This window comes from Bombyx mori, chromosome 16, assembly GCF_030269925.1.
Source record: "Bombyx mori chromosome 16, ASM3026992v2".
Taxonomy (NCBI): Eukaryota; Metazoa; Arthropoda; class Insecta; order Lepidoptera; family Bombycidae; genus Bombyx; species Bombyx mori.
In genome coordinates this window covers 12,205,301-12,687,717 of record NC_085122.1, presented here as the reverse complement: position 1 = coordinate 12,687,717, position 482,417 = coordinate 12,205,301, and the positions used below count along the sequence as shown (strand labels likewise).

The window sequence follows — 482,417 nt, the reverse complement described above, 5'->3', positions numbered from 1 at the left end:
AAAATATAGAACAGTTACGCTTTGTTCCTGATTCGAACTTCACAGCGACAATCGTGTGCTACACATTATTAGTTCCGCTTCCTTTACAACAAAGGCTCCTGTCTTTTAATCTGAAAACGATTTATTGGCCGGTTAAAACCTTGTAACTTCTAACAGAATCAACATATTAAATAATAACGCTCATAAATAATACTTACAGCACTATTCTGCCTTCCCGATTCATTGGCACAAATTAAGAAGTGTGTATATATTATTTTTTAATCCCAATAATGCCCATGTATTACAAATTATTATTGGTAAAACTATCATTCGTTTTTCAGTTACGAGTAATGAAACGTAACGCATTTCTTAATGTTTTATTTCAACTAAATCTTCTTATTCCAAATACCGCAGTGTTTAAAAACGAAAGTCTCTGACCAGTGGGTGTTGCTAGTGATGATATACGGCTGTGAGACTTGGTCGGTGGTAATGGGATATTTTTTTTATTTATTGCTTAGACGGGTGGACGAGCTCACAGCCCACCTGGTATTAAATGGTTACTGGAGCCCATAGACATCCACAACGCGCCACCCACCTTGAGATATAAGTTCTAAGGTCTCAAGTTTAGTTACAACTGCTGCCCCGCCCTTCAAACCGAAACGCATTACTGTTTCACGGCAGAAATATGCAGGGTGGTGGTACCTACCCGCGCAGACTCACAAGAGGTCCTAGCACCAGTAATTACGCAAATTATAATTTGAAGGCTCAAAGTCACTCAATCAAGGGAGAGGGCTATGCTCGGAGTTTCCCTGCGAAATCGAATCAGGAACGAGGAGATTCACAGAAGAACCACAGTAACTGACATAACTCTGAGGATTCCAAGGTTGAATAGGGCAAGACACGGATCGTTTGGAACCTCTGGGTCTGCGGAGGCACTTCGGTTCCTTCTGTATGTTCGAGATGATACCGGTATCTCGTTTTTACCATCGCACCACCCGCCGCCGGAGTAGAGTTCATTCATACTACCTGGAGCCACTGCGCTCATCCACAGTGCGTTTCCAGAGGTCTTTTTTGCCACGTACCATCCGGCTATGGAATGAGCTCCCCTCCACAGTGTTTCCCGAGCGCTATGACATGTCCTTTATCAAACGAGGCTTGTTGACAGTATTAAGCGGTAGGCAGCGGCTTGGCTCTGCCCCTGGCATTGCTGAAGTCCATGGGCGACGGTAACCACTCACCATCAGGTGGGCCGTATGCTCGTCTGCCTACAAGGACAATAAAAAAAATAAAATCATATTGCTCACAGGTGGCCACTGGTGTCAAAAAAGCTCTCGAACGGCGACCGCGCACCTGTAAGCGCAGTGTTGGTAGACTTCCCACGCGGTAGTCCGGCGACCTGTTAATAGATGGAAAAAAAAACAGCGAAGGTTTGTTTACCTACCTAGCCCTATTACGACGCTGTTTGCGTTTTCGTGTATACAACGTTTTGCAAAATATCCCGTAAAAATGTATATATTAAATACATGAAGCAAAAACTTTGTCCCCCTTTTTACGAAAATGGCGCGGACAGAGGAGTATAAAATTTCCTACACAGAATATAGAGAAGGAGTGCAGAATGTTAATATTTTTTTTTAATTATGCATTAATAACAGATTAAATCAAAAACTTCAGAGGTGTCAAGGGACACCTGGATGGAACGAAGTTCCTTTCGATTAATTAGTGAAGGAATTGTAATTTTTTTTTTTAAGTTATAATAATAAATTACGGCATTATGAAGAAGAAAAAAACAATACTATGAACTAAATTACTATTGTTGAAACGCTATCTCGAGAAACTGTACTCATTACGCGGACCAATCGGATACGAGCAATGTCACGCGATAAGCGCCTACACGTTGATTGGTCAGAATGACGGATCTAAAAAGTGTCGTGACAACTTTTCGTAAGAAGAATTTCCGTCTAGCCCCCTTTCACAACGCGCGATAAGGAACTTCGTTCCAATAAAAAACATTACACACACTACCATGTATTTGACACACACACGCACGCATACTATTTGTTTATTGTCAAAATTTTCTTATTGCTTATAGTCTGTAGTCAAATTGAGAATAGATTAAATATTGTTTGTCTTTATTAATATTAAGTTTATCTAAAGTGTAGTCTTGGGAAAATTTGTGAGCTCCTAGTAAGCTGTCATGTGAGGGAACTACATTATATAACAGAAAGGCCTACGTACCTATTTCACTTAATAATTGTCTCCTTTCATAGTTTTTCTATTTTTGAAGTGAAAACTTCTTTAGAATCGTTGTGATTTCAAACCGGATGCAACGGAAAAAACGACAGGTAAGAGACACAAATACAAAAATGTGTAGGATGAAGCCAGCAAAGAATGAGAAAAATGTCTGCCTACAAGGGCAATAAAAAAAAAAAAAAAAAAAAAAAAAATGAGACAGAAATATACATACTATTTAATACAGCGTCATCTGTGAGATTTTTTAATACTAACGTGTGTATGAAAGCTCTTGTAGTGAATTTTAATTTAGGATTATACGTGAAATTAAAATATCAATTCACAGAGGGCGCTACCTTACAATTATTTACTAATGACAAAATTTTACATATACTTAAGACGTTTAGGATAATTGTATTTTAATTTTGGAAGGTTTCACTTCTACCACGTGTGAATTGCACACATTTTGTTTTTTTATTCATAAATGTTTGTTACCTCATTACAAGGACGTCATTAAACTCAACAAGTATTGGCTTCAAAACATGTCAAGTTGGAAAAAAAAATGTATGTTGTCAATCTCAAATCTTCTAATCGATATCCTACAACTGTTTAGAGTTTTTTTTTCAAATGTAGGGACATTCTGCGTAGTTTAATCTTTAATTTTACTGAAATAGGGTTTGCACATCAGTGATTTTTTTATTTTTTGTTGGGATATTTTATATAGCGTTACTACGATTCTTAAATAATGTGAATGAACTCGTTATAAGGCCTCATTTAATCTCCTATCGGATTTACGGGTAGTTTTGTAACACCCTGTATATAGCACGGTAAAATTCATTTTTGTTTTAGATTATTTAAGCAAGCCGATATTTTCATCATCATCATCATCATCTCAGCCTGTCCACTGTCCGCTGCTGAGCATAGCCCCCTCCAATTGATCTCCAGAGCGGCCGGTCTGTTACCACCCGCATCCAACGTGACCCAGCGATTCTAACTAGGTCGTCGGTCCATATGGTAGGTGACCGTCCCACACTGCGCTTGCCAGTACGTGGTCTCCACACGAGGATCTTTCTGCCCCATCTGCCGTCCGATCTTCACGCTATGTGGCCTGCCCACTGCCCCTTCAAATTGCCAATCCTGATATTTAAATGCACCAATTTTAATTTGTAGATCAAAATTTTTTTGGTCGATACGCAAATAATCAAAACAAAACGTAAATATGTCTGACAATTGATATTTGAACTATCGAAAATTTATCTACGCGCTTCGGTCATCACTATTTATTTAATAAATGGATCGAGAAATCATCGACGCCTCTTATAATAAAAAAAAGAAACCTGTGGACTCCCTTTCCCGGCACTTCATACAAGAAAACAGTAAAAAGTACGTTAATGTATTATAATATATTTCTACAATACAATTACGTTTCTTTGCACACAGAAAGAACTGTCAGTTCCTTGAGGTTTTTACTATTCGTTCGACTAATAATAGCTTGAAAATTAAACCCTAAATCGGACAATATTAAGTTTATGATGTACCTATTGAACCATGAAAAGTGCAATTTATTCGAGACGACGGTAAAGAAAAATTAGTATAAATAGTATATTTAAATATGTACATATCATTAGATACCTATCTATTCTATCGATTTATCTATTTGCATCAAGTTGTCAACCATGAGTAAGTACTGCTGACGTCACAATAAGGTCACAGCTGAACGTATAGATTGCATTGTAAGAGTCATAAATATTTATTGATTACAATTTCCGACATTAATATTGTGTAATTGTCATTAGATCAATCGACATTAATTAATTTGAAAAAGCGTTTTTTTGGTTATGGATTCGCGAGTTTCTTTGTTGAAGATGATTTAAAAGAATATTTGTTTTATTTTGTTGTCCCCTGTCGAATTCTTCATTTAATTGTTATTAAAACAAAATTTGAACTAAAAACTGAAAATAAATAAAAGGAGAACATTATCAATATATGTATATACATATATATATATATATATATATCAATTAAATTTGCATTATCAACGATAAATCAAAAACTATTGGTCAGAAATTGATAAGTACAAATATTTTTCTACATAAGAAGCACTTCGTACAGCGTTCGTGATCGTCATTCGGTACCATTGCTTTCCTCCTCTTCCTTGCGTGGTCCTCCTCATTACTGAGGGTCGTGACTCCCTGCATCAACCTCTCTTGTACCAACGTCCTCCATCTGCTGCGTTCTCCTTCCTTGGCCTCGTTATCATTGCTGTGGGCAGATGCTATGCGCCTAACGAGCAATCGCCACTTCTCCCGTATGTGTGGTGTGGTGTACACTGATGCAAACAACCGCCAATTGTCGACTAAAAAATAAAAAATAATTATTAAATTCAAAATTACAAAGAAAGTAATAGGTTGGGGAAAAAATTTCTTCGCATTTTTTAAGAAAATTCACAATATTTTTTAATATTCTTTATTTACATTTAACTAAAGTATGTAGATACCATTTTGTTCGATAACTTTTTGCCATCTTGTAGGTAGGCACATGATCCCATTGCTATAGAAATTTTGGGGCTTCTGATCAAAATACCGCGACAATTGGTTTTGGCAGTCCTGCCGCTTTCTCTCAACTTCTTGCTTTAATCTCATCAGTTATTCGCAGTAGAGCTCAGAATCGATGGTCCTGCCTAGTAGTAACACCTCATAATGAATTAATGAATTAAAATATAATGAATTATTATCAATCCGTAAACCTAGAAAAAAGTTCGGAGGTAATATAAGTACTAAAAGCAGTTGAATTGATTATCTCCTGTTTTTTCATAACGTTTAATAATGATTTTCATTCAACTTAAAAACAATCTTTACAAAAGTGTTACAACATATTTTTAAAAATTTCATCATCATTCAAACGTACGAATTGGGTATCCTTAAACACATATGTGTCGCAAACCTCTAAATCGACATACCTACATTGAGTTGTGTAATAAATAGTACATGAGTTTTTTATAAATTAATCAATTTGAATTTCGTAGCTATGTTGCCAAATAAAGCATTTACTCGTTACGTAGATGGACCACATGCAGCTAACGCTAGGCTTCTACTTTCCCACAGCCATTATCGGGGATGTCCGATACTCAATCTAGCATCAATGGCCCTGGCCTTGCCAGGCTTCACAGCGAAGACCACGAGAAAAGCCTCGACGATTAGGTTAGGCACGTATCCCAAAGGTTATTTGACTTGGATCCCCAAAAATTCAGAAAACGAAACCATAGGAGTTCCGCTTCCGACTTCGTTACCCTTAAAACGGGAGACAGTTAAAGCTGAATGTAAACATAGCCAGAGCCAATGCAGAGAAGCAGAGAAGCTCAACTACCAAGCACCATGGACCATGTCAAAACACCGCATGCCGACTGGAGTCGGGGCTACCACGTCGCTCCCAGCCACGTAGTCCAATAATTTCTTTTTTTCAGAGGCAGAAAGAGAGAGAGAGAGACAGAGAGAGAGAGACAGAGAGAGAGAGACAGAGAGAGAGAGAGAGAGAGAGAGACAGATAATATACTTGATTGCACACCAAAATACAATTAACATTCAAAAACTGTCAACAGTCAATAATGCTATGTTGCGATGTACTTTTAGTAACAGTAAATAGAGTGGTGTATTAAGATAGTTTTTTTTTATGGTTTGACTAAATCACCTTTTTGTTCCTACCTATGCTGATAGCTTTGAGAGGCTACTTCAGCTTTACCTACTTTAGAGGCTAGTTTGTAGGTGAGCATTCCGGGCTCAAATCGTAGGTGGTGCTAACATTGGCCCTAGCAAGAGCATTACGTTGGAGCCATAATTGCATCGCATAGCAATCATCACACTCTTCAAATCGGAACTATTTACTTCGCCTATAAAAGCCAGAGGGGTGGTCTTGGCTTGTACAGACCCAACACTAGTAATCACCCCAATTTCTAGACTTCGCCCGACTATAATATATTGTTACAGATTACTTCTTCATCTTGGAATGTTGTCTGTTTGTTCAATACTTAACCTACAGTCAATACTTTTAGCATATTTGGCGTCGTGGCATAAAGGATAATACGTCTGGTGCAATCGTATCTAGCGATGCAACGGTGTTAGAATCCCGCTGACAGGTACCATTTTTTCTAATGAAATATGTACTTAACAAACTTCACAATTGACTATCACGGTGAAGGAATAACATCGTGTGATAAAAATCAAACCCACCTGATTATAATTTGCGTAATTACTGGTGGTAGGACTTCTTGTGAGTCCGCACGGGTAGGTACCACCACCCCGTCTATTTCAGCCGTGAAGCGGTAATGCGTTTCGGTTTGAAGGGCGGGTCAGCCGCTGTAACTATACTGAGACCTTAGAACTTATATCTCAAGGTGGGTAGCGCATTTACGTTGTAGATGTCTACGGGTTCCAGTAACCACTTAACACCAGGTGGGCTGTGAGCTCGTCCACCCATCTAAGCAATAAACATGAAAAATAAAAATATTATTATTATTATAAAAAATAGTTGACCGTATTTGGTATCTAAAATAAATATTCAACTATTCAACTTTTTACGAGCTATTAAAGATCTAGAAACTAGCTAGAGACTAGTTAGTCCTTTGATGTCAATGAAAATGCAATATCCGACATTAGCCTCAACCATTCGCGTTATGCTAATCGAGTAATGAAGCCTGTAATTGTAGAACTAAATTATAATATCTCGTAAGCATTAAACACATAACCTGCTACAGATTAGCTGCACAAGGAAAATGAGAATAGATAGAAAACTGAAGCTCTTCAACCTTAGACGGTCCTTAGAGAGTTCAGAGTCCGTCTGAAGTTCATGAAGAAGTTCTTTGAAACACTAAGAAAAAAGAACTGTTATAATATTGGACCCAAGTTGAATTGGACTGTCTTACCATTCAGATCAAAATACTCTTTTTTTTGTAGTTCATATGTGTTAAGTAAATTTTTGATTAGACTAATTGAGGCCTATAAAATCACAGGCAGCTAAACGCCATAATATCGTAAAATGTATTAACAATGGCTCTATCTTGTTTAGTTAGTTGAACATGCTTTAATGTTTTCATGTTATAACAAATGCAGCTAAATCTCTAACAAATTCAGTTCAAAAAATTTAAGTTTACTCTGTATTAAGTACTAATAAACGAAGTTTTATCATTTAAAATTCAGATTATTAGTAATATTCTCATTCTTTATAAATCTCTTTTAAAATAAAGAATATCGTGGCTATACGAACAAACTTATTTCAGATTCTCAAACCGGGAGTGTTGCCATCACTGGCCCTAGCAAGAGCAGTACTTCGATGGATCGGGAGGATCCGCAATGACGTGCTTAGGGCTGATTTTTGTAGTTTACCTGAATATTTGACAGACTTGGATACAGCTGCCTTTGATTTTATAGGCCTCAATTGGTGAATGTCTGCGAGATTTGGACAATAGCATATAGCCGCATAAAAACAAAAGGGGATCGATGGAGACAGCTAGTGACGGAATCGGACGGAGTCACGATCCTCAGCAGTGAGGGACCGATTGAAGAGAGAGAGAGAGAGATAGCCGCATAATTTAACCCACAGAATAGATAAATAAGGTACCTTATTTATCTATTCCGTGATTTAACCCGACCTCAAACATTATTTGTATAGCTACACTTGCTCCCTATTTCTTCTAATTATGAACATCATAGCGTATTGATTTAAAAAAACATATGCCAATATTCTTTTTGTATAAAAATGATTTCACGCACAAGAAATCGCAAATTCCTCTAGTGCACACAATATAAAGGCCGTATTTCTTTCACTTCCTAGTTTTTTTTCGTTTTAATCAATTACATAATTCATTTGGTCTCGGAATAGATGGAATAACGAATACCAACCAAGGTCAGGACTTCGAAGCGGCTCAGAATGATTTTGCATCTTATTATTTTATCTACATAGTGTAACGTTATTTCATACCTCACTATAGCTTGTGGCCAGGAATTTAATCTGCTTTAGGCAAATACCAAATTGTATTTTTGTTAAATTTGCCTTATTGCCCAATACCATTACTATGTTCTCTATTTATTTTAACCACTTAAAGCGGATATTATCTAGTAATTTTGTTGAGATTGATAAATTCGGGCATCTTTTGTCCGATTGAATTTATCTTTTTTACGGTTATTGTTGAAGCTTCACAGATTTTTTTGACATGATGCCAGCAAGTGGAACGCGAGCTCAAACATTAAGGTATTTAGGTTTAACTCCTCCTTTTCAATAGCTAAATTTTTTCTTAAGAATCGTGATACTTTTGTTACACTTTTTTGACTGTCTCCGTCGATTTCCGACGCAGACCTAATAGGAGTTTTTATTGAATGATGTTTCTACTTATTCTGATTCCTGATCCATCGATCTGATAGATATTCTTAATGTAGGTACCTAAAATTGCAACGTAAGGTGCATAGCGTAATGCAGGATAATTAAGTTGGCCATAGATCACGCATTTTATTTCTAATCGCGCTCCCAGTAACACATGCCCCAATTAATGTCAATTGTCAGTTCCAAATATTTTAATTACTAGATTTGAACAAAAGTTCTTTTTAAAAAAAGTTCCGTTTTAATAAATCCTCGTAACAGATCGCTTAGGACGTATTCTTCTAGATTGTTCATCCTCATTGTAGCCCTCAGGGCTTCTATGTGAAAATCATCGAAATATTCACGAAATATTTTATGTGACCTGGTACCTGCAATGACCTCTAAACCAAGGCCAATCAAAAGAACAGAAGTAGGAACGAAAAGCGCACCTTCTTTACATTTAAAACCGTCAGCGCAAAAGTGGCCTAAGCTTACCATACTTGGTATGGAGATAATGAGGTTCAAATTTACCTTTTCAATACTTCTTAGGCAAAAAAATACGCGCCAAAATGATGTTTACAAAGGAATCTGTTATCTATAGATGAAACTAGGGATGGGCCGATTTTGCACCAAAATTTATTATGTTTTAAATAAATTGCAATACATAGGCACGAATGCGAATTGTAGGTTAGGCCACTTTTGCGCTGAAAAAATCCAAATTTTCGATATTCTCTCATTTATTGATCACTGCCCATTTAATTATTGATTAAAAAAATCCAAATTTTCGATATTCTCTCATTTATTGATCACTGCCCATTTAATTATTGATTAAAAAAATCTGCATTACACTTTTCGTGTTTATTTCCGGTATGTCAATTAAAATAAAGTACATTTAAATACAAACGTGTACCTATAATAAGTGACTGTTTCTGCTCGAGTTTATGCTCTATGCCCCTCCTGAGTCAATCATTTGCGTGTTTTAATTTTGATGTTGTTTTGTTAGTATCTTACTGTTGATACTTGAGTCGTCTATTATCAAAGGTGGCAATCTGTGCATTTGGACAAAAAATGTTATTGATATGTCAATACAGATTGATTTGAATATAATCGTCTCCTTCAAAGAATACGGTTCAAAACCTGCATTAAATAAAGGTTAATACTTAACCTGTTATTTATCTAAGATGTCGTTCAGAAGAGTTTTGTGACTGCCAATGGAATACAAAGTCAATAATTCGTTTTTCTGATTTACCAATAATTGTCCAAAAGTCACATTGCCGGCTTTGATAATAGTCGACTCACTTAAGGACGGTATCTATCATAGTACCTATCGACATAAAATAGGTGCAGTTTCAATATATTTAAGGATATTAACGGCGGAGCGTGGTCAGGTATGAGTGGTATTGAAAAAATATAACACGAGAAAACATTACGGAAGTGCGAAGTTGTGTTACCCTGACTTCCGGAAGTCGTAATCAGTACTACAATCGAAATTAAATAGTGATTGAAACCGGTATTTCGGTGTAACAACTGTTAATAAACAAAATTATAAAAACATAATAATGGAACTAAAAATAATAAAGAAACAAGTAAATAAAGTAATTATGTAATTCACTACCTACTGGTGGTAGGCCCTCTTGTAAGTTTTTTTTTTTTTTTTTTTTTTTATTGCCCTTGTAGGCAGACGAGCATACGGCCCACCTGATGGTGAGTGGTTACCGTCGCCCATGGACTTCAGCAATGCCAGGGGCAGAGCCAAGCCGCTGCCTACCGTTTAATACTCTCCACAAGCCTCGTTTGAAGAAGGACATGTCATAGCGCTCGGGAAACACCGTGGAGGGGAGCTCATTCCATAGCCGGATGGTACGTGGCAAAAAAGACCTCTGGAAACGCACTGTGGATGACCGCAGTGGCTCCAGGTAGTATGGATGAACTCTACTCCGGTGGCGGGCGGTGCGATGGTAAAAACGAGATGCCGGTATCATCTCGAACAATTCCTCAGAGCACTCCCCATGGAACATACGGTACAAAATGCAGAGGGAACCGAAGTCCCTCCGCAGACCCAGAGGCTCCAAACGATCCGTGAGAATGGGATTATCGACAATCCGAACGGCCCTCCTCTGTATGGAGTCAAATGGAAGAAGCTGGTACTTGGGAGCCCCGGCCCAGAGATGGGAGCAGTACTCCACGCGAGGCCGGACTTGTGCTTTATAAAGCAAAAGCCTTTGTCCAGGCGTGAAGTACCGCTTCGCTCTGTTGAGGACTCCCAGCATTTTGGACGCCAACTTGGCTTTGCCTTCCAGATGACTCCGAAACTGGACATCGCTCGAAATCTCGACCCCAAGTATCCCAATACTCTCGGAAGGTTTCAGGGATACTCCTTGGAATTGCGGCGCCATGACAAAGGGGTCCTTCTTCGCAGTGAACGCGCAAACTTGTGTCTTTATCGGGTTGAATTGAACCAAGTTCAATTCACCCCATTCGGAGACTCGCCCCAGAGAGTTCTCCACTTCAGACACAAGTTTAGATCGTCTCTCTTGCACCGCGCTCCGAGAGAGACTCTGATGGCCGATATATCGCGCATCCCCCGTGCTGTCATCCGCATAGCAATGCATGCCATCAATAGACAGCATGTCATTGATATACAGGATGAAAAGCGTGGGGGAGAGCACCGAACCTTGTGGAACGCCAGCGTTAATGGTCATGGTATCAGAACAATCACCGTCTACAACGACCGTGATGTTCCGCCCATCCAAAAAGCTAGCGATCCACTTGCAGAGACCCTCGGGGATTCCGTAAGATGGTAACTTCGACAGAAGTGCCCTATGCCAGACCCTGTCGAAGGCCTTCGCGATATCAAGGCTCACAGCAAGAGCCTCGCCCTTGCTCTCCAAGGCTTCAGCCCACCTGTGAGTAAGGTATACGAGAAGATCGCCAGCTGAGCGACCGTGACGGAAACCGTACTGTCGGTCACTGATCAGCTGGCGATCTTCAAGATACTTCAGGAGTTGTATATTTATTATTCGCTCCATCACCTTGGAAAGCAAGGAAGTTATCGCGATAGGCCTATAGCTCGATGGGTCCGACCGGTCACCCTTCTTGGGGATAGGGTGGACGTGGGCGGTCTTCCATGAAGACGGAACCCTGTTAGCGCAATAAGAGAGGCGATACAGACGCGTTAGCGCAGGCGTCAGCTCAGGGGCGCACGTTTTCAGAACCACTGCGGGGATGCCGTCTGGCCCACTCGACTTATGGACGTCCAGGAGTCGGAGTTCCCGCCTGACTGCACACTGTGTAAAGCAGATCTCCGGCAGGGAACTATCACACCGGGGGATGTTCGGTGGTGTGGCACCCCCGTCGTCCACGGTCGAGTTCGAGGCGAAGAGTTTGACCAGAAGGTCAGCCTTCTCTTTCGCACTATGGGCCAGACTGTCATCGGACTTTCGCAGTGGTGGGAGACTAGACCTGCAAAAGTTTCCTTCTGCGGCTTTGGCGAGCGACCAAAAAGCACGGCTCCCAGAGGGATAGCTCTTTAGTCGCTCGCCAACTCTAGCAACGTGCTCCGACTTCGCCTTGGCAATAACCTTCTCGTAGGACCTGGAAGCGGCGTTATATTTCCGCCTTTCCTCTGAGATGTTAGGGTCCTGACGTCTCCTGGCATTATCCCATGCCACGTATGCGGACCGCTTGAGGTGTGCAGCATCCCTGCTGGCATTGTTATACCAGGGTCTGCTGCGACCCCCAACGGGCACTTCAGAGGAGGGAATAAACAATTCCATCCCCTGGAGCACCACGTCTTTAAGACGGTCCGCACAGACGTCAGGATCAGCAGAGGAAAAGCAGAACCGCCCCCATGGGTAGGATGCGTAAAATTCACGCAATCCATCCCAATCTGCTGACAAATACTGCCAAACTCTTCGATACCTGGTCGTCGTTCGACGACTAGGACGAGAGAGTGGTGTGGCAGCACGGATAAGGCAGTGATCAGACGATCCAAGCGGAGCGTTGACCACTACACTGTATCCGGCTGGATCGGTGGTCAGCAGAAGGTCCAACAGAGAAGGCTCGTGCCCCTCAATATCTGGGACACGGGTGGGCTGTGTCACCAGCTGGGAGAGGCCGTAGGCCAGGGCGAAATCGTAGGCAGCCCGACCCGGGAGGTCAGTGGTTCTGGACCCCAACCACTCTTGGTGGTGAGCGTTAAAATCTCCAAGAACCACCACCTCCGCAGATGGGTACTGCTCAAGCACGCGGCTAGTCCCCTCTTGCACATGCTCTATCAGAGCTGAACCTGCATCACTGCTCTGGGACCTGTACAGGCACGCGTAGACTCGGGTACAACCCCCATGGTCTACGCGCAGCCACAAGAGGGACAGGTCCCGTTGTTCGAGGCCTCGTAGACGGCGACAACAGACATCAGCCCGGACGAATACACACACCCCGGCTTTACGCAGGAAGTTGTGCTCCAATACGTAGCCGGGGTATTCAAGGTACGAAGTATCATCCGGAGCAGATATCTGCGTCTCCGACAGAAAAAGGAGGGCAGGCTGCGCCGTCTCAAGATGGTGGTGTACGGCGTCGAGGTTGCTGTGTAGGCCCCTTACATTGCTGAAATCCACATTAAATGTGGAATGGGGCTTCGCCGACAAAACCCTTTTCCTTTTTTGTACTGTCATGTTTGATTTTTTTTTGTTTGGAGAGTGGGAATGGGTGGGGTAGGAAGTTCGAAGCGAAATCATGACGACACCTGAATAAAGCGCGGAACACAGTACGTGCTCGACCACGGGTTGCGTGAGAGACTGACGCAGGGCATGGAAGGGCCCCCAGTCCACCCTGCGTGCGATCGCCGGGATCCACTCCGGTCTCCGACTCCGGCACGACGACCGCACGGCAGGATTTGACACCGGTTGGCGGGACAGCTTCCCGGGGCGGAGTTTAGTAGAGACACCCGGGTTCAGGTCCCCAACTGACCGGCGGGCGGCGGCGAACACCGTTTCACTGGGTCTCCCTATACCCCCGTCAAACAATCACGTCCCGCGAGCTCGCACGCACGTCTGCTCCGCATGTTCCAGGCATCATCAAGATTCACCCCGAACAAGGAAGAGGAAAGGGAAGGAATAAAACTGGCTCTCCAACCCACACGCCGGAACACAGCTAGGCTATTTGGCGGCGGACTCTAGTTGGAGGGTGGTCGCCAGCCAGTCGGACAAGTCCTACCACCGATTATGTGTTCGGCTCCCGTTTTGCACCACCCAGGGGTCACTTGTAGGGAATCGCGGGTTAAACCTACGGAAGCGGGAAGCAATCAACCCCCAAAACCTTTCCTTTCCTTTACTTTACTTTTCCTTACAAACTTTACCTTTCCTTACATAGATCTTGTTCATTTGATGGTTGCCTGGAAGGGATCGCTCTTAGCGATAAAATCGTCAACCGCCATATTATATCGGTGTACCAAAAACATACTCTATCTATCTATCTTACTGGTGGTAGGACCTCTTGAGAGTCCACACAGGTAGGTACCATCACCCTGCCTATTTCTGCCGTGAAGCAGTAATGCGTTTCGGTTTGAAGTTTGGGGCAGCCGTTGTAACTATGAGTATACTGAGGCCTTAGAACTCTTATCTCAAGATGGGTGGTGGCGTTTACGTTGTAGATGTCTATGGGCTCCGGTAACCACTTTACACCAGGTGGGCCGTGAGCTCGTCCACCGATATAAGAAAAAACAACAGTCTCATTTGGCAACGGATATCTAAGAACATTGCGAAGCAAATTTTTTTCGCAGCTTTAGATAGGCAAATGACTTCAGAGCTTATCGGAGGCTATTGGCATCAAGATGAGAACATCTCCGTCTATCTATAGACTTGTAGTAAAGCTTGTTCAGTCCAAAGAAAACACGAATCCGACTTCAATTCTATCGTTTACAAACTGTTACCGTGACTTAATCAGAAATAGGCAGAGTGATGGTATCAGCTTGTTCGAACTCACCGTATGTGATATCAACCTTGACTCCCTCTTGATTTTAAATCCACTGAAGTACAAGCTAAGCCCGGGGGCTTTCAATGCTACGTAATAATAAAATGTTAATATGATTTGTACTAGTTCCTTACGACATTACAACTTCCGGTGTCGAAGCGAAACTAGTTTTAAAACAACGCAAATGATATTCTATTCTAACATAACTGTTTCAAATCAATTGAATTTCTTCTACACTGCAATTCTATAAAGAAATTTTAAACTATATATTTCATATTTCTTAGACGTAGATAGATACAGTATGCTATTGTAATAGTTATGTTTCAAATCGATTGAATTTCTTTTACACTTCATTCGATAATATTCAGGAAAAGTTTTAATATGTTTTTCGTCCTTCTTAGAGGTAGATATATATTATTATTTTTATTGCTTGGATGGGTGGACGAGCTCACAGCCCACCTAGTATTAAGTGGTTACTGGAGCCCATCTACAACGTAAATGCGCCACCCACCCTGAGATATAAGTTCTAAGGTCTCAGTATAGTTACAACGGCTGCCCCACCCTTCAAACCGAAACGCATTACTGCTTCACGGCAGAAATAGGCAGGGCGGTGGTACCCACCCGCGCGGACTCTCAAGAGGTCCTACCACCAGTAAGATAGATAGATAGAGTATGTTTTTTGGTACACCGATATAATATGGCGGTTGACGATTTTATCGCTAAGAGCGATCCCTTCCAGGCAACCATCAAATGAACAAGATCTATGTAAGGAAAGGTACATTATTATGTATATATACATTCTTTTTGAATCGATAAGTACACCGCGGATGTTGACCGGTGCCTGTAGTGCCTAAAATTACTGAGAGTAAATCGGGAGGATTCGAAATGTGACAACAGTGGCTGTGTGTTTTCCGATCCTCGTATAATTTATAACATATAGCGACTTCGATAAGAGCGCTTTTTCGAAGATATCAAATTATAACGGCATACTGACAGTATTCAATTAAATTTTTTTTCTTAACTTATTTACTGATAACCTAAGGGGCTATGCTACGCCTGGATGGGTAGATGAGCTCACGGGCTCAACCTGAGAGAATTTGCTAACACTAGCCCCCTAGCAAGAGCAGTGCTTCACTGAGTCTACCACCGTACCGGAATCACGACCCACTGAGAAGATCCCGCGAGAAACTCAGTAGGCTGTGTCTATGGTTTTTTTTTTTATTAAATCTGAATCTCTATGTACAGAGATGTTACAAAAAAAAATGAATAAAAACTTTACATATGTTTTGTTTTTTTGTTAACAGGAAATAAAATATCGAAGATGAACTCTGAAGGAAAACAAGTTAATTTATAAAGAAAAAAAATTATGTTAAATAATTTAATCGGCTACCATTTCGGTGTGTATTTACATACGCCTAGCTATTTATATGGTAAATTAATTTTGTGTAACAAATTCGGTAACAGGGTTCGACCTTTTGTCTCAAGGCTAGGGGGCCGAGTTCACGCTGTGATGACCATGGGCACCCGTAACTATGTTTATAAAACCAGAAGGACTGTTAGCTTGTCGCTAATTTGTTGATATCAATTATTTTTTAAGCGTTTTTTTTTTATTGCTTAAGATGGTTGGACGGGCTCACAGCCCACCTGGTGTTAAAAGGTTACTGGAGCCCATAGACATCTACAACGTAAATGCGCCATCCACCTTGAGATTTAAGGTCTAAGGTAAGTTCTAAGGTCTCAAGTATAGTTACAACGGCTGCCCTACCCTTCAAGCCGAAACGCATTACTGCTTCACGGCAGAAATAGGCAGGGTGGTGGTGCCTACCCGCGCGGACTCACAAGAGGTCCTACTACCAGTAAATTTTTGGATTAAAAATTATTAGTAATTTTCTTATCCACTCTACGGTCTTTTCTGTACTAAGTTATGAAATTTCGTTTTGTAAGCCTAGTAATATAAAGTCTAGCGTGTAAAATATGAGTCGTCTATTATCAAAGGTGGCAATCTGTGCATTTGGACAAAAGTTTTTTATTGATATGTCAATACAGATTGATTTGAATATAATCGTCTCCTTCAAAGAATACGGTTCAAAACCTGCATTAAATAAAGGTTAATACTTAACCTGTTATTTATCTAAGATGTCGTTCCGAAGAGTTTTGTGACTGCCAATGGAATAAAAAGTCAATAATTCGTTTTTCTGATTTACCAATCATTGTCCAAAAGTCAGATTGCCGGCTTTGATAATAGTCGACTCATATACCACATTGGATTACGTCAACAGTGGAAGCACGGCGTATTCATAGATGAACCCGTTTTGTTGCAGATGTAATACAGATTAATTTACGGTCTAATTAAAAAGGCTGTTTTAATCATGAAAGTTTAATCGTAATTATTATAACCCTGTCGGTAATCCTTAAATAAATAAATAAATAAATTATAGAATAAAACATATATAACAGATCCTTGAATCGCGCTAACGACATTTTCAAGATATGTTTGTATATAAATGTAACCTCTATACGATTAATCTTAAAAGAGGTTAATATGTTATAAAGATGACATAAATAGAATTTCGAATATTGAAACATTATAAGAAGGAACATTAGAAATATAAAAGCATCTTGAAATATTGAAATATAAAAAACGTTTAAATGTTGTTTCTCTTTATAGAGCAACTCAATTTGTGCTTTAGTTTTACTAAGCTAAACTGTATTTTGGTCTAAATAAAATAATACATTATATATATATATATATACAAGATCCAAACAACTTTACTTGGGTCCTTGTGCGAGTTATTTCACCTGCTTGGTGGAAGTCCAACTTCTCCCACCAGTCTCCCGTTGTCGGTGCCACGGAATAGATGAATAAGGTTTTAGGAACCTTATTTAAGGAAGGACCTTATTTATCTATTCCGTGGTCGGTGCCATCAAAAAGCACAGTCCAAGTTTTAGTGGTGGTTGGGCATCTTGTATTGGCTACACGGGTAGGTACCACCGCCCTGTCAGACTATTTCTGCCACGAGAATGATGGCTGTATCATCATTGAACAATTGTTACGTAGACCTCACATTTCAAGGCGGCGTTAACTGCTTAACAGCCAGTGATCCTCACTCTTATACCCGTCGTCTACGCAATAAGATATAAAAAAGCACACTTCAAGACCACGACCGCGATTTTAATGACTCGAAAACATATTGAATCATTGTAAATATCGATCAGACAAAGCCGTGAACTCAAACACTAATTTATTTCCAAGAAAAATTATCATAATTTGACGCATATTTTTTTTTGTATATTCCTACGGAAGATTCCGGTTTTTCTCTTTGTAATTATTCAAAGATATAATCAAGTCGAGAACAGGTCTCCTGTTATTGAAGCCTAAAGGCTTTTCCGAGGCCGCGAGTTTAATATGACCCACAAATTATATCATAATGTGGGACGTAGATCAGATGTTACTATGCTAACATCATAGACAGGTCTTTACCTACGAAATTGCCGATTTCACTGACTCGATGGACTATATATCGTAATAAAAATCAAACTCGCAAAATTATAATTAGAATTATATTTAGAAGTCGTCGTGGCCTAAAGGATAAGACGTCCGGTGCATTCGGATTTAGCGATGCACCGGTGTTCGAATCTCGCAGGCGGGTACCAACTTTTTTTAATGAAATACGTACTTGACAATTGTTCACGATAGACTTCCACGGTGAAGGAATAACATCGTGTAATAAAAATCAAACCCGCAAAATTATAATTTGCGTAATTACTGGTGGTAGGACATCTTGTGAGTCCGCACGGATAGGTACCACCGCCTTGCCTATATCTACCGTGAAGCAGTACTGCGTTTCGGTTTGCAGGATGGGGCAGCCGTTGTAACTATACTGAGACCTTAGAACTTATATCTCAAGGTGGGTGGCGCATTTACGTTGCAGATGTCTATGGGCTCCAGTTACCACTTAACACGAGGTGGGCTGTGAGCTCGTCCATCCATCTAAGCAATAAAAAAAAAGATGTTGCTATGCTAACATAATAAATAGGTCTTTACCTAAGAAGTTGCCGTTTTGACTGAGTCAATGGTGCAGTGATTAGCGTCCCTGACCGTTGCGCCAAGGGTCGTGGATTCGATTACCACATCGGGTAAGCATTCGTGTGATGGACATGTTTGTTAGCTCTTCGACTAGGTATATTGTATAAGTAGCTGTGTATTTCAATTTCTAGTACCCATAACAAACGGAGACTAAATTGTTCCCAAAAAACAAAGCATTTTCTCAGTCTTGTCTACTAAAATACTGGTCATTTGAAAAATTATTTATATATGGCTGCCAATAAATTCTAAATTGAAATTAATTTTATTTTAGATATATTATTATGGAATTATCTTTTCCAATTCAGTCATTTATTTCACTAATCAAATTAGTGTTTTATTTTCACTCCACATACACAGTGACTGTAGCTTCTCCACCAATATGGACACGATAGAAATATAAGTATTGAGTAATTATGGAAAACAAGTTCCTTTACGGCAGTTTGCCTTCGGAAATTTCGTGGACACAAACTAAATATACAAAAAAAACACCTAGATTTTGAAGCATTTGTGCTCTATTTCCTACCTATCTTATTACCAGTAAGTATCCCCCAGGGGCTATTCTGAATTCGCCTTGTTTGGCGGCGGACGAGTTTTCGGGGCTCAGCTTGAGATACTGCTAACTCTAGCCCTAGCAAGAGCAGTGCTTCACAAAATCTACCAACGGATCGGAATCGCGACCCACTGAGAAGAACCCGCCAGAAACTCAGCTGGCTTTGTTCTCTAAATAGACTATTGACCTTATATAGACATGTGAGGGTGCCATGTTATGATCCTGTGAGTATCCAAAACAGCTGACCTTTTTTTATTGCTTAGATGGTTGATCGAGCTCATCGCCCACCTGTTGTTAAGTGGTCACCGGGGCCGGGGATGACAGGCGGTAAATATTAGTCTGTAACGCCACCTTGCCTATTATTGCAACAAACATTATTACAACGGAATACAAGTACAATAACTCATCTATATCAATAACAAAACAATTAATAAATTAAAGAAAAACCATTTAAATGAATGCATGGATCCGTCGGAACAATAGATGTATACTTCCTACATTCGGTATCCGGCTATTTCAAACCCAACATGCACTGTAATAATGTGTAACGAGTGATCTGGATCAATTAATATCAACTAATAAAACATTATTTTATTGCAAGACCATTTGCGGTGAACAGATGAATACGTGGAGTAGTATGCGAATTTTTTATTTTATTGCGTCGACTGAAGAACGCGTTTATGCTTCATCTGGTGTTAAGCGGTGGTGATATGGAAGTCTCAATTGTATTGTATAATGACTGCCCCGGTCCTCAAATTGGAACTCATGGCTGGTTCGCATCAGAAACATGTGGACTGTCAGAGTGGGAATTAATCTATACTAATATATAAATCTAGAGTTTTTTTATTTATTGCCTTTGTAGGCAGACGAGCATGCGGCCCACCTGATGGTAAGTGGTCACCGTCGCTCATGGACGTCAGCAATTCCAGGGGCAGAAATCGACCTCATGCCTCAAGGCACCTGACGGCAATCGCATTGTGATGTCAGCATGTAAGCCCGTCCGTGTAATCTATACTAATATATAAATCTACAGTGGTTTTACGGATGTTCCGTTATAACTACTGAACCATGCATCCGATTGACTTGAAACTTGGTACCCATGTAGAAAATACATGTACTTAATGGATAGGCTTATATTTATATGAGTGTTAGACTCCCTACACCAGTTGCGGAGGCGTTAATGATGAGAAACTTTGTGGGGGTGAGAAATAATAATGTTAATTTTAAACGCCCAGCGCAGCGGACGAGTACGGCTTGTAACTTAAAAAAATTAATATTAATTATGTTCTCTAAGACTCGAACCACTGTTAACCGCAGCCGGACACTGAAATTTCACAGAACAGTTGACACGCTAACTTTCAAATGATATTTTTATTTATTTTAAACCACACTTTAATTGGTTTGATTAATTAGTTTCAAGATCCACTCCACGGTTTCCCCTGTCTCACCGAATGGAGTGACACCGGCAGTAGTTATTGTCATAGTCGACCACCGCGCGCTACGATTCCAAGTATTTATTGCTTATTACACTTGTATGGGTTTTTCTTTCTTCGCCGACTACGGAATAAAATATAGAGTGAATGACGTCATTATTTGGAAGTAGTTACTATTGTTATTCTTACTTCGTGGTATATATAGAAGGAAGGTATCACTATGCATATGATACTGAATTGTAAACATAATCTACAGTCAATCACAAAGCGAATACTCCATTGTTGGTCTCCTCAAGCCATTTCCTAGGGTAGTCCGGCCGCTGAAAGAACCTTTTCGTGCCAGAACCGACGAATTCATTTATTTTTACGATAATCATTTTTAATTGTGTAATTTAATTCGTGTAATAAAAATCAAACCCGCAAAATTATAATTTGCGTAATTACTGGTGGTAGGACGTCTTGTGAGTCCGCACGGGTAGGTACCACCGCCCTGCCCATTTCTGCCGCGAAGCAGTAATGCGTTTCGGTTTGAAGGATGGAGCAGCCGTTGTAACTATACTGACACCTTAGAACATATACATCAAGGCGGGTGGCGCATTTACGTTGTAGATGTCTATGGGCTCCAGTAACCACTTAACATCAGATGGGCTGTGAGCTCGTCCACTCATCTGAGGAATAAAACATTAAAAAAATTCAAAAATTGATCGGGCCTGTTAAATATATAAAAGAAATGTTGCAATTTTGCACTTCTCAAATTAAGTTGATCGCGTTTTCTCGTTGGCCGGATAATAATAGTTCCTTATCTTTCATTCACAGTAATATTGTATCTTCGGCTGATTTCTTATCTATCACTATGCTTCTTTACTTCAAGTTCAAATTGGATGTGTCGGAGGTATTTTCCAATATCGGATGGATGTGTTCCAACATCGTGCATATTTCATTTTTGAACCATTCTTTCGCTAACCTAAAAGGCGGCAATTATTCCTATGTAACTTAAACTCCAACCTAACATCTCCAGGTAGACAGCGGTATTCAACCTGTAGTGGGTTGTGATGTTATAGGCCCATCGTTACTGGTGGTAGGACGCCTTGTGAGTCTGCACGGTTAGCTACCCACCCTGCCTATTTCTGCCGTGATGCAGTAATGCTTTTCGGTTTGAAAGGCGGGGCAGCCGTTGTACCGTTAAAAGTAAGATCTTAGAACTTACGTTTCAAGGTGGGTGGCGGCACGTACGTTGTGGATGTCTATGGGCTCCGGCAACCACTTAACAACAGGTGGGCCGTAAGCTAATCCACCCATCTAAGCAATAAAAAGAACGACTCAGATTTCAAATTGATAAAAAAAGAAAGTGCACTCATTTAAAATATGTGTAGTTTAAAGTTGTTCTGATCAGGTATTTAAGGTATTTCAGATCGATACCGTCATGATCATCATCATATCAGCCTGTCCACTATCCACTGCTGAACATAGGCCTCTCCAATTGACGTCCAGTGCGGCCGGTCCGTTGTCACCTGCAACCAACGCGACACAGTGATTCTCACTAGGTCGTCGGTCCATATGGTAGGTGGCCATCCCACACTGCGCTTGCCGGTACGTGGTCTCCACTCGAGGATCTTTCTGCCCCATCGGCCGTCCGATCTTCGCGCTATGTAACCTGCCCACTGCCACTTCGCTTGCTAATCCTACGGGCTATGTCGGCAACTTTGGTTCTTCTACAGATCTCCCCATTACTGATTAGGTCTCGTAAAGAAATACCAAGCATAGCAATCTCCATAGCTCGCTGTGCAACACTAAGGTTCCTAAAAAGATCTTTTTTGAAGCATCAAGATCGATACAGCAGGACTCATCCGCGAAGCAGCTGCTCTCGAGTAGTTGGGTCTCCCTCGGAGGCCCTCGGGCTACTGTTAGCTAATCCCACCCCTCTTGGCTGAGCCTTTGCTCACCCATCTGTGCTGGTGAAACTGGAAAGGCCTCCGGACCAACGGTAAACCTTCAAATTACAAAATATATGTAGGATTTCTAAGAACGGAACGTATGAAAAGAGCGTGGAACGGAGCGTTAAGATATGAGTGAGAGAAAACGGAAAGAAAGGGAAAAGAGAATGACAGACAGAATGACAGCAAATAGAAAGATGGCGAAGACGGTAAAAAATTGAGCAAGGCGTAATAAAAGTGGTCATTAATTTTTAATTATTATTATAACAGAAGATTTTGGAACAGTGGAAGTTTTATTTTATGCGCTTCGATCCCTATTCTACATATATATATACAATAGGAAATATGAATAATAAGTTTATCAATGCACTTTTTTGTTGTACTGGGTGCAGATACAAAAAAATCGCAAGACGTAGGGTAATTTAGTTGATTTACTTACTACTCTAGTCTAAAGCGAGACAGTGTAATCACATCCCTTCAATAAAGTCTAGCGATCTAGTTATGGTTAGTATTTATTTTAGAAGGGCGGACGGGGCTTTCAGTAGCTTTCAAGGTTGGCAAGAAACGAAGCGCAATTAGTAGCCGACGCGAAACAAAGCCAGGCGCACGCGCCTACAACGTTACCGCTACAACCTTTTTGGTGACATAGAGGTTGTATAGGTACATGAAAAAAAAAAATTAAGAAAATTAATTTTTAAATTACAAAGCCAAAGTTCTTTTTTTAAACTTATAAAAAAAAAACGCGCGCTTTTCGTAGTGTTGCTATTATTTAAATTTTCTTATCGACGTCCTAGAAGCACATTGTGGTAAGTTTTTTTCTTGTTACTACATTATATTCTACACCAAACGATTCTAAATATAAATAAATTTATTCGAAATTGTAAAAGAGAAATTATTCCGAAACATCCAACATCAAATTATTTGGCCATCATCTCTTGCGAAGTGTATAATAAACATCAGCTGGAGAACATAATATTTTTTATGAGTCTACACATTGATTATAGAGAGAGTGAACAATCGTGAAAGTAATTTCGTATTTTCTTGTTTCATCTTTTTTTATTGCTTATATGTGTGAACGAGCTCACACTCCACCTGGTGTTAACTCGTTACTAGAGCCCATAGACATCTATAACGTAAATGCCGCCACCCATCTTGAGATATAAGTTCTAAGGTCTCAGTATAGTTACAATGGCTGCCCCACCCTTCAAAACGAAACGCATTACTGTTTCACGGCAGAAATAGGCAGGGTGATGGTACCTACCCGTGCGGACTCACAAGAAGTCCTACCATCAGTAATTACGTGAATTATTATTTTGCGGGTTTGATTTTTATTACACGATGTTATTCCTTCAGCGTGAAAGTCAATTGTGATGATTTTTGAGTACGTATTTCATTAGAAAAATTGGTGCTCGCCTGCGGGATTCGAACACCGGTGCATCGCTAGATACGAATGCACCGGACGTCTTATCCTTTAGGCCACGACGACTTGTAAAACTGGATACTGGTCTTCCAAAACTGAACCAGCAGAACCGCAATTATGCAACTTGAGACTCAATTTCCTGTCTCATGCTGTGCGCCGGCTTTGACGTGACCTCGTGTCTGTCTCACGAAAGTAATAAATCTCTATATATTAATACGTGAAGCAAAAACTTTGTACCACTTTTTACGAAAATTACGAGAACGGATGAGTATGAAATTTCCCACACTTATAGAGAAGGAGTGCAGAATGCTAATAATTTTTTTAAAGATACATTAAAAATACATTGAATCAGTAATAAAAAATATTACACACAATGTATTTGACACAACAGATCTATAGCATATACTTATTGTTATTTTCAAACTTTTGTTATTGTTTAAAGTCTGTGGTCGAACTGAGAATATTGTTTGTCTTTAATATTATTTGTCTATAGTGTATACTCTTTGCGCAATATGTGAAGAAGTATAATAAATAGTCTTTGTCAATAGAACCATAATCATGTTCAAACTTGTGATTAATTACAATTAATTATAGTCGAATTTCGACTACCGGGGGACTACTGGTAAAAATTACTGTGTCGCTTTCCGTGATGTATTGAGGTTAACTTTTACTCATAAGGATTCCATTCAAACTTTATTAAAGGAAATGTCTTAAAAAAAACTCCTTGAAAGAAGCTCTTTACCAAGTCGAACGGAATGTCAGATCTCTGAAAAAAGATATCAATAGAATTAAAAAGATAATTGCTCGCTATACACGTGTGTATTGCAAAAAAAAAAACTATACCCGATCGTTATAATGAACAAAAATTAAATATGGTTTCAAAAATTAATTAAAAATACGCCAAATTAGTGTCGATACATACATTAGTTAGTTCTATTTAACACGTTCACTGCGGCAAGTGAAATCATAATTCTTCATCTGGTGCAGCGACGGGCCAAAATGCGCCTCCAATGATATTTCCGCCAGAGCGTGGCAGGTCTTTCTAGACCCACCAGCGCTAAGATAGATTAAAAATTGCCATAAATTCGTCGAAACATAATGTATACATTTTTTTATATTGTAAGAATTACAAGCGCCGAGGATGGTAAGAGGGCGTCCTTTTTTGCCGTCGCCTAAAAAAATCAGATTTAATATTGTATACGAAGTCGGGCCCAAAATTTTAAAAACTTGTTTAATAATAACTAAAAAATAAATAAAATAAAAAATAAGAAAGTCTCATGGTTCCATGCATTAACAAAAACAATTTAACAATATTGAATTTCAAATCACATGCTTGATTATGTTCCTTTGAAATATTACAGAATAAAGATTAAAAGAAAAAATTATCAATTCGGTTATTTGTATCTAATATAAAAAATGGTATAATCAAGTACAACATATTATAGGTAAATTATTATTATTTTTAGGGTATTCATGTTATTATTTTAATAATAGCAATGGGTTAATACTCGTAGTTACTAAGAGACTGGATTAGGTTCAAATAAGCCTTAGTACTTGGATGTACAGTTCCTTCAGCCTACAGAGGAGCATAGCGGCAGACATTTATTTTTATTGCTTAAATGGGTGGACGAGCTCACAGCCTACCTGGTGTTAAGTGTTTACTGGAGCCCATAGACATCTACAACGTAAACGCGCCACCCACCTTGAGATATACTTTCTAAGGTCTCAGTATAGTTACAACGGCTGCCCCACCCTTCAAACCTAAACGCGTTACTGCTTCACGGCAGAAATAGCCAGGGCGGAGGTACCTACCCGTGCGGACTCACAAGAGGTCCTACCATTAGTAATATCGAAAATTATAATTTTGAGGGTTTAAATTAGGAAATCAAAACTACTAAATCCTAAATCACTAAGCCGCCAATCATGACCCTCCCTATGGTCCTAGCACCAGTACCAAGCGAGGTCGTTGTGAAAGGACAATGGCGACCTTAGTTACAAATCAATGTCACGCACATTGATAGAATCGATTAAAAAAAATCACACCTTCGATGACTTAGGTGATTTCGCACACACAGAATATGTAATTACGAAGGTTCTCTAGTCCGGCCTTCGGATTATTACAAATAGTCAGGCTTCTTAAACTAAAACTTTAATTTTTCTGTCTGGTACATATGAGGTCGTTAGCGCAAAAATGGCCTAGGCTTATCATAGTTAGTATGAAGGTAATGAGGTTTGAATACACTGCTTCGTAAGCAATAATAATACGCGCAAAAATAATGTTTACAATCTCTTATTAATTATAGGTGAAACTGGGGATAGGTCGGTTTTCCATCAACATATATTATTATGTACAATATACAAGTACACTGGCAACACACACTGGTCAAAGACTTTCGTCTTGAGACACTGTGGTTTTTGTGATGAGAAGATTTTACGTAGCTTTCCGAACAGTGATGACATATGGCACTGAGACGTGGTCGCTCACAATGGGCCTTATGAGAAGGCTCAAGGTCACCCAAAGAGCAATGGAGAGGGCTATGCTCGGAGTTTCCCTGCGAGATCAAGTCAGAAATGAGGAGATTCGCAGGAAAACCATGGTAATCGACATAGCCCAAAGGATTGCGACACTGAAGTGGCAGTGGGCAGGACACATTGCTCGCGGAACGGATGGCCGTTGGGGCCAGAAGGTTCTTGAGTGGCGACCGCGTACTGGAAGACGTAGCGTGGGTAGGCCTCCCACAAGGTGGGCCGACGACCTATTGAGGTTCGCGGGGATCCGCTGGATGCAGGCAGCGCAGGACCGGTCTTTGTGGCGAGGCTTGGGGGAGGCCTATGTCCATCAGTGGACGTCCATGGGCTGATAGAATAGAATAGAAAATATAAGTACGAAAATGAAAAATTATTGTGAGTTAAGCCAGCTAATGCCAGAAAAAGACCTATAACTGTAGAAGAAGCTATACGAGAGAAGGGTGCGAGTATAGGGATGACGTATGTCACGGCCTGAATGGAAAAAGGAATCATGCTACGCCAACACCACATAGCGGGAAAAAGGCAAAAGGCCCGAAAATTTTTAATTTAAATTTTTGTTTAATCATATATTCTACATATAAATCACATAATAAATTCGCTTCTTATTCATTTATGCATGCATTCGTCAATGTTTGTATTTTGATAATTTTGTTTATTTTTATTTGGTCATTTGTTTGGGTCAATAACATTAGCGTTGTGCGGAGATGAATGGCTTTATGCAAAACAGGAACAAATCTAATATAAAAAATACAGTTTTCCAAAGCGTTCTATGAATATTTTATTATATAATGTATTTTCTAGGACGATATATCGCAAAGACCATATCTTAGATTAGATACCTTCCAAGCAATTTATTTTTGAAATGATGCAGTTAAATGTGCCCCCTATTCTATACAGATCGCGGAATTTCGGCTTAATCTACTTTTCTGTATGAGGTTTTACGTGAATACCTATCGGAATTCTTTTTTTTTATTGCTTAAATTTGTGGACGAGCTCACAGCCCACCTGGTGTTAAGTGGTTACTGTGGAGCCCATAGACATCTACAACGTAAAATGCGCCACACACCTTGAGATATAGTTCTAAGGTCTCAGTATAGTCACAACGGCTGCCCCACCCTTCAGACCGAAACGCATTACTGCTTCACGGCAGAAATAGGCGGGGCGGTGGAATCTACCCGTGCGGACTCACCAGTAATTACGCAAATTATAATTTTGCGGGTTCACGCAAAACATAATCAATCGTAATCAATTTCAAAATGTTATTTTATCAAGCGAGCCCCTTTTAAAACATGACTTTTCCAATACTTCGTATTTTTTCCTTGCAGACGTCATGATTAATAAACGAAATGAATGCGATTATACGTGTAAACTTGGTATGTAATGTCATCGAGGTAGCTTGTCGTGAATCCAAGAGAACTAGACCTTCTCAATTAACAAATGCCATTCATATAACAGAAGTAGCTGCCCGTGGCCCAAAGCCGCCAGCTAACTTGAGACATGAGCTTTAAATGTAATCAACGGCTTTCGGGCACTTCGAACCGAAACGCATTCCTTTTTTTTATAGGTGGGTGGACGAGCTCACAGTCCACCTGGTGTTAAGTGGTTACTGGAGCCCATAGACATCTACAACGTAAATGCGCCACCCACTTTAGATATAAGTTCTAAGATCTCAGTATAGTGCTACCCCACTCTTCAAACCGAAACGCATTACTGCTTCACAGCAGAAATAGACAGAGTAGTGCTACCTACCCATCCAGACTCACAAGACGTCCTGCCATCACTAATCCTCGTTCTTCTTTTGAAGGCGGTTGAAAAGACACTAGACGCCTTATCGTCGGCAAAACTGCCGTCGCTTCTCTTGGTTGAAAGGCTCCGCGTAGATTACATAAGACAGATTATCCGCTAGCTTTCTAAAAAAAAATTCGTTCGTCTAACGAATGTAATTACCATTATTTTGAACTCCAAACAAACGTACGTAATAGAATGCAAGCATGTAAATTCTCCGGAAAAGAATGCTATTAAACTTTTTTGCGTGTGTGATTTATGTTTTTTATTTACGTGTTTATGATGTTTTTGTGTAGTATCGAACATTAAATTATTTTGTCAGCAATCTTATGTTCTTTTTAAGTAAACAGCAGTTAAAACTATTAAAGCAGTTGCACACGCTATTCTGCGTGAACTGGATTTATCTCGAGGTCAAGTTCATATGCTGACAGTCACGGTATCACGGCGTGCCATAGTTCATACGTAATACAGCCAGTCAGTTCCGCATCGACCCTGTGTCGATCAAGATTTAGTTAAAAACCACAATTTGTCAATACAATTTTTTGGTTGAAACAAATCAATATGAATCCTCCTCGTAACTCAGCTGATCTTAAATTAAGATATAGCACGCCAAAAAACCACATGCAGTAGCACGGAAGGGTTATATTTTATTCTCTTACCATTCGAAAAATTGCGAAAATATTATAACTACCGTCTAAAAACCCGTTCTAGTATATAGCACCACCTTGTCAGTTTCTACCACGAAGCAGTAATGCATTTCGGTTCGAAGTGTGAGGCAGCCGTTGTCCTATAGAGCTGAGACTAAGATAAGATGTCTCAAGATGAGTCCCGGCATTTACGTTTTTGATGTCTTTAGGTTCCGGTAACCGTTTGTATTTAAGACCTTTTGTGCTAAGTGATAGGTCTGCTTTTATTTTGGAGTCTAGTTTATCGTTACATAGTATACAATAATCCGGTAACAAATTGGTTCTTACCATGACCTTGATTGTGTCAGTGTGCGAATAATCGGGTAACAAACTAGTCTATACTATGACGTCAGCATACGCTTTTTCTGGTAGAACAAAATGGCAACCACATTTATATGTATTAACTAGCTGACCCGGCAGACTTCGTAGTGCCTCAATCGATAAATAAAAGACCGACGGGGGGGGGGACATCAAAGGAAAAACAAAAATGTTATTTTTATTTAATTCCGAGCATTTTTCATATTTATCTACCTTTTAAACCTTCTCTGGACTTCCACAAAGACTAAAATAAGCCAAATCCGTTCAGCCGTTCTCGACTTTTAGCGAGACTAACGAACAGCAATTCATTTTTATATATAGAGATTACGCACCAATATATCATATTCTTTTTCGCGATTCGTAAACATAATTAAAATTAATCTTACGGTTATACTCTAGCTTTTTTTATCGTAATTATATTTTTTACTTCGTTTCTCACCGTTAATTATAGCATAATATCGTTACATTCATCACACCGGATACAGTTTTGTTGGCCTATGATTTTTTTGCTTGTAACTTAACTAGTTTAATTGAACGTCGAATTAGTAAGCCAACTGTGAACTCTCGAGAATAAATTCCAAATGAATATCAGAAAATAGTTCGATTCTCAAAATAAGCTTTATATATTATTTTATTTCTTTTATACGTAAAAATCAATTAAGCTTGGTCGGGATGCGGTCGTCTGATATTCTAATATGCGTCAATTATTTTAACATTTTTCTTTATCGTCAACCTTGACATTTTAATACACAGACGGAAAAATATTATTTTTGTAGCTTTTAGATATAAACGGACATGCTTGATGCAATTTTTAATAAATAATTTTATTTAATTTTTTAAGCAATATTTATAGGTTCCATTTATTTCTTTTAAACAGAAAACCCGGATTATAGCTATTCCTGTTGAAACATATAGCCGTGTCTTTTGAATTCAGTGACGAAAATCCAGCTACCAGTTACAATGAACACTCCTTTTTCTAGACTCGAAATTTAGACGACTTATTACCAAAATTATAGTGTCTCTAGAAAAGTTGCGATTTCACTAAAAATATTCGGTGTTATTGTGTAAAAACAATCGCAAAACACTAGTGAGTAAGCAGTAATCACTACTCGCATAACAGCTTTGATAGTAACCAATCTATTTAATAAGACTGTACATATTTTACTAAAATTCATAGTTAGGTAACAAATACCATAAAAATCCTTTTTAATATAACGAACTACATCATTCAAATTAACGTAAATGAAACATAAAATATTCAATTTTATTTTAATAAAAATACAACAACTTTGAAAGGCAGTTTTGTTCATTAATGTTAGTTCTTTTAAAGGCCAATGGAAATATACCATCGATTATTTAAATGTCCAATGCTTACATAATATATATAACGTTTAATCCTGCTACAGATAATACCTATTTCAATAATATTCTCACACCTAGCTGTTTAAGGAAATAAAGAGATTCGTGCATGAAGGAACTACATATTCACGAACTCTGTAGTTATTAACTAACCCTGTAATATCTGAATTAGGAAGACGCTCTACAGTATCACGTTTGCATAACAATGCATTTTTGAGTATTGCCTTATTTCCTTAGTTGCCGATTACTTTGTAACTAGCAATACTAAATACGTCAATTTGAGTAATTTCATTGAAGTAAGGATAACATTTGTCGACTTCACGAAATACATTTTTTTTTATTTGTATTTCTTTATAAACTTTGAATCGGTCGTAAATTAACAGCTAACCTAAAAAACTTTGGACTCGTGATGATGAATAGCAGTACGCACGAGGAGTAGTGCTGTCCTGCTCATTTCTGCCGCAAAGCATCGCTGCGAAGGCTCGACCAGCTTTTTTTACAAGCTCATGTTCCAAGGCGACGTCCAATATTTATTTCTTTCTTTTGTTTTATCGACTGCTAAAACTTTTTATCACTCGCATCGTGTTAAATACTTATCATCGACATTGTGACCGCCGCAACTCAACAAGAGGTATCTCGTATCTCTCTCAAAACTAGGGTCAAGCCTCAATTGCATACCATAACGGTCTTCCTAACAAACGGGAGGAGGTAACAGCTTCGCGACAGAAATACAATAAGTTATGGTACCTACCCGTAATTTAACCAATAGTTTATAGAATCGACGAAGACCCAGTTAGTGTGTAGTGGTTTCGTGGAACTAATCAGTAAGTAAGAAGTCAGATTATCCGTTTAAAAAATCACACGTACAAATTAATTACAAAATTCAACATTAAAAATAATAAATGCAAATTTGGTAAACGCACCGCATTATTTTTACACTATGTTCATTAGGAAGTCAAATCATGTACATTAATATTTATCGGTCGCATATCGTACCGGATTTGCAGTGATGTATGTGTTAATGACGTCTACCCAGCGATACTAGTTTCGTGATCTTGAATTTAATTTTTAGGCGTATAATTCGAATCCTGCGTAATTTTGAAGGTTGGAGCTTGGTAATATTGTATAATGTTGCGACACAAATTTGTTGCTCTTGATATTTACCTAATAACATTATATTATGTTGACCTGTTTTCTTATTAATTACATTTAAAAGTTCTTTATGATCTTATATCTATCTCTATATATAAAAATGAATTGCTGTTCGTTAGTCTCGCTAAAACTCGAGAGTGACTGGACCGATTTGGCTCATTTTGGTCTTGAATTATTTGTGGAAGTCCAGAGAAGGTTCAAAAGGTAGATAAATATGAAAATGCTCGGAATTAAAATATAAAATTAACTATTTGGTTTTTCCTTTGATGTGTTCCCCGTCCGTCGGATTCCTTTTGTTTGTTTTAAGTTTATTTTATACAAAAATTTAGGTCTTTTATTTATCGATAGAGGCACTATGAAGTCTGCCGGGTCAGCTAGTAATTCATAAATTAATTCAAATATACCAACATAAGCATTGTGAAGTCGTCGTGGCCTAGAGGATAAGATGCCCGGTGTACTTATATCGAGCAATTTAACGGTACCAGTGTTCAAATCCCGCAATCAATTATTAAATCTCCTAATGATACACGTGCTTTAATCCGCCGAGTTTCACGCCGGATCTTCTCAGTGGGTCGCGATTCCGATCTGGTAGTAGATTCAACGAAGCACTGCTCTTACTAGGGCTAGTTTTAGCAATTCTCTCAGGTTAAGCCCGTTATCTCACTTACTGGTCCGCGCGAAGTTGGAATAGGCCCTTAGGCTACCAACGGTTATGTAGGGGGGAAAAATGCTCCCGAATCACTTCCACGTTCAATGGATAACACTGTACAATAAAAATCAAACTCACAAACATAAATCACTTAAGAATTGGTAGAAGGAGCAGTACAGCGAAGGAGCTGCAGTCCCACCCCATAGATCCATAGCGATAAATTCCTTCATAAATGAACTATCAAATTACGCGCAAAAGGTTTGCCCCTAGTCCAGAGTAGTTAAGGATCCTATCCACAGCATTTGCCTCTAGTCTGTAGTCACAAAGGACCAGCCGCGATGCCCGTCATCATCATCATCTCAGACTGTCTACTGTCCACTGCTTTTTTTTTTTTTTTTTTTTTTTTTTTTTATGATTGAAAGTTTACTGGTGGCCCGAAGGCCTTTCCAGTTTCACCAGGACAGGTGGGCGAGCAAAGGCTCAGCCAAGAGGGGTGGGATTTGCTAACAACTGCCCGAGCGCCTCCGAAGGAGACCTAACAACTCAAGAGCAATTGTTTCGCGAATGAATCTACTACCGGATCGGAATCGCGACCCGCTGAGAAGATCCGGCGAGAAACTCAGCGGGCTGATGCATGGGTTAGGTTGCACGTCGACCTCTTTGTCGAGTTCGACGAGTACGGTTACCGGGGTCCCTAAGCCTGCCCCTAGTATTAGAGCTGAAGGCATCTAATGCAAAGGTTATTGGATCTGATGGATCCGTAAGGACGTGTCTAGGGCGTCGACGGTGACTGGCTCCTGCATGATCAGGATTCGGGGAGTAGTCAGCGGCGGCAACGATAAGGCGATTATCATGACGCATAGCCTTATCGAAGTATCGTTCCGACGTTGACTTCATGTATTTCCGGATTGATTCGAGGCCCAGGTCGTCGTGTAGGTCAACGTTCCTCACGAACCACGGAGCCCCGACAGCTAACCTGCAAAAGCGGGATTGTAGGGATTGGAGGGTGTCTATGTGTGTGCGGGCCGCGTGAGCGAACACCACACTCGCGTAAGTCATGACGGGCCTTATGCAAGTTTTGTAAAGTGTCACCTTGTTCCGAAGGGACATTTTACTCCGCTTACAGATCATGGGGTAGAGTCTACCGAGAATAAACGCGGCACGGTCACGGACTGATTTTATATGCGGGCGGAATGTCATCGATGCATCCAGGGTAACGCCCAGGTACTTGACCTTCCTGGCCCAGGGTATGGGTTGTCTAAAGAGAGTAATCGGGGGTGTGAGATTCCTCCTCCTAATCCGGGAGGAAATCCGTGTGGAGCTTCCCCTCTGAAATAGCACCGCAGTACTTTTCGCTGGGTTGATGTCTATGCGCCATTTTCGGAACCACTGTCCTAGGGCTAGGGCTGCGCTCTGAAGCTTCTTCGCGATTAGGGACTTATTTCTACTAGAATAGTAAACAGTCGTGTCGTCGGCGAATAAAGCTAAATGGGTTGGCGGCGACCGGGGAATATCGTTGACGAATAAGCTAAATAGGAGGGGTGAGAGGACAGAGCCTTGCGGGACTCCAGCTGTGAGAGGTCGTGGGGAGGAGCGGGTTCCCTCGACTCGATATCGAAAAGAGCGGTTCGACAAGAAGTCCCGTATGATGAGCACGAGACTATCCGGCACGCCCATGTTGAATAGTTTGAAAATCAAACCATTGTGCCAGACTTTGTCGAACGCTTTTGCGACGTCGAAGAAGAGAGCTCCCGTGTATAACGGTTTTGGTCGATTAAGCCCCACAAGAATGTGCTCCGTGAGGCGGTGCACCTGTTGAACGCATGAGTGATTTGTACGGAATCCGAATTGTTCATCGATAAGAATGCCCTTGGATGAGACGAAGTCTCTGAGGCGTTTGTAGAGCAGACGCTCATACAGTTTGCCTAGAGACATGAGGAGGCTAATCGGGCGGTAGCTCGTCGGATGATTTTTTGGTTTACCGGGTTTATGTATGCCGATAACGTCCGCTTCTTTCCACACCGCGGGAAAGATACAGTTCGCCATAGCGGCATTGAAAATAGATGCCAACATCACGATGAGTTGGACGGGTAGAAGTTTAATAACGCGGTTGGATATACCGTCGGAACCGGGAGCCTTGCGAGGACGTAGGTCTTTGATCAAGTCTTTAACTTCCATCGGGGTGACGGGTGGTAACGCATCAGAGGGTGGCAAGGAGGCTCTGCGTTCTACCTCACTGTCTACTAATTCTACATGAACAGGGTCCACGGATTGAGTGCTGGGCGTGCACTGGGTTTGCAATGTATCGGCCAGCAGCTCTGCTTTTTCGTCATCATCGAACGCCGCGAGTCGGCCTGAGGGGCCTACGAGGGGGGGCATAGTTACTACCGTATCCGATTTGAGAGTACGAGCTAAGCGGTAGTAAGACCTTTGAGAGGGCGCGAGTCCTTCTAAGAAATCAGACCATCTGGCATCTCGGACTTTGGTGATGCGAGACTTTACGTCGCGTTGTAGGGCACGCATTCGAATACGATTTTCCGCGGTAGGATACCTATCGTACGCACGGATCGAGGCGTTCTTAGCTCTAAGGAGTTCCCTAATATCGTCGGGCAATTTGAAGCGGTGAAGGAAGTCCTCCGCTACAACTTGCTTCGATGACCTATCTAATGTCGAGGTGATGTGTGACGTTACGATGTCTATGGCTTCAGCGGTATCCTGAGGAGACGGGATAGAGTCCGGACTAAACGGAAGCGATGGTGGATCAGATTCAGCCAGGCTGATGCCCAGCGTGTGCCAATCCACCACAGTCCTCGTGACGGGAACGGAATCGGGAGCGCGACCGAGCTTCATAACGACGGGACGGTGGTCTGAATCTAACTCTGAAACTACTTCGATCGAGTGTAAGTGCAGAGTTACGTTTTTTAATAACGCTATGTCGAGTATATCCGGGCGATGCGCGATATTTAGCGGGTAGTGAGTCGGGGTTAGCGGAGCGACGATATCGAAGGCGAGATCATCGACTAACGCGTCAAGCCGCCTGCCATTCGGGGTTGTGGTGTGTGAGTTCCACCTGATGTGTTTACAATTTAGGTCGCCCGCCAGAATGACAGAGCTCCCCATACCGAGCAGCGCCTCGATATCACTGCTTAGAACGATCTTATCCGGTGGAAGATAAACGGACGCGATAACGGTCGGCGCGTGTCCCGTCAGTGAGATTCGGCACACTGATGCTTCGATATTAGCGAGCGCGGGAGGATCGAGCGGGACGCAATGCAGGGCTCTTCTATAGTAAATGACGGTACCACCACCACGGGCAGAGAGCCTGTCGTTCCTGACCATGTTATAGTTCGCGATTTTAGGGTCACGGCGCGCGGGCTTAAGTAGGGTCTCCTGCACTAAAAAGATATCAATTTGGTGGTCACGCAAAAAGTCAGAAACCTGATCACGTTGATTTGCGAGACCGTAAGCGTTAAAAATCCTATCGTTACGGATAGGGGCTTTATTCTACTTATATACGCCATTGATTACCGGCGGAGTGAGGGGAGGACGTACGTATTTAATGACGCGTATACGTCGGCGTATTCCTGCACAACGGCGATAAAGTGTTGTGCAGTGGAGGCAGCGCGAATGGCGTCGCCCAAAGCGTTAACGCGCTCAAAGTTGATCGACTGAAAGAAGTCGATCGCTAAAGCGAGATTGTCGGACGCGGTCGGAGGGCAAGTCGCGGGAGAGGGACGAGTCGCGGGGGCGGGACGAATCGCGGAGGAGGGAGTTGTAGCCGTGTTCGTGTACGGCAGCGGTTTTGCCCAGGCCGAGACACTGGGCACCGCCGCCGGAACGAACGCTGGCTTAGCTTGCGACGCAGAGGGTGCCGAGGCTTTGATGTCTGGGCCGGAAGCTCGGAGGCGGTTTTGGCGGGCGACGCGGCGATTTATTTTAGGGGCTCGGGGGCAACCACGGTAATTCGCGGGGTGACCCTGTGTTCGACACAGGACGCAGCTAGGCGGTTCCGTCGCGGTTTTTTGGTCGCGAGCGCAGAGGGCCGTGGCGTGATCGCCCAAACACTTAACACATCGGGGGCGCGCGTGACAGTTACGGGAAGAGTGCCCGTACAATTGACAGTTATGGCACTGGCTAGGAGTGCCTTTTTTATGGGGGGCTTCGACAGCGATACCAGAGAGCCTACAGACGGTCTGTGTGTTAAAGATTTTCTTACCCTCGGGGGTAGGCTGGAGAGCGACTAGAACCATATTATATGGCTCCCTACCGCGACCGGTGTGCATACGGTGCACAGAATTCACTGGTAGGCCTTGTTCTAACAGGTCGGCTTTTACGAGCTCTACATCTAACTCTTTAGGGATTCCGCGTATTACAACGCGGAGTTCGCGCTCCTCCTGGAGCGTATACGTATGGAAACTTATACGCTCCTTACGGAGGTAAGAAGAGAGGGCCCTATGGTCGTCGGGTGTTTGAACCTTAATTTGAATGCCGTTCGCGAGGTTACGGGCATTCGTGAAATTTATATTTTTGGCCTTAAGGGCCAGGCAAACTCGATCCCAAGCTGCCTTCTCCTGAAGGATAACCGGGGGAGGGGTCTGGGTTTTATTTTGTGCCACCGGACGCGGCGACGGAGTGGCACGGGCTGGGGGCGCAACGGGAGTCTGAGGGCGGGGGCGCGACGCGTTCACGGCTTTGCTAATTTTAGCGGCCGCGGGAGCTCGAGACTCCGCGGCACGCTTCTTACCCTTCTGTACCAGGGTGAATCCATCCGTCGATGAGGCGGGGGCGAGGTCGACCTCCATGTCCGAGTCAGAGTCGGAGCACGAGGAGGCGGGTGCAGGCGACCTACGAGCAAGTGTAGGTGTTTTAGAGGGCGCGACGGAGGCCGCGGATGATCGCTCAGCTGAAACGATGGTCACGGCGGACGACGCAGCAGCTTTTCTCGCCAGTATAGGCGACACGGGAGCGGCAGGCACGACAGAGGCTGCGGTGCTCAATGCAGAAGCTCTGCACGCAGGTACAGGCGACGCAGGAGCAGCGAGCGCGGCGGAGTCCTCGAGAGGGCTCGCAGTGTGATTGGCCTTGAAGGCCAAAAACTCCGAGGCGAGCTGTGGGTGGCGAAGTCGGAGGAATTCCGCGAATACAGCGTCCATGATCGCTGAGTACCCAGGTGGGGCGGCCCCGGGTCTTGAAAACACTCGCCTTGCGGCGAGGCCCCAACTTCTCGGACCTGAGCGGTTCTATTGAACACAGGTGGCAATGCGGCGCGATTACTACAGGACAAAGAAAAAGCACAACAAAACAGAAATTACGAAAAGAAACAAAACAAATAAATACTTGCAGGAAACCACTTTGTCGGCAGATGTACCACGAACACAGAAACAACAAAAGGAAACAAAACAAATAAAAACTTCCAGAAAGAGCACTTAGTCGGCAGATGTACCACAAACACAGGCCGCGCGAACAATGGCCGGGCTAACAAAAGCCGGGCGAACAAAGACCGGGCGATCGAGTGGACGATGAGCACGTCCGCACGTGACGGGTGCCTCTATCGGAATCTGTCCACTGCTGAACATAGGCCTCTCTAACTGATGTCCAGTGCGGCCGGTCCGTTGCCACCTGCATCCAACGTGACCCAGCAATGTTCACCAGGTCGTCGGTCCATCTGGTAGGTGGCCGACCCACACTGCATTTGCCAGTACGTGGTCTCCATTCGAGGATCTTTCTGCCCCATCGGCCGTCCGATCTTCGCGCTATGTGACCTGCGCACTGCCACTTCAACTTGCTAATCCTACGGGCTATGTCAGCAACTTTGGTTTTTTTACGAATCTCCTCATTACTGATTCGATCTCGTAGAGAAATACTAAGCATAGCCCTCTCCATAGCTCGCTGCGTGACACTAATCTTCCTAAAAAGATCCCTTGTCAAGCACCACGTCTCGGAACCGTAAGTCATCACTGGCCACACGTATTTCCGTCCAGCCCGTCAGCCCGTCATCAGCTCACACATTATGAACCAGAAGTCACATGGTTGACTGCTTTCACAATTAAAGTTACACAAGACAATGAATGACTTCCTCGTACAGGGAGGTCACACGGCAACTTTACTTTACGAATGTGTCAACTTCTAAAATTATAGTCATTACACACACATCACACATTTGACTATTTCACACATCTGAAACAAGGCTGAGTTAGATAGACATTTTGTTTGCATCGTAAAGCCGTTGTCGACGACAGTTCCGTTGCTCTGTGTGCTTAGTGCGAGTTTTTTAACGTTCTCGATAGCGTTAAAGTTAACTCAAAATCTGTATGGAGTTGGAACAGCACCCCTAGCCGCAAACGTTCTAACTCCATTAAAATTTGAGTTAGCTTTAACGCTATCCAGAACGTTAAAAACTCGCAATTAGGACACTGGTATCCTTGAGATTAGCGTGCATGGTATACTTATAGTAGTAAGCGCAGTCGCCCCTCTAGTCCCAGGATCGATATCCAAATGGGACTCAGACAAAGACTACTTTACTGGTGGTAGGACCTCTTGTGAGTCCGCGCGGGTAGGTACCACCACCCTGCATATTTCTGCCGTGAAGTAGTAATGCGTTTCGGTTTGAAGGGTAGGGCAGCCGTTGTAACTATACTTGAGACCTTAGAACTTATATCTCAAGGTGGATGGCGCATTTACGTTGTAGATGTCTATGGGCTCCAGTAACTCCACTGAACACCAGGTGGGCTGTGAGATCGTCCACCAATCTAAGAAAAAGAAAAAAGAGGCAACAGGTTTGGCTGAGGCCCACTCACGAATCGTCCATAAAGAATGCATTAACCTTAAATTATTTAAAATGAATCTGTTAAATTTTATGTATTTTTTTTTCTTTCAGGATAACAAAGCAAATAATGTAAATAAGCATTGCAAAGATTAATTAACGATTACTTTTAACAAAGGAACTCAGGCTTGTTAATTAAAAACCTGATTGTTCATACAAATATTAATGCATGCTTGTTGCGTCTATTTCTTAGATGTATATTGAGGTGGCCAAATGAATAAATGCGTTTACTTCTTCAAATACTCATTATATTGTTTTTAATTATTTTACAAATACGAAATTGAAATGCGCGTCCATCTTTTTTCTTCGTGTTAAAAAAATTAAATTTTGACAATTGGTGCCACTGTTGCGTTTCCTGTTTTGTGATTGGTTCGTGCGATATGACGTCATCGTTGGCCAATCACAGCCATCAATGTATGACGCGACGTTGATTCGTTAAATACGTAAACAATAAGCAAAGAGAAACAACAGGGAGTTCAGTTTATAATGTTTTTTTTTTTTAATTTTATTGCTTAGGTGAGTGTACGAGCTCACAGCCCACCTGGTGTTAAGTGCTTACTGGAGCCCATAGACATCCACAGCGTAAATGCGCCACCCACCTTGAGATATACGTTCTAAGGTCTCAGTATAGTTACGACGGCTGCCCCACCCTTCAAACCGAAACGCATTACTGCTTCACGGCAGAAATAGGTAGGGTGATGGTACCTACCCGTGCGGACTCACAAGAGGTCCTACCACCAGTGATTACGCAAATTATAATTTTGTGGGTTTGATTTTTATTACACGACGTTATTCCTTCACCGTGGAAGTCAATCGTGAACATTTATTGAGTACGTGTTTCATTAGAAAAATTGGTACCCGCCTGCGGGATTCGAACACCGTCGCATCGCATGTTTTAGGCATAGACCTATATAGTAGGGACACGACATATTGTTCTATACGTACAATTGCTTATATAAATAGCACCCATTTTGCAGGCACATACATAAACATATATCTATCTCGTTCTTACTCAGCACTTTAACTCGCAGGAAAACAATATAACAGTATTTCAGTGCGTACATAAAATGGAACATGAATATACGTAAATATCTCCGTCTCCGTCTAATGAGGCCGAAAATCCGCCATGCTTAGCGCGCCAAATGTCATTGTCACGTCAGTTCGGCCGTCTGTTTTGGGCATAGACCTATATAGTAGGGACACGACATATTGTTCTATACGTACAATTGCTTATATAAATAGCACCCATTTTGAAAGCACACACATAAACATATATCTATCTCGTTTTTACTCAGCACTTTAACTCGCAGGAAAACAATATAACAGTATTTCAGTGCGTACATAAAATGAAACATGAATATACGTAAATATCTCCGTCTCCGTCTAATGAGGCCGAAAATCCGCCATGTTGAGCGCACCAAATGTCATTGTCACGTCAGTTCGGCCGTCTGTTTTGGGTTGTACATTAATTATTGACTTTGATATCGATTTAATATGATAGCTTAAATAAAATTTCATAATTTATCATGCTTAGAACATAAAAAATAATAATTAAAACGTATTTTATAGGATCTTAAGAAAGTCGATGCCCCAAAACTATTATCTATATATATTTAAATTCATTATGGAGCCCTCATCCGAAAAATCGGACACCATTTTTCGGTCGGAATCTATTGATCATGACACTAATCATAAATTCCTCTTTAAAATATGTCATCAAAACATATTTAGACATTCTGTTTAGATATTTTGGGAAAAAGGCTACTGACAAAATCTCTTCGGAACTATTTAAATAAAATAGTTTTATTCCGCAGTAAGTAAAACACTATTGTAAATTCGTTAAATATTTAATAATTAAGTGATTTTAGAGAGGAAGTCACAAGGAATGACATTTTTAATAATGAATAAATGTTCTGTAGGTGTTTTTTTTTTCACGCGGTCCCATGATAAGTTTAAAATTTGAATCACTCTCAAGTGAAAGTGATTCAAATGGTGCGGCGCACCTTCCTTGGGGTGCGCTGCGGTAGTGTGTTACGGACTTTAGAGTCAGCAAAACAATTAAAATAGATTGTAATAGTCTAAGAACAACACGTACTCAAAATACGATAACATTTAGCATGTAGTGACGCAGGTGAGCGTCACCTTAAACGTGAGCTGATGAGCTGAAAGGGAGCAAATGAACTCTGCGGAGAATAAGCGGGCACGAAAGGGTAGGTAGGAAAACGGGACTTACTTGGAGGCTGATGCTGGCACTATCACGGTCGTAGTGGTGTTCCTCTGCGATGGGTGGCACATACACCCTTTCACCGGTTCACACTCAACCTTTTACTTAGTATCGAAAGGCGCGCGCGCACAATTTACTCAATATCGAACGAGCGTATCTCCGCGTGCCGTCATGTACCGCACTGTTATGAGAGGTGCGGGGTGCGTACGGGCGACGGCACCCGAGTTGAGCCGAACATTTACAAACGTCGCGCTGTCGCGCGAACAGCATGCTAGAAATGGGCAGATGGCTTACTACTACTACGCCATATCTTTATGTTTTGCGATAAACGACAACTTTATAAAATCAGTGTAGCAACTTTTAAAAATCATCATATCGTTTACTTGGCAAATTCGAAGGACGAACTTGTCTTAGATTTCACCCATCTAAATCATATCATATTTGCACATAGCAATATACCTACTTACTTCCCATTAAAGTATAAATTCTACAAATACATTCATACTCAACAATATTTAAAATAAAATGAGCCAAGAACGTTTATCGATAAAACCTACTAACATTAAAATCTTCTGGGCAGCACTAAAACCGCCATGTTTTGTGGCCAGATGACGTCACAGTGGCACGAATTTTTTGTTGACGTTTCATTTCCATAGGTTTCCTACTTCAGTGGTTTTGGGTTGTACATTATTTATTGACTTTGATATCGATTTAATATGATTGATTATATAAAATTTCATAATTTATCATGCTTAAAACATACAAAAATAATAATTAAAACGTATTTTATAGGATCTCAAGAAAGTCGATGCCCTAAAACTATTATCTATATGTATTTAAATTCATTATGGAGCCCTCATCCGAAAAATCCATTTTTCGGTCGGAATCTATTGATCATGACACTAATCATAAATACCACTTTAAAATATGTCATCAAAACATATTTAGACATTCTGTTTAGATATTTCGGGAAAAAGGCTACCGACAAAATTTCTTCGGAACTATTTAAATAAAATAGTTTTATTCCGCAGTGAGTAAAACACTATTGTAAATTTGTTAAATATTTAATAATTAAGTGATTTTAGAGAGGAAGTCACAAGGAATGACGTTTGTAATTAATGAATAAATGTTCTGTAGGTGTTTTTTTTTTCACGCGGTCCCTTGATAAGTTTAAAATTTGAGTCACTCTCAAGCGAAAGTGATTCAAATGGTGCGGCACCTTCCTTGGGGTGCGCTGCGGTAGTATGTTACGGACTTTAGAGTCAGCAAAACAATTAAAATAGATTGTAATAGTCTAAGAAAAACACGTACTCAAAATACGATAACATTTAGCATGCTAGAAATGGGCTGATGGCTTTGAACTACGCCATATCTTTATGTTTTGCGACAAACGACAACTTTATAAAATCAGTGTAGCAACTTTTAAAAATCATCATATCGTTTACTTGGCAAATTCGGAGGACGAACTTGTCTTAGATTTCACCCATTTAAATCATATCATATTTGCACATAACAATATAACTACTTACTTCCCATTAAAGTATAAATTCTACAAATAAATAATACTCAACAATATTTAAAATAAAATGAGCCAAGAACGTTTATCGATAAAACCTGATAACATTGAAATCTTTTGTACAGCACTAAAGCCGCCATGTTTTGTGGCCAGATGACGTCACACTGGCACGAAATTTTGGTTGACGTTTCATTTCCATAGGTTTCCTACTTCATTGGTTTTAGGCCACGACGACTTCGAGACTAGTGTCTAGTTTATTTTTTGTTTAAAGGTAAGTACATACGTGAGCACTGTAACAGATTCTGTAATATAAACTTGAACCTATTTATGAGTTGGATACCAGTTTAGAAAAGGTTTTTGTTAATCCTCGCAATTGCTATGGGAAGATTGTTGATGACGTTATTCAGTCGATGCCAAATGGACCTCATAGTGAACAACCGTACGATTAATATTTAAAAGATTTTATAGATTTCAAGCCGCTTCTTAAGTTTAAATCATAATGATGTTTTTTTTTCCATTGCTTTTGAAGTAAGGAATTATTTTATAATTGTATACAGGGTTTAAGTGCTTGACTAGAAATAAAAATTTTAGTTAAATTTTACTGTTTGCCTATCGATTTATTTGTCTGTTGTTGATGTCCACAACTGCTTCCCATTAGGTGAACTATACGCTACTTCTAATGATAATAAAAAATAAAGCTACAGTTTTTCTAGACGTACCTATAATACTTTAAGTGCTCAATAAAATTTTAATGCAGTGAAGTGTGACTGAAAATTAATTGGACTGTGACCGATACTAATGTTTGTCGTGAATTGTAAAAAAATAATGGATATGCCATCAATATAATGGTTCTAATGTTTAATTCGAAATCACATTATTGATATATTTATTCAATCATCAATTACGTTGTATAAGACACTTGAAGGTTTTTTTTTTATTTGTGCCGCACTTCTCACGCGAGTTAGCATTTCTAGGTATTGAGAATAATCATGGTGTAGGTATATTGATAATAAGGTACAGAACTCAATGTAACCTTTTAACTAGAACGTAAGGATAGTTAAGCTACAATTTTTTTTATGAAGGAAGGGTCACTGGTGGCCCGAACGCCTTTCCAGTTTCACTAGGCCAGGTGGGCAAACAAAAGCTAAGTCAGGAGGATGGGATTTGCTAAGAGCTCCCCAAGGGCCTCAAAAGGAGACCTAACAACTCAAGAGCAATGGCTTCGCGAATGAATCTACTACCGGGTCGAAATCGCGACCCGCTGAGAAGATCCGACGAGAAACTCAGCAGGTTAGGTTCCATATCGAACTCTTTGCTGAGTTCGTCGAGTACAAATACCGGGGTCCCTAAGCCTGCTCCTATTGTTAGGGCTGAAGGTGCACTAAGCTTAATGGGTCTGATGGATCCCTGAGTACGTGTTGAGCTATAGTCCCTCCAAGCGTTATTTATGTATCTTCTTCTTGTACTTTTCTCATATTCCCATGGTGTCTCTTCGTCCTCTTCTATCCCATCAATAATAATTTCAATACTTAATGTTTTATTTGATCATGTGTATCAACAAATCGCATTTATCTTTTGTTCGTATCCATCATATTTGTATACTAACAGTCTCCCACAACTCAACAAGACAGATCTTGGTTACACAACACCAAGCACTTACAATGTCTAGCTTGATTTATATCTAGAACCTAGACAGAGTTGGTCACGACATACGCCAGTTTAATATTCAACAGCTGTGTTAATAATCTCAATTAAGAGATAATGAAAAAAATAAATTAAAATTGTGATACTTTTTGTTAAACGGATTTAATTATTGGAGGTTTTTTTTTTGTTGTTGGTTATTTCACTGACGTAAATTATCAAACGAGAATAAGTGTCGCTTGATTGTGATTGATCATTATGGTTCATGAGATTAGCGATTTCAGAGGTGTGGCCAAGCCGTTGTCTAAAGTTCAAGTCCCTTAGGACCTCATTTATAGAACTACATAGGGGCGTCTTATAGCGGCCAAGAAAAAATAGGTAAGACAGTCTAATCCCGAACTAGACTGACATCTGGAAACAGGCTGTGTTTGAACTTTGGCTTCAGTAGACATGATCTCTGCGATGGCGGGTGATGTGATAGTAAAAAAAATCCTCAAAACACTCCTGCTGGAACATAAGGTACCGAAAACAAATAACAACCAAAGAGTCTCCATAGACAAATTCTAAAGAGGTATCCAAACATTCCCGTAGACAGACAATACATATGAGCCATGACATTGAAGCTTCAAATTATATTTGAATATCTGAATACAGTTGCTTTAGCTTTCGAACCAGCTCCTACTATCAATCCGAGCTTACTCCAAACACCATTACGTGCAATTACAGTTACTGCATTATAGAAATCAAATTGATTATCGCATCATAGATAAAAAACCTAGAGCAATATCTTGAACCCTAAGCACATATGATTACGGCGTAATTTAGTTACCTAATGACGTATGGTTACCAATGGAGAAGGTCGCGATGATGGCAACGGTCAGCCGACCTTGACACAGATGCTATGATATAACATGATTATCATGTCCTGTTCATTACTTATTTCATTCAGAAAAAAGATTGATAGTACGCTGGGCCAGCAAAATGTTGTTCTTTTTTTTATTTTATTTTTTATTGCTTAGATGGGTGGACGAGCTCACAGCCCACCTGGTGTTAAGTGGTTACTGGAGCCCATAGACATCTACAAAGTAAATGCGCCACGCACCTTGAGATATAAGTTCTAAATTCTCAGTACAGTTACAACGGCTGCCCCACCCTTCAAACCGAAACGCATTACTGCTTCACGGCTGAAATAGGCAAGGAGGTGGTACCTACCCGTGCGGACTCACGAGAGGTCCTACCACCAGTAACAGTCTTTAATGAGTAAGGCTGATGATGGAATGACTTCTTAAAAAATTAACGCTGATGATGACTCATTTAAAGTCCCGGTCGATATTATGATTCCGAATGACGATGGCGTAGCTGATGAGCTGCAAAAAGACCCTTGAGATTTTGAAAAATCGATTATCTTTTTTTTTATTGCCTTTGGAGGCAGACGAGCACACGGCCCACCTGCTGGTGAGTGGTTACCGTCGCCCATGGACTTCAGCAATGCCAGGGGCAAAGTCAAGCCGTTGCCTACCGTATCTGTGCCACTAGTACACATGACATGACTATGCGATTAGTAATAACCCAAATTTCATTTACTCTTAACATTGCCAATGTCGGTGATATCAGCTACTACTCTTAATTCGCAAATAAAAAAATAATCAAATCATCTTCTATTAAATTGTCAATTATGTGAACAAAAAAATCATGCAATACAAAAAAAAAACTCTTGATTTTATCCGCGACTAATTCGGTATTTATCGAGCTACGTATAAACTCAAGGACTCAAATTGTCTTCGATGACTTTCGCTTTTTTTCGACAAAAACTAATTAATTGCAAAAAAAAATATCATTAAGCACTCGAGAAAATTGAATATAACTATTTTTAGCACGATGACAACGATAGAGCAAAAACGTGGTAATTTAATTGATCAATTCCATAATTACTAAAACATGACATTGTTTTATTATTAAATCATAGTATTTCGTAGAAACTTATTAATGGTTTATCTTATTCTTCTTATTAATACAATCATAAAAGGCGTTCTTTGGACCTAAGTAACGTGATGAAGGGATATGCACTTCGTACTAAATGCGACATATTTCAAAAAATCCACTTAAAAACCACCACTCTTTTAAAATACACATAGATGGGGATGATCTCATTAGGATCTTTATCAAAATCGATGTTTCGAATTGCGTATGTCATCTATCTATATAATCTATATATATAAATTAATTGCTGTTCGTTAGTCTCGCTAAAACTCGAGAACGAGGGGCCGATAAGGCTAATTTTTGTCTTGAATTATTTGTGGAAGTCCAGAGAAGGTTTAAAAGGTAGATAAATATGAAAACGCTCGGAATTAAATAAAAACAACAATTTTGTTTTCCCTTCGCTGTGTCCCCCGTCGGACGGATTCCTTTTGTTTGTTTTAAGTTTGTTTTATACAAAAGTTTAGGTCTTTTATTTATCGACTGAGACACTACGAAATCTGCTGGGTCAGCTACCTAGTTAAAAATATAAATTTCAAACACACCATAAATTCATCTTGTTTCATAACTTATTATTGACATGTAAGGTTTCTTCTCTACTTCTCTACAATAACACGTTTTGTTATAACATATATAACATAGCCAACATCCTTATTTTAATCTACACAGCACACATATACACATATATGTTACAACATGCTATAAATTTATATGTTTATTGCCTGTAGGCATAGTTTTTGTAAGACTAATCTTGTGTTTGTAAAACCATATGTCTTGTGGGTGTATTTTATAATTTCCTGATTCCAATTTGGTGTCTTATATTGATTTTTATTATTCACATCTAATACGAGCTAGCTAGGTAGTTTTTGACCACAAGATCCACTTTTTAAATATCTTTGTTATCAGTGAATTTGTCAATTTGATTTTGGTATATAAATGAAGATGACGCAAAAGGTGTCACAAGACATGATATTTTACGAAAGGAGTAGAGACACGGGGACATTTAAAGTGAGGATCAATAAAAAAGCGAGAAATTACCGAAGTTGTTATGGACATGTAATATGACGGAATGTTTTTATATTTTTTATTGCTTAGATAGATGAACGAGCTCACGGCCCGCCTGGTGTTGTGTGGTTACTGGAGCCCATAGATTTGGACAACGTTAATACCGTCACCCACCTTGAGACGTGAATGCTATGTCTCAGTTTTATAGTTGGTTACCTCACCTTACAAACCGATACGTATTAGTGGTTCGCGACAGAAATAGGCAGGGTGGTGGCACGGGCTTCCAAGACCCGACCAGGACTGAAGCACTTAGATACGACAGGAAGATGAATTGGACAAGAACTATTCACTGGCGGTAGGAGCTCTTGTGAGTCCGCACGAGTAGCTACCACCGCCTTGCCTATTTTTGCCGTGAAGCAGTAATGCATTTCTGTTTCAAAGGTTGGGTAACCGCTATACTGAGACCTTAGAACTCGTATCTCAATGTGAATGGCGGCATTTACGTTGTAGATGTCTATAGGCCTCGGTACTTAACACCAGTTGGGCTGTGAGCTAATCAATAAAATATCCAAGCAATAAAATAAAATAAAAAACTACATGGCAAAAATTATGTTACGTCAGATACAATGCGAAATCGCAATGAGTGTCATAAAGGATCATCACGGTCGATAAGAGGGGAACAAGCCAGTATTAATTTTTAAATACACATTTTTGTCATTTCAAATCTCACGTTCTAGTTACTAAGCTTGGTATATTAATAAACGAAGCCTTTTTGGTCATTGCAGCATGACTGACGCTGCCCACTCTAACATTTGACATCGAATACCAAATATGGTATCGTAACTGCTAACATGACCCGATTACAAAGGTGAATATTTTTAAAGAAATTTAAGTCTTTTAGTCTTGAAATTAAACTGCATATTTCAGTACCAAGGGATTTTCTTTATGACCTTCGCGTCGGAATGCTATGATGATCACCCAAACTAACTAAACAACCCCGCCTAGACAAATTCCCTGCAGTCTCGCGCTTTCTGCACCCGATTCTCCCTCGAGACAGCAACCAGAAGAGATAGCAGGGTTACCGTGTTGAACAGTGTGCTTAGTGCGAGTTTTTTAACGCTCTCAATAGCGTAAAAGTTAACTCAAATTTGTATGCAGTTGGAACAGCGCCCCTAGCGGCAAACGTAGGCGAATTTGAGTTAACTCTTACGCTATCGAGAACGTTAAAAAACTCGCACTAAGCACCGCTGATGCGCAACTCACCCTAGGGACGCCTGCGGTGGCTTTACAAGCTGGCCCAATGTTTTAGAAAACCCGCAAACTTATATCTATTTATGTTGCCACCCCTAAAAACCCTGTCGCGACTAAATTACAAATCACAAAATTATGTTAATCGTTGATTCAATTTACACTAAAAAAAAATGTTTGAACAATGCGGAACTATAAAAATTTATTGCTTTATTTAAATGTTCGATGACTCGCAACGTAATTAACGGAGCGAGTGTAAGGTCATCCATAGTAAGCGCTTTGTTTTTCAAGTACCTATAGCTCTACTTATTTACAAACCGGTGGTAGGACCTCTTGTGAGTCCGCGCGGGTGGGTACCACCACCGTGCCTATTTCTACCCTGAAGCAGTAATGCGTTTCGGTTTGAAGTGTGGGGCAGCCGTTGTAACTATACTTGAGACCTTAGAACTTATATCTCAAGGTGGGTGGCGCATTTACGGTGTAGATGTCTATGGGCTCCAATAACCACTTAACACCAGGTGGGCTGTGAGCTCGTCCACCCATGTAAGCAATAAAAAAAAAAAGACACCATACTGATATATTTGTAGGATATATTTAGGATATATTTGATATATTGATTTTCTATTTTTGTACATTTGAAATAAAGCTGTTGTATTCTTTGTACAAGGAGCACTGCTGCTTGAGATAGAGGTTTTATCAGCTAGTTCAAGCACAGATGCAAATTATGATTGTGTTTCTACTTCTATGTTAACAATAAATAAATAAAGAAATTTACAATATTATCATAATATAGTGTTCTCGAAGCGAAAAACTGGTGTTACCTACTACCCCGAAGTACATAAAAAACAATATTTGTTAATTAGATAAGCTCACGCGTCATGTCAGTACGCAATGTATTTATGTTTTCTTTTAGATCACACGAATCAATAGACTTTTGTCTAGGTTACATTGCTTGCCATGAAAAACCAATTATTTATTTATTAATACGTGAAGCAAAAACTAGGTATCCCTTTTTACGAAAATTGCGCGAACGGAGGAGTATGAAATTTTCCAAGCTTATAGAGAATATAGTAAAGAAGTGCATAATGCTAATATTTTTTTAAAATAATGCATAAAAGATACATTAAATCAATAAAGAAAACATTACACACACTACATACCATGTATTTGACGCACACACGCATGCATACTATTTATTGTCAAACTTTTGTTCTTGACGTCTGTTGTCAAATTGAGAATAGAATAAATATTTTTTGTCTTTGTTAATATTTTTTATAATGTAGTCTTGGTGAAATTTGTGATCATAGAAGAATAAAATACAATCATAATAGTATACAAACTTACAATTCCAATTAATTATAGTCGAATTTCGACTACTGCGGGACCTCTAGTTTATTTAATTAGCTGTTTTTTTTTCGTGTTGCCTATCTTGTTAGAAATCATAGTCGACTGCTTATTGCGAACTATTTGAAGACACTGTATCCATATATACAGGGTGGTATACAGATATGTTTGATGTTCGTGTGATTTCGACAACTAACTTAAGCCAGTGTATTGTTTAAAAGTGAGAATATAGTCATGCATCACTTAACGTAACAACGCCATTGACGTAACATTAAAGATCTTATGCTCACCTGAAATCGCAAACTAGAAAAAACCATGACCTACATCCTCTTTATTAACATCAAATAATCGCTCTCCTATTCACTTGTAATATACATTCAAATACATCAACAAACCGTAACAAATCATCCATCCATAAAAACAATAACTCGAATACAGTGTAAGGGTAACCATGCGTTATGTGAAGGACGTTAAAGCTTAAATTAAATTAGAACAAAAAAATACGTTACGACGATCAGGTCCAATAAATATCGATAATAGTATTATCGTTGTTAACACTGGATGGTACAGATGTCAGGGTCTACCTTTTGTCGTAATTATTGAATGAGCCTTGAAGTTTTTTTTTTAATTTTATTTATCTCCGTTACAATTGTAATCTTGGTCACACTAGTTTCATCACATCTATTACTATGGTCCTATTTACACGGGATCTGTTTCACATGATATCGCTTTTACAAAGCATTAAACATACATTAAAGAAATTAGAAATTTGTATAAAAAAAATGTATGTATGGTTGTACATTCGCTTATAGTTAAAGTCATTTTTGGATTTCATTCAATTGGCAATACGTAGGACTCCCATGTTGTGTACTACACATACATTTACCTTAACCCTACAGGTTGAGCTTTTGTTCGGCCACCCGACCTGGAATGGCCTCCGTACCATCAGTATCCACTCTGTCACAAAAAAAAAAAAAACATTTATCGAGACGGATCCGACAAATTTAACTACTATTATCTCATCTGTCAACCGACTTAAATTTTTTTGATTAATGAAGTCGTCGTGGCCTAAAGGATAAGTCCGATGCATTCGTGTTGAAGCGATGCAGTTGAAGCAGTGCGTGTTCGAATCCCAGGCGGAGGTACCAATTTTTCTAATGAAATAAATAATACGTACTCAACAAATGTTCACGATTGACTTCCACGGTGAAGAAATAGCATCGTGTAATAAAAATCAAACCCGAAAAATTATGATTTGCGTAATTACTGGTGATAGGACTTCTTGTGAGTCCGCGCGGGTAGGTACCACCACCCTGCCTATTTCTGTCGTGAAACAGTAATGCGTTTCGGTTTGAAGGGTAGGGCAGCCGTTGTAACTATACTTGAGACCTTAGAACTTATATCTCAAGGTGGGTGGCGCGTTTACGTTGTAGATGTCTATGGGCTCCAGTAACCACTTAACACCAGGTGGGCTGTGAGCTCGTCCACCCACCGACGCAATAATTTTTTTTATTATTTATTTTTGGAAATGTCCTGTCATCGTCAAAATGTATTTTATAAAACATAGTAAGAATCATTAGGATTCAGAAATTATGATCGAATTTTGATAAGTCGGCGAACAATAATTTTTATTATCACTCTAGTATTCTTCATCGCGTTTTAATCTTAGGATGCTAGACCGATATAATTTTTTTTTATCATTTGACATTTCGTTTTTATAGCACCTTTCTTTATGATCGCTCACTTCGAATCATTCCATTCATTAGCACAGTACAAACATTATTAATCCGTATAACAAGCCTTTGGACGGTCGTATTCTTTACTTCAATTAGCTGTGATGAAGCCGAATCAGACAATACAATGGGACGTGCACGCGAAGGGTACATAAAATCGCATCACATAACTAGGTCATTGCTCATAAATATGCTATTAACTATGTTCGCAATTGTAGATTATAGCAATGCGTGGGACAGAATTTATTTGGAGATATTAATGTTAGTTCCAATTCCTTCCTAGTTCAAATATAAATTGGATGCTGAATGAATTGCATAGTTAAAATTCTACATGAGGACGGATAGGTATAATCTGACTGTCTATTTCTGCTACGAACCATAATAATTTCCGCATTTTTTTTTTTATTGCTTAGATGAGTGGACGAGCTCACAGCCCACCTAGTGTTAAGTGGTTACTGGAGCCTATAGACATCTACAACGTAAATGCGCCACCCACCTTGGCTTTGAAGGGTACGACTTGCGTTTTTTTTTCTATCATTGCCTAAGTCCATGGGCGACGGTGACCACTCACCATCAGGTAGGACGTATGCTCGTCTGCCTACAAGGGCAATAAATAAATAAATAATAATAATAAAAAAATATGCGATATAGTTGAGATTTCAAACTCATGTGGAAAAATATATGGTGATTACGTACGTATGATTATGACGTAAACATGTATCAATACCTAATACCCAAGAAAAATACATCTTTCGTCCCCACCTCCAGCTTCCCATGGCTTAAGGCAGTCTCTCGTGTCCACCTCCATCCTTGTATTTCTTTCGATGTTCAACCATCTAATCACATATTCGATTTTCGTGTACTGTTAGATATGTGTAGAGGGACCAAAGATTATTATTGAGGTTTATTTACGAATGCGACAAGTGATAGCCCTGCCAAGCTCATACCGACTCTCGTTACACTACTGATATTAAAAAAAACCTATCTCCAGGAATTTGCTTAAATTAGGAACATTGAAACTTTGCGCAGATGTTGGCCAATCAACTTAAGATAAGTGGCGCATCATCATCACCATCATAGTCGGTTACTCTTGGTAGAGCAGTCGTGGTCATGTGGAATCCTTGTTTATTAAAGCCTTGACAGCTATTCTCCAAAATTCCATAAGTAGCACAATTCTGCCTATTCGAAGCGTGCCTAGGCATCAAGAGTAGTGACTGAAGTAATGACTGAAATAATGATGAAGTAATGATGAAGTAATGACTGAAGTAATGACTGAAGTAATGACTGAAGTAATGACTGAAGTAATGACTGAAGTAATGACTGAAGTAATGACTGAAGAAAAGACTGAAGTAATGACTGAAGTAATGACTGAAGAAGGTAAAGTTTCTGATTAATTTATTTTTGTCGCCAGAATAAATCAAGATGTTCCGCAGCGGTCTACTGGGTAAGCTGGGCGACTTCTACAAATGGTACGTCCTCGGTCTTGTCTCCGTCGGCTACATATTGGGAGAACTTGGACATTATCTCATAGGTAAGTTCTATCTAATAAATAAATAACTGGGAACAAATCACGCACGGTTATCCGGCCCCAAATTACCCTGTGTTATGGTTACCAGTGCGCTTAGTGAGAGTTTTTTAACGCTCTCGATAACGTAAAAGTAATTTGTATGGAATTGGAACGCTTGCTTACGTTTGCCGCTAGAGGCGCTGTTTCAACTCCATATAAATTTGAGTTAACTTTTACGCTATCGAGAACGTTAATAAGCTAAGCACGTAGAGACGGACCTACATACTTATATACATTTAGATGTATACATATATAAATAATAAACACCCAGGCAAAGAGTAAATAAATCACATCACACGGATGTTACGGGAATAGAACCCTCCACAATCCTGGGCGCAACAATCCAAGGCTCTAAGAAGCCTTGCTTGCTTTGAAGCGACATTAAAAATAAACACTCACATGTATCGTATATGGATTACAAAAACCGTAACCCTCCGTAGACCACATCGGTACATTGTCTTTGTGAAACTCTTAATAAAGCATACAAAAATAATTGTTCCTTTTACGCACGTAAAAAAACTCAATTAACAAAAGAATAAGTTTTTAGATGTAGCCTATCGACTGAGTGTCCCACATACGATAGGGCGACCTTCGCCGATCCAACTCAAGCCGCAAATGTCATTGTACAGGCTATATGCACTCGCTTGTACAGGGTTGTCAATATTGTCGTCGAGGGTTGTCAATAGGAAGTTCTTTCAAGGCTCCTTCATATGGTATCTTATGACAAGTTTTTTTAAATAAAAAGAGTCTTATTCTCACGGCTCGTTACGAGTTGTTCTTTTCGACCTTTCAAACCACAACGCCTGACTGGTTCGCAACACAAATAAGCAGCGTAGTAGTGCGTACGTGATCTTACAATACACTATACCAACAGAAACATAGGCCCTATCATCAGAATAGTACATTGGCAAACACGCTGGAGGAAATGTCCAACTTTTCTCCCGCGGTGCACATACTATTTTTTCTCATACCAGGCCGAAAGTTCGTGGAGTACTGAGCTAAGGTCCAGGGGCGAAGTCCCGGTGGGGTCCAGGGGCGAAGCCATGGCCGGGGGTGGGGGGGGGGCGCACTCTTCAAAAAACAATTTAACTGATTTTTAATTTTTAAATAAACTACTACTTATTGAAAAAGAACTGACTGATGAACTCATCTTTGTTTAATACTTCACTATTAAATGTTATTGCCTTTTGTTTATTTCACTTTTACACTAAACACAATATTTCAAATTACCCGAGCAGAACAATGGCGGAGAATTTTAGGTGCGTGAGAGCAGACGTAGACACTAACACGCATGCGCACTTGTACCCAGAGAGAAAAAGTTACACTTTCTTCCCTGTACAGCGGGAGGAAAACCGAACTTTCGGCGTCGGTAGGAGAAAAATTACATTTATTATTAAACTGATTTAATTGTTCTTTGAACTCTAATTTAAAAAAAAAATTAGGCTTGTAATTACAAATCATAATAAAGGAAATAAATAAAAAATGAGCATTTTGTGGGCACTCGCGTTAAAAAGACTTTGGATGGACTGTGATATGCGAGAGAAGAGTGTGGGTGCAGTAATGATATACTTAACGGTAGGCAGCAGCTTGATTCTGTCCCTGGCTTTGCTGACGTCCGGGCGATGGTAACCACTCACCATCAGGCCGTATGATCGTTTACCTACAAGAAAAAAAAGATGTGTGGTGTCGTGGGACACCGGATAGGAACGAAATTCCTTATTATAAAAATATTAATTTTAAGTTCTATTCGAGGTATAAAGAAAATAAAACTGGAGGTTTCGCAACAACCCACGGTCACTCGGCAACGTGCAAACTTATTGTGGTACACTTCATTCACGGTTGTTTGAATAAGACTTAGTATATTGCGCAAACGAACGTTCTAAGATTGTGGTCAATGAATGATAAAAAAATATGTTATTTTTTTGTACGTTAATACAAAGATAAGTCGTACACTGTGTGCATTACTAACAATCTTACGTTACGGACGTTTTTTCCCGGTTAGGGTACCCCTCCGCGTCGTCCCATAAGGAACTTCGTTCCAATAAAACAAACTCAATACCTCTCATTAGGTTTAGGGACATCAACATAATTTAGACAAGAGTTTCTGTAAAACTGTTTCTTTGTGGCTCCACCAGGTACGACATCAAAAGTCACAGCGGAAGACCTTCATTACGGCGACAAGTCTTGCATGCTGAATGCCACACATCTGTCGCTTAGCCAACTTCCAGTTGTCTGTGAGAAGGTTAATTCCTCTGAAATGTAAGTTCATTGTGTTTTTATTATATAACTAATATATATGACTACGTATTTAATATTTTTGTACTCACGTGTGCTCGTCACTGAAGTATGTCTAATAAACGGCTCGATCGGTTTGATTGGAATTTATTGTGTGTGCTTGAGTGGTTTAGATATAAAATTGGAGCCAGTGTGTGGCGCTACAATAGTTTTTTTTAAAGATTAGACATAACTACATGTGTCAGTCCCGCTAGAACCTTAATACATATTTTAGCAAGCTCTTGACCATTAAAAAAACATTGATAATGCACAACATTGAACACTAGGCGGATCGAAAATACGACTGTTAATCACTACATATTATAAAACAAAGTCGCTTTCTATGACCCTATATCTGTCTGTCCCTATTTATGCTTAAATCTTTAAAACTACACAACGGATTTTGATGCGTTTTTTTTTAATAGATAGAGTGATTGAAGAGGGAGGTTTATATGTATAATAACATCCATTAAATAGTGGAGAAATCAATAATAAATTACAGTTTCCGAAGCGAAGCGAGGACGGGTCGCTAGCTTATAATATAGGATAAATATTATAAATATACTACGAATACCGTGGACTGCCATGAGACCTAACGAGTCCATTCTAAGGAAGCTAAACATCCGAAAAAGGCTCTCTTCCATCTGCCGGGAACGTGCTATGAGCTTCTTCGGACACATCATGCGGTCTCCCAGACATGAATTAGAGAAGCTCATAATTGCGGGTCGCATAGAGGGCAAGCGCGCCGTGGGCAGAACACTAGCCAGATGGTCAGATCTAGCAAGAGAAGCACTCGGTGGTAGTCTGTACCATGCGGTCCATGCCACCGATGATCGAACACTGTGGGAGAACGTCACATGTGGTCGCGACCCTCAGTAGTGAGGGAACGATTTAGAAGAGATAAGTACTTCATAAGAAGACAACAACGCCGCGATCGGTGCTCAACAAAGAGACAATTAAAATTAGTCTTCAACGACCAACATGACTCGGCTCCGATGTAATAAACTAGGAGTGTTATTAATGATGTTTTAATTGACGGTTAAAATACATTTAACCCATTCACGGCTCGGTAAGAGTGATACTGCAGCCTCATGAATAGTCACGTTCTAATCCGGTAGTTCAGAAGGCATTCTCAAGTTCTCACCTGAAGAAGTTCTCACCGAATCTTCTCAATGGGTCGCGAGTCCGAGTCGGCAGTAGATTCTGCGAAGCTCTACTCTTGCTAGGGCCAGTGTTAGCAAATTCTCTAAGGTTGAGCCCGTGAGCTCACCTACCCGTCGGTGCGTAGCTAGTTAATAAAAAATATATAAGTACTAAAACGGTTTTTTTTAATGCTTAGATGGGTGGACGAACTCACAGTCCACATGGTGTTAAGTGGTTACTGGAGCCCATAGACATCTACAACATAAATGCGCCATCTACCTTGAGATATAAATTCTAAGATCTCAAGTATAGTTACAACGGCTGCCTCACCCTTCAAACCGAAACGCATTACTGCTTCACGGCAGAAATAGGCGGGGTGATGGTACCTACCCGCGCGGACTCACAAGAGGTCCTACCACCAGTAATTACGCAAATTATAATTTTGCGGGTTTGATTTTTATTACACAATGTTATTCCTTTACCGTTGAAGTCAATCGTGAACATTTGTTGAGTACGTATTTCATTAGAAAAATTGGTACCCGCCTTAGATTCGAACACCGGTGCATCGCTCAACACGAATGCACCGGACGTCTTATCCGACGACTTCATATTACTAGGGTGTTACCCTAAGTATTTATATTCGAACAAAAACAGATTATCTTTAAATTTATTGAGTTTAATTAACCCAGTCGTCTCATTCTATGGATTACGGTTACTGCTTAACATCAAACGGACCGTGAACTGGTCTGGTCATCTTAATCAATTAAAAGAGTCTTATTTTGTATTGTATTAGTAGTCGCTATTTCCGGGATCTAATTAAACTTTTCTGCATTCGCTGGTACTTAGTTTTTCGTGGGTACTTAGTTGTATAACAACAGGTAATTTTTTTTACCCATAAGTGTCATCGCTGGATACGATGCCGAGTTAGTTATTAAGAAAAGTTTCATATATCAATCAAATTAAATAATTAAATAAATAATAAAACTTCTCGTTAAATATGTCAAAATAAAATTAATTAATACTTTTTTTGGTCAGCCCTATCGCGAAGGTCACCGTGCGTGTCAATTGTAGTCAATCAGGAAATATGCGTGGCTTATTAAAATATACGTAGAAAAACCACTCAATTTAAATACGTAGTTTTTTCATATTATTATTGTAATGATTTATGATTCCAATAATCAAATTTATTCAGTAGCTTATGTTTTAGGAATTACATTTAACGATACTATAATATAGTGTTGACAGTGAGTCGGTAGGAATTGAATCGAAAAGGCTTAAAATTCTTGTTGTTGAAATTTTATTGAAGGCATGCCGACTGCTTATACATTGGCGAATCAATTTGGATCACTTTATTGTGCACTCGAGGCCAAACCTAAAAATGATCATGAACTATCTTTCGGTAATCAACTTCTATTATACCTAGTATACCTATGCCTATTATAGACACAAGACGTCCTAACACCAGTAATTACGCAAACTATAATTTTGAGGGTTTGATTTTTATCACACGATGTTATTCCTTCACCGCGGAAGTCAATCGTGAACAATTGTTAAGTACGTATTTCATCAGAAAAATTAGTACCAGTCTGGGATTCGAACACGGTTGCATCGCTACATACGAATGCACCGAACGTCTTATCTTGTACGCCACAACGACTTCATTCATTTTGGCTACAAGCCGCTTAGTTTATTACTTCTATACAATTGAGACTTTTATGTGGCACTGCAAAGAACACGTCTAATCTGTGAACGGTATTCGCAAAAAAAATCTTAATACCTATCTGAAAATTAAGTGTCGCACAAACATGTGCAGTTTTTCCAATCGGCAAATGGCAAAAACCTGAAAAAAAAATCAATACAGACTTACAGGCAGAGCAAAAACACATTAATAATGTCTCTTGCCGGGAGTTTTTGCGTTGAGCTCGCGGAAGTCTACTGGAATGTAGGATCGATTCTTTGTGCCGCGTATTTTTTTTTTATTCATTTATTTATTTGTCCTTTCAATGATCTTGTGCTGTCTCTGTGTCCTTATTTTGATAGTTTTCTTAGTGTTGTTGTACTATACGTTGTGTGTGTGTTGTATGTTCCTTTATTGCTGATTATGGATATCGGTATTGTTTTTTTTTTATTGCTTTTGTGACTGGACGATCTCACGGCCCACCTGATGTTAAGTGGTTGGAGCCCATAGACATCTACAACGTAAATGCCGCTACCTACCTTGAGATATTAGTTCTAAGATCTCAGATTTTACAGTACAACGGCTACTCCACCCTTCAAACCGGAACGCATTACTGCTTTACGCCAGAAATAGGCAGGGTGATGGTACCTACCTGTGCGGACTCATAAAACGTCCTACCACCAGTAAATGAGTAAGTTAGGGGCCAAATAGATTTTTTGAGCTTCGCGCTTCGTTGCTTCCTAACCGCGTCCTCCACCGAGTTAATTTGCCACCATCTCGGGTAGTAAGAGCAGAGCCTTCATGTTGGATGCGTAGAAAGAGCAGTTTTGTTAAATTGACATATTTAAATTTGTTACAGATGCGAGTCCTTAACTCTGAACGGTACACGGTACTGCGAATGGGGCTACAATGGCCTCGGCATCGACTATCAAGTCCTGGCTGGACCTGCCTTCATGGCGGTCTTCACCGTTGTCGGAGTTATACTTGGAGTGGTCGCGGACAAGTAAGTGCTTACACTGTAGCCTGTTTCTAGATTATCATGTTCTTCCATTTAGAAATATAGCGTTTATCTATACAATAAATACAGCACTGCTTGTATTTATTTAAACCACCCTACTCCTAGTGGTAGGTATATAGGTAGGTAGTGGTAGGTAATAATTGACGCCGCGGTATTTAGATTCAATTCATGTATTACTCTTTCTCATTTGTTGTGTACATTATATTTTTTCTTTTTAATGGTAGGAAAAACAGTTCACGTCATTCTATTGATTGCATTAAAATTAATAAAAAAGAAAACAACTTAACAAACATTGATGGATTGACCATAAAGAAATATTCAGGGTCTTTATGTTTGACAAAGTCAATCGATAAAGTATTGTCATAGAGTTAGTATTTTAATATTTTAGTTGTAGGCTACGAATAAATAGACTTATTATTTATTCGTAGGTTGTAGGTACTTATTAACTCCATGGGTATTGAAGTGTGAATGTTAAATGTGTTTATTTAAAAATAGAGTTTCATTATTATTGTAATCAGAACTACTTGTGTTGTCACAATAAATATTGGCCACATCAATAACACTAATATTATAAATAACTGTAGTAAAGGATTATCTTTAACAAAATAATTAAACGGGTAGGTAGCGGCTTCACCCTGATATTGATGTCCATGGACATATATATATATATATATAAATGAATTGCGTTCGTTAGTCTCGCTAAAACTCGAGAACGGCACGACCGATTTGGCTAATTTTGGTTTTGAATTATTTGTGGAAGTCCAGAGAAGATTTAAAAGGTAGATAAATATGAAGATTAAATAAAAATAACAATTTTGTTCTTCCATTGATGTGTCCCCCGTCGGACGGATTCCTTTTGTTTGTTTTAAGTTTACTAGACGATGACCAAGCTTTACTCGGTTTTTTTTTGATAACGCCATCTTGTTGTGTCTTTAAAGCGGTTAGTTGCCCTCAATTAAGAAAAATAGTATTATTATTCGACAATAGATGTCGGGAAGAGTTGATTATTGAAAACACGAATAAAACATTTTCTGAAAATAAATCGTAGCTAGATCGATTTATCGCCCCCGAAATCCCCTGTAGACTAAATTTTATGAAAATGGTTGGAGCCGTTTCCGAGATTCAGATTATATACATATATATTAATATACAAGAATTGCTCGTTTAAAGTTATAAGATTTTATACAAAAGTTTAGGTCTTTTATTTATAGATTGAGGTACTAAGAAAGTCTGCCGGGTCAGCTAGTCAGCAATAAAAAAAATTTGCAATCGTACCTAATTATTAAAAACTCCAAGAAACTATAATTATTAAGCAATACATATTATGTTTCAAATTAACTTAAAATGTTCTTCATATGAAAGATTATATCTTTTACGCGTATGATAGATTCAAATTAACTTAATCAATATGTTTTTATCGATATCAGATCTTTTACGCGTTTAAGGAAACCCATAAAAGTAAATTATTTAGTGAAACAAAATACCCGACATTAAAAAGATTTACTAAAGGGCGAAAAATACAAGCTATATTATTAAATGCATTAGGTACAAGCGGAGACAAGCTAATCGTTCAATCCGTGGTGTTGACATACCTACAAACCTTTAAATTAACCACGATCAATAATAATAATACTGCTTGAATTACTTTTAACCGGCTCGGTGAATTACCTTAGAGGCAAAGTACAGAAGTAATAATATGATTTGTAAATTGAATAGCTTAAAATCTAAGTGCTTTGTGGTATCTTATTTGTATTAATGCATCCATTCAGTTCTTTGTTAAATCTTAACTAGATGAAGAGAGATTTTTTTTGATAACGCCATCTTGTTGTCTTTAAAGCGGTTAGTTGCCCTCAATTAAGAAAAATAGTATTATTATTCGCCAATAGATGTCGGGAAGAGTTGATTATTGAAAACACGAATAAAACAACATTTTCTGAAAATAAATCGTAGCTAGGTCGATTTATCGCCCCCGAAATCCCCTGTATACTAAATTTTATGAAAATCGTTGGAGCCGTTTCCGAGATTCAGATTATATACATACAAGAATTGCTCGTTTAAAGGTATAAGATATAATAATAATACTTTTAAAGAATTCTTCTGTCTGTGTTTATGTTAGTGAACTCCTCCGAAACGGCTGGACCGATTTTCATGAAATTTTCCGTGAATGTGAATTCGAGAATTGTTACGATTAACAATTCGCTTCATCGGAAAATGTTTTCTCAGTTGTATGTTTTATAAAAAAAAGTTTGAAATTTTTGGATTTAAGACGCGTGCAGAACAAAGTTTGTTGGATCTACTAGTTTATTATAAAGTAATTAATAATTTGTTTACAGATATAATAGGGCACGCATTCTCTCGATTTGCACTCTGGTTTTCGTTGTCGCGATTCTCCTCATGGGCACGGTGACAGAATACTGGCATCTCGTAGTACTCCGTATGGTCATGGCGGCAGGGGAATCAGGCTGCAATCCCTTGGCGACAGGAATCCTGACAGATCTGTTCGCGGAGCATCAGAGAGCCTTGGTTTTGTCCATCTTCAACTGGGGTATTTATGGGGGATACGGTATAGCTTTCCCGGTTGGAAGGTACATCCCTGACTTGAATATTTGGGGTCTGGTGAGTAACAGTGCCGTGTTATGGATAATTCAAAAAGTATTCGATTATGTTTTTCAAGCGGGAAATCTTTGAGGGAATTGCTTCAGCAGTTCGTTAGTAACATGGAATGGCATAAGCCGTATGCTTGACTTTCCTTCTTTGTGTCTTTTTTGATGAGCATACGGCCCACCTGTTGGTGAGTGGTTACCGTCGCCCATGGACTTCAGCAATGCCAGGGGCAGAGCCAAGTCACTGCTTACCGCTTAATACACTCCATTTTTTTTTTTAAATGTCGAACCGTAATTGCGGAATTTTTATATTCGTTGCTGGCAGCGGCTCCGAAAAACTCACCACTACACGTGTTGTTGATTGTTAATAGTAGATATAAAAATATAAATATAATATAAACAACGCTTTTTTGACAATATTTATTAGAAAAATACTGGTGATACCAAAAGATTCCGCATATTAACAAAATTTCGAATATTTTTGGAAATTGTACACTTTTAATGCGAAAAGACGAATTATGAAATAACTAATTGTTTGGACATACTCTCCAACAGCGCGGTATTTAGGCTCTAGAAACAATCTCAATCAAAGTCCACACTATGATTATTTTTAATTCCCACAGAACTGGCGCTTGTGCTACTACGGAGCTGGAGTCGTGGGTCTGGTGATCGCTGCCCTGACGTTCCTCACGCTTAAGGAGCCTGAACGTACCACCATCGGTGAAGAAGGTACGTCGGACATAATCCAACATTCCAGATTAGGTGTTAGCCGTTTCAAGGGAAATTGTATTATAAACCTTATGGCTTTCTCTTGGTCATAGATCTTAATTAGAATCATGTTATATATAAAAATGAATTGCTGTTCGTTAGTCTCGCTAAAATTCGAGAAAGGCTGGACCGATTTGGCTGATTTTGGTCTTGAATTATTTGTGGAAGTCCAGAGAAGGTTTAAAAGATAGATAAATATGAAAATGCTCGGAAATAAATAAATAAAAACAATTTTGTTTTTCCTTTGATATGTCTCCCGTCACCGGATTCCTTTTGTTTGTTATAAGTTTATTTTATACAAAAGTTTAGGTCTTTTATTTATCTATGGAGGCACTACGAAGTCTGCCGGGTCAGCTAGTAAATGATAATAATCATAAGCTCCAGAGACCTTTCCAGGCGAAGCCTGTATCAGTATTAGAGAATATTAAATTTGGAACTAGTTGTACTTTATGTATTTCTGATAATCTATGACACAGTGGAAAATATTATCTTAGACATGAGGGCCGTCGGAAATTCAAATTCAATTCGCGCACCTACTAGGGAATCTCACAACACTGGCAATTGCGTTCTTCCTCAAGCTCAGAATCCTCAAATTTTCCCAGGTAATACGAAAAGCAACGACGCAACTCTGGAGTCTGGTAAAAAGGTGCCGCAGGTCACAATCTGGCACGTCATCTCCCAGCCCAGGATACTGCTCCTCTGCTTAGCTGCTTCGATCAGACATTGTGGTGAGTCTAAAGATATACTCTTGATTCTGACAACGAAGAGGAATCATGTTATACGCGACTAAAAACCAGACTGCATATAATCTTCATTGTTATGAAAGGATTTTTTATTGCCCTTGTAGGCAGACGAGCATACGGCTCACCTGATGGTGAGTGGTTACCGTCGCCCATGGACTTCAGCAATGCCAAACGGTTCAAGGTGTTTCAGTTTTTTATTACATTAACAGCGGGTTGGATTTGTTATTGATGTTATTGATTGTTTATTTTTTACTGGTGTTAGGACCTCTTGTGAGTCCGCGCGGGTAGGTACCACCACCCCGCCTATTTCTGCCGTGAAGCAGTAATGCGTTTCGGTTTGAAGGGTGAGGCAGCCGTCGTAACTATACTTGAGACCTTAGAACTTATATCTCAAGGTGGGTGGGGCATTTACGTCGTAGATGTCTATGGGCTCCAGTAACCACTTAACACCAGGTGGGCTGTGAGCTCGTCCACCCATCTAAGCAATAAAAAAAACTATTGAGGCTTCATGACTCAAAGTGGAGAGTCACAATCGCCTTAACGTGCCTAAAGATTCCAATGACAACTTGCAAACCACCGCGCTATAGTTACGTATAGATACAATTGCAAAAACCACTGCGCATAAGTTAAATACTTGAAATTCTCCAAACAAAGGCTTTGATATAATTCTTGTACAACAATAAAATGCAAGGTCCATAGGATATTGTGATTTGTAACAGACAGGGACAAATTAAATTATTACTAAGAGCGCGATAAAGCTGGATACACAAATGTACGTTTTCATACGATTTTTATATTAAACTAGCTCAGCCGGCAGACTTCATAGTGCCTCAATCGATAAATAAAACACCTAAACTTTTGTAAAAAATAAACTCTAATTTATAATGTAAATAAATAATTTTACTCACAACATACATTAAGCAATATGTTACTTACAATATGTTACTTTATGTTACTTATGAAGACGCTTGCAGCTGAGAGTAAGTATTGTACTTTTTGACGAAGCATGTTGCTGATAAATCTATTTCTGTAATCAAGTAAACTGTTAAAATATAATGTAATGTTAAAATATAAATACGATTTTGTTATCTTTGGCTGTCTTGTGTGTTTGTTTTGTCTGTTCGGAAAAATATACTTGTATAACTTCCCGATAAAGAATAAACTTGCAATTTCAAAAATAGCCCAGGACCTCATAGATTTCCCACACTTTATAATATGTATCAAAAAGCATCTAAAACTATAATCTAATATAATATCTCATCTGGTTATAAAAATGTCGGGCAGGCAATGGCAAAGTGAGGAATGAAAGAAATAACTTAGATGACAATAAAAGTGTTTTTGAACATTAAGCAATTACACTACCTAATCTAACTATTAACATAGAGGATGCCTTTGAACATTTTTATGAACGTCACTAATCTACAAGTAAAAATATCCAGCTCAGTGTGTTTAGTGCGAGTTTATTAACGTGCTCGATAGCGTAAAAGTTAGCTCATCTTTTTATGGAATGGCATCGTTTGCGTACGTTTGCCGCTAGGGGCGCTGTTCCAACTGCATACAAAATTGGGTTAACTTTTACGCTATCGAAAACGTTAAAAAACTCGCACTAAGCACACAGTTAACGACTTTGCCAGTTCGTTATAGATTTTAATATGATATATTGTTTTTGTAAATTAAATAATGCAAACGCATTGTTTTTGTTAACGCTACGAGCCACGTTTATTGCTTAAACGCTCATTAAAAAAATAATAGCTGAAATGCAATCGTTACTTCAAGCTTTAAGTCGAGTCGTATGTATTCACCGCTTAATCCAGTGTACAAATTAATATGCACATAATTAGAAAAATATCCTTCATAAATTTACAAAACGGAAATCACACTTCATAACATAATAAAATTACTTAGCGCATTATAAAAACAAATGATTTGAATTCTGACACTTTAATTCGTCTAAGGACGTTATCTAATAATCAAAACTCAAATCGCTGCATTGAAAACAAATCGAAAATTAGAATTAAGAGGCTAATTAAAATTGAAAGACAAATAAAAATGCTCACTCTAATTACGTATAATTGAGTAGTACTATTATTACTTTGAAAGTAAACTTCGATCGGATGTCGTTATTATAAAATCCAAATATTAGTTTGGTTATAAATATTAGCCCACTGAGTTTCTCGCCGGATCTTCTGAGTGGGTCGCGTTTCCGATCTGGTGGTAGATTCTGCGAAGCACTGCTCTTGCTAGGGTCAGTGTTAGCATCACTCCGGTTTGAGCCCCATGATCTCAACTACTAGCTAAGGTTACGCTGAAATAGCCTCTCAAGGCTATCTGCTTAGGTAGGAGAAAAAATATATAAACATGACTGCGTGTACAACTGCCTTAAGTAGCAACTGCTGTCATAAAGTCACGCATGCATAGTTTTAAGTGAAGGAAACGTTAGCATAATTTCTTGATTGCAAACTAACACCGGTCACTCACATTCGCACGAATACGCAAACCCGCAAGTGTACGACGACATTTGCAAATGATTATGCAAAGATTTCGCTGCATTCGTGGTTTTCCAAGCTGTGCCGGTTTTTTAACAGACATCAAAGCGCGCGAACCGCGTTCCCTCGCGTAGTCTCCCACACATTCGTGTGACCAGTTGCGCCCAGGATTGCGAAGGCAACGGACTTTTCGCTATTTTCATAGATCGTGACGTCTACTGTGTAACGTATCTTCATCAAAAGAAATCCCCTTAAAACAGCATGGCTGTTAATGATGTCTGGGAAAGAATTCAAAACTCTTTTTCTCTTCAATGTTCTATTGACGAATTAAAAAAGAAGAGAAATTCGTGAGACATTCGTAAACAAGTGTAGGAGGAAGCGCAAACGGGTTCGCAAATTGAGTACCGAACCCATTTGCACAGCCGCTTAGTTTGCGAATGAATGTTTGACGGCCCTTCTAAGACTTGAACGTCAAAAATGCGCAGCTGATTAGTTGACTGGGACTGTACACCGTCAGCTTACGTCTGTACGTCACGTTTAAAAGGACAACAACGCAAAACTGATAGTGATTGTCACCCAGTTTGATCATAACCTTACCAAATGTCCTGCCAGTCACGACATACGCTTAAAGAGGTTGACAACAAACGAACCTCAAGGTCGAATTCAAATGCCTTTTTGTAAGCACCTAGATAATAAACATGGGCGTTGCGAGTGGTTTAAAACGAAGCAGGCCGTTTGTCGAAGAACCGTTTGAACTATTAATCTTTCGCTCGAATGCGGTGGGGGGTTATAAACTCAGTCGTCACTGCGACCCACGTGGATCTGTTGTGATTGTACCTAATATTATAACCTTAAATAATACACATAAATTAGATTATAACTACCTGTTTGCTTAGTGCGAGTTTTTTAACGTTCTCGATAGCGTAAAAGTTAACACAAATTTGTATGTAGTTAGAACAGCGCCCCTAGCGGCAAACGTAGGTAAGAATTCCAACTACATACAAATTTGAGTTAACTTTTACGTTATCGAGAACGTTAAAAAACTCGCACTAAGCACATTGATTAGTACATAATCTTTTTTATGACATCCATAATTAGATCGCATTCTAAATTATTATAAATTTATATGAATGCTACACATAATTGGTTGTGTATTAGAAATGAGAATGAGAATGATAGAATAACAACCGTGAACTTAACCATGCGTTTCGATTTAAAGGTTCGACAGGCGCACAACGTATTATTATGGCGGGCTATTATTCCATTAACGATTTCTATAGGTTTAGGTAACAGTGCGATAATCTGAGAGACATAGGAACAGTTTAGGCAAAATACCCTTTATCTTTCTGGTTACATCCCCCAATCGGTACGTAATTGCACTGGTATTATTACTAACTAATTAAATCATTATAGAAACGCCGATAAAATCCACTCCTTGTCACTAGTGTGTACTAACAATAAAACAACCTACATTTTTTTACTTTATTACTTACGAATGCAAAATTGGGATGGAGAACCCAAAAAGCCCGTTTTCGTTCTTAATTTTTCCACGTGGTTTTATAAAATTGTTTTTAAAAATTTTGTCTTACCACACGCATATTTATTCATAATCGGTTGTCCTGTTTTAGACTTAGAAGATAAATTAATGTAACAAGGCTATTTAGTTACGAAACTTGTGCCTTTGTTCTGCTTTAGGAATGTGAAAGTGTGTTACGAAATTATTGTCGCGTTTTTTTTTTTGGGTGAATTTGTGTATTTTTCGAGAAGTTTATCATATCCATTAATGTTTAATTTAAATCGTTTTTCAAAAGAAGATTTATTTGGCACTGTAGCACCGCCGAAAATGAAAATAAGGCACTAAAAAGTGTTAAACGTGTACATTGGTAGGATTTTGCATGCGAGGGAATAAAACAAAACACTTCTGATATTAATTTTTTTCCACAATTCATTTGTTCACATAAAATGTTTAAATTAGATAAGTCATTATTATAATAGCTTTACTGCAGATACAAATTACGAAGTTTTTTAAAAAGCGAAATGTAATTTTGATGACCTAAAGAGTAAAAGACTTTTTTCTACGGTACGTGAGCTCACGGGCTCAACCGGAGAGAATTTGCTAACACTGGCCCTTGCAAGAGCAGTGCTTCGCAAAATCTACTAGCAGATCGAAATCGCGACCCAATGAGAAGATCCGGCGAGAAACTCAGTGCGTCAGTGAAAGACAAATAGAGGATCCTTTACCGAGCGGTTTCGTCGCGCGGTTGTCAGTAAATCGACTTCACCATCTCTGTTAGAGTTATCGCAACGTTAGATACCTCAAACCGAAGAATTAACATAGAAAGAAAAACATAGTAATAAATGCACTATTATACGATAAATAGTACGCTATTATATCTTACAATGTATCCTATCATTAGGTATATCTTATTTGTTTAACGAGCAAAATCCATCAAAGGCATTATTAATCAACTTACGATTTAATCTACACGTAATGTTTAATTCAATCGTTTTACAAATTACTTAATTTAGAACACAATATTAATGTAGTAAATAAATTCTTGAATGAATGGATGTGCCACAAGTCTCAGCTCCCTCAGAAAACGATCAATAGATCTTCTTAACCACCAGGTGGTATGTGCTTCGCCTACAATGCCGATCTGTACTACCGTGACTACTTCCCCGACGTCGATCTCGGCTGGTGGCTGTTCGCTGTCACGGTCGGCATTGGATCCGTTGGTGTTGTCGCCGGCGGAATTATATCGGACAAGTAAGTATTGACATTGACGTTAAACATCATATTTTGACAGAAATTTTAGCGGGAACTAGCAAGAATAACAAATACCTGAGGAGAAAATGAATATCTGTTCAAGAAAAGCAGTTCAGCAGATGCTTTCTTCGAGTTCAGTTATAAAAAATTAATACGTAGCAAATAAGAACAGTTGATTTATTATGATTCCCTTGAGAATTGTTTGAGTCACTCTGAGGATTTTTTTAAATCTATAATACTTTTTACCATCACGCCGTCCACCGAGTAATCATCCACAATACTTTTCTATACATAATTTTCTCTATAGCCAGCACGATCCAAAATAAACTTCCGTCCTGAGCACTAAGAAATGTAATTGTTCGAAGAAGGTTTAAGAAAAAAAAATCATCGGTGATGAATCGCTTGGCTATAACTCTAGTGTTGCCAATCTTCAAGAGCGGGGACGTCGCATTAACACGACCACATCACACCCTGCCACCATCGTTCTCCTGCCCTTCTCCCAGTCACCTGGGGTCGGCGCAGCATGTTTTCTCCTTCCATACTCCTCTGTCATATACCATTTCTACGCTCACTCTCCTCTTAGACATATCGTCTTTCACGCAATCCATCCATTACATCTTTCTCTTCTACGACGTACCACCATTATGTAATATATGACCAATATTTTCAGATACGTAGCGAAAATGGGGATTAGGTCCCGAGTGCTTGTGCTCGCGTTGTCCCAGCTGATAGCTACCTTACCTTCGTTCGGGTCCGTCGTCTTCGGCCCGCTTTGGGCTATGATCACACTGGCCTTCGCATATTTCTTTGGTAAGTTCCTGCGGTCGCGTTTATTCAATCTTAACTAATGACGTACTCAAACATATCACACATTTACAATTAAATCGGAGTTATTAAAGTGTTTTAAAAAATAACGAAAATAAAAATAGTATTTACGCGGTAGTAAAGTAATACTAGCCTTGAATGTTACGCCAAAGTCGCGGGTTCGATTCCCGGCCTCGGGCAAATATTTTTGTGATAAACAGGTTTGTTTGCTCTTTGTCAAGATGCTTACTATATCTGTATCAATTAAAATGTTTACAAGTATGTATGTCAGTATCTGGTACCCATAGCACAGGGAAACCTAATTTGGGGCCAGATGACCGTGGGTGATTTGTTCCATTTTTATTAATATATTAGTTAATCGATTATAGCAAAAACCTGACACAATGTCAATGACGCAATTTTTTTTATTGCTTAGATGGGTGGACGAGCTCACAGCCCACCGGGTGTTAAGTTTGTTAAGTTGTTACTGGAGCCCATAGACATCTACAACGTAAATGCGCCACCCACCTTGAGATATAAGTTCTAAGGTCTCAAGTATAGTTACAGCGGCTGCCCCACCCTTCAAACCGAAACGCATTACTGCTTCACGGCAAAAAATAGGCAAGGTGGTGGTACCTACCTGCGCAGAATCACAAGAGGTCCTACCACCAGTAATTACGCAAATTATAATTTTGCGGGTTTCATTTTTATTACACGATGTCTTATTCCTTCACTGCGGAAGTCAATCGTGAACATTTGTTAGTACGTATTTAATTAGAAAAATTGGTACACACCCGCCTGCGGGATTCGAACACCGGTGCATCGCTCGACACGAATGCACCGGACGTCTTATCCTTTAGGCCACGATTACTTAAGGGATTCCGTTTTCGTTTTCAGCCGAGATGTGGTTCGGCATTGTGTTCGCGGTATTGGTGGAGATCGTGCCCTTGTCCGTGCGTTCCACAACCGTCGGCGTCTTCCTCTTTGTTATGAACAACATCGGAGGAAATCTGCCAATTCTGGTCGACCCCGTTTCCAAGGCCATCGGTTATAGAGAAGCCATCATGATTTTCTATGCCGGATTTTATGGCATCAGTAAGTTTAATTTTATTTCATTAATCGTTTAAGAATTTGCAAGTAGACATACTGACGCCCTACACGAGTATTCACTGAGTATTAGAAGCGTCCCAGATATTTATACCTGTTTCGCGGATTCTGAGGATGTCTGGTTTGTAACCTCTTTGCATTCAACAGAATACGAACAAATAAAGATCAGCAAGTGCTATTGGCGTTTTGATAAGCCCCAATCAAAAGTTCGATTACGTCAAACATAAAATAACTGTAAAGTGATACTCACTATACAATATAGCTGTTCATTTTGATTTCAGAAATAGTCTAGATTCATATTAACAAAAAAAAAAAAAAATACATTTGTGCAATTCACACGTGGTAGAAGTGAAACCTTCCAAAATTAAAATACAATTATCCTAAACGTCTTAAGTATAATATGTAAAATTTTGTCATTAGTAAATAATTGTAAGGTAGCGCCCTCTGTGAATTGATATTTTAATTTCACGTATAATCCTAAATTAAAATTCACTACAAGAGCTTTCATACACACGTTAGTATTAAAAAATCTCACAGATGGCGCTGTATTAAATAGTATGTATATTTCTGTCTCATTCTTTGCTGGCTTCATCCTACACATTTTTGTATTTGTGTCTCTTACCTGTCGTTTTTTCCGTTGCATCCGGTTTGAAATCTCAACGATTCTAAAGAAGTTTTCACTTCAAAAAAAAAACTAAGGCGCTGGAAATAAAAAACCTTTTACATGACTTTAATTATTCAACCAACAGGCAGCATTCTGTTCTTCTTGACAATGTTCCTGATGGACGGACCGGTTGAGAAACAGGAAGAAACCACGACACCCACAGGATTGGACAACAGAGCTTACAGCCACGACGAGCTCAGGCAAACGAGAGCATTACCTAACTCACCTAACAGTAGATTATAATCATAAAGAGCCACGCCTTCAATTTTTATAGTAGAACGGCAATAAGGCTATTGTTTTGTGTAATGGTAACCCAGTGCTTGGAAAGTGATGTGCTTGAAAAATATACATACAGTACGATACATATTTTGGTGATTACTGTGAACCTCAAACCATTTATTTTCAAACTTAGTACTTTGATATCACAGTGTTAAATAAGTTTTTGTGCTGCAAATTACAGGGTGTTATTTCGAATGTTGTACGTAATTGTAGTCCTTGATACTTACAAATAACATTATACATTTAACTTGTTGTCAAATTTAACTGAAACCGCCTTTGTTTAGTTAAAATTAAGATTTAAATGACTTAATATTATAATCATCTTTCAAGTTAGGCCCTATCTAGTACTAAATGGGGTCTAAAACACTTGAGCCAAAAAGTTATTCAATTGAAACAAAAAAAAAAGATACCAATGAGAAAATGTTCAAGATCTTCAGAAATAATACTGTTAAGATTTTTAGATGTAAATTTACAATAGGAATTTAGTTTTAGTAATTAGTTGTTATAATTTATTTGTTTGAAGTACAACAATAGCTTTGATCGTCTTTTATATTTCGTTTATAACCTCCAACGCGGCAACTTCCTGACAATTCCACGCGAGCATTTTCTTTATGAAATTTAAAATTCGAGAAAGGGCACCACTGTATTTTCAGTTTTTTCTGAAAGTTTTATGTAGGTAGGTACCTATTTACGCTAAAGTTTAGACCCAAAAACTGCTCGCCGTTGTAAGAAAACATTTTGTAATGTATTCAATGTTGTATTTTTCTACATATTTATTTGTTAGCAATACTGTAAATAAAAAGTTGTTTTAAATTCTTGAACTTTACTTTTCCTTTTCTTCACCTCTTCCAACGTATCCCAACCGGCAGGGAAACAAATCACATCCTTTTAAAATTGCCGCGCAATTTTACCAAAGACAACGTAATCTTCATGTCATGATTGGGTTTTAGTTTAGTTTAATTTAGTTTGGCTTATCTTAACGTTGGGTTTAGTTTTTAATCTAATTCACAAAAATATTGATTGAATAATCATTTCACATTGTTGTTGTTGAATTCCGTAACGAGTGGCCTAGAGCCTATCATAAAGATACAACTTAAATTGATACTTGATAAGTACATTTTGTTTTATAAAGAATACCGACGGCCTTTTTTTAATTAAAATATTTCGAAAGAATGTTAATTTAAATAAACTTATAATCACTTAATATTAAGTATTTAGAACTTAATTTTCTTTCGCGCCTTTAATAGATGTGAGTTGATAGTTGTTCATAGAACCTCAGAACATTCAACGAATTTAAAAAGAACTTCAAAACATCACATTAGTTTTAAAAAATCCCCGCGTATCAAAGACCCTTGACAATTTACTGGTTTTATTATTTTAGACTACTATCCTATTAATATGTAGTACTATGCTAATTATCTATATGTATAAAAATGAATTGCGGTTCGTTAATCTCGTTAAAACTCGAGAACGGCTGGACCGATTTGCCTAATTTTGGTCTTGAATTATTCGTGGAAGTCGTGGAAGAGAAGGTTTAAAAGGTGATAAAATATGAAAATGCTCGGAATTAAATAAAAATAACAATTTTGTTTTTCCATTGATGTGTCCGCCGTCGGACGGATTCCTTCTGTTGTTTTTAAGTTTATTTTATACAAAAATTTTGGTCTTTTATTTATCGATTTAGGCACTACGAAATCTGTCGGGTCAGCTAGTAATAAATAAAAAATCTTTTTATTTCGGTTTGCTGTCAAAAGCGGATTTCTCCATTTCATTTTCTATTCCGATTCGGCTGCCATCGAATCAACCAATCACTGCTCTTACTAGGGCAGATGTTACTAAGCAAGTCTCCAAGGCTGAGCCCCTTTATTTATATTTTCCTACCTAAGCTGATAGCCTTAAGAGGCTATATCAGCGGAACCTTAACTAGTAGGTGAGCTCACGGGGCTCAAACCTGACGACGTTGCTAACACGAACCCTAGCAAGAGCCGTGTTTCGCAGAATCTACCACCGGATCGGAAACGAGACCCACTGAGAAGATTCGGCGAGAAACTCAGTCGGCTGTGTCTAAGGGTTAATTTACTCGTGGATCGGGAGGATCCGAAATGACGTGGCTGAGCCCCGTGAACTCAGCTACACATCTGGTGAAGGTAGCATAACCCCTTGAGATTACTAGCAACAGGTACGAAAAACAACAAAATTTACTTTCTTTTTTGTAGCTAAACTTCTTGTAATAACAGCGAATAGAAAAAAGTGACATTTGAATTTTTACAAAATTCTTCTTACAAACTTTTTTCTGCCTTTACCCCACATTATTTGAAGTTGTTGTAAAATGAACTCTTATCAAAGTGTAGAGATTGGCCGTGACTTTTACGACCGACGGCCTGCCTGAAGTGAACCCTCATCGGGTTATACCATAGTACAATGATTCTCAACCTTTTTTTTGTTGCGGCACATATTTAACGATTTCAAAATTTGGCGGCACACAAAGAAAAAGATAAAAATTATTTACTTACTACCGAATCACATACATTTGCCAATTTTAACGAAAGAAAAGGTGCAGTAACTACTATGCAACACCATGTGAATCCCAACTATCACTAAAACAACACGTTTTGTACGCAGAAGTGGCAAGTGTGCGCCGACTTGAGACATATTCCTATTACTATGCATGCCGCTTCATCATAATTTGGCACTAAGAAAAACTGCGTTGCAAAGCAAATAATAAAATAATTTTTTTTTTATGGATTTAAATATTTTAAAATTTTTCATGTTAAAAATATTTTTCTTTTTAAATGATATAATTTAATAATATTAACATTATTATATATTTGCAAAATTTGGCGGCACACTTTTGAAATTTGGCGGCACACAAAAGTGCCGCGGAAGTGGTTGAGAATCACTGCCATAGTACCTATTTTCATTGCAACATATGAATGACCGGATCCTTCTGTAATGATACAGAAGGATCCGGTCACCGTTCTCGTCGAACCCGTCGCTTGCGACGAAGGGCTCTGTTGGATGGTTAAATTTTGAGGGATTGGGTTCTTTAGGTTGATGAGGGGCTATTTAAAAACACAACTGCTTCATTATAATTATATTCCAGATTGCTTGAACACTTTTACACCATTATACAATTATTATCTTTATATTTTTTATAAAACTATTACATGTTTTTCATGCCGTGTCTAGATGAGAAGTACTCATTTTCTTACGAGAATACAATGATCTGTTTTTTTAAAACATTTAAAATAATTCCAATATTCGAAATCTAATCAAGTGTCAAGTGTTGCCTGCCATTACATTTAATATACAAACTCCAACAGGCTCGACGAGTAAATTAACTCTCAGACACAGCCCACTGAGTTTCTCGCCGGATCTCTCAGTGGGTCGCGTTTCCGATCCGGTGGTAGATTCTGCGAAGCACGGCTCTTGCTAGGGTTCGTGTTAGCAACGTCATCAGGTTTGAGCCCCGTGAGCTCACCTACAAACGTTAGGGTTACGCTGAAATAGCCTCTCAAAGCTCTCAGCTTAGGTAGGAAAAAAAAAACAGAAGGATTTTTTCAGTTAAAATTATTCTTTAACATAATATTAACAATTTCAAATCACATGGGGCATGACAAATTTCAATATTAGTTTTTTTTTGTTATTGCTTAGTTGGGTGGACGAGCTCATAGCCGACCTGGTGTTAAGTGGTTACTGGAGCCCATAGACATCTACAACGTAAATGAGCCATCCACCTTGAGATATAAGTTGTAAGGTCTCAAGTATAGTTACAATTATGTAATATCTAGTGGGAAAAACTCTTTACAATGTTCACCACGGCGGTGCGCTGGTTCAATATTTTTGAAAGGAAGCTTTTGCGGGGGCGAGTATCGCTAAAGATGCACAAAAAGAGGCCGAGGCTGATGAGGATGAGGAGTAGACGTACCTGCCAACCTGTCGCTAGCTTCTTAGAGGCTGCAGAATTCAACGTCACTGCTGGACGACTCGTAATGGCGGCGGCTGGCCTGACGACTTGACACGGCACTCTTCTAAATTATTTGTCCATAAACCACTCGCAACGACGAGTGTGATCGTCAGTAAAAGTTCGTATTATAATTTAATAGAAAATTAATAAGAGTCCAAAAATATATAGGTGACAAAAGAAGCGGTGCGGTGAAAAGAAAAGGTGCGGTGCGGTCGGCGATAGTCTTCTTTTTTATTTTGACTTTTGCTTTTATGATCTTTTTTATAATTGGCCATGCGATATGTTTTATGTTTACTCTCATTAAAAAAGAACCATTATCTGTAACTGTATCCGTGGCTTTTTTTTTTTTGTTAGTTCTATGTGTTTACGTCATGTTGTTTATTCTGTAGAGTTGAAGCTAAGTAGTAGCTGTCGGCGATTGAGTACCATCATTTTACAATATACAGAGTATCAGCTGTTTCAACAAATAGGTTTATTTCCTTTCTTCGAAGGCAGACTAGCACAAGGTCTATCAGTTACCAATAAAACTAAATAAATTTGATTTTTTTTAGTGAAAACAAGTTTATTCTAAAGCTACTAAAACATCACTATTTTGTGACACCTTGTATTTATATAATTTCTCTTTTCTTCTAGATTTCCAACATTTGATTTCTTCTTTTGATAGTACATATTCTCCACTGACTGTAACTGCATGTAGTTTCTCTGTAAATACATTATTTATTTTCGTTATTGCCTAGTTAATTTGTACAAGCCAAACATGCATCCAACCTAATAAAAATATAGGCACTGCCTTTATCAGAAATGTGAAGAAAACCAACATCTGGAAGCCCTGGGAATGGGTAGTTTAATCAACGCATCATATTGACTTAGCTGATATTCATGATGAAGAAAATTTGAAATGTTTTGAGTTATTTGAAAGAATGATGATTGAAAACATAAAGCTAAGTTACTCGCAGGCATCTGTGGCGTGTAGCCATCATACAATACAAGATATATGGCAGATGCCCGAATCTCGCTTACGACATTTTTAAGATAAGCTTGCATATCGATGCCTCCAATGAACACTACGCTAACTCCAAATTTGGTAGATTTGCAGGAAGAGCGTTTAAACGAAAAAAGTTAATAAAATCTTTATTATTGCAGATATATTTATGGTTTTTTTGTGTAACTAGCTGATTTACTTTTGCTCCGAACCCCATCAATAATGATTAATTATAATACTTTTAACATAATGAAGCGATTTGCGTGAAAAACGAAAATTTCAAAATTTTGAGTTAGAGTAGTGTTCATTGGAGGCATCGATATATACAATTTCCGAATGACAACATTCGGACCGTCGATCTACGGAGCAATATCACCCGCTCGGTGAAAGATCTTTCTTTTATCGTTTAAGCCTCCTACACTAGTGACCCCAACGTGATTTGAACACGCAACCTCCCACACATCCAATCAAGTGGTTTCATCTAAACATAAGTATGTGTTCACTGTTTCTCGCTTCTATTTTTAAGATGATCTAGATTGATTGGGGTCACCATGAGAAAAACCAACTGTCACTTGTTCAATCTGCTCTTTCATGAAATGTTTAGAGATAATGCTTCTTTAAAGCAGAACTACTCCACAGCAGATTTAGATATTTCTGTAGTGATGATTGTAGAATAATTTGGATAGCATTTTCTAATAATATTGAATTAACTTCATCCTCCAAAAAAAACAGAATTTGCAAGTTTTTTTTTTTATTGCTTGTGGGTGGACGAGCTCACAGCCCACCTGGTGTTAAGTGGTTACTGGAGCCCATAGACATCATCTACGACGTAAATGCGCCACCCACCTTGAGATATAAGTTCTAAGGTCTCAATATAGTTACAGCGGCTGCCCCACCCTTCAAACCGAAACTCATTACTGCTTCACGGCAGAAATAGGTGGGGTGGTGGTACCTACCCGTGCGGACTCACAAGAAGTCCTACCACCAGTAAACTTTCCTAACTCACCTATGTCATCTGAGTCAGGACCAACTTTACTATACTTTAACAGTTTCGCTTCACAATTATGTTTCTCAGTGGATATGTCCTTAATGTCATCACAAGATAAAAATCCATTTGAATTCTTGAACAATTTTACACCTCCCTTTATTTTGCGTTTTCTGTAATAAATATACACAAATTTGGTGAATCTTCAAAAAAGTTCCATCACAATTAATAAACTTTTGTATATAGTTAAAATTGTTTTAACTGTGTAACCTGTGATTTATAAGATAATAAAGTCAAATAAAAAAATATAAAAAAATAATGCTTCAATGAGTGAACAATCTCGCAGCCCTGTTGTCATAACTGATACAGATCATTTTTTCATACTTAAGAGCAGAGTATGTGCTTCACAACCAAAGTAAACAACATGGTAGTTGCCAACTCATGTGGGCCTAAAATACATTCAACTACCAGTCATTACCAGAATTTATATCTTTCCAGGTTTAATATTTATTATACAATGCTATTGCTTTATTGTGGAAGTCATTAATAAACATGAACTATGAATCTGCAGGATTTCAACACCAGCATAGTGACATAGCTTAGTATTGTGTACACCAGGTGTGTTATATGTAGACCATAATGACTTCAATTTGATATAATGTATACAATTTTGTGGAGCAATTGCTCCAGTTCCAGCTACTGGTTTGCTGATTTTAGGAGTATACAGTAAAATACAAATAATCTAACAAAAGTTTGCCAGTAGTAAATAATATTTCAACTCGTAAAGACCAATTTTAATAATACCAACATTACACTTTTGTGTATCATTTATGTTTGTAATCTGAGTTACTGGTCTCTAAGAAAGTATACCCTCGATAAAAATATTCTTAAAATGTCCAGATGATAAATGATAAAAGTTCACATTAATGCGTAGTTCCAGTATCATAAGCACTATCATCTTTTGCGGTGAAAATAAACATTTACTTTGGTTGAACAGGGTCCACATCTACAAATCTTGTATTTTTCTGTATGACAGCTGATAATTTAGCACCAATTCTTTTTTGCATTTCTTCTGGAACCTTCACATCATTGTAGTGGCTTGATATTTCTAAGTAACGTTGGGAGACGGGCTTTTCTTCAATGCCTTGAATAAAAAAAAAGGTTTGTAAGTGTAACTATACATATTATTTATTTAATTAAAAATGAATGTTTCTCTCGAATACTTAATTTGCATTTCATTAAAAGATGGAAATATATAATAATAGCATTATAATAATAAACATAATAAGCAAATAATTTATTTTACTATTCTTTCATATTTAATCATTGCTATTTACTTTATGCAGATGCCATAGTTTCTAACCTACTAGGTAAAAAGAGTAGAAGGATAATTATCGGTGTATACACATGTTTACGCATTAAATGTTTAACGGAGGGCTCGTATGTATACTACTTTAAATAATATAAGTACCTTGAATTGTTTTAGATCCTGTAACACGAGTTTGGGATAGAGATTTAACGAAAGAGTTGTCGACGACGTCTTTGAAACGCGATAGGTCTTCATCTTCAGATGAATCTGACATAGCTAACCACTGATTATAATAAAAAATGTATAATATGATAAGGAATAACTAACCACAACATTGCTGAAATAAAATATTTTTGTTTTGTTTTTTATAAATTATTTTTAATAGCCTGGATTCTGGTCTTTTAGCCAAATCTTCATTACTTTCTTAACAGACCTTGTCCTCAAAAAGCAGATTAGAGCGAAACGGAATGAAGTTGGTTTATTTGAAATTATATAAGTAGTTCCATCAAAATTATGGAGGTTTACTGGTATTTGAAGCACATTTTTGAAGAACAAGAGCCAGGTCCAGCTATTTTGTACCGTACTTTTCCGTCAAAGCGAAACTGCCTATTGAATTAATCATTTACGTCAAGTGTCAGATACCAGCTGTTTTTAGGTTACTTTTAAAAGTTTTAAGCTCTATTAGGTACCTAGGTCCCTACTTAAATACTAGTGAATAAACTTTAGTTACCTGCATTTAATATTTAAACCTTAATGTCAACACATAGCGATAAGTATGGGTGAATACCGGAGACCACCTCCAGACCAAAATTTAGTGAACTTTACCCAAAATAGTGATTATGATTCGCTTGCAAAATATTTGATAGGCAACAACTACAGATTTCGTGAAAATATCATTATACCAAGAATTCTTGGACCTGTTATAATTAAAACCAATGAGGAGAAGATGATCGAGGCAACGGTTGAGAGCTGTCCCTTTAAATCATTGACTAGTTGTATAATTGGTAAGTTAAGTGCTTACAGTAATATTGTATCTTCGGCTAATTTTTATTTTTTATTGCTTAGATATGTGGAAGAACTCACAGCCCATCTAGTGTTAAGTGGTTACTGGGGGCTAACGCCACCCACCTTGAGATATAAGTTCTAAGATCTCATTTGAGTTACAACGGCTGCTGTATACCCTTCAAACCGAAACGCATTACTGCTTCACGGCAAAAATAGGCAGGGCGGTGGTACCTACCCGCGTGGACTCACAAGAGGTCCTATCACTAGTAATTATGCAAATTATAATTTTGCAGGTTTGATTTTTGTTACACATTGTTATTCCTTCACTGTGGCTCAACACCAATACACCGAACGTCTTATCCTTTAGGCCACGAGATCTTCGAAATACAAACACCAATGCAGTGAAGCATTGATCGGGATTTAAGAGTTCAAACTTTCCCCCACATTATTCTGCACCAGCCCTACCTAATTGCATAGATTGCATAAAACGCCCACATTGATATCCACATGGTTTCTTTAGTCTGCCTTTGGGTATCTTCAGAACTATGCCTAAATGATGCTCATCTGTGCTCACAAACACTACACTATTTTGTTTTTACTGTTAAAACTAACCAAATAAAAAAGGTGTACTTTTCATATTCTATAATTGGTATTGTGTGAAAAGATTAACATTTTGCCAAAAATGCTTACTTTTTTTTTTAACTTAACAATGAAAGTTTTACTGTTACCTATAACTAATAGCTAACAGGGTACAAAAACATTTTTTTATTACAGGATATGGTCTCGGAGCAGCAGTGGGTCTATTCACATCTTCCCTGATGCCTAACGTAACAGATACTACTGCCCAACAAAATCAAACGGCTAGAGAGATTTTACGGGAAATGAAAAACTCCATGTTGAGTTATGGAAAAAACTTTGCGATACTTGGTGCTGTGTTTTCTGGGGTCGAGTGTTGTATCGAAACAGCAAGGGGGAAGTCCGACTGGAAGAACGGTACTTATGCTGGAGGAATTACAGGAGGATTAATTGGATTAAGAGGTATGGTGCATTTTAATCATTTTTAAAGTAATGTATTGTCTAGTCTATTTCTCTTCTTTGGATTGTAGTTGTTTGCTACCAAATATTTATCAATCGGAGTTCTATAGAAAATTCTTAGTAGTAGAGATTGATTTCTCCTTTTACCATTATTGTTGAGCTTGGCTTGGTTTCCATTTAATGTTATGCACTCTAAATAAATAATATAATAAAATAGTATCAAATATCTGTTGTCATGTATTGTGTCAACCATAATATAACTAATATAGTATAGTATAGTAATATAGTAATAGTACTCACTCACTTCTCAAAATTAAATATTTTTAGATATTGATTCTCAAGACGTAAACCATTACCTCAAGATTAGAATTCACATACATATATTTTAGTTATCAACATTTTGAAAAAAAAAAAGGTATCTACCTATTCAAAAATATTTTATTGAAGTCTGCCTTAAGTAAAGACTGTAAAAACAAAACATAAATATCAAAAAATTGGAGGAGAAAATGTTAAAGTATGTTATTGTTACCACATCCATGGGCTATGATTTCCGTTTTATATTTAGCTATATAATTCTATGTATATATTTAGTGAAATATAATTTTTTTTTATCAACAACTAAACTTCTCCAAATTAAACATTCTGAAAAATTGCAAATTAAGCACTAAAATCTTGGAAAAATTCTTATTACAGGTGGATTAAAAGCTGGCATGTTTGGAGCGATGGGATTTGCAGCCTTTTCCACGATCATTGACTACTATATGCATCAACGGGCTTAAATAATAATTTAGTTTATTTTATCAATAAAATGTTAGTAATGTTATTTTTTTTATATATTTCTACTACGCAAGATAACTTATTTATTGTCCATAAATATGACAAAACTGTTTTTTTAACCTTATTTGAAAAATGACTTACGTATTATGCATGCATAATGATTTCAGAAATTCAGGACACCGAATAGTCAGTCAAGCTAATCAGAGATAAGGGGTACAGTCTGTGGTGAACATTAACTTACAACCTTCCCATTACTTCATCTGTGGTTGCAGTATTTTCTCTTCACTTTCACAAATCTACTAGAACGTTGACTACTGCCCCGAGCAAACAGGATCTCATTGAAGACTGCGATAGACTTATCATAGTGATGATGAGAATTCCACCCTATTCACCGTAGGCACTCAAACAGCATGGAAGTTGTGATGTCGCAAAATTTTGGTAACCATATATTGAATGGGTGGGGGTACTAGAACTATGGACCGTGTGGACCATCCACTGCTAGGTGCTTAGGCTGTCTCCCAGACTGGCGGTACTGATTTAAAATACAATACGCCTATCTACCATTCTCTTTGTCGTGGAAGTTTATGATTCCTAAGAAAATTTGGTATTTGACAATGTGATTTTAACGCTTTTTTTTTTATTGTTTAGATGAGTGGACGAGCTTACATCTACAACGTAAATGCGCCACCCACCTCGAGATATAAGTTCTAAGGTCTCAGTATAGTTGAGCTGGGCTGCCCCACCCTTCAAACCGAAACGCATTACTCCTTCACGGCAGAAATAGGCGGGGTGGTGATACCTACCCGTGCGGACTCACAAGAGGTCCTACCACCAGTAAATAGCATAGCACAGCTTGTTCGTGTACAATGATCATTTTCTCTCACGCCAACTAGTTCAACATACTGGCGTGACACGATAACCTTATCGTGGCCGCTAATTACATATTCGACCCAGTCGACAGGGCAACGTAAAGCCCTCCTTTTTTTTATTACCCTTGTAAGCAGACGAGCATACGGCCCATCTGATGGTGAGTAGTTACCGTCGCCCATGGACTTCAGCAATGAGAGGGGCAGAGCCAAGCTGCTGTCTACCGCTTAATACTCTCCACAACCCTCGTTGCCCGAAACATGTTTAAGCGAATCCCCCCGATGCACTCTCGGTGCTTTTAGGCTCTTCAAACACTGGTCACCATCCTCGTCAAACTCAATTACGAGTTCCACGAGGACGACCGATGCGAGAGAGAGATCTGTCACGATTCCGATCCGGTGGTAGGCTCTGCAAGACGCTGCTCTTGGTATGGATAGTGTTTGAAAATTCTCTCAGGTTGAGCCGGTAACCTCACCTACCCATCCGCGCCTAGCTGAAATAATCTCAAGCTACCAGCGAATAGGTAGGGGGAAAGGAAAGGAAGGAAAAGAGGATTACTGATATAAACTTCCGTAGAAATATAGAAAAAATATGTGTCCAGTTAACTGGTGAACTGTGTAAAAGGACACAGTGTGTAATGGAATAGTTCTTAAAAATGTACATAGCAAATAGGTAGTGTTAGCTCCTTAAAAATATGAAGCAGCGCCAGAACGCTATTTCGCGCCAGCGACGTGTTACGATAGTCGATAACCTTCTCATCATGGCCGCAGCTTACACAACAGCTAGGCGCTATTGAATCCATAGACAGTTTCATATGGGTCTGCTTGATTGTATTTTTGAACGATTCTACTTCTAATGCAAGCAGCAGCTATAGTGCAATGTGCTTAATGAGAGTTTTTTAACGTTCTCGATAGCGTAAAAGTTATATCAAATTTGTAGGTATGCTGTTGGAACAGCGCCCCTAGCGGCAAACGCTCTAACTTCATCGAAAACGTTAAAAACTCGCACTAAGCACACAGGCCACTGTACTCGTGCCAATTGAAGAGTTGAACGTGATATAGCTTAAAAGCCCGCTGAGTTCCTCGCCGGATCATTTCAGCGAGTCGCGTTTCCGATCTTGTTGTAGATGCACTCGCGAAGGAACTGGCCTTGAACTGAAAGTGTCGTTTAGAGGCACTCGAGAAATTGTTAGCAAACTCAACCCAAAATAGTGTTTGTTCAGGTGTCCTAATGAAGCTTGATAGGTCGCCGGACCGCCAGTCTGTCTTAAAAAAACTGTTTGTCTAACGCTGCAACATTTTTAATTGCGGACCATTGTTTGCAATGTAACACAATTCAAAAAGGTAAGGCAGTTTGAACGGTCGAGAGGAGTTGCGGGAGCTTATTTTAAGCTGTACAAACAATACTTTTCAAAAATTTGACTAAATCCATCGTAAACCTGTTATATGTTCATACTGTTTGTTTTTGAAGCGACCGAATGAGCGATCCGTTCAGTTTCTGTTACGAGTTTGTGAGGTATGCGAGCTGTACCCATACGATAAATGCCGAATAACCAATACTTGCCGGAACAGATCATAGATACTAGACCAGACCGACTTTTTTATGATTGAAGGATTACTGGTGGCCCGGAGGCCTTTCCAGTTTCACCAGGACAGGTGGGCGAGCAAAGGCTCAGCCAAGAGGGGTGGGATTTGGTAACAGCTACCCGAGCGCCTCCGAAGGAGACCTAACAGCTCAAGAGTAGCTGCTTCGCGAATGAATCTACTACCGGATCGGAATCGCGACCCGCTGAGAAGATCCGGCGAGAAACTCAGCGAGCTGATTCATGGGTTAGGTTGCACGGCGAACACTTTGTCGAGTTCGACGAGTACGGTTACCAAGGTCCCTAAGCCTGCTCCTAGTGTTAGAGCTGAAGGCGTCTAATGCAAAGGTTATTGGATCTGATGGATCCGTAAGGACGTGTGCCAGACCGACTTGCTTCGCGCACTGAATTATGGTTTGGCTCCCAGGCTAAATGTCATTGTCATTGACTTATTTCATGACCATCTCTACTAATCTGTGCTCTATGACGTGTTTCCGTTAAAAAAATCAACAAAACCAACGGACGTTTTGGCTTGATTGATTTTTTTGTGGAAACTGGTGAAAATGTATTGATAGTATTTTTTATACAACAACCGTAGAACGTAGTGATTAGATTTTTTAATACGTAGATTTATTAGCGTATTAATATATAAAATGAAGGATCCATTCGTGAAAGACAGTATCGATTCGCCGGCTCACGGTAGTCTAAGAAATGTCGAGGGATGTTACAATAAAAATATATTTAAGAACGCTTCGTTCGTCAATTCACGTCGTGCCTTGCAGTCGGGAGCGGATAAAATAACCAGGACATTTCGTAGCGTCAGAAATACCTTTGGGAATTTGTCACAGGTGTGTAATTATTTAACTTGTTTTAACTTAAAATCAAAAATTAACAAGCCTTTAGGCGTAAAATTAAATTAAGTAAATTACATATCGGAAAATATCGTTGGTAGTAAAATTAAAAAAAAAAAAAGAACACGCAGCCATTAACGTTGAGAACAAATCTTGTCGGCATGCACATCTATTGAATGAAGTTTTAAATTTAATCGCGGCTTTCGTGTGTACAGCATCTCCGCTTTGGTGGAAGACGTCGTCATCGACTAGCGGAGGCAGGGTCTCCTTGTCGAACGCCATCCACGCCAGTTATGAAGAAAAAACAGGTAACTTTATTCACATACTCAATCAAATAAATTACTCTTTTCTGACACCTGGGAAGAATGGTAAAGGGTGAAAGTGACTGAAATCTGACAAGAATACATAATTTTCTTGTATACTATAAATTATCTGTGAACTGTTCGGGCTGCTGATAGCTGTAGATAGCTAGGCCAATGGACAGAAATAACCAGGATTCCTAGATTTTAATGTTTAAAGATCCCTTGAACAAACCTCTTTTTTTATTGCCTCTGCAGGCAGCATATATAGCTGATGGTCAGTGGTTATTGTTGTTGATGGATGCAATGCCAGGGATAGAGCCAAACTGCTGTCTGTCGCTGACTATTATATGCACACCTCATTTGACATGAGTGCCCTCAGAAAACACTGAGCAGGGAAGCTTATTCCAAATCCAGATTATATGTTGTAGAAAAGAGCCTGGTAATGCACTGTGGCTGAATGCAGTGTTTCTTGACAATGCAATAATCTCAAACAATACTTCTAAACTTCCTTATGGAAAAGGTGGAAAATACAGAACTGAAGTCCCTCTATAGACTCAAAGTTTCCAAACAATCTGAGATAATTTGTAACGACAATATTGTTATGTTGTAAACATTCACACAGTGTAGCCATTTTCTTCTAGCTATTTTAGTTTAGCATTCATACAAACCATTTTGAAGAGTTGTATGGGCACCATCAGTCTTAACTTCTCCAGTTTGTGCGCGATTATTGCCCGATACCTTACCAGTATATTTTAATAGTTATTGTAATTGGATAATCATAGATAAATGAAATCAGATATATTTGGGAGGGAAAATATTCACTACCCATTTACTTTTAAACCCTTCTACAAAATCATCATCATCACATGAGTTTTTTTTAAAACAATAATTGATACTAAGATTGTGACTTAGAAGCACAATAAACCGTTTTGGAATTAAACAATCTTCAGCTAAACCAAATAAAAAAAAAATTACAGTTACTTGGAAGAAGTCCCACGAAACTGTATAGTCCATTTGGTATAGAAACACCACAAGGACGAGAATTTAGGATGTCGCCGTATATGCCTGACACACCAGATCACGGGTAAGCAGTTGAAATACCCAATCTCCTAAACCTAGTATATTGTGTAAGTAAATTATTATTATTTAATTATTAGTTTCAGGTGGTACAATATATTGTGGCTGTGATTTTGTCTTTGTGACCTGAATTAATGCATTAAAAAGCTTTATATGAAATGACTTTTCTGAGATAAGGTTTTTCAGATAATTGCCTCACAATTTGTCCTAATTAATATTTTATATATTCATTTTATATCATAATTTAATATTAATTTCAGATTATCACCAAAACGTCGTAAAGGTTTGACACACTCATGGCACATTCTAGCCAAGAAGAGGCCACGAGCGTTGTTCCAATGAACCATCCGTTTGTAAACTACCTGCACAATTTGCATTCCCACCGCTTATGTAAGACTGCCTTTTTCGTAGTATAATCTTAACGTACGCTAAATAATTGTTATTCGAATTTCGGTAAAGATTACAAAACAAATTGTGAGTAAATTTTTTTTTAATGAAATTAATTGTATATTTTTTTAATGATTTTAACATCATTGTAATTTAAAGATGGCGGCTGGGCAAATATTATAGGCCAATCACTGGCTGGCATTCGAGTGTGCCTGTCTTTAAGTTAAAACCATGCACTGTGTAGATTTAACTGGCGATTAATCACTGGTGTTTAAACGTAATGTACCATAGCATCATCGATACAAATGTTCACAAACGCCATACGTGCTCACTAGCTACTTATATTACGTTATAAAACATGTATGTCAGTCGCCAATCACTTGGAGAGAGAGTCAGATCGTTTAAGACACCAAGCTCGTCACCTAATATCTATCAGATTAAGTAGAGTTCGTTTGTTTTGTCATTTAACAATTCAAGATAATGCATCACACCAAAATGTTTGTATTACATCCTGTAAAATTTGATGAGGGTGAATGAAATATATCTCAACTAGCGACCCACCCTCCCTTCGCTTCGGAAACTTTAATTTATTATTGATTTCTCCACTATTGAATGGATGTTATATACATATAAACCTTCCTCTTCAATCACTCTATCTATTAAAAAAACCGCATCAAAATCCGTTGCGTAGTTTAAAAGATTTAAGCATACATAGGGGCAGAGAAAGCGACTTTGTTTTGTTTTCTACTATGTAGTGATACTACAATTGTCATCACAAGTGTAGCTGGAAATAGATCTTTGTTTCATAGTTGATAAGTTTCATAAGTGGTCTTTACCGAAATAATAATTTGCTAAGTGTGAAATGAGTTCAATATTCACTATATTTTGGTTACATTTTGTACCCAAAAAAAAAATGAGAGGCTTGTTGGTCATTTTGACATTTAATAATTTTCATTGATCTGCAAACTGAATGTTAGCTTTAAATATATTATTATTTAACAAAACGCAAGTTATGTTAATACTAGAAATTGATAATCTTGCTGGTGATAACAGTTATTCGAGATGTTTGTTGGCTACCTGATGCAGTTTATAAAAAAAAACCAGCAAAACAGCTCTGAACTCTGTGTTGGCAACGCCTTACTTTTATATTGTTATTTAGGCAATCCCTAAAATATCAATGATTCATGATTCTTCTGATTTCAAGCACAAAACTTTTTTTGCATTTGCAACATTTTGTTGTCTATAAAGTGTTTTTTCTTTTAAATTAATGTTACGTGAAATTCATGGTGATAACCTAAGAAAAATGTACTTAAATTCAGTATTAAAAATGCCAAAAAAAAAACTCGCTGAAGTATTATTGGAATGTTTAGAACGTTGGTTGATTAGGTTAAGGTCATATACTTTTTATTCAATACAGAACAGTGGAGTTAAATGGTATGTAATACTATACCTGTGGACTAGGATATTCATGAGATAATCTCAATCTGAAACTGTACTTCAGAAGATATCACAAAAATTATGCTTTGAAACAAAAAATACTAAAGTTATATCACCATTTGACTCCATATATTCGTAAATAAAAAAAATACGCTTTGCTGTGACAATATGTAGTTGGCTAATTAATGTACTTAATTAATATATAAATATATATTATAAGGAATTTTTACACCACGAATACTATAATTTGTTTTATTTCAGTAAAATTTTAATCATAGTTACTAGTTATGTGAATTTTTTATGAGCCTCAGCTAAAACTGGTATTTGAATACCAACAAGACATAAGGTTGACAAAGTGTCAGATCTTCGAAATCGCATGACCAAAAAAATAATGTGTTAAAATTTTCTGATAAACAAAATTGAAAGCGTACCTAATTGAGTTTACATACAGCATGATGAATTTAAACGGTACGTATATTTAATCGTGGGCCAGCGTTTCGTAGTTTTGTAATGCAAAAGATGGGCAGTATCAAAAAGAAAATCGATATTTTTGTCGTATCGATATTTCGAATCGTTTACTTTTGTATGGAAACGATTACTTGAATCGATACTTTTATACTATTCTACTCGTTAGCACAAATAAAATACAATAATGGAGGGTAGAGGTAATGACAACCGTCTCTGTGTGTGAAAAGTGTCCGTTCAAATCTGATAAAAAAGGGTGGCGCTACAGTAGCTACCGGGTAAATTTAAAAAAAGAAATAAAAAAGGAGGAACTACAAAATCATAAAAAGTATTTATTTAAAACTGATAAGAAAATGCAATCGATGTCTTCACGTTTCAGCACAGCAATAATTTTAGGTTATATTGACGAAATTAGTTTGGACTACGTAAACATGTGAGGTCTTTTATATTACGCTGTCACTAACTACTCTAGTCATTAAATATATTAAGTTTCCTAACTCAGCGTACTTCAATCAGTTAACAACTGCTCAATTCATATTATACCCTGTGCCTATACTAGCGTAATTCTGGAGGATTTTTGAACTGTTATTTAGTGCTGAAAGTGGGACACTTTTTCAAGCTTCTCCCATATGAGTTTCTCATCTTCTCATCATTCTCCTTACCTCTACCCTCCATAAATACAATATAGTTTCGACACCCCTATTATCTTTAATGAGTGTCATCCACAAAGCTCACAGCTGACAACAATGTGTTAGCAATGTCTTTGATGTTGTCAATGACAGGACGCCGAAAGTTGAAAACCGTTCGTCTCTCAGCATATTAAAATAATGTTTTTCTTCATACAATTTTACATTCCACTTAATATTTGAATCGTTTAGATTATTTCGAACAAAATTAATGTAATGTATGATATTATTATGTGTATTAATGTCTATATTACAACTAGTTTCAACTTATGTTGCAGAACTGCTAATGTGCGCTTAAACATCGTCTGATTGAAATATGAATAAATGTTTCTTTTTTTGTAATAAGTTTTTTTTATTTTATCAAGTGTTGGTAGCTAATTCATGGAGCATGGCAATCTTGTCTTTGAACTTCGAGGATGGGACTACCGCTATGTGATACTTGTGATTTGACCTCAGGTCAGCTGGGTGGAGGAATTCACATTATGTTACCAAAATATTCCAGTAACCATTTAAAACCAGTATCCTAATTTGTGAGCGCTTCCTCTAATCATGATTGGCACTGGCAAATTGTTCCAAATCACCATTTTATTATTAAAGGAGCATCGCTAGTCAAAGTTGACTAATCCATTGATCATCACACCAAATATTCATCACTTCTGCCTGCGAGATTCGAACACCGTTGCATCGATAGATACGAATGCACCGAGCCTCTTATCCTTTAGGTCACGACGACGTCCAGAAAGCGTGAACTACAATTTTGACCTCAGACTTGTATATTAGTATATCTTCTTCCTAGTCGTACACTCTTGACAGTGGTCGTGGTTTAAAGATTAAAATAAAGTAAAACACACATTTATTCTCCTATTCTATTCTACATAGCAGTTGCAACGGAATTGACTTGTTTCTCCTTAAGAACACTCTCTTCAACTTGACGTACCGTATCCATCAGCGGTTGGTCTCTTGTCTCCGGCGTCAGGATGATAAGTAACCCTGACATTACTGCAGCGCAACCGAAGAATATTGAAGGAATCGACGGTGAAAAGGTCATCTGAAAGTGCATAGCGCGAATTAAAGCTCACAAGACACAACGCAACGCCTCACTAGAAATTTAAATATTGTCCTAGTTAGTTAGGTAAAATATGTTGTATACATCAATGATGTTATAGTAAAAAGAGGTAGATAAGTTACTTGAGTTCGTAAAGTGGCGCCGTAAAACTGAGCTAATTAGCGCACTCAAGCTTAGTCTCGTGAAAGCATTGGTAACGTTGACTGTGTTTTTTGTTCCGCGAAATTTCTTTAAAATGCCGTCTTGTGATATGCGACACTGTAGAAACTATACAAATAAGACTCCCAAAAGTCTAGGGATGACATGTCATGCGTAAATATTAATTTTAAATTGATTTGCTTTTATATTGTTTAAGAAATCCAAAATATTAGCTTAAATTTATTAAAAAAGGCTCGAGTGCGACGGCATATACTCCGGTCACCGAGTGTAAGAGAGATGTCTGTCAAGATTAAAAACAGTAATGTAACAGACAGGACATTTCCATGATATTGCCTACACATTAGCTCACAACAACCGAGAAATGAATTAACAAATTTGATTTTATTTTTAAAGGTTTTCGGCAAATGAATTAAGGTGTAACCAATGCCGTATATTGTACGTAGACAAAGACATGAAGAGGATTGGCGGCCAAATAATAATGAACTAAATGAAAATAAAAAAGTGTGTGTGTCCGCTCCGACGCACGACTGGAGTTTACTGGATATAAAAAATTAAACGAAACAATACGAGAAATAGTTCTATATTACGACAACACGATACACTACAGATTATTAACAAATTAACGAGACACAAAACAAACGACTAACAAATATATGAAAATAGAATAATGAGAGAAACGCGCGATCAGTACGAGGCTTTGTGGCGGACTGCCGGCGCAGCAGCCCGGCGTCACCTGCGATAACGCGGCCGCGCGTTGGCTCCTGATTGGCGCGCGCACGCATCACGCAATCAGGAGCCAATCAGGCGCATAACGCATTTCGTGTGACATGCTAGTACGATTTTGGTCCCCATAATTTTCATACCCCGGGCCTATATATGTAAATCGATTCTAAAGGAGTAAACTCCAAAAATAAAAATATTTGTCCTTCGCTGTTTTATTTCTTAAAAGAATAGTCAGGAGTTCATTTTAAATATATCAATTCTGCTTACTAAACCGTAGGCATCAAACAATTTTATGTTCGTTCTGTGACATTTTAATTGTTAATCTATGAAGTAAGTCGTGACATCGCAACGACACTGCGTAATATATATCCGTCTTGTTTACGGTCTTGCTAGTTAGCATGCTATCTTTTTCACACATTACAACCTTGTCAAGTTAACTCTGCTCACGCGGCTATATGATATTATCATCAACTAATCGTCCATTTAATTCGTCCGCATAATATCGTATAGTTTAGTGTGTTTATAAATATATATAGGTACATACGCCGCGGACAAGCTTGACTTCGTATTAGTACTAATATAACGTATCTACCTCTTTTTACTATAACATCATTGGTATACATTGACACTGTTAAAAAAATTATAACATCTAAAATTTTCGACGCAACAAAATTTTTTGAAGTTAGGCGCGTTATGAAAAATTGATGAGAGTGAAATTTTACGATGCGCGCGCACCGTGACACAAAATTAACAGAATGAAGTTGCCCACTAAATCGCTTATTAAGTTGAGGAAATAATTCTACCAACTTCTCACTGGTGGTAGGACCTCTTATGAGTCCGCACGGGTAGGTACCACCGTCCTGCCTATTTTCTGCCGTGAAGCAGTAATGCGTTTCGGTTTGAAGGGTGAGGTAGCCGTTGTAACTATACTGGGACCTTAGAACTTATATCTCAAGGTGGGTGTTAGATACGAGGGATACACGAGTGAAACACTTGCCTGCTGTTAACACACTGACCTATATTTGTTGAAATACCCCGTATGCGTAGGCACACGCACACATACTTAACATTCCTCCCCTTAGCTTAGATATAATATGTACATAACTACTCTAAACAAAACAAAAGATTATACTAAACTTAAAAAGAAACTTATACTAAAAAAACTGCTTATAGTTAACCCTAGGCCGATTGCGTTTATTCCGTGATGTAAACTCAGGTCTGCTGGCGTTTTGTCGTGCGGGTATGCCATCAGAGCCTTCTTCGACAGACGGGTCTGGTAGGGCCTCAAGAAATTCATCCTCCTCTTCTGCTAACTCGACACCTTGCCGCTGCGGCGACGGTGACGTGATGAGAGGTACTTCGACCGGTAAACTACTATCATCACAAGCATTAGAATTGGTAGCTTCCCCCCTTTCTGAGCTGCCCTCCATCCCAGACCTGTCCTCTTCCTCGTCCCCTGTGTCTATCGGAGTCACTTCATTCGAGGATGATTGTTCTTCTGCTGACAAATTGCCTCTCCTTGAAACCGGTTCTACATCCACATCTTTGTATTCGTGAATACTGCAATCGGTACCCTTATAAGGTATTAGTTGATTTTGGTGTTTTTTAAATAACAAGGAAGACTTACAGTCTTTGACTAAGTACAACACCTTCCCAATTGTCTTTTCAATGAAGCCTTTGCACCAAATAACTTTCCGTTGACCGTATGCTTTTTATATAGAATAAAATCTCCCTTGATAAAACGTTGTTTTTTATTTACTTTGGTCTTATTTTGCGAACACTGTTTAAATTTAACGACATCAGCAAGAGCTGTGGATGAGGGCGATGACGACTCAGGTATAATTTGATCCAGACGCATTCTGAGTTTTCTACCGTAAACAAGCTCTGCGGGCGAAACCCCAGTCAGAGTGTGTACGGAATTCCTGTAATCAAATAAATATTTTAGTAGTTTTTTACTAAATAGACTCGCTCCACTTCCACTAAGCAAGGTCGTTTTTATACCCTTTTTAATAATTTTGACGAAGCTTTCAGCCTGTCCGTTGCTAGCGGGATGATAAGCCGGTGACTTCAAATGTGAAATTCCGTTCAATGTACAAAAATTTTCAAACTCATGTGATGTGAACGATGTACCATTGTCACTAACTAAAGTATGAGGAATACCAAACCTAGACATAAACTCACATAATCTTTCAATCGTGGCTGAAGCAGATGTACTGGATTTCATATTGTAAACCTCCACCCACTTAGTATAAGCATCTACTATTATCAAAAAGGTTTGACCGTTTATCGGTCCCAAGAAATCCATGTGCACTCTGTAAAACGGTTGTGGGGGGTGTTCCCAATGCGCGATCGGGCCCCGTGCTGGAGTCGGTCGCATTTGAATACATACGTCACACGAAGCTATCATGCGCTCGAGCGCGGCGTCGATCCCGGGAAACCAGAACCGTGAACGTGCTTCAGCTTTAGTTTTAACAATTCCCAAGTGAGACTGATGTAACTCTGATAAAATATCCTTTTGTAATGACTCCGGAATTACAACCTTGTGTCCCCGCATCAGACAACCGTTTTCATAAGATAATTGCAACCTACACATATGATATGGCTTTAACCGTTCATCAGACAATTTTTTTGGCCATCCATTTAAGACATATAGAATAACTTTACGTAAAATTAAATCCTTATTTGTTTCGTCTTGTAATTTGACTAACGATACAGGTAAATTACCTTCCACAACAAAATTTATATAAGAAGCTCTATCCAAATCGGGTATCATAGCATCTACACTGTCCCTGCCCTCCGCGGCTGTCCCCGCCTCTCCTAGGCTGGCGCGCGATAAGAAGTCTGCGGTGTTGTCTGTGCTACGAACATATTCAATTCTATAATTACAGCTACTTAAAAACATCGCATACCTCTGAAGTCTGTTCGCAGAAACTTCTGGTATACCTCGACAAGGGCCAAAAATCGATAAGAGTGGCTTATGGTCTGTGCGTAAGATAAAGGGAACCGCCCTGCCATATAGGTACTGGTGGTAACGCCTAACTCCAAAAATAATGGCGGTGGCTTCCTTTTGGATCTGAGAATAACGTTTCTCAGCAGCATTTAGGGTTCGCGACGCAAACGAGACCGGTCGCTCAGACCCGTTTGGTTCTATCTGAGATAAAATGGCCGAAAGACCTGACGGCGAAGCATCGACAGTTAAAATGATGGTCGCGTTATGATTAAAATGAGCTAATACTTGATCCGACGCCAAACATTTTTTAATCGCGTTAAAAGCGTCCTCATGTTCATGTCCCCAGTACCATTTATTTCCTTTTTTTAAAAGCTCATATAACGGCTTTAAAATTGCAGACGCATTAGGAACAAAACTTCTGTAATAATTAATTAACCCTAAAAATGATTGCAACTGCTTAACATTAGTCGGAACCGGCGCATCAGTCATCGCCCTAATTTTCTCTGGCGACTTATGAAGGCCATCTTTATTGATTACATACCCTAAGTAATTAATATCGTCCTTGAAAAATTCACACTTTTCCCTTTGAAGGGTCAAACCCGCGTCTTGTAATCTCTGCAGTACTTGATGTAATCGTAGCAAATGTTCAGTTTTATTTTTCCCGGTTATTAAAATATCGTCTAACAGGCACAACGTGCCGGGCACGCCAGCCAGCACGCATTCGATAGCGCGTTGAAAAATAGCCGGTGAACTGGCCAAGCCAAAGCAAAGGCGGGTATGCTTGTAAACTCCCCTGTGAGTATTTATACAAGTTAATTCCTGTGATTCCTCATCTAACACGAGTTGATTGTACGCACTAGATAAATCCAGTTTACTAAACTGTTGTCCACCATACAACCTAGTAAAAAGTTCAGTTATCGTCGGCAAAGGGTACTGGTCAACAACTAACTGTTTGTTTACGCCCGTCGAATAATCTGCACAAATACGTACGGAACCATTCCGCTTTAATACCGGTACGATTGGTGACGCATACCGCGCGTGGTCAACTTGTTTTAATACTCCGGCCGCCACCAAACGATCTATTTCCTTATCTACTTTGTCTTTTAAAGCGAAAGCTAATGGTCGCGCTCTAATAAAAACCGGTTTTGCATCTTCCTTTAAATGTAATTTAACTTTAAATTTGTTAAACGAACCTAATTTATCGGAAAAAACCATAGGATAACGAGATTGCAACGCGTTAATTATATTGTTTTCATCTACTTGTTTACAATATTGTATCGGCAATAATTCTAACTTAAACTTAGAAATGAAATCGCAACCGAGAATTGGCGGCCCTCCGTCTCGTATGACGCAAACATATAGTAAATGTGATTCATTCGCATAACTGACCTGTAATTGTACTACTCCAATACAAATAATACTATTACCCGTATATGAAAATAATCGTTTTTTTGTTTTAGACAATGGTACATTGTTAAAATATTTTCTGTATGTCTGTTCAGAAATCGCAGTAACGGCCGACCCGCTATCTATTTCGAATTTTAATTCGACCCCCGAAATCGTCACCGTCTCTGTCATGGCTTCCCCTTTAACAGACCTAATATTAAAACATTCACCATCGTCATCGCCGTCATCCACCACATTTGCCTCCAGGTAATTAATTTTTTTGCACATCCTACGTAGGTGCCCCGTGACATTGCACTTTTTGCATTTTAATTTAGCGAACCGACACTGAGACGTATCATGATTACGATAACCGCACACTTGACACTGCACTTTATTGCCGCCATCCTTCAGCCGAAGCGCCCCCGACCGGCCTGCCGCCGTCGATTGCGTCATCTTGAACAGCTGATCGTGTGTTGCGACCTGTACTGCTGCAGTGGTTGCTCCAACTCGCGCGCTGCGCACGCTTTCTGCCATTTCAACCGCCTTAGCCAGCGATAGGGCCGTTAGATCCTGTGCAAATAACTTTTCTCGTTCAGGTCCTGGTAACATCCCCATAACGAATCGGTCTCTGAGAGCTTCCTCCACGTTGGCAAACCCACAATGCCCGGTCAGCCCGCGCAACCTGGCCGCCCATTGAGGGTAGGTCTCGTCTTCTTGTTGTACCGCCACGTAAAATTTATAACGTTCGCCGAAACCACAACGCTTGGGAGTAAAATGATCGTCCAATAGTCGGAGTATGTCTTCATATGGAACATCGGTCAACGTCTTCGGCACCGCGAGGTCCGCTGCTAATTTGTACGTGGCGTCCGTGAGTGCGCTCAGCAATATCGCTCGTCTTTTTATCCCTGCAGGATCACTTGTTCTGCTAATGTCGTTAGCTACGAACCACTGAGAAATTCTGCATTTGTACGTTTCCCATGACTGCAGATTGTGGTCAAAACTGGATAATAATCCGAACATTGCACCGGACATTTTTTGTTAATTTGTACAAAACGGGGTAGGTTCGTATTTCGTCGCCACTGTTAGATACGAGGGATACACGAGTGAAACACTTGCCTGCTGTTAACACACTGACCTATATTTGTTGAAATACCCCGTATGCGTAGGCACACGCACACATACTTAACAGTGGGTGGCGCATTTACATTGTAGATGTCTATGGGCTCCAGTAACCACTTAACACCAGGTGGGCTGTGAGCTCGTCCACCCATCTAAGCAATAAAAAAAAAGAAGAACAAAACAGAAATAGAACCTCTGTTAGTGGCGCATGTTGGCACGCACGCCGCCTTGGTTCACTGTGTATTTATATTTATAATATTTATCCACATGCTTTGAGTTTCTACATTTAAAACACGTGTTTTCATTTTGTTTTCATTATACAAGTGCGAATTTTATATGTGCGTCTGAATTATAATCAGAAATGATTTAAATTGAATATTTAAATCAATACTAATTAATATTAGAAAATATTTGTGAAAAAACTCTGCTCATCAACCTTCCTAAGTGCTCCAATACAATTGAGGTTAACTATCCGTATGTATTATTTAGTAATATAAATGACAAAATTATTATTTAATATAATTCATATTATTAAATTATTAACGTTAAATATTTATTATTAATTATTAAATACTTAAAAAAAAAGAAATAAATTTAATAAAAATAAAGAATAACTTCTTACGCGCGTACATAAGTACACGCACCCTTTTTTTATTGCTTTCATGGGTGGATGAGGTCACAGCCCACCTGGTGTTAAGTGGTCACTGGACCCTATAGACATCTACAACGTAAATGCGCCACCCACCTTGAGATATTATAAGTTCTAAGGTATCAGTATAGTTACAACGGCTACCCCACCCTTCAAACCGAAACGCATTACGTCTTCACGGTAGTAATAGTAAGTAAGTGTTGGGATTGATTGACTTGGACAAAGTGATTGTGACGGGCAAAGTAAAAGGAAAGAGACCCCGCGGCCGATTACCTAGCCGTTGGTGTGATCAAGTAACCGCTCTAACTGGGTTGCAACCGCCATTCGAGCAGCTGAGGACCGGACGAGATGGAAACAGCTCACGAGACAGGCAACGGTCAAGTTTCAGGGACACGACTTTCAGCAATGAAGAAAGTGACGAAGAAGAAGAAGAATTTGGGATTGACATACAAAGCAGACAACATTGCAGCAAAATTGGAAGTTAGAATTTACGGGACGACCATTAAAGTGATCGTTCGCTACAGACATTAGTAAAAGAAACGCTAAAATCCTACGTTACTTTACTTCGTGATTAAAGACAAATTTAGTGGAATTAAAATTGCTTACATTGCTCCAATTATGAAAGTCGCCGTGGCCTAAAGGATAAGACGTCCGGTTCATTCGTGTTGAGCGATGCACCGGTGTTCGAATCCCGCAGGCGGATACCAATTTTTAAAATGAATTACGTATTCAACAAATGTTCACAATTGACTTCCACGGTGAAGGAATAACATCGTGTAATAAATATCAAACCCGCTAAATTAATATATAATTTGCGCAATTACTGATTGTAGGACCTCTTGTGAATCCGCACGGGAAGGTACCACCATCCCGCCTATTTCTGCCGTGAAGCACTAATTAATGCGTTTCGGTTTGAAGGGTGGGGCAACTGTTGTAAAACTATACTTGAGATCTTAGAACTTATATCTCAAGGTGGGTGGCGCATTTACATTGTAGATGGTCTATGGGCTCCAGTAACCACTTAACACCAGGTGGGCTGTGAGCTCGTCTACCCATCCGAAATTATAAACAATCTGTTAGTATCATAAAAACAAATGTCAATGAACTTGTACTACACGTCATCACATCACAACTTTACACATACATTACATTATTATTATGTATCATTTAATTAAAACCATTAAAAATATGACGAATCGAAATGCTGCGGAAACTTTCTAGCAAACGATACTGATACAGTAAATTAAAAATGCATAGAGGCACCTATAATTTTTTTTTCTCCTACCTACGCCGAAAGTTCGGTTTTCCTCCCGCTGTAACAGGGAAGGAAGTCTAACTTTTCCTCCCGCTGTACAGGGAAAAAAGTGTAACTTTTCCTCCCTGTGTACTGACTGACAAGTGCGCATGCGCGTTAGTGTCTACGTATGCTCTCACGCACCTAAAATTCTCCGCCATTGTTCTGCTCGGGTAATTTGCAATATTGTGTTAAGTGTAAAAGTGAAATAAATAAAAGGCAATAAAATTTAATAGTGAAGTATTAAACAAAGATGAGTTCATCAGACAATTCTTATTCAATTAGTAGTAGTTTATTTAAAAATAAAAAAACTGGTAAATTGTTTTTTTATGAGTATGGGGGGGGCTCCGCCCCCCTACCGACGGCCAGGGCTTCGCCCCTGGACCCCGACTCGATACTCCACGAACTTTCGGCCTGGTAGGAGAAAAAATAGTATGTGCATCGCGTGTTTGCTACCTACTTTTCTCCCTTGGTGCACAATGTACTATTTCTAAGATTTTCGCGAATATTGTTCATTTGATTTTGAATATACTAGGTATACTTACCAACATCGGTGTAAGAGGTGCCATCATATTCCCGATCCTAGACGTGAGCGCGCCAAGACCAAGTAATAACCCTCGTACACTAGTCGGAAATAGCTCCATAGAGTATGTTATGATCCCAGTGAAACAACCGGATATCAACATTTTACCGACGAGGAATAACGATATTTTGGTCCATAAATACGCTGCAAAGAATTATTATACGTACGCTTAATTATTATAAATATGAATGAAAACAGGAGTCGTATTATATATATTAAGTAATAATAATTAATTCCGGGAAAAACTGTTTTCATATAACAACTTAAAGTTGCAGTGAATTTTCTTTGGTCGTAATGTTTGTATCTGGCTGGCCCTGACACAATTAAATTGATGACATTTAAAAAGCTAGAAACAGAACAAAATAAAAAGTAGAAATAGTTTACTCGACATTTTTCTATATTTCTTCTTTTTGTCAAAATGAGTGAATCCAATATTTTTTGAGATTTTATGGCCTGATGAGCGAATTTAAGGAAGGTGTTCGATACATATTTAATGTTTTATTGTAATGGGTATACAATATATTGGACAGATGCTTGAATCTCGATAAAGACATTTCTTCCCGATCCACTAGGGATGCTTTTAGGAACCGTTCTCGTCGAGCCCGTCGCCTGCGACGAAGGGTTCGGCGAGCAAATGAACCATCAGACGCAGCAGACTGAGTTTCTCGCCGGATCTTCTCAGTGGATCGCGCTCCGATCCGGTGGTAGATTCTGCGAAGCACTGCTTCTGCTAGGGATCGTGTTAGCAACGCCTCCAGAGCCCCGTGAGCTCACCTACTCGGCCAGTTACGCTGACATAACGCTCTAGGTTACCAACATAGGTGGATTGGCTCTCGATAGGCAGCGGCTTGGCTCTGCCCCTGGCATTGCTGAAGCCCATGGGCGACGGTAACCACTCACCATCAGGTGGGCCGTGCGCTCGTCTACCTACAAGGGCCATAAAAAAAAAAGACACGAGTTCCGAACAATAACTTTTGGACCGTCGTTCACCGGACGTCGATTTACCGAGCAGTTACGCCTGCTCGGTGAAAGATCTTTGTTTTAGTCGTTACCTCCAAAAAAAAAAAGAGAAAAATCTGAAATCATGTCGCGAAAAAAAAATGTGTGCTTCAAAAACTTCACACAATGTCATAATGTTTTCGAATCAGTTCGGGAACTTTAATATAAAGATGAAGCTCGCTCTGGCCGATCCGTTAAGGATAAAGTTGATGGCATATGTAAAACAGTGGAACAAGACCGACACAGTAGTACCCAATTAAGACAAGGTCAAAAAAAAACTAGAGGTTGACCCAAAAACAAATTTGATCCTCTTGAAGAAGTTTGGAAATAGAAATAGATTGCTTTACCCATCACACGAGCTATGCTGAAAAAAACGATATGAATCGTGTACTTGTTTGTGATTCTCTATCGAAAGAATCCGAAAACATAATGAAAAGATTAACCACTGGCGATGAAAAATGGGTTACCTAAGACAAGGACGCGTGAAGACGATCAAAGGACAGGTTGTAGGGTTGGAAGGGCATTATTCATTATGACCCTTTACCGCCGGGCCATTTCTCTATACGGAGCCAAGATCTGGACCCTTAAAGCGGCTGATCGCAAACGCGTTGATGCTTTTCAGATGTGGTGCTGGAGAAGAATGCTGCAGATACCTTGGATAGCGAAGAGAACCAACGCGTCTATCTTAGACCAACTGCAGATCAAGACGAAACTGGCCACACTCTGCCTTTGCCGAGAACTCGAATACTTCGGTCATATTGCTCAGAAAACACCTGACAGCTTGGAGAGACTATTCGTGACAGGGACGATCGAAGGAAAGAGACCGCGCGGGCACAGTCCGACAAGGTGGTTCGATAAAATCCGCACCATACTAGAGATCCCATTCCACGAAGCGCTTCATGCGGCCAGTGGTCGGAAGCGCTAGAGAGATACTACAAGGAGTAAAATCCTGTCGAAATATTATGGTCACGAGCTTTAGCAGTGAGGAAATGACGCGAGGAAGAGGACCGCCGGTCAAAATCATCAGTTCGGTTCTCTGTCGCCAACAGAGTACTGGTGGTAGGACCTCTTGTGTCCGCACGGGTAGGTACTACCACCCCGCCTTTTTCTGCCGTGAAGCAGTAATGCATTTCGGTTTGAAGGGTGGGGCAGCCGTTGTAACTATACTGAGACCTTAGAATTTATATCTCAAGGTGGGTGGCGCATTTACGTTGTAGATGTCTATGGACTCCAGTAACCACTTAACACCAGGTGGGCTGTGAGCTCGTCCACCCATCTAAGCAATAAAAAAAAGATGATAAGAATCAAACGAGACATAAAAGAAAAACGGCTTGGTTTTTCATCACGATAACGCCAGATCACACACAATCGTAGCCACCCAACAAATATTGAGAGAGCTTGGTCATCACCCGCCCTGACCTTGCACCCTCAGGTTTTGACGTTTTGACCTCTTCAGAGTTCTTTAGGTAACGTTAGGTTAACAACAAGAGAGGACAGGAAAACTACTTGTCGCAGTATTTTGATCAGAAGCACCAAAATATCTACCTACAGAATGTAACATTTATATTACAATTAAATGCTAATGAACTATGATAAAAATTAAATAGGATTTTTAAATAAAATACGAAAAAACTTTACCTAAGTAAGCCCCGACTTACAATATGTAATAATATCTAAATAAATAAACTATGATAAAAATTATCTCAAACTTGTATGTAAAATACGACAACTTTTTCTCTAGGTAGGTACATACCTATTATCTTTCTGTTAATACTTACTTGTTTTATAAATAAATACATTTTATGTTGAATTTGTAATCGATATGTCTTATTGTCTGTGCTGTGCACTGTGTTTTAATAATAAACCGTTTTATTTCCAACGATCTTAAAAAGCAGGTTTTTCTTAAAAATTATAGCCCCGGGGTATAGGGCTAATATTGTGATATAATTATGGTTACCTAAATTAAGCAAATCTGTTCTTTCCAAAGAAGTCGGTCCACGGCCCTCTCTTTTGGAGCATCGGTTATAGAGTGCTCTTCCGGGCCTACGCGTAGTTTTTTCTTTGCATTGATGTGTGGACGAGCTCACAGCCCACCTGGTGTTAAATGGTTACCGGAGCCCATAGATATCTACAACGTAAATGCGCCACCCACCTTGAGATATGAGTTCTAAGGTCTCAGTATAGTTAAAACCGCTGCCCCGCCCTTCAAACCGAAACGCATTACTGCTTCACGGCTGAAGCAGGGCGGTGGTACCTACCCGCGCGGACTCGCAAGAGGTCCTACCCACCAGTAATAAACTAATACCTAAAAACTAACACCAGTAATAACAGTAGTCTACTACGCTGACGATACGTACCATACAAAAGATTCCGCTACTTAGGTACCTACCTAGATACAAACGAGACCAATAAAAGCTTGTTAAAATTAATAATGGTTCTCGTAATATTTGAAGTATACGCAAAATGAAAATATCTAAATATCTTATCGTCTATCAGATTAACTATTTCCTAATAAAGACTCATAAAACTTACTCTCGGGCACTTGAGCGGAGCAGAAACACAACGCTGCGGTCAAAATAAATCCAATAATTAAAGACAATTTCCTTCCAATGTTTTTCATGAAATACAAGGAGATTAATTCTCCTGGATATGACATTATGGTTATTAGTAAAAAATTAATGTATTTATCACCGGGAAGCCAAACAGAATTCAACATTAGACCGTAATACACGAAGCTTGCTGAAAATCTACAAAAACACGCCACAAAAACCCTCTTTAAAATCTCTGGAGATTTGAAAATAACATGGAAACCTTCTTTTTCATTTTCTTTTATATCAAACTTTTGTCTCAAGCCCACTCCATCAATGTTAGACAGTTCGTTCATATCCATATTGATTATTTGTTTTCGCCATCAAAATCATTGTATTTTTGGCTTCTTCTGTTTTACCCTTGACTATCTGCCACCTAGGACTCTCTGTGATAAGCCAAATGAAGGATAAGAATAATATTAATGGACTGTATATAATCAGAATCATAGTCTTCCAATAAGGGATCACCATGGCCATACAAGCGAATAGTGTTTCTCCAAAATATATAAAATAGGAAAATAGAACGCCCGCTAGTAAACGTTTGTCCTTTCCGCAGATTTCTAACACTGGAAGTAAAGGAGAAATATTTTAGAAACGAAAATTAATGATTAATTAACGGGCTCACCCCTCGTCTGGTGTTATGGTTAATGGTTAATCTATATCTATATATATATATATATATACCTAGTCAGGTCATAAGTACTGTCACACAGTAAAAACTTTTCTTTTAGAATGCTGGCCACAAAAAAGTTTATTGAATTCGAATTTCGAATTGTTCATGAAAATAAAAAATGTATACTTTTAGAATTTTACTCATTTTTAAATATGGAGTGGACGCTTAAAGAAGACCGTGTTGCAGTTATTGCGTTGCATCGTTGCGGTTACGCGCCAATTCAAATTTTTAACATACTGAAAAATTTGAATATAACCAAAAGATTCGTTTATCATACCATCAAACGATACAATGAAGACTCTAGTGTAGATGACAGGTCAAGAAGTGGTCGCCCTCGGTCTGTTAGGACTCCAGCAGTGATAAAAGCTGTGAAGGCGCGAATTCAAAGAAATCCCAAACGTAAGCAGAAACTGTTGGCCCTTCAGATGAGGTTAAGCAGAACCACGGTGAAAAGGGTGTTAAATGAAGACTTAGGGCTTCGGGCATATCGAAGAAAAATAGGACATCGTTTGAATTCTCGTCTAATGGACCTGAGACTGAAGAGATGCCGCGCTTTGTTGAAGCGATACGCGGGAAAAAAATATCGGGAAATTCATTTTTCGGATGAAAAATTTTTTACCGCAGAAGAGAGCTACAACAAACAGAATGATAAGGTGTACGCACACAGTAGTGAAGAAGCGAGCAACCGTATTCCGCGTGTCCCACGAGGTCATTTTCCATCCTCGCTCATGGTATGGTTGGGAGTTTCTTATTGGGGCTTAACAGAGGTACATTTTTGTGAGAAAGGTGTAAAAACGAATGCAGTTGTGTATCAAAATACAGTCCTGACGAACCTTGTGGAACCTGTTTCTCATACCATGTTCAATAACAGGCACTGGGTATTCCAACAAGATTCGGCGCCAGCTCATAGAGCGAAGAGCACACAAGACTGGCTGGCGGCGCGTGAAATCGACTTCATCCGGCACGAAGACTGGCCCTCCTCCAGTTCAGATTTGAATCCGTTAGATTACAAGATATGGCAACACTTGGAGGAAAAGGCGTGCTCAAAGCCTCATCCCAATTTGGAGTCACTCAAGACATCCTTGATTAAGGCAGCCGCCGATATTGACATGGACCTCGTTCGTGCTGCGATAGACGACTGGCCGCGCAGATTGAAGGCCTGTATTCAAAACCACGGAGGTCATTTTGAATAAACTTTAGTGTCATAAGAATCTATGTTTTGTTAAGTTCATTTTGGTATATGAATAGTTACATAATGAATAAACTAGTTTCAATTATTTTACATTAAACATGTGACAGAATTTATGACCTGACTAGGTATATATAAAAATGAATTGCTGTTCGTTAGTCTCGCTAAAACTCGAGAACGGCTGGGCCGATTTGGCTAATTTTGGTCTTGAATTATTTGTAGAAGTCCAGAGAAGGTTTAAATGGTAGTTAATATCAAAATTCCTTTTGTTTGTTTTAAGTTTATTTTATACAAAAGTTTAGGTCTTTTATTTATCGATTGAGGCACTACGAAGTCTGCTGGGTCAGCTAGTGGTTAATAAAATCTGTTGACATCATAACGTGAAGGCCCTCACTTGTCGCATGAGGTTGAAGATTTAGTTATGTCGCTGTTCTGCCCTTTATGTAGGAATGCATGAACTATTTATTCTGGAAGGAGGGGTGGTGATGGTTCGTATCAGTACGAGCGAGCCCCTACCAATATTTATAAGTAAGTTGAAAAGTAAGTTGATTTTGATTTATTAGTTAGGACTCTTCGTGTAATACGTTAGTGTACAAGTATTAGATTCCTTAAAAACATTGAAATTTGGCAGTTGATTTTGTAAATCGGCATATTCGCATTGCTCAATTCGAGTACACCGAGCTTTTGGCCATAAAGTTTTTTTTAAATTTGGTAAAATTGTTGTTAGCATTTAGCGAAAGTTACACTAGAATGTACACCTAAAGAATCAATTATTACATAAAGCTAGGCTGAGGCACTGTTGATGATACTACGGCTTTTAATGAAATGATTTAGTTCCACACCGGATTCGCGAGCACTTCTTATCAGTCCACAGACGTCCACTGCTGGACATAGGCCTCCCCCAAGTCTCGTCACAAAGACCGGTCCTGCGCTGCCTGCATCCAGCGGACCCCCGCGAGCCTCAATAGGCCATCGGACCACCTTGTGGGAGGCCTACTCACGCTATGTCTTTCGGTACGCGGTCGCCACTGAAGAACTTTCCGGCCTCAACGGCCATCCGTTCTACGAGCATGTGTCCTGCCCACTGCCACTTCAACGACGCAATTTTTGGGCTATGTCGGTTACCATGATTTTCCTGCGAATCTCCGAATCTCTTCGATCCTCCTCAGCTAAACTTTACAAAGGCTTACCTACGTAACTACGTAAAAATTTGAAAACTTTTATGAGACTTACTGAGCACCATACCCGAAGTGTATGTACCGCCAGACATGCAGGCCTCTAGGAATTCGACCATTACGTAAATATACCAGTTCTTGACTAGGACTTTTAAAACCCCCACAGCGCTGCCGACGATACATATTACAAGCGCCGGCTTACGACCCCAGCTGGAAGACATGTTATTGATTTATGAAAACAATTAATTCACTTAGCCTTAACATGAAAACGTACATAGTAAGTTTCTGAACACATTAAACCAAATATCGATGATAACAGTCGATAACTCTGACGTGTTTTTTCTCCATCATGTTTACGAATTGCTGACTAAAACAATCCATTACTGTGGCTCTAGTGAACAAGCAGTGTACAGGCCGAGAAAACTCTAGAAGATATATACAGAGCTAGATTGAGATGATTTGAGTAAGACCTGAATCGCGCTATAAATAATTTCAAAATAAACAAGTTCATTCGGATCCCTCCTGGCTAAGTAGTGGTGGAAGGGCCCATCCGTCCTAGCTGGGTTGGAGAGGACTCCGGACCAACCTTACCGTTTAATCCCAAAAAAAAATCCCTTCTATGATTGTTTTTTTTTATGCCTGAGTGATTACTGGTGGCCCGGAGGCCTTTCCAGTTTTACTAGGGCAGGTGGGCGAGCAAGAGCTCAGCCAGGAGGGGTGTGATTTGCTAACAACTGCCCGAGCGCCTCCAAAGTAGACCAAACAACTCAAGGGTAGCTGCTTCGCATATGAAACTATTATCGGATCGGAATCGCGACCCGCTGAGAAGATCCGGCGAGAAACTCAGCGGGCTTCAACGATTGCAGAAAGTGCCGAAGTAGCCCTGAATTTGCGATAATGAAGACCGTGTGTAATCGCCGCACGATCACAAAAAAAAAATATCTCTATAAAAATATATAAAATAAGCATAACTCTCCGTTAAATTTGAATTTAAAATTGTTTCTATATTTTTCCGCGATTTTAAATTTTTTGTATTCGGAAACAGTGTACCAACTACCAACTGTGTTTTCATAGACTGATTGAAGTCTGTATTCGTTGTGTACTCACACGTCGTAAATCCACCCGGTGACGAACATTGAAGTCATCATGCCGAAGCTGTGTATGGTACCAATTAGATTAGATCTCCACGGTTGACATCCCAAGTTCAACTGTAATTTTCAAATCGTTGATACATTTTATGATCATCAGTAATCATTGATACTATTCTATCACATAATCTCGTTTTTGCAGGATAGCCGCCGGAGCCGCATGGTTCATCCGAAATGTGGACATGGACCTAGAGTCCAGCAAGTACCTATAGTCAGCTTCAGTGCGCCACTTCGAGAAAGCGGCACGACACGAGCACGTGGCCACCGGTAATTACATTCCCGATCCTACGGACCAGTCTGGTAAGCACTCTAAAGAATAGTAAACAGTCGACGTCGCCAAAAACACCTCATTTCGTATCCTCCCGATCCGCTAACGGCGCTTTTAGGTACCTCAAGCACCGGCGAACAAAGGAACCCACAGACAATACCGCCTTTACCATAAGGGCACACGGAGCCCGTGCCGAAGGCCTCCATTCTCAGGGGGCCCCGAAGGACCGACAATTTGGTTACCAATTGTAGTCGAGAGCGGTCATTTTCGCAGCTTAAGAGAATAAAAAATGAATTGCGAACAACAATGTTACAAGAACGGCTGAGTAATTTGTCAATTATGGGCATAGAAAGTGATATCCTTCAAAAAATTAACTTTAAAGATATAATGGAATATTTTGCTGAACAGAAATCCCGAAAGAAACCATTATCGTAATCGTAACCAAAAAACCAGCAGCATTCTAATATAATTAATATTATTATTTCATACTGTATTTGATTACCTATAATAAATGGTCATACTCAGTAAAAAAATGTTATTACAATTCGCTTTTTTACTTTCCAAAAGGGCCTCAAATTCTTGTGTGCCCAAGGGCCCCAGCCTAGTTTAAGACGTCCCTGCACAGACACAGTGCTTTACTGAATACTCTACCACCGGATCGGACTCACAAAACACTGCAATGATCCGTTGAGAAACTCAGTGAGTCATGTCTTTAAGTTAAGTTGCAAAAGGCGACCGGTGCCTGGAAAGCCTAAAAGCATCGAGAGTTCCGGATTAACTCTTCCGACAAGTCATTTTTGGGCAACGACGGCTGTCGTCAGAAACGCTTGTAGCGAGCGCACTTTTTTTAATTTCACAGACAAACGTAATGACGAATATTTCGTAAATTTGAACAGCTTGAATTTAGAGATTTTATTTATCGTGCTAATATTGAAACAACGCATGTGTAATTTTAAAACCATACTAAAGGCGCAGGGAGACGGTAGTTCAACGCAACATGACCGTCTCAGCGAATGACAATAAAGTCCACCTTGCCTCAGCAACTACAGTGTTGTTACTCTCGTATATCCACTCGGTGCACTGGACTAGGCTGTCAGTGAAACTACTGCTGTTGCAAGTCCCATAGTCGTCTTTGAGGACGGGTCTGTAACAACGATCAATCATCTTGTTCGGCCACCATGTAGGGTTCTCCGCTGTCGACATGTTGTTCTCGCATTCCGACACTTTGCATCTGAAATTTATTACTGTACATCCTTAAGCTGACAATGCGTTCGTTTACGATGCAAAGCAGTTTAGGCGGTTACAAAGTCCACCGCTGCGTCTAGGTATGAGCATTTCAACCGATTTTGAAGAACCTACAAAAGGGTTGACAAAAAAAAGAAAAGAAAAAAGAATGGGAGATGACAGTGACAGAAGAAGAAAGTAAGAGAATGTAAGTGTTGGTAAGAGTGTTAACTATGAATGTGGAAGGCTATAGAGGAGGAGGTAGACCTAAAAAAAAGGATGGATTGTGTGAAAGACGACATGTGTAAGAAAGGAGTGAACGAAGAAATGGTATATGATAGAGGAGTTTGGAACAAGAAAACATGTTGCGCCGACCCCAGGTGACTGGGAGAAGGACAGGTGAATGAAATGATGAATGACAGAAGAAGAAAGATAAGAAAAAAAAATAGAGGCTTTTATAAAAGCCGTATTGAGATATGGACATAAAACACGTACACAAGCGTGCTTTATTAAAGAGAATCTAGATGAAAGGTCTCTCACGCGTTTCGGTTTCAGGAATTAAGTAGTCGGTATGCATCGTTGCCTCGACCTCATCAAGCTTGGAGGGGGCATTTACGTTCTGATATCCAAGGACTACGAAAAAACTTAATATAGGGGGGCGAACCAATCTCACAAGGACATCGTATTTGTAGCGAGTCTGAGTGCGGCCCTGCGCTGAGTACGGCCCTGCGCTGGAGCATCGCACTTTATATAATATTCGTCGGTACTCGCAAAATGTTTTCATTCGGTTGAGTTCGAGACAAAACATACGCTGGTGCTTCTCTATTAACATTTGTATTATTTGATCGCTATTTAATTAAATATAAAATTATAATTAGTGGTATCATTTCACTGCAACAAAACTATAGTTGGTACCACAATTGGTGACCCCGACGTGATTTGAACACGCAACCTTCTGATAGTTGGTACCACATATTGATCAAATTGACTCGCCCCGGCGTTCTGGAGTTAAATTGTACTACGGGATGTGAGTAGAGCGTTTTAGATGCGTTCTCGAACATGATGAGAAGTTGAGGATGGAGGAGGAGGAAGCCGTGTTCAAGTTCATAAAAACGACTCACCTGTATTTCAGATCGCCAGAAACAAAAATAAAATTAATATCTATTAGTGTCAGGAAAACAATAGTTATGCCTATGTAAGCGTATTGTACAATTTGATATTTACCGAAAACATCAAATATTTGCAATAAACTGTATTGAGTCGACGACGCCCCACTCATATTTAATTTTATTTGAACGGGCGTCCGTCTCGTTGCGTTCGTTCTTACTGAATGGACGCGGTAGTTTATCCTCAAAACAAAAGGTTTACAACGAATTGTTTTAATTTAATCTTTAAACGACAAAAAGTCACATGTATTTCGAATTTATTTTATTATTTATTTATTACTACTATCTTACATAATTGAGGACGTCAGCGCAAAAGTGACCTAAGCTTATAGTATTGAGTTAATAAGGTTCGAATTTACCTTTACAATACTTCGTAGGCAATAAAATACGCGCTAAAATGATGTTTATAAAGACTGTTGTTATTATCTATGGATGAAACTAGGGATAGGCCGATTTTGCATCAAAATTTATTATGTTTTAAATAAGTTGCATTACATAAGCACGAATATGAATTTTTTTTAAATTTGAAAATTTAGGGTCCCTGTGTTATGCGTAGGGTAGCGAGGGGGAATGGCGCGGCGTTCACTTAAGGCAATGGTGTATATTTTGAAATATTTATTAAAAATCAAAATTAAGAAATGTAACAAAGTCTTAAACTATTGCGTAATCAACAATTCAACAACAAAAGCATATATCTTTGACCTACTAGTAACGGGAAAACCTTTTAAAAAAAACAGGGTTGAGCGGCATTGCCCCTGACTTTGGGTAATGCCGCTCAGGGTTAGGGGTAATGACGTTCTAACATGTTTTCTTTAGAATGTAATGAGTAAGATACATTTTAATAAAAAATATTATTGAGGTCAACCATAAACAATAAAATTTATGTCTACAATCACAAATTAGCATCAATTATTTGTAGGTATGATTAGCCTGTTTCAATTCAACGAATGCCTATAATAAAGCCTTAGATGTAAAATCAACTTAAATTATTATAATCAGAGGCCAGACGAATTAAAAGTAACTAGAGGTCCCGCAGTAGTCGAAATTCGACAATAATTATTTGGAATTGTAAGTTTGTACACTATTATGATTGTATATTATACTTCTATAATCAAAAAATTCGCCAAGACTACACTATAAAAAATATTAACAAAGACAAACAATATAATAATATAATCTATTCTCAATTTGACAACAGACGTCAAGAACTAAAGTTTGACAATAAATAGTATGCATGCGTGTGTGCGTCAAATATATGGTATGTAGTGTGTGTAATGTTTTTTTATTGATTTAATGTATCTTTTATGCATTATTTAAAAAAAATATTAGCATTGTGCACTTCTTCTCTATATTCTCTATGAGTGTGGAAAATTTCATACTCCTCCGTCCGCGCAATTTTCGTAAAAAGGGATACAAAGTATTTGCTTCACGTATTAATATATAGATATATTATTATTGAACTTAAAAATAACAGATGTATGCGTTTGGCGAATCCCACCCTGAACATAATATAGCATGAGCCCACAGTCCACAGATAGTTCAGGGATACCATTCGTTATTTTTTCCGAATTCCTCGCAAATAATTATAATTTTGTTATCTATATAAATGAATTGCTGTTCGTTAGTCTCGCTAAAACTCGAGAACGGCTGGACCGATTTGGCTAATTTTGGTCTTGAATTATTCGTGGAAGTCCAGAGAAGGTTTAAAAGGTGAGAAAATATAAAAAAAGCTCGGAATTACATGTGTCCCCTTGATGTGTCTTTTATTTATCGATTGAGGCACTACGAAGTCTGCCGGGTCAGCTAGTAATTTTATATAATTTGTTATAATTTTTATCGTCTACATGCATCATACATCATCACTGTCATCATCGCAAAGGTGCTTCTTCGTCTTCACTCTCTGAAGAAATGTCTCGTAAATTTTTTCGCTTGTAAGTTTTTTGTTTCTTCTTCTTCTTTTCTTCGTCAACTTGCTTTGGTTTTGATTCTTGACATACCTCCTACAATCGCAGTTTTGGCAGACAGAAAGCTTTCTTCGGTCAAGCTGCTTTAACGGTGGTCCTTTGACGATTTCTTGGCATATCGACAACAATAAAAAAAAAGAAGTCACTACGGGGTAATGGCGTTCAGCTGAGCGATATAACCCCGAACGTTCGTTTTGTAAATAATTTAAAAATAAAGAAAAAAAAAACGCACTTTGTTAATATTTTAAAATACAATAATTTAAAAATAAAGAAAAAAAAACCTTGAAAATTGTTTTCATTATCACAAAATTAAATAGTTTTACTGTCAGAAAGTAAAACTAAAACTAAATAACAGTCATAGCTTAGCTAAAAACTAACTAACTTTTTTTTTTTTTTTTTTTTTTTCGGGCCGGGGGCCGAACCTCCTACGAGGTCCCCGCGCCTAGGGGGCGCGCGGGGTATGTGAGACTCAACGATCTGCAGGTGTTGAGAGCAGATCGCGGGCCCAAGGATTTTAGGGCCCACCCACTAAACGACTCCCCTGCACTCTTACACCCGACGTCCGATCTCCGTCCGGGGTCAGAACCCGTTCAGAGTAGGGGGGTTCCCGCGGTCAACACTACAACCAGACACGCGGCGCCACCCCGAGGACGCCAGACCGACGGGTCGTCGAGGCGATAGTCGACGACCAACGACGTCGGTCTCCGCGGTACGGCGGCCCTACCAGGCCGCCCGGGCGGTGCCGCTGGTGTTCCGGGATACCCCGCTGGGCCAGAACCAGCCTGCCGGGTCGGAACGCGATACACCGCCGACCGGGTTGCTCTTCAACAGTATGTTCGGCGACGACAGCGACGACGAAAATGCGGACCGCATCGCAGTCCGCAGCCGCCGACGCGCCGTCCCGTCCTCCTGGTGCCAGCGCGCTAGAGTGACGGTAGCGTGCGGCGCAGCCTCAACCCCCTTAGGTCGCCCCGTGACCATCACCGGGAGGAGACTGCCTCCTCATAGGGGCTGGAGCTGGACAAACGCCCTCCTCCGAACCCCGGCTCGACGGCGGCGGCACGGCGCCGAGAGGGAAGAAGAGCTCTCCCTCTCCCGTTCCGCCGCCTCCTTCTGCGAGATGGTGGACTCGCAGAAGTCGAGCATCGCCTGCCAGGACTCGTCGCTGCCGAGCATCGTAGCCACGACGGTCGGAAGCGACAAGTCCGGTCCTATTTTTGCAACGAGGACGCGGCGCTGCTCCGCGAAAGCGGTGCAGTACGCGAGCGTGTGCTCCGCCGTGTCCTCGTTGCAGCCACTGCAGTGGTGGCACTTCGGCGTCGGCTCCCTCCGGGCGACGAGGTGCAGGTAGCGACCGAAACAGCCGTGTCCCGTGAGCACCTGCGTCGCTCGGAAGGTGAGACGTCCTCGGTCGCGATTCACCCAGTCCGAGAGGACCGGGCGGATCGCCTCGACAGTCCGTCGCCCGTAGGTGGGGTCCGCCAGGCGGCGAGACCACGCCTCGAGCACGGCACGCCGAGATTGAAGTTTCCGCGCTCGAACTTCCGCCGCGCCGGGACGCGGCTCCCCCCTGGAGCGGAGATCGCATCGCCACGCGTAATCCGCAGCGAGCGCCTCCGCTTCTAGGTCCCAGGGAGGCGTCCCAGCTAGCACGCACGCCGCCTCAAACGAGACGGTGCGGTATCCACGAACCGCCCTGACCGCAATCGCGCGCTGCGGACGTCGCAACGCCGCAACGTTGTCACGGGTCAGGGCGTGGCACCACACGGGAGCCCCGTACAGTGCCATCGACCGCACCACCCCCGTGTAGAGGCGACGCACTACCACGTCAGGCCCCCCGACGTTCGGCAACAGCCGACTCAGCGAGCCGGCAGCCGCCATCAGTCGGGGACCTAATCTTTCAAAGTGAGCGCGGAAGCTCCAACGACCGTCCAGTACGAGTACGAGTAAAACTAACTAACTAACTTAACTAAAAAGACCACGTAACCAAAAATTATAACTACGCGGCCGCAAACAAAGAAATACACTTCACTGTCGCACTGTCTATCACAGGCCCCCTACCCGCATGTCTCACACGGCGTTTCGTTTTGCTACGTTAAATTTTGCCAGAGTTACAGAGGTGAACGCCATTACCCAGCGAGCGTCATTCCCCCTCTTTACCCTACCAGAGACTGGCAAATATACTTTTATAACTTTACTGGTATGATAGGACCTCCTGTGAGTCCGCGCGGGTAGGCACCACAACCCTACCTATTTCTGTCGTGAAGCAGTAATGCGTTTCGGTCTGAAGAGTAGGGCAGCCGTTGTAACTATACTGAGATCTTAGAACTTATATCTCAAGGTGGGTGACGCATTTACGTTGTAGATGTCTATGGGCTCCAGTAACCACTTAACACCAGGTAGGGGCTGTGAGCTCGCTCGAACATCTAAGCTATTAAAAAAAATTAAAAAAAATAATACACACTTTATATACTCATGACAATAATAAAACTTCTAAGGATAATATGACACTTTCAAATAAAACAAACAGGTCATAAGTGAGTCGTCTATTATCAAAGGTGGCAATCTGTGCATTTGGAAAAAAAAATGTTATTGATATGTCAATACAGATTGATTTGAATATAATCGTCTCCTTCAAAGAATACGGTTCAAAACCTGCATTAAATAAAGGTTAATAGTTAACCTGTTATTTATCTAAGATGTCGTTCCGAAGAGTTTTGTGACTGCCACTGGAATACAAAGTCAATAATTCATTTTTCTGATTTACCAATAATTGTCCAAAAGTCAGATTGTCGGCTTTGATAATAGTCGACTCAAGTAAAACCATATTTTGAAGTTTGAAGTATTCATGGTCTGGACTCTGCCCATTAAAATCTCGAGATATAATCGGCTTCACTACGACACCTTTGTATGGTATGTTACGTACTTAAGTTATGATACACAAACAGGAAATTACGATACGAATAAATCGATCGCTTTTCTCACACTAATACATCTATCCTTTATTTGATATTGCATTTTTGTCTCGATCACCATGTCTGCAACCTCTATGAACCTCTAACAATACATCGGAATATTCTTTCAACGGTATTACACGAACGGTTAGACTATCAGGGCTATCCCTTTTAAAATAAGGTAGTCCAATTCACTGATGCTCATGACCTCGTATTTTCTTGACCAGTAGTACTCTGCAGGAGTCCTCCGCGAACCAGATTCTGTGGCCACCTTAGCATTTTTAGGTGGCGAATAACCTCAAAAATCTTACTATTTGTCCAAGGCTTTGTCACAGCTTCCGTTTGAGAATTGTATAATTTTTTTAATATACCTTTAAAATCAGAATTCTTTCCTGAAATGTCTTCTCCGCACGATTTGCACTGTTTTCAGTTATTTTTTGACGCCGTTGTTATTATTTTGTACAACAGTGACGCGCGTGGTAAAAAATTGAACTAAATATTTCAATTTGTCGCGGCATTATGAAAACGGCGCTTGAATTGTCGAGGCTATGTTGTGGCATATTATAAAGTGACACGGCAATTTACATTTTGCCTTCGGCATTTTACATAACGGCGAGCGTTTTTAAAACGACGACGCTGTTTGTAACCGGCGATATCATACAAATTGCCCGCGACATATACAAACACCCAGACAAAGAGCAAACCAACCTGTTCATCACGCGAATGTTTGCCCGATGTGGGAAACGAACTCACGACCCTCGGCGCAATAGTTAGGGGCGCTAATTACTGCACTACCGAGTTATTCAGTTGTATTGTAAGCAATAGCTATGGCCAAAGCGTATCGTATCAAGTCTGCCAGCTGACTGATGATGTAGTGTTACCAGCTTAGGAGCAACGACAAAGGGAAGTTCTTCCACCGAGCAGGTTACTGTTTAACGGCCGTCTGGTGTAGTGGTAAGTGACAGAAGGGGGTCGCGGGTTTGAATCCCGCCAAGGGAAGATATTTGTATGATAAATATAAAATTTCTTTTCCAGGGTTATGGATGTATATTATATATATGTATGAATGTATATAATAAAAATCTTACATTTGTTTCCGTTATCTGGTACCTGTAACACAAGTTCGTTACGAACTTAGCACGGGACCAGTTAACGTGGCGTGATTGTTAGTAAATATTTATTTATTTATTTATTATTACCAGAATCCACAGCGGCGCCAACACTAAGGCCTGAACGATGAGGTTCGGGCAATCTGACGGTAACGCTAATTTGTCATGAATCCCGCAAATAACTCAATCAGAATACAATAGAAGTTATTAAAATTGATTAATTGCTACTCCCAAGAATACTATAACCGTGACCTGATAATTATTCTAATGGTTGAACGGTCGCTTGACTGAAGATAGAAAACAGAAATAAAACTATTTAACCCATTGCTATTTAAATTGTTATCGAGAATAGCAAAATTATATACCTACATGTAGGTAAACCTATTCACAACAATATTATCTTTTTTTTTTTTTTTTCCTACCTATGCTGATAGCCTTGAGAGGCTATTTCAGCTTCACCCTAACGTTTGTAGGTGAGCTCGCGGGGCTCAACCGGAGAGTTGCTAACACTGACCCTAGCAAGAGCAGTGCTTCGTAGAATCTACCACCGGATCGGAAACGCGACCCACTGAGAAGATCCGGCGAGAAACTCAGTGGGCTGTGTCTATGGGTTAGTTCGCTCGTCGAGCCCTTCGTCGCAAGCGACGGGTTCGACGAGGTCGGTGACCGGTGCTTGTGGTGCCTAAAAGCACCGTTAATGGAGCAGGAGGATCCGTAATGACGTGCTTTGGGCGACGTCGACGGTTTACCATTCGGTCTACTGGGTCGGGTATGTAATTTCCAGCGGCTACGATGAGAGGGTTCTCATGTCGTGCCGCCTTCTCAAAATGGCGCACAATATTATCAAGCATTACGGTATCAACTAAGTTATACTGAACCACACGGTGAGTAACATTTTCCGAATCCTAATTAAATTCGTCTGCGTGCACACGAAATAAATAAATCTAGTTTTATTGGAACTGTTACTCCAGAAGAGTTTTCCGATATCAAATAAACCATTCTTTATATGTAAACATATTGAATAAGAGAGAATAACAAATATAAAACTAACTAAGAATTTAGATGATTTTTATAATAGTAAAGATTAACTAAAGATTCACCACAATACTTCGTTGTCCATCTTCTGATAGCAATACTTTTGGGGAGAAAAGCATTTCTTTGAAGCAACTCATCAACTCAACATCACTAGAATGTGTCTAAAGTAAGTCGATTAATGAAAACTGTCTCTCATTACGTATGAGGAGATTTGTGATTACTTAGAACCTAAGCTTAGCTTCACGTCGCTTGCGACGAAGGACTCGACGAGTAAATTAACCATCAGACACAGCCCACTGCGTTTCTCGCCGGATCTTCTCCGTGGGTCGCGTTTCTGATTCGGTGGTAGATTCTGCGAAGCACGGCTCTTGCTAGGGTTTGCGTGAGCAACGTCGTCAGGTTTGAGCCCCGTGAGCTCACCTACTTTGTTAAGGTTACGCTAAAATAGCCTATCAAGGCTATCAGCTTAGGCTCACAGCCGGCGTCTTGGCCAAAATCTAAGTTCTCAACTTAGATTTTGGCCAAGCTTACTCAACAACTCAACAAACTAGAATATCTATGAACAAAGCGATTCGAAAATTAACAATAGGAAAACAAAAAATGAAATACATATATAAATAAATAAATAAAAACACAATTAAAAAATATATTTTTTATTATACAAAAAGTAACACTCAAAATTATCAAAAAAAACAAAATTGGAACTTAGCTTATTTGACCTTCTTCATAAACATATTCTTAACGTCAACAAACTTAAGATTATAACGATTCACTTAATTAAGATACGTAGAAATAAAGGTTTGATCACAAATTGTTTCTTTAGTGCCCACGATTGATACACTGACGATCTCAGCCGATGTTAAGTGATAAGAGGAGTTTGTAGACATCACAAAGGGATAGCCGTCATTTATATTGAGGCAGAGTGAGAGAATAGTATATGGCCCTCTTGCTCTCCAGATCAGAATATTGTAGCAGAAATAGATTCCAATTGGTGCAGGCTAACAGTATATCCCCTGCCACCGGGTTTAATTGGCAAATTATAATTCACTCCGTATTAATCATAATAAAAACTCCTAGTATGGCACAACGAAATAACACCACGTTTTTTTTAGGCAAAGGAGAACTAGTTTTGACATTTAGCTGTCAAATTAACTTTACCCGCGTAAATAAAAGATTGATATTTAACAAAAAAAAATCTGTTTTTTTAAACAATAAAATTGGTTTGGAAAAGGTCAAAAGCATGGACTGACGATCGAATAGTTATAGTTGGGACAGGCTATTATTATCATTTAACATGAACTTCTCTCCACGGTGTTTCCCGAGCGCTATGACATGTCTGAATGTCTGTCTTCAAACGAGGCTTGTGGAGAGTACTTAACGGTAGGCAGAGACTTATCTGTTCCTCTGCCTACCTCTCTAAAAAATAATAATAGAGATACTTCAAAATCATTAGGTTCGGCGTCAGCTCGACAAACCCAACGCCAGAAGAACGAATCCGTCGTCAGACAACGATACTTCGTCTTTATAATTAATATGATTTAATAAGAACCAAAAGACGACTCCGTGTAATGAACATACCTTTGTTATATTGTTTGTTCCCGTCAAGATATATCAATGGCAAAGATATAACAACACCAAACAATAATTTTTTTTATCATGCGCCTTACCGTGAAGATTCAAAGTATATTATACAATTTCTAACAAAACGTTCAACTTAAGAAACATGTATTTGTACTCTATTCAACGTGTAATAGGCAAAGTAAATTTATGCGTATATCGACTAATGCTTTTATTATTTACATATTTACAAGAAAAATACACGAAAATAATCATAACGCTATTCACTATTTTACATTTTCACATTCATATTTAGAATTCCGTCAATTCAGAGCCATAAGGTCGTACTGTAAAACAGATACTTCGCAGTGGATACCTAAATCTAAATGATTGTCGTTGAAAAAAATGCTCTATCTAAAGTTTAAAAGCTTTTAATTTATTTAAAAGCCGAATGGGGTCGAAGGGCCTCTTCAGAAATGACCCCAGCGTGCGCTATAAGCCGTCTAAGCCAATAACAATGACAACTGACAGATTTGAAACGGCATTGATTTAATCACGAATCAACTATTTTAATTTTACAATACCGATATATTCTTTTTTTTATGTTTGGATGGGCAGACGAGCTCACAGCCCACCTGATGTTAATTGGTTACCGGAGCCCATAGACATCTACAAAGTAAATGCGCCACCCACCTCGAGATATAAGTTCTAAGGTCTCAAGTATAGTTACAACGGCTGCCCCTATCATTCATACTGAAACGCATTACTGCTTCACGACAAAAATAGGCAGGGCGGTGGTAGGTAACCTACCCGTGCGGACTCACAAGACGTCCTACCACCAGTAATTACGCAAATTATAATTTTGCGGGTTTGAATTTTAGTAACACGATGTTATTCCTTCACCGTAGAAGTCAATCGTGAACATTTGTGTCATGTCACCTCATTGCAATGTCTATGGGTTGTGGTAACCAGAGATTGAAGACCTTGAGGCAGTCCACCTGAAAATTTTTTTGTTAGATAGACTTTTAAGTTTTACTTATCACCATCAGCCGCCTTCTCTTTATATTTAACTTCACATTTACTTTCATTGTAATTGCCGAAGTAATGTCGATTATACTCAAATCGCCGGACTTGGAACAGTGTGTTTTTTAACGCTCTCGATAGCGTAAAAGTTAGCTCATATTTGTATGGAATGGGATCATTTGCGTACGTTTGCCGCTAGGGGCGCTGTTCCAACTGCATACAAAATTGGGCTAACTTTTACGCTATCGACAACGTCAAAAAACTCGCACTAAGCACACAGAAGTCTCAACATTAGGAATAAATAAATAAAAAATAATAATACTGGAATAATAGCTGCCTACCCTCTCACCGGAATGTGATTGCTATGATGCAATACGCCAAGCACGTAACTCTATCGAGTTCGTAATATAAATATATCGAGTCCTCGATACGAAAACGGATCATTACATTGGACGGTAGTACTCGATAGCCAGCCAGCCTTCGAGATTTACGTTACCGTATGTCAAAACAACTATCGTGCTCTCGATTATAAGTTTCGAGTTTGGAAAACGTGAAGATTCGATCGCAAAACGAAAGTAAATTCATTCGTGCCGCTGTAATTAATTCTTTTTACGGACGGTAGGGGCGCTGTTTAAATCCTATACATTTTTTTCTCGTGATTTCTCGATAGTGATACGAATACTTTTTCGATATTCATTCGTGCTCGCCCCTCAGTGTTCTTAGTGCGAGTTTTTTAACGTTCTCGATAGCGTAAAAGTTAAGTCAAATTTGTATGCAGTTCGAACAGCGCCCCTAGCGGCAAACGTTCCAACTGCATACAAATCTGAGTTAACTTTTACGCTATCGAGAACGTTAAAAAACTCGCATTAAGAACACAGAACGCGACCAACCCTGGAGGTCTCACTTGCCCACTGAGTTTCTCGCCGGATCTTCTCAGTGGGTCGCGTTTCCGATCCGGTGGTAGATTCTGCGAAGCACTGCTCTTGCTAGGGCCAGTGTTAGCAGCACCCCGGATTGAGCCCCGCGAGCTCACCTACATGTTAGGGTGAAGCTGAAATAGCCTCTCAAGGCTATCAGCAGGGGGAAAAAAGAGGTCTCACTACGCGAACTGCCAGTTTTAATTGTAATGTATTATTTTAATTAACTCCACAGTGCAACCTTATGTTTCTGTTAATAGTAACCTGTAGATTGTAGTTAAAGATTTAGTTAAAGTTCTTTTTTTTTTAAACTCCAAAAATATATTCTTCTGAACCATTTAAATAATAGTACAATAGTAGCATATAACAGAGTGAGTATTTAATTACGTTAACAATTTGTTATCATTAACTTGGATTATATCCCTCTGAATAAATCCCCTGGATCACTTGACTCCGGACATAAATACACTTATCTTTAGGATTCAAAATGGCCGACATGGAAAATTTAATTCAAAATGGCCGAATGGAAAATTTAATTCAAAAAAAGATTCAAAGAACTTTCCACGTCAGTTACACTAAATGAACTATATAAAATATATATACCTACATAAAATAAAAATAAATTGTGATACGAATTTCGAGATTCCTCTTTTAATTTTAAAAATAAATTTCGATTCGATAGGTGCTTGTAGAATTGTATTTTATAAGTTACCCAATTATTAAAGCTACCATTCTTACTATACTTTTTTTTTTGGTAATTTCCGGCAAAAGTCTCCAGAGATGAAAATCCTTAACCAACAAAAATATTTTTATAGAATGTCGTTCAGACGAAAGATACAGTCCTACGAAGCCAAGGTGATCTCGACATCATCTCACATCGTCAACTAGATTTCGACGAAAACTTACACTACATCGCCGCGAGTTATACTTTTGTAAATATATTTACAGATTACAAACTATAACGTCAAAAACATATTAGACTTTGGTTACTATTCCGACTGAAAAAAACTTCGAGACTCTTAAACGTGGTCCAGAAATAAAACGCGTCTTTAAGTCGTAACGACGCCGCCATCGTCAATGACATTACCAATGTCATTACCAAACGAATTCCTAAATAGACACTTTAAAAATTGAAGAAACGCGCTACGCATTACAAACGTAAATTTTAAACTGAGAAAATATTGATACATACTCAAATTATTAATTATCAACGAATTGTCCAATATTAAAGTAATATCGATGCGAAGGCGTCTATTTTGAAAGTTTTTTTTTGTTCGTCAGGATCACTTCAGGATACGAAAATCGTGATCACGAAATCTCATGCAAAATTTTTCATTTAAAAATTATGGTAATTCGGAACAAATCTTATGTAACAGTCATTTCATAATTTACATTTTGGCGCAATTTACAAAAGCGACTTAAGTCGAAATAAAATTATTTGGTGGTATGGATTGACATCGGTGACGTCATACAACTATCTGATTTCCTCCTTACCAACCTCCTGCCGTTTTTGAAGTAGGTTAAAAATTGACACTTTAAAAACGTAAACAATCTTAACAAATAACGCGTGATTGTGTACAATCAATTTGAGACGTATCGAAAACTAATGACGCCGCGAGAAACAATGTATTTTAAACATAATCAGAGACTCCATAGACAATGAATATAAAAAAAAACTTTGTATTCTCATTAAAGTCGAAAGTTAACGTCAAGACAAAAAATCCTTCAAGACTTGCACTTATTTATTGTTCTAGACTATTTAGACGGAATTAGTTTTTAAACAAAACAAAAAATATATTGGTGAGTGCTAAAAAATACCTAAACGGAAAATATCAGAAATCTCTCGCGCATCGTCGTTGGTAACTCTGAAACAAATAATGGTCGTTAGAAAACATAGACATAGCCAATTAAAGAAATGAATTGATACAATGAAAAAAATATGCATCAGGTTAAGAATCTCTTACCTTTTAAAAAAAAAATCTATCAATGAATAAAGATTTAGGAGCCATTTTGCTCAATTGAGTAAAAAAAAATTGCAAGTCGACGTAAACGTCATGTGTCAAACGTCAAATTTGAACTACGTTAATGTCAGATCAGTTTTTGTCATGGCACAAGCCTCGCCATTTCGTACCTACCTACCTACTTAAAGCAAAAATACTTTTTTTTTAAACTAATATGATCTAACGCTTATAATTAGTCTAGCACAACGGGTTCGGTATATTTGGTTTTTATTTTACGCGTCGTTTCACGTCATATCGCCATTATCAAAACAATATCTGCATTTCGTCTTACTAGTTCACTAACGAAAGTTTACAGAAGTTATACTTTTTGCTATATAGCCGATATTGATTTGACAACGACGGTATAATATCGAAGGACCTATTTTTATCGACCTACGAATTTTTGTTGGTTTATGTTGTCTTTGCGACCTCTGTAAGTAAATAAAGTACACTAATTACATCGATATAATTGCGCCACGTAAGCCAGTGCTATTTGCTGGTTCTACTGTATGTAATCGTGCATTTGTGAAACTACAACGCGAGCTCAGCAAAACAAAACAGCAGAGGACTTTTGCGGGGAAAATATTGAAAACCTTAAATACATACAGGGTGGTGAGGTCTAGTCGGGGGGCGGTACATGACCTGCCGCCGGGGGGGCCGTACCAGTGGTCGTACTGGGGCATTGAACAAAGACATCAGCGGCGGTGGTGCTCTGGGAGAGGGGCGCCCCCACTTCTGGAAGTGTTTCGGCCACTCTCCCACGCTAGAGTTTCGACTAGAAGAATATTGATTGAATCTTGGATAATTCGAATCCGTAGGAGCTGTGACGGCTGGCTCTAGGCTGTTTAGCTGGAAAAAAATTTTTAGACGATTATAAAACTTTAAGGAAAATGCTTTTTATATATTGACTGTAATGGCAGTAGCAAAAATAATAATTGAGGCCTATAAAATCAAAGGCAGCTAAACGCCTTAATGTCGTAAAATGGATTAACAATAGCGCTATCTTGTTTAGTTAGTTGGACACGCTTTAGTGTTTTCATGTTATAACAAGTGCAGCTAAATCTCTAACAAATTCAGTTCAAAAATTTTATTTTTACTCTGTACTAAGTACTAATAAACGAAGTTTTATCATTTAAAATTCAGATTATTAGTAATATTCTCATTCTTTATAAATCTGCTTTAAAATAAAGAATATCGTAGCTATCCGAACAAAGTTATTTCAGATTCTCAAACCGGGAGTGTTGCTACACTGGCCCTAGCAAGAGCAGTACTTCGATGGATCGGTAGGATCCGTAATGACGTGTTTAGGACCGATTTTTGTAGTTTACCTGAATATTTGACAAACTTGGATTTAGCTGCCTTTGATTTCATAGGCCTCAATTGTAACTTTTACAAATGAAAGCGATTCACCATTTCATCCTCTGTGTATTTTGTTCATTTTTATTCTTTCTTATTTTATCAGGCGTCACACAAAAACAATTGAATAATTGATAAGTCCCAGGTTTCTTTGCTATACTTATTTTTGAATCATCACATCTTTATTAATACAGCTTTGTAATGTATTATGCACTCAAAATACGTCTTCAGTTTTCCGACTTTGCCAATAATAGCAAAACCTTAATACTCCAAAGTGGAAATTACGTTCTGCCATCTAGGGACTTCAGTAAACTCTTAATATTGCATCGACCATGAGCTCAAGGACACGTCTAAGTAATAAATGCAACAAAGTCCCAGAGGTACACGGTGTAAATATCGCTCATTTGGCCTAAAGGATAAGACGTCCGGTGCATTCGTATCTAGCGATGCACCGGTGTTCGAATCCCGCAGGCGGGTACCAATTTTTGTAATGAAATACGTACTTAACAAATGTTCACGATTGACTTCCACGTTGAAGGAATAACATCGTGTAATAAAACTCAAACCCGCAAAATTATAATTTGCGTAATTACTGATGGTAGCACCTCTTGTGAGTACGCACGGGTAGGTACCACCACCCTGCCTATTTCTGCCGTGAAGCAGTAATGCGTTTCGGTTCGAAGGACGGGGCAGCCGTTGTAACTATACTGAGAACTTAGAACTCATATCTCAAGGTGGATGGCGGCATTTACGTTGTATATGTCTATGGGCTCCTTTAAATAATTGATACTAGGTGTGCTGTGAGCTCGTCCACCCATCTATACAATTAAAAAAATGTAAATACAAATAAACGCACCTTTGTCTCGACGTTGGTCGTGTCGGGCGATGTATCTGACCTGGGACACATCACGGTTAGAGATTCCATCCCGCGGTCAAACTGCGCGACCTGCCTCGAACCAGCCCGCGTTCTAGCAGATAAGTACTCTTCTAGCAAATTCTTATTGAACGCCCCTAACTGCTTCTCGAACTGGGCCGCCATGTTGCTCTGGAAGATTGAGGCGTCCGTGCGCTTGAGGATGTCCAGCACCGCCCGACTCAACGGATCCTCGTTGGGCAGGATACAAACCCTCTCGAGCACGTGATTCGCAACCTCCTCCCCAAAACCCATATCGTTGGCGACCATGAAACTAGTTAAATTCAGGAAAACCGGTTTGAACCTGGAGAAGTTCTGCGTGGTCGCGATGGTGAGCATTAGCACGTCGCAGAGTTGGACTGACGGCGCGACCTTGCACTTGAGAAGATCCCCGTAACCTTCAAGGTCTACGTGATTCAAGTACATGAGAACATATTCGAGCACCGATAGTTTGAGATCGGAATCGTCTTTGTTGCCGTGCGTCGCTTTCGTGATAAAGTCGATCGCCATCTCGACGAGGGTCCTGGTCAATTGCCGTTTCCGACACTCCTCCACGAAACAAAACCCGTATTTGCGGCGCAGATTCGAGTAATCCCGGAGAATCATGTATTCTCTGATGAAGATGCTCTCGTGCAACGTTGCCAGTAGGCGTTTGACGTCAAGAACGTCAGGGATTACGTGGGGGAAGCGGCACATCAAGTTCTTACAGTGGCCAAGTGTATTGTAGAAGCAAACGTTTTTGAACAAGACGCTGTTCCTAGCGTGCATCGGCTTATTCTTTGAGGCCATGAGAGAAAGAGTATCTCGATTTTTCACGAATTTCGCCGGTCCTCTGAAAGGTTCCATGTCTTTGGCAGACTCCTGGTAGTCGTCTTCGAAGTTGGCCATCGCAGTCTCCGCTAGAGCGTCATAGAAATCCTTGCCGACCGATGTAGAATCTGCGTTATGCCTTTCGCAGATCGTCTTTTTTGAGGTCTCAGCTTGACCATTCGTTATCTTGGTGGGGAAGTACGTGAACTTATCAGGTGACTCATTCTCGGAGATAGGACGAGGAATGTATTCTTCCTCGTTGTCCACTGTACCGTTGACCGCTATGGAGCTATTGAATTGGGATAGTTCCATACCACTTATGCTTTCGGCGAACAGTGATATTGCATCGTCGTCTTCATAGTTATAACCCCCTACAGACAACCTCACGTTGTCCTCATTTGAACTCTGCATCGGTTTAGAGACGAGCGGTGGACTCAGTGCCGAGTTTTGATTCAACATACAATTTCCACTTTTGTTCGACAGATTCCTCCTAGTACTTTCTAGATCGTCAGGTACTTTTCTAGAAACATCTGCGGGCCTCACGAAATCGACTTCGTCATTGTGCTTTGAGCCGTCACCTTGTCTATCCAAAGTTTCCTCTGTATCATTCGTGACACCTCTCAAATGATTTTTAATGCACCGACAATTATTAAGAACGTCGCTTTCTTCCTTCAATACCTTCAATATTTTATTCTGAAAACTGACTTTCGTATCGTCACTCGTATGTCCAATCCATTTCATGATTTCTATATCGAATTTCTTTAAACTAGACGACAATTTATCGAAGGCTTTACGCAGTTCATCTCTAACTTCCGTCTTTTTAGCTTCATTGTCGTTTTTATCAGCTGCCTCCTCGGCAATAGTGGAATCTGAGGTCATACTCAAATTCAGATCATTAGCTACATCAATTTTACTTTCGTCCGTTGACGAACTAGTAGATGAGGTCGCGTCACTATCGCACTTCTCTTGTTTGATGCCGTCACCTAATTTCGTTAGCCTCACGATCGGCATCTTGTTATCTATACGCACGATGTCGTCGATCCGGGCCGATATCGTCGTGTTGGAGCTGGACACGTCCTTGGTCCAGGACAGGTTGGATGAGCTGGCCACTGATACCTTTCTGGTTTCGACGACGCTTGGCGCTTGAGGTTCGACAGCGGACTGGACCGCTTCACCGCCCGCCTCTGCATGATCGCTAACGACTTTAGATATAACGTCTTCCTTACCTACGTTGTTTTTCTTCGTTATCGTCAACTGTAGGTAGCGCGTTATGTTATTGTTACGTGCTATTTTCGGTCTGTCTGCCGTCTTCTTGACTATATTACGTTTCGGGGTTGGCCGTTTTGGTTCCGGCGGACGTTTCTTTGGTGCTGTAACAAGGAATGAATAGAAACAACTTGACCACACATAGGGACCAACCCACGGGTAGAACTAAACCTTTGACCTAATTAAACATTTGGAAATGGTTGGAAAAGGACATGTCATATGCTGTTGATTTATTTCAGGTAATGCACTGTCAATTAATGAATAACTGTTTCCCCAATTCCTTTTCACATCTTGGATTTTTGTTAAAAACAAGGTCGATTCCGATCCGGTAGTAGATTCATTCACAAAGTAGCTGCCTTTGAGATGTTAGGTCTCCTTTGGAGGCGCTCGGGCAGCTATTAGCAAATCCCACCCCTCCTAGCTGAGGCTTTGCTCGCCCACCTGTCCTGGTGAAACTGGAGGCGTCCGGGCCACCAGTAATCCCATAAACAAAAAAACAAAACAAGTAAGTATGTTTTAAATTATATTTTAAAGACACATTTATTAATTTTATCATATTAATTTAATTGAAGTTTCTAAATCAAACAGCCATGTAAATGTACACATATTAGTTACATAACAGTTCATTGCCTAGTTTGCGCTTAAGGATCGAACCAAGACACCGTTATAGGAGCCTACACCGAGCGTCTTACCTATTAAGCCCCGGACGATTGTCTAAGCTCGCTGTGGATGTGGATAACAACGAAGGCACATTACCCACATGATTCGTATAAGTATCGATATTTACCAGGTTTTTTTTCAGTAAGCCCATCGGTTGTTTTAACTGTTTTCGGTGCTATTCCGTTGACAGCCGGTTTTTTATCTGCAACAATTTGTTTTTTGTTCTTTTCAAGAGCCCATCAATTCTCTTTACTGTGCCAGAGGGTCTTAAGTAATAATTATTCCGCAATTGCGGCCTCAAACTAGGGTGCTCTAAATGCCGGATCTCCTCAGTGAACCCATTGCTTCTCCCTGAGTGCGCTCTGAACCCAGGCTCTGAGTATAAAATGCTTTAAATGCAGATCCTGACTCCAACTGGCAATGGTACACTTACCAAATGGTAACTAACCATTGTTACTTGTGGTAATTGTCTAGTGCTATTTGGTAGGATTTAGTGCTCAGACTATCTTCAACTGATATTTGATACTGATTTTCCAGTTCAAGTCAGTTCAATGGATGACAACTTTCATGCTGTGATGTCTAGGGCTACAATAAGCACCTAACTAAGCAATTAAAATAGAAAAAAAAAACACTTTATATACCACATATCATGTGTGTCAGCAACTCCCAAAGGGGTCAGGTCTGGGGGATAACTTAACCAACCTCAAAATTGTGATTTATTCATAACAAGTAAACAACTGAACAACTGGTATATTACCTATATAGAAAGCTTAAATTTAAACTGGATAAATTTAAACTTACTGGCACTAGGATCTCTTGTGAATCAGCACGGGTAGGTACCACCGCCCTGCCTATTTCTACCGTGACGCAATAATGCGTTTCAATTTGAAGGGTAGGGCAGCCGTTGTAACTATACTGAGGCCTAAGAACTTATATCTTAAGGTGGGTGGCGCATTTACGTTATAGATGTCTATGGGTTCCAGTAACCACTTAACACCAGGTGGGCTGTGAGTTCGACCCATCTAAGCAATAAAAAATAAATAAGAAAAGTATATACTACAGAACTGAACAAACAATATATCATAAAAATATTTTTACAAACATTACCATTTGATTCAGCTTCAGGCTCTAAGCTTGGCATACCCCTTTTTGATTTTCTGTTAGTATTGACCTGGCGCGGGGCAGGCTTATTGACTGGTTCTATTTTGATGTCATTTTTAAACGAAACTACTATTGAATTTTTCTTAGTCAACTGTAATTTTGCAACTGTAAACAAATTTATGGTAGAAATTAATAGAATTTGTGCTCAGGTAAAATGCATTGAAGATGGACGAATTGTGTATTCCTACTGTAAGACAGTAACATGAACCCAGTCTTGGGACCTTACAATTTTATTGATATGAATGTTCTATTTCTGCAAAGCATTCGTACCCTGCAGAGCACAATTGTATTGCAGTATTAATGAGACTTCAACTTCTCATTGTTGGTGGGTATACAGGCAGTAGGTTGGTCAGTATCCGCTTTTTATGTATTTTTCTGTCAACTCTACACACAATGTCATTGTTTTGGTGATTTAAACTGTGACTTCGACTTGAAAGCCTCATCTCATCTAGTCATGTTGCTCAGTGCGTCAAACACGAAAATCTATCGAATTCGTAATATAAATGTATCGAGTCCTCGATACGAAAACGGATTATTACATTACATATTATGAGTATAAGTATAAGTTTTGAAGTCGTCGTGACCTAACGGATAAGACGTCCGGTGCATTCGTGTTGAGTGATGCACCGGTGTTCGAATCTCAGGCGGGTACCAATTTTTCTAATAAAATACGTACTTAACAATTGTTCACTATTGACTTCCACGGTGAAGGAATAACATCGTGTAATAAAAATGAAACCCGCTAAATTATAATTTGCGTAATTACCTGGTAGGTACCATGGTAGGACCTATTGTGAGTCCGCGCGGGTGGGTACCGCCACCCCGCCTATTTCTGCCGTGAAGCAGTAATGCGTTTCGGCTTGAAGTGTGGGGCAGCCGTTGTAACTATACTCGAGACTTTAGAACTTATATCTCAAGGTGGGTGGCGCATTTACGTTGCGGATGTCTATGGACTCCAGTAACCACTTAACACCAGGTGGGCTGTGAGCTCGTCCACCTATCTAAGCAATAAAAAAAATAAAAAAGGTTTCGAGAACGTAAAGATTCGATTGCGAAACAAAAGTAAGTAAAAATTCATTCATGTTGCTCAAATTCATTCTATTTATGGACGGTACGGATGCTGTTTAAATGTTGTTCGTTTTTCTCGATAAGGATATGAATACTTTTTCAAGTCATTTGTGCTCGACCCTCTGATGATTCTTGTAGTTACTTGTAATACTCAGTAGGATACTAGATCACTCAGCACCAGGCAAGCTATGAGATAGTCGGGCAACTACATCAATAAAAAACAACATATATCAAATTACCTTCATTAGCCAATTCTATATTTCGTTCAAAGTTTATTGATTTCTTTGTTGTTCTCTTCCTTACTTGTCGTTCTGTAGGCAAAAACTCTGGTTGGTTATAAATTTCTTTTTCTAATATACTAGCTTAGAAGAGAATGGACTGAACCATAATTTTTGTGAGGCTCTTTTTTGCACTTTATGGTTCTCAAAGCTTATATTGTAAGTGAGTGGTATTAATTGGTTATTGGAGCCCTTGTACATTTAAATGTGAATGCCATAATTTGTGACAATCAGATAATTGGTTAAGACAAGAAAACTTAAACAAACTAATTTCACATGTATCATAAATTAGTAGTTAGTATGGATTGGGATACAAATGAATAAAGAATAGGATAAAAGTATGATTTTGTCAGAATAAAAAGTAGCATTATTCTGTCAATCCCACAACTGACATTCAATAATGTTTAAGACACAAAAATATATTAGGATCAAATTTCAGACTTTCATGCTACCACTATATACTACTAATTAGTAAATTGTCCGAATGGTGATAATTCATTTGCATTACTTGTTTGCTGGAAGAAAACTTAAGAATATGTTATGCTCCTTATTATGCATACTATTTAGGTTTATGATTGCTCTTATATATTATAAACTTGCAGTAAAGTATAATTAGAATGAAAACTTTAATGTAGCTAGCAGAGCAATAATCTAACAAAAGTTTTGATTTCGCTTGGCTTGATTAAAGAGTGGAAAGATATATAAAAATTAAATAAAAAAAAGTCTATAAACAGCATTCACTTCTATTAGCAATACATTAAATATCTTAACAGTGAGATGATTTAAATATATAAAAATATTGACTTAAAAGCGACAAATTAGTAAAATGTAAGTCATTCTGGATGCACAGAACAATGTTCTGGAAAATACACTGAACAATAAACTTCTTTGAGACCATAAATGTGAAACTTAGAATTTCTATACAATGTACGGAATAAGGTTGCGTTTTGCAAAACAAAAAATAACGAAGTTAGCCAAATTATATAGTGGTGCTGCCTCAGCAAGTTTCAGGTGACAGGGAACAAATTTGTTAAGTATAATATTTATTGTAATATTGTATTAGACATATTTTTTAATCTTTCATGTACGATTAAACAGTTTTATTAAACAGTTGTAATAAGGTATATAATTTAAATTGCAAATAATAAATGCAGTTAAGCTGTTTCAAACTTTCACTAACTTCGTAACTCACCTACGGGTTTTTGAGGCGGTTTTTTTACTGTGCCAACAGCAGGATTCTTCCTGTTAATTTTCTTTATCTGCTTCTGAGCTTTAGGAGTGGTTGCAGCGTTGGTGTTTTCAACATTATTTGGTTTTTTTCTTGGAGCCATTGCAAAATTCTGTGGTTATCTTACTAATAATAAAGGTTCAGTGGCATATTTAGTACCGAAACATGCATTCTTTCATTAAGTTTGATTATTTTGGATATGTTTATGAAACAAAATTATTAGCTTTAGTAACTATCGCAAACCGCTTCACATGAAAAATGAAAAACAATGTTTCTCTATTTTATATTTTTAAATGAGATTTTATAACCTGGTAACTAAGACCTTTAGGTCAAAATTCTCTATTTTATACTTGTGATTATGATAGGGATAGACAAAATGATTAAATAAGGTTTCAAAAGTATCGATTAGATTAAAATCAAACCCAGACATAACGTCGAGAAAGATCAGTTATGATTCTAGACAATTAATAGGTCTACTACAGTCACTCAATACTACTGTTTCTTTATAGATGAAGAAGAAGTTAGTTTTAAATTTTGTATATTTGAATTTTTTATTCATTTATAGACTCTAGAGAGATTTCGAAGCACTTGGAGCCAAATTTCACACATCTTGACATGATCTTTTTTTTTTTTTTTTTAAGAGATTTTATGACCTGGTAACTAAGACCTTTAAGTCATGTCTTATTTTACTTTATATTCTTAATTTTATGAAAAATGATAATATGGAGTGAAATGAAATGAAAATGATTAATTTGAGACATTAATCAACTGAGATGAAATTTAATGAAATGAAATGATATGGGATGAAATATAATCGCAGTAAAATGGTGGTCATTTACTGAGATTTTTTCAGTGGACTTTTTGGAGGAACCCGAGAAGTTACGTCAAGCAGCTTTGTTTCATTTTCCCACATTTGTGCACTTTCACAGATATTAAACAGTTAATAAACCACCATTATTACACATTTAAACCTGAAGAAACACTAAATAGACAAAATAAAACAAATCACACAACTTCACTCCTCGCGTTCCCGCCAAAAAGTCCTTGACATGATCTTTTTTTTTTTTTAAGGGATTTTATGACCTGGTAACTGAGACCTTTAAGTCATGTCTTATTTTAATGTATATTCATATTTTTATGAAAAATGATATTATGGAGTGAAATGAAATGAAAATGATTAATTTGAGACATTAATCAACTGGGATGAAATTAAATGAGATGATATGAGATGAAATATAATCTCAGTAAAATGGTGGTCATTTACTAAGATTTTTCAGTGGACTTTTTGGAGGATCCCGAGAAGTTACGTTCAGCGGCTTTGTTTCATTTTCCCACATTTGTGCACTTTCACAGATATTAAACGGTTAATAAACCACCATTATTACACATTTAAACCCGAAGAAACACTAAATAGACAAAATAAAACAAATCACACAACTTCACTCCTCGCGTTCCCGCCAAAAAGTCCCTTGACATGATCTTGACCTAGAAGTTCACAGATTATATCGAAAAATTTGTTAGATTGAAGGTCAAAAAGGTTATTTACGTCAAAGAGAAAATACCGAGGTTTTTCATCGGTGCTATCAGTAATTTGTAGCCGGTACGAAATTTATCTATCAAACAAAATGCCTGCAAAGTATAAGATTGTTATGATTCGTCATGGCGAATCCGAATGGAACCAGAAGAATCTCTTCTGTGGATGGTTCGACGCTGACCTCAGCGACAAAGGTGAATTCTCAATTCATAATTTAAAAATATACCTCATAAACTCCTTTCACATATTTAATATCCATTTCATCCAAAAAATCTAATCAATTCATGGCAGCTTCCCAATAAATACAATTTAATTTTAAAATATCTGTTATTCGTATTTTACAATGAAAAATAAAATTTTAATGTTTTATTTCAGGTCGTCAAGAAGCTGTTGCTGCCGGTAAGGCTTTAAAAGCTGAAGGCTATCAGTTTGACATTGCTCACACGTCTGTTCTAAAACGTGCCCAGATTACACTGAACTCTATCTTAAAGGAGATCGGTCAGCCAGATATACCTGTTGAGAAAACTTGGAGATTGAACGAGAGGCATTATGGTGGCCTCACTGGACTGAACAAGGCTGAGACAGCTGCCAAATACGGGGAGGCTCAGGTATTTTAAATGTCACTAGTGGACCCGACAGACATCATGTGAATGCATACACAAAAATTCATTTAAATCGATCCAGCTGTTTAGTTGCAATATAGATAAATAACCTAGATACCGACTGCAGCGCCATCTGCCGGGATGATTTGTGAGTGGAAACCAGGAGGAGTTCAGTGACATACACACATACAGCAGAATTATATATATAAATATATTGAACCATGGAGCTAAATTTACTAACATAAGAAGCGATGAAAATATCTAAAGTAGTCACGAAACTGATTTCATTGAGTTCAAATACCATCATTATATTTTAAAAATCAGATTTTCTTATCAAGAATCCTGTTGGTTTTATAAAAACAGAAAGTCATTTCTCATTACCATTTCAATATCAGCCACTACACTGTAGGAAAGATTTCAGTCATCATATCACCAATACATTACGGGGGGCTCTTGAGTTATAGTTTTGAAAAATTAAATAATTAACAATTGTCACAGTGGAGTGTGGCCAGGTTTCACTGTGGCTCAATACAATAACGGACTCTTTGCATTTTAAGCAATGTACGTATGTAATGTAGTTAAAATCTGTACAATATTTCCACAGGTTCAAATCTGGCGCCGCAGCTTCGACGTTCCTCCACCGGCCATGGAAAAAGATCACCCATACTATGACACCATTGTTAACGACCCCAGATATGCTGCTGACCCGAAACCTGAAGAGTTCCCTATGTACGAGAGCCTGAAACTCACTATTGAAAGAACCCTGCCTTACTGGAACAATGTTATTGTGCCTCAGGTCTGGAATAAGTAAATCTTTTATTTACATTACTAAGAATCAACTATAACCTAGTGTTAATGTTGTTAGTGTTGCTTATCACAAAGGGAATCCCAAAAACCACCTATAAACATAAACTCTAAATGCATTTCTGACTTTGGATCTCTAGATACATTGATTAACACTGAGTATCTTTCAATTATATCTATAGTTCAAAACCTTTGCTTCTCTTGTTTAAGAATATTTCGACAGTCCTTAAGTATAAAGTGATGTCAAAATGGTCAGGTTTCTATGATATGTATATTTATAGACATCTATAAAATACATTTTTTTCAATCAACAGTTGTTCTTTAATATGATTACAATGCTTAGTAAACCAAATAATTATTTAAAAAAATTAATTAAATAAGGTTATGAACAGAAAATAAGCCATAATACATTTTTGACACGTCTTCTTGTACATAGGGACCATGGAATTGTTTAAACTGTATTTCTATTGCAGATCAAAGAAGGCAAGAAGATCATTATTGCTGCCCATGGCAACAGTCTAAGGGGTATTGTGAAACACTTAGATGGTAAGAATATTTTAATCATGTACTTTTTATTAGAACTCAAAATAACATGAAACATTTGTAGTTTATTCTATTTCTTTGTACATCATCTATGCGTTGATGCGAGTTTTATCCTTTAATTTGAAACTGGATAGATTTTGCCAGCATACAAGTTAAAAAACAACAGATGGCGCCCTCCCACTATGTGACATTTAATTCTGACAAAATGTAACTCATAACATTTGCGTAATTTCAGATCTAAGCGATGCAGCAATCATGGAATTGAATCTGCCGACAGGCATCCCCTTCGTATATGAACTTGATGAGAATTTAAAACCTGTAGATTCCATGGTGTTCCTTGGTGATGAAGAAACTGTCAAAAAAGCTATGGCTGCTGTCGCTGCCCAGGGCAAGGCCAAGTGATTTTTTTTGTTTCCAAGTGTTTTAGATATGGTTACTCTTTGAACACCATCGGGAAAATAGATTAGCCGGCCTTCAATGCCAAGCTGTAAATTCAATACATATACCAAATATGTTTGATACAAATAAGAATTTTTAATACTATGCAATAGATTTATTTAAAAAAGCTGTATGCTTTGCTTTTGTTGCTTTTTTTATTAAGAGTAGCCATAATAATATTCAAATATTAAGAAGTTGCAGTTGCAAATTGTAATCCTAAAAATTAATTTATTATACAAGTATAACTGCAAATTATTGAAATATTTTGTTTATAAAGATTGTTTTTTGAAATGTATCTGAATATGATTCAAATAACCCTGCACTTAGACCCTCTTTTACGAACCAATAGCTACTACTACAATGCAATCTTAAAGTAATTAAATATATAATTTCGGACTTCAATTTTCAAACATAAAAAGTTACCAAAATAGGCTACAAAATGGTAAATTTAAATAACTTTTTTATTTATTATAACTTCAATAGTATGAGGATTATTTAGGGACTGGCCTATTTATCTGAGATACAAATAGTATTATTATTAATTATTACATGTTATGATGTAAAATGCTTAATGGACATAGACCATAGACTATGACAATAAGGCCTAAGTCTCAAATTCTCCAATCGGAATGCATTACTTCTTTCTGGCAGAAATATTCAGAATCATGGTGCACACATGTAACATTACGAAACACGTTTCTGTCAAAAAATTCTAATTTGATATTGAAGGTCCTAATTAGGTTTTCAATGTTGTTAATAAAAGTCGTAACTAAAAAAAAGCATTTATTGATTTTATTGAATTGTAAAAGGAATGCCATCATTTTCTTTTATGAGAGGATTATTCATTTCGGTAAACTATCTTTCAAATCCTCCATAGAACAGTCCATATTTGTTTCATCCCTCGATTTCTTGTCGCTTGTGAATTTCTTTCCTGCATATTTATTTTTGCTAAACGTCTTCTGTTTGCTATTGTTCAAATGGAATTTATTGGACTTAGCCTCGTCTACGTCCATAGCGTTAGGCATTTTGTTTTTATCCTTTTTTTGTCTTTCAAAACGAAAATCTTTGGGTATCCTGTGCTCTCGGACGCAGTGGTCTAATCTGTCGGCGGTGTTGTTGAATTTCTGTTTACATTCTTCTATGTAGCAGCAATACTGAGAACGATATTAACAGCATTATTATTACTACCTTCTTCTTCTACTACTATTACTACTACTACTACTACTACTACTACTACTACTACCACCACCACTAATACTACTACTACTACTACTACTACCACCACTAATACTACTACTACTAATACTACTATTACTACTACTATTAATACTTCAAATAGTAGTCGTCCCTTAGTTCACCCGTTTACGCTGCTATCCATTTAACGTTGAGAATTTAACATAAACCAGTGGATTGTTGGACATTAAGTAGTTTATTTTTTATTGCTTAGGTGGGTGGACGAGCTCACGGCCCACCTGATGTTAAGTGGTTACCGGAGCCCATAGACATCTAAACCGTAAATGCCGACACCTACCTTGATATATAAGTTCTAAGGTCTCAGTATAGTTACGACGGCTGTCCCACCCTTCAAACCGAAACGCATTATTGCTTCACGGCAGAAATATTTAGGGTAGCGGTACTTACCCGTGCAAGACGTCCTACCACCAGTAATATGATATAAGGAGTATATAAGGGGGATATATATAAATAACGGATATAAGGAAGTTGGATTTTGGCAAAAGTAAAGTGCGTCACTTTCAGTCAAGGCAGGGTAACTTTTTTTATTCACACAGAGCTCCGAACTCGGTACATCAGGTTTCCGTGGGTAGGGTATGTGTCTTGACGGACCGCAGATGTTGGGAGCGGACTACAGGCCCAAGGATGTCTTTAGGGCCCTACCAACCAAACCATTCCCCTTGCACTCTGTCATCCGATGTCCTATCTTCGCTCGGGGTCCGAACCCAGGCAGAGTAGGGGATCAATACTACAACTAGACTTGCGGCGGCACTTTGGAGATGTCGAACCGACGGGTGATCAAAGGCATCCTTGACGACCAACGACTCCGCGGTAATTAACCAAAACCTATCACTTCATTACCATCTTCCGAACCTTGATACAAATTGAGGCAAATCGCTTCTCGCGGTTCGCATTAGTCGCCGTCTATTCCCAGGAGACGTTGTTATTAGTCTACGTCATTAGAAATGACATTTAGTGGAATTATGTAATTGACCCCTTCGCAACTTATAGCACGAGTAATTTCATAAAATGGAAAATATAGCCAATGCCTTTTTGTTTTTTTTTTGTATACAGCCTTCAAACGTTCGCTTTTACATTACACTACATTACACATAGATGGATCGATTTATTGTCATATCTTCGTCTTAGTACTGTAGTTAAGCATAGTTTTTTGATAGCCTAAGAAAGGAATATTTAAACTCATTCGAAATTCAGCTTCCGAGCACACTCACCGAAGGTTTCTTTTCGGCCATCACAGCAAAATACGAATCGTGGTTCTCCTGTATGTGCAGGTCTAAGAAATGCGGCGAAGGCAGAACCTTCTTGCATTGAGCGCACGAGTACCTGTGCGTCGCGTTGTAATGGTTTTCGTAATCTAACAGTGTATCAGCTATGTGTTTACATCCTGGTATGCTGCACGGAGTTTGTTTACTGGAAGCATAATTTATTGATCAGGATGAACTAGCTCACGAATCCGAATCACCTGGTGTTAAGTGGTTGAAACCTGAAGTCCAAGTACCTTTGGATTAAGCTTGGAATTAGCTCCCATCTTTTGTTTCCCGAGCGCTATGAAGTTTCCTTCAAAGAAGGCTTGTCGAGAGTAGGTATTTTAGGTTACTTACGGTAGGCAGCAGGTTGTCTGCCTCTGGTATTGCTGAAGTCCATGGGCGATAGTAACCACTCACCATCAAGTGGGCCGTGTGACCGTCTGCCTACAGAGGAAATTAAGAAAAAAACCTTATGCCGGCTCATAATACGACCTACCATTTGCGATAACGTAAATTAAACGGTGGAAAAAAAACTACAGTGTTATTCCTTCGTCAGAGACAGACATTGATGAATAGGTATTATGAAAGGTATCTGCTGAGAGGTACCAGAAAGTCTATAGAAATTTGTACCAATCAAGTCATTTAAAACAGACATTAGTGACGTCAATATTTTTGGTGCTTTTTTAAATGCACATAGCACAATGTTTCTGGAGCTAAGTGACAACTTACGCAATTAAGCAAGGCAGGATTATTAATCACCACAATTAGTGTTTAAGTAACAGATATAAAACATGACAATAACATTGATAGACAAATTACAATTGGGTGTTATAATTTCCATCGTCCACATCGTAAATTCCAAGTCTAGTTGGTTGTTTATCATGTATAAACAGAACATCATCAAGCATCCGTTTTCCTACTCCATATTCTTTAAGCTTCTCCAATAGAGATTTTGCATTCATTTTTTTTGGTTGTCAGCCTTTTTGGAATCAGCTGAAAAAGGAAAAGTTTATTACCATTATTGTATTATTTTTTTTAGCTTAAAAGACCTGTTGCGTATGTAATTTAACACTATAGGTAGTGTTAGAATATCTATATTTGATAACAATGACAAAAAACAAACAAATTTAAAAACTATAAGGCATGTTTAATTAACAATCGCGACTATTTGCATTAATTTATCATGGCCTATATTTGAAATTACAAAATAAAATAATTCTCTTAATTTCTCTTGTATTATATATATATATATTAATAGACCTAACCGCGGTTTCGCCCGCGTTAACTTTGTAATATGATTTTTTTTTATTGCCTAGATTTGTGGACGAGCTCACAGCCCACCTGGTGTTAAGTGGTTACTGGAACCCATAGACATCTACAACGTGAATGCGCCACACACCTTGAGATATAAGTTCTAATGTCTCAGTATAGTTAAAACGGCTGCCCCACCCTTCAAGCCGAAACACATTACTGCTTCACAGCAGAAATAGGCGGGGCGGTGGTACCTACCCGTGCGGTCGCAAGAGGTGCTACCACCAGTAATTACGCAAGAAAGAAAGAAAGAATGAAACGGTTTCTCGATATTAAGTTTCTTGCACTGTGGTTTATAAACTAATAGTTGATAAAAAAAACCAGTGGTACGTATATATAAAACATTTCAAATCTAATAAAATTAAGTACAGTGAATATATATTTAATTTATACTAATATTATAAATGTGAAAATGCAGTCTTCCATTTTTTTTATTACAAAAGTAACGCGGTTGAAACTGTTCGTCAATATTTTATTATATATTACTAGCTGACCCGGCAAACGTTGTGTTGCCTTAAATAAGATTTCTAGGGAATTCTAGTGTAGAAAAAAAAAACCTCATTCAACCACATAATACCTCATTATAAACAAAAAAAATTATCCAAAAAATAAAAATAAATGTTTGGGCTGGACAACCCTTATCACTTAGGGGTATGAAAAATAGATAGTAGCCGATTCTCAGACCTACTGAACATACTATTGATACACAAATAAAACCAAAAAAACATGGCTGAAAAATGTATAGTGAGTAAGACAGGAGACCGGCTTTGTCCTCATCCTTACTACGTGATGTTTGCTGGATGAGTGGTGACACCTGGCAGGGATAACTGATCGATTGATAGTTGATCAGTAGTCGACCGGCGAGGGCGGGAGATCAAATAGAATTAAAAAAAAAACATAATTAAAGGAACTTGAAATTATAAACTCTGAATAAAAATTTATCGTACTACAATTATATTTGATTGCCATCTTGCAACCACTTTGCGGATCTGTGCATTGAATAAAAAAAATCGGGATGGAAAAATAGGGGTTGATCGTATAAGAGTGAAAATTGAGAGTAAGTAATATGAAATTTTTATTTTAAGTCATGACAAAATAAATAAAAATTCTTGCCAAAAAAATTTAAGTTTATAATTAACAAATAAAAAATAGGGGTTGATCATAGAGGGATGAAAAATTGAGAGTAACATCAGATTTTTTATTTTAATTCATGACAAAATAAAAATAAAAATGAAAATCTTGCCAAAAAAATTAAAGTTTATAATTAACAAATAAAAAATAGCGGTTGATCGTAGAGGGGTGAAAAATTTAGAGTAATATATTTTTTTTTATTCTAAGTCATGACAAAATAAAAACATAATTCTTGCAAAAAAAAATTAAAGTTTTTAATTAACAAATAAAAAATAAGGGTTGATCGTAGAGGGGTGAAAATTTATGGTTGTATGTATTTTTGTATGCTGAATCATATATAAATAAAAACAAAAATTTTTGTCTAAAAAATAAATAAATAAATTTAGGGGTGGACCTTAATATTTAGGGGGATGAAAAATAGATGTTGTTCGATTCTTCACCCTGGCCAATATGCACGCTAAGATTCACGAAAATCGGTCGAGCCGTTTCGGAGGAGTTCAATCACGCACACCGTGACACGAGAATTTTATATATTAGATATTGTATGCACAACACCTATCGCATTGTCAAATAGCCCACTGAGTTTCTCGCCGGATCTTCCCAGTGGGTCGCGTTTCCGACCCGGTGGTAGATTCTGTGAACCACTGCTCTTTCTAGGACCAGTGTTAGGTCTTGGTTTAAGCCCCGAGAGCTCACCTACACGCTAGGGTAACGCTGATATAGTACCTCAAGGCTATCAGCATAGATTGGCTGAAAAATTTGACAAATTAGGTACCTATCGGAATGCAGTCCTATGTAGCCAATCTTTGTGGATTAATAATCTATATTTATGAACGAAATGAATACACAACAGACCGAATTGAGACCGACTTCTCTTAAAATTGGTTAAAAGTTCCAGACTGCGGTTTATTGTTGAGCTAGGGCTCAAGATAAAACAGTTTAAACCAACGACACGTTTATTAAAACTTCTTCAAATTAAAATTACAGACGATATCGCAATTTCAACGGTAGAAACGCCTACAATATCACCTAAAATGTAATCTATTTAAAATTTATAGTCATCATTATTCAGCTCTTACGTTATTATTATGTAAAAATAGATAAAATATGCGAGTCATTGAATCAATGAAACTGACATTCAATTGAAAATACTGTTCAAGTGAATAGTTTAGACGCGACGCGACTACGCGTTGTCTAGGTGCTTTAAGTAATAAATCGCAATAGTTATTTAATAAGTTATAAAATTAATGGTTCAATTCAATTGGCAGGATATCAATTTCAAACATCATTCCGTGCGAATGCTTCTTCACAATTCTAGATAATTCTAGATAATTCAAAACTCAACAAGTGATATATTAATACGTGTCTGTAAATTAAATAAACCTTTAATTTAATATTAGTTGTTTTGAAAGACTAAGTTTTTAAGTGATTCAGTTGTGTTACTAATGGTTTAAGTAGTATCCCTCAATTATTTTGATTATTAAAAAAATATCTTAAAAACATGGAAATTCGTCAAAGAAAGGTAAGTAAATAATATGTGAGGTTATGTTGTGTAAAGGTACACAAATCTATTAGATTCTAATTGTTATAATAATAATCTCTACGTGTTTTTAACAATAACATCCGGAAGACCGACAAGAAAAGGTAGGTACCTCAATTTCCGCAGAAGACAATGGTTAACTGGGATAGGTACGGACTAACTGGGAACATGACATAATCTATGGCATTAAAGTCTTAGTAACGTGTTTCTTGCGGCATCTAATTTTCCCGGTTTTTCTTTAAAACGGGATTTTTAGAATAACTACATATGTAGTGATCAGTAATTCGGATAAATGCTGTTAGGTAACACACAATAGAATACTAATATGGAACACCCCTCAAAAATGATCGTAATTCCATAATACTTAGTAATTTTATAAAATTGTAGCATTATAATCTAATTTTATTCCGAATTTATAAAAAAAAAACATAATTGTGATTATGTATGGATGCTCATACACATCTTTCACAAAGACGGAGAATTAACCACGATCACATGGTACAGCTGATAATAGTCAGGGTCATTCGTAGGAATAATCCGGCAAATTCTTAGAGATGTACATCAGTTTTCAGTCAACTTATATTTTTGCTTTTCAAGTCGGTAGGGTTTATGTTACTAATTGGTATTGTTAAACTTTGATATCCAAGCCATCTCATTGAAAAAAAAACAAGCAAAGTGCTCTATAAGCTATGGGGGTATCTAAGTAAATTTTATTAATTTTATACCACAAACCTGTCTTTTTCCCTATAATATTTAGTGTTTCTCTAAGGGTCCATGGTAATATATTGCAGATTGTTTAAATCTTGTAAACTATTATTAGGAACTATTATTTAGGATCACTGCAAAAATCCAACATAGGTACGTCACTAATGACTTTTCTTCATGAGAATTTAACTTTTTGTATCTATAAATGGAAATTTAACTTTTTGTATCTATATAGAGCTAAGTTGAGGTAGGGATGCGATTCTTCACGAAAAAGATCGATTTTTAAATCGATTTGAATCGTAATCTAATAAAGGTGCTAATAATGTAATCTAAAACTGGTGGTAGGACCTTTTATGAGTCCGCACGGGTAGGTACCACCACCCCGCCTATTTCTGCCGTGAAGCAGTAATGCGTTTCGGTTTGAAGGGTGGGGTAGCCGTTGTAACTATATTTGAGACCTTAGAACTTATATCTCAAGGTGGGTGGCGCATTTACATTGTAGATGTCTATGAGCTCCAGTAATCACTTAACACCAGGTCGGCTGTGAGCTCGTCCACACATCTAAGCAATAGAAAAAAAAAATCGATTCACAAGAAAATCGAGGTCCAAAAGATCGATTCCTTAAAAATCGTTTTTTTTCAAGTTTGCATTTACAAGATTTTTTTTTGGCTCGAGAAATCGGTTATTCGATTAATCGATTTCAAATTGGCATCCCTAAGTTCAATGCGCTTAGTACGAGTTTTTATCGTTCTCGATAGCGTAAAAGTTAGCTCATATTTGTATGGAATGAGATCGTTTGCCTACGTTTGCCGCTAGGGGCGCTGTTCCAACTGCATACAAAATTGGGCTAGCTTTTATGGGGCTCAGTGAATTTGGCCCCCCTTTTTTGATATTCGGTTTTTTTTATTTTTATTATTTGTTCGTCGATGTTCGAATGTAAAAATTGTTTGTTCGTGTTTTATTTATTTATAACTAATTAAGCAAATGATCACCCTTAAGTTGCCCCACCTTACTAGATATCTTTATTTTTATCGCTTAGATTAAATAATTTTGATCAATCATCGTTCGTTCGGCGACTATTGATGATTGATCGATCATAAAAACAATTAAATTTAAAAAAACGAAGGCTTGTAATATATATCAACCAAGATACTTCTCGATAATAATAATTAAGTTAATATAGACGTAAATAATTTTTTTTTAAATAAAATCCTGTTTATAGAGGTTATATATATACTAAGTTTATTCTTCCATATTAAATGAATTTCTACTAAATGTCCCTGTAATATATTTCTTGAACTTATAAATAATTATCATTTCAACGAAAACAGATTTTGTGTGCATTACATTTACGTTTTTTGAGCGTAATGAAGTTAGGAATTATTAATTTTATTATAAAATAAAAGTATCATAACTATCTCCTATTGCATGGTAATGAATAGTATCATTTTAACAAGAAAAATGTACTCCTAAAATATTCTTAAAATAATTAGAAATCACTGAAATTTCTATGTGCTTGTTAATATTCAATATCATTAAAAATAACTGAATTTATTATAACCGCGCTAATCGTACTTTAACGACTAATTGGCCGTCTTCACTGACTTTTTTTGTTGAAGTATTGTTTAAGTTTGTTGAAGTTTTCAATATATTTTTGATCTACATAAGAAATAATTGGACAGTTTAAACGCACTTGTTAACAAAACGCTAGTAAATACGGCCATTGCCAGCTGACTGACAAAACCAGCGTATGCGCAATGTAGGCGTGATGTGGTGGTTTGCTATAAAATAAGAAGATATAAAATAATTAATAATTGGGAATTTAATTGTTTTTATGATCGAACAATCACCAATAGTCGTCGAACAAACGATCAAATAAATGATCAAAATTAATTAATCTGAGCGATAAAAATAAAGATATCTAGTAAGGGGAGCCCACTTAACGGTGATCGTTTGTTTAATTAATTATAAATAAATAAAAGACGAACAAACAATTTTTAAATTCGAACATTAACGAACAAATAATAATAAAAAAATCATAAAATAAAAAAAAGGGGCCAAATTCGTTTCATTTTCCCACATTTGTGCACTTTCACAGATATTAAACAGTCAATAAACCACCGTTACTACACATTTAAACCTGAAGAAACACTAAATAGACAAAATAAACAAATCACACACTTCACTCCTCGCGTTCCTGCCAAAAAGTTTTAGTATCTCTATATAGTCTGCATAGATCATAGATACTACATTTAATATTTAAGAGTAGTCTGTGCCGTATATTTTCACGACTGAGACGTGCTCAAAGTTTAATTTAAATTAATTGTATACACGCAGTGTGTTACTTTATAAATGAATTGTGTTTCACACACTAAATCTGCCTTGGCAGTAGAATTAGAACGGCACTGTCTGTAATGTTTATTTCAATTAGATATGGGGAAATTCAGCAATTATCGATACTTAGAGGTGAGTTATTTGTATTTAAATATTAATAACTATACTTTTTTAATGAATACATTTTTTTTATTGCTAAAGAAAATATTGTAATAAATAATGCTTTCTAAAATTTATAAAATTACCTAAATTTCGTAACGAACTTTAAAGAAACTTCTAAAGAAAAAATATGTACAATTTGGAAACAAATATTCAATGGGCAATGTTGGAGTCCTTTTCCAGGTTCCCCTTTTATTACATTTTAATTAGGTATACGGTATTTCATATTAAATATTTATACTATATAATGTGTAACCCTTATGTAAACAAAGGGGAAAATGAAAAGGGCTTACACAACTTTTGTCACCTCCTCTTGATTTTCCTCCATATAGGCTGAAATTACTTTAACTAGTTAGCCGCAACACTATCACACTAATCCAAAGTAATAGTTGCAAATTTGCATTTGGTGCACGCCCAGTGCATTAGTATCTAGTGAAGGAACTGTGCTAGTGTTCGAATCCTGCAAGCAGGTAACAATATTTCAAAAGAAATAGATTCTTAACAAATGTTCACGAATTACTTCCATGATGACGAAATAATATTGTGGAATCAAAATGAAACCTGTAAAAATAATAATTTGCATAAATATATGGCAAGGTGTCTTATGAGCCTGAGTAGTGAGTAGGTATCACCACCCTGCCTATTACAGCCGTGATGCAGTAATGCGTATCAGTTTGATGGTACTTCAGTATATAATAATATGTATTATATATATACAAAATCTAAAATATACAAGCTCATTTTGAAGGCACCTGTTATGCTATACCATTCAGACAAGACGAGAGAGAGAGAGAGAGAAGTGAAGAAATCAAAGTTGGCTTATTTTATTTGTTACTAGCGGACTCGGCAGATTTCGTAGTGCCTCAATTGATAAAGAAAAGACCTAAACTTTTGTATAAAATAAACTTAAAACAAACAAAAGGAATCGTCCGACGGGGAACACATCAAAGGAAAAACAAAACTGTTATTTTTATTTAATTCTGAGTCTTTTCATATTTATCTATCTTTTAAACCTTCTCTGAATTTCCACAAATAATTCGAGTTTTAGCGAGACTAACGAACAGCAATTAATTTTTATATATATAGATATCGTAACTGTGTGATTCTGAATTAAAATGTTTATAAAAATAGGGAAATAAAAAATGCTTTATTTATTTCAGTTAAAAGATGATGTCCCCTCAACCCAAACTCATATTCGAAGCAGAGGTATAAAACAGCCAAGGCGTCTGAAGAAAGTATTCATTCTTTTGATTGTTTTGGCACTAGTCATAACATATTTATTGGGTGAGTCTAAACACATCAACTTAAATGTTATGAAAGCTAATGTGCGATTGGGTGTTCTAAAAAGACTTTGATAGACTCTGTGAAAGAGGACTTGCATGAGAAGGGTGTGAATGCAGAGATAATGTATGATAGGCCTGAATGGGAAAAAGAGGACATGCTGCCCCAACCCCAAGTAATGGGATACAGGCAAATAAAATAAGAAAAATGGTAAATAGTCTTGTTTCTTCAGAGGAGCAAAATGACAGCAGCATTAAAACCTAAACCAATAAGTAATCAAAGCAACATTATTTAATGCAACCTCTATGTAACTCGATGGAATAATAAAAAAAGGCCCAGAGGACCGCCATTAGAAACTAAGTGCAAACATTACAACTTTTTTCCGGGCCGGGGGCCGAACCTCGACGAGGTCCCCGCGTCTAGCGGGCGCTCGGGGTATGTGGGACTTGACGATCTGCAGGTGTTGGGAGTAGATCGCGGGCCCAAGGACGTCTTAGGGCCCAACCGCACTAAACGACTCCCCTGCACTCCTACACCCAACGTCCGATTTCCGCCCGGGGTCAGAACCCGGTCAGAGTAGGGGGGTTCTCACGGTCAACACTACAACCAGACACGCGGCACCACAAGGGAAACCTTACCTGCCCCAACTAATGAAAAGCACAAAGCGCACGCATATGCACCATAAGAGATGTGATTTTCTGGTTAAAGTTGAGCATGTCATGTATCAATGTGATAAGTAAAGGTGGCCTAAGGGGTTATTCCGACTACGCTCGGACGAGTAGGTGAGCTCACGGGCTCAACTTGAGAGTTTGCTAACATTGGCCTTTAGCCAGAGCAGTACTATCTACTGCCAGATCGGAATCGTGACCTGTTATGAAGATCTGGCGAGAAACTCAGTGGATTAATTAAAATATTAATCTACGCTACGTGGTTCAGAAGGGCGCATTGTGTTAAAAATAGAATTGCGATATTTGTACGCATTGAAAGTGAGGAAGACTTTTCCTATATCCTTGATATCTATTTACTTAATTAAAAAAAAACATGTTTTTGACACAAGAAATTTCACAAGTGTTTACCGCGGTAACCCCCCTACCTCATCCGGGTTCTGATGGAGGGGATCGGACGTCGGGTATAAGAGTGCAGGGGAGTCGTTTAGTGGGTGGGCCCTAAAATCCTTGGGCTCGCGGTCTGCTCACAACACCATGCAGATCGTTGAGTCTCACATACCCCGTGCGCCCCTTTTGCGCGGGGACCTCGTAGGAAGTTCGGCACCCTACCCGAAAAAAAAATTTACTAAATATTCCTAACACATCCGCCCCCTGATCACGTAAAAATTTGCGACAGCCACAATTTTGCAGATGTTGTGCAGACGCGTCGCGACCGATCGCAAAACGTCAAATTATTTCGTATCACGTACCGCGATTGTTCGCTTACCGCTTACTGCAGTTTTCTGTCATACAACTAGCGCCAGTCGCAATCGGGTAGCAATAATTGGCACTAAAAAGCCACATTACTTTTTTTTTTTTTGCTGAACAAACTGGCAAATGAATTTATAAAAGCGCGTTACATATAAACATTTCAAAATGTTTAAGTGGAATTCACGTTTGAAACGCCAAGTGAGAGCTGCTAATTCTGTTCTTTTCGATGAAGCGTTACTAAAAATAAGTGATCTAATAATAATTTTTGCTTTATTTTGAATAATAGCTATAAAAATGTAATTGTGTCGTCAAACACAGGTAAAATTTTTTTTGTAATCGTTTGATAATTTGTAATCAGATAGTTGTTTACGTTACGAACCTATTTTAAAAAAGAATGGATCCAAATTATAGCCTAATTTATTAATTTCATTATCAATTAAGTAAGTACATAAGCTCACAACCCATCTAGTGTTAAGTGGTATAGACCTCACAACGTGAATGCCGCCCCCATTTTTAGAAACGAGGTCTGAGTTTTAACTCTATACCAAAACGGCTGCCCCATTCTTCAAATTGCAACGCATTACTGCTTCGTGGTAGAAATGGGCGGAATGGTGGTCTTGCGGGTTAATCAAACGCCCTACCACCAACGATTTCAGAATATTTGCTAATTTGATTTTAAATAAAAGATGAATGAATCCTTAATCATGGAAGTCTTCCATGTATACCTATATGTCAAATACATGTTTCATTGGATTTATTGATATCTGCCTGCGGGATTCTAGCACTGGTTCAGTAAGATTTCAAATTAAATAGTAAATTCTAGAATAAATGAGTTAGTTTTATGGTTTTATCAATAATAAAGTGTACAACAGATCCATCTTACGCCGACATGAGGCCGACAACGCTAGAACAACCAGTCGATGATATTCTAGGCGAGATGCTGCTATTCTTTATCAAGTAATAGATAGTGGATTTGTTTGACTTGGCAAGAGTAGGCTTTGATTTGAATACCAGAAATATAGTGCAGTCTTTCACAGCTTGAAGGGAAATAAAAGCTGTGCAGACTATTCATAATAATGTTCACCCAAGGTCATGGGCAATATGACGTGAATAGGAAACTGCATTTCAGACATTAACTTAATGTTCTATATTATTTTTAAACAAATGAATCTAATATTTTAAGACAATAAATAAATATTTATTTTTATAATTAGCCCAGTTTTTCGTCGACGAAGCCATCTTAAGAGAAGCTTCATTGCAAATATCAGGCCGATATTTAGTAAGTTATTTTTATTCATTAACCAGGTACTCTTTGCACTCACTCACTGCAGTAAGAATGTTAATCAATCATTATATTATCTAGACTATAGCGGACAACAAACAAGAGTAGACACATCGTGAGCTGTAGTTGTAGAAAGAGGAGAAAATGGAAACTAAGGCGAACCACTGGCTCATGCAGCTTTCATTTCAGCAGAGGCTGCTCGTACGCAGGCAGAGGCCGCGCATCTTCCAGCTGAGATATATAAAAAAATTCAAGGAATTGACCAATATCGGCAAAAACCTTGTTTAAAATAATAAGTTCAATTTTGTTTTAATTTTAGCAGAGTCCATAATAGTTTATATTACCATAAAAACGAAATAGCGCTTGTTACAATAGTCAAGCAAATCCAAATAATAATATATACGTTTTACTTTAGGCTGGTACTACACTAATTTTATGACACTAATGAGTATATTTTACGCTAATAAAACTACTCTCAACTTAGCATTTCAAAATGACTATTTATTTTTTTATTGCTAAGATGGGTGGACGAGCTTACAGCCCACCTGGTGTTAAGTGGTTACTGGAGCCCATAGCCATCTACAACGTAAATGCGCCACCCACATTGAGATATAAGTTCTAAGGTCTCAGTATAGTTACAACGGCTGCCCCACCCTTCAAACCGAAACGCATTACTGCTTCACGGCAGAAATAGGCGGGGCGGTGGTACCTACTCGTGCGGACTCACAAGTGGTCCTACCACCAGTAGAATACCAGTATTTAGCTTCATTGTATATTTTGTACTCACAGTATTTGGCATGTTCTGCTTCTAGTCTATAGGGTTATAGAGCTATCACCTTGCTATCATCCTACTTACCTCGGCCCCAAGTTCAGTTATATTTCTTTGAAGTTATCGGCAGTCGCTATTATATTTCAATTGTGGCTTCAATTTCATGCGGCGAGAAGTTGGACATGTATTACAAACAAACTACGATTTCCTAATTTAAGAATTATTATTCAAATAAAACAAAATTACACAAAAATAATAATTATCAAACTTATCTAACGGCCGTCTGGTGTAGTGGTAAGTGCAATACAAGCTAACAATTATGGTCTTGGCCATCATAATATGATGATCATAATGCAGTACTCTATGTACCAACAAGCATCTCCAACTGGCTTTCAATACTCACAATGGTCAACAGTGTTCCTGGTATGACAATAAACATTACTATAGTACTATATATTAACTGCCTTCCCAGTTTTAAATATACTTTTAGATTGAGTATTATTTTGTAGTCAGGTTACTGAGACAGAGCTCATGATGTTTTACTTGCCTAAAAACCAAACTTTTTCACTATTATGGTGCAGGTCCTGCATAGGCATATTCAGTTGTGATAAGCCGGACAAATGTATCATGAAATGTTGCATCAATACTAAAAATGTTAAGATCACTATCACATATCTGAAAAATTTAATTCTTTAGATAAGTACTATCAAATGTTTGTTATTGTGAATGATAGGCTTCAGCAAAATACTTACTATTTGCACATTCTTGAAATGATAATGCTTGCGGTTCTAAAACCTTTCTTCATATACAGAAGATCTGATAAGTGCAAATGAGTGCCATCTATACACCCCGAAACCCCAGGAAAGCCAAATTTATTGTAAAACCTATAATGAAGGAAATTTATTTACTATTATGTTATGTTTTCAATCACAAAATTATTATTGTTCAAATATCTATGTACTATAAAAATACGACAAATTTTGAATTAAAAAAAAATTATGTAGGAAAGATTAATGGTGGCCTGAAGGCCTTTCCAGTTTCACCAGGACTTAACATTTCTCAGAACTCTGTTTAAAATATAGCTATATATAGCTAAATATAGCTATAGTTATAAAGCTTCAAGAATATAACTGATATATTATTATATGATTGACTCGTGGAAATTGTAAAATCAGTGGAACTCTTGTGCTCTATACTATAAGATAATTATTTAACTTACCCATTTATAATAACTTGTGACCCATTGTACTGTTTGCAGAAACTTTAAATGTTTCAATAAAACTGGAAGATTGTTTAATGCCATAGCCACTTCCCTAATGGCATTGGATTTACTAGTTTAACTCAAAATGCAAAAAGCTCATTCCCACAGGTTTCTGGTATGAAATTTTGCAATGCTGTTAACACCTGTATAAAAAAGTTATTTAAAACATTTAGTTAAGAATAAATCTGAAATCAAAAAAACAATGCTACTTTTGAAGACAAGATTTTGTGAATCTTTTATTTTCTTCATTATTTACACATAATTTAATATAATGTTAAATTGAATATATATAAGTACCTTGCATTTTACTTTCTATTCTTATTCGTCTTGATGATCTAGGTTATTAACGGCTTTAATTCAGAGCACAATTGTAAATATTGATGTTTCGAAATTCTGTAATGTGTTCTGAACAAACTTTCCGATAGATTAAGGGGTCAGGCTTGATCCCGAAGACAGCGTCGCAAACGCACTGATTCGTATGTATCCCACCTAATTTCCTTAGACTCCAAAGCCCCATTATTTGAGCTCTGTCCATACATACCTAGAAGAAATATTAATTTGTAAAAAATAAACTTTATAACCTCAACATTATTAATGTACTTAAATACCACGCTGGGCAATTTAATGTTAATACTATGGAAAACACAAACACAATTAAAGATCTAAACCAATTACACTTACCTAAATCAAGTTAAAATAATTTAATTTCACAAATTTTACACTTGCAGATAGTTAGCAACAATTCAGCACCAGATACAAAAGGTGTCGCAAATTTGACAAACGAAATTGCTAAATATCTGTTGTTGTGTGGCAGACAAAAGCATCCGTAATACCGACTTTAAGCCAGTTGTTGTTAGTTGTATGGAAAAGAATGCACTAAAGTTTCACAAATCGCTCTGCAGAGGCAGCACTAGTGATGGTCCGCGATCTGCTTTTTTGTTGTAAGTCCGTAATACGAAATGGACAGTTGACAGCAATATTTGCACAATATTTGTCTTCTGCTAATTGTCTGCGAAATACGTGATACAGCTGCCGATCGTTTTCGTGATTAAGACCCCAATTGTTTATACTTACATGCTAAATCGCAACCCAACGCTTAAACAAACGTTTGAATCGATTGATTCATTATCATTTAATGAAACCTTGTAAATTAATGGAAAAAAATCCAAATCGCTTATTGTACTTAAAAAGAAAAAGAAATTATAAACCAAAAGTAAGAACTTTTATGTGTATTTTTATCGTTGCGATAGTGATTTTACAACATCCTAAAATTACACGCAGAATTGCCTTATCGTCGAAGCGATCTTAAGTTTTTTGGAGTGCAGAATTATGTTTTTTTTTTTTTTGTTTGGTATCGGGAATGGGTTGCCTTTAATTAATATGTCATCAAGGTAGAAGTTATCTTTTTTATGTCGTTAGCCTGAGCAGGTAGAGAAGCCGGCTTTGGCTTGTTTGCAATACTTTTTCGTGCGAACCAAATACACCATTTTATTTTAAAGATTAGCTGTTTTTTAAATTGTCTATAATATAACGAAATATTGTTCTAATCTTGTGTTGAATCTATACTACAATCAAATATCAACTTTATACATTCAAATTCGATTTCCTAAATAGTCCTAAATAGAAAGTCCTGTTGCAAGTTCACTTTTGAATCTCGATAGAATTGTTAGAGCAAAAGACTTTTGATTTTTGTACTTGGAGCTTTATAACTCCGATTTATTAGCTCATATTGAGATAAGTCCTGTTGCAAGTTCACTTTTGAATCTCGATAAAATTATTAGAGCAAAAGACTTGATTTTTGTACTTGGAGCTTTATAACTCCGATACAAGTAGATCGTTTTCTTGGATTCAATTTGATGTCTTCTTGTTGTTTTTGACAACTGAAATACAAAATGATTTTGTCAAGAAATGGTTCTCGAATGCTTTTTTTATTTGATTCAGAAAAACTCAATTTAGCTTGAATGTAACATACTTTCTTGACATAAATGTAGAGAAAACTAGTCTCGTAAGAATCCATAGGTTATTGTACTCGAACAGAACAAAAAAGAGTCTTGTCAAGGGTATATACTTTCATGTTTTTCATTGTTCGTTGCGACCGCGACAGTTCAAAAGCGTCCCAACGAATCAGTTGGCTCTTTGTTAGGTCTTGGTCGAACGTGCTGGGATACCTACCAGTATTTCGGTGGTTTCAAGAGCATCGATAAATCTATGTGAAGTGGCAATGGATTATCATTAAATTATTGAACTACAGTTTGTGAGTTTCGCGGAGTGCTTCAAAATGAATAATACAATTCCTATCCTGTTTGTGGGTATGTTTTTTTTTTAAATATTTTTTTTAATTCATTTGCTCCGATGAAAATCTGTCGTGATCATTATTCGGACGAGCGTCTTTGCTAATTACGTGAATTACTTGAATAACAACAACAAGCTCTACGAAGTAAACAAGTTCACGGCTTAAAAACAATGTGTCGTGGCAGTGTTTAAAGGTAATTGCCAGTCAATAGTCAATGCCAGGGGCACAATCAAGTTTGTTTAAAACGATGTCCATCTCGTGAGTGAGAGGTCACTCTTTAGTATTACTCAAACCACAAAACTACAAATTCCTTTTGAAATCATAATTCGATAAAAAAATTGGACTTTTTTTTTGCGACTAGGCTTACACTGTATTTTTATTCCTTTATTGGTTCGGAACAGCAGACGGGCTCATGGTCTAATTAGTGATCAAATATCAAACATGAATGTTGTCACTCATCTTCGAGAAGAAGTCTTAATATCGCTGTGCATTTTTTTTTATCCTACCTAAGCTGATGGTCTAGAGATACCATATCAGCGTAACCTTAACTAGTAGGTGAGCTCACGGGGCTCAACCTGACGACGTTGCTAACACGAACCCTAGCAAGAGCCGTGCTTCGCAGAATCTACCACCGGATCGGAAACGCGACCCACTGAGACGATCCGGCGAAAAACTCAGTGGGCTGTGTCTGTGGGTTGATTTACGCACCGAACCTTTTGTAGTAAGCGACGGGTTCGACGTAAACGGTAACCGGTGCTTGAGGTACCTAAAAGCACCGTTAGTGGATCGGGAGAATCCGAAATGACGTGTTTTGGTTGGTTATGTAGTTCCCGGCGGCCACGATGAGAGCATTCTCGTGTCGTGCCGCTTTATCGAAGTGGTGTGTATTCATAATAGCAGTATATTGGGCCATAAATCGGAACAGCTTCGCTGCAGTAATAGGGCAAAATGATAGAGCCCAATAACAAAAGGAACTGTTAAAGATAGTTCAAAAACTTGTACGCGCGTTTTCTTAACTTTAAAAATTCTGGTTGATCTTAGGCTAGAAAAGACAATTTTTTGTTTTTTTTATTGTTGCTTATTATTAGGCTAGTGCTAACAATTTCTCTTAGGTTGAGCCCGTGAGCTCACCTACCCATATGGGCTTAGCTGGTATAGCCCTCTTGACTACTAGTGAATAGGCAGGGAAAAAAAAAGAACCCAGAAGAGTTGCCTCACGACTACTATACAATTTCTTTTATATTCCGTTTCTGAGACCAACGAATTTGATGGAACGAAGGAACTGTTTGCAGTTCCGGTATTAGTACCGTTATCTCTTCACGGATAAGTTAAAGGCTTGTTGCCATCGTTAAAATAGGCAGGTATTTGCCTATTCCTCCTGAAACTTTCTAGGCAGCTCAATAAAAAAAAAAATCGCAATCAGTTGTGTTTTGTGACCGGAATGGAAGGATGAATGTGTGAGAATGTAAGGATAACTTGAACACCAACTGTGTTTGAGACTCGGACTTCATTTATCAAGGTGTCGCGACATACGTCACCAACGTGACGTGGTAACTATCATAAGGTTTTTTGCGACAGGTCTGTTCGCCGGCCAATCACAATGGCTCGATAGCATCGCCAAGACCCTCGGCTACCAGAGCGAGTACCATTACGCTGTGATAATCGACGCTGGTTCGTCGGGAAGTCGGGTACTCGCTTATAAATTCAGAGTTCCTTTTACAGGTGAGTTGTTTTGTAACGATTGTTGATTTCACGAGGACCTAATACGTTATTAATACCGCGATCTTATTGACGGTAACCTTAACCCTTTGCCTGCCGTGTAGGTCACCGGTGTCTTACGTGACGCACTGAAGTTATCACGTCGATTTCTGTTACTGATCGCCTGGATAGGCCTAACTTTGCCTTCTTTCGTTTGTTAATATCCTCAAGTTAATGTCCTGGATCCTCAAGTTCTTCGGGCACATCACTCGTAATGAGGACTCCATTGAGCGGTTGATGATGCTAGGGAAAGTCGAGGGCAAAAGATCTCGCCGACGATCTCCAAACGATGCACCGACCTCATAAAATCTGTGATTCACTCCAACATAAACGATTGCTCTCATTCTGCGAAACACCGTGCCACATGGCGTCGCATCGCGAGAGCATCGGTATCGCAGGATCCGACTGATGCATGACCACGACCACTCTGTCAAGAGCGTACGACTAGGAAGAAGTTTCATTACTGGTGGTAGGACCTCTTGTGAGTCCGCGCCGGTAGGTACCACCACCCTGCCTATTTCTGCCGTGAAGCAGTAATGCGTTTCGGTTTGAAGGGTGGGTCAGCCGTTATACTGAGATCTTAGAACTTATATCTCAAGGTGGGTGGCGCATTTACGTTGTAGATGTCTATGGGCTCCAGTAACCACTTAACACCAGGTGGACTGTGAGCTCGTCCACCCATCAAAGCAATAAAAAAATTATTAATAATTTTAGAATGTTTTTTTTTCCAGTATTCAGTCAAGCCAACCTAGACTTAGTTCAAGAGCACTTTGAGCAGTCCAAACCTGGGCTGTCATCGTTTGCTGATGATCCAGCAAAGGTGAGTCTGAATAGTCGTGATTGTGGACGTTTTACTGTTATGAAGAGATCAGAGTTTTGTTGTATAGTAGACCTAAAAGACAAATTAAATTTAAATCTTACGGTGTTAATAATTAGGGTCGGGTTTAGATCATTTGCCTAATGCAGTAACTTTTATAATTGTTTTCTTAGGCTTTGGATCTATTGTCTATAATGTTTAGGACACATTATTAATGTCTACATTGTTGCCAGGGGGCAGAGACAATAGTGCAATTAATAAAAAAGGCGGAATACTTGATACCGTTGGAGAAGAGGAAATCGACCCCCCTCATAGTACGAGCCACGGCCGGCCTGAGGCTGTTGCCTGCGGACCGCGCCGAGCAGCTCCTCGCACACGTCAAGAAGGCCATTTCCGTGTAAGTCAACCTTTTTTTTTATTGCTTAGATGGACGGACGAGCTCACAGCCCACCTGGTGTTAAATGGTTACTGGAGCCCATAGACATCTACAACGTAAATGCCGCCACCCTCTTTGAGATATGAGTTCTAAGGTCTCAGTATAGTTACAACGGCTGCCCCACCCTTCAAACCGAAACGCTTACTGCTTTACGACAGAAATAGGCAGGGGCGGTGGTACCTACCCGCGCGGACTCACAAGACGTCCTACCACCTGTGTCTCAATTTTAGGCTATTCTTGCTAGGGCCAATGTTAGCAATACTCCCGGCTTGAGCCCCGTGAGCTCACCTACACGTTAGGGCGAAGCTGAAATAGTCTCTCAAAGCTATCAGCATAGGTAGAAAAAAATATACTGATGTGTATGATTGTGTTCCCAGTCTGGGCTACGATGTTGGTCCGAACAGCGTGGACATCATGGACGGCGCGGACGAGGGCATCTACATATGGTACACGGTCAACTTGCTGCATAGTGAGTATACGAACGCTTTGTATGAATGAATCGTTACTGGAGGCGAAGACAAAAGTTTGAGAACCGATTGAAAAATGACACTTACTCGAACAGCAATGGACGCGCTGGTTCAATGACCCGACAGTTTCGCGATCTTGCTTTAGATTGCGGGCTAACGAAATATCAGAACTATTTGTTTCTTTTGCAACTGGTTTTTATTTTTAAATTATGTGAAGGTAGTTATCTACATACTAATTTTTGTTGTTGCGGGTTGCGGGAAGGGTGATTTTATATCCGCCATAATATTTAATATAATTAAAAAATGTATGTAGAGAGAAGAATATATTGTTTACAAGGATCATATCGTAACATAAAATAAAGAATAAATTTTAATAGTGTTGTGTTAATAACAGTTTTAGTATCTGTGGAAGTGATTAAGTGAAGGCAAATGTAATAAAAATAGCATGGGATAGTTTGTGGGTACTTGCAAAAAGTGATAAATTAAAATCAGTTAATCGTTTCACTTTCATGACTAATTGAATATGCAATTTCGAAAAGGGCACATGTCGCATATTTTGTCAAATACGTTTTTTCATATACATGTAGTTTTGAGGCTTACCTACACCCATTTTATAATAATGCCAGTAATTTTCAATTGCTAATTAACACAATATTTTAAATTTTACACCGCCTTAGAAAATAATCAGTTTTTTTATTTCCTGAACATTTTAGATTGTCAGAGATGTGCCCTTTTCGAAATTTCATATTCAATTGAATACGAAAGTAGGCTTAAAACACGAGTTGCCGATGGCCGTGAACCGATATGCGTTTATTTAAAACAATAAAACAGGAAATGTTATTGCTTGTCCAGATCTTATCGAGGGCGAGACGATGGCAGCCCTGGACCTGGGCGGCGGCTCCACGCAGATCACGTTCCAGCTGGCGGAGGGCGAGCGGGCGCGCTACCCGCCGCGCGACCTGCACGTGGTGCCCGCGGGCAGCAACATCACGCTCTACACGCACAGGTCAGCCGCCACACGCCCCGCTAGCCGGCCACGAGCAGGGCCGAATTTAGGCGAGGCCTTTTAGGGACCTCCACTAGCGGAGGGCTCCCACGATAGAGATTTTGGAAAAAAAAAATCTAATTCCGACAAGTAAACACTAGTAAACAGCTGTTTTACTTTACGTTAACGTTAACACTACAATTAAATTTCAGATAATTCTTGTATCCGATTATATATATATATATATATGTTTGTTAAATACTAAGAGAATGTACGTAGTTTCACATTATATTTTTTTATTGCTTAGATGGATGGACGAGCTCACAGCCGACCCGGTGTTAAGTGATTACTGGAGCCCATAGACATCTACGACGTAAATGCGCCACCCACCTTGAGATATAAGCTCTAAGGTCTCAAATATAGTTACAACGGCTGCCCCGCCCTTCAAACCAATAAATAAATTATTTATTGGAAAACTCGACTGAAAAAAATTGTTCATTTTATTTGGAAAACTATTTGGGGCCAGAGGGCCTCCGTTCCTCTGTTGCCCCGAGGCCTCCAGACCTCTAAATCTGGCCCTGCCCACGAGCATTGTATGTCAACCTTTGGAGAGAGACAGACTGAGCCGGGCTTCGTAGCGCGTTGTCTCTGTCGCACTTGAACAACGACAAACGTCACTTGGGTGGTTATGTCACTCGACCAATAAATAGGTCCGAATCTAATGAGTTAACAGTCAGTCGTTTGTTGATGTGTCTAGATAATGCGTCCATGGACCTATCGACGCGTGACTTTAGTTACATTTTAAAGAATCGACTTGAACGCCTTCGATATCGCCAATCGTATTTACTACGTAATGACGTCACTACGTCCATCTTCTAACCTCTTTAATCTAAATTTATTTAGTTTGATACAAGCCCGTACCGATACCACCGGGTATTTGTAGCTGCCATGATGCATCAAACCGAATATTAGGTCGGAATATTATTTAGATATGAAATTAAGATAAGACCGATGACAAATCGGTCCTTGATACGAGGTTCATCGGACGTCTTGGAGTCTATGAAAATGGTATGGTTTAACGATAGGCAGCGACTTGGCACTGCCCCTGGTATTGCCGATGTCCATGATCGACGGCTACCACTCACCATCAGGTATGCTCGTCTGCCAACAAGGGAAATTAACCCATAGACACAGCCCACTGAGTTTCTCGCCGGATCTTCTCAGTGGGTCGCGTTTCCGATCCGGTGGTAGATTCTGCGAAGCACGGCTCTTGCTAGGACCAGTGTTAGCAACAATCCGGTTTGAGCCCCGTGAGCTCACGTACATGTTACGGTGAAGCTGAAATAGCCTCTCAAGGCTATCAGCATAGGTAGGAAAAAAAGGGGAAATAAAAATTACGTTCAAAGATTCCGTTACATAGATAAATCGATGCAGGTCACGACAGCAAAAGCGTGTTGAAACTGGCCCCATCTGATTTGACCGTGGGCTTAACCAAGTGACCGGTGTGGCGTGTTCCAGCTACCTGGGTCTGGGGCTGCTGGCGGCTCGCTACGGGGTCCTGCTGCAGGAGGCCGGGGGGAACGACACGGGAGAGTTCAGCTCCGTCTGCGTGGAGCCCATCATCAAGGACGAGCCCTGGGTCTACGCCAACAAGCAGTACCGCGTCAGGTGATTATTAATGGTTATTACTGGTGGTAGGACCTCTTGTGAGTCCGCACGGGTAGGTACCACCGCCCTGCCTATTTCTGCCGCGAAGCAGTAATGCGTTTCGGTTTGATGGGTGAGACAGCCGTTGTAACTATACTGAGACCTTAGAACTTATATCTCAAGGTGGGTGGCGCATTTACGTCGTGGATGTCTATGGGCTCCAGTAAACACTTAACACCAGTTGGGCTGCGAGCTTGTCTACGCATCTAAGCAATAAAAATAAAATAAAAAGGTGAGTGGATACAGGGGTGGTCCAAGATGCAAGAGGTCTAATACACTACCCGCAGTTCAGCTCGTTAGGATCAATGTCTTATATTGCTTAGGTGGTTGGACGAGCTCACAGCCCACCTGGAATTAAGTGGTTACCGGAGCCCATAGACATGTACAACGTAAACACCACCACCTACTTTCTAAGGTCTCAGTATAGTTACAACGGCTGCCGCACCCTACAAACTGAAATTCATTACTGCTTCACGGCGGGCAGTACCCACCAGTAATAATGTCTATACGGCAATTTAAAAAAAAACATTTCAAATATAATTTCAATTTTTTTTTTTTTTTTTTTATGGCTCGAGTCTCTTCTTTTACGAATGACTGCCAATGTCAGGTAGATAGAATATCAGTGATATAGATAGTTTGTAGCAGATGAGATGAATTTCAATTTAAAATTCAAACAAGCGCTTTTTGCAATCACAAATTGAATGGCTCTATCTAATGAAATAGTGAAATAGTCGATTGTTAGACCAGTAGTAAGAGTTTTGTGTTACATTGCGCGCTGAGTCTATGGTCACTAAATTGTTAGATAAAAATTTTGATTTGCTAGACGTAGTTGTTTCTCTTTAATATTGTTGCATTATTAATACAATACCGCGTACCGGAAGACGTAGCGCGGATAGGTCTTCCACAAGATGGCCGACGACCTACTGAGGCTCGCGGGGATCCGCTGGATGCAGGCAGCGCAGGACCGGTTTTTGTGGTGAGTCTTGGGGAAGGCCTATGTCCAGCAGTAGACATCTGTGGACTGATAAGAAGAAGAAGATTAAACAATTTTATGCTGGTGGTAGGACCTCTTGTGAGTCCGCACGGGTAGGTACCACCACCCCGCCTATTTCTGTCGTGAAGCAGTAATGCGTTTCGGTTTGAAGGGTGGGGCAGCCGTTGTAACTATACTGAGATCTTAGAACTTATATATCAAGGTGGGTGGCGCATTAACGTTGTAGATGTCTATGGGCTCCAGTAACCATTTAACACTAGGTGGGATGTGAGCTCGTCCACCCATCTCAGCAATAAAAAAAATATATTTTGCTTCGATGTTGTGTTTACAACGGAGGCAACGTGAATAAGGGGTTATTGTACTGTTTATCCAGCGGAGCGCCCCGCAAGCCGGGCACGAAGCGCAAGGCGGCGTTCGAGGCGTGCCTGGAGGCGGTGAAGCAGTACCTGGACGGCGCGCTGGGCGGCGGCGGCGCGCCGGGCCCGCGCGGCAGCCTGGCCGCCATGAGCTTCTTCTACGACGTCGCCGCCGACGCCGGGATCATTGGTAATTCAGGATGTGATATGTCATAAGACGCGCCTAGCGTTTTCAGCTGCGTTCAATTTGAGATTCACAAAATAATGACTCATATTAACGGCCGTCTGGTGTAGTGGTAAGTGACATGGTCACTACACAAGGGGGTCGCGGGTTCGAATCCCGCCAAGGGAAGATATTTGTATGATAAATATAAATGTCTTTTTCAGAGTTATAGATGTATATTAAATATATGTATAATAAAAATCTTACATTTATTTCTGTTATCTGGTACCTGTAACACAAGTTCTTTACGAACTTAGCACGGGATCAGTTAACGTGGCGTGATTGTTAGTAAATATTTATTTATTAAAAAAAAAATACATTTTACCGGGATGAAAAGTTAGTTCCTTCACTCTTCTACTCATACGACCTTTCATCTTAGTCGTATTTGCCACAGCAGACGCTCCCAGCGCTGGCCGGACCAAAATGTCCAAGCCACCAGATTTGTACGAAATTTCATGCAAAAAAAAATTTTTATTGCCTTATATGGTGAGCTCATGGACATCGGCAATGCCAGGAGCACAGGCCGCTGCCTACCGTTAATACTCTTCACAAAGCTCGTTTGAAGAAGGCCATGTCAGTTTGCGTGGTGGAGTGTGTAAGTGAGCCCCCGGTCGGCTGCAGACGTGGCGCGCGGCGGCACGGGCAGCGTGGCGCAGTACTCGCGCGCGGCGCAGCGGGCGTGCTCGGCGCACAACGTGGAGCAGCCCTGGGCGTGCCTGGACCTGGTGTACGTGCTGGCGCTGCTGCACCACGCCTACAGGGTGCCGACCGAACAGCCAGTATATGTACGTATGCACATTATATAGCTCCGTCTATTTATAATTTTTTCCTACCTATGCTGATAGATCCACGTTTATAAAAATGTTAAAGGGCATTCATTATTTTATTCATTCATTCATTCATTCATTCATTCATTCATTCATTCATTCATTCATTCATCCTCCAAGTTAGTGATAGGTTAGTAGTGTAATTGTTTAATTGTATATTGTGTTTTTTTTATTGCTTATGTGGGTGGACGAGCTCACAGCCCACCTGGTGTTAAGTGGTTACTGGAGCCCATAGATATCTACAACGTAAATGCGCCACCCACTTTGAAATATAAGCTATAAGGTCTCAAGTATAGTTACAGCGACTACCCCGCCCCTCAAACCGAAACGCATTACTGCTTCACGGCAGAAATAGGCAGGGTGGTACCTACCCGCGCGGACTCTCAACAGGTCCTCACTAGTAAATTCAAAATAATTTTAATAGAGATTTTCTATATTAATTTAGTGCGATTGCCCTCCTTAATTATCAAATTGCCCCCTTGGGGGCGTGGGCCTATGTTGGGAAACACCGGTCTAAAGGATTCTAATGAAAACTATTTTTTTTATTTTTGTTCGCAGCTGTTCAAGAAAGTGAACGGCCACGAAGTATCCTGGGCCCTCGGCTTGGCGTACTCCACGGTGATGAACAGAATAACTACAAAATAACTTAGATATATACATGGTCACTGGGCAAATAAGGATTAACACCAAAATAGTACATGTTCAGTATGAAAAGGTTAATAAAAAAAAAAACTCAGGAATCGGCCCGAGTTTAAAGGCCAAATGATGCTATTGCAATAAATAAAGTTGATGATAAAATTAAAACCATGTAATATTTAGTTTAAAAAAAATTCAAAGTGTTCTTACTGAACATTTACTATCTTGATATTAGCCCGAACGATTAGCACGATTTAATATTTGAATATTACAAAGAAATAATTTTAATTTTTGACGCCACTGTCATTTTTGTAGAGTCGAGATTTTAATATCGTGACGTCAGAGTCAGCTGTTGTCTATTGTCATTCCAATGGCTGTCGGTCTGGGGTCAATGACCCCTTCCCTGTGTGACGCGTCGACCCGCCTAGTTACTCTTAATTAAAGTCGTGGCTTCGTAATGTATAAAATATCCATTCTGAATAAGATTTGCACACAATCCGTTCTTTAGGAACTCGGACATCTTAATAGAAGGAATTTATTTATAGGACATACAGTTTCGAAGATCTTGCGACGATTAAGTAGTGTGTTCGGCTTAAAAATTTAATTACTGTGGCACTCATAAATTGTACTTTCAGTATTCCGAGTATACGTGATGTTATTAGTATGAAATCTATGCGTTATGCAAATCTGTAATTAGTTAATTTTAAATTTTGACAAACATCACAATAGAACCGTTTATTTCGGATTCAAATTTTCGAACGCAAATCGAAATGGTGACGTCATTTGTGGCCAAAAAAAATGGACTTATCAAGAAATAACTAAATGTATCATTACATTTGATTTATGGATATAAAATATTAGATTGACGATTTTTTTATGTTTCTTTTTTCGATTCTTATTACAAGGGTCATCACAGTTCGTTATTGTTTAGTCATTAAAGGTCTAATTCGTCGGCTTATTGCAAGAAGTCATTATGTGACATATTCAATATTTTGGGAAAACGGCATTTTAGTTGGAATTAGTTAGTGGTTATGTTGATTAGCCCATATTATCCTTCATACATAATTACTGTGAGAAAAATTGAATGTTTTGGATTGCTTAATATATATATTAATTAAAACAAGTGAGAGTCGGTAGTTATATAACATTATATATTATTTATAAACTAAAACTAAAAGTTAATGACTTCTTGCTACCGTAAGTCGGTTTTATATGTGAATTAATTATTTCTTAAATTAAAATAAAACAACAAAATACTTATCAAACCTTATTGAAATAAACAAAAACGAATAATAACATAATAATCAAAAACATTTTTTTCATAACAGTTGACGTAAGAACTTGCAATAGCTAATATTGCCAAGTACTCACGACAACTTCGCAGTCTCAAAAGTTTTTCATAATATTATTTTATTTTATTGCTCAGATGGGTGTACGAGTTCACAGCCCACCTGGTGTTAAGTGGTCACTGGAGCCCATAGACATCTACAACGTAAATGCGCCACCCACCTTGAGATATAAGTTCTAAGGTATCAGTATGGTCACAACGGCTGCCCCACCCTTGAAGCCGAAACGTATTACTGCTTCTCGGCCGAAATAGGCGGGGTTGTGGTACCCACCCGTACGGACTCACTAGAGGTGTTACCACCAGTAATTACGCAAATTATAATTATGCGAGTTTGATTTTTATTACACGATATTATTCCTTCACCGTGGAAGTAGATCGTAAACATATTTTGTTAAGTACGCATTTCATCAGAAAAATTGGTACCCGCCTGCTGGATTCGAACACCGATGCATCGCTAGATACGAATGCATCGGACGTCTTATCTTTTAGGCCAGGATGACTTCAATAATAAACTAAAAATTATTTTCTTCTCCCTGTTAGTCAATCAATCATGTATTCATTCAATCATGTATTTTTTAATGAAAATTAGGAACTGAGGTTAAACACCATACAAAAACATAAAACAAATAAAAAAGAGCTAGGTTAAAAAAACTGTATCAGAGGTTTCTTCTTCATTAAGATAATTTGGACCTTCTTTATCAGGTATATTATTATACCAATGCTGTAGCTCTGCAGGCTAGGTCCTTAAAATTGGAAACGTAGTCATACCTATATTGAACAATGTTAGGCCGGTTTGACTTATTATACATTAATTTGTTTCTCAACTCTTTTAGGTTCAAGATATCAGAGTGGCTCATAGGTTCATACGGCTTCTTTGCTGTTTTTTTCTTGTTTAGCTTTCTGTTCGATCTAGTCAATCTTAAAACATTACAGAGGTCTATCATAGAAAAAATTGGCATAAGACGCATTTGATTCTCGATAGAACTATGCATATTATCGACCTCCATATTATTATTCTGTGTATGGCCCAATTCTAAATACTTATGTTCAATCACCTCAAGGTGGGTAACTTGAACTAAGTATAGCATTAAGCATAACAGAAACTGATTACGTTTTTGCATCAGCTCGCTGAGTTTCTCGCCGGATCTTCTCAGCGGGTCGCGATTCCGATCTTGAGTTGTTAGGTCTTTTTCGGAGGCGCACGGACAGCTGTTAGCAAATCCCACCCCTCTTAGCTGGGCCTTTGATAGCCCACATGTCCTGGTGAATCTGGAAAGGCCTCCGGGCCACCAGTAATCCTTCAATCCTAAAAATATATAAAAAAGCCTGTCTGGTGTTACAGTGATGACTGCAGCTCATAGAGATCTCAACGTGAATGCCACCACCCATATTGAGACCCGAAATCTAAATCTAAATTGTTCCGTATGCTGCTTCGCTTCGATGGTGGTACCAACTTGTACGGGCTTTCCGTACGCCATACCAACCATCCTATCAGTAAATACAAGTTGGCAAACGTAGTCCATTGGTATGATTCTCAGAGAACAATGTTGCCCGTTCTCCAGTGTATAATTTAACGTCTTCTACACTCGTGGAAAGAATGATGCTATTGTAGGTCAGGTGTTTGCTTGCTAGGTTTTTTATTTATTGCTTAGATGTGTGGATGGCCTTGCAGCCCACCTGGTGTTAAGTGGTTACTGGAGCACATAGACATCTACAACGCAAATGCGCCACACACCTTGAGATACAAGTTCTAAGGTCTCAGTATAGTCACAACGGCTGCCCCACCCTTCAAACCGAAACGCATTACTGCTTCACGGCAGAAATAGGCGAGGCGGTGGTACCTTCCCGTGCGGACTCACAAGAGGTCCTACCACCAGTAATAGGTTGTTCGGAACTTCAATTGCTCCAACATCTTGCTTCCTCGTCCTTGTTTGAAACATTTATTTCGTTGCATTTTTTTCAGAAATCATTAACTTCTATAACAGGCGTGGTAATCAACGTATCTCGCCGCAAACTGAGCAAGCGAGGCAGTACTCTTTCGTCCCGCGTAAACCCACCCTCACCCGCGTTCGTCGGGTTCGTCTTATGCCCCGTGTTCCCTAGACAAGCTGTTTTGTCGCATTTCACCAAACCCTAAATTATAACTCACTAAACTACAACCGAGGTACCACGTAGCCTGCAAGAAGTTACTATGTTCTTTTAATCGATGTTAACTTATTAAAATCATACCATCAACAAAATGGAAAAAATAATGAAAAAGAATAAATGATTTTATGGAAATCTTATTATTATGATTTATATTATATTAATATCGATAAAAATCATTAAGATTACTTATTGTGCATTTCTGATGAAATGATTCATTACAGAAACTAACTAAATGTAAATAATGAATTTTATCGAAATACAATTTTAAGTTATATTATACTACATTGTTATGATAAAATTAATTAGATGCTGAAAATGAGTTCTGTAATGTAATGTATGCTGTTTTCAAATAATTATCCATTTAATAAAAATAACTAGTGCTGCTTAGTGAATCTTTGTAAATGGCTGACTTCCAAAGTTGCAATTATCAATTTTCTACCAAAGACGTAACGGCTAAAATTGGCCAGCTAGAAATTAGCGTGTTTTTGCATTTTGTAGAATATGCAAAAATGAGCCCATTATAGATAAAAACGCATTTAGTGATTTTTTGCAGTTAATGAGTTCTTGCAATAAGCCGACGAATTAGAAGTGATTCCTCCAGGTGGGTAGCGGCTACGTCTCTCGTGTGCTTAGTGCGAGTTTTTTAACGTTCTCGATAACGTAAAAGTTAACTCAGATTTGTATGGAGTTGGAACGTTTGCCTACGTTTGCCGCTAGGGGCGCTGTTCGAGAACGTAATCCATTACTTAAGTAATCATTTTAAGGTCCCCTTTTATCTGAAACCACCGCCGCCAGATATGAAAGGTTTCTCATTAATCGACAGTGCTTAGAATTATTTGAATGGATGAAAAATTATTGTTTATTTGTTGAAAAACACTAAATTCTGTCAAACTTCGCTTTATTTCGACATTTCAACTAGCTTTGAAAGAAACAAAGTTTTTTTTTTACCAGTAAGAAGGGTAGTTTTATAAAAACGTATTCTATTGAAACAGGTGACGGGTTGTTTTTTGTTTTTTTTTGTTTTTCTATTCATAATTATATGAAGTGTTTGAAAATTGGGCAGTGATTTAAGGTAACTTATTGGTATGTACTAATACTATATAATATAATCTTAATATTATATAGGTAATGTTTTTTTATGTGAAGTTAACTTGATTTAATCAGACAGATCTAACAGGTCCTTTAGCCAAATCTAAAAATTAATTATCATATCTACTTAATTATTATTTATTGAAATTGATAAATCTCGATATTAGAAGGAAATTGAACAATTCGAATTGTAATTGTTTTAAATGTATTGCAAGAATTTAAATGCGATCGTATTGCAAAATTGATACACCCAGTAAGTGTTGAGGCAATAGTGTTGAGGTCGAGGTCCCGAGAGAAAGAGAAAGAAACCATACGTGCGTGGATATTAAAGTTATTTTTGCTAAAAACGCATAGTGTATTTTATAGCTTCCGATGACGTCACCGAGGCAGAGTGAGATGCAAGACGTTTTAATTAACTGATGTTGATTTTTGTGATCGTTGTGACTTGTATATCCGTATGCAAAGGTTGTTTATAAAATAATAATTATTTTTATACATTACGTATATAATGTGTTCGATTATGTAGATTTACAATTTTTATTGTATCGACGAAATTAAATGATTACGATTATTTTTTACAATCGATAATTTTTTTGTATTTTTTTTTTAATGAGTTATGCATAATACAATTTGTAATGTAATTTATATTTGACACTCGATACAGTATATCGCACAATAAAACTTGTAATTATTGTTGCTTTTTATTTATCTATATATTAATACGTGAAGCAAAAACTTTGTATCCCTTTTTACGAAAATTGCGCGGACGGAGGAGTATGAAATTTTCACACTTATAGAGAATATAGAGAAAAAGTGCACAATGCTAATATTTTTTTTAAATAATGCATAAAAGATACATTAAATCAATAAAAAAACATTACACACACTACATACCGCACGTATTTGACGCACACACGCATGCATACTATTTATTGTCAAACTTTTGTTCTTGACGTCTGTTGTCAAATTGAGAATAGATTAAATATTGTTTGTCTTTGTTAATATTTTTTATAGTGTGGTCTTGGCGATATTTGTGATTATAGAAGTATAAAATACAATCATAATAATTTACAAACTTACAATTCCAGTTAATTATAGTCGAATTTCGACTACTGCGGTACCTCTAGTTCAATATTAACGTTCATTGTTGTGTAAATTCATTGCGGGATGTAGTCGACTGTCGGAGGCCATAATCATCACGATGTATAAGGGTCCGTTCACACGGACCGGCTCTGAGAGAAGAGCAGATTTTTATGACGGGGGAAACACGAGTTTTGACTAATTGTAGTAAAGTTTATTTTTGCTTGTGCACTTTTTTTTTATTAATGTGAAATATTATGAGGAGCCGACTGACTCAGATTGTACGCTTTTTAAGGTTCCCGCGCACTAGGCAGACTGGCTGCGGCAACCGAAATCTTTGAGCAGGTAGTTATAGCAGTCAATTGACGCCTATTTATGATCCTTTCGTCGAGCGTTTTTTTTTCTTTTTATTGCTTAGATGGGCGGACGAGCTTACAGCTCACCTGGTGTTAAGTGGTTACTGGAGCCCATAGACATCTACAACGTAAATGCGCCACCCACCTTGAGATATAAGTTCTAAGGTCTCAGTATAGTTACAACGGCTGCTTTACCCTTCAAACCGAAACGCATTACTGCTTCACGGCAGAAATAGGCGGGGTGGTGGTACCTACCCGTGCGGACTCACAAGAGGTCCTACCACCAGTAATTACGCAAATTATAATTTTGCGGGTTTGATTTTTATTGCACGATGTTATTATTCCTTCACCGTGGAAGTCAATCGTGAACATTTGTTGAGTACGTATTTCATTAGACAAATTGGTACCCGCCCGCGGGATTCGAACACCGGTGCATCGCTCAAAACGTATCCACCGGACGTCTTATCCTTTAGGCCACGACGACTTCCAAAAATAGATTATTTACGACATCACATTAGAAACCTCAAAAATAACAGTATTTCTCCAATATTTAATAGATGTTATTATACATATAAAACTTCCTCTTCAATCACTCTATCTATTAAAAAAAACCTCATCAAAATCCGTTGCGTAGTTTTAAAGATTTAAGCATACATAGGGGTAGTTTTCCAATTACAGAGCATAATGCGACTCAGTGACGCACAATGCCGAATTATGCTGAAGCTTAATTGGAACGTGAATTAGTTTTCAAATGCATCAGCAGAGTGCGCTAAGTTAGCACAGTTTTAATTAACATTGATTATTTCTAAGAAACTACGACGAAACGAAAGCCTTACAATTTTTTTCAACATTAAATAATATTACCTAGTCAGGTCATAAATTCTGTCACATGTAAAATAATTGAAACAAGTTTATTCATTATGTAATCATTCATATACCAAAATGAATTTAACAAACAAAACATAGATTCTTATGACACTAAAGTTTATTCAAAATGACCTCCGTGATTTTGAGTACAGGCCTTCAATCTGCGCGGCCAGTCGTCTATCGCAGCACGAATGAGGTCCATGTCAATATCGGCGGCTGCCTTAATCAAGGATGTCTTGAGTGACTCCAAATTGGGATGAGGCTTTGAGCACGCCTTTTCCTCCAAGTGTTGCCATATCTTGTAATCTAACGGATTCAAATCTGGACTGGAGGAGGGCCAGTCTTCGTGCCGGATGAAGTCGATTTCACGCGCCGCCAGCCAGTCTTGTGTGCTCTTCGCTCTATGAGCTGGCGCCGAATCTTGTTGGAATACCCAGTGCCTGTTATTGAACGTGGTATGAGAAACAGGTTCCACAAGGTTCGTCAGGACTGTATTTTGATACACAACTGCATTCGTTTTTACACCTTTCTCACAAAAATGTACCTCTAGTAAGCCCCAATAAGAAACTCCCAACCATACCATGAGCGAGGATGGAAAATGACCTCGTTGGACACGCGGAATACGGTTGCTCGCTTCTTCACTACTGTGTGCGTACACCTTATCATTTTGTTTGTTGTAGTTCTCTTCTACGGTAAAATTTTTTTCATCCCAAAAAAGGATTTCCTGATATTTTTTTTCCGCGTACCGCTTCAACAAAGCGCGGCATCTCTTCAGTCTCAGGTCCATTAGGCGAGCATTCAAACGATGTCCTGTTTTTCTTCGATATGCCCGAAGCCCTAAGTCTTCATTTAACACCCTTTTCACCGTGGTTCTGCTTAACCCCATCTGAAGGCCAACAGTTTCTGCTTACGTTTGGGATTTCTTTGAATTCGCGCCTTCACAGCTTTTATCACTGCTGGAGTCCTAACAGACCGAGGGCGACCACTTCTTGACCTGTCATCTACACTAGAGTCTTCATTGTATCGTTTGATGGTACGATAAACGAATCTTTTGGGTTATATTCAAATTTTTCAGTATGTTAAAAATTTGAATTGGCGCGTAACCGCAACGATGCAACGCAATAACTGCAACACGGTCTTCTTTAAGCGTCCACTCCATATTTAAAAATGTGTAAAATTCTAAAAGTATACATTTTTATTTTCATGAACAATTCGAAATTCGAATCCAATAAACTTTTTTGTGGTTAGTATTCTAAAAGAAAAGTTTTTACTGTGTGACAATACTTATGACCTGACTAGTTACAAACGATAATATAAACAAAATTTCGATCAATGCCAACTTAAAGAAAAAACACTTGTCAATTTTCTGTCACTGAGTCGGTATCGATTGCGAGTATCACGCGAGTGCTCGATTGTGCAAAGCGTTGCTATAGTTGGAACATTCAACGTTGAGCATTATGCCGAATAATGCGCTCTTGTGCTGTAATTGGAAAACTACCAGGATATAGGGACAGAGAAAGCGACTTTGTTTTATACTATGTACTATGATATAGATTTACTAAATTCAAAACAACTAATTATTATTTTTAATAATTTATTAAGAATCATTCATCAAATTACATCGAATTGCTATTTTAAGATAGCGAGTCGGTCGCTCAGTCTCGTACTAAAGAATTTAATAGTACTTTAATTACATTCCAGATAACATCTTGCCTACGAACGACAACTTCATTTTGAGTTAGTGAAAGTAACGTTAGCATCCAAATTACGTATGTTTGTTTTACGGAATTAAAGTTTTTGGCTAAACGTTTATAAGTCGGTGTGCTTAGTGCCAGTTTTTTAACGTTCTCGATAGCGTAAAAGTTAACTCACATCTGTTAGGAGTTGGAACGTTTGCCTACGTTTGCCGCTGGAAGCGCTGTTCCAAATGCATACAAATCTGAGTTAACTTTTACGCTATCGAGAACGTTAATAAACTCGCACGAAGCACACTATAATTAATAGGTTTGGTTCATGAATACTTTAACCCATTTACCTGTCTCACAATCTTTACGTGACAAAGAACCGATAATTGAATCATTAAAATACATTATTATTTAATTTTCAATTCGAAAGCGGTTATTTTTGTTTAGCGGTAGCCTGGCTGTGTTACAGCATTACCAGTGTCCACCAGCGACGATGAGCACTTAGCATCAGGTGGGTTCTTTCTTCGGCTGTTATCGAGATAGTAAAATGCTGCCTAGAAGTCCTCTTATAGGCAACTTTTTTTAAAATTATGTTTCAACACAGAAACATAATTTACCAAAATAAAATATTGTCATTAAGAGTTTCATAACAGTTTCCTTAGTGAATCAACTTATATTAGGTATATTACAAATAAAAGACAATCTTACGCTTCCTTTCACTAACGCAAATCTAAACCAGAAAAATGTCTAAAGAACTAACATGTACTGATCTTAACAGCTAATATAAATGTTGGAATGAGATATACCTAGCAGTGCAGTCAATATCATGTTACTTTACCTTTAGTAAATACTTATAAGTATTGCAACGAATATATTTTACTTAAACACAACCAACAGCGGTGAAGTTATAACGATTTAAAAGTACTTGAACAAGAAACTTTATGTTTTGATATTAATAAATGTGAAATAAAAACTTCAGAGGTGTCAAGGGACACCCGGATGGAACGAAGTTCCTTTCGATTAATTAGTGAAGGAATTGTAATTTTTTTTTAAAGTTATTATAATAAATTACGGCATTATGAACAAGAAAAAAACAATACTATGAACTAAATTACTATTGTTGAAACGCTATCTCGAGAAACTGTACTCATTACGCGGACCAATCGGATACGAGCAATGTCACGCGATAAGCGCCTACACGTTGATTGGTCAGAATGACGGATCTAAAAAGTGTCGTGACAACTTTTCGTAAGAATTTTTTCCGTCTAGCCCCCTTTCACAACGCGCGATAAGGAACTTCGTTCCAATAAAACTTTCCTAATAAATATAAAAACGTATGTGCTGTTTTCAAATTGCAACAAAATTAAAAAAGAAAAGACTAGATAATGGTTGTGAGCTATTTCATCTGTTCCCTCAATATACTAGGGCTTAGGTACTGTATTGGGTTAAATCAGGTATTTCCCGTCCGGCCGTAACTTTTAAGCTATCTGCGAATAGGTAGAATACAAAATCAGGTATTCAATGCGACCTTCTGAGTCATAGGGCCTATTTTTGCGTAGGTACTAAGGCTAATCCATTTTAAATAACATTATTTGTTTATTAGCAATAGCTGACATATTTCTCGTAGTTGCCAAAATAATCCTTACTATTCACTACGATAGTGTTGCTAGAATCGTGTCAAGCGAGAGCTCTTATTAATTTGTAAAATAACATTGAGTATTGGTTGCCGTTAACGTTTAGAATGCTATTTTATAATAACGTTTAAATGTTATAATAACAATGCTAATTATATTTAAGTAAACAAGAACTAATCTTATAGAGTTTGATAGGAAAAGTATTTGTGTAAAATAACGTGTCTTGCTCAGCTTATTGAATAATGAAATGATCTCTCAAATTCATAATTCGTTTTTGAATGAATGATTGTGTTTTATTTTTAGAAATATCAAACTATAGCAAAGAAAATACAATGCTAAGAGATTATTTCGTTCTTATTCGTATTACTGTTATCACCGATTGTCGTGGGAAAACTAAAAGATTTAATTATTTTAAAAGTTTCGGAATGCAAAAATAGCATAAGTGACACAAACGAGATGATAATATGATCCAAACATCTCGTTTTTACCAACGTACCGCCTGCGATCCGTTCCTAATAGTCGTTTAAATATCATATGACACATTATTTTAAACAAATCACTGCGACAGTAAAAAATGTATGTACATATATAGTTTTTGATGGTGAAGTGAAATCTTTGGTATGTCGTAGGTGAGTTATCGATTACATATGGCTAATTACTATCACATGTTGTACAGAATCCGGTAAAAGAAAATGATCGAGAGATTACTTGGAGCCTCTGGGTCTGCGGAGGGACTTCGGTTCCCTCTGTAATTTGTACCGCATGTTCCATGGGGAGTGCTCTGAGGAATTGTTCGAGATGATACCGACATCTCGTTTTTACCATCGCACCGCCCGCCACCGGAGTAGAGTTCATCCATACTACCTGGAGCCACTGCGGTCATCCACGGTGCGTTTCCAGAGGTCTTTTTTGCCACATACCATCCGGCTATGGAATGAGCTCCCCTCCACGGTGTTTCCCGAGCGCTATGACATGTCCTTCTTCAAACGAGGCTTGTGGAGAGTATTAAGCGGTAGGCAACGGCTTGGCTCTGCCCTTGGCATTGCTGAAGTCCATGGGCGACGGTAACCACTCACCATCAGGTGGGCCGTATGCTCGTCTGCCTACAAAGGCAATAAAAAAAAACTTATAAAATTAAGAAAGTGAATCTTTTGTTTTTTTTATTTGTCGATTTCTCCACGTCGGTCCGGCCTGATTCGGACGTGTATTAATAGAAGATAGTTTTTCGCATGCATTTTTAATTACACACAACAAATACGTCGGAATTTTCACTAAGAATTCTTCCTTTCCTTATACTCTCTTTATAAATAGCTAAAAAAACTTCCAAGATTTGCGTGAGATTATACATTGCGTGTTCTCATTTTTTGTATGATTTTAGTTTTCTTTATGACTGAGGGATGACTAATGGCTCAGAGGCCTTTCCAAGTTTTTAGTGTGTTTTACTGTAATCTATTGTTATAAAAATTTAATTTCGTTACGAGCATTGTTTAAGCTTTACTAAGCCATTCATCTGACTCTGATAAGTTGGTACCAGTACTTAACGAACTTAATTAACAAATGTTATATGACGTAAACTGCTCGGTTTCAAGAAATCTATGTCTTTAATACGATTAGTAATTACTATATAGTCACAACGGAGCGTGATTAGGTTTCGCTCGTAAGTAAATTAACAAAAATACAACGCTTTCAGTTGATATTTAAATATGGTTGATATAGAATGTTGTTTTTAAAGATAATATTCAATTTTTTTTTTCATATTCACATATAAAAAATTTCATGTCGCATAGAGTACTCACGTTATCGACCAAAGTTTCTAGAGCATTCCAATCAAGACAATACCCTTAAACTGAAGTACTAAGCTACTAATTTAAATAAATACCCGACCAGGCAAATAGGTATACCGGACTCTGTACTGCATGTTTACATAGGATATTCCATTGATTATTTTAATATAACGTTTAATTTATAAAGAATGTATTTCCAAAAGTGATTTTCAGCTCGGGATTAGGTAAGCGGGTTTAAGTTAATTGAATAGTTTTCAGGTAACTCACAGTCTTAGAAGTCTCAGCCTGGTTTTAACTCTAATGATACTCGGGCGTATAGCCAGCATAGGTACTGTAGGCGCGCGAGTTCATGTCCATCCTGACGAATGCGGTAGTGCTGTGACCTATTTAATTATGGTAATGTCGATAATAACTACCGATTTAGTCATCAGCTGTCAATTTGGTTTAATGTAACTTAAGGTAATTTTGCAATTTATGAAATAAAATAAATGTGATAAGTAATTACTTGTTTATTTCTAATAGAGAAAAATATTCTTTAAGTTCCAATTCAATCACTATCAAATGAAAAGACAACCGATAGATCAGAGTCGGAATTAGTATCTATCGTTTTTCAGTAGGTTTTTTTCTATCTGAACTTGTTGGAAGCGGAGTAGTCATGGTTAAATAACACAATAGCGTTAGCTTAAATTATGATATTGATAAGCGCGCGTCACAACCGTCAGATGTCAGTCGAATGCGGGGAGGCGGGCGAAGGTGGGGCGAGCTGCCCCCCGCGCTCTGGCCCCGATGGACATGAACTCGCGCGCATACAGTAATTACTCTATCTATTACTACTGCAAAACAGTATAGCATTCTTGGTCGAATTCAGACTTTGACCACATGATTTCGCTTTTTCCTATTACCAGTGCTGAACTTACAATGTGGTATTATTATTGGTAAAGTACTGAAAATTCACTCTTTGAAAATACAGATATAAAATACAAGTTAACATTACTATATATAGGTTTTTAATTAGCAGAAATGTTCAATTCAATTTGTGCGCTAAGATCATGTATTTTACGACTACAATTAACTGGTGTCGGAGATATTTTAACTTTGTAATATTAAAATCATAAAATAATGTAATATAATAGAGAGAGGGGTCGCGTTATTTTGATTTTTATTAACACTGTCAATCCACGGCTTGCATTTTACGGGAGCATAACGGATTGTCACATCTGGTGTTAAGTGGTTACTAGAGCCAATAGACATCTACAACGTAAATGCGTCACCCACCTTGAGATATAAGTTCTAAGGTCTCAAGTACGCAATAACTTTCAACCGAGACGAAATGGTATGCAGTAATAATTTACCATTTCGAATTCAGTGTGAGTCCATCCAGTCTAGCTACCTCCGACCGTGGCTGGCCACCCCATAATTCTCTCTAATTAATACTAAAAATCATCGAATCTGAAAATTGTAAAGTCTTTATTATTTTGCTACATATAGGTAACGATAAAATATGAATTTTAGTTCTCGTGTTAGCCACACTACAAAATTACACTTATAAGAACTAGATGAAGATGCTGACCAGAAATTAATAAGATGCGCTGGTGAAAAACAATGTTACCAACTTTAAAACAGATGAAGTAATACAAATTATTTAATTAAGGAACACTATAAGATTTTAGTATAAAAATGAATTCTAATTTCGAAACAGTTCTAAGGTTCAGATAGTTTTAAGGTAAACTCTAAAGTACACAGTTTATCGTCTCATCTCTGCTGTTGTTCTTCACCTTTTCATCAAGAGATGACAACAATTACATTTCGTTTACAGCTTCTTGTACCAGAACAGGTAATGCTCTCCGTCTTCCACCAGCAGATCGTCAACACCTGGAGAAGAGAGAATAAATACACTTTATTGTATACCAAAACACAATTTGCATTCAAAAAACAGTCAAAAAGCAGATACATTTGTACAATAGGCGGTCTTATCGCTAAAAGCGATCTCTTCCAAACAACCTTTTAATTTACAGAAATTCTGGAAAATATAAAAATATAGTAGGTATGTTGCGGTGTAATATTGGCAATAAATTATTATAGAAAATATATACATACAATAAACAGATATATACCGTTTACATATAATATATAACAATATACATACTTACATACAATACATACTAATATACTTACACACACATAATAAATCAACAGTATGGAAATGATAAATGATAATGATGCAACAAACAGCACTAAGCAGATAAGTAGTGTTCCTTCACCATTCTTTTAAAACAGTTTAAAGTTGAAGATTTATCGTTTATTAAATTAGTGACAAAATCTTGACACCTAAAGTTCAAATTTCGGTCAATGATAATGCTGATGATTTTAGGAGTTGTGGGTAAAAGTCTCTGAATAGTTTGTTGACAATGTCTGAATCTCGAGGCTACGGAGTTCACCACTGCCTGTTGTTAAGGTAGGCCCGCCTGTTGTTAACGTAGGTCCACCTGTTGTTAAGTGGTTACCGGAGCCCATAAACATCAACAACGTAAATGCCAAAACCCACCTTGAGACATGAGCTCTTCTTTTTCTCCACCTTGTCCCACTAGATGGGGTCGGCATAGCTAATTTTTCTCTTCCATCCTCTTCTATCAGCCGTCATCTCAACACTCAGTCCTCTCTCTCTCTCTCTTATATCGTCATTCACACACTCCATCCCTGTCTTCTTCTGAGAACTGTTTTTTTTTATTATTGCTTAGATGGGTGGACGAGGTCACAGCTCACCTGGTGTTAAGTGATTACTGGAGCTCATAGACATCTACAACCGTAAATGCGCCACCCACCTTGAGATATAAGTTCTAAGGTCTCAGTATAGTTACAACGGCTAAATCGTTATAACTGTTATAATTTTCTATTATACTAACCAACAGGAGCGACCAGTTGGTTTCCGGGGGGGCTGGTGGGGTCCGGGGCATCGGGGAGACGGTACAGCAACCAGTAGTGGTAGCCCATTGGCTCCTCCTTGTGCCCGGCTAGAGTGTGCACGTAGTGACCGTTCGGCCATTCGCTGGCTTCGAACTTGAATTTCGGGTTCTGTTCAGCGGCCATTTGCATCACGCGGTAGAAGGACACGTTCCTGAGGACGAGAAGCACTCATTAACCTTAAAAATCGTGACCTTAATTATTGCAAGCACAGAATGGTGGGACTATAAACTAGAGATGAAAAGAGTGGTTTGGCAGGATGCCGAATATTCGGCAAGCTGCAAGGCCGGAGCGCCGGATATTCTGCCCTTTCAGAAATATTCGTGCGAGTTCGGGTGTTGTCGCACGCGAGCGGAGATCGCGACGACTCGGTACGACGACGATTTGGTATTAATTCACCACAATTTGCCACTTGTTAATTTTGAGTATTAAACAAACTAATTAATCAAACAATCACATTTGACGTGCGATTATAAAAATAAAAGTTGTCCAATAACCTATTGTGGTATTATTTGCCATTTGTATCAACATGAGATTTTCTTAAATTTTACTATACGAAATCCGGTCGGATACCGATTTATTATCCGGTATCCGGCCGGATAGTGAAAACATGGCCGGATATCGGATAGTTACCGGATATCCGTTTCATCTCTACTATAAACAATCATTGCAATCTATTGTTACTACATCAGGGTATTGAATATTTGTCCAGTCCTCCTGTCCTCAGTGCGAGTGTTTAACTTTCTTGATAGCGTGAAACTTAACTCAAATTTGTATGGAGTTGGAACGTTTGCTTATGTTTGCCGCTAGGGGCGCTGTTCCAACTACATACAATAGTTAACTTTTACGCTATCGAGAACGTTAAAAGACTCGCACTAAGTACCCTGGTACTGTGCTCTTTGTCACAGTGAGGAGTTTTTGCTTATAGTACCTGCAAACTGGTATATTTAATAATTTATTAAATTATCGAAAATGCAATGTTTATTTTTCGGTTCGAAGGGTAAGACATCTTTTATGAAATACATTTGAAACGTTTGGCTCTTCGTGTGTAACAGGATCTACATTGGTGACAATGTTGCCACTAAAAACCATTTTACATTTAGTCTGCAGCGAACCAGGTCCGTTTGAAGACGTACTAATTAAAGAAAGGCATTGGGTGCTGGATTCAAAACCGTTACCTCGGAGCGACCATTTGCAAAGTGAAGTTCTCAGTAACGTTAGTGCCGAGCCACAGGGTGTAGGTGAAGGAGACGTTGCGAGCTTCGGATTCGTTAATCGCCTGTCCGGATTGATAAGCCAACTTCAGGATTCCGTCGCCACCGTTGTTATCTGCGAAGAAAGCAGGTATGATTGCGTATTGAGAACTGTCACTGTAATTGTGTCGGTATGGCGACAGTGGTAGGGTCTTGGGTGCGTTGTAAATCCACGTGTGTTCGTACCGACTTCTGTTTTTGCAGTAAAATAAAGTATTTAAGTATATTGGTATATAAATATTTATTATATATTTCATATGATATGTAAACGGTATTTCCTTGGTTTTTTTTGTATATAATAATATGTTATATAATAATGTATTATCAATATTACACCGCAATATACCTGTTATATTTTTATAGTTTCTAGAATTTATGTAAATTAAACGGTCGTCCGGAAGAGATCGCTTTTAGCGATAAGACCGCCTATTGTACGAATGTATCTGCTTTTTTTTATTGTTTTTTGAATGTAAATTGTGTTTTGGTGTGCAATAAAGTGTATTTTCTCTCTCTCTCTCTCTCTCTCTCTCTCACAGCGATTAGGCTGTGCTCTTGACACTTCTGATTTTCGTGAGATACCAGAGACTTGGTCATATTATCTGCTGGGGACTGTAGGCAAGAGACGGAAAAGAATGGACTGAATGTGAAGAGACCTACACTCAGCATTGAGTGGACATGGAATGAAGCAGAGAGCGTTAACTGCCTGTCTATTTCTGCTGTGAAGCAGTAATGCATTTCGGTTTGAAGGGTGGGGCAGCCATTGTAACTATACTGAGATCTTCTCAGTGGGTCCCGATTTCGGTCCGATCGTAGAATCTGCAAAGCACTTCTCTTGCTAAGGCTGGTGTAAACAGATTCTCCAAGGTTGAGCCCGTGAGCTTACCTACGTGGTCGTGCAAACTGAAGTAGCCCCTAAAGCAACCAGAGAATTGGTAGAAAAAAAATACATACTTTATATACAACTGAGTAAGTAGAAACTTATAAAGCTGTTCAGAGAATGTTACTGTAACAGTACTATAAACCTAACATAGATGTTAAGCTACGAACTCTGTTAGTTAATTCATATTATGTCGTTTGTCAGTTGTTTTTCATTTGCGGACTGTTGATGTTTAGTGCGACAGTGTTTTTATTTTTTATTTCTTAGATGGGTGGACGAGCTCACAGCCCACCTGGTGTTAAGTGGTTACTGAAGCCCATAGACATCCACAACGTAAATGCGCCACCCACCTTGAGATATGAGTTCTAAGGTCTCAGCAGGCTAGATGTAAGAGACAAACCTAAAGGCTCGTGACGACTATCCATGAGCTTGTCGCTGCAATGCGGAGGTCGGACTGCAGCCAGCGAGGCGGGAGTCAGCGCAGCCACCGCAGCGGCCGTCACTGACACGTCGCCCCACCCGCCGTCCGCCGCCTGACGCTCCAGCAACCACTTGCGAGCCGCCGGAAGACTCCAGTGCTGGTGGGCGCCGGGACCGCTATCAGAGTCCTCTAGTGCCTGAAGATAATTGTATATATGTATGTATGTATATATGTATATGTATGTTTGTATGTATGTATGTATGTATGTGTATGTGCATGTGTATGTGTATGTGTATGTGTATGTATATGTATATGTATGTATGTATGTATGTATGTATGTATGTATATATGTACGTAACTTCATATAAATTTCATTGCACCTACCACTATTCATTCTGCACTACCTTTAGTTGACTGGTAGAGAATGCCTTAGGCATTAACTCCGCCAATGTAAATTTTACATGAAGTGTAATAAATAAATAAATAATTATGTCAGAGAAGAGTAAGCAACGGCTTTTTTCCTACCCATCCGCTGGTGGCCTAAAAGGCTATTCTAGCTACGCCTGGACCTCACGGAATCAACCAGAGAAAATTAGCTAACACTAGCCCTAGCAAAAGCAGTGCTACGCAGAGTCTACCACCGCATTGGCATCGCGACTTACTGTAAACATTCCGCGAGAAACTCAATAAGCTAACGGCTGTGTCTCTAGCATCATTAATTAATGAAGATTTGAAAGTACTTCTTCATCAGTTTTATATGTAACGTATCTTTATTGCACTAGACGAGTAGTCCTCAAATGGTTTCAGAATTGGCAGATAATTTCAACACGACTTAATGAGGCATTGGTATGAGAAAGGTATAGGCATGAGGAGATGATAAAATGAACGCTGTTCCGAACAACAACAGGTCCGGCGAGATACGATCTCGAGACTTGGGGAAAAAATCATTACTTGTATAGCTAGTGCGGTGGTGGTCAGGGTTCCGAAGCTCCCGTCAGGATGTTGTTGCCGCGCCAGTCCCGCCATGGGGCGTCTCACGAAATGGATGAGGCTGCGGTGGCGATGGTCCTGGACCACGCAGCGCAGAGCCAGGATAACCATTGAAATCGTATCTGAAAAGGCAAGTTGGTGTGATATCTCGAAGATTCGTCAAAATGCGATGTTTTGTATTTTATATCTGAAAGTTTTGTGTCTATTTATAAATATACCTACTAGCGGCCCGCTCCGGCTCCGCTCGGGTCGTTTTATTTTTTATATAAAAGAAAACTTATTGCGGCATAACTATAATAGTTAGACATATGCTGTCACGGCATTTTTTGTAAATAATAATGTGTTCTACAAAGTCGTAGTATATTATTTTATTCTAACATCAATAGTTTTTGCAGGGCACGCGATGTAAAGAATATTTTAGGTATTTTCTTACACCTTGGGTACCATTATTGGAGTTTTAGTAAGGATCCCAATTTTTTTTCAAAAAACATCATAGCCTATGTCACTCGGGAATAGTGTAGCTTCCAAACAGTGAAATAATTTTTCAAATCGGTTCATTAGTTTCGGAGCCTATTCAATACTAACAAACAATCAAATCTTTCCTCTTTATAATATTAAGTATAGATATATAACAATATTGTAAATCAAATCAAATCAAATCAAATCAAAAATTTTTTATTCAACATAAATGAAAGTACATACTTGTTGAACGTCAAAAGAACTACCGCCAATTCACAAGAACTAGCCTCCGTCCTGAGAAGAATTGGCAAGAAACTCAGCGGGCATGTTTTTTTTTTTTTTTTTAATAAGCAATTATTATTTATTAATTTTTTAATATTACATTTTTTTTTATAATATGAGTTTTTTACAATGAGTATTATAACGTAACAATTACTACAATATTGAAATGCCCGGAGCGAGCAACTCATTCCCACTTTGTGCAATCTTCTAGATAATCATTGACTTTATAGTAAGCTTTATTGCACAGATGTTCTTTAACAGTTTTCTTAAACCTATGTATATGTAGGTTCTGAACATCTTGTGGGATTTTGTTGTACAGGCGCACAGACAAACACCCGAATGAATTTCGTATCTTATGTAACCTACTCATCGGCACAACAAGCTTGTGTTTGTTCCTAGTATTTCTATTATGTATGTCCGACTGTTTAGGAAACTCCTCAATATGTTTACGAACATACATCAAATTTTCAAAAATGTACTGGGATGGCATAGTGAGAACTTTAATTTCTTTAAATTTCTCCCTCAGGGATTCCCTTGAGTGCATGTTATAAATAGCGCGTATAGCTCTTTTCTGCAGAATAAATATCGTTTCTACATCGGCCGCATTGCCCCATAGCAAAATGCCATAGGACATGACACTGTGGAAGTAACTAAAGTAAACTAAACGAGCCGTGTCCGCGTTTGTTAACATTCTAATTTTTTTTACTGCGTATGCTGCAGAGCTGAGCTTACTCGCCAATTTATGAATATGAGGTCCCCATTGCAGTTTGGAGTCCACTGTTATACCAAGAAATACGGTTGACTCAACAAGCTCCAATGATTCCTCAGAAACAATTATATCACTTTCCACTTGTCTCACATTTAAAGATGGTTTAATACATTTTAAAGTAAATTTAATACATTTAGTTTTCTTACTATTCAATAATAGGTTATTGATACGGAACCAATGAACCACACACGAAATCGCATCATTCACTTCGTCATAGACTTGTAATTGTCGTTTAATTTTAAATAATAAAGATGTATCATCTGCGAATAATACGACCTCGTGTCGGGACTCAATAAAACTAGGTAAATCGTTTATATATATTAGAAATAAAAAAGGACCCAAAATGGAACCCTGAGGTACACCCATTTTCAACAAGGTACCTGAGGATCTATTACCTTTCACATCTACTGTTTGTATCCGTCCTGTCAGTCATTCAGTCTCCATTCACACTGAATATCACGGAGAGCAAGATCTGAACAAAGTTGATATTCAACAGGATAATAATGACCCGAACATACGACGCCTTCAGGCTTTGACTTACTTTTTATCAAATAAAAGAAGAAATATATACTGAAATCGTATCGTCTTCTGCTTTTGTTGATTATAAATAGAGGAAAAATTCGTACCGTTGAATTAATCGTTACAATTGATATGTAAATATATATTTTTTACGGTCTCACGTTTATGTCAAAGGATGTTTTAAACACATTTTTACTGCATATTGTTGCCACTTACCACTAGACAAAAACACAGTTCACACGAAAATTATTTCTCGACCAATATTTTATTTATTTATTTTTTATACGAGTTCACAGCTCACCTGGTTTTAAGTGGTTACTGGAGCCCATAGACATCTACATCGTAAATGCGCCACCCACATTAAGATATAAGTTCTAAGGTCTCAGTATACCTATAGTTACAACGGCTGCCCCACCCTTCAAACCGAAACGCATTACTGCTTCACGGCAGAAATAGGACCCGTGCGTACTCACAAAAGGTCCTACCACCAGTACTTACGCAAATTAACATTTTGCGGGTTTGATTTTTATTACACGATGTTATTCCTTCACCGTGGAAGTCAATCGTGAGCATTTGTCAAGTACGTATTTCATTGGAAAAATTGGTACCCGCCTGGTATTCGAACACCGGTGCGTCGCCAGATACGATTGCACCGGACGCCTTATCCTTTAGGCCACGACTAATTCAAATATAGCCTACATTGACGCGTATACAGATTGGTCACTCACATAACTAAGAGCGGCGCGCAGTCATACTTTGCAACAACTATAGTTTAATTGAGCTAATTCTTTAAACAGCATACATTTAAATTTATAAAAAAAAAAACATAATATTCCTAACCTAAAAGTACATATTATTATCCGCAACATGCTTCGTCAAAAAGTACAATACTTACTTTCAGCTGCAAGCGTCGTCATAAGTAACATATAGGTCCAGGAGTTTAATTTATGTTTAATCTTACCAAGACTGTGGTCCGATGCGGCATTAGCGATGTCTAGCAGTCTTCGGATATGCCGCCGGCGGACGTGAGCTGCCGATGAGCAGGCGGCAAGGGTCGCGTACGCGAACTCCAGGTCCTGAGGAGGCTCGCGATGGAGGAGCGCGGCCACCAGGTCCCGACCGTGGAAAGAACGAGGGTCCTTGCAGAGTGCGCCGAGAGCGAGGGTGTAGGCAGCGAGACGACCCAGCGGCGGCGGAGACTCGTGGTGCCTAAGGAAAACGATGAGCTTATTTTTATTGAATTAATTGGGAGAAAAACTTTAAGTAGCTATGACAGGGTTTCATTACTAATTGTTAAACAATACGATGTACTTATTAGCCGTTAAAATATTAAATTAGGTATTCAGAGTAATTTATATGTTTTTACTCAGAACTATGCCAGTTTGGTTGTATACATTTAAAAAAAAGGTGCCACTAATTTCATTTTTACTAATTTTATTATTATGCAAATTTTGAGGCAAATAAAGCTGCGGGGTATCCTCTTTTTCTTATAAGTCATTAAGTATTCTTGATATCTTTATGAAACTTATTTGGCATACGACGTCTGTGTATACTTGTCCTTATTGTCAATCACAGGACAATACTGCTTTGATGCAAAAATCGTTTTATGACACGACCATCAACAACTAAGATCACGACAAAGAAGATTGCTTACTTCGACATCATGAGCAAAACCTCGATCTCCATTTGCTTGGCAGACAGCTGCATCTCCAGTCCTTGCTGTTCGATCTCCTTGCCAGTGTTATTAGCCAGCTGAAATTAATATTTAATTTAACTATGTAACTTAAACTCGAAACCCAAGATTTACTTTCGCTCTAATTCCATCATTGGAAATTGTAAAATGACTCTAGTGCTTTTACAAACGAAAAAATGTTTTGTGTCTCGGAATATTTTTATTTCAGACCAAAAGTGCGTTTACGAATCTTTCAAATTAGGGTCACAATTTCCATTGAATACCAATGATAGTGAAGTCTGCAAGTACTGAAACCGTTCAATTAGGCTTCAAAACTTCTTTGTTTATAAAACAAGTTAATATGAAGAAAATCTATATTAAGGTCGCTGCTTTAAAATTATATTCTACTAGCCGTATTCGCCCGCTTCCCTGGGCATTAAAAATTAACATTATTATTTATCGTCATTATTATTAGGAAGTCCAACACTCATATAAATATTAGCCTATCCATTGAGTACATGTATTTTCTACATGGATACCAAGTTTCAAATCAATCGGATGCATGGTTCAGTAATTATAACGGAATATCCGTAAAAACCACTGTAGATTTATATGCTACGGTAAGAGTGAATAATTGAAGATTATTAATAATTATCTATTATTATTAACAATTACCGAAAGTCGAGGTTAAAGTGATAAATTAATCACATTTACACATCACACAATAAACGGTTTTTATTAATAATTTAACCCTAGTAGTGATAAATGTAATAAGTCTCAAGGATCTGTCGAGAGAGCAAATCAAGACAGTGAAACAATGTTAGCTACTTAGCTGGAAACCAACAAAACAAGACATTGGTCAGAAGGTCTAAGATTCATACAGTTTATGAAAAACAAAGCTTTCCATTCAGGAATAAATACGAGTCCTTATGAAGCTATGTTTGGTTGTAAACCAAAAATTGGGTTAAAAACTTTTCTGCCCGCTGTTGATATTTCACATATTACAAGCGAAGAAGATTTAGAAAGACTTCAAGACCCTCAACATGCTGATACTGACGACTGTAACTCCTTGGATCATACTACGGACGTGCACTCAGTTGATATCCATTCTCAACAAATTGAACCTACTTCGAATATTTATCGGTTGATGCCCATTCTGTGCAAATTGAACCTGAATTGCAGAGTGAGCTCGAAATTAACTCAAATCAGGAAAATCCCAAAGAAATTGCTGTTAACAATGCAAATAAGGAAGAAACGATTATCAATTCGGAAAATCAAAATATAGATAAAGAGCTTGTCTCAATCATCCCCACTACTTCCACTAAAATTCAAGAAGTTCGAGATTCTGCGAGAGAGTCTCTCCAAAAGCAAGCTGAAAAAATGTTAAAACTATCCAAAACAAAATTTCCAGTTGGAAAAATAGGGGACAGCGTTAGGATACGCGTGCCAGAAGTCGATCAAGCCAAGGCAGATAGCTTAACCATAATCGGCGTTATTATGTCAGTTACTGATCATAACCTATACAAGCTGGGGACAAAGTATGGCGTTCTAAATCAAGTGTATTCACGAAATGAGTTTACAGTTTGCAAGGAAAAGTTTGTCAGTATTGATGAGGTTCCTAATACAATTTGCAGTCTGCGAGAATGTGCCCGCAAGGACTCAAATTTGGGGGGGCAAGGCTTTCAACACTGCAACTGTACTGGCGAATGCAACTCTAATCGCTGCAAATGCAAAAAAATGCACGTTCTTTGCAATTCTAAGTGCCATAAAAGTCTTTCTTGCAAAAATAAATAATATTTTTAGTTTCTTTTTTTATGAGTCTTTAATTGTTTTATTTTGATGTTATTTTTATTGCAATTTAAATAGCAATATATTTTACTTGCACAACAAATATTTGTTGAATTCTATGATAATACTTATAAAAATTTAATTTGTTGCATTTATAAGTGCTACAGAAGATTTACAGGCAAACCAAATATGATTGTTAATGATTGCTTTTAGGATTCGTGTTGATTTTATTAATGAAACAATAATTGCTTAATTTTATTTTTTTACAATTTTATGTACCACGAAAGACTTTCTTGCTTTGTTGTTTGCTTAGTTTGCAAGTACAAGTAACCTTGTTTGTGTGATCTCTAATTAATATAATTGTAAGACTGTGTTTAATATTATAAATAAATACTTGCTGGTCAAAAAACATTGTGTTTTTATTTATTTTATAACTTTTACCAATATGTGTCGTGAATTATTAATAATTACTACTAAAAGTAATAAATTTCGATCGTTTATTCACATTTACCAAAACATGTGGTTATTATTAATAATTTTGTAAAATTATTAATAATTTTCAATTAATCAGATTTACCGTAACATATATATTAGTATAGATTATAATATAAGAGCAGGTATAGTTTATAGTTGTACCGGTAGTATGCTATAGTGGATTAGTGGTTTCACCTGAAGTGTGAGCATCACGTTGTGAGTATCGTTGCCCCAGCCCCAGTCCGCTTGCCGATGGTTCAGGAGGTACTGCAGCGCCTTCTGAATGGCCTGACCTTCGTTCAAGGTCTCTGCTTCCCAAGTCACGCTGGTAGGGGGAGAGGCGGTCGTAGAAGATTTGGTCGTGGCTGTGGTCGGTGGCTCGGTCTCTGTGGAGTACAGTTGAGCGTACAGCATCTCCTTCGTCGTTAATTTCTTTTATATCTTCAATGAGATTTTAATAGCTCGTTATTCTAGAGTTTAGTGACAATGGAGTTAATGTTTTTTTTTTCTATACTTCAGAAGACTTCAGTTTAATGTATATGTATAAAAACCTCTTTGTCCAAAATAGACAACTGTACGTATGTAACGTAATAAGTTAACCCAACAAAAAATACGACATAATGTAACAATTTACATTATTTTTTTGTTGCTTATGTGTCTAGACGAGCTCACAGCTCACCTGGTGTTATCTGGTTACCGGAGCCTATAGACATCTACAACCTAAATGCGCCACCCAACTTGAGATATAAGTTCTAATGTCTCAGTATAGTTACAACGGCTGCCCCACCCTTAAAACCGAAACGCATTACTTCACGGCAGAAATAGGCAGGGTGGTGGTACCTTCCCTTGCGGACTCACAAGACGTCCTACCATCAGTAATAACGCAAATTATAATTTTGCTGGTTTGATTTTTATTACACGATGCTATTCCTTCTTGAAGATTCGTCATTCGTATTTTATTAGAAAAATTGGTACCCGCCGGCGGGATTCGAACACCGGGTGCATCGCTCGACACGAATTTACCGGATTCGATGCCTTATTCTGTAGGCCACGACGACTTCAATCATACATGCTACTTTCTTAAGATATTAATAAAACAACAAGCACTAAGAAGACCTTTTTAAAGACGAGAAAACCAATTTTAACCTACCAGTTTGTCCGTAGACCGTATGGAGGAAGATCAGAATACAAAACGCCCAATAAGCCATGTTGATGATCTGAAACAAAGAAATAGAATTACAATATAATTACGGTAGTTGGCATAATATTCAAATGACGACGACACTTCGGTCGCATGTGACCGCGAAAACCGTAAAGTTTCGACACGTTATTGAGATATGATATCTATTGTCTCCAGTATTGACTTAGTATCAGATGGGCCGTGAGCTCGGCTGCTAGCTCGTTCACTCATGGAATTTAGTAGAGTATTATAATTTATTATAATTTGCGTAGTTACTGGTGGTAGGACCTCTGTTGAGCCCACGCAGGTAGGTACCACCGCCCTGCCTATTTCTGCCCTGAAGCAGTAATGCGTTTCGGTGTGAAGGGTGGGGCAGCCGTTGTAATGTAAAAGAAAGTAAAAGAAGTTGTAAAATATGTCTATGAACTCCAGTAACCACTTAGCACCAGGTGGGTTGTGAGCTCGTACACCCATCCAAGCAATAAAATAAAAATTAATGAATTTGGATTTAAGATTGTTGTGCCATTTTAACAAGTTCAGGGAATTCTCTTTTCACAAGGTATCTTAGATAAATATTCAAATGTTCACGACCTCTGTACGACAGGGAAGTCTGGATAAATATCTAGAAAGATCTAGGAAGTCCTAAACAAAGGGAGATACGGACGAGCCATATTAGATCTCGCTTCGCGTGGATTTAAGATAAGTCACGGTGTTAAAATTGTGAGTTAGCTGATTAGCAAATCAATATGTGCCAGTTTAACATCTTACATATCGTTTCCCCACTCCTAAGGGTCGCGACCACATGTGATGTTCTTCCACTATGCTCGATCATGGGTGGCATGGTCCGCATGGTATAGACTACCACCGAGAGCTTCTCTTGCTAGATCTGACCATCTGGCTGGTGTTCTGCCCACGGCGCGCTTGCCCTCTATGCGACCCGCAATTATATATACAGTCAAAACCGTTTACTGCGACATCGTTTAATACAACATGCCGGTTATAATAACCAAGAACAAAGGTCCCGGCTGAATGCTATATGACCGCCTTATTAAAAATATTGCTTTCTACGACATTGGTAATAACGACATACCTCATAAAACGACCACATTTAACTAATATTTCGGAGAATTAGATCTGTTAGAACGACCGGCTAAGCTGTATTGTAAACAATTTCAATAGGTGTCCACATTTGTCTTCAATGGCTTTTAAAATCAGGAAAGAAAACAATAGGATTTAGTTCAGTTTAGGGTATTTTCTAATTCTTAGAAACAAAACACGTGCATGCGGTAGTCATAGCCCACTTCTTCATATCTCTTCAGTTAGTTTGTTACTTATCTATACATAAGACGCACCAAAACTTTGTGGAGTTATTCGTGAAACTTTCAAAATCTCGCAAAGAAAAAAAAAACAAATTAATATTGAAGAAAAATCGCGTATTATGTAAATATAGTTTTCCAATAATTCCCTATCGATTTGTTTATACTTGCACGATACACATTAAGCATCACCGGTTGTTACGACTATCGGTTTTTACGACTGAATATGAGCAGTCCCTTCGATGTCGTTATAACAGATTTTGACTGTATTTGTATTTGTTCTTATCCCGCAAATATATTTAAACATTATACAGCACTACACACGTGAAAGCATTAATTAATTTTTGTCAATTAGGATAATATGTTAACTCAATATTCAGTGTCCAAGTTTACTCCTACTAATATTATAAATGCGAAAGTTTACGAGGACGGATGTTGGTTACGCTCTCATGCAAAAACTACTGAATAGATTATGGGGAAACTTTACCGTCTAATGGTTAATATATTAGAATGGCAATTAAACTATAATATAGGACGATCAGCGTGCCATAAGTGACACGCTATGATTAATAAATGGTTTTCAATAAGTCGGCGACATTCACAGCGGAACGAGATATCATTGGTAATCTTATACATTATGAATACACACGTGAACTTCTTATTTATGTAGATTCCCACCCGTAATACGTGTATAAGAGGCTGACACATCAAAATTTATAATAACACTAGCGATCCGCCCTCGCTTCGCTTCGGGAACATTTAGTTTTATTATTGATAGTTAGGTCCTGCGATGTTACCCGCGGTTATTGTCGTACCGCAGGTGACGCCGCGGGGCGAAGCTAGTCTAAAAAAGTAGCTTAAGTTATTCCTTATATCATCAGACACCTATCAGTGAAAGTCTCGTCAAAATCGGTCAAGCCGTTCCAGAGATTAGCCGGAACAAACAGACAGACAGACAAAAATTGTAAAAATGTTATTTTGGTGTATGTACCGTATATAACTAGTCAGGTCATAAGTATTGTCACACAGTAAAAACTTTTCTTTTAGAATGCTGGCCACAAAAAAGTTTATTGAATTCGAATTTCGAATTGTTCATGAAAATAAAAATGTATACTTTTAGAATTTTACTCATTTTTAAATATGGAGTGGACGCTTAAAGAAGACCGTGTTGCGTTGCATCATTGCGGTTACGCGCCAATTCAAATTTTTAACATACTGAAAAATTTGAATATAACCAAAAGATTCGTTTATCGTACCATCAAACGATACAACGAAGACTCTAGTGTAGATGACAGGTCAAGAAGTGGTCGCCCTCGGTCTGTTAGGACTCCAGCAGTGATAAAAGCTGTGAAGGCGCGAATTCAAAGAAATCCCAAACGTAAGCAGACACTGTTGGCCCTTGAAAAGGGTGTTAAATGAAGACTTAGGGCTTCGGGCATATCGAAGAAAAACAGGACATCGTTTGAATGCTCGTCTAATGGACCTGAGACTGAAGAGATGCCGCGCTTTGTTGAAGCGGTACGCGGGAAAAAAATATCGGGAAATTGTTTTTTCGGATGAAAAAATTTTTACCGTAGAAGAGAGCTACAACAAACAAAATGATAAGGTGTACGCACACAGTAGTGAAGAAGCGAGCAACCGTATTCCGCGTGTCCAACGAGGTCATTTTCCATGCTCGCTCATGGTATGGTTGGGAGTTTCTTATTGGGGCTTAACAGAGGTACATTTTTGTGAGAAAGGTGTAAAAACGAATGCAGTTGTGTATCAAAATACAGTCCTGACGAACCTTGTAGAACCTGTTTCTCATACCATGTTCAATAACAGGCACTGGGTATTCCAACAAGATTCGGCGCCAGCTCATAGAGCGAAGAGCACACAAGACTGGCTGGCGGCGCGTGAAATCGACTTCATCCGGCACGAAGACTGGCCCTCCTCCAGTCCAGATTTGAATCCGTTAGATTACAAGATATGGCAACACTTGGAGCAAAGGCGTGCTCAAAGCCTCATCCCAATTTGGAGTCACTCAAGACATCCTTGATTAAGGCAGCCGCCGATATTGACATGGACCTCGTTCGTGCTGCGATAGACGACTGCCGCGCAGATTGAAGGCCTGTATTCAAAATCACGGAGGTCATTTTGAATAAACTTTAGTGTCATAAGAATCTATGTTTTGTTAAGTTTATTTTGGTATATGAATGGTTACATAATGAATAAACTTGTTTCAATTATTTTACATTAAACATGTGACAGAATTTATGACCTGACTAGGTATAATCATATGCATGTAGTAAAAAGCGATTATTTGAATATTATTATATTATTCAATATTCTTACTGTTAGTAGGACGTCTTGTGAGTCCGCACGGGTAGGTACCACCGCCCCGCCTATTTCTGCCGTGAAGTAGTAATGCGTTTCGGTTTGAAGGGTGGGGCATCCGTTGTAACTATACTGAGATCTTAGAACTTAAAGGTGTGTGGCGCATTTACATTGCAGATGTCTATGGGTTCCAGTAACCACATAATAAGAGGTGGGCTGTGAGCTCGTCCACATATCTAGGCAATAAAAAAATATTTACAAACACACTCCAATTTTATTTATACGTATAGATTGTGTGGGCGTTTCAGTCAAATATACAGTTTATATCATGATACAAGCGCGCGAGACGCGGCTCTCCGTCGATCGCGTCTCTGAATATGTATAATGTTACGTCTGCTCTGTTCTCGTGGGGCCATAGTATCAGCGGCGTTTATAATATTTGTTCTTTAATATCGTGGATAGTTTGTTTTGCTACGATGTTCAGCTGCTATACGACCTTAATTATTTATTTATTTTAATGTCCGTCTGGTGTAGTGGTAAGTGACACGGTCACTACACAAGGGGATCGCGGGTTCGAATCCCGCCAAGGGAAGATATTTGTATGATAAATATAAAATGTCTTTTCCAGGGATATTCTTACTGGAAAAATCTTACATTTATTTCCGTTATCTGGTACCTGTAACACAAGTTCTTTACGAACTTAGCACGGGACTAGTTAACGTGGCGTGACTGTTAGTAAATATTTATTTATTTATTATTTATTTTTATTGCCCTTGTAGACAGACGGGGATACAGCCCGATATTAAATGCTTACCGTCGCCCATAGACATTAGCAATGCCAGGGGCACAGTCAAACCGCAGCCTACTAAATTCACTAGTTATCGTCACTAAAACGCGCCGTGTCTACAGAGAGTCTCTCTGTGTTTTATATCGTATTGAAGAGAATTTGGTCCGACCATCTGATTGGGCTGCTGACCCTCTCACTTACAGCACCAAAAGCAGCTACCAATCCAGTCTGCAAATTCCTAAGCAAGGTTAACTTAAAAAAAAAACATGTGTGCAATTCACACGTGGTAGAAGTGAAACCTTCCAAAAATTAAAATACAATCATCCTAAACGTCTTAAGTATATGTAAAATTTTGTCATAAGTAAATAATTGTAAGGTAGCGCCCTCTGTGAATTAATATTTTAATTTCACGTATAATCCTAAATTAAAATTCACTACAAGAGCTTTCATACACACGTTAGTAAAAAATCTCACAGATGGCGCTGTATTAAATAGTATGTATATTTCTGTCTCATTCTTTGCTGGCTTCATCCTACACATTTTTGTATTTGTGTCTCTTCCCTGTCGTTTTTTCCGTTGCATCCGGTTTGAAATCACAACGATTCTAAAGAAGTTTTCACTTCAATAAGCGGCCGGTTGTAAAACCACAAGCTAAATGAAATATGTACTCAGTCTAGATATCTACAGGGAAAATGGTCCTGCACTTTATCATTCCAGTTATTTGTTACGGGATACGGGTATGCGGCGTCCCTGGTCACTTGCAATTACCTACTGCCATTACACACAACACAAAAATGATATCCTTCAGTTTGTTTCAAAGTCTATACCATACTACAATCCTACATATTTATGTCTAGATGAATGGCGTGACCATAATCCAGTACTATTAGGACTTCCAAAAATCGGTGGGTGATGATTTCAGGTCACTATGTCTATGGATAACAAACAACAGCAGTGAGTTTTGTGGTTTCTCACTCAAATACAAAAGCACACCTTTTGATACCTAGTATAGACTACCTGGTATCACGGAACAGATCGGAAAGTATCACGAAAACAATTTGAAAGACAAGATTGTCATAATCTTCGTCTCGTTAAGTCGTATCTCATAGAAAATAAAGGTATCAAATCTACCGAAGGCATATTGATTTTATATAGTACACGCCGTTAGCTCCTGTTACACTCGGTGAAGCCGAAAAGAAATGTAATAAAAATCACTTTATCCCTGCGTCTGTTTTATGGCCCAATATAAATGTAAGTCGTTTGATATTCGATTTCGATGAGAAAGACAATTTATGCGGCGTATCACACGAGACGATCCGTGTTCGATTTGACGCGTGTTAGATGAAGCTCTTCAGGTATTCTGCGAACCTGGTACTTCGTGAACAAACACGTTGAGCATGTACTACTCACACGCTCGCAAATATTATTTTATGTACGAAAGCGTGTGGCGCAATGTATAATGAAAAAATATATGGGACGTAATCGAATAAAATTTTGTCATCTGAGTGAGCACTTCTGAAAAAAAAACAATGTATAAATAATGTGGAAAGATTATTTATTTAAAAATTTGATTCATAGGTTATGTGAAGAAAAATACTAACGTAATTTAAGCTCCTCGTTTATATGTGACCTTAGTACTTGTGGACACATAGCACAACGCACTCTGCACACATTTTATTTACTATGGTATGTTTGCAAAATTAGCTCTTACCTAAACATAAATAATAGCCCATTTGACATTTCTCAGCGGAAGGTACCACCACTCTTTTGCCTGATTCTCCTAAACATAATCGTGTATAATGAAGTCCAACCTATTATTACAAGGTAAGCGAGCCCATAGAAGTGAACACGGCCACTCCAGATCCGAGGTCTGAGCATAGGACTATTTCGCAGACTATTTCGCTAATCTATTAAAACTGCCGTAAAGCTAACTATTACGAGAGGGAGTAAGATTCTTTAATAATACCACACCGAACATACACGATGTTACGATACATCGCGTAAAACACACGAAGCTCGACAGGTAAACGGTTAATAGGACGTATTTTCACGGCTGACTGCGCGGACACCTTTCCAATTAGTGCACTAGACGGAAAATTACAGAACGCCACTTGCTGTAGGCAGCTGTATAAGGCCGATGGTAATTACGCAAGTGACGAGGCTATAATCTTATTAAAGCTTTGATGGAGTTAGGTTCTGTACCGTGATAGACGTTTAAAATTTACAGCCAGCCTAAATGAACAATTTACTCGTTTTTTTTTTGACTACCTATACGCTGATAGCCTAAGGGGCTACTCCAGATTCTCGCGGACGGGTAGATGAGCTCTCGGGGCTCAAATGGGAGTGTTTCTAACTCTGGCCCTAGCTAGAGAAGTGCTTCGCAGAATATACCACCGGATCGGAAACGCGATCCACTGAGAAGATCCGGCGAGAAACTCAGTGGGCTGTTCAACAGCCCTTCGTTGCAAGCGACGGGTTCAGCGAGGACGGTGACCGGTGCTTGTGGTACCTAAAGGCACCGATAATGGATCGGGCGGATCCGTAATGACGTGTTCCGTATTATTCGTATGTGTGACTCTTTTTGATGAATTTCATGTTAAAGGCAACTGTTTCTTTTTCATAAGTAACATAGACGAAGTTAATGATCACCGTGAATTAAATAGTCACAAGACCCGTCCATATATGTACCTCGCATTGAGACAACTTTGTTTTTAAATAAAATGAAATATTTAATTTTCGTTTTTAGAAAACAATGGAGTGAATTGTGTCAGCAACTTTTAAATCGCACGTAATCACTCACAGCCTTACGTAATAATATCAAGACTTGTACCTCAAATCTCAATCCGGGTAGGGGCATGCACATAGTGATGCCTATGGGTTTCAGTAACCAATCAAAGCACTAAATAAATAAAAGTGGAAATAACTTCGTTTCACACATACATTTGTCATTCTCTCAACAGACATGTTTTTTAACTTCCAAAACTTATTTAGTTAGGCGCTCGCATAAAACATTCGCTCCGCAAAAAAACAGTACGTGCAGATCTGAGCTATCAATCAGGCCGCGCTGGCGACGCGCGACATTCCAAAAGATAAATTACATAGTTCTTTTACCCGTATTCATACGATTAATGTGGCGTTTCATCGCGTTGCTACAGTGTGTTGAATAACATGCGATATGTTGCGCGAGAGAGTTATACGACGGAAGAGAACATTTATCATTTACTACTACTACACTGAAAGTTGACTAATCGGGTTAAAGGTTGTTTCCAAATTAGGGGACCGAAAGCGAGTTATTTGATTTAATTCTCATAACCTTAATGTTACCGTAATTATAAGTACAGTTTTGTTGTCACGACAACACTGTTAAATTAGAAGTTATACATTATAAGCAACCCCAAATCTCATTCGTATCACTGGTTCGAAATATAAATTTTAGCTTATTTGATATTTTTCCAGTAATGCGTGTTGAAATGCGGCAATTTTGTTTTTTTTATATTTTTTTTATTGCTTAGATGGATGGACGAGCTCACAGCCCACCTGGTGTTAAGTGGTTGCTGGAGCCCATAGACATCTACAACGTAAATGCGCCACCCACCTCGAGATATAAGTTCTAAGGTCTCAGTATAGTTACAACGGCTACCCCACCCTTCAAACCGAAACGCATTACTGCTTCACGGCAGAAATAGGCGGGGCGGTGGTACCTACCCGTGCGGACTCCCAAGAGGTCCTACCTCCAGTGATTACGCAAATTATAATTTTGCGGGTTTGATTTTTATTACTCGATGTTATTCCTTCACCGTGTAAGTCAATCGTGAACATTTGTTGACCCAATTTGAAAAAAAAAAACGTGCTCAATTTTATGTTGGTTTTCTTGATTTTTCTCTTAAATTTTGCTGATTAGTTTTTATTTAAGTACAGGAAAGTATTTAGGAAGTTCAGTAATTTGGAAATAATAAATTACGTAAAATAAAAAAAAATCGTAAATCAAATTATCAATTAAAATAACAAAATATGTCTCTTTATTTTTGTTTGACAACATAAAATTACATAGAAATAGAAATAATTACAAAATAGAGAGAGAAGAGATGAGAGACCATCTAAGCAATAAAAAAAAAAGAGAACGAAAAGAAAGAAGGAAAAAGAGAAAGGTATTATACACTACTCGCTTGTGTATACGACTGTCGCGCCTGCGCACGTCTCATTTAACGGTTTTATTCTACGGACTTTTTCTTACGGTTTTATTATCACATTTTTTTAGTTCGGTCGCGCAGCTAAATCCCTATCTCCTCCAAGCCTGCCATAAGGAACTTCGTTCCAATATGTTTGTGATGTGGGAATCGAACCCACAACCCACGGCGCAATGTCAGGGATACTAAGTACTGTACCACTGAGTCAGTCACAACCCGCTGAGTTTCTCACCGCATTTTCTAAGTGGGTCGCGATTCCGATTGTAGATTCAGCGAAGCTCTACTCTTGCTAGGGCTATTCACTCAGGTTGAGCCGGTGAGCTCACCTACTGTTCCGGGCGAACTTAGAATCTAATAGCCTCTTAAACTTTTTTTTAATGATTTTAATTTTACTGGTGGCCCGAGGGCTTTTCCAGTTTCACCAGGACAGGTGAGCGAGCAAAGGCTCAGCCAGGAGGGGTGGGATTTGCTAACAACTGCCCGAGCGCCTCCGACGGAGACCTAACAACTCAAGAGCAATTGCTTCGCGAATGAATCTACTACCGGAACGGAATCGCGACCCGCTGAGAAGATCCGGCGAGAAACTCAGCGGGCTGATGCACGGGTTAGGTTGCACGTCGACCTCTTTGTCGAATTCGACGAGTACGGTTACCGAGGTCCCTAAGCCTGCTCCTAGTATTAGAGCTGAAGGCGTCTAATGCAAAGGTTATTGGATCTGATGGATCTGTAAGGACGTGAATCCCTCTTAGACTACCAATGATTAGGTAGGAGGAAAAAGAGTCAATCATGACTTAATTCTCCTTTCAACTGTCAAACATAGCTGTCATATTCAAATAAAGTTTCGTTAATACACAATGCGCCCTACTGTAAGGCTTTTCATCAATTTTTATTACCCCACTTTGGCAAGCGAACGAACGGATGCGACAGTGATATAAAACAAGGCATACAATATAAATAATGTCGATACATTGTTGTTAATGGATCGCCAACTATGAAACCAAAGTGCCGTAGACAATATGCTTACATTGTATTATATAACGGATGCGATTCATGTCACAAACTATACATCAGAAAAATGAAATATTATTTATACTTTATGAACCATATACGAGATAGAGTATTTCTACGCTAATCTATACTAATATATAAATCTACAGTGGTTTTTACGGATGTCCCGTTATAACTACTGAACCGTGCATCCGATTGACTTGAAACTTGGTATCCATGTAGAAAATACATGTACTTAATGGATAGGCTAATATTTATATGAGCGTTGGACTCCCTACACCAGTTGCGGGGGCGTTAATGATAAGAATGTTTGTGGGGGTGAGAGATAATAATGTTAATTTTAAATGCCCAGCGAAGCTCACGGGTACATCTAGTAACGTATAAAACGCTTAATGTATTGCTTGTTCAGCTATTAGCTGTAGTTTTTATAGACAAGCATATTATGGTCTACCTGATGAAGAGTTACTGTCACTTGTAGAGTCGCGAAAATACTTTTTAAGCTGAGGATTGAAACGTGATATATAAGCATAGTGTTCAGTAAAGACCGTGGAGGAAAGTTCGTATTAAAACCAAGGGATATGTGGCCAAAATTTCATTTTATAGTAAAGATTTGGCATTGCTGGCATTGCTGAAGTCCACGGGCGACGGTAACCACTCACCATCAGGTGGGCCGTGTGCTCGACTGCCTACAAGGGCAATATAAAAAAAAAGAGAGATGACCTCAAATCCTCAGAACATCATCGAGCAGATGCAGTTCGGTAGCAGTCAATGATACTCACCAAGCAATTCCTTAATTACCTCATCTCAAGCTTTCACTCCCATCAGTTGAGAGCCAAACGTTACGGCGATACAGCGGTCCAATAATAAAAACTGATTGCCCTACATCTATAGACGAAATCGCTACATTAATTTTATGTTTATGAAGAACCACGTTGTTCCTCGTTAGGAAATGTTCGTGAAATATGCAACACAATAAGGCCGCAGGTAAGAATTTCTAATAGACGAAACAAATATTAAAAAGACCCCTACTAAGGTTCCTCAACTCGCTAGTTGTCAATCACGCCAAATAGAAATGAGTTAGGAGATGCATCCAACGAGAGAGATTTTGGTACATAACATAAACATTTCCAAGGGCATATTTCATTTCACCGGTAATTCATTGTTTTAAAAAACAGTTTGTCGCTCTTGGACATTGGCAGTGCAAGAGACACAGGTTAACTGCTACCTATTAACGGTCATACCCAACCTAACCGGCGCCATCTAGGCGAACTTCGGACAGTCTGCCGACCGAGAGGGCTGGTGGTCGTGGCGCTGACGACCGCCAGTCCGGCGTCCCGAGGGGGAGGGTGATGGGAGAGATGTGCTCCGCACTAAGCGCTTCACTTTCCCCCCTTTGCCTTTTCATGAGTTCTGTCTCATGCGAGGTTTGGACGCTGGTTGTTGAGCGACAGGAGGTTTTAGTCAGTTCGACTCCGACATACCCCGGCCAGTATCCCCAGAGAAGGGCGGAAGTCCGGCGATTTCCGCCTGACCAAAAAAAAACAACCTATTAACGGTCATGGACTACATTTTTCATTTTTTTATTGCTTAGAAGGTTGGACGAGCTCACAGCCCACCTGGTGTTAAGTGGTTACCTGAGTCCATAGACATCTACAACGTAAATGCACCACCCACTTTGAGATATAAGATTTTAAGCATTCTCCTCTTTTCAAACACTTCACGGAACAAAAAGGGGGTTAATTCAAAGATAGAGGGTACTTGGCAAAAATTGTGAGTAACAGAATGTTTCCTGTATACTTATGAGATCTGAACGGCAATATCGGTCACGTTTGATGCGAGAGGAAATTTCGTAGCTCTTGTTTTAGTCTTCGGAAGGGTAGATTTGATTGTCAAAACCGAACATCCAAATTAAGAGTATTTTGAATTAACAAATATGTCGTAAGTAAATTTTTTTGGGAGACATCGTTATTTCTTGACTCAGTAATCGTGCCTTTAAATCAAGAAATCATAGGGTTGAGATTCGAAATGAAGCATTATATTTCCAGTAGTCATGTGCGATAAGTTGACGGCTCAACTGATACGAAGTGCACACTAGGGCTCAAGACACATAATAAAAACGCCACCTTAGCTGTATCGCTTCATAGGAATACACGCTAACAATGAAAAATTATAAGACGTCCATTTAATATATAATCGAGATCCATTAGTAGAAAAATTGATGTTTATAGAGAGAATTATGTCTGGTACAACACCCCGGGGAAATAAAGACGGGGCGGGGGTGACCCGGGCGATGACCTGTCCGACTGGCTAGTTATAGAGGGGGACTTGCGCTATGTTAGTCCTTTTAGTCTTTTTTATAGTTTCCCTGGTTCTATTCATTATTTTAAATTGGGTCTTTAACCACAGACGTGATATTGGTGTTTTATATCAAACTGTTGACGATCGTTTTGCCTTAGTATAAATTGATTTCAAAAAATGTTATTATGGAAGGTTTTACCGATAATGTTTTTAATTTGGTTACTTCTAGGGTGGCCAAATTTGTACACGTATCAATGACGATATGGTTTTTTTTTTTTTTTTTGTCAGGAGGAAATCGCCAGACTCCCACCCTCCACTGGGGATGGAGGGTGGGGCATGTCGGAGTCGAACCGACTAAAACCTCCTGTCGCTCAACAACCAACGTCCAACCCTCGCATGAGACAGAACTCATGAAAAGGCAAGGGGAGGAGAGTGAAGCGTTTAGTGCGGAGCACATCTCTCCCATCACCCTCCCCCTCGGGACGCCGGGCCAGCGATCGTCGGCGCCACGACCACCAGCCCTCTCGGTCGGCAGGCTGTCCGAAGCCCGCCTAGATGGCGCCGGTTTGAATAGGTTATCCTACGAAATACCCCGCTGGGTCAGAACCAGCGTGGGTCGAGGATAGCCGGCCTTCCATCACCCGGATGCTCTTGCGTAAAACGCGTGCAGAGCAGCTTGCACGTCGTCTTCTTAGGCCCCCTTCGCCGGGCCCCAGAGCGACATATGAGGGGGACCCGAAACACTTAGAGGGCCAGGGCTAGGGCGAGATCCGCCTCCCTGGCCCCCGCTCGACGGCGACGGGCTTGTGCGTCTCTCACGCGCCCCGCCGCCTCCTTCTGCGAGATGGTGCACTCGCAGAAGTCGAGCATCGCCTTCCACGACTCGTCGTCACCGAGCATCGATGCCACAACACTCGGCAACGACAAGTCGTTTCCTATTTTTGCGACAAGGACACGGCGCCACCCCTCCCATGCGGGGCAGGCAATGAGCGTGTGCTCCGCCGTGTCCAAGTCGCAACCACAATGGTAACACTCTGCCGTCGGCTCGGCTCCGATCCGGTGCAGGAACTCACCGAAGCAACCATGCCCAGTGAGCACCTGCGTGAGCCGGAAAGTGAGGCGTCCTCTGTCACGATTCACCCAATCCACAAGAATCGGGCGAATCGCCTCGACGGTCCTACGACCAGCCGAAGGATCGGCCAGCCGCCTGGACCATGACTCCAGCACGGACCGCCGAGATTGGGCCCTCCGCGCTCTGACCACACTGGGGCTGGGACGCGCCACGCCCCGGGCACGAAGGTTAGCCCGCCACTGATAGTCAGCAGCGAGCGCCTCCGCCTCCAGGACCCAAGGCGGCGTCCCAGCCAGTACACACGCCGCCTCAAAAGAGATGGTGCGATAACCACGGATGACCCTGACCGCGATGGTGCGTTGCGGCCGTTGCAGCAACTTCGCTACCCCCACGGCCAGGGACTGGCCCCACACGGGTGCCCCGTATAAGGCCATTGACCGCACCACCCCCGTATAGAGACGGCGCGTCACCTGGTCAGGCCCCCCGATGTTGGGAAGAAGCCGGCTTAACGCGCCGGCCACCCCCAACAAACGAGGGACCAGGTGCTGAAAGTGAGCACGGAAGGTCCAACGACTGTCCAGAATGAGGCCGAGGTACTTTAACTGCACCCCGACCCCGATCCGGACGCCTCCAACCACGATATGGGCATCGACAGGTGGCACTCTCCGGGGCCTGTGGAACCACATGGCCTCGGATTTACTGAGCGCCACGTCGAGGCCCAATCTCCTGATTTTGCCGACGACATGCGCTACCCCAGCGGTGGCAAGACGAGCAGACTCAGCATGACGATATGGTAAGCCATATTATTATGGCCTAATATCCAGACAGGAAAGCCCTAGGCACAAAATATTTGTTTTTCCTCACTTTTTAAGGTAATACATAAATTATGTTACTGTTTAGTGTTTTAGGTAGGTACATACATATGTACGAGATTAACATTTTTTCTTTCAAGTACTTGTTTCACTTGAAGAAACCGAATGCGACGAAGAGCTCGACCCAACCTAACCCACAGATATAACCCCCTGACTTTTACATCAGATCTTTTCAGTTTGTCGCGATTCTGATTCAGTAGTAGATTCAGAGAAGCACTGCTCTTGCTAGGGCTGGTGTTAACAAAGTCAGGCTGAGCCTCGTTAGCTCGCCTACCAGTTAGGTGCAGCCGGAATAGCCTCTTGAAGCTACTGGTTATTAGGTAGAAATACAACATTTCGCAAAACTCCTGGGATTTTCGCAACCTTTTAGGGCCATTTTAAAACGAGTTGCCGCGCGTTATTCCCGTGATTCAGACTGGTTTCCAAGTCACTTTCGCCTCGGAAGGTACTACGGTAAACAGCAAGAACAACTTTACTGGTGGTAGGACTTCTTGTGTGTCCGCGCGAGTAAGTACCACCGCCCTGCCTATTTCTGCCGTGAAGCAGTAATGCGTTTCGGTTTGAAGAGTAGGGCAGCCGTTGTAACTATACTGAGATCTTAGAACTTATATCTCAAGGTGGGTGGCGCATTTACGTTTTAGATGTCTATGGGCTCCAGTAAACATATTAACACCCATATTAACACCAGGTCTGGTGGGCTGTGAGATCGTCCACCCAACTAAGCAATAAAAAAAAATAAAAAAAAAACGAGCGATTGGATCTAGCTTCATTAGTTGAGAACGATCTTAACATTGACAGCAAGCACCTCAAGATACTATACTGCTAAAAGTATCTTTACGTAGCGTTTAGTTGAAATTTAGTACTAAACAAACAAACGATCACGCTACTGCCGCTACTCACGCTACTGCCTTATAATTTAGCTAGCCGTACTCGCCAGCTTCGCTGGGCATTTAAAATTAACATTATTATTTATTGCCATTATTATTAGGGAGTCCAACACTCATATAAATATTAGCCTATCCAATAAGTATATGTATATGGGCGCAAACGCCACTATTGGCAATAATTAACATAATAATATATAGTTTAGTTTATTCTATGATAATATTCATTTATTATTAGCAAGATGGAACTGTTTTTCTAGCATATTTAATATTTAGCAGACACTATTTTGATGTGAAAATATTCAGAATATGTTTAATGTTTATATTATTGTTTAAAAACACAAATGACTGTATAAATAATTAAATATGAATAAAGCATAAATATTGATAATAATTCATATTATAATTAACAGTAATAATTAAGTATTTTATTTGTTATGCAATGATGTTGTTGGCGCCATCTATTATTAGGCTGGATAATAACAATGTTAGTTAATCTCACTTAAAAGTAATTCATGAAAATAAATTAAATGTCAGTTATGTAAAAATCACTAAAATATGTATTGTGAATATTAAGCTATATTTTGTGAATTGTTTCGCAGTAATTACATTTGTTTGTATAAAAGAAGTTGTAGTTGCTATAACCATCACAAAATGGCTAATTGTGTAAGAACCACTGAATAACTAAGGCGTTGCTTTTTGTTGTAAACAAGTAATGTTAAAGTTTTATAGAATTGTATTGTATTTTCATTGTAAAATAACTTATGTGTGAAAACCCTGGTTTAACGCCGACATGTACATTCTACATGGATACCAAGTTTCAAGTCATTCGGATACATGTTTATAACGGAACGGAAGTAGTTATAACGGAACACCAGCAAAACCTCTGCAGATTTATATATTAGTATATTAGTATTAGTATAGATTTAATGTTGCTTTTACTAAGAACATATATGTAATTAGGAATTTTAGAGGTTTTCTTGAATCGTAGACATGATATTACGATTTAATCTTGGGTTTTTTATTGTTAAGCCTTTGAATGCGATGTAGGTCACCGGTGCCCTACGTGGCGCACTGAAGTAATTATATCGATTACTCGAAGAGATATCGATTTTAAATATTGTACAGTTGAGAGTATCTTAGGGAAGGTTTTTCTCGTAGTAGGAACATAGGAAGGGTGACGCGTGAGTAGATTAAACAAATCATTATTTTCTATCCAAACAACAGACTCAGTACAGTTCCAACAGTACTTACTCGATTATCGAAATAGGGAATTTTTTTCTTCTTATTGAGCAACCAAATTGAAATAAGTTGCGTTGTATTTGAAGATGGCCGTTGATAATAAATGTCCTTGTAAATTATTGCAAATCTTAATATTATACTCCATGTCTTTTACTAAGCTTTCACGAGCCATGAATTTCATTTGTCGGCTGGGCGTTTTACTGACGCGTTGTATGTAGGCATGGAGCCAATTCCATGTCGACAAGGAACTCATTTTGGCGCGTTCCTGGACTTGTCGCGTATTACTAGAACGTGTTGCCTTGAATTAAACAGACCGCTGGCGAAGTTAGTGGCCATATTACATAAGTGAACACATTTTGGATAGCGTCATAAAAATGTCGCGGGAAATTTAAATTTGGAATAGTAATTTTTTTTGTTTATATACCAGGAATACAACGGCCATGGTTAGAAGTTAGGGTTGAGAACTTTTTGTTTGATCTGGTAATTTGATGTTTGTGTTTGACATGTTGGATGTTTTTAATATTTTCATAAAACGTTAAATGCAGTCGTTGTTGGACTATGAAATATTTGAGGCATAATGGAACCGTAAAAATCGAATTATTTGGATAATAATTCTAATTTCTAATAATTCTTATATAAATATGTTTTAGGAAATTGTTATTGTTATTGGATACGAAATATAACATCTGGTTTCGATTTTCGGAAAACGAAACTTATTGGAACTGAATTTTGAAACTTTATATTTTTAATTTATTATCTATTTTTATTGCTTGGTTGGTTGGGTGAGCTCACGGTCCACCTGGTGTTAAGAGGTTACCGGAGCCCATAGACACCTATGATGTAAATGCCGCCACCTACCTCGAGACATAAATTCTAGATCTCAGTTTTAACAGTACAACGGCTGCCCTACCCTTCAAATCGAAATAGGCAGGGTGGTGATACCTACCCGTGCGGACTCAAGATGTCTTACCACCAGTAAACGAATTACGAAATTTCAAATTGCGAATTTGAGAAAACCAGATTGATGTTCGATCTGATTTAAATGGTAAAAAAAGAGGTTATAATGTTATAAAACTACCTATAAGACCTTTGCGGGCTAATCTCGCGGAAGCTGCGGACCCCATCTCGGCTGTAACGAGATAAAACACGCGAGACTACGCGCACGGGCTGAGTTGATGCCTTATCACATTCTCCGCATCGAAGGAAACGAGTTACTTTGTAAAATGAGATGAAATTTTGGAAAAAAAAAGGCCCGTCATGCTTATACCTTTGAAATATATCAAGTATGGCGCATTAATAATACGATGCTGTAAATAATTGAATCTTATAATGCTTTAATAGAGGTAGGGTCTATATGCGTTCAGATTTGAATTATGGAACAACCGTTTCACATTGAAATTGAGACTTCAATCTCTTGTCTTTTGAGACATACTTTGGGGTGTGGCGACATTCGCGTCGTGATGTCTGTCAAGAATCATCATTATCATCGAAAAAAAGAGCTCAGTGGCGTGGATTGATAGAGCTCAATCCACACCACTGAGCCCTTTCTTGTAGCTATTTTTTTTATTGCTTAGATAGGTGGACGAACTCACAGCCCACCTGGTGTTAAGTGGTTACTGGAGCCCATAGATATCTACAAGGCAAATGCGCCACCCACCTTGAGATATAAGTTCTAAGGTCTCAGTATAGTTACAACGGCTTTCCCGCCCTTCAAACCGAAACGCATTACTGCTTCACGCTAGAAATAGGCAGGGTGGTGGTACCTACCCGCGCGGACTCACAAGAGGTCCTACCACCAGTAATGACGCAAATTATAATTTATGCGGATTTGATTTTTATTACCTACACGATGTTATTCCTTCACCGTGGAAGTCAATCGGGAACATTTGTTGAGTACGTATTTCATTAGAAAAATTGGTACCCGCCTGCGGGATTCGAACACCGGTGCATCGCTCGACACGTGCACGGCCTCCTTTTGATTCTTCAATTATTAAGAAAACCACTAGCGCATTTAGTTTGTACAGGTAATTTGTAATGTTACAAAGCTGAGTAACAATAACAGGGCTTAACGAATTACAATGGAATTACTCTACAATTCATTTATTAACAGGTTTGTTTGCTCTTTGTCTGGGTGCTTATTATCAGTATTAAAACATTTAGGGCCTGTGCACACCGCGTTTTTTAAACGCGCCGTCGACACGCGTTTGTAGCTATACAGACGCGATACGCACGCAAGTCGGACGCAGCCTGTAGACCTTTGCACCCCTGTAAATTCAAATACGCGTTTGAATCGATACAGACGCGCGTGTGTATCGATACAAACGCGCTGGTATTTTGCGTTTTTAAGCAGAACCTTGTAAACCGTAGCAGTCGGTCGAGACAAAATTGATTGCATGCGCTTTGTTATTTATTAAAAAAAAAAGGAAGAACAAAAATTACCGACTTTTTTGGGTACACCCACTTACAAGCGAGGTAATATTGTGTGGACATTATACAAGGTTTAGAAAATTAATAGGACACGACAAAAATATTGCAAATTGTTAGCGAATGTCGTATTCATCATTTCAAGAACTTCATGAGATTCTTAGACCGGAATTAACTCGCCAAAATACATTGCTATGATCATGTATATCGGTGGAAGAACGATTACTTAAAACAATTTTTTTTTTTTTTATTGCCTTTGTAGGCAGACGGGCATACGGCCCACCTGATGGTGAGTGGTTACCGTCGCCCATGGACTTCAGCAATGCCAGGGGCAGAGCCAAGCCGCTGCCTACCGCTTAATACTCTCCATAAGCCTCGTTTGAAGAAGGACATGTCATAGCGCTCGGGAAACACCGTGGAGGGGAGCTCATTCCATAGCCGGATGGTACGTGGCAAAAAAGACCTCTGGAAACGCACTGTGGATGACCGCAGTGGCTCCAGGTAGTATGGATGAACTCTACTCCGGTTGTGGGCGGTGCGATGGTAAGAGAGACATCTTGTCGCGCTTTCTGCGTCGAAAGGCTCCATTTTTTTTTCCAAAGACATACGGTGCATCAAATTACTCGATTGATACTAGCATAGATTCACATTTCCCTCGTTGCGAGGAAAACGCCACCCGTAGGTAAGGCGCACGCGCTAGCGGTCGCATCGGTGTCGCGCGTTTGAATCAATACAAACGCGATGCTAACGCGCGTTTGTATCGATACAAACGTCACCAAACTGCTCTGTAGGATAAAAACGCGCCGTCGACGCGCGTTTCTAAACGCGTTGTGTGCACAGTCCCTTATATGTCGGAGAAACCACAAATATTAACATCATCGTCAGACATCATAGAAGCGAATGGGGTAATCGAGCTAAGCGAAATATTGAGTTACGTTTGTTGTCTTAGAACTATTTAGAAATCCTCTCTTGACGCTAGTAAACGAAAACGAATGACATTTCTTAGGACAGAGACACCGCTCTTCAAGAAGGCTGGTTGGTAAGCGTGATGGCGTCTACGCGCCTCCATCGGCTAGGCTCTGTCGTAGCACGAAGTTAGCAGAGCTCCGACGACACCGCGATCGTGCTGCCATCTTTCGGGAATCGTGCTGCGCTTCGTTGCTACCAAACTAATGACGGTCTCCGACATATTTTTAGTAATTACATTTTGATTTACTTTGCGTTTAGAATACTCTACAGTTTCCATGGTCAAGCCTTAGTCGCCTGTGACGTAAAAGTAAGTTTAATTTTAAATGAAAAGCAATGCAATGCAAAGCAAAGCGCCGACATAGCGCGCTGTAGAACAAAGCTGAATTCAAACAACAGAGCTATATGTTATAGTTGTTATATTGCCTTTGTAATCCTCCTTTCATCCAGCCCGTTTGTTCCTGGTTAGCCTCAGCAGTTAAACAAAAATATCTCGAAACAAAAAGTTTTTGTGGCAAAGAGGTTTAATGTATTAAAATAAAAAAAGGATTAAGCCACATAATATTAAAGGCTAGTTTGTGTTATTGTTATATTTAAAATATTCGTGTATCTGGTTTGGCCTCTTCGATCTACAGATTTTTCATCATCCGTTTGTAGTGCTGTTCTCATCTTATATCCTAACTATTCCAAACCTTCTAATTTATATCTCAACTGCTTGTGTTAAGGTGTATTATCAGGTTAACACGAATTTGTATGCCTTGCTTGTCTGTTCCTGGTTAGCCTCAGCAGTTAAACAAAAATATCTTGAAACAAAAAGTTTTCGTGGCAAAGAGGTTTAATGCAATATATAAAGTATTATACCACATAATATTAAAGGCTAGTTTGTCTTGTAGTTATTCATATGGGATTTTGGGATTTTTAAAATATTCGTGTATCTGGTTTGGCCTCTTCGAACTACAGATTTTTCATCATCCATTCGTAGTACTGTTCTCATATCATGTCCTGACTATTCCAAACCCTCTAATTTATATCTTAACTGGTTGTGTTAAGGTGTATTGTGAGGTTAACACGAATTTGTATGCCTCGTCCTTGTCTGTTTCAGTCGTGATCCAACTCAAAGTTGATGAACTACAAATTCAACGTAACTTTTCTTTCTTTCTTCTTATCTTTTTTCTTTCTTTTCTTAACCATTCGTACCTAATGCTGCTGTGCATTGAATTACGTTAGTAATTGGTCCCACTTGACACGCCTATTCCGGAACTACATCCACGATGAAGGGACAGTATCGGGTAATATCATCAAACTGGATAAAAAATTGATAGTTGCCGGTACCTTTGTTTGGGGTTGCGAAAAATGTCGTCCATAAAATCCTGTCGCCAGTTAGACCGACGGTCTGAACGCTGACATTTGTGACTTATTTTTGTTATACTTGATCTTATAAATGTTGTTAGCGCGTTTAGGTTTTCGATAGGTTTCTTCTGTAGCTATATAAATGCATCAGCCTCTGAATGTTCGTGTCAGCGTCGTATGGTCTTTCTTATTCAGCAACTAGCTGACCCGGCAGACTTTATAGTGCCTTAATCGATAAATAAAAGACCTAAGGTTTTGTATAAAATAAACTTAAAACAAACAAAAGGAATCCGTCCGACGGGGGACACATCAAAGGAAAAACAAAATTGTTATTTTTGTTAAATTCCGAGCATTTTCATGTTTTTTCACCTTTTAAACCTTCTCTGGACTTTCACGAATAATTCAAGACCAAAATTAGCCAAATCGGTCCAGCCGTTCTCGAGTTTTAGCGAGACTAACGAACAGCAATTAATTTTTATATAATAATATAGAGATAGCCCTGCTGTGTGAAATATAAAATGGTATTTATATAGTGATATTCAGAGAATTCCGTCATGTTGTGTGATCGGTTTTGGTGCTATAATACTAACGTACCAAGAACAAGTGGACTCTCAGCTTATCAGACGGCGATAAAAACATTAGCACCACTAAAGGACCCGTGTTCGAGATTTCTTCAAGCTGTAAACAAAAATCGAGAGGATTTCCGTCCAAAATACAAGGGAGCCCCTTTCCGAGCGAGCGTGTTTGCCAACAATAACTACTTCGAGCCGAAAAAGGGGATGTTTTGATTACATTTCAAAAGAAAGTTTTTCCTGTTTTTTTTTTTTCGTAACTTGAGCGCCCCGACGCGCCGCCTAATGTCTTTTGCCTTGTTTTATTTTCCGTTTAATTTTGAAGAATTCAATTAGTTGTAAAGTTTGGTTATTGAGATTCTGTATGGGTTTTTCCTTTCGCGAAAACTCTCTGAAAACTAATCAATGGTGGTCGTCAAGGAATTTCTGACTGAGATGATGAGATTTATGGTTTTCTTGTTGATTTGTATTTTATAAAAAAATCTCTTATTTTGTTTAATGTTGTTGCTTTATTTGTTAGTCATATTAGTGCGGTGAATTACTATTGTATCATATATTAGTGTTTGACTATTAGTGTTTGACATATTAGTGTTTGATATATTAGTGTATGACATATTAGTGTTTGGCATATTAGTATTTGACATATTAGTGTATGACATATTAGTGTAGTCGAAGATGGTGGTGAAATATTAAGTGTATAATCTATGGTGGTGAACTCACCCAAAATAGAAGCACTAGATGCGTTCCGTTTTAAAGGGTGGGGCAATCGATATACGCATAATCCTCCTATAGCACGGTAGGTATTGTGGGTTCGTAATTCATAATGTAGTTTACTAAATATCGTGTTGTATAAGTACCGTGTTATAAAAGGGTTTTGGGGTTATTTTTCTTTTCGTGTTATATTGGAACCGTGTTGTAAAATATCGTATTATTTGAGGAAGGTTAACCTGTACAGTTGAGACTCCGACCTCGTGTGTCAAGGTGGTTGACAGCGTTAACGTTGTGATGTCCGTGGGCCAGGTAAGTTTACGCAATATAATCAGTGTAAATCTGTAAGTATCGTAGTTAAAGGATACTGATTTTTTTTTTAAATTGCCATAACGGATTTTTTTTTAAAAAATACCAGTTCGGGAAATCGGTAACTTCTGCGCCGTCACATATTTATTATAAACTAAAAGATAATAAGCACCAAATTCGTTCATTAATGTTATTTTAGTAATGTAGAAAGGAATGAGACCATTGACTTATTATTTATTCGTAGGACCATTGACGTAAAATTGTAAGTAAAATTGTTCGGGAAATTTGTAACATCTGCGCCGTCACATATTTATTATAAACTAAAAGATAATAAGCACCAAATTCGTTCATTAATGTTATTTTAGTAATGTAGAAAAGAATGAGACCATTGACTTATTATTTATTCGTTGGACCATTGACTTATTATTTATTCGTAGGACCATTGACGTAAAATTGTAAGTAAAATTGACGTGGGCGAGTGATTGATATGCTTCGATGTAGAATAATATCGCTGCAATCACTCATTCGCTACCTAGCTATCGAGTATTGGAGTGAAAACCCTGGTAATGACTGTTTGTTTAATATAACAATATGTTAAACTATAACTGTATCAACTTTAGGAATATCCTAGTTTGTCAATCGGAGGTAGTGTTACCGGTTTGGGGGGTGTTCCGTCAATTTTGAAAAAAAAAAAACGTTAGTAGTTTATTATTATTATTAGTATTATTAATACCTTATTTCAGTTTTTTTTTTTAAAACCATAACATTTTGTTAGTAGTTATTACTTATAATCTATGTTAGTAACTTAAAAAATCTAACACATAACTATCATTATATACATTTTATACCATTACATTTTTTATTTTATTTTTTCTCCTTCCAAGTGCAAGTGCAAAGGCTATTGATCAGCAGTCCCTCGATCTTGCTCGATATGATTCTCAAAAGACTGTTGCCACTGTCACGAACTCGACTGTATATGTGACTGTAATTCAGTTTTAAGATTAATGTGATCTTTAAGTTATTTATTCAAGAATAAACAATATAAGGTAAAAAAATGATGATGAAAATTTGTCGTTTGTCAGTATTTCTCATTGCCAGCCCTCACACACTCACAGTGTGTGAGCTCACTGCCCACCTGGTGTTAAATGGTTACTGGAGTCCATAGACATCTATGACGTAAATGCGCCACCCACCTTGAGATATAAGTTCTAAGGTTTCAAGTATAGTTACAACGCATGAATAGGCAGGGTGGTGGTACCTACCCGCGCGGACTCACAAGAGGTCCTACCACCAGTAGAACCTCTTATGTTTCTCCAGTTAAACTTCCCTTATTGTTCACAGACAAATTAAAAATTCGTATCGCCCCACTAAGCAATGGAACGTTAAAGGTCGCCCCTCAGCACCGAGCTATTTTACGAGCCCGACTTAAGTTTACGGCCTATAAATTTGGCGATTTGAAAACGACATTAAATATAGGAGACCGGAGACGGTGGACGGAGAGGCGGGTCCCTCGTTGGCGAGCATCGTGGTAGGGAACGCGGAATACACAAGTGGACGGCTACTCGACATACATTCAGAGCAGGAAGGTAATATGGTAACTCGTTTGAAAGTCGATTCTTGATGTAAGAATTCCGACCGTAACAGGTTTTTTTTTTATTGCCTTTGTAGGCAGACGAGCTTACGGCCCACCTGATGGTGAGTAGTTACCGTCGCCCATGGACTTCAGCAATGCCAGGGGCAGAGCCAAGCCGCTGCCTAATATGTCCGAAACATGTCTTGTCGGAACCCTCGAATTCACTCTTGGTACCTTTAGGACCCTTAATGATCGGTCACCGTCCTCGTCGAGCTCATGGGTCATGACGAAGAGTTCGACAAGCGAACTAACCCATAGACACAGCTCACTGAGATTCTCATCGGATCTTCTCAGTGGGTCGCGTTTCCGATTCGGTGCTAGATTTTGCGAAGCACGGCTCTTGCTAGGGCTAGTGTTAGCAACGCCTCCTGGTTTGAGCCCGTGAGCTCATAGGCTACCAGCGAATAAGTAGGAAAAAAAAATTTTACTTCGAAAATGAACGTAATTGCGCACAAGTCATTTGACAGAGGCCAATTTGTATGATTAACGATAAATTATGACTAAAGTTAAGAATCCTTATCAGGAGAAGATCATTTTCAGAATACAGTATACAAACAGAACTGGTTACGAATGCACTTAACGATTTTGTTTCATTGCCTACGCCAATAATGTATGTTTATATATAATAATAATGTTATGTTTCTCAATTAGAGTATGATTTATTGTATATAAATCAAAGCAATTTGATACATTATATACGAAACGTACAGTGGGCGTCCTCATCCAAACAGCCGTAACATAAACAAGAATTTAAAGAAGCTAATTGTGAACTACTTACTTTATGAAGTTAGAACGTTTGCCTACGTTTGCCGCTAGGGGCGCTGTTCCAACTGTATAGAGTTAACTTTTACGCTATCGAGAACGTTAAAAAACTCGAACTAAGCACACAGTGAGTTCGGAATGCGTGGTTATGGCTCGTTATAAAGCAAAGCGTAGTCGATGCAGCCTCCATAGAGCTGCGCCCGCGGATGGCGGACGATTGTTTTGCACAAAGGGTATACAAGGGAACGAAATGCAAAATCATTATTCGCTTCGACATTAATAATACTGTTTCTTTGAAATATGATTGATTGCTATTGATTGAATATTGTTTGGGTTGAGGATCAATAATGGGGCGCCGGTGTTATAAACTTTTTTTTCTTTTTGTTTATGAAGACTAATAGTGTACTAGGTATGAGCGTTAGTTAGGATATTAAATAAACTACCAAAGAAATTAAGAGACCTAGATGATTTTCATTTTACGAAAAAACTAAAAGATAATCTTATTAGTGAAAATTATTATCACATAAATGATTTTCTTAGGGACGACATTGAAAATAAATGGATTTTTTTATTGTTAGTTGAATTATGGATGAATGAATGGTAAATTATATAATATCATAATATCTTGCACTGTACTAAAATTCGCATGTCAAATAATGACAAAGCATACACGCTGCTTTTAACTTATGTAATAACTCATTTTCACTATGCTTGGCGAATAAATGATTTCTTTCTTTCTTTCTTTCAAAATGACATTAAAGCCGTAGTATGACTCCAGTGGTCTTGTCTTGCGTTTTTTTTTGTTATGATTGAAGGACTACTGGTGGCCCGGAGGCCTTTCCAGTTTCACCAGGACAGGTGGGCGGCAAAGGCTTAGCCAGAAGGGGTGAGATTAGCTAACAGCTATGGTCTCGCGTTTCTCTGTTTTAAAAAATTTAGTTCCTTATTCGGACGACCTCAAGCGCACGTTACGCATGTAATTTTCATTGAATTCTAAAAATTTTATTTTATTAATTAATTTATTTATTTGTACCTTGGTGGAGTGCGTCGCTGACAGGTACACTCAGTTCCTCCGCTATTTTGTCCGACCATCGTTTGGTACCTCTACCCCTATGCCTTTTTCCCTCTATTTTTCATGGACGCCCATGGACTTCAGCAATACCAGGGGCAGAGCCAAGCCGCTGCCTTCCAATTGTTTGTCGTTAATATTATTTGTCTATGGTGTATGTAGTCTTGACGAAATCTGTGATTATACTAGTATTATAAGTTTTTGACAATAGAATCAATGTTACAATAGAACCATGATAACATTCAAACTTATAATTTCAATTAATTATAGTCGAATTTCGACTATTGGCGGACCACTAGCTACTTTAAAGACACCTATAGAGAATGAGAGAGAATAGAGAATGACAACTAATAAACTAGAGAGCTAGCAAGTTTGGCATGGCATTACCACTGACACTACATACTCGCCATCAGATAACATAAACAATGAGACTTCTAGATAATCTAAAGGTCTGATGATGAACACCTTGTAGATCCTTACCAATAAGATGTCCTGGTTTTTATTTACCAAATTACAAGATTACTTTAAGTTAAGGTATATCACGGCCAACTCCGTGTAGATAGTGAATTTCTTTTGACGTTTCCCGCAAAAGAACCCAAACATTTATCTAATTTTTTTCTCTCCCCAGCAGACCGCCAGAGGGCGAAGATAGCGCCCAACCGATTTCATTTCCGCTGGGAAATGCGGTAGATATCTTTGGGTACTTCATATTATTACGCTGGCGAAAAAAAAACTCTCTAACTAGAATAAGTTTTAAATATACAAAATGTGAATTTTTACCTCAAACTTTAGGGAATTGGTTTTGATTTTCATGATTTATAAGTTAAGTAATGAATAAATTTGTTTTATCTCTACTAAGATTATAATGACATTAAAAATTACGGCCTACCTGCTATTATGCTCATGGACAACATGACATGAATGGTAATCTGAAACATATTTTTTTTATTGCTTAGATGGGTGAACGAGCTCACAGCCCACCTGGTGTTAAGTGGTTACTTGAGCCCTTAGACATCTACAACGTGAATGCGCCACCCACATAGAAATATAAGTTCTAAGGTGTCAAGTATAGTTACAACGGCTACCCCACCCTTCAAACCGAAACGCATCACTGCTTCACGGCAGAAATAGGCGGGGTGGTGGTACCTACCCGTGCGGACTCACGAGAGGTCCTACCACCAGTAACGTACGTGAAAAAACTAACATTTCCACTAATGAAATCCATGATAATAGTAAAGGATTACTGCCATTACACTCGTACGTGGTATGTGTAAAATGAAATTAATTTTGCCTCGCAAGGTACAAGCGCCATCAAAGTGATAGACGCGTATTATCTCGTTCACGGCTCTTGGTTCGGTATTCATTGACGCGTGCACTCTGATTGACGAGTGAGCGATGCGTGCAGAGCGATCGATGTATTATTCAATTATCGATAATGTAATATAAATTTTCTCCGGTATACTGTTACATAGTGTAGAGCGGGAAATGTTTTTGAAGGGTTTCAATGTAGCTTCTTCACTTGCGAATATCTTGGACTATTTTTTATTGCTTAGATCTGTTGACGAGCTCACAGCCGACCTGGTGTTAACTGGTTACTGAAGCCCATAGACATCTATAACGTAAATGACGCCACCCACCTTGAGATATAAATTCTAAGGTCTCAGTATAGTTACAACGGCTGCCCCACCCTTCAAACCGAAACGCATTACTGCTTCACGACAGAAATAGGCAGCGTGGTGGTACCTACGCGTGCGGACTCACAAGAGGTCCTACCACCAGTAATTACACAAATTATAATTTTGCGGGTTTGATTTTTATTACACGATGTTATTTACACGAGAAATAGCCTCTCAAGGCTATCAGCATAGGTAGGAGAAAGAAAAATCGTTAAACAATATATTATTATTGTGTGTGTAAGTATATTAGTATGTATTGTATGTTAGTATGTATATTGGTATATATTATATTATGTAAACGGTATATATCTGTTTATTATATGTATATATTTTCTATAATAATGTATTGTCTATGGTACACCGCAACATACCTGCTATATTTTTTATATTTTACAGAATTTCTGTAAATTAAACGGTTGTCTGGAAGAGATCGCTTTTAGCGATAAGACCGCCTATTGTACTTATGTACTTTTTGACTGTTTTTTTTAAATGTAAATTGTGTTGGTGTGCAATAAAGTGTATTCTCTCTCTCTCTCTCTCTATTATTATATTATCATGCAACATCTACAATACAAACAATTATAATTAATAATCGATTGGAGTATTCAACTAGATATAGTCAAGGTGTAGCACAATCAGTTCTAATGGCTAATATTCGTTTAGCATCAAATCTACTACAATATTTACGAGGCACACATATAAAAATAAAAAAGTTTTTAGAGCAGCTTAAAAGTCCCGCTTAAACAATAATAATGCTCGTATATCACAAAGGCGAATGCTTACTTAATTTGTAAAAAAAAAAGAAAAAACCGGCAAAAATTTCCCGTCGGCAATTTAGAAAATTAAAAAAGAAGTACCGGGGCTCGTGCTCGGCCAGGTGTCGCACACGCTCCGCGGGATAAACGCGTTTGATCAGCGCTCATGCGTGACGCCGGTGTGCAGCCTACCTTAGATGCGGGTATTTTTGTACTACATATATACCTCGCTATCAACGTTTGGACGGATTCAAAGTTGCAATGTAATTAAATAATTAAACTAATAGTAGATTTTTTTAAATATTGTTTTTCTACCATCAGGTAATTCGAAATGTTGGGTTGTTCGATTTGGTTTTAGAATCGTTTAAAAAGGATGGTTCTCGAATAGTTTGTAATTCTTAAAACTAGTTGTTTATTTGTGTTCAATTCAATTCAATACAAAGTCAGGCTTACAGTTTGCACCAAAACGCCTAACTCGTTAACAAAAAAAACATTATTAAAATTACAATGGGGAGTGTTCCGAGGAGTTGTTCAATTTAATAGAAGCCGCTGATTTTCGCAACCGATCGTCTCGCCGGAACTATCATCCGCACCATCTGGATGGTTGGCGCTCCACTACAATGCGTTTTAAAAACAGTTTTCTGCCACGCACAGTAAATCTCTGGAATTCGTTGCCATCAGCGGTCTTCCCCAACAACTGCGACATTGGGTTATTCAAGAAAAGAGCATATTCTTATCTGAAGGGTAGACAACGCACTGGCGCAAACGCTGGTGACCGTGGGCGGCGGTGAATCACTTACCATCAGGTGACCCGTCTTGCTCGTTTGCCTCTTAGTTGTTATAAAAAAAAAATAAAAAAATATTAAGTATTATTATTATGCTTAAACTAACATTATTTTAGACAAAAGTATTCCCTAACTATCGGCAAACACGTCAGCATCCTGGATTTCGACCTGGATTTCAATTCATTCCTGTACAGAAATTCGTTTAACAGCGCAAATCGACAATAATAATAAAGATACATCTCTATTTGGTATAAACAAATCAGCCTTCTGTTCTTTATGTAACCTTTAGGTTTTGTATTATAGAACTATGCGAAATATTATAATGTTTAGTTAACAATTGCGATAAAATATTTTCAAGCAAAATTTCTTAAGATGTGTGGAGATTAAAATTTAACTCGCGCAGATTCGTTACGGCTAGAGAGAAAATATACAATTTAGGACGAGCGAAAGTGAGACAATAGACAGAGCGTCTCGCGAACCACTCGACCGTGGAGAGAGGAAAAGGACAAAGCGAGCTAGGTCGTTTCTCTTATATACATAATTCCCTATTACAAGAAAAATTTGATTTAAGGGTGAAAAATGAAGAAAACCACAATACTACACACCATAAAAGAAGTTTCACTTCTTTCACGTGCACAAAGTTGCACAAAGTTGCACGCGCACCATTTTTATTTTATTAAATCATCTTTATATAGTCATATTTTACTGGTGGTAGGACCACTTGTGAGTCCGCGCGGGTAGGTACCACCACCCTGCCTATTTCTGCCGTGAAGCAGTAATGCATTTCGGTTCGAAGGTAGGGAGAGGGACAGTCATTGTACTGTAAAAACTGAGACATAGACCTCAAGTCTCAAGGTGGAACTCATTTCAAGTGAGCCGTGAGCTCGTTCAGTCAGCTAAGCAATAAAAATCTATGTATTTCTATCCAGTTTCAGAGAGTAATATTAATGTTGTCAAAATCTACTAAGGATTTACTTTTTTTTCTGCCTGGCAAGCGGAATAAGCGTACCGTGCAAGATGCGGGGCGCGGCGGGAATTAATTTAATCGTTTTTGTATTTGCTTTGTTGATGGAAATGCTAATTGGACAGTGATTTTCGCCGCCAGAACGTAGAAGTGAAATTGAAATTAACATCGAGGCTTCAACTTTTGAAACATCGAAATATTGCGATAGACAAAATTTTGTTTGACCTTTACGTTGAAGAGAAATTTAAGTTTTGCAAATATATTTTATGTTAATAAAATCGTCGGGGTGACGTGAAAATTAAATTCTCCTTTTCGTGTTTATGGAACTGGGGACACTATCGAAATTAATAACTTGGTAGTCCTTAGCGGAGTGAGAAGTATACCGGTATTTACCGGCACAATAATTATTATAAAAGAAAACCTTTTCAGCTTAAAATTATAATTTGCCTGTTGTTACTCGCGTTTATGTAGAAAAATTGAGAATGTATGTATATATGCAAAAGCTTTAAGTGTTATTTTATTTAGTTATTTATGTAATTTTAACCAACAAACAAACAAATTTTCGCATTTATAAATAATATTAATATGGATTTTATACTTGTGTATAAAGAATGCCTTTGTTAAAAATATAACAAAACCTACATTGCTATAAAATTAAAAGTACTAGGATAGCATAGACGCGCACAGGTGGTCTCCGCATTGCAATTTTAGTTAGAACTTTTATCCAAGGTGCGAGACTCCAAATTTTAAACTTTGCCTAAAACTTCAATTTCAGGTCGGAATAAACGATGTATTGTAAATTAAATTTTCGATTAAATGCATGTATAATATTATGATTTGTTTTTTTTTTTTTGTATTTGATGGTCGCTTAGGAGGTTATTCCAGCTAGGCTCAGACAGTTAGATGAGCTCACGGACTCAAACTGAGGGAATTTGCCAACAGTAGCCCTAGTAAGAGCTGTGCTGCACTGAATCTACCACCGGATCGGAATCGCGACCCATTGAGAAGATCAAAAGGAATATCTTCCGCTAGACCGACCCTATTTTATATTAAGAATGGCAATCGAGTTATGTATTCGATTGCTAAAATTTATTTTCATTTAAATACTAAAGGTTAATGAGCCCTTGTTAAATATTAACATCTGAAATTACGCTGCGAGTGGGTAGAATAGGTTCATAAATATAAATTTTTTTTGTGTATTCTTCAAGTTACGCTAAAAAGTCTACCCAATCTGTGTAATACTGTGTTTGCGGTTAGGTAAATCTTTCATTCCCGATCCTGCGAACAGAATGGAAAGCAGTCGACGTCGCCCAAGACACGTCATCTCGGATCCTCCCGATCCACTAACGGTGCTTTTAGGTACTTCAAGCACCGGTCACCGTTCTCGTCGAACCCGTCGCTTGCGACGAAGGGCTCAACGAGTAAATTAACTCTCAGACACAGCCCACTGAGTTTCTCGCCGGATCTTCTCAGTGGGTCGCGTTTCCGATCCGGTAGTAGATTCTGCGAAGTACGGCTCTTGCTAGGGTTCGTGTTAGCAACGTCATCAGGTTTGAGCCCCGTGAGCTCACCTACAAACGTTAGAGTTACGCTGGAATAGCCTCTCAAGGCTACCTACCAGCATAGGTAGAAAAAAAAAAAAAAGTAAATCTTTCTAATGTGTAAATTATTATGTGTTTTTAAAATGTATTTTTCGTTCTTTCGTTATCAAATTCCAGTCATGTGTAGTTCTCTTGTTCTATTATATTTTTTTGTTTCCATCCTTGTTCAATGTCGCCAAATCATTTGAGCAAATCGTAACAGCAAAAGGGTATATAGAAGAATACTTTTCCAGAGAAATAAGGCCACCATAAACTGAGTCAAAGGTTACTTACCTACCACTATCTTGCCAAATTTTGCCGCGAGGTCATGAAATCTGGCTTGAAGGGTGCAACAGCTGTTATATTATTGAGATTTCGTGTCTATGGGCTTCGATATCCACTTAAAATCTCGTGGACACTGAACTCGTTTGTTCATCACCTCATCCAGTCGTGCTCCTCATATGTCAGGTTTTTGACCGCCCCCGTCCATGACTTTTCTTTTCACGGTGTTATGCTGTCTCGTCCTGTTTTCAGCTACTTTAAGAACATCGTTGACGGTGGAATCGAGGGTGGTATGGTCAGACTATCATATTGGGCCGCACCCCCGCGATCATATTCCTATTGTAATTCCTATACCCATTCATCTAGTGCAGGGGTGGGCAAATACTTTAAAGCGCGGGCCAAAATGAAATTTTCAAAATGTCTCCCGGGCCGGAGGACTATACCGCATATGCTTTTTTACCGCATATGCTTTTTTAATGCTGATGTCAACAAAATCTCATAAAAGAGTTTAAAAAAAATTATGTGCGGAATTTTTCAACGGGCCCGATAAAATTAGCAAAAGGGCCGGATCCGGCCCGCGGGCCGGCTTTTGCCCACCCCTGATCTAGTGTAATGCGTTTCGGTTTGAAGGGTGGGGCAGCCGTTGTAACTATATTGAGACCTTAGAACTTAAATCTCAAGGTGGGTGGCACATTTACGTTGTAGATGTCTATGGGCTCCGGTAACCACTTAACACCAGGTGGGCGGTGAGCTCGTCCAACCATCTAAGCAATAAATAAATTAAAATTATATCAATTTCTAATGATAGAACAAACATGGTGGAAATTATTTAAAGGTAAAGGTTAGAGGAACTTCGATGCCAATGGTCTCTTAGACCTCAAACCTCAAGTCTTAATTAGTTAACTGCAACTGACTTCGCAGTGTCTATGGACGTTCAAGCAATTGCTTATCCAGAAGAATTTCTGTCCATTTGTGATAATAAAAAGCAAAAATTAATTAAATTTACCAGGGTAACATAGAACGGTAGAGAATTCCGTATAATTGCAAATCAGACTAAAGCGAGAATGAATGTACCAATCATTACAAAATTATCAATGATGAAAACACCATTATGTAAATGACATAGATTATCAATAGCACTCCGCATTAACATTCAAAATGGAATAGAATAGCTTACTTAATCATTTATTGATGGACCCGTTGCGTCATCAATCATACAAAATTTCATTTGTCATTATTTTCACAGCCGAGTTTTACGATTCCGATAATATCTTTATTTGGTGTAGACGCGGCCCGCGGTCTTAAATGTGTTTCATATTTAACATTTAAATCCCTTATTTTGAAATACGTTATCAATATTTCATTCTAAAACTATTGGCCTATTTTTTTTCCTACCTATGTTGATAGCCTTGAGAGGCTATTTCAGCTTCACCCTAACGTGTTTAGGTGAGCTCACGGGGCTCAAGCCGGAGTGTTGCTAACACTGACCCTAGCAAGAGCAGTGCTTCACAGTATCTACCACCGGATTGGAAACATGACCCACTGAGAAGATCCGGCGAGAAACTCAGTGGGCTGTATCTATGGGTTAATTCGCTCGTTGAGCCCTTCGTTGCAAGCGATGGGTTCGACGAGAACGGTGACCCGTGCTTGTGGTGCCTAAAAGCACCGTTAATGGATCGGGAGGATCCGTAATGTCGTGCTTTGGGCTATGGCCTATATTATGACAACGTTTGCTTTGCGAATGCATCCCTAGTTTATGTTTATTACTGTAGGCAAAATATCCATTCTGAATAAGATTTGCACACAATCCGTTCTTTTGGGGTCCGAGATCACAATACGAGGAATTTATTTATCGGACGTACAGTTTCGAAGATCTTGCGATGAGCGAGTGGTGTTCGCTTTTGTTTAAATAAATTATTCGTAAATTCAGTCCAAGAGTAGGAGTACTACAAAATTTTTCAACAAAACAATTGGGAGAAATAAGTAAATCTTCAGGTTCTATGCGGTTGGATAATGTCGCCGGGTAGCCGATTACGTAACTGACCACCTGCGTGTTCATGTAATCCTGGTACTTTGAGACTTTGATTTATTTGTTTTGAGGTCTCCAATTTAGGGATTATTTCGAAAAGGATAAAAATATTGCTTGTGAATAAATAAGATTAGTTACAGATTACAGTATAGTGTTTTAAAACAATATCCAGGACATTGATTGAGTTTGCTGGTGGTCGCCTAGTGCATATAGACTCATAGTTCAAGCAATATAATTTTCTCACACGTAAACACATGTGTACAGTCAAATGGGCGTTATCCGCGCAAAGTTTTGTGTAGTGGCAACATTTACACGGAGAAATACGGTCGATTTTTTAAAATTTCGAACTCAAGTAAAGTATGCCTTGCGGCCCGAACATAATCCACAAAATTCATATAATTAAAAACGATATAAAAAGTTTTATCCACAAAATTACTTTAAGAAATATATTGTGATAAAGTTAAGCCTTTGTCTGGATTCAGAAGCTCGGAGTAACCGCGAGACATTTAACTAAATTCTCGGGTAAAGACGAGCTTCTCGGCGAATTTGTTAACAATGGAGCTTTCTTACGGAGACGACGCTTTTCATCTATTGTTAGGTTACAGCTTTAACATGAATATTGGATAACGCTAAACTCGTTACGTGATGTTAACATTATATGTGTATAGTCTGTGGTCTTAAAGTGTAATCTAGTTTGTTTGGGACTTTTTGGCGGGAACGCGAGGAGTGAAGTTGTGTGATTTGTTTTATTTTGTCTATTTAGTGTTTCTTCGGGTTTAAATGTGTAATAATGGTGGTTTATTAACTGTTTAATATCTGTGAAAGTGCACAAATGTGGGAAAATGAAACAAAGCCGCTGGACGTAACTTCTCGGGATCCTCCAAAAAGTCCACTGAAAAAATCTTAGTAAATGACCACCATTTTACTGAGATTATATTTCATCCCATATCATCTCATTTCATTTAATTTAATTTCATCCCAGTTGATTAATGTCTCAAATTAATCATCTTCATTTCATTTCACTCCATAATATCATTTTTCATAAAAATATGAATATAAATTAAAATAAGACATGACTTAAAGGTCTTAGTTACCAGGTCATAAAATCCCTTAAAAAAAGAAATCTAGTTTGTTTAACAATTTTCTTGTGGATTATTCAAATCTAGACCCGATAAACGAAATAAAATTTCGTTCAAAAATATGAACTTTAATTTGACGTTAGACAGAGACGCACTATATTGAACGGTGACGTAAATGTTCATGTGTGACATACAAATGGCAAAATTTGCCTTGCATGAAATTGATGGGGCATTATTTATTTTGCTATAAGGCAAGGCAGGCTTTGATAGCTATAGGTAATTAACATGCGATTCGCTGCCGAAATAGAATAGCTATAATAGAAATTTACTGATGGTAGGACATCTTTTGAGTCCGCACGGGTAGGTACCACCACCCTGCCTATTTCTGCCGTGAAGCAGTAATGCGTTGCGGTTTGAAGGGAGGGGCAGCCGTTGTATTGTAGAGACCTAAGAACTCAGGTCTCGAGGTGAGTGGCGGCACTTACCTCGTAGGGGTCTATGGACTCCGGTAACCACTCAACACCAGGTGGGTCGTGAGCTAATCCACCCATCTAAGCAATAAATAAATAAAGAATAGCATAGAATAAAATAGAATAGCATAAGTTGTCGAACTATCTTAATCTATCTAATACTTAAATGGAAGTTGGCGATCAAAGATCATCAAAGTAGTATGTCTGTTAGTTTACAAAGTAATACTATCACTCGACGTATTTCTATTCTCCATGGAACATCATTTCTTAAGAGTAGGTGTTCACGACATCCACTTTTTTATGATTGGAAGATTACTGGTGGCCCGGAGGCCTTTCCAGTTTCAACAGGACAGGTGGGCGAGCAAAGGCTCAGCCAGGAGGGGGACATCCATGTTATCCACTGACCACAGTTAAGGCGAGGCGTGATCTTGTCCGTAAAAAGAATAATTTCCAAAACGCAAAAGCGACATGATATCGTTTGATATTCGTTCGTGCAAACGTACACGAGACAGTTACGGGATATTTGTTTATTTAATAAGGTTTGGTAACAGACGGTTAGGGATGGGACACAAAGCGCGCACCAACGCAGGTGCGGATCATGCTAATGAGTTCCGTATTAACTTAAGGTGTGTTTTCATTTGCGGCATAAGCGTGAAATTTAATTTGAGACTGGTGAAGCTCGGTCACGCTTTGATAATGAATTGTAATGGAAAACATTGATTTTTTGGAACTCACAACTGATCTAGTGTTAATTGGCTATTATTATATATTAGGCAAATTGCATCTCCTACCCTTAACACATGAGTTATAAGTTCCATATTACAATGGCTTCCCCACAATTCAAAGGTATTACGTGGTAGAAATAGGCAGGGAAGTAAGTACTCAGGGTGGCTTCCTAGATGCCTTACAAAATCAACATAAGACATAGTCAGTCTTAACTCCACAGTCGTATAGTAAAGCCCACTTTGAAACCAACTCCTCATGTTAGGCACGAATCCTTCAAAAACATCCTTCCGAATCCTTCAAAATCAAACCCGCAAAATTATAATTTGCATAATTACTGGTGGTAGGACCTCTTGTGAGTCCGCACGGGTAGGTACCACCGCCCCGCCTATTTCTGCCGTGAAGCAATAATGCGTTTCGGTTTGAAGGGTGGGGCAGCCGTTGTAACTATACTGAGATCTTAGAACTTATATCTCAAGGTGTGTGGCGCATTTACGCTGTAGATGTCTATGGGCTCCAGTAACCGCTTAATATCAGGTGGGCTGCGAGCTCGTCCACCCATCTAAGCAATAAAAAAAATAAAAAAACATAATTTTTCTTTCGTCCACGAACCTGGTTCTAGATTAATTTAATCTTATCGAGCTTAACGCGGCGCGAGATCCCTCTCAATTATGTAAATTTTAATTAAGAGCAACCCAAAGGACTCTTAACTCATCTTCTTGTGCAAATATAAAAATTTTTCATCACGATCTATCCGATTAATGTTTCATTTTTATTCGGTAATGTGATTATTTAAATAAATCCACACATCCTGTATTGTAAATTGTCTTTACCTGAGAGGGTAGAGGGTTTAACACTAATGTATATTTTTTCATACCTATTCACTGGTAGCCTAAAGGACTATTTCAGTTGTGCTTGGACGGGTAGGTAAGTTCAGGGGCTTAAGCTGAGAGTATTAGCCTAACTATAGCAGTGCTTCGCTGAATCTACCACCGAATCGGAATCTCGACCCACTGGGAATATTCGACAAGAAACTCAGAGAGTTGTGTCTATTGGCTTCTTCGTGGTATTCGAAGAGAACAGTGACGCGTGCTTGGAGAGTCTAAAAGCACCGAGAGTGAATCGAGTGGTTATGATAAAACATGTTTAGGGTTACGACAGCTTTTCGTTTCCCCGTCGCCTAGGTCGGATATGTAGTTAGAGTTATCGTGTCGCGCCGCTTTATCGTAGAATCGTTCTGACGCTGTCTTCAGATATTTAGGCATCGAAATGTAGTTGGAGGTTAGACAACGATTACTTCATTTTTATAACACTGGTGGTAGGACCTCTTGTGAGTCCGCGCGGGTAGGTACCACCACCCTGCCTATTTCTGCCGTAAAGCAGTAATTCGTTTCGGTTTGAAGGGTGGGGCAGCCGTTGTAACTATACTGAGACCTTAGAACTTATATCTCAAGGTGGGTGGCGCATTTACGGTGTAGATGTCTATGGACTTCAGTAACTACTTAACACCAGGGGGGCTGTGAGCTCGTCCACCATCTAAGCAATAAAAAAAAACACACACACACAGTCATAGCGTATTCTCATGTTCGCTCATGAATGCTCACGAGCTCTTCATTGATATACAGCTCGGACACTCGCATTTAATATAATATAAACCACAATTTTAAAACGACCAACGAATAAATTTCGTTCTGTCCGATAATTTAATAATCAGTCAATTTAATAAAAATACTAAGTACTATTACTATTTAATATACATCCACAACCCTGGAAAAGACATTTATATTTATCATACAAATATCTTCCCTTGGCGGGATTCGAACCCGCGACCCCCTTGTGTAGTGACCATGTCACTTACCACTACACCAGACGGCCGGAAGCATGAGATGTTCAAAATCTTATTTATAGATTTTTCATTCTTACTGCTCTCTCAATCGATATTGTTTTTGCCTGAATTTTATTGATAAATTAATTACCCGTACACGATCCGACAGCACTGCACACGATACACCGCCTTTATTAATTATTGCTATGTGCGGTATTACGTAGCACAACGCTCATTGTACCGTGCTGTCAGCGAGATTATTGCCAATCAACGGCCGAAGTCCGACGATATTGATTTGCATTGAAGTTTGTGCACGAGGGAAATTAAACAGGACGGTATGTGGGTGTGTCTTGTGTGCCATATGATAAAACCACACTGCAATAATTATATTTTAGTGTAGTGGTTCTCAACCTTTTTTTATTTATCGTGGCAAATTTAATAACTATTTAAAAGTTTGACGACAGATAAACAAAAAAATGCATGTTTAGACGTGCCTATTTAGTACTTGTCTATATTTACAATGTACAAAATAGTTCATGCTTATATTTTTGGCGACACATACAGTCTTGCACAATGTTGGAGAAATCACTGCTTCAGTGGCTAGTATAGTAGTATATAGTATTCATTCATCCAGTAAATCTCTAATAAAATAGAGGCATCAGGCTAGATTTCAATGGTATCGACATGATATTTTTGTTAAAATATACCGAAACACTAAATTGGAAATCTAATCTTACGTAATCTGAAAATATCATGTCGATACCATGGAAATCTAACCTGATGTCTCTATTTTATTAGAGATTTAGTAGATGAATGAATACTATAATAAAACTAAAATTTTCAATGAAAATATTCTAGAACATACTAGAACTTATTAATAATTCGAGTCGAACTGCTTAGTTATCAACCAGTGGAGTCGACACCATTATTCGTTACGCAATTTGCCTATTCCCATCCGGCTGTCAGGGCCAGATTCGCAGCAGCTTTCCTTTTACCACTGTCAATTTATTCAAAGCATTTTTACCTTTTGTTACAATCGTCGACAGCTGTGCTTTGGAAGTTTTGTTTGGAAAATTGAAAGAAACATTTAGTTGATTAAATTTTTTTTATTTATTGTTTACATCGATGGACGAGCTCACAGCCTACCTGGTGTTAAGTCGTTACTGGAGCCCATAAACATTTACGACGTAAATGCGCCACCCACCTTGAGATATAAGTTCTAGGGTCTCAAGTATAGCTACAACGGCTGCCCCACCCTTCAAACTGAAACGCATGACTGCTTCACAGCAGAAATAGGCAGGGTGCTGGTACCTACCCGTGCAGACTCAAAACAACGGATAGCGGACAGCGGACAACAAACAGCGGTCTTTTAATAACAAACCACTGGTACGCCTTACATGCTTCGTTTTAATTTAAATAATATCTATCTCCTTTACAACATTCAAAAGAAACATGTAAATTTAATTAATTCGGACTGAGTTTAAATTGAAATAAATTCAAAAGCAAGAACCAGGGGAACAGGAAACGAAAGAATAGATTAACTCGACGGCCGTTGGATATAAGCGCGGCTAGTCGGTGAACTCGGCGGGGCTCTTGAAAATTTATTCTGTGGTGATGCTAATGAGTTGATACTAGAGCTCTTCCCCTGGTATGCTCCCCTGGTACCCCGCTAATTGTTGGATAAAAGTTTGCAGAGTTTGAACAAAAAGGACTGAGAGAGTTGTTTTGAAACTAAATGTGCAAAATTCGCGTTTTAATCCTATAATTAATGAAGCATAAAAATATCACGCGTTTTTGTTACGTTTTTGTTGTTGTTGTTACGTTTGGAACACTGTTTACAACTAAAGCATTTCCAGAAGTCATTCATTCACTTACTGGCTACTCATTTAGATGAATAGAATTATATATTTAAATACGCACTGCTCAAAATGATAACAATACTGAGATCATCCGAACCATTCTACTTAACAGTAATGAAATCCAAACATACCGGTTAATATTCAACGAAATTAACCCACCTAACCGGATGTTAAATGCCGATGCTAGTTCCACCTATGGTGGGGCTGTAATTTCATTAATTGCTTGTTTTCACGGCGAGCAAATATAAACAGTTGGAAAATTGAGTGATGACTAATTCATTAGTCTGTCCATTGTTGTCGAACATATTTTAATTTAATTAGCTAAAAAGAGTATGCTTATTGTTGCTGTACCTAAAGGGAATTTCAATATGATTAATATTCTATATCGCCTTCATGAAATATCTAACTTATTGTTCGTTATTAAAATTATTTCCTAAGATAGTTTTGTTTTTATTAGTTATCTATATATTAATACAAGCAAAAACTTTGTACCCCTTTTTACGAGAATTGCGCGGACGGAGTAGTATAAAATTTCCTACAGCTATAGAGAATATAGAGCTGGAGTGCACAATGCTATTTTTTTTAAATTATGCATTAAAAATATATTAAAACAATAATGAAAACATTACAAACACGACCATGTATTTGACACAACACATAACAATAATTACTCTTTGTTTATTGTCAAACTTTTGTTATTGTTTTAAGTCTGTGGTCCAATTGAGTATAGTATTATTTGCAACACTTTAGTGTGATTGGCGAAATCTGTGCTTATAAGGAGTAAGAGTATAATAATGTTCAAACTTTTAATTTCAATTAGTTATAGTCGAATTTCGGCTACTGGGGGACCACTAGTTATTTCAAATTTTCGACATTTCAAATACAGTTTGCGTTGTCGTTGAAAGTTTAAATATTGCGCAAGGTGACAAAAACTTAAGTTAGATAACAATAGGAGAAGTCCTATGTTAGACATTAATAGCAATTAAGATCTTACTTAGATCTTAATCAAAATTAATGGGCCTTAGAACTTTTGTTAAACAACGCGCTTGACTCGTATCGAAAATGACAAGTGAAAGATTTTTTATTCTTAAAGTAATTTATCATTATTAGCCGTTTCAACACTAAATACATGACATTTACTTTAAGATGTTTTTGGGCTATGGTGACCGTTTAGTATCGGGTGTACACTGAGTCACTAAGAACCTAAGAATCCATTAAGTGATATCCGCTCATTTTGATAACTCTGGGCTTACAGTCTCTTAGAGTTTTTAGGTATCCTTCGGAGGCGCTTCGGCAGCTGTTAGCAAATCCCACCCCTCCTGGCTAAAAGCCTTTGCCGCCCACCTGTCCTGGTGAAACTGGAAAGGCTTCCGGGCCACCAGTAATCAATTCAATGATAAAAATAAATATTTTTAGCGAATAAGTACCAGGCGCTCATGATTTGCGGTAGGTAAAACGTTATCTACGCCCGACGGTGAAATAAATTCGAAATTTAAAAATGCAAAATCGTATCAACATTATTAAATTTGTCCGGAGTCCGCCAGCGAAATTGTAGTATTAATTCAGAAATGGCCGACGAGATAGCGGTCTGCTGATAATCCGCGGTCGAATGTCGGATTAAAATTAATAAGTACAGTTTATTACACTATCCGTTATTCAGGGGCCGTTTGTTTGGCCAATGGAAATACACACACGCGTATGTGTAATACGAATTACTTAATGTTCGTATAACATTGATATTTTTAGGAACATTACTAAGAAAGATAGGTTAGTATAGAAATAGTGATGTTATCCTAGTAACATCATGGTTACAAACCAAGGCAATTTTTCATTTGATGTAAGGTTTGATTCTTTTTTATTGCTTAGATGAGTGGACGAACTCCGCTAACCTGGTGTTTAGTGGTTACCGGAGCCCATAGACATCTACAACGTAAGTGCCGCCACCTACCTTGAGACAGGAGTTGTGCGGTCTCAGTTTTTACAGTACAACGGCTACCCCACCCTTCAAACCGAAACGCATTACTACTTCACGGCAGAAATAGGCAGGGTGGTTGTACCTATCCGTGTGAACTCACATGACGTCCTACCAACAGTGGTTACGCAAATTATGATTTTGCGGTTTGATATTATTATACGATGTCATTACAAAATTGTTGATATTATGTCGTCATCGCTGTCATTCAAATGTGTTGAGACCGATTTGGTATTTCATTCGGATCCGCGGCACACTCGATTTCCTTAAACAATACGTGTTACTTATGTTGTCTGTGATAAATATTGCAATAAAGAAATTACGTACCTACGTACGTGGAAAATGCATTTTCAAGATGGCGGGCCATAGAGTAAGATTATGTGGCGGGCTCATGAAGATTTATATGCGTGTGGGTCGCAAGAACGATGTTTTACTGTTGCAAGTGTTGCAAACGACGCCGTCGCCGACCGCCTTGGGCTCTTTAAATTATTTTTATTATTCCATGAATGTTTACCGCCGTTTCGTTGTGATATATTTAGGCGCGCAATTTGAATTGAAATTCGTTGTTTAATGTCGTCACAAACCTGTTCTACGTTTATGTTGCCTTGGTATTTCATATAATTACAGAGTAGGTTTTTATGAGATTATTCTATACAGAGTGTGAGAAAAAGACATTATAGTGTTTTAATAAATGCAATATTTTTGTCTCGTCCTAAATTCAAAGTGGTCTAAGGGATAAGACGGCCGTTGTGCTCGTATCGACCGATGCGACTGTGCCAGTGTTCAAATCCAGCAGACAAGAACCAATTTTTGTAATGATATACCTACTTAAGAGATACTTCTTAATGACTTTCACGATGAAGGAAAAAGAAAGTAAAAAAAAAGAAAAATATAATAATTAGCGTATTGTAAGCTTTCATGGGTCGACACCGCCACCATAACGATTTGAAGCTTAGGAGAGTTGTTACCCAATAGAGACTTTTCTTTATTTTTTTATTCTCTTTGTAGGCAGACGAACATACGGCCCACCTGATGGTGAGTGGTTACCGTCGCCCATGAACTTCAGCAATGCCAGGGACAGAGCCAAGCCGCTGCCTACCGACTATTTAGTGACTTTATTGAATTCGGGGAGTATTCCCATACGTCGAACCCTTGTCACAGGTAAAATACAAGTGTGTGATGTTTAAACATCTTGAAACTTATACTATCCTGGTAAGTTATCTTCTGGAAACATTTTATTCTTCTGCGTTTTCATTTTAAATGTCACTTTGTTTGAAGTTTTAAGAAACTTTCAAATTTATTCAGTTACTACTACTATTACTTTACTTTTATGTATTTTATACGCGATGAATTAGAAAATATCCTTCGGGAACGATATTTTAATGATGAAAAGTATTCTGTCTTTCTTGCACCGCTAACAACGTGTCTGTAAAATTATGTGATGTTCGGTACAGTAGTTAAAATAAGAAAGCACAACAAACCAACTCACTTCATCATTTAAATTGTAGATTTACAATATCTCTTTATAGAAATGCTACCCTGGTAGTTTCATTCTGTGCTTTAGTAATTATTTTCAAGAAGAAATAAGAAGAAGAAGAATGAGAAGAAGAAAATTTTCTTGATCGTCATTTTGCTCAGTGTCTATAAATAAGTGATTACTTAGTAGTAGTCTAAGAGTCTTTTTTGATATTATAGTTTTTCGAGACAGAAAAAAAAAAGAAAATCATGAAATGCGTTCGATGTTAGGGCAAAGTAGTCAAAAATTTTAGAGCATAAGTCTAGTAAGCAGGTTGTAAATCTAGGCTACATTGTTACCGGTGAGAGCATTGGTACTGGAATACCGTAATGCTGGAAGCAAATCATTCTAACAATATAGATGTACCATTTCAAAATCGCACTTTCTAGATTGAGTTTAAAATGTCTTCAATTATTCGCTAAATCAATTTTTTTTCCCTACCTATGCTGATAGCCTTGAGGGGCTATTTTAGATTCTCCTTGACGTGTAGGTGAGCTCACGGGGCTCGAACTGGAGTGTTGCCAACACTGGCCCTAGAAAGAGCAGTGCTTCCCAGAATCTACCACCCGATCGGAAACGTGACCCACTGAGAAGATCCGGTGAGAAACTCAGTGGGATGTGTCTATGGGTTAATTTATTCGTCGAGCCCTTCGTCGCGAGCGACGGGTTCGGCGAGGATGGTGACCGGAAAATCAAAACACTACCTACGAACAATGACTGAAGAAGTGCTCGCCCTTTTTTTATATCTTTGACGTATAAATATATTATTAAGAAGTAAATAGAAGACCATTTACTAGGATATCATAAACTTGAGGAAGTTTACATTGCCGTCAAGGGCCGAACGCCACAGCTTCATCATGAGAATCCATGTGATCTCATGTCTCAAGGAGCGATCGACCGATTCATGTTATTTCTGCAGACTTCTTTAACAACTAAACAACAGATGGCCCGTGAGCTTACTAGGAGAGCATCATTTTATGAAAGTATGCGACGTAAGAGAGATCGATGATAAATAAAAAAATACTATATAATTACTTGTTAATGATGATATATTTCAATGTATACTTTGGTACTATGGGAAATTTTAAAATAATTTCGAGGAATATACTATTTGGCATTAATCAAATGTTAGTCTCTAAATTATAATGAAAATACATAATATGTATGGGGCTTGCTGATATTGCCCTGACTGATCGATAGAACTTGGCAAGATATGAATATCAAATCTTGAGCATTATCATTACTCATTAGATTTATTTGGTCTCTGCGCCCCATACATGTTACAGTAAATTTTTTCTAGTATACATTTCTTTTTCCTGCATTTTTCTTAAATAAATGAGTAATGCCGGTTGCATAAGATTTATTAATTAAAATACCATGCCCAACTGCATGAATTTCATATAAAGATCATCACTACACAGAAAAAGACAACGTTCACGTGTGGCATTTATCATACAAATACCTTTTATTGCTTTAATTTAAAAGCTAGAGCTCCTGAATACACCCTTAGGCCTCAATACCGCTACCTTGAGACATGAAATAAATATAAATAATAAATATTTACTAACAATCATGCCACGTTAACTGGTCCCGTGATAAGTTCGTAAAGTACTTGTGTTACAGGTACCAGATAACGGAAATAAATGTAAGATTTTTATTATACACACACATATATTTAATATACATCCATAACCTTGGAAAATACATTTATATTTATCATACAAATATCTTCCCTTGGCAGGATTCGAACCCGCGACCCCCTTGTGTAGTGACCATGTCACTTACTACTACACCAGACGGCCATTAAATGAAGGGATGCAAGAAGCAGGCGTGGGTGGCTACCACTGTTTTTGCAGTAATAATATAATGAATTGCGTTTTTAAACGCAGGATAGCCGTTTTGTAATACACTTGAGACTCTGAAAACATGTTTCTGGGTGAGGTCTATGAGCTTTGGTCACCAGATAATACCACGAGAATTTTGAGTTTGTAGGCCCCGACTAGGACTATTAAAGAAAATTTTAAAGGTAAATGACACTGTAAGTCGAATACAGTAGATACTAAAATGCAATGTCTTCTTTATGAAAATAACACTTCGATGCCTTTTCGTGGCGAATAACGCGCTACCTTTAAATTTCAGACGCAATTTGAAAAGCCGACATTAATGTAAAAGCATTGCGAAAAACTTTCATCGCAACAAAAGCTTCGAGAGAAATCGAGCAAAAAAACTATGCAAAGCCTTTGTGAACGAACGGTTCGACATTCTGAATTGAACCGCTTGTTAGCTATGAACTCCTGGTACTCTCGGTTGCTGAACACGTTTTCGTACTAAAAAAAAAACATATTTTTTTTATCCACAGCATAAGAAAGAAAGAGGACTTTCTAAAAAAATCATTTTATCGAGAGGAGAGAATTCACAAATTTTAAGCTCAACTTAAATGAGTCGTGGGTTGATACGTGATACGTTTCTTTATAAACTTTTTCATGACCATAACGGGTCAAATGACCCATTTTGAGCTTTTACATTGAAAATGCACGTATCATCTTATAGGTTTTGCACATTTGACTTCATGACTTTTTCTTACCCAATTAATCTACAGTTATTATGTATATTTTTTATTGTTTTGTTTATTTTGAGTAATACTTGTCGTATATCATTATCTACCAGCTATGGTAGATATAGGTACCAGTAAGTGTTGGTATGATTAGTGTTAAATCTAATAATATGCCCTCTATATTAATGTCTACAATGACCTTAAACCATTACTTAGTTATTACAAAAAAAATCAAATATTCTTAATCGTATTATGTAATTACACTGCTATTCTCTTCCTTATTAATAAATTCAATATATTCAATATATATAAATAATAATTAAACAAAATTTATTTAAAAATTGTTTATGGATTTATGGTATTGGTCTCAAACAAAATAAGTTTATCTAAAAAATGTAATGAAAAACCTTTACCGTATAATTTACAAATGGCGTATTTTTATGCTATTTATATACTGATTATTTTTGTCCCATAACAACCTACTAGTATTACATATGCGCAAGTTTGTGTGGATGGATGAATGTTTGTTTCTTTCACGCAAAATCTACTCTATAACTTGTGATAAAAGTTTACAATCGAATAGCTTAAATATTAGAGTAAGCACATAAAGTATCTATAGTACGACTGAAGTCCGATGCATAGTGCTCATTTTAACCCATAGACACAGCCCACTGAGTTTCTCGCCGGATCTTCTCAGTGGGTCGCGTTTCCGATCCGGTGGTAGATTCTGCGAAGCACTGCTTTTGCTAGGGCCAGTGTTAGCATCACTCCGGTTTAAGCCCCGAGAGCTCACCTACATGTTAGGGCGAAGCTGAAATAGCCTCTCAAGGCTATCAGCATAGGTAGGAAAAAAAGTTATCGAACAATTATCAGAAATTATACAATTAGTGATAGTCTTAGCGGATTTTAATAAGTAACACAATAAAGAGAAAACATTTAGCTTAAGAATACGTGACTATCAACACATTAATTACGGCCATAAAACCCTCGGACCATCGGCAAAAATAATATAGGACAAACACGTGGCACGGTAAGATACAGCCTCCAATTTATGTTCGAGCACGCGCGACCCTTGCTCAGTTAAGCCTACCTACACACTCGTTTAACACACGGCCATTAAGAACGTCAAGCAAGCCTTCATTTTTTTTTCTGGTTGCGTAGAAGACCAGCAAAGGATGATGAAACATTTCCAAAAAAATAAAACCCACTTTTTATAAAATAAAATGAGTATATCGCTAATGTAGTTGAAGACAAGTATGCATTATTAAGGATAATTCAAAAAAGATTGTTCAGATGTTAGTAAAATTTAAATGGGAATAACATTGTGTAATAAAAATCAAACCTGCAAAATTATAATTTGTATAATTACTGGTAGTAGGACCTCTTGTGAGTCCGCACCCCGCATGTTTCTACCGTGAAGCAGTAATGCCTTTCGGTTTTTAAGGATGGGGCGGCCGCTGTAACTATACTTGAGACCTTAGAACTTACATCTCAACGTGGGTGGCGCATTTATGTCGTAGATGTCTATGGGCTCCCGTAACCACTTAACACCAGGTGGACTGTGAGCTCGTCCACCCAATAAGCAATAAAAAAAAAGAAAAAAAATTTGGGGAAAATCAGCACCAAAAATAATCCAAGTCGATTTCCGATATAAACGAAAAATCAGTTGGACGTTCGTTCCCCCCGAAAGTGTGAATGTTCGTAATTAATGACGTCACACGCGCACTCCCAATAAATATTGATAACGGAGTCCCGTTCCAACATTCGAAAAATACGATTCAGTTTGTTTTTTGTTATTGTCTATTTATGTGGACGAGCTCACGGCAGATCCGCCGTTAAGTGGTTACCGGAGCACTTACACATCAATAACCTTAACGCGACCTTCTACTTTGAGGCACGAGTGGCTAACTCTTAATTTTATAGTACAACAATCAGTACTGCTTCGCTGCGTAAATAGGCAGGCTTGTGGTACCCACCCGTATGGACTCACAAGACGCTCTAGCACCAATATAAAATTATCATTTTTACGGGTGGTAGGACCTCTTGTGAGTCCGCGCGGGTAGGTACCACCACCCTGCTTATTTCTGCGTGAAGCAGTAATGCGTTTCGGCTTGAAGGATAGGGCAGCCGCTGTAGCTATACTGAGACCTTAGACCTTATATCTCAAGGCAGGTGGCGGCATTTACGTAACACGAAGTGGGCCGTGAGATTGTCCACTCACATAAGCAATAAATAAAAAATTCAAACCGAACCACGGTCAAACTTTTTTTTCTTATATGGGTGGACGAGCTCACAGCCCACCTGGTGTTAAGTGGTTACTGGAGCCCATAGACATCCAAAATGTAAATTTGTTACAGAAATAAGTATAGTTTTAACCTATTCTGGTTAGATTGCACAAAAAAAATATGCTTTTAAAGCACCCACTTAACGGCCGTCTGGTGTAGTGGTAAGTGACATGGTCACTACACAAGGGGGTCGCGGGTTCGAATCGCGCCAAGGGAGGATATTTGTATGATAAATATAAATGTCTTTTCCAGGGTTATGGATGTATATTAAATATATGTATGTGTATAATAAAAATCTTACATTTATATCCGTTATCTGGTACCTGTAACACAAGTTCTTTACGAACTTATCACGGGACCAGTTAACGTGGCGTGATTGTTAGTAAATATTTATTTATTTATTATTTATTTATTTATTACTTAGTCCATACGTAAACATACGAACACTTAAAACAAATACAAGCGCGCAAATTCAAACGCAGCCCGCAACAAACAGCCGTATTTATCTCAGTATGTAACCAGGAAGTGTTCCACTGCGGCCATTTTTCACTGAAAACGAATGAAGTCCGTTGTCAGTAGTCTTCATTTTATGCATTGGATTCAAAATTTGTTTCGCCTTTGAGGCTACCCCATTTTTAATACGCTTTTATTAGCTTCAGACGTATGTACGTTTGTAACGGAATCTTTGAACACGATTTTGACATTCCTTCAAAACGTCGGATTAACTCGAAATTTGGTATACTTATTAAGGATCGATGAAAATTCAATATAAAAAAAAAATTGAAAAAATTGAAATTCAGCTAAAAAATTAAAAATAAATAAAAGTTTAAAAAAACTAACAAAATACGCTTTTATAGAAATTCTAATTAAAAAAATAGAAAATCAATTTTAATAAATTTGAATTAAAAATGATTTTATTGTAAAAAAAGCGTGGAGTGCATGGTATCAGTAGTTATAAACATTTTATGAACATATATGAGTAGAAGGATTATTTTGATAATATCTTATTGTTCACATAAAGTATTGAGTACAATTACCTGAAATAACGTACAATACTTTATCACAAAGTACAGGTGGCAACCCTAATCACACTGTATACTGCATACTTACTGCGTGGATGAAAGGTTTTTTTATTGCCCTTGTAGGCAGACGAACATGCGGTCCACCTGATGGTGAGTGGTTACCGTCGCCCATGGACTTAAGCAATGCCAGGGGCAGAGCCAAGCCGCTGCCTACCGCTTAATACTCTCCACAAGCCTCGTTTGAAGAAGGACATGTCATAGCGCTCGGGAAACACCGTGAAGGGGAGCTCATTCCATAGCCGGATGGTGCGTGGCAAAATATACCTCTGGAAAAGCACTGTGGATGACCGCAGTGGGTCCAGGTAGTATGGATGAACTCTACTCCGGTGGCGGGCGGTGTGATGGTAAAAACGAGATGATGGTATCATCTCGAACAATTCCTCAGAGCACTCCCCATGGAGGATTTTAATACTATGTACTTTTTTCCTACCTATAATAACCTAAGTACTTCATTTGCAAAAAAAGTGTGATTGGCTATTGATATTCTGTCACGGGAATTTGTGAACCAACGGAGACCCATGACCCAACGGATGGCCTGGCGACTCTACCGCTGTTCCAATTCCACAGGCGGATACCGCTTACAGGAGAAAGGGCGATTTATAAACCCGCACCGATTGGTACCACCACCATGCCTGTTTCTGTCGCGAAGCAATCAGACCAAGTCAATTCAGAATCAGTTCAAGTTTGTCGCGACTAAAATTTTAACGTGTGGTCTGAAGGTGTAAAGTAATTCACGTCTTAACACCCAAGAGCTCCGGTAATCTTAGCATCAAATGGCCCGAGAGTTCGATGAGGCCGTCTAGAAAAAATATATAGATATTTTTAAAAGATTACAGCTGAAACATTACTTTCATTGAATTTAAATGAGCGATATTTTATTGTTAAAAGGTTCGGTGCTAAGTTAAGGTAAGTTTCAAATAATGCTTAAACTTAAAATTCAAAACTTAGTCTGCCATAAAGCACTTCAGCTTGTATGCAAAGTTTTATGCAATTGTCCGCCTCGAGTGCGCTCCTTAAAATATGACTTCGTAAAACTTTTTCAATACTCTATGAATTTACTTGAAATCGCTGCGAAATTTCCTTGTATAATACATTTAAATGACAACGCGAATGTCCAGTTCATATGAATAATAATTGAAACGATAAAAATACTTAGTTACTTATATATATGAATAGATTTCAATGATGAAAATCGTAAAAGAAAGAAAAGGAATAACAAGGATGAATGTTGCTAACAAATACTGTGTTGAAAATCCAAGTCAAACAAACTGCCAATCCTGAAGATACTATTAGTTCGTTCTATGTGAAATGAAACGTAAAAAAAAATAACAAGAAATACTTTTACAGAAAAATTTACGGTAGTTAGTAAAATATTCAAATTAGGCGCCTTAGTCGTGGTCAAGAAAGGGGTAAAGTATTCGAAACAATCGAAATAATCTAAAAAACAGTGTGATTAAACCGTAAAAATAGTTATAATTATGTTTACGATTCTCGAAAGCCGAAGAAAATTCTAATAAAACTCCAATAAATATTTTTTGTTTTAAAAGAGTAACCTCAGAAAACCTATTTACAGAAACTTTAAGACCTTTTTACAGAAAGTCTTACTATGTATAACTTGTTTTTGAATCTATACTAATATTTAAATCTACAGTGGTTTTTACGGATGTTCCGTTATAACTACTGAACCATGTATCCGATTGACTTGAAACTTGGTATCCACGTAGAAAATAAATGTACTTAATGGAGAGGCTAATATTTATATGAGTGTTGGACTCCCTAATAATAATGACAATAAATAATAAAGTTAATTTTAAATGCCCAGCGAAGCGGGCGAGTACGGCTAGTGGGCTCATATAATTCGTTCATCCATAACTTAGAGACAAGATTTCGACACGGCGAAAACACGTAAAATAACCGAGGCCAGTTAAAATTAATAATTCTACCAGGTCAAAAGCGGTACGCCGGAACATCAACCTCAAATATGCGGAAAGAAATTCGGCCTATGGCGCTCCGAAATCCGCGCTCAGGCAATATTGTTACGGCAGCCATTTTGGGTATTTTCGCGCGCGTTATACTTATTTTATATAAAAATATTGCTATAATTTCTCCTGATATAGTAGTAAATGATAATTAAATATAGTCTTATTTTAGTTTGCAAACTCTGCTCCGGTTGCGGGTGGTGTGATGGTAAATTGGAAATACCGGGATCATTCCAAATCTATACTAATATTATAAAGAGGAAAGATTTGTTTGTTTGTTTTTATTGAAAAGGCTCCGAAACTACTGAACCGATTTGAAAAATTCTTTCACTGTGTGGAAGCTACACCATTCCCGAGTGACATAGGCTATAATCTTTTTTGAAAAAATTAGGGTTCCTTACTAAAACTCCAATAATGTAACCCAAGGTATAAAAATATTACCTAAAATATTCTTTACATCGCATGCCCTGCGAAAACTATTGATGATAGAATAAAATAATGTACGACTTTGTAGAACACATTATTATTTACAAAAAGTGTCGCGACAGCATATGTCTAACTATTATAGCTATGCCGCAATAAGTGTTCTTTTATTTAAAAAAAATAAAACAACGTCGTTGAAATTTTAAGACCCGAGCGGAGCCGGAGCGGGTCGTTAGTTCCAAATAATTAGATTCCAAGTTAAATAGTTTTGCAGGCAATTCGTTATTCACAGACGGACTTTATACCGTGTGCAGCCCCCGTGTGCCTGTGCCAGCCGCGAGGTGAATGCGCCATGTTGATTCTCCCGGGATCGAATCAGATAGCATTTGTTTACCGAGTCGACGAGCTTCGTAATGTTAAAGTTTTAGAACGAGGGAAGCTTTTCGTGGAAATCGAACTAGCTTTTATTAGATTTACTAGATGATGACCGAGCTTTGCTCGTTTTTTTTTTATAACGCCATCTTGTTGTGTCTTTAAAACGATTGGTTGCCCTCAATTAAGAAAAATAGTATTATTATTCGCCAATAGATGTCGGGAAGAGTTGATTATTGAAAACACGAATAAAACAACATTTTCTGAAAATAAATCGTAGGTAGATCGATTTATCGCCCCCGAAATCCCCTGTATACTAAATTTTATGAAAATCGTTGGAGCCATTTCCGAGATTCAGATTATATATATACAAGAATTGCTCGTTTAAAGGTATGAGATTACTACACTTATCCGTAGACATAAAAAGCTGACTGCTGAAATTATCTTCGATGTTGTAACCGTGGAGATGTGGCCGACCTGGTTCTATGTATTAAGCCTATAGACATCATCAACCAAGAGATATGAGTTTTAAGTCATAATTGTATTGTATAATTATTGACCCACTCTTCAAAATGGAAATAGTCAGGATGCTGTTACCAGCCGTGCGTTCTCAAAGTAAATCTTATTAGGAATAAGCTGTGCTTATGAGCTTTGCTTATAACTAGATGAGCTGTCAGCATATCTACCTTCCTTTGAAAATCAAATGCTTTTAACTTGCGACAGAGTCGGTTAATCTTGATAGTCTGTGTTGTGCTCTATATTAAGCCATAATGTAGAGTCTCGTCCGTGATTCCGTTAAGCTTTTCAGATGTAAGTACGATTCCCTAAGGGCTTTCGGTGTGGTACAAGTTAAAACATAAAGCGAGAATACTCAATTCGGTAAAACCATTATGTATTCTCTTTGTGCATTGAGTTTGATTTGTTTCGCTGAAGTGGTCGTGGCTTAATCTATGAGATGCCCAGTAAGCTTTTTTTTAGGATCGAAGGATTACTGGTGGCCCGGAGGTCTTTCCAGTTTCACCAGGACGGGTGGGAGTGTGCTTGTATCAGCGATGCGACTATGCCAGTATTCAAATAACGCAGTCAGACATTGTTATCTCAAAAAATATGCATTTTCAACACATGTTCACTAGCAACTTGTATGGTGATTTGCATACACGAAAGATTTACTTCTTATAATAAACATAGAACATAGAATATTTAATAGAAATAAATATGTTCTTTCGGATCTTGGATGTCTCCATAAACAGATGTACAAAGCTTATAGGGTTGGGTTATACAATTAATATTAATGCGATTCCGTTTTTATGATAGATTCAGCGAAGCAGTCTCTTGCTAGGGCTGGGGTTAGAAAATTCTCTTAGGTTGAGCTCGTGATCTAAGCTATCTGCCCAACCGTAGTTTGAATAGCCTCTTAGGCTACCAGCGATAAAGTTGGAAGAAAAAACAACGAATTATTAAAAATCTCGTTTAAAAATTTGCATTTCGTCATAGTTTACGATATGTTCAATGTGTTGTTTTATTTATTGGCATAGATAGGTGGCTGAGCTCACCGGCCACCTGGTGTTAAATGGTTACCGGAGCCCATAGACATCTACAACGTAAATGCTGCCACTCACCTTAAGATATGAGTTCTAAGGTCTCAGTATAGTTACAACGGCTGCCCCACCCTACAAACCGAAACCCATTACTGTTTCACGGTAGAAATAGACAGGGTGGTGGTACCTACCCGTGCCGACTCACAAGACGTCCTACCACCAGTGTCAATGAAATTTACTGTGATAAAAGGATATCCTACATAGTATAAAACAAAGTCGTTTTCTCTGTCCCTATATCTGTCTGTACCTATGTATGCTTAAATCTTTAAAACTACGCAACGGATTTTGATGCGGTTTTTTTTAATAGATAGATTGATTGAAGAGAAAGGTTTATATGTATAATAACATCCATTAAATTGTGGAGAAATCAATAATAAATTACAGTTTCCGAAGCGAAGCGAGGGCGGGTTGCTAGTATATAATAAATCGCTCGTACCTCTAAATTGGACGCTACGTCTGAACTAAAACAACCAGAACACAAGACAATGAGGTGTGGATCGTTTCGATAAATACATGATCCTATACAAACAATATCTTATTCTGTTTGCCCTAAGAAGGGTACGTCTTAAATGGTATTTCAGGCAACGTGTTAATCCTACCTACATCATTCTCCTAGCGCCCTTCGGAGCTTTCAGACAGAACTGAGTCTGATAATGTTATTCTACAATGAAGTCACTGTCATAATATAGTACTTTCCTTTTATAGTCATCGTAGTCCGGTATAAAGTGCTTACAGAAGCGGTGTATGCTCTCAACCGCCTTGAGACATGAGGTTGAAGACTCAATACGTTAAACTACCTTTCAAATTGTTACGTGTTTCTTTTTCGCCGTAGAAATTGGTAAGGTGGTATTAAGAAAACGCCCTTCTGCCAGTAAATGCCGATTATTGATTAAATAAATAAATAATAAATATTGACTAACAATCACGCCACGTTAACTGGTCCCGTGATAAGTTCGTAAAGAACTTGTGTTACAGATACCAGATAACGGAAATAAATGTAAGATTTTTATTATACACACACATATATTTAATATACATCCATAACCCTGGAAAAGACATTTATATTTATCATTAATTCGATTCGAACCCGCGACCCCCTTGTGTAGTGACCATGTCACTTACCACTACACCAGGCGGCCGTTAAATGTATTGTAGCATGTTGTAGCATGGATTGTAGCATGTTGGTATATTACTCAGAAAACACAACTGCCCATGCCCCGGTGAATCTCTGAGCCGATTTACGACTCCCACGGGATGTTACGGAGTGGTACTATTGTAGGTCGACCGTACGCAGATAATTCTTACCGGCGGTAGGGCATCATGTGATCTTTATGGGTTCCAAAAACCACAACACCAGGTGGACCGTAAGCTGAACTACGCATACTAACAATTTAAAAAAAGTGTGTGGTGTCGTGGGACACCGGATAGGAACGAAGTTCCTTATTATAAAAATATTAATTTTAACATCTATTCGAGGTATAAAGAAAATAAAACTGGAGGTTTCGCAACAGCCCACGGTCATTCGGTAACGTGCGAACTTATTGTGGTACACTTCATTCACGGTTGTTTGCATAAGAGTTAGTGTATTGCGCAAACGAACGCTCTGAGATGGTGGTCAATTAATGATAAAAAATATTTTATTTTTTGTACGTTATTACAAAGTTAAGTCGTACACTGTGTGCATTACTATTAAAAATCTTACGTTACGGACGTTTTTTCCCGGTTAGAGTACCCCTCCGCATCGTCCCATAAGGAACTTAGTTCCAAAAAAACTTTAGTTGTTAACTAAAAGCGTTTAGGCCTTCAAAAGCCGATAAGGTTACTGTTGAAGAACTGCCCGCTCATAGCTAATGACTTGGGGTATGGTCACAAGTAATAGCGTTCGCTGCAGATAGTCAGATTATCCTCAGAAGAGACATTAAGCCGCTTATTCGCCCCGACAACACACAAACTGGGCACATGACTGGGTACACCTTTAGATGCTTTCAAGATTTGCATCCATTTTATTAAAGAATATTTTTTTTAAACTAAGCATTATGTCGTTTCAAAGCATCATTAAGACGAGATGATATCCAATTCTAGGCGTATATTATATACTAATATATAAATCTACAGTGGTTTTTACGGATGTTCCGTTATAACTACTGAACCATGCATCCGATTGAATTGCAATTTGGTATCCATGTAGAAAATACATGTACTTAATGGATGGGCGATGGACTAATATTTATATGAGTGGTTGGACTCCTTTAATAATAATGAAAATAAATAATAATGTTAATTTTAAATGCCCAACGAAGCGGGCGAGTACGGCTAGTGTTCTTATAAGTTTCAATACTCTTCTGTTTGTGAGTAGCATCATCGTGCAGGTCAAAGACATGAGAAGACTTTTCCATCTATTTTAGTAGTTTCGTATTTTACGAGATAGCAACGAACACGTATCAAACTTAGGGGTCAATAACCGCACTCATTCAATATTACCCTCTCGTGTAAGATCGTAACCACGCGTCTGTTATATTGCGACATCAAGAAAACAATAATACTACATCGTTTTCTAGAACTATTCTCTGTTTTATTGTATAGCTTCATACTAAAACTTCAGAATTTAATGAAGGTATAAAGCCGATTGATGCATTATTAAATAGACAATGAAACAAGGCTTATTAACATTTGAAAACGGACGAAGCGAATATAGTCCCAATTGCTGATGGATTTATGGTCGAAACTCGTTCATGAGAAACGTTATTTATACGTTGTCGGAAGCTCCGCGCTCAGGGAAACCGTACGTTTCATGAATACTGTCTGGAACGTACTCACGGGATGATAATTTGCTTGGAAACGCGTTCAGGATCTTGAACCGACATGTTATCTATCATGCTTTTCGAAGTGAAGCTTCTTTGCGCGCATGAGAGTAAATTTACGGGTGAAACGCAATGATAATAATAATATTAGTGAAACGAGAATGTGAGACGTTTTTGTCCAAGAAGAGGGAGAGAGCGATCGAAACCGATTGAGAGAGAGTGAGATAGAGCGAACGTCGCCACATGCACAGTGCCATTGAGCGGAGGGGGTAGAGAGCGAATGAGAGAGAGCGAGAGAGAAAGGGAGATCGAGGATAAATACACCCTATTGGTTGATGTATTTGTTTAGTATTATAGTTAAAAACTAGAACTTTAGATGGCAATTCTTTCGCATAACGTCTTGTACTACAGTAAGTACAGGCCTCCTCACGTCCTTACGGATCTATCAGATCCAATAACCTTTGCATTTGACACCTTTAGATCTAACCCCGGAGTAGGGACCCAGGTAACTGTACTCATCGAACTCGGCAAAGAGTTCGACATGCAACCTCACCTAAACATCAGCCCGCTGAGTTCCTCGCCGGATCTTCTTAGCAGGTCGCGATTCCGATCCAGTAGTAGATTCATTCGCGAAGCAGCTACTCTTGAGTTGTTAGGTCTCCTTTGGAGGCACTCGGGTAGCTGTTGGCAAAATTCCACCCCTCCTGGCTGAGTCCTTGCTCGCACATCTGCCCTGGTAAAACTGGAAAGGCCTCCGGGCCAACAATAATCTCTCAAACATAAAAAAAGGTCAGCGCAGATCTTTTTTATTTCCCCCCGGTGAAGGTCAAGGGGCGACCTGAGGGGGTGAGGCCGCGCGGCGCGCTACCAGCACTCTAGCGCGCTGCCGTGGAGTGAATAGAGCGACCGGTCGACGGTGTATCGCGTCCCGACCCGGCAGGCTGGTTCTGGTCCAGCGGGGTATTCCGGGACACCAGCGGCACCGTCTGGGCGGCCCGACGGGCTGCCGTACCGAGACGGCCGACGTTTCAGAGCCTTCGATTCGCCTCGAAGGCTCCGTCGGCTGGGCGTCCTTGGGGTGAGCCGCGCCATCTGGTTGTAGTGTTGACCGCGGTAGCCCCCCTACCTCATCCGGGTTCTGACCTCGGAGGGGATCGGACGTCGGGTGTAAGAGTGCAGAGGAGTCGTTTAGTGGGTGGGCTCTAAAATCCTTGGGCCCGCGGTCTGCTCACAACACCATGCAGATCGTTGAGTCTCACATACCCCGCGCGCCCCTTTTGCGCGGGGACCTCGTAGGAGGTTCGGCCCTCTACCCGAAAAAAAAAAAAAAAAGATCTTTTTTATTTATTTACCTAATCATTATTATGTATGTATACAGTGTGTAAATAGTGAGTTAAATTTATAAATATTATAATATGTCAATTCTGACATGTTTACTTTGTACGCACGCGCTTTTTTTTTCTTTTTTTTAGAAAGGAAGGATTCCTGGTAGCCCATCGTCATTTCCAGTTTTACTAGGACAGGATCTATTAGGCATTTTTCTTAATAGAGTAGGGTAACCACTTTTCCAACACACCTAATACTTGGCTTTATGTCTCAGAGTGTGTGACCTCATTAAAGTCGAGGTTTCTTATTGACTTAGTCATTTGATTGAGATTTCTTAAAAAACGACGTACTACATACACTCAACGTTTTCGAGTTAGAATTATCTACTGTGTATCAACTTGGAAACTGGAAGCTAAGATAGAAAGATCAGGACACGCAATCCCCGAACCACGGCATACAACCAATAACATATAAAAACATGATTACATCGATTACAATTTGAACCCGATTTTTAAGAATTGACAGTTATTGTTTCAAAAGCACAAGGACTTTTTGGCGGGAACGCGAGGAGTGAAGTTGTGTGATTTGTTTTATTTTGTCTATTTAGTGTTTCTTCAGGTTTAAATGTGTAATAACGGTGGTTTATTAGTTGTTTACTATCTGTGAAAGTGCACAAATGTGGAAAAATGAAACACAGCCGCTGGACGTAGCTTCTCGGGATCCTCTAAAAAGTCTACTGAAAAAATCTTAGTACATTGACCACCATTTTACTGAGATTATATTTCATCCCATATCATCACATCTCATTTCATTTAATTTCATCCCAGTTGATTTACGTCTCAAATTAATCATCTTCATTTCACTCCATATTATAATTTTTCATAATAATAAGAATATAAATAAAATAAGACTTAAAGGTCTTAGTTACCAGGTCATAAAATCCCTTAAAAAAACAATCAAAAGTACAAACGCTCTGACAATTTTATAAATATAAAAAACTCTGCGTTAATAAACAAAAAAGCTATCGGTGTGCACAAGTCTTTCACTAGGCACCGGGTGTGACTCAGTCATTAATAATATACAGTCCTGCACTGCCAGCAGACGGTTGAGTTAGGAGTCGAATTAACAATTTAAAAGTATCCATTTATATTTCCGGGCCTATTATTTTCGCGTCTAGAACATTCTGAATCGGACTGACCATCACAACTCGGGCAGACTAGATTCTTTATAAACTTCGCTTTAGACTTCCTGTCCACCGGAGCGGAGCGAGGCAGCGGAGCGGAGAAAAGGAGATTTTTTTTATGGCTAAGACGAGCTCACAGCCCACCTGGTGTTAAGTGGTTACTGGAGCCCATAAACATCTACGACGTAAATGCGCCACCCACCTTGAGATATAAGTTCTAAGGTCTCAAGTATAGTTAGAGCGGCTGCCCCACCCTTCAAACCGAAACGCATTGCTGCTTCACGACAGAAATAGGCAGGGTGGTGGTACCTATCCGCGCGGACTCACAAGAGTGTCCTACCACCAGTAATTTATATTAACCAATAAGATTGCACAAAATCATAAGATTGCAAAATGATTTTGTGCAATCTTATTGGTTAATATTATTCCGTTTCTGCTGCCTCGTTCCGCTCCCGTGGACAGGCACCCTTAATCTTTCAAAATAGTAGTAACTTTATTCATCAGTATCATTGAATCAATAGAATTAATCATCGAGTCCAACCGTAATATATCAATCATCAATATAAACATTGTTGGATCGCGAAGCAATCGACAAGATAAATGGATTAACAGCATCATTTGTTCTTTGGCCTGTGATAAATGGATAATGCTCGGACAAACAATTATTTCGTGCGCAGTTTTAGTAATCTTTAACGCGAAGGTTTTGTGGAGACGTGCCCACAGCCCGTCTGGTGCCAAGTAGCTATCGGAGGATAGATGAGGAGATCATGACGTAAATTCCGCCACTCACCTTGGAATGAGGACGTAATCTTGGGTATATTATATAACTGTTGTCCGAAGCTACAAAATAGAATGCCAGTTTCAAATAATAGAATGAAATAAAATCGATAAGATGTAAAATGAAATATACAAAACATAGCGGACCCGACAGACGTTGTCCTGCAAAAATTCATTCAATTCGATCCAGCCGTTTAGTTGCAGTATAGATAAATAACCTAGACACCGACTGCAGCGCCATCTGCCGCACTGATTTGTGAATCTAAACCATCCAGGGTGCCACCCAAATGCATACAAAAAAAAGCATTAAAATCGGTCCAGCCGTTTAGGAGGATTTCAGTGACAAACACATGCACAGAAGAAATATATATAAAGATAGATATCATAGAATATTCTCAAGATAAGTTTGCATGTGTACATATGTGCACATTCCGAAAAACCACCTTCGAATGATCGGTCCAGTATGATGACCAGTTCAATGCAACATCTTCCGTTTGTCGTTTCTAAAATACTCTTTTCTTGATCTAATATCTTTGGAGTTGGGTACAAAGTTGCTTGACACATTCGACGGTTCGATATTTTCTAATATTTCAATGAAAAATCTGCAAGTCGAGTCTGCAGTGTAATCTAAAGTTTTAGGTTCTCCAAGCTCAAGTCATCGTTCTCGTCGAATACGACGAAGAGTTTTAAATACCTGTTATTGTTTCTGAATCTAATTTCATCATTTTTTTAATAACTTTTATTTTGAATTGTTGAAAAGCATCCAGGACGACACAATGTTACTCTTAGTCGTAGGGCCATGATGGTAAGGTAACCGCCATTGCTAAATCCATGCGTGACGCGTCTCTTTACCGACGTAAACTAAACGTAAATAGCTCTAAAACAATATTAGTGCACTTAATAATAAGGTTTACTATTGTTGGGGAACACGATTTTTTTTCCTACCTGTGCTGATAGCCTTGAGAGCTTATTTCAGCTTCTCGTTGACATGTAGGTAAGCTCACGGCTCAAACCGGGAGTGTTGCTAACACTGGCCCTAGCAAGAGCAGTGATTTACAGAGTCTACCACCGGGTCGGGAACGCGACCCACTGAGAAGATCCGGCGAGAAACTCAGTGGGCTGTGCCTATGGGTTAATTCACTCGTCGAGCCTTACGTCGCAAGCAACAGGTTCGGCGAGGACGGTGACCGGTGCTTGTGGTACCTAAAAGCACCGTTAATGGATCGGGAGGATCCGTAATGACGTGCTTAATGCGACGTCGACTGTTTACCATTCGGTCCACAGGATCGGGCAGGGGGAAACAATCAGTGCTCTCTTATCCTTGAAGTAGTATGTAGTAGTTCTATTTTTCCAAATGGAAAGGCAAAGGCATCATACCATACGGCCTAATCTTTTATAACTTTTTTTCATAAAAAATATTAATATGAAGGGAAATAAAATTAAGTTTAATAATTTGAAACATTAATCAATTGACATGAAATTAAATGAGATGAAATGATATGGGATGAAATATAATCACAGTAAAATGGTGGTTAGTTATTGAGACTTTTTCAGTGGAATTTTTGGAACATCCCATACGTCCATCGACTTTGTTTCATTTTCCCACTTTTTGTGCACTTTCAAAAATGCCATAACGTAACCTAATTTAAAAAAAGAATTAAAGCCAACAAGAATATTGTAGTCATAGACAAATAGAGTCATAGTCAAATAAATTATTGTGCTCTGAACTATTTCGTGTTTCTACAAGGTACCTATTATAATAAACAAAAAAATGCTTACATACCGACTTCAACATTATCTGAATCTGTTTATGATTAAAACGTCTGCATTGTGGAGTATTAACAAATCAAGCAACAAAAAATATCAATCATACCCCATCAAGGTAAATTGAGTATTTTAATCGTTTTTTCTATTGAAGTTGAATGTTTCGATTTGTGTCCAGTTTTGTGAAACTCAATAAATAAATAAATAAAACGTTGCCATTCTGAATTTATGGACAAGTCTTTTTTTTTAAACTGATGATCTTCAATTCAATCTTACCATTAACGAGCCACTAAATATCAGAACTTGGGAATGTAGATGGTTCCAGCCTGAAGAGGATCTAAAATCATTTTACACAACCAATAATTATTGGACAAAAAGTGCAGTATTCATAAGAAAAATTCTTTAAGACTGAAACTTCGCGTGCAGTCCAAGATGAAGGATTAGCTTCCGACAAAACATTCGTCTTCGCTAAACTACCTATCCATGCAACGTTTCACAACGGAACCGGATTTCGAACTGCGAGTGCAATATCCGGTTCCGGGCGGGGGTTGTTGGGAAACTTCTCTATAATGGCTTAAGCACACAGCCGAGCATTTAGTTCTGAGTGCACATTTAAAACTTTATGAGATATAATATTCTCCCGAAGCCAAGAAGGATACGTGTAAGTAGGGTTACAAGATTTCAAATAACGCCGAACTCCGTTCTGCTTATTTATTGATTGTACTTTATGGGTAGCCGAGCCAATGACATCATAATGCGGTGTTTCCCGAATGCTGTGACATGTCCTTCTTCAAACGAGGCTTGTGGAGAGTTCTTAACGCTAGGCATCGGCTTGGCTCTGCCCCTGGCCTTGCTAACGTCCATGAGTGACGGTAACCACTCCATCAGGTGGTTCGTACGCTCGTCTGCCTACAAGGGCAATAAAATAAATAGATAGACGAGGTCTAATTCTCAATTGTTTTATAGCAGAGGTCGTCAATAGTGTACTTAATCGTCAATCGCACCGTCTTTGCTGGACAATTGATGGTTTGACTTTGGTCCGGCGGCTAATGAACAAACAGGACCACATCATCAGCCTATAGTCGTCCGCTGCTGGACATAGGCCTCTCCTAATCCATACAACAGAGCGCGGTCTTCGGGTCTCCTCATCCACTACTTGCCGGCCACCGTTTGTAGGTCATCGCACCAGCCAGCCCGGGGGACGACATACGTTACCCTTACGCTGCACGGTCTCCACTCGAGAACCTGTTTGCTCCCATCGCTAAGCCAATCTCAAGATCCATTGAAAATTTCATCGAAATCGGGAGTCTTCAGGGAACATACATTGACTTTTACAAATAAGCATGTCATTTTGCCAATACAAAATGTAAGTATCGCAAAAAGTCATGGCTATGTTAGGCGTTTCTCTATGGGATAGAGTGCGCAATACCGAAATCCGCTGAAGAACTGGTTTGACTGACATAGCCAAAGTGATTGGTCAGAAAAAGTGGAAGTGGGCCGGCCACATATGCCGTCGCACTGACAACCGGTGGGGCATAAAAGTACTGGAGTGGAGACCTCTTACTGGACGTCGTAGCGTGGGCAGACAGCCAAGAGGTGGACCGATAACCTGGTCAAAGTGGTTGGTAGAGACTGAATGAGAAAGGCAAGAGACCGAAGAGAATGGGGTGCATTCGAAGAGACCTACACTGAGCATTGGGTGGACACGGTTTTAAAAAGATGTCATTTTGTGGCTTTATTTGTCTGTGCTCAATGCGCTGGCACGGCTTCCTTCATGTTGCTTTGCTGCTTAGGAAGCTTTCTGTCATAGTACCACATTTTTTTATTACATAGATGAGTGGACGAGCTCAAATCCCACCTGGTGTTAAATGGTTACCGGAACCCATAGACATCTGCAACGTAGGTGCCGCCACTCACCTTCAGATATGAGTCCCAAGGTCTCAGTATAGTTAGAATGACTGTCTCACCCTTCAAACCGAAACGCGTTACTGCTTCACGGCAGAAATAGGTAGGGTGGTGGTACCTACCAGTACGGACTCACAAGACGTCCTACCACCAGTAATAAGGTGGTGCGCAAGTCGTTTCGAAACGGCTTTCGTATATTCGCGATAATAACAGCAGAGGAAGGCAGGAAATAGTTGCAAACGAAATATATTATGCGCTAAATATTATAGACCCAAAATAACGTCACGTAAGTAGTAAAGTTAAGTAACCTAAATGAGTTCCTCATTTAGCAGAGTCGATTAGTGGCCTATAACTGTCATGTTTCTACGTAACTGCTGTATTTCCTTCAACTTGGAATGCATCCAAGACGTGGTCGTACAAGAAGCCTACAATAGAACGTTAATTGCCATAGTTATTGTTAAGCCTCTTGGCATTGCAATGTTACTTCATTGCGACGGTTATTTGAACTCCTTTGTCTTATGTTGCCCGGGTCGGTGGAGAGCAGACAATTTATTTTTTAAACGTTAATTACTTATTTTTTACTTGGGTTTTTCCGAATTGTAGACAAGATTTTCAAATTACATTTTCACTTTGATATCGCGCCATTATTAACAGCTATCATGATCACGAAGATCCGACCGTGCTATATTGTTTATTTTTTTATGAAGGAAGGATTACTGGTGGCCCCTCTAAAAAAGGCCTAACAACTTAGAGCAGCTCTTTTTTTTTTTTTTTTTTTATTGCCTTTGTAGGCAGACGGCCTTACGGCCCACCTGATGGTGAGTGGTTACCGTCGCCCATGGACTTTAGCAATGCCAGGGGCAGAGCCAAGCCGCTGCCTACCGCTTAATACTCTCCACAAGCCTCGTTTGAAGAAGGACATGTCATAGCGCTCGGGAAACACCGTGGAGGGGAGCTCATTCCATAGCCGGATGGTACGTGGCAAAAAAGATCTCTGGAAACGCACTGTGGATGATCGCAGTGGCTCCAGGTAGTATGGATGAACTCTACTCCGGTGGCGGGCGGTGCGATGGTAAAAACGAGATGCTGGTATCATCTCGAACAATTCCTCAGAGCACTCTCCATGGAACATACGGTACAAAATACAGAGGGAACCGAAGTCCCTCCGCAGACCCAGAGGCTCCAAACGATCCGAGAGAATGGGATTATCGACAAACAATCGAAACGCGACCCACTGAGAAGATCCGGTGAGAAACTCAGCGGGATGTGTCTATAGGTTAGGCAGCACTTCGGACTCTGCCGAGTTCGACCAATACGGTTCTGACGGTGCTAGTTTCAGACTAATCGTATCGTTAAACTAATTTTAATTATGTCTAAATGCTTCTCCCAAGATATCTCTTTTTAATACGCTTTTATTAGCTTCAGACGTATGTGTATGTTTATAACGGAATCTTTGAACATGATTTTGACCCCTTCAAATCGTCGGATTAACGTGAAATTTGGTATACTTATTAAGTATGACAACAATGACAATTCGATTCTTAAAAAAAGTTAAAAAAAAATATGGAAAAAATTTAAATTAAACCAAAAAAAATAAAAAAAAATAATAGTTTAAAAAACTAACAAAATACGCTTTTATAGAAAATCCAACTAAAAAATAGAAAATAAATTTTAATAGATTTGAATTAAAAATAGTGTAAGAAAAAAAATGATTTTATTGTAAAAAAAAGCGTGGGGCGCTTGGTATCAGTAGTTATAAATATTTTATGAACAGATATGAGTAGCAACGATATGAGAAGGAAAGAAAGAATTTCTTGTACTAATGTTTACTTGTTTATTAGTTTTTGTTAATAAATCAAGTTCTTTGATTGGAGTCCGTACTGATATACTGCAAAAATATTTTATATAAGAACTAAGTGCTTTTTATGTTTTTTTCCCTTTTCTCCGCTTCAGTTCTGCGTTTATTACTATTATTTCTAGCTGTACCGTCCGCTTCGCTGGGCATTTAAAATTAACATTATTATTTCTCACCCCCACAAAGATTCTCATTATTAACGCCCCCGCAACTGGTGTAGAGAGTTCAACACTCATATAAATATTAGCCTATCCATTAAGTACATGTATTTTCTACATGGATACCAAGTTTCAAGTCAATCGGATGCACGGTTCTGTAGTTATAACAGAACATCCGTAAAAACCACTGTAGATTTATATATCGGTACACTATTAATTAACCGGCTTCTGAAGATGATATTCAAGTTTTATGAGATCCAGATATTTCAGCGCTGTCTTCAACCTAAAGCCTTCATGATGCTATTTATTGAATGGAATCTACTAGATTTAGTAGAAAACTATATGTTCGGAAAAAACTGTCGACACAGTGAGTTTAAATAGTCGAGGAGTCACATCGAGCCCCAAAACGGACTAAATAGGTGCGGGAATGATTTGTCTGCTCCTAACATCCCACCCGCAGACCTCAGCGGTTTGTGATGAGAACTCGCTAACTAATAGTGTGAAGAATGTAAATAACCGCGAAAATGGAACGCAATTTAAAATAATTGTTAAAAAAAAATGTACTTAATAAATCTGCTAAATCTGATAAAATATAATCAAGTATGTTTGAAAGATTCAAATCTACACGATGTTCGCTCGTATTTTATAACAAAATTAGGTTTTAAAGTGCATTATTTTAATTTTTTTTCTTTTACCTTTTTATTGATGCACACTTCGATCAACAATGTTGATCGAAGGATGCACAAAACAAATTACTACCATAGAAATTATAAGTTTAAATGTTTAACATAACAATCTGGATTGCAATTCAAAATAGGTGCATACAGAATTTTTTTTACAACTGAACAGATGCCTAAATACCATGTATACACACACGAACACACACACACACACACACACACACACACACACACACACACACACACACACACACACACACAACCGCTACTATCTGATTAAATTAGATCTAATGTATCATTAACTGGACAATATTAATTATTTGAGAATATGTTTAACTAATTTACAAATTATTCTCAAATATATCAAGATCATTAACATTTTAATTTAAAGGTGATCATTTTAAAACCTCACTCACATTCGCATTCTCATGTTTTAAAATCACCCGACGAAGCCACCAAATCCTAAATGGATTTGAAAGAAAGCTTACAATTGAAAGCACTTTAGACTTTAAGGCTGGATCGTAAAATTATTTTAATTAAATTAAAATATGGAAATTTTTTCGGAGCTTTAAAAGTTTCTTCGAGCTTCTTTGTACTGGTTAGCAGTTTTAGCCGTAATCTACAAAGCTTACAATGATTTTATTTAATCATTAGGTACCTGTATCAAATCATTAGATAATGGCATTATAATAATGGCGTCTATAGATTAATTGTCTTAAGTAGTATCAATTGTTCAACGAACTGTATGTATATATTCTGTCAGCATTTATTTATGGTTTGTTTTAATGTTGATCCGTTCAATATCTCACGATCTTTTTAGCGGGTCGCGATTCTATCCATCGGTGGATAGGCTCGCGAAGAGGCTACTCTTGAGCTTAGGGTAGGTACCATCACCCCGCCTATTTCTGCCGTGAGGCAATAATACGTTTCGGTTTGAAGGGTGGGTGGGTAACTATATTTGACACCTTAGAACTTATATCTCAATGTGGGTGGCGCGTTTACGTTGTAAATGTCTATGGGCTCCAGTAACCACTTAACACCAGGTGGGCTGTGAGAAAAAAAGAAAAAAGGTTTCCCATACCGTCGTCAACTTAAATCTGAGCAATTGTTTGAGATGATTCCACCATCTCGTTTTTACCATTGCACCACCCGTCACCGGAGTAGAGTTCATCCATACTACCTGGAGCCGCTGCGTTCACAGCGCGTTTCCAGAGGTCTTTTTTGCCACGTACCATCCGGCCTTTGTATGATCTCCCTCCACGGTGTTTCCCGAGCGCTATGACATGTTCCACTTCAAATGAGGCTTCTGAAGAGTACTTACCGGTAGGCAGAGGCTTGGCTCTGCCCCTGGCATTGCTTAAGTCCATGGGCGACGGTAACCACTTACCATCAGGTGGGCCGTATGCTCATCTGTCTACAAGGGCAATCAAAATAAATAAAAAAGGCAAATTTACATGATGATCGATACTGTAGGTATACCTAAGTGAAAGTAGAACAATCAAAGAAATTTAGTTTCGCATAGATGATGTTAAAATGGATGCAAATATTCAATATATGTATATATTATGTTGAAATAACAATAGACTTCATAAAAGTTCACTTGCAATCTTCAAATTTGTTGCTCAAGTCTTTTGGGAACGGATAAAAACTGAATTCAATTGTTAAAGATGCCTGTAATACTACTAACTTTATTAATTTCAATTGTTTTAGGACCAAATATAACAACAAAAATAACAAAAAGTGTAAAGGGAAATATCTGAAAGCTGTAGTACATTGCTACAATTCTTCTTAGCATTTGCTTTAGTATCAAACTAGTGACTCGCCCTCGCTTCGCTTCGGAAACTGTAATTTATTATTGATTTCTCCACTGTTTAATGGATGTTATTATACATATAAACCTTTCTCTTCAATCACTCTATCTATTAAAAAAAACCGCATCAAAATCTGTTGCGTAGTTTTAAAGATTTAAGCATACATAGGGACAGAAAGATATGGGGACAGAGAAAGCGACTTTGTTTTATGCTATGTAGTGATGGTCTTAATTGAAATTCTCTCGAAGACGTATCTCTTTTCTCAGAGAAGATAACAATATATTTTTAATTCGCAATCGAATAGCAAAAGAATTTTCGTTATCCTTGTAACAGTATTAATTGAAAATCAGAACGAAACTCGAACCCGTTCACAATTTTTTTTTTACGGCGAATCAATATATGATGACGTCACCGTAATAAAAATAAAACAGATTGCGAGATGCTCTCACTTCGAACATCCACTTCCTTCTTTATTATCCAAATCATTTTCCAAAATTTAATTTAGACACGAATTTAGCTGAATCCGACGGACTCGTGTAAAAAAACATCCCATCAAAGAAAAACCAATCTAAACGTCTGTCAGATACCAGGACAACATAAAATGGAACAGTTCAATGAAGCAACAGCGTGCTCGAGAATTCGTAATTATGGCAAAAATGTATTCGTTTTACAAAAATCATATAGGAGAAATATGCAATGCGAGGTTTACAAAAAAAGAGAATTAAATCAATTTAAATATAAATCTTTTTGAAATAAAGCTCAAAATTGAACATTCTAAAAATACAGAGCCTTAGTATAAAGTAACGAAGGTTTTCTTCATACAAACTTCGTCCATTACATATTCATAGAAGGCACTGGAATAAAATTCTCGTATAATGCGAGCTTATTTCGTGTGCCTACAACAAAAAAGCTTTTACGCTTCGGCATGAGGAGCTATCTTTTCACACCATTGTCCTCGACGTATATAGCATGTACTAGGTATTCATAAATTAATGTATGTATATTGGCAGTCGTGTATCTGATTTATGATAGACAGTACTAAATTAACAAACGTTTTTATTTATTTAGATATTAATACGTGAAGCAAAAACTTTGTATCCCTTTTTACGAAAATTGGGCGGACGAAGGAGTATGAAATTTTCCACACTTATAGAGAATATAGAGAAGAAGTGCACAATGCTAATTTTTTTTTTAAATAATGCATAAAAGATACATTAAATCAATAAAGAAAACATTACACACACTACATACCATGTATTTGACGCACAAACGCATGCATACTATTTATTGTCAAACTTTTGTTCTTGACGTCTGTTGTCAAATTGAGAAGAGATTAAATATTGTTTGTCTTGGTTAATATTTTTTATAGTGTAGTCTTGGCGAAATTTGGGATTACAGAAGTATAAAATATAATCATAATAGTGTAAAAACTTACAATTCCAATTAATTATAGTCGAATTTCGACTACTGCGGGACCTCTAGTTTATTTAGATTGATGTGTCTATTTTAGGTTATTTTTTATCTTTGCTTGGATTACGTAATAGTGAGTGTGTACTCATGAACACCTAATCATCATTATCTATGGATTTAACAATTTCACGACTAACTCAGTGTGATTATAGGTATAGGAGGATAAGAATAGAATTTTTAAACCTTAAGGAAAATTGAATTCGATAAAATGAGAATATCATAAATACAGTCGAAGTCTATTAAATATGCATTATTAAGGATAACTCACAAAATTGAGGTGAGTTCTTGATAAAATTTAAATGAATTCAGACATGAGAAGCACCAGCTTTCAAGAAAGAAGTATCATGAAGATCAGTTCATCTAGAAAAGTTTTGAAGTTAACAAATTTACATAAAAAAATCGAATTGAGAAGTTTATTCTTTTTTAAGTAGGCTTGGGAAGACGACTTGAAGCAAGTAGCTGGGGCAGGATGGTTACGTACAGGCCGTACAGCAAAGGACAGAAGCAAATGGAAATCCTTAGAGGAGGCCTTTGTCGAAAGACAAAGGTAATGGTAGTTAGGACAAATCCCTAAATTAATTAACATTTTCACGTTACCAAAACTAAACCATATTTATTTTAAGTATGAAAAATAAATATGAAATGTTAAAATAACTTCCAAACACGTCTTTTACTCCGAACAACCTACCAGGACAACATAATTGTAAGGAGGAAAACTTATAATAAAAGGCAAAAGCAACAGCACTCAAGTCAGGAGCTATTCCCAGTTTCCCTTTGTTATTATTTCTCCGTTCGCCGTGGTTCCGATCGGGTTAGTAATTGACTCTCAGGCTTTTTAGTTTTCGGTCTGGCAGTTCGACGATGACACTATTGTCTGTTGCTTTTGAGAGAGTATATTGGATTTTTAAGCCCTTTGTTCGATACATTCAATCACTTTAGTGCCTCACGATACTACTACCTATTATTTTTATTTTAAAAATTTCATAAAAATTCTATACGAAAAAATGTGCACTTCTTGTACGCGGTTTATTATTGATCTTATTAGAAGTGATGTCTAATTTAGAATTTTGCTATCATGTTTACGTTTTACAATTAACGTTTGTTATTTTTTTTATTGCTTAGATCTGTGGACGAGCTCACAGCCCACCTGGTGTTAAGTGGTTACTGGAGCCCATAGACATTTACGACGTAAATGCGCCACCCACCTTGAGATATAAGTTCTAAGATCTCAGTATAGTTACAACGGCTGCCCCACCCTTCAAACCGAAACGCATTACTGCTTCACGGTAGAAATTGGCAGGGCGGTGGCACCCACCCGTGCGAACTCAGAAGAGGTCCTACCATCAGTAATTACGCAAATTATAATTTTGCGGGTTTCATTTTCATTACACGATGTTATTCCTTCATCGTGGAAGTCAATCGTGAACATTTGTTGAGTACGTATTTCATTAGAAAAATTGGTACCCGCCTGCGGGATTCGAACACCAGTGCATCGCTTCAACACGAATGCACCGGACGTCTTATCCTTTAGGCCACGACGACTTCAAAATAGACTAATAATGGTTTATTACCATTTTATCCCATCTGACGAGATATCCGGTGATATCCAGTGTTAGCACGTTTTGCTCATTCGACGACCTACATTTGGCGGGATATTCGTATGGTCGTGAATTGAATCAATAAAAATCGAATTTTTGAAGTGAAAACTTCTTTAGAATCGTTGTGATTTCAAACCGGATGCAACGGAAAAAACGACAGGTAAGAGACACAAATACAAAAATGTGTAGGATGAAGCCAGCAAAGAATGAGACAGAAAATACTATTTAATACAGCTCCATCTGTGAGATTTTTTAATACTAACGTGTGTATGAAAGCTCTTGTAGTGAATTTTAATTTAAGATTATACGTGAAATTAAAATATCAATTCACAGAGGGCGCTACCTTACAATTATTTACTAATGACAAAATTTTACATATACATAAGACGTTTAGGATAATTGTATTTTAATTTTGGAAGGTTTCACTTCTACCACGTGTGAATTGCACACATATATTTTTTTTTTTTGTTTTTCTTTTTTCAAAGAATTCGTAGCTGTACCAGAAAATTCTACAGCATACAGCAGAGTACGCAAATATTATGCGTAAAACACAAAGCAGTCCCGTTCTTGCTCTTAAAACACAAAAGAGCCGGTTCTCTCATTGTGTTTGCTGTGAAAATATTATTTCTAGAACCCCTTCCCAAGCCACGTTGTTACCAGGAGCGCAGAGCTATAAGGAGATGTTGCTGGATTTAGCCGGTGTATATTACCAAAAGTACGTTCTTCTGTGTGAATCAAATATTATGTTGATAAGGATTAGTCAGAAGAAAATTTAATTATTACTTGTTAAATTTTTCCACATTTTAAAATAAATGAAGCAATTTAATTATTCTAAAATGAAAACCATCATGTCATATTTTCAAGTGACAAATCTCAGAAATGCTTTTTATTGTCAAAGAAAAAATATTGTAGTAGGAAACAAAACGCATATTTTTATTTAAAAAAAAAACTTTTATTAAATTAAAAAAAAAATGATTTCACGCATCGAAATCATAACTTTATTTCAGTATAGTGGCTGTACTTACATCGCTAATTTAAAATCGCCTACATAATTATGAAGCGCCAGTGAAGTGATTTCATAAATATTGCATTAAGTTTTGCATTTGGCTGATAGACGAAATGACGTAACCTGCATTGAGACATGAAGTAAGTCTCAATTTGGTTGTATAATGGCCTTTACACCCTTCAAGCATGATTTGCCTTGGTATATATAACACACCATTGTAATACATTCTAGTGTGGACTCACAATACTCAATCTATTCTAATATATAAATCTACAGTGGTTTTTACGGATTTTCCGTTATAACTACTGAACCATGCATCTGATTGACTTGAAACTTGGTATCCATGTAGAAAATACATGTACTTAATGGATAGGCTAGGAATATTTATGTTGTGTTGGACTCCCTACACCAGTTGCGGGGGCGAGAAATAATAATGTTAATTTTAAATGCCCAGCGAAGCGGACGAGCACAGCTAGTCATGTCTAAGTATGGAAAATTATAAATATTATATTCTTTTTACTATTATTCATTGTCGAAGTCGTTTTTGTTCGTTATGGTGCATGTATCTATTTAGAAATTTGTTACCCGCGAGGTTTGAGCTCCGGCATAGTCGTATGGCAAAACATTCGGATTAACCTACTTATCTCTTTACTCTAGAAGAGATATCACTATTATAAAACTAGCTAAATCTTAAGATACAGTCCGAATAACAAGTCTTACCGTACTGTCTACTTGAAAAATAATTTATGTGTAGCAGGTAATGAATTTTAAATAGAAATGAATCTTATTTTAAATATTTAGGTTTCTATTTACAAATTTAGTCACTATTTTATTGATTGGTGTTTTATTTTTAGCACATTTGTATCTTTTTCGATCAAGATGGACACGAAAATGTCGAGTAATTATGGAATACGAGTTCTATAGGCTCACAATTATTAATGACTAGCCCTACTCGCCGGCTTCGTTGGGCATTTAAAATTAACATTATTATTTATGGTCATTATTATTAGGGAGTCTAACACTCATATAAATATTAGCCTATCCATTAAGTACATTTATTTTCTACATGGATACCAAGTTTCAAGTCATTTGGATGCATGGTTCAGTAGTTATAACGCAACATCCGTAACAACTACTGTAGATTTATATATTAGTATAGATATTTAGGTTTCTATTTACAAATTCAGTCATTATTTTATTGATTGGTGTTTTATTTTTAGCACATTTGTATAATATCGTTTTGATCAAGATGGACACGAAAATTTCGAGTTATTATGGAATACGAGTTCTATCGGCTCACAATTATTAATGACTAGCCGTACTCGCCCGCTTCGCTGGGCATTTAAAATTAACATTATTATTTATGGTCATTATTATTAAGGAGTCCAACACTCATATAAAAAATATTAGCCTATCCATTAAATACATCTATTTTCTATATGGATACCAAGTTTCAAGTCAATCAAATGCATGGTTCAGTAGTTATAACGGAACATCCGTAACAACTACTGTAGATTTATATATTAGTATAGATGAGTATGGAGTGAGCATTAAAAGCGAACGTACGTAAAAAATGAGCGCGTGCTTGCCCAAAAACTAAAGTCAACAACGACGAATCAAAGGCGATAGTGGAAACGACGATATTAAATCAACTGCTGAGTTAGCAATAGCTTTCAACGTTAACCTCAAAATAATATTGGTCCATTTGCGTCAAACTGGCGGTAAGGTAAAGGGAATTGATAATTTGTTGCCGCACGAACTGAGTCGTCAAAGAAATTTATTTATTTGTTTTATTTATTAGGCACATAGTGCATATCACAAGCTAAAAAGATACCTAAAAAAACACAAGTACAAAGAAACAAAATCTGGCTTGCAACATAAGGCATGTGCGCACGACTAAGGAAACAAAGTGCTGAATTTGTACACAATGGTCATCGATATATTACCACATGTGGTCATCGATATGTTACCACATGTGGTAATATATCGATGACAATGGTCCTTAAAACTATACGACAAAACAACACGATATCGAAAACTAATCTAACTTACAATGTTTACATTGTAAGTTATTTCTTCTTGTTAGTTATTCTTCTATAAATTATTTCTTTAGAAATAATTTTAAAAATCATACTAATCAGTTAATTTTTTTTTTATTGCTTGGATTGGTGGACGAGCTCACAGCCCACCTGTTGTTAAGTGGTTACTGGAGCCCATGGACATCTACAACGTAACTGCGCCACCCACCTTGAGATACAAGTTCTAAGATATATTTCTCAGTTCTCAGTATATTTACAACGGCTGCTCCACCCTTCAAACTGAAACTCATTACTGCTTCACGGCAGAAATAGGTAGGTACCACCAGTTAATAAAGTTATAATAAAGTCGCGTCTTCACCCTTATTTTTTTTTTTTTTTTTTATTGCTTAGATGAGTGGACGAGCTCACAGCCCACCTGGTGTTAAGTGGTTACTGGAGCCCATAGACATCTACGACGTAAATGCGCCACCCACCTTGAGATATAGTTCTAAGGTCTCAGTATAGTCACAACGGCTGCCCCACCCTTCAAACCGAAACGCATTACTGCTTCACGGCAGAAATAGGCGGGGTGGTGGTACCTACCCGTGCGGACTCACAAGAGGTCCTACCACCAGTAAAAAGGTGAAGGTACTTTCATTTATCTCACCAATTAACTTACTCAATTCAATCCTGTCTTAAATCTAGATTATTAGGCGATAACTTCATTGAAACCACTCATTTGAATTACCGATAATATTGTTTAAAGTACGCACCACACACACCCCTTCATATTCTCCACAACGTTACATAATATTGTGCCATTATGTAGATTCTACTCGAAGCGGTGCGTTCCTGAGCGATATTTACCTGCGGTAATAACATTATGTGCTCATGAAATATTCCTTTCCATAGGAATTCGAAGCGATACGATCCGTCCGCAAAAGTGAGTTACCGCGCGCGCGGCGGCCATTTGCAAATTTCGTATAAGATTCATTTACGGATAGTCTTATTGAAGCGTGTGTTACTGAAAGCATTGACACTGATAATTTCTACCCACTCATTTAAAGCTTTCCTTCGTTAAGAACGGTTAGCTGGTAGAAAACTCAATTGTTGAGTTAAGCTCGCCATTTTTTATATCTTATCGCAATTACTGTAATATTAACTGTGTGTACAATAAAGAATTATTATTAATTTATAATAGTCAGTCTGGCTTTTCATCGAAGGCTACAGGTTTCGACCACTTTGAGCTCCAACTACCAATAGAATTCGGAACTCATACGTATTTGTATTTTATACTCTTCTGTTATTTTCATTTTCCAAATTATTCTGTAAGTTTATTGGTGGTAAAAGGTGGGATGGTCGTAATACTATATAATTTTGAATCGTCTATGCCATTCAAAAACATGTTTTTTTAATTTTTTTTTTTTTTTATTGCCCTTGTAGGCAGACGAGCATATGGCCCTCCTGATGGTGAGTGATTACCGTCACCTGTGGACTTCAGCAATGCCAGGCGCAGAGCCAAGCCGTTGCCTACCGTTTAATACTCTCCACAAGCCTCGTTTGAAGAAAGACATGTCGTAGCGCTCGGGAAACACCGTGGAGGGGAGCTCATTCCATAGCCGGATGGTGCCTACGTGGCAAAAAGACCTCTGGAAACGCGCTCTGGATGACCGCAGTGACTCCAGGTAGTATGGATGGACTCTATTCCGGTGGCGGGAGGTGCGATGGTAAAAACTAGATGACGGTATCATCTCGAACAATTCCCCAGAGCATTTACTTTATCAGATGTTCTCCTAACCACATCAGATAGCTTATCGTTATGTTGTATATACAACACAATTATCACAAACAATACAGCTATAACTGCTATAATAATTAACGTTTATAACCACTATTATTAACGGAGCTATAACTTAGTAATAAAGCAACGGGGTTTACGACGCTAGGACGCAGGCAATTGAATACACATAGGCCATTTACACCGGTCAATTTAATGACAATAATAAATAAAATAAATAAATAAATAAATATTAACTAACAGTCACGCCACGTTAACTGGTCCCGTGATAAGTTCGTAAAGAACTTGTGTTACAGGTACCAGATGACGGAAATAAATGTAAGATTTTTATTATATACATATATTTAATATTTAATAACATCCATAACCCGGGTAAAGACATTTATATTTATCATACAAATATCTTCCCTTGGCGGGATTCGAACCCGCGACCCCCTTGTGTAGTGACCATGTCACTTACCACTACACCAGACGGCCGTTATACAATATGGTATTATTATCACCCATAAACCCAAGGTATGTTTTATTCAGAGTAATAAACTTTTTTTTTAAATTGAGATGGACAGGAGTACGTCTACGGGGTCACTAGCGATCGTAATTTTCCTTACTCCTTCGAATTCAAGGATATCGATACTGAAGTCATCTTGGCCTAAAGGATACGATGGCCGGTCTACTCGTATCGCGGGATACAACTGTTCCAGTGTTCAAATTCCACCGACTGATATAAATTTTTCTGACGAAATATTTACTCTATGTATTAATACCTGAAGCAAAAACTTTGTATCCCTTTTTACGCGGATGGAGGAGTATGAAATTTCCCACACCTATAGAGAATATAGAGAAGAAGAATGCTATTATTATTATTTAATTATGCATAAAAAATACATAAAATCAATTTTAAAAAACTTACAATTCCAATTAATTATAGTCGAATTTCGACTACTGCGGGACCACTAGTACAAATTAAATCTTCGATCTCATATCTGCAGATTCGTTTTCATGGACCCAGATATTCGCTTAACAGCACATAGGCCATAAGTTCGACTGTCAATCATCGCACACAACGAAAAACGGAACCCTCTTTGGATTACTTTCAGTCCAGAGGGAATATTTGTATAGCCCTCCATTCTACTTAGAATTTACTTCGAGAGATCAAAGAAGAATAATGTCTTTGATGGCTTATCAAAATGGAGCATTTTATTATTAGGAATTTAGAAGGAACTTTTGCATCTCTAGTGACAAAATAAGAGTGATAATAATTAATTTAACACTACGAATAAATATACTTATTATTTAATTTTATTCGTAAGTTTAACATAAGTTCGTCACGCTCGTGTTGATTAATTGAGCACCGAATGTCATAAATTAACACGTTGTGATTGCCGTGTAGGTCACCGGTGCCCTACGCGCCTTATTATGTAGACTAGAGGTCCCGCAGTAGTCGAAATTCGACTATAATTAATTGGGATTGTAAGTTTGTACACTATTATGATTGTATTTTATACTTCTTTAATCACAAATTTCGCCAAGACTACTCTATAAAAAATACAGTCAAAATCTGTTATAACGACATCGAAGGGACTGCTCATATTCAGTCGTAAAAACCGATAGTCGTAACAACCGGTGATGTTTAATGTGTATCGTGCAAGTACAAACAAATCGATAGGGAATTATTGGAAAAATATATTTATTCACCTATGTACATTTTGTTTATTACACATAAGTACAATGCATATTAATTATTTTTCTGTGAGCATAAAATCTGTAATTTTGGTCTGTTTGGAACACTTCTGTTGTGCATAGATATTTTGTAATTCACGTTGGATTTTAATTAACGTATCGTCGTAATTGCTGTGGATATGGAACTATTCATTAAAAAGATCAATCTTTCTTAATACACTAACAGCATTGATACCATCATTCAAAGTTTTGGTGCGTCTTCTGTATAGATAAGTAAGAAACTAACTGAAGAGATATGAAGAAGCGGGCTTTGACTCTACCGCATGCACTTGTTTTGTTTTTATGAATTAGAAAATACCCTACACTAAACTAAACCCTATTGTTTTCTCTCCTGATTTTAATAGCCATTGAAGACAAATGTGGATACCTATTCAAATTGTTTACAATACAGCTTAGTCGGTCGTTCTAACAGATCGAATTCTCCGAAATGTTAGTTGAATGTGGTCGTTTTATGAGGCATGTCGTTATTAGCAATGTCGTATAAAGCGATGTTTTTAATAAGGCGGTCATATAGCATTCAGCCGGGACCTTTGTTCTAGGTTATTATAAACGGCATGTTGTTCTAAACGATGTCGCAGTAAGCGGTTTTGACTGTATTAACAAAGACAAACAATATTTAATCTATTCTCAATTTGACAACAGACGTCAAGAACAAAAGTTTGACAATAAATACTATGCATGCGTGCGTGCGTCAAATAAATGGTATGTAGTGTGTGTAATGTTTTTTTTATTGATTTATGTATCTTTTATGCATTATTTAAAAAAAATATTAGCATTGTGCACTTCTTCTCTATATTCTCTATAAGTGTGGAAAATTTCATACTCCTCCGTCCGCGCAATTTTAGTAAAAAGGGATACAAAGTTTTTGCTTCTCGTATTAATATATAGATTTATGTCACTAAGGCTCCGCGAAATATCTATTAGACTGTGGGAAAGACTAATCCGAAGATACTGAGTATGAATCTATTTCTTAGAAAGCTAAAAGAGTAAAACATATATTAAAAACAAAAGTAGACAAAGTTAGGAAATCGTTTACGCATTTATACTGTTTTTGTTTGTTTGTAAAACGTTTTTTTTTATATTGCCCATTGTAGGCAAACGAGCATACGGCCCACATGATGGTGAGTAGCTACAGTCGCCCAGAGACTTCAGCAAAGCCAGGGGCAGAGCCTAACCGCTGCCTACCGTTGAGTACTCTCTACAAGCCTCGTTTGAAGAAGGATATGTCATAGCGCTCGGGAAACACCGTGGAGGGGAGCTCATTCCAAAGCCGGATGGTACGTGGCAAAAACGATCTCTGTAAACACAATTAAATCTAGGCCGAATAACAATTTAGTCATTCGTGATTACATCATCTCTAAAGTATCTGAAACGTCGGTAATAATAAAACAAAAATAATAAGAAATCAAAAAGTTAAAATTGAATCTCAGCTACGAATAATTTTTAAGGTTTTGTCTGCGTTTTCAATTACAAAATTCTCTGATCACCATCAAATGCTTTAATTACAAAAAAAACCTTAATGGTAATGTCTAGTGAAAGCTCAGTAAATATAGCAAACATGAAAGTTTACGGGTTTTTGTGTCTATTGTCGTGGAAAACACCATATCAATTGTACGGAAACAGGAATTTGAATTATCTGATGAAACCCTCAGTAAATACGTAAGTAGAAATATCTGAGTATGAAAAATTTAATACTGCATTCAAAAACACCAGGACAATGAGAGATTTTGAGGAGCATACCACCGAGGACTGCCATTTAATGCGATCTTAATTGATAAATGGTCTGACAATGGAATAATGACGTATATGATTCATAGTTAACAACTCCGCCTGTATTAGGTACACTTTTTATATACTGCACTATATGGTTTGGCTAGCTCACGGCCCACCCGGTGTTAAGTGGTTACTGGAAACTATAAATATTACTAGTGATCGCCCAGTAGTCGTAATTCGACTATAATTCATTGAAATTATAATTTGTACACTATTATGATACTATTTTCAAAGACTATTATACTTCTATAATCACAAATTTCGCCAAGACTACACTATAGAAAAATATTAATAAAGACAAACAATATTTAATCTATTCTCAACGTCAGACAAAGACGTGAAGAACAAAAGTTTGACAATAAATAAATAGTATGCTTGCGTGGGTGCGTTAAATACATGGTAGTGTGTGTAATGTTTTTTTTATTGTTTTTAATGTATTTTTTAAGCATAATTTTAAAAAATATTAACATCATGCACTCCTTCTCTATAAGTGTGGGAAATTTCATACTCCTCCGTCCGCGCAATTTTCGTAAAAAGGGATACAAAGTTTTTCCTTCACGTATTAATATATAGATATAGCGAACGAACGAACTTGACACATGAGGTCGAAAGTTCCATTGTATTGTAACGACAGTCTCAACCTTCTAATCAGAACGCGTAGTTATTGTGTTGCAGATATTAGGCAGATCGGTGGTACCCATCCGTGTGGGTTTTGCGATTGGCGGTCACTGGACTAAAACTCAGTCAACGCTTCTGCTCGTTTTCAGGCGAATCTCTTAGTAGTCTTCTGTGACCTGACAGCCAAATAGGTTTATGATTTAACGACGAAGGGAAGATTTTTTTATTGTTTAGATGGGTGGACATCTACAACGTACATGCCGCCACACACCTTGAGATATGAGTTCTAAGGTCTCAGTATAGTTACAACGGTTGCCCCACCCTTTAAACCGAAACGCATTACTGCTTCACGACAGATGTAGGCAGGGTGGTTGTACCTACCCGTGCGAACTCACACGAGGTTCTACCATTAGTAATTACGCAAATTATAATTTTGCGGGTTTGATTTTTATTACACGATGTTATTCATTCACCGTGGAAGTCAGTCTTGAACATTTGTTAAGTACGTATTTCATTAGAAAAATTGGTACCCGCCTGCGGGATTCGAACACCGTTGCATCGCTACATACGAATGCACCGGACGTCTTATCCTTTAAGCCACGACGACTTCCAACGGGTGATATTGCTCGGTAGACCGACGGTCCTAATGTTGTTGTTCGGAACTTGTATATACGCAAGCTTATCTTGATAATGTCTTCGTATAAGCGGGGTTCAAGTATCTGTCAAATATCTTGGGTTCTATGATGGCTACATAAAGACTGATGGTACACCGTGCTATAAGCCCGCACGAGTTAATTCTAGGAGTATTCTACACTGGTCTGCTCTAACAGTAGTCCGACGAGTCATATCTCAAGGTGGGTGGCGCATTTACGTTATATATGTCCATGGGCTCCGGTAACCACGTAACACCAGGTGGGCGGTGAGCTGTTCACCCATCTAAGCAAAAAAAAAACTACCTGTCGATTAAAATCACATGGATCTATTTTTATTGTCTTCCCTAAAGTGTATATCCATTGTAGTCTACAGTCATGCTTGCGAGCTCATATTAAAGTAAGCACCTAATTGCAAACGTCTCTGACAAACATAAAAATGTCGGTATATTCACAGCAAATAGTCATCGCTGGTTCTAGAATGTTCTACTCCGCAATGGGTCTGAGTCTAGAAAAGTGTCTCATTCGCCTCGTCTCAAAGTGTAGACTATTAAAATGGCGTCATCTCGTTTGAATAGACGCAAAGATGAGGACTGCGATGACAATTGTGTGTAACATAAGTAGCTATTAATATCCGCTGATTTTAAATTCTATGGACTTATATGAACCACCGCTAAGGTCTTTTTTTTAATCTATTTAATTTGGTATCCATTTATAATGAGACTCTTGTTTCCTCAAAGCGGTATAATGCCTAAGCCTGGCGATAGTATAATAAGTATAATAAATTGGTAAATAATTGGAATTGGTAATAAATAATGTACTGGTGGGAGGACCTATTGTGAGTCCGCGCGGGTAGGTACCACCAGCCTCCCTATTTCTGCCGTGAAGCAGTAATGCGTTTCGGTTTGAAGGGTGGGGCAGCCATTGTAAGTATACCGAGATCTTAGAACTTATATCTCAAGGTGGGTGGCGCATTTACGTTGTAGATGTCTATGGGCTCCAGTAACCACTTAACATCAGGTGGGCTGTGAGCTCGTCCACCCATCTAAGCAATAAACAAAAAAAACAGTTAATCAGTTTCTATATTTGTTATAGCACCATTTCAGAATTGAACCCCACCGTGTTAGCTGAGTGCTATGCCATGTTCTTCTGCATACGAGGTTTTAATGTATCCTCAACTGATTTCTGATATCCGACGGTGATCACTCACCATCAAGTATCTCCTATGATCGTCTGCCTTCGAAGGCAACATACGAAAGAAGAGAAACTATATATTGAGAAACTAGCAGATGATACATTTATTAAATAACTTACCGAAAATTACAAAGTATCTGACTTTATCTTAACATCTTTGTTTTTCAAATTCACTGATTTTGATAAAGCTTTATGTAGTATTAGTTTAGTTTTTTAAATATGAATACTTTAAGAATGCAGTACCTTCATACCACGCTTCCATAAATGCAGTAGCTCCATGTGTTTTGCTATCAAATTCCCTAATTCTCAGTGGCTATCTTAAGTAGAGCATGTTAAAGACCTGGATCGGTAGGTACCACAATTCTGCTTTTTTCTGCTGCAAAACCATCGTGCGTTTCAATCTCTGGGATCGAACAGCCCTTCTACAATTGAGATTAAAACTGCTATAGCTGTGGCGTTTTCATTGTGGTCTATGGGCTGACGGTGACTGTTTAATGAAGATTCGTTATTTTGTCTACCGTATTACGATCTTAAGAAATCACTAAGGATGCTATGTGTATCTAATGTGTATAGGATATTTAAAAAAATTATAGAAAACCACTATCTCTCGTCCGGAACCATCAATTAGCTATGTATTCCCGTACACTGGAAGCCCTTTCAGGCCCTTTCAGATACGATGGGATAAACTCGTCATCTCTCAACGTCAAAAGTACACGAAACAAACGGCGCGTAATCCCGAAGAAACGTCGAAATAATCCCCGAAGCCTGTAGCAGAAATATTAGACGTAAAGCAATACCCGCCCCGACGGCCGGAGATGTTTAAACACTCCCAAATGCCTTTTTAAGCCGACCCGCTAAACTTCAACTTTTTTAATAAACCGTAATTCGGCCGAAATGGCGAACCAGACAGCCGAATTTAGCCGTTAAAAAAGAAAAAAAAATGCGAATTTGAATAAGGAATTCCCTAAAATAAAATTTATTCGACTCACCTTATTGGTCGCTTTTCGCTGTTATTTTCGTCACAGGACTTGTATTTCTGGTTGAAGTTCGTTTTGCGGCCGATTTGAGGACACGTCCGCCTCCCGCAACCGCCCGAAGGAGACTGAACGTAGGCTGAACGAAGCTAAGGGTTCTTCCAACCCCCTATGCATCCCAGATGCATTCACCTGCCACCCCCCATTAGAGACTTATAACTCTAATTTCCGTCGCGCTTCTGACCTTCTTCGCTTTGATTGACAACGTTTTTGTTATTATCTCGTTAGGAGACGTTCAAAGAAATATCTACGTTAATTCAGTTGCCTTTAAAGCACGTATTCCCGTAACGTCGGATCCCATGTGAATGCTCCAAGAGTGACGCATTAGCGGGAATTGTCTCCGACGGTCCTTTTCGCAAACAATAATAATACAAAATGGCTGGACGTGCGTTCAGTTAACACACCTTTGTCTGTCTTTGCATTGAGATAATGTTAATCATTTGTCTTAGAAGGAACCGAGCTCACAGATATATTGATCGCTTAAATAGAAACTAAGGAAGGTTACATATTATGTATGTTTTAAAGGTACAGGATCTTCTTGACGTATACGCGTTTTGCAGTGGAGTAAAAAGCCTCCATTTAAATTGTAAGGCTTATTGACTTTTATTAGAACTACTGCCTATATTACTTTTGGTACCAAGTAAAATTATAATTCTAAGTTTGTGGTTGCGATGAGTGCCATACCCATAATAACTCCTATCCTTAAGGTCATAAAGTTCATGACATCGAAACCGCTTCTAGCCTAGAGTCGTAGTTGAAGCCTCGTTGTATTTGTACCATAGCTGTCCTACCAAATTGTAGAGCACTGGTAAAACGAGAATACCATTATTGTTTACGCTATCTGCAATGGATACATCGCATGGTGTGTGGCGCATTTACGTTGTAGATGTCTATGGGTTCCAGTAACCACTTAACAACAGGTGGGCTGTGAGCTCGTCCACATACCTAGGCAATAAAAAAAAATAAAAAAAATATATATTTTTGAACGTAATTGAGAGCGCATCGATATAGTCCCGCCCCTTTCCCCTCTTATATCAATGTCATTATAAAGTCGAGTTTGAATCGTGCGCATCAAAATTGTGCGATCGCGAAAAATAGTAGTCAATATTGAGTGCAGCTAATTAATTACTTAAAAAACTGATAGTGTTCATCAAGATAAAAAGATGGAAGACAGGAGTCCAGGAGGATAGTGCTACAAAATATTATTATAACTACAAAGACATTCGGTGAGTTCCTAACAAACTACCAAGTATCTTATCGATTGCGCTCTAAATATAAAAACGAAAGAACCAAGCCCGAACAATTAGGTTTAACAAAAATAGAAATTTATTTTTGACATATTGCTTGGGGCAACCGCTCTTTTGCGAGGACGAACGTAGACTGAGATACTGCCGCCTGAGGTATCTGAGAGTGGATGTAGAGTACTGAATATGAGATACCTAATTAGCATTTCTCCTTACAAAATTGAGTACGGCACGTACGGGTTCGGAGAGAAATTATCACGAGCTATTAAGATAGATGTAAAATAAAAGTATTTCACTGTTGCATTTTTACTCTTCTTTTCCAAAATCTTCTGTATTGTAATAATTAAAAATTTATTGACACCTTTTTACGCCTTGCTCGTTTAACCGTCATCGCCATCTTCCTTTTTCTCTTTCATTCTTTTCTCCTTTTCTTATCGTTTTCTCTTACCAACATCTAAACGCTCCATTCCTCCATGAAAATACATTTTTTTTAAACGAAGTAATGTAATATTATTAAAATTTTACCTACATATTTATTAGTCTCAGCAAAAAAAAAAATCTATTCGAAATGGCAAGCTGCGAGGCCGGAGCGCCGGATATTCGGCCCCTTTTTTTTTCAAATCAAATCAAATCAAAGTTTCAAATCAACTTTCGGAAATATTCGTGCGCGTTCGGGTGTGGTCGCACGTGAGCGGACATCGCGACGACTCGGTACGACGACGATTTGGTATTCATTCACCACAATTTGCCACTTGTTAATTTTGAGTATTAAACAAACTAATTGATAAAACAATCCCTTTTGACATGCGATTATAAAAATAAAAGTTGTTCATAGCCTATTGTGGTATTAATTGCCTTTTGTAACCACGAGATTTTCTTAAATTTTACTATCCGAAATCCGGCCGTATAGTGATTTACTATCCGGTATCCGTTTCATCTCTAAAAATAATAAACGTGTTCCAAATTCAAAATAAATGCAAGATAATAAGATGCAGAAGAAAAGCAACTCTAAAAAAACAAATTAATTTACAATGCTCTATCATTAAGGAGCAAGCGCAAGACAGGGTAAAGTGGAGACAACTTGTGAGGGCCCTATGTACCAGCGGGGTACCCTAGGACTACAACAAAAACAACAACAATCATCATTGTATAGTAGTCACGCTTACAAACTTATCTTCTAAAATAATCAAGAAAAGAAAATGTAAATAGAATGTCTAGTTCTTTAAGGATGTAAAATGCGCGGGTAAATACAATAAAATGTATATAAATACGATAAAATGTACTATGCCGGTACGCCATGAGTACAGCCCGTTCCGAAAATAGTTTACAGCCTTAGTGATGGGACACAGTGTGCGATAGAAGTCTAACCTATAACATGAGTCGTTGTTATGAGCAGATCTTGATGTAAAACTTGAATCGTCCAACAACTCTCAAACAAACCGATTAAATTTTGTAGACAGTATGCAAGATTTCTTCTGATTCTGACAAATGTAATGTGGTTCAAGCTTAGTAAGCTACCACTAGATACTGGTTATTGTATATTTTGTTAGATTTAGGCTGAGATTAGGTTTTTCAAGCTATTGCATAGCTTTTATCGCGGGCTTTAAGCGCGGAGACCGAATCAATAAATTTCGTAACTAAAATAAAACCTAACACCCCCACTCCGCCTACCATGTAGCTCGCATTCAACACATTCACACGTTGCGCTTGTGTAGTGTTTGTGAATAAGCACGCGGCGTGACGTCACACTGCATGCGCATCATGTTGCGCATGCAGTGCGAGAAACATATGGGCAGACTTTTTATGAAAGTCTTTTTATGAAAAGTCTGCCCATCTCTCTCTCGCGCGGTCTAGCTTATGAGTGTGAAGGGGACAGTTAATGTTTTGCTTTTCTTAATGTTTATAAATATAGCGTGATTTTATTATTGTTTTAATATTAAAATTATTATTGTCTAATTGTAATTGCATAAGTTAATAAAAAATGCTATGCAATAGCTTTACCACGGCAGTCTCAGAGTGCCACACGTGTTTTTTTTGTTTATATTTGTAGATTTTACCCGTTTGATGACGAGTGGTCATCGGTCATGGATCGCAGCATTACTAGAGACGCAGCCAAGCTTATCGCTGAATATTCTCAATCTACGTTTAAAAAAGGATCTGTCTTCTTCTGTCTCGTATTTTCATTTCAAGGATTCATCATCATCATCAGGATTCATCGTCATAATGCCCGGAAAACACTTTTAAAGTCGGATGTTAGGTGTTAAAAAAGATCTCTCTACTAAGGATTAACTAAATATTCCAGTGACGGGCGATGCAAGATAATGGGATCATGTTAAACACTTTCTAATGAATCGACCCTCGGAACATATGGTACCCACAAATCATAGAGTGATCTTTGGCAGTCCAACATTAACTGCTTTATTAATTTAGACCATGATGCGAACGGCTACGTCTTAAATCAATTAAAGACTTCGTTCTTATGTTTAAAAAGACGTAATTCCTCTTGTGGTACTACAGACTCTGGTAACAGTTTTACATCGTATTACATATTATGTTGTCTACTTAAATATACAATTTACGTTCCTTTCTGGTATAAGTATTCTTTAAATTACCTTCTGAATAATGTCATGTAACAATTATAGCCCGTTTTAGAATTAAAGACATCGATATACATATTAAAATCGACAACCCTAACCCTTTTTACACGGCATTGCCAGGTCGGTAACGTTTTCACTATTTCGTGGGAAAAATAAATTACTGGGGGTGACATGTATTTCAACCTTTGAGTTAAATGTAACTGAAAAGTGATCTTTGTTGGTGATTACTTAAAAAAAATTGCAAAATTTTGAATATAAAAAACTGTATTTAAGTCAGTTTTTTAATCAGATCATAGATATTTAATCAGATCAAAGCGCTTTTTGATTAATTTGTTTCGCCATTAAAGTGTAAAATATTAAAGTCTTTAATAAGGTTTTTAGCAAATTGTTTAGTGCACTGTATGTGTAATAAGAAGTAGTTGTAATATTTATTTGGTGTTTAAATTTTAGTCCATAAAGCAAAGTGAGGTTTCGATGTGGGCAAATTAGAGAAATCACATCTGACAACCCCGGTTTTACATGAAGAGCGTAGGAGCGTTACTTCTACAGCCGAGATTGTAACTTTGCATGCAACACCCTCGCTGCTACCCCTTTTGTCGTCAACTTTCATGATAAATAGCGCAATGCATTATTACACGGGAACTTTGTTTTAGATGAACAATTTAAGAATATTTCGCACTTTCTGCAAAATCTTTTTTATTTTATTGCTTTTATAGGTGGACGAGCTCACAGCCAACCTGGTGTTAAGTGGTTACTAGAGCCCATGGACATCTACAACGTAAATGCGCCACCCACCTCGAGATATAAGTTCTAAGGTCTCAGTATAGTTACTACGGCTACCCCCACCCTTCTAACCGAAACGCATTATTGTTTCACGGCAGAAATAGGCAGGGCAGTGGTACCTACCCGCGTGGACTCACAAGAGGTCCTACCACTAATTACGCAAATTATAATTTTGCGGGTTTGATTTTTATTACACTAGCTGACCCGGCAGACTTCGTAGTGCCTCAATCTATATTTATACTAATATTATAAAGAGGAAAGATTTGTTTGTTTGTTTGTTTCGAATAGGCTCCGAAACTACTGGACCTATTTGAAAAATTCTTTTTCCATTAGAAGCCGACATTGTCCCTGATGAACATAGGCTACTTTTTCTTAATTTTTTTTTATTTTTTTTTTTGGTTTCATGTGTGTTTTAATGTTTCCGAAGCGAAGCGAGGGCGGGTCGCTAGTCGATAAATAAAAGACGTAAAGTTTTGTATAAAATAAACTAAAAACAAACAAAAGGAATCCGTCCGACGGGGGACACATCAAAGGAAAAAGAAAATTGTTATTTTTATTTAATTCCGATCATTTTCATATTTATCTATCTTTTAAACCTTCTCTGGACTTCCACAAACAATTCAAGACCAAAATTAGCCAAATCGGTCCAGCCGTTCTCGAGTTTTAGCGAGACTAACGAACAGAAATTATTTATTTTTATTGCTTTGATGGGTGGATGATATCACAGGCCACCTGGTGTTAAGCGGTTACTGAAGCCCATAGACATCTACAACATAAATGCGCCACCCACCTTGAGATATAAGTTCTAAGGTCTCAAGTATATTTACAACATTTATATATATATATATATATGTTAATCCTTCACCGTGGAAGTTAATCGTGAACATTTGTTAAGTACGTATTTCATTAGAAAAATTATTTCCCGCATGCGGGATTCGAACATCGGTGCATCTTTATTCGCTCGCTAGATACGAATGCACCGGACGTCTTATCCTTTAGGCCACGACGACTTAAAATAACACTCTAATCTCTATCTGGGATTTAACTACAATAAAACCATAATAAGAAAAAAGTGCGAGATCATAATTGCATAAGCTCTCTTGGTGAGTTTGGAATATTTAGAGATGAACGCGATATATTTGTTTGCGCAATTCTAAAAAATAAATAAAAAATATACAAATTATACAAGTAAAGTTAATTACGGCATTCAAACCAAAAAGAAAGATAGAAAATTATGAAAATGTGGCAAATACTAACAAGCTATTGTTGGTACAGGACGATCAAAAAAAATTGTTTTTGCTTCTAAATCTTTATGGTAGCCTGGTACTATTCACGTAAAACTAACTTGAGGTAATTTTTTAAGGGCTTTAGACCTACGTCATCGTCACTGAAGGAATACAAACTACCACCAGAATTATTTTCAAGCTCAAAAATACAACCATCTCATAAACGTTGCAAAAAACACTGTGGTGGGAGGAGTTTATTTAATTGAAAACTCTTTAAAGAGTCTAAGTCGAAAATATTTCGAAAAATTAATGGGTATTCCACTAATTTCTACTATTATAAACCACTAAAGTGGAAAATTTATAGATATTTTAGTCAAAGATATCTATATAATCTGAAACTTTATCGCAGCGGAGTTAAGTTGCATTCGAACTTTATTACACACGGACGACACGTTTGTATTATTTACGATACAGGTCGTGTTTTGTTAATTATTATGTAATGCATAAATGGGTTATTGAACTCACGATTATTTGTCTGAATCCCCTTACAGTGCCCGACAGTAAATGTTGCACATCGACTTTGTGAAACAGACAGTCGGCTAATTCCGGCTTTTCGAAGAGCGCTATCTCTGTTGCACGAAACAGTCTGGTATCTATTAGGACGGCATACTAGAACCGCACTGAGTGTGACGTAGGTAGTGTGCGACAGAGATAACGCTCTACGAAGCCGAAATTACCCGATCTTCTCTTTTTAAAGGTTGTTGTCATTATTTATCACCGGACATTGAACATTGCATGAAAATTTATAAAAATGCTTTATAGGTCAAAAATTCGTTTATTAGCTACGAATAAAAATATGTAGTATCATTTGACGAATCACTACCTGCTTGCATTTTCGAGAACATTTCCCTACTCACTGCAAAAAATGCAGGAGTTTTTTTTTATTGCTTAGATGGGTGGACGAGCTCACAGCCCACCTGGTGTTAAGCGGTGCGCCACCCACCTTGAGATATAAGTTCTAAGATCTCAAGTATAGTAACAACGGCTACCCCACCCTTCAAACCGAAACACATTACTGCTTCACGGCAGAAATAGGCGTGGTGGTGGTACCTACCCGTGCGGACTTACAAGAGGTCCTACCACCAGTAATAGTAATAAATGTCAATGGGTTAGCAATTAGACCAGAAACACAAATGCTCATCATTCAAAATAAACTAACGATTTTAAATTACTGGCTATACATATTCCGATGAACTCAGTGTCCGTATGTCACCAGAATTAAACTTCCATCGTTCTAATGCCGTTAAGTTTCGCTTGCGTCAGGAGCAACCTCTTTGTTTTCAACTTCCAACTAATTTATGTTCATTACCGATTCGAATGCAAATTTAAAACCTCTTTGCGACTTATGCGGCTCTGGTATTGCGCTACTAATTTTGAGTTTCAAACGTTATTATTATGTTTAATTAAAAGTTAATTGGAAAATATTTGACGTGGCATAGCAACCCGCGTGGTGTTAAGGGTTTTTGAGAAGGAATACACAAAGTTTAATAAATGATACTTAAAATATGTGCCTACTAAAAAAAAAATTATTTATCTCTTTATTAACTATCATATCGCTGGAATTGAATGAGTATAACTAAATAAGTGGTGACCGCTCCAAGTACCTGTAAAAAAAACATTGAAATATGTCAGTTGTGACTCTATTTAGTGCAAGATTCGTTAGCGACTAACCTGTTTGACTTTATTATAGCCTAGTACCAAAAATTTGTTATGTCTAATGTTGTATGTTGTAAAACTAATTAATTAATTCAAAGTAGGTAGGTATTAATTAGATATTGGATATTTAATGTTATTTAATTATGTAAATTCTGGAAAAAGTATTACAAAAATAAACCCAGAAATTATGTTACTTTTTACAATTTATGTCTAAACAATTGCCTTTACTCACACAGTCTGGCCAAAATATACTACAAAAAAAAATACATTTGAATTTGGAGCCTGTCATTGTCATACGAATATTTATCGGATTACCGCATTTTCGCGCCAATATCTGTTACATAATGTTGTGATATTAAGATGGAGTGAGTTGGAGAATCGAATTCCTATACTCTTAATAGCATTTCACAAAGCAGTTCTGGAGCTAAATGCATTTATGGAGTACTCTATTCGCTTGATACCAGTCGATTACTTGCGTGGCGCGCTATTGACAAGTATAGTGATACGTCTTCTGTTTGTCACAGAGGGAGATCTGACCATGCATTTAGTATTCGGACTAAAATCCGTTCAAAACAATTTATGTAATAAAATGTAACTATACTTGAGACCTTAGAACTTATATCTCAAGGTGGGTGGCGCGTTTACTTTGTAGATGTCTACGGGCTCCAGTAACTGGTGGGCTGTGAGCTCGTCCACCAATTTAAGAAATAAAAAGAAAAAAATTTTGGAAAATTTCCGAAGAAATGGCGTTGCGATGCAAAAGATAATCGTTCACAGCTTTCACGGCTATCTACATTATACACATTAAGCTTAAGCACAGAAATACCAGGGCCTCGTTTAAATTACTAGTAGTAAGGATGTTTTGAGAGTCCGCACGGGCTGGTACCAACACCCTGCCTATTTCGGCCGTGAAGCAGTAATGCCTTACGGTTTGAAGGGTGGACCAGCCGTTGTACTGTAAAAACTAAGACTTAGAACTCAAGGTGGATGGTGGTATCTATGTTGTAGCTGTCCATGGGCCCCGGTAACCACTTGACACCGGCCGTGGATTCGTCCACCCATCTAAGCAATAATAAAAAATAACGTGAACCTCGCTGTAAGAAGGGTTAAATAATAGTGGGTGTGATACAAAAGATTTTGTCCGAGGAAACGGATATAACACTCAGAAACGTGTCGCACATTTCAAAAGATCGTTTTAGATTTCCAACTCGTATTTACGGCGCTTGAGTTTGAAAATATATAGATTGGTAATATAGATTGGTTGGAGAAGACGCTGATACATTTACTTACTAACGAGCAAGAAGAGAGAGAGAGAACAGAAAAGCTTCTCAATTAGCTGTTAGGATACAGATAAGTAACAGCATCGTGCTCTAATGAAGAATGGTCATTTAAGACAGATGACGCTGAGATATAAAGCTGGTTCCGGCTCAAGCATACGGCTCGCTCTGAATGTTATGATAATTCCTCTAAAAGGTTCCATAAGATTTATAATAACGATATTTCCCATATTGGAGGTACTAGTAGCGATCGATAATTAACCAAAATGCATAAATGTTTTTATTAAGCCCAGCGGGAGGCAAGAAATATTTCATCTAATGAAGAAAAGCGGTGTTTTCCTTGTAACAGCATTTGTTGCAGGATTAAGTATGTATGGACAATAACCGATGGAACTTACAGTCACCATTAGAGGCCTGTCCAACGTGCACATGCCCAGAGGTGAGTAGGAGATGTTCTGCAACATCAGAAGGCGAGATAACACCTCTAATCTGGATGATAAAACTCCACCATGCGGCGCTAAGGTCATGAGTCGGCACAGTATGTCTTCTGTTCGTTTTCCCTAAAAAAATTTACAAAAACATTATGATTTTCTTTTTCGTATTAAGTTTGTCTGGTAAGAGTGCTTCGAAGTCTGACTTCCAGAGATAGCGGGCCAATTCGGTTTACACATTTGGACTCAAATCTGCATCCAATATAAAAGAAAGTTTTTTTTTTTATTGCGTAGTTGGCTGGACGAGCTCACAGCCCACCTGGTGTTAAGTGATTACTGTAGCCCATAGACATCTACAACGTAAATGCGCCACCCACCTTGAGACACAAGTTCTAAGGTATCAGTATAGTTACAACGGCTGCCCCACCCTTCAAGCCGAAACGTATTACTGCTTCACGGCAGAAATAGGTAGGGTGGTTGTACCTACCCGTGCGGACTCACAAGAGGTCCTACCACCAGTAATGTGTTAACTAGTAATATTCCAGTGTTGCATGCTACAACCCAATTAATTCATCAGGTACCTCTCTGATTGTGTAATGACAAGGCTCCACGACGACCAGCATCCTTATCAAGTGTGTGGTGCACCACAGGAACTGAAGGACGAGGAAGTGCAGTCTGTGCGTTGACACGACTGCAAAGATTATGATTAAAATTTCACTTAAAACTCACCAAATTAGCGAAAATCATTATAGGAATTTGAGCTTATTGGTGTAGTCGTCAAGGCTAATAATCAATTGAGCAGTAAAGTGATCACATTTTTTTATTGTTGCTTCATCGGTGGAGGAGCTAACGGCCCATTTGATGTTAGGTGATTATCGGAGCCCTAAGACATCAAGAACATAAATGGTTCCACCCATGTTGAACCATGAGTTCTAGGTCTCAATTATTACAGTAGGCTGACCCACTTTTCAAACCGAAACGCAGTACTGCTTCACGGCAGAAATAGGTATGATCGTGGTATTCGTGCGGTCTCTCAAGACACCTTACCATCAGTAAGACGATATATAAGACACTATAAAGCAATATGACGCTGTCTTTACGAGAGATATCTTTCAATCGCTTCTTATATCATTATTTAATACGTTACGATCCTATGTAAGTCTGAAATTTATAATAACTAAAACAATTATCATAGTCCCTGATTTCCCATTGCTTTTCACGTTTTGTTTCCAATTAACGTTTTGGAGAAAAACCGATTTTAATATCACCTTTTTTTTTACCTATGCTGATAGCATTGAGAGGCTATTTCAGCTTCTCCTTGACTTGTAGGTGAGTTCACGGGGCTCAAGCCGGGAGTGTGGCTAACAGTGGCCCTAGCAAGAGCAGTGCTTCGCAGAATCTACCACCGGATCGGAAACGCGACCCACTGTGAAGATCCGGCGAGAAACTCAGTGGGCTGTGTCTATGGATTAGTTTACTCGTCAAGCCCTTCGTCGTAAGCGACGGGTTCGACGAGGACGGTGAACAGTAGTACCTAAAAGCACCGTTAATGGATCGGGAGGATCCGTAATGACGTGCTTAGGGCGACGTCGGCTGTTTACCATTCGGTCTACAGGATCGGGTATGTAATATGACCACAGCTCGTCGAGTACTATTAAATCAAATATCGTACTGAACAGTTTTGAATTGCTTTAATTGTTTTCGGTGCGCGGTCGCCAATCAAGAACTTTTTGACTCGAATAGCCATCTGTTCTAGGAGCAAAATGTCCTGCCTAATGCCAGTTCTACCTCGCAATCTTTCTATATCTGCTATCAAGCATCTTCTGTGAATCTCCTCATTTCTGATTCGATCTCTGAGGGAAACTGCGGCCATCACTATCTACTGTGTAATCAGTTGGCGGTGTATCGCATTCAGACCAAGCAGGCTAGTTCTAGTCCGGTGGGGTAATTCGGAACACCTGGAGCATCACCTGGGGCGGCTTGTCTGGTATAGCGAGACGGCGACGCAGAGTCATCGATACGACGACCTTGACGATCCGTCGGTCGGGTGTCCTAGGGATGGCGCCGGGAGTTCGGTTGTAGGGTTGACCACGAAAACTTCTCTACTGTGCCCGAGTTCTGTGTGCTTAGGGCGAGTTATTTAACGTTCTCGATAACGTAAATTTAACTCGAATTTGTATGCAGTTGGAACAGCGCCCCTAGCGGCAAACGCTCGAACTCCATACAAATCTGAACTAACTTTTAGGCTATCGAGAAGGTTAACAAACTCGCACTAAGCACACGGATCTGATTTGTATGTTCCTAGCGTCCGCAGTGTTCAGTCTATCCATTATCATGGCTCTTGCGACACGCCCAAATATCGGGACAATCGTGCTAAAATCCGTTAAATCACATTGTGTCTATTGATAACTTGATTTGCTTTCGGATGAGCATTTACTTACTTATCTCCATAATAAGGAAATAGGGTGTGACAATAAGGTGCAGTAGAGTCGACATTAGAATGATGACCAGCGGCAGGCCGTAACCGTCGGCGATGTGACGCGTCACCTCGCAGAGTGTGCACCGCATCCGTGAGAGTCGCCCCACCGCCTCGCATGGCGGAACTTGTAGACAAGGGACACCATCAGCTGTACAAATTAAACTATAGTTGTTGCAAAGTATGACTGCGCGCCGCCCTTATTTGTTTTTTTTTATTTTTTTTTATTGCCCTTGTAGGCAGACGAACATACGGCCCACCTGATGGTGAGTGGTTACCGTCGCCCATGGACTTCAGCAATGCCAGGGGCAGAGCCAAGCCGCTGCCTACCGAGTGTGTGAGTGACCAATCTGTATACGCGTCAACGTAGGCTATATTTGAAGTCATCGTGGCCTAAAGGATAAGACGTCCGGTGCATTCGTATCTAGCGACGCAACGGTGTTCGAATCCCGCGGGCGGGTACCATTTAACAACAGGTGGGCTGTGAGCTCGTCCACCCATCTAAGCAATAAAAAAAAAACAATCGAATACATCGAAAAAGACAAATACTATTTACCAGTTTTCATCATCACAAAAGCATCATCTTTGTCCCGCACTCGTATTGTTTCAACAATAACGTTTTCCCGCTTACAGCTAACTGGCCTGACGCTCGTCGCGTATACACTTAGTTGCGAGTTCTTAGGTTTCTTCACTGAAACATGTCGGAAATTAAATTTGATATTAGATCAATTCGTACACTTTTTAAATCTGATAAAAATTGGGAATGTACCAAACATTCCCAATGATAAAACACTTTAAAAAGAAGATGTCAATAAGAGATTAATGTAATTAAAATTGATTGCTGAATTACTGTTTTTGTGGCACATTAGACATTAAATTTTTGTATGATGATTGTCAGCCCACAATCGTCCACTGCTGGAGATATAGGAATATGCTGGTCCAATTATTTACATCAGTTATTCTGTGTTTCTTAACGCTCTCGATAGCGTAAAAGTTAGCCCAATTTTGTATGCAGTTGGAACAGCGCCCCTAGCGGCAAACGTACGCAAACGATCCCATTCCATACAAATATGAGTTAACTTTTACGCTATCGAGAACGTTAAAAAACTCGCACTAAGCACACTGGTCTTCGTTTCATTTGCCGATTGCCCCACGCTATATACATAGATTGGTTTATTATTGGTTTGTGTCGCTTAAGATCGAATAATTGTATTTTTTTTTACTTTATGCTAAATCTAAGCACGCCGGATGTGGCTTAAAATTTTGTGGTTTTTTTTTTAATTTCTTGAGTTGGCAGCGAGATATTTGAGCCAAGTCTTATATTTTCTTCTTATATTCTTTTTTAATATGAAGAAGAATGAATGAAGCGAAATGAGATGAAGTTGAATAATTTGCGACTGTAATAAATGGAGATGAAAATAAATAAGAGGAGATGATATAGGATGACATAAAGTCTCAGTAAAATAAATAGTAGTAATTTACTGAGGCTTTTTCAATGGACTCCGGTCATCGTTCTTGTCGAACCCGTCGCTTGCGACGAAGGGCTCGACGAGTAAATTAGCCCATAGACACAGCCCACTGCGTTTCTCGCCGGATCTTCTCAGTGGGTCGCGTTCCCGAACCGGTGGTAGATTCTGCGAAGCACGGCTCTTGCTAGAGTTCGTGTTAGCAACGTCGTCAGGTTTGAGCCCCGTGAGCTCACCTACTAGTTAAGGTTACGCTGATATAGCCTCTCAAGGATCTCAGCATAGGTAGGAAAAAAAAAAAGTGTGTGTGTCCGCTCCGACGCACGACTGGAGTTTACTGGATATAAAAAATTAAACGAAACAATACGAGAAATAGTTCTATATTACGACAACACGATACACTACAGATTATTAACAAATTAACGAGACACAAAACAAACGACTAACAAATATATGAAAATACAATAATGAGAGAAACGCGCGATCAGTACGAGGCTTTGTGGCGGACTGCCGGCGCAGCAGCCCGGCGTCACCTGCAATAACGCGGCCGCGCGTTGGCTCCTGATTGGCGCGCGCACGCATCACGCAATCAGGAGCCAATCAGGCGCATAACGCATTTCGTGTGACATGCTAGTACGATTTTGATTGGCGCGCGCACGCATCACGCAATCAGGAGCCAATCAGGCGCATAACGCATTTCGTGTGACATGCTAGTACGATTTTGGTCCCCATAATTTTCATACCCCGGGCCTATATATGTAAATCGATTCTAAAGGAGTAAACTCCAAAAACCATGCACTTTTTGAAGAACTCAAGAACCTACCTACTTACATGTCCAGTGGATTTTCCCAAATCATAACTTAAAATCAAAGCTATTTTCTAATGTTTCAAATTCAACTTACCAGGCTTGCAGACTTGCGAAGCGGTAACGTTAAGCGCTTCATTAAATAATTTAAGTCGGGCGCGCAGTGACAGCGCTGTAAACGCAAACTGTAGTTCTAAGACCATCACAATGTACCATAAGAAGTAGAAACCAGCGTAGTTTGTGACAATTTCCCCTGTAAATCGTATTAAATTTATATATTTTTAGCTTAAATCAGAAAAGCATTACTAATTATTTCGCACGATGTTATTTTTAGGATTTACAACGCCATCTATCGTCAGAAACCTAACTTTAGAGTTTTGTCAACTAAATTAATAAATGTATACGATATATATTGTAATAATATTTTAATTGTAAATTTTGAAGAAGAAAACAAATAAATTCATGTTGAATACAAGAAAATGTATCCTTTAACTTAACTTTCGACAAAATCGGTACGGCTTTATCTATTCGACAATAGAGGCCGCTACAGAATATAACCATAAAAATTTAAAACTCATAATTAATAGATGGATATATTATTATAATAGTTGAGCAGGAAAAATCCCTTCCGGAAACCCATGGACAATAATAAATAGGACTAATTATAGTTAAAAAAAAATTGTATTTTCTTAGGTGTTTGCAACTCCTAGAAATAATTAAATTTAGTTTTACGGCTGAAAATGGCGTGTTTATCTTTCATTGCACTCACTCCGACATTTCGAATACCTACTTTAAGCTTTACTTACCTATCACATAAGCCTAAAGCTTAGTTTGTAGAAAATTGAATAATTTGGGACCTACTGTCTATTTTTCTATGAAAAAAAATTTCTAGACTTTTACGTCGCACCGCCCGCCACCGGCGTAGAGTTCATCCATACTACCTGGAGCCACTGCGGTCATCCACAGTGCGCTTCCAGAGGTCTTTTTTGCCACGTACCATCCGGCTATAGAATTAACTCCCCTCCACGGTGTTTCCCGAGCGCTATGACATGTCCTTCTTCAAACGAGGCTTATGGAGAGTATTTAGCGGTAGGCAGCGGCTTGGCTCTGCACCTAGCATTGCTGAAATCCATGGGCGACGGTAACCACTCACCATCAGGTAGGCCGTATGCTCGTCTGCCTACAAGGGCAATAAAAAAAAAGATCTTTGATTTCTCACAAATTATAATATTTTATATCGATAGCATATTTCGAATTACCGTAACGCTACGATTAATCGTGCATATATTTTTTTATAGCTTAGTTGGATGGACGAGCACGCAACCCACCTGGTGTTAAGTGATTACTGGGGCCCATAGACATCCACAACGTAAATGCGCCACCCACCTCGAGATATAAGTTCTAAGGTCTCAAGTATAGTTACAACGGCTGCCACACCCTTCAAACCGAGACATATTTAGCATACATTGCCTGCCCGTCTTGCCGGCCTGCATCGCGTAGAAACAGAAGTCATCGACGAGCAGAATCGTGAAGGATAACAGGATGAGGAGCAGCAGAGCGCACAGTTTTCGTTCCGTTGCAGCAGAGTGATGTCTGCCGAGCTCACGGTCTACCTGCGAGATAACAAACTTAACATTTGAACATATTATGAACTAACATTAGATGGGTGGACGAGCTCGCAGCCTACCTGGTGTTAAGTGGTTACTGGCGCCCATAGACATCTACAACGTAAATGCGCCACCCACCTTGAGATATAAATAAATAAATAAATTATATAAGCTATATATAAGCTCTAAGGTAATGGTTACAACGGCTGCCCCACCCTTCAAACCGAAACGTATTACTGCTTTGCGGCAGAAATAGGCAGAGTAGAAGTACCTACCCGTGCGGACTCACAAGAGGTCCTACCACCAGTAAATATCTTACTAGTAATCTTACCGAGCTATGCTCAGTTAACATGATGTTTATATATTGCCTAAATTTAAACACCATTAAGGTCTCAATCGGATACTATTAACGATTTAAAAATTACAGTAAGGTAAATTACTTAAATAAAAATGGTCGACCATATGAAAATTTGGAAACTCAATCGCCAACTAAATGACAAACAATTCTAACATTTATTAACGTGGTGTTTGGAAAAACATAGAATATTAAAACAAAATAAGAAGAAATAAACCGCTTCATCCTTTTTTTTAATATTGAAGTATTACTGGTGGTCCGAAGGCTTTTCCAGTTTCACCAGGCTAGGTGGGCGAGCAAGGGCTCAGCCAGGAGGGTTGGGCTTAAAGGTAACATCTGCCCGAGCGCCTCCGAAGGAGACCTAACGACTCAAGAGCAGCTGCTTCGCGAATGAATCTACTACCGGATCGGAATCGCGACCCGCCGCGAAGTCTGTAGATGTGGTCTCACCGCAACTATGTTTTCCATATAGGAGAGCATGGTCCTCATGCGAGCCGGCGCACCGTACACCCCGACCCCCGCGGTCACGGCCACCACGAGGATGTCACACGCGGACACCACTTGCGACATGCGCGAGGACATGCGCACCGACTTCTCCACTCCCACTCCTATCTCCGCCACCAGCCCATATATCGTGCAAATTACTGAAATTTATCACGATTATTACACGACTTGCTGACCCGGCAGACTTCGTAGTGCCTCAATCGAGAAATAGAAGACCTAAAATTTTGTATAAAATAAAATTAAAACAAACAAAAGGAATCCGTCCCACGGGGGACACATCAAAGGGAAAATAAAATTGTTTGTTTTTATTTAATTCTGAGCATTTTCATATTTATCTTTAGCTAAATCGATAAATAATTAGCCAAATCGGTCCAGCCGTTCTCGAGTTTTAGCGAGACTAACGAACAGCAATTCATTTATATATATATAGAAGAAGAAGATAGAAGATTTAATTAATGCCTTAAAAACTTTGAATAACATCGAGACAAATCGGCCATGTTTTAAAAACGAAACGTCTGGTGTTTTTACTTACCCACCCTAACTATTCCTCCCCGAATGAAGACATAGATTTTATTATATTTATATTATCACTGGTGGCGATACTATCACTGGTGGTAGGACCTCTTGTGAGTCCGCGCGGGTAGATACCACCACCCTACCTATTCTGCCGTAAAGCAGTAATGCGTTTCGGTTTGAATGGTGGGGCAGCCGTTGTAACTATACTTGAGACCTTCGAACTTATATCTCAAGGTGGATGACGCATTTACATTGTAGATGTCTATGGGCTCCAGTAACCACTTAACGCCATGTGGGCTATGAGCTCGTCCATTCATCTAAGCAATAAAAAAAAATAGCCATACATTCGCATATGTTTCTACACCTTCAAAAATACATAAAATCTGTATCGTCCGCTGACTTTAGACTTCAAACAAAGACAATTTAGGAGTGAAACAAAAGCGAAACACAGCCAAAAAAGCCATTCCCTAGAATTTCGAAACAAAATTATGAAGTGAATATTAAAATTGGTCCAGTTGCAGATTTCGGAGGAATACAAATTGTTAATCTCGTATTTTTACGAGATATTTTTAGTTCGAACCACATTACTGTATTTCAGGCTTTTCGGAAAAGCATGAGCTTTCTCGGCATTCTCATTTCTCCATAAGAGATTCTTCGATCTTAACGTAAAGTCAGAAATCGTATTTCATATCTGATTATGGATTGGATCTGTCCGTGACGTGAATTTAAAATGTAAATTAAATTAGATTTTAAGGCAAAAGTGATTCTTATCACTAAAGTAGCTGACCCGGCAGACTTCGTAGTGCCTCAATCGATAAATAAAAGACCTAAACCTTATTTAACTCCGAGAGTTTTCATATTTATCTACCTTTTAAACCTTCTCTGGACTTCGACAAATAATTCAAGACCAAAATTAGTCAAATCGGTTAGGCCGTTCTCGAGTTTTAGCGAGACTAACAGCAATTCATTTTTATATATACTTAAGTATAGATAGATAGATATCTCCTTTTTTCCCTACCTATGCTGATAGCCTTGAGAGGCTATATCAGCGTTACCCTAACATGTAGGTGAGCTCACGGGGCTCAAACCGGAGGCGTTGCTAACACTGGCCTTAGCAAGGGCAGTGCTTCGCAAAATCCACCACCGGATCAGAAATACGACTCACTGAGAAAATCTCGCGAGAAACTATGTGGGCTGTGTCTATAGGTTAGTTAACTCGTCGTTCGACGAGAAAAATATATCCAATGCTCCAATTAGAGTACAATTAAGCAAATGATATTCGGTTAATCTTTCATTCATTACTTACAGCATGTTTGTAGTAAATCTAAATACATCTTGTTCATTTTGTGATTAGAATCATATCAATAGAATCAAATGGCACAACAATGAAGTTTAAATGAGATTTATAGATAAAACGTCCGCGATTAACGATAGTACCACTCTAAAATAGGCTCGATAAAGAATTTGTTCTAGCATTCAGTAATTGTATTACCCAGAAAGGTGACGAGAATGTAACTGTAAAAACATTTGCCCTTGGAGATGGTCACCGCGTATTCCTGACTCCGTGGCTCGAACCTCAGAGGTGCGAGACCGCAGAAACTTGAAATCTGAAAGTTTGAATACTGTTACGCCGGTAAGAGTAACGCCATATATCGCCGAATAGCCGAAACGAATATCTAAGGATCCAGAATGCTTGATAATTACAACGCCATCTATTGACAGATAACGGAAACTATGACCAGAGTTGTATGGAAAATTCTCGATAATTCTAGGGATGAGGTATCGACTATAAAAGCGTTGAAGGGATGGCACGCAGTCAGTCAGTAATCGGAACTACTCGAAGCGATACAGCGAAAGAATCGCCTGAAGCGAAGCGGAACAAGCGAATTGAAAGTTTTGAAGTGTTTATTGAGTGTTTTAAAGTGTTTGTGAAATGTCTAAGTCTTTTAAGTGTTGAATACAGTTTTTAGTTGTACTTTGGTGAAATTTCATTTATCCCGAACCACAGCGCGTAACAATACCAAAATTCAGTATTAGTAGAGAATTTTACTGGTGGTAGGACTTCTTGTGAGTCCGAACGGCTAGGTTTCACCACCATACCTATTTCTGCCGTGATGCAGCAAGGCGTTTTGGTTTGAAGGGTGGGGCAGCCGTTGTAACTATACTTGAGACCTTAGAACTTATATCTCAAGGTGGGTTCACATCGTAGATGTCTATGGGATCCAGTAACCATTAAACATCAGGTGGGCTGTGAGCGCGTCCACCCAATCTAAGCAATAAATAAATAAAATAATCTTTGTTTGTTGACAATGCAATCTTGAATTCCATTTTTATTTTATTTCAACGATCTAACACTCTTCGCTTTTTTCGACATAATTAAATCTAGAATGTTCTCTCTCTAGACTGGATCACAGTGAATAACAAAACTTACTGTTTTATTCACAACGTCGGTTCTTGGAGCGTTTAACAAACCTTTAATATGAACGCATGAGCTCCTCCTACCAAACAGGGTGTTTTTGGTTCATCAGCTCTCAGATCTGGCGAAGGAGGCATCTCCCTAGGCAGCTGGTCAATCTTCGTCGCTTCCAGACCTGTACCGAAGAATCATTAGTGAGATAAGCATGCAGATAAACCTGGTTCTGTTTCGTGGCTCATGGACGTTGGCAATGACAGAGGCAAAACCAAGCTTCCGCCAACACGGAAGAATTCTTTTTAAATCTAGTTTGATGGAAAATTACTTATAGAACCGTATATTACTAAGAAACGCAGTAAGAAGCTTACAACAGAGTCTGACGGTACGTGGTCAAAAAGACGCACTGTAGATAGATGAAATGGTTCCAGGTGGTAACGGAGACTCAGCTCCGATGGTGGGTGGTGATAATGATGACGGGAATATCTTAGATCAGGGCCTCAGGATAACACTTTCATACCACGTACATAGTATACTACCAGGTATAGTACCAGGAAACCAGAAACGGTAAGAATTAAAAATGTAAAACTCACATTCAAAGTTGAATCTTCATTTTATCGCATACGAAAAATCTAAAATTACTTAAGTTGTAGGTAACTCAATATCAAAATTAAATTAATTTTACATATATTCTTTCTTTACAATTCAAACAAAAAAAAACATAAAAAAAACACGTGTGGCACTCGGGGACTGCCGCGGTAAAGCTATTACATTGCATTTTTTATCGACTTATGCAATTACAATTAGATAATAATAATTTAATATTAAATAATAATAAAATAAGACCACGCTATATTTATAAACATTAACAAAAGCAAAACATTAACTGTCCCCTTCAGACTCTTAAGCTAGACCGCGCGAGAGAGAGATGGACAGAATTTTCATGATGCGCATGCAGTGCAACGTCATGTCGCGCGCTTATTCACAAACACTACACCAACGCAACGTTTGAATGTGCTGAACGCGAGCTACATAGTAGGCGTAGTGGGGAGTCAGGCTATTTTCGTTACGGAATTTCTGGATTCGGTCTCCACGCTCAAGACCCGCGATAGAAGCTATGCAATAGCTTAAAAAACATTATAATGCGTAATATGAAAATCATTACGTCACTATAACAATACACCGTGATCCTCATGCAAAATATTTATTACCCCACGTAAATGATAAAAACTACATGATGATATAAAAAAACCAGAAGCGTCAGGTCGGATGTTCGGCCGGTGTTTGAAGCGAAAGTAACCTTAAATGAGAAGCGAATTAAGCTCATTTTGGTGTTTGCTGTTGTTGGTTAGAATTTAATTAGGACATCATATGTTCGCAGGTGGCTATCTGCAAGTGCAGGTCAGTAGAAGATATGGATCCCCCTTGGTAATGCCTAATCGTAAAATCGCAATTCTGTTATCTACCTAATAATTCGCAGAGTCACAGGCATAAGGTCGTATATCCGTGATACCATCTCACCATCTCACGTCATTACGGATCCTCCCGATCCATTAACGGTGCTTTTAGGTACCTCAAGCACCGGTCACCATCCTCGCCAAGCCCGTCGCCTGCGACGAAGGGCTCGACGAGTAAATTAACCCATAGACACAGCCCACTGAGTTTCTCGCCGGATCTTCACAGTGGGTCGCGTTTCCGATCCGGTGGTAGATTCTGCGAAGCACTGCTCTTGCTAGGGCCAGTGTTAGCAACACTCCCGGTTTGAGCCCCGTGAGCTCACCTACTACGATACTAGCTCGGTGAATCTAGAATAACCCTTCGAGGTTACTAGAATCGGTAGAAAAAAAAAACAAATTTAACGGCCGTCTGGTGTAGTGGTAAGTGACATGGTCACTACACATGGCGGTCGCGGGTTCGAATCCCGCCAAGGGAAGATATTTGTATGATAAATATAAATGTCTTTTCCAGGGTTATGGATGTATATTAAATATATGTATGTGTATAATAAAAATCTTACATTTATTTCCGTTATCTGGTACCTGTAACACAAGTTCTTTACGAACTTATCACGGGACCAGTTAACGTGGCGTGATTGTTAGTTAGTAAAAAAAAATAGTAAATTGACCATACAAATCTTTGGAAAAACAAATAAATTTAAGATACTTACCCACTTTTTGTCGATAAAGTTAAATGACTATCTTTATTTTTATTTTTTTTATTTTATGACCTGGTGACAGATACCTTTAGGTCATATCTTAAATAACTATCAATTCATCTAAGCATGTAGGTTACATATGTAATACTTACAACACAGTTCTTTGTAATAAATACGCGTGAACTCATCACATTTAGTGGCTGTAATTACATTTAAATCCATTGTCATGGTTGTAAATACGAAGACAAATTATTGTCTCTTTACAAAACGGAAATAATGATACTATGATCATTTGGTGAATTGATAGAAAACTGCTTGAGTGGCCAGTGGCAATGTTAATGGTAAGAGTCAATTGAGTGATAAATACTTTATTATAGAAATATAACAGTATAATGATAAGATTACAGTTTTATTTTGTTTCTGACACACGATTCCTGACGATGCGCAATGTTACAAAAATATTAAACAGATTATCCTTCATATACCTATCCTATCCTATCTATTTATATTCTGTAGCAGCCAAGATTTTCGCCTCGGAACCTGGGGTTAAATGTTATACTATACTTCTATACTAATATTATAAAGAGGAAAGATTTGTTTGTTTGTTTGTATTGAATAGGCTCCGAAACTATTGAACCGATATGAAAAACTCACGACGACAGCGTATGTCAAACTATTATGAGTCGCGACAGTATATGTCTAACTATTATAGTTATGCCGCAATAAGTGTTCTTTTATTTAAAAAAATAAAACAACGTCTTTGAAATTTTTGTTAAAGACCCGAGCGGAGCCGGATCGTACCGCTAGTCGCTAATAAGCAAAGCACGCATTTAATATGAAGTCATTACCGAATATAAACATTATTTTGGGCGAACATAACCACATATTTTCTTTCCCTAATATTCGCTGGTAGCCTAGGGGGCTATTCCGGACGTGTAGATGAGGTCCAAATTCTCTGAGGTTGAACCACTGTTCAACCTCAGAGAATTTGTTAACACTAGCCCTAAGGAACAACGCTTCCAAGAAGCTACCACCGATCGGAATCGCGACTCACTGAGAAGATCCGGCGAGAAACTCAGTGGGCTGTGTCTGTAAGAAATAATCACAACTTGTCAGACAACGTTTCAGCGTCTGTGTGTGGCTGTATATCACTGTGTCACAAAACATCAAAAACACATTTGATCGACATTAACCGACTCTCCTTATAGTCGGAGAGCTGGCGACGAATTTCAGGAAGGCATTTTAGGCAATTCAAAAATATGATAACAGTATATATTATCTATGTAAGTGAATACGTAAACGCGAGGCGGAAAATCGTCAGCTCTTAGAACATTATTTCGTGAATAGATAGATTGCTTTATTTTCTCAGTAATAATGTATTTAGTGAACAACCCTTTGTCTCTGACTTCGTTGATTTTTAACAGCTCAATTGCCACATTTCGTTCTGTCAGAAAATCTGAATGCATTAATATCACGACGTCCAGAAACAAAAAAAAACTAATAGTATAGTATATAGTACAGTATATACTGTAGTATACATAGTAGCAGCTACCTGTGGTTATCTGGTCTACCCAATAATGCAGCACTGGACATGTGTGCATGTTGAGCACCCTGGATCCAAACCTGCCTACAGGCTGTCCAACTTAAAGGTTAAGATAGTTTTAATATTCTTTTTTTTTTGATTTTTTTTATTCCGAAACTTTTGTTATTGTTTTTATTTTATTTTTGTGTTCTGTGAAATTTTAATGTTAATGAATGATGTATCAAACGGAACTAACTACTAATCGCATTTGTTTTTATGCTGTACAGCTCAAGATATTAGAGCGAAGTTATGAAATTATTGTGATGTCATCATCAGTCCTTGATGCGTGTACAAATTTTCAAATTAATCGAGCGTTTTTGACATCGATGAAAATTACACTCAAAGATCTATTACGTCACATGCAAAATGGCAAGACTTAACGCCCGTGTTCATTTAACTACTTCAAAGTTTTTAGTGTTGAGCTTATTTTCAAATATTTGGAGAAATTACTAAAGGATTTTTTTCTCAAAACTAGACTACCTTATAAAAAAGTTTATTAAAAAAAAACAAAGATAATTTTAAATGGTACATTTAAATGTTTTTAATAATACCTATAATGAAACTGGGCAAATGGTCATTATTCCGACGCTCCGTACTTTATACGAGTTAATAGAGAGTCGGTTCATCGACGGTTCGCGCTCAAAGGGTCAAAGAGACCATGCTCTGTACCTATTCAGAGTTCTCTCTCGACTGAGATCGCTTCGGTAGAAAAACATCCGTATCTGTTACATAAATGGAAGGAAATCATCCTCATCATCAGCCTTTATCTGTCCACTGCTGGACATAAGCCTTCCCCAATGCGTCCCACAGAATGCGGTCCTCCGCTTTCCGCATCCAGGTGGGGGAGGAAAGTCCTCGAATGGAGGCCACGGATGGGTACCAGGAGCGTGGGGCGTCCTCCAACCAGGTGGACTAACGACTTAGTGCGCACGGCGGAAAGTCGTTGGATGCGGAAAGGAAATGAACCGAACATTTCTCTTCGACATCCCACAACCCGAAAACGCGGTTTTCCGTTTAAAAAAAACACCACCGCTTTGAGTTTAACATGATTACGTCTTTTGAGCGTATTCCTATCCCACGCACCCCATATATACCCCGTTATAAGCAGTGACGTAGCCCAAGACATCGATTCTCAAAGTGTCAGAGGTAAAATCTTCTAGCTGTATATTTAAAAAAAACCATATTTTTTTCGATAACCGTGCACTGACGAACAAAAGTTTATATACAATTTTACTATAAGAGTAGATTGATTCAAGACAATTTACGTACATACACTTAAACTTATATTAGATATTCGAGTGAATCACAATATCCTTGGCTGGTGTAAAGCAATCAGTGAATATCCACTACAACTGACTTCATCCATCAATGACAATGTAAGTTGACATTTACTCGGAGTTCTGTGTGTAGAGGTTATAATTTAAAATCGACTGTTTTTAAGCTATTGCATAGATTTTATCGCGAGCCTTGAGCGCGCGGCTTGAGAGCGGAATCCAGAAATTCCGTAACGAAAATAACCTGACACCCCCACTACGCCTACTATGTAGCTCGCGTTCAACACATTCACACGTTACGCTGGTGTAATGTTTGTGAATAAGCGCGCGGCATGACTTTGCACTGCATGCGCACCATGAAAATTCTGTAAATCTCTCTCTCGCGCGGTCTGGCTTGTGAGTGTGAAGGGGACAGTTAATGTTTTGGCGTGCATTTGAAGAGGCCTATGTCCAGCCGTGGACTGCTATAGACTGATGATGATGATGATGTCTTATATATAAAGGCTTTACTGACCTTACTAGGAGTGGGTGATATAAATCGTATATAGATTCAATATCTATATATCGCAGCAATATCGTTAAATCCGATATCGCCCCGCACGAAATCTATATATCGATATCAGCTGATACACGATATTGCTTGATGTGATGCGCATCGTCATATCGGATCGATTCGTGAATCGAAATCTATATTTCGATATCAGCCGATACACGATATTGCTCGATGTGATGTGCATCGGCATATCGTACCGATTCGTTAATATCAGCAATATTCGTTTGGTTCGTATCGAATCGGCCAGAGTGAGTGAGCGCACGATAGGGATATCATGTGATGAATGAAACAGAAACAGGCATTATCCATACAATTGTAAACCTTATATTTAAGTCCATATGTCTGTAGATTATTCTTAGCGTATCAGCAGGATACAATTTAGGAAAGAAGTTTCAACTTTCGACCCCAACTTGAATGCAGTATAGCCTATTTGCATCGTTGAATTTAATTTCACGCGCTTTGACCTTGAACTAGAATTTTTGGACAAGTGCTTATAAATACTTAAAAGTTTTTTGTGTTTGATTTTTAAAGTACACATTTTTCTATTTTTAGTTGAATCCAAATAATTGAGTTTATTTCTTGTGTTTGTATTAAACTTTTGAAATCTACACTCTTTTGGTATATTTTGTAATTTTAAATTAAAACACAAAATACTAAAAACTGAAAATAATGTAGCCAGTCCTAAGCCTGGTAAAAGCATGAAGGAAAGTTTTTTTGATATTTTTATTTTGATGTTCTTTTTATTACTTTAAGATCATATTATAAATTGATATCAGAAAACCAACCGTATAACGTTGACTTAAATCTATATCTACTACGATATTATATCAGCGTATCGTTTCAAATCTCAAATATCATGAATCGAGAAAATCTACTAGCATCCATCAATATATAGATTCAGAAAATATATAGATTCAATATCCGATATTGATCCTCGATATATAGATACGATTCGATACGCGGCAAAACTGATATTACCCACTCCTAGACCTTACTACGTAACTACGGTAATAAAACTTAGTTATTTAACTTGGTGTCGGCCTAGAGAAACATCACTTCATCTCTTTTCAATGCTAGAAGCAGAATATATGGATACAGAAAAACTAGTGCTTTATTAAAGAGTTGATGGCTTTTCGGGTAAGTACAATTATCCTTCCCGTTTTACAATAAAATTAAGACTCGCGTTGATGCATATTGTGATGTCCATGGACTCCGGGCAATGAAGATAATAACGAAAGGCTGTCGACAAATTCAAAGCACAATTCCTAAAACTTCATTGCCGTTCACTCCAAAATAGACCATGAGAGAGACAAATATAGATCAAAATGAAAATAGTGGCGAAGCAAATTGATATCCATCTAGAAAATTGCTTCCACCACAACTGGATCAATATGTTTTGCCATCAATTTTAAGAATACTTTGGTTACGTTTTCACGTTATTCATATTGCAATTAAAATAAGCGCCTTAAAAAGGGTGGTTTTTCGTAAATTTACCAGGTTCCGAATTCGTATTTTTTTTTAACACGGCGACGGTAGTTTTCTGTCGTACGATAAGTTAATGTATTTAAGACAAGCGGCCCGCTCCGGCTCCGCTCGGGTCTTTAACAAAATTTTCAACGATATTTGACGTTATTTTATTTTTAAAATAAAAGAACACTTATTGCGGTATAACTATAATAGTTAGATATATGCTGTCGCGACACTTTTTGTAATTAATAATGTTTTCTATAAAGTCGTAGTACATTATTTTATTCTATCATCAATAGTTTTCGCAGGGCACGCGATGTAAAGAATATTTTAGGTAATTTTTTTACACCTTGGGTTACGATATTGGAGTTTTAGTAAGGATCTCTAATTTTTTTCAAAATGTCACTATGCCACTCGGGAATAGTGTAGCTTCTAAACAGTGAAATAATTTTTCAAATCGGTTCAACAGTTTCGGAGCCTATTCAGTACAAACAAACAAAGCTTTCCTCTTTATAATATTAGTATAGATTAGTATACACATGCACTAAAACAGGAGCAGATAATTACACACCGACTAGTTATTCCTTTAAATACTTTTACATACTTATTATTCAGACACATATCGTACAGAAACCACAAACTTGTGTTCTATGATATCAATAGAAGGACAGTAGTACCTTTCTCTATAAACATCGAACATTTGACAAGGGTATTAATCAATCGCGTCTGTTATTTTAACCATTGCTGTTTGTTATTTTGATTAAGCGTCTAAACTCAAAGCGGTATTAAATCAACGATAGACAATAAATACATTACAAAATAAATAATAGTTTAAAAAAACTAACAAAATACACTTTTATAGAAAATCCAACTAAAAAATAGAAATGAAATTTTAATAATTTTTGAATTAAAAATAGTGTAAGAAAAAATGATTTTATTGTAAAAAAGCGTGGTGTGCTTTTCAGGGTATTATCAAAATAGCCCTTCTACTCATATCTGTTCATAAAACATTTATAACTACTGATACCATGCACCCCACGCTTTTTTTTTACAATAACAAAAATACCACGGGATCTATATTCGATTACCTGTTGGAATTATTATCTTAGCGAAAGTAATTAGATATTCACGGACTGAATTTGTATTTGTCTCGTGCGTGTCTCTTGAGGGCTTAAAATATACTTAAAAAGTATATATGAGTGATAATGAATTTGTTTAATTATATTTACGAATCGCGAAAATATTGTATTCAATTTAAATTCAATTTTTAATTTTATTTTTAATTACATTATTATGCCATAAAAGAGGCTTGGTTTTTCGAAAAGTAAGTTGCACACTTAGGGTATTTGATTTAATTTCAAACTAAGAGGGTCCTAATGTTTAACCGATTTCCCAAATAAACCAGATTTTTCTACTTCCTTAAATCATCATCATCATCATCATTATCCTGCCCTTCTCCCAGTCACCTGGGGTCGGCGCAACATGTTTTCTCCTTCCATACTCTTCTATCATATACCATTTCTTCGCTCACTTCCCTCCTACCCATATCGTCTTTCACACAATCCATCCATTTCTTCTTAGGTCTACCTCTTCCTCTATATCCTTCCACATTCATTGTTAACACTCTCTTAACAACCTCATTTTCATTTCGTCTCATCACATGTCCATACCATCCCAAACGTGCACTCCTCAGATTCACAGGTCACAGGTGCCACTTTCAGATTTACAATTTCTACTTCCTTAAATATTAATCGAAAAAAGTTCACAAACAAGGTATGAAAAAAAAGTATGTTAGGCATGTCGTATAATAAAAAATATATCTATTTAAGTTATGTATCGGAGAATGGGATGTTTGTTATAATACATTTGAATACAATTTCGACTTCAACCTCATGTCTCAAGCTGGGCGGTGACGTTTACGTTTTTTGGTGTCATGAACTTCGCTTCCACTTAAAAGCCCACTGAGCTTCTCGCCGGAGCTTCTCAGTGGGTCGCGATTCTGATCCCGTGGCAGATTCTACGAAGCACTGATCTTGCTAGGGCCAGTGTAAGCAAATTCTCTCAAGTTGAGCCCGTGAGCTTACTTACCCGTCTGGACGTAGCTGCCATAGCCTAGCCATGTAGAAAAAAAAACATTTAAAAATTTAATAATATTCTTCGATTTCCGCCAATAGTAGGCATAATTATAACTATTTTGATGGTGTAAAGTCGCGTTTTCATCATTTCCGGCATTTCGAATACTTTATAGCTTTCGTGATCGCGAACAAGTGACACAATAAAATGATAACAAAATGATAATAATATAATGACAATAAATATATAATAACGCGAGATTACATCGTAAAAGTAGGTTTAATTAAAACTAAATATTTTTAGTATTCACGTAAAGCATTTTAAACATAAACTTAAATTTAAAACAATTCTGTACTCATAGATTAAAAAAAATACAAGTCAAACTTACAAATCAAAGTTTAATACAAATTGTTGATCATTTACAGTAACAAATTAAGTTGTATAACAATTTAATAAAATAATAAAAATAATATAAATGTGGTGTCGTGGGACACCAGGTAGGAACGAAGTTCCTTCGGCTAATGTAGAATCGACACAATTTGCAAAAAAAAAAATCGTGCTCAATTTTATGTTGGTTTTCTTGATTTTTCTCTTAAATTTTGCTGATTAGTTTTTATTTAAGTACAGGAAAGTATTTAGGAAATTCAGTATTTTAGGAAATAATAAATTACGTAAAATAAAAATAAAATCGTAATTCAAATTATCAATTAAAATAACAAAATATGTCTCTTTATTTTTGTTTGACAACATAAAATTACATAGAAATAGAAATAATTACAAAATAGAGAGAGAAGGGATGAGAGAACGAAAAGAAAGAGGGAGAAAGAGAAAGGTATTATACACTACTCGCTTGTGTATACGACTGTCGCGCCTGCGCACGTCTCATTTAACGGTTTTATTCCACGCACTTTTTTCCACGGATTTTTTCTTACGGTTTTACTATCACATTTTTTTCAGTTCGGTCGCGCAGCAAAATCCCTATCCCCTCCAAGCCTGCCGTAAGGAACTTCGTTCCAAAAATAAGAACTTAACTTTAGAACATAATAATACCCTTTTTATACCAAGATGTGTACTCATTTATTTATATTAATACGTGAAGCAAAAACTCCGTACCAATTTTTACGAAAATTGTGCGGACGGAGAAGTATGAATCTTCCCACACTTATAGTTTATATAGAGAAGGAGTGCAGAATTCTAATTTTTTTTTAAATTATGCATATAAAATACATGAAATGAACAAAAAAAAATACACACACTACCATATATTTAACTGTATGTCAAGTTATTTTTTTTTTGTTTATTGTTTAAGTCCATGGTCTAATTGAGAATAGATTAAATATTGTTTGTCTTTATTCTTTATTTTTCTATATTGTAGCCTTGGCGAAATCTGTGATTATAGAATCATAATCTTTGCAATAGAAACATAATAATATTGAAACTTATAATTTAAATTAATTATGGCCGAATTTCGGCCACCAGATGACCACTGATTTAACTAATTAAACTTACCCATTAAAGAAAGGTAACAATTGAATAAAATATTACTAGGATTACAGCACTCGCGTGAAGTTAGTTGGGCGGGCGGCTCACGTACTGATATCACCGGCGACAATATTGTTTTCTGGACGCGTCCACTGAATGGGTCATATTTCATTCGGCATTCTAAGCATTGCGTGTATTGACATTCTCTACCTATTTAACAAAAGCTAGATACGTGTTAAGAAACACCTTTATTATTTAAAACTGTTTCACTTTTTAAAAAGGTTTTTTCTTCAGCGTCATTCAGTGAAGTCTGTCTGTCATTCAGTAGTAAAAAGAGAGTTGAGTTCTCTATAGTTTATTAATATTGTTATTGTTTAATTTTTAATATTAATTTTAAAGGAGATTTTAAAAGAGGCTTTAGAAAGAAAGAAAGAAAGAAAATCTTTATTCGCCAGAAATATAGTTTATAAGATATAGGACATAGCTTCATATATTTCGCCTGTTTAGGCATGCGAAAATTTAATTTATTTTTATATTAATTATAACACAAAATTTACTAAATCTATCTATTTTTACATTCTATCACTTCTTATTCTAATATTTTATTATGTACAACACTTATCATTTAAAAATTCTTGCACACTATAATAAGCCTTATCTATCAGCCATAAATATAATTTTCTTTTAAATTGAGTTAGTGGAAGATCTCTTATGCTGTTTGGTATCTTATTAAATATTCTGATAGTCATAGGATAACAGTTTGTATGGTAGTAACGAGTATTTATACTTGGTAACATTAGTTTAGTAGGGTATCTTGTATTAAATTGACAGTACTCGCCACACGATTTATATAATTGTGGGTGCTTTTTAACAAACAAACAACATTCTTGTATATATATGGATGGTACAGTTAAAATATTATGTTTTTGGAAGAATGGTTTACAAGAAGTCAGAGGATGAATATTGCACATGGCACGAACACATTGCTTTTGTGCAATGAACACTCTATTTATGTGACTAGAATTTCCCCAGAGGGGTATACAGTATCTGATATTTGAGGCGACATATCCATGATAGGCCTGTAATGCAGTTTTTAAATTACATATTTTTGTAAGTCGCCAAAGTGCATATGAGAATCGATTAATTTTACTACAAGTAATATCTATGTGAAGATTCCAGCTACATTGATTATCCACATTTAATCCTAAAAATGTTATGCTATTACATTCATTTAGTGTGTTATTATTATAAGTTATATTTAAGTTATTAATAAATTTGTGTCTATTATAGAATTGTATATATCTCGTTTTGTCTAAATTAGCTTTTAAGTTATTCTTATTCATCCAATCTATGACCTTACTAACAGTAGCATTTATCTCATCATTTAAATCTAGTGTGGCATCTTTGGTGATTACAACGGCTATATCATCAGCAAATAAGCTGCATGGGTAATGTATGTGTTCTGGGAGATCATTTATATAAATGATAAAGAGTAGCGGTCCTAAAATGCTCCCTTGTGGGACACCTACTTTATTATACGCTAATGAAGATTTAAAAGCCACTTCTTCATTGTTATTATCAATATCCCTAATTTCAACATATTGTTGTCTGTTGCTTAGATAACTACTAAGCCATTTTTCAGCTATCCCTCTAATGCCATAATTATTACACTTCCGTAGAAGAATGTTATGGTCAACAAAGTCAAAGGCTTTGGTCATGTCAAAGAAAACTCCAACCGTGGGTATTTTTCTGTCTACATTTTCAGTAATTTTACTAATGAGTTTAAAAGCTGCTAGTGTAGTAGATTTGCCTTTTTGAAAACCGTGTTGTTCAGATTTTATAACTTCAGATTTATTAAGAAAAGTTGTGAGTCTAGAATGCATGATTTTTTCGAATATTTTTGCAAGTATAGGTATTAAAGTAATCGGTCGGTAGTTATTGATGCATTCCTTATGTCCTTTTTTGTATATAGGTTTCACTATTGAGATTTTCAATTTATCAGGAAATGTACCTTCAGTTAATGAAAGATTGATAATATGACAGAGTACAGGTGTAATGGCTATTGCACATTGTTTTAGTATAAAGGTGGGCAGTTCATCATAACCTGTTGAGTTAGTATTATTGAGAGAATGAATTGTTTTATAAATTTCCTCACATGTAGCTGGCATTAAAAATATACTTGAGCTAGATATATTTATGTTTTGTGTATTTATTGCTTGTATATTATTATAGTTTTTGTTTTCATCATTTGTTATTTCAATGTAATAATTGTTAAATATGCTAGCTATCTCTGTAGTGTCAGTGATTACTCTGCCATTATGTAAAATTTGTTTAATATTGCTTTTGTTATTTGAATTAATTTTGTTGTCATTTTGCTTTATAATATTCCACGATGTCCGACATATATTACTAGATTTATTTATATGATGTTCGTTTCTAATTTTTTGAGCTGTAATTATGCATGATTTTAATATTTTATTGTATTTTTTATATTTAATTTTTGAACTAGTAGTTTTATTCTTTATATATGAATATCTGAGTTTCCTTTTACTTACGCATGATTTTTTTATACCTGTAGTAATCCATAGCGTTTTTTGGCTTTTATTGTTATCAATTTTAATTTTTCTGAAAGGAAAGCATAAGTTATAGAGTAGAACAATATGATCATGAAATGAATTAAATGCTGCATTTAAATCAGTCATCTCACATTCCTCTGTCCAGGACAAGGAAGCTACGTATTCTATAAATTTATTAATATTATATTCATCAAAGTCCCGTTTTCTAATGTAATATATCTTTTGTGGTTTTTTTACATATTTCACAGGAATACAGACTGTTTGTCCAGTTTCATGGTCTGATAATCCCAGGGAATGTATTTTGCCTTCTGCTTCACTAACATTGCTTATTATTTGATCTAAGCACGCATTTTGTCGGGTAGGTTCGTTAATGTGAATATTAAATCTGTGATTTTGTGTTATTCTTTTATATTCATTTAATACATTGGAGCTTTTTAATAAATTTATATTAAAATCACCACAGACAATAATTTTCTTATTTGTTTTATTACGAATTGTGCTTAATACAATTTCGATTTTATCTAAAAATATTTGTACTCTTGAATTTGGTGTTCTATAGATGCATATAATTATACATTTGTATTCCGGAATCTCTATACCACAGCATTCAAAGGAAAACTCTAATGCTAAGTCTCTTAACCACAAGATAGGTTTAGAGCTTATGTAATCTTTACATAGTATTGCTACTCCACCCCTTCTTTGTTTACTCCTTGAATAAAAGTTAGCTATATTATATCCTCTTAATACCAGTTTAGATTCTTCCCCTACTTTGAGGAATGTTTCGCTGAAGCATAGTATATCTATATCAGTATTCTGACTATAAAGCTCATCTAAAGTAATTTTAAGTAAATCTATTTTTCCTAATATCCCAGCTATGTTTTGATGCAATAGTGTTAGTTTACAATCTATATTACGTTCTTTATTATTTACGAAAAAATAAATTATTATTTGTTGGTAATGCTTGTATACTCGTACAATTAGGGGTTTGTATATTTATTTTTTTAAAGTAGTCCAGTATAGTTCTTTGAGTATATCTTGAATTATTTTTAGTTAAATTACCTAAAGTATCATTTTTTATTTCAATTGTGTGTAACGTACTATTTTTATTGTTTTTCAATGACAAGTATTTCGTATCATAATCTATACTATCTATAATGTAGTTTATTTTTTGGCATATTATATACTTATTTTTATTATAACTAGAACCAAAGTAATCTATAAAATAACAATTTGGAAAGTTATTACATACTAATTTTACATTGTTATTAAGCATGCTCACATTTAAAGATTTATTATAATTTATTCTTAAAACTATCACAGTTACCTCGTAGAGTCTTTTCAAAGTAGCTGATAACTCTATTAACAATTTGAAAGGGTTTGTATCATTCTCTCCAACACCAATGACAAGCTTGTCATCCTTATTTAAGTTCAAATTTTCACAACATTTGAAGACTTCTTCAGACGAAGCAAACGGTTTAGTCACAGCCGTGATGCGGTATTTTTCATAGTTCGTATATAATCTAGTTTTAAGTAGTTTAGCCGCTAGTCCAACGCACTGTTGTGTTCCAAATATGAGTAATCTCCTACTACCACTTGGTTTCAGAGTTGGTTTGTTCCTGTCAATGTGGGAGGATTCTAATAATTCATCATCACATTGACTGAGGCTAAGGTTTACTTTTGTATCTTTAGGTACCAGGGGAGAAGACTTAGGCGTTTGAAATTCTAGGTCCAGATCTAATTTTCTAGCTTCTATGTTTGGTTTCATGGCTCTTATTTCTGTTTTATTATTATTATTTTTCTTCTTTGGACTGGATACCGTAGTTCCATTTATTTGCTTATTAAGTTGCTTATTGATATGTATTTGTTCATCTAATTTTTGTTTCAATACTGTATTTTCACTACGAGTAGTCTGTAATTGTTTCTTCAGATTCTCAATGGATAGTTGCAATGATGTTATTACTTCTTGATGACTAGTCATTGTATGAGTAGATAGGTCGATCATACTCCTTGCATTTATACTGGAAGGTGCGTCTTCTAGCGAGTCAGTTGACTCCATGGACAGTGATCCAGTCATCATGAATCGTCTCCGGTCTCTTATAGTTACATTACTGTTATCCTCCATTGTTGAAAGTACATATGTCATTGACCTCTAGTATTCGTAAATATTTCTAATAAATTATTTTGAGTATTTATTTCAGCGTCCGCGCCCTCTGTTTGTTATAATGGCCAGAAATAACTTATTCGAATTTAAATTATTTAAATAAATAACAAAAAGTGTCACACCCGACTACCGGGATTTGATCTCAGAACTTGTTGGATAGGGCTAACGTGTTAACCCACTGGGCTAATACCACATTACTAATTCTTGCTAAATTGTTGATCATATCCAATTGTTAATGACAGTTGAAAAAGTGGCTTCAGTTTTTAAATTTGAATGTAATCAACAGATGCTGTTTGTTAAGTTTGACACTTAATCTCTTTGTTTATAGTTTATGCACAATGAATTATGTATTTTGTTCACTAATGTAGATGAATCAAGTTTTAAATATATGTTTTTTGTAGATATTAATCACTATTTGTTTATAACTCACTTGTTTTACTATGAGTTGCAACGAAAATAGTTTATCACTGTTTTTATTATTATCACATATATTTTTCTTCCACCAACACTAAATGTTGATTATCAGGCATATACTCATAATATTATCACATTTACTCACTCAAAATGTTACTTTTACTATTTTTAAAAGACGATAAATACGGAGCTAATCTTTACTCGACGGCCGACGACCGCAATGTTAATAAAAATCTTAATAATAGTGTAATAAAAATCTTATCTATGTAGTCCATAAAGTGTCGGCAGTATCGAAACTTGATAAATTGCTAAATATTGTTTAAATATTGTTTTCTTATTATATAACAGAAAACGCAATTGTTTTATTGCTTATTAATTCCAAAGTACTCCATATCATTATATACTTAATTTCAATTCCAAATACTTTAAAAGTCTAAGGTTTCTATAAGTTTGAATTTCCTAAATATCAAGACAGCCCTGTCTGTAACCTCAATTTCTTATCGGAAATTAGATGCAGTAATTTCCATAGGTAAAACATTTTTATCATGTTACACGTGAGCCTTGTGTGAGCATTTTTTATGCGTTGGTACACTTTTCACATTGGTGACAGTTCGCTTAAACGAATCAACATGAGAACATATTTCGTGATATTTCTTTGCATTTTCCCTACATGTTACTTCGAAAAGCTTCCGAAAGACAATGAGCTTAACGATTTGAGACATTATCTAATACATCAAATTAAAAGCGTTGCAATTAACAATCTTATAAGCTCAAGTGAAAGTTTAAGATCGATTTTGCTTTTGGAACGTACCGAAAATGAGATCGTCCTTACCAGGAAATCAGAAGCACCTAAGAGCTCTAAGGATAGCTTAATCGCTTTAACGGAGGCCAGAGAAACGACTGTTGGTATTAAAAATAACAAAGTGAATGAAAACAAGTTTACGTTCTACGCCAATGACATGACCGACAAAATCCAGACATCTACTAGGCTTACAGAACAGATAAGGAGCTCGCCACCGTATTTTGCCACAGCCGAGAGCATTGACGACATATCACATAAATTGAAAGATCCTACCAGGGATATAGACGAAGCGAGAAGCTCTTTCCCGATGAATCGTTTTTTAATTACGAACCGCAGCCAAAATGGAGTTCCAACTATTGCGAAACGCCAAACGGATAATTTTGCCGGAGATACAGAGATGGTGGTAGGCACGTTCCAGGCCATTATGAGGCCTGCAACGTTACCTGCAATACCAAATGTACCAGGAACAAATAAAAAACAGGAGGTGGACTAGCTTAAAAAATGTAGTAACAATAAAAGTTGATTTACAATAAATAAAAATTCGAAGCTCTTATTTACCACTTTACAAACTTCTGTACTCTGCCGTAATCAATATTCAAACATAAAAAAATACAATTAAGCTACTTTTGCTTTACAGTCTCCGACTTTTAATTTTCATTTTACGATTTTCGACGTTCCGAATACTTTACATATTTAAATTTTTATAGCGATAAGTTTTTATTTGAAAAAAAAAACCTGAATTTGACGATGGAATCTCGTCAAAAAGCGCCTTGAAAATTTAAATTTTCGAGATTACTGACGTACATTTTTATGCTTATTTAATGGGTTTTTTTTTAATATTTCGCTCGCCATTCCGCGGCCCTAGTGTGCTAATGGGAAAGGCGCCCTCTGTGTAAGGTACCGACTTTTACGATAAACCAATAAGAGCGCGTAATAAAAAGAGCAAAATTAATAAAATTGCGTAAACACTACAAGTAACCGCATGTTCCATGGGGAGTGCTCTGAGGAGTTGTTCGAGATGATCCCCTCATCTCCTTTTTATCATCGCACTCCCGCCATCGGAACAAAGTTCATCCATATTATCTGGAACCGCTGCGTTCATCGACAGTGCGTTTCCAGAGGTATTTTTTGCCACGCACCATCCGGCTATGGAATGAGCTCCCCTCCACGGTGTTTCCCGAGCGCTATGACATGTCCTTCTTTAAAAGAAGCTTGTGGAGATTATTAAGCGGTAACCAGCGGCCTGTTTCTGTCACGAAGCAGTGATCCTTCGAGACGGGTACGACCTCTTCAAGCTGGATCGAATATGAACCTCATGCGTCAAGATGATCAGCGCCATTCACGCTGCAATGCCTCTGGGTTCCACTAACCACTTAATACCAGGTGTACTAGTCTGTCGATCCTGAGCAATAAAAGGTAAAGATTATTTTCCTGCTGATACAGATCATAGTCCAAATAGTATGTAAAACCAGTGTTTCTTAACGTGGGGCCCACGTCCCACAACGGTTCAATTTGATAAATAAGGGGGCAATCGCAGTAAATAAATATAGAAAATCTGTATTCAAATTATTTTGAATTTGAATTTCAGTTTATTATTATATGTTTTGAAATATTACTTACTGTGTGTTCTGATAACTTTTTTATAAATACATTTTTAACATATATATTTTTTATGCTACACATTATTTATGGGGGACATAAAAAATTGAGAAATTTTACAGTGGGGCGTTTCACAAAAAAGGTTGGGAAACACTGAAACTGACAGTTCGACAACATTAAATATTTGAAGGAGACCGTATCGGTACGTTTTTTAATGTTGAGAACAACGCACACTTCTTCATAATCTGTACGGGGCAACACTTAGATTTTCAAAACACTACTAGTATGAGCGACCTCAATTAGTGTGTATACATGCCTCATTTGTGATTTTATTACAACTAGTTCGCAGAATGATCAAAATTCGACTAAAAACATTAAGGTTTCCAGATTTAAATCATTTTTTTTTGCTTAGGTGAGTAACGAGCTCACGACGTCCTACCTGGTGTTAAGTGGTTATCAGAGCCCATAGACATCTACTACGTAAATACCGCCACCCACCTTGAGACATAAGTTCTAAGGTCTCACTTTTAACAGTACAATGGCTGATAAGAGGTCTTGTGAGTCCGCACGGGTAGGTACCACCTCCCTGCCATTTCTGCCGTGAAGCAGTAATCCGTTTCGGTTTGAAGGGTGGGGCAGCCGTTGTCACTACACTGAGATCTCAGAACTCATATCTCAAGATGGGTGGTGGCATTTACCTTGTAGACGTCTATGGCTCCGCTAACCGCTAAACCGTACTGTGAGCTCGTCCACACATCTAAGCAGTATAGAAATTTTAAAAGAAACTCTACAGAGCCCTATTTAAATGTATTGTACCTACAAAGTTTGTGTTAGAAAAACACCTCCGAAAACCAAGTAATATTTGAAAGTAATCAATCACAAATACCGAGCTGTTTGCGTAAGAAAACAAACAGTAATCGAAGATTTTAGATAACATTTCGTTGGACATAGTGTGTGGAGTTCCAAATGATAAGTTAGTTTAGCTTGAAGTAACATCTCAACTGGTTTATTGACTGGAACTAAATACGATCGAACCTGTCTTTCTCTGGCTACGACAATTTGTGTTTAAAATATGTAAGTAATAATTATAAAGCACGAGGCTTGAAGAAAACTCAATACCGGACCCAAGATTGTCTCGTAAACGGATAAAGAAATCTGAAGCGATTGAGCGATGTCCAATATTTGCTTTTCATTGCGGGCTAAAAAAAATCCCGACCACAATTTATTTTGTTACTTTGTCAAGAGTCTATTCGGGTCTATTGTGGTAAATGACTTAATCCTGGCTACATCTACTGTAATAATTACGAGTGTGGCCAAAGTCAAGTGACAGTTTACGGATAAGAGAGTGATATATACTACCTCGACCAAGAGACCGTTTCCGGAAATCTTTTTTGCCACGTACCATCCGGCTTTGGAATGAGCTCCCCTCCACGGTATTTCCCGAGCGCTATGACATGTCCTTCTTCAAACGAGGCTTGTGGAAATTACTTAACGCTAAGCAGCGGCTTGACTCTGCCCCTGGCATTGCTGAAGTCCATGGGCGATGGTAACCACTCACCATCAAGTGGGCCGTATGCTCTTCGTACGCCTAATAGGGCAATAACGAAAAAAAATATTATTTATTAGGTCAATTAAACCCCGTCTACAGTGCATGGTCCCGCCGTCTTTGGCCCTTGCACTGCGTGTTTCAAGATTGGCCGGAATCGCACCCTTGAAATTCGTCGCTAAACAGAGTAACATTATGATACGTCTGTCCACCAGCTTATGTGTATACAGCTATTTACTTGTTACCGCTCTGAGTAAGTATGCTTTTACAATAAACTTATTATTGTAAGTTGGATTAAAAATGAGAACACTATACAGCACCTTAAACACTATACAGCGCCATCTGTGATTATTTTTCTGTACTAAACACGTTCAGTGGTGAAATTTCTAAATATAAAACATTATTTGTTCGACCGTGTAATCAAATACAAAGCCTTGAATAAAATAATAATAAACTTAGGTTTGAGAGGAAAAATTGGATCGCAATGTTTCAAAGTTGCCTCATAGATGGCGCTTAAATGAAAAGTATCAGAACTTTTACTTAAAAATATAACTACTGCTTGATTTTCAAAATCACAACTCATATATTAAAATTGTTTATTAAAGATGTCTTTTTTGTGTATTAGCTACATAAATGGATACGGGCTGTATTTCTAGTGTATGTACGTAGGGGTTTTTTAATGTAAATAAAACATTACTCTATTTTCCAGACGTGTGTACCCTCATAGCTGTTATGATAGACTTTTCCGTGCCCGTAAAACTATCAATTCGGATGCAAACAGAAACCAAGAGGTTTGTGTGGATAGCAGACGTCGTTATTGTGGGTATGCTTAGCGGCGTTGGGGTGTACACGGCGCCCATTCAGATGAGGAGACTGATCGCTTACCTTCACAGAATACATAAGGTTATATACGGAAAAACTATATACTTCTTTATTTATTCAATTATGAACTCAACAATTACGCTGGGGATAAGCAGAAAAATTATTGAAGTGAAACTTCTTTAGGCGCGTTGAGAGTAAAATTTAACTAGCGACAGATTCGTTACGGCAAGAGAGAAAAGATACAATTTAGGACGACCGAGAGTGAGACAATAGACAGAGCGTCTCGCAAACCAATCAACCGTGGAGAGAGGGAAAGGACAAAGCGAGCTAGATAGTTTCTCTTATACACAGCATTCCCTATTACAAGAACAATCTGATTTAGGGATGAAAAATGAAGAAAACCACAAAAGAAGTTTCACTTCTTTAACGGGCATCAAGTTGCAGGCTGACTTTTCAATTGTTTCTTTCATACTTATATAATACATATATTTTACTTTCAGATAAATTCAGATTTACAAACATACAGCTCATCACTTACGGACAAGATGCTGCATAGACTGACTATTGGAATGTTATTAATTACCTCTGTAATTATAGTGACCGATTTCACGTTCGTCATGTACCTTGCTGATTTAAACCACAGGCAACGTAAGAATGAGAAACTTTAATGAGTCAAGCCTTTTGCTAGATTATTTTTTTTAAGTCACAATTGACTTTTGGCTAGGCTATTGTACTTTTGTCGAGTTTGTATCTTAAGGATGTTGTATTATTCAATACATACGAATACACGTTCTGTTATATGAAACATGGAGCAGAATTAGATGAAGGCTATTTATTTGAAATCTTAATACATTGGGATGAAACTAGATAAGATAGAATGTATTGTAAAGATATCGTAGTAAAATGTTGGGAATTTACTATAACTTCAGCGGGCTATTTGGAACAGCCCAAGACGCCACGTCCAGCGAATTATTTCATTCCTCCTAGACTCGTACTAATTTCTGCTAAGAGATCTAAGAGATCACTATTATACAATTTAAAACTGACGAAGCATGTTGCGGATAATAACATGTACTTTTAGGTTAGGAATATTGTGTTCTTTTTTTATAATAAATTTATTTTTTTAGTTCCATTTAAAACTTGAAGAAATAATAAACTTCTAAGCACATACTCAAGAAAAAACCTCTTTTTTTTAATTCTTATATTCAATCCGCAGTGCTAATAGCCATAATGTACTGGTGCTACTACTGCAGCTACTTCATAGCGCATCTCTTGGAGATGCAATTCGTACTGATCGCGGCACTGGCACTCTCTTCCTTGAAGTTGGTTAACAACGGACTTAGGACAATGCTACACCAAAGCGGGATAGAGTGTTAGTTCTTACGCTTTCTGTTTTCCTGGTAGTTTTTCCGCTTTTTTTAATTGCACTCGGTGAATATTTTTCTTTATTTTTTTTTATTGCTTAGATGTGTGGACAAGCTCACAGCCCACCTGGTGTTAAGTGGTTACTGGAGCCCACAGACATCTACAACATGAATGCGCCACCCACCTTGAGATATAAGTTTTAAGGTCTCGTATAGTTACAACGGCTACCCCACCCTTCAAACCGAAACGCATTACTGCTTCACGGCAGAAATAGGCGGGGCGGTGGTACCTACGAGTGTTTCAACTCCATACAAATTTGAGTTAATTTTTACGCTGTTTAGGACGTTAAAAAATTCTCAATAAGCACAATGAACAATAGTATAGTCGATACCGACACTACTTCTTTATTCGCTTACTTAAAACCTTTTTAGTGCTAAAATCAGTGCTAAAATCCCAGTAAAATAATTTTAAACGGTTGTTCAAAAATGTTATTAACTTATTAAAAAGATTTACATGCGCGCGCTAAGACACGTCCGTACAGGTCGATACCTAAAACCTATAATCAAACTGCGCATTAATAGAATGTCGATCTATCGACGGCTCGCTCTCAAAGAGTCAATAAACACAACATTTGTTCAATCTAGTATTATTTTAAGCGTAATTATAGACAACCCTAATTTTTATTTTATGTTTAATGTAATGTAATGTACAGTGCTATTTCAGCTTTAACAGAAATTCCGAACTCCAATGAACAACACGCGGCGAATGCGGTTCTTCCACAACCACCAAAAAAATCTGTCAACAATTCTATTGACACACTCGCTTTCGTCGTGACAAAACGTTCAGGTAAAAAGTTCATTAAAAATTCGCAAATTATTATAAATAATGCATTAATAATATTACAGCAAATTATTTTGAACTTATTTTGTTAATGATACCTAGTAGTTAAATAATCTTAATATTATTAGTAATATGATTTCTTATTATAATCTAAATACCACTCGGAAAACCGAGTCGAAACAAATATTAGATGTTTTTTATTGCCTAGATGGGTAGACGAGCTCACGACCCATTTGGCGTTAAGTGGTTACTGGAGCCCATAGACATTTACAACGTAAATGCGCCACCCACCTTGAAATATAAGTGCTAAGGTCTCAAATATAGTTACAACGGCTACCCCATCCTTCAAACCGTAAGACATTAAGACTTTTTGGAAATGTTTAGTGCTTAAAAGCGCAAGGAGTGCGTCTAGACCGGTGTTTCCCAACGTGAGGCCCACGCCCCATAAGGGGGCAATTTGATCATTAGGGGACCAATCGCACTAAATTAATAAAGAAAATCTGCATTAAAATTAATTTGAATTTAAATTTTTTATTATATGTTTGAAATATTACTGTATTTTGATAATAATTTCATAGTGATTTCTTCATAAAACCTATCATTTATGTTTCTTATGTGAACAAATCAAGTTTTTTAATGTTAAAAAATTATGTATGGGGGACATAAAAATTTTAGAAATGTTACAGTGGGGCGTGGCACAAAAAAAGGTTGGGAAATACATTATAAAATAATTAATCAATATTTTAAGAAAGCGCGATGGTTCACTGACAATAGCTCGTCCAAAGATACAGATGAAAATTCAAATCAAGTGTCAATTCTCAAGGGAATCTGGCATATGCCTACTAAACTCTCTAACAAAATATAACCGATTCAATTGAAATTTCGACTTCATATCTCGAGACGGGTGGCGTTCGTTCACCTTGTGATTTTTATGATCTCTGCCAAACATCAGATAAGCAAAGAGGTCATCTACCGAACTAGTCCAAAATTCAGTTGATTCCTCTTCTTTTCAGTACGTTTTCCCACTGCCGGATGGACGGATCAGAGAACCATACGGCGTCTCGCTCTTTCATACGGCTCAATCTGCGAGGTGGTGAGACAGATCGACAACAATAACGGAATCATAGTATTATTGTTACTGGCCTCGTTCTTACTGCATTTGGTCGTGACTCCGTACTACCTCATAATTTCTTTCGGTGTGTTCTTCAAGTTTATAATAGCCTGGTACTTTTTTGGAGCGTTGAAAATTCTTTTTCGAATAAATAAATTAAAAACTAATTGACGGCTTTGACATAAGATATATTTATTTATTAAATAATTATAAATTTTGGGCCAAGGATCAAAAATACACGTAGAAGCTTTATATTTCGTTTTTAAGCTTAAGTATCCTTAAATCGTTTTTAAGTAGACTTTATTAACAACATAACATCGTCACTACACAAGGCGCTTGAGCTCACACCGATATTGGATTTGTTTTTATTCTTACAGTAACTGAATCTCCGCACACGGGCTTCGAAAAAGTTTTAAATCCCATTTTGCAAACGGTGTGGTGTTTATACCACACGTTTGGTCTCGTCATGATTATTGAGCCGTGTCACAGAACGCATGAAGAGGTAATACTTTCGTCATCTCGAAATAATACTATTAAATTATAGATTATCTTATTATTATTGACTTTTAGATCGATAATAAAATATAGAAAAAGTCGATAATAAAAGACCCAGACTGGTATACCAGACCTCACAGGATCACAAGCTAGATCAATCTGAAATGCCGGGGCATTCGTATCGAGTGATACAGGCTTTTTGATGCTCAAATGAACCCTACAGCTAGTATTGTTGTTTACAAAGAACCCGTATCTAATTCGTGTTTGTGAATAGATCCGAATAATGAACTGAACACCAATCATTTTGCGAATTTCTGCACCAAAACGGAACTAGCACCGACCAATATAATGTACCGTGTTTAATGTAAGAGTGAACTGAAATGGGCTTGAGAGATATTTATTTAAAACAAAAAAATGTTGGCTGTTTTTTAAATCTAGATGGAAACAACTCGCGAGCTGGTCAGTCGGGTGATGTGCAGCGCAGACCCCCGCGACCCTATCTCCGTAGAGCTGGAGATGTTCTTTCGGCAGTTGGTCCTGAATAAGGCCTCATATGCTCCACTGAAGGTCTGCACGCTCACAAGATCCCTAGTGGCAACGGTAATTTAACTTTTTTTTTTATTGTTTAGATGGGTGGACGAGCTCACAGCCCACCTGATGTTAAGTGGTTACTGGAGCCCATATACATCTAAAACGTAAATGCGCCACCCACCTTGAGATATAAGTTTTAAGGTCTCAAGCATAGTTACAACGGCTGCCCCACCCTTCAAACCGAAACGCATTACTGCTTCACGGCAGAAATAGGCAAGGCAATACCTACCCGTCCGGACTCACAAGAGGTCCTACCAGCAGTAATAACTTAACTAATAAATTAACTACTTTAATCTCATTGCATTTACGATTCATTTTATTACTAAGCTCTCTTATTGAACTCATGCAATGTGATGTATTCTTTTAAAACATTACGATTAACTTGACCTCCATGTACATACCTAAGTAACGGAATTTTACGCAATTTTAACCAATTCTTAAAAGTTCAATTTACTTGAATATTATCATGACAATACAACAATTTCAATACATTGATTTAAACTTGTATTTACTTTAACTAATAATTTATTCACGCATGTACGAGTATATAAAAACAGATACTATTTTTTCCATAAAAAATACTTCATAATACTAAGGATATTCGTTTTTATTGTTTTAGATCCTGGGCAGCATCACAACATACCTAATAGTGATAGTTCAGCTGGAAATTAAAAATATGCAATAAAATTACTCCTGTTGTTTATCATCTTTTGAATTATGTTCTTCTAGCATCTGCTCGACTGTTAGCATTTGTCGTTCCACTTCTTCTGGAGATAGGTAATGCAAATTAAACCCAAACATATTAATGTTATCGTTAAAAAAATCCTTGACTTGCGTATTGAGTTCTACAGACGTGTCGGTGACAGGGGTTAAGTTATCCCTCTTGCTAACGGTATTTAATTTTGCGCCATCAATATGTTTGTCTTCATTGTGTCCATCCAAATGCTTGATACTGTTTCCGTATTCGTGTCTGACAATGTCTGGTTCTCTTTCTTTAGCGAAATCATTAAGCGTTTTCCTTTTTCCATTAAAACTCCTGACAAGCTTCTTGGTGTTTCTGTTATTTGTATTCACATACATTGTATCTCTTTTCAATTCGTTTGTTTTAGGGATAATGTTTTGTTTTTTTAAATTTGCATCATTTTCATGAATTAGAGATTCTCGCACGTCCCTTTTGAGGTTTTGTTTATTCTTCACAAACACTGTCACATCGTTCCTCTCGAGTATCTCTGGTCTTGTTTCTAGCATTTCAAGCAGATATTCGAAAAGTGCCGGAATGTTTTTAAATATTTGTATGTATTCGATCTTTGAGTAAGTTTCCTCTTCGGTTGCTGAATATTAAACATAAGTTTAAACGTTTGGATCCAACCATACTTTTCTGGATATCGTTATATCCAAATACACATAAATATTTGATCTTCCTAGATATAAGCGTATATAGCTATGATATAAGTAGTTATGTGTTAAAAATATTTAGATCTGAGCTGATTTAACTAAATATATATTATTATGCTTATATCTAGGAAGATCAAATATTTGGATATGGACAAGTTTTTTTATTGGGTAGATGGAACCATATTTGTATGTTCAAAATGCAATTTCTACACTACTCTTCTTTCTTTATCAGTCGATGTCTGTGTATCTTAAGTGAGTAATAGACATAAGGTATATAAAATAGTTTTTAATATTGAGTACAAATTATTTTACCTGCATAGCAACTACCAAATATATAGACAGAGAGAGGCAAAATGATTCGTGTATCCACAATCATCTTCGACTAAGTCGCTCGCCAGTATGAAAGGTTGTGGCTGTATAAGGATATCTTCAGTCGTTGATAAGATACAAGCTAATTACCAGTTAAATTCCAAAAAACAAGAGGGCAAATTCTTATCTTAATCAGACAATGTTTATGCTTATGAATCCATTTTAAAAACCGTCGAAGTGCGTTTTAGCCACGCAGAGTTATGGGTTCCGTTAAAATTACCGCTATATTCAAAGTTAATTACTAATTTCAGTAACTTTTTTGTTACTGAATATATATAAGGATGAACTTTCTCTTTGTGATAATCGTGACAGAAACATTTAGGGTTTCAATGTTGGTCCCTAATACTATAATACTTATTAATATATACTATACAATGTTAGTACAGGTAAGCCTTCTATACTTTTTTTACAAAACGATTCGACTCTTAACAAAAGAAAAGAAAAAAATCTCTAAAACCCTCTTAAAGCACGGTACTTCTACAACACGATAACGAGATTTATATCTCAAGGTGTGTGGCGCATTTACGTTGTAGATGTCTATGGGCTCCAGTAACCACTTAGCTCCAGGTGGGCTGTGAGCTCGTTCACCCACCTAAGCAATAACCAAAAAAATTTTTTTTTTGCTTAAAATTATTTAGATAATTACTAGCACTATGAACAGACAATAAATGGGAATAACCGAAATTGTACTGCTTATTTTTTATGTATAATAGGTAAAAAATACATACAGGCATTTACTGGTGGTAGGACCTCTTGTGAGTCCGCACGGGTAGGTAGGACCACTACGCCGCCTATTTCTGCTGTGAAGCAGTAATGCGTTTCGGTTTGAAGGGTGGGGCAGCCGTTGTAACTATACTTGAGACCTTAGAACTTATATCTCAAGGTGGGTGGCGCATTTACGTTGTAAATGTCTATGGGCTCCGGTAACCACTTAACACCAGATGGGCTGTGAGATCGTTCACCCAGCTAAGCGATAAAAAAAAACTACTTGTTATCTTTATAACTATGATGTACCTTCATCCACAAATATCAATAGCTTCCGGGCTAATTATGTTAATTTGACCGCCGCCATGTATAGAATACATTACACCAGTATAGTTCAATCCATAAAATTGACTTGTAAACGATTCTATTCAATGTTCGGTGGCAAATCGTAATGAGATGACAGGATTGTGGTTTCGAAGCGATTATCGATGGTTACAACTAAGTGCTGAACTTGAAAACTAATAAAATATTCCAAATGAATGCAAATCGGTCTGTTTGTTTTATTTTAAATTATCAATATCCTAATTCAAATTTCGATAGTCGATCGCTAACGGTTGCTTTACGTTATAACGCCCATGGACTCCGGTATCCACTTAAGACCACATGTCTCAATATCATCTTCCTTACATCGTTTTTCTCAATGCAGAGGGCTGTGACCACGATGTTATACTTTTCTGTAGACCACGAAGCTTCAGCATCAGGAATAGTCTTGGACACTGTGGTTCCGAGGAGTTCTCGGAGATTTTCTTCTGTACGTATGAATCAATATATTGTTCTGAAAGTACATTGTATTGTTACGCGCTGGGCTTCGGGATAAATAAAAAATCTACTGAAATATAAATTAAAACTGTATTCAACACTTAAAACACTTACCGAACACTTTAAAACTCTCAATTCACTTCTTCCGCTTCGCTTCATGCCATCTCTGCAACTCTATAATAGTCGATACGACATCCCTAGATTTATCGAGAACATTCTGGGCAAGTCGAGTATCTTCGATGTGTGTTTTCGATATCTGACAATAGATGGCGTCACGAGCTTTCTCGACGTTGCGAGTTCTTTTCATATTCGTTTCAGCTATTCGGCGATAGATGGCGTTACTCTAACCGGCGTAACTGTATAATAAAATTTTATCCTAAATTGTAAGTAGCCAATTAGGAAAATTCACTCAATTTCGACTCTAACCCCGACTGCTTACACTCCGCATTTATGAATCTGTCAGCCAACGCAATTTACTTTCAATTTAAATATAAAATGGAAATACACAAACAAACTCAGTTACAACAACTAGTTTTAATAAACGATGTTTCCATTCAAATGTGTTTACGTGATTTGTGACTGCGAACAGGAATCAACAACATTTTACAATAAACTTAAATTACCTTACATTTTAAAACTGACATTACTATCAAAATAATATTATAGTAATAAAATATATAAGATATCACCTGAAATCGTATACGATGGAATATTTTAAGCCCGCACACAAACAATCATTCTAATATTTATGTATATACACTTGATTCGACGAGGTCAGTAACCTATATCTAGTAACATATTTCTTACAATTTGCTCAAAAATAATACAATAAATAACTTGGTTCCTTTTTATTCACCTTTGTTAGGTTCTTTTTACTTTGTATTACTAAAATAAAACATATATTTATAAAATTGTATTTATTAAAATTGGTAAGTAGTACCTAATGAAGGCGATGTTATTATTAAAGTGAATGACGTCATCCCAGTCTTGCATATCAAAAACAGTACGTGATGTCATTGTAATCTTAGACTGATCGTAATCTAATTACATTGTTTTTTTTTTTCAAATTAAGTTGGTGATTTAATTGAGATAGAATGCTGCACGTCTTCAACAAGCCATGGCCTAATAGCTGCAAAAGGACCTGTTATTTCAATTGCTCATACCATTTTTTCAATTTTGTCCTTGTTTCAAATCTATTTAGACTTTAGAGGAATGGGCTAGCTGATTAAAGAATTTTTAATCATATTTTTCATCTTATCTATTTCATCTTTAATTACCAATACTTTTAAACAAATATGTATATATACTAGAGGTCCCGCAGTAGTCGAAATTCGACTATAATTAATTGGAATTGTAACTTTGTACACTGTTATGACTGTATTTTATACTTCTATAATCTCCAAAGCTACACTATATTTTTTTTTAATAAAGACAAACAATATTTAATCTATTCTCAATTAGACCACAGATGTCAAGAACAAAAGTTTGACAATAAATAGTATGCATGCGTGTGTGCGTCAAATACAAGGTATGTAGTGTGTGTAATGTTTTCTTTATTGATTTAATGTATCTTTTATGCATTATTTTAAAAAAATGTTAGCATTGTGCACTTCTTCTCTATATTCTCTATAAGTGTAGAAAATTTCATACTCCTCCGTCCGCGCAATTTTCGTAAAAAGAGATACAAAGTTTTTGCTTCACGTATTAATAAATAGATATAACAAAGATGTATATCTTGGTTTTATTCTCAAATTACATAGACAGTGGCTTTATTCAAATAAATAATTTAGCGTATATTGATATACTCTATAAACGGCTCAAATGTAAATTTTGATTTGATCATATCAATAACCTCAAATACGCTTAATATTTATTTTAAGACTCAAAACACTTCTAATTTCAACTCTAAGCGCGAATTAATCAATATGAATGCCAGTGTATAACAATCCATAATTTCAGAGAAGGGACGCAGATTTTTTTAAACAATATACTAATAAAAAGCTCAAACAGTTAACAAAAATTCAACAAAGAAACACAAAAGTTGGTAGCATCTGCAGCGATGATTTCTCTTAAAGTGCCTCTCGATGAAACTGTCCATGACAATGCCAATGTCGTTCATTGTTAGCAAACATGGCCAATCTCGTTCTGTTGCTCACATTCGTTCTAATGACATTGTCAATGGCAAGATTAAAAAGTACGGAGGCGCCTAAAAGTAAAACCGCACTATTCAATGACCAGGACAACATGGGTTATGAAGAATTAGATATGGAAGAGATAATGTCGGCGTGTAACGAATCATTCCGAATTGAATATGGTCAGTAAATTTTCTTTTCAGATACTTGAAAGCGCAGTTTTCTTTAAAATCTATCTATATATTATATATAAAAATGAATTGCTTTTCGTTAGTCTCGCTAAAACTCGAGAACGGCTGGACCTATTTGGCTAATTTTGATCTTGAATTATTTGTGGAAGTCCAGAGAAGGTTTAAAAGGTAAAGAAATAGGAAATTTTTGAGGGTTTTAAGTTTATTTTATACAAAAGTTTAGGTCTTTTATTTATCGATTGAGGCACGAAGAAGTCTGCCGGGTCAGCTAGTAATAAATACAATAGCAACAGTTTACAAAGTTTCATAGAATTTATTCCACGGCAAGTAGAAGGCCCTGAGGAAATAATCTACCAATAAATGATCACATTATGTCCCGACATCACCAGACCACCAGTTGCGAGGATGGGTGTCTTCCTAATTGTCTGGAAAACTACTAAGATTATCCACAGAATATTTTCTCATACTTACTTTAGGAGTACTTTTTTGGTACTTCATTTTATGTATGTTTGAGAGTGCCCTTATCATTGTCAGAGTCCATGGATAAGTCGATCGAGGATGATTGTAAAGAGGGTAAACGAAGAAAAGGGGGAAAAATAGTAAAAGTTAAAAAATAACTTCATATTTCTTAACAAAAATACCAGGACAACATAATTTAGGAGAAGTTCAGTAACACCAAGCGCTTTAAAATCGATTTAAAAATATTATTATTACATATCAGTTGTGTAATGAAATGTGATTTTTCAGCGTACTTGGAATCTCTGAACGATAGCGGCAGTTTCCCGGATGAAACCGACAAGACGCCGAAGGTACTATTTTTTTGGTTCTCCAACAGTTAATAATGAAATTTGTGGAAAATTAATTGCGGTATAAAACGTAGTGATAGTTTTAAATATATATTTTTTATGTCCTAAGCAAATAAGTAACATTATCAACCTTTATAACAAAATTATTCCCTAAACTAGTATTTACGGAGAACAGTAGTCAACTTTCAATTGTTTATTTTTTTTGAGTGGCTATTCTGGCTTTGCCTTGTTTGATAAGCAAGCTACGGAGCACAGCTTGACAGAATGCTAACATCTACTCTAGCAAGAGTATTGCTTCGCTGAATCTAGCAGCGGATCGGAATCGCGACACACTGAGAAGATCCGGCGAGAAATTCAGTAGGCTGTCTCTATTAAAGTGTGTATTACAATGAAAGTTTTTTTTATTGCTTAGATGGGTAGACTAGCTCACAGCCCACCTGGTGATAAGTGGTTACTGGAGCCCATAGACATCTACAACGTAAATGCGCCACCCACCTTCAGATAGAAGCTCTAAGGTCCCAGTATAGTTACAACGGCTGCCCCACCCTTCAACCCGAAACGTATTACTGCTTCACGGCAGAAATAGGCAGGGTGGTGGTACCTATCCGTGCGGAGTCACAAGAGGTCCTACCACCAGTATTTACGCAAATTATAATTTAGCGGGTTTGATTTTTATTACACGATGCTATTCCTTCGCCGTGGAAATCAATCGTGAACATTTGTCAAGTACGTATTTCATTACAAAAATCGGTACCCGCTTTCGAGATTCGAACACCGGTGCATCGCTACATACGAATGCACCGGACGTCTTATCCTTTAGGCCACGACGACTTCAAAATAAAATAAAACGGTACTTTCTTGCGTAGTGTTATATTCGCTGTGTCCTGGAAAAAACTGAAATACTGTCAGAAAACGGCGTCTTGAATCCAGCCACAGCGGCGCTAGTTTTTGCGGGGGAGAGAAACGGAAAACCGATGTCCGACCTCGAGGAGATGGCTGTGGCGTGCGCTGATAGACGTGAGTAGCCCTTCCACTGGCGCATTTGAGGTGTTTGCTCGATAGCAGGACGTATTGTTCAAATGCTTTTACCGTCCTACCTATTTTCGCCGCGAAACATTCGCGCCTCCCAATGTTGGGTATTATCCATTACAATTACAAAAATGTAATGAGTTATTAGATATATGTATGTCGGAGCGGCTGACAATACTATAGCGGTCGCGGTCACTCATTGTGAGCTAAGAGACCCATAGACACAGCCCACTGAGTTTCTCGTTGGATCTTCTCAGTGGGTCGCGTTTCCGATCCGGTGGTAGATTCTGCGAAGCACTGCTCTTGCTAGGGCCAGTGTTAGCAAAACTCTCGGTTTGAGCCCCGTGAGCTCAGCTACTAGCTCGGTGAATCTAGAATAACCCCTCGAGGTTACTATAATAGGTAGGAAAAAAAATATTGTGGGACTCACTGGACGGATCCAAACGAGAAAGTAATACTCGTAGTCTTTTAATATTTGGAGTATCCAATTGATCACGACTCACACACACTGTCCAGGCTGATAACGATCAAGTCAACAATACGACAGTGTGCTTAGTGAGAGTCTTTTAACTTCTCGATTGCCGTTTTCCGCTAGGGGCGCTATTTGAACCCCATATAAATTTAAGTTAACTTTTACGGGATCGAGAAGTTAAAAAATTCGCTTTTTTTTTTCTTTTTTCCTACCTAAGCCTTGAGAGGCTATTTCAGCAGAACCTTAACTAGTAGGTGAGCTCACGAGGCTCAAACCTGACGACGTTGCTAACACGAACCCTAGCAAGAGCCGTGCTTCGCAGAATCTACCACCGGATCGGAAACGCGACCCACTGAGAAGATCCGGCGAGAAACTCAGTGAGCTGTGTCTGAGGGTTAATTTACTCGTAGAGCCCTTCGCCGCAAGCGACGGGTTCGACGAGAACGTTGACCGGAAAAATTCGCACTAAGCACATTGAGCACACGTTTTTATTTCATTCTACCCTCTTAGACTGTAAATGTCCTCAATGTTTGTATCTCGTAGACAAATTGTACTCACGACCCGAAAGCGCCATATTATGTTGCTTGAAAATGTCTTTGGCGCGTATCTGGATTCCACCGGATGCCCACATACACCACATAAACACATTTTTGAAATTTTATTGCAGATGAGAAATGCAAATGCGAAAAGGCATACAATTTCGTGAAATGCCTCATGTACATGGAGATCGACAAATACGAGAAAAAGAATTGATTCAACACGAGCGACAGTTCTGATAATGATTTTGTTCTTAAAATTAAAAATATTACGCATTAGGCCTCTGAGTTTTAAATTAAAATCAATGAATGTTCGAATTTCGTTTTATTGAGGGAATTATTTTAGATTTATACTATTACTACCCGTACTCGCCTGCTTCACTGGGCATTTATTAACATTATTATTTATTGTCATTATTATTAGGAAGTCCAACGCTCATATAAATATTAGCTATTTATAACTATGAAGGTGGGTGGCGGCCTTTACGTTGTAGATGTCTATGGGCTCTGGTAACCACTTAACACCACGTGGGCTGTGTGCTCATCCACTATGCAATAAATAATAAATAAATAATCATTAGAATACTAGATAATAAGAATATTAGAATAATAGATCATCATTGCACAGCCTGGAGAAACTCACAATTCTCGGACAGATGGAGGGGAAGCGCGCTAGAGGAAGAGCGCCAGCTAGATGGGTTGACCAACTCAAGGAGGTGACTGGAGGCCAGATATGGGGAGCGGTACATATGGCGCAGAACCGGACCGAGTGGAGAAGATTGACATACAGTCACGATCCTCAGCATTGAGGGAACGACCAGAAAGAAAGAAAGAATACTAACATTGCAACTGGGTTTTTTTTATTTTATCTTCGTCATCATCATCCGCTCACTAATGTACATGTCGGCGTTAAGCCAGGATTTACACACATAAGTTCTTTTACAATGAAATTACAATACAATTCTATAAAACTTTAACATTACTTGTTTACAACAAAAAGCCACGCCTGAGTTATTCAGTGGTTTTTACACAATTAGCCATTTTGTGTTGGTTATAGCAACTACAACTTCTTTTATACAAACAAATGTAATTACTGCGAAACAATTCACAAAACATAGCTTAATATTCAAAATACATATCTTAGTGATTTTACATGACTCACATTTAATTTACTTTACATGAATTACTTTTACGTAATATTAACTAACATTGTTATTATCCAGCCTAATAATAGATGGCGCCAACAACATCATTGCATAACAAATAAAATACTTAATTATTACTGTTAATTATAATATGAATTATTATCAATATTTATGCTTTATTCATATTTAATTATTTATACAGTCATTTGTGTTTTTAAACAATAATATAAACATTAAACATATTCTGAACATTTTCACATCAAAACAGTGTCTGGTAATTATTAAATATGGTAGAATAACAGTTTTGTTGCTAATAATAAATAAATATTAACATATACTAAACTAAACTATATATTATTATGTTAATTATTGCCAACAGTGGCGTTTGCGCCCATATACACTATTGAATATCCCCAAGGTTCGCCATAACGGCCGGTTCTGTGAAGCTCACATCCAGTAGATTCGGTCGACCTCTTGGAGCTCCACCCAGGCTGCAGTTTGCGATGCGCAGACGTATTTCTTCATATAAAAGTTTCTAAATATAGGTACGTCATTGAGATAGTAAATGTGTGTCATCTTTGAGCCCTACTGTCCATACTGCGTGCAAGACCAGCCTGAGATCTAACATAGATAAATGCTTCAAGATGTGCGTAACTTCATGACTGCTTCGCGGATGGGAGAATCTTCTACGCGTGGTCTCAGATTAGAAGGAGTTTTATTCTGTCTACATTCTTTATTGCAGTTATAAATATATCAGCAATTGCCGTTTCGAAATGGTGGCTTTTTTTTTGTTCAGGAAGAAATCGCCGGACTCACATCCTCCACTGGGGATGGTGGGCGGGTATGTCGGAGTCGAACCGACTTAAGCCTCCTGTCGCTCAACAACCCACGTCCGAACCTCGCATGAAACAGAACTCATGAAAAGGCAAAGGGGAGAGAGTGAAGCGCTTAGTGCGGAGCACATATCTCCCATCACCCTCCCCCTCAGTCGGCAGGCTGTCCGGAGCCCGCCTAGATGGTCAAGGTTCATCCAATTCACAAGGACCGGGCGAATCGCCTCGACGGTCCTTCGACCAGACGATGGTTCGGCCAGCCGCCTGGAGCATGACCTCCGCGCCCTGACCACACTGGGGCTCGAAATGGTGGCTGGCGGATATTATTACGCATTGGATGTAAAAAAAAACGAATGAACACAACAAAATTATTTTATTCAATTTTCAACTCTTACGTACTAGGAGACTAGGATATTATAGAAGTTAAATTATTAAAAACTAGATCAGATCTTGGTTGGTCGGGCCGCCGAGTGTACCGTTCGATGTATTTCACTAGTAGTAAAACGAACTTATATAGTTCTTTGGTTTTCCGAATATGTTCTGGAAGATTCCGCCGAGCCAGCCGGTTTGGGGTTCTCTGCAACAAAAATATATAATTTAAACCCTAGTTTTCAGATTGTTGAAAAAATTAACATTTATCGTGCATTCATTTCAACTATTTCATATTATAAGCCGTTAGAAACACGCACACAATTCTACGTGAAGCAAAATCTTATCTATATCTAAATAGGCAAAGACGAAACGGCTGTATCATTCTCTCGTTTGTTTGTCGAGCGATTTTTTTTTGTTTAGTAACCATTGAAGAACTTTAGTGTTATCAGTTGAAGACTTAGGCAGCGGCCCCTGATATTGAAGGCGTCTACAAGCGGCGGTAATAACTCACCAGCACGTGCTGAGGAATTACTCACGGATTATTACGTCACTACAAAAAATTAATTTAAGACTGGGAACAAATCACGCACGGTCATCCAGTCTTAATTTAGGATTACCTGTGTTATGGGTACCAAAGACTGACATAGTTTTATATACATTGAAATATATACCTACTTTAATAGATAATGTGAGAGAGAGAGAGAGAGAGAGAGACCAGTTCGTCACACGAATGTTTGTCCGATGTGGGAGTCGAACTCACGAACCCCGGCGCAACAATCAAAGGTTCTTTTTAACTACTGCACCACCGAGTCAATCAACCCTAACGACGTTACTAACATGAACCCTAGCAAGAGCAGTGCTTCGCAGAATCTACCACCCGATCGGAAACGCGACTCACTTAGAAGATCCGGCGAGAAACCCAGTGGGCTTTGTCTATGGATTAATTCACTCGTCGATCCCTCCCGACGACTCTGCTCTATATATTTCCATTGTTTAAGTCCCATTCTCCACACACGAGTACATTACGTCTTTCGTGTGACTTTGACGCGTGAACACTTACTCTTTCTTGCAGTTGTACATGTTGTTAACTTTTCTGACGTCGCCCCGACTGAGTCCCTCCCTCTGTCCGAGCTTGGCGCTGCTCACCTGCAATTCATACATTATTTTCACAAAATGTATTGCATATTGTATATCTGTGTGTTGCATGTCGCGTGACGGTCGGCTGCGGAGTAGGGATAAAGCGAAAGGCGCTCGTCACGGCAGCCAAGGCCAATATGGCGGCGCCTATAGTTCGCAGCAGCTGACCGTGTAGTGTATAGACTATTACTCATTTGTGCCAGTGCTCCACGCTATTTTGTTTGTTTTTGTCAGTGTTTAATGTAAATGTTGTTTGTCAGTTTGTCAGAGTTAAATGTCTATAATGTGAAAAAAACTTTCACTTTTACCGTGGTTTCATAAAACCACACAATCCTTTTTTTATGTTATTGCTTAACTGAATTGACGGCTCACGGTCCACCTGGTCGTAAATGGTTACCGAAGCCCATAGACATTTACAACGTAAATGCCACCACTGACCTAGAGATACAAGTTCTTAGGTCTTAGTATTACAACGGCTGCCCCGCCCTTCTAACCGAAACGCATTACTGCTTCACGGCAGAAATAGGCAGGGCGGTGATACCTAACCGTGCGGACTCACAAGACGTCCTTACCACCAGTGAACCACATATGAAACTCCTACCTTCTTATTGGGAAAAACGCTTTTAAATGGTAATTTTAAACTTTTGGATAGGAAACTTGCTCACAGCTCCAATGGTGCTGTCCATCGACATACCTCAAAGCTTGAGGGCAGTTGCCCATAGCAACAAACAAGCGCTCATATGTTCAGTATAATACATCCATGTTCACATGAGAGGACCAACCTTAGGAGTGATGGTCTTCTGCGAATTCTTCGAGAAAGCGTACTCAGAATAGTGCATAACGCTATTGTAGTCATACGGCACGCCATACCCGTGGGAGCTCTTCGTGTCAGCCTTCCTGAAGTTACCTTCCGAGCCTGGACAAAATGAACTCACGTACAGACCTCAACCTCATAGTCATCCAATTTAAAAAATATATAGCTCCAATATGTATTCGCGTCCAGTTGTTAATGTATAATCCAATACAGTCGTCACCTATCGAAGGTATTGAAATAAAGCTGTGTGCAGTAGAAGTAAAACCTTCAGACTGATCTTTCGTTCTTTTGTGAACATCTACGACGTAAATGCCCCACCCACTTTGAGATATAAGTTCTAAGGTCTCAAGTATAGTTACACGGCTGCCCCACCCTTCAAACAGAAACGCATTACTGCTTCACGGCAGAAATAGGCAGGGTGGTGGTACCTACCCGTGCGGACTCACAAAAGGTCCTACCACCAGTAAACAGCATTCACTGTGACGACCGTTGGGGTTTTGTAATATCCAGCAGTAGACGTATGTGGGCTGATGATAATGGCCAGTTTCAAATCGCAACAGTCCTAAATTTTGTTTTACTTTACTAGATAGATTTGAAAATCTTAGGAGATCTTACCCGGCTTAATGTTGTTGTAATGGACATAGACAAAGTCATCTCTTTCTGGCCGACTCTGCTCGTGCATGAAGCCGATCGCGTGAAGAAGTTCGTGAAGCACCGTGCCCTTCTTACTGACGCACCCAGGGACCTGCAGATTCACTTCCTGACGTCCACCTGTTACGAAGAACTTTCATTAATGTATAATTATAAAAAGAATTCAACGTTTACTGGTGGTAGGACCTTATGTGAGTCCGCACGGGTAGGTACCACCACCCTGCCTATTTCTGCCGTGAAGCAGTAATGCGTTTCGGTTTGAAGGGTGGGGTAGCCGTTGTAACTATACTGAGACCTTAGAACTTATATCTCAAGTGGGTGGCGCATTTACGTTGTAGTTGTCTATGGGCTCCAGTAACCACTTAACACCAGGTGGGCTGTGAGTTCGTCCACGCAATTAAGCAATTATAAAAAAACTTAAGCCCACAAACGTCTGCGACCGGTTCTATGCTGCCTGCGTCCAGGGGATCCCTGCGAACCGTAATAGGTCGTCGATTCACCTTATAGGAAGCCTACCCATTTTACGACACCATGTGGTTTTGGCCTCAAAAAAGAATAACACCATCTCCTCCCGTGGTGTCGTAAAAGGCGACTAAGGAATCCTCCAGAGAATAGACAGCAATTCCGAGTATTATAGCAGCATACTGCGATCACCAAACCTTATGCCAAGCCTGGCGATTATGGCCTCATGGCTGAGGCAATATTTCAACGTCCTTAAATTAAAATGTTTTTTTTTTCAATTATTTCGTATAAGCAAAACATGTTTGAGTGAATGATTAGCATTCTGGCACAGAATTTCATTCAAAACTGCTGCACTCTTTTAACAAAAATAATATTTCAATTTACCAGAGAAGCATAAATTAACAAGAGGTATCTCACCCATCCTTCCAACGCTGGACCAGCAGCCCGTGTTCTTGCTTTGAATAACGATGTAGTCTTGCTGGCCGGTGTAGGGAACGAAGCGCAGACAAGTTAGCCGGTGGTAATCAGCGATGGCCTTCATGATAGTTTCGCGTTGTTCAGAGTCTATCGAAAAAAATAAGCTCTTCTTAATTATGCGGTCCTGGTACCGACGCAACATTTTTAATATGATATTTTGACCCTGGTATTATGGATAAAGTATATAAGAATTGAGACTCTTTGATTTCAAAACCAAACACCTAATTGCGTTGCGGTAGAGATAGGCCGAGTGGTCTTTCTTGTCTATCTGTGTGGGCTTATTGGACAAATTATAATTGTTAAAATCATTTTTATAACACTATATTATTCCTGCATCGTGGAGTTCATTTGTGAGCATCTATATACATTAAAGGATACCTTAGTACTTAGTCGGAATGACGTCCTTACACTCACTGCGCCTGATATTCAGAATGGACAAAACTAAAATTAAATTAATTTACCAAACCATGAGGCGTTTAATTTGACATAATTAAAACTACTTTTACCGTTTTTTTATGTCATTACATTCTTTCCAACCTTTAAAATGCATCACAGTTTACGTGATTCACACAGAAAATGCTTTTATTTTTTATTTTTATGAAAGAGGTATTACTGGTGGCCCAGAGGAGTTTCCAGTTTCACGAGAACAGGTGGGCGAGCAAAGGCTCAGCCAGGAGGGGTGGGATTTGCCAACAGCTGCCTGAGCGCCTCTAAAGGAGACCTAACAACTCAGGAGCAACTGCTTCGCGAATGACTCTACTACCGGATCGGAATCGCGACCCGCTGAGAAAGTCCGGCGAGAAACTCAGCGGGCTGATGCATGGGTTAGGTTGCACGAACTTAGATTGGTCGAACTCGGCTAAGAGTTCGAGTAGGGTGACGGGTCTATAAGCCTGCTCTAGCGTTAGAGCTGAAGGCGCCTAATGCAAGGGTCATTTGATCTGATGGATCCGTCAGGACGTATCTAGGGCGTGTACAGAAAATGCTACATTATATTGCCTATTCGAATCACAGCCCATATAACGCACGGTAATATGTACTTAGCGATATTATTACGCTCATAAATGTCCCTATTGAAAATTATGAATTTACAATAAAACTTACTGAAATATCCATCGATTAAATAAGGAATGTGTCCCTTTGGCCATAAGAACGATTGATCCTTGACGCCATTCCTGGCCCGCGAGGACGACAACAGGATGTCGCCTTCGACGTAACCCCCCACTTCCTCTGGGTTCATAAGCGACGACTCCGACCACAGCGCCACAGCATCGCCTGTATGGAACAATTTAAGTTAACTTAGTCATCTATATCTATACTTAATATTATGAAGAGGAAAGATTTGTTTGTTTGTTTGTATGGAATAGGCTCCGAAACTACTGAACCGATTTGAAAAATTCTTTCACTGTTTGGAAGCTACATTATTTCCGAGTGACATTGGCTATAATTTTTTTTTTAAATTACTGATCCATTCTAAAACCTCCAATAATGTAACCCAAGGTGTAAAAAAACTACCTAAAATATTCTTTACATAGCGTGCCCTGCGAAAACTATTGATGACAGAATAAAATAATGTACTACGGCTTTGTAGAACACATTATTATTTACAAAAAGTGTCGCGACAGCATATTTCTAACTCATATAGTTATGCCACAATAAGTGTTCTTTTATTTAAAAAAATAAAACGTCATATATCGTTAAAATTTTTGTTAAAGACCCGAGCAGAGCCGGAGCGGGCCGCTAGTTTTTAATATTATGCTTTTATTAGCTTCAGACGTATGTATGTAACGGAATCTTTGAACATGATTTTGACCCCCTTCAAAACGTCGGGCTAGCTCGAAATTTGGTATACTTATTAAGGACCGGTGACAATTTAATATTTTAAAAAAGATGAAAAAAAAAATGAAAAAATTCATTCATAAGCGTTCATAAGCGACGACTCCGACCACAGCGCCACAGCATCGCCTGTATGGAACAATTTAAGTTAACTTAGTCATCTAAGTCTATACTAATATTATGAAGAGGAATTTTTTTAATTTTTTTTTTTTTGGTTTCATGTGTGTTTTAATGTTTCCGAAGCGAAGCGAGGGCGGGTCGCTAGTACTTCTATAATCACAAATTTCGCCAAGACTACATTATAAAAAATATTAACAAAGACAAACAAAATTTAATCTCAATTTGACAACATGAACAGACGTCAAGAAGAAAAGTTTGACAATAAATAGTATGCATGCGTGCGTGCGTCAAATACGTGCGGTATGTAGTGTGTGTAATGTTTTCTTTATTGATTTAATGTATCTTTTATGCATTATTTAAAAAAAATATTAGCATTGTGCACTTCTTCTCTATATTCTCTATAAGTGTAGAAAATTTCATACTCCTCCGTCCGCGCAATTTTCTTAAAAAGGGATACAAAGTTTTTGCTTCACGTATTAATATATAGATAAATAGGCAGCGACTTAGCTGGTTTGAATAGACATGTCCTTCTTCAAACGACGCTTGTGGAGAGTAATTAACGAGAGGCAGCGGCTTGGCTCTGTCCATGGCATTGCTGACCTCTATGAACGACGATAATGACGTATTTGACGTTCAACAAGTATGTACTTTCATTTATGTTGAATAAATTTTTTTTTATTTGATTTGATTTGAATCACTTACCATGAGGCACGCTCGTCTGCCTACAAAGGCACTAAAAAAAGTTAGGACAGACAGATAAAAATAAGTCGCCTAGCGCACTTGTCTCAAGAATTGTTTTGACATCTTTCTAAATTTATTCCGGTAAACGCTTAGCGTTAGGTGGGCTGGTTCACCCATTTATATAATAAAAATAGAATCGTTTTATGTTTTCGCAGCTATCTATTATACACTAGCTGACCCGGCAGACTTCATAGTGCCTCAATCGATAAATAAAATACCTAAGCTTTTGTATAAAATAAACCTTTTAAACCTTCTCTGGACTTCCACAAATAATTTAAGACCAAAATTAGTCAAATCCGTCCGTTCTCGAGTTTTAGCGAGACTAACGAACAGCAATTCATTTTTATCTATTATACATTACAAGCACTTGTTCAACGCATCTATTGTATCAGCGCCGAGATTTCGGGATTCATTAAAAATTGTTGTCTTAAATAACTCACAATCGGCTACCCGTGATACTTACAGGGCTTGGCCTGACCTCAGTAATGTTAACAATGGCCTTTTTTTTCCATTGCTTAGATATGTGAACGAGCTCACGACATACCTGGTGTTAAATGGTTTCATCTTGAGACATAAGTTCGAAGCTCCGGTATCCCTATTGCAGTGGCTGTTCCACCCTTGAGACGCATTACGGAGCAGAGCTAGGCTGGGTGGTACTTACTGTAGCGGTAGCCATCACAGAACGCAAGATATTTGACAGATTTCCGAACATTGCTTACGACATTTTCAAGATAAGCTTGCGTCTATACAGGTTCCGAACAACAACATACGGAGCGTCGGTCTACCGAGCAATATCACCCCCTCGGTGGAAGTTCTTCCCTTTGTCGTATATCCCCATACCGGTGACCCTGACGTGATTTTCCCTCCGTCATTAAACCCTACCTACAAACTATTTAATTAGTGTTATCCCTACCTACATCTACCAGTTTGCCTGGGGCAGCCTGATGGGTTGCCGTACCGAGACGGCCGATATAGAATCGTCGACTACCGTCTCGACGAACCGTCGGTCGAGGGTCCTACGGGCGGCTCCGCGAGTCTGGTTGAAGTGTTGACCGCAGGAACCACCCTACTCTTACCAGATTCTGACCGGGCGAAGATTGAATGTCGGATAAGAGAGTGCAGGGTCAGTCTTTTGATTAGGTTGGGCACTAAAAACATCCTTAGACCCGCGGTCTGCTCTCAACATCTGCAGATTGTCAAGTTCCACGCACCCCGCGTCCCCCCTAGGCACAAACACCTCAGTAATTTACGAAAGCTTCACAAGAACCGAGCAGAATCCGATGAGTTTTTCTCGCAGCTCACGGAATAGTTTCACATCGTAACAGAAAGTTATTAAACACGCCTATTAAATACAAAAAAAAAACATAGGTATATCTTATCAGCAAATTAAGCAGCGCACCCGCAAGTTTATGGGCCTGTCTTGGTCGCACGCGTTCGTCAACGTTATCTCAATTTTCTCATTGTCAACTGTCATGTTTGTCACGCAAACATAACTGAAGGTTTGCAACGCTCGTCAAATTTATCACAAGACCTAGAGCCTTCGTTGATAGCTACAATGCTAAATTAAGTCTTGTACATGTTTTGAAGTCGTCATGGCCTAAAGGATAAGACGTAGGGCAGCCCTTGTAACTATACTTGAGACCTTAGAACTTATATCTCAAAGTGGGTGGCGCATTTACATTGTAGATGTCTATGGGCTCCAGTAACTACTTAACACGAGGTGGCCTGTGAGCTCGTCCACCAATCTAAGCAATAAAAAAATAAAAATAAAAAAACCGGCCGACTGGCATCTGCTTTTTTTAGGTCGGGGCAAAACCGCAGGACTACCGCCTAGTCGAAGTATTACCATAGACACAACCCACTGAGTTACTCGATGGATCTTCTCAGTGGGTCGTGATTCCGATCCGGTAGTGGATTCTGTGAAACACTGCTCTTGCTAAGGTCAGTGTTAGCAAGCTCTCTCAGGTTAAGCCCCGTGAGCTCACCTATCACCTAATAGCCCCTTACGCTGCCAGCGAATAGGCAGGATAAAAAAGCATTATTGAGTTTGGTATAGCTTATGTAAAGCTGCCATTGACAATGCCAGGTCTCTACGCCAGCGGTCTTACATGGTGCAAAGCAGAGACGATTTCGATCCCCAATCTGATAATAGATCTTGAATAGATTTTCGTTTTGAATTCGAATTTAAATAGTATTAGAAAAGAGTTATTCTCTTATCCAGTAGTCTCTTTATAACAGTCCAAAAAAATTCGTCAAGTCATCATGAATATCAATTGTCTGTACAAATAAAAATATATTATACTACCGGCCCGCTCCGGCTCCGCTCGGGTCTTAATAAAAAAAATCAACGATATTTAACGATGTTTAATTAGACATTTAGTTAGACTTATTATGCTGTCGCGATACTTTTTGTAAATAATAAAAGCTGAAGCTGAAGCTAATAAAAGCGTATTAAAAGAGACAAACACACACATTGAGAGTAGCCCACTGAGTTTCTCGCCGGCTCTTCTCAGTGGGTCGCGTTTCCGATCCGGTGGTAGATTCTGCGAAGCACTGCTCTTGCTAGGGTTCGCGTTAGCAACATCGTCAGGTCTGAACCCCGTGAGCTCACCTACTAGCTCGGTGACGCTGATATGGTCTCTCTAGACCATCAGCTTAGGTAGAAAAAAAAATAGGGAATAAAAAAAAAAAAATAGCGCGCTAATAATTATTATTTCAGCAAAATATATTGGACATTTTTCATAGACATATATTTGAACTATCGTCACCTCGGAGCGTCGCCCCATTTTACTACTGTGTTATATTTGCGGTATGTAAGCCTATGTTAATAACGTGTAGCCATTTGTTTTTGTTGATCAAACAGAAATTAAAACATGTATCTTAGGCAGGTCAGCGGCTTCCATTGGCAGTAATTAATGATGTAACCAATCTAAAATGATAATTGCGGTCGTAAGCATTCGTGAACATACTTTTTAATTACGAGCACATGACTCAGCTAAAGTCAGTGCCATGTTGAAATCCGAGCTAAGCTCGATTGTCTATTTGGAATTGTGGAAAATTTAAAAATTAACTCTCATATGTATCCCACTCCTATATGAACAGCGGGTCGCGGTTCCGATCCGGTGGTAGATTCTGCGAAGCACTGCTCTTGTTAGGACTAGTGTTAGCAAATTCCCTCAGGTTGGGCCTGTGAGCTCACCTACCCGTCCGCAAGAAGCTGGAATGTTTATTAGCTGATAGCCATGAAAGAGTTTTCTTTCATGGCTATCAGCGAATAGGTAGGGAAATCGGTAGGCAGCGGCTTGGCTCTGCCTCTAGCATTGCTGAAGTCCATGGGCGACGGTAACCACTCACATCAGGTGGGCCGTATGCTCGCCTGCCTATAAGAGCAATAAAAAAAAACTGTAGCGACCAAGAAGTTTTTTTTAAGGGATTTTATGACCTGGTAACTAAGATCTGACTTAATCATATCTTATTTTAAATTATATTCTTAATTTTATGAAAAATGATAATATGGAGTGAAATAAAACGAAGATGATTAATTTGAGACATTAATCAACAGGGATGAAATGAAATGAAATGAGATGAGATGAGATGATATGGAATGATCTCAGTTAAATTTTGGTCATTTACTGAGATTTTTTCAGTGGACTTTTTGGAGGATCCCGATAAGTTACATCCAGTGGCTTTGTTTCATTTTCCCACATTTGTGCACTTTCACAGATATTAGACAGTTAATAAACGACCGTTATTACACATTTAAACCTGAAGAAACACTAAATAGACAAAATAAAACAAATCACAACCTTGAGATATAAGTTCTAAGGTCACAGTATAGTTACACGGCTACCCCACCCTTCAAACCGTAACACATTACCGCTTCACGGCAGAAATAGGCAGGGTGGTGGAACCTACCCGTGCGGACTCACAAGAGGTCCTACCACCAGTAAAAGTGGCGCATTTACGCCGTAGATGTCTATGGGCTCCAGTAACCACTTAACACCAGGTGGGCTGTGAGCTCGTCTAACCATCTAACAATAAAAAAAAAACTTCACTCCTCGCGTTCGCGCCAAATAAGTCCAAAGAAGAAGTTAAGACTAAATCCAGAATATATTGGGTAACTAATCGAGCCGCGCCTGGCTTGCTGACCGATCTTTGACTTGGCTTTTATTCGCTTGGCTTTTATAACTTGGCTTTATTATTTTATTTTAACGGCCGTCTGGTGTAGTGGTAAGTGACATGGTCACTACACAAGGGGTTCGAATCCCGCCAAGGGAAGATATTTGTATGATAAATATAAAATGTCTTTTCCAGGGTTATGGATGTATCTTAAATATATGCATGTGTATAATAAAAATATTACATTTATTTCCGCTATCTGGTACCTGTAACACAAGTTCCTTACGAACTTAGCACGGGACCAGTTAACGTGGCGTGATTGTTAGTAAATATTTATATTTATATAAAAAAAGAAGCTACCAAACAGGATGGTGGAACTTAAAGGTTTCCTATTAATTTAAACGAAATCAGTCCAGCCATTTAAGTGATTACCGGATCCTATGGATATCTACAACATAAATCCCGCCACCCACCTTAAGTTCTAAGGTCTCAGTTATAACGGCTGCCCCACCTTTCAAACCGAAACGTATTTCTGCTTCACGGCAGAAATAGGCAGGGTGACGGTACCTACCCGTGCGGACTCACAAGACATCCTGCCACCAGTAATTACACTATTTATAATTTTGCGGGTTTGATTTTCATTACACGATGTTACTCCTTCATCGTGGAAGTCAATCGTGAACATTTGTAAAGTACGTATTTCATTAGAAAAATTATTACCCGCCTGCGGGATTCGAACACCGGTGCATCGCTACATACGAATGCACCGGACGTCTTATCCTTTAGGCCACGACGATTGGTGTAAGTTCTTTTAAGACGGGACTATTTACTAATTATCAGTAGTATGACCTGTTCTCCTGTTAGCTAAATGTCCTATTTTAACATACGTACCTGCCTATTTCGGTTCGATTAAGATCGGAGGGTCGCTGAGAAATATGATCGACTGATCAAGTGAATATAAAAAAAATCTACTCACCACTTTCCTTGCGCGGTTCACCATAGGCAGCTGGCCCCAGACTTGAAAGATCTATTACCTCATTTAAATCTTCTAAATCGAGAAAATTGAAAGGGTAATAATCCTCTCTTGAATCAGTTTCATCCTCGAAATACGTTCTGGCTTTCAATCCGGTAATCAATAATACAAAACACAAACTGACAAACAACATTTTTTATTTGTTTGGGTTTCGATTTTTTTAATGTCCGTCCACCTTTATTAAAACGCACAATTAATTGAACTTTTAATTTAAACTTGAAAAAAAATATAAACTTCAATTTCGCGTACCGAGTACCAGGCGATCAGAAACGACCAGAAAGTGTGTGACGAATCTGACGGAGTAGCCGTATTTAAAGGCTAAAGACACCGGCAGGGTAAATACAGAGCTATTTCCTAGTGGCTTGCGCGGCGAAAATATGTAAAATAATCGATAAGAGATCCTTGACGAATTTTGTGTATTTCCTTTATTACTTTGACATTCGTGAAAAATTATATCTGCGGTTTCGTGATTTATTATTCGGAAATCAGAACTTAGTCATGACTTTTAAATATTAAAAAAAAAAACACTTAAGGTGACTCGTTAGAGGAAATTTTTATACGACTACTAAATTCGAAACAGCGCGCCAAGCGTTATATTTTAACAATGCTTATCTGTGATTCGTTTACATTAAACACTAGGCTTCGGTTTTTTGGCTTTTAACAAAGATGAAATAAATAAAGGCTTACACACAATCTGTATTTCTTAAATATATACTCATCGAAGAAAGTTCTCTGTTCTGAATTCAGTTTGACAGTACCCATTAATTTATGTATTTATTTCGGTCTTCTTACAAATTAACAGTTGAACCAAAACGTTTGTAAGTTAATAATGTTAGCTTTTTTTTTATTGCCTAGATGTGTGGACGAGCTCACAGCCCACCTGGTGTTAAGTGGTTACTGGAACCCATAGACATCTACAACGTAAATGCGCCACACACCTTGACATATAAGTTCTAAGGTCTCGGTATAGTTACAACGGCTGCCCCACCCTTCAAACCGAAACGCATTACTGCTTCACGGCAGAAATAGGCGGGGCGGTGGTACCTACCCGTGCGGACTCACGAGAGGTCCTACCACCTGTAATTACGCAAATTATAATTTTGCGGGTTTGATTTTTATTACACGATGTTATTCCTTCACCGCGGAAGTCAATCGTGAACAATTGTTAAGTACGTATTTCATTAGAAAAATTGGTACCCGCCTGCGAAGTAACTTCTAGAAACATCTAGAAATCTCTGCAAACCAGCACGGAATATATCCGTTTCCGGAGCATAGACTAGTAAGCCATTAAGAAACGAGCCAACAGGATTTAAGGTTTAGTACAATTAGCTGTGAAATAAATGAATTAAACATTTTGAAATTAAGAGATTTACATATCCCTTTTGGTCATACAATCAACGTCGCTCGAATTTGATTGTACTGGGAAAAGATACGCTCCTAACATGCTCGAAATGGTCCACATTATATTATAACCTGAGACTTAGTACGCATGTTTCAAGGTAAGTGGCGACATTTATTTTCTACGGCGTCTAAGGGATCGGTAACCACTTAACGTCGTATAAGTTAACGTCGGATTTTGAAGTCATCATGGCCTAAGGGATAAGACGTCCGGTGCATTCGTGTTGAGCGATGCACCGGTGTTCGAATCTCAGGCGGATACCAATATTTCTAATGAAATATGTACTCAGCAAATGTTCACGATTGACTTTCACGGTGAAGGAATAGCATCGTGTAATAAAAATCAAACCCGCCAAATTATAATTTGCGTAATTACTTGTGGTAGGACGTCTTGTGAGTCCGCACGGGTAGGTACCACCACCCTGCCTATTTCTGCCGTGAAGCAGTAATGCGTTTCGGTTTGAAGGGTGGGGCAGCCGTTGTATTTATATTTGAGACCTTAGAACTTATATCTCACGGTGGGTGGCGCATTTACGTCGTAGATGTCTATGAGCTTCAGTAACCACTTAATACCAGATGGGCTGTGAGCTCGTGCACCCATCTAAGCAAGAAAGAAAAAAGATAAGCCGTGAGCTCTACACCCGTTGAAGAAAAGATAATATAAATGTGTGTTACCAAACTATCGTTGGTTGATTATATCTGGAAAAAGAAATAAGCGATGCTGCTAAATCTTAAAGATTAACGTCTTAAATCGAAATATACATGTGCCGCTAAAGGATCGAAATTTTTTATTTTCATTAAGCTCTTATATTGTGAAATACTTTATTTATTCAAAAGTAGAACACTTTAGACAGTCTTCTAATAACATTTTATATTACTAGTTGAATAAAAAGTGTTGTTCCAAATATCAGTATTACCAAGCTTCAAAAACTAAGACATCAGGCTTATTCGAAATTTGACAGATTAAAAACTACAAGTTCTTCATTTTCGCTTTTAAACTACTTTTTATAAGCAGAGGATAACTTATTATCAAATTAATTGTTATTTAAAATTAAGCCGTCCTCACCCGAGTCGGTTAAGAAGAAAAGATCCAACGAATATCTATACTAATATTATAAAGAGGAAAGATTTGTTTGTTTGTTTGTTTGTATTGAATAGGCTCCGAAACTACTGAACCGATTTGAGAGATTCTTTCACTGTTTGGAAGCTACACTATTCCCGAGTGACATAGGCTATAATCTTTTTTGAAAAAATTTGAGATCCTTACTAAAACTCCAGTAATGTAACTCAAGGTGTAAAAAAAATACCTAAAATATTATTTACATCGCGTGCCCGGCGAAAACTATTGATGACAGAATAAATTAATGTACTACGGCTTTGTAGAGCACATTATTATTTACAAAAAGTGTCGCGACAGTATTACATAACAGTACACTAATTATTATAGCTATGCCGCAATAAGTGTTCTTTAATGAAAAAAAATTAACAACGTCAAAAATAATTGAAATTTTTGTTGACCCGAGCAGAGCCGGAGCGGGCCGCTATGCTAGTTCTGTAATAAACATAATGATTAAACACATTGCCGATGAGTATATAAGTTTTCTAGTTTTCATAAACACAATTTTTACACTGAGTTCGTAAACTTCAACAGATTAGAACGGTGGTTGTGATTTGAGATAGAAAAGGTCGTACGCGTCAAGATTTCGAATAAGAAGTCATGGGGTCCGGTGATTCGCCATGATCCGAACGAATCGAAAAATCAAAGTATATTTAGAATTATCTATATATAAATACGTGAAGCAAAAACTTTGTACCCTTTTTACGAAACGTGCGCGGACGGAGGAATACGAAATTTCCCACACTTATAGCGAATTTAGAGAAGTGCAGAATGTTAATATTAATTTAATTTACATAAATAATACATTAAATCAATAAATAAATAAACATTACACACACTACCATGTATTTGACACAACACACGTTTAATATATCTTTGTTTATTGTCAAACTTTTGTTATTGTTTAGTCTGTGGTCAAATTGAGTATACCTAAATTAATATTGTTTCTCTTTAATATGATTTGTCTATAGCGTAGTCTTGGCGAAATCTGTTAATGAGTAAGTTTAATAGTTTTTGACAATAAAACCATAATAATGTTCAAACTTATAATTTCACTTAATTATAGTCGAATTTCGACTACTGGGGGACCAGTATGTGTAATAAAAATATGCTGGTTTTTGGTCGTAAGATCTTGAAGACAATCCGTTTAACCCAATGAAACCGAGGAACTCCGGAAGACGTTAAGTACTTCTTCTGTTAGCTAACAGGGGTCCACTGCTGAACATATACCCCAAGGTACGCCACAACGACCGATCAAATCAAATCAAATCAAATCAAAAGCATCCATCAGATTGTCCTTATAGGAGGCATATCCACGTTTCGCCTTTCCCCACTAGATTACTTTTTGGCCCCAGCGGTCATCTGTTCCACGAGCAATATGTGATTTGCTCACCACCAGTACTACTTCAAGTACAACAAACTCAATGCGCAGCTGGTATTTATGGAGCCCACACGAGTAGGTACAACCTACCTGCCTATTTCAGCCGTGAAGCAGTAATGCGTTTCGGCTTGAAGGGTGAGGCACCCGTTGTAACCATTATATAATGAGACCTTAGAACTGATATCTCAAGGTGGGGGACGGCATTTACCTTGTAGATGTCTATAGACTCCGGTAACCGCTTAATACCAAGAGGGGCTGGGAGCTCGTCCACCTATCTCCTATCACCTATACATGTCACCTACCACCGTCACCTATCACCTATACACGAGGTGATTTAGGGTACGATTTAGGGTTCTCCCCACCGCTGTCCCAATATCGCAATTGATTTTAGGGTCGTGTGTAGGCCGCTTAAGTCAACGGAGATCGCTAAACAAACAAACTCGTACGACGCGGCCTTCGTGTAGAGGTTAGACAAATCATCGTAACTATACGTACTTAGGTCTACGGCTTTATTGCCATAATATCTTTTGTTTTCGATGACAGCGTCACTGTCAGTTAACGCCCTATTCTCGCTGATGACGAAAGCCTCCGCTCTGAAGTACCTTCAAGAAAATTATTGTATACGCCGTGCATGAAAAAATATTCATAACGCGACTGAACTAGAATTTATTGGAAGTTGATAGATCCTAAGAAGCGATCATTCATAGCCACTCAAACTGTAGGTAGCGACTCGTCCAACTATAGCAACAAGCTATTTAGTTAGACGTTGGCAGTTTCCTAAACATTCTAAATCGTACAGCATACTTTAAGTCTTACAAATCGGTATACTGAAAGAGGAATGTCGACACATCACAGGTATGTCATCCTAATAACCAATTAGCAGCCACCACACAAACAAAACATTGATCTTTTGTTTCTGATTGTTGCCTAATCTCGTAATTTTTAATATTAAATTTTTATTTCGATAAATTGCTTTACTGTCGTCACGAAATCGCATAAAAACATATTAATTAACACGTCGCGCGTTTTGTGTAAAAATAAAAGTTTTATGTGAGGCCAATGAGTGGAGCCCTATGCATAAGATCCAAGTAGAAAAGTTTTTTTTTATTGCCTTTGTAGGCAGACGAGCATACGGGCCACCTGATTGTGAGTGGTTACCGTCGCCCATGGACTTCAGCAATGCCAGGGGCAGAGCCAAGCCGCTGCCTAGATGCACTAGGATGAAGCAAAATAACAAACATAGTAATTCTTCTTCTTCTTCTTCTTCTTAGTCGAATACTTCATTGCTGAAGGTCGTGTCCTTGAAAGCCCTCCGTGGCTCTTTGTACCCTCAGCTTCCGTTTGCTTCGGTTTTCGGCTTCTCTCAGGGCGTTCGTAACAGCGAGTCCAGTGAGCGCAGTTATCTGATCCGACCAACGGTTTGGTGGCCGGCCGGCGGGTCTTTTCCCTTCTACCTTGCCCACCACAATCAATCTTTCAAGGTAGTCTGGTGGACGCCGAGTAATATGACCAAAAAAATTATAATTTGCGTAATTACTGGTGGTAGGACCTCTTGTGAGTCCGCACGGGTAGATACCACCGCCCCGCCTATTTCTGCCGTGAAGCAGTAATGCGTTTCGGTTTGAAGGGTGGGGCAGCCGTTGTGACTATACTGAGACCTTAAAACTATATCTCAAGGTGTGTGGCGCATTTACGTTGTAGATGTCTATGGGCTCCAATAACCACTTCCTTTGCTCCTTGAGTCCTGGTGAAACTGTAAAGGCCTCCGGGCCACCTGTAATCCTTTAAAGTTCAAGTTTTGATATAAACAACGAAAAATCGTAAAAACGTAAATGCGCCACCGTGGGTGGGTGGCGCATTTACGTTGTAGATGTCTATGGGCTCCAGTAACCACTTATCACCTGGTGGGCTGTTAGTTCATCCAACCATCTAAGAAATAAAAAAGTTTTTTTTTATCATAAGTGCGTACTGTGACTGTTTTCAGATAGCACGATTCAGAATCTCCGCATTGTTGTAGTGGCTTAATCACGTGACGTATTACGCGTGTTACGTGACGCGTGACTCGATGAGTATCTTGACTTGTGCCTGACAAGCAAAAGGTATTTATTAACTTCAAACTACATGTGCATAAAATTAGAAAGATTATTTTTATATGAATTTAATATAAATCAATTGAAAAAACCGAAAAAAAAAAAAAAAAAAAAAAAAAAAAAAAAAAAAAAAAAAAAAAAAAAAAAAATATTAAATCAATTGAAGATTTTTCGTTGTTTATATCAAAACTTGAACTTTAAAGGATTACAGGTGGCCCGGAGGCCTTTACAGTTTCACCAGGACTCAAGGAGCAAAGGCTCAGCCAGGAGGGGTGGGATCAGTCAACAGCTACCCGAGCGCCTCCGAAGGAGACCTAACAACTCAAGAGCAGCTGCTTCGCGAATGAATCTACTACCGGATCGGAATCGTGACCCGCTGAGAAAATTCTGCGTGAAACTCAGCGGACTAGGTTGCATGTCGAACTCTTTGCCGAGTTCGTACGGTTGTCTTGAACTGTCAAAGGTTATGTCCGTGGATCAAAACAAAATTTCCATTATATTACTAGCTGTACCCGTGAGCTTCGCTGGGCATTTAAAATTAACATTATTATTTCTCACTCCCACAAGGATTCTCATCATTAACGCCCCCGCAACTGGCGTAGGGAGTCCAACGCTCATATAAATATTAGCCTATCCATTAAGTACATGTATTTTCTACATGGATACCAAATTTCAAATCAATCGGATGCATGGTTCAGTAGTTATAACGGAACATCCGTAAAAACCAAATACCGACGGTTATTACTTGTTAATTTTTGCGTATTGCGATAAACAAGCGACACGAACGTGATGTGCTTAATTTAAAAACAGAGCTTCATTAAACTTAATTCAAAATTTAAATCGAGTTTAGAAATAATAAAATTCTGAAAATTCTTTCGACAATTGGAATGTGTGACACTTTTATCATTATGGTATTTAAAAATATAAATTTTAATGTAACGTTTATAATAATTAATAAAATGCGAATCATAAAACCAAAAACGCCAAAAAGAATAAAAAGAAAAATCTTTGTCGGTTGCAATACATATGCTGGAGAAATAACCCGAGTAGGGTTTGAGCATTTTCTCAAGACTGTATCGAATATAACGAATATCAAAATAACTGGTAAATTCGATAACGCTCGACAAGTACAACGCCATCTATTGTCAAATGGCGGAAACGCATATCGAAAATACTCGGCTTGTGAGGAATGTTCTCGATAATTCTAGGGATGTCATATCTGCTATAAAAGCGTTGCAGGGGTGTCACGAAAACAGTTAGTAATCGAAGCGAAACAGCGAGCGGATCACCTGAAACGAAGCGAAAGAAATGATTTCATTCCATCAGTATTTTCTTATGATGTTGTCGTCAGTAAACCGACTTTACAGACAACCGATTTTTTTCGATAGTCATTCGTGCTCGCCCCTTTCGAGTAATTTTAATACGACTTAGGTACTTACTGCCAGTTGCGTTGACTACAAGTCAATTGCGTTAATTTTATATAACTTTTAGATGTACACTGTTGATCCGGTAAATACACAAGAGAATCTTAAATTTAATGTATTTACGTATTATTTACAGTAAAACGCATAAAAGACTTAGCTTTTTACACATTAACACACACATTTATTTACCGCATCATTGCAGTGAGCGTGAGATAACATCAGAATGTATAAACTGATATTAAAGCAAGCGATTAGCGGTATTTCTCTTATTAAGGACTACAGAGTTTTGAGTTGACGGATGATAAATAGGTACGCCATTTTGAATTAATATTAAAGTCGCAATACAACATCCGTAAAAGACAAATTTTGACAATAACGATGAGTTTATGAATTAAAAACTTATGATAAGTACACTTTTTGAATTTTCAATTTTTTTAATTAGTATTTTAATTGAACACGGAGACATCAAAATCTACATGATTTTTTTTGTTTGTTTATAAAGTGTTGCGTCGCAATCACTACTACTGTTTTTCAATTATAATATAATATAATATTAATAAAGACTGAATTAAATGGCGGCTATCGAACTTTTTAAACCGATACGCGTGGTAGATTCGTTACAGAGATAGGCAGAATGGTGGCATCTCCTGTGCTTAGTGCGAGTTTTATAATTAAATTATCGATCGCGTAAAAATTCGAGAGGTTAAAAAACTCGCACTAAACTCACTGTAGGGAATTACAATACTCCCTACCGTTTATTATCTAATGCAATTTATATTATGCAAATACGCAATACGATTTTTTTTATTTATTTTTTAACCTTTAATTGTTTTTTTTTTAACTTCACCCGACAGTTTTATTTCGGCTGACCTCGGCTGCGCTCGGCTTGACTCGGTCGCTTCTAAATTTCGCGGGAAAAAAAATAAACGTCATTGAAACGCGACTAAAAAAAAGGGTTATTTTCCGAAAATACATAAACGTTAGTTTTATCATTATAAGTAATTATAGAGCAAAGGTAAAGTTCAATGACACGAGCAAGGTATCAAATCAGAAGAGAGAGCAAGCAGTATCTAGTCATGTTTATTCAATGTATTTGCTTGCTATAAATGTTTTATCTATGCTAAAAGAATACGCACGGGTGCTTCGTGATAAGACAAGGAGATTTAAGAATTAAAAAGTGATTTATATATTGAACTTTTATTTTTATTTTTTTTTATTGCTTAGTTGTGTGGAACGAGCTCACGGCCCACCTGGTGTTAAGTGTTTACCGAAGCCCATAGACATCTACAACGTAAGTACCGCCACCTACCTTGAAATGTCTTATATTTGTCATTCTCTTTTTTCCCTGCTTATTGTACGCGAATTATAAAATTTTCAAAAAAAAAAAAAATTATACGCGCAATTCTCGCGAGTTTATTTATTAAGTTCCTTGCCCATCCTAATCCTACAGTCCATTACAAGCGCAGTAAACAATTTTTTTGCTCACACGTCAAATGTTTGAGCAATGGAAAATATCGCGGCCCTGGGTAATGCCGTTTAGCGTAAATCCGACGTTGATTGCCAGTATTTAGCTCGAGGAGTCGACAACACTTGCTCCTTGAGCAACCACATTCAAATGGCTAAAAAAAACATAAAAATAGAGATAAAACGAATATGAATTGTGAGTTATTGTTGTTCCCTACCTAATCGTCATTATCCTCGAAAGGCTATTCCGGTTTAGATTCAGTGGTAGATTCTGTGAAGCACAGTTCTTGCTAGGGCTGGTGGTAGCAAACTCTCTCAGGCTGAGCCCGTGAGCTACCTACCCGTCTGTGAGAAACTGGAATAACCCCTTACCACTACCTTATCGCCAGCGAATAGGTAGGGAAAATATATATATATATCAACAAAATTAACGTTTTTTTTAATATTTTGGCATCTTTATAGATTTACCATACATAGATTAAGGCAACAAAAACCATTAAAACGAATAATGTCTCAAGCGCCTCATTAATTGGTGAGCAATTTTCAACTTTAAGTTAAGACCAGTGACAAAAAAAAATAGATGTTCGAAAAAAATACATTTTTATTACGCAACTTTATTATTACGCAACTAAACCCCGTCTTAACTCATGATTAAATCTATTTGCTCAATTAGATTCAAAAAACCAAACCCACTGTAATAGAATCATGAGAGATCGCGGCTGACGGCCTATGCAATTATTATTATACTCGTATGTATTTGCTTAATGCATAAAAATACACAAATAAAATCTCAAAAACCTTAACCTGACTACGGTATCTTGTGTACACTGCATCACCACGCCTCTGCGGACCGGAAGGAACTTCTATTGACTCAGCCGCGACCTCGCCGGAACCATACCAGTACAACTGTCACAATAAAATGTATAATAAATTTCAACGAAACATGAAAACTCACGAAAATATTCCGCGACAATTATCAAAAGAGCAACAAGTTTATTCATTTTTCCGTGAATTGTGACTATCGTATAAGGTCAGAAAGATATAAAAATTTGCATATATTAAACTTCGCGTCGTCTTTATATTGATAATTTACGTGTTTAAAGCTTGTTTATGTGTGTTCACCGCCCCCGCATTGTAATATCAATTTGTCAAATTGATTCATCATTCAACGACCGGTAAGGACCGTATTGTTTGTCTTTATTCAAATTGCGGCTTCCGTGTGATGATCGATTATATAATATTATTTACATTAATAGTTTGTTTGTTTTTTTATTTTATTTTTTTATTGCTTAGATGGGTGGACGAGCTCACAGCCCACCTGGTATTAAGCGGTTACTGGAGCCCATAGACATCTACAACGTAAATGCGCCACCCACCTTGAGATATAAGTTCTAAGATCTCAGTATAATTACAACCGCTGCCCCACCCTTCAAACCGAAACGCATTACTGCTTAACGGCAGAAATAGGCAGGGTGGTACCTACCCGTGCGGACTCACAAGGGGTCCTACCACCAGTGAAATAGGCAGGGTAAAAATACGAAGTTCGGAACATTTTTTGGTTAGTAGTAATATTTAATTTTTTTTCTACTGTTGTCGACAACCAGATCGGATCTACCATCAAAGATGTCGGAAGTGGAGGAAGAGATGTCAAACTTCTACGCAGCAAAGAGTGGTCACGCCGAACTAGATTGGGTGGTATAGCTCCTCCACTGTCAAATTTCAAGCTGGAAGGGAAGAGACTAGTCTCTTTTTACTGGTGGTAGGACGTCTTTAGTGACGGTAGGACGTCTTGTAAGTCCGCACGAGTAGGTATCAACACCCTGCCTAATTCTGCCGTAAAGCAGTTTCGGTTTGAAGGATGGATCAGTCTTAGAACTCATATCTCAAGGTGGCTAGCGACATTTACGTTGTAAATGTCTACGGGCTCTAGTAACCATCTAACACCAGATTGGCCGTGAGCTCGTTCTACCTATCTAAGAAATAAATAAATAAAAACATTTTCGTTATACCTACCCGATGTTGGAAGACTGGACTTTCAATTATCGCTCTCGGCAGCCTTCAGTATCGATCAGAAAACCCGACTCTTAAAGTTACAGCCGCTCGTCAATTCTGACAATGTGTTCCTATTTCGTGCTGGCGAATACTCTCTTATAAGACCTGGAAGCGGCGTTAGACTTCCACTCCTCGTGAGCTAGGGCTGTCCTCCGCGTTCACAATACACGACCAACACTGATATGCGTTAAATTTTTAACACGTTCTTATTAGCTCTTCTTGTTATTAGCTTTTGACAATAGTCACGCCATCGCTTGCTTCCAAAGATAAAAAACCTTCCACCACTACTACGATGCTTTTAAAAAAAATTATGAATGAGAAATTACTGATGACCCAGGGGCCTCTAGTTTCACCAGGACAGGTGGGTGAGCAAAGGCTTAGCCAGGAGGGGTGGGATTTGCTAACAACTACCCGAGCGCCTCCGAAAAAGACCTAACAACTCCCGGGCAGCTACTTCGCGAATGAATGTATTTGGCGGGTTGAAATCGCGCCCCGCTGAAAAGATCCGGCGAGAAACTCAGCGGGTTGATCTTTAGGTTAGGTTGCACGACGAACTCTTTGCCGGGTTCGAAGAGTACGGTTACCGGAATCCCTATGCCTGCTCCCTAGTGTTGGAGCTGAAGGCGTTTAATGCAAGGGTTATTGGAACCGATGGATCCGTAAGGGCGGGATGCACGAAATCATCGTGTAATAAAAATGATACCTGCAAATGTATAAAATTGCTTCATCCATGGTGGTGGGAAGTCTTATGAGCCCGCGTGAGAAGGTACTACTATCCACCACGTAGGAGTTATTCGCTTACAATAAAATCAAAACAGTCTTAAGTCTAATGTGGTTGGCGACATTCCAGTTGTCTATGGCATGCGATAGGCACTTAACATCAGATAGGCTGCCTATTAACCCTTTGATTTCTGTTACTAAAGCGCCCGCATATCTAGTAGACTCTGTGAAAAACGAATCCGAAGATGCTGAGAATGAATATGTTTGTAAGAAACCTAAAAGACTAAAGCATGCATTAAAAACAAAAGAAGACAACGTTAGGGAATCTAGACGCTTAGTAACTGAAATTGACATAATTAATTCTGTGCGCCGCGTAGGACACCGGTGACCTACACGGCAGTCAAAGGATTAAGAGCTACAATACCATCATCTCGTTATTACTATCGCACCGCCCGCCACCGGAGCAGAGTTCGTCCATACTACCTGGAGCCACTGCGGTCATCCACAGTGCGCTTCCAGAGATCTTTTTTACCACGTACCATCCGGCTTTGGAATGAACTTCCCTCCACGGTGTTTCCCGAGCGCTATGACATGTCCTTCTTCAAACGAGGCTTGTGGAGAGTATTAAGCGGTAGGCAGCGGCTTGGCTGTGCCCCTGACATTGCTGAAGTCCATGGACGACGGTAACCACTTACCATCATGTGGGTCGTATGGTCATCTGTCTACACGGGCAATAAAAAATATATAGACAAACGATATCGAAAATAATGTCGTCTTGTTAAAACGTAAATATATTTATTCAAAATAAATATAAAAGAGGTAGATATGTCTTTCTGTAAGAATCCTTGAAGTTATAAGTGTAAGAACTGAAAATGCGCTTAAAAATACGGGCCCCGCATTCTTTGTAATCGCATAAGTTTTATTATATGTCGAATTATGTTAACGTCTTTACGGATAAAGTTATTTGACCCGCCACCATGCCTCAGACTTAGATTAGCGGCGAGCTATCTAGAATTATTAGGTTATAAATTTGAAACTCGCAACATAAATGTTACCTAAGGTGTTTTTGAATAAATTTCAAATTGTTTTAATGGTAACGATCTTACTATTATTTATAACCCTAATAAAATATATATTTTTGCGTATTTCATTTACAATTCTGTTACCCGCTTGCAGAGCTAGAATTGAATAACTGTTGGAACGAACGAAAAATGGTAGGCGAAAACTGCTTTTTTTTCGAAAAGATATTGTTCAGTAGTATTTTAGGAGGCAGATTTATAAGAACAGAGGATTTTTTTAAGAAAATCGCGTGAACAGACTCTCTCATGTCCGGTTTTTGTTCTGACAAACTACTCTCTAGTAATTGCAGTAAAAATAATAAGCTCTCGCACCGCAAAAGTAGCATTTTTAGATGACAAGAGCATATATATTTTTTCTAACTTTTACAGAAATATATTAGCAGAAAATGAAGCAAAAGTGTGCTTTATTAGCTTAAATACCTTTTTTTTCGGGTCGGGGGCCAAACCTCCTACGCGCCTAGGGTGCGCGCAGAGTATGTGGACGATCTGCAGGTGTTGGGAGCAGACCGCGGGCCCAAGGGCGTTTTAGGGCCAAACCGCACTAAACGAGTCCCCTGCACTCTTACACCCGACGTCCGATATCCGCCCGGAGTCAGAACGCGGTCAGAGTATGTGGGTTCCAGCGGTCAACGCTACAACCAGACTGGCGGCGACACCCCGAGGATGCTCGACCGACGGTTCGTCCAGGCAATAGTCGACGACTAAAACGACGGTCCCCGGACGATGCCGGTGTTCCGGGATACCCCGCTGGGTTAGAAGCAGTATGTCGGGTCGAAACGCGGTACACCGCTGACCGGGTTGCTCTTCCACAGTATGTTCGGCGACGACAGCGACGACCACGACGTGCACCGCATCACAGACCGCAGCCGCCGCCGCGTAGTCCCGTCCTCCTGGTGCCAGCGCGCTAGCGTGCGGCGCAGCCTTAACCCCCTCAGGTCGCCCCGTGACCATCACCGGGAGATTAGCCTATATACCTAGTCTATATTGTGTTAGTTACTACGTAAGCAGCATAAGACAGCGTCACAACACTTCTTCAACACGGCACAACGCGATAGCAATCTGTGGCCGTTGCAAGTATATACTCGACCCTGACGACGGGCCAACAAACAGTCGTCACCGTCATGCTAAACATGTTATTTCGCATCATCCCGATCCTTTCTCTGTGCTTTTAGGCATTCCAAGCACCGGTCACCGTTAATAAACCTACCACAGTAATAAACATTTTGGCGGCGCCGTAAAATATGTTACCAGCTTAAAAATACAAATACAAACCTGTAAGTTTGTGTTCTCCAAATCCTCCTATTCCAAAAAAAGTATATATTCGCACGGTTTACGGGAAAATACTTTTGTCTCACTTCACTATCCTACATTTTTAAGGCGTAGTAGCATCGGCGTTACATAATAATAATAAATAATAAAATAAAATAAAAAGCCTTTTATTTCTTGCATTTTAAAAAAAGTGTGACATTACGAAAATTATAAAAAATTGTTGATAATACATTAATAATAATAGATACTAATTATGATAGAATTCTTAATAAATTGTGTATAATATTAGTCGGATCAACATAAAATATATAAAAAGGTTATATTAATTTAGCATGCAGGCATGCAAGAACCCCTCTTATGTGAGGGTGAAGGCCTCCTCCAGACTTTTCCATTTGTCTTTATTTTTGGCAATTGTCTTCCAGTCTTTACCAGCGATTTTTATTATATCGTTGTCCCAACGCGTTACCGGTCTTCCTTTCCTTCTAATACCTGCAGGCCCCCGCCATAGCGTGAGTCTACAGGTCCAGCGGTCATCGCTCATCCTGGCTACATGGCCTGCCCAGCGCCACTTTAACTTTTGTGAGAAATCTAGTGCATCTATAACTTTAGTCTTTTCCCGTATGACATTATATGGGATTTTTTGTTTACATGTTTTTGATTACATAATAATACTAATTTATATTTGTGTTTTGTTTTAATAGGTCCCGCGGAGGAACTTTTTCAGGGTGGAAGAACCGCGACTATTTCAAGGACTCGGCCAAAAGGTTTGTTAAGCATCATCCAAGCGCCGCCAGAAGAGACCTAACAGCTCAATCACAATTTTTTACAAATTACAATTACATTGTATATTTGTATGTATATTTATGAATACTAGAGGTGCCGCAGTAGTCGAAATTCGACTATAATTAATTGGAATTGTAAGTTTGTACACTATTATGATTGTATTTTATACTTCTATAGTCACAAATTTCACCAAGACTACACTATGAAAAATATTAACAAAGACAAACAATATTTAATCTATTCAATTTGACAACAGACGTCAAGAACAAAAGTTTGACAATAATAGTATGCATGCGTGTGTGCGTCAAATACATGGTATGTAGTGTGTGTAATGTTTTCTTTATTGATTTATGCATTATTTAAAAAAAATATTAGCATTGTGCACTTCTTCTCTATATTCTCTATTAGTGTGGAAAATTTCATACTCCTCCGTCCGCGCAATTTTCGTAAAAAGGGATACAAAGTTTTTGCTTCACGTATTAATATATATAGGTAGATACGTATGTATATGTATGTGAATATATGTATGTTTGTATGTAGATGTAATGTCTTAAAATATTAAAATCGAAACTGAAAAATTACAATTCTTCAGTTACATTATTGGTGTTTACCAAAAATCGGTTGTCTGTGAAGTCGGTTTACTGACGATAGTTGAACGTGACAACGTCATAAGAAAATACTGATGGAATGGTTTCATTTTTCAAAAGAACATTTTAATTTTATTTGTTTGATAGATATTTTGTATCGATATAGAGAAGGAGGTAAATGGAAATCACTATTGAATTGATCAAGTTACATTTAATTGTACGCATAAATACAATAACGTCAATATTTTTTTTTACAATGTACATAGTTTTTTTACAAGTATGAATGTGCTTTGAATTGTATTATTGTATAGCAGCTGTCCACGCGGATGCATCGCCTCAGGGCGAGGTAACGCCGCATGGTAACGCTCATGGTTTTCGTGCGTGCAGCCGGCTCAATCGAATTATAAGACGTTGTCACGTCAAAAACAAGAATATTGTATTAAGCCACTTCAATACTAAAGGTGACATGTGTATCTCTCTATCATAGATTATCTGTAACTCGATGCCACAATATTTGCCTCTTCTGACCGCATTAGAAGCGTTAATTTAATTTTGAAATTTTAATTTAGTTAATTTAATTAACCTTAAACTTGTATGCAAATTCGTCTAAGAAATATCGTAGGCGCGTTATAAGTTTAAGACACATTTCTCCCACTCTCTGATGGTTACCGACACAGTCTAAAAACATACCCGATCCTGTGGGCCGAATGGTGAACACTAGACTTCGCCCAAAGCACGTCATTACGAATCCACCCGATTCATTAACGGTGCTTTTAGGTGCCACAAGCATCGGTCACCGTCCCCGTACACCCGTCGCTTGCGACGAAGGGCTCGACGAGCGAATTAACCCATAGACACAGCCCACTGAGTTTCTCGCCGGATCTTCTCAGTCGGTCGCGTTTCCGATGCGGTGGTAGATTCTGCGAAGAATTGCTCTTGCTAGGGCCAGTGTTAGCAACACTCCCAGTTTGAGCCCCGAGAGCTCACTTACACGCTAGGTGGTGGTAGGACCTCTTGTGAGTCCGCGCGGGTAGATACCACTAGCCTGCCTATTTATACCGTGAAGCAGTAACGTGTTTCGGTTTGAAGAGCGGGGCAGCCGTTGTAACTATGCTTGAGTCTTTAGAACTTATGTCTCAAGGTGGGTGCCGCATTTACATTGTAGATGTCTATGGGCTCCAGTAACCACTTAACTCCAGGTGGGCTGTGAGCTCGTCTACCCATCTAAGCAATAAAAAAGGGTAACGCTGATATAACCTAAGCATAAGTAGGAAAAAAAATGTAAAAACAAACACAAAATTGATGTAATACCTTGTATATTTCTAACATATTCAGAGCTTTATACACTATTTCCTTTTCTTTTTTTTCTTCTTTTATTTACATGAGCATCCACTTGCTTCACAATATTATTACAATTAAAAATAAATTTCTCTCTTTATCATTATATTATTTTTACATATATATTCTTTTATTATTTTTATCTTCTATTTTAGGCAAAGTGACGTCAGACTCTCGACTTACAGACAATCGTATTAAAATACTGTATTTTCTTATGTATTTTAGGAGCGGGCCTTAGGATATAATAACTACACAAAAATGGTCGAAATGAAAATGGGAAAATGCATTAATTTAAACAAAAAGATACACAGTCACAGCCAATAAAAAAAAAATAGATTCACAACTATAAGTATAATAATCTTGATAATAATAAATTAGAATAATTAATTTGGCTACCAATAATAATTCAATTAATTACATACATAATATGGTATACAATTTTTTAACATGGGAGTAAACTGCATTTGTAATCAAAATGTCATGTTGTATAAAAATAAAGCCCGGCATTCACCGCCGAGCATAATGGACGGCGCGCTCAGTACTACTTTCGAGCGCTTTCGTAAAGAAATTGTCTATGTAACGATCTCCACGGAAATCAATGATATTTTGTCGCCATTTTATACTTATATTTACATACAACCTCAGATATTTTTTAACGTATATTCTAACGACAAACCACCATTTTCCTCCACACTTAACTGTTGGCACTTTCATTTATCTATATTTTACACGAAACCATACCTGTAGTCATTTGTATTTAAAAAAAAAAACAGTTAAACAATGTCAATAACAGCATTATTACACAACTACGCAATTCTACTAATATAACATCAACATCATTACTATTGAACGAGCGAACAGAACTGTATATCTATGGGGTAGCCTTAATCTTGCTTACAAAAATATAATTGTCTTAAAATTTGTTCGTTCTCTTTGTGAAATTGTTTTTTCGTTTCTCAATTAGAACTACATCTGTCAACAAATTCATAAAATCTTGTACAGGTTAGGCACTATGTGTGGACGGCCCTGTGGCCTGTGCCGGCACCCAGAGACCGACGTGTATTAATCAATCTTACTACAATAAAAACCTAACTCTTTTTTATAAAAAAAAAATTGTATTATCTATATTATAGTCTCTTTTTAAACATCTGTTCTATAGTCTGTATAACGATATAATTGACAGCTCTTTTTAAAGGTTGCCAGGTCACAAAATCCCTTTAAAAAAAAGACAGCTCTTTTGATGTATGGTCTCCTGGTGCCTTGATGCCGTTACTATCACATTTCTCTGTCGCATTACCACCGTAATAAGCCACATTTGAACTAAGTCTAAGCATGACCGGCTGATTTCATTTTATAGAACCAATTTTGAGCGATTCCCGCCCAAAATTGGTTCAACAACACGAACCACGCTCCGTCACAACAAATTGACAACACCCAACGGTTATATACAAAATGTCCACCAGTCCCTAACCACGATCACAGATAGAAAAAATATTACTTTATCATGTTTATAGAACAATATATACACTTAACTATTACATAATAAGTCGGATTTTGTACAGACACTTTGTTTGAGTTACAGTTATGAAAAAAATAATATATTCTCATAATAATAATTATGTATAATTTTCTTTTTAATTTCTCTGTCAATAATAATTATTGCACCAGTACAATGATACGCTTTAAATATACCTTACCATATAATTCATTGAAACGATTTGTGAAGCTATAGTTACCGTAGATTGGGGGGAATCGGGACCTTTTCTAAATATAACACAAATTTTCAATGGTTTTTCTTAGGGTAATACCAATAAAATTGAGATTAAAATGGTTCCGAAGGCTTAAAATTTTTTACACGATGCGTTATACACGATACATAGTCCATTGAAAAATATACGCAAAAACTAAAAAAAATGCTTGACCCCATTCACCTTGGCTTTGGGGCTCAAAATACGTATGGGATCAATAGTTTTTTGATAGGGCTGGCACTATTTAGTTGTTATATAGGTACCTAGCTTTAGGTAATTAACTTTTTAATATCTTAAATGAGTTAAATAACTTTGATGACTAAATTAAATTATTTAATATTCTTAAACACTAAATAAAAGTCATTTTCAGTCCAACAAAGTTAAATCTAACAACTCAACAACAGTATTTGTGACATCCCAGATTTGTCCCTATTCCCCCCAATCTACTGTAAGTTTAGTTACTTCAGAACCACTTATTGTTTTCTTTATAAAATAGTATAAGGTCATGTCAACAACGAGCAGCAGATATTTAGAATATTGCCGGGTTATACTATATCTCTGTATCTCGACCATTTTGCGAATAGCCACCACAGGTAGCCGCCCCGAGTACTTCCCTATCAACCTAAATAAATAAACATATAAATAATTTACATTTATTGTAATCAATCACATTGCTGGATATTGTTATAGTAGAAAAATATACACTATTTGGCCGATCCCGTCCATCGTTTTGTCACTTTGCTATCACCGTCCTCATGGTAATTTGTTTATTGTGAAACACGCCCAAAACGAGACGTGCACATTTCAGTCACGCGCGACGCACACTCGTCTCACTCACACACTTCGAAATCGATAACGCACGAGAGGGACGCACGATTTAACTTTATTGCTCGAATACACTTTGGCAGTGATGGTTTTGGGCGTCAATAACGTCCGAATGATATATCAGCGGCGAACGCACAGTCAAAGGTCATATAGACTGATTTACTGGATCTTGTAATTTCTTTCGTATGCCCTTGTCACCTGTTGACTTTCGTGTCTACCTTCTTCTCTTAGTGTTAATGTCATTGACTGTCAACGGTCTAAGGCGGCAAAGTGTCGGCGGTTAGTACCAGGCTGTCAGCGAGCGCGGGAGGCGTGACTCACGTGTGGGGCGCGGAGGGCGCGGTGACCACCACCACGGGCTTCACGATGGTCGTCGCGCTCAGGTACTGCGCGCTCACGGTCAGTGGCGCTACAGAACCTTTCACCATTTGCGTTTCTACCATCTGAAAAATATTTCGAAATGTTAAGTGTATTTTTTTGCGTATATTGGCAATATCCACGGCCGGTCATCAAAGATCATATCATAGACTCACAAGATGGTAATTTGAAACATGAGCCTCTAAAGTATTGAAAGAATGGTAGCAAGCACAATAAAAATTCTATAAAATATCTCGCGTTCAAACATATCGATGAATAAGTCAAAAACTTTATTATTCATAATAACGCTATTTGATTCAAAATTGTTATCGAGGGTTGAAAGGCCATTTAATTTAACTGACATCTTTGCAACTTTACCTATAGAAGAGTCATTTAAAGTATAAAATTTTGGAAAAAAATTCTTCAGCTATTTGAATGGAGCAAACTTAATTGAAGTTTAATTAAAAACATCTAACTGTTGATGCTAATACCAAAGAAAATGCAAATTTAGTTACAAAAATAAATGTCGCTTAAACCAAATAGCCTTTCACTACTCGGTATAATTTTGCTTGTGTAGACCTACACAGCACAGAGAAATAAATCGCTTATGGGTGATTATAACATTATTTTAATCCGTATATTAATACGAGAAGCAAAAACTTTGTACCCCATTTTACGAAAATTGCGCGGACGGACGAGTATAAAATTTCCCATATAGAGAAGGAGTGCAGAAAGCTAATATTTTTAATACTATGCAATAAAAATATATACATTAAATCAAATAAAACAAAACATATCACACACTACCAGGTATTTGACAAACACGCATACAATATACTCTTTTCTTTATTGTTAAAGTCTGTGGTCAAATTGAGAATAGTATAGTATTGTTTTCGTTTTATGACAGGGTAACTGAGACCTTTATGACATGTCTTATTTTAATTTATATTATTCATATTTTTATGAAAAATGATATTATGGAGTGAAATGAAATGAAGATGATTAATTTAGGACACTAATCAACTGGGATGAAATTAAATGAAATGAATTGAGATGATATGGGATGAAATAATATAATCTCAGTAAAATGGTGGTCATTTACTAAGATTTTTTCAGTGGACTTTTTGGAGGATCCCGAGAAGTTACGTCCAGCGGCTCTGTTCATTTTCCCACATATGTGCACTTTCACAGATATTAAACAGTTAATAAACCACCATTATTACATATTTAAACCTGAAGAAACACTAAATAGACAAAATAAAACAAATCACACAACTTCACGCCTCGCGTTCCCCCCAAAAAGTCAATTATTATAATGATTACATACATATATTATTATATACATTATTTTGATTGAAAAAAACCGTACATGAAGAAAACATATTAAAAATGTTCATAATTAGTACTAGGCTATCATAAAGAGTAGGAGGCGTACCTTATGCGTGAGCGTGTGCGTTTGCAAAAGATGCGTAGTGGGCTGCGACACTACAAGCGGGGCTAGCCCGCTGACCACCACGCTTCCTGTTGTTTCTGAAAATACAATTTCTGTATGAAATTATTATTATTTAATAACCTATTATTACTATTATTTTTACAACAATTAAAATCCGTACATGAAGTTGAATACAAAGACTGCCCTCTCGTATAACATCAATCAGTCCTAAATCAGACGTAATAAATTTTGTTACAACAGAGTCCAAACAGACGATTTGCGGTACTTTTATAACATTTTGACAGATTCTTAAATAAGTTCGGGGTTGATTTTGTGGACTCTAAGACTTTAGCCATAGCACACAGAGTTAAATGTTCTGATCGCAGGATAAGTAAAAGAGAATAAAAATAAAAATAAACTTTTTTTTTTACCTATTTATATATTTAACCTCGAGGGGTTATTCTAGAATCGCCGAATTAGCTCACGGAGCTCAAACCTGACGTTGTTGCTAACACGAACCCTGGCAACAGCCGTGCTTTGCAGAATCTACCACGGGTCGGAAACGCGACCCACTGAGATTTTTTTATTTTTTTTATTGCTTAGATGGGTGGACGAGCTCACAGCCCACCTGGTGTTAAGTGGTTACTGGAGCCCATAGACATCTACGACGTAAATGCGCCACCCACCTTGAGATATAAGTTCTAAGGTCTCAAGTATAGTTACAAAGGCTTTTTTTTCCGGGCCAGGGGCCGAACCTCCAACGAGGTCCCCGCGCATAAGGGGCGCGCGGGGTATGTGAGACTCAACGATCTGCAGGTGTTGAGAGCAAATCGCGGGCCCAAGGATTTTAGGGCCCACCCACTAAACGACTCCCCTGCACTCTCACACCCGACGTCCGATCTCCGTCCGGGGTCAGAAACCCGGTCAGAGTAGGGGGGTTCCCGCGGTCAACACTACAACCAGACACGCGGCGCCACCCCGAGAACGCCCGTCCGACGGGTCGTCGAGGCGATAGTCGACGACCAACGACGTCGGTCTCCGCGGTACGGCGGCCCTACCAGGCCGCCCAGGCAATGCCGCTGGTGTTCCGGGATACCCCGCTGGGCCAGAACCAGCCTGCCGGGTCGGAACGCGATACACCACCGACCGGGTTGCTCTTCCACAGTATGTTCGGCGACGACAGCGACGACGAAAATGCGGACCGCATCGCAGTCCGCAGCCGCCGACGCGCCGTCCCGTCCTCCTGGTGCCAGCGCGCTAGAGTAACAGTAGCGTGCGGCGCAGCCTCAACCCCCTTAGGTCGCCCCTTGACCATCACCGGGAGGAGACTGCCTCCTCATAGGGGCCGGAGCTGGACAAACGCCCTCCTCCGGCCCCCGGCTCGGCGGCGGTGGCACGGCGCCGAGAGGGAAGTAGAGCTCTCCCTCTTCTGTTCCGCCGCCTTCTTCTGCGAGATGGTGGACTCGCAGAAGTCGAGCATCGCCTGCCAGGACTCGTCGCTACCGAGCATCGTAGCCACGACGGTCGGAAGCGACAAGTCCGGTCCTATTTTTGCAACGAGGACACGCCGCTGCAGTACGCGAGTGGTGCTCCGCTGTGTCCTCGTTGCAGCCACTGCAGTGGTGGCACTTCGGTAGTTACAACAGCTGCTCCAACCTTCAAACCGAAACGCGTTACTGCTTCACCGCAGAAATAGGCACGGTGGTGGTACCTGCCCGCGCGGACTCATAAGAGATCCTACCACCAATAATTACGCAAATTATAATGTTGCGAGTTTGATTTTTATTACACATGTTATTCCTTCACCATGGAAGTCAATCGTGAACATTTAATGAGTACGTATTTCATTTAAAAAATTGGTACCCGCCTGGTATTCGAACACCGGTGTATCGTTCACACGATTGCAGCGGACGTCTTATCCTTTAGGCCACGACGACTTTAGCTTGCTAGGATTAGTGTTAGCAGATTCTTTCGGATTTCGAACACACTCGTCTGCGCGAAGCAGGAACCCTTAGGCTACCAACGAATAGGTAGAATCCTGTCTAATTACCCGTAGCCTCGAGGAGTTATCGTGCTATCGTATCGAGGAGGAAATCATGACATTAGCATACGTACGAACCAAATTTCCTTGGAGATTTATTTACTGACCTGTAGCCACGGGCGTCGGCGACACCACCCCGTTTTCTTTAGGAACCCTGTTGTTTTCAGCCGTCACACCTGCGGTACGAATTTAACGATTAGCTAACGAATACTGTAAACTATTTAAAGCGTAGAATTGTTGTAATTAAAATAATAAAAGTTCTTTAAAGTAAATTTAATTATGTCCACGAGTCGCGTGAATAAAAAAAAAACTATATCTTGTAAACCAATTTACGGGTCACGAAATTTTACAATATACTGCTGAGCAATCTCCCAGGCTGAGCCCCATGAGCTCGCTTACACGTTCAGTGACCCTGGTATAACCTCTGAAGGTTACCAGCAGCAGGAAAAAATATGTCTTCTAGGGACGATAAAGCTCTTTTTTATTGCTTAGATGAGTGAACGAGCTCACAGCCCACCTGGTGTTGAGTGGTTAATGGAGCCCATAGGCATCTACAACGGCTGCAGAAAACCAAAACGCATTGCTACTTCACAGCAGAAATAGGCAGGGTGGTTGTACCTATCCGTGCGGATTTAGAAGATGTCCTTACCACCAGTCAGACCACCAGCCGTGCTTATTAAAATGAACAGTGTCAGATAAATACTACCAGGATAACATGAATTTTAAAGAGGTAACGTACCGTTGTGATGCAGGGAGGGCGCGTGCAGCACGCGGAGCCCTGCGCTCGACAGCAGCTGCAGCGCCGCGCCGCCCACCACTAGCCCGCCGCTGCCCACCACCTGCGCGACCACCACTACGTTACTATCGTGACATACCACCAGCCCACAACATGTATAGATGTAAGTTTGATTTCACTTACAGTGTACTGACTGTCTGTATGGCTATGGATGTAAAAATGGGAATCTGAAGTAGGGGAACTAAGTAGGAAGTAAGTTGAAGGTCTTACTACCAAAGACGAATGATGAGGAAGTAGTTAGCAGCTTGATGTGACCAGGGCAGCAGAGGTAATTACAAGTATTCAACCCCGACTTTCTAGAGCAAACTGAATCACTTATCTATGAATGGAGCGATGGTAATATTCCGAACTCCAAACTCTTTATGTTATATTGAATAGTTACAAGAGTCCATAGATATCACGAAGAGAACACCGCCACCCATCTTGAGAAGTCTTGTCGAATTCTCAATTGTATTGTTCATATAATGACTGTTCCGCCCTTCAGACCGACATGCTCAACTGCTACGCCGCCAAACCAGGTCGGATGGTGGCATCTCCGTGTGCGAGTTTCTACCTATATACTCCATCACCAAATGCCGATGCCGATTGGCAAACGAAAAGGGGGATATAAAGGCTTCGTCAAACAGAACGCGTACTTAGCGCTGCGTTTTAACGTCGCGCTCTTTTCGTGTCACATAAATTAACTAGCCCAGCGCTCCTTGACGCAACGTAACGCCAAATCATAGTGCCTTTCGATAGCAGTGTGATGTCGAGTGATTCAGATGTGGCATTCTTATGGGTATTTTCGAACTTATTCTATCAGTTTTTCGGGCATTATCCAGTATTTTAATACACATTCACTCGGACGCGAAAATAAAATTTATACAAAATTACAACGCCTGACGTCAAAGCGTCCTAACGCCGCGACAGAACGTTGCGTACTTATACCTAGTCAGGTCATAAGTATTGTCACACAGTAAAAACTTTTCTTTTATAATGCTGGCCACAAAAAAAGTTTATTGAATTCGAATTTCGAATTGTTCATGAAAATAAAAATGTATACTTTTAGAACTTTACTCATTTTTAAATATGGAGTGGACGCTTAAAGAAGACCGTGTTGCAGTTACTGCGTTGCATCGTTGCGGTTACGCGCCAACTCAAATTTTTAACATACTGAAAAATTTGAATACAACCAAAAGATTCGTTTATCGTACCATCAAACGATACAATGAAGACTCTAGTGTAGATGACAGGTCAAGAAGTGGTCGCCCTCGATCTGTTAGGACTCCAGCAGTGATAAAAGCTGTGAAGGCGCGAATTCAAAGAAATCCCAAACGTAAGCAGAAACTGTGGGCCCTTCAGATGGGGTTAAGCAGAACCACGGTGAAAAGGGTGTTAAATGAAGAGTTAGGGCTTCGGGCATATCGAAGAAAAACAGGACATCGTTTGAATGCTCGTCTAATGGAGCCTGAAGAGATGCCGCGCTTTGTTGAAGCGGTACGCGGGAAAAATATATCGGGAAATTCTTTTTTCGGATGAAAAAAATTTTACCGTAGAAGAGAGCTACAACAAAAAAAATTATAAGGTGTACGCACACAGTAATGAAGAAGCGAGCAACCGTATTCCGCGTGTCCAACGAGGTCATTTTCCATCCTCGCTCATGGTATGGTTGGAAGTTTCCTATTGGGGCTTAACAGAGGTACATTTTTGTGAGAAAGGTGTAAAAACGAATGCAGTTGTGTATCAAAATACAGTCCTGACGAACCTTGTGGAACCTGTTTCTCATACCATGTTCAATAACAGGCACTGGGTATTCCAACAAGATTCGGCGCCAGCTCATAGAGCGAAGAGCACACAAAACTGGCTGGCGGCGCGTGAAATCGACTTCATCCGGCACGAAGACTGGCCCTCCTCCAGTCCAGATTTGAATCCGTTAGATTACAAGATATGGCAACACTTGGAGGAAAAGGCGTGCTCAAAGCCTCATCCCAATTTGGAGTCACTCAAGACATCCTTGATTGAGGCAGCCGCCGATATTGACATGGACCTCGTTCGTGCTGCGATAGACGACTGGCCGCGCAGATTGAAGGCCTGTATTCAAAATCACGGAGGTCATTTTGAATAAACTTTAGTGTCATAAGAATCTATGTTTTGTTAAGTTCATTTTGGTATATGAATGGTTACATAATGAATAAACTTGTTTCAATTATTTTACATTAAACATGTGACAGAATTTATGACCTGACTATGTAGTTCTGGGGCTCTGTTTGACAGTATGTTTACCATAATAGTTCAAAACATCTCGGCGTCATAGCACGCCGTCAGTTTACCGCTCTGACGCGCGCTAATTTCGCGTTCTGTTTGACGAAGCCTTTAAATAAATAGAATTAACAAAATATTTAATCACCTGCGATATGGGCAGGTGTATTTGTGCTGGATGAACTATAGTGGTGCCATTGAGACCGGTGTTGACGCCGTTCTCAACGTGCTGACCGTTCTGTGGAATACATTATAAAAACCTTTAAAATATTGAAAAACATAATCACTGATTTAATAATACAAGCAAGAGCGCCGTGGCGGGTAGCTTCACATCTCAAGGGCAGCTGCTTTGTAGTGTATCAATGGTGGGCTGGCAAAGGTTTATTTTTATTATGGCCTTTATGACAACTCTGTTTCCCTTTTATTTCGAATTTTATTACATTGCTCCTAAATACCCTTGCATAATCAAATTATACTACATACTTGTGTCGTATAGAAGATAGGCCTCCTAAATGTTCGAAGCTTTGCAGTCATCAAAAGAAAAAAAGCATTAGGTTTTTTAAGCAATGCCAAAACCTGGGGGGTAAGCACGCAGTAATGTAATCTTTATACTTTTAAGGAATTTTATGACCCGGTAACTAAGACCTTTAAGTCAAGTCTTATTTTAATTTTAATGAAAAGTTTTTTATACGAAAAATGATATTACGAAATGAAATGAAAACGAAATGAAATGATATGGGATGAAATATGATCTCAGTAAAATGGCGGTCATTTACTGAGACTTTTTCAGTGGACTTTTAGGAGGATCCCGAGAAGTTACGTCCAGCGGCTTTGTTTCATTTTCCTACATTTGTGCACACTTTCACAGATATTAAACAGTTAATAAACCACCGTTATTACACATTTAAACCTGAAGAAACACTAAATAGACAAAATAAAACAAATCACACAACTTCACTCCTCGCGTTCCCGCCAAAAAGTCTCCTTATATTTTTTTAAGGGATTTTATGACCTGGTAACTAAGACCTTTAAGTCATGTCTTATTTTAATTTATATTCTTATTTTTATGAAAAATGATAATATGGAGTCAAATGAAATGAAGATGATTTATTTGAGATATTAATCAACTGGGATGAAATGAAATGATAAGAGATGATATGGGATGAAATATAATCTCAGTAAAATGGTGGTCATTCACTGAGATTTTTTCAGTGGACTTTTTGGAGGATCCCGAGAAGTTACGTCTAGCGGCTTTGTTTCATTTTCCCACATTTATGCACTTTCACAGATATTAATATGAACAGTTAATAAACCACCGTTATTACACATTTAAACCTGAAGAAACACTAAATAGACAAAATAAAACAAATCACACAACTTCACTCCTCACGTTCCCGCCAAAAAGTCTCATTATATTTTAACCTAATTTTACGTCTACCTTCCTTATGAAATAGTCATTTCATGTATTGTATCTTTTATTTTTGTTGTAATATTATTAAATATATATATAGCACCATTAGAATGATAGAGACACATTTCGAAATTTTTGGATTTCGACTTTAATTCCAAAATGGACTTAGAACGACCCTTTTCGGCGACTCTCAAATGTCCAAAAGTAGCTTAAAAAGGGACAAACTTATCCATCGGGCCATATTTTTACTCTGTCCCCTTCCTTCTATCGGTTTGAAAAATTTTCGATGTTTTAAAAAAAAAAACACATTTTTTATAGAGACCCATAATTGTAAAGGTGCGATTATAAGTGAGGTTGCTTACTTGTTGGGGCGTGGGTTCGGTGGCGGCGAGGGTCGTCAATGTGACCGCGCCGTGCCTAGCTCCGTACGGGGCGCGAACCATCTGTATCCGAACGATATCTCAATATTATAATACATTCCGAAGAATAAACAATTTAAAAACACTTTTCACACCCCTCACGAATCAATTCGGGATTTGTTAATTACAGTTTTTAAATCGTCAAAACTTTAGCGCGAATTCGGAATACACTTACACCGCTGTGGAAAAACATTTCCAAACAATCCATATATTTACATTACTTATTTTTAAACCAGTAAAATACGCTATGATATTCCTATGAACTATTGTAGATCGCAACTGTTCCTATTAAACTTTAAAATGAGGTGGATAATAAATAATATTTTCCTTAATAAACAACAAAACATGACCAGATGTTTTGTAATGTCGAATTTCACTGCAAATTTGCAATGAAAAAGTATTTGCCATGTTAATATTTTTAAGAATTATTTACGAAATATTGGAACGCGAACGACAAGTAATAAACTAAAGATAGATATACTTGAAAACGTCAATGTTGGACCAATCAAGATCTCGATTTTCTAAAGTACACATATATTATTAGCAGTATCAAACATTTGTTTGAATGAAGAGAGATATGGTATACATAATTCAAAACTTTATCTAGGTACTGTCACATTTGAATTATCTTTCGATTACAAATGAGCCGTTTTAGTTTCTCTAAATATCGATTACGTTTTACATTTGTTGCTTTTAGTTTACCTTAGCAACCATTATCCAGAGCATACAATTAAATCGGCTAAATGACCCTGAATCCGAGTGACATTGACCATGAACTAAGTATCGCACTTTCCATCACTGGCGCTAGTGTCGTATCAACTCCAAACGAACCACTAGATGGCAGCTCTGCCGCGTCTGTTTAGATAACAAATCCTAATCTCGGATTAGGTCAGCTCTAGTTTTGGTCGAGCTACCAGGCGCACATACCTGTGAGGTGGTGGGTGTTAACTGAATGGGTAGCGTACGTAACTTCGTACTCAAGTTTAAGGTGTGGGGTGGAGATGATTCCATTGATGACGTCGAACGAGGCGGCGAGGAGGTAATCTGAAAACGGCACAGTAACAACGCGTTAATATTTTGTTCGAAGTATATTTATATTTATAGATAGCAATTTATTGTTACTAATGGTACTTACACTAATGGGGATTCCTAAAACTTGTCCGTTGATTGGTTCTTCCCGGTCTTTCTCGTCGGAAATAGCGTCTGTAAAAATAAAATGTTGTTTGTTTTAAACCAATGATTTCAAAATTTTAGCGAATATTATAAATACGATCTAATACGAAAAGTTTCAAGAGATATCCACTATCTCTTGGTCTCCGCTCGAAACAGACTGGTTTTTTTAACTAGTAGTATTTTTATGATAAATACCTCCAATAAATACACATAGCAATAATATTTACTTACAAGTAACTGAACACAAAATATAAATAAGTAATTGCAGTAGTAAACTCGAATACGACATGCGGATGACACCGAATGTTAAATAATCTCGACCACAAGTACTAGGAATGCATGACTTTGAAAGAGGTCAACGTACCGATACTCCGTGGGCGCACAGTGGTGCGAACCGAAACTTCTCGTTTTAACGCAGCCAGACGCTGTTGCGCGGCGATTTTCTCGCGAGCCAGCCTTTCCATTTCGTGCTCGCATTCGCGCTCCTTTCGACGCAGAACCTGTCGACGAAGTACTAGGCTATCATAAACCATAAAGAGCCACTGTAGAATGTGTATGGCATGAACCGTATGACTCGTTCGCCTTTATGATGGAATCTTTGTGATTCGAAGTTGATTTCTTATTGCCAAAGTACTTTAAGAACGAACAAAATGGCATTATATTAAAGAAACGAATGTCGTAAAAGGAAAGTTATGAATTAAATCGAACAAATGTCCTTTTCGTCAGAGGAAAGTTGCGAAGAGAAGCCATACCTGTAATTCAATTACGATACAGAGGGAGTTCATTTGACGCGGTCGGTCGGTGACGTGTTTTAAGCGAATTGAAAATTTTTGGACTTTATATGAAGTTAACTTTCTGTAAAACTTAGCTATTGTTTCGTTCACTTTGAGCGTAAATGTTTATTAAATACGAACGAAACGATATAAACAAACAAATAGCTGTTATTGTGTTCGCCATGTTGAATTTTCAGCGACTAGTTAAGAATAGAGTAAAATTATAATTTATATATTAATACGTGAAGCAAAAACTTTGTATCCCTTTTTACGAAAATTGCGCGGACGGAGGAGTGTGAAATTTTCCACACTTGTAGAGAATATAGGGAAGAAGTGCACAATGCTAATATTTTTTTTATATAATGCATAAAAGATACATTAAATCAATAAAAAAAACATTACACACGCTACATACCACACGTATTTGACGCACACACGCATGCATACTATTTATTGTCAAACTTTTGTTCTTGACGCCTGTTGTCAAATTGAGATTAAATATTGTTTGTCTTTGTTAATATTTTTTATAGTGTAGTCTTGGCGAAATTTGTGATTATAGAAGTATAAAATATAATCATAATAGTGTACAAACTTACAATTCCAATTAATTATAGTCGAATTTCGACTACTGCGGGACCTCTAGTAATATAATCAATCCTCAATCAAAAAACAATAGAGCTTCACTCAATCGATTGATGCTTCAAAATTACTAGGCTTGCATAAAAGTAAAGAGGTAGTGTTTTGTGTGTCAAATAAGTTCAATGAGCGAAGTGATCGGAATATTGGTTCCCGTTTTCCTCAAACTAACTTAAAAATATTCTATTAGGTCATACATGTTACGGTATCAAACTATTCACGCGTTGTAAGTTCCATCAGTATATCGGTGTCTTGTGGGATACGAATAGGTCTTTTAAATGTAAAATTGAGCTGAGGAATGTACGAAAAATTTCTAGAACTATAATACCCCAATCCCGCATTATCTGGATTGCGGGATTCGATTCATATTATTGAAATTTACAAGTGGCTTTGATTAAACAAGCTACTTTTTATATAGCTGTTGCATCAAAACTAATAAAATGTTAATAAAATTAGGTAACTGTAGGAGAGAAATTTAATTTAAATTTTCGAGCACCATGTATGCATGTGTGTCATGAAGGATATCCAAACATAACAAGTATCCTTGCAACAGTTATTATTTATTAATTTATAATTTATTTTAAACGCATTGGGAGCAACTCATCAAAGTACCAGGCGTAAATAAACCAAGAGAGGTGATTGTTTCCATACCTGAATATACCTAATCGCGGATCCCAAAATAGAGAGATTGGAAGTCTTCTTGTCGTCAGAGGTGGCGGGAAGCTGTCGCTTGAGCAGCTCGAAGCACTCCTTTAGGTGGGCGCGACGGTTCTTCTCCAGCTTGTTGTGGACTTCGCGGGTACCAGCACGTGGTACGCTGGAGGCGCTGCCTCCGCTGCTACCCGTGCTACCCACGGAGGGAGGGGAGGGGATCTGAGATGGCCTGTAGACAATGCAAAATGATATTTAGTCTAAATAAAAATTTCAAAGCACATTAATTAAGAACGCATTTTTAATATATTTTTGTGTTGCTTGAATGTGGTGTGTGTGTTGCTTGAATTCCCGAGCGCTATGACATGTCCTTCTTCAAACGAGGTGTGGAGAGTATTATGCGATAGGCAGCGGCTTGGCTTTGCCCCTGGCATTGCTGAAGCTCACGGGCGACGGTAATCATTCACTATCAGGTGGGCCGTGCGCTCGTCTGCCTACAAGGGCAATAAAAAAAATTATAATGGTACACCCGATGTTAAGTGGTTAATGGACGTTTTGATAGAGATAGATCGGATAGTGATATCCATCCTAGCGGGCTTACATTCCACCCTGCCACAAATTAAACATGCATATTTTTATTAAGTTACTAGCTGACCCGGCAGACTTCGTAGTGCCTCAATCGATAAATAAAAGACCTAAACTTTTGTATAAAATAAACTTAAAACAAACAAAAGGAATCCGTCGGACGGGGGACACATCAAAGGAAAATCAAAATTGTTATTTTTATTCAATTCCGAACATTTTCATATTTATCTACCTTTTAAACCTTCCCTGGACTTCCACGAATAATTCAAGACCAAAATCAGCCAAATCGGTCCAGCCGTTCTCGAGTTTTAGCGAGACTAACGAACAGCAATTCATTTTTATATATAGAGATTAATAATTTTGGTGGTACGATCATGAAAATCTGTCCCAAAGGTATCTTCTAGGCTACAAACTCAATATCCAAGCTTTAGAAAGAATATTAATAACTCTCCGTACTCACAAAAAAGGCAGCGGTGGACCGAAATGAAAGTACAGGCAACCGAGAAAGGTTTAGCAATAGTTTATGACTTCTTAATTGTTTACGACATTACGTGCAGAGGTTTCATATTGCCACACACAAACAGGAAAAATGTAATTATTTTTCCTCAATGCAATCGTCAGATCTTCGACTATCAGTATCGTACTACGCGTAAATTTTTAAAAATGTATTCAATTCAAACAATATAATTGAGTCTACTATTATCAAGTCGGCAATGTGACTTTTGGACAATTATTGGTAAATCAGAAAAACTAATTATTGACTTTGTATTCCATTGGCAGTCACAAAACTCTTCTGAACGACATCTTAATGCAGGTTTTGAACCGTATTCTTTGAAGGAGACGATTATATTCAAATCAATCTGTATTGACATATCAATAACAATGCACAGATTGCCACCTTTGATAATAGACGACTCAATTGTTGTTTCATAAGCTTATCAACAAAAAGTACTTAATAAAATAATACTACCGACATTTTTGCTTCACCGATTTAAAATATTGTTTGCTTTTTCGTCTACCTAGCTAGTCATCTCGATGAGTTAAGCTGCTTTCCGACTACGCTATACTATAGCGCCTTACAGTATAGCAACCTATAATTAGCTAATAATATATAAGTATAGTACAGTACAGTGTGAACGTGTCCATTACAATGTATGGCGCGCGATATTGTAATAAATGCTATGAGCTATATGCTATTATATTATAGCGTAGTCTGAAGTCGGCTTAATGGTAGATTCACCGAACTTGTGTAATCATTTTTTTTTTCTACCTAAGCTGGTATCCTTGAGAGGCTATTCCAGCGTAACCTTAACTAGTAGGTGAGCTCACGGGGCTCAAACCTGACGACGTTGCTAACACGAACCCTAGCGCCGTGCTTCGCAGAATCTACCACCGGATCGGAAACGCGACCCACTGAGAAGATCCGGCGAGAAACTCAGTGGGCTGTGTCTGAGGGTTGTAATCGTAAGGACGGACGATACAGCGTGTTGTATCCCGCACGGTTAAGTATCCAGGGTCGTAAGGTCATTTGGTTTAGCGACATTTTTGCAACTTTACAAGAGAGCCATTTAAAATTTAAAATTTGGGAAAAAATATCATAACCAAAAAAACTTCTTCAGCTATTTAAATGGAATAAACTTAATCCATGTTGAATTGAGGCCGTCAGCGCAAAAATGGCCTAAGCTTACCATAGTTATTATGGAACAATGAAGTTTAAGTTTTCATGAATTTGAATTTGAGTAGGCAAAAAAAATGATACGCGCAAAAATAATGTTTACAAAGCCATCTGTTATCTATGGGTGAAACTATGGATAGGCCGGTTTTGCATCAAAATTTATTATATTTTAAATAAATCACAATTTACAAAATTATAATTTGCGTAATTACTTGGTGGTGGGACCTCTTGTGAGTCCGCGCGGGTAGCTACCACCACTCTGCCTATTTCTGTCGTTAAGCAGTAATGCGTTTCAGTTTGAAGGGTGGGACAGCCGTTGTAACTATACTTGAGACCTTAGAACTTATATCTCAAGGTGGGTGGCGCATTTACTTTGTAGATGTCTATGAGCTCCAGTAATTACTTAACACCAGGTGGGCTGTGAGCTCGTCCACCCATCAAAATACGCAGACCGGTTTTTTTTAATTACAAGAGGTTGTACAAGCATGCTGTGTCATATAACTAACATTTGGCAAAACGAATATGCATTGGCTGCTACAGCAAGTGCGCGGGGACTGACAGTAACCACATACATTCGCCAACACTCGCTCTGGCCGCGCACAACCAATGGGCTGCCTTGCAACTGGCGCGTTGTATCGGCTGCCGCAGCCAAGAGTTCCGGGCTGCTTATGTCCGCGGCCACTCATACTACGCCATATACTGCCATATAACTGCGGTATTGGTTGCCGCAGCCAGGCTGCCTAGTGCGCGGGGAGTCTTAGTCGTATTTAGACAACCAAAAGAGCTACAGTCCTTTAGACACGGCGAAACATATTCCGGCGAAATAAACCACGAAATATATGTGGGACAAGTCATTCTATATTCCTAAGGTTATGGCGTGTGTAAGTCATGAATAATGCAAGTTCGAGCAACACAAGGACATATGTGATGATCATCGAGCCTATGGGAATACATTATACAATCCTAGTTATTATCCCAACCTTGACAGCGTTCTGAAGAAGCCATGTTCGTTCGTAGGGCTGATCGAAGTTGTGTTTGTTAAAATCGTTGTTTTATTAATATCGATGACAATTAGCAACCCTGTGATTGAGCGTCTGAGAAGTGATCAAATTCTCTGAGAGTTTTTGCAAACGCACCTAGTGGAACTGTAGGTGGACTATCAAAATTCCCGCAAAAAAAAGCCCATCCGTTCGTATTCGAAGGAACGAACCACAGAATTTCAATATATTATTATGAAGTTTTTTTCCTACCTATGCTGATAGCCTTGAGAGGTTATTTCAGCTTCACCCTAACATGTAGGTGAGCTCACGGGGCTCAAACCGAAGTGTTGTTAACACTGGCCCTAGCAAGAGCAGTGCTTCGCAGGATCTACTATCGGATCGCAAACGCGACCCACTGAGAAGATCCGGCGAGAAACTCAGTTGGCTGAGTCTATGGGTTAATTCGCTCGTCGAGCCCTTCGTCGCAAGCGACGGGTTCTACGAGGACGGTGACCGATGCTTGTGGTACCTAAAAGCACCGTTATTGGATCGGGAGGATCCGTAATGGCGTACTCAGGGCGAGGTCGACTGTTTACCATTCGGTCTACAGGTATATGTAGTTAAAAACCAGATGACTCTTCTGAATGGGGCAGCGAGCTGGTCAGAGCATTGAAGTGAACGGTCTTTTCATTCCGATACACTCTGCCACCAGCAATTACGTTCTATTAATATTGAGTTCTAAATTTTATGTTTTCATATTTATAAAACGTGTAACCCTCAGACACAGCCCACAGAGTTTTTCGCCGGATCTTCTCAATAGGTCACGTTTCCGATTCGGTGGTAGATTCTATTATTCACTATTCTTGCTAGGGCTAGTGTTAGCAACGGCCTCAGGTTAACGCTGGCATAACCCCCTAGCTTACACATATTTGGAGAAAAAACAACGTTAGGAATTATTTATAACGGGATAGAGACTTTAATAGCATATCTTCCAACTGGCAACAGCAAGCTAACAACGGACCTAGTAGAATGATTAGAATATTACAATCTCGTCGGTTTGTTTACGCATCACCCAGTTAAAGCCAATTTGCCTACTAGCTTGGGAAGAATAGGCCAAGTTCCCAGAACACGTAACAGGATCGTACTAGGCAGATTATATTCTCGGCCTAACCCTGACACACATTTTCCTAAATCATTCCTTACGTTCATGTAGGTGACTTGGAAATTTACCTAGACCTAGGTCGCGTTGATTCATAATGTGTGCTCATTTATTTGTACAATATAATAATTATGAAATCAGTACAAGTTCCATTACATCTTAATTGCGTGGTACCAGTGTGAGATTTCGTAACAGTAATTAAAATTACTTTTACAGTTTCACAGTTTTACAGCTTCTCGCGTATATTATCTATCGTCTTTACAGGTTTCGTGTTCACGAATGATTAAAACGTTATTCGCCAACGTTAAAATTTTAACAATTAAATATTGTTATGAATTACATAATATTATTATGTGATCTATATAGGTATCTAATATTCTATAAAAAATATTGATATTGTTTTTTACATTTATTAAATATTTAATTTACGTAAAAATACTTATAAAATTATCTTTACAAATCGCGAAAATTTAAAGAAATGATCCTTAACTTCATTTGTTAAAAATAAAAATAAAGTTTTTTTTTGTAAGGGAGGCAAGTGGGTGGGATATCAAAAGGGTACTTACTGTAAGACCTTAAACAAGTAATAGGCAGCGGTTATTCTCCTTGGATTGTTGATGTCCATGGGCGACGATGACAACTTACCATCAAATGGACCGTATAAAAAAAATACTTTATCAACATTGGCAATAAATTGACAAATGATCTTAGTTGTTGTAACGGTCAACCCTACTAGGACCTCATGACATTGTAGAAGGTACACTGATCAATTTAATTTTCCAATGCGTTGACCTATTTACATTTTAAGATAAATCGAATCGAATTGTAATATAAATCGTAAGATATAATTTTTCATGAAAATATATTGTAGATAGCTTGTAAATTAAATACATATTCAATTAATGTGTACGAGGTTATTGGGGGTGCGTTATATTACACGTGAATTTGAAATTTATCAAGCGTGTTTTAATAAATTGATAATGTTGTTAATTGAAAAACAAAAATTCAAGGAAATCCATAATAAGTGTTTTATTTTTATTTTTTATTCATACGCTATTTACTAACACGGTGTTATTAGATTGGGATGTATGTACCTATGCAGCGTAATATTTCAATGTAATTTTCACTATCAAATAAGCTCAAAATAATGATTTTATTACTTTGGCCTAATAATACCCAGTTTTTTTACTACACTTATTTGTTAACTTCACCCTATTTATTTATATATTTCATTGAAACGTTTTTTTAAATGTGATTAGTTTTTTAGTATTTTGTGTGTATTTATAGCCCTCAGGCTGGTGAAATGATGTATAGTCATCTGGCTGGAAGAAGCTAGATGAGAGAAGCCTAGGATCGTGCTCAGTGGAAGCGCAAATGAAGAGGCATTAGTCCAGCCGTGGACTGCTATAGGCCGATGATGATGATGATGTATTTATTTATATACTACTAGCTGACCGGGCAGACTTCGTAGTGCCTCAATCGATAAATAAAAGACCTAAACCTTTGTATAAAATAAACTTAAAACAAACAAAAGGAATCGGTCCGACGGGGGACACATCAACGAAAAAACAAAATCCGAGCATTTTCATATTTATCTACCTTTTAAACCTTCTCTGGACTTCCACAAATAATTTAAGGCCAAAATTAGCCAAATCGGTCCAGCCGTTCTCGAGTTTTAGCGAGACTAACGAACAGCAATTCATTTTTATATATATTATTATAATAATATAGTATAGTATTAGGACCGGAATATTCTATCAGTCCCTAAGTAAAAAATCCTGCTATACAGACATAGCATAGCTGTTTTTATCAACGGATGAGAAAGCCGGAAGGTGGGATTCTCTGTTCCATAGTATAACAGTTGTCCCTTCAAATCTTTACTTGGCAGCTTTACGGCGAAAAGCTTACGATATGCCCTACCACCAATATTTATGAAAATTCCAATTTTTGTCGGGTCTGTATGTATATCAGAGGATATTATTTCCCTTCATCGTAGAGCTCATTCGTATTGAGTACGTATTTCATTTAAAATATGGTACCTGCCTGCGAGTTTTGAACACTTGCCCAGTCACGTCACTAGCGTATTGGTACTACACCGGATATCTTATACTTTAGGCCGCGACGACTTCACAATTCTACACACTCAATACAATAATGAATGACAGACAAACAGATCGTCTTTGCGGATTAAAAGTGCACAATTTCCAAAAATATTCGAAATTGAGTTAATCTGCGGAATGATTTGGTATCACCGGTATTTTTCTCATAAATACTGTCAAAAGAGCGTAGTTTAGTTTTAATTATTTTTTTTTGTCTTCCTATGTTTTAAATACTATTAACAATAATTTATCTTACTTTAAAAGACAGATAATGTAACTGGTAAAAACAAAAAAATAATTGTTGCAAAGATGATTAATATTAAAAATATAATAATAATATGTTAAACTTTTAAAACACTCTCTTGTAGTTTAGTAAGTTTTGAGATTATACAGTTTTAGTGCGAGAAGACGATATGTTCCTGCTACTTACTACACACTCGCTCTTCCTTACATCGACGTTACCTATAAAATACAACTTGCTATCGAGCTGCTAATATCTATTTTAATAGTTTACACAAAAAACAACTTTTATAATATCGAATGTGGAATAAGACGAAACAATATCTCGAGTTAAGACTCACTTTTAAAAAGAAATCGCTTTGGTTCGTGCGTAGGTAGTTAAAAGTCTCAGTTTCTGGAACCTGATTTTCTTAATCGATTAATTTAGTGTTATTTTTATACTGAAGTGGCATCTATATTAGTTTAGAAGTCTACTTTGAAGAGGTAATCACGACATGATTCGCGCCAATATCTACTATTTAATTATGAGTTAATACTCTAAATCATTTTAATGTAAATCACTTGTATGTTGGATTAATTTTAACATCGTTAGCCCATTATCGATTTCACGATTCCGTCTCTGAGATTAAAGTCATGTTTCATTCTATAATATCTATTACAACAATGGAGATACAACTTGACCTCTTTGCAGTATCAGGCAGCATACAAAATCAGAGGTCGTGTAATATACGTGGACCGGTTGGCTGGTTATCAAACGACTAATATTTGAGCATTCAAGGTTAATTTGAATAAATTTTAATGCGATTTGAATGTTTTCAAACTATGTACCATACAGCGATAGGCATCGGATCGGGTGGGCTGCAAACTCGTCTGCCTACCAGGGCAGTAAAAAAAAACTTCTATGGCCGATGTTAGTAATGTACAGTATCTTTATTTTATATATTTTTAAATTTAATTTGATTGAAATCGAAAAATCTGTGTGTATCGTTTTATGACAGAACATTAAAAACAACAACGGATGCGAATCTCCAGCTGTTTTAGACAGCGCTGTTACTAGGAACACATACCCATGACTGGTGTTGCTCGTCGTACGCGGCCTGGAATGTTCTTGTGCGAAGTCGATGAGGGGTGCGGGGTGGGGGGCTGGCGCGGACACCAGCTCGAGGGCGGGCGCGGGGGGTACCGGTGACGGCGGTTTCACATTCACGATGCCGTTGCACGCCGTCACCGGCATCACCGTCGCTGAGCGCACTATCACAGGCGACTTCGGTTCCTCTTCTGTAAATAAAACTTCACGTTATTCCACTTTTATATTAACTAAGAGACAAAATCGTCCTGATGAAGCTGAAAAAAGCCACTGACTAATTGAAAAACAGTACCTAAGTAATCTAGTTTCAGATTTTCTGAAAATTCTGAAATATTTTATCGGACACTCACTCGGTCCGGTCAGTCGGTACTTGTCAAACCCATGTCAAACACGTCGTCGGCTGCAATACGTGGCGGTAAAGTACCAGGATCGCATAGAGGGCAAGAGGTTGCGTGAATGGCCGAATGAAACAGATGTATCAGTCAGAGTGAGATAGTACAAACGAACACGATATGACCTCGTTAAACGTTATACGATAACGTGCTGTATTTCTTTTACTTAGAGGTTATTATTGCCTGAACTAGACAAAATCAGTCACGCTGCAATGAAGAGTGAGACGGACTATATTAGCGCATTGTAGCGACAGAGAGGAATAGAAAGGCGTGGTCAGGCGTTACGGTTACGTCAGTACATGTGGCCTACACGCGCGCGTGCCAACCGTTTGTTTGTAGTTGGCACGCCAAAAATCAGCTGCTCGACGGAGTAGCACAAATAACAAGTAGCGGGACTCGGAGCCAGTGCCGGCGGAACAGACGCCCCGAATCGTGGCTGAGCATTAGATACAACGTGACCATGTTATCTGGCATGTCTTGTTTACAATCACTTACGGACAATATACGCGTCATTGTTTTAAGAAGGTCAATGTTTTATCTGACATCGTTCGAAACAGACGAATCGAAGTCGTGGAGCGTCGGAACAAAAACCGATAACATGATAGATTTTTAGGCGAGAGTTTTCGTCATAGAGTTACTATTCTAACTGGAGTGCTTACTTCGTTTGACATAAAAACTAAAAATATACTTTATGTCTATGGCTTAAAGTTTATTTTTAAATAGCAAAAGATGTAAGGAAAAACGGTCTGAAAAGAGAATGATTATTAAGTGGTGGTGTCCCTCTCGCACATTTTACAAACAAAAAGCAGTGTTGCTAGCTTAGCGGATTTTCCATAAAATCTCGGAATTTGGACCCCCGTCTTAGTTATCAAAAATGGCTTTTAGTGGTTAGTGGATTTTTTAGTAGCTTGGGCGTTGTTGAAAATTATCGAAAAGGTTAAAATCAATCCACTTTACAGGATTTTAAACATTTTATGACAATAATATATCTAAATACATATTATTTAAACGATGTGACTTAAACTTAACTAGAAAATGTTGCGAGAATTTAGAATTTCCATCAACGTCAAAAATTAAATTGGTTCAAAATAAACGTACAAAGTTATGGTGAAATTAGTTTCGGATGATGACAATTTATTAAAATAAATTATATAAGAAGTATTGATTATATGATATATATTGATTTTTAATAGAACATCATATATTAATAAAACTTATTAACAAAAAAATTATTGTTCTATATTAATAAGAACTCTGTTTAATGGAAAATTTAATGGTAGGTACGTAGATTTCTGATGGTTTTCATGTTGAATTTGGTGGAAAGCCAGATTAATTGTTGGCATCACCGAAAAAGAGCTATGAATCATGGAGTTAATAAGTACCTACAACTGGAGTGCTGTCTGATGCCGAGAAATCGGTCTCGAAAGAGAATACTTTTTGGTCGCGGTGTCCTTGTCTAATGTGGTGACCATATAAAATTTATTTATAGGATAAAATTATACACATGCATCAGTTTTGAATTTACCTTAAGTAATTCTGTGTAACCCTATGTAAATACAAAACACGTGCTTGCAACGTTTTATTTATGTAAATTCAATTCTAAACATTGCTTCGTCGTCATGGTGCCTTTTTTCGACGTTTTTTTTTGGAAGTTGCTGCGTTGTCGAAAATCTAGCACTGAGTTTTATTACAAACATCATTACCTCAGTGCTATTACTTAAACTTCCTCAAACTCATGTTTAACGTCCGAATACTCAACCGCGACTTAAATATTATGTTGAACTTAATTACGCAATTCCTACTTTAGTGTACTGGCTAAGTGGGCCGTGCAAATTAATATTTGACACACTGAGTGAGACACTGCAACACACATGGTCTGCGCGTATCGGGTGCTCTTTTCCTACATTCACATCTTCAATTGATTTAAAATTACTTGTATTTTTACTTCTGTGCTATTATCATGACACGTGTATATTAAGTCTACTAGTTACATTTTATGAAATAAAACACAATGGGTAATAAAATGAAATGAACTGAAATTCATTTATTTGTTATATGTAAACAATTAAATAACTCTTAAATGACAAGTCAATACACATAACACAATACACATAGTACTTGATCTCTATTTACAAAATATTGGTTATATTATTATTATTAAGTTCAGTAAATTTTCTGTAATCTTATAATATAACATTTCCTCTATTTATTTTTAAGTAAATTCTTTTTTTTCAACGAAATACATAATTTATTTTAATCAATATCTAAGTGGACCATGAGTATCATTAAAATTTCGCAATTTAAATTTCAATTCAATTAAAAATCGCCATTTTTCTTTAATAAATCTAAAATCGACTTTATATTTACAATCACTATTTCACGACTTTTAAGTTTTTGTTTCAATACCTTAACATCTTGTCGTAATTTTGCTTTTCTCGGGGTATTTTTTATTTCTTGCGTTTGAGTACTTGATTCTTCTTGTTTGACCTTTTTAAAGGACATTTTCCAGAAATTCCAAAGTCATATTTACTAGAAGATCCTCCTCGTTCGCTTAACGTCAGGCAAATGATATACATGCTTGCGTGCGACGCTATTCAATACAATAAAAAAAGTTCAAGAAATACCACGTGATGGCTCTTATAATATGAAAAATACATTGCAAAATTATAGTTTTCACGATTGTTTTTTCAAATTTAGTATATGACATAGATTAAGTACAATTTACAAGACAAATGGTATTAAATATTATAATGAGAAAATATATCTCACATTTTAAAAATATATGCTCACACTAGTAAAAATTTATCAATGAATCTGACATATGGAAGGATATTCCACAAACTGGAGAGGATTCTCGCTTAAAACCACTTATATTAAAAGTGTTCACCATGATTACACGGAAACTTTTACGATTTTCGAAAAAAAAACAAGCCACAAGCTGTATCAGTGCCATTTTAACTTCGCACTACAAACGTAAATAGACGCCATTTTTCTTTTAATCCATTCATAGCTCTTTTTCGGTGATGCCAACAATTAATCTGGCTTCCCACCAAATTCAACATGAAAACCATCAGAAATCTACGTACCTACCATAAAATTTTCCATTAAACAGAGTTCTTATTAATATAGAACAATATTTTTTTTGTTAATGAGCTTTATTAATATATGATGTTCTATTAAAAATCAATATATATCATATAATCAATACTTCTTATATAATTTATTTTAATAAATTGTCATCATCAGAAAATAAATTCACCATAACTTTGTACGTTTATGTTGAACCAATTTAATTTTTGACGTTGATGGAAATTCTAAATTGACGCAATATTTTCTAGTTAAGTTTAAGTCACATCGTTTAAATAATATGTATTTAGATATATTATTGTCATAAAATGTTTAAAATCCTGTAAAGTGGATTGATTTTAACCTTTTCAATAATTTTCAACAACGCCCAAGCTACTAAAAAATCCACTAACCACTAAAAGCCATTTTTGATAACTAAGACGGGGGTCCAAATTCCGAGATTTTATGGAAAATCCTCTAAGCTAGCAACACTGCTTTTTGTTTGTAAAATGTGCGAGAGGGACACCACCACTTAATAATCATTCTCTTTTCAGACCGTTTTTCCTTACATCTTTTGCTATTTAAAAATAAACTTTAAGCCATAGAGATAAAGTATATTTTTAGTTTTTATGTCAAACGAAGTAAGCACTCCAGTTAGAATAGTAACTCTATGCTATGAATGGATTAAAAGAAAAATGGCGTCTATTTACGTTTGTAGTGCGAAGTTAAAATGGCACTGATACAGCTTGTGGCTTGTTTTTTTTCGAAAATCGTGAAAGTTTCCGTGTAATCATGGTGAACACTTTTAATGTAAGTGGTTTTAAGCGAGAATCCTCTCCAGTTTGTGGAATATCCTTCCATATGTCAGATTCATTGATAAATTTTTACTAGTGTGAGCATATATTTTTAAAATGTGAGATATTTTGTCTCATTATAATATTTAATACCATTTGTCTTGTAAATTGTACTTAATCTATGTCATATACTAAATTTGAAAAAACAATCGTGAAAACTATAATTTTGCAATGTATTTTTCATATTATAAGAGCCATCACGTGGTATTTTTTGAACTTTTTTTATTGTATTGAATAGCGTCGCACGCAAGCATGTATATCATTTGCCTGACGTTAAGCGAACGAGGAGGATCTTCTAGTAAATATGACGTTGGAATTTCTGGAAAATGTCCTATATAAAGGTCAAACAAGAAGAATCAAGTACTCAAACGCAAGAAATAAAAAATACCCCGAGAAAAGCAAAATTACGACAAGATGTTAAGGTATTGAAACAAAAACTTAAAAGTCGCGAAATAGTGATTGTAAATATAAAGTCGATTTTAGATTTATTAGAGAAAAATGGCGATTTTTAATTGAATTGAAATTTAAATTGCGAAATTTTAATGATACTGATGGTCCACTTAGATATTGATTAAAATAAATTATGTATTTCGTTGAAAAAAAAAGAATTTACTTAAAATAGAGGAAATGTTATATTATAAGACTACAGAAAATTAACTGAACTTAATAATAATAATATGTATAACCAATATTTTGTAAATAGAGATCAAGTACTATGTGTATCGTGTTATGTGTATTGACTTGTCATTTAAGAGTTATTTAATTGTCTACATATAACAAATAAATGAATTTCAGTTCATTTCATTTTATTACCCATTGTGTTTTATTTCCTAAAATGTAACTAGTAGACCTAATATACACGTGTCATGAAAATAGCACAGAAGTAAAAATACAAGCAATTTTAAATCAATTAAAGATGTGAATGTAGGAAAAGAGCACCCGATATGCGCAGACCATGTCTGTTCAGTGTCTCACTCAGTGTGTCAAATATTAATTTGCACGGCCCACTTAGCCAGTACATTAAAGTAGGAATTGCGTAATTAAGTTCAACATAATATATTATTTAAGTCGCGGTTGAGTATTCGGACGTTAAACATGAGTTTGTGGAAGTTTAAGTAATAGAACTGAGGTAATGATGTTTATAATAAAACTCAGTGCTAGATTTTCGACAACGCAGCAATTTCCAAAAAAAACCGTCGAAAAAAATCACCATGACGACGAAGCAATGTTTAGAATTGAATTTACATAAATAAAAGGTTGCAAGCACGTGTTTTGTATTTACATAGGGTTACACAGAATTACTTAAGGTAAATTCAAAACTGATGCATGTGTATAATTTTGTCCTATAATTAAATTATATATGGTCACCACATTAGACAAGGACACCGCGACCAAAAAGTATTCTCTTTCGAGACCGATTTCTCGGCATTAGACAGCACTCCAGTTGTAGGTACATATTAACTCCATGGTTTTCGTACACCACCGATAGCCATCTTGGATTGAAACTGTCAAAACTTTTTTTTACCGCACTCAATTCCACAATTTAATTGTCCAAACTGTGTTGCCAACACCAATAAAGTGGTAGAAATCGTAGATATTTTAATTAAAAAATGTGATACGGAATGTATCGATTCTCAACCTCTAACTAGTTATTAATGACACACTATAGGTACTTAATGAGTCCTATTAAGCCAATCAATCCAAAGAAATAACGCCAGCTGTTTCATCGGAAATCAACCTTACAAGCGTTCTACAACGTAATTCAAACTACTGACTCAGATTTAAATACGTCACTTGTTGATTCATTAGTCGGTTAACTCATTACTTGACTAAGAAAAAAATATACGCTTGTGATCATTTATGAATTCCTGGTAACGAATTCGCGAAAGTTCCCTTATTTCAATAATAATTGGTTGGGGTTCTTTGTTCTTCGTTGTCCTTTTTATACATAGAAATCAATTTATGTATGTTCCTCAGGGACTCCCGATTTCGATTTCCAGAAACCTTCAGATTGTTCTAGCGGGTTATTCTGTTTGGTAGCGATGGGAACAAAGATTGGCGAATCAAATCGCGCCGAGTTCGGCTATTAATTTAGAAACAATGAAATTAATAAATATACTTTCAAAATAAAAAGTATAACAAAAAGTAGTAGTCGTCGTGGCCTAATGGATAAGACGTCTGGTGCATAAGTGTTGAGGCGATGCACCGATGTTCGAATCTCAGGCGGGTACCAATTTTTCTAATGAAATACGTACTCAACAATTGTTCACGATTGACTTCCACGGTGAAGGAATAACATCGTGTAATAAAAATGAAACCCGCAAAATTATAATTTGCGTAATTACTGGTGGTAGGACTTCTTGTGAGTCCGCACGGGTAGGTACCACCACCCTGCCTATTTCTGCCGCGAAGCAGTAATGCGTTTCGGTTTGAAAGGTGGGGCAGCCGTTATACTGAGACCTTAGAACTCATATCTCAAGGTGGGTGGCGCATTTCGTTGTAGATGTCTATGGGCTCCAGTAACCACTTAACATCAGGTGGGCTGTGAGCTCGTACACTCATCTAAGCAATAAAAAAAAGAAGAGTGTTCTTTTAAATGACGAATACAATTTATTATTACATAGTTTCAGAGAACCCTAAAAAGCACAGCTTGGATATTTCAAAGACAATGTTTAACTTCACGTTGTGTAAAAATAAAGTAAAAGCCCCCAATGGTCTAAAGAAAATGTCAGTTTATCAAACTATTATTCATGGGGAAAGCCACCCTGCGCTTAACATTAAGTCTACTTTCAGCTCGTAACTTAAACTAATGATATAACGTATTTTTCGCACCGTTGACGCTATTAAACCAAAATTAATTGATATATTTCTGCGGATATAGTCATTTGTCATTTGCGCGGACATTAATTTATCAGACTGATATTTACTGGCAAGCACTTAACAAACAAATACAATAGAGATTATTATTTCTGAAAGATATAATTGTGTTATTTGATAACACAGATATAATTGTGATATTTGACCTTCTAAGTACTCATTAAAATCGTTTATCATTTGATATACTCAACGTTGAGACCTTGAAAATTGTATTCTAAGCGCTTGGTATCGCTATTTAATAATGAAAGCGTAATTAAATTTTACTGGTGATAGGACCTCTTGTGAGTCCACACCCTACCTATTTCTGCCGTGAAGCAATACAGCAATGCGTTTCGGTTTTATGGGTGGGACAGCCGTTGTAACAATACTGAGAACTTAAAACTCATATCTCAAGGTGGGTGGCGGTATTTACGTAGCCCATAGACATCTGGCTTCAGTAACCACTTAACATCAGGTGGGCTGTGAGCTTCTCCATTCGTGTAAGCAATAAATAAAAAGAAAATATGAAAAAGTACAAATAATTTTAATTATAGTGAAGTTCCTTAGATCGCCGAGAAAAGAAAAAGAATGTTTAGGCCGCGATTGAAAAGAAAAATAATGCTAATGCCTCGTGCCTTCTGGTGTTCGGGCCGCGCGTCAAACTCAAAAACTCAATTTTAAAAAGAACAAGAGCCAGTACTGTGGTAGTTTCTTTCCGGATCAAGCGTAAATAAAAGTAGACGAACTGCGCGTATCGCCACCGTTATAATGTATAAAATATGCAATGAATAACATTAAATTCTATTAATCGAATTGCGTATTCATCTCTAACTTTCCAATACATCATAAATATTACTAAATCTAAATATACACAATGTCAAAGTCCATCTGAGGTCCAGAGTTCGTCGCTCTGGGGGCACGCGCCTTCAACAATAGGAAAACATACCGAGAGTGTGAAGGTGACCGAATGATTTTGAATACAACGGCCCGTATTTTTAGGCTTCCAATCGAATCAAGCTGTGTAGTGTAAATGACATTAATGAAGATGGTTCACGCTTGGCACGTTCTTAACTATTGTTCGGTCGTTCCAAGGCTTCAGATTTCGCCGTTTTATTCGAAATTGTGATCTGTTGTTACCGTAGACAGAATAAGTGGTCATACTCGATAACCTATGCAATGTCATTTGCCTTGTCACAATCATGAAGCTTTAGGATATGTAACGATTTATTGATATCTATGTATGTTTTTTTTTCTCAGTAGAGCATAAATTGGTTACTTTCGATAACAATGTTGCCATTATTGAAATTAGAAAACTCTGCTGCTATAATTATATGAAAAAACGTTGATTTATTCGTTATTGTAATCTATTGGAATGAAATTAAATGAATCAACTTGAAATAGAATCGTGCCAGAGAAATGATGAAAATTTCCTGAGATTTAACGAGCTTTTGGAAGAAACCGAGAAGCTACGTCAGTGAGTTTCTTTCATGTTTCGTTCCACATACTTGCGCACTTTCAGAAATGACATATGATTAATAAGTCACCATTATTGCACTTTTGAATCTGAACAAACACTAAAATAAAGAAAATAAAACGATTCACACCTCGCTCCTCGCGTTCTCGTCAAAAAACCCTTTGCATGTTCGTTAGTATAAATACCGTAGACAAACTAGACTCGGATACAGATAACACAGAATACAAATAATATTTTTTTATATCCTGTTGCTTAGCGAATATTAAACTTAATTGTAGCAATATTTTATAATTCATTATTCCGTTTGCGTTTTAAATAATCTCGTATAGTCGATAACATATAAGTTATGTAACATAACTGTTATTTCAATATGTGCAATTAGTACGTATTAAAAGTTGTCTGAGCTGTAAATAACTCATTTCAAAGTATAACCGTAAATCTATGAACTTTCAAGTTCAATAAACGTAGGTACGAGTCGTTCTAATAAATTTTAATGTGTAATTTCATTTTATCCCAGCTTCCCGTATCTTGTTGTAATTTCATAAATAAATTGTCGCGAACGATGACCTTTGTGTAACAAACTTCGGTTGGAAATTCGAATTAAGTAGTTGTATAACTTTAATGTAGGTATGGTTCCTAGACATCATATTTTTGGCGCTTTTTCCCCATTTTCATTCGCCGTCAATCATTTTATGTAAAGATTTTCAATATTTTTAAATAACTTTTATGTCCAACATATTAATTTTACTCCACACAACCAAAATATGTATTTTGTAACAAACAACCAGGAATGAATATAAAAATGAGAAAAAAATACGAGCTATTCAACTGTCAGCGACAGTCTCAAGTACCAGGGTATAATAGCAGTGGAGGTGGTTATGCAACAGAGGGCCGGTCGTGCGTCACTCACTGGTCTCCGCTTCGCGGGGTGCTATACGGACGTAATATACAGACGTTCGTTTTCAGCTTTGGACCAATGTACAACAAGGTAAATAATGTGAACGTTACGGTGACGAGCCACACGAGCACGTCAAATGCAGAGGAAAAATTATGTTTGTCCTTATTGCGCAATCCCATTTAGGGTACAAGCCAATTGTAAATTTTACGTCACTAGATTCAACATACGCATGCATACCAAATTTAAAAGATTTCAAAATCATAATTTGTCTACACATGACACTTGGCAATGAAAACAGCTGATTGTTCATTGCACGTTTGATTTAAATTTCGCAGGCGAAACTTCTGCGGCACTATGGGCGCCTGGTTATGTTGGTATAAGTTTGGCGCGCGTCTGCTGAACTTCAACTATTCACGCATCTCGACGCCAACAAGCAAGTAAGTGGACCACACACAATTACAATTTTTTTCTAAATGAATACATACCAAAAATCAAATACATAGATCTTAGCTAGATATATTAATACGTGAAGCAAAAACTTTGTATCCCTTTTTACGAAAATTGCGCGGACGGGCGGAGTATGAAATTTCCCACACTTATAGAGAATATAAAGTGCAGTTTTTTTTTTTAAATTATGCTTAAAAAATACATTAAAGTAATAAAAAAAACATTACACACACTACCATGTATTTGACACAACACATACATACATATGTATATTCTTTGTTTATTGTCAATTGTCAAACTTTTGTTAATGTTTAAAGTTTGTGGTCAAATTGAAAGTTTGTCTTTAATGTTATTTATGTATAGAGTAAGTTTTGGCGAAATCTGTGATTATATTATAGAAATATAATAGTGTTTGATAATAGAACCACAATAATGTTTAAGCATACAATTTCAACTAACATTATAGTCGAATTTTGACTACTGTGAGACCACTAGTTTTAAATAAGTCTGAACAGAAATTAATATTTTCTGTTGTTTCTAGGGATAGACGCATTGGAAGCTCACTTTGCTGGGTACCGCAGTTATCTGTACCGATTTGATTGGTTGGATCCTTGTACTATCCAATTGAGACATAGACCTCGTCTCAAGGTGAGTGATAGCACGTGTTGTTGTCTATAGTTTTCGTTATTCGTTAAACAAACTTTGTATAATTAATTATCTTAGTAGATATTTCGTACGTACGAGCGTGACCATAGCCTTGCCAATCGACGAGGCTCCAAAAAATATACAAATAAGATGGTCAAATACTGTGGATTATAATATAAAAATTACGCAAACAAAGGTTTCTCTGTATTTATTGTTCGTGAATGCTTATTTTACTCGTTACTCGAGTTTTGAGAGGGGTATGGTGTGTGTTCCGGGGTCAGCGGAACTGCGAGTGATAAACGCTAGGGGGGAGTATAGTTGGGAAAGGCAGCGACACGTGTCTCTCGTCACGTGGTCCGAACATACACGAATGCAAACGATGCAGCATTCGGGACGATAATGTCGAAACAGCCCTGAAGGAAAATTTCTACATTTCACTAATCATGTTTTCCTGGTCTTGTTAAGAAATGGGTTTCGTTATTTTACAGAGTTTTTTCCTGTTATTTCGTTTTGAATTGGTTTAATTCTTTTATTCCGTACGGCAATATTTTTTTTGTTGCTTAGATGGGTGGACGAGCTCACAGCCCACCTGGTGTTAAGTGGTTACTGGAGCCCATGGACATCTACAACGTAAATGCGCCACCCACCTTGAGATATAAGTTCTAAGATCTCAGTATAGTTACAACGGCTGCCCAACCTTCAAACCGAAACGGATTACTGCTTCACGGCAGAAATAGGCAGGGCGGTGGTACCTACCCGCACGGACTCACAAGAAGTCCTACCACCAGTAATTACGCGAATTATAATTTTGCGGGTTTCATTTTTATTACACGATGTTATTCCTTAACCGTGGAAGTCAATCGTAAACATTTGTTGAGTACGTAATTCATTAGAAAAATTAGCTATTAGCTTCTTGCGATGCCATTGTTGCTAGTCACGAGTTAAAAAAAAATTTTCATTATCATGTTATTATTATAAATAAGTACGTAGTTCCATAAAAGATAAAGCGAAATCAAATTAATGTAATCTAATTGAAATTATTTTTCCATCTGAAAAAATATTAAAGACAACGATGAGATGAGATCTAATGAAATAACGTCAGAGTAAAATCGTGAAAATTTACTGATACTTCAGCGGAACCCGAGACGCTATGTCAAGCGAGTTTTTTTTTCATTTCCCATGATAAGCGGCATATTAATGACCGTTAATACAGTTTAAGGCCGAAGAGACACTTGGTAATAAAATATATATAATTCACACTACATACTTCCCGCCAAAAGCCCAAATAGGTCAGTTGGTACCCATGAAACATTAACGTAGGTCTCTCGAAAAAATTCTTTTACTCCAAAGGCTTGGGCAGCCATTTTGTAGTGATCCGAAAGAGCAGGTACGATTATATTATCATCGCTATCTCGAGGTCAATGACCGCGTCGTGAAGAGCATTATGCTCCACTTTTTAACACATCCGTAACACGTGCGCATTACTCGATAACCAGACACAATTTATTTTGGCAAACTGCTCCGAACGAAAACGATTAATATTTTGTGGTTAAATTATTGCTGGGATGTGAATTTTTGTAACACAAACATTTGAATTCTTGCGTACAATTTATTTGGAAGTTCGATAATATGCGTGTTGATTTCGAAAGAAAACCGCCATTATACATATTATGTATTGTCTCTTTAAAATCGTATCTAAGAAAATGGCAAAGTCTAAGAAAATGAATCGCACGTAACTATACGAAGCGAAACTTCATTCTAACACAAGGATAAGGCAAAATGGACTCTTACCATAATACCCTATTAAGTAAACTGCAATCTCCGAACAAGTTCTGGAATATTCGACTTATTATTACATCCTATGATAAAGGAAAAATATGAATCGTAGTATCAGGAAAGTCAAGATAAATTTTATTGCGTAATTCTTTGTGACGCGCGTCACCTACTCTGATGGACGCTCGCTCGGGAGGCCAACGAACATTCTAGATTTTCAATTTCAATAATCACCTACTTGTTCGAAACAAAAAAAAAACCCTAATATTTTTATTGTTGCAACAGACAATAACTAACTAACTGTACTATACATATTCTACATTAACTTCGTGGTTTTATGATGTCCTGGTACTTAAAAATAAAAACTTTAATATTGCACAATTCTTTCTCTCTTTGATTTATTTATTTGAAACATTTTTCAATTAGTTATTGGAAAAGCTAAAAAGTACGTAAACCCGACTCAGTGGTAAGTATGGAGATAGATACTTATTGCCGGAGAGTGGAGAGTTGATTAATACAAAATTAAATACTTTCTTATCGCAATTTCATTTCAATATGACGTATTATACAAGCAATGAAGCTCCTGACCGCCGCTGGGCGCCGCGTCACGAAAGACTATCGACCGTACGTGAGATCCATTCTTTTTCAACTATTTTACACATTACGTAGTAGAAAACTCTAGTAATTTAAATATTTCATTAGCCAATTTTGTTCGTTTAAGATCGTCTATCGCGGACTCATGAAATATGTTTATTTTATTTTATTGCTCTTGTAGGGAGACGATCATAAGGCTCAACCGATGGTGAGCGGTTACCGTCGCCCATAGACTTGAACAATGCCAGGGACAGAGTCAAGCCGCTGCCTAATAACCTCCTCCTAAAATAAAAGAGTACCTCATTTATTCCACTAGCTTTCGTCCGGTGATATAAATTCGACCATAATTACTGTCAACGCTGGCATAGCCCCATAAGCTATAGGACCAGGGAATAGCGAATAGGTAGATCCGGTGTTAATGCGCGGGCGGGAGTGCGCCGCCACCACACCTTATTTGCGGCGTTGGCGGGGCTGAGGACCCATAGAGCCAGGAACTGTCCAACGGCCAGGGCAATTGCGCTCTTAAACGAATTTCTGTCCGAAATCCAGGATGCTGACGTATTTGCCGATAGTTGGGGAATACTTTATTCCAAAATAATTTTATTTTTAGCATAATATTATAATAGTACTTAATAATTTCAATAATGTTTTTGTGTTAACGAGTCAGGCGTTTTGGTGAAAACTGTAAGCCTGACTTTGTATTGAATGGAATAAATAAATAAATAAATAAAAAATAAATTGATTACCGGAGCTCATAGAAACCAGTAAAACTGAATTTTTTACTGATGTTTCTTGTAAAACTGGACATAAGCAATCGTTTGACAACCGCGTTTACATTACAATACTAGGCTATTCTTGTTTCTATCTACATATTTACACACCATGTGTTTTAAAACTAACATTCTAGAACAGATTTATAAGTTCGTGACCACAATATTTATTATAATCAAAATATTTTACTATTAATGTATACAAAAACTAAACTTAAATGATTGACAAGTTTCTTGATTCGGACAAGTTTTTGTTTGTGAGTCTCGACATCTCTGAGGCCGACCGACAATGGCTTCTATAAGTAGATAATATTTAGATAAATCGTCTCAGTATATATCATCCTTGAAACTGCATAATTACTGGCGCTTTGCATATTTTAACCGAATGCTCTGAGAATATTATATGTTTATGAATTCGGCATTTATATTACTTTTTTTTCCTACTTATACTGATGGCCTTGAGAGGCTATTTCAGCTTCGCCCTAACATGTAGGTGAGCTCACGGGGCTCAAACCAGAGTGTTGCTAGCACTGGCCCTAACAAGAGCAGTGCTTCGCAGAATCTACCATCGGATCGGGAACGCGACCCACTGAGAAGATCCGGCGAGCAACTCAGTGGGTTGTGTCATGGATTAATTCGCTCGTCGAGCCCTTCGTCGCAAGCGACGGGTTCGACGAGGGCGGTGGCCGGATTACTTACTATTTGTATAAAATTGTAGAAGTCTGTCTCTATGCGTGCGATATGCAAAAAGTAGAAATATACAAACAAATATATAACTTGAAATAAAGAGATCTAAATGTATCCTCTATCTTACTGTTCTTATCTGTAACTTTTTTTCTTGTAGTACTAGGTAGGGGGTAATAATAATTATGTTCTTGAAACTATCAGCTTATAAGCGAACTTTACTAAAACTAAATTCATTACAATCGACTTTCATTTGAAAACAACCCTTCTAGTTGAGGAATTAAGGTTTATATTTCTAGAGATAAATACCAGCACAGTGGGAAATCGTAAACTTGATGACGTTCCTGTTCGTAGTCAAGCTGCCGGGTGCTAGGGTGACAATAATTTACGAATTCTTCTTCTTCTTTGTATAATTTAATTAATAATTTACGAATTCAGCACTTTATCTTGTTTAGTCGTGCGCACATAGCTTATGTAGCAAGCCAGATTTTGTTTCTTTTTACTTGTGTTTTTTATGTATCTTTTTAGCTTGTGATGTGTATTGTGTGACTAACAAATTCTTTTTTTTTTTATTGCTTAGATTGGCGAACGAGCTCACAGCCCACCTGGTGTTAAGTGGTTACTGGAGCCCATAGACATCTACAACGTAAATGCGTCACCCACCTTGAGATATAAGTTCTAAGATTTCAGTATAGTTACAACGGCTGCCCTACCCTTCAGACCGAAACGCATTACTGCTTCACGGCAGAAATAGGCGGGGCGGTGGTACCTACCCGCGCGGACTCACAAGAGGTCCTACCACCAGTAAATAATAAAAATGTACTTGTGATGTTTTTGGTTTTGTTGAAATTTTGAGTTGAAATCTTTTGTTGTTTTTGTTATTGCCCTTATATGCAGACGATCATATGTCCCATATGATGGTGAGAGGTTAGCGTCGCTCATCGACATCAGTAATGCCAGGGGCAGAGCCAAGCCGCTGCCTGTTGTTTGATGTAGAGAGTGTAAATTGTTGATAGCATTTCAAGATTCTAAAATGTATAGTGGTGTCGTGGACGGTATCCACTTTCACGTTGTATTATCCATGCGCTATGGTAACCACACACTTGGTGGGCAGTTAGATCGTTCATCCATGACAGCAAAAAAACTACCAAAAATTTTTAACGACTTGTAAATGTGTCGAATATTATAGCAAGAAATCGACAGCAAAGTGTGCCCTGATTGCACTGGCTTCATATACTAACATCAAACCTGAATCAAATTTTCCAATTTTATCCGAAACAGGTTGTTTTATTAACCAAAATAAGTGGTGGCAGGACCTCTTGTGAGTCCGCACGGGTAGGTACCACCACCCTGCCTATTTCTGCCGTGAAGCAGTAATGCGTTTCGGTTTGAAGGGTGGTGCAGCCGTTGTAACTATACTGAGACCTTAGAACACATATATATCTCAAGGTAGGTGGCGGCATTCACCTTTGTATATGTCTATGAGCTCCAGTAACCACTTAACAGCAGGTGGGTTGTGAGCTCGACCACCCATCTGTGAGATAAAAAATAAAATAAAAATAAAAGCTTGGTCACCCTAATAGACAAGGACGCTGCTCATAATTATCTCGTTTTGTTTTCGCTGAGCACGGCCCAACGTAATCTTGTTTGTTCGATCTTGTATGTTTTTCTTTTCGTTTATCTGCTTTTAAATTTATAACGTACGATCAAAAACTCACTCTATATACCTACTAAACGTAAATGAGAACCTTCAATCCGACGACGTCCATTTAAAATTTCCTCTTTAGTTTATCAAAATCAATGAACAGATAAATTCATTTAACGTTACACTCATAGAAATTGACGAACATTATAATCGAATTAAGCATGTACTCAATCTAAATAAAACAGAAAGTGTTTGGCGCCTAAACCGCCTGTGAAATATTGACGGGTTTATTACACATGTCACGCTGCGTTACGTTAACGACCTTGACTGCGCCACCTTGGTGACAGACCTTTACATTCAACGCCCTCACACGTTTTATTCGTACCTCTCGCTGTCTATGTTACCCTGGTAGCTATTGATCTCGTCTTAAAACTTGGCGCCTTTATTCTTTAGATAAACTTAAACTAATTTGTAATCAATCAATTTTAATTATAAATTGAATGTAAATAAAGATAATGAATCCGTAATATTTTTATAAAACCAGTTAGATCTTCTATTAGACGTGTTTAGACCTTTGAGAATTTTCTAAGAAATATATTATAGAAATTACACGGCAATCGAAACTTCTAGAATGCAGATATACGCTGAACTCATTAAGGAATAGGGAAGTAAAAATTAATTCGTAAATCGATATAAAAATTGTCAACATCACGAACTCACTCATACTATTTTACAGATTTTGTTATTTCTGTTATAAGTGCCCACCGCCGAAATCTCATCGCGAATTGGCACCGAATCTGAGAGAGTATAATTTATTGCACACCAAAGAATAATTAACATTGAAAATCACTCAACAGGCAGTTATAAATTATACAAGGCGGTCTTTTCTAAGCCACCGTATTCATCTAGGCAAATTCTGGAAAAACATACGAAAGATATGTTGCCATAAAAGAGTGATGTATCAAAATAGATCAAATCTTTAGGCACATTAAATAATTAAGAAAAAAAGTGTGTGTGTCCGCTCCGACGCACGACTGGAGTTTACTGGATATAAAAAATTAAACGAAACAATACGAGAAATAGTTCTATATTACGACAACACGATACACTACAGATTATTAACAAATTAACGAGACACAAAACAAACGACTAACAAATATATGAAAATACAATAATGAGAGAAACGCGCGATCAGTACGAGGCTTTGTGGCGGACTGCCGGCGCAGCAGCCCGGCGTCACCTGCGATAACGCATTTCGTGTGACATGCGCAATCAGGCGCATAACGCATTTCGTGTGACATGCTAGTACGATTTTGGTCCCCATAATTTTCATACCCCGGGCCTATATATGTAAATCGATTCTAAAGGAGTAAACTCCAAAAATAAATACATATAAATATACCTATGACATCGGTAATGACCTGTATTTTACATTAAGTCTAAGGGTAGTTCTGTTATTTCTGTTATACATAGAATACAGCGCAGCTTTCAATTTAGTTAGTAATTTGAAGTTAAGCACCCGTAATACGATAGATGATAAGCCTTTATTAGTGAGTACCGTGTACAATTATCCGTTAACATTATGATAACACTTGTAAATAAAGGTTCTGTCGTGACAGGTCCGCGACAGACGTGTTCTTGGTCGGCGATGAACGAAATCATGACGCCGAGGTCAGACAGAGGCCGACAAATCTAGCGTCTAGCATGCGTCGTCGTGTACAACTTTATCAAATTACGAACGATTATACCAGGTATCCAAACTTACCTAAATATTCTCTAATCCATTTCTTTTTTGGTGGAGGTCGAACCTTCTCTGTTTTCATCTCTTCCTTTTTGTAAATAATCGGGGCGAAGGCCGATGTTGGTGGTGCCTCCGGGAGTAGCCGGGGGACAGGGTTAATAGGAGCTGTCGTTTGCGGGGAACCGTAACCATTAGCCGGGTGGCCGTGTGGAGCGTACTTGTAGGCTTTGAGCATGATCGGAATTGGTTCGACAATGCTTCCGAACTCTGTCTCCCTGGTATTGATGGCGATGGTGTGGAACGTGTCCGCGTAGTATTCGCCGGGTGCCCCCATGGTGCTGACTTCGCGCGCTCGCTTGTACCCGCTGCCCAGGTTCACTTCCGTCGTCTCCATGAGTATACCCATTCTACGATGGGCAACCGATCGTTAGCTGCGCTTATGGGTCCTCATAGTTCTCACACACTGTCTTTGTCACTTAACTACACAGAGTTCTTGTTGAACCCCTCACTATATCATAATCGAAATGTTGGCTGTACTATAAAAAAATATAAATTTGTTGAGCGAATGCGTTTGCGATCTGTTGATCAGAAAATGTCGCCTAAAAAAGTCTTCTTTCAATTTAATACAAAAATTACGACCGATTTGGCTTTTCATTACGAAGCGAGTGACGTATTGCAGAGCGTTTGCGCAATCCATCCGTGACATACATCTACAGAAAAGAGTAGTAACTAAATTCGGTGAAACCCTACTAATTTAATGTACAGTCATTCGTCGAAAACAAATCGTAATTATCCCTTGAAATTAAAATTGGTTAGGTTGAATCGATTATTAACAATTACATTGTAACAAAAAATATCGATATTTTTCTTGTGCAGCGGCATCATTGATAAGCGAAATTAATAAGTATTCTGTGGAACGAGTCTCTTAGTGACCGTATATTTGCTGACAATAATGAGACTGCGTGTGTAAGGAAACTAGTTTGGAGAGCGGCGAGCGGGTGATGTGAAGCGAGGTCTGTGGCGAGGCGCTCAACAAGTGCGGGGGGCGTCGAGCGCATGGCGCGTCTCTGGCACGTGCAATCACCTCCGCGCCCCTCCGCCCCGCCGACGCAGACTGACATTCAAAAGAACTTCCACCCACACCATGCGACCCTGGTAGACCAGCCGACCGAATTGGCAGACATTGTGGATTTTAGAACAAAAACAAATAAAACCGAGACAAGTTTCCTTCCTGGTGTTTTCTCTGTTGATTTTACTGTAAATATTTATTAATTTTACAGTACAAAGTGCTGTCCCTCAATTTAACCAATTTAGTTTAAAATCAATAAGCATTATGATAAATTATCTAAAAATAGTCTCAACTGGGTTCATCTTTTTCAATGCGATTCCGATTTGAGCAACCGACGCGCGTGGACGTGCTCATTGTTTTGTCGGAAGTGACTACCGGTGATAATAGATCATTGTTCGTGGCACATCTGTGGCCCAAGTGTTTCTCGGAATTTGTACCTGCGCCTAATTGCAAGGCATTGCCGCCCGGGAACTGTGCAGTGGTTCTATTCACTCTAATTCTATTCTATTTATTCTATTCACTAAAATTCTAAAATTCCTAGAATCGCTTCGGCCAATTTAGTGTTACCGACGCAGGGGCCTCGCCGCAAGGCGAGCGCGTGTTTAAGTCCCGGGGCCGCCCCCCCCGGGCGAAAATCACGTAAAGATGGAGGAAAAACTTTTCATCGACTTCATTCGGGAAAAATACCCGTCAATCGCGCCCGAATTCGAAGCCTATAGGGCCTCATTTGGTAATTATTCTCCCCCCGCATCTCTCGCCGCCGTCGCCAAACATGCCTCGCAGGCATGCCTCGCGTGCCCCGCCGCCGGTCCGTGTTCAAGCGCACGTACGCACGCCGCCGCCGTAGCGTCTAACGCCCCCGCCCCCGCTACCCCCGCGCCCGCGTCAATCACGTCAGTTTCGTCCGTCGCGACCTCAATAGCGTCTAGTTCAGGCTCCGATACCGAATCGGAGATGGACTTCGAGTCCGCGACTAGCCCTCAACCCGGAACCTCGGATGGGTTCCAAACTGTAACGCGCGGTAAAAAGCGTACTCGCGTCGTGGAGTCCCGGAGCTCCATGACGAAGCAAACCAAGTCCGCGACCGCCTCCCGACCGCAGGTAGTCGTAACGCCGGAGTCGGACTCCGCCCGCCGCGTAATCCCACCGCCGCGCCCAAAAACCGCGCCCGCGCCTAAAACAGTTGTCCCGCCCCCGCTGATACTCCAGGAGAAGTCAGCGTGGAATCGCGTATCCCAGGCCCTTCAGGCCAACAAAATTAATTATACCCATGCGCGTAACGTCGCGCATGGGATTCAGATTAAGGTCGCAACGCCGGGCGACCATAGGGCCCTCTCTGCTTACCTCCGAAAGGAGAACATAGGTTATCACACCTATGCTCTTCAGGAGGACCGCGAACTCCGCGTAGTGATACGTGGAGTCCCCAAGGAACTCGACATAGACTACGTAAAGGAGGATCTGATCGGTCAGTCCCTCCCAATAATTAGTGTGCACCGGATGCACAGCGGACGCGGCAGACAGCCGTACAATATGATTCTCGTCGCGCTAGAATCAACCCCGGAGGCAAAGAAAAGAATCTCATGTCTCAAAACGATATGCGGCCTCTCCGGGGTCACCATCGAAGCCCCCCATAAACGTGGTACTCCCGGGCAGTGCCACAGGTGCCAGCTCTATGGCCACTCAGCGCGTAATTGCCACGCGCGCCCCCGCTGCGTGAAATGCCTCGGCGATCACGCAACCACAGAATGTTCGCGTGTTAGGGAAACCGCGACGGAACCCCCAAGCTGTGTCCTATGCCTTAAGCAAGGGCACCCGGCAAACTACCGCGGATGTCCTAGGGCTCCGCGTAAACGCCTGAACCACCCAGCCCCCCGAACCGTCGACCCAAAGACTTCGGCGCCTCCAGTGCCGAAACCAGCCTTCGTACCGGCTGCGGTTCCCACCGTCTCGGCGTGGAAAAAACCGCTGCCGTATACGAAGGAGGGAACACAAAACGTACCCCAGCTCCCGCCTGCGACACGTCACGCGCCTCAGCCCCTGCTCGCACCTCGCCCCGCGCCCGCGTACCGCCCCCCGCAACCCTCAGTCGTCAACGACTTCGCGCTCGTGCGCGACTTCGTCACCGCGGTAAACTTTGACCGTCTGCGATCGTTCGCAGATGCTATCCGTAGGTCGGTAACCCCCCGAACAGCGGCTCGCGGCCGCTTTCGATCACATGGACGTCTACGAGTCCGTGTCTTGCACGTTATAAAAATTCTTTACCGGTAATCAATGGCGCAAAAAGGTAGAGAAAAACCGTATTCCCTTACGTTAGCATTCTACAATGCTAACGGACTCGCGCGGCAACGCGATCAAATTTTCGAATTCCTCCGCGATAATCTTGTAGATATTTTATTAGTGCAGGAGACCTGTCTGAAGCCCTCGCGTCGTGACCCGAAAGTCGCGAATTACGTCATGGTTAGGAATGACAGACTCACCGCCTCCAAAGGCGGGACTGCCATTTACTATAGGCGGGCTCTGCACGTTGTTCCTCTCGATACTCCCTCGCTCTTACATATCGAGGCGTCAGTGTGCCGTATCTCGCTGACGGGACACCAGCCGATCGTCATCGCATCCGTTTATCTCCCCCCGGACAAGCCCCTCCTGAGCAGTGACATCGAGTCACTGTTTGGCATGGGAGACTCCGTCATCCTGGCAGGCGATATAAATTGCCACCACACTAGGTGGAACTGCCATCGTACGAACGTTAACGGTAGGCGTCTCGACGCGTTTATAGACGACCTCACTTTTGAAGTAGTCGGTCCCCCAACTCCAACATGTTATCCGTATAACATCGCGCTCCGTCCGAGCACTATAGACCTGGCATTACTTAGGAACGTAACTCTGCGCTTACGTTCCATCGAAGCACTGTCAGAGCTCGACTCAGACCACCGACCTGTCCTTATGCAGCTCGGTCGCCCTCACAACCCAGCCACTGTTACGAGGACCATGGTGGATTGGAATAAGCTGGGCACGTGCCTAGCCGAAGCCGCTCCGCCAATCCTCCCTTACGGCCCGGATTCGAATCTATCCCCCGAGGACACCGTCGAATCCATAAACATCATTACCGATCACATCTCTTCCGCGATCATTAGATCTTCAAAAGAAGTCGATGTGGAGGACAGCTTCCACCGCATCAGACTGTCCTCCGAACTTAGGAATCTCTTAAGAGTTAGGAACGCGGCAATCCGGGCCTACGATCGTCTTCCCACGCATTCAAACCGGACTCGGATGCGTCGTCTACAACGCGAAGTCCACTCCCGCCTAAGTGACGCGCGTAACGATAATTGGCATAGTTATTTAGAACAACTCGCGCCCTCCCACCAAGCATACTGGCGACTAGCTAGGACTCTCAAATCCGAAACTACCGCTACTATGCCTCCCCTCGTACGCCCTTCAGGCCAACCACCGGCATTCGATGACGATGACAAGGCTGAGCTGCTGGCCGATGCACTGCAAGAGCAGTGCACCACCAGCACTCAACACGCGGACCCCGAACACACCGAGTTAGTCGACAGGGAGGTCGAGCGCAGAGCTTCCCTGCCGCCCTCGGACGCGTTACCCCCCATTACCACTGACGAAGTTAGAGACGCGATCCACAACCTCCAACCTAGGAAGGCACCCGGCTCCGACGGCATCCGCAACCGCGCGCTAAAACTCTTGCCAGTCCAACTGATAGCAATGTTGCCTACAATTTTAAATGCCGCTATGACGCACTGCATCTTTCCCGCGGTGTGGAAAGAAGCGGACGTTATCGGTATACATAAGCCGGGCAAACCGACAAACGAAACTTCTAGTTACCGTCCGATTAGTCTCCTCCCGACGATAGGAAAAATTTACGAACGGCTCCTTAGGAAACGCCTCTGGGATTTTGTTACCGCGAACAAAATTCTCATAGACGAACAGTTCGGATTCCGCTCTAAACACTCGTGCGTACAACAAGTGCACCGCCTCACGGAGCACATCCTGATAGGACTAAATAGGCGTAAACAAATCCCGACCGGCGCCCTCTTCTTCGACATCGCGAAGGCGTTCGACAAAGTCTGGCACAACGGTTTAATTTACAAACTGTACAACATGGGAGTGCCAGACAGACTCGTGCTCATCATACGAGACTTCTTGTCGAACCGTTCGTTTCGATATCGAGTAGAGGGAACTCGTTCTCGTCCCCGTCAACTGACTGCCGGAGTCCCGCAAGGCTCCGCGCTCTCCCCGTTATTATTTAGTTTGTATATCAATGATATACCCCGGTCTCCGGAGACCCATCTAGCGCTCTTCGCCGATGACACGGCTATCTACTACTCGTGTAGGAAGATGTCGCTGCTTCATCGGCGACTCCAGATCGCAGTAGCCACCATGGGACAGTGGTTCCGGAAGTGGCGCATCGACATCAACTCCACGAAAAGCACAGCGGTGCTCTTCAAAAGGGGTCGCCCTCCGAATACCACTTCGAGCATCCCACTCCCTAATAGGCGCGCAAACACCTCCGCCGTTAGCCCCGTCACTCTCTTTGGCCAGCCCATACCGTGGGCCTCGCAGGTCAAATACCTAGGCGTCACCCTCGACAGAGGGATGACATTCCGTCCCCATATTAAAACGGTACGCGACCGTGCCGCCTTCATATTAGGACGTCTCTACCCTATGCTTTGCAAGCGAAGCAAACTGTCCCTCCGTAATAAGGTAACTCTCTACAAAACTTGCATACGCCCCGTTATGACGTATGCAAGCGTAGTGTTCGCTCACGCAGCCCGCACCAACTTGAAGCCCCTTCAGGTTATTCAATCCCGATTCTGCAGGATAGCCGTCGGAGCACCATGGTTCCTGAGGAACGTGGATCTCCACGATGACCTGGAGCTTGACTCTGTCAGTAAGTATCTACAGTCGGCATCGCTGCGCCATTTTGAGAAGGCGGCACGACATGAGAACCCTCTCATCGTAGCCGCTGGAAATTACATACCCGACCCAGTAGACCGAATGGTAAACCGTCGACGTCGCCCAAAGCACGTCATTACGGATCCTCCTGATCCATTAACGGTGCTCTTAGGCACCACAAGCACCGGTCACCGTCCTCGTCGAACCCGTCGCTTGCGACGAAGGGCTCGACGAGCGAACTAACCCATAGACACAGCCCACTGAGTTTCTCGCCGGATCTTCTCAGTGGGTCGCGTTTCCGATCCGGTGGTAGATTCTGCGAAGCACTGCTCTTGCTAGGGTCAGTGTTAGCAACTCTCCGGTTGAGCCCCGCGAGCTCACCTACAAACGTTAGGGTGAAGCTGAAATAGCCTCTCAAGGCTATCAGCATAGGTAGGGAAAAAAAAAAAAAAAAAAAAAAAAAAATTTTTCAATGCAAACCTCGAACAACATAAAAAGGGATAAAATACATATTTAACAAGGTTGCAATTTCATATTTTTGTTGAGGAGATAGATTTTATGTTGGCGTACTAGCAACGCCGTGGGACCCGAGCAGAACGCGATATACCACTGAAGAATTGATCGATCCAACTGGTTGGATGATGATTAAACTATGCGCATATAAAATTAATTTATTTTTCTTTGCCAATGTAAAAAAGGAAATCAAAAAATAAATCCGAGCACCAGGAACCCATAATCAGCAGAAGGTCAATAAAGACATTAGGTACGAAAATGAAGTGAGGGAAGTTCGTGTGAAGTACACAGACCATGCAAAGTTTTAGAGATGAAACGGCACGTGCCTGTGTTTATACATATTACATAATTGCAATTACGTAGTTACGTCTACTATTGTAGTGTAAAAACACAGTTCGTACATGCCAGTGCGATTGCTTTAAAACCGAAACTCGGATTTTTCTAGAATCAACTGAATTGAGATTTCCTGTTTGTGTTAATTCGAAATGGGTTTTTTAAATTAAATAATAGTGTGTGTTCGGTTTATTTTTATTTAATCTGTCGAATCTAACATGTCAACTACTTAAAGTTATGTGAACTATGGTCAGTACTTCAGAAACGGTAACACTCATATTTAATCACAGTGAGGGCCGGTGAGCACGGTGAACTACGTATCGATATTATCAATCACGCGAATTTGAATATTCAATTATTTAATGCTGAAAAGTTCAAGTTTAGTTTTGAGCTCCTAGTACTTTTGTTCCGATTTCTAGAAATGTTCATCCCAAAACATTATTTAGATGTGGTGTATAAAAAATTAATGTTTTAAATAACACAAAAACTATTAAACAACAACACAGTTGTGCAACTAAACTGATAAAAATGTATTTGAATTTGAATAATCTGAAATCTAACTGGCTGGCTCTTCCGCATCTTCATTTACGTAGATAATGAAAAACGACTGACGCATCTGTTTCCGTCATTTTCGTTAAGAAAAATTAGTTTTACTTTTTTCACAATAACTATTACCACAAAAATTAACAAAAGATTAAATTAAAATTACATTCCATCGGGAATCACATCAAAAGGTTTTGTAACTTGAATAAGGATTTGAAATAGAACCTTATTCTATTATAGAAATAAGAATCTAAAATAGAAAAGATTCGATAAGTTTACAAAAGTATGTATTTATGTATTTCCAAATCAGTGATTATTGACGCACAGGACGGCAGCCTTCGGGTGTGAAAGGGAGTAAGTCCCTTAGGGTAGGGAGTAAGTAAGTCCTTTAGGGTTGTTCATGCTCGTTTATATGTCCTCTACAATTTATTTCCTCAGAGTCTACTTTATTACAAGGATAAATAGTATCACTCAATCCTTATTCGTTATTATCAATCCCGATCACGGAATTCTGATTACTGAAGCAAAATTCATTTATGAACACGACGAATTTATAAAAGCGTTATGAGAAATAGAAGAAAAAAAATTGCAATATTAAAATATCGATTATAGAAAACGATTTTAAAATTAACATGTAAATCGAATATTAACACTCGAATAACATTCGAGATACGGTTTTTTTTTATTGTTAATTGGAATAGCGGAATTAAAAACCTATGCCTTAGAGTTTTCACGAAAAAGATCAAAAAGAAGGGACAATATTTTTTTTTAATAATTTATTTTGTTCATTCTGCATTTCTATTTTCAAATACCTACGGAACGGAGCCAGCGTACACGCCGCTCGTCTTTTGAGACTTGACATGATAGAAGTCTCAAATGCATAAATTTTCTCATATTCGCAATTACGGGAACACAATATACGCATGAGAAAAAAATTGTTTTGATACTTTTTATTAAATAATTAGGTATTGATCTTTTGCGCGTCAAGTTTAGCGGCTTCAACGCCATCTATTGGGTGTACCAAACAGGATCATGTGATTTACCTAAATCTGCGATTCTCAAAATTTACTTGAGCAGTTAAATTATTACGAATGAGTGTGGTTTCTTTGTTTATAATCTATTGCAGTGTTTAAAAAAAAGGTTTTAAATATGTGTTGTTTCTGCATTTTTTATTATTATTATCTGATTCAGCAAAAATCCTAATGAGTGTTAACTAAATTATTTCACCTATGATTTGCGTCAGATCTCAACCAAATATTACTGTTGGTAGGACGTCTTGTGAGTCCGCACGGGAAGCAGTAACGCGTTTCGGTTTTAAGGGCGAGGCAGTCGTACTGTAAAACTGAGCTTTTAGAACTCATATCTCGAGATGGGAGGCGGCATTTACGTTGTAAATGTCTATGGGCTCTAGTAACCAATTAATACCAGATTGGCCGTGAGCTCGTCTACCCATCTAACCAATAAAAAATATATATAAAAAAAACTCGATTTGTAAGTTTTTTTTAAATATAATAGTTATTGGGAATGCCTACATCACAAAGGTATATATTGCGGGAAACTAGTGGCCTTGACTAGCACAATGAATACAAAGTAGAAAAGAGATCTGGAATAATTTAGACCGGTTTTTTAAATTTTATCTAACCTAACCTAACCTAAGAATAAGTCATCGAGCTCACAAATAACATAAAAGTAAAATGTATGACACTAGTTGAAAAAAAAACTTAACGGACGATTAAAATCTGTACATATCCAAATAAAATAATGAAATTTAATAAATATTACCTACTATTATTATTCGTCCGTGACCACTACAACTACAGTATTGAAAACATCGGAGATAATTTAAAGAAGATAATTGTGGCGAGATTAAAGCTTAAAAGTAATTGTAATTAATGTTTAATTCGTTAAACATTGCCCGATCGGAATATTTAAGGTTTTTTGTTGTTTTTCATTCTTTTCTGGCGAACGTTAGTGGTCCCTTCCAGAAAATTTACGGCACTGTATGAGCCTACTCAGCTAAAGAATACTATGACGTATCGACGGAGCGAGTCCGTAAAATCGTGCCGGGCCGATCTATTCCATAACGGCGAGCTTTAACAACAATCACATTATAATTAAACCAAGTTATACGACCTTAGGCTACCCAGCGACCTATAGCCGTGGATGGGACCACGTCTGGCACGTGCTTCGAAGATCATTTCATAAAATTATTTGACTGAAATCTTTGTAGAGACAAGCCAAGAATAACGACTAAATTTTGAATTAATATCGTCGCCATATTATTAATTACGCCACTTAGTATTAATAAATAGAGAGCTTACTGACGCTAACTACATGTTAGAAAATATAAAGGATTTTATGGTCCTTTGATAATGTTTGATAAAGTCGTAAGCGATGAATAAGTGGGAACAAAGGTGCAGACGGTCCGGAGACGGGACAGCACGAGGCAGGCGGTGCGGCGGGCACGTGGGGCTGGGCGCAGGTGCCGCCGACCTCGCGCTATCTCGTCGCGACACTCGAGGTCGTCATGATAACGCACGCTATTTCGAACACCCGTCCTCAGCTCCGTTCGTGACCGACGCAAACGCAACCGCTCAACACTGCGGACCTCCCGAATCGGAAGCGCGGAACGAAGCGAACACGCGAGCCGAACCGGAGCCGGCGTGTCGGACCAGCTGGATAGAGCCGCGATCGACCCAACCGCCGCCGACGCGATCCGCTCGACGACTGAAGCATCGGCGAGCCGGCTCGGCAGGTCTCGGCGGGCGGGGGAGGCGGGAGGTGCGCGACCTCCGCAGCCCCGCGCCGTCACTAGAACGAAATCGCGAGGGGGCGGGGCGCGGGGAGCCAGCACGCGGTCGGCCGCGACGCTCGCCGCTGCACCTCTCTCCGCGCTTTACATAACGCTGCACGAAACGAGGTCGGACCGTCCGCCGCGCTCTACGCTCACGGAATACCGAGAGGCTCGCGCCGATCGAACGTAGGTGATGAAACCGCGACATTAGCACGCAGATGTCGCGCGCCGACGAGCAGCCGCCGGAGTCACTGAACCTCGACCACGCCGGATAAGGTGAATGGAACACTGCAACCGAACAAAACTAGTGCACCTTTTTGTCGCCGCTCTCCTCACGCACGAGACAGTTCAGCTTTCTGAGGACCGTACGTGGCGCAACGCCGCCGAACAACCTCACTCCGGAGCGCGTACTACAATGGAAGTAACGAACGCAGATTACGAGTTCGATTTGGTAGTTCGTAATCGCATCGCATAGTGTAACAAATCGTCAGTCTTCTCAAACAACCTCGAACATCGACTAAATCACGAATACAGGTCGTTACTAATCGAACGGTAAATATAATGCAATAGGTACGCGCGGAATACGCGCATTAGAAATCGTCGAAATCTAGTTTTGACCCCGCCTCGCCGTTAATGAAGTAATTCTGCTTGCGTCATCAGCACTAATCTTCCTAATAGGATTTCTCGTCGTGTGTACGTTTGATGGCGCACTTGTCGACAGAGGCTATGCGCGCCGCCGCGTCGCCTGCACGTGGTAGCTGAACCGCGAGATTACTGCTCACAGCGCGACATAATACCTATGTACTATTTTCGATGTTTGTAAGATATTTTATGAAACTAAAATAGAGGCTGTGCACGCTATCACCTCCCATAAACACTCGAAATTATTCATGCGAGCTGAAAACTTTGATTCGTTCATATTATAAATCGAAACAAAGAGATCTACCGGTGCCGATAAACAGAATATGGGCCGATTTTACGGAAGCCGCGTCGAATTTGGTTCGATGTTCATTGTTGTCCGCACATGCCTGCCCTTGTACCCGCAGAAGAGGTAGCTAGGTCTGGAATTATAAGACAACAGTCGCCTAGTCGTGTCGGTAGCTTACATTTTTTATTTATTTTAATACTTCACTCAAAGTTTCAATCGGGGGTGCGGGGAGTCTCAGTGCAAGACTCGGTTGCAGGTTCCGATAAGAGGCTGGGCGGGGGGAGGGGTGGCGCATGCGTGCGGCGGCTGACCTTGACGCGGTGCAACGTGCAGTCCGACCGACAACACTTCCCCCCACAGCTCTTTGCTTGCCCCAGTACCCCCCTCCCTCGGGGAACTCCACGCAATCGTCTTCCCCCCTCGTGCCTTTAGCAACCACACCTGCCGGTTTAGCAGGTTATTGCGACGCGACCCGTCAGTGGCCAGATTCTATTTCTGGAATCTCGAAGCCAAAAGCCGTATTCGCGTACGAAACTTGCAAAAGTGCATCTCGATTGTGAATTCGCATCTTCTAAGTTATTAAAAATGATATACTTAGATATTTTGCGTGAAATATATAAAAAAACAAGAGCGATTTTGTTGAAAGCTTAATAGAGGAAATGAATAAAACGATGTGCAATCGATGTTAAAACACGAAACACGGGACTTGGGAGTGGAAACAGTGAGGGGACTCCACCCACCGGATGCCGAGATATGACTCGACGGCGCGCAAAAGCTTTGTGATTTATGCAACCGATGTACACAATGAGACTAAATCAAAACGATGCTGTCCAAAAAAATAAACGGCTACTTCTAAAAACTTTACAGAATCAAACAACACCGAGCAGAGAGTTAGACCTACCCCTAAATCACGTTATAAACAAAGACACAAAGTATTTACGTGCGTTGTTCATCAATTATTGTACGAGTTTCATCATTCATTGTTGAAGGTTGCTCCATCGATGCGGCCAAATAAAGAAATGAGAACATGTATAATTGTGCCTTTAAAGACAGGGTACCGGTTGCGCGAACGAAAGCGTGCAGAATTTCAAATCGTATACTTGGATACTCAATATTTTTTTTATCTCTAAATATTGCTAAGAACCCGATAATTAGAAAGAGTGATGTACCGTATGAACGCGGCTACTGGCCTAAACCAAACCAAAATGATATGGTGTCTTAATTATGATTAAGATTCCTCTATAAATGAGGATTCGTATAACTGAGAAATTTGTTGTAAGACGGTTATGAAGGTTTGCTTACAAAAAGCTATTAATTAAATTATAAAAGTAACAGAAAAGAGACATTATCAAAAGCATATTAGAAGACTTGATAAACTATCTTAAAGACATATCCTATTACTTAATTGGTTGCCAACTGGAAGGAAATATACGATTAGAAAGACAGAAACGGAATTTGCAAACAACGTAATGTTATTTACTTGAAAACACTAAAGAGTACATTCGAAATGGGATATCTTATCTATATTGAGTACTTCGACGTTTGACGATCCACTGTCTCTCACCAGAACTGATAGCGTATCACAAACAGTTCCTTACATAAGCCTACAGCACAAAATAAATATCGAATACCAATTTCACAATACTCAAACGATAGTCTCGATAGGAATACGATTCTTAATGCGTTCGCAACTAAAATACTTGCATCTGGAAAGGCACAAATACGAGCACACGACCGCGTCGCGATAATTTCAGTTAAACTAAAGAGAATGACGTGTACTCGCACACACGGGCGGAACAGAAGCCGCCGCCGCGGTGCGTGGTCGGGCGACGCGCACAAACAATCGCCTGAGCGACGACGGTCCTGTCGTGCGGGGTACAAACACGCCGCGGCCGAGTGCGCGTCCTCAGGCGGATGCCGAGGTCGGTCCCTTTCACCGGCGCGGCGGCGGAGCGACCTCACGCAAGCCTTGTTGACGCGATTGTTCAGCGCTTACCCCGCCTGCCTATCCGACGGCAATTAGGCGCGTAGCGTCTGCTAACTGCGCATTACGATTCTGTGCATAAAACAACAATACTACTATGTAAGCACATTGTTTCGGTTTGAGGATTAATTACAATGAACCTCTTTTCAATGCTTGATAAAACCTAAGTTCTAATTAACTTAAAATTTACGTCATTCAGTTGAAAGGCTCGTGTCATATTTTAACGGTAGGCAGCGGCTTGAGTCTGCCCCTGGCATTGCTGAAGTCCAAGGCCAACGGTAACCACTCACCATCAGGTCGGTCGTATGCTCGTTTGCCTAGAAGGGCAATAAAAAAAATCGTGAGACCTAAATACTAAATTCTCTATCTAAGATTTTCTAATTTTGTCATAACCCGAGTCCATGTTGATTGATTGCGAGGCTCGATTCAAAGCAACAACTTGTTAACTCATTTCAATAAAGTTAATATCAACAGGTGGAAGTCGTATCGCCATCGATACCGACCTGTTCAACTATACTATATGCAAATTCAAGTCTGGGCAAACTTTCTAGTTTTAGTTTGAAGAAGATTTTCGCTAAAAATAGGATTCGTGAATACAACGTCTGATGAAATAAGTTATCTTCTCGGATAACGATTTGATAGTTTTTTTATTATAATTTTATGTTAGAGTTTTCAAATATATACTCACCTTTCTGATAAGTAAATTATACTCAGTTTAAAGTTCTGCGTTTACTTTATTTCTATAACTCTATTAAGATTTTGCTCCTTTATGTAATACATATTTCTATAATTAATGTGTTTAATGAAATGCGTATAAAAAACTTATACCAAATACCTTAAAGTTAGCAGATTAAAAGAAAAACTTCGAGGTAAAAGCTAGACAATACCAAACATTTAGACTAGACATAGTAGTCCAGATTTTCATTTTAAATATTCCTTACTTGTTATTAAATCAGTTAGTTTCCGCGAGTGCATAATATAATCATTTTGCTGCAGCATTGGGTTACAAAATTGGTCGACAATGGACGACCAGGCCATATTAGCCGGACTGACTGATATCATAAGATCCTCGGAACTGATGCTATTAATTCCTGCATTTTGTCAAGCTGTCGGTATAAATGTAGCTATTGAACTAATCAACTAAACCCCCCAAACGATGAAATATTTTTTCCTACCTTTGCTGATAGCCTTGAGTGGCTATTTCAGCTTTACCCTTGCGTGTAGGTGAGCTCTCGTGGCTCAAACCGGAGTGTTGCTAACACCGGCCCTAGCAAGAGCAGTGCTTCACAGAATCTACCACCGGATCGGAATCGCAACTGAGAAGATCCGGCGAGAAACTCAGTGGGCTACGATCAAGTGAAAACATACTTGTATTTTATACATATCTTCTCTCTTACGTTACGGCGGTCAGCGCTATCAAAAGCTCAGTAAAACCGGCGATAGTTGATAAGTGTCGAACAAACACGATAACGCGGTTTTCGTTTCACAGGCGCGCTCGGCTCGTGTTTAGGAAATCACAGCGAATAGCTGGTATTAGTAGTTTTTAGTTTTGTTTTGTGTTGATTTAATGTTCTTCAGGTTTTTCGTTTTAGTTTAACGCGATACCGACTCTTGAATAGGTTTTTAATGATTTCGTTTAAATAATCTTTTATTAGCTTGCTTCAATTGGTTGGTTGTAATCTTAATGAATTGTCAAGTATATTTCCGACGAAGAGAAAATCGTGTAGGTAACGATTGAAAAAGTTATTTGTGTGCGTTGTACAAGAATGAATGTGCAATGTATTATTTGGTTTTAACCACAAAATAATTTCCAAGCTGAAGATTTAAAGTCGTTTTAGACTAGCAAAATTTCATATTCTTAATTTTTAAAATATAGCTGTCAATTTATTCCCTGTTATTTCTTTAACAAGAATCTTCTTAGAGCGGTAATTAAGATTGAAATCATCTGAGTTCAGCGGATCTTGTTTCTGTTAAAATGTACTTACTACTTAAATTATTAAACATTCAAAAGGGCAATCAATTTTGTTTCATCGTGCGACCCTTTTTTTCTTTGCTACACTCTCGCTGCTTATTCGAAGGCGATTTCTATTTCATTGATTTTAGCGTCATGGTGGAATCGAGTTGAACATATAAACAAAATAGGAAAAAGTGCCCTGATCGTGTTATCGGTCATACATTTGTGTGAGGTGCTGCTTTGATAATGATGTGGCGTCACGGGCGGTCACAATGGCGTGTTGTAAATGGTACCGTTTATCGCGAGTTTCGATAATGCACACCGAGGCAACGAGTCCATCACGAACAATGGCCGGCGCGAGGCAGCACGCACCGTTACGCAACCCCGCCTTGTGCCAGTTTTTCCTCTAGTCAGTTTACATACAGATTCTAAAATTCGTATCGTCCTGAGGATGACAAGTTATTATGAACATCAAAATGCAGAGCGAGCCACCGGGCGTTGCGCGTGCACACGTCCCGCGCCCCCCGCTGCCGGCGTCCCCTCCCTGCGATCAGCTGACCGAACTCTCCAGCGCCCCCTGCTCGCCGCGCCGGTGCGTCACGACTCCACGTACACACCGCCGCCCACTCGCACCACCAGCAAGTGCCGAGCGATGAGCTCTCTTTCGCCGCTCGGACTCATAATATTAATTAGACCGCCAATTGATACGAAGTTCGACACAACGAGCCCTTATGAACCACGGCCAATTCTGCGTGTACGAATAGAGGTGAACGTGCGACGCGTGGCGTTCTGCGAGTGAATTTCAGGCTTTCTTTGTTTACGCGGGGTGAGGCGAGCCGGGAGCGCGCGGGGGACGCCGACCGCGTGCCACTCAAGGTCAAGAGCGTGGGGCGCGGCGCCACACGCAGCCGGCGCGGGCTACTCACCGGCCTGCAGGCGCCGCTCCTGGAGCTCGATGTACCGCGCCGCCTCGAGTAGCGTGTCGAGGAGGCTCATGTCGACCGCGGCAGGCGCGCGCGGTCCCGGCGCGCCCGCTGTCACGCCGCGACTGGCACGCGGGCCCGGTGCCGCTCACGTGGCCGCTGCCGCCGCCGGCCAATGGGTGTCGAGCGCGCCGGTCACGTGACGACGCCGGCCGACCAATAAACATCATCGTAGCGTTGACAAGGCGCGGGGCGTGCGCGATCGATGTCGTTGCAACCATCGTGAACTATCGCATGCATGCCCCCGCCCGTAAGCCGGTGACGCGGCACGTTCCACACTTGTTTATCTGTTATTTTTCCTGTGCTATGTATGTACGTGTCGCCAGTCGTTATTAATGCTAGCACGATGCGTTATTTTGGACGAAAACCTAAAGAGATTCGCAGCAAGTCAACGAAACCCCGCGTTTATCATATTGCGACGAGTCTGTATACGTGCGAGACTTCGACCGACTTTCACTTCCTCGATAGCCGCTCCACAACATCAAACAAGTTGCATGAGTAAGGTGAAGTGAAAATGTGTTATCGGCTTTTCATTATGCGTATTTCTAAACGCATTGTGTCAATGGTTGTAGACAGTAAGTAAAGTTATAAAAGATAAAATATCAATCATCAAGAACAAAGGGATGTGATATGATGTAATGTAATAGAATGAGTAAACTAAACAAATAAGGTGCTCACATACATACTTACTTATCTTCAAGTACTTTTTGTGTTTCCATGTGCCATCTTCAAAGAATGTTTAATTACAACTACAAATTATTTTAGTTAAAAGCTGCTTGACTAAAATATATTGTACCTATGAACAATTGAATGATAAAAATGCATTAAAATGCGATGGATGGCGATGGTATCAACTTCAAGGAAATTGTACAAATACCTAATTTAACTACCTATGTATTTAAAACCTTTCATTTTCCTGTAACTGATGATAGATAGTGTCACCTATATAAAGTAGCTATCGCTCAATGTAACTTCATAATTATAGTTGTTGAACATAATAGGTAGGTATGTATGTATGTAGATATTTAAATGTACCTAAGTATTTTATTTGATAATTGGCTATATCGATCCGCAATGTCCAGATGTAGTACCTATATTTTATACGCTTTATATGCCCGTAATACAAAATAACCATAATATAATGTAGATACAAATGTATTTACACTAAGTGTTGATAATAATTACTAAATGCACTCACTTTTTTATTATTTACGACGAATTCACGGCCGTCCTGGTGTTGTGGTAACCAACCAAATTACACCGTGCCGGAGCTCATAAACAAGAACTTAAACGCCGCAACCCACCTTGAGACATGAGGTCTAAATCTCTGTTTTATAGTTACAACGGCTGTCCCACCCTTCAAACCGAAACGCATTACTGCTTCACGGCAGAAATAGGCGGGCTCACCACCATACAAAGTGCATAAGGTATCCCATACTATCATTTCGCACTAATACAATTGTTTTTTTTTTTACTACCTATGCTGATAGCCTTGAGAGGCTATATCGCCCTAACGTGTAGGTGAGCTCACGGGACTCAAACCGGAGTGATGCTAACACTGACCTTAGCAAGAGCAGTACTTCGCAGAATCTACCACCGGATCGGAAACGCGACTCACTGAGAAGATCCGGCGAGAAACTCAGTGAGCTGTGTCTGTGGGGTATTTCGCTCGTCGAGCTAGACGACGGGTTCGACGAGGACGTTGACCGGTGCTTGTGGTACCTAAAAGGTAGCTAATTAATGGATCAGGAGGATCCATGATTAAGTGTTTTGGGCGACGTCGACTGTTTACCATTCGGCCTACAGAATCGAGTATGTAATTTCCAGCGGCTATGACAAGAGGATTCTCATGTCGTGCCGCCTTCTCAAAGTGAAATTCGTTGGTCTGAGCCTCTGTGTCTAGAGGGACGTTGTTTCTAGCCATGTCTAAAAATCTATAATAAAATTAACTTATCTCAGTAAACCTTCACAGGCGCTTTTAAATCGTCGCGAGTAACCCACTGAGTTTCTTGCCGGATCTTCTCAGTGGGTAGCGATTCTGATCCGATGGTAAATTCAGGGAAGCACTGCTCTTGCTAAGGCACATGTTAGCAGTTTCTCAGAGAGCCCCATGCGCTCATCCACCAATTACAGTTAAGCCCGAATAGCCTCTCAATGCCGCTGGCAAATAGACAAAAAAGTGGCTTTACAACTTATCCGGAGTTTTCATCCATCATCAAAAAATATGGTTAGAATCAAAACTAAGTTGCAAGCAGCAACAGCATTTTTAACGATGCTAAGTATATTTCGCATTACGCATCCCACAGGCATACTTACGATTACCTGTAAAACAGGTCCATTTTAACCACACAAGAACGAGGTTTTCGTTCTGGTTACTGAGGAAATAATTAAAAACAAACACTTAGGGAAAATGTATTTTTATTTTCAAATTTACAAAATCAATCACATTCCGATTAGGAGGGTACATATAATATTGGAGTTTTAAGAACACGTAAACCGGCACATTTAAGAAATCGCATGTTTTTGTTTCGTAACAATATTTTGACAGCAATGTGTAAAATACAAAAAAAGAAAAAAACAAGTCATTGTCAGAATAAAGTTTTTAAATGGGCTTGGTGTCTTCGTCAAAAAAAAACAATACTTGGCAAAATAAAAAAAAAAGTTTTCAATAACCACAGGTCCGAAGAGGCAATGACCGAGTCGACATACAAATCAGTACCTTTTAAATTGCCTTTACAAATATGTGTATTGTATAAATTGCCGGCTTTTTTTATTACTTAGACGGTGTTTAGATGATTACCGGAGTTCATAGAAATCAACAACGTTTATGCCGCCACCCACCTTGAGATATTAGTCTCAGACACGTCATTACGGATCCTCCCGATTCATTAACGGTGCTTTTAGGTACCTCAAGCACCGGTAACCGTCCTCGCCGAACCCGTCGCTTCCGACGTAGGGCTCGACGAGTAAATTAACCCATAGACGTATCCCACTGGGTTTCTCGTTGGATCTTCTCAGTGGGTCGCGTTTTCGATCCGGTGGTAGATTCTGCGAAGCACTGCCCTTGCTAGGGCCAGTGTTAGTAACACTCCGGTTTGAGCCCCGTGAGTTCACCTACACGTCAAGGAGAAAGAAAGGACATGAACTCACCAAGGGTAAAACTAGTTTGAGATTTTGTCTTTTATATTACTTATAGATGAATTCAATACCTATCTATACTATGAATCATGAGATAAAAGTCTCAATCGTATTGTTGGGATAACGTCTGCCTCCCATCAAAACTTATCCTAAGGGTGTATCCCCTCATTAACATTGTACCCTGGTAAAGTTTAGCGGTCACATAGTCATGCACATATGAGGGTATCGACGGGATTCACCGGCCATCATTATCAAAAGCTTAAGAGGGACTATCGATATTTGAAGGCCTCCGGCTCAAACGAATGCGACTTTTTTTTTACAAAAGCTTAAAATATCACCATTATCATTTGAAAAGAAAGTGTTCTTGTTTTTTACTAAAGTATTAATTTTACTAGTCACTCTCGCAATGTTATTTACAAATAATTTATTTAATTAATTGGAAATATCTGTTTATGGGAGTCCCTCATAACTGAACTAGGAAACAATTAAAAATCATTATCTGATTATATCACAAATTATGAACGTTATTTAAAGTGTAAAAAGTCACCTCAAATTTACATTACGTTTATGAAATTATTTCAATATTATTTTATTAAATACAGTCAAACCTGGATAAGCGAGAGTTCAAGGGAGCACAATCTCATTCTCGCTTATAGAGGTTTCTCACTAACCCGAGTTTCTCGCTAATGCTCCCTCTGAATTTCATTTCGCGATTTTCGGATTGAAACGCATTCCCTATTTTAAATTTATCACTTAATGACAGTAATTTAATTTTCCGTTTCGACCTGATGCAGAAAGCAGAACTTTCTTTCGCAATTGATTACCGATAAACTGAGTTAGGCCGACAAACAGGACGGTACACAGGCACACGTGTCCATTCGAAAAGAATGCGATAAAATAGCAACGTTATTTAGTTCCACGAAATAGAATAGGTTCAATATTGACGAGAAAACAATACAAAAACAATGGTAGGAAGTTCCCCGAAAGTTAAGAATGAGTCATAAAATAGCAGATGTTAAATTTGTAGTTTGTTTTGTCATTTGTTCCTCCTAAATAATATAAATAAATAAAGCTCGACTGTCGCTTATAGAGGTATAGATTAGTAGCAGTCTCACTTACGGAGGTCCATGAGGGAGAAACGACTCTCTCTTACAGAGGTTTCTGTTTCTCGCTAATAGAGGTTTTGGGCGCTTAAAATGACGGGTCCTGGCTATTACTCTCACTTATAGAGTTTTCTCACTTATCCAGTTCTCGCTTATCCAGGTTTGACTGTATATTATTTATATATTCCTAGATCAGAGACTTTAAAGGAGTTTTTAAAATGGTAAGTATTTTGTACCAATAGGAAAAAACTAGATAAGATTTTTAAAGTAATTTTGTTAGGGAAAGTCTAGAGGTATATAAGTTCATTATGAAAAAGGGGTCTCCTGCCCAAAACAGTTTGGGAATCCCCGTTCTAAATGAACAGACAAACTCATAGTCCACCTGGCGTTTAGTGGTTAGCGAAAACCGCGGGCACCGCAACATGAATACCGACTTTGAGACATTAATTCAAAGTTTGTATTTCAATAACGACCGTTGATACCCCCTACGAGGAACTAATTCGCGGCAGAAATGGGATTGTGGTTCTCGCCCCTAATATTATGCCTCACAGAATACGCATTGGATTGTTTTGGTTCGGCGTCATTTTTTTATCGTGATTACGTATTCATACAGATTTTTTCTACCTGCCTGCAGGATTAGATTGAATGAGCATTCTTGTTCGACTTTTGGGTATCGCGATATCTTATTGAACACAACATTTATTTTAAAGAGATGTTTCTTTGAAGCATTTTCAGGATTTTTTACTATATTTTTATTTGTATTGACTGGACCCACGAGAACGGAAAACGTGGCGCACAGTCTACCTTTATCACCAATATCGGACCCTATACTTCTATTTTTTACAAAACTGTTTGATCATCGACGGGAATTTATTTCGATATTTGTGGGTAAGAGAAAGACTTCGCTTCGCTTCGGAAACATTAAATTTTATTATTGATAGCTGAGTCCCGCGATGTTACCCGCGGTTATTGTCGTATCGCGGGTGACGCCGCGGGCGGAGGCTAATCTAAAAAAAGTAGCCTAAGTTACTCCTTATGTCATTAGCTATCTATCAGTGAAAGTCTTGACAAAATCGGTCCAGCCGTTCCAGAGATTAGCCGGAACAAACAGACAGGGGGACAAAAATTAAAAAAAAAAAATTTTGGTATGTGTACTGTGGTATACTTAACTACGCATTTAGTAAAAAGTTGTCATTTTATTATTACAAACAGACACTCCAATTTTATTTATTTGTATAGATATTGATATAGTTATGCTGTCAATAATAGCTTTAACGATCACTGAGCCGCTAATATCGATAACTCTAACTGTATGTATAAGGTCACTAAATCGAAATGTACAACGCGAGCCGTGAAAGGTCTCGCAAGGGAGTTACTTCATCTTTTGAACCGTATTTAAGATATTGATGTTTCATACCGATACAAGGGACCGTCTTAATCTGTTTATATTGACTACTATTTAAAAAAACGGCATTAAAATTCGGCAAAAATTACTATACTACATATATATTTTTTGTGACAATTTGTTCATTGTTGAACATAAAAATACTCCGAATCGGAGATCCTAACTGTAGTATTAGCTTCGGTTTTCGCGTGTAGTAAACCCAATTCAAAATACTTAAAGTTTAATCTCCATTAAAATAAACGCCCTGAATAAAGAAAATGACGGGCGCTTGACTAACACCCGAGACCATCTTATCGTGAAGATAAAAACCAAGTCAAACAAAATACCAGCCCTGGAGATACTTTGTTAATGGGTCGCGATTCCGATCCGTCGGTAGATTCCGCGAAGCACTGCTCTTGCTAGGGCTAGTGTTAGCAAATTCTATCAGGTTGAGCCCGAGAGCTCACCTACCCGTCAGGGCGTGGCTGAAATAGCCTCTTAGGCTACCAGAGAAAGGTAGGGAAGAAAAAAATAAGATATCAACGTTGTTGATTAATGCTTATGGACTCTGGTAACCACTTAACACCAAGAAGCCGTGTTCGTCTGTTTTGAACAAAAGATACGGAATCCCTGATAGATTAGACCTAATGAAGAATTCTGACGTATACGGACCGACAATTAATAAATGATTATTATTATTTATTTTTTTATTGCATAGATGGGTGGACGAGCTTACAGCCCACCTGATATTAGGCGGTTAATGGAGCCCATAGATATCTACAACGTTAATGCGCCACCCAGCTGAGATATAAGTTCTAAGATCTCAAGTATAGTTACAACGGCTGTCCCACCCTTCAAACCGAAACGCATTACTGCTTCACGGCAGAAATAGGCAGGGTGGTGGTACCTACCCGTGTGGACTCACAAGACGTCCTACCACCAGTAATAACACATATAACATTATATTGCAGCTTAGATTTTAATTACACTCTGTTATTCCATCACCGTGGAAGTCAATCGTGAACATTTGTAAGCTACGTATTTCATTAGAAACATTGGTACCCGCCTGCGGGTTTCGAACCCCGGCACTGTCGCATCGCTCGATACGAATGCACCGGACGACTTATCCTTTGGGCCGCGACGACTTTTGTAGTATAATTTGTCAAAGTGGTGTTAGTAAGATACGGAATCGATTAGTCTAAGATCGATTAAAACCGTTTTTACTGGTCCGATCGAATGAAACAGAACATGCACATAACATTTACTGTGAAAACCTATATAATAACACAATTAATAAAATCGATTTTTCTTTCATTTGAGTCGACTATTATCAAAGCCGGCAATGTGACTTTTGGATAATTATTGGTAAATCAGAAAAACGAATTATTGACTTTGTATTCCATTGGCAGTCACAAAACTCTTCTGAACGACATCTTAAATAAATAACAGGTTAAGTTAATAGTTTATTTAATGCAGGTTTTGAACCGTATTCTTTGAAGGAGACGATTATATTCAAATCAATCTGTATTGACATATTAATAACATTTTTTTGTCCAAATGCACAGATTGCCACCTTTGATAATAGACGACTCATTTAAAGTATTCCCCATCAAAAATACATAGCTTACTATTAATAAAATAAAAAAAAAATTAGCGTTAAAAATACAAAATTAAATAATACTAAACTCTAAACGTGGACCGTCACTAGAAAAAAAAAACGCTTTTTTTACGCAACTGCATTATTCGTTCTTCATTTTAGAATTTCGATTTCAAGGGCGCGACACTCAAACGATCTGTTGAGGCCGAGGGACACTTTCAAAATCTTGGTTCGTTTTTGTAGAACCACTTTTAACTGTACAGGCTCGCTGTTTAAGCATTGTTGTTTGTGACGTCAACAGTACAAACTCAGTGACGTCATTAATGCGCTAGGAGTGATCGTACGACTTGAAGATCCTTCGCCATCGGAATTTCCATCTAAATAAAGCATTTCATTGCCGATTTGGAACCGGATCCTTCCAGCATCTCGTCAATATAGTCTGCTTGGTGCGAGTATTTTAACGTTCTCGATAGCGTAAAAGTTAACTCGAATTTGTATGGAGAGCGTTTGCGTACGTTTGCCGCTAGGGGCGCTGTTCCAACTGCATACAAACTTGAGTTAACTTTAACGCTATCGAGAACGTTAAAAAACTCGCATTAAGCACCCTCATATGCATTGCGAATACGCCTCGGAAATAAAACACTGCATCCACGCCAATGCCAATTCGAACTGCCCTTCAAGGACGTGCAAGAGAAAACTTCTCTACGTAAATACTAAACAATAAAATACGAAAAACACATTTGCATCGTCAATAATGTATACTTAAATAAATAAAACAGTATTACCTACTATTTCTAGTACTAAAATAAGGACAAGAGTTGCGAATGTCGACGAGACATTAGAAAAGTATATAATTATATGTATATATATATATACGATTTCGAGTCATTCCGTTATTAGCTACAAATTGTATTTCATAATTATTTTTATAAAAAAAAAAAAACGTTATAACGAACCGCTATCGCTGTAGCAGCCCTAAATTGAACTAAAACGTGTCGTATCCATTGAGATTTATAGTTTAATGTACATACTACAGGCCGGACTGTCTACACTAGAACGTCACTCACGCCCCAGGTCCCGGAATACTCTTGTGTGACTCTGCTGCCCTGGTATTTGATTAGATCCTGAAATTAAAAAAATATTTATTTAATCGAAATATTAGTTATGTTTGGGTGTTCATACGGGGGACCAGGTCGCGGCCGCCTGGTCGCGGTCTTGAGACATGAGGTCGCAATGTCAATTGTTTTGTGGAAAAGCTGACCCATACTTTAATCGAATGCGACTGCTTTGTGGAAGAAAGAGACAGTGAAGAAAGAGAAAAATGATTTTGAATTTGAATTTGCGATGGTACCTACCCGGTACTCACCCGGGCTCACACGCACCGCTTCCTACTACTAGTTAGACAGGTGTTAATCTATACTAATATATAAATCTAAAGTGGTTTTTACGGACGTTCCGTTATAACTACTGAACCGTGCATCCAATTGACTTGAAACTTAGTATCCATGTAGAAAATACATGTACTTAATGGATAGGCTAATATTTATATGAGTGTTGGACTCCCTACTAGATATGTGTCGTTCGCGAACGAACGAGTCAAACGACCCGGGTCTCAAATTCCGCGCGAACGATAGGGTCACTTCAAAAAATATGAGTCGTTCACTAAATCGACTCGTTTAACACAAAACCTACGAATCAGAAGAAAAGAACCATACGAGTACGACGGTCATTCGGATCATTTCGGGTTGCCGCGTCTCGCCCCGCGCCCGTCTCGCTTTGTCGTTCGTTCGACTGAACGGGTCGTACGAACCGGATCATTTTGTCAACAGGTCAGTACTGATCTGAATCTCTAAAATTGAACGAACGACACATATCTACTCCCTACAACAGTTGCGGGGGCGTTAATGATAAGAATCTTTGTGGGGGTGAGAAATAATAATGTTAATTTTAAATGCCCAGCGAAGCTCACGGGTACAGCTAGTTATTTAATAAAACTGCTTATATATATCATCCAAAATTTACAAATGTGCCGTTCATAGGTGGAAGGGGGAACTTTCAGATGTATTCTATCTCACTCTTTCACACTAGCTCCTTCTTTTTCTAACTCGTATACCAGTATGGGGAGATCGGCGAAGCGTGTCCCCTTTTCCATTCAGGTCTATCATACATCTCCGCATCCACACCTTTCTCTTATCCACCTTCACACAGTCCATTCAAGTTTTTAGGACGTCTCCCTCATCCTTTCACACTAATTCCACTAGATGTATAAGTTTCTCTTTTTAATCTTGCTTTTCGTGGTCACCACGTAGTGATGTCCATCGACTCTTGTGACCACAATCAGTGTGTCGCTAGTACACAAATACTCACCGCGGTACCAGGCGCGCAGCAACGTCGAGGAGGTCGCGAGCGAGGCCGACCGGCTACCGGCTGAGGTTGCTCACGTACAGAGCCTTGAGTTCGGTCTTTGGCATGTTCTCGAACAGGGCGGCGCGGTTCTGTCCCTCGCCCTTCTTCACCCAGTGCCCGTACACGCGGAACGCGCACCCGTCTATCACCTGGAACACGACACGGAGACGCGCAACGTTAGGAACTGATTATACTGGGGATTTCACTGGTGCTAGGACCTCTTGCGAGTCCGCGCGTGTAGGTACCACCACCCTGCCTATTTCTGCCGTGAAGCAGTAATGCGTTTTGGTTTGAAGGGTGGGGCAGCCGCTGTAACTATACTTGGAGCTTATATCTCAAGGTGGGTGGCGCTTTTACGTTGTAGATGTCTATGGGCTCCAGTAATCACTTAACACCAGGTGGGCTGTGAGCTCGTCCACCCGTCTAAGTAATAAAAAAAAACTGCTAGTCAACTGTACAATTTTCCACCGATGAGCACCTTCTTTTGTGAGATTTTGAGTTTTCTGGATTGTGGTGGCAAGAGGATGCATGCAACAAGCAAAGAATGTTTTTTGAATCTTTGAATTTTTTTGTGGCATATTATTTTTGGTGCCTTTGCAGCAGATGAGCATACGGTCCACCTAATGGGAAGCGGTTACCGTCGCCCATAGACGTCAGCAACGCCAGGGGCAGAGCCAAGCCTATGAAAACGGTACAATATATTTTTTTTTATTGCTTTGATCGGTGGACGAGCTCACAGCACAGCTGGTGTTAAGTGGTTACTGGAGCCCATAGACATCTACAACGTAAATGCGCTACCCACCTTGAGATATGAGTTCTAAGGTCTCAAGTATAGTTACAACGGCTGCTCCACCATTCAAACCGAAACGCATTACTGTTTCACGGCAAAAATAGGCAGGATGGTGGTACCCACCGGCGCGGACTCACAAGAGGTCCTACCACCAGTAATTATAATTTTGCGTTTTTTGTTATTCCTTCACCGTGGAGGTCAATCGTGAACATAGGTATAGCTCGGCAAGAGCCGCGCGGATGTATAGGTAGGTACCGACCTTCCTGAGCGCGCGCACGGCGTAGGGGTCCCTGGCGGCGTCGGCGAGGGGCAGCGGGCGCGCCGCGGTGTGCGGGAGGCGCCGCAGCCGCACCGCCGCGCGCACCGTCACCAGCGCCACGCGCAGCTTGGCGCGCCCGTTGAAGCTGCCGCACTTCATTGCCTGTGCCGCGCCAGATTTAAACTTATATTAGCTCTTTTACCCCTATCTAATCGTTTTTCTTTTCTTTTTTTTTCGTTTTTCCTACCTAAGCTGATAGCCTTGAGAGGCTATATCAGCGTAACCTTAACTAGTAGGTGAGCCCACGGGGCCCAAACCTGACGTTATTGCTAACACGAACCCTAGCAAGAGCCGTGCTTCGCAGAATCTTCCACCGGATCGGAAACGCGACTCACTGAGAAGATCCGGCGAGAAACTCAGTGGGCTGTGTCTGTAGGTTAAGTTACTCGTCGAGCCTTTCGTCGCAAGCGACGGATTGGACGAGAACCATAACCGGTGCTTGAGGTAGGCAGCGGCTTGACTCTGTCCTTGGCATTGCTGAAGTCCATGGGCGACGGTAACCACTCACCATCAGGTGGGCCGTATGCTCGTCTGCCTACAAAGGCAATAAAAAAAAAAAAAGGTACCTAAAAGCACCGTTAGTGGATCAGGAGAATCCGATATGACGTGTTTTGGGCGACGTCGACTGTTTACCATTCGCTCCGCAGGATCAGGAATGTAATTAAATCGTTGGTAGCCTACGGAGCTGTTCCAACTATGCGCGGACGGGAATTATAACACTGTGTGCAATACTATTGGAGACACAAACCAGGAAACTAAGGCCCGCATTTTCCCAAGACTGATGTATCTCAAGATATTTATATTACGAGGTATAATGCAATCACTCTTTAAGGATTCCAGTTATTTATGAGCCGGGAATGTGAAGTGTAAAACACCGGAATAGAACTAAGAACAAACAACAAACGTCAGCGCTAATTATTTAGTGTGATATTGTGTTAGTAATACTATAAATACATACATTTGATTTACCACTCTATTCGTCTAAGTCGAGATTTTCCAGTAAATGCATTAAAAATATTAAATTTTAAGTAATCATAGTATTATTAAAAATAAATACTATTCGAAATATTGGAAATAATATAACTATGTATATGACTGGAGAAATTTCAACTATCACAGTGATTATTTTTAAACGTCAAAAATAGATTCTTTCATTTGGAATAAAGTAGATCATAAAAAAAATAGGCATAAAAACTTCTAACACTTTTTATACAGCGACATGCAAGCGTCACATTCCCAGCGCACGATCAGTCCTACAAACAGTTCTGAGGCTCAGACTATTAGCATTAGTATCTCTCGTGAAACAAAAAACTGCTCCACAAAGTAAGCCCTCATTAGGTTTAACGTTCTATTGAAACGAATATAATTCCAATTCCAACACATTTTGCATTTTGGTTATAAATATAAATGCCCAAAATATGTTGCTTATCTAATATTAAGTTATTGCCTGAGTCAATGGGAATTAATACGTAAATAATAACCCGACTTAAGGCATGAATTTAAAGTGGCACTTTCATTTCATTTCTTCCAACGAAATGCGTGACTACCTCTCGCATGACATCCACCCTTGGGGCTCAAAATACTACCATCAAGCACACAAATCATTACGAAATACACTCTATTGATATCATTCCTAAAAACACAAGTCAATACAACACACGAATTCAATTACATAAAGTTTCTAACTACATACAACGTGCAAACTAAAAAAAAGCAACGTGCTAAATGATTCGCGGCGAAGCAACTTGTGTTCCGTGTCTGTCCCGGACACTACCGGGCAATGTCCGTTGTCCTAACGTGTTCTATAGGAGAAAACATGAGAATGTCCAGTCGAAAACCATCATAATTGAGGCCTTCAATATAAATGCTGCATTCTGGTACTAGGCTAGGGATTTTTAGACTAAAATTCAACAAGTCCTTTGTCCTTTCAAAGGCTTTGAAGGCAGCCATATTTACTTCTCGCTCGACGGAAACTATCAGATCATTAACAGAGCAAAGGAACATAGAGAAATCAGATTTGGGTAAAAGTCTCAACGTGCAAATAACGCGGCTTTGTCGGATTAATTCATTGATTTATGATCTTATGTGTCTATTTTCTAGAACCGTCTATATTTGGATTTGAATTAAGCGTAACTAGTGACACGTCGAAAAAACATTCGATTAATCAAAGTAAAAGTGTAATTAGAGGACGAATTTAGTTGTCTAAAATAATTTTGTACCCAAACCCCAAATAATTTTGCACACAAACTAGCATTCCATGACAAGCAACCCCACCGAATCCGAACAACGAATTTACCATGCTGAGCTGCTCGATCCTAGACATCCTGCGGCTTTGCGTCGAGAAGCTCTGCTTCAGCGGCTTCATATCCTGGTCCCACAGCTATCGGAGTCCAGACAACAATGCGCATGTAGTAGTGTGTCGTAATGTATATAGTGCTCCTCGGATGTTATGAACTCCTGGTACTTCATTTACGAGAGCATTTAAAAAAAAACTCTGAATATAGTAAATCTACGTACCAGGAGTTCATAACATCAAAGAACTTAATGCGTTAAGCAAAGAAAAATTAATATGTGCAGAAAAGAATGTTCCTTAATGCGTACTGAAGGAATAGCGACAGAAAATTATATAGCTTCAGCGCAGCTTAAGTATTAGCACAGTAGATAAAGATACCTTTCACATAAAAAGAAAACTATTAATGTATTTTTAATTTTCTTTCAGATATAAAAAAAAAACAAATGTAAAGAAGTTTCTAAATTACTTAAAGATAAAAAAATTACTTCAAAAAAAGTTTGTATGTAGATTATTTAATAAATCCGAAGCGACAGGTACCAGGCGACCATAACACGCTAAAAGTAGACTCACCACAGTGTTGAAGAAGGGATGATTTAAAGCGTCCATCAGGTCTATCCTGTTACTCGGTTCCACTACTAGAAACCGTCGGATGAGATCTTTAGGATCGTCTGAAATTAAATAAAAAATACTATTCAGTTGATTTTAACAGAGTTATAATTTAAACTAATATTATCTTCAATAACCTAGTAACCAATCAGATTCCATTGTCTTTTTTTTAATATTTGATACATGATTAAAATTTTTTTTTTGTTTCTTCCCAATTTATTTTGCTCATTTGTCTCGCGGTTATGCATGTTTCAACCTAGGTCCCATATTCGACACCGAGCAATTCTATACATTTTAGCTTAAACTCATATCATGTGTAGTCAAACAAATACATTAATAGGGTTACCTGATATATCCACCCACTCGGGGCTGGTAAAAGAATATTTCCCCTCCATTATATTCCTCAGCATCACCATCTGCTTCCGGTGCCAGAACGGAGGACATCCCACCAGTCTACGATATTCAAGTTTTCAAAATAATGTGACAATAAATCAATCAATCACTTTACAAAATTATCAACCTATTTATTTGATTCAAGACATTTTAAATCCACATACATATTATGTATGTCAAATCATGCGTGTAAGTGTGAGCATTTGCGTGTGAGTATTTATATATATGCATGTGTATATAATTGGAAACTTACAATGTGAACATGATGACTCCGCAAGCCCATCTGAAATGCAAATGTCATAACTTAAATTTCAATATATTATAGTGTTCATCGCAGTAAAGTACCGATCGCCTTATGAGTCGAATGAGTAATGACCATGACTACAGACAGTACCCCAAGGTTCGAGTTTGGTATTAGAAGTCTTTTTTTTATTGCATAGATGGGTGGACGAGCTCACAGCCCACAGTTAAGTGGTTACCGGAGCCCATAGACATCTATCTACATCTTAGATGCCGCCACCCACTTTGAGATATGAGTTCTAAAGTCTCAGTATAGGTAAAACGGCTGCCCCACCCTTCAAACCAAAACGAATTATTGCTTCACGGCAGAAATAGGCAGAGTGGTGGTACCTACCCTTGCGGACTCACAAAACGTCTTACCACAAGTAATGGGTATGTTGATCTTGTCTGGTCTATGAAGAAGTTTTAGAAAATCTTTGTGAACCATTGAAATGTTGTCGACTGACTTGGTGGCGCAGTCGTTAGAGCCGACACATAGGTTCGATTCTCCCGGTGTGGTCGAGTGACAGTCATTTTTTTTTGGTCCTTTCGTTGTATCTTATCTGGATAGAGACACTCGTACATTATAAACAATTATAGTTTTGTACCAGATTGTATAATTGTATAATTAGTTACCGGTTATTTATTTCGAAAATTCAATTTGCACCTTATACTCTTTTTTATTGCCTTTGTAGGCAGACGAGCATACGGCCCACCTGATGGTGAGTGGTTACCGCCGCCCATGGACTTCAGCAATGCCAGGGTCAGAGCCAAGCCGCTGCCTACCGTTAAGAGTGTATAATCTATGTTCCGGGCGCTTCCGTTTTGAGTGTGAGTAGCGTGCGCCCGCGTCTCGTTGTAATTATCATTTTAGCCCCTCTTGGCTGAGCCTTTGCTCGCCCACCTGTCCTGGTGAAACTGGAAAAGCCTTCGGGCCACCAGTAAACTTTAAATCATAAAAAAAAAAAAAATCCTTTTAAATCGAAAACTGTTTGTGTTTAAGAAAGATTAGAATTCGAAATTCGATACTAGTGATTACCATAGTTTTATTGAATAAAAATACCCCTGAGATCTACCCCTCCACTATATAACTCAATTTGTACACAACCTTCATTGTTCTCGAAGGATGCCCTTCTAAATGTCAATACGGCTGATTTGAGAATTGAGAATTGCCCAAAGCGGCTCAGTGGTACAGAGTAATACTCACAAGTCGACCTCCATCCCGTAGCCAGGAGCGTCTTCGAACATATTCGCCTTCAGCGTCTCCGGGGCAAGGTAGCCGGGCGTGCCGCACAATTCTGACACCAAAAGACCATTCCATATAGACGAATCTATACTAATATATAAATCTACACTGGTTTTTACGGATGTTCCGTTATAACTACTGAACCATACATCCGATTGACTTGAAACTTGGTATCCATGTAGAAAATACATGTACTAATGGATAGGCTAATATTTATATGAGTGTTGGATTCTCTACATCAGTTGGGGGGGCGATAATGATGAGAATCCTTGTGGGGGTGAGAAATAATAATGTTAATTTTAAATGCCCATAAATATTAGCCTATCCATTAAGTACATGTATTTCTTACATGGATACCAAGTTTCAAGTCAATCGGATGCATAGTTCAGTAGTTATAACGGAACATTCGTGAAAACCAATGTAAATTTATATATTAATATAGAATAGATAGTATAGATTAAAAGTTCATGTTTTGTTTCCTTTACTTTCTAGCGTGGCTAATCTTATAGGCTTAAGGCCCTAAATCTTGAAATACATCACTGATGAACGGCGAGGCTTACAGCATCATCCAAATTGTAAAAAAAGCCAACAGAAATATAAAACGTTCATCTTGTCATGGACATCCTTGTCCGTGTTCACTAACAATACACTTTATATCATATTCGGAGCTTGACGAGTATTGTATTGTATATAGTTTCATATTGGGACCGGTTGTAACACAATACACACAATTCATTAGGTGGAGACTTATCTTTCTAAAGTAAACTACTATACAGCTTACTAACGGCGAGTCGTCACCACCGCTCATGGACATCATATATACCAGGAGCGCAGACATTCTGTTCCCCAATGCTCAGAGTTCATTTCAAACTTTGATGAAGATGGGGGCAGTGGTTCCAGGCAGTATGGCTCCCCATAGACACAGCCCACTGAGTTTCTCGCCGGATCTTCTCAGTGGGTGGCGTTTCCTACGCGGCGGTAGATTCTGCGAAGCACTGCTCTTGCTAGGGCTAGTGTGAACATCACTCCGGTTTGAGCCCTGTAAGCTCACCTACTAGTTAAGGTTACGCTGAAATAGCCTCTCAAGGCTATCAGCTTAGGTAGGTAAAAAAAAAGTATGGCTGAACTGCTACGGTGACGGGAGGTACAATAGTAAAAGCCAATGAGGTAATGACCTCAAACAATTCTATCCCCGTGGAGAAAACGGTACAAAGTCAGAACATATGTCCCTTTGCAGATTCTGAGCGATCCATGTGATTAGAATTGTCAAGGACCCGAGCGGACCTTTTCTGTACTGACTCAAATAGAAATAGCCGGTACCAGGTACCACCTTGTACTCTTGGAACCTTTCAAGAGTGGGAATAGCATTTGTGATTTGATAAAGCCGTTTTTATGGACATCACCATACTGCTCATGTCTGTTACGATACAGTTGCCTTTTCTATAATAAAATTAACGATTTCATACTTATAAGTGCGTGACAGTTTGCACTATGTACCTATGGACTTCGTAATCGACTGAGCGCTAGATACGTCTGCGACGACAAAAGCAATTCAGACACTTAATTTTTATGAAGCTTTATAGCTTTTGCTATACAATTGTTTTTTTAAGAGCCAAGTGAGATCTTCTAGGGCCGGTCTTAATTGAAACTTTTTTAAATGAAAAACGACACTAAAATAAAACTAACTGTGAGCTGCGTATGTTATTTTGTTTCTAATTTCCTTTTAATACATTCTTAACTGAATTCAAACGATTGTCAAAAGTTATTCTGTTTTTGTCAATTAAAATCGAAGCGGCCGCGGACGTCCTAAATACATAATTCAATACTGCTAGCTAACGTACAATTTTACAAATATCCGATTACTTGATTTAAGCTTCGTATTAATGTTGCGCCGCTGGGTCACATGACGCGTGGACTTACGCAACTTTGACGTCAGACGCACGAGGTTCACCAATCGAAGAGTTTTTAACCAAAAATGTCTAGTTTACGAATTATTCAAACTAAGAATTGATTTTAAATGGGAACTTGTAGCTTTGCGAGGCTAGATAGGCAAAATTCAGTAAAAATTCAAAAGCGTAGTAGTGTGTAGGCAGCGGCTTGGTTCTGCCCCTGGCATTGCTGACATCCATGAGTGACGGTAACCGTTTATCATCAGGTATGCCGTATGCTCGTCTGCTTGCAAAGGCAATTAAAATAGGGCCCCGTGGCTTATTTGTCGGACACTACTCAAATTAATACTTTGCAGCTTTGCCGAGATACAAAATCTGGACCGGGTACCAATCTTAATAAACGAATTAGTTTTTTAAAGTTGCAGGCAAACGAGCCCGTACGGCCCACCTAATGTTAAATAGTGCTCATCGACGTCAGCAATACCGGGGAGCAACGCGATAATTCTCTTATTGTGACCGCTGCGGCACCGCTAATTGCTTATCCAACCCAAACGCCGGGGATACGCAAAGCCGCCATCGCCCGAAACATGTCTTGTCGGATCTACCGGATCCTTTTTCGGTGCATTTAAGCCCCTCAAGCACCTGTCACCGTCCTCGTCGAGCTCATCGATTACTACGAAGAGTTCCACAAGCGAACTAACCCATAGACACAGCCCACTCAGTTTCTCGCCGGATCTTCTCAATGGGTCGCGATTCCGATCCGGTGGTAGATTCTGAGAACCACTGCTCTTGCTAGGGCTAGTGTTAGCAAATTCTTTCAGTTTGAGCCCGTGAGCTCAACTACCTACCCATCCGCGCATAGCTGGAATATTCCCTATGCTACCAGCGAATATGTAGCAAAAAAAAACTGGCGACACAACCGAAATGCTCCCTAAGCATGTTCACGATGAATGTTTAACTTAGTGTAATAAAGATCAATCTTGAAGTGACAATGCCTTTGGAGGGCGGATTGGACGTTACTCCACGGAAAAAAACGTTCGACATGTTCCTGGTGGGGGACAATAGGCTCACATATCAGGTCAGTTATGAACGAATCTGATAATTCAGGCGTATGGACACATTGACTGCGATGTAGGTCACCAGTGTCCTACGTGGCGCGTTGAACTAGTTATGTCGATTGGTGTTACTAAGGCGCCGGAATATCTATTAGACTCTGGGAAAGACGAATCCGAGGATACTGAGGATAAATCTATTTCTAAGAAGCCTAAAAGACTAAAACATACATTAACACTAAGCCTACCATATCGGGTCAAACGACCCAGTTTGAACTTTTGCATTGTGCACGTATCAATTATTGCTTTTGCACATTTGAGTTCATGACTTTTTCTTACGAATTAATCTACAGTTATTATACTTTTTTTTTTGAGTACCACTTGTCGTATACCTACCCACTATGGTAGAAATAGGTATCACTAAATTTTGGTATTAGTGTTAAAAACAAAAGAAGACAAAGTAAGGCAATCCAGGCGTTTAGTAACAGAAATCGACGTCATTACTTGAGTGCACCGGTGACCTACGTGGCAGTTCACTGGTGGTAGGACCTCTTGCGAGTCCGCACGGGTAGGTACCACCGCCCCGCCTATTTCTGCCGTGAAGCAGTAATGCGTTTCGGTTTGAAGGGTGGGGCAGCCGTTGTAACTATAATTGAGACCTTAGAACTTATAACTCAAGGTGGGTGGCGCATTTACGTTGTAGATGTCTATGGGCTCCAGTAACCACTTAACACCAGGTGGGCTGTGAGCTCGTCCACTCATATATAAGCAATAAAAAAAAAAAAAAAAAAAAAAAAAAAGTCAACTTTTTGTTATTTCCCACCTATTCTAGTAACTTCGGGGGTTTATTTTAGATTCGCCGAGCTTGTAGGTGAGCTCACGGGGCTCAAACCTGACGACGTTGCTAACATGAACCCTAGCAAGAGCCGTGCTTCGCAGAATCTACCGCCGGACAGGAAACGCGACCCACTGAGAAAACCCACCGAGAAACTCAGTGGGCTGTGTCTATGGGTCGTTGCAGTCAACGTGTTAAACATTAAGCTTTAAGTGATTGACTTTAATTGCTTAAATCACTAACCACGCCATCAACTGGAAAACGGAGATTCTGAAATTACTCACCGAACAGTCTCTCCCCGTCTTTGAGCACCTTCGCGAAGCCGAAGTCTGTGATCTTGACGTTGAGCTGATCGTCCAGCAGAATGTTCTCCGGCTTCAGGTCTCTGTGAACGATGTTCTTGCTGTGCACGTGTCTCACGCCTTCGAGCACTTGTCTGCGAATTATTTGTAATCTTATAGTCGTTGTCCACTCGCACTACACGGAGTTCACGTTAAAAAGTTTTTTTTGCTATAGGTCTCATTGTCTACCTGGTATTGAGAAGTAGGGATCGACTCGTCGGCTCTTCTGGAAAGCGGTACGACACGATAACGTGTTGTGGCCGCTTTTAATACATAGGTACCCTACCAAGACGGTGGAACGCTAAACACGTCATTTCCAGAACCAACTCGGTGCTTTTAGGCATTCCAAGTTCCACCGTTCTCGTTGAATTCGTCAACTAAACCCCCCAAAAACATTACTGAGTTTCCCACCGGGTCTTGTCAATGAGTCGTGATTCCGATCCGGTGTTGGATTCTGCGAAACACTGCCGTTCATAGGGTCAGTGTTAGCAAAATCTCTAAGGTTGAGCCCCTGAGCTCACCTCGCCGTTCGCGCCGAGCTGAAATAGCCCCTTAGGTTACCAGCGAATAAGGAAGGGAAAAAAAACCATCATAAGATTAGGATTATCGACAATTCGAAAGGTTCTCATGGGATGAGTACTCGAGCGGAAAGCAGACCTATGCTTTTTAGTGCTCGAATTTTTCCAGGCATAAAAAAATCCTTCATTTTTATTGCATAGATAAATGAATGAACTTACGGCCGTCTGAAGAGATTTTAGTTTTATTACACGTTATTCCTTCAACGTGGAAGTCATTCGTCAGCACGTGTTAAGTACGTATTTCATTACAATTGGGACGTATGTATGTATCTGTGGGATTTGAGTCCCGGCCATGGTCACACTGCTCGATACGAGTGCCTTTGGGCGTCTTATCCTTTAGATGACTTCCAAAACTTCATTATGACAAAAAACATTTTATGAGAATGTATTTAGGCAGCTTTCGTTTGACGCTTGGAAAAAACTTATAACTGACCCGGCCATTTTTATTATTATATTGTAAATTAGCTGTTATACTGAATTTTGTTTAAAATAAAAACAATTACAAATACATACAAAACAACATCACAGTCCGAAATAAAATCCCTTGGGGTGTTTCGTTGCAATGAGCACAACATAATTTTCATTTTTCAATTCTCAGCTACTATTTCTTATTACGCCGGATACGTATGAATATGGATTTTATATAAATCTTGCTTGTCTCGTTTTTTGTCTATTCGTCTAGAAGCCCGTAGCAAAACCAGGACAACAGAACGCGATAGAAGTAAACGAACGACTGTTCCGTATCGTCGGAGTTACGGATAGGAACGCTTACATCTGACACGTCATGATGTTCTAGTACTCGGCGACGCTTACGGCGATCTATGTGACATGGATATCTTTATTTCCTAGATTATTTTAAAGCACGAGCTGTATTTTCAAAGGTCTTTTTTCCGAAGTCGCAAGGATAAATAGTTTTTCATGAACGAAATTACAAGAATCAATACGTATAAATATGGTTGTGTAGTGAGGCTTCGGCCAGACTAAGGTCTCACACTAGAGGATGACCGGCTCGATTTATATAATTTTGTATTTATTATTTTTAAGAAATTCTATTTAAATACGAATTACATACCTATTGATATTATATTATGTTATTTGTTATTTTCTTCCAATAAAAAAGAAATGTTTATGTTTAAGTTGATTTTCGATAAAGTTGATTATTGAAAACAAAATTGATTAAAACAACATTTTCTGAAAACAAATCGTAGCTAGATCGATTTATCGCCCACGAAATCCCCCGTATACTAAATTTTATGAAAATCATTGGAGCCGTTTCCGAGATTCAGATTATATATATACAAGAATTGCTCGTTTAAAGGTATAAGATAAGCTATCACCGATAAGTATCCCTGATAGGAAGTAAGTATGATTCTATCTTAGTTAATGCCTATTAAGTTGAAAGCCGGGATCATTTGGTCCAAAAGATCCATATCCTGATCTGATAATAAAAATGCAGCAAACGTAAGTATAAACCAAATATAAATTCACTGCAGCAATCAAAATAAGTATTAAATTAATTCTAATTGAGAATGGCCAGCCTCTCCTGAACCTATGCAAGTGTAGTGTTCGCTCACGCGACCCGTACACACATTAACTCTCTCCAGGTTATCCAATCCCGTTTTTGCAGGATAGCCGTCGGAGCACCGTGGTGCGTGAGGAATCTCGGTATTCACGGCGACTTATAATTTAAAACCGATACGTAAGTATGTTCTAAAAATAGCAAAAAAAAAACTGTCTAATCTCAAATATAAAGGTCGATACTCAACTTCAGAAGCTGAAAAAGGTGGTAGAGTGTACAGAGGCTAAGTAGTTTCACCGCACATCTTTAAACTGATACAAAAGAATGGGTCGTGGAAGAAATAGACGGGATCGCGGTAGATCTTGTACGGCCACACATTATACCCTAACATCAGCAAAAAAGGGAATTTTTAGAAGGGCCTTTATTATTTATATTGGAATTGTTTTCACCTTGTGTACTACGACTTCTTATAAATTTGTAGATGGTTCCAATTATGAATCTATACTTCTATATCTATACTAATATTATAATCTATACTTCTATACTAATATTATAAAGAGGAAAGATTTGTTTGTTTGTTTGTATTGAATAGGCTCCGAAACTAATGAACCAATTTGAAAAACTCTTTCAGTTTGGAAGCTACACTATTCTCGAGTGACATAGGCTATAGTCTTTTTTGAAAAAAATTTAGGAATTCTTACTAAAACTCCAATAATGTAACCCAAGGCGTAAAAAAATTACCTAAAATATTATTTACATCGCTTGCCCTGCGAAAACTATTGATGATAGAATAGAATGATGTACTACGACTTTGTAGAACACATGATTATTTACAAAAAGTATCGCGACAGCATATGTCTAACTATTATAGTTAAGCCGCAATAAGTGTTATTTTATTAAAAATAATAATACAACGTCAAATATCGTTGAAATTTTTGTTAAAGACCCGAGCGGAGCCGGAGCGGGCCGCTAGTTTATAATAAAATAGGAACTAATGTTCTTCAAAATATACAATATTCGTCGATGAACTTTAAACAAAACCAAGGGAGTTGGAATCATAAAAGCAAATAATTACAAACTTTCATATTCACACAAGAATCATCATTATATTCAAGGCAAAATATGCAATTATCGCATGAAAATAAAACACAGCTGGCACGCTGCTACTGTAATTAGCTTGTCCTAGATAAATTAGTCGCTTTTTTTTTTGCAGAATTTGTTCTTTGTATACACAGTTCAACTTTTGTCAACAAAATTACAATTCTGAAGAAGCTCACCTCACTTTTTAAAGAAAAAAATATCAATTACAAAAGAGTAACACATAAAGTGGATACAAACTTTAAGATGTTAATTGTTGTGTAATGTTCGCAATTCCATCACTGGACGAATACCTATTAATATTAATATAGATCTAAACTGCGGTTTTACTCGTGTTAAATTTGTAATTCTAATATGCAAAGAATTCTTCTTTTTCTCCATCTTATCCCACTAGGTGGGGTCGGCACAGCTAATTTTTCTCGTCCATTCTCTTCTATCAGCTGTCATCTCAACACTCCTCTCTGTCTCTCATATCGTCATTCGCACACTCCATCCATGTCTTCTTCGGTCGACCTCTTCCCCCTCTACCTTGCACTACCATTTCCATACATCTCCTAGTAACATGCATCATGCAATTATACATGTTAATATTTTCCCAGGATAAATAGTTGTTTATGTGACTATATGAGTCTATTAACCATCAATCGATTTGTAGAAGCGTTGGTATGTAAAATTAAGAACGAGCGAATGACCTCTCGTATTTGTTATAACAGAGAATGAGGTATATCTTTGAGGTCGTCGTGGCCTAAAGGATAAGACCTCCGGTGCATTCGTATGTAGCGATGCACCGGTGTTCGAATCCCGCAGGCGGGTACCAATTTTTCTAATGAAATACGTACCCAACAAATGTTCACGATTGACTTCTACGGTGAAGGAATAACATCGTGTAATAAAAACCAAACCCGCAAAATTATAATTTGTGTAATCACTGGTGGTAGGACCTCTTGTGAGTCCGCACGGGTAGGTACCACCACCCCGCCTATTTTCCGCCGTGAAGCAGTAATGCGTTTCGGTTCGAAGGGTGGGGTAGCCATTGTAATTATACTGAGACCTTACAACTTATACCTCGAGGTGGGTGGCGCATTTACGTTGTAGATGTCTATGGGCTCCAGTAACCACTTAACACCAGGTGGGCTTTGAGCTCGTCCATCCATCTAAGGAAAAAAATAATGGTAATAATATCGCCTTTGGAACATAGGTATGCCTTAAATTAGACACACAGGATTGAGATAAATAAACATGCTTTTTTTAATGCCTTTGTGGGCAGCTAATATGGCCCACTTGATAGCAAGTGTTTACTATAAGCTCATGAAGATCATCAATACCAGAGGCATTGCCAAGCCATTGCCTTATGCTGAATAGTCAACAGAAACTGGATTCAATGGACATGTCAAACAATTTGAACATAAAACAAAGGCATAAAATACAAACAGCACAAGATATCCCTGCATAGAACCAGTGGTTCCAAATGATTTGTGAGAATGGAATATTGATACTATATTAGATTTAGATTAATTTTTTTACTGGTGGTATGTGCTTTTGGTGGTGTTTTTCTGGTAAGACGTCTTGTGAGTGTGCATGGGTAAGTACCAACACCCTGCCTATTTCTGCCGTGAAGCAGTAATGCGTTTTGGTATGAAGAGTGGGGCAGCTGTTGTTCTGTAATAATGGAGACCTACAAACTCATATCTCAAGGTAGGTGGCAGCATTTAGGTTGTAGAGGTCTATGGACTCCGGTAACCACTTAACATCAGGAAGGACGTGAGCTCGTCCATCAATTTTAGCGATAACGGTAGGTTATGACTTGGCGCCAAGTAACTTCTGGGTCTGTATATTTATTCTTTTCTATATAATAAAAAACTAAGTGTGTTCTTTGTCCACATAAAGAAACATAATATACAAAAAGTAGTCCCAGTATCTAATATTATGTAATCCTACCAAAAGAACCGGTTAGAAAAACAAAATTTAAGAAAAACACATACAAGATAATTATATTATATGGCCATGACCTGGTTTGATATGAATAGTAAATTTATATTGATGTTATTATTGATATTTTGATTGTGGATTCTAAAATTATATATATTTAAAGGTAATACATATACATTTTCACTTGTCATGGTAAATATATTATGTTAATGACAACAAAATATTATGAATTGTACTTAAAAAAATCAACTTTTGTTATTTACTTGTTCACTATCAAAAACCAGTTCTCTGCAATTGATTTGTAAGTGACCCCCAGTCGAGAAAAAAACGATAGTGCATTATTTATTGCCTTTTTGGTATTACTAGTGATGCCCCAGTAGTCGAAATTAGACTATAATTAACTGAAATTATAAGTTTGAACATTATTATGGTTCTATTTTCAAAGACTATTAAACTTCTATAATCACAGATTTTGTCAAGACTACACTATAGACAAATAATAATAGACAAACAATATTTATCTATTCTCAATTTGACAACAGATTTTAAACAAAAACAAAAGTTTGACAATAAACGAAGGGTAGGTATTTATATATGTGTGCCGTGTCAAATACATGGTAGTGTGTGTAATGTTTTTTTTATTGATTTAATGTATGTTTTATGCATTTTATGCATTTAAAAAAATTTTTTGCATTCTGCACTCCTTCTGTATATTCTCTGTAACTGTGGAAAATTTCATACTCCTCTGTCTGTGCAATTTTCGTAAAAAGTGGTACAAAGTTTTTGCTTCATGTATTAATATATAGATTTGTTTGTGTTTTATATTTAGCAGTGGCTAATTTGCAATCATCTGTTTTAAGATAACAACAGGAAAACATTGTTATTTTTTTTCATTGTTATCAGAAGGAGCTTAAAGGAAATGTAATATCAATGTCAAATGTGATAATTATTTTAGCTAACTTTGTTTACCATAGTTTAAGCCATAATGAAATAAATGTAAACATATATCTATAAATAATTGTGTAGAACAGAAATCAGTCAATTACATAAGATTTGAAAATTTTAATGAAATTATATTCACTGGTTTTAAGGTTGTAAGTTTACAAGAGTAATTATTGTAAAAATGTCATCTTCAATAGGTGTCAACAGCAATTGACGAACCAAGATCTACCTGTCAAAGTCCTATTAATAAGCTTCAGCCGAGTGTCAAATCTTAATAGGTAACGCCATGTGATCTTATGAAGTTTACAGGAAATGGAAAACTAAAGGTAATTGAAATACTCACCTCATTATATACCTAGTTTTCTTTTCAGAGAGTGTAACTACAGATGTCAAATAGTCAAATAATTCACCATTCTTGCACAGCTCAAATACTAAGAATATGAATGTCTCTGATTCAAACACATCTTGAAGTTCAACTGAAATGGTATAAATGTTTTAGAATATTTTATTACTGACATCACATTATAGCTAACAAAATAAATCAGACTATTTCTTACTCATGTGGCAGGTAGCTATCATAGAACACAAGATATTTGACAGATGCCTGAATGTCGCTTACTACATTTTCAAGATAAAACTTGCATATATACAGGTACCGAACAAAAACATTCAGACCGTCGGTCTACCTAGCAATATCACCCACTCTGTGGAAGATCTTCTCTTTGTCGTTATTCCCAAATGAACACCTAGTGTGTGCTAACAAGGTTTTGGAGTTAAATTAAAATTTGATGTTTCTGATACATTTGACAAATCATTAAGAACTCACTCACTAATGTATGGGTGTCCAGAGACCATCCTCAATATATGTATTTCTTGACGAGTGGCATCTCTCATTGTGTGTGTGTCCACTCCATCTTGTGATTCCTGACTTAGGTCTATGATCTTGGCTGCATATTCTCGTCCCGTTTCCTTCTCTATGCATCTTCGCACAGTAGAACTTATGCCTCTAGAATATTAGATTTTTTTAATGGATTATGTGTTAGATTTAACAATAAAATGTAGTTTTTCCGTTTAACGATCTTAATCTGAACATCTGTAGCACGATACCGTATCTGATATGACCTGTTACTAATTTTGTTCAATTGGCGGAAGTTCCGAATAAGCCAAGGTCACAGAATTCTTCAGAGACTATGATTGGTTTCACAAAACCCTATGTTCTTTATGGCGAAATTGACGTTAAAATTATAATCAAGTGATCATTACAAAAAAATACACACCTGCCTATGATTTCTTTGGGTTCATATTTTGCGTAAAATTCCTTGGCTGCATCTTTGTCTGGTAAATCATCATCTTCTTCCTTAGCCATGCCGCTCACTGCTACTATTATTCACAAATCTTAAAACTTCAACAGATTTTCCGATCTAATTAGACGTAATTAATAATTTCACAATGACGAAAGGTTATTGTTATGAACAACTGACGCTAAAAGAAGTAGAAATCTTACAATAGTGAATCTACAGATTTTTAATTGAAATAGTGGCCTAATTTCATGAATATTAAGATTTTTGTTGGGAAATTGGAACCAGTCCAAATTTACTACAGTAACGAGTTATAACAATAAAAAAAAATCAAAAACAACTTTTAGTTGGTAGGTCAGACATTGTCAGACATATGTAGTAGATTTTTATTGTCTATGAATGACAAAGGTACCATAGAATATTAAAATTTGATAGAATTATAAAACCATAATTTAAAAATAGGTACTAGGTCTACGAATAAATTATTTATTCGTTGTACTAGGTAAACATTTTTTGCAATCAGTGGACACACGCACGCACGCATGTAATAGCAATAGCAAATCGGTCTGTGAATACAAAAATAATATTATCGTGAGTAAGGATTAGTAAATAGAGAAGTTAATGCAATGCTTACCTACTATGCTTACAAGTAAGAAGTAAAAGCAGAAGCAGAGCCATCTTAAATCGGAACCAATCTAAAAATCATTTAGTATTATTGCTGGTACAATATTGTGAACCTAGAGAGAGAGAGTGAGAGAGAGCACGCTTTATTGCACACATACACTATTAACACACTTTACACCTGATCTCCCAGGGAGGAAGCGAACGGGAGATCAAGAGAAGGACTCAAATGGCTTATATGTATTTAGCAGGACAGAAAAGTCTCCAATGCTACCAAGATGAGACTAGTCCGGACGTTGGTTTTCTCGATTTTCCTCTATGGTGCAGAGTCGTGGACGATTCGAACAACAGAGCGGAAAAAAGTAGAAGCGTTCGAGATGTGGTGTTGGCGAAGAATGCTCCGCATACCGTGGACCGCCAAGAGAACAAACAAATCTGTCCTCGAACAACTTCGTATAGAAACGAGACTGTCGACGATTTGCTACCAGAAGGTTTTTGGTTACTTTGGTCATATTGCTCGGCGGCCACCAGACAACCTTGAAAGATTGATTGTGGTTAGCAAGGTAGAAGAGAAAAAACCCGCCGGCCGGCCACCAAACCGTCGCGTTGGTCGGATCAGATAACTGCGCTTACTGAACTCTCTGTTGCAAACGCCCTGAGAGAAGCCGAAAACCGAAGCAAATGGAAGCTGAGGGTACAAAGAGCCACGAAGGGCTTTCAAGGACACGACCTTCATCAGCAATGAAGTATTCGACTAAGAAGAATACACCTGCATTATAAAGTAGTCAAAAAAGAGATATAATTGTAATAGTCTAGCAGCTATTATTGATGGTGATAGATTGAATAAAAAAAAGCTGAGCGAAATTGTGAGACGTATTTTAGAAAAAGATAAGTATATACAAAGTTAGTTATTACTAGGTCGTATAAAGTAAATCACACTAGTAAACAGATCAAACAACTATTTAGATCTTGAAAGTAAATTACCTAATATACACCATAATTTATCATACGGAGGTGAAGGATAATCCAGCAAAGAGCTATTATTTGAGGCCATGACCCTCAGAATTAGGGATTATCGACGAAAGAAGGAGAAGAGATGAAGGTGAAGAGATAAAGCTATCACTATATACCTTTATTGTTGCCTACCTATATTTACGTGTCGAGCGTGTTTGTGGTCTCTGTATATAGGTAGATTTAATAAAAAAAATCAGAATCACCGGCCCCATATACGATATTTTGCTGGATGAAATGTACGAAATTATATAGACAAGGACTAGTTCATTCTAACTATTTCAAACCACGAAAAACATTTTTAAGAAACACATTAAGCCAATTGGAAATAAATTTGAAAATGCCTTAGGTAGTCAAGGTCTTAAGTCTTAACGATTTATATTGTAGTCACTAATAACTGTTTATTGCATGGTGACATACTGATGAAATTACAGTTCGTGTCTACAGCCTCCACAAAACAGTCGGAGCCAAAGATATATAATTTACGTCTGCATCTTCTGATTTCACCAAATACCATGTATGCCTTTCAACCACTTTTGAAAAAAGTTAAAAGAAAATAACAGCTGATTTTACACTATGGATTACCGAGTAGAACAAAAAGCACTATGGCATAAATTTTGTTTGGATGGTAGGTAGGTTATATAGTCTTTCTCTTTTTAATTTGACAGCTGATCTTTCAATTTGAACTGTCACACCACTACTTGTCTCGGTCTTGAATATGAAAATAAAGAGAGAAAAACATAATTTGTAAAGAAACACCAAGGACAATTCAGTCCTATTGCATCTTTTTCTTGCATATATTTTGTTGAAATTATAGTCTCCTTCTTGTTTTGCTTCTTGTTCCGTCTGATGTTCTTGGTTTTGTGAGAGCATTAATTCGCAACGTTTTAAAAACTCTTGTGTGTATTTTGTGTGGAATCATCGGAAAGATCTGGATTTTGGTGTAGTCTTTTTACTTCAGCGTCCAGAAGGTATGAAACTATAATTATACGCACAAACATATCTGCATTGACAGACCTATTTAATGGGTACATCATTTTGTCAACCTTGAGAAAATAAATAGCAGTTTGATGTTCAGTGTCTTTGTTTATAGATCACAACGTGATTAACAGTATTATCGTTTTAGTTTTGTAATAATCGAAAAATGTTTATGCAACCACCTGCAACTTTCACCGTAACAAAGGAATGTCATAAGAGATAACGTAAATATTCAAGAAAATGTCGATTTACCAACTACCCTCAATCAATTGCCCTAAATATTCCAATTAGAAAATAATGTTACATAATTCAAAATGGAAGCACCATAAACCATTAACAGTCCCTTAAAATTTACAGATTTTTATCTTTAAACTATATTATTAGATGGAAGTAATTAATTGTAGATAGTTTTCATGAATTTAATGCAAATTATAATACAAAACGAAATAAATGTATTTAAGTAGTTTCAGTAACTGAACTCTAGATTTTAATTTACAAAATTAAACTACAGTTTAACTCTCATCAATTTACTTAATTAGGATGTAATTAAATTATTCCCGGAAATAAAGACAGTTGATGCTTAGTAGTGATGTTTCTAAATAGGCTGGCAAAAATAATGTATGGAAAGTTATAAAGAAAGAATTTCAATCTATATTTAAAAATGGTGTGGGTAGATAGACATTTTTCATTTTCTTTGTTATTGCATATATAGGAGGAAGTATCGACAACATCTTGAGGGTATTAGAAAAAAGACTGGATGGCCGGACTCTGAGAAGGTTCATCAAGTTGTATGTTCGACATGCTGCTCGATGAGGCTGTCAGGGACGGAGTTGATATATTTACTGAAATACTAATATAGTTCTTAAGTTATTTGAAGTACTAATGCACTATGAGACTATGATGTCTTGAAATAAAATAAAAAACATATTTTTTATAAATGTGAGAAACAAATTCATAGCCAAACTTGGTGTTAAGTGGACTTGGGCCCCTAGATGCAAAGCAGATACCACTCTTTTAGAGATATCAGTTGTGGGGTTTCAACTGTATTGTAATTAGGTAAATTATATTGATGAAGATTTTTACCACAGAATTTTAGGCCTATATTCTGGAAGTCATTTGTGAACTTTAGTGGATACAATTATTAATATCAATTAATAATATTACAAGACACCATTTTATTACACAAAAATTGGTACCCTCTTGTAGGATGTGAACACCAACATAATCATACAGCTCAATATGTGTGCACCAGATGCCAACTACTTTTATAATACAGGGTTTAAATCTTCCACAAACAGCAATAAAATTTTATTATTTTATCAATGCGGGTAGAAATTTAATTATAGTTTTTAAAAAAAATCAGCGATATTATATTAACTATATTATTATATAGTATTAACTGTCATGTGTACTTTGAAAAGATTTGCCATTCTGTAGCAAAAAAATGGCTTCCCGTTCAACGGTTTTGCGATACTTGACTTCATCAGATCTTCTTGACAATAAACATAAATTTTTAAGAGCTACTAAACTAGATTTGACTACTTTATTTAGCTAAGAACAACTAAACTAGAATAACATTGACCACTATATTTACCAGGGGTGCTTTTGAAATCTTTGAATATGTCAGATATTATATTTAAAATTGTTTCCAATTTTTATTTAAATTACCACAGGAAATTTATCTGGAGGGCTGCGATACTACCATGAATAAGTCTCAGAGTGGAATGGTAGAAGGTATTGTGCTGGGGTAGGTGTAGTATATAAAATGAAGTTAATATAATTTTATGGCATTCTAGTTTGAAAATATTATACAATTGGGACTTTGATCTCATTAAGGTGGTTCTGATGTTAATGGGTTTTGATATAAATAGGCTCTGATGACCTTTTAACTTCCGCAATGCTAAGAGCCATCTATTGAACTTGTGCAATAAACATAGCTTTCGAGGAAAAACCTAGTCAGTACGTTAATCTCAAATATACTAAAAAACGAACGAATATTAAAAGTATCTCTTGCAACCACCCACTTGGTACTGCCAATGTCACTCAACTTTGGTTGGCTTGTTGTTATTGCATTCCTGTTAATTACAAATACAGCAGCGCGAACGTTTGACCTGTGAAAATTCAATGCTTATCTAGTAGTTCCAAACTCATAACATAGATGACGCTAGTTGACATTTAAAATGAGTTTAAATCTCAATAATAAACCAAAGATTGACGGTTGTTTTTGGTTCCGAAACATTAAGTTCAGACTTGACTTGATAGATGTCCATAATTTTTTCGCGAACTTGGACTATTTCCAATTGGGTTTCAATAATTAGATTAAATGAACACTTTCTAAACGGCTGTCACGTTTTTACGCCAATTTAATTTTTAACACCAATTGCACGAAATTAATTGGTTTCTTGAAACTATTCGCATGCTGCCTATTGCATGCCGATGATGCTATAATAAAAACCCTGCTTGCAGTACCAAAATCTGTACCGTGTTTCATTTTAGTCGGATGATTATCAACGCATAGTGCATACCATCAATCTATCTGAGGTTTTAGAGACTGGACAAGCTGTCAACCTTATCTCTTTCATCCCTGGAATCTTTTGTGTCATTTTCCCGTTCTCTATTCCTCGTATTCAAACACCGTCCGCATGCTTTATAAAAGCCTATTGACATTTAGCTTCGGGTAATTATTGTCCTAGATAACATTCTAATCCTTGCTAGGCCGTCACATCCCTAAATTATATCGTAAACAGATTCAACCTCGTTCTTGCGAAATACTAGTCAATCCCGCCCGTTTTGCTGACCGATCTTTGATTTGACTTGGATCCGATCGCTACCAAACTTCACAGGATCATCCGCTAAGGCAACCTGAAGATTTCCTGAAAATTTTATCGAAATCAGTCCATCCCTTTTGTAGTCTATAGGGACATTGAACACATCGCCTTTTTATTCATATAGATTTAGTAATTTACGAAATGCGGTGGGTTTTATGCTGATAAACGTTCTTTTCTAATGGGTAAAACGCTCTGTGCAAAATGCGTAGTAATGTAACAATATATTCCATTTTTACAAACTAAACTTTCCATATGATACTTAGATCGTTATTATCGGCAATCCGAACGTCCTTATTCTGTACTCAAGTAATCAAATGTAAGCACAGGGTTATCGACAGTCCGTTATCGCTTGCTTTATTCTTTGCACACATGCATAGCATTTGTCACATTACACTTGGAATTAGGTAATGTTTTTTTTTTTATTGCTTAGATGGGTGGACGAGCTCACAGTCCACCTGGTGTTAAGTGGTTACTGGAGCCCATAGACATCCACAACGTAAATGCACCACCCACCTTAAGATATAAGTTCTAAGGTCTCATGTATAGTTACAACGGCTGCCCCACCCTTCAAACCGAACCGCATTACTGCTTCACGGCAGAAATAGGCAGGGTGGTGGTACCCACCCGCGCGGACTCACAAGAGGTCCTACCACCAGTTATTACGCAAATTATATTACACGATGTTATTCCTTCACCGTGAAAGTCAATCGTGAACATTTGTTGAGTACGTGTTTCATTAGAAAAATTGGTAACCGCCTGAGATTCGAACACCGGTGCAATCGCTCAACACGAATGCACCGGACGTCTTATCCGTTAGGCCAGGACGACTTGGACCAAATATACAAATAAAAACATGATGGGTTTTTTTTTTCAACTGTATTCGCCGTATTTGTTTGTGTGTGTACGGGTTAGTTGGGTATTTCATTATTTCTTTGATCATTTTGTAAATGCGGGATATATAATAATACAAGATGCGCCACATGACACATGTTGCATATTATAAATTACTAGATGAATCATCATTCATGTACCTCGTTGATTTGATTGATTTACGTTGAGGATTACAATTTAAAGTCTTATACGATATGGGAACAGGAATTCTTTGGTTGTGGACTGTAATATTCATTTTTAATATCTAATTTAAGTGTTTACACTTAACAAACTGTTGGAAAGTATTTTATGGTAAATTTATAAAATAGAAAAGATAACGGTTTCAAGAAAATTTGATTCCATTTATAGCTACGCCTGGCCTGAAGTTAAATTTGGATTTTAAAGCTTAAGGACCGTAACCGCGTTTATAAAAATAAAACCTTTATCAAAATATTTCGTTGATATAAATGAAAATTATTTCTAAGCAACGTTTTCTGTTGCATGGAATGTTTATGTATTGAGATTTTGAGGAAATACGAGCTTGCTAGTAAATAATGAATATGCCCAGTCGTTCTGTAATGATATTAATGCGCGGCTGGCCATCGAGCCATGTAATGGCGGAGATTGGGGGCGAGTTCCGATTCAAATTCATCCATCATTATGTGCAATCTTCGAACGCGATCAGCCGTGAGGGATTCTTCTATTAGCATTGTAATGTATCAGCGATGCACTATTAAGGATTTATTCTCAACGTGATCCAGGAGTAACGTGACCATTTTTTTTCGTGTCAAAGCGGGACGCCTACGGAATTTCGTATATAAATAAATACATATATAGGGTATGTCGGGATAAGATGTAATATTTAAGTGCAAAATAAAAAAATATAGTTTAAAAAATTACTTGAAATCATTTAATATGGTACCTTACCCTCACTGAAATCTTAATTTTTACACCAACTTGCCCTTAAAATAATATTTATAAATAATTTCGCAACAAAAAACAACTTTTCTACAGCAAAATTAGAGTTGCTAGCATGTATTTTTAATAAAATTAGGATTTGGGATAAGTAAGTTCGGTATGTTTCTAATAAACACATGCACAACAGATAAATGAAAGCGGGAAATTTTTGTTCTCGTTGGGGACAGCGGGACGGACAGCCTCAAAGCGGGACAATCCCGCCCCAAGCGGGAAGTATGGTCACGTTATCCTAGCGTCAACACTGCGTTGTATAGACAAAAGTATTATATTTTCATTTCATTTTGTTATTATTACTATTTTACGTATCTATAGATATATCAATTATCTATAAGATATCTCCAACCGAAGATAAATGAGGTTTTTTAACGTTGAATACTAAAATGTTTATTTCTGGATGTACCAGGAGACCATAAAAGCGAGCAGCATAAAACTTGAAAGTAACTAAGTAATCTTTGTAGGGAGCAATGTCGATGTAAATAAGTCGACTGATTTTATTATTATGAGATGGACGGTGTTACGTAAAAAGGAACAATTCGAAGACGTTTAAAAAAAAAGTGTGGTATTTATTATTTATTATCAAAGGCTGACTCAGCGTGTTGGTTATTTGATAGTGCATTTTGCTATTAAAGTTGCTTTAATAAATCTATTCTTGGCTGTAAAATCATATATAGCTTAAACTACAGTGGTTTTTAAAAGCATTCATCTTCATTTCACACCAAAGGAAAAACTTTGGAAAGTTAGATAATTTCATTCTTATCGCTTCTCATATTAAAGAGCAGTCTTATCGCTTAAATAGACGCAGAATATGGACTACGGTTTGAAAAAAAATTGTTTGATTTTTTTTTAACTTTAATTAGAAGACGAGAAAACATACATTCCCATTGTTTATTTAATTGACCAGGGGCACTTTGCGAGCTATCCATTAGACGTAAATCTTTATTTTTCTTATTAGCATATTAAGAACGGCCTTCCCGAATCTCTTGTTTAGGCCATAAATGAAAAAGACAACGTATGTAAGTAACAATCTCGTATTTGTTCCAATTCTTGTTGGATCATTTTTGCGTAAATAGTTTTTTATGTTAGAAAATAGAACGGGAAGGGCGGTTCGATGACCTCTAAAACCTGATTCCATCTTAATTCGCTGCGTGCGGGACTCGTTCGTGATAAACGCCACACCGGCGAACATGTTTATTTAATGACTATACACGTATATGTAAAGATGGCGCCATGATCATATTAATAATAATTGTAATTTGAATACGATCGATCTTGGTAACGTAATATTCGTAACATTCTAAATTCGACCTTAATATCAAACGTTTAAGTTTACGGCTGATTTTTTTTTACTGACGTCACTTATTACGTTTCCTAGTTTTTTTTTTCTTACCTATTCGCTGGTAGCCTAAGGGGCTATTCCAGCTATGCCCGGACGGGTAGAGATGAGCTCACGGGTTCAACCTAAGAGAATTTGCTAACACTAGCCCTAGCAAAGGTAGTGCTTCATAGAATCCACCCACCCACTGAGAAACTCAATGGGTTTTGTCTATGTGTTAGTTCCGAGTTCGACGAGGACGGTACTTCAAGATCCTAAAGCACCGAATTTTAAACATAGTTGCTGTATATGTATAATGGCTGCCCCATCCTTCACATTGAATCTCATTACTGCTTCACGGCAGAAATAGGCAGTGAGGTGATCTCTACCCGTGCTGGCTTACAAAATCCACTAGTTTTGTTTTTAAGTGCGAGACCGCGTTCACGTAATATCTTCGTACATACTCCTGTGGACCGAATGGTAAACAGTCGACGTCGCCCTAAACACGTCATTACGGATCCTCCCTCACTAAGGTGCTTTTAGGTACCTCAAGCACCGGTCAACGTTCTCGTTGAACCCTTCGCTCTTAAGATGAAGGGTTCGGGTTCGTGTATACTAACCCACAGCCCAATGAGTTTCTCGTCGGATCTTCTCAGTGGGTCGCGTTTCCGATCCGGTGGTAGATTCTGCGAAGCACTGCTCTTGCTAGGGCCAGTGTTAGCAATGCCTCCTGGTTCGAGCCCCGAAAGTTCACCTACACGCCAGGATTACGTTGACATAGCCTCTCAAGGCTATCCTAGGTAGATTAGTTAAAAAAAAAGAGTAATGTCTATGGGGTTCTCTAACTTTAACACCAGATGGGCCGTGGTTTCAGGTTCAGGTACAGATACAGGTTCGTAAGCGATTACACTTCTTGCATCGCTATAGTCATATTTCATCGTCTTAGTTCACCAAAAAAGTGACAACCCTAACGCGCTAGTTGATGTCCCATTGATCTAGTCTCGACCCTAAATGCATATGTGTTCTATAATATTTAGCTCAGCGTATTTAACTTATATTATTACAGAATACACCTCAGATAACGATGGTATTAACAGAAGTAATATCAATGTAAAGTACATGTATATATTACAAAGTTACTACCTCACGTATATCCTCATTGATGTTGGTCACGTTTTATATTTACGATCACACACAAATAGATATGTAAATAGGTTCGTGGGTAGTGCATTCGTTACGATTGTAATAAATTAATTGCCGCTTAAGTCAATGTATTTTTACTAGTGACGGTACGGAGTGCGTTGAAAGCCCGCACGGTTAGGTTGTGGAGGGTTATAGGTAAGGAGCACAATCTCGTGAATGAAAAAAGTCACCGTCGAAAATGTGAAGTCGTCGTGGCCCAAAGGATAAGACGCCCGCTGCGTTCGTATCGTGCGATGCGACTTTGTCCGCGTTCGAATCCCGCAGCAAACAAGTAGGATTTTTTTAAATGAAATATGTATTTAACAAATGTTCACGGATGAGTGCCATGCTAAAGGGAATAACATCTTGTAATAAAACTTAACGGTAGGCCGTGGCTTGGTTCTGCCCCTGGCATTGCTGAAGCTCATAGGCGACGATCATCACTATCACTATCAGGTGCTCGTTTGTCTACAAGAGCAATAAAAAAAAATTACTCCCGCAAAAACCATGATTTGCGTAATTGCCTTTAAAATTGACTTCAAACTTCAACCTAATTGTTTACACTAAATAACTGGGTAATAACAATACTTACATCTTTGATGAATGAGAGAAAATGATTTGTTTCGAATCTGTGCCAAAATTATTCAAATAATATGTATTTTTGGAAATTTATACGAATACAGGAAAGGCAAGAAACTCAACAGATATTAAGAAAGAAAAAAAACGGGATCACATTAGGTTCGGACCACAGCTATTAAAATATGTACCTAATGGCTTCAAAAACCTCGTTTTTCCTTCTTGAGGTCTGTTAAAAAGTCAATCGCTTTTACACTATAAACGCTCCATAATTTTAACATTGGGGTCACTATTAATTTATTGTTACAAGGACGCTGTCGAATTCACTAGTAATTTCCTTTGGATTGGATACAAAACAAATGAATATTTTATGAAGGGGAAATTGCGAGTTCGTATTCCCCAATAACTTAACTTGGATTTAGGTTATATTTTGTTTTGTAAATATTTACCTCGATCGTGTTGTCACTTGAATTTTCATCAACTTGAATTCTGTACACGACCCGGTCTGTATGGCTGTTTCCGAGTCGTGTAATAATATTTTCTGCTGTCTGTTTGTGCGCTGGTCGAAGACGGCTGTTTCTTTCGATGGGTATCGGCTTCTGTAGCGAGGTTTCACAGGTAACTGTCTGGTTCACTGGTAGCTGATTCACTGGTGGTTTTCTGATAACTGTACTATTGGAGAACTGCTGGTAACTGTTTCTGTCTTGCTGATGTTTCTTTGTCGGAGAGCTTCTGAGAACTGTTTCTGTCTTGATGTTTCTATGTCGGAGATTCGCTGAGAACTGTTTCTGTCTTGATGTTTCTATGTCGGAGATTGGCTGAGAACTGTTTCTGTCTTGATGATCTGCTGGTAACTGTTTCTGTCTTGCTGATGTTTCTTTGTCGAAGATTCACTGGGAACTGTTTCTGTCTTGATGTTTCTATGTCGGAGATTGGCTGAGAACTGTTTCTGTCTTGATGATCTGCTGGTAACTGTTTCTGTCTTGCTGATGTTTCTTTGTCGAAGATTCACTGGGAACTGATTTTGCCTATAAATGGCCATCCTTTTATATTTATTTCAGTACCCCATCTCGCGACGCGCTATCGACGCGCCACTTTGGAGGGTCCCTTGATCTGTATGTTACCGTAGTGAAAGCGCTCCACAAATCGTTCCTATTGGTCTATTTACATTCTCTGATCTGATACACTAACATATTGACTATAAAATAACTTAAGATTATACATTTATTACGTAATCACTTATTAACGGTTAAATTAAATCTATTTGTTTCTTAAACTATAAAAAACCCTATTTCGTCCTGCACATTACTCCCGCCGTGCGAGTCAGTCGCATTCTTCTCGGTGCAGGATGGTCTTCTTCGATGGGCAGGATCAGTAGTTTTCGTACTGGTCTCCGTAGAACTCCACCCTTGAGGTCTACGGTGCGCCCCACGTTGTCGGGACCTGAATATATCGCTATCATTTCTCCCTCGCATGCGCGTGTTTCGTGGCAGGCATTTCCACTTTTCATGGCGACGCCTCGGCCATGAGGCTCCCGCCGGTGCTGCAGCTGCTATGTTTACTTTATCTATTAATTTTGTTGTTGTTACTGTCGCCGACTCCGTGGGCCAGGAGTCTCGTCGTTGGCGTAGGAATTCTCGTCCTTTGAGCCATTTATGTTCATTCTGATACGACATTGGGACATCTCGGGTCACGTCGTCGGCTACGTTGTGCTTTGTGGGTAACCATCGCCTCCCGTTTATTGTTGAACTATCTTCTATAGCTGTCAGGCGTTGGGTGACGTAAGGTTTGTACGAGCGTGATCCCGTCCTTGTCCATCTCAACACTATCTTACTGTCGGTCCAGAAGGTCTTCGAGGTCGGCTTTCTTTCGTGTTTTCGACGAAAGTCTTTAGTTATGTGAACTGCATCTTTTAAAGTTTTGAAGTTATCCAAGTAGTCGTCTACGTAGTGTCTGTTCTGTACTGCGACTGCCGCCTCCGGGTGCGTGGCTTCTTGTTTCTGGGCGGTCAAGTTCTTTACATATATTGCTGTGGAAGGAGAACTTGACGCACCGAAGATCAACGAGGTCATTCTGTTTTCTTCTGGAGGCTTGTCATCTCGCTGATCTTTGCGCCAGAGATAACGGAGCGCGTCTTTGTCTTCAGGTCTCAATTTTACTTGTATGAACATCTCTTTGATGTCTGCTGTTACTGCTATATTATGCTGTCTAAATCGCATTATCACTCCTGGTAGTGATTGGAGTACGTCCGGTCCCTTAAGCAGCATATAATTCAAAGCTACCCCTCCTGTTCTGGCGGCGGCGTCGTGGACAACTCGGAGTTTTTCCGGCTTCAGGGGGTTCACGACGGCAAAGTGAGGTAGATACCACGTTCTGTTCTCTGTTTTTGTTTTTGGAGCGGGCTCGGCGTAGCCTTTCGCGACGAGTGCTTCCATCTGTTCTGTGTATTTCTGTTTCAGTTCCAGATTACGATCGAGTTTGTTTTCTATATTTATCAGTCGCTTTAACGAGTTATTGTAGTTGTCTGGTAGACTGACATTATCTGTTTTCCAGAGCAGAGCAGTTTCGTATCTTCCATCTGTTGTGTGGACTGTATTGCTGTTGAGGATGCGAAGCGCCTGTTCCTCTGGGTCTGTTTTTGGTCTTCTTGGTGTGATGCATAGCGCATCCATAGCGAAATACTGTTTTACCAGATTTTCTATTTTATCATCTTCCTGGGTTTCGCTAGCATGATTTATGTAGTTTATGTGGTGGCCTAGGGTACGAGTGCGACCTCCATGCAATACCCAGCCTAGAGGGGTCAGTGACGCTATTGGCTGATTCCTGTTGCCTCGTCTAACTTTTGAAGTTAGTAACATGTGCCAGTTGTCTTGGCCAATCAGGATTCCAGGTTTCGCGTTCTCGTACGTGATGATGTCACTGATGTCTCGTAGGTGCGAATACTCATCTATCTGTTCCTTTGGTATTTTTTGTGCTGTTACTTGTAGGTCGTTAACTGTTCTCGCTTGTATTATTTCTTTTCGACTGTTGAGGCCTCTGAGCGTGAGGTTGACTCTTCTTGACCTTGTTTCCGTTGATTTTATGTTGTTAATCGCCTGTATGTGTAACGGATCGATTGGTCCTGTTATTCCAGTCTTCTTGCAAATAATTTCGTCTATCAGTGTTACCGTTGATCCATCGTCGAGCAGCGCGTATGTATCAACCGTGCCTATCGGTCCTTGTACTTGGACTGGGATTATTTTCAAATAGGACTGTTTCTGTTTTCCGGTCCAAGCGGAATTAATGTTCTCTGTTGTTTCCTTGTCACTGTTGTCTGTTTTTTCAATTTTTCTGTCGAAGTGTAGCATCTTGTTGTGAGTATATTTGCAATCATTGATGCCACAAGTCTTCGGTCTACAGTTGTGGGTTTTATTTCTATACTTGAGACATCGGAAACACAGGTGTTTATTCTTAGCGATGTCCCATCTTGTGTTTGAGTCTGCCTTCTTGAATATGTAGCAGTCTGTTGTGGTGTGTTCGGTGTTGCTACATACCGGACATTTAGCTCGTGATGGCTTCTCACTGACTATGTGCACGTTTTGTGTGCGTCTGTTATGTTGTGCGGGCTGCGAGTAGTGCCCCGCCTGTTCAGGCTGTGCATAAGGGCTGCACAGTTCGGCTTCTCTTTTCATGAATTTTTCAAATTTAATCAGATCCGGATCCTCCTTCGGTTGTATCGCGGTGAAGTCGTAGTATCGGTAACGTAGTGTTGGTGTGAGTTTTTCTAACATTGTTTTGGTAGTTTCCGGATTATATAAGTAATGTGTGCAATTTAATGCACGAAGCGTAGCTACGGCGGTGGTCACCTTACTGGAGAATATACAAATGTCTCTTGGTGTTTCTGTTAGTCTTGGCAGAGCTCGTAGCGTGTCTAACTCCGTTATGGCTATCGTTTCCGGTCTTCCGAATCGCGCTTCTAGACTTCTTATGACGTCGGACGGATCAGCGTTTGTTATAAGTAATCCGTCAACGGCTTCCTTTGCCCTTCCTTTCAGGTTCCTTCTGAGTCTGTTTATATTTTCTGTTTTTGTAAAGGAGTTCATTGTCTCGTGATAGGCTGCGCGAAAGGATAGCCAGTCTTGGTGATTGCCGTTAAAGAATGGCAACTCTGTGTATCTTGGTTCGCGGGCGGCTTTGACGGCGAGTGTTATTGCTGCGGTTAGATCTGAGAAGTCTTGTTTGTCGCAGGCTCCCGCCGGTGTTTCCTTTTGTCGGTCGTGATTTTCCGTTTTTGTGGGTTGGGTTTCCAACCACGTACCCACTCTTTCGTCGAGTTCTGACTTACTGTATTCTGATTCGCTGTTTTCGTCATCAGATCCAGCTTCGAGCGTGGCCAATCGGGCGGCTGCTAACTCCACCTGTAGGCGGGCGAGCTCTTCTCTAGCTTTGGCTATCTTCTGTTCTTTTCTGTTTCGCGACCGGTCAGATTTGACTATACCGGCGCGCTGTTTTGTTGGCACGTCATTCTGTTTGGCTATATACTGTTTGACGGCCTCTGTTTTTGAGTTCCCAGGTTTCTCTGCGACTTTCGTCGTGGCTTCCGTGTTGGCTGTTGCGCACGATGATTCTGTTGTGGGGGCTACCAGACTCATGACGGTATTCGCGGTTGTTTCTGTCCACACGCTCTGTGTTGTAGCTGTGGTTTCTGAGGGCGGCGACTGTTCAGTTTCGATCCGTCCTCTTCCTGTTGACCGCGTTATCGGCATTGTTCCAATTTCCTTTTTTCAAAGTGAATCTTCTACCCGGCTCGAAAGAACAATGAAATGTGTCCTCTATCCTGCTCGAATGGACCATGAAATTGTCTTCGATCCGGCTCGAAGGACCATGAAATGTACACGACCCGGTCTGTATGGCTGTTTCCGAGTCGTGTAATAATATTTTCTGCTGTCTGTTTGTGCGCTGGTCGAAGACGGCTGTTTCTTTCGATGGGTATCGGCTTCTGTAGCGAGGTTTCACAGGTAACTGTCTGGTTCACTGGTAGCTGATTCACTGGTGGTTTTCTGATAACTGTACTATTGGAGAACTGCTGGTAACTGTTTCTGTCTTGCTGATGTTTCTTTGTCGGAGAGCTTCTGAGAACTGTTTCTGTCTTGATGTTTCTATGTCGGAGATTCGCTGAGAACTGTTTCTGTCTTGATGTTTCTATGTCGGAGATTGGCTGAGAACTGTTTCTGTCTTGATGATCTGCTGGTAACTGTTTCTGTCTTGCTGATGTTTCTTTGTCGAAGATTCACTGGGAACTGTTTCTGTCTTGATGTTTCTATGTCGGAGATTGGCTGAGAACTGTTTCTGTCTTGATGATCTGCTGGTAACTGTTTCTGTCTTGCTGATGTTTCTTTGTCGAAGATTCACTGGGAACTGATTTTGCCTATAAATGGCCATCCTTTTATATTTATTTCAGTACCCCATCTCGCGACGCGCTATCGACGCGCCACTTTGGAGGGTCCCTTGATCTGTATGTTACCGTAGTGAAAGCGCTCCACAAATCGTTCCTATTGGTCTATTTACATTCTCTGATCTGATACACTAACATATTGACTATAAAATAACTTAAGATTATACATTTATTACGTAATCACTTATTAACGGTTAAATTAAATCTATTTGTTTCTTAAACTATAAAAAACCCTATTTCGTCCTGCACAAATTCTGTATGAATCTTTGTATCATATTTGTACCAGAATTGTTGTATCGTTATCAATTTTAACTACCTAGGCTCAAATATCAGCGCCAATGGCTCAGGTTGGCATGTCAGGATAGAAATATTCCGAGCATTTTTTTAAAATAACGTGTAGATAGATGCCAATGTGTTAAATAATCCTAAAGACGGATGATGAAGAAATAAAATCTCGATATCTCCTGATTTGAGGGTCGGTGCAGAGACAGAGTGCACCGACGCAGAGACTCTCTCATGCTACGCCGCCTGATTCTGTACGATGGTGCACTCACAGAAGTCGAGACGACTCTTCGCTGCCGAGCCGAGGGTCGGATTAGAAATCTGCACGATTTCTGCCTTCCCAAGTGTTTCGGTTCCTCTTAGTATATGGATTTGGAGACAGGCGCGATGGATCCAAGAAGCTAAAGCACGTAGAAGCTACTCTACACGCATCTTGTGAAAGAGCAACCGGGTGAAATAGAAACACACTCCCCAAACCATGGTAGTTTTGGGTCAGCGGGGTATTTTGGGGATACGAGCTAGCGGTGCCGTCTGGGCGGCCTTCGGACAGACCGCAGACAGAGTTTTGGCATTTCGGCGTCCAGTGGGGACAGGTTGGCGCTCTTTGTGAAATGTATCACCTTGCCCTCATCAGAGGTTCGGATGCCGTCTGTAGAGTGACAGAGGGCTTTAGTCAGTTCAATTACAATATGTTCCGCTTGCCATCCCCAACGTGTAGATGGAAGTCCGTTGAGCTCCACCTAATCCCAAAAAAATAAATTTTCATACGAAGATTGCTGCAACATAAACAGACTACAACTGGTATAATATAACGTCGGAAATAATAAAAAGAATGTATTGAACTCCAGATTAAATCTTAAAAATAGTTCTAGTCATAACAAACAGGCTTTAAGTTTGTGCCTATAATTAAAGAGTGCTTGCTACCCCAGCACCCCAGTTAATCGTTGGTAGCCTAAGCGCTATTTCAACTACAGGCTGGTAAGTGAGCTCACCTGGGATTATCTTGACTTCGACCTAGGACTTGCTCACGCTGGCCCTAGCAAGAGCAGTGCTTAGCCGAATCTACCACCAAATTGCAATCGCGACGCACTGACAAGACCGTGCAAGTCTCACCGACAATGACCATAATAAAGAAAAGGATAAAGATTCGTCCTTTTTATATTTCCATGAAATATTATAAGATCGTATACTCAAGACGGTTTCTGACTGCCACGAAACGTAACCTTCAATATAAAAATAAACGGGAACCATTTCTGTAGAGCAATTAAAGTTGTTTTTTTTTTACAAATAAAACATATGATACGGGATATCTTTGTGTGTGACAGATGCAGCGCTGCTCTTGACTGGGATTTACGTTTTTTTTTTTATTGCTTAGATGGGTGGACGAGCTCACAGCCCACCTGATGTTAAGTGGTTACTGGAGCCCATAAACATCTACAACGTAAATGCGCCACCCACCATGAGATATAAGTTCTAAGAGTAAGTATAATTAAATAATGTAAGTATAGTTACAACGGCTGCCCCACCCTTCAAACCGAAACGCATTACTGCTTCACGGCAGAAATAGGCGGGTCGGTAGTACCCACCCGCGCGGACTTACAAGAGGTCCTACCACCACTTGTAAACGCATCGGGATCATGGTATAGCAGCGAGCGATTTATGAAGAAATGGGATATTTTATGCAGCCGCTAGGACCAATGCCGCCGCCTCCACCTTGAGACTTGGGTCTAGTCACAGTTGTAGTTACGCAAAGCTTTTGCGGTTTTGATTTTTATTACCCCATATTATTCCTTTACCATGGAAGCTATTCGTTGAGTGCTTATTAGCATATCGTTAGAAAAATTGGACTGGAAATTGAAATTGAACACGGCTATGCCGAGTCGTTTGATGCGAATAAACCGGCCGGATTGTGATTCATATTTTGTTTTGGTATTGCCGAATTTTCTGGAAGAAAACGGCGGATACCTTCGTGACCGGTTTTTAAGTGTCCGATCGATATGCTAGTACATCGGTAGGCGTTTAATGAAATCCAAATGCACTAGAGCGTGAAGGAGGAGGTCCACACGTGTGTCTATTTGGTCATCGAACTTCTACATTTCAACACAACGAAATTGATATAAATTACGAAACGACAGAAATGTGTGTCACTTAATAAAGCTGATCAATGCAATTGGTCTCAATTCTAGTGGCGCAGAAACAGCAACAGCGTACGTCTAGAATGTTCGATGTTAAGTCCTTCGAAGACATAATACAGGAAGACTGTAATACTATTCGCAGTTATCAAGTTTTGGAAAAGTGAATAGAAGCGCTAAGGCACTCGACAGATTTGTGTTTGAAGGAACTAATCGGCGGCGGCGTGACATTAATAATTTCAGTTTGATATAACTATGTAAGAAATTAATGGAAAACGAATAGAAAAACATTGAACTCCGGTTCAAAGGTTATTTCAGACCGCCGAATTAGCCGTTGTCCTGTAAAAATAAACGTATGTAACAATCGATCGCCACTAAACATTGTCAACTACATATATTTGTGTATATCTTAGAGATATCTTCTCAGTGTGTCGCGTTTCCGATCCGCTGGTAGATTCTGCGAAGCACTGCTCTTGCTAGGGCCAGTGCTAGCAACACCTTAAGCCCCGAGAGCTCACTTACACGCTAGGGTAACGTTGATATAGCCTTTCAAGGCTATTAGTATAAGTAGGCAAAAAAAAAGAATTCTGATTACTGTGTCATACATTAATCTTGGCGTATCAGTGTCAATCATGGGGAAAAACTTGGAACATTTTGTATTCCACTTAATAATGTAAATATGTATGTTATATTAACTATGTTATATTAACTATGTACAAATTTGTAACGGATTGTGGTTAATGTGTTTATTGCGAAATGGCAGGGGAGTGAAATTAATAGAAACTAGGATACTACGACGTCAGCTATATATGGTCTTCGACGATATTATTGACGTATTAGTGTGTACAGATTCATCGCTTTCGATAGGCTTAATGTGGAGAATTGGTCCCGATACCGTCCCTAATAATTTGACAAACTGAATAGAATACTGGTGTCTTATGTGCATAACCAAACGACACTGAATAATACAATTCATATAGAAAAAAAAAATAGGAATAAACTTATTTCAACTTATAGTTTTATGTAGGAATTGAAATTTATTGTAGTTATATTTTTCTTTTTTTTTCCTACCTAAGCTGGTAGCCTTCAGAGGCTATGACAGCGTAACCGAGCGAGTAGGACGTTGCTAACACTAGCCCTAGCAAGAGCAGTGTAGAATCTACCACTAGATCGGAAACGTGACCCACTGAGAAGATCTGGTGAGAAACTCAGTGGGCTGTGTCTATGGGTTAATTTACTCGCCGAGCCCTTCGTCGCAAGCGACTGGTTCGACGAGAACGATGACCGGGGATTGTATAGCAAAGTGTGCTTTGACGTCACAACTAGCAATAGTTCCCTCCCTTTATCCACTAATTAAAAATGCTCTTAGAAGGCTATAAGCTACAAGCTGAAAACATTTTCGTTGATCTCGTTTGTGATTAGGTTTTTTATGAGACAGTAAAATGATAGGTCGACACGCCCCTCGACCCTGTCACAGTTTTATTATTAGAGAAACTTGCCCGACACTTGCACCTCGCATCGCGCGCGTATCAAAAACATCGTGGTTATTTTTGTTCTGTCCAGACGTCGGCTGAGCGTTTGTCCGTCCAGTGTTCAGGAGTTGTACGAAACGTTATCGGGATTAATCTGTTTGCCGTTACGATGGTACTTACGAAATGATGAGTATGGTGGGTGTGGTGGTACGCTGCACTTAGTATTATTAGCGAGTAGGTAAGCTCACGGGGCTCTAACCTGAGGACGTTGCTAACACTAGCCCTAGCAAGAGTCGTGCTTCGCAGAATCTATCACCGGGTCGGAAACGCGACCCACTGAGAAAATCCGGCGAGAAACTTAGTGGGCTGTGTCTGTGGTTATTTGGCGAATCCTGCGTCGCAAGCGACGGGTTCGACAGGAACGGTGACCGGCGCTTGAGGTACCTAATAGCACCGTTAGTGGATCGGGAGGATCCAAAGTGACGTGTTTACGGCAACGACGACTGATAATGTTTCACTGGTTTTTTTTTGTCTTTAGTGGCATTGGAAATGTCTCATCTGATGTTAGTGTTTGTAGATACCGTCGGTCATGGACTTCAACAATACCAGGGGTACAGGCAAGGACGGCAGTGGCGCGACAATCGGAACATCGTACATAACAAATTCGTTTGCTGTCAATCTGATCGGTACTGAATTGCTTTAGAGTTCGTCCAACTTTATTGGCAGTCAGATACATACCTACCCGGCCAGATTTGACCGATTTACCCGCAATGAAAATCGGTCCAAAAGCGTGACAAATGTTTTGAAATGCTTCACCGTTTCAAACGTTTAGTATGAAGCCAAATCATGATCATTATGATGCGAGCAAAATTTAAATTCGCCTTATGTTTACGAAAATATCTTAAGTCCTCATTTTAAGTACACGTTTTATGTCAACTGTTACCCAAATACCCGAACGGTCATTAAGAACACATGTAAAACCTAAAGTATGCTTTGAAGAGATGTTCATGTTTTATTAGTGTCGTGTAATAACCAACTGGCGTAGTGATCCCAACGTCCACAAACAAACTTTAGGATCGAACCTCAAATTCGTTATAATAAAGGCGATCCGCCAAAAAGTTTCGCATTATTGTTTCGCAGAAGAAATAGACAAGACGGTGGTAGCGATCGGTGAAGGCTCAGAAGATGTAGGCAGCGGTTTGCCTTTGCCCCTGGCATTTCTGAAGTCCATGGGCGACAATAAACACACCCCATCAGGGCCGTATGCTCATTTGCCTACTCAAAAAGCCTGGCTATACTTAAAACAGTTTGATAACTTTCAAAATATTATCCTTTAGATTCTTCTGTACGCGTTTTTGTCATTAAATTTTCTCTTAAACGGCTAGTAGAATTATTTTGATGCTTTTTTGTAAGTATCTGAAAGTAAAGTTTTATTTTGGACTAGTCAAATTGCGTTGCGATCTAGTATTAGGGCTTTTCTTCAGGGAGGAAATCTCTGCTGGGCCTATTACATAAAAATACGGTGATACCAATAGATGGTTGATAAACAATCTTAATAATTCAAATTCAGCGATAATAAGACTTGCTTTCGTCTTACGGCCGTTTTCAATAACGTATCTGAGTTTTCGGATAGATAGCTATCTCCGAAAATCAGCAAGAGCGTATCTATCCTTAGTTTGCGTTTCACAATCACGGATAAATGCTATCTCTCTTTAACCAACAGTAGATAGCTTCTTCCCTCCGATTTATCCGAGCCTCTTGATACGTTTCGTTCTACTACAAATAGGAAACAACATCAGGATCAAGACTTATTTTATTTTATTCTAAATTATAACTATAATTTAACCAGCATATTGTAGACTATCATAAACACATTTGTTTATAACAAAAAGTAATAAAAACATATGTAGATTTTTTTAAATTGGACGTATTGCTATTTTTATCCTAGTCGAAATTATGAAACGAAACGTTTTGACAGTCCGTTTGCCAATAAGCAGTGATCAGTTTCTTTTGTTTATTTTTCTATTGTTTACCTACTATATTAGATGATGACTTACCTCCAAAACGCTTTAAAACTTTCGTTTATAATTCTAAGTGTGTTTATAATTAAAGAGCTACAGTGAAATAAAATGAATTCTGTAAGTATCTATGAACTACATTGATAATAATAATTTTACTTTGAAAACTTTGAGTTCAAGTTTAGAAAATATATCTTTTTCAGTCAAGAAAGGCAGCACCCATGACAAAAGATGAGACGATGATTCTAGCAGAACTTGTGGCGGCGAAAAAACATATCAATAATAAGGCAACAAATGCCACAAACAATAAATTGAAGAACCCTTGTAAATGATTTTAATTCGTCGTTTCGTCGATTCCCACGAACTCCATCGCAGCTTCGACTAAAATGGGAAAACTTAAAGAACGCTACGGCAACATAAGAAACAACCTTAGTAAGGTTAGTATAATTAGTTGATTGTTTGTCTCTAATAACACATTGATAAACATGATTTTTTCTTCAGGTTGACGTAGTATTTGAAATAATTATGCTCTTTATTACAGGCTGGAGGTGGTAAGGATTGGAGATGAAATTTTGGATAAAGCATGCACAAAAGAGACTTGACTTGGAAAATAAAGAAAAGGAGATTGTTGTAGCAAAAGTAAAGTTAGATAATTTAAAAAATTAAAAATTACTTAAAAGGAATATTAAATTTCATAAATTAAGTAGGCAATAATAATTTTATGTTAGATAGTTTTTTAAGTATATGTACAAATTCTAAATTAAATATCTTGCATGTACTAACTACCATGTAATTATCATTTTGGAAAATAAAAAATAGTCAAATTATCTTTGGAGTTTATTTTATAAATTATCTTTGGAAGCAATTATTTATAAGTACATAGTTGTATTTCAGATGTAGGTTTTGAAAAATTGTTACGAACAATTATATTATTTTCCTGTAATGTATCTGCGACTGAAATTTCTGATTCTAATTCTTCTAAATTCATACTTCTGACGATATTATGCAGCATGGCAGCTATAATAACAGCTTGCATATTTTCTAGTTTTAATCTACTTTTCAATGATATACAGGGAGTCTTCTTTTACAAACACCAATACATCTGAAAATTATACATTATTCGCTTAAATTATTTTACAATACAGTATAACAAGCTCTTAACTAAAAAAAAAGATTACCTCTCTATAGTATTTCTTGTTTTAATATATGATTCATTTTAAATCGTTCCGATTGAGTATGTGGGTTAATTAATCACGTTAAAAGATAGGGTTGTGGGGATAGCCTCTATCGGCAAGCAAATAGCAATTTCCAAGTCCACTTTGTTATCAATGTTCTCTTGATATGTAGATAATTTATTATAATAGTGTCATATTAAATTCATATAAACACCTAAATATATAATATAAATAAATAAAAATATAATAATAATATATAATAATAATAATAATATAAATAAGGTAATATAAATAAGAAATACCTTTTCAATCGGAATGGTTAATTATAGTTGTATCATGAGTAGACCCAGGCCTTCAAGCAACAACATTTTGAAACATCAATGATGCATTGCACACAAATTACACATTCAAAATACTCTTTTTCTATTTCTAAATTGCTCTCCTATATTTGAATCTGTAACACAAATATAAAATGTAGAGGTATCAGTGTGTAAAAAGAATGAAGGTAAATAGCCTACCAGGTTATTGTATTAGTATATGAATGTCATTTAGGGCACCATGGGAATCCAGCAGTATTATAGAATTCCACAACAAAAATTAGGTATAATTTTGCTATTGCTATAAACAAATATAAGTTGTAATAACGAGTACTTTTATGGTTAAAATTTATCTTACCTTTTTGACGTTACACTCAAATATGGTCTCATTAAATTAATCAATTCATTCACAACACCTTTGCTCAGAAATCTATAGTCAAATTCGTAATTATTGATCTTCGCCATGTAATTCAGACGATCTTTATTTTCCTAACCATATGATATCGGCCTCACTATCACTATCTGCATCACAATCCATTATCATTTGAAATAATTCCATATCACTATCATCACTGCTACAATATGCCAATATGAAGAGAAACAATTATTAAATTATAGCGATTTACTTTCGAAAGATAAACATGTAACCGGCCGATTTTGACAGATAAGCGAATGCCCATACTAGAGATAGCGCCGCCTACCGGAGAGTTACTTAAAACTCATATTGAAACGGAAGTAAGCACGATTTGTATGAGCGTTCTATCTTTAGCAGGCTATCCGTCCTCCCGACGATGGATAGATAAATCCGATAGGAACTGCTGCCCGTCGATAGGTTATTGGAACGTAAGTAAGGACAAAAATATAGATTTGTCTATCTTTAGTAACCGAAACTAGGGATAGATAGGTTATTGAAAACGGCCGTTAATCAATCAGGGTTTTCATGTAGGTGACTCACTATCGTTTGCAGAGATACATTTTGTTTTGGAATTCATTATACGTACCTACTCTTTTATTTCTTATTTTTCTGTGGTAATCGTTAGTTACATATGGCTTTTTAACGTTTTATCGCTATGAGATGACAAGCTTTGGGGTCGCTAGCAAAATGAATGTAACCATGGGATATATTAGCGGATATCCAAAGCGGATAAAAGGTATATTAATTAATTTGCGCTCTAAATATTTTTTTGTGGACAGACTTGGTTAAGTTATCTACGAAGTGTTCCCTTACTGAGTGTACACGTACCGCCACAAATAGAGAAAGATGGAGAAGTCTCTCAAAAGCCGCAACCAAACATTAAGACTTAAGTAACCACGACCACTTCGCCAGGAGTGAACGACTAAGAAGAAGAAGAAATAATTTATTAGGTTCTTGTAGCATTGCATGATATATAGAAAGGTAATTTTACGTTATTTAAGGTATGGAATTGAGGTACACGTGAGTTATGCATGCTCCGATTTAGATTAATATTTCAGGGTCGAATTAAAATAAAAACAAATTGACAACGACAGTAATATTGCTGTTGCCGCAATTATTTATTCTCTTTAATGTTCGATAAGCAGTTTGATATATTAAGTTGATGATGAAAAAATGTTTTGGCAAATGGAATGTTAAAGGGCGGGGCAGCCGTTGTAACTATACTTGAGACCTTAGAACTTATATCTCAAGGTGTGTGGCGCCTTTACGTTGTAGATGTCTATGGGCTCCAGTAACCACTTAACACCAGGTGGGCTGTGAGCTCGTCCACACATATAAGCAATAAAAAAAAGTGAAGTGAGCTAAATAAACAAAAAAATCATTAATTTATACACATATTATTATTTAACCGGCTCTTACAACGACGTTGCTGCAAGAGTCATCATGAAATATCGGGAATTCGTGAAATATGAATATTTTTTTCAGCATAGATGATTTTTTTCTTTTTTTTTTTGCTTATATAGGTCAACGAGCTCACAGCCCACCTGATGTTAAGTGGTTACCGGAGCCTATAGACATTCAAACCGAAACGCATTACTGCTTCACGGCAGAAATGGGTAGGTTGGTGGTACCTACCCGTGCATCACAGCACGCCCTACCGCTAGTAATTACACAAATTATAATTTTGCGGGATAGATTTTTTTATTTTATTTTATTGCTTATATGTGTGGACGAGCTCACAGCCCCCTGGTGTTAAGTGGTTACCGGAGCCCATAGACATCCACAACGTAAATGCGCCACCCACCTTGAGATATAAGTTCTAAGGTCTCAAGTATAGTTACAACGGCTGCCTCACCCTTCGAACCGAAACGCATTATTGCTTCACGGCAGAAATGGGTAGGTTAGTGGTACCTACCCGTGCGGACTCACAGCACGCCCTGCCGCTAGTAATTACACAAATTATACGGGTTTGATTTTTATTACATCGTGTAAGTCAATAGTGAACATTTGTTAAGTACGTATTTCATTAGAAATATTGGTAACTGTCTACGAGAATGCAACAGACGTCTTATCCATTGGGCCACGACGACTTCAAACTATTGTTGACAGATTGTTACATAATACATCCATAATATTTCCCACGTACTTAACTTTCATATTTTGACATAATTTATTGCCAAAGTAAATGATACTCAAAGTATCGCTCACGATGTAATCACACACGACAGATAATACATACCGCTGTTTATTTCAATCTCATAATGTGACATTGTAAACACGATCGACCTTCGCGCTTCCAAGGGCGATTCTGTTTGTGTTACAATTACCGGCTATAATTGGCTATCGCTGGCACACGATGCGAGTGCACGCTGTGTGTGTGTGATATAGACAAATTATTAATATTTATTGTTATTCGAAACCGGGTTTTTTTAAGCCCACTGAGTGAGTTAACGGCCGTCTGGTGTAGTGGTAAGTGACATGGTCACTACACAAGGGGGTCGCGGGTTCGAATCCCGCCAAGGGAAGATATTTGTATGATAAATATAAAATGTCTTTTCCAGGTTTATGGATGTATATTAGATATATGTATGCGTATAATAAAGATCTTACATTTATTTCCGTTATCTGGTACCTGTAACATAAGGTCTTTACAAAAAGAAAGAAAATTTCTCGCCGGATCTTCTCGGTAGGTCGCGTTTCCGATCCGGTGATAGATCCTGCGAAGCACGGCTCTTACTAGGGTTCGTGTTAGCAACATCGTCAGGTTTGAGCCCCGTGAGCTCACCTACTAGCCCGGTGACGCTGACATGGTCTCTCTACTAGACCATCAGCAAGGTTTTTTTTTCGTGGATGTGTGATGTTTTGTGTTCTGAAATCAATTCGTCTGTTTAGATTCTCTGGTTGATATGATTATTTTGTTTGAGTTGACTTGTGTGCGTGTTACGTAAGTCAATTTAAAAAAACGAGATAAAAGTTTGAAGTTATCTAGTGGCGTAGGTTAAATGTCCTAATTACGTGCACTTGTCGAGATAAGTTTTCTATAACAGTTTGCCTTTTTATTTACTAAATTATGGTTGATCGAACAAAATCACACTGTTATTTAAGATATATATTATATATGAGTCAACTATTATTAAAGCCGGCAATGTGACTTTTGGGCAATTATTGGTAAATCAGAAAAACGATTTAATGACTTTGTATTCCATTGGCAGTCACAAAACTCTTCTGAACGACATCTTAGATAAATAACAGGTTAAGTATTAACCTTTATTTAATGCAGGTTTTGAACCGTATTCTTTGAAGGAGACGATTATATTCAAATCAATCTGTATTGACATATCAATAACATTTTTTGATAATGGACGATTTGGATGGACGTCCCACCTGATGTTAAGTGGTTACTGGAGCCCATAGACATCTACAACGTAAATGCGCCACCCACCTCGAGATATAAGTTCTAAGGTCTCAGTATAGTTACAAAGGCTACCCCACCCTTCGAACCGAAACGCATTACTGCTTCACGGCGGAAATAGGCGGGGTGGTGGTACCTACCCGTGCGGACTCCCAAGGGGTCCTACCACCAGTTATTGATTTAATGTATCTTGTATGCATTATTTAATAAAAATATTAGCATTGTGCACTTCTTCTCTATATTCTCTATAAGTGTGGGAAATTTCATAATCCTCCGTCCGCGCGATTTTCGTAAAAAGGGATACAAAGGTTTTGCTTCACGTATTAATACATAGATATTTCAATTCGCTTCGTCCGTTATGCATTAAACAAATGAGCGTCAAGCGAACGAGACAGTGCAGCCTTGGTATAATATTAAATATAGTTATGATTGTTGCGTGCGCCCTTAAGCCAACGAACTTTGTGTAAAACGTAAGCTATTTCACGCGAGTCATGAATAACTTGCTGTAACACCGTTTGAGTGTTAACTTCTAATCTGTAGTCATTAATGGTAATTATGAATTGATTTAATATGAAGAAAAAAAAACGAATGAAATGTAATATTTTTGTCATTTTCGTATTTGGTAATCCGAGTTTTAGTGTAAATATTATATCCATATTCATAATATTATAATGAAATGCAAATGATAGAATCAAAAACCGTTGACTGGAAACACCAAAAGAAGAAACAGAAAAAGTCCCTACCACATGTACAATGCATCCTCAAGTCATAAAACTTATGTCAAATCCCTTTACAGCATGGTAAGAGAACACTGCACCGAACCCACATAATTTGGAATAAGGGCCAGAATAAAAAGAAGAAGGTCATGAACTGTAATTTTTAAAACTGTACTTACCAGCTTTTAATTATGTTCTTCGTTAATATAAAGGATTATTCATCTACGAAAATTAGGTCCAAATGTTAAGCAGTTATCAGTGTGCTTAGTGTGAGTTTTTTAACGTTCTCGATAACGTAAAAGTTAACTCAAATTTGAATTAAATTAAATTAAACCTCTTAGTTACCAATGCGTGGAATCGGCTGCCCGTCTCGAGTATAAGTATAAGTACATATTATATTGCTTCAATTAGACTCTACAAAATTAGGCAATTCGGGTTGTCGATAATATCAATTTCGTAGATCGTTATGAACCTCAAAAAAATTTAATATTAAAATGTTTTTACCGAAAGGCGTGAACCTAGTAGCAGTGGCTGTCATAACCTTAATGGCGCCAGCAAAATTTCCAAGAATATCATCAATTCTGTACATGAATATTCGAAACGTCTTTCTTACCGTACCTTTGTTTCTGGGCTCGATAAAAAGGTCTTTAGTTCAGAAAACAATACCAATCTAGGTCAGTCACAGTCTAGTCAATAAGCAAACCTAAAACAAAAAATACCAATCTAGGTCAGTAATAGTCTAGTCAATAAACAATCCTAAAACAAAAAATACCAATCTAGGTCAGTAATAGCCTAGTCAATAAGCAATCCTAAAACAAAAAATACCAATCCAGGTCAGTAATGGTTAAGTTAATAAACAATCCTAAAAGTAAATAACGGTCAATGTAATTTCCCTTAAAAATTTATCATTTCTTTTTGTTCGACTAAGTTTGAGACTTACTCGAGTGAGATTCATTCGTATTAAGGTACAAGAGAGATTAAAAACTTTAAGGAAAGTATAATATGTTTTCATGTCAAGGCTGTCCAGATATTAGATACATTACGAAGCACTTTTAAGGTATAATCTTATTACGCGAAGGACTGTTCCTCAAACGTACTGACCGTGGAAATTGTATAATTATTAAATAAAGGTAATCTTCCTATAACTGTATTTGACAATACGGTTCCAATCTAACACAAAGAGAAAATTTTCCCAAAACCCTCTTATAACTCGGTACTTCTACAACACGATAACGAGATTTTTGTTCAAAATTATTTAGGTAATTACATTATGCACTATGAACAGACAATAAATGGGAATAACGGAAATTTTACTGCTTATTACTGATGCATAATAGATAAAAAATACATATAAGCATAGTTGAGATGTTTCGTTCAGGAAAATTGCTTTCGTTTTTGACTAAAGAGCATTCATTTGATTTGAATGTTGTGAAAATTGTTATTGAATTGAAATTTCGACCTCATGTAAAAACATTAAATACCATTAAATATTATTATGTTAGAGGAAGTCTGAAAGAGGCATCTGTGACAGAAAAGTTGAGAAGTGCGCGTTTGGGATGATATATACATGTGATGAGACGAAATGAAAATGAGGTTGGTAACAGAATGTTAACTATGAATGTGGAAGGATATAGGGGAAGAGGTAGACCTAAGAAGAAATGGATGTACTGCGTGAAAGACGATATGTGTAAGAGGGGAGTGAGCGAAGAAATGGTATATGATAGAGGAGTATGGATGGTGAAAACATGTTGCGCGTTGTCTCAGGTGACTGGGAGAAGGGCAGGAGAATGATGATGATGAATATTTTTTCCTCAGTAAACGACAAGTTCCAATGTCCAGTGCGTTATAAACAGTAGCCGTTGACGCAAATGCTAATCTTTGGAAACAAGCGAATAATAAAATATCAGTTTTTCTAGTCAAATGTATGCGCATAATTTTCTATCACATAAATTTAAAATGAAATCAGATATATGTGTTTATGTCATATTGGTAAAACCCGGCCGCGCTCTGCCCTCCTTATCGGGTTATATACATTTGTCGGAGCGGCCTACAATAAGATCATGCTCGTGGCCACATATTGTAGGCTCAATGTCAGAAAATAATAAATAGGCAAAGGCGAGAAAGTAATAATCTTCACATTTAGAGTTTCCAATTGATTGATGACAGAGATCTTTTGTGCCACATACCATCCGCCTTTGGAATGAGCTCCCCTCCACGGTTTTTCCCGAACGAGACTTGTGGAGAGTATTTAATGGTAGGCAGCGACTTGACTCTGCCCCTAGCATTGCTGAAGTCCAAGGGCGACGGTAATCACTTCCATCACATGGGCCGTATGCTCGTATGCCAACAAAGGCAACATTTTTTCCAGGGCTGGTGTTATCAAATTATCTCAGGTTGAGCCCGTGAGCTCACCTACTGGTCCCCGTGAAGTTGGAATAGCACCTTAGGCTACCAATAATTAGGTAGGGAAAAAATGTATACGGCTACAACATTGGTGTCTCGGTGAACAATTTTACGAACTAATCGGGTTCGACACACATTTGTTGTTGGTATCATGAATGAAAACTTTTTTAGTTGCCTACAACGACTGCACCAAGTTTCCTCACATCCGGATATATGTCTTACAAACGAGTAGAGGACGAACATACACCAATAAACACTTTTATATGTAAACATGTGAAACCGTTATCGGACAAATACAAATCGAGAGGCGTTGATACAACATGCAGATTTCCGTCCACTACTTGGTAATGTGTGTACAGCGCTATCTTGTACTTTGTAAGTGGATGGAATTTATAGGAGACGTTTCATACTTTATGGTAAATGAACGTACAATTAAGCTTTATGGATTCTGTCTGAATTGGAAACTCAATGTTCGTCCGTATCGAGAGGTGAAAGGCGAAATTTTTGCAACTTGACAGGATAGCTATTTTAAGATAATTTGGAAAAACTATCATAACAAAAAACTTCTTTAGCTATTTGAATGGGCTAAACTTGATGTCTATGGGCTCCAGAAACCACTTAACACCGGGTGGGCTGTGAGCTCGTCCACCCATCTAAGCAATAAAAAAAAATCCCGATGTACCGACTAGTATCGAATGAGACGATTTTGCCGGCGTTCGAATCCCGCATGTACCAATTTTTCTTGGGTAAATCTACATAAGCATTTAACTCATCTTCACAGACGACTTCCATGATCATGGAATAACATCAAAATAAAAAAAATCTATAATTTGCGTTATTATTAGGAGTACAAATAAGTTTCCGCCGTTTTTTGTCGAAAAAATAATATTTATTATGAAAGAACGGTAATTTAAATTTAATCGAAGTATTTCCCATCACTAGCAAATACTTTTTCCCATATCTCAGGCAGAGTTCGGATTCCACGTCTGAAGAACTCCTCGTCTTTTGAGGCCATCCACGAATCAACCTAACTTTTTGTATCTTCATAATGATGTAAAGCGCTGCTCCGACAGAGCATGTGCCATTGACCGGAACAGATTATAGTCAGACGGCGCAATGTCTGGTGAATACGGCGGGTGATGTAGTACTTCCCAATTGTATACTTTTCTTTAGTATACAATTGAGAGACAAACCCCAAATCTCATTCACATTGTAATGTTCATGGACTCTATAAAGGCCTTGAGCGGGTTCACCCGTACACGCAATCAATAACAAAATGAATCCATACAATCTTGAATTATTAACTATTCTTAAAGCCTTAACACGGCATCTAATAAGAAAACTTGATATACCAACTGCGTTTATTCTTACCGTTCACCTGAAAAATAAAATAATTTAAAAAACTCTTTTTGTTTGAACATTTATATCACGAAATGTACCTATATTTGTGTATAGACTGAAACTATGCTACAGGAACCCAAAAAAAGAAGTTTATCAAAGGACATTCTAATTGTAAACTCTTTTTTGTTACAGGTAAGTCCCGAGTCACCCGTGACGTCGCGAACAGATGGTAAGTTTTTGTGACTCCACAATGAGTCACCCGAAACCCGGGCTTTGTTGTCGAGTTTTTTTTTATACGCACTACGCAAGCAGGTGCAGTTGTTGATTTCGATTAAAATATGTTGTAGATACATCCGTGTGTTTATGTGCGCCTGGTACAATTTGTACTACACGTCTGTCAACCAAAAGCTACAAGTTATTATAATAACTAGAGGTCCCGCAGTAGTCGAAATTCGACTATAATTAATTGGAATTATAAATTTGTAAACTATTATGATTGTATTTGATACTTCTATAATCACAAATTTCGCCAACCCTACACTATAAAAAATTATAATAAAGACAAACAATATATTTCATCTATTCTCAATTTGACCACAGACTTCAAGAATAAAAGTTTGACAATAAATAGTATGCATGCGTGTGTGCGTCAAATACACGGTATGTAGTGTGTGTAATGTTTTCTTTATTGATTTAATGTATCTTTTATACATTATTTAAAAAAAAAATTAGCATTGTGCACTTCTTCTCTATATTCTCTATAAGTGTAGAAAATTTCATACTCCTCCGTCCGCGCAATTTTCGTAAAAAGGGATACAAAGTTTTTGCTTCACGTATATTTATTTATACGTGAAGCAAAAAGCTAATATCTATATATATATAGATATTAGCTAGCACCTTCAGAATTATAAAGACCCACTTCGAATTTTGATTTCGGCCTTAATTCTAAAATGGACCTAGAACGACCCTTTTCAGAGACTCTTAATACTCAAACGACGAAAAGTAGCTTAAAAAGTGACGAACTTATCCATAGGTCTTTTTCACTGCATCCCCTTCCTGTACGTCTTTTCGGTTTGAAAAGAGAAGGAGAGGGAGAGATAGGGAGAAAGAAAGAGAGAGAGAGTATTCTTTATTGTACAGTAAAAAATAAACAATACGAAACATTAAATAAAAAAAAGTACTATTGGCGGTGTTATCGTTAAGGGCGATCTATTTCAGACAACCTTCAGGTTATTCGAACTTTATTCTATGTTTTCCAAGAAACACATTTTTTGGGTTGGATTTCTATAATTCTAAAGGTGCGATATACTCTAAACTCTCAAAGTGTATTCGACGTTGTTATAAAAAAAATATGAACAAAGGGAGGCCATTTTGAGGTATATTACTGTTAAAAAGATTTTGTATCCAATCTGTTTTTATCGGTCGTATCAATAATGACATGATAAGTCATTCAATAGGAGCTAGGGAGATGTAACGCAAAATCTGTCAACCGCTTTGGTGGATTACATGATTACTGTTTATTACGCGCCAAAAGTGCAAACATTAGTTCCTTAATGTGTAATGCATAAAGTTCAAATTAGGTTCAGGATAGAACGTTTACGTCCCAATAAAACGTGTTTAACTGGCATTTCTTTCCAAGAAATAGGGGCCGTTTGGATTTTTTGTTTACAATAGAAATTTAATGTTATATTTTACTGCTTCCGCGATCGCTTTCAGCTGACTTGTGAACATTAATCTAGAACGACCTATGGCATTCAATAATAATTTTTTCTATGAACTAGTGAAAATTGTTCATTCTCCGCCGTGGCTAATTACCTGAAAACCTATGGCTCTTATACATGTCATCACACAGAGCCATATTTCCTAAAGTGGTCCAGCCAATAAAAAATTATAAACAATTTATTCCTTCCCCTTGTTTTCGAATTTTGGGAATATGGTAGTATTAGCGTCTAATGCACAACTTACCTTTTGAAAGTGGTCTACGAGAAAAAAGTCTGGGAACCTCTGACATAGAGAAATAACTCAACTATTTAGAAAAAACTTCCCCACACGGTGACGCAGTCTGGCGAAACCGATCGATATTTTCTTTTATAATCAGATCCAGACGGCACCCTACAGGTTCAAGGTCACGTCCGCACCGCCATTTTGATCGCTCCGACGATTTTCATACAGAAATTACTTCTGAGCAAAGCGGACCAGACATTTCAGAGAACTCGCTCATCCACGCGCTTATTTTTGTGAAGGAACTTTTAATGTGATTCGTGTACCAACCACATTATTTAAACATACGACGAAAAATGACAAAATTTAAATATTTCTAAAACATAATTCTTATAACAAAATTCGATTTCATGATGGCCATAAAGACTATCAATTGTTAAAACTAATAATCTTAATAAATTCCCATAGTTATATGTCCATAATCTATACTAATATATAAATCTACAGTGGTTTTTACGGATGCTCCGTTATAACTACTGAACCATGCATCCGATGGACTTGAAACTTGGTATCCATGTAGAAAATACATGTACTTAATGGATAGGCTAATATTTATATGAGTGTTGGACTCCCTACACCAGTTGCGGGGGTGTTAATGATGAGAATCTTTGTGGGGGTGAGAAATAATAATGTTAATTTTAAATGCCCAGCGAAGCGGACGGGTACAGCTAGTATGTTATTAAATGTGATTGCGTATTGCTTGTAATTACTTACTGTAACCGAGCGAAACAACTTAATCGTTCATTGTATGTGTTTTTGTTTTAATTATGATGCTTTTATTTAAGCATCCTAATGTAGTGGAACCAAATTATTAGAACAAATTATATCTAAAAGCTATTTAAGTATTACCTTTAAATTTAAACAAACATCCTTTTTTTTATGAAGGAAGGATTACTGGTGGCCCGGTGGCCAGCGGGCTGCTACCTAAAGGTATGGGTTAGGTTGCACGTTGAACTCTACCAAGTTCGACGAGTATGCTTACCAAGATCTCTAAGTCTGCTCGTAGTGCTAGAGTTGCAGGCGTCTAATAATAGTGTTAGTGGATCGGAAGGAATCGTAAGGACATGCCTAAGCCGCGAAGTAGTCAGTAGCGGTAACGATGTGATGATTATCATAACGCGTAGTCTTATCGAAGTACCGTTCCGACACTGACTTCAGGTCTTTCCGGATCGATTCAAGACCCAGGTCATTGTGTAGGTCTACGTTCCATCTTGATTGTCTAACATCTTACAAACGCATATGTATGTACATTCATATATGTATTTATTCATTTTATTACAGCGTTAAAAATCACAACATATTTTTTTCATATCATTCATCAAAACAAGTATAAGTTCTTAGAGTCCATAAATTTATCACAGGTTACGCAGTAACAGTTAAGTTAATCTGTGTCACAAGTTAAATACCTTAATCGATTCACAGTCTGTATTAATCGTGACTTTTAATAACAGGGGCCATAAGAAATGCATTGAGAAGTAATGCGTGTCCGGTGTCTGGGCTACATTCATTTTCAGGTCACATGCACTGCACGTAACACACTCCACAAGTGGAATGCGTTGTCGTTCGAACGCATGACCTACCACGCGTCACTCGACGAAACCAAACAAGTTCCCATTCTACAGAAATGTATCCTTAATCACTCTCACAGACGGTTATGTGGTCGTTTAGGTGTTTAAGATTCAGAGAAGCTGACTATTGCTCAAAGGAACCATTGTTATTGAAGTTTTTTTCTACTACCCGCCATATCTGTAGCTATCACAAGATACAAAAAAAATGCAAAAATCGGAATCGTATTGACAAAAAAAAAGATAATGCCAATTACAATGGCAGAATAATGGCCCACAATATATAACCTACCACCAATACTAAAGATAACATTTAAATTGAGAATTGGAATATGGACTGAATATTACCATATTATTTAGGCAGGATTAGGGAGTTTAAAAATTAGGACAAATTGTTCAAATATTTCGAGCTAATTTGAGGTCAACAACATTAAAAAACTGCTGATTGGCTTTTAAGCCATATTGCTACTTTTAAGCCAACTACTATTGTTTACAATTGTAAATTCACTGGATAGAAAATATTTTAATTAAATTAAGTTAATCGCTCAAAGGGAAACTCGAAAGTATTTGGAAAAGTATTGTAGAACAAAAAGCGATTGTAGATATGTGTCCCGATACGTAAACATTTTTATAAGTGCTTTTCAACGTTGATAAGTGAAAACATTTAAGGAATTAGATAAATTAGATGGGGCTATTGTGAGCCCGTATAGAGACCACGGAGCTCATGGTTTTTTTTTTTTTTTTTTTTTTTTTTTTATGATTGAAAGATTACTGGTGGCCCGAAGGCCTTTCCAGTTTCACCAGGACAGGTGGGCGAGCAAAGGCTCAGCCAAGAGGGGTGGGATTTGCTAACAACTGCCCGAGCGCCTCCGAAGGAGACCTAACAACTCAAGAGCAATTGTTTCGCGAATGAATCTACTACCGGATCGGAATCGCGACCCGCTGAGAAGATCCGGCGAGAAACTCAGCGGGCTGATGCATGGGTTAGGTTGCACGTCGACCTCTTTGTCGAGTTCGACGAGTACGGTTACCGGGGTCCCTAAGCCTGCCCCTAGTATTAGAGCTGAAGGCATCTAATGCAAAGGTTATTGGATCTGATGGATCCGTAAGGACGTGTCTAGGGCGTCGACGGTGACTGGCTCCTGCATGATCAGGATTCGGGGAGTAGTCAGCGGCGGCAACGATAAGGCGATTATCATGACGTATAGCCTTATCGAAGTACCGTTCCGACGCTGACTTCATGTATTTCCGAATTGATTCGAGGCCCAGGTCGTCGTGTAGGTCAACGTTCCTCACGAACCACGGAGCCCCGACAGCTAACCTGCAAAAGCGGGATTGTAGGGATTGGAGGGTGTCTATGTGTGTGCGGGCCGCGTGAGCGAACACCACACTCGCGTAAGTCATGACGGGCCTTATGCAAGTTTTGTAAAGTGTCACCTTGTTCCGAAGGGACATTTTACTCCGCTTACAGATCATGGGGTAGAGTCTACCGAGAATAAACGCGGCACGGTCACGGACTGATTTTATATGCGGGCGGAATGTCATCGATGCATCCAGGGTAACGCCCAGGTACTTGACCTTCCTGGCCCAGGGTATGGATTGACTAAAGAGAGTAATCGGGGGTGTGAGATTCCTCCTCCTAATCCGGGAGGAAATCCGTGTGGAGCTTCCCCTCTGAAATAGCACCGCAGTACTTTTCGCTGGGTTGATGTCTATGCGCCATTTTCGGAACCACTGTCCTAGGGCTAGGGCTGCGCTCTGAAGCTTCTTCGCGATTAGGGACTTATTTCTACTAGAATAGTAAACAGTCGTGTCGTCGGCGAATAAAGCTAAATGGGTCGGCGGCGACCGGGGAATATCGTTGACGAATAAGCTAAATAGGAGGGGTGAGAGGACAGAGCCTTGCGGGACTCCAGCTGTGAGAGGTCGTGGGGAGGAGCGGGTTCCCTCGACTCGATATCGAAAAGAGCGGTTCGACAAGAAGTCTCGTATGATGAGCACGAGACTATCCGGCACGCCCATGTTGAATAGTTTGAAAATCAAACCATTGTGCCAGACTTTGTCGAACGCTTTTGCGACGTCGAAGAAGAGAGCTCCCGTGTATAACGGTTTTGGTCGATTAAGCCCCACAAGAATGTGCTCCGTGAGGCGGTGCACCTGTTGAACGCATGAGTGATTTGTACGGAATCCGAATTGTTCATCGATAAGAATGCCCTTGGATGAGACGAAGTCTCTGAGGCGTTTGTAGAGCAGACGCTCATACAGTTTGCCTAGAAACATGAGGAGGCTAATCGGGCGGTAGCTCGTCGGATGATTTTTTGGTTTACCGGGTTTATGTATGCCGATAACGTCCGCTTCTTTCCACACCGCGGGAAAGATACAGTTCGCCATAGCGGCATTGAAAATAGATGCCAACATCACGATGAGTTGGACGGGTAGAAGTTTAATAACGCGGTTGGATATACCGTCGGAACCGGGAGCCTTGCGAGGACGTAGGTCTTTGATCAAGTCTTTAACTTCCATCGGGGTGACGGGTGGTAACGCATCAGAGGGTGGCAAGGAGGCTCTGCGTTCTACCTCACTGTCTACTAATTCTACATGAACAGGGTCCACGGATTGAGTGCTGGGCGTGCACTGGGTTTGCAATGTATCGGCCAGCAGCTCTGCTTTTTCGTCATCATCGAACGCCGCGAGTCGGCCTGAGGGGCCTACGAGGGGGGGCATAGTTACTACCGTATCCGATTTGAGAGTACGAGCTAAGCGGTAGTAAGACCTTTGGGAGGGCGCGAGTCCTTCTAAGAAATCAGACCATCTGGCATCTCGGACTTCGGCGATGCGAGACTTTACGTCGCGTTGTAGGGCACGCATTCGAATACGATTTTCCGCGGTAGGATACCTGTCGTAGGCGCGTATCGAGGCGTTCTTAGCTCTAAGGAGTTCCCTAATATCGTCGGACAATTTGAAGCGGTGAAGGAAGTCCTCCGCTACAACTTGTTTCGATGACCTATCTAATGTCGAGGTGATGTGTGACGTTAAGATGTCTATGGCTTCAGCGGTATCCTGAGGAGACGGGATAGAGTCCAGGTTAAACGGGAGCGATGGTGGATCAGATTCAGCCAGGCTGATGCCCAGCGTGTGCCAATCCACCACAGTCCTCGTGACGGGAACGGAATCGGGAGCGCGACCGAGCTTCATAACGACGGGACGGTGGTCTGAATCTAACTCTGAAACTACTTCGATCGAGTGTAAGCGCAGAGTTACGTTTTTTAATAACGCTATGTCGAGTATATCCGGGCGATGCGCGATATTTAGCGGGTAGTGAGTCGGGGTTAGCGGAGCGACGATATCGAAGGCGAGATCATCGACTAACGCGTCAAGCCGCCTGCCATTCGGGGTTGTGGTGTGTGAGTTCCACCTGATGTGTTTACAATTTAGGTCGCCCGCCAGAATGACAGAGCTCCCCATACCGAGCAGCGCCTCGATATCACTGCTTAGAACGATCTTATCCGGTGGAAGATAAACGGACGCGATAACGATCGGCGCGTGTCCCGTCAGTGAGATTCGGCACACTGATGCTTCGATATTAGCGAGCGCGGGAGGATCGAGCGGGACGCAATGCAGGGCTCTTCTATAGTAAATGACGGTACCACCACCACGGGCAGAGAGCCTGTCGTTCCTGACCATGTTATAGTTCGCGATTTTAGGGTCACGGCGCGCGGGCTTAAGTAGGGTCTCCTGCACTAAAAAGATATCAATTTGGTGGTCACGCAAAAAGTCAGAAACCTGATCACGTTGATTTGCGAGACCGTAAGCGTTAAAAAATCCTATCGTTACGGATAGGGGCTTTATTCTACTTATATACGCCATTGATTACCGGCGGAGTGAGGGGAGGACGTACGTATTTAATGACGCGTATACGTCGGCGTATTCTTGCACAACGGCGATAAAGTGTTGTGCAGTGGAGGCAGCGCGAATGGCGTCGCCCAAAGCGTTAACGCGCTCAAAGTTGATCGATTGAAAGAAGTCGATCGCTAAAGCGAGATTGTCGGACGCGGTCGGAGGGCAAGTCGCGGGAGAGGGACGAGTCGCGGGGGCGGGACGAATCGCGGAGGAGGGAGTTGTAGCCGTGTTCGTGTACGGCAGCGGTTTTGCCCAGGCCGAGACACTGGGCACCGCCGCCGGAACGAACGCTGGCTTAGCCTGCGACGCAGAGGGTGCCGAGGCTTTGATGTCTGGGCCGGAAGCTCGGAGGCGGTTTTGGCGGGCGACGCGGCGATTTATTTTAGGGGCTCGGGGGCAACCACGGTAATTCGCGGGGTGACCCTGTGTTCGACACAGGACGCAGCTAGGCGGTTCCGTCGCGGTTTTTTGGTCGCGAGCGCAGAGGGCCGTGGCGTGATCGCCCAAACACTTAACACATCGGGGGCGCGCGTGACAGTTACGGGAAGAGTGCCCGTACAATTGACAGTTATGGCACTGGCTAGGAGTGCCTTTTTTATGGGGGGCTTCGACAGCGATACCAGAGAGCCTACAGACGGTCTGTGTGTTAAAGATTTTCTTACCCTCGGGGGTAGGCTGGAGAGCGACTAGAACCATATTATATGGCTCCCTACCGCGACCGGTGTGCATACGGTGCACAGAATTCACTGGTAGGCCTTGTTCTAACAGGTCGGCTTTTACGAGCTCTACATCTAACTCTTTAGGGATTCCGCGTATTACAACGCGGAGTTCGCGCTCCTCCTGGAGCGTATACGTATGGAAACTTATACGCTCCTTACGGAGGTAAGAAGAGAGGGCCCTATGGTCGTCGGGTGTTTGAACCTTAATTTGAATGCCGTTCGCGAGGTTACGGGCATTCGTGAAATTTATATTTTTGGCCTTAAGGGCCAGGCAAACTCGATCCCAAGCTGCCTTCTCCTGAAGGATAACCGGGGGAGGGGTCTGGGTTTTATTTTGTGCCACCGGACGCGGCGAACGTGGCACGGGCTGGGGGCGCAACGGGAGTCTGAGGGCGGGGGCGCGACGCGTTCACGGCTTTGCTAATTTTAGCGGCCGCGGGAGCTCGAGACTCCGCGGCACGCTTCTTACCCTTCTGTACCAGGGTGAATCCATCCGTCGATGAGGCGGGGGCGAGGTCGACCTCCATGTCCGAGTCAGAGTCGGAGCACGAGGAGGCGGGTGCAGGCGACCTACGAGCAAGTGTAGGTGTTTTAGAGGGCGCGACGGAGGCCGCGGATGATCGCTCAGCTGAAACGATGGTCACGGCGGACGACGCAGCAGCTTTTCTCGCCAGTATAGGCGACACGGGAGCGGCAGGCACGACAGAGGCTGCGGTGCTCAATGCAGAAGCTCTGCACGCAGGTACAGGCGACGCAGGAGCAGCGAGCGCGGCGGAGTCCTCGAGAGGGCTCGCAGTGTGATTGGCCTTGAAGGCCAAAAACTCCGAGGCGAGCTGTGGGTGGCGAAGTCGGAGGAATTCCGCGAATACAGCGTCCATGATCGCTGAGTACCCAGGTGGGGCGGCCCCGGGTCTTGAAAACACTCGCCTTGCGGCGAGGCCCCAACTTCTCGGACCTGAGCGGTTCTATTGAACACAGGTGGCAATGCGGCGCGATTACTACAGGACAAAGAAAAAGCACAACAAAACAGAAATTACGAAAAGAAACAAAACAAATAAATACTTGCAGGAAACCACTTTGTCGGCAGATGTACCACGAACACAGAAACAACAAAAGGAAACAAAACAAATAAAAACTTCCAGAAAGAGCACTTAGTCGGCAGATGTACCACAAACACAGGCCGCGCGAACAATGGCCGGGCTAACAAAAGCCGGGCGAACAAAGACCGGGCGATCGAGTGGACGATGAGCACGTCCGCACGTGACGGGTGCCTCTATCGGAATGAGCTCATGGTTTACCCGCTATTAACGTATTGGAGCCAATGTCAATGCAAATGGCAAGGCCATGATGTTGAATACTGAATCGTACCGTACAACATCTGTTCCACCCTCCAAACCCGAACGCTCGACTGGTTCGGAGCACAAAATAGGGAACATGGTAATACCATGCGGGCTGACATCATTGGTGGGAACACAAATTGACAATTTAGCCGCTTTTATTTTTAGTACACGAAACTGAGTGAGATTGTCATACCATTCTATACGAATACACACCATACGTCTTTCCTTAAGGTAGTGACAAAATAAAATTCTATGACAAGTAAATAAAAAATATTATCGTGTCAACACCAATCTTCACCTTGAACTCTTTTTTTTTTCATTAAAATACATTGTAAACAAAGTTGTGCCCGCTGCGTACGTGACGCACAACACGCGGTTGTTTTCTATTCCCATTTCCTTTCCAACTATTTTACGGGTTCGTCCTCATGTCGTCTTGTTAATGACACGTCAGAGCGACTTGTGCTCCCCTGTTCGTCAGTTGGTTCGGGTCGACGCGATCAGCTGTTGTCGTTCTCGAAATTTCTACGATACGAGCCGCATTGAGCCCTTTTTTGTGAGTACTACTATCTTTGTCACCTCGCTTCATTTATCTAACTTTAGTAGTTTACTTAGATAGAATCGAAAAAGAAACGACTTCTCAATTTGTTGAAGTACCTTCGGGATTACGTATGACCTCAGCTTTCAACTATAAACCACATTTACTTGCCGGAATTACTTTATTTGTTTTAGTTACACATTGCCTGTGTAGCACAAGTGCATGGACACTATGTTGACAATTTCAAGGTCATGGACACCGACCATTCAGACACTTTATTGCCTTAGATAAGCGAATGGCCGCCCGGTGTTAAATGGTTACGAGAAGCCGATAAACGTCAGAAAATTATTACCACGGTCCACTTCGAGACCGAAGATGAGATCGAAGTCTCGGTTGTAGTGTAGCAATGACTGTTACTTCAAACTATTGGATATTGGCTTTTGGACTGCCACCCTTGCGTTTAGCGCCATCCAATCAGCTACTGCTCAAATTTCGTGAACCTCCCATCTTTTGGAAGTAAACCTTGCCAGCAATTCCTATTACTTATTCATATTTAGTTCTTTATTTATCAGTAAAACTTTTTTTACGTTTCCACGGAATTCTATAAAGCCATTCAACTTAATACCTTATATTTTTATTAATGATAATGCCATCATGCAAATCACCGCGTGGGACTGGGAATGTAGATATGAAAGAAATCATGCACACATGTATCGCGTTCATTTTTTTTTTTAATAATTATAATATTGGGGGCTATTCTTATGAAACTTACGGTGTGAATTGAATTGTAACTGTACAATATTATGTTTAGTTAGTTCAGCTGCATAATTTTAATAAATAAAATTTGGATCCAGACGCCTTTCTTTTCTGAATTACACTAAAAAACTGCATTAGTCTAGAAATTTACAAATATTCGGAATAGAACCGAAATTTTATTGGCGGCAGGACGTATTAAAAGGCCTCTTGGGTAAATAATATCCGGCCTATGTTAGCTGAAAAAGAAAAAATGGCATATTACAATGCTATTGAGGTTTCCGCCTCGTAGTCGCGAGTTGAGAATTTCACAATTTTTCTTTAAATTATCATGACTATTACCCAAAACTTAGGGCTTTTCCAAAAACTATTTATATTTATGGTATGTAAAACAAATTAATATCCCTTTGGGTTAACATTTATATTAATTTTGAATTGTATTACCCTAAAATCAGATATTGTAAGAAAGAAAGAAACCATTTATTCGCTGAGCATAGTGAAAATGTACTGTGATTAATGTATTTTTTCTATTAAGATTCTGTTTACACAAGACTGCTACACGTTTACGGAAGAACCAACAGGAAATGACGATGCGACCAAATGCAGTCAAGATGACCTTCCCACCATTAACGATATGGACAAGTAGATTTTACATTGCGTTTTAAATATAATCTTGTAGATTTACAGGTGTTTTAGCATAGGAAAACGTATAAAGTTGGTCATATTTGATTTTGCCAATCACTTTTAAGTATCCGTCATTGGATATCGAAGTTAATTCTCAAAATACATTGTTTTTATCAGACACATTGCTTCATTTATACTGAAATTAACCAATAATAATGATGGTTGTATTAATTTTATAAACCTTGTCTTCGAAAATCCGCATATATCATCATCATTCTCCTGCCCTTTTCCCAGTTACCTGCAGTCGGCGCAACATGTTTTCTCCTTCCATACTCTTTTATCATATACCGTTTATTCGCTCACTCCCCTCTTACTCATATCGTCTTTTACGCAATCCATCCATTTCTTCTTAGGTCTACCTCTTCCTCTATATTCTTCCACATTCTAGTTAACATTTTCTTACCAACCTCATTTTCATTTCGTCTCATCACATGTCCATACCATCCCAAACGCGCACTTCTCAGCTTCTCTGTCACAGGTGCCACTTTCAGACTTCCTCTAACATATTCATTCCGTACTCTATCCATTCTCGTTACTCCACACATCCATCGCAACATTCGCATCTCTGCTGCATGCAATCGCCTTTCATCCGAAAATCCGCATATGTATTAGTAGAAAGTTCATATAGGTATATTAGAATTGAGATGTTGAAGGTAATGTAAACGATGACACGATGATTGTTGAGACCCACTCACTAAGCGGCACTTTATTTGCTAAACAAATAAAATGCTTGACAGTGATGAAGCAAGAAATGTACATACAAGATACAAACATACCCTTCTAAAATATTAAAGAGTACTTCGTCTATGAGCTTACCGCGATCTGTGAGAGAGAGAAAGGCTATAGAGGCCTATAACTTCAATATAGTATAAGGCAGGAGGTAATTGATTTTATCTATATATAAATCTTTAAGTGAACGAGTCTTAGAATGTACATTAAGTTCTATTTATAGCGTGAAACGCGACGGCGAGTCAGGATTGTTTCTGTACTGGATATTAGTTCCGATCTTAAATTACTTTCATTATTAATTACATTAAAAATACTGAAGTGTAATGTAAAACGGAATGTCTTACAAACTGGATCCAATATTGATTTTTAAGCAGATCTATTTCGTATAGACCACAGACTTATTGTGAGGATTTATGAGTGTACGGTCCTTACAAGATCACAGTCGCAATAACTCAGAACACCAGGGTAACTCACTCACAGTCTTATATTGTAATAGGTAGGACCTCTTGTGAGTCCGCACGGGTAAATACCACCGCCCCGCCTATTTATATCTTAAGGTGGGTAGCGCATTTACGTGGTAGATGTCTATGGGCTCCAGTAACTGCTTAACACCAGGTGGGCTGTGAGCTTGTCCACCCATTAAGCAATAAAAAAAATTAAAAAAATTGTACATTGGACTTTGTAGCCGGAAAATTTTCGTGAATTTTGTGCAAGAAAGTGTAAGGATGTTTATGCAAGGAAATTGTTCAAACAATATCACAAAACACAATACATACGCATTAAAGATACACAAAAATCGGTATTTATTTGCTAAATCGAACTTTTAGTGTTTTATATTTACAGCCATTAGGTCTCGTGGACTCAATCTGGTAGGCCATGAGTACGTTTGCTCAAAAACACCACTAAATAGTTCGAATGTATCATCACACACACTAAGGTGTAGACAAGAAGTTTAATGATTTACCAATAACATAGAAGGTTAAATTGTCACGCCTTTAATTACGATTACAAGGATGCAATAGATAAAACTGTATTTAGATAACAGCCTACAAGTGCCGAGACCATTAGCGTTAACGATACCTTTTACTGGGTGAAACGAAACAAGGAGATCAGATACGAAGGCACGTTTCAACTCATTAAGTAACAATGTACACGAGGTAGATGCAGGAAATGTAACTATTGTATATTAGAAACGGTAAATGAGTTCTTAAAGTTGGATAGGAATCTGTTCGTGTGCTGTGGTTGTGGCTATGAGAGAACAGGGATATCATAAGTCGGTCACGAAAACACTGGAGTGGAGACCTCGTACTAGACGTCGTAACGTGGGAAGACAGCCAACGAGGTGGACCAATGACCTGGCCAATGTGGTTGGCAGAGACTGGACGCGAAAGTCAAGAGACCGAAGAGAATGGGGTGCATTCAAAGAGACTCACTGGTGGTAGGACCTCTTGTGAGTCCGCACGGGTAGGTACTACCGCCCTGCCTACTTCTGCCGTAAAGCAGTAATGCGTTTCGGTTTGAAGGGTTGGGCAGCCGTTGTAACTATAGCTATACTGAGACCTTAGAACTCATATCTCAAGGTTGTTGG

The 482,417-nt window shown here is 38.6% G+C and overlaps 19 protein-coding genes and 8 long non-coding RNA genes across 54 annotated transcripts; 13 read left to right on the top strand and 14 right to left on the bottom strand.

Moving 5' to 3' along the window:
* Positions 1-4,180: 4,180 nt before the first annotated feature.
* On the bottom strand, positions 4,181-4,884 carry LOC134200367 (uncharacterized). The gene is made up of 2 exons (XM_062673150.1): positions 4,706-4,884; positions 4,181-4,564 (listed from the first exon to the last, which is right to left on the bottom strand). The coding sequence occupies exons 1-2, from the start codon at positions 4,848-4,850 to the stop codon at positions 4,269-4,271; spliced, it is 441 nt and encodes a 146-aa protein (XP_062529134.1). The 5' UTR covers positions 4,851-4,884; the 3' UTR covers positions 4,181-4,268.
* Positions 4,885-23,083: 18,199 nt separating this feature from the next.
* cts (cis, cis-muconate transporter protein) lies at positions 23,084-72,653 on the top strand. Of its 2 annotated transcripts, XM_012696462.3 has the most exons (11): positions 23,084-23,336; positions 53,351-53,470; positions 55,642-55,765; positions 59,461-59,604; positions 61,953-62,235; positions 62,846-62,951; positions 63,593-63,718; positions 68,848-68,986; positions 69,657-69,796; positions 70,688-70,885; positions 71,647-72,653. In XM_012696462.3, the coding sequence occupies exons 2-11, from the start codon at positions 53,362-53,364 to the stop codon at positions 71,802-71,804; spliced, it is 1,527 nt and encodes a 508-aa protein (XP_012551916.2). In that variant the 5' UTR covers positions 23,084-23,336; positions 53,351-53,361; the 3' UTR covers positions 71,805-72,653. The 2 variants fall into 2 exon arrangements, with proteins under 2 accessions (XP_012551916.2, NP_001243989.1); NM_001257060.1 differs by lacking the exon at positions 23,084-23,336 and having other exon boundaries at positions 53,362-53,470; positions 71,647-71,804.
* A 3,695-nt stretch (positions 72,654-76,348) lies between these two features.
* Positions 76,349-79,384, bottom strand: LOC778477 (uncharacterized). The gene is given in 4 exon segments (NM_001098302.1): positions 76,349-76,509; positions 77,796-77,947; positions 78,759-78,918; positions 79,246-79,384. Coding segments are annotated over 4 exon segments (564 nt in total). The 5' UTR covers positions 79,358-79,384; the 3' UTR covers positions 76,349-76,369.
* Positions 79,385-79,727: 343 nt separating this feature from the next.
* LOC101742578 (mitochondrial import inner membrane translocase subunit Tim22) lies at positions 79,728-81,946 on the top strand. The gene is made up of 3 exons (XM_004922675.5): positions 79,728-80,087; positions 80,863-81,126; positions 81,817-81,946. The coding sequence occupies exons 1-3, from the start codon at positions 79,859-79,861 to the stop codon at positions 81,900-81,902; spliced, it is 579 nt and encodes a 192-aa protein (XP_004922732.1). The 5' UTR covers positions 79,728-79,858; the 3' UTR covers positions 81,903-81,946.
* Positions 81,947-82,075: 129 nt separating this feature from the next.
* Positions 82,076-89,899, top strand: LOC101742718 (uncharacterized). The gene is made up of 4 exons (XM_004922676.5): positions 82,076-85,197; positions 85,416-85,508; positions 86,480-86,586; positions 86,840-89,899. Exons 1-4 carry the CDS (start codon positions 85,003-85,005, stop codon positions 86,919-86,921), a joined length of 477 nt encoding a protein of 158 aa, XP_004922733.1. The 5' UTR covers positions 82,076-85,002; the 3' UTR covers positions 86,922-89,899.
* Positions 89,900-90,390: 491 nt separating this feature from the next.
* On the bottom strand, positions 90,391-110,179 carry LOC101739388 (solute carrier family 22 member 15-like). Of its 5 annotated transcripts, none has more exons than XM_062673141.1 (6): positions 109,869-110,106; positions 108,559-108,754; positions 107,215-107,315; positions 106,166-106,317; positions 99,446-99,627; positions 90,391-90,602 (listed from the first exon to the last, which is right to left on the bottom strand). In XM_062673141.1, exons 1-6 carry the CDS (start codon positions 110,024-110,026, stop codon positions 90,426-90,428), a joined length of 966 nt encoding a protein of 321 aa, XP_062529125.1. In that variant the 5' UTR covers positions 110,027-110,106; the 3' UTR covers positions 90,391-90,425. The 5 variants fall into 5 exon arrangements, with proteins under 5 accessions (XP_062529125.1, XP_021208380.3, XP_062529127.1 ...); XM_062673143.1 differs by lacking the exon at positions 90,391-90,602 and adding an exon at positions 92,503-93,424 and having other exon boundaries at positions 109,869-110,179; XM_062673142.1 differs by lacking the exons at positions 90,391-90,602; positions 99,446-99,627 and adding an exon at positions 103,323-103,636 and having other exon boundaries at positions 109,869-110,104.
* LOC134200364 (uncharacterized) lies at positions 90,713-91,790 on the top strand. The gene is made up of 2 exons (XR_009975250.1): positions 90,713-90,932; positions 91,173-91,790. It is a non-coding gene; the product is annotated as an uncharacterized LOC134200364 (long non-coding RNA).
* Positions 97,302-108,064, top strand: LOC134200365 (uncharacterized). Its single transcript, XR_009975251.1, has 2 exons — positions 97,302-97,431; positions 107,398-108,064. It is a non-coding gene; the product is annotated as an uncharacterized LOC134200365 (long non-coding RNA).
* Positions 110,180-114,413: 4,234 nt separating the features above from the next.
* LOC134200363 (uncharacterized) lies at positions 114,414-118,759 on the top strand. The gene is made up of 2 exons (XR_009975249.1): positions 114,414-114,790; positions 118,429-118,759. It is a non-coding gene; the product is annotated as an uncharacterized LOC134200363 (long non-coding RNA).
* Positions 117,613-131,770, bottom strand: LOC101739529 (uncharacterized). Its single transcript, XM_004922732.5, has 7 exons — positions 131,177-131,770; positions 129,946-130,017; positions 128,585-128,743; positions 127,605-127,679; positions 124,685-126,921; positions 123,079-123,321; positions 117,613-122,337 (listed from the first exon to the last, which is right to left on the bottom strand). Exons 1-7 carry the CDS (start codon positions 131,313-131,315, stop codon positions 122,305-122,307), a joined length of 2,958 nt encoding a protein of 985 aa, XP_004922789.2. The 5' UTR covers positions 131,316-131,770; the 3' UTR covers positions 117,613-122,304.
* Positions 131,771-132,779: 1,009 nt separating this feature from the next.
* Positions 132,780-135,426, top strand: Pglym (phosphoglyceromutase). Its single transcript, NM_001044075.1, is given in 5 exon segments — positions 132,780-132,940; positions 133,122-133,354; positions 133,953-134,144; positions 134,626-134,698; positions 134,931-135,426. Coding segments are annotated over 5 exon segments (768 nt in total). The 5' UTR covers positions 132,780-132,837; the 3' UTR covers positions 135,098-135,426.
* A 477-nt stretch (positions 135,427-135,903) lies between these two features.
* LOC101743012 (zinc finger protein 511) lies at positions 135,904-144,675 on the bottom strand. Of its 5 annotated transcripts, none has more exons than XM_062673139.1 (4): positions 144,331-144,675; positions 138,454-138,683; positions 137,599-137,797; positions 135,904-136,287 (listed from the first exon to the last, which is right to left on the bottom strand). In XM_062673139.1, the coding sequence occupies exons 2-4, from the start codon at positions 138,594-138,596 to the stop codon at positions 135,976-135,978; spliced, it is 654 nt and encodes a 217-aa protein (XP_062529123.1). In that variant the 5' UTR covers positions 138,597-138,683; positions 144,331-144,675; the 3' UTR covers positions 135,904-135,975. The 5 variants fall into 5 exon arrangements, with proteins under 5 accessions (XP_062529123.1, XP_062529120.1, XP_062529121.1 ...); XM_062673136.1 differs by having other exon boundaries at positions 138,454-138,705; positions 144,331-144,525; XM_062673137.1 differs by having other exon boundaries at positions 138,454-138,673; positions 144,261-144,521.
* LOC101739670 (ectonucleoside triphosphate diphosphohydrolase 5) lies at positions 141,222-163,195 on the top strand. 3 transcript variants are annotated; one of them, XM_004922733.5, is made up of 11 exons: positions 141,222-141,598; positions 145,975-146,098; positions 154,697-154,840; positions 155,608-155,696; positions 155,927-156,090; positions 156,507-156,598; positions 157,449-157,602; positions 159,100-159,249; positions 160,656-160,828; positions 161,483-161,646; positions 162,247-163,195. In XM_004922733.5, the coding sequence occupies exons 1-11, from the start codon at positions 141,578-141,580 to the stop codon at positions 162,331-162,333; spliced, it is 1,362 nt and encodes a 453-aa protein (XP_004922790.1). In that variant the 5' UTR covers positions 141,222-141,577; the 3' UTR covers positions 162,334-163,195. The 3 variants fall into 3 exon arrangements, with proteins under 3 accessions (XP_004922790.1, XP_012552256.1, XP_037872280.1); XM_012696802.4 differs by lacking the exon at positions 141,222-141,598 and adding an exon at positions 144,581-144,787; XM_038016352.2 differs by lacking the exons at positions 141,222-141,598; positions 145,975-146,098 and adding an exon at positions 152,975-153,134.
* On the top strand, positions 147,647-151,128 carry LOC134200362 (uncharacterized). The gene is made up of 2 exons (XR_009975248.1): positions 147,647-148,792; positions 148,877-151,128. It is a non-coding gene; the product is annotated as an uncharacterized LOC134200362 (long non-coding RNA).
* Positions 148,690-151,992, bottom strand: LOC105842658 (uncharacterized). Of its 2 annotated transcripts, XR_005245610.2 has the most exons (5): positions 151,507-151,984; positions 151,123-151,366; positions 150,784-150,968; positions 150,317-150,448; positions 148,690-150,239 (listed from the first exon to the last, which is right to left on the bottom strand). It is a non-coding gene; the product is annotated as an uncharacterized LOC105842658 (long non-coding RNA). The 2 variants fall into 2 exon arrangements; XR_009975247.1 differs by having other exon boundaries at positions 148,690-150,448; positions 151,507-151,992.
* Positions 163,196-170,789: 7,594 nt separating the features above from the next.
* Positions 170,790-270,877, bottom strand: LOC101739811 (uncharacterized protein CG3556). The gene is made up of 10 exons (XM_012697046.4): positions 270,658-270,877; positions 187,931-187,997; positions 186,976-187,166; positions 184,501-184,598; positions 183,808-184,055; positions 180,779-180,939; positions 179,807-180,023; positions 178,455-178,605; positions 177,219-177,430; positions 170,790-176,187 (listed from the first exon to the last, which is right to left on the bottom strand). Exons 2-10 carry the CDS (start codon positions 187,986-187,988, stop codon positions 176,126-176,128), a joined length of 1,398 nt encoding a protein of 465 aa, XP_012552500.1. The 5' UTR covers positions 187,989-187,997; positions 270,658-270,877; the 3' UTR covers positions 170,790-176,125.
* Positions 270,878-278,118: 7,241 nt separating this feature from the next.
* On the bottom strand, positions 278,119-301,115 carry Gr9 (gustatory receptor 9). 3 transcript variants are annotated; one of them, XM_062672833.1, is made up of 11 exons: positions 300,729-301,115; positions 290,178-290,296; positions 289,198-289,312; positions 287,136-287,329; positions 286,189-286,336; positions 284,821-284,976; positions 283,009-283,143; positions 282,418-282,603; positions 280,558-280,667; positions 279,944-280,105; positions 278,119-278,216 (listed from the first exon to the last, which is right to left on the bottom strand). In XM_062672833.1, the coding sequence occupies exons 1-11, from the start codon at positions 300,871-300,873 to the stop codon at positions 278,154-278,156; spliced, it is 1,533 nt and encodes a 510-aa protein (XP_062528817.1). In that variant the 5' UTR covers positions 300,874-301,115; the 3' UTR covers positions 278,119-278,153. The 3 variants fall into 3 exon arrangements, with proteins under 3 accessions (XP_062528817.1, XP_062528818.1, NP_001124345.1); XM_062672834.1 differs by lacking the exon at positions 300,729-301,115 and adding an exon at positions 292,423-292,823; NM_001130873.1 differs by lacking the exon at positions 300,729-301,115 and having other exon boundaries at positions 278,154-278,216; positions 290,178-290,258.
* LOC778496 (candidate olfactory receptor) lies at positions 295,198-315,729 on the top strand. Of its 2 annotated transcripts, none has more exon segments than NM_001098321.1 (10): positions 295,198-295,228; positions 309,880-310,052; positions 310,509-310,702; positions 311,122-311,269; positions 311,838-311,993; positions 312,710-312,832; positions 313,840-314,022; positions 314,315-314,439; positions 314,871-315,032; positions 315,643-315,722. In NM_001098321.1, coding segments are annotated over 10 exon segments (1,338 nt in total). In that variant the 5' UTR covers positions 295,198-295,220; the 3' UTR covers positions 315,709-315,722.
* Positions 315,616-316,856, bottom strand: LOC101743345 (uncharacterized). Its single transcript, XM_004922681.5, has 2 exons — positions 316,731-316,856; positions 315,616-316,354 (listed from the first exon to the last, which is right to left on the bottom strand). Exons 1-2 carry the CDS (start codon positions 316,792-316,794, stop codon positions 315,711-315,713), a joined length of 708 nt encoding a protein of 235 aa, XP_004922738.1. The 5' UTR covers positions 316,795-316,856; the 3' UTR covers positions 315,616-315,710.
* A 3,553-nt stretch (positions 316,857-320,409) lies between these two features.
* On the top strand, positions 320,410-323,790 carry Obp7 (odorant-binding protein 7). The gene is given in 4 exon segments (NM_001146719.2): positions 320,410-320,625; positions 321,382-321,443; positions 322,307-322,457; positions 323,609-323,790. Coding segments are annotated over 4 exon segments (483 nt in total). The 5' UTR covers positions 320,410-320,441; the 3' UTR covers positions 323,695-323,790.
* A 2,021-nt stretch (positions 323,791-325,811) lies between these two features.
* Positions 325,812-346,998, bottom strand: LOC101739946 (zinc metalloproteinase nas-7). Of its 2 annotated transcripts, none has more exons than XM_038016534.2 (7): positions 346,896-346,998; positions 330,473-330,643; positions 329,309-329,455; positions 328,394-328,549; positions 327,747-327,880; positions 326,888-326,973; positions 325,812-326,032 (listed from the first exon to the last, which is right to left on the bottom strand). In XM_038016534.2, exons 2-7 carry the CDS (start codon positions 330,606-330,608, stop codon positions 325,948-325,950), a joined length of 744 nt encoding a protein of 247 aa, XP_037872462.1. In that variant the 5' UTR covers positions 330,609-330,643; positions 346,896-346,998; the 3' UTR covers positions 325,812-325,947. The 2 variants fall into 2 exon arrangements, with proteins under 2 accessions (XP_037872462.1, XP_037872461.1); XM_038016533.2 differs by lacking the exon at positions 346,896-346,998 and adding an exon at positions 337,161-337,803.
* Positions 346,999-353,880: 6,882 nt separating this feature from the next.
* LOC101740085 (max-binding protein MNT) lies at positions 353,881-410,191 on the bottom strand. Of its 11 annotated transcripts, none has more exons than XM_062673135.1 (14): positions 403,992-404,196; positions 403,239-403,324; positions 394,108-394,619; positions 376,225-376,435; positions 368,420-368,651; positions 366,724-366,859; positions 366,322-366,389; positions 366,114-366,230; positions 365,130-365,210; positions 363,505-363,594; positions 361,062-361,161; positions 360,430-360,498; positions 358,285-358,379; positions 353,881-356,935 (listed from the first exon to the last, which is right to left on the bottom strand). In XM_062673135.1, exons 3-14 carry the CDS (start codon positions 394,487-394,489, stop codon positions 356,810-356,812), a joined length of 1,707 nt encoding a protein of 568 aa, XP_062529119.1. In that variant the 5' UTR covers positions 394,490-394,619; positions 403,239-403,324; positions 403,992-404,196; the 3' UTR covers positions 353,881-356,809. The 11 variants fall into 11 exon arrangements, with proteins under 11 accessions (XP_062529119.1, XP_062529118.1, XP_062529114.1 ...); XM_062673134.1 differs by having other exon boundaries at positions 403,235-403,266; XM_062673130.1 differs by having other exon boundaries at positions 403,239-403,266.
* On the top strand, positions 380,382-381,368 carry LOC134200360 (uncharacterized). Its single transcript, XR_009975245.1, has 2 exons — positions 380,382-380,512; positions 380,795-381,368. It is a non-coding gene; the product is annotated as an uncharacterized LOC134200360 (long non-coding RNA).
* On the top strand, positions 385,227-395,310 carry LOC134200361 (uncharacterized). Its single transcript, XR_009975246.1, has 4 exons — positions 385,227-386,221; positions 386,773-386,879; positions 393,962-394,093; positions 395,055-395,310. It is a non-coding gene; the product is annotated as an uncharacterized LOC134200361 (long non-coding RNA).
* Positions 410,192-412,496: 2,305 nt separating the features above from the next.
* LOC101743489 (phosphorylase b kinase gamma catalytic chain, skeletal muscle/heart isoform) lies at positions 412,497-437,544 on the bottom strand. 2 transcript variants are annotated; one of them, XM_004922682.5, is made up of 12 exons: positions 437,110-437,544; positions 436,663-436,838; positions 436,176-436,308; positions 429,710-429,861; positions 425,611-425,701; positions 424,378-424,407; positions 424,078-424,184; positions 423,696-423,793; positions 423,129-423,212; positions 420,773-420,934; positions 419,685-419,872; positions 412,497-418,441 (listed from the first exon to the last, which is right to left on the bottom strand). In XM_004922682.5, the coding sequence occupies exons 1-11, from the start codon at positions 437,196-437,198 to the stop codon at positions 419,738-419,740; spliced, it is 1,257 nt and encodes a 418-aa protein (XP_004922739.1). In that variant the 5' UTR covers positions 437,199-437,544; the 3' UTR covers positions 412,497-418,441; positions 419,685-419,737. The 2 variants fall into 2 exon arrangements, with proteins under 2 accessions (XP_004922739.1, XP_012552339.1); XM_012696885.4 differs by lacking the exon at positions 423,129-423,212.
* An 11,213-nt stretch (positions 437,545-448,757) lies between these two features.
* LOC119629722 (uncharacterized) lies at positions 448,758-452,231 on the bottom strand. Its single transcript, XM_038016587.1, has one exon. The coding sequence runs from the start codon at positions 452,229-452,231 to the stop codon at positions 448,758-448,760; it is 3,474 nt and encodes a 1,157-aa protein (XP_037872515.1).
* Positions 452,232-459,648: 7,417 nt separating this feature from the next.
* Positions 459,649-461,232, bottom strand: LOC134200357 (uncharacterized). The gene is made up of 3 exons (XR_009975242.1): positions 460,675-461,232; positions 460,302-460,453; positions 459,649-459,926 (listed from the first exon to the last, which is right to left on the bottom strand). It is a non-coding gene; the product is annotated as an uncharacterized LOC134200357 (long non-coding RNA).
* Between the last annotated feature and the right edge of the window lie 21,185 nt (positions 461,233-482,417).

Coding starts and splice junctions, on each gene's coding strand:
- LOC101739670 (XM_012696802.4), top strand. CDS start 144,755: ATGGGGAAATTCAGCAATTATCGATACTTAGAG. Junction 155,697..155,926: donor TTGCTGATGATCCAGCAAAG/GTGAGTCTGAAT, acceptor CATTGTTGCCAG/GGGGCAGAGACAATAGTGCA. Junction 160,829..161,482: donor CGCCGACGCCGGGATCATTG/GTAATTCAGGAT, acceptor GGTCGGCTGCAG/ACGTGGCGCGCGGCGGCACG.
- LOC101740085 (XM_062673133.1), bottom strand. CDS start 394,489: ATGGGTATACTCATGGAGACGACGGAAGTGAACCTGGGCAGCGGGTAC. Junction 366,390..366,723: donor TGTGCGCCCACGGAGTATCG/GTACGTTGACCT, acceptor TTATTTTTACAG/ACGCTATTTCCGACGAGAAA. Junction 363,595..365,129: donor CCGAACCCACGCCCCAACAA/GTAAGCAACCTC, acceptor TGTATTCCACAG/AACGGTCAGCACGTTGAGAA.
- LOC134200367 (XM_062673150.1), bottom strand. CDS start 4,850: ATGAGATTAAAGCAAGAAGTTGAGAGAAAGCGGCAGGACTGCCAAAAC. Junction 4,565..4,705: donor AAAAGTTATCGAACAAAATG/GTATCTACATAC, acceptor TTTATTTTTTAG/TCGACAATTGGCGGTTGTTT.
- LOC101739811 (XM_012697046.4), bottom strand. CDS start 187,988: ATGGCTTATTGGGCGTTTTGTATTCTGATCTTCCTCCATACGGTCTAC. Junction 187,167..187,930: donor TACGGTCTACGGACAAACTG/GTAGGTTAAAAT, acceptor TGTACTCCACAG/AGACCGAGCCACCGACCACA. Junction 184,056..184,500: donor GTTTTGCTCATGATGTCGAA/GTAAGCAATCTT, acceptor CGTTTTCCTTAG/GCACCACGAGTCTCCGCCGC.
- LOC101739388 (XM_062673140.1), bottom strand. CDS start 96,870: ATGTCCGGTGCAATGTTCGGATTATTATCCAGTTTTGACCACAATCTG. Junction 93,425..94,226: donor TATAAATTTTGTTGTGGAAG/GTAATTTACCTG, acceptor ATTTGATTACAG/GAATTCCGTACACACTCTGA.
- LOC101743012 (XM_062673139.1), bottom strand. CDS start 138,596: ATGAATGCAAAATCTCTATTGGAGAAGCTTAAAGAATATGGAGTAGGA. Junction 137,798..138,453: donor GGAAATTATAACACCCAATT/GTAATTTGTCTA, acceptor TTATGCTTCCAG/TAAACAAACTCCGTGCAGCA. Junction 136,288..137,598: donor TGGCCGAAAAGAAACCTTCG/GTGAGTGTGCTC, acceptor TATCGTTCTCAG/TATTGCTGCTACATAGAAGA.
- LOC101739529 (XM_004922732.5), bottom strand. CDS start 131,315: ATGGCTCCAAGAAAAAAACCAAATAATGTTGAAAACACCAACGCTGCA. Junction 126,922..127,604: donor GCTTACTGAAAAAAAACCTG/GTAAATATCGAT, acceptor TCCTTGTTACAG/CACCAAAGAAACGTCCGCCG. Junction 122,338..123,078: donor CGACTAGACCTCACCACCCT/GTATGTATTTAA, acceptor TATTTGTTTCAG/AGTTACCAACGACGATGCGC.
- LOC101743489 (XM_004922682.5), bottom strand. CDS start 437,198: ATGGCTAAGGAAGAAGATGATGATTTACCAGACAAAGATGCAGCCAAG. Junction 436,839..437,109: donor CCCAAAGAAATCATAGGCAG/GTGTGTATTTTT, acceptor CTAATATTCTAG/AGGCATAAGTTCTACTGTGC. Junction 424,408..425,610: donor TACGGGATGGAGGTCGACTT/GTGAGTATTACT, acceptor TTTGCATTTCAG/ATGGGCTTGCGGAGTCATCA.
- LOC778496 (XM_062672859.1), top strand. CDS start 309,905: ATGGTCCCGCCGTCTTTGGCCCTTGCACTGCGTGTTTCAAGATTGGCC. Junction 310,703..311,121: donor ACCTTCACAGAATACATAAG/GTTATATACGGA, acceptor TTTTACTTTCAG/ATAAATTCAGATTTACAAAC. Junction 311,994..312,709: donor ACACCAAAGCGGGATAGAGT/GTTAGTTCTTAC, acceptor GTGCTATTTCAG/CTTTAACAGAAATTCCGAAC.
- cts (XM_012696462.3), top strand. CDS start 53,362: ATGTTCCGCAGCGGTCTACTGGGTAAGCTGGGCGACTTCTACAAATGG. Junction 68,987..69,656: donor GGCGGAATTATATCGGACAA/GTAAGTATTGAC, acceptor CAATATTTTCAG/ATACGTAGCGAAAATGGGGA. Junction 70,886..71,646: donor TGCCGGATTTTATGGCATCA/GTAAGTTTAATT, acceptor TTCAACCAACAG/GCAGCATTCTGTTCTTCTTG.
- LOC119629722 (XM_038016587.1), bottom strand. CDS start 452,231: ATGCCGATAACGCGGTCAACAGGAAGAGGACGGATCGAAACTGAACAG.
- LOC101739946 (XM_038016533.2), bottom strand. CDS start 337,350: ATGTTGTTTGTCAGTTTGTGTTTTGTATTATTGATTACCGGATTGAAA. Junction 330,644..337,160: donor TGAACCGCGCAAGGAAAGTG/GTGAGTAGATTT, acceptor TGTTCCATACAG/GCGATGCTGTGGCGCTGTGG. Junction 326,974..327,746: donor AGAAGACCATCACTCCTAAG/GTTGGTCCTCTC, acceptor TATGAATTGCAG/GTGAGCAGCGCCAAGCTCGG.
- LOC101743345 (XM_004922681.5), bottom strand. CDS start 316,794: ATGATTGTGGATACACGAATCATTTTGCCTCTCTCTGTCTATATATTT. Junction 316,355..316,730: donor ATTTGGTAGTTGCTATGCAG/GTAAAATAATTT, acceptor TTTAATATTCAG/CAACCGAAGAGGAAACTTAC.
- Gr9 (XM_062672833.1), bottom strand. CDS start 300,873: ATGAAATATGACCCATTCAGTGGACGCGTCCAGAAAACAATATTGTCG. Junction 286,337..287,135: donor ATATGGAAAACATAGTTGCG/GTGAGACCACAT, acceptor GTTATCTCGCAG/GTAGACCGTGAGCTCGGCAG. Junction 283,144..284,820: donor TTCGCAAGTCTGCAAGCCTG/GTAAGTTGAATT, acceptor GACATGTTTCAG/TGAAGAAACCTAAGAACTCG.
- LOC101742718 (XM_004922676.5), top strand. CDS start 85,003: ATGAAGGATCCATTCGTGAAAGACAGTATCGATTCGCCGGCTCACGGT. Junction 85,198..85,415: donor CCTTTGGGAATTTGTCACAG/GTGTGTAATTAT, acceptor TCGTGTGTACAG/CATCTCCGCTTTGGTGGAAG. Junction 85,509..86,479: donor CAGTTATGAAGAAAAAACAG/GTAACTTTATTC, acceptor AAAAAATTACAG/TTACTTGGAAGAAGTCCCAC.
- LOC101742578 (XM_004922675.5), top strand. CDS start 79,859: ATGGGTGAATACCGGAGACCACCTCCAGACCAAAATTTAGTGAACTTT. Junction 80,088..80,862: donor ATTGACTAGTTGTATAATTG/GTAAGTTAAGTG, acceptor TTTTTATTACAG/GATATGGTCTCGGAGCAGCA. Junction 81,127..81,816: donor AGGATTAATTGGATTAAGAG/GTATGGTGCATT, acceptor TTCTTATTACAG/GTGGATTAAAAGCTGGCATG.